Source organism: Lemur catta, chromosome 3 (assembly GCF_020740605.2).
Source record: "Lemur catta isolate mLemCat1 chromosome 3, mLemCat1.pri, whole genome shotgun sequence".
Lineage (NCBI taxonomy): Eukaryota > Metazoa > Chordata > Mammalia > Primates > Lemuridae > Lemur > Lemur catta.
Genome location: NC_059130.1, coordinates 58,680,641 through 59,257,356, shown reverse-complemented (window position 1 = coordinate 59,257,356; position 576,716 = coordinate 58,680,641). Strand labels below are relative to the sequence as shown.

Genomic DNA, 576,716 nt, shown 5'->3' with positions numbered 1-576,716 from the left:
ACAGGCATTTGTTTGTATTCCTCATTATTGTGGCTTCTGACATTAGTAAAATGATGCTGTGTTGGGTTTTTGCTTGTTCGTTTATGTTTTATAGGTTACAGCAGAATCCTCTCATAATCTACCACTAACTCCCTTCATTTGAGGGGTAGTTTGCAAAATTTTTAAGCACATTGCTACAGATTGAATATTTGTATCCCCCAGAATTCATTTGTTGAAACTTAATCTCCAATATGGTGGTATTTGAAGGTGGGACCTTTGGGAGGTGATTAGTTCATGAAGTCAGAGCCCTCATAAGTGGGATTAGTGCCTTTATAAAAGAGACCCCAGAGAGTGCCTTTGCCCTTGCAACCTGTGAGGACACAGTGAGAAGGCAGCCATCTGTGAACCAGGAAGCAGGGCCTGCCTCATCACATACTGAATCTTCTGGCACCTTAATCTTGGATTTCTCAGCCTTCAGAACTGTGAGAAATAAATGTTTGTTGTTAAAGCCACCCAGTCTATGGTATTTTTGGTATAGCAGCCTAAATGGACTAAGACACATATTTTCTCATTTAGTTCTCAAAATAACCCCTGATGTAGATATTAATATACAAATTTTGCAAATGAATAAACTGAGTCTTGGTATTGTTAAAGAATCCTGACACCCAAGTTCACATAGCTAATAAATGGCCAAGGTTAGATTTTAATCCAGATCTCCTTACTCCAGGGCCTCAGTGTTGTCCATAACACAGCAAGGGAACTCGTGTGAGAAACTGGAGTTTTTAAGTATGGGACTATTGATGGAAGAGTCTGACAAACTGCTGTTATGTCATGACCTTTGGAAAGACACCAAGAATAAATATTCCTGAAACACTGCAGCTTGGGCATGTACAGAATTGATGTGATTTAAAAACGTGTTTCCTCAGCCTGTTACTACTTAGATTCTGAGGAAATTAGAATTCTCTACCCTCTCAAACCCCTCTGATTGCTATTTCTAGCTGTCTGGCTAGGAATTCCCATCAGAAGAAAACAAGCAGTTTGTCACACCTCATATCTCAATTTCTGAAAATCTTCTAACACCATAAATCCAGATAAATGCTGATAAGATGTGAGTGTTTGGGGGCTAGATGGATGGATTTCTGGTCTTTTTAGAGAAACAACCTTTTGTCTATTGAGATCCTCAACCAATGTATTGATTAATGAAAAGCCACCCACAAACAGGGAGAAAGTGATGGCACCAAGGCTCAGATTCACTTTGTCTAACCCAAGTACACTTTATCCATACGTCCTCCAGCCATCTTCCATTTCCTTTACACCCTGGTTAGTGTTGTTATTTGGTCAATAATGGTCAAGAATGAAATGGAGAAACATGGGTTTTCAGACCACACCAAGGAAATCTTTAAAACAAACCTATGTTGGTTGGCTAACACTGGGTGACTTCACAAAAACTTATACAAATTTATGTTTACTCTTTCTAATGACCTTGAGAGATGGACATATTTATTTCAATTTTATGAATGAGGATACTGAGGCTCAGCAAGGTTAAGTAACTCAACCAAGATCACACAGCCAAAACGTAGTGGAATTGGGATCCAAACTGTTTTCCTCCAAAGTCGATGCTCTTAATGATTCTGTTACACCACTTCTCAGAACTATTTTTATATGATATGAAGATGCAGATGAGGTTCAATATGATACATCACCAGATTATGTTCACAGGGAGCCAGAAGATGTTAACAAAAGAAAAACAAAGATCCAACCCTTCCATTGGCTTCCATTTCCTCCCTCATCTCCAGATTCTCAGTCACAACTATCTATAACATGTATAATGTTCAACATATGGAAACTTTAAAAAAAATTCAAACATGTTATTGTTTTGAAGGAAATAACAACTGTACAATATCCTCAAGGAATGCTGGGATCTACCTGGGGGACAAGCTTCCCCAGACTGGTATGTGGCAGACTTGTTCACGGTGCACACAGGAAACAAGCAACTGCCTCTAACCCTGTCTTCCATCAATGCCTGTGGCTCTGGACCACTGTCCAATGCCAAAAAGTTGATCACTTCAAGAAAACATACCCACAGCAGCATGTTATCTTTATATCTGGTAATTCCTGGAATGGTTTAAGCAGGTAGAACACTGAAGAAATGAGAAATAGAAGCATTTAAATTGGCCATCGTAAAACTGGAGAAGGGCAGGTACAACTGTTCTGTCTGGGCAGCATGGTGCCATCTTGGTCAATAATACTTATATAAGTAATTATTTGAATATTTTGATGGGTTTTATCTGTATGCATCTATAAAAGTGGGGCTGGAAATGGAAAAATAAATACTGATACTATTGATGAGAAGGGTCAGTCTCATAAACTTAATATAATAAAGATGAAGATGGAAAATTGCATAAGCCAAGAGCAGAGAAACTTTTGCCTCAATTGGATGATGGCTGGATGTCAGCCAGTATTCCATGTGTCCAGTGGTGAAGGAGAATGAAAGAATACAAACAACATGCTAGAAATATGCAATTAAAGACTATCTCTTAAAATACGATGTATGTAGAGATTTTATAGCATTTTTAGTTCTTTGATACTAGAACTCCACTTACAATATTTAAGTCTATTATTTGATTCTTGCAGACTTTTCACATTTTCAAGAACACATTATGTACTGATATACACAGAGGACTGCTTGTACCTAGTTGTTTTATCTCCATCCTTATTCATTTAAGCTAAACAAACAAATTGGATGTCAGAGTGATGAAGACTGCAGAACAAGCAAAAGAAAAATAAAACAACTTGAGATCCAGGAGCTGGGGCAAGCATCCAGATTTCTGCACGGGGAAGAGCTGAGGTTAACGCAGCCGCAAAAAACAACACCCAACAGAGGCATAAAGCACACACACGCAACACTGCTTGATAGACAGAAAGCCTTTCCAGGGTTTCTGCCTTTTTTCAGATGTTTTGGGAAATAGTTAAAGAAACTAGGGACACGAATTGTGTTTAACTTCATATTTTAAAGAACGGCTAAATAAAAACTCCCAGAGCACAATGCCCTACTCCTATCCCCAGGAATTTCTTAAGCTGGGATGAATGTCTGCCAGGGAGTGCCCAATTCTGCCTTCAATGTGCAGTTGCAGATTTTCTCTTTACTCAGACACCCAGGAGCCCTTTCTTGGGTGTGGTTTCATCCAGCCAGCCCTACCTATCTTAATCAGACTGCCTTTCCTTGGTATTAAATAAAATGGGGAGGAAATTTCTACCCACCCACTCATCAGAGACTACAAGATCCAACTCACATCCTGCAAGCCTCAGGATGGAACACGACTCCTTTTAACTACCCGGGCACAGTAGCTGACTATCAGGAAACTGCCTGTGGCCTCCACACATTGCCACAGTATTTACACAGCTGATGGAAGTTTGCCCTGGCTGAGGAATTTGGCTCTAGAGGATTCCCCTTAAAATTCCCAAAGGCCCTATTCACCCTGTCACACCCGCACAGATGCCTGTGGAGATAGCAACAGTGGGGTTCATTTTCTGACTTCTTCTGTACACAATTATAACTCCACACGTTTATTTAAAAGCAGGGGGTCAGAGAAGAGCTGGGGGAGCTACAAAACCTAACATTATATGAGATATTTTTGAGAAATATTTTCAGTAAAGTCAACAACCCCCTGCCCCTGCCTCTCACACATTCCTCTGCTTCATTCAGCAGCCTAAACTCTGCCCTCCACGCTCACAGGCAGGAGCAGAGCCAGGCTGTGCCTCCCAGTGGAAAACAGACCTTTCCCGGGCGGAGGGAAAGCAGCTCAAAGAGTCAACTGACTCTCAAGGCAGAGGTCTTCGTCTTCTCCTTCAATCATTTAAAACCCTGCTATCAGCAGAGGAAAAGAAAATATTGGACACATGATTGTGTCATGACAGTAAGACAGAGGTGGTAAGATGGAGGAAGTAATTTCCTGAAGCCCTTCTTGCTTTTTTAAAGATAAGGATCAATTTTTTTTCTTTCAATTATTAAGATGTGTTAGAAATGGCAGTAAGCTATTCATTTCTCCAACTCTCTCTACCAACTGGGCCTGCAGTGGCTGTCCAATCCTGGCAGGGGTGGGGCCCGCTTTCCCGAGCTGTGAATGACCTCTTTCACGAGGAAAATTGGTCAGGAAACAACTCTCCGTTTGGGAAAGAGGTGTATGTGAGAGGTAAATGTATATCCAAAATGTTCCCTTTCTTAATTTCCTTCCCTTGCTCCTAATTTTCTCCTAGCCTACATAATTAATCTTTTACAGTGCTCAAATAAATCCCATTTAAATCAGTTCAATCTAAAGAGGATGAGCAGGAGAAGGAGGAGTTGGGGAAGGAGGAGGAGGGGAGAAGAAGAAACTGATCTTCCCACTTCTCTCCCACTTCTTTCCTTTTGGGGAGGCAAAAATATAGTCTCAAGTTCAAGGGCTTAGGTTTTGGTGCCAACTCTTGAATTTGACTTGGACTCTGACAAATGACTAACTATGTGACTTTGAACAAATCACTTGCATCTCAATTTTCTTATTTGTATCAATTTTCTTGCTTGCAGTATGGGAACACTAAACTTCTGGAGTGGTTGTGAAGATTAAACACAACACACCTTGGTCAGGCACGGTGGCTCACACCTATAATCATGGCACTTTGGGAAGCTGAGGTAGGAGGATTGTTCAAGTCCATAAGTTCGAGACCAACATAGTGAGACTCTGTCTCTACAAAAAATTTTTAAAAATTAGCCGGGTATGGTGGTATGTGCCAGCTACTTGGGAGGCTGAGCAAGGAGGATTGCTTGAGGTCAAGAGTATAAGGTTGCAGTGAGCTATGATTGCAACAGAGCAGACCCCATCTCTAAAATATCAAACAGAAAACCAAACCGAACAAGAAAACATAGCGCACCTTGAACAGTAACTCAAACAAAGTAAGCACTCAGTAAAAGTTTATGATGACTATTTGCTATGGTTGAATACATATTTTGTCTCCCAAAAAAGCATAGCCATTGTAACAGTATAAAGGGGTGGGACATTTAAGAGGTGATCAGGCCATAAGGGCTCTGCCTTCATGAATGGATTAATGCTGTTTTCTCAGGAGATTGAGTTATCTGGGGAACGAGTTCCTTATAAAACGATGCATCTGGCCTTCTTTTGATTCTCCCTTGCCCTCTGACTTTCCACCAGGGATGACGCAGCATCCATGCTTCCCAGATGATGAAGAGAAGGCCCTGGCCAGTTGTGAGTCCAATATTGACATTGGACTTCTCAACCTCCAGAACTGTGAATTAATAAATTTCTGTTCATTATACATTACCCAGGCCATGGTATTCTGTTATATTATAGTAGCCCAAAATAGAGTAAGACATTATTGTTGGCTCTTTCATCCCTAAACTCTCAGAGTCAAGGAAGGCCATGCAAGGACAGAAGGCAAAGAATACTAGAGATAAAAGTCACATACAGAATAATTCTAAATTCTTAATGGAGCAGAAGCAAATAAAAGTCTATGTAGTAATCATTTTATTAAAACTCTAAACATGATATTATACTGGTGATTGTTTACAGGCTTATGATTTGTAAGAGGTGGGAAAAAATGGTCTTTCTGTATACATGATAATAGGCAGAGCTTTATTTGAAAAATTAAGAGAACTTAGAAAAAAGCAATTAAAAAACAACCGAAAGATTTTAAAAAGAAAAAAAATGAAAAGCGTAAAACAAAAAAGGTTAATGAATAAGCAACAAACTAACTTCATGTTCAGCTGATTTCCATAATAATCCTGGTGTATGGGGACAGAAATAACCTCATATTATAGGCTTTCTGGGATTCAGGGCGGGAGCTGCACTATAAATTACCACATACTTTGGGGATCGAGTTAGACCCACAGTGTAACTCAATCTCTGCCCTTATCCATCTCAGAAGGTCCAGCTCAAAGCCTTTCCCATCCTTAGAAGAGAAATTTGGCCTTGTGGTTAAGAGTGAAGAGGCCAGCGTGGAGAAGACATGGTGGGAATACTGGAACCATCACTCACTCTCTGTTAGCAGGTTAACATCCTCGCTGAGCCTCAGTGTCTGCATTTGAAAAATGGGGCTCCTAATAATACCTGTGTCAAAGGACCGTGTGAGCATTCAATGTGAGAATGCACGGTGCAGATAAAGGTCAGAAGTTGGCATCAGGCAGAACCTAATTCAATTATTCATGTTATAGTCAAGAAACTAAGATCTAGAAAAGTTGAGACTATCCCAAGGTCACACAATGAGTTTGTTTCAAAGCCCAGAAACTTAAATGAAAACCTAAGTCTTGATTCCTAATTCAGTATTTTTGCACTAAACATGCTTCCACCTCCACAGAGCTTCACAGATATTCTCCCACATTGATTTTGCCCTTTTCTGAACATCAACCGCATTTTCAACCAGTACCATCAGCACTTGGGTACTCTCTAATTATAAATGTGTTCCTGAAGCTACATTATAAGATCCCTGAAGTGACAAAAGTGATTTAATATTGGCCGGGCGTGGTGGCTCACGCCTGTAATCCTAGCACTCTGGGAGGCCGAGGTGGGTGGATTACTTGAGGTCAGGAGTTCGAGACCAGCCTGAGCAAGAGCGAGACCCCGTCTCTACTAAAAATAGAAAGAAATTAGCTGGCCAACTAAAAAATCTATATAGAAAAAATTAGCCGGGCATGGTGGCACATGCCTGTAGTCCCAGCTACTCGGGAGGCTGAGGCAGTAGGATCGCTTGAGCCCAGGAGTTTGAGGTTGCTGTGAGCTAGGCTGATGCCATGACACTCACTCTAGCCCGGGCAATAGAGTGAGACTCTGTCTCAAAAAAAAAAAAAAAGTGGTTTAATATGTCTTCTGTCTATCTAAAGGTGTCTTTGCAAATGCTGGGCACATAATTGATTGAGATCAATTGATTGATGGAATGGTTTCTTTAGGAAGAGATTTTGCTCTGAATAAAATATTACTGTGAGGAAGATGCCGACAAGTCGTCCAGGTCTGCAGAAGATTAGACCAGAGGAAATGGGTTTTAAACATGCCCAAAGAGACCCATAAAAAATTAACTGCAAAGGAATTTAAACATAGAAATAACGGAACAAAGAGGCTGAGGGCTCTCTCCCAATGTGAATGTTTTTAAAAATAGACAGTCTATTTTTAGACAAAATAAGTTGACACAGGCCATTGGTTCCTAACCTGTAGTCTGGAAACTCCAAATGTTGCAGAGTTATTGCAGAGTTATCTGCAAATTTGTTTGCATGTCAAACATTGTAGAATGAATAAATAATGTCTTGCAACTATATGCAATATCTTTTTATCCAAATACATGTGGAGAAGTGTATCTATTTTAATTTAATAAAATATAAATTATTTTAAAACATTATAAATTTTGTTGTAACTTTTGTCTATTATATGTATTTTAATCAATCAACAAAAATGGTGGCTAACATTATTAAGCATTTATAGAGATCATTTTGTTTACCTCTCCTTATACCTGGGAGGCAGGTACAATTGTTATTCTTATTTTAGAAACAAGAAACCGAAATGTGGAGAGTTTAACTGACTTACCTTTGGTTTTATTGGTAGTAAATAACTGAGCTGGAATCTGACTCCAAAGCTTGTACTATTATGACCCAGTGTAAGGTCAATTTCTAATTGATCAGTGTAAAATATTTTACCGATTTTCATCCATGTGCACATGTGTAAGGGGTGGGTGTTTATCCATGAAATCTTATTTTAAAAAGATTCTTATATCTGCAAGGGTTAGTAACAATACAAAATGTAGGTTAAAAGTAGCTCCAGAATAATGAGCTCTGTAACTTTGGGGAAGCCCGGTGCTCAGAACTAAGGGATTCAATTTGTTGATCTCTAAGGATAATTCCAAGCAAGAAATTCTATCATTCTATAATTTAGAATTCTGTAATTTAGAAATGGAATTTGCAGAATTCTGGCCCCAAGAGATTCTCCATAGAAAAAACTTTCAACAGTTAAACAAGTCTGAGAAACACCATAAACTGAAACTACCGTACACAAAAGAGGATACTTACTTGAATATGTGAATGTGTAATTCATAATTACATTTTTAAAATTACAAAAAAGCTCTAAGAAGTCCTTCAGAGCACCAGATTATGCAAAATTAAGCAAGTTCTCTTCTTATAAGACTTCTTAGTAAGGAAAACTTTTTCATTTTGTGTAAACCAGGGCACCCTAAAATATTTGGACATCAAACCCCTTTTCTACATAAATATTTCATGGAACTAGTGTCACAGAACACACTTAGTTATAACTCAAATTGGGCAGCTAAAACATTTCTGTATAATGTGGTAGGCTACGAAAAGAAACCTTTTGAGATGCTTCCAAAAACTTTCATTCTATGATAGTATTAACTTTCATAAAGTTCTTTAGTCAAAAGGTATATTTATATAAGGACTAAACAGATTGCTAAGTTTTTTTGTCTCTTTTTAAGTATGGAATAAAATTTTTGTAACAACAGAGCTAAACCATTCTAAAGGTGATGTTCCTCTGTTCTTCAAAATCCATTCTAGACTAATGGTTCCCAAACTTTACAATTATCAGAACCACCTGGAGGGCTTGTTCAAACAAGGATTGCTGAACCCTGTCCCCAGAGGTTCTCATCCAGTAATGTGGAAAGAAGCCTGAGAATTTATATTATTAACAAATTCCCAGGTGATACTAATGCTGCAGGTCTGGGACCATACCTCTCTTCTAGACCTCTTGTATTAGATTTAGACCATGAAGTAGAACATGGAAAACATGTTTGGTCTCTGCTTCCATCATCAAGGCCTATTACCTTTTCTCTTGTTTTCTGTAAACCTTACTCTTGGATATTTAAAAAAATATTTATGTTCTTTGTGCTTTAAATTTTTTACTTACAAAAGTTTCCAAACTTCAATAGTCAGTGATGAAGAACAGAGTTAGGAAAATAGAGTGTCTTTGATCAAGCTTTAACAGAAGAAGATATTCTGAAAATATTTGGTATTAATCTATTTAAAAATTAATCTCTTCATAAATTCTCTGCATAGACTAATGTCTACAAGAGTTTTTCCAACATTTTCTCCTAGAATTCTTATAGTTCCATGCTGTAGATTTAAGTCTGTTATCTACTGTGAGTTGATTTTTGTGAGTGGTGAGAGGTAGAGGTCCTGATTCAGTCTTTTACATGTGGCTATCCAATTTTCCCAGCACCATTTATTGAATAGGGATTCTTTTCCACAGTGTATGTTTTTGTCTGCTTTGTCCAAGATCACATGCCAATATGAGGATGGTTTTATATGTGGATTCCCTGTTCTGATCCATTGGTCTATATCTCTGTTCTTGTGCCAGTACCATGCTATTTTGGTTACCATAGTCTTGTAGTATAGCTTGAAGTCTGGTAAATTGATGCCTCCCAATATGTTCTTTTTGCTTAAGGTTGCTTTGGCTATACAGGGTTCTTCTCTGTTCCATATGAATCATAAAATTATTATTTCTAGATCTGTGAAAAATGATGTTGGTATTTTAATAGGGATTGCATTGAATCTGTAGATCACTTTGGGTAGTATAGACATTTTAACAATGTTGATTCTGCCCATCCATGAGCATGGTATGTTTTTCCATCTGTTTACGTCCTCTGCTATTTCCTTCCTTAGTGTTTCATAGTTCTTCCTGTAGAGGTCTTTCACCTCCTTAGTTAAATACATTTGTATGTATTTTATTTTCTTTGGGCTATTGTGAAAGGTATGGAGTCTTTGATTTGGTTCTCAGCTTCACTGTTGGTGTATATGAATGCTACTGATTTGTGTACATTGATTTTGTAACCTGAGACTTTGCTGAATTTATTTATAAATTCCAGGAGTCTCTTGGCAGAATCTGTGGGGTTTTCTAGGTATAAGATCATATCATCAGCAAAGAGCGATAGTTTGACCTCTTCTATCCCTATTTGTATACCCCTGATTGCTCTGGTTAGCACTTCTAGCACTATATTGAATAGAAGTGGTGACAGTGGGCAATCTTATCTGGTTTCAGTTCTAAGTGGGTATGCTTTCAAGTTTTCCCCATTCAGTACAATGTTGGCTGTGGGTTTGTCATATATGGCTTTAATAATTTTGAGGTATGTCCCATCCATGTCTATTTTGTTAAGTGTTCTTATCATAAAAGGGTGCTGAATTTTGTCAAATGTCTTTTCTGTGTCTTTTGAGAGGATCATATGGTCTTTGTTTTTGCTTTTATTTATGTGGTGAATTACATTTACAGATTTGTGTGTGTTGAAACATCCCTGCATCTCTGGGATGAAGCCCACTTGGTCATGATGGATTATTTTTTTGATGAGCAATGAGGAAGGCCCCAAAAGCAGTCAAAGCAACAACAAAAATAATAAATGGGACCTTATTAAATTAAAAAGCTTCTGCACAGCCAAGGAAACAATCAATAGAGCAAATAGACCACCTACAGAATGGGAGAAAATATTTGCATGCTATACATCCAATAAAGGACTGATAATCAGAATCTATAAAGAACTCAAGCAAACCAGCAAGAAAAAAATCAAACAACCCCATTAAAAAGTGGGTAAAAGACATGAACAGAAAATTTTCAAAAGAAGAGAGACTAATGGCCAATAAACATATGAAAAATGCTCAACATCTCTAATCATCACAGAAATGAAAATCAAAACCACAATGAGATATCACTTAACTCCAGTGAGAATGGCTTTTATCAAAAAGTCCCCAAAACAACAAATGCTGGAGTGAATGTAGAGAGATAGGAACATTCATACACTGTTGGTGGGACTGCAAACTAGTACAACCTCTACGGAAAGTAGTATGGAGATACCTCAAAGAACTAAAAGTAGAACTACCATTTGATCCAGGAATCTCACTACTGGGTATTTACCCAAAGGAAAAAAAGCCATTCTATAAAAAAGACATCTACAACTGCACATACATGTTTACAGCTGCATAATTCACAATTGCAAAGAAGTGGAAACAACCCAAGTGCCCATTGATACATGAGTGGATTAAGAAAATGTGGTATATGTATATCATGGAGTACTACTTAGCCATAAAAAATGGTGAATTAATACCTCTTGTATTAACCTGGATGGAACCGGAGACCATTCTTCTAAGCAAAGTATCACAAGAATGAAAAAACAAACACCACATGTCCTCACCATTAACTTGGAGCTAATCGATCAACACTATGTGCACATGTAGAAATAACATTCATCAGAAATCCAGCAGGTGGCAGGGGGGAGGAGGAGATGGGTAAATTCACACCTAATGGGCACAATGCACACTATCTGGGTGATGGACACATTTATAACTTTGACTCAAATGATACTAAAGCAATTTTTGCAACCAAAACATTGGTACCCCCATGATATTCTGAAATTGAAAAATATATATAAAAAATAAAAAATAATAAAAAAAGAATCTCTCATTTCTCATCCAATCATATGGATTAAATTGCATAGAATGAGTTTATTCTCCTCATCTTGGAGGCATAATTAGAAATAATTTGTAAGTATAGGTGGACCAGTTTTACACTTGTCCACTTGGGCTAGGGCTCCATTCACTGGGACCTAGAGCTCTTCTAGAACTTTAATTTCTACAGTTGAATATTCTATGATGCCAGAGAATCTGTAGCATTAGGGGCTCTTTAAAATAATGGTGACTGTAAATGCAGCTACAGAGTCACAAAATCTCAGCATGCCTGGAATAATAGATGTGTTCCTAGGAAATTGCAAGTCAAATTACCATCATTGGATCTTATTTACATATTTACATATTCTAATCTTAGATATGCCCAACTGGCACTGCTTTCCAACTCTTTAGTTTGAAGTTTCTGTTCCTTTTGCCCTTCCCCAGACCTACTGACCTGTTAAGGAAGCATGGACCAAAATTAATCTTTACTGAGCATCTTTTAAGAGCTACATTGTTTTATCTGTACCAAATCTGTGACAAGAGTTTGATCCAAAGGAAAGCTGAGGCCCAGGGGGTTCTTGTCACGTGGATCAGGCTAAACAACTCAGCTATGACCCACCAAAGGCCACTCTCCCTTCACCCCACCTCACCAACTACTCTGCTAAGAGTCCTTGGTGACTGTTAAATGGAATAGCGGAGCTCCCTCTTTAAAGGACAGCTGCAGGGGAGAATTACTTGGTGTTGTGATGAATTATCCATAATCTCTAAGTTTTAAAAATTATCATTTTCATATATGTAAGCATCATCTTAGAGGTGAAAACATCTGAAAGTGACATTAAGTGAGAGAGGTAGCATGGATGCTAGTGGGTAAAATTAAATCAAAACATTTTACTCAGAAGGATGCAGAATGTTACACCTTTATGGAATGTTGTTAAATAAGCCCAGTGAACAACCCAAGCAAGTAATAAGAAAGTACAATCTAGAGGTTCTCCATGAGCACATATGCATTAACCTGAGGCTTAAGAAGGCACATGCAGCATCTATCTGCTCTAGCTATAATGAAAGCAGCAGCAACAACTTGCTAGCACTGATGTGGTTATATAAAGCCATTTATGGTAGAGTTCTTGGTAAAAAGGAAAGCATTCCATCTACCCAGGTTCTGAAACACTATGAAAACAAAGTTCTCCCAAGTAAGCCAAGCTCTGCCCAAAGAGCATTCTTTAAGGCTTAGTATATGTATAAGTTAAGTTACCTACTATTATCTACTCAATGTCAGGAAGGATTTTATGAATGTGTGACCTTAGTTTTAAAAGGAGACCACAGAAATTGACAATAACCTAAACTATTCATGAATGTCAGTCTTTCATGGAGGAGAATGTTACTGATGAATCTAGGGGACTATACAGGGTGCTCTGCAGTCTGAAATCAGGCAAGGAATTGCCATTTTTAACAGTTGCTGGGGTGTGAGTGACACGGCAATTGGGCTGCTCACGATACCTCTGGGAAACAGTCTATTAGATATAAACAAGGTTTGTGAATAGAGCTCCACTACTCTGGGATCTGCTGGTTTTCACTGGCTGATTTCCCAAATTACTTTGGCAACTTATGTCAACAGAAACCCAGCTTCTTCTGAACAGACTTAAGCACCACTGTTCTGCACCAAATGGTACCAACCCCTTCCTCACTGAGAGTGACAGGATTTCTAGATCAGAAACACAGACGAACATCAGTGAAACAAAGTTACTATTTTTCTTCTTTCGTGTAACATTTACTGATCACCTACTATGTGCCAGGTCCTATGAGAGACACTAGTGATACAGATGATAAGAGGTGGTCCACTCCCTCAAGGGCCTCAGCCTACTCTACAAAATAAACATGAAACAATGGTACAGATATTGCAGCAGAATACAGAACACTGTGGGAGACTGGAAGGCAGCAGGCTACTGCATCATGCTTCACAGAGGGGACATTTCAGTTCAATATTAACTGATGACAAGGAAGGTAGAGGAATGATTATATGCAAAGATGTGGCAGTGTGATGGAGCACAGCATGCTCAGGGAATGGTGAGAAGTTCTGTGTGACGGCAGCAAAGAGTGTTTAAGGGAATGATGGAAGAAAGAGCTGAGAGTTAGACCCTCTTATCTAGGGCAAGAATTTAGAGTGGACTTGGAAATTAAAGGTTTCTAGGGCTCCACAGATTCACTGGGATATGGGGGTGGGGAATGGGATGAGATCCCAAGGGCAGGACTTGTCCTACCCAGTATCCAATCCAAATACATCCAGACAAGTCTTTGCTGAAGAAATGTCCAAGCCTAGTGATGAATGGTACCAGTTTAAGCCATCATCTCTAGAGAGAGTCAAAGCTACTGTTTCTCTTCCAGCTCAGGAGAGGAAGAAAGCCTTCTCCTTTCCATTCAGTAGGATACATTAGCCCCCTACATACACCGGTCATCTCTTTTTTCTAAAATCTCATGTCTCTAATGCATCTTCCACACTTCTGCCAGAGTTGTCTCCCTAAAACTGCTTAGAAACTTGGCTTCTCAATGGCTATAGAATGTGAAGCCCAAACTCTTCAGCAGTCTTAGCTTTTCCTCACAGAGCTTATCTTTCTACATTTCTGTGCTTTTGCTCATGTAGGAATGACATGCTTTCTTCCTCTGTTCTCAGTCTATCAGAATTCTACTTATCCATCAAAGTCCAGCATAATGGCCTCCTCCTCAAGGAAGCAACCTTAATTCTTCTTGCCATTATTCCTTCCTCTTTGACCCATATCATCCTGCTGGTTCCGACTAAGCCCTGTGAACACTGCTTTGTCTGTGGGAGGCTCCTTTGCAGTGGGCATCTTACCTAGGTGGAAGGGAAAGACAGCAGGAAGGGGAAGAGGGAAGAAGCTGTCTTTTGAGTAGACACAATAACTGACTCTTGGGCAAGAATCAGGTATTTAGAGACAGTTGAGCAGTAAATATGTGAAACAAGGTTGAAAGTGGAAGATTATATTATCCAAGATGGCCTCAACAATATTTCCTAAGCTCTTTTACATGTGACCTCCCATGAAGAAATGGAGCCTAACTTCCCTCCCCTTGAATCTGGGGTGGCTTTATGACTTGCTTGTGACCACTGGAATGCTTCAGAGGTAATGGTGTGGGGCTTTTGTGCCTAGACCAGAAAAGATTATGCAGCTTCCTCCTTGTACTCTTGGGATTCTTGCTCTGAGGGGACTCAGCTGCCAGGTAAGATAGCCAGCCACCCTGAAACTAAGGTGCTGGAGAGACCACAAGCAGGTACTCCAGTAGACAGTCCCAGCTGAGTTCACACATTCAGCCATCCCCACCTAGGTACCAGATCCGTGAGTAAAATCATCTTGGACCCTCTCTACCAACTGAATACCACTGAGTGACCTCAGCCATCTCCAGAAAGAAGAGTAGAATCACTCAGAGGAGTCTCATCCAAACTCCTATCCCACAGAATCCACAAGATATGGTGCTGTTTTAAGGTACTGATTTTGGGAGCAGTTCATCACACTGCAGTAGAAAAGCCAGGGAATGAATCCCTGGTCCTGCTTTTTATTCCTAAAGCTACCTGGTCTTCTGAAAGCATCAAAACCACTTACCAATTCAAGATGGAAACTTCTGGTATCTTTTGAAAACATGCAGGGTACTTGAGGAGAACCAGGGAGTGACTTGGGTCCTAACTGAACACAAGACCAGAAGCGATTGTGGGCCCCGAGGTTACCAGTCAGTACTGCTGACGGACTAGCAGGTGTTCTGTCATGATGCCTCCAGACACTCACTGACTTTGTAGAAGCACAGCCGGAGGTCAGAGGCACCGATAGGTTCTTCATGGCTGGCAGATGGTACAGACTCGAGATTCCATAAATATTTGTAGTATGAATCGAGTGAATCTGGAGACTGTCAGCAATATTGGTGGCACTGTTTATTGAGAAGCAATGGGCCACTGAGGGGTCACAGGTGCCATATGAGTCTGTAACTGGACAGGTGATGCAGATCTGGACTCCGCTTCCTTCTGAGACATTTTAGTCAGAGTGCTTGGAGGCTGGCGGGTTGGAGCCAGCCTGCTGGACTCTCTGTAGAGGGACTTTTGAGGAATCTGATTGGAAGTTGTATGTCTTGCCCCATAAGGTAACCCAGCCCTCTGTACCTGCCCTGGACATCTTGTCTTCAAGGTTATACTTGCTGTTTGCACAATATTTACATGTCTCTTCCCACCATTCGGTGGAACTCATTAGCTAGGTGTTAGCACCCACAGGTCCCCCACTAGTTTTCAACCATGCTTCTGAGCACTAACTGAAACATTCCTCTTTTCTGAGCTCACAATAGCTTATTTTTCCAAGGACCATAGTTAAGATCTCTCATACTGATTTACATCTATTAGTGCCTAAAGGAGAGGTTAGCTCAAGACCAGCCTAAGGCCCTTGTAGTTTTCCTGAAAAGAAAATAGTGAGATTTCCGATATCTAAAGCAGCTTTCTTTTACTGGGAGAAGAGATCAGTGTCATGCTCTGTATTTTCAGAAGACCCTTAATATTCTTATTCAAGGAATATTTTTAAAGCCATAATTCTGACTGAGAATGTACTTTAAACTAGATTTTTATGAGTAAGATTTTGTGGTGATTTTCAGATGACTAGAAATTGCACAATTTTCAGGATTATAACCATGCATATTTCCCTCATGTAAACATTAAGATTCTCCTGTCTCCTGAAGTCTCAACTTTCTCTCTACTTTTAGCATAAAGCCAAGGATTTGTTAACTACACTGCAACTAAAATGTTAAACAAAAGGGCCTTTCACACAATGATTCGGGCTAAGAAAGCCTCAAATCAAAACAAATGGAGAAATTGGCTTTAGAACCAGAAAGATTCCATTGTTTTGGGGTCAATTTTGGTTTGGGGAGCCCAACGAAGACTGATCACTCAACAAGGGCTGGGATTAGTGGCTGTCAGTCATCGCTAAACACTGCAGTACTTCAGATTGCGGGTCCTGAGTCAAGACACCTTTGCTTTCACGTGAATTTGTCAATGTTCTTGACTACTGGCATATATGTTAATGGGGCTATTAACAGATTAATGCATGCTAATAAACATGGACATTGTTATTTCAGTATTTAAGGACTGCCAAATCACTTTTTAAATGTCATATTATGCTATCTTTTGAAGCTAAATTAGAGAAATCATTTTTCAGTGGTTTATCTGCCTTCTTCTACCTTAAGTTTACCCTAAGTTCCTTGAGGGCAGGCTGTGGGTATGATTCATCTTTAAAGGCTTCTTGGTGCCTGGCACAGTGCCTTCAACACCAGAGTGACACACTAAATAGCTTTGGAATGAATGAAAAGAAGCCTTCTTGAAGAGGAAAGAGTGGATTCAGCTTGAATGCATAGACTGGTTCTCCGATAACCATGTGACTTAAGGTACATTCACACAGCACCATATAATTGGTGAGCACTTCCATAAATTTATTGTCTGTAAACCAAGTGTCAATACATTTATTTTGCTATTGAGGAAGTTGTCCTTTGGAGAGGTTATGGAATTCATCCCAGATTTTCTGATTTCCTAGTTTTTGGAATTAGAAAATAAAACCGTACTCAAACACATGTACACAATCATCTGCCAAAATTCATTGAAGAGGCCTATGTTTTTAACTTGCCTTCATCTACCCACCTCATTATTGTCAAAGCTATATTTGCAGAGGAAGGGGTTGGACAGCACAGCTAAAATATCAGTGTCTTCCACTAAAGCCAGATATGCCCATACCCGATCCCTGCAGAACACACAGAGTGGAGGATAGAACCTGATATGGCTAAACCTATCAACCCAATTTCTCATGCATGCACAAAAAAAATTCAGTTCTTGGCATTGCAAACACATTTAATCATCAGGTATAATTTAGGGAGACAACAAAAAGTCAATTTGAACTTGTAAAAATCTAAAGAAGTCCAGAAGAAAGCTCAAATTTAAGGATTCTTGATCCAAATGTTTAGACTTCCCTTGCAATATTAGCAATACGGCAATAAGGTAAAAATCTTCATAATGTTACTTTTTTGAAATGTTTTTAAGCATTATATAAATACACTTTTCATCAAAATGATGTAAGGGCAGTCAGCACCCAGGACCGAAAAATTTGCTAACCACCCCCTGCGTTTCTTTACCAGGGGTCTGAGTGGCAGGTAGAACAGAAGGCACAAGCAGAGCAGGCTGGAGAGTGCTGCCCCCTCCTCCTCCTCCTCCTCCTCCTCCTGGGAACCAAAGCCAAAAAAGGTTCCTCATCACTGCTGGTTCTTTGATCTCCTGCTCTCTATTTTTAGAACTCTTCTGTCCAACATCCTCTGCCCCAATGCCATGACCTTTCATGACACGCTTCTCTTCTCCTGGTGGTTATTTTGGGATCATATTCCTTTCCCAACGTATTACTACAGCCAGAATTAATGTATGAGGTAGATCAGCACAAGTCCTTGCTTGAAAAAGTACCCAAAGCACATGTTCCCACATGAGGGTGAGAGAGCTGGTGTACAAAGGACAGACACATCATCTATATTTTTAGTCATCAAAGCATTCTAGAAGGACTGCTTAATGAAGTAGATACCACAACCTCACAGGACAGCATTATCTGGGTGTAGAATCTGGGCATGTAGAATTAGATAATATGTCCAGCAAAGATAAAGGGGTATAAGTAGGTATAAGAGTGTGTGTGTGTGTGTGTGTGTGTGCGCGTGCACACACCTATATGTATATGTGTTGTTTAAGGGATAGTGAAAGAAGAGACATAATCATAACAGAGATATAGGACTTAATACTTTCAGATTTCTTTAAGACCTTTCCCTAAATCAGTTATGCAAACCACACATAATAAGAATCAGTGCCTACAGTGAGGGAAGGTCAGAAAGATCATGCTTGGACCATTCAGTATCCCTTAGAAAAGTATTTCTACACAGAATTTTTAAAAGTAGAATAAAAACTTTTCTCACCACAAATAAGACTATTATCTAGATCCAGGGGGCAAAAATCTCTCTTCAGTGAAGACAGGAATTATCTTTTGTGTTCATCGCTGTATCTCCAATGTCAAAGATAGTGTCAAATATCTCTGCATTAATGAGGTAATTTTATATAACAATAACAGCTAATCTTTATTGAGCACTTAGTGTATGGCTATGTGGCAAGCAATGCTCTGTGGGTTCTGCATAAATTAAGTTACTGAATGTTTACAATGTTGCTATGAGATATGTACTTGTAACGTCCCCATTTGAGAGATGAGATACTGAAGTGTAGAGAGTCCAGGTATCTTTGTCCAAGACCAAACAGCTCTTAAGTGAGATAGCCAGAATTCAACATCAGGCACTCTTGGATCCAGAACTTATGCTTAGAAAGTAAGAAATGAGTTTTCTGTCTCTGCTACATCCATGAGGAATTTGAAGAGAACTGAACTTACTCAGTGTTATGGGCTAAATTGTGTCCCCCTCAAATTCATATATTAAAGTCCTAACCCCCAGTACCCCAGAATGTGACTGTATTTGCCTGTAGGATCTTTAAAGAGGTAATTAAGTTAAAATAAGGTCATAGGGTGATCCCTAATCCAACATGACTGGTGTCCTTGTAAGAAGAAAATTGAGCAAGACACGTATAGAGGGAAGACCATATGAAGACACAGAGAGGGGACGGCAAGCCAAGGACAGAGGCCTCAGAAGAAACCAACTCTGCTGACACCTTCATCTCAGGCTTCCATCCTCCAGAATTGTGAGAAAATTAATTCCTGTCGTTTAAGCCACACAGTCTGTGGTACTTTGTTACGGCAGCCCTGGCAAACTACATTCAATCGTAAAGCATAAAACAGGGGCCAAACACAATGCACTTGGTCCAAATTAGTCAAAAGAAATAAAGCCAAGCCAAGGTAGATTGTTTCTGTTCCATGGAAGAACTTGACCAGTTATATCACTTTTCTAAGCTTCCAGTTAGGTGAGATGTGCTATCAGGACATTCCTTTTCATGGCCCAGACCACTCCATTCTCAGGGGATCCTTAAATAAATACAGAGACAGAAAAATGTGACTCCAGCTATAGTATGTGGTGGGTATATGATTTCTATGTTTGAAATTTTGTTGCCCTCAGGTATTTTCATATTCTGAGTAAAACTCTTTCTTTTTTCATATACTCATTTATCAGGTGCCTCATATTTTAAAATAAAAATTTTAAAAGTAATACTAAAAGTAGTATAAAAGTTATACTAAAATAAAAGAATGAGAATATAAAAAGCATATATAATCCTGTTATCGAGAGATAAATGCCATTAATGAAAATATATATGATCTTTATATAAAACTGAGATTTTGATGTACATAGAATTTTTTGCCCTGCTTTTTGTTCAGTTAACACTGGTTTGAGAACTTTTTCCCAAGTCATTAAATAAGCCCCCAAAACATGATTCTTAATGGCTGTATAATTCCTTCCAAGAGATATACTATAACATATTAAACTCAATGCTGAGAAAGGATATTGTTAAGCGGGCACTTTTTCCAAACTGGGGGTGGAAGTATAAAATGTTGTGACCTTTTGTAAGTCAGTTTGACATTATATATCAATATTATTAAAATAATTCATACCTATTACTTAGTAATGAAAGGTGTAAGAAAAGTATGTGTAAATCATCACCTTCTCAATGAAGTCATCCCTGACCATCTTATTTTAAGTTTCATTCCTGACTTTTGACTTTGACTATTAGAGTAGAGAGACCTCAACAACATCCTATTCAGTAGAAACACTAGTAGAGTCACATCTTAGTAGTAGGTCTGAACCATCTCTTGAGTGAATGTTATTCTAGACCTTCCCTAAAAAAGCTTAAAAATGACCTAAGTGGATCACACTGATTTATATGTAACTTAACTACTTGCCAAAATAAAACTCAACACTACTTAAAGAACGACAGCAAATCCCCAAACTCAACAATGTCATAGCTATAATACTCAACTTCCAATAAAAAATTACTAGACATGCTGAGAGGGAAGAAAATGTGATCCAGAATAGGATAAAAATCAATCAATAGAAGCAAATCTAGAAATGACAGCGATAATGAAACTAGACAATAACAATGTTAAAACAGCTATTATAGCTATGTACAAATATTTAAAGTAAAATATAAATAGTATGAGAAGAGAAGTGAAAAATTTTTGTTTAAAAAAGAATCAAACAGAACTTATAGAGTATAATATCTGAAATAAATATTTCCCATTGGATTTGTTTGGCAGCAGATTAGACTCTGCAGAAGAAAAGATCAGTGAATTTGAGGGCATAGCAAATTAGAATATATCCAAAACGAAGCACACAGAGAAAAAGACTGAAAATAATTACAGAGATTTCTGTTATGTGGAATAATAACAAGCAGTTTAACACATGTGAAATTGAATTCCCAGACGGAGAGAAATAGGGGAGCAGAAAAATATATTAAAAAATTATGGTAAGAATTTTTCCAAATTTGATGAAAACTATAAACCCACAGATCAAGGAATCTCAATGAATCCCATGCAGGATAAAAGCAAATGACACTAAGGCACATGATTATCAAATTGCTGGAAACCAGTGACAAAGAGAAAAATATCAAAAGCAGCCAGAGAAAAAAGACTTATTACCTACAGAGGAACCAAGATAAAATGACAGCAGACCTTTTAACAAACACATGCAAGCCAAAAGACAATGGAAGAGCATCTTAAAGTGCTGAAAGAAGGGGGTAGCTGTCAATCTAGAATTCCAAACCCAGCAAAAATATTCTTCAAATATGAAGACAAAATAAAAACTCTTTTAGATAAACAAATGCAGACAGAACTTATCATTGACAGCCCCAAACTACAAGAAATGTTCAAGGAAAAGAAAAATAGCAAATGAAAATTTGGGTCTATATAAAGGAATAATGAATGCCAGAAATGATAAACATGTGAGTAAATATGAAACACTTTTCTTCTAATTTTTAAATTTCTTTAAACAATGATTGACTGAAGTAAAAATAATTACAATGCATTATGAAGCTTATAACATATGTAGGAATAAAATGTATGATACAATAGCACAAGAACCATAGGGGGGAAATAAAAATATGTTGTTGCAAGGTTCTTACATTACGGATGAAGTAGTATAACACTACTTGGAGAAAGATTGTGACAAGTTTAACAATGTATATTGCAAACTTTAAAGCAATCAATAAAAAAAATTGAGTTGCACTAGAATGACTTTCACATTGGAACTATACAGAAAATAATAAGAAAGAATAGGCCTTAGTCCCTTTAGAGAAACTATTGATAAGAATCAATTCTGACTTATTGGTTATTGTTTATAAAAACATGGTCAACCTATTATCAAATGGTGTGTGTTGTCCAAAGAAAACCTTTAATTTACCTTTAAGTAATATTAGTTTAATAAACCATAAGTTATTTTTTCGTATTGATTCAGTATTTTTTGATGGAAAATTTAAAAATCCATGAGCATCTTGAACAAAAAATTAACTGATATTTTTAAAAATGTATGTTCTTTGTACAATCAAATCTATATTATGGTATTCTGTATCATTAAATATTATTTACTTTTCATAATATAACTTTAATGAAAGATAATGCCATTCCGTCTTAGGGAATGTATTGTAGTGATTTACATATTGACTCTAGTGCCTGACTATCTGGGTTCCAGTCTCAGCTTTACCGCTCACTAGACACATGACAACTTTAAGTATCTTACTTAATATCTCTGTGTTTTAGTTTCCTATAAAGTAGGGATAATTGTGCCTACCTTATAGAGTTGTTAATAAGGATCAAATGAATTAATATATTGAAAGCACTTAAAAGTGCCAGGAAGAGAGTAAATACTGTAAGAGTGTTAATTATAATTATTCATGAAAATTAGTATAATATGGATAAAGAACTGAGATTCAAAGACATCACAAACATAGATGTTGTAAAGAAAGCTACTTGAGAACTGGAAGAGTTAGTTTTAGTTCTACCCTGTCACTAACTGGTTGTGTGGCCATAGACAGTAGATTTCTCTGGGCCTCATTCACTCATTTGTTCTGTCCTTCCTCACGACCTACTGCTAACTCTTGCACAGCTATTTATCGAGAATATAGTATATTACATTATGTTAAGTACTCAAATATTTGTTCTTGTGAGATTCTTACCGTGGAGAAAGTCACATTTAAAATTAAAGTCACAATTAAAATAGTACAATAGATTATGTGTACTGATGGAGATGTCAGAATTCTCTGTCACTAGAGAAAGGCTGCGGATGCATGGGCATGATTAAACACTTACTGTCACCCTGAGGAAAGCCAATTTTAGAATGAAGACTTTTATGACTATTGCTCTAATTTTGACCATGCTTCTGTCATTGATGATGGCAGCTCATGGAACTAAACTTTATTGGACGCTGGATTGGTGGGTGAGTGATTCCCTTTGTGGCTTTTCTTTAAAAAGAAGTTGTAAATGAAGCCAAGGGTCAGCCTTTTGACAAAGATGTTTCTAATCCTTCCAAATAATGAAGCTATAATTAACTACACGTTTTTATCCTTAGGCAAGAAGCTACTTTTAAGATAGCATCACAGCAGCTAATTACTACAATTTCAAGTTTGAACCCCATCTAATCCCTAAGAATCCCTTAGGTCCAGGGTGAAACAAAAGGCCAAACAATATAAAATGGCTTTATTTTTTTTAAAAAAAAGTAAAAGTAAGAAATTTTAAAGCAATAATCTCACTGCATTAAAAAGTCATATTTAAGAAGAGATAGATATGGAATTGATTTAGAAATTATTATGACTATCATAAATACTTGAGGATATTTAAAGATAAACTAATAATGCAGGGATTTTAACAGTTTGTCACAAAGGCCAGTCACCTTTGTTCTATTTAAAATATTATTTAATCAAGAAGAAGAATAAAAGTTTCTGTTTTGAGTTAAATGTGTCCCCCAAAAAATATATTGAAATCCTAACCCCTGGTACCTATGAATGTGACTTTATTTGGAAATAGGGTATTTGCAGGTGTGTAGATCTGTTAACCATGTTAAGATGAGGTCATACTAAATTGGGGTGGATCCTAATCCAATGACTGGTGCCCTTATAAAGGAGGAAATTTGGACACAGAGACACAGGCACATAGGGAAGAAGGCCATGTGCAGACAGAAGCAGGGAGTGGAGTGATGCATCCACAAGCCAAGAAACGCTGAGGATTGCCAGCATCCAACAGAAACTAGAAGAGGTGAAGAAGGATTCCTCCCTAGGATCTTTGGAGGTAGCATGGTACTGCTAACACACCTTGATTTCAGACTTCTAGCCTCCAGAACTGTGAGAGAATGAATTTCTGTTGTTTTAAGCCACTCAGTTTGTGGTACTTGAGTATGGTAGCCCTAGGGAAGTAATATGGTTTCTTCAGCAAAATTCCAATTGCAGGACTTCTGCTTTCAAGCCCAAATGGAGAAGCAGTGATCATATTTACCTTTCTGCCTAAAACAAATAATAAAACTGGACAAACTACATAAAACAACATTTTGCAGTCATAGGACATCAAACAACGCAGCATAGTGATTGCTTAGAGTGCGGAATAAAAGAGGCAAGACCTACAATTACTCCAGCTTACTGCTTGAAAAGAAGATCCAGGCTGCAGCACAGGCAGAGGAAACCTTGTTAGTCCAGCAGTCTCCCTGAATTGATCAGACAGAGCTATGTGTTTGGTGAAACCAATGTGTCTAGAGATAATAGTGCAGAGTACTGGACAGGAAAAAGCTGCACAGACAGAGAACTCTAGACATCTGAAAAGGGCACCCCTCATGTCTTCAGCTAAGTTCTGTTCAGTGCATTCAGGTAAGAAAATTATCTAAGGTTGGGGAAAGAAATGCTGAAAAAAAGCAGTGGGAATAATTTTTGGAACACACATACTGCTGAGATTATTTTGTGTTCCTAGCAGCCAGGGAGGAAAACTTTATAAATTATGAGGCACTGGGTGGAATACTCAGAAGGGTTCTGCCTCAGTAGAGGGGACAAATTAGCTCTAGACTAAATGCCACCTCTTGTCTCTCCAAAGCTTAAAAGCAAGACGTGAAAAGATTTAACTGTTTCCAAGTAACTTAACTGTGTTCCAGGACAAAATTCAAGAATATTTTTAGGAAGATAAATATATCTAGTACCCAACAAGGTGAAATTCACAATATCTGACATCCAGTGGAAAATTACCAGGCATGCAAATAAGCAGGAAAATATGACCTACAATTAGGAGAAAATTTAATCAATAGAAACAGACTCAGAAATGACACACAGGATAGAATTAGTAGACAAAGACATTAAAAGAGTCATTATAACTGTATTCCATATATTGAACAAGGTCATGGAAAGATTAAGCATGCTAAGTAGAAACATGGAAGATATTTTAAAAGACCCCAATCAAGCTTCTAGAGTTGAAACTACAATGTCTAAGATAAAAAAATATAGTAAATATGATTAATAGCAGATTATATACCTACCATAAAAGAAAAGATTGATGAATTTGAGACATACCATTAGAAATTATCTATAATGAAACATACAAAGAAAAAGAAAAGACTAAGAAGTCCAGTGAGTTGATGAAAACTTAAAGTGACCTAATAACATTTGTAACTGGAGTCTCCGAAGTACAAAGAGAGGGACTGGTAAGACCAAAACATACTTGAAGAAATAATGGCTGAAATTTTTTTCCAAATTTGATGAAAAGTTTAAACTCACAGATCCAAGAATCCCAACTACAAGAAACATGAAGAGAACTACAGCAAGGCATATCACAATCAAATTGCTTAAAACTAGTAATAAAGATAAAATTCTTAAAAGTGGCCACAGAAAAGACACATTACATAGAGAAGAACAAATTTTTGAATGTCAGCAGACTTCTCATCAGAAACAATGCAAGCCAAAAGCACTGGGGCTTTAAAGCAGTGAAAGAAAAAACTGCCAACCAAATCCAATATCCATGAAAAATAACTTTCTAAAATGAAGGTGAAATACACAAATGAATGCATGAAACAATTGGTTAAAAACTGATTAAGGTCTGTAGTCTAATTAACAGTAGTGTACTCATGTCAATTTCCTGGTTTTGATATCATACTAGTTATAGGATGGCACTCTTGGAGGAGGCTGGATGAAGGGTTCATGGGATTGACTCTATTAACTATTTTTGTAACTCCCTACAAGTCTATATTATTTCAAAATAAAAAATGAAATAAAAACTTTCAGACATACAAAATCTGAAAGAATTCATCACCAGCAAACCTGCACAAGAAACATTAAAGGAAGTGCTTCAGGCAGAAGCAAAAATACCAAAAGTAGATCTGGATCTAAACAAAGGAATGAAGACTGCCAGAAATGGCAAATATGTGGATAAATATAAAAGACTTTTTTTTCTTATTTTATATATCTTTCAAAAGATGATTGGCTGTTTAAGGGAAAAATATTAACAACATATCATGGGGTTTACAGCATATGTAGAAATAAAATATATAGCAAAAATTGCACAAAGACAGAAAAAGGGAAAATGGAAGTATATTGTTGTAAGGTTCTTATACTTGTGTGAAATAGTATAATATCATTTTAAGGTAGGTTATAATAAATTTAAAATGTATACTGTAAACTCTAAGGCAACCACTGAAATAAAACAACAGAGAGTTATATCTCAAAGCTAATCAAAGTAATAAAAAAGACTAATAAAACAATTCAATCCAAAAAGGAAGAAAAAGTGGAAAAGAGGAATAAAGAACAGATGGAATAAACAGAAAACAGCAAGATGATAGGTTAATCCTAACTCTATCAATGATCACATTAAATGTGAATGGTCTAAACATCTCAATTAAAAAGTGGAGAATATCATATTGGATAAAAAGGCAAAACCAAAATGACAAGAAACCCACTTTAAATATGAAAACATAAATAGGTTAAAAGTAAAGGGATTTTAAAAATAACATGTAAACACTAATCAAAAGAAAACTAGAGTAGGGAGTAGATTTCAGAGCAAAGCACATTACTAGGCATAAAGAAGCTGTATTAGATTAGTCAAGGTTCTCCAAAACCTTTCTATATATAGAATGCATGTGTGTGTGTGTACGTGCGTGCATGTGTGTGTGTGTGTATGTGTGTATGTGTAGAGAGAGAGAGAGAGAAAGAGAGAGAGAGATTGATTTGTTATAAGAAATTGGCTCAGATATATGAATATGGAGGTTGACAAGCCCCAAGATCTGCAGTTGGCAAGCTGGAGTCGCAGGAGAGTTGATGGTGTGGTTCCAGTCCAAAGCCAGCAGGCTTGAGACCCAAGAAGAACCTATGGGTAAGTTTGAGCATGCAGGTAGACATAACCCATGTCCTAGCTCAAAGGTAATCAGGCAGGAAGGATTAACCTCTTACAGGAGGGTCAGCCTTGTTGTTCTATTCAGGCCTTCCTCTAATTGGATGAGGCCCACCTAAATTGGGGAGGGCAATCTGTTTTACTCAGTCTACTGATTCAAAAACATCCTCACAGACATACCCAGAATAATGTTTGACCAAACATCTGGGACTCTGTGGCCCAGTCAATTTTGATACACAAAAGTAACCATCACAAAGGTCATTTCATGATTATAGAGGGATAAGTTTAACCAGAGGATGTAGTGATCCTAAATGTTCATGCATCTAATAATGGAAGTTCATAGTACATGAAGCAAAAACTGATAGAACGAAAAGGAGAAATAGACAAATTCTCAATTGTAGTTGGAGATTTCAAGACTCCTCTATCAATTATCCAAAGAATAGGTAGACAAAAAATCAGGGTGGATATATGAGACTTGAGCACAATCAAACTACTTAACCTAATTGACATTTATAGAACACTCTACTTACAACAGCAGAATAGACATTCTTTTCAAGGTAGACCATGTTCCAAGCCATAAAACAAGTCTCAAAAAGTGTAAAAGAATTCAAGTCATACATAGTTTATTTTCTGACCACAACAAAATTAAACTATAAATAAATAACAGAATGATACCTGGAAAATATCCAAATATCCTCAATAACATACTTCGAAATAACCCAAGAGTTAAAAAGAAATCAAAAAGTAAATTAGAAAGTCTTTTGCACTGAATGAAAATAAAAGCACAACATATCAAAAACTTGGGGAATGCAGCTGAAGCAGAAGTGGAGGGAAATTTACAGCATTAAGTGCTTATAAAAGAAAGAAAAAAAGGTCTTGAATCAGTGACCTCAGCTTCCACATTAAAGAAACTACACAAATAAGAGAAAACTAAACCCAGAATACACAAGAGAAAGGAAATAAAGCCAGATGACCCACTGTGAACAATGGCAGAATCAAATCAAACAATGCCCCCAAATGCCGCCAAATGTAATGGAATCCAGGAGTCCCATCCTCTTTCCCAATACGCTCTCCCTGCTTGTGCACTTCCACTGTGGCCCACTGCCTAGGGAAAAGGCTTCAAATAATTGGGTTCACCTTTAAAACTATACAACAGAAACCCTGAGTTTCACCATGCACCATTTCAGGTAAGGCCAAGAATATAATTTACATATCCACTAGTATCATTAGAACACCAGAAGATACAAGTTTACCCAAAAGGCTATAAAACATTAGGATGCCTGGGATGCTTACCAAAGGGAAGTGGCATGACATTTAACATAAAAATATTCAACCCTTTATGAATGAGATGTTGTTAGAGGATTCTCAAATCTTATGCTGATACTATACTCTTAAGCATAATCAATTAAATCCAAGCAGAGAATAATATAGCTTGTACTTCTAAGCTTACGGAGGAAGCATTGGAAGTTCCAAGAGCAGCAGCATCCAGTGTAATGAGAAGACTTCGCCCCAAGTGTGGAGCCATGTTCAGGACTCCTGAAGCAGCCTGTGTACTGCACCCTTGTGAAGTCACTTATTACACAGTATTTATATACACACTATTTATACATACTCTCGCCCCTCTAGTCTGTGCTATCCTCAAAATCAGGGACCATATCTTCGTCATCTTTGTATCCCCAAACTCCATCATGGTGCAATAATTTCATAAATGTGCGTTAAAAGGCAAGAGTGAACCCCCTGGAAATCTAAAGGGTTGTAGATAACATCTATTGTGATATCCTGGAGACTTAACAGAAAACAAAACAAGACTTCAGGTCCAAGTTGAAACCAAAGAACAGAAGCTTATTGTCTCTTTTCTGAGTTCAATTAGATTTTTAAAGCCTTTTTAAAAATGAATTTGTTTTCAGCCTCCAGTGAGAGTTTAGGTGGGTCTGGGTGTTATCTGAACCAGTCTGCCCATCTTTTCCCCACAGTGTTCTAGAAGAAAGCAGATGGCTGATGACTCACAACTCAGCATACTTCTTAGTTCCTATGTACCAACACCAAATTTTCTTCCAAAAGAGGGACATTTACAAAGGATCAAAACCTAGGTGTCTGTGGCCCTAAGATGTGGTTTACAGTATAAGGTTTCCAACATGGTGCTAAATTAACTGCATTTGGTTCCAGATTATTAATGACTAATAACTGGAGAGGTGATTTCAAGTGGAAATTGTGTCAATTATCACTTTATGTCACTTCAGAGGTCTCCCCTGAGTTTGTCCCCCCCCCCCCCCCCCCGCCATCTTCATCCCCTACCTCCTTCCCTGGCCCCAGATTTCAGGGTTGCAGCCCTTGAAAACAGTGTTTGCATCATGGCTCAGCTACAGAATTGGCCCTTTCTGGTCACCTTTCCTGGACCAGGACTCAAGGACTTCTCCTCTATTCAAAATAGCAGAACAGTGACCTAGAAAGTGCAGAAAGCCCAGAGAAAAGAAAGGTAGATGGGGTCTGGACTAGTCATGGTAACAAGACAGGACAATGAACCCATGAGAATATCCTAATTCTCTCCTGCTCTTCAGTTCTCCTGGTTTCCACAACCTGGTCTTGCTACGCCTGTTCTTCCTCACAGCCTGCTGTACCCTGCCCTCCCACTGACTGCTGACTTTCTTTGTTCACCACTGAACATGCCGCCCTCCTCCCAACGGCTCTCTTGGAGCTTCAGATTTAAACAAGAGTCCCACGCTAATGCTGATCACAAGCATTTGCAGGGCACATCTCAGCTTCTAGAGAGCTGACCCTTAACTTGATGTCATTCAATCCTCCCAATAACTGTGAGATATTATTACTCTCATTTTACCACTGAAGAGACTGAGGCACGTGAGATGAAGTGTTTACCCTAAAGTCACACCATGGCAAGTGGCATTGTCTGACCTCGTGTTCTTCCTCTTACCGCTTGGCCTCAAAGCCTCTATGAAGCACCCGGCCTCTCTTCTCCCAGTGCCTGATACTTTCTACTTTAGTTCCCAAAAGCCCTCACTCCTTTGCTTCTTCCATAGCTCTGCCCCTTACTTACACACACACACACCTCAACACCCTCTTCATCTAGTCACCTCACTTCCTTCTCGAAGCAGTCATTCATGTTACACCATAGTACTCCGGTGCAGCCTTGTGCTGCCCATGGCACCTCCCAGCTGTCTTTCAAACACAAAATTCCAAAATCACACTTCTTTTGTTATTTCTAATTATATTCCACCACCTTCTCTGGAACCTGACATCTGTCCCTAGAAAACAGATCACATAGGTCTAAGTCATTACATACAGTGCCTAGCAAACAAGCAAGTGTAAGTGTTGGCTATCACCATGCCTATTCCCTGATTATAATGATGGTGACAATGATGTCTATGTAATGGCAATGATTTCGTTCACTTCAATTTGCACCTCCTTTTAGAAGCTAAAGAGTCACTAGTGGCTCAAAGACTTCAACATCAGTGGATTGGAAAGTGCTTAAGAAAGTTTAAAGGGCTGGCTCTATCAAGGCAAGGTGATGGTTACAATAAAAGAAAGGAGAAAAAGAGCAAACACTCAGAAAGGGAGTGGAAACTCAAGGAGTCAGGATGGTGTAGCAGAAATGTAGAAAGGGCATGAGGCTTGGAGTCAGACAGCTTGGGTTAGAATCCTTGTATGGTCACATTATAACTGTCTGATCTTGGGCAAGTTACTTAACTTCTCTGCACCTCCATTTCCTAACCTTAGAAAAATGTCAAAAAGTTCACCTCAGAGGCCAGGCATGGTGGCTCACGGTGTAATCCTAGCACTTTGGGAGGCTGAGGCAGGGGGATTGCTTGAGGTCAGGAATTAGAGCCAGCCTGAGCAACACCGGGAGACCCCATCTTTACAAAAAATACAAAAATCAGCTGGGCATGGTGGCATGCACCTATAGTCCCAGCCACTCGGGAGGTTGAGGCAGGAGGATGGCTTGAGGCCAGGAATTAGAGACCAGCCTGAGCAAGAGCAAGACCCTGTCTCTACAAAAAATACAAAAATTAGCCAGGCATAGTGGCCTCAGCCTATAGTCCCAGCCACCTGGGAGGCTGAGGCAAGAGGATCACTTGAACCCAGGAGTTTGAGGTTGCAGTGAGCTATGATGCACTCTAGCCTGGGTGACAGAGTGAGACCCATCTCAAAATAAAGAAAAAGAAAAAGAAAAAGCTCATCTCAGTGGGCTCTCTTGGACATTAAGGTGAGATAACTTCCAAGGCAGTTGGCCCATGGCATGGCAGTTGCCCTGTAAATGTTACTTCTCTTTTCTTTCTCCCTCAAAAAGAAGGATCTGGGCACAGTGGCAATCTCAGTGCTTTGGGAGGCTCAGGCAGGAGGATTGCTTGAGTCCAGGAGTTTGAGACCAGCCTGAGCAAGAGCAAGACCCCATTTCTACAAAAAATTAAAAAAAAAAATTAGCTGGGTATGGTGGCACACGCCTGTAGTCCCAGCTACCTGGGAGGCTGAGGCAGGAGGATCGCTTCAATCGAGGAGTTGAGGCTGCAGTGAGTTATGATCACGCCACTACACTCTAGGGCAATAGAGCAAGACCTTGTCTCAAAAAAAGAAAAGAGAGAAAGAAAGAAGGATCCACTGTGACAAGAATTTCCAACAGTGACCAAAGGGTTGGTCCTATCTATAATCAATGGATTTTAAGAGGCTCACCGAAGATTCTCACTTTTAGATGTTTTCTAATCTCTCATGACGATGCACATTCTCTGCAGTCACCAGCTTCAAAGGGAACAGATATGTTAGAGAATAACTGTGCCCAACCCCTCTCATCCATCAAAATGTGCAAACCAAACAAGACCTCACATCTTTAAAGGGTGAGACTCAGAGTTAAACATCCCTTGTCTGTACTTCCAAAGCAATTAGACTGCACCACTTCTGGGGCTTCAATCCACTACGCTGTATTATGCTTAAGCATCTGCACCTTCCCTAGGCAGTGAGAGCCACTGTCATAAAGTCCAGATATCATTCCTCTTTGCTACCTAGCATGAAGCCTGCCAGACATATGTTTATTAGATTGAACTGAACCGTCCATCTTTTGGGTCTATAGTGCCTTAGTATATATTCTACCCTACATTCCCAACATTTCCCAATGCCTCAGAAATTTTAAGCATTGAACACATATTGTCTTTGTTCTATTATAGTGTTTGAAAACAGGTTTTTTTTTTTTCTTTTGAAAGCTGAAACCTAACCACAGGAGAGGAGGTAAGTGATTTCAGAGAAATACCTGGGACTAGCCTCAAATTGCCCTAAGCTTTTTATTTATTGCCATAAACTTGGGAACCCCCACTCACCCCACATCCAAGGCTCAGGGGTCCTTGGCTAAGGCACACACGGGGTGGGGCGGGGGTGCGGCCTAAGGGCTCTGAGCTTAGTAACTCTGTTGTGAGGATTATCGCAGATTGTGGGAGGTGGCAGCTCTCCTGCCTCAGGTAACAAAATCAATAGTGATGACTAAGTTACAGTAGAAGTATCTCTCAATCTCTGAGAAGTTCCTCCTCTGTTCTGACACATCTCTTCCCCCCCCCAGAGGAAATAGAAACAAGCTCAGGCAAAGGCCCTACCCAGGGAACCCTTTTTTATTGTTTAACTCATTCACCACCCAACTCTCATGAAGAAACTTGGGTCCACAATTATTGAAAACATAAATAAGCTGAAGCCATACATAGAAAAATATTTAAGTGACAGATTCGCAGTCAGTTGTTAAGGGGAAGTCAAGAAGTTGCAGGCAAGTTCCTAAACTCTAAGGCAGAGGCAGATTTCATGGAGGGCAAATACCATGCTCACGCTAAAAAGAATGGTCTTTGGAAATAGATACACTGCTACCTTAACAACTCTGTGCCCTAGCACTGGTTACTGATGCCTAGTTAAGCCTCAGTGTTTTCATCTTTTATTTATTTATTTTTTTTTTTGAGACAGAGTCTCACTTTGTTGCCCGGGCTAGAGTGAGTGCCATGGCATCAGCCTAGCTCACAGCAACCTCAGACTCCTGGGCTTAAGCGATCCTACTGCCTCAGCCTCCCGAGTAGCTGGGACTACAGGCATGAGCCACCATGCCCGGCTAATTTTTTTGTATATATATTTTTTTAGTTGGCCAGATAATTTCTTTCTATTTTTAGTAGAGACGGGGTCTCACTCTTGCTCAGGCTGGTCTCGAACTCCTGACCTCGAGCGATCCACCCGCCTCGGCCTCCCAGAGCTAGGATTACAGGCGTGAGCCACCGCACCCGGCCTAAGTTTTTTCAACTTTTAAATGTAAGTAAAATATCCTACAGGGTTGTTTATAAAGATCAGATGAGATCATGTGTACTAACTACCTAGCCCATGGTAGGCAAAACCCAGCCCCCATAGATGGTCCCAATTATCCCATGGCTCTCCAACACTGAGGCCCAGTACCAGCCTGCACCGATCCTCAGGTATGGCTTCTTTACCTGTCTGATCCCTGTGGGCACTTGAGTACATGACTCCTGAGCTGGGCAATCTTATCGTTTTATAGATGAGGAAACCAAGGCAAAACCTCACATAGCTCATCACAGCCTATAGGCAAAGTCACAGTGCCATGACAGGCAAGATCATTTGAATGTTTTCTTAGATGGTCACTGGTGCCCCAGTGCAGCCAGAATACCAGGCTGGATGGATCTTTTTAATCACATCATCTATATGCTGTATATCAAAGAATTTTACTGATTGAATAACTAGAGTGCATCTAACCTAAAGAATAGAGAATGCTCTCTAGAGAATAAGGCTGGTTTATTCTACTTTAATTGCAGTAAAAGTGAAGATAATGGTGGTGCTTCGAAGTAGAAATCATTGTAATTTATTAAGACTCACTATGTGCCAGGCATCGTGCTGGGCATGAAACATGTCTTATGTCTAATTTCACATAATAAGCCCAACTGCCTGAATCCTCCCTTACACTTAATCCCTGGGATCTGCCAAAAGCTGGCACAAATAAACAGCTTTAATCTCACTACAGAATCTGTGTGTCCAACTATTATGTCCAAATCAAATCTTTTCTAATTTCTGATTGTGCTATGCATGTTTTTAAAAGACTGGTTATTTCCAGAAACAAAACACAAGAGGCAGAGGTTAATTCTTGATTCCCTGAATCTGGAGCCAACTCATTTGATAATGACTTATAATTATTATGTTTCATATTGCTCAACCATCTCTAGAAGATACATTTTGGGGTGGGGTGGGAGAGGTGCCTTCCAGTCCTTTCCAATGAAATGTCTCTGTGTTATCACAAAACAAGAAGTTGTGCAAGGTAAGGAAGTTAGAAATGCCTGGCTTCCTGTGGACAGATGCCAGGTGGAGGAAATAAACAGATATAGTTCCCATTGGATACGGATGCCCTAAAAAAGTGTTTCCTATCATGTTGCCAAGGTGATGCCAGCTGCTTACAACATTAATTCAAGGGGAGAGGAAAGAGGGAGACTGAACAGTGTTTGGGGAGTGGATAAAGCAGATAATTTTTAAAAGCCACTAATTCCAATTTTGTTGATAGGGTATAAATTTCCACAACCAAGAGGTTAAGTGGCAGCCCTGACTCTTAAACAAATGAAAGTGTAGTCAACCTGACAATGAAACGGAGCCCAAGGTGCCGTTCCTTAAAATTTCATGCATGGCTGGGAGTCACAGAATGCTGGAGCAGGACGGAGATCACAACTGGTATCCACAGACATCATCTACTTTGGTTTTTCTAGGATTAGCCTAGAAGGCATTTTAACATTTTACTTAATTGCCAACGTTTTAAAAATTTAAAGACTTGATGTAAAAATCCAGATCTCTGGTATCTCTTTACAAAATGAGAAAATAGGCAAACACTGAACCTACATTTTCACCTAGCAACCACCCAAACCCCAGAGGTGGTCCCCAGTGCCCTCATGGTTCTCAATGCCAAGGCCAAATAACAGCCAATACTAATCCTCAGGCACAGCTTTTTGTTACCTGGCTGAATCCTGCAGGCACTTGAGTGTGTTGTGTGTCCCTGAGGTGGGAGAATCCCATTACCTTATAGACCAGGAAGTCAAGGCAAAAGCCTCACATGCTTTTTTGCTATAGGCAAAGTCCCAGTGCCATGATAGGCAAAGCCATTCACAGAAGGTCCCAGCTGACCTCTCTTGCCAGTTCTCCAAAGGAATCCTATGGTCCAGCCAGCCACACTAGACCAACTGCCATGCATGGTCCAAGCTCCATTCCTTCTGTCTCAAATGCCCTTCTCTAGTCTCATACTCTTGCTCATCCTTTCACACCCACATTTGTCCTTCCACCCTAACTCCTCAGCCAGTTAGGTGTCCACACAGGACTTATGGACCCACTTCTACAACAGACCTTAGAGTCCTCCAGGGCAGGTTCAGTGTTAAAGTCCTCTTTTTTATGTCACCAGTTCCTAGCACTGTGCCATGACACATCATGAGCTCTGACTAAATCTGGGGTTCAGAGAAGATAAACAATTTGTCCTCAAATATATAGGTAATTGTACTGATAACATATAGTTGGGGGGGGGAACAGGTTAAAAGCAAACTGGGTCCACAAGGAACCCTCAGACTGATGAATCATTGAGTAAATGATGCTGAAAACCTCATCGCACTGACATGCAGTTCCCACCAGGCCAAGCCTACTCAATACTGCTTATGAGGTGTCAGAAGAATCCTAAAGGTCCTAAATATCTTCCCTACCAGGCTACCAATGTACCTAAAAGTCCACTCCATGACCTTATTTGCATTAGGGCTTTTTCTGTTAAAATGCAACGCCCCCTTCCGCCCTTCCGCCCTCCTCCCTAAGAGCTAGTACATGAAACAATTCTCAGGGATTAGCACAGCTTCTGTTAACTTATCAACTGTTTTTATTATATCTGATGCATTTCTCCTAGACTATCTAGGTAGCTGTAACAGAGTTAAATAAAGGTAAAGTTCCAGGAGAGGGGAGACAGGCCTGACGGTATGAGTTAAGAGATAGCCAGTCAACAGTAGAGCACAGTGGTTCAGAGCAAGATCTCTTTGAACCAAGATGCCTGGGTCCAAATCCAGTTCTGCTACCTGCTAGGTGAGTGATCTTTGGCCAGTCACTTACGTTCTATGCCTCCATTTCTTCATTTAGGTAGAAAATTATGTTAACAAGAGGACCTAACTCATGGGTCATTGGAGATTCAAACCAGTAAATATACAGCAGGCATTCCAATCGGTGGCCAACATAGAGTGACCCCTTTATAAGTGTTTCTTTCTGATATTCTTAGGAGGGGTTGCCATGAGATGTAGTCCCAAAAGAAGCTGCTCTGGTTTTGCCACCTGCTGCCTCCTTTCCCAATTTACGGAGGAAGCAAGAGTACAAGGTCCAGAGAGGATGAGCAGCTTACCCAAGGCCCCAGGCTAGTAGATGGCAGAGCCAGGCCTTCCTTTCCAGGACTCCCCCAACACACGGAACTTCCCAAAGAGGAAAAGAGAAAGAGGTTATGGGAGACCAGGAGAAAGCGAGAGCCAGCTCTACCATGTGTCCCTTCTGGGGATGATGGGACCCAAGCCCTTTGGGGCTTTCCCCTAGAGTCAACTCCATGTCCCCGCTCTCGGGTGCGCTCGGTGTCTAAGCAAAGGCCGTCCTCCGACACACACCCCGCACACCCCCGCGCCTGGGCGTACCCTCCAAGTCTGGCACGGTGCAACTCGCTGCCCCGCTGGGAGGACGAGTCAACAGTGGGGTGGACGGGAAAAGTGACACAATCGGGCCGCGGCGCCCTCCGCGCCAGCCTCCCACGCAGCGCGGAGCGGACTTCAGTCCCCAGAGGGGTGAGGGTTGGGGCTGGGGGGCCGCCGTCGCCCCGCCGCCAGCGAGCCCGCGCTCCCGCAACGCCCGGGGTCCCTCGCGGGTGACTGCAGGGCACTTTTCAGGAACGCGGCGGCCGCGCGGTTGCCCAGCCCGCTCCCAGGCCCGCTGTCGCCGCGGCCCGCCGGAGCTGGATGACGGAGTCTTGAAAGACTTTCACCAAATATGGGCCGGGGCTGGAAACGTCCTGCGCCGCGCGCCGCCGGAAACCTCGAGTCCTGGCAACCGCGGTGACTGCGGGCGCGCAGGCCGGGCGGCCGGCAGGGGGCGGCGGCAGCGGGCGGCCAGGAGCGTCCGGTGCCTCCTGCCCTGGGCCCTCCCGCCGTGCGGCCCCTGCTTGCTGCCTCCGCAGGGGTCCTGGGGCCCACTGAGGCCCTCGGCGCGTCTTCCACCCAGTTCCCGCCGCCGCCACCATACCGGCTTCCTCTGGCTGTTCTGGCGATCACGTCAAGGGGGTGGGGTGGGCAAACGGTGGAGGAGAAAATGGGATGGCGCGGGGGCGCCAACTTAAAGCTGGCCTTTTGCAAACACCATAAATTGCTTTGTTCATTAAGGTGGCTGCAAAAAGTGGGGTTGTGTGACTGGGTGTGCAGGGAAGTATCTGACTATGAGGACACACACACATTCTCTCTCTTTCTCTCCCTCCCTCTCTCTCTCTCTCTCTCTCTCTCTCAGCTATTACAGGCACCCCTGTAGTCCAGGACAGTGGTTCTCAGGGTGTGATCTCGGACCAGGAGCATCACCATCACCTAAGTGGCTTCATAGGAATGTAATCAGAGACCCTGGGGTGGGGTCCAGCAATCAGTCTTTTAACCAGCCCTCCAGGTGATTATGATGCACGCTAGTTTAAGAACCTTTAGGTCTAGGGCTAGGAACCAGAGTCACAGGGTTTACAGTTATTATCATTCTCAGTTGCTGCCAGACAGTGAACCTTTCTTTAGGTAACCCAAAATTCTCTGGCAGCAGCGGTGAGAGATGTCCCTACCGCTCAGCCTGAAGCCAGGAGCTGCAGAAGACAATCAGTCCCTTCTCCGTGGCTTGCAGCCCAAGGAGACAAGACAGCCCGTTATTCCCTCCTGGGGCACCCGTATGGCAGGGTGGGGGGGGGATGAGCAAAAGAGCCATGCAGAATTAGCACTCGAAGCAACACTTACCCATAAACATTTGCACATTTCCCCTCCTGTCGGTCAACGTGAACTGGTCTGCAGCTCTAAGCAGAGGAGGCGAGAAGGCGACACGGGGACGTCTGGGGTTTCTAGACCATCCTTGGAGGGGATGTGAGGAGCCGCTGTTCCTTTAGCCTGATGTCGTTTACTAACAGGCGCACCAGGACATGGTATATGGAAAGGCTGTGCACATAGGTTACTCCAGTCTCCCCCGCTCCCCCACCTCCTGGCCCTGTTGCTCCAGCTTCCCACCCCCCTCCCACAACACACCCTCTGCTTTAAATGGGCAGCTGACGGTGAGGTTCTCTAAGTTTCTCCTCTGGGGCAAACTCATCCTCCAAGATTCCCCAGATGAAGTCCAGAAACAAACCCACACACCCTTGTCAGAAAACTTTAATGTGACTTTTAAAGGAATCTCTGGAATGGCGTGTTTGAACGCTGTGATGCAGACTGGATCTCTTTGCCATTCCCCACCCCCAACCCCCAATAAAGGAACAAGGTACATATGGCCAGTTGGATCATCCACTGTAATTTTATTTTAAATCATGATGGACAGATTGCGTGAAAAACAAGGAATTCCAAAGAATTTCCTGCTCTGGGAACAGAAGTTAAATCTATATTTAACAACATTTGAAGCTGTCAAGAATGCTTTGTGGTTGGATAACAGAGGCAGAAAAATGTTAAAAACGCAGGCTACTGCTATACCCAAATATGGAAATATTGTTACGTCTGGTGTCTGATTCACCATCTGGAAATACTTACAACCATGAAGTCAAATAGAAAAGACGCCACAACAGAAGCCAGGAACCTTCCACTCCATTCTCTCTCTTCACCACTTCCTCCAACCGTGAGCTATGCCTACTGCCTTCTTCTCTCCCCCCTGCCCCCCCAGTCACTTCATTAAGAAGGAAACAATAATGAACCGCTAAGGCAGGGAAAAAATGTTTTCTAAGTAATAACTGATGTATCATCTTGTGTACATGTAGGGCCCAGACTTTCCTTGCTTTATTTGCATAACACCTGACAATCCATTGTCTTGAAAAGTCTCCCATCCCTACCTCCTCCAAAAGAGCCTTAGAGATCCTACTCCCTCTAGCAAATGCCTCTTCCATTTATGAAAGGGCACATTTGAATGAATGAAACTTAACTCTTCCCTGCAACAGTTCTCTTCACTGGAGTGTGTTTTCATTCCAATAGCTTTTCATTGTGCTTATCAGAGTCATTCACAGAAAAGTCAGCACTGAAGGCCTTCTTAAGCAAGACTGCTAATTTATGAAGTCTAAACAGCCCTAAACATTAAAAAGGACAAGTAGTTATCCTAGAGCACGTAAAAAAAAAAAAAAAAAAGGAGCCTGGAATAACTCATTTTTTTTTAACTTAAATTACACAAGAAGATAGTTTTTTGAAACGTTCAGGGAAAGTTTATCAACAACACAAACGACATTGGTGATGTTCAAATAAATTGCCTGTACTGAGTCCCATTGCAGGTAGAGCAGGATCTTAAAATCTGCTGACATTTTTATTACAGGATATTACATCCTAAATGTCTTATTTCTCTGTACTTGGAGAGAAGGGCATTGCGATTCACTTTAAACGGGAGGCTTCCAACTGGTCCTAAGGAAAGGAAAGTGGTCCGCAAAACTTTCAGCTTTAAGGAGTCTGCGTTTTCCAAAGATTCATTGGGCACAATGGTACTGGAATCTGGTTTGGCCTTGCAGGTGATGATTTCAGGCCAAATCACTCCACGGTGGTCCCTCTGCTTCTGGCGTGCTGCTCAGTTAGCTTTGCCTCCTGTCCCCCCGGAGGGAGACTGGGAGAGCTTACCCTGTCTCCTGCATCCGTAAGGAAGTGTAAGTTAGCCTCCCGGAGAATTCCCTGCATTCGTTTCCTCTGGACTTCCAACCCAGGCAGTGGGCTGGAACTAAAGTGGGAACCTCCAAAAACAAATAAGTACAACATACCAAAAAGGGGGGGAGGGGCGGAGGAGGGAAGACCTCTGCCTGGGAATTTGCCATACGATGGGGGAAGGTTCGCCCCGCTTCTCATTCATAAATGCCACTGCGGGTATTAATTTGCAATACACTTAACTTGACTAATAAACATCATGCCAAAGCTTTGGTACTTGATCCGAACATGCCTCTTTGAGGTCCACAAATACTTCTGGCTCAGAGATACTCTCTCCTCCCCATTCTACGCTCTCAAAAGATAACTTGACTCTCACCTTCGCTGTAAACAAGCACCCAGCTCGCTGCTTTCCCGGGTGAGGGCTTCCGTGGCTGCCCGGTCAACTCGTATCACCAAACAAAACGACTTTTGTTCCTCCCTCTCAGGTCCTCCCACCTTCCCAGTCCAGGCAAAGTTCTGAACTGGCCTCCCTTGTCCCCCACGACCCTTCAACCACCATCACGCCCAAAAGAGCCCTCCCCAATAGAAGTCGTTATTTAAGGTGGAAAAAACGGACTGTTTTCTTGACGGGTCTGGGACCAAAAAAAAAAAAGGTGCAATGGAGCCAGGGGAGGCGCTTGGCAGCAGCCCGCGCCAACCAGCATTCCTGAGATGTTTGAGAATTCTGGAACGCGCAGACAGAGCCGACGTCACTGCAACACGCGGCGCCTCCGCCGGCGGTATAAAAGGCGGGCTCCGAGCGCCTGGGCAGACCGCGAGCGAGAGCGCCCCCGAGCAGCACCCGCGCCCTCCGCGCCTCCTCCGCTAGGACTTCGAGCGAAGGACGCCCGCAGCCCGCCCGCCGCCCCGGCCCTCGCCTCGCCGCGCGCCCGGCCCTCCGCACCGCCGCCGCCACCCAGCCGCTGCGGGCCTGTCCGCTGCGCACCAGCTTGCTGGCGCCTTTGCCGCCGCGCTCGCCCCGGCTCCTCCCGCGCGCCACAATGAGCTCCCGCACGGCCAGGGCGCTCGCCTTCGCCGTCACCCTTCTCCTTTTGACCAGGCTGGTGAGTTGGACTTTTCTTTTGCCACCGCTTCCCTGTCCGCTCTGCAGTCCCCTTCCCCTTGTCCCAGATCGCCCGCGGCAGGAAAAGCTAAACTAAAAAGTTCGGGGCCGTTTGCGGGTAGCTGTTGCTTTAAGCGCCCCCTGAAGACGTGTCCGGGGCCTCCTGGTGGGCTCAGCCGCCCGGGGTGGCGGGGCTGGACGGGATCCGAGACTTCCAGTCGGCAGGGTCGCAGACCCCCGTCCCTTCCTCGGGGCAGCCACCGCGCCTCTCCTGCGCACCGCGCCGACTCTCACGCGTTCCTTCCCCCCTTCCAGGCGCTCTCCACCTGCCCCGCCGCCTGCCACTGCCCCCTGGAGGCGCCCAAGTGCGCGCCGGGAGTCGGGCTGGTCCGGGACGGCTGCGGTTGCTGTAAGGTCTGCGCCAAGCAGCTCAACGAGGACTGCAGCAAAACGCAGCCCTGCGACCACACCAAGGGGCTGGAATGCAATTTTGGCGCCAGCTCCACGGCTCTGAAGGGGATCTGCAGAGGTAAGATGCTTGTGGTTTGGCCCCTTTAAAAAAAAATACTAGTCCCCATAGTCCAGAAGTTTAGTAATTTTGAGACCATGTATGGTGATGCTTTGTTGTTGGTAGCTTGGCAGAAAGGCACATGATTTCAGCAGTCTGGAATGCAATTCAGTGTGTCTGGGCCCAACGAAAGCGCATACGGAAAAGTGATTCCTGACTAACTTATTGTTCTGGTCTGGAGTCTCCGGGGAATTGTAGGGAACTTTACCATAAATTGAATTTAACAGCAGAAAATATGTATGAGTTTCAGGCAATCGTTCGGAATCTTAACTTTATCCTCTTCTACCGTTCTCTTCTGGTGATCTTTGCAGCTCAGTCAGAGGGCAGACCCTGTGAATATAACTCCAGAATCTACCAGAACGGGGAAAGCTTCCAGCCGAACTGTAAACATCAGTGCACATGTATTGATGGCGCTGTGGGATGCATTCCTCTGTGTCCCCAAGAACTGTCTCTCCCCAACTTGGGCTGTCCCAACCCCCGGCTGGTCAAAGTCACCGGGCAGTGCTGTGAGGAGTGGGTCTGTGATGAGGATGGTGTCAAGGACCCCATGGACGACCAGGACGGCCTCCTCGGCAAGGGGCTGGGTTTCGATGCCTCTGAGGTGGAGTTAACGAGAAACAATGAATTAATTGCAGTTGGAAAAGGCGGCTCGCTAAAGCGGCTCCCTGGTAAGTCGAGACTGAGTCCTTAAGATGTTGTACTGAAATACACGAATAGTTTGAAGCTTTACAAAAATGAGTACTTGAATCCGTGTGTGTCAGTGCGCCTCTGAGAAGTCTTCCCTCTTGTTCGTCTCTCTAGTTTTTGGCATGGAGCCTCGCATCCTATACAACCCTTTACACGGCCAGAAATGCATAGTCCAAACAACGTCATGGTCGCAGTGCTCAAAGACCTGCGGAACTGGTATCTCCACACGAGTTACCAATGACAACCCTGAATGCCGCCTGGTGAAAGAAACCCGGATCTGTGAGGTGCGGCCTTGTGGACAGCCAGTGTACAGCAGCCTGAAAGTAAGTTCTTTCAGGGACATGTGTAGACGGTGCTCTGGCAGGTGGGTGGGATGTGAACCCCCTTGGCAAGAAAGAGAAATAGCATCCCTAACTTTCCGTCTCTCCTCTTTCTTACAGAAGGGCAAAAAATGCAGCAAGACCAAGAAATCCCCAGAACCGGTCAGGTTTACGTACGCTGGATGTTCGAGTGTAAAGAAATACCGTCCCAAGTACTGCGGTTCCTGCGTGGATGGCCGGTGCTGCACACCCCAGCAGACCAGGACTGTGAAGATGCGGTTCCGCTGCGAGGATGGGGAGACGTTTTCCAAGAACGTTATGATGATCCAGTCCTGCAAATGCAACTACAACTGCCCACATGCCAACGAGGCGGCATTTCCCTTCTACAGGCTCTTCAATGACATTCACAAATTTAGGGACTAAATGCTACCTGGGTTTCCAGTGCACGGGTTGACAAACAAGGGAGAAAAGTGTCAGAATCACGGAGACATGGGTGGGGGCGGTGTGGGTGAAGGGACTCTCTGTAGAAGGGATGCCTTGCTCATTCTTGAGTAGTATTAAGGTATTTCAAAACTGCCAAGGGTGCTGGTGCAGATGGACACGAATGCAGCCGCAATTGGAGAATACTTCGCTTCATAGTATTGGAGCACATGTTACTGCTTCATTTTGGAGCTTGTGGTGTTGATGACGTTCTGTTTTCTGTTTGTAAATTATTTGCTAAGCGTATTTTTCTCTAGGCTTTTTTCCTTTTGGTTCTACAATTGTAACAGATAATAAGATTAATTGGACAGTTAAAGCCTTCATTCGTCCTTTGACAGAAGTACCTGGGAAGGCATTCCATTCCTTCCTGAAGGGGACGCTCCGTGAGTGTCCGTGAGAGGCAGCTATCTGCACTCTAACCTGCAAACAGAAATCAGGTGTTTTAAGACTGAATGTTTTTATTTATCAAAATGTAGCTTTGGGGAGGGAGGGGAAATGTAATACTGGAATAATTTGTAAATGATTTTAATTTTATATTCAGTGAAAAGAATTTATTTATGGAATTAATCATTTAATAAAGAAATATTTACCTAATATCTGAGTGTATGCCATTCAGTATTTTTAGAGACCTTCCAAAGTCATTGGGAACAACCGAGCTCACCTATTCAATCACACAAACAGGATTTATTGGGTGCCTACTGTGTGTCAGGAATTATTCTAGTTGCCATATTGGGATATAGCAGTGAACTAAGGTATAAGAATAAGACAATGATTGCTTTTATATTTTCAGTAGAGAAAAATCCTTGGATATAAAGTAACCTGTTTAAAAAATGTGCATTGAATGCTAGGCATTGTACGAAGCACAAGAAGGATTCTGAAGCTAAATTTGCCATTCAAAAAAATAATGCTTTATTTTCATAAGAATTCAAAGCTTAAGGGTCTCCATCACTGTGTGTGATGTGTACAGTAGAGGCATTTATCATTTAAATCACCAGGTTATTGTGCATGTCACTTCTGTAGAGAAGAGAAACCCTTAAATGAAAATAGTTCATAACCCAGGCTGCCCACATCTAAATCCATGGGCAAGATTGTGTGGTTGGATAATGTATTATAAAATGTCCCTTGTTTATAACTTTATATTTTCCCAATGTCATTCCTAAAAATTAGGAGAACTACTTAAAAATTCACCCTTAGCTGATATCAGAGAAAAAATCTTGAGGTCTATAGGAGTCAGTTTGTTTTCACTAAATGGGCTTGAAGCATGACTTGTGTTAATCCTAATAAGCGGGTGATTAGGTAAACATGCTGTTAAATGCAAAAGAATGCAAGGAATTTCAAGTACTTTCCAATAGCATGAGGACCAAGCTGCCCCATCCCCCTTTCCTTTTTATGATATATGTTATATTGATGGGGGAGGGAGCAGTTAGAGTTTGCTGTCCAGAAGGTCAAAGGCTAGACAGAGAGCATTGTTAAAAGAAAGGGACCTGAACCATAGGTCTAGAAGAGGTTGAGAAGGCTGCATCAATGTTTGTAAAAGTGTTGGTAGCCTGTTTTAGAAGAATCTACATCTTTAGAAAGTGCTGACAATAAACCTTTTATAGAGAGAAGTTTTCCTTTCATCATCAGTCTTGGCTCTCATTCAAATTCATAGTGAAATATTTCAGTCTGCACTTAGTTAAGAGAGTACTTGAATTTTTAGGCATAAGAGAAAGTGCTTTAAAAAGGGAGGAGGAGGACAGTTTCTGGGGTCCTGTAAGGGATTTTTCAAAATAGATTAGTTAACATTGATGCTTTAATGAAGACCTATTGAAAAACATTGCCTAAGCATCTGTTTTAAAGACTTATTGAAATGAGCAAAAGTTAATATAAATGTGCCAATAAAACCCATGGACAAAAGCCTTCACTTTTCTGACTTTGACTTGCCCAAAATATTATAACTTGTGCCTTCTGAATATTCAGTTTTTCTTGCTTGAAGCATTCAAATTTTAAGGTATTTGAGAATTTAAACACCACCTGGCCCAGTCTTGGATGCAGTTAAACTTGTCAGTGCAATATAGCATGTGAAACTAATAAAGGTGTGAGGTTTTTGTGGTGTAATCTTGTTGAACAGACATCTAAATCCATAGGCTAGCTTTACACATTCCCAAGCACCCATCCTGAGGTATTGCCCTCCAACACTGAAGCCCAGCCAATTGCTTCTTAGGCAGAGATCAAGAAGCAATATTTTATAGATACTTTCAGTGTGTGGGGAGGTAATATTTGTCCAAATAAGCTCAAATGTGAAACAAAACCCTAGCACGGGTAAACACTGGATTTTTGGGTCATTAATCTCAACCTAGCAAATATAATGAGGTGCCAATTCTATTTACAATAAGATGCTTAATTAATAAAGAAGATCAATAGAGGCAAATTATGTCAATGTTATTTGATTAGAGAAAAAAACTGAAGAAATTAAAAGTAGTCAAAAAATGAGGTTATGATATTTAGCACATATAAGTCTACCTACTACATCCAGAGTGGGGGGCTACCCACTTCCAATATCAAGAAAACAAAAATCATGCATATGCATATATGAAATAGAATTTGCATATATATATAAACGTGCATTATTTATATGTACCTCCCTACATACACACACACACACACACAGAGTAAAGACCATGTGGTGTTCTCACTTTTCAACCCAAAGATCCTGGTGATCTTGAGCTATTTTTTTGGTAGAGACTTTAGAACTGAGAGTTATAATGTGATCTCAGAATCTTAGGCATTCAGTGAATTTTAAGAAATATTCTATGGGACATTTAGCAGCACAGTAAGTAGTTTCATGGTAACAATTTTTCATATAAACATATGTGCTGTACATTCCTCAAAAAGACACAACTGAGTCAAAATTAGCAAAGCTATTTTAGAGTTACTTTTGCAGTAGAAGGAACAGATTTGATTTGTTCATAGCTTCTTCTCCCAGCCTTCTGGCACTATTTGAAAGTCAGTTGGGCAATAGCAAGGGTTCAATGTGACCACTCATAGAGCAAAGCTGTGTTCTGGCCAGAACGGCAGGTGATACAGTGGAAAGAATCCCAGACTGGAATCAAGAGACATGTCTTTTAGCACCAGCTCTGCCATTAATTCACTAGGTGACTCTGGGCAAGTTTCTGGATCATTCTTTCATGTATTAAGATGGGAAAATAGCATCCAGCATTTTTGTCATCAAGTAAACCCCTTTTTTCTTATACTATCTTTGGTACATTAACTCTCATACCTTAAAAACTTTGTCTCCTCAAGTAACTGAATATGTGAAGTGAAAACTGCTCAGGTCTTTCTGTGTCCAAATACACTCATTTCTATGAAGCCTTTGAAAATGTAATGTTGCTAGACCCTCTTTAAAACAAAGCACACTTTGAAGCATGACAATGATGTCTATGTCCTATGCATAGATCAGATGTATTTGTGTCTTACTTCATTGGTGATGAGAAAGACTCATCCATGTAATCTTATAAAATGCCATTCAATGAACAAATACACAAATGCATTTGTTAGTGCTTTATAGCTCCCATATATTCTGCTCATCTCCCACTGAATCCACCCCTTTCTCATCTCCAGTGCAAACATCCAAAGTAAGCCACCATCATCTCTTGCCTGAAATACTGAATGGCCTCTTCACTTGCCACATATTTTATTTTGCAAAGGCATCTGCAACAATACACATGCCTTTCTGCAATGAAACCCTGTTGCTCCCCCATCAATAGGTGTGGTCTACTCCTCCCAGCTCATAAATCTGGGTGAGCTCTTTGACTACTTTGACCACTGAATATGGTGGAAGCATTACAATGTGGTACCAGTTCCAAGAGTAAAACTGGCTAGGAGCTCCTGCTTCCTTTCTCTTAGAAGTGAGTTTCCATGTTAATTCCAACATCTCCTGAGATCAGCAGACTGTGAGAAGCCCAAGCCACATGGATAGGCCCTAGAGAATGAGTTGCCATGTGGAAAAAGAGAAAGGGCCAGGAGCACTGGGGCATCACACCTGTGCATGAAGAAACCATCTTGGAAATGAATCCTGCAACCTCAGTCACCCCAGCTGCTGTCTTATGAACCCAAGACCAACTGTCCAGTTAAGTCCTTCCCATAGTTCCTAACCTATAAAGTAGTGAGCAAACTAATATGGCACTTTTAGGGTACTAAGTTTTGGATGTTGTTTGTTATATAGCAATAGGTAACCAAAACATCATTGGTTTCCATTCTTGCCCTCCAATGATCCATTCTCCTTACAGAGGCCAGAGTGACTCCTTAAAAATGTAAATCAGAACATATCAATCCTTGGCTTAAAGGCTTCAGTAGCTTCCCATTGCTCTTAGAATAAGATTCAGCTTCTTACTTGGCACATAGGTCCTGAACTCTGCCTACTTCTTACCATTCACCCTCAATCACTATATTTCCATTTGCCTTTTCCTCTTTCTTAAAAAAGCCAAGCAAGTTCCCCCTCAGGGCCTTTGCACTAGCTGTTCCTCTGCCTTAAGCGCCCCTTTCCCTGACCTAGGCTTCTTCTTGTCATGCAGGTCTCAGCATAAATGCTACCTTCTTAGGGATATTTCCTCACCACCCAGTCTAAAGTAGTTTAATACATCAAGAAATTTTATTTTCCTCATAGCACTGTCTGATATTTTCTGGTTTATTTATTATGTCTCCCCCATCTGGAATAACCTCTATGAGAGCAGAAATTTTTGTCTGTCTTTTTCACCACTATAAAAACATCACCCACTTGACACTGTGCCTAGCATAAAGTAGGTACTCACTAATTTACGTAAAAAATGTTGTCTTAAGCTGACGCTAAGTTAAAAGGCACCCCTTCATAGGCACAATGTCTTCCTTCTACTTCACCTTGAACTTTCCCATAACCAACTGTTAATCATTATTTATTCTTTCTTGCATTCATATGTCCAGCCCCTAGACACTGTCTGGCAGCACTATATTCCAGGCACAGTGCTATGCAGCAGCTGAAGAAGCATGGTTCCTTTACTCTATGGTAAGGGAGGCACGCATGTAAGCAAAAATGAATTAGGATTAGGTTTGGCTACAAGTAACAGAAAACCCAAGTAACAATGGCTTTAGCAACATAGAAGTTTATTTCCCCCTCATGTGACAATCCAGGTTGGCAGTATAGGGCTGACATGTGCCCCAAGGTTTCAGAGACTAAAGCTCCTGCTGTCTTGTTGCTTCCCCATGGGTGGCTGCTGTTCCCTAGATTGCTTCATGGCACATGGCCCCACATAGCTGCAGGAAAGGCTAGGAAATGTTTTTATTTCCTAATAAAATGTACTCAGCTGAAAATCAGAGTCCCTGCTATTATAGAAGGGAGAACAGATATTGGGAGACAATTAGTAGTCTGTACCACACAACCAAAAATATGCTGTAACAAGTATAATAAGGCACAGAGAAGGATGGAGGAGAGTTACCAGCTGCCTGGTTCTGGGATCAAAGAGAACTTCCTGAAAGAGTCGTCACTTCAGCTGTGTTTTTAAAGATAAATAAGTTGGAAACTATTCAAAAGCCTTGGTACTCAAGTTGAAAATTTATGAAATAATCAGTGATAATTTGCCCATTTCAGACATAAAGAGAAATCAAAGACACTTGTACCACCTGGGTTTGGAGTCTTTGAAGGCCACTAGTATTTAAAACAGTTTGTGTTTTTGCTTTGGGTCCAGAAATATCATGGAAAGGGTACCTGCATTAGGGTTCTCCAGAGAGAGTTTCTATGTTGTGAGGTCAGATTCCTTCTTCTTTGGAAAACCTCAGTCTTTGCTCTTAGGCCTTCAGCTGATTAGATGAAGGCCACTTAGACAATGGAGGGTGATTTGCTTTATTCAAAGTCTACTGATTCAAATGTTAACCACATGTCAAAAGTACCATCACAGCAATATCTAGACTGCTGTTAAACCAAACAAAGAGGCACCACAGCCTAGCTAGGCTGACACATAAAATCAGCCATCATAGTACCTGGTTACTGGAACATTTTTTGGGGAAGCAACTCTTGGCTACTCTCTAAACTACAATGAATTTGATCAGTTAAAAAAAGCAAAAGCTTTGCTAGTGATACCTAGGATCCCCCAGGCCTGTCATTATGCTCATACATATGTGGGGAAGGGCTCCAGCATTTATTTTGCACTGATCAGATTCGGGGCTACCTCAAGAACACTCCTAGGCCACAGATACCAAGTTTCATGCAGAACCAGCAGGACCTACTCACCCCTCAGTTGGGATGGCCATGGGGTGGAGGAGAGGAAGGAGATGCTCGTGAGGGCTCTAGAGAGGGGGCTTCTTCAAGTCTGCGTGGACATGGCAAAACACGGTCCATCACTTGCATGCACCCCAAGACAGACAATTACTGCTCCTTCCTCTGGCTCTTCACACAAATCTCCATTGTAGTAATGATACCACCACACTCTGACTGACTGGCTGTTTCCCCACCAGGTTTTAAACTCCCTGAAGAGTTTTGTCAGTGAGTGAGTGCCAACTAAGAATGGGTTGGAAGGAATTTGAGAGCTGTCTTACAGCCCCTCCAGATCTTCAGTGGAGAAGAAAGAGCAAGTTTATTCCACATTGCCCCAGGGCAGAGGTCCCAAGCTGGAGGCTCCAGTGGAATCTGGCTAATAGACATGTTTTATTCAGCCTATATAGGGTTTATAAAACTGGATTGGTTGCTAATATTTGAAAACTTGGAAATACAAAAAAAGTTCAAATTTCTGACTTCTTTTGAAAAACTTACACATATGGGCAATTTCTACATGGCGGGAGCTGAGCTGCAGCTCTCCCTTAAGAGGGGGTGCTCTGCAGTTCCCTGGCATAGAGACTGATGGAGAACAGATGTGTGTGTGTGTGCACGTGCACATGTGTAGTCAGAGGAATTAAAGGGAAGGAGGAGATGGTCTTTAAAAATCCAGGTTCTTGGCCAGGCACCCGTGGCTCATGCCTGTAATCCTACCACTCTGGGAGGCCAAGGTGGGAGAATCACTTGAGGCCAGGAATTCAAGACCAGCCTGAGCAAGAGTGAGACCCTCATCTCTACAAAAAATAGAAATTTAAGCTGGGTGTGGTAGCACACACCTGTAGTCCCAGGGATTCAGGAAGCTGAGGCAGGAGGATCACTTGAGCTCAGGAGTTTGAGGCTGCAGTGAGCTACGATGATGCCACTGCACTCTAGCCCAGGTGACAGAGCAGGACCCTGTCTCAAAAAGGAAAGGAAAGAAAAGAAAATCCAGGTTCCTTCTAAAGAAGGGACAACCTAGACCACCTCTTTTACTATGGAAGTGTTTAGAAAAATAATTTTAGGCATGGAAATGCTGTTATAAACCCAGGAAAGAATAGAGACAGCTTCAAATCGCTATGCTGCTGTAAACATGCCCCATCCCCCAGCTTCCTTCTACCATTCTAGCCTGCATATTTTTGTGGAGAAGTGTACCTATTCCATTTATAATACCATGTCACATTTTCCAACTGACACCGGATAAGTTAATCAAAGATATACACTGCATCCTGAACCTCTGCTGAATTTAACCATCTATTTTTATAGTAACCAGAGAGACTTCCCAGGGAAATTGCTGCAGAGAGCCAGGGGATTTGCTCCAAATTTTTTTTTAATGACTCAAAATCTCTCCTTCAACTGCTATCAAATAAATAATACTTATTTTTTTCAGAGGTATTCAATGGACTCCAGAGAGATGGAGGACTCGTCTAGTTATCGTTATCCATCCAGGAGCAGAGTGGAAGGTGGACCTCAGAGGATTTATTCTCTGAGCTTATGGCTGACAAAGGCATTGGGGGCACAGGAAGGCACTTGGATTACAGGGAGGTCTAACTAAGAGACAGGTCCTTGGTGTCAACGTGGCTCCTGGGAAGACTTCCACACCTTTCTCCAACAAATGGAGAATCATTTGACAGGGTTAAAATTTGGATCTTCTGTTAAGGAGATTTGCCGGTTAAAATAAAGGAGCTCATCCATGGTGGGAGGTTAAATCATGGACTCGTGAGCAAACTTCTAGAGAGGTCTCTCCTGTACCTCAGACGGGTTTGCTCTTGGAAAGGAGCCCATGTCTTTAGCTGACCTCTTGCATTTAAGATGAAACTTGGCCATTTAAAATGTTCTCTTTATCCCAAAACAATAAATGTTGGCTTGTATGCGGAGAGATGGGAACACTCATACACTGCTGGTGAGACTGCAAACTAGTGCAACCCCTGTGGAAAGCAATATGGAGATACCTTAAACAGATACAAGTAGACCTACCTTTTTATCCAGCAATCCCATTATTGAGCATCTACCCAAAAGAACAAAAAACATTCTATAAAAAAGACATCTGCACCCGAATGTTTATAGCAGCACAATTCACAATCAAAAAGATGTGGAAACAACCCAAATGCCCATCAGTACATGAGTGGATTAGTAAAATGTGGCATATGTATACCATGGAGTATTACTCAGCTTTAAGAAATAACAGTGATATAGAATCTCTTATATTCTCCTGGATAGAGTTGGAACCCATTCTACTAAGTGAAGTATCCCAAGAATGGAAAAATAAGCACCACATGTACTCACCGGCAAATTGGTTTCCCTGATCATCACCTAAGTGCATATTTGGGAATCACACCAGTTGGGTGTCGGGCAGATGTTGGGGGGGGAGGGGATGGGTGTATACCTGCATAATGAGTACGATGAGCACTGTCTGGGGAATGGACACTCTTGAAGCTCTGACTTGGGGGTGGGAGGAATGGGCAATATACATAACCTAAACTTTCATACCCCTATAATATGCTGAAATAAAAATAAATAAATAAATAAATAAATAAAATGTTCTCTTTAATGTTTGGGTTTTGTTTTTGTTGTTTTCTTTACAAAAAGAAGGCATACTTATATAAATTTAATATCATAAGAAATACAGAATGTCAAAAATGAAGGTCCCTAGAAAACCCCTTTTTTCTCTCTCTCTCTCTCCACGCCCCCTCCCACACAAGCACACATACGTTCACAGAGAGCAACTGGTAAGTGCATAGTATATATTCTTACAGATTTTGGGGTGTGCCTAACCTGGCATTTACTAATAAATAATACATAAATAAAAAGATTAGAGTATGCATAGGGCTTTACATTTACTACAGCTTGAACGTCATTCAATGTCGATACATGTAGTTCTCCCTCAGCCTTTGTAATGGCTTCATAGACTTTCATTCTTTTATTCATGTGCCAAAATTTATTTAAGTATTATTCTTGGTGTGGTAGCTGCCGGGGGATGTCCACCCAAAAGCCATGCCTCTATTTCCTTGACTCCTTGCTAGCAGAGCCCCAGTTTTGTTAGGGTGTTCTCCCTCTCATGTGCTCAGGGAAGGCAATCTCCTGTCTTCACTCTCACCCCAAGGATTACATTGAGACTGGCTTAAGTCAGCATGAAAGTCTCATTTTCTTACTGATGAGTGGTTGTGATTTAATCTTTATCAATGATACTACAGGGGAAATCTTCTGGGAGGGAGAGGAAGCTTCCGAGAAGGGTATCCTTAATAACACAAAGCCAGGAGAGGACATGCCTTTCTTCTTTGCTGAACATCACCAGCCTTGAGCCCAGGAAGGAGATGTCACTGACACATTGGGGGTGGTGGAGGAGAAAGGTGGAGAATCTCTGGGTCCCTGAAAAGATCACTGAGTTGCTGAGTCACCCAGCCCTGGACCCAGCTGACATCCAGACCTCTTGTTTGGTGTGATAATAAACCCCTATTTCTTAAGTTATTTTGGTTAGTCTGTCTGTTACTTGCAGCTAAAACAGTCCTAACTGATACACTTGACTCTTTTCTATGCCTGTGGACTTTATAAATAACCTAGTGATAGCTACTTTCAAAGGAGAAGAAAGTACTTTTAGATGTCAATGAACGAACAAATAAATAAATGTTTGGCAGGAATATAATTCTTTCATTCATTTACCTAACATTTATTGAGTATATAGCACATGACACACCATGGCCCAGCCAGACATCATTGCCAAACAAGGAAATAATAACACATCGTCCCTGGTCCTTGCTACATATAGCAGAAATAGCCATGTATACAAATTGTTCATTGTAACAGTGCCAGAATATCTAGTAACATGAGAGCAAAGAGGGTAGTCAGAGAAATCTTTACAGAAGACAAAACATCTGAACTGGGTCTTGAAAGATGAACAGGAGTTTCCTATCTGAGGTTACCTCCAAAATTGGAAAATGTCGTAGTATTTGAAGACTACTCTCAAAGTCAGCAAATTTATATCCTCAGGAGACACTTGAATGGAAACAACCATTTTACATCTTGTTTTTTTGGCTAACAAGAGGAAAATCAGTGCTTAGCAGGGACCTATGGGAGATGTGGCCTAGTGATGGGGACAGGTCTGTCTCCTCCATGGGAGTTACCTTTGGAAATCCCCTGTCTCCCCAGTAATAAGAGCTGCCAGCCTGCAGAGGGGGGATTAGCACTGGCACCACCAGATACGGGTTGGAGCCAGTCGGGTGCAGCCAGTGCACCACACCATCAGGAGACGAGCGCGGTCTGCTACTCCTACGCAGCAGCCTCAGTGTGACAGGCTGGTCTCAGGCTGACAGGATCCAGCCTGGGCCTGACCCACAGGTGAGTCACCCGAGGCAGCCCCAGTGACTCCTTGGACCCAGCGGCAAAGGCAAAAAAAACCCAGAGAGAAGAGGTCTGCATAACTTGGTTACTGTCACCTGATGCTCTTGTGTTTGTGCCACAAGTCAGATTCCTGCAGGAGGCCAGCCCTTTAACAGCTTCCGGTCCCTCCTGGAGTAATGTTCCTGCTTACAACTAGCTGTGTACAGCTTTCTTGTCCAGGGTTTTAGTGCCTGCAGTAACGTGATAGGTAAACAAGAGGTCACAGGAGCAGCTCCACACTGGCTCCTTAAACCTCATCTATTCCTCTCGATGCGAAAGAACTATCATAATTGCATGCACAGTCAAAGTGAATGTCAACAGAAGGTGTAACTAAACAGCCTGTGTTTTTACATTCTAAACAGGCAAGAATGATAAAGTAATTCTTAGTCTCTGTGTGCCATATTAGTGATAACTGAGTTAAAGGATTTGGCTTACATGATTATGTCAATACACTTGGTCTAAACCATTCGAAGTAGCCACATGTGTGCCCAAGAACATATCTAATCCCTGTGGTCACTCTCAGTGTCTGTCTAGAAGCTGCACATTCTCCTTATGCTTTCCTGAGTTCGAGGCCAGACCCCTTGGCATGCTGTGTAAACATGGCCATTCGAATAAATAGAACATGGCAACGGTTCAGCCCCAGCAACAGGAGCCAGTGCTTTTTTGGGTGAGGAATGGTGAAGCCAAAAAAAGAAAGGGAAGAAATCCCCTGTAACATTAGAAGATTGTGAGAAATTTTTCTGGATTTTGGCCAAGAAGCCAAGATGAGCAGTCATATTGCACTCCTTTTATAATAAACTTTCAGCCTTAATCACAGAAATTCACTCATTTGACATACGCTTATGTTTCTCTATTTACACCTATGCAATGTGTGTGTGCATGGTTGGGTGGGTATACACCGAACATGTACAGACTTTTTTTCCCTATATTATTCCCTAAACAATTCAGTGTAACAACCATTTACATACTACTTACTTACATTGTATTAGGTATTATGATTAATCTAGAGATGATTTAAAGATATTAGATAGAAGGAGGTTTGTAGGCTATATGCAAATACTACATCATTTTATGTAAAGGACTTTAGCATCCGTGGATTTTGGTATCCTCGGTAGGGGCAGGGGTCCTCAAACTAATTCTCCACGGATACCGAGAGACGATTGTATTTAGCAGTTTTTTATACCTATTTCATCTGTATAAGACATGATTCCAAGACACATTATCATTTTATATACTACTAAGAAAATCCCAGGCAATTAAACTATGGCATGCCATCCGCAATAAGAGGCACTTTGACTTCAGAACGGTTAAAGAGTTAAAAAAAAAAAAAAAAGGTACTTGCTAGAATCAACAAAAGCCAGTGGCTTGTCTCTCTGACTAGACTGAGTTCCTAGAGGGCAGGGAACACACTTTACAGTCTTGTGTACTTGGCTGGGCCGAATGTGGGCGGCATAGAAAGTACACAGTGAAACACTACTGAATGAATGAATGAGTGAATAGATGATACAAATTCTGTGTTCTCCCAACAGGAAAGTGCACTGAGCGATCTGCCAGCCCATTCAAGTAGCGGCAGGAAGGTCCAGATGGCCTTGTTTTTTCTATCACACCTGCTGTTGCAAACAACCAGACTCACCGGGTCTGGCCTGCACCCGGCCAGGTGGGGAGGCGGCTTCCGACCCACATCTCCCCCAGCACTTGGAGCAGCGCGAAGCCTGCTCACCTTAAGGCCTGGTCAGCCAGCTGCTGGCCAGACACACTGCAGCGCCAGGCTCCCTAGGCACCTATTTATGTTTCTCCTGAAAGCCGGTGTGTAATATCAAACTCCTGAAAATAAAAGCACAGTTTAAGTGGACTGTGGGAGCTGGCTATTTCAGGGAACCTGCTGGCGAGTTCTCTTGTAAAGTCAATAACCACCCCCAGATTTATCTATTTTATAAATTTGGATTTTTGTGTATCCTGTTCCCTTAGAACAAGGCAGACCCTTATATTGAGTTTCCCCACAGAAGAGTCTTTGTGCCGGGTCCCTGGCTTGAAGGGTTTTTGCCATAACCGGCCTCTTTCCCTTGAGGGTTCCTGGTCTGCTCGGGCCCCCTTCCCCAGACCAAACCCCTTCCCCAGGTGCCAGGGCTTCCCTGTTGTGAAGGGAGCAAATGGAAACCACATTTTTCTTTGTTTCATTTACTTCAGAATGACATTATTTCTGACCACAGTTGCATTCCAACTTTCTAGAGATGGACCACGGAGATAATGCAGGCACGCACCCCGCACAGGATAGAGCATAGGTGAGCATGCCACATGCGTGTGGAGCGAGGGCACGTCACACACTCAGCCCGTGTGTACTGAGTGTCTGCAGCATTCTGGGCTCTGTAGGGGAATGAAGCAACGCCCAGGACCCAGGCTCCAGCCTGGAGGAGCTCACAGTCTAGCTACAGTAAGCTGCGCAGCAGGAATCCCTGCAAGTCTGAGGCCACGCCACCCTGGGACAGTTTTACATGGGGTAGAATCTGAAAGCTGAGTCTGAGTTTCAGTTTCTTTTTTCCTTCCCCCTCCTCCCCCCGGGTGGAATGCAGTGACTTCATTGTAACTCACTGCAACCTCCAACTGCTGGGCTTTAAGCAATCCTTCTGCCTCAGCCTCCTGAGTAGCTGGGACTATAGGTGCGCACCACAATGCCTGGTTGATTTTTTTTTCTTTTTGGTAGAGATGTGGGTCTCACTTTTGCTCAGGCTGGTCTCGAACTGCTGAGCTCAAGTGATCCTCCCGCCTCAGCCTCCCAGAGTGCTAGGATTACAGGCTGAAAGCTGGGTCTTAGGAGAAAAGGAAAGGGGAAAAGGCAACCAGGTAGTGAGGCAGCGTGTGCAGAGGCACAGGTGTGCGAGAGCATGGGGAGCCCAGGGAATGGTCAGAGGCACCTGCAGCCTCCCCCTTTACTTCCACCTGGAGCCAGTGACAGTGAGGCAGAAGGCTGCCCTTGCCCGGCCTGTAATTGCAAAGTCTCCAGTGAAACCTCAACTTGACCTCCCAGATCTCCTGATTCCCACAAACCTATGAGCCTGCATTCCTCGGCTCTAGTGCTGGTGCCATTGGTGCTGCAGTACCCACCAACAGGAAATGGGGCCCAACACCTCTGAAAAGATCTTCACCCTGTCCTTTTGCAGGCTAGAGAGTGAGAGAAGCAGGAGGGCCAGTTAGGAGCACCAAGCACGGTCCCGGGACAGGGCTGGAATACCCAACCAGAAATGCCAGATGACATCCTTCCCTGGTCCTTCCTAAATGGTCACATGCTTGTGAACGGTGCGTGCTCACATTTGCTTGGCCTGTTCCCTGGTGTCTGCTTCCAGGGCATGATAATACCCAGAAAACACAAGTTCTCATGACCCCTTCAAAGTGGTGAGGGGCATCAGAGGCTGCGTGTCTCTCTGAAGCTTCAATTCTCTCAGCCCTGATCTCTGGGCTCAGGCTCCTGGGCTAACTTCTCAGGGCCAGGGCCGCGCCCCGACATCATCTGCGGACAGTTCTCTCACTCCCTGTTGGCACTCTGGAGAGGAGTTTAATCGTCCTTCACCTGTCATGTTCAAGACACCTAAATTTACGTGCCCCCTCCCCACCTGAGCTCGCAGCCGTTTTCTCTTTTCTAGGGTCAACACAGCGGCTCCAATGACTCCTCACGTGATCTGGTCTTCGGGCCTTTCATCCCCCTGGTTGCTTGCTTCCAAATACACCTCTGTTTGTCAAGCTTGCTTTAAAAATGGGACACTGTCGGGTTAACAGAATCCTCCAGATCTTCCCTGAGTTGCAAGTGCAGCAAGTCTATCAGCTCCCATAAGGACCCTGAAGTACACTTGTGTTCACACATCCGCCCTCCCTGCTGAACCGTGAACACTTGCTCTCTGGACACCCCCAGCCCCCGACTCAAGTGCAGATGTAAGTTTCAGAATCCAAGAGACAACACCGTACAGGAGAATGGGTCTTAATTTTCTTGGTATTCCTAGCCCTCAGCACAAAACCTGGTAACCAGCAGATACTTAATACCTGTACAGTCAATCAACCTATGAATTTGTTCAGTGAAAGTGGGGTATTTGGTTGCATTTGGTTTCTTATCAGTCTGTCAATGCTTATGGTTAACTGCAATATAATGGTCTATTTCATACGACCTTCTATAAGGAGAATCTGTCACTTCTACTTGTATTATTGACTTTCCTTAATGTAAATTTAGGACTTGGCATTTGTGCAACAAATGCTTCCAAAATTTGGTGACTTAAAACAGCAATAATTTATTATTTGTCACAATCTTGTTGCTTGATGAGGTTCAGCTGTGTGGTTACTCATGCGGTTACTCATTCAGCTGGGAGTCTGGTTGGGGTTGGGATGCTCCAAATGACCTCTCAGCCTCTGGGGTCTTTCTTCTTGTGGGTTCTCATCATTCAGTATTCTAGCCTGCACTTCTTTACAGCCAAGGGGCTGGCTTCTAAGAGTGAGTATTCCAAGGGGACAAGTTCCAACGTACAAGCACCTCATAGGAATGTGATTGTTCCAAACTTACTAATGCCTCAATTGGTCAAAGCAAGTCTCATGGTCAAGCCCAGCTCCAATGTGGAAGGGAACTACATGACGTCATGGACACTGGGTGGTGTGGTTCATTGGGGGCCACCAATATTACAGTCTACCACATTCAGCCTTATCAGATTTCACTGTTACACTTTTGGGAGGGAATATTTTTTGCTCATGTCTTTACAAAATTCAAATATTTCTGGATGGGTAAGCCCACTGATGATAATGATGATGATGATGATGATATGTGCTGTCTACTGTGTGCCAGGTTGTTCTTTACATATTTATGATTCATGTAAAAATCCCAAGGACAGAATTATTGTTCCCATTTGAGAGATAAGGAAAGTGAGATTCAGAGAACATCAGTAAGTCTCTCAAAGTCCCACAGTTAACTGAAGGCAAGATTTCAGTTTAGGTCTCTTTAATTCCAAAGCATGTGTTTTGTTTTTTTTCACTGTACCATACTATGTCTCAGAGTCTGCACTTTTGACTCAAAGAAAAGTATATCCCTGAAAAAAAAGTGTTTTTCACATTCTAATAAGGAACTCGAGAAGTCAGAAAATGCAAAATAACTTTTCTTTCTCTGGAGTTCTTTAAGTGTTTAAATCTCATTTTGTTCGAGGGTATTTTGGTTTCTTTTGCTTCCCTTGAGTAGTGAAGGAGCCCTAAAGTGTTGATCATACAGTTGGGGTAGGATGTTTAAATATCTGAATGAAGGTTCTGATAAGACTTTATATACATAGCTATAAGGCAGGGTTCCCACACAAAAAAGCTGGGTTTGAGCTTGAAGTCAATCTTAACTCCATCTATACTGTCTGGATTGCCAGCCTAATTGGCCTCCAAGTAGAGAACTATGCTTTTTTCTTTATCTACTCTGGTAAATTATTAAAGAGCTCTTCTGCCCAGGGGGAGATCATTAACTACCTGGGAGGTGGCAGAAAGCATGGGCAGGTGCAGCAACGTGAACCAGGGCAGCTCTGGTCAGGATGGCAGGACGAAGCCTCCTTAGGCAGCCTCCACTGGTCAGGCAGAATGAAGGAAAGGTGGCCTCTGGGCGGGGGCGTGGGGGCAGGGCTGGAGGCCAAGGACAGAGACAAAGAAGGCAGGAGGAGGAGGCCTCCCCTGTCCAACCCGCAGACACGTTTCACGCGCATTAGGGTGCTACAACTCCCATCTGCCTGACTGAATGTGTACCATATGCATCTGCATTAATCCATGCTCCCTCCTTCCTCTTTCTGAGAGTGAAACTACTGGGTGACGGCCCTTTTACCTGAGGAAGGAGAGGCGAGGACAAGGCCCAGACTGGTCACGACAGAAATGGTATATGGGTGGCACCGGAGAAGAGAAGTGAACGGGAGTCGTAGCCTCCTGAAAGCTAACCTCATCATGGCACAGATGAAGTCACACGGGAGGTTACACAAAATGGCCAAGGCCACTGACTCCCTCCGTGCCGGACACAGGACCAGAACCCACACCTCCCTCCCCAGGGCAGGGCTTTTTCTCGGCATTAGTGTGTTGCCAATCTCAGTAGCTTTAATGAGCATATTGGACAGATAGTTGAAAGCACTTTTCTCCAGGGGTCAGGAGATTGGAGGGTCTAAACTTTGGCCTTTAGTCCAGTAACTCACAGCCTAGTTAGTTTCACTTCCTCATCTGCCGTTCACTTGTTGTTTCTTCCGGAAAGTGGTACAGCTATTGGAGAATTCACATGCCTATGGAGCTGCTCTCTCAGTTTTTCAATCCACAAAATGGGCTCCAAGTGCAGCCTTTCACTCCTTCCCTGCTCAAAGGTCCCCTCTCTGAGAACAGCGCGAGGGTTAAAGGTTCCTGTACTTCAGGAGGTCACCATCTGGGCAAGAGGCGGATCAACACAAATCATTTTCATTCAAGAGGCGTGTGAGGTGTGGAAGGTTACATGGCCAAGGCCAGAGATGGAACTGGCACCCACATCTCCCACCCCTGGGACAAGACTTGTTCTTCACCCTTGGAGCTGTTGCCAGCCTCAGTAGGTTTAAAGAGTGTATTAGGTGGACATGTTGAAAGCAATTTTTTTCTAGGGAGTTTAGGAGTGAGAGAAATGTCCATAAAGCCCCATGGTGCCCAGACCGTAGAGCCTCTTCTGCCTGGAGCAGCCAGAGGGGGGTTGGGGGACACATCAGCTGAGCCCTGGAGGGGCGCAAGCCGCCTTGTCAAGCCGAGGAGGGCTCAGGGAAAGGCATTCCGGGCAGAGGAAACAGCCTGGGCGAAACCAAGGAGGCACTCTCAGCAGGCCTGGGCCTCTGGGCCAGCGACTTTCCTTCAACCCCACGCCCTGTTCACAGGAGCCAGGCATGAAGGAAGTACAGCAGAACGTCTGCCGCACGTTCTTCCTGGTGGGGGGCCCCCCAAGGACGTTCTGCCATAGGTTCTTATTGTCTGAGGTCACTGAGCCTCCTGAAAGTATTTCAGGAATGTGGAGGCCTGACTCACTCTCTTCCTTGAGTTCACAGTCTGAAGTTCATAAAACCGCTTTCCCCTTTAGTCATTCTTATTCAAACATCAGCCCACATGCTTCACAGATGGAGCTGGCTGAGGAATCCGGGGACACATTTTTTGCTCAGGATGTGAAAGTAGATGAGGAGTTAAGGAGTTAAGGAGCCAGGGCCCCTGGCAGGGGCTGTCCCAGTGCACAGAGAATGGCGGCCTGCTCAGACAGCAGAGACCCCGGCGGAAAGGAAAGCTGTGGCAGCCATCCTCTCGCTGCCTCAGTTTCCCCATTTGCAAACAGGGACCATACCTATACCTACTTCAGAGAATTGTGATGAGGACTGAGTTAATCCGTGGAAAGCATTTAGAAAACTGCCTGACACAACAAGTGCTCCATAAATACCAGCTTATTAATATTATTGCTCATAGTAGAAAGCAGTGAATTTTCTAAACAACAAGTGATGAGGGAGAGAGGAAATCCTCCTGGAATAGGACAGAGTGGGATCAACCTGAAAGAAAAACGCACACTGCCATGCGTGCAGCGGTCCAGACGGGGAGGACGCAGGACATGACACGCACGGCGGGAAGGGCAGTGCCAAGGCTCAGAAGAGAAGAAACCCGGTGTGACATCTGGCCAGATGCCACAGACAAACCTCTCAGTTTCAACTAACATACTTCGTCCGGGTTGGAAACAGTTATAGAAACGTCCAGGGAATTAAGAAGGGGATGCAGGAGAGACATGTGGAGTATGGGCTGGGCATGTGTGGAGCCCAGCGCAAGGTTTCACGTTGGTACTGTTCACCTTATTTCTCCTGCGGCCATGCAGGCAATGGAGTCACCAGGCAGGCAGGCCAGGGGCAGGTCAGATGATCTGTTTCCCTCTTTTCTGACTCCAGCTCACATTAGAAGATTGAAGATGGCAGGAGACTTCCAGACCATGCCCCTGTCACACTGCATTTTGTCTCAGAGCTGGTTTCTAGAACTGCCCTAGAAAACATCATTGGTTGCCTCGAATCAAAGGCATGAGTCTAAATGGTCTTAACTACTCCTGGGATTTTATCTGGACAAGGAGAACTTTGCTCTGCCTTTCAGAACACTCTACAGGGAAACCCTCACTCCTCCTCCACCTAGACAAGGCACTGGGGACCCCAGGGGAGGCACAGAGAAGTAAAGCATGCAGCCCTATGAAGCCTCCAAATACATTTGAGGGCACAGCACTGTATTTATTCCTTTGACCTCAGCCCCTCTCAGTCCCATCCCCTGTCCTTGTCCTGCTCCAATTGGAAAGGCTGAGTCCCTGCTTCTGGGTGTGTGTCTGTCATTGCAGTGACCACAAAGTAAGAACCCTACGTGAATTCAAAAGCCCTTTTTAAAAAAGTAAAAAGAGCACTAGTGAAAGAGAGGGTTCAGGGGCTTCACTGAAGGGAATTGGAAGAAACTAGTACTGGCTCAAAGAAAAACATGACTGAATAGATAGAAGGTGACATCTGTCCTACTTATAGACCAATGAGCAGATATAAATGACATTACTCCCTTGCTTCATGAAAAGTAACTGGAGAGTTGAGACGAGGTGATTCTTGAAAGAACGAAGGTGATTAGATTCCTTACCCATCATCAGTAAAATGTCTCAGTTTTTTATTAACGACCTTTTTTTCTAATAATAAAATATATGCTTATGGTAAATAATTCAAACAGTAAAGAAGGGAATGAGGTGAAAAGTAAAATTCCTTCTCTCTACTCCACACCCTCCTTCTCACACCTCTGCTGAGTACCACTCTCCACTGAAAACCATTTTTTTTACTGTGGCAAAATATATATAACATAAAATTTACCATTTTAACCATTTTTAAGTGTAAAGTTCAGTGGCATCAGGTACATTCACATTGTTGTGTAACCATCACCACCATCTATCTGCAGAACTTTTTCATCTTCCCAAACTGAAACTCAGCACCCATTAAACAATAACTCCCCATTCCCCTCCCCCACCCCCCAGCAACCACCATCCTACTTCCTGTCTGTATACATTTGACCACTCTAGGTCCTTCATATAAGTGGAATCATACAGTATTTGTCATTTTGTCATTGGTTTGTTTCATTTGGTATAATGCCTTCTTTATTAATTAATTTTTAATGAATGATTCTATCGAATTAAATATTTGAGCACATGATACAAAACTCAAAAGGTACAAAAGGACAAGATCAAAAGCCAGTTCTCGGCCAGGAGTGGTGGCTCACACCTGTAATCCTAGCACTCTGGGAGGCCAAGGTGGGAGGATTGCTTGATGTCAGGAGTTCGAGACCAGCCTGAGCAAGAGCGAGACCCTATCTCTACTAAAAAATAGAAATAAATAAATAAATAAATAAATTAGCTAGACAATTAAAAATATGTAGAAAAAATTAGCCGGGCACGGTGGCGCATGCCTGTAGTCCCAGCTACTCGGGAGGCTGAGGCAGTAGGATCGCTTAAGCCCAGGAGTTTGAGGTCACTTTGAGCTAGGCTGATGCTACGGCACTCTAGCCTGGGCAACAGAGTGAGACTTTGTCTCCCCAAAAAAAAAAAAGCCAGTTCTCCTCCTAATTCTGTCTCCAGGCACCCCAGGGGCAAACACTCTTCCTAGTATCCTTCCAGAGATGTTCTAGGCATACACAATTATATACCCACATATATTTCTCATACAAATAATTGCATATTATACACACTGTTCTGTTTCTTGCATTTCCCACTTAACTATACCTTGGAGATAGTTCCCCATCAATGTATGTAGAACTGCCCTCTCAGTAAATTAAACTACAATATACATGCAGAAAGTGCATATACTGTAAGTGTACAGGTGGTTACACTTTGACAAACTGAACACACCCATACAACCAGTACATTGACCAAGAAACAGAACATTGCCAGCATGACCAGCTCCCTAAAAGTCCCTCTCATGCTCCTTTCCAGTTACTACTCACCCCCTCCCCAAGGGGGGACTATTCCCCTCACCTCTTGACAGACTAGATTAGTTTTGCCCATTTGTATAGTATTTATAAAAAGAATCATGCTGCATATACCCTTGAGTCTGGCCCCTTTCACTGATCATTACGCCTGTGAGCTCCATCCGCGGCATTGACCTCCAGCTGGTGCTTCACAATATCTTTAGATAAGCCAAGGCCCTTGCTGCTGCGGGTGAGCCCATCCCTTCTGGCTTGAGGTCTTGCATGTCGTACACAGATTCTCTTAATCCGGCCCTCACAACCCTTGAATTTCTATAAATGTTTTCGTAAATGCCTTAAAGAGACCACATGTCGCCAAAATTCACCTCCAGATGCACTGAATGATGAAAACCAGTAGCCCCGTGTTGAGGTTTGTGCAGAAAGTTATGCAAGAGTGAGCAGGGGAAGGAGCGGCAGCCGTCCTTGCTGACCGGTGTCTCGGCAGCCACAGCTCAATTAGTCATGCTTTTCCAGGCCTCATCCTCTCAGCTGAAAACCCAACTCTTACATTCCCTGAACACGAGGAATCATGACAAAGCACTGATTTGCATTCTCTTTGCAAATGTTACCTTTAAAGTAGAGTCAAAACTACTTTCAAGTAAAGAGCAAAGCAGCTTTAGCGAATATCGGCAAAGGGCCCCAGAAAAAAGACGTGGCTAATGCATTCCATCTGTTTGCTCGCTTTCCTGTGCTCTAGACTCAGGAGAGAATACTAGTTTGGGAAAGGAGTCACAACACACAGGAACAAAGTACCAAGAGGGCAAATTTGAACATGCTGTCCAACTTGGGTTGCCTACTTAGGAATTTGAAATTCCAAACCTTCAAACCAGCGCCCCATTTCTACCCTGGCAAAGACAGGGACTTCTATTTCCAGATATGAGCTCTATTCCCAGATGGAGCCGCAGAGCCAGTCTGTACATTGGGGTGGGCCCGTTATCACTGCTCTGCCTGGCTCGGCAGGCAACACGCAGAGCTGCGTTCTCGGGTTTGCCCTTTCAGAAAGGCCTTGCCCAAGCAGCACATGCTGCCAGCACTGGGTCCAGCAGAAGGGGGAGGCAAAGGACGTGTCTTGTGGCACCGCAGACTGTTTCACCAGGATAATATTGCTCTTCTTGCCTGGGCCCATTGCATTCCTGTTCCTCACATGGGCCTTCTCCTGGAGGTCCTCCCCCCAGGGGCCCCCAAAGCCCCCTTCTCTATTTACCTGCCCACCTGTAGCAAATCACCACAGTGGCTGCCAGACACCCCTTCAGACTGGTCACACATTCAGTCAGTAATTGTAGTAGCAAAAAAAGTTACAGAAAACTCAAGATAATCCAAAAAATCATCCCCTGGTTTTCACCTAGGATGTGAAAGGAGAGAAAAGATAGAAAGAAAAAGCATAGGAAAAGAACAGTAAAGAGCTTAGGGGGCAACTTGAAAATAAACCTTATCCAAGTCCAGAAAGAATTTTCCATTTCAATGCTTTATAACAGGTTTTTTTGATGAGTAGTAGAGTACTGTATAAGGCATGTTACTTTTTAGTGACTTTGCAACCTGGTATGTATTGGAAGGTGTTTTATGTCCCTTGTAGCCAGGAGGAAGGGGTGCAGGGGAGACCACATACTCCCACAGCAAGTCAGGGACAGGGAATCTGCCACGGCCAGAGCCAACTCTCACTCCGTGTTACCAGAGGCTGTTGTTTCTCTCGCCCAGGCACTGTGGAGGCTACTCCCGGATAACCAACTACCACACTGTTCAGCTGTGTTGCATGTAATCATATCACATTCCTTTCTGGAAACTCCTCCAAAAAGAGAACAGAGATGAGAAATGCCCGTAGAGAAGGCTTTCCTAGGGGCACACAAGCTCACCTGGCAGGAATCTGAAGAGGGCAAAGAAATGGAATGTTAGCCCTGAATGATTGAACAGAAGATAAGCAAACATCAGGTGACAGAGCAAACACACAGGAATTATGACCTGCCTACCCTGGGACGGGCTAGGGTTCTTGAATTATTCTTTAAATGGGAGGAAGTTCTTTCTGACTCTGGGGTTTTGAACCCAAGCCTGAGCAAAAAGTTTCAGTCTTAATTCCTAAAAGAACAGTATAGAGTGCAAAGACTGAACATTTTTAGAGCTGGTAGGGTCTGAGAATCAGCCTCTTGTGAATAGAAGTTCCAAGAGTCAACAGTAGCTGGCAGCAGATAACCTCTCCAGGCTAGAGGATGACAGAACCCTTGACTGCTGGTGCAGAAGGCATCTTAGCGATGGCCCAAGGCTGAGTCCTTTGCTTTTCAGATGAGAAAACCTAGGCCCAGAAAGTGTTGTTCAAAGTCACACAGCTGGTTAACGGCAGAGCTGAGAGAAGACCCATGTTGAGTTGACTTCCATTTCCACTCCTCTGCCAAGGTGTCACCCAAGATCAAGATAATAGGGGAAAAGTTACGGACTCTGAAAGTCATTAGTAATCCCATTATAAGACACATAGTTACTACCATTTGCCAGCTAATGTCCTAAATGTGAGAGGCAATGTCCATTGCACTAACGAGATGACTGGTACCATTAGCCATTTATGGTAGACCTTTTTTTAAGTTTAGGACTTAGTGGTTTTATTACATATATATATGTGTATATATATATATATATATATATATATATATATATATGTAACACAGCATATTTTCCATCTAAACATACACCTTGACCATTTTGCCACAAAACAAAACAAAACAAAACTTCAATTGCAGTATACAAAGAATGATAACAAAGTTATGTGGCTTGTAGTTTTAAAGCAAAATTCCCCTCTCCCTGCCTTCTCACTGTTGATGAGTTTTTAGAGAGTTACCTGAGTCACAAAGAACGTGGTGAGGAAGCAGAAGCCAAGACAGAAGTCCATTCAGCGAGCACTGCATACTCCCTTGCAGGTGAGGAACAGCTGGCCCAACTGTGGAGTTTCCAGGTTGGGGCAAGGAAGAAGGGCATGCCCAGGAAAAGCATGGGCAAGCTGGTATATTTTAGATACTTATTTCTGAGGCCCCTTCAAAGGGCTAAGAGAAACCAGAAGGCCAGGTTGAGGGAGGATGCAGGCTGTTTTCCTCATTGTTTCTGAATGGAGGTTAGAACATTGACAGGCTGTGATACTGAAAGTGACTTCCTGTGTTCTATTCAAGACAGAAAAATGACATACAGTCATAACCAGTTAGGTCTAGGAGGACCTCAGAAGTCACCTAGTCCAGCATCTTCATTTTCTAGATCTGAAAATGGAGGTCCAGATAGATTCAGTAACTTGATTAAGGTTAGCACAAGCTCTCAAAGTGTGTTTGGTCAACCTGTAAAGTGTGTATTGGGAGGGAGGCTCAGACAATATTCCAACAGGTCTATGGATCTTTCAGAATGCAAGTTATACAAATATGTGTGCGAATACTTCCCTGACAGATTTCAATCTAAATGAATTAACTTGAAAATGAAGATTTTAAAATGTTACAAATATACTAACTATCCAGTCCTCCAAGAGCGTTTATTCAGAGTGAGTAACAGGTGTGAGCAATTTAGGGATGGCTCTTTTGCCCTCCCCAAGGTGGGAGGACAACTGAGAGTCTATTCTGTGATCTTCTATTCTGATGACAACTGTTCACAAAACCAAGTATGGCCGGCAATGAACTCTTGGTTTCCCCAAAGTGCTTCAAGCCTCAAAGCCCAAACTACAGCACAATCTCCACAGAGCACTGTCCTCTGGTCAGGCCAGAGCACATTTATGAACATTTTTAGACCACTTGATGAATGAGCCCAAATTCTTGGTGCGTAATTGGGACTGCTGCTACCACTCCAGAATGATGGCTACCCTTTATTGAGCACTTACTGTGTGCAGTGCTCAAGACCTGCCATCTTGTTTCTATCTTGACAATAGTGAAGCACAGTAGGGGTTCTGGTTAGGAAAGCAAAGGGCAGCCATGGCCCAGAAAGTTGCCCAAGGCCACATGGCAAGTAAGTGGCAGAACTGGATTAAACCCACTACTCTTTGACTCTAACACCCTTGCCTCCTTTGTTAGGGCCCAGGCACCTCCAGCCAGGCTGAGTGGCACACATGTACCCATGTTCCAGATTTTGTTCTTGTCAAGAGCCCTCTTGATTCCAATATTTGTTTGGAGGCACCTGTTTTCTGAAACTTCATGTTCGTCATGCATACATATGACTTCCTTAGATTTCTCTGCAAATTTCCACCAAATAAAACCATATGCACTTCCATGGCAACACTGCAACACAAACATGGTGTAATCTTTGTTCACTGCAGTACACAACTTGAAAGGGTTTTTGTTTTGTTGTTGTTGTTGTTTGTTTTAAATAAAAAGGAATTGCATATGTATGCAGTTGAACCAAATCCCACGGCAACAAATAACAGACATAAACTTGGGTACTTTTCCTTTCTTTCCTTCTTTTTTGCAAGGCAATGGTTTTAGAACATCAAAACTGGGTTGAAACCCTTGTGACTAAGCAGAGCGCCAATTCGGTGACCGATGAGCCTCCAGCTTGCGCGGGCCTCCGGCGAGACAATGGCCACTGCCCGACTCGCCAGCGCCAGCCCCAGCCCAGGAGCTCTGGCTGCCAGCGCTTGACGCACGCGGAGACCTCGGGGCGGCCTTGTGGAACCTGAGAGCGGCTCCCGCGACGAAGCCAGGTCAGGTCCCCGCGGGAGGCCGGGCGCGACCCAGTCGACCCTGTGCGGCTGTGTGACTGCGTGGCGGTGGGGGCCCTCTTGGCCAGGCCGCTCCTGCGAGGGGACGCGGGGAGGTCCCAGCCCTACCGTCGTCGCCCTTCCCCTGCACGCCCTGGCGCCCCCCGCTCCCGCGGCCCTCCCGCCACCCTCCCAGTTGCTGTCAAACACGTACAGACGAAAACCTCCAGCGTCAGGAAGGTTAGTTAGCACCTGGCCTAAGCAGATGAGCTACGGGCAAGTGAGGGGATTTGAATCCAAGACTTTCAAAAATTTTATTTCACTCTACTTCTCCTGGCTTCTCGCTCCTAGGGCCCTGTGGAACTTATCTGTGCCTGGGATCACTTAACCTGAGCCCTTGTCATGCTCCTTCCCGCAACAGTCCCTGAGTGCAGCTCCTGGGGAAGGGCTGGCTTTGGAGGTACCTGCTGCCCCGGGTGATGCGGAAAAGGCTCCTTGGTCTGTCTCCGGTCCCTGGTTGCTCCCTGTCTTTCTCCCTCCTCCCCAGAGCCCCAGCTTTTTAAGGCTTCATATGTCCTGACAGATGGAGACGCACTGAAATGAAGAAATTCAAAAGCGACCAGGCGATTGGGATTGCGCAGGGATTTGCTCCCTATCATGTAGCCCAAGGCCCTGCGCTCACTGGCCACAGGGGAGGAGGAATTTCACCTGGTAAATGTCATTCTCTGTGTTTCCCAGTCACGAACCCAGCAAAACGTGCTTTCTCATCGAACTTGGGCTGAGCTAGCCAATGGTCTTCTGAGATGGTGGGGAGGAGGTTGAAGGACAGTTACCACCGCTTGGTGATAACAAGAAAACCTACCATTTCCGGAATATTCACTAGGTGCCAGGTGCTCTGAGGAGCTCTTTATAACACTGTCTCCTCACAAATCCAGGAGGCAAATAGTGTTATTCTTGCCTACTGCGTGAGCGATCCAAAGCCTTAAGAGCAGTGGCAGAACCAGGGCTCCACTCAGGGCTTCTGACCCCAGAACCTGTCCAGGAGTTATTTCCCCAGGGAAGGGGCTGGGGGCTGCCCAGTGGAGAAATAGAAGTAAGGTTGTGCCGGGAGGAATCGCATTATTCCTCAGGCTCCCTCTGCAGACTCAAACCCTCTTTAGAACATGGAGTGGGAGAGGCATGGAAACATCTCCCTCCTCCTTGTCCAAATCCAAAGAGAGGAACTGAGTTTCAGTCAGGAAGGCTCTCTGCTTAATCAATTGTTTTTAGTTTTCAGAACTAAAGTGGAAATGACCCAGTAAGGAAGGAAAATAAGCACGACCTACCCTGGTCACACAATTAAAATTCATACCCAAGCCAAAGGTACATCACTCCTCCACCCATCCCGTCAGAGAGAGAAGGGCCCTTTTTGACCCACAAGCCTATTAAAACATTCCACTGGGGAAGTCCCTGCCACTTCTGAAGGGACACTGTGAGAAACCTTGTTGCTTAGGATGCAGCCACACAAAGGGTTTTGTGCAAATACTGAGCCATTATTCTATAAACGCAAAGAGGCATTAGAGATGGTATGTGAACAAAAGCTGGACAGAGGATGCACGCCCAGATGCTGCCTTGGCCAGGTTGCAATTCGAATGATCTAATGTTTTCTGGCTCCTTCTTGCTTTGCTTTTCCAATTTAGGTTTGAATATTTGCATTACTGTATTATTTTCCCTGTACAATTGCTGTTGTCTGTACACAATTAGGTCATTTTCATAGTTGGGTGAGGTGACACTTCAGAAGTGAGATGAGCTACAGCTGGTAGCTGGCTTCCCCCTGGGATGTGCATTTAGATCTCCTTCCTGTTGGTCTCAAATATTCTACCTGCATCCAGGATCTGAAAGTTTTAATCTAAATTATCTGACAGAGTGGAATGAACCACAACATCCCTTTGTAATGGTGAGTAAGCACATCTTGTTTCTATAAGTTTTGGTTGATTTGCTGACCTAATCACACTCTTCCTTGGGCCAAATCTGACCCCATATTGTTATGTTCCAGACAGAAGAAAGGACTGTATTCCAGCAGCCCGTGGCTAGCAGTCTGTGGAAAGTCTGCTGAAATAGACCCTGGGCAAGGGAGAAGGAAAGGGAAGTTATGAAAGGAGAAAAGGTAAGCCACCCCCTGGGGTGAGCCCAGAGATGAACAAAGCTGTTCAAAGCATATAGATGCTGGCCTTTGAACAAGGTCCTTGAAGAGTGAGAGGAAAGGAATCCCAAAAGAATGGAGGCTTATTTTGCAGATGAAAGCTGATTAGGGCCATGTTCACAAAATGTTATGCAACCCCTCATGGATGTAAAACCTCACTGACACATACTCCACTAATCCAGCTCTCTCAATTATCTGGAATTTGTGGCCCTTTGGGCAAAGCCAGAGCTAAAGTTTACTTCTGAGCTATCTCTTAAAATAAAGTTGGGCTAAACAAATGCAAAGGACAGGCTGTGATTAAAGTCACTGGGGAAGCCCCTGACTCTTAAAGTGCTTCATAATCAGACATGACCATACCCAGCTCACTGAATGACCCATTATGGACAGGGCCATCTCTCTGGCTCAGACTCCTCACTTCCTGCTTGCTTCCTTTCTTGGTAAGTTTGATCTGAATCTATGACATTGACCTTGTTTCTCTTCTCTTCTTTCCTCTTTTTATCCAGATAATTCATTCATCATTTATTCAATAGATACTGAGCACCTTCTATAAGTCAAGTATGTGCTAAATGTTGGAGTTATAACAAGTCAATGAGAAATATCTGCTCTCAAGGAGCTCACAATCTAATGTGGAACACTGATGCTACAGTGTGATGGACATCACATTAGGGAAAACCAGCATCCAAGCACTGAGTGCTGGCTGAATGATGAGGCACTAAGACTCAGAGAAACTGAATACCTTATCCAAGTTCTTTCAGATGACTGATGACAAGGTTGGAACAAAAGAGATCCATCAGCAACACAAGTTTGGTCTTCTGCCACCACTTCCTTTCTGAGGCTTCCCAGAGCTCCACAATTGGAGTCTTCTCTGGTTCTTTCTCAACCTGTTGCACATAGTTGATACTCACCCATTTCCCAGCACTGATCCATTCCTACCTCAGTAGAATTCATATTTATCACTAAAGCTAGATATCTGCCCTATCTCCCTCTAAGGATTGATGTGCTAATAAATTGAACCAATAGATGTAAAGGTGCTTTGAGAGATATACTGCAATATAAACCCAAGTACCAAAGTGACTATCTAAGTAACATTAATTTAATCAACGAATCAGTTAAGGGATCAATCACTAATCAATACTAGGTTCTGTGGGGGTGAGGCATGTGTTCATGGGACCATGGCTCCATCCCTAAAGGAATTTATGGACAAGTTAGTGGTACAAAGTTAAAGAGGGAAGAAAATAGGCATTTATCAAGTGGTATGCACTGTGCTATCTGCTTTTCCTTACGGTATCTCACAATAATCCTCGCAACCACCTAGGAGGTAGTCAATGTTTTCTTCAATGTATGGAGAGAATGCCCTCCCTCAATCCCTGTCTGTTCAAGCACAATACAGGATAATAGCTACAAAGCCTTGGACCAGGGCTCCAACTGCATTGTATCCAAGCACTGCTAATTACTTTTTGTATAACTTTGGGCAGATTACTCACATTTTCTGTGTCTCAGTTGTAAAATTGGGACAATAAGAATAATACTGATTTTATGCTTTGTTGTAGGGATAAGGCAACCATACATTGAAGTACTTGCCACAATGGCTTGTCCAGAGTAAGCACTGGACAAAAGTTAGATATTATTATTATCCAGCTCCAGTGCTTTTTATCTGCAAAGCCTTCCCAGATCTCTCATCAGAATTGATCTCTTTTACCTCTGTATTCTTACATCACAGTGGGCATAGCTCCTATTACATTCTTATGTGTACCTAGTTATTAGTGTCTGGCACAGAAAAAAATATTCAATAAATGTTGACGGTTGGATGACTGTCTCCCAGAATGAAATCACATGCTCATACAAGGTAGGAAGTATTGTGGTTCTAGCTATAAAGCAGACAAAATACTTGGATATTATAGATAAAAATATACTTTCAAATGCATAGCCAACTCTCATGTAAATTAGAGAAATCCACATGGGGACACACACACACACACACACACACACTCACATGGACTAGAATCCAGAGTGGTAAACTCCCACTAAAGCTATCACTGAAGCAGAAGTCTGTCTATCTCATTAACTTTGAGGCTTGGTTTTAAGGGTATTATGGAGAATAGGAGACAAGGCTCAAAAGAGAGAATTAGAACTGAGACCCCTGCATAAAAGTGAGACTTGCAAAGGGATATGTACTCAGTAAAATGGTAGACTAGGGGGAAAAAACCCTGCCTATCTGCAATGAATAAAAACAAGGAAATATTGTCTGTCTTAGTCTGGGCTCATCAGGTGTTAAAATCACAGACCTCCCCTCACACAGATTTAGAGGTTGAATCTATACTAGCTGCATGATTGGGGAAACTTCAGCTGAAAAATTAGCTTAAACTGGTCCCAGGTTGACAGCATCCCAGGGTACCTGGCAGAAGCAGATCTTCTCTGGAGAGATAGCTACCCAAGCCTCTTAGGAGTTTAACAGAGAAAGCCCCACTGAACATGAGATCACAATCTAAAATTACAAACCATCCTAGAAAGCAAGCTGCCATGAGTGAGAGCCAGCAGAAACCACAATGAACAGAATTGGATCTTATATAACAGTTATCATATATAAATTGTTTAAAGAAATAAAAACAATCAAAAGCATAAGAAAGAATAAATAACATCTAAAATGACCAGGCAGAATTAAGAAAGAACCAAATAGTACTTCTAGAAATAAAAATATATGTAATAATTAAAGTTAGAAACACAGTGAATGAGTAAAAGTAGAGTAGATACAGGTAAAGAGAGAATTAGGGAACTGGAAAACAAATTTGAAGAGATTACTCAGGATAAAGCAAAAAGGTATGGGGGGAGGGACAAATAAATGAGAAACATGAGATGTTACAGGGGTCAGGAAGAAAAAGAATGTGAGATAGACAGTATTTAGAAAAAATGGCTAACAGTTTTCCAGAATTAAGGACAAGAAGCAGGACTAGTTTAATCTTTGAATCTAAAGCATCTAACAAGTTCCTGGTACATAATACATGCCCAATAAGTGTTTGTTAAGTTGGATTGATACAAGTGCTCTAGTATTTTCTTGTGCTTTACTTCATACATTTATTTATTTTAAAAAAATATTCACCAGAAATACAGTGGTAAACAAAGCAGACGAAGTTCTTCATTGTCTTGTCTTCATTGAGCTTGTGTTCTGGATGAAGATGACAAATAACAAACAAGTGAACAAATTAAAATTTGAGATACTTTTGGGTTATAAGAAGTGCTATGAAGGAAATAAAAGGGCTACTTAATAGCAGTATTGGGAATAGGATTTCACTGAAGAAGTGAGACCTCAATGATAAGAAATCAAGCGAAAGCATTCTATTAATAAGTGATGAAACAGCAAGTACAAAGGCCCTGAGTGAGAAATCACTTGGCATTTTTGAGGAAGAGAAAAGAGGCCAGTGGGTCTGAGGCTTAGTGAACTACATGGAGAATGGTATGAGATGTGGTCTGAGAGCTGGGCAAGAGCAATGGGATTGTTTTCTGAGAGCAGCAGGAAATCATTGGAAGGTTTTAGGCACAGGAGTGATGTGCCCTGGCTACTCTGTGGCAATGGAGTCTAGTGGGGGCAAGAATGAAAGCAAGGAGACTTGTTAGTGATTTCAGTTGTCCACACAAGGGACAACAGCAGCTTGGACTAGGGTGATAGCCATGGGTATGGAGAGAAGTGGATGGATTTAGATATATTTGGGAAGTAGGAACAGTGTATTGGAGGGAGAAATGAAAGGTGAAGAAAAGGAAGAAGGGATCAAATATGATTCCTAGTTTTTTGGATTGAGCAACTAGGTAAATAGTGGTGACATTTTCCAAGATGGAGAAGAATAGAAGAATAACACTTGGGGGTGGGTTGGAACATGAAACAGTTCTGTTCTGGACATGTTGAGATACTTATTAGAAGCCCAAATAGACAGCTGTATATAAGAATCAGAAGAAAATGAGCCCCAAGCCAAGGAATGCTCATATTATGAGGCCTGTGTTTCCTTCAAGATCTACCTGTAGTATACGCTTGCACAGGGGTGCACATAGGACCCCCGACCACTTCCAGGTACCAACTCTGAGGGAAAAGGGTCAGTGTAGCTTCTGAGGTTTAGGAGACTCTGTCTGGCTCCCTGCCCAACCCAGAAGTGGTGCCTGGGTTCTTCCAGGCCTGTCCACCCCTGAGGCTCTTGGTAGCTGCTGTGGTTTTAAGCCAAAGTGCTTTCTGAGGGATGCCAAAAGACTGAGTACAGAAAATGACTCGGTGACAAACCCAGGCAGCTCTTGTGTGGGAAGGGTGGAGAAGTCATCATGTAATCTGGCTCCCACCCACTCCCGCCCACCAGCTGAGAGCATTGTATCCAAGAGATCCAAGGAGTGGAGTCAAGAATATGACGCATCAGGAGGTACAATGAAAAAGGAGATCCCAGCATGAGGTAATGACCGAAAAATGCCATAGCCCATTACATAAGCGAAAGTGAAACCTGAGGAAAAAATAAACGAAGGGTATCAGATTGATACAAAAATACGAGAAGCTCACTCTGTGGTCGCTGACATACATCATTGTGGAAACAAAATCATGCCCAAAATGACTATGGTTAAACTTGGAACCACATGACAGGAGCTTTAGGAAGTTACAAAAGAATCAAAAAATAACTCGAACAAAGTAGCATTCTTCCCCAGGCTTAGGGCTCTGAGAGAAGGAACAAGCATCCCTCTGAAGAAAAGGGACAATTCACAGGGAACCAGGTAACTCAAGGTAGTTTGTATTAAATAAGGAAACTGCTGCCTTTGAAAAGCACTGGTAAATTGTCTGACATCTGACGTTAGTCAGGATTCAGCTATCAAACGCATTCGATTATAGTAGGACAGTTTTCTTCTCAGCTATATCTATATTCATACCCACTGAAGAATTTCTCTCCTTTCATTGCTCAAGAAAACCAAGACTGTCACTTTAATCCTGTGCTGATCATCTCCACCTGGCATTGGCCACTAGAAAACTCAGAACCAAATTTGTGGCTTTGCCTTGACTCAGTAAGTATGTAAAACTTTAGGTGGCATGTAGCTTGTGTGCTAACCTCACTATTGGCTTAACCTTATTTCTAAACCCTTATTTTTTTATCCCCATTTTCTCAATTTTAAAAAATACTGTGTTTGACATACCATGTGTTTTATAATGAAGTAGAAAACAAATAAGTAAATAAACTCTCTGTCCAAACAAGGCAGCATGAAAAGCAAGCACCTGGTGGTATTAATGGCATTTCAATGAACCAAAGAGGTTCTAATTACTGTCTGTAGACACCCACGTCAGAATCATTAAGTTCATTAGACAGAGAGGAATCTTGATTCAGCCGTGACAGGATGGCAAATTAAAAGTTCATGGACAAAAGGAGGAGGTATTCAAGGTAAGATGGGCAGAGCCAATAAAAACAATCCAATGTGCAATTCTAACTCCTACAGGGGTTGACTTCCATGCCAGCCAGAGAAGGCTTCCAGGACGCTCCTTTGGCCTGCCTGGGTGGCTGCCTCTTACAGAAACTCTGCTGTGTCCTGGGCATGGCTGGTCCCTCAGCTCCTACCCACTGGGAGTAGCCAGACCCTTGTGGATAAGTGGCCTAAAACCCACTTCAGATCTCTGGAATGGTTACTTTGCCTGCTTTTTAATTGTTTATTTACATTTCAGTAGTTTTCATTACTTCTTGTTTTTCTAAAATGACAAAATAAATAAAAACTTTTAAACAACAAAAGTAATACAAAGGCAATAAAAATCCAAAATAATACCAAAATATAAAATCAGTCTTCCCCTCTTATCTTTTCTTCCTGCATTCAATTGTTCTTCCTCCGTTTCTCAAGGGTCATCACAGATAACTGTTCAGTATGAATCCTTTTGGATCTTTTCTTTGCACATTCAGACATGTTTACATATATATATACACCATAGAAAGTCTGTGTATAGCTTTGTTTTTTAAAAAAGAATTTTTCTTCTCACATTATTATCAACTAATGCATCTAATTCTACTTTTTTTTATGGGAAATTGCTTTCTCTTTATTTAGACTTTCGGGACAAAACTAACTTTGGTCACATATTATCTAAAAAAAAAAACCAGTTTTACATATTTTTAAATAGATAGGACTAAATGACTACAGAATTAACTTCTTCTGTAAAAACTGGCCAAATTTTTACCAAAAACCTAACAAAATGTAATTCAAATTATATAAAGACTGCTTGGGATCATAACATTCCAAATGCATGACAGTTGTTACTCCATCCTAATAGGTGTGAAAGTACTTGCTCTCATGTTGCTTTGGTCCAAAGAGAAGAGCTGAGTAAGATGAAACTATCTAATCTTTTGCTAACATTAATTGTGATTGGCAGCAGAAATATCCATGATGAATAGTTCTACTATAACAAAGGATAATTAAAGAGTATTTCTAATGAACATATCACAGTATCAAATTTTTATAAGAGAAAAATATGAAGGAACAAAAATGATAAAATAGCTACCACAAACAAAAAGAAGGGTCTCCCCCATAACTGCATCCGAAGAGGTAAAAAGGTGAGATTAGAGGGTTGATGATGCTAATATGAAAGGAAGTTGAGTACTGTATTGATTTCTTATTTTATACAACTCTTACTCTTTACAAAAAGGTTATAGTCATGTCCATAAAAGTGTAACCAATGGCATTTGAAAGCAAACACTCTTTGTAATTATTTAAAAGGGCCTTTTTAAAAATTATAATACAAAGGTCTGTGCTCTATAAGCTGTCCTCCACTGTGCATTATAACAATAAGGCTTGCTTTTAATACAAAGACTGAGTGTTTGGGAGTTATGAACCACTGGATTTAACAAACATCATTTTATAGTTGCTTTTTGCATCTTTTTTGTTTTTGGGATCCTCCACCTCATCAGGGTGCTCAGTAGCTTGGAGTTCTTCAGCAGATTCTTCTTTCTCTGACTCTGAATCACTTTCAGAGTCATCTGGACTTTCAGGATCAGGTGAATCATCGTCATCATCATCATCTCCAGCCACATCACCTTCTCCATCATGATCTTCTACCTCACTGAGGCCAAGTCCACAATGTCGCCGATATCTTCCTAATAATTTACTGTCCATACTTTGCTGATATTGAGACTCCAGTTCTTCATTAATTTTCTTGTCTTCTTCCCCTGTTCGGAAGTGCGATGTTGATTTGTGATCTCCTATAACAAGACGACCAGTATGTTCTTTCTTTCCTGCACCCATCAGTCTCAAGAATTTTTGTTTTCTCTCTTCATTACCCAAGTCTGCCGCCTCCCGATTGCTAGATCCAAGATCGTCGTCTGGGGAGGCTGAACGCTTCACCCCATGGGGGTGAGACTCTCTGGCAGCGCTCATCGTTGTAGGGATCCCGACGAGAAATGCCGAACCCACTCGCCGTTCTCCTCCGCCGAGACACCAGCAGCCTGCAATCTACCACCGGCCCAAGCAACGCTACCCCAGAAGGCAGAGCTTCTCCGGGCCTTCTCCCTAATTCTACTTGTATTACATACATGTGAACCACATTCTTTTTAATACTGCAGAGTGAATGATGAAATTGTAGTAAAATATATCTTAATGTATTCAGCCTATTAAAAGACATTTGCATTATTTCTAATATTTTGATAGTATAAATTAATACTGCATTGGACATTCCTATACCTGTGTCCTTTTGCTCTTATTTATTTCTAACAATAGAAATGCTGGGTCAAAGAGTATTCATGTGTTGAATTTTGATAGGCACTGCCAAATTGCCTTCCAGAAAGATTGACCAATTACTCTTCTACCAACTATGAAAGAGTGTCCTTTGTTCACATTCCTACCAACAATGGGTACTGTCAGTCTTTTTAATTTTGGCAGAACTAATTGGCAAGAGCATAGTACTCATTTTAAATTATAGTTACCTGATCAGTAGTAAAACTGATCCTCATTTTCAGTCTTGTCTTTTACTATGGCTACAATGAAAGAGCTGAAAGTGTTTTGATTTATTTCTTTTAGATCTAGATTTATTTCTTTTAGATCTTGATTTATTTCTTTTAGATCTAGTCCCAACAGTGATAATTGAGCTACTGATCTCTGAGAAGATCCATGTTTGAATTACACATTTCTATGTTACGAAAATCAGTCATAATTGTACTCCCAAGGGCAAATTGCATCTGATGTTTATTCTGGGATTCTTATAATAGCTTTTGACCAAAACAATTGAAAGATGTCAGAACTATATTCTGATAATTTTTCTTGTACCAGCTTTATCACATGAAGAGTTGTAAGTAACAGAAAGAACTCTGACCCAATTATAGAAAAAGAAATTTATTAGAAGATCATTGGAATCCCACTATTGGGCTAACTAATTGATGACTGGGCACCAGGAATCACCATGGCAGTCTCACAGCAGGGATGGTGTGGCTGGTAGGCCACTTCCATACAGCAAATGTTTTAAGTTTCTTGGTCTCTCTGCTCAGGAGTCTAATTCTAGGGAGAAAGCACTTGATTGGCCTCACTTGGGCATCAAGGGAAGTCAGGCTTTTAATTACAGTCCTAAAAGACTTAATCCAACAGGAAAGAGATCCTCCTTCAAAAGGAAACTAGGATATTGTTAGGAAGTGAAGTGGATGCTAGTCATCCAAAAATAAACAAAGGAAACAAAATTATCCCCCACACTAAATTTACCATTACCTTTCCTTCTCTTCACCTTGTAAACCTGTCACTTTCCATAGTCACCACAGACAGCCTGACAGGTAGCATGCTGCCCACATCCAGAGTGAGAGCCTATGGGGCAGAATAATGGAGTTCACCCCATTCTTTACATTTTGTGCTATGCTTGCTCAAGCATGTTCCACTCTGAAAGCCCTGGGACCAAAACATTTAAGTTTTAGAATAAGAACTACCCTGAGAAGTTTTCATATTGACTTTCACTTAGTCTCCATTTTTCCATAGTTATCCTCAGATGCATAGAAATCCTGTGTATTCATTTATTCATTTATTACTCCATGCAACCACTATTCATAGAGGGCAACCCTGTGCTGGACATTGTTCTAGGTGCTGAGGGAACAGCAGAGAGGTGGAAAGACAAGGTCTCTGCCCCAGTGGCAGATGAGGCTGGAAGGAGTAAACAGAGCTGGAGTTTGGACTTTGCACCTTACCTGAAAAGCAATAGAAAGCTATTCAAAGGTTTGGGGCAGGCAAGAAACATGATCAGATTATATTTTAGACATATTATGCAAACTGGTATGTAAAGAATGGACTGCAAGGGGATATAAACCAGGCCAGGAGATCACTCAGAGGACCGGTGTGGTGGCTAGATGAGAAAAGATGGCAGCCTGAGCAAGTTTGGTGGTCAAAGAGAGAGATGTAGACAGAATAAAGAGAGACTTTGGATGTAGAATAAATGGGAAGGGGCAGGGGGAATGGTGGCTGTATAGGCAAGGAAAGAGACAAGGATAACTCCAACATTTCTGGCATGAGTGACTAAGTGCATGGTGACTACAATGGGAACCCAGGAGTACCTGGGTAGAGGGCAAGTAGAGAAAAGGATGATTTAGCTTTGGGTCACACTGAGCACATGTACAGTTCTCAGGTCAAGTATGCAGTAGGGTGTCTGAGTCAGAAGCTCAGGAGAGAGATTCAGAATGTGGAGTTATCAGTGGCCACAAAGTTATGGAGTTAGAAGACATTCCCCAAAGAGAGAGTACAGATTGAACAGAGAAGGATAGCTACATTGATATTACATATTTTAAATGAAGGAACCCTGGGATATTCTGCCTCAAAAACTGTAACTTCTGAATTCTATGGAGCCCCACATCAATTCTTTTCCTCTACTGGAGTTTTCTATAGTCTTCAACAACAACCAGTCCCTCCATTTAAGAAGGAGAAGAACTTTGGCAATATTCCTCCTGATGAATTCATCTTTTGGCCCAACTCTTAGAAAGCTTCCCAACTAGCTCTGTTCAGTTCCATCTTGTTTGGAGGGAGAGATGTTCCTCATCATGACCATATCCTCATGCAAATTGTCCACTAAGCCCCCTACCTTTTGTTCAAGGGCTTACAGGTCTCCAGGGCCATTGGACCCAGAACTGCACAGTCTATGTGGTGGGGCTCATCCTTAAGGACCACCCATCCCTGACCGAGCCCCTCCCACTCTGTTCCTTGGTTCTGATAGCAGATTTGAGGACCTCAGTCCCTTCACAGTCCTCTCTGTCCCCACTTGCCCATTTCCTGCCTCTCTTCCTTACCCCAGGGCTGGGTTATCCAGTCACTGGATATGGAAAGACCGCACATTTAGTGGATCTTTTGAGGCTTAGCTTCTCTTTCCATCTGAAGTGCCCTTAGGTACCAGGAAGAAAGTAGATGGGGGAGCGGGGGGGGGGGGGGGAAGAAATACACCAGAAACATTAATAGGCTGATCTAGAACTCTGCCACACTTTCAGATGGCAGGTCACCGCCTATGGACAAATGACTCAAGGATCAGTCAAATTTTGGAGTTCTTAATACTCCTAGGAGTGCTTTAGAAGGCTGGGAATATGGGGCAAAAGATCAGGCACCCACGCTGTTGAAAACCACAGAGTTCTGGTAAATATATGCACAATTTAAAAAACATATTTGCAAAACTCTAGGTGTCTCCAGTCCAGCCCTTCTTATTAATCAAAGGAATTGTTGAGCTTCATGGCCCAGTCTATGATCCTAGCTCTGACCGCCGCTGCCCATGAGGGCCTCAATGAATTCCTCTCTGAGCCTCCAGACTTCCTTGGCTGGCGACTTGTTCCTCTTGGGACAGCTTTTGCCTGAGCTGAGCAGCCTGGCCCCCAGCTGTGCAGAGCCCTCTCTCCGGTAAGAGGAAACGCTTTCAGCTTAGTCGGTTAACACAAACATTCAAAAGCAAACATTCAAAAGCCACAGATCATGTTCGCATAAATAAAATAGGATTGAGAAAAGCTTCGCCCCAAGAAACCTAAGGGGTGTTTAAAAAAACTACCTTTGCTTTCCAAGTAGGCAGGCAGCAAAGCCACAGCAATTCCAAAGGTTTGTGTGCTTGGTAGAGCTGGGTGGCTGCAGCCACAGGCCTTTGAAGAGGAAATGCCATCCCTGGTACAGGCAGTCGGCCAGCCCCTAAGTTCTGAAAGTACCAAAGAGAAGCAGAAAGCAGTGAGGAGAAAGGGGGAGCACAGTTAGAAAGTGAAAAGGGGGGGAAGGGACCAAACAGATAAATGAAGAGATTCTTCTCATCTAGGGTCCCTGCCCCCAGACCAAACAAAGAGCCACTGGACAGAGCGATTCACTATGCCCCTCAGATGGAGCTGGGGCCTGGTGAGTCCTGGGTGGCGGGCACAGCCCAGAGTGACTAAGGCTGCGAGGAGGGCTGTGTGTCGTCGCTAAGGGGTGGAGAAGGGTGGTGGTGTCTGGGCTGGGAGATGCCTTTGCTTTGAAAGCTTCAGAGGAAATTAACTTTACAAGGTGCCTCCCTGTCTCCCAGAGTTATTAAAAGAAAGGAGGGAGCAAAGAAGAAATGGAAAAATGGTAATACCTCAGGAAGGGCTGTGTGATCCCAACTGGAGGAAATGGGAGGCAGAGTAAGTGACGAATGTGCAACCTCTCCTAAGGGAGGAAGAGCTCTGAAAGTGACCTTGTGCAAATGGAAAAAAACCCAACAAACCCAACACCAGCCGATGTGACCAAGGAGAAAACATACACACAGCCCTCTGAATATCTAGAGATGGGTGACTAATTAAATGGCCTAAAAACCTCCAAGTAAGTGAAGTGTCTGTTAGTACTCCCGTCTCAATAAGGCAGCACTGAATGCCAAAGGAATACCAGGAGTGGGAGAGTTGGTGTAAATCATGGGGTCACCAGAGGTATAAACTCGGAGCTTCTGGGAGTCATTACAGTTGGGGCTCATAGATAGATATCTAGGCATTGATTGTTCTTTCACTGAAGAAGAAAAAAAATACTAGATATAAAAATTCTTCGAAAAAATAAAAAAGAGAAGTCAGGTGTTTTCCTGCATGTTAAAAAAATTGGGATTTATTTTTTTAAAAATCTTACTGCCTGACAATAATCCTCAGATCAGGTGAGGCCACCTTGCCCAACTCTGGCAAGCCCAGTCAGTGTTTGAAAGCACAGTGTTTGGAAACTTGTGCCTGCCCAGACACACGTACCCAGCAACTTCTTCACATTACAAAAATGTGTTCAGGTGGGATGAAAAATCACAGTGGTTGTGGGAAAAATACATTGAGAGAGAAACAACTCATCTACTGCTTCATTTCTCTCTCTCTGTCTATTCCTAAGCCCTTCAGTCCCCTAAAACTCCTTTAGATGGCAGGTCTATAAGGATTTTGATGCCTCTGGAGGTAATGCTCAGAGTGAGTAGCTTCTTAATGGAAGAGATATGTCTGTGCTTTACACACAGCTCTGTGGTTAGCCTATTGGTGAAGGAAACATCTCCAGCTGGTTTCTACTTTTTCCTTCATCAAAGCTGCTCCATGAGCCTCTCATAGCCCTGCTCCTTCCAACATGGAAAGCCCCAAGAGGGTTTGAATTTTCTTCACCAAATTTATAGAGTATCCTCTCTGAAGTACTTCAGGACAGAAATTGTCCAAATCAAAATATATGAGGTCATGATGGACAGCTCTAGCATTAAAAGGCTAATTTTATTTTCAATTTTTCTAATTATTTTATGTATCAATAGATTTACCAATTATAGTCATAGTATATTGAGTGTTTATTATGTGCTAAATGTTTTACACATTATCTTGTGTAATGTTTATAATAAGCCTATAAGATGGGTACCATATTGTTTTCGTGGTTAACTGAGGCCCAGAGAGGCTGGACAGCTTTCAAGACAGTATATAACTAGTAATCATAGAGTGAGGATTTGAACCCAGTTCTATTTAACTCCCTTTATCCAGTATACTCGATTGGATCCCAGGGCCAAAGATAAGTCTATTTCTGTAGCAGAGAGAAATTGGTAATAAATTCCGTGCTGCATTAGAACTTTGGCTAGCATAATTCAATGTTAAGTCTCTGATATTGACCAGCAAGGTTGCTGCCTGAACAAGGTCAAAACATTGCATTTAAAAAGTTGGATAATTTCCTAAGTATCTCTTGATATCTCACTGATCCATATTAAACTAATTTTCAGTCTATATCAATCTCTTGACTACTACATTCCATAAGTTTATTGTTTTCTTCATTCACTAAATTTTTCTGTATCCTGAAATTACTTTAGTTAAGTAGTTTCTAGGGAAGCCCCCATGCTCTATCATGCCCAGGTTTAATAAATTAGCTGACAAAATCAAGATCCAAAAAATAATCTCAACAGACTGGAATGACAGAATGAAAATGAGTAAAAATACATTGGGAATAGTGAACTCAGGTTCAGTTAATCAGCTAGTTGACTACAGGATGATGGTAAAGAAGATGGATACTGCCACTCAATGGCCAACCATGGGATGTGGTGATGTCAGGCTACGTTAATGGAAACATAAGGTCCAGAGCAAAGGGTGGATAGCTCCAGTTTGGCTTACAATGCAAATATATTAAGTCCTGCTAGACACAAAGCTTTAACAGGTACAAGGACATTTGAATATTAAATCAAAAAAGAATGATGAGAAAATAATGAAGTGTTGAAAATTACAGTCAATGAAAATAGACTTGGGGTGTGTGTGTAGGGAAAAGTGGAGGGGGCAGAATAACTGCCTTGAAACATTTGAAGATGGGAAATGACTTCAGTGGGAGGATCTAGAATCAAATGTAAAGAAATCTCAAGGGGCTGACTTTGGCTCCGTATAAGGGAGAATTTTCTATCAGAACTGCCAAAATGGAATGTACTGTCTCAAGTGGTAAGTTTCCCATCCTTGGAAGTAGTCAAGTAGAGTCTGGACGACCACTTGTGAGAAATGCTTTGGAGAGAACTGTGACATTGAAGATGGGTAAGGGTGGGGAGGTGACTTTGTGATCCCTAGAATTCCTTCCAGTTATAAGACTCCACATTTAACATCTCTTACCCTTCATTCACCAAATGGGCAATACCTAAAAGAGCTATTTATTTCTCTAATTTTCAACATCACTTTCAGTAAAAGGATTACACCCTATCTGTCAAATCATAGGTTTGATGTGAAAATACTACTTATATTCTTCTAGGATTCATAATAATATTTATTAAAATAAGAAATGTTCATGAAGCACCTAAAAATCATCTTGCTTACCCTTGGAGGCACACTAAGAAGACCTTGGATGAGTCATCTCTACGATCCCTTTGATTCTAACATTCTGTGGTTTTGCAGATTTCAATCATATGTCCTGCAGGGGAGAACTTTGGGAAATATGACAAGACCACTGAAAAGGAGGTGTTCATTTGAATTTCTTCATATCTTCTATTAAATATATCACTTGGGAAACTTTATTGTTGCCAATGAGACAAAAGCATTCCAGAATGACTGCAAAACAAAAGCAAAATGATGTTACTAGGATCCACTTCTCAGCTCTGCTTCTGGGTTGCTTCTCAGGCTAGCTCCCCCTATGGCACCAAAAATGATTATATCAGTTTTAAAGCTCACATCCCCACATAAGTAAGCCCAACAAGGAAGAGAAGGTTGAGTTCTAGCATTCCTAGTAAAAATCTAGAAGCTCACTTTGGTGTGGATTTACATGCCCACTCCTGAACCAATTACTGTGGTTAAGATAGAGGCCGGGCGAGGTGGCTCACGCCTGTAATCCTAGCACTCTGGGAGGCCGAGGCGGGTGGATTGCTCGAGGTCAGGAGTTCGAGACCAGCCTCAGCAAGAGGGAGACCCCGTCTCTACTAAAAAATAGAAAGAAATTATCTGGTCAACTAAAATATATATACAGAAAAAAAAAAAATTAGCCGGGCATGGTGGCGTATGCCTGTAGTCCCAGCTACTCAGGAGGCTGAGGCAGTAGGATTGCTTAAGCCCAGGAGTTTGAGGTTGCTGTGAGCTAGGCTGACGCCACGGCACTCACTCTAGCCCAGGCAACACAGTGAGACTGTCTCAAAAAAAAAAAAAAAAAAAAAAAGATAGAATGTGGAGGGGGATATCGATCCAGCCAAACAATACAGTTGAGAATGAGGGGAAGTGGTTCTCAAAGGAAATTGAGAGTATCAGATAGGAGAAAGCAATGTTGGACAGTCCAGCCTCTGGCTGTCTAACATCAGCCTCCAGCTTCTTCACATACAATAGTCACAATTCCTTCCCCAAAGGGAGATAATATGAAATCTTATCTGGTTACTGAAGCTAGATCCATGTCCAATATTTCATTCAATGTGTAAATCATGTCAAATGATTCTTCATGGTTCAGTGATATGTGGTTAAATAATAATCACATCCTGTATATGACAGACAAAACAACACTGCAATAAAAATTCCTAATTGCAAAGAGGAGAATGTGAAACATCCAGTGGCCAGCAGTCCTTGTGCATATTGTAGTCTTTTTGGACATTAATGGCAAAGACTTGCCATTTTGCAGTGAAGTGAGGGTCTGGGCTGTCTCGGTTCCACTCTCCAAGAGGCTCTCCCTTGTCTGCTATAACATTTCTGTGAGGGAGCCTCCTCAGAGGACTGCACAGCGTTAGCAGCCCCCTGCTTGTTGGTGTAAATGGAGGTGTATATATGAAGGGGGTTGGGACTCTGAGGATTGATTTAGGGGTTGGGGAGCCATGGAGTACTGTTGTCAGAGTTGTGTTTTTGTGTGATAGAAATCCCTTACAACTTTGGTTGACTCCCATCTATGTGGTTCTGGTTTTGATGGTTAATTTTATGTGTCAATTTGACTAGGCCAGAGGGCACCCAGATATTTGGTCAAGCATTACCCTTGGGTCTCTGTGAGAGTATTTTTGGATGAGATTAACATTTAAATTGGAAGACTGAGTAAAGCAGATTGATGGGTGGGCCTTATCCAATCAATTGAAGGCCTGTACAGAATAACAAAAAGGCTGACCATCCCTCCCTCCTTCCTGACAGCCTCCGAACTTTTCGGATCAAACTGATACATTGGCTCTCGTGGGGCTGCAGCTTGCCAATAAACCCTCATCTCGGGACTTTCCAGGCTCCATAATTGTATGAGCCAATTCCTTACAGTAAATCTCTCTCTCCATATATATGCATCCTATTGGCTTTGTGTCTCTGGAGAACCCCTACTAATACACTGGCCAATTTCATGGGTTATTAATAAAAGTTAGAGATCTAGTTCATTCATAGTTTTTTTAGAATACAGGTTTGGGATGGCTATAAATTAATGGCTCCATATTGGCCTCTGTTTGGGGGCAATACAAAGCACTGCCCTGGGGAGGAGAGGAATCCTTTGCTGGGAGGCTGCACACCAGCTGTCTTTCCAGGGGCGTAGATGTTCCTTTTGCCAGGCTGGAAGGGCGTAATAAGAGGGTTATAGAAGAGGCCTGGGGAAGTCACATTTATCTCAGGCCTCCATCTTATCTTTTTGTACTTTTCCACTCTCCCTTCCTTTATTCAAACCAACTTAACTTTAGGAAGAAATATGACTTTTCCATTCAGTTAAAGATCCAGATTACTGCTCTCCGTCGATTTGGATTGCAGGTTGTAGGCAGAAAGTGTTTCCTACAGCAAAACTCTGTTTAATTCCTACTTGGTTTTCAAAGGCTTCAGTTTCAAAGTAAACCAGTCTCTTTCTCGCAAAATTTACAAAGGCTTCAACCTACAACCAATATGTTCCTGCAGCCTGACCTTTTCATCCAAGTCCCTTAATGTTGCAGTCTAGGAGGTATATGAGTTGAAAGTACCAATATACATTAGACAATAGAATGACCAACTATTAGATGACTACAAAGTAAGAATGGCCAATGGCCAACTGTGGCAAAGACTGTTACTTTTCCCCCAATACCCATTTAATCCTCCTCCTGAGTAAGAAGATCCATAACTTTTAGTTAGGAACATTGTCATGCAGAATAAAGACTTCTATTCCCTTGCAAGTAGGTGTGCCACATGGCCAAGTTCTGCAAATGGGATGTAAATAATGCTGTGTGCAACTTCCAGAAAGTGTTCTTAAAGGGGCAGTTAAGATTATATTTCTTTTATAGACCAATCTAATTCTTACTAATGTTCTAGTCTAGGATATAGTTCTCCTTACTATCTTGATTCAGCCAATTCTATAATCCAGAAGCTGTCACTTGCTACACTTCATTTCCTAGTTTCAAATTTGATACAGTTGACAAAACAAACAAACAAACAAAAAAACCCCAAAACCCAACTTATCCAAACTTGGAGGAAAAAAAGAGGAATGTATTGCCTAATGTAACTGAACACTCCACAGGGATAGATGGCTTGGCTTAATCTAGACCCAGTCAGCTTCCTGAGTTGTCACCAGTCTCACGCTGGTTCTCCTCACACTAGTGAAAATAAGCTAACTCACCTTTAGCCTTACATCTTTATAGCAGAGGAAAGTCTGTGCCCTGCCTATTCTCTGCATTTTTGTGCTTCCCTCAGATTCCATCAGCTTAGGTCACCTGCACAGTTTTCAACCACACATGTGATCACAGAAGTGGGATACTCCCATCAGTTTAGGCTGATGGAAATCCACCCAGGAGCTAGCTATGGTTAGGCTCAAACCCATCCAGACCAGGTGGCTGAGAAGAGGGGGGAGGGAACTCAAGGTATCATTACCAGATACCTTGAGTTGGGTGGCAAATGATTTTTACCATATCCTTTAATATAATTCAGACTTTGTAGCATCACTTAGCCTAAGCTTTATATTAATAGATTCATTACTACTTGCTGGAGAAATACTAAATAGAATTATACGAGATTACAGAATATTATAAGGTACTTTTGAGTGGGCTAACTTTTAGGATTCCAAATAAAGTACTTTTTGATAGGCTAAAGGAGCAGAGAATTAACTTGTTTTCCCTCTCACTCCTAAGGAGCATACAAATTGGTCAGGGGAAAGGAGAATTTGATTGGTCAAAAAAACCCCAAAAAACCAAAAAACAAACCTTACAGATATTATCCTTACCACCCAAGAAAGTGAGAAAAGAACATCTGGATCATTCTCTCCCTTCAACTGTCCAAACACAGGCTAGCTACAAACAGTAGCTTCCTTCTTACAGAGTCCATTACCTGAAAGACTGGATGCCCGCTCTCACTTGGCTTTGCTTAGCACCTCAAGTTTTCCATTTCCAATGCTTAGAAGTTTTGTTTGTGAGGGTCCAAATATGGTAAAAACAATTTACAGGCTTCCAAGCTGCACCAGCTGCAGAGGCCAAGGATGTTGGCTGAACAACCGACCAACCTTTCCAGAGAGAGATCTGAAGCAGAGAACTTGAAAAAACACCTTCCAATCTGTCAGGAACATGGAAAAAGTTGCTCTCTCTTTTATGTTGGCAAAAACCCTAACACATAGCATCACAGCATCTGGTTAACCAACCATTGATACTTCAAAACACAGAGATTAGACTCTACTGTTTTTCTTTAGGAACAAAGAGCAGCACAGTCAATGGCAGGACGACAGGACTCTAGGAAAAATAAGAAGTTATTGGGCTTTAGGGACTGTCTTTGCACCACAGATTCATACCATATGGACTTAAACTAGACTCAACTGTTCAAGGAGCCAAAAGAAATCATGACACCAAGAGTGGTATATGACAGTCTCTTCTCACAGTAAAAATAACCCAGCGCTTAGCAGAAACCTGGGAGAAGTGAAGTTTTCTTAATAACTTCAAAATAAAAAGTGAAACCGATATTTCAGTCCCCGTACTACCTAAGGGAGATAGGAAACTTCCCTTTTAAAAAAATCACATGGCTCAGTATACTTCTCTCTGGTTGTATAGTTCAGAACATGAACACCTGCTTCCATCCCATGAAATTAAGAATCACATTTTTCAAGGCCTTTCATTTAACTGCTCTGGTCTTTTTGTGGATTTTTTCCAACCATCCCATTTCTACTTCTGAAGCCATTCCTAAGACAGGTCCTGAAACTGTATTCTTCTCATGTGGTTATCCTAACTCCCCCCTAACAGCTTGACCTTCCAAGTCTGTCTTGTACAGAGGCAACGCCCCACAGCTATAGTTGGATTCACCAGCATGCCAAGCACATGTTCCTCCTGCAGCTCAGCATAAAGTCAATGTTATTAACAGCTGTCTTTGCATTCTCATGTCTTTTCTACAACAGACCCCTCCACTGGGCAGTCCTGGATAGTTGTGTTACCTGAGGTCTGCTGCAACAGCTTTGAGCAGTGCTCAATTCAGCAGTGTATAATTCACAATGGACAAATAAATAGACCTGATGCTAATGTGCTGTAACCCACTGAAAGAAACTGGCATTAGCGTTAACAGCTTGTTTCAAACTAATTAAAGTAAGTGATTGGAGTTTTTATGCCCAAACCAGCAAAGTATGTGAGTAACATGGATAAAAGACTCGGGACAGGAGCTAAACATGCTAGGGGAAATAGCCTACTGTTCAGCATGGAAGAGAAAAGCCTCTAAGAAGTTTCACAAGTTATGAAGAAACTACCCTTTTTCAAAAAATAACATTAAAGTAGACTATTAAAATAATTATTTCCATTTAAGTAGCAATAAACTATGGTATTCCCTTGAAATTATCAAGAAACACAGTATACATTCAGGATAGCTTAATGACCAGAACAGAGCCCATTCATGAGGCCATGCAGTCTAATGGTTAAAGTCATGACTTCTGAAGACCAGTTTGCTTTGGTTTGAATGCTGGCTCACCTGTTTACTTTCCATGTGACCTTGAGCACATTCCTCAGTCCGGTTGGACCTCAGTTTCCTTGCCCATATAAAATCAGGATGATAGCATTGTACTTCACTGACTCTAGAACTCACAATTTAACATCTATCTCTAACTTCTTTTGAGTCTTAAAACTCTACTGGCCAGTCCAATAATGATGCAGGGGGTATTGCTTGTGCATACGTGGGGACTTGGTGGTTATTTCTGGTGGCACAACTAAACAACTGCAACTCCTCAAAATTTCCGTCCACAAACCACTGTCTTGATTGTAGACCTAAACCTTTCTATTAATACCTTCTGACCAAGAAAACAGCAACATTAGGACTTGCAGAAAGGATGTCAATGACTTTGAAGAAAATACCACAGAAAGTATTGGAGCACTTTATTAATAACTACAGAACCAGATGACATCAGCAAGATGGTGGAAAAGGAGGTCTCTGGGACAAGAATGTCTTTGTGAAAATCCCAGAACTTTGAGGGTGAGGAAGTACTACTTTGGAGCAAAAAAACCCAGAAAAAGGGGCATTAGAAGGTCAACAGGACGGGTTTTATTTTGACCATACTGCCCCTCCCCCAGGCTGGCACACCACCACACAGAGAGGGATTTCCTGGGCCCACAGTTTCTCCAGCAGGGAAAAGAAAGCCCAAGGCAAATATTCAGCTTCCCCAGCATTCTAGAACGTTTCCCAAAGTGGGTCCTGCCTGACCAAGGAGCCTAAACCAACAACACTACCCCACCATGGAGCATAGCCAGCTACCCTGCCCAGGTGAGAAACCCTGCCAGTGACCCTGCCCAACTATAAGGCACAGCCTGTGGCCCTGTCCAATCATGGAACCTAGCCTGTGTCCCTACCCAACTGTGAAACACAGCCTGTGGCCCCACATAAGAACAGACAATTGTGAAACCCAGCCAGCAGCCCCTCCTGACCTGAGCATGGGCAGCAGCCTTGCCTGACTAGAAAACTTAGCAGCAAGCCCCATCCACCCTGTCTGTGGATGCTAACAGTTGCCCAACCAGAATCCCAGGCTAGGCTGACTGGTATAGGTTCTTCTCTGCTGAAGTGAACCTATAAAGGCTGGAAGAGACAACCACTCCCTCAAATGCACAGACACCAATACAGGGATACAAGAAAGAATCAGGGAAACAAGACACCACCAAAAGAAACTAATAAAGCTCTAATAACTGACCTTAAAGAAATGGAGATCTATGACCTGACTGACAAAGAATTAATAATCCTCTTAAAGAAGTTCAGAGAATTTTGTTATTCTAATTTTGTTTCTAACAAAATTAGAAAAACAATACAGGAACAAAATGAGAAGTTCAACAAAGAAATAGAAACAAACAAACAAAAGAAACCCAGACAGAAGTCCTAGACGTGAAGAATACAATGACTGAAGTGAAAAACTCAAGAGAGCTTCAACAGTATACTCAAACAGTAGAATCAGTGGATCAGGTTCAGTGAAGACAGGTTATTTGAAATTATCCAGTCACAGGAGCAAAAAGAGTGAAGAAAGCCTAAGGGGATTATTGAACACTATCAAGCAAAACAATATATGCACTATCCGGGGTTAGAAGAAGAGAAAGAGAATGGAGGAGACTTCGTTAAAGAAATAATGACTGAAAACATCCCAAATTTGGGGAGAGAACTGAGCATCCAGATTCATGAAGCTCAAAAGTCCCCAAATAGGTCAAACTGAAGAGGTTTACTCAGAGACAAATTATAATTAAATTGTCAAAAGTCAAAGACAAAGCATTTTGAAAGATGCAAAGAAAAGTGGCTCATCACATACAAGAGAGCTCCCATAAGACTATCAACAGATTTCTCAGCAGAAACCTTGCAGGTCAGGAGAGAGTGGGATATGATAAAAACATTAAAAGAAAAAAGAACTACCAATTGAGAATACCTGACAAAGATGTTTTCCAGAAATGAAGAAGAGAAAATGACTTTCCCATACAAACAAAAGCTAAAGGAGTTTGTTACCACTAGACCTGCTTTATAAGAAGTGCTAAAGGAAGTTCTTCAGGCTGAACCAAAAGGATGCTAATTAGCAACATAAAAACATATGAACATATAAAATTCATAGGTAAATGTAAACATACAGTCAAATTTTGAATTCTCTATATTATAATAGTGTAATATAAATCACTTTTAACTTTGGTTAAAAGTTAAAAGATAAAATTATTAAAAATAATTATAGTTACAATTTGTTAATGGATACAAAATATAAAAAAGAAGCAAATTATGGAGGGGTAAAAGTATAGAATTTTTGTATGCAATGAAAGTTAAGTTTTTATCAGCTTAAAATAGGTTTCTATAACTAGAAGATATTTTATGTGAGCTTCATGGTAATCACAAAAGAAAAAACCTTTAGTAGATACACAAAAGATTAAGAGAAAGGAATCAAACATACCACCACAAAAAGTCATCAAGTCACAAAGGAAGATAGCAACAAAGGAAGAAAGAAATTACAAAACAGCCAGAAAACAATTAAAATGGTAATATTAAGTTCTTACCTGTCAACATACTTTAAACATAAATGGATTAAATTCTCCAATCAAAAGACAGAGTGGCTGAATAATAAGAAAACAAGAAAGATTTAACTACATGCTGCTTACAAGAGCCTTACTTTAGCTTTAAAGACATACATAGGCTGAAAGTGAAGGGACAGAAAATGACATTCCATGCAAATGGTATCCAAAAGGGATAGCTATATTTGTATAATAACTTTAAGTCAAAATTTGTCACAAGAGACAAAGAAGGTCATTATATGATGACAAAGGTTTTGATTCATCAAGAAAATATAACAACTGTAAATATTTGTACATCCAACCTCAGAGCACCTAATTATATAAAGGAAACATTAAATTTAAATATTAAATTAAAATATCAATTTAATATTTAAATTAATTATAAATTGTAAGTAAATTAATTATAATAAATATTAAATTAAAACATTAAATTTTCAGAAATGAAAAGAAAAATAAAGAGCAATACAATAATAGCAGGATACTTTTAACATTCCACTCTCAACAATGGATAGATCATCCAGACAGATAGTCAATAGTAAAACCACAGACATGAACAACCCTATAGACCTAATGGACCTAACAGACATATAAAGAACATTCCATCCAATAGTAGCAGAATACATTCTTCTTAAGTACATATGAAACATTCTCTAGGATAAATCTTAGATCACAAAACAAGTCTTAAGAAATTCAAGAAAACTAAAATCATATCAAGTATCTTTTCCAACCATAATGGCATGAAACTAGAAATCAGTAACAGGATGAAAATTGGAAAATTCACAAATATATGGAAATTAAACAACACACTCCTGAGACAAATAATGGGTCAAAGAAAAAATCAAAAGGGGAATCAAGAAATATCACTTGGAAATGCCCAGATGCGAGACTATCTACAGACCATTGTCCTCCTCCATTCCTAACCCTGTGCAGTTTGATAATCACCCAGCATTAAAGAGGAGTGCCACTTTAATTCAGTATTAGCATATATATTTAGGAATGATTTTACTACAGTAGCAATTTACAATTCTGATGTAGTCAGTGTGTTATCTTTTATTTTTATGGAGAACCAATTAAAAATAGTCAGCTTTGAATACTGTGTGGTGCAACACAAGACTCTGTCTCTCTGGAATATCATTTTCCCTGCAGACATATCTCCTTTTGATCTTTCTTCTCCACTCTCGGTTTTAATTTTTGGTTAATGGTATACCAAGAAGAATTAAGGTGGATCCACAGCCAACTGATGATTTTATTACCACAAATACTTTTAAATGGTATTGTATGTCAATATCATTCTATTTCCACCCTACCCTCATCCAGCATAAGTACTTCAACAAGGAAAAGAAAGCTTGTATGGAGAACTTTCTGCCTGCCAAGCACTATGTTAGAAGCTTTATATAGATCATTCAATTTTGTGAAAAAATGTATTCTTATCTCTTGTTTTACAGATGATGAAAAAAAGACCAAGATGGATTAATTTACTCAAGGTGATAGAAATACCAAATGATGATTTCAAAGTGTATGAATTTTTCACTTGGCCAAAAAAAACTGTTGACACATATAAGCCTTTTTCTTCATAAAGCATTGCCTGAAGATGTCATGTTTTTATATTCTGTCCAATATACTATACACCGCCCAATAAACGAGAAAGAGAGAGAGAAAAAAAAAAGAAATATCTTGAAAAATGAACACAACATACCAAAACTTAAGAGAGGCAGTAAAAGCAGTTCTAAGAGGAAAGTTTACTGTGACAAACACCTACATTAAGAAAAGGAATGATCTCAAACAACCTAACTTTACACTTCAAGGAACTAGAAGAACAAAAAAAATCAGCCCCAAGTTAGCAGATGGAAGGAAATAAAAAGGATTAGAGCAGAATAAAGTAGAAAACAGAAGAGAAAAAAATCAACAAAACTAAAAGTTGTTTTTTTTTTTGATAAGGATAAACACATTGACAAAGCTTTAGCTAGACAAGAAAAAAAAGAAGACTCAAAATTATAAATGAATTACAACTGATACCACAGAAATACAAAGGATCATAAGAAAATAATTATGAACAATTATATGCCAACAAATTGTAAAACTTAGAATAAATGGATAAATTTCTAGAAGCTTACAACCTATGAAGACTGAATCATGAAAGAATAGAAAATATGAACAGACCAATGCAAGTAAGGAGACTGAATCAGTAATTAAAAACTTTCCAACAAAATCCCAGGACCAGATGGCTTTACTGGATAATTCTACCAAACGCTTAAAAGAATTGATGCCAATTCTTTTCAAACTCTTCCAAAAAACTGAAGAGAAGAAACACACACTTCCAAACTTATTATGAGAAGAATATTACTCTGATAGCAAAGCTAGACAAGAACACTAAAAGAAAGTTAAAGGCCAACATCCCTGAACTTATATGTAAAAATTCTTAACAAAATACTAGCAAAGTGAATTTCACAGCACATTGAAAGGACCATACATCATCATCAAGTGGGATTTACCCCTGGGATGCAAGGATGGTGCAACATATGCAAATCAATAAATGTGATACACCACAGTAACAAAATGAAGGATAAAAAATCATATGATCATCTCAATAGATGCATAAAAAGCACTTGACAAAATTTATATCCTTTCATGATAAAAACTGTCAACAAATTAGGTATAGAATGAATGTATCTCAACATAATTAAGGCCATATATGACAAGTCTACGGGTTACATCATACTAAGCCATGAAAAGCTGAAACCTTACTGCTTTGATGAGGAACAAGACAAGGGTCCCCGTTCTCACCACTTCTATTCAACATAGCAATTAGGCCAAAAAAAAAAAAAAGCACTCAAATCAGAAATGAAGAAGTAAAATAGTCTGTTTGCAGATGACATGATCTAATATATGGAAACCCAAAAGACTCCACCCAAAACTGTTAGAATTAATAAATCAATTCAGTAAAGTTACAAGAAACAAAATCAACATATAAAAATCAGTTGTGTTTCTAGACACTAAAAACGAACTATTTGAAAAGAAATAATCTCATTTACAATAGCATCAAAAACAGTAAGATACTTAGGAATACTTTTTTTTTTTTTTTTTTTTGAGACAGAGTCTTGCTCTGTTGCCCAGGCTGGTGTCAGCCTAACTCAGAGCAACATCAAACTTCTGGGCTCAAGGGATCCTCCTGCTTTAGCTTCCCAAGTAGCTGGGACAACAGGCCCACACCACCATGCCCGGCTAATTTTTTCTCCTTTTAGTTGTCTGGCTAATTCATTTCTATTTTTAGTAGAGACAGGGTCTCGCTCTTGCTCAGGCTGGTCTCGAACTCCTGACCCTAAGCGATCCTCCTGTCTCAGCCTCCCAGAGTGTTAGGATTACAGGTGTGAGCCACTGCACCCACACCCAGCCTTTAGGAATACTTTTAACAAAGGAGGTGAAAGATCTGTATTCTGAAACCTATAAATCACTGATGAAAGAAACTGAAAAATACACAAATATATGGAAAGATATACTGTGTTCATGGATTGGAAGAATTAATATTGTTAAAATTATTATACCATCCTTACTCAAAGCAAGCTACAGATTCAACGCAACCCCTTTCAAAATTCCAATGGCATTTTTCACAGAAATAGAAAAAACAATCCTAAGATTCATATGGAACCACAAAAGACCCCAAATACTCAAAGCAATCTTGAGAAAGAAGAACAAAGTTGGAAGCATCACACTTCTTGATTTCAAACTATATGAAAAAGCTATAGTAACCAAAACAGCATTGTATTCTATAAAAACAGAGACCAATGGAACAGAATATAGCCAAGAAATTAACTCACACATACATGGTCAGCTATCTTTAACAAGTCTATCAAGACACAATGAGGCAAAGGATAATTTCTTCACTAAGTGGCCCTGGGAAAACTGGATATCCACATGCAGAAGAATTAAATTGGTCCTTTATGTTGTTTTGTGTTACTCAAGCAAAGGATAAAAAGAAAGAAGGAGAGACAGCAAGTGAGTAAGCTGTACAATGAGGTTAGGACCAAGTTATAGAGGGCACCAAATGTCAGGCTAAGGAGTTTTGGTACTTTACTCAGTAAGAAAATGAAGCTGGAAATAGAGAGGTGTAGTATCTTGCCAAAGGCTAAAGTAAAGGATAGATTTGCTTCTAAAGTTCAAAATAAGTGCAGCCCACCACACTCCAGTATAGAAAATGTTTATATTAATAGTTCATTTTAAAGAACATATGCAATTTAAAGAAAATACTTTGTAGCAAAGTACAGATAACCCAATGATTTATTTAAGGCCATTTTTTTTCCCAAGTAGTCTTCACTTTTGAAGCACTTTCTCTGGTACAACTCTAATTTCAAAATCAGTATTTCTCAAATGCTGATAAAACTGGGAAAAAATTTCCAAATTGGTGATGGAAATGGTGCTCTGTACATCTGATCAAACCAGCAGCAACATAAAGTCAAACACAAATGGAGAGCATTAAAAAACAAACAAAACCCCCCCAAAAGCCTATAAGGGCAACTCCAAGCATCAAAGCAGCAATGGTATCAAGCAGAAATTAAAATCTCTAGTTAATGCCAATGAGGACTTGCAGGTTAATTTTGAATTTTATTATTCTTCCTGTTAGTTTAAAGTAGAAATCTCTTGCTACTCAAATTTAAATAGGGTGCGGTGGACATCTGTTACTTTGGTATTCTCAGTAGCCACCTTTCCTTACCTGCTCCCTACATCTTGATTTTCTTCTAATAATTTCCCCTTCCTTTGGAGGAACTCCTCGACTGTTTAGCTCAAAGATGGACTGTGATTCAATCTGGACAAAATCAAAGCACTTCTCCAAAATTTTATATAGTTTGCCACCATGCTTTGGGTTATTGGCTATGATTAGCTAAGCTGAAACTGTCAATCCACCATCTTCTCCTCACCACCCCTCACCCCAAAGAGAATATCCCCACAAAGAAAATCTGCTTTGAAGAGAAAACCAATCTAGGGGAAAAAAAAAAAATCAGAACCAGTGTGGAGGATGGCAAGATGACTTCTTTGGATGTTTGGATCCAGTCATGCCTGGACTTTCCTGTATCTGAGCCAATAAATTGCCTTTTATGCTAATACTAGTTTGAGTTGAGTTTGTCACTTGCAACTAAAGGATGCCAGGTTAATAATCAAAGGTGCACAACATCTATCTGAAAATAAATTTAGTGCATTTTAGTGCCAATAGGTGTATGCCTTAGTCCCTTTTGTGTAGCTATAACAGAATATCTGAGGGTAGGTATTTTGTAAAGAGAAGAGGCTTATTTGGCTCACAATTCTGGTGGCTGGAAGGTTCAAGATTGGGTGGCTGTATGTGGTAAGGGCTTTATGCTGCCTCTACTCATGGCAGAAAGCAGAAAGGAAGCAGGCATATGCAAAGAGATCACATGGAAAGAAGAAGCAAGAGAAAGAAAACCAAGGAAACCAGACTTTTTTTAACAACTCACCCTCACAGAAACTAATTCATTCCCATAAGAGCAAGAATTCACTCACCCCAGTGGGAAAGTATTAATCTACTCATGAGGGATCTGCCCCCATGGCCCAAAGATCTCCCATTAGGCCCCTCTTCCCAAGACTGCCACACTGGGAATCAAATTTGAACACAAGTTACGGCAGGGACAAACCATATCCAAACCATAGCACTGTATGATTAAGCAAAAGTAGACCAGCATCTTTATGTAAAATTCAGTAATATGAAATCAGGTACAACACATGATGTAATATGAGTTGAATAATAGGAAATCAGGTACAAAACACACTATATGTCAACCTAATTAAACAAAATGTATAAAGGAAATTGTTGGCATTATAGTTATGTGTTTACCATTTTATTATATTAAATACATCGTGAAACCTGAATCCTACTGCTTGCTCCAGAGAAACAAATTGGTTCAACTACACTTTGGAATCTTAAATATTTATTATAGTAACTTTCTTTAATTCACATTTATAATAGGAACAGGTGCAAGTTTTATTTACTATAATTTATGGCTATTAATCTCATATGCAATAATTAGCAATTACAAAAAGCCTAACTTCTCTTTGAAATTATTCTTTAAAAAATAAAGCCAGGTGGAGTTTTTCTCCTTTTAAAATGTCATTCACGAACAAAATGCAGGATGTTGAACTTAATATGGGTCAAGGAGTTTGTTTACTCCTCAGAATGTGTCAAGAATCCAAAATGGAGAGGGCCTCCAAAAAGAAATTGGGTCTTAATGCTACCAACTTCTAGGGCTCTCAGTGAATTATTCCAATTTCACCCCCTCCAAGTTTTTGACATGGTTATTCACTAAAACACATGTTTACTATAAATCCTATGGGCATAAATTTGTATATTAATCAAATGAGCTAATGGTTATATTTAGTTAAATTCTTTCCTAGGAAGTAGCCTAAAATTGAAAAGTCTATCAGAATTCCAGAAAATAAAGATGGCAAAGATGCATCAGATCATGTAGATTTTTTTTTCTTTTTTTTTCCTCCTGGGCAGTGGAAAGTATAGGATAAACTGTTCGGGTTTTGTCCAGTGTTCAACTAGGAGGGATGGAACTCAACACTTTTCTTGGAAATGAGACTACATAACAGATTTCACTGTGAGGAAATTCCTCTCCACCCTGATACTCAGATCACATGTTCTTTTTGTGTACTTTATCCCACTTTTCCCCAATAACAATTCCATGACATGTTTGACTCACATCATCCTATTTCTTTCCTGTTTCAATGAGACACATTTCACTTTTAGATTAAAATTGAATTCCTTGAAATCCCACTTAGTTGTCTCTCCAGTATTGTAAACAACATAATTCTATACAAATTCTTCACCATATCAGAAGATTCCTGAAGTGGCTTTTCGGTGGGGTGGGGGGGAGGGAGTGAGAGCAAGAGAGAGATCTTCCCCCACCCCCCAACTTAGAAGGCCTCATTTTCTATGAATCATATTTCCACTATTATTTTATACCAAGGAGCTTTTTGGCATTATTGTTTTTGAATTCTCTTCTCCAATTTCTACCTGAAGTTATATATATTTGTGTTATACAAGTTTCTCAATGCTTATATTCTCATTATCTTTTCATATTTCTAATCTTTCTAAGTCTCTTTAACTAATGTCTCTGGTTTCTTTTTGGTCTAAAACTTATTCCAACTGTAAACTAAAAATGAATTTCATTAATGTCTAGTTTTATCATTGTTTTTTAACCATTAAGTACACACATGCAATACAGATGTAATAATCTTTTACTCTTTCATAGTCACATTATATTTTCATAATGGTATAAATTCCAATAAAATTAGGAAACTTTTCAATATATGAGATCATAATGTATACAGAGCTGCCATAGGGTATAAATTAAGCCATGTATATACATGAATACATACATATACATTTCAATAACACATTGAAGAGTTCCAAGGTTTTTTTTCTTTAGTTATTGCTACACACATCAAAACACAGTATAAAACTGGTCATCACAACATCCCTGTGTGGTAATGATGAGAGTGGACTGGGAATGTGATGAAAGGCACAGAATTCGTAAGACATAGCTCATTGTATGAAAAAGTAGATCCAAATTCCTAGCACTGATGGTTCAAACAATGTGGAGCCACTGATTTTCTGAACGGAATATAAGAAAATAGTTGTTAATGGTATTTATTCACCTTCCCGGTACAAGACATCGTATGGGGAGTTTTCCAAGTATGAAAGTTGTCTCAGAAGTGATAATTTACATACAAACCTCAAAGCCAAGAATGGGCAACTGATGGAAGATTAGTTCTTCTCCTGTGGTTAGATGGTACATCACATGGCCTTTCTGTTCAGTGAGGTTCTGCTAAAGAGAATGCCAACTTTGTGGTTGACACAGGTGATCCTTAGGTTTGGTGTTACATCACACTAACAAATAAAAAAGTTTTCAGCATATGGAATTAAGCATATTAAAAGCCAGGGCCTACGAAGCAGTATGCTGACCAGAGTTCTTAATATGACTAAGGGGCTCTGGCCTTATATAATTCAACAGGCTATAAAATACATTTTTTTAAAAGTTTAGATTATTTAATTACTTTTTAGACAAACAAAAAGTTCCAATCATCTGTTGATAATACCCAAATCATCCAACAGTCCATCAATGCATAGTCCTCTGCAACTGTCTCAAAATTTTCACCTTCTTCCACAGAAAAAGTGCTCAATTTTCATTGTCAAGCTTCTTGGTAGATTCACTTTTCACTAGGAAAGAAAAAAAGTAAACATATAGTCAAGTGTTTATACTGTTTCTCTTTTTCCCTCTTCTCTTCTCTGTTCTGATGCATAGCAATAGCAATGCTCATGGGGGCAGACAAACTGTGTCATGTCCCAGGCAGCTGGGATATACAATTCTGGCCACAATAAATAAAGAAATGATGTCTGAAAGTGGCAATTATATTTAGTGAGATAACTCTGTGGAAGCCTTGGGAATGGTCACTTCACAGTGTGGTTATGATGCCATACTCATGCCACTGAATATCAGATCACTATTATCACACAGGCTACCCGCATGTGGTTAGAATAAATTTTTCCATGATTTTTTTTTACAACTTAAAAAATTGAGGGTCAGTACATGTTGAGTGAATGTGGGCTGCGGGAAGACTAGCTAATCACCGTCTCCTTCCTTTCACAGGAAAGAAGACTCAGAGTGGAAATGGAGCTCCTTTGAAGCTCCTGTCTTGCTTAGAGTGAACACTACTGCTATTCACTGTCTAAACTGACAGTTCCTTGAATACAGAAAGTGGATCTCTCCTCCCTGTATCTATCTCCACAGTGTAGAGCATGTTTGTTGGATCAATGTAACTGCAAGTCATTCTGTCTTTTAGTTGTTTCTTCAAATCTGCAAAATGGGGACCAGAGTAAGTGCTCTACTTATTTCATTTATTGTGAAGCTAAAAGGAACTAATAGATAATAACCCTATGAAAATTATTATGGTTAAAATACAGGTTATTTTGCTTGAGGCTTGTAGCTATTACCACCAGTAGGGAGATAATGAAGACGAAGCTCAGAGAGACACAGTGAATGCTTAAAGTCCCACAGTTTATAAAAGCTGATGCTAGAACCATAAACCTGGATCTCTGCCTCCAATTCCAACTGGCAAATTCATTGGGATTTGCTAATATACCTGGATTTCAGATTGTACCAACAACCAAAATGGTGTTTACTGAGTCCTTTTTATGAGTAAGGCACTGAAATAAGTTATATCCAAGACATGGTCCCTACCCTTGTGGAATTTTATTAACTCTAGTAGAGTCTTTCAAGGGCCTCCATATTACAAGTTGGTTGTTTTCTCCTCTGGCTTCCTCTGTACTGTAGGCAAACTCTATCATAGCACCTTATAGTATAAGGTTTACATGTGTGTTCTCGTGCCCGAGGTTCCTCCCCTTGCCCCACCCCTATCCCTCTGGGGAAAGGGAAAGGAAAAAAAGAGAGTAAAGAAGAATGGGCAAAGGGCAGCAAGGAAGAACAGACGAAGATTTATTGGCCCAATAAGAGACTGATATGTGAGTAGCTGCTATGTCAGGTATTTTCACTAATTCGAGTAATTGATTGATTGGGGCTGAATTCCTTCTCCAAAGACAAGGCATTTTCTAATCTTGAGTTAGATTAGAACTTCAGAGAAATATATCTGGCTATTATTTTTAAATGAATGGGGCTTTATAGCAGTGTAGGGGACACTTTTCCCTTTCTTTGCCTACTGAAGGTACCTCATTTTCTTCTTTGAACAGGGATCCATTCTTTTTCCTTAGACTGAAATGCAGCATGCTTTTATCAAATCATTTAAAACTGCTAGTCTAACTATGGCTAATAAGAGCCTGTGAGGCATGTTACACCATTCTGAGCACTTCCCATCAGACTGATCTCCAATCTAGTGGGCTACCTTAACTGCTTAACCTATTACAGTTAACCTTTTTCATTCCTTAAAAAGCAAAAAACAAAACAAAAAAATCTTGCCTATTGCTGATTAATAAGGGCAGATTTTTGAAAGAATAAATTGTGGCAATCTACAATCCTAACAAACATCAAGTGGTGGAAACTACTGAATCTCTGCCCAGAAACACATTTACCCTCCAAACTAGAAAAGAGACACCTTGTACTATGAACTCAGGATCAAAATCCAACTTTTTTGCCTCTGGAGCGTGAAGGAATTTTAAAGGTTTTCCAAAGAAAATACCCTGTTCTTATATAATCCCCTCCCTCATCTAGAGACCACCCTGCAGAATATCCAATGCTGTGAGAATGGACAAAGAAACAGACATCTTGAAGTGCTTACAGAAAGAAATGCATGTACAGGAAGACCTGGTATTATTTTTAAGGTGTGTGTACTTATGATGTGACAACACTGGTATGGTCCTTAAAATCCTGTCAGATCCTCTTCAGTTCTTTGCTAAAGCAGTTCTAAATAATCCTTTGTACTAAAAGTATGAGCCACCTGTGTTCCTGTAAATAAATCAAATATCATATACCTGCCAGAAAAATAGCAAATTTTACTTAATAAGGTACCAAGTACACTGCCAAAGTAGTCTTTTCTTATTGCTTCATTACAGGAAGTCTTACTTGAATGTGCATTCCTAAACAAGGTGAAAGGAGAGCTGTGTGCTGTGCTTATTTACACAGACAATGTTTGCCTTAGCTAGTAACCCACATTACTAAACAATTTTCCCTGAAACCAACATTTAGAGAGAGTGATGTGTGAATTTAAGCAAAAAGTAAGGTATTATAAGCTTTAAAAAAGTGAAAGTGGACATGTAAAACTAAAATTCCTAATTTATTTTAAGAAAATAAAATCAGAGATTCTCAAATTGTGAAAAATATAAAGTCAAGAATAAAAACAGGATTTAAGAGGCCCATAATTTATTATTAGAAACTTCATCTTTGCTCATGAAAATCTAGTTTCAAGTTGTAGCAATGACAACATTTTGGCCACTTTGAAAAAAAAATGTATTTCGCAAAGAAAAAAGCTATACACATGTACAGAAAATACCCTACAACATAAGTAACTGCCTGTTTCAGCCTATGATGCTGGTATAACAATAAAATTTGAACCATACATTTCAAATACTATTTGAAAAAACAGAGTTCAATCCAAAACAAAGAGTCTATGCTTCTCTGGAATTTGTTACCATGAAACCTGGCCTATACCTATAATTCTTGGCTGAAAGTGGTATCTAATGGTTTTGTGTTAAGGTGGGTACCTCTCTCATCTTTTTAAAGCAATTACTGAATTTCATTCATCCTCTAGAATCTTGCATTCAGAAACACAATTTTAGTTTAATCAGTTGTTGCAAATATGGATGTCACTTTATACACCAAACCTTTCTGTACATTTTTTCCAGTTCTAATACTTCCCCATATGGCTGAGGAGACAAAATCAGAAAAAATAAAACCAGTGGGTTTAAAAAAGGAGGTAAAGGGCCAAGGCAATGGCACTAGCTTATTCTAAATGCAGTCAAAATTTTAAATATAATGTTCCTAGCAATATTATCCCTTTCCATAAGGTAAGATAATAAAAGTATTTTGTAATCCTTCATTTTAGAAATTTTTAAAGTCTTAATTAGGGAGTAAATCTATCCAATCATGGACAGACTGTTAATTAAAGACTATTAGCTTTAAAAAAGACAAAAATACAAGAATCCCAAGCAAAAAAAAGTCCTTTTATAGCCAGACATTCAACTTGATTCATGCATTTAAAATTGGTATCATAAGCTTACAAGCTCTCAAACAGAATAGAACCAGCAGCTCATTCATTTGGTTCTTTCCATTAACTGTAGCTATAGAGTTAATTCTGCAAGTGTGAAAATATAGTGGGAAAACACATGTATTAAGAATTAGGGTGGTCACATTTTGCTTCACTTTCTCTAGAGTTGTTCTAAGTATTGTAGGAACAAATTTATACTTACCTTGGTGAAGAACTTTCATGTCATTACTGGATCCTTTCAATACCACATGTAATGTTGGGTACTCAATGATTACTTTGTTTCTCAAATTGTCTAGGAGACTTTTATTGGGATCTAGTTCATGATATCTTATTAATAAAAAAGCAAAACAAAAAACATAAAGCACACAATTAATATACAAAATTACTCCCAGATAAAATATATGAGTCCCTTACATCAAAAATTATTTTAAGGTGATGACACTATTTCAGTAGTTATTTCTTTGAAACGTAGTAAGTTTCATACCTAAGAAACCCAAGTAAAAGAGTTATCATTATAGAGATTCTAAAACTAAATCAGAAGTATATAAAATATTTCCCCCCCCTTTTTTATTTCAGCATCTTATGGGGGTACAAAAGTTTAGGTTATGTATATTGCCCATGCCCCCCCCCAGTCAGAGCTTTAAGCGTGTCCATTTCCCAGATGATGCGCATCGCACTCATTATGTAGGTATACACCCATCCCCTCCCCCGCCTCCCACCTCAGTCTGATACCCAATTGGTGTTATTCCCAAATGTGCACTTAGGTGATGATCAGGGAAACTAATTTGCTGGTGAGTACATGTGGTGCTTATTTTTCCATTCTTGGGAAACTTCACTTAGTAGAATATGTTCCAACTCTATCCAGGAGAACATAAGAGACTCTATATCAGCGTTATTTCTTATAGCTGAGTAATACTCCATGGTATACATATGCTACATTTTACTAATCCACTCATGTATTGATGGGCATTTGGGTTGTTTCCACATCTTTGCAATTGTGAATTCTGCAGAAGTATACAAAATATTTTGATATTAGGAAAGCTATAGAACAAATTACCAATTTTCATATCAAGTAAGAAATAGTTAAAGATTTTTATACAGGGCCAGGTGGTGTATGCCTGCCTGTAATCTCAGCTACATGGAAGGCAGAGGCAGGAAGATCACTTGAGTCCAGGAGTTCCAAGATCAGCCTGGGCAACATAGCAAGACCTCATCTCAAAAAAAAAAAAAAAAAAAAAGATTTTCATAAGACCTAGGTTTAACATGTTATTTTTCTTGGATAAAAGAACAACTAGCTAAAAATTCAAATTTCTCAAATATATTTGAGTCTTAAAAGAAAAACAAACAACTGTGCTATGGTAAATAATTTCTACTAACATACGATAGTAAAATAACTGGCTACAAAATACTTTTGTAAAAAGTCAATTCTAATTATAACTGGTTTCCACAAATTTATATTACCATAAAATTAAATTTGTCCTTCCTTCATTTTGAAACTTAAAAAATCAGATTTGGGTTTCTGACTGATGTAAAAGCACAAAATTTAGGAAATATGGAGTTTATCATGACATAGCTATCAAATGTGTCTCAGGTAATTAGACACTAATAGTGATTAAACCATGAAATTCTCAAGTCATTACTTTAAAAAAAATAAGTCTGAATTGACTACAGATGCATCCTCAGAACATTCTCTTTTGCTTGCTTTTTGGGGTGAGAGAAAAAGGGGTAGAAAATTTTAGCTAGCTCACTAGTGACTACATAAGGGAATATGCTGGCATATGAATATCATTTCATGTCAAATGAAGAAAAAGTTGAGAACATGTCCACCAGTGTAGTGCAGTTCTCCATTTTTTTCCTCCATTTCCACCTATGACAGATGATATTCACGTGCAAAACACACATCCCATGGGGTATTCAGCCTGATAGCTGCAATTCCATCCTCTTCCCCCTGCTCAAGAAAACACACTAGAATACAAGTGATCAACAGTGAGGTTATCGTCAGGATGCATTTCAATTTGCTGTCATTTTAAGAATAAATCATTTATAAACTTTGGTATTTCTTAATTGGCTTATTAGTTAATTTCTTAATTAAATTATTTGTGCCATAACTCACAGCTGACTGAGATATGCAGCTCATTTATTAAGAACTATGGTGTAGTAATTTCTCTGGGTTCTAAGTTTGCCCTATGCAATAGTTTTCAAATCAGGGAAAATAAAAGTGCTTAACAAAATGCAAACCCAAGCCCACTATAAAAATTGATTTCTTTTTAAGAAGTAGGTGATAAAGTGAGAGAAGAATTGTAGAACCAAAACTTCACTTATGCTTCCCTGATCACATGCCCCACCCTGGAATTAAATGATTCATTTTAGAATCACAGAATATTCTTTACGTTGAAAAGAAACTTGGAATACAAAATATTTAGTTTTTCTAAATGAGCCACCCTAGTGCCTGTGGACCATAGAACTCATACATTCTTTTCCCTGTGTAATGTAATACAGATGTGCTTACAATACTTTAAAAGTGGTTCCAGCATTCAAGGAGTAAATGTTTCACATCTTTTCAACATTATTTCCCTTTGAAATAGGCAGTATTTTCTAAAAGTTAGCAGTAATTATACAAAAGAGAAAAATGAGATTTATTACATATGCAAGCAGAAGATTAACTTACAAAGCAAAATATAAAATGACCATAATTAAATTTTTCTTGGGAGAAAACAAGACCTGAATCCACAAACAGGAAATTTTCAAGTAGTCTCCTACAAATACCTGTGAAAAGTAATCTTCTGTGCATTTTAACTGAATCGTAAGCCCTCTATTGAAAGAGATTTTTCCAATAAGGGAATGTTTTTCACTTATTTCAGTTTTTGGTAAATAATTTTCGGTGCATAAAGTTTTAGGTATTTTATTTCCTTTGTACCATTAAATCTTCATTGGGTTTCTCTAGATTTCCAAAGTTGAAACAGTAAGAAATGACAGCAACAAAAAAGTTTTTCAAAAGCCACATGGGAATGGGAGCCTAATATTATTGCTGATACAGTATAAAATATGTTCCTACCAGAGGGATGTTCAGATATACATAAAAATTGCCATATAACAAGTTATACATGCTTTCAATCCTAAAACTGTAATAATTACAACTGTTAATTTACAAAACTTGGTCCCTATTATATGTGCCAAGCAGGCATTGTGTAAAACACTTAGAATGCAAAGATTTATAAGATACTTGTCAACTAATGAATTATTTTTAAAAGATTTTATATAAATGCAATGAAAACTTGGTGTGTGTGTGGTTTTAATTAGAACCACTGGATTTTATTTAGCGTTTACCCTAAAATGTTGCAAACTTCTAATCACAACAATATTGCTATTCAGTGTCACTGAGTTTCTAGGCTGTAGCTTTCCAGTCTGTTACCTGCAGAGGTCAGAGTTCACTAAGTAATTTAGCTGAAATTCTGAATTTCTTAGATTTTTCTATTACTAGTGGTTACTCTTAGTCTACCATTAATATTTACTAGTAATTTAAAAGTAAATTGTGTAAACTGTTCATAAAGAAAGGCTATCAAAATGAGGTTAACAGTTTAAGCACTTGGAATTCAGTTAAATGAAACAGTTAACTTTTAGTGGTTGCTTGGGTTTGGAGTTTAACAGAGTTAAGGTTCTAGCTGCATCATTCATTGTTCAGTGTTCCTGTACAAATTACTTCTCTAATCCCGTTTCCATGCTTGACACGGGATGATGAGAGTACCACTTCAGAGTTACTGTGAGGGCTGCATGATAAAACATAGAAACTGAAAGCTCATTTATTCAAGCCATGAGCACATCAGTTTTACATTTGCATTTACCTAAAACAACAATATATTCTTATAGAAAGTTTAGTTCAGAACAAACTGATTGGATTTCTTTATTAACAAACAATAGCACTTATTATATGAGCACTGAAGCACATGTTTGCCTTCACATGCATTTTGCATTTTAAGTGTAGCTTTACAACTTTCAGTACAAACTTCAAACCATTATTTTATTATCACAGGTACTTCCAACAGGCTCAAAGCACTTTAAATGTTTCTGTCTCCATTATCTTGAGATAAGTTTTAAGAGTCCAGCTTTGCACTGCCTAAAACATTTAGGCTTTAGTTCCTTTGCAAGCTAGTAAGTCACTGAATCCTAAGGGACAGCTTTATCTTTTGAAATTTTTACCAACTCTGGTATTTCCATTAGTATAATGGCTCTGCTACCATAAGACAAACTACTTAGGTTTGGAAGAATTAAGATACCAACATTTGTCTTTTCTCTTATCCTCTGGGACCCTTCTCAGACATTTCCTCTTGTTATTTCACTTGCTCAACCTCACGGGCTCACTAGCTGACCCTGCTCTGGGCAGCTTCACAGGGGCATTATGAGAGCAGCATGGCTCAGTAGGCTAAACAGGTGTTACAGAGACATTATATAAATAAAAGTTGCCTTGATACTCAAGGGTGTGCTTTTAATCTTGGCTCTGTTACTAACTTTCAAAGAAACCAGTCAAGTTCTTGAATTTCTTTTTCTGTACTTTATTAGCAAATTAGGGTGCTTTTTTTTCTTCTCCTAATTCAAAGAGACAGTTTTTTTCTTTTTAAAGGGAGTCACAAGCTACTTTATTTCCTTTCTGATCACTGACACCCCCCATGGATCATCACCCCTTCCACCTCCTTAAAAGTATTAAAACTAAGTTTGAATTTTTCCAAATTTAACAATCTAATAGCAGTCCCTAGACCACTGTATTTTTCCACTAAAATAAGGTCACTGAATGAGATGATCATCAAGAATACTAAAATTCCACACTGTTTGACATTTACCTGCCTACAGATAGCACTTAACCTACATTCTTGTATAGTTGTATTTATTTCTCAGTCTAGGTTTCTGAGTTAAAAGTACACCTAATTGATTCCAAAATTACAAAGGTGAACCTCTGACTTTCTAAAAAAAATAAACCTTAATATAAATCATTATTATCTGATAGCTTAATGTTTTTAAAGTATTCCATCGTAGCATAATGGAATTATGTACCTGAATAAACTATAAATATTTCAGACTCATGCTTATCAAATTCCTTTAAAAAACACAAAATTAAAAGTACTGTATGATAAAGTAGAAAGAGAATAGATTAAGTGAAAAAATTGACTTTCAAAATCCAAATGAAAAGGAAGAAATCAGATTATTAATGAAGACAGAATAAAAGGAGAAAAAAGATACATAAATGAAACATAGAAAACAAAACTAAGTACAGGCTCAAACAAGTTTAATTCTTTTTTTTTTAAATTTTAAAAAGGTAGTATTTAAAATTCTCCAAATATTACTCCCGTGTGACAATTTTGCAGCTCACAATGTCTAAGTCACATAGAAAAAGATCTTGTCAAAGCTAATTTTTTCTTACTCAATTACAGTTTTCATATTTTAAAAAATCAATAATTGAATTAGTGGTTTGCTGTACTTTGTTTTGGCACTTTTAAATATCCATGTAAATGAGGACTACTCATGCTTGACATGGAGCATCTTAGATCATGAATTGTGTAGTACAGAGATATGCCTCAATTCAGAAAGCTCAACAGTTCAGAAGCACATGGGTAAATTATCCTAATCTAACTATGATATGAAAACTATGAATATGGTGAAATAAAATGACCAATTATACATTTTAAAACTTGCTTTAAAGAGGGGCTTAGAATGTTCTGATTTGTTCTAGATATTATTTCTTTAGTCTTTTCTGATTCTCAATGGTAAATTCAATTACTTTTAAATCTGAAAGGTTTGGGTTTCAGTCTTACTGCAGGCCATTATGAGCTATGACTCCTCAAGGAGACTCAGTTTTCTTCATCAGTATAATGGCAGAACAGATATCTATTAATGGGCTAGTTTGTAAAGATTAACTATAATAGATGACAATGTTTCTAAAGTGTAACTTGCTGAGCTAGTTAATAAGATTGTATACTGCAAAAGTAATTTGGTACCCCCCTAGCAGGGAAATGACATATTTACCAGGAATTATGTTTATGATCTATGATGAGACTAGTTAGTAGAAAAAGCTTGTACTGAACTTTGTTGACAAACAGAACTGAGTTCAAATTCTGGCCCTGTAAACTGTAACTTGGTTTCTTTGGGTAAGTCAATTTCTCAGAGTTTAAGATCCCATCTTATAAAGTAGAGATATATCACATACTTTATTAGAATTAATGCATGTGAAATGTAAACACAGTGCCTGGCATTTATTCATTGATTCCTCAAATATTTATTTAGTGTCAACCATGTACAGGCAGTCTGCTAGATAACATAAGTTCGTAGAAATAAACCCCACACTTTATTGGGGGTGCCAAACTACCACATTTCACTGGCACAAGCATCATGATAGAATTCTAAAGCTAAGTAAATACTCAATAAACATTCTTTCTTGTTCTGTACCCACTTCCAAATGTTCTTGTAAGCTGTCCAGTGCCTTTAATATCTAGGCACTTCATTTCCTAACCTTAGTTACCCCCCTCTCCTTAACTGGTTCTTATTCTTTTCCCCCCTAATTTTATTGAGATATAACAGATAAATAGGAATTATATATACTTAAGGTGTACAACTTGATATTTTGATATATGTATACATCTGCAATGATCACAATCAAGCTACTTAACCTATCCATCCTCTGAAATAGTTACCATTTTCTATTTTTTCTTTTTTCTTCTGGTGAGAACATTTAAGGTGTGCCCTCTCAGCAAATTTCAAGTATACAATGCAGTATTGCTAATTATTAATTAGTTCTTAAAATCCCTCCTCCTCCATGCACTTTCTCTTAAGTAAAAAATTTTAGTCTTACTCTTGTTCACAAAACATACATTTCCTTTGGAGCTAAACTGAATGCAAGAGTCTGATCTTAAATTTTTAATCTTTATTAGCATGTATTACTTTGCAAAATGTGATTAAGAGTTGGCAGGACAGTAATCCAGTCTTTCTTGTCTTCTAGGTGAGGATACTGAGGCCTTGACAAGTTAAGTATGTCACTCAGGGTCACTCAAGGAAATGCAGAGCTGGGACTATAAAGCCAATCTTGTGAGTTCCTTCACTTAACTGTTTGCTTGTTCATTCATTTCTCACTCAACACATATTTATTGAGAGTCTACCATGTTCCCGACATAGTTCTTGGCACTGGGAATACAATGATGTACTATAAGGTATGCACTAGAGGTGAAAGGGCAAAGGCTTTCTAAGAAGAAATGTATGTTTTGTTAGCAAGAGTAAGGTATGTGTAAGGTAGAGGCAAGAATAAGCTAGGTCTGTAACATTCAGTAGAGAGTAGATACGGGAATACACAGAATTCAGATAGTTTTGGTACTTATAATAAATTACAGTAAAAGGTCTGGTTAGAGAGGAGGTTAAAACTATTAGGCTTTAGTTAAATGGATATCTGAACTACTTAGACATTTCAATTGCTGGTCATTATTCCTTTTGAAGAAAATTTAAGTTGGCTACAAAATATTCTATAACATAATTAGGATGGATAAATTTAGCATTAACATTGAGAGTTAAAATATTTCCCAAGTTTTTAGAGAAAACTCTCATTTTACCTTTCACATAATTCCCTTAACCATTAATCAAAACAGTATACATTTAAAACGAGATCATCACTACGGAAATCGTAGGCTTGTAACCTGTTAAGAATATGACATATCATTTTGGATCTACTCTTCGGTACAGCCTCTCAAGCTAAAGTTCTCAAGTTCAAGTTCAAAGCTACTGAGACTTTAACAGTTAAGTCTGCATCTGTCCTGTTAACACTCACCCAGCTGTGCCAATTAGCTGAGCTTCAGCTTCCTTACAGTTGTTATCATAAAACCTCTTTAAGAAGAGTACCATACATGAAGCCTATTCCATCATTGGAAGAGTGTCATCTCTGAGAAGATAAAAATGTTTAATACTCTGTTCTACGTATTTCCTTTGTGTGTGTGGACATTCTTCAGGTTTATTCTAACATTTTCTAATCCTTAAACAGTATCTTGCTTCCTTTGTTCTAGTATTTAGATCCAAAATGTGGTAAAGGTTAACACCATTTTGAACATACTTATCCTGACCATGACTACTTTGAAAAATAATCAACAATTCCAACAAAGTATAACAAAGAACTGTGGCTGGGTTTCACATAATCCAAGAACATGCATTATGGCCATTTATGGAGCATGTGCTATACTGCAAAGAACATACTAAGGCTTTGGAGGCAGGCCTTCCAAGGTTTGGATTGAGGTTCCATCATTTAGTGGCTACACAGCTGTATGCAGGGCTCTCCATGCAATTATAATATATTTATAATGTCTAATATATGTACAATATACCATAATTACAATATGCATGAAAGTGCTTAATAGAGTACCTTCATAGTAATAAAGCACTCAATAAAAGGTTGTCATTAATACTTATAATATTCCATAAAGACAATTATTAGCCTCCAGATTTAACCCTGATTTTAACTCACCTTTGGCAGCAAATATTTTTTTGTTTTTTTGCTTATACATAACCTAAAATAATTTTGGAAAAAAGTGGTATTTTTGTACATTTTTAAACACACATCTAAAATTTCATTTAAAATCTTTATTCACAAGTTTAAATAGATGTAAAGTACACAATTGATGGTATATTATAAATATTGATGATTTAAAATGAAACATACATCACTCTTAAATACATTCACTAGAATCTAAACATTATATTATGGCAATTTGATACTAATATCATCCATTTAAAAAATATATAAGAATAAGTTCTTTTTTAACAGTTAGAAACCTTACTTGGTCTCCTTTTCTCCCTGAACTTATATTTCCATTCCAATTATCCCACAGAATTTTACCCTAAATAATATGTTTACGTTTCAAAATCTTTTACTAATTACCCAATCATACTTCTCTGCAACAAAAATATGTATGTAAATTAAAATTTTATTATTTATGACTTTAATGTTTAAATATTAAAATTTCTTCTGGATTAAATAATTTTAACTATTATTATATAAAATTCATCAAAATAACACAAATATATTACAAACATTTAAAGTAAAATTGTATTGAAAATGCATCTTTTAACATGATGGATGAGCACTGATAATGGCATCTTCTACTAGAGGCAAGACTGTTTACTACTGATTCTTAGATTAAGTGGTTTTCTCCCACTTATCCACTTAGTACCCATTAATAGAATCAAATTTCAAAAAGAATACAAGAGAAAGTTTAAATAATCTCATCTAGAGAGCAAACTCTTGTTCTTCACTCACCCTTCCTTCATTACCGTTATTTTCAAGAGATATACCTAAAAGGCAGAAATGGTCTCTGGCTATTTACATAAGAAAAGACATCTGAAAGTAATTAATACTGTTCTTAGAAATTTTGAAATTCCCTCAGTGTTCTCTAATATATGTTTAATTCTGTACTATTATCAACATAATCTTAACTTTCAAGGTCCTCACTTTTCTAATGATAGGAGATTATTTTTAAAGTCCTAACTTTTAACATATTATTATAAATTTCTTGCTTAGAATATCTTCAAAGTATATTTTTAAACTATTCTCTATAGGCCTAAAACAAGATCATCTAGTTTTCCAATTCTAGTTCAATTAGGCAAAGGGTATAGACTAAGAAATGTGATATTTAAAAATCCATTCTATTATCAGTTGACATATTTCTTTATACAGCTTCAACAACTCAAATGAATAAACGTCTACCGAAAACTTATGTTGAAAACTTGTTAGACACTATATGGGAACCAAAAATGTCCTCAAGGAGTTTGCCACCCTGGCCAGTGTTTCTCAAAATGTGGTCTCAGGAATAAATTATATCAGCCTCCCCCCAGCTTTGGAGGCAGACAACGTAAAAAATGCAGGCCATTCATAGTTTCTGGGTCCTATTACAGATTTACAAAACCAGAACCTCTGAGGGTGGACTGGAAATCTACATTTTCAACAAATGTTCTAGATGATTATGATGGACACTGAAATCTGAGAAAAGAAGAAATATAAGTTACATGTTCAGCTGGGAAGATGTTTACAGTAAGGGAGAATAATTGGCCAGTAGAGGCACGGGCTAGGTGAAAAGCAAAGCGGGCTTAGCAAGGACCATGCAGTGAGGCAAGAGTGAGCTGTGTCTTGACAGGCAGAGTTGAGAGTCTAGGCAAGAAACACGAGCTGGGAGGTCAGCTATGCTCTGCGGGAGAAGAGGGTTTGTTGCTGGTGAGTGAGTGTTAGTGAGACTTTACATAGGCAAAATCAATTTCTCTAATAGGATATAGAAAAAAATAATCTTACTCTTCACTGAAAACGATTTAGTTTTTCTATTTAGAAACATGTTTTCAGCATGGAAATAAAATCATCCAAGAGAAATAGCTCATACTTTTGTTGGTTGCTTTTCAAACAAAATGTGTTCCAAAATTATTAACTAAAATGAGCATAGTAGGAAACGACTAATAGAGTCCGTGTTAAGTACAACAAAGTAGTATGTTTAGGAAGAGTAATAATTTTGAGATACTCATGAAATCAGAGCCTAGCTAATGCTTTAACTTTGGCTTTGGTTTAAATCTAAACTCTTGGTTTATATGCCAATTTCTGGAAGCAGAGAGAAGGTAATCGATTTGTCCTTCCATCAAAAAATGATAAGTCTGAAGTGTCCATGTAAAGATGCCCATGCCCTCCACTGGGCACCCTTTATGCCTTATATTTTAAATACATACGTACTGTGATATTTACCACATACCCATCTCCCTATCTAGACTGTGAGCTCTCTGAGAGCCAGCCTTTTCAATGTCTATGTATTCCTAGGGCTTAGCACTGTGCTGGCACATGAAAAGGGCTCAATGAATATTAAATGAATAAATGAAAAATACAAATTTGATCAATCTTAACTTACTGATATTTTAGGCCAAGTTCATGTATCAAAAAGCCTAACCTCTGAGAAGGTGCTATTTTTTCTAAAGTAACTTTTAATTTTACACTGGGCCCTTGTTACAATCTCTTTCTCTGTCTCTATCTCATTTTTACATATTGAGAGTTGAAGTCCCCAACTGATTAAATGATATAAAGTCACAAATGACCAATAAAAAAATTCTTCAGAGCAGGGATCATCAAACTATGGCCAGCAGGCCAAATCCACCCCAACGTCTGATTCTGTAAATAAAGTTTTACTGTAACACATTCCAGTCATGCCCGTTCATTTACATGGTCTATAGCTGCTTATGCACTACAAGGACAGAATTGACTAATTGCGAACATATGGCCCATAAGGGCAAAAATATTTATTATCCAGCCATTTACAGAAAAAGTCAGAAAGAATCATCCTACATTTGTTTAAATCACCAAAACCACAATGGTTCACAAACATCAAAACAGCAAAGTAAATGCAAAGAACAGAAATTGTATCGCAACTTCTTTATGGTAAATAATTCTATTAGTAAAAGTAAAATCTAAGCTAAAAATTAAACATATTTGAAAAATTACACTTGAATGGACAGAGTCAAAGCTTATAGTTTTATAAATTCTTTAGTCAATATAACTTAAATAAACAGCAATACAAAAGCTATCCTCTGACAGTGCCTGGCATTAGCACAGTAGGCTTTTCTGGTTCAAAATCACTCATTCACTTTCTGAGAACAGAAAGTTGGTAAGAAAATAAAGTGGCAAGAGTAGCTTTACTAACACAAGTATGTAAAATGAATGATTTTCCTCACTAGAAATATAAGCTCCACAGGGGCAAGAAGGCTTTTCTTTACTCCTATAGCCTCAATGTCTAGAATAGTACCTGGACTATAGTGGGCACCCACCAGGTGTTTGCTGAATGAATTCATTTAAAAAGCTATATACGTTTTTATAAGAGACAAATTCAAAGACTATGTATTCTGGAAAGAAAACTTCCAAATAGATCAGCAGCAAATTCCTTAGAGTTAGACATGGATTCTACGGTTACAATTTAAAAGTAAATGTCATGTATGGCACAGCTAAAACCTGGGAAAAATTTAAGCTTGCTCTGGCTGATCAGGTATATCATGAGACAATTGTCGCAAACCTCCAAGAATGGAAAACGAAACCAGTGGAAATTGGCAACATTAGTATCTGGTAAGACTTTACTCTGAAGTTACGGGAATTGTGCAAACTGTAGGATACATTTAAAATCAAATGGCCACAAGGAAACTACACGTTTCTGCCTTCTAAGCACTTTTCAGGAAATAATAAAATCCTCCTATTTAGAATGCTCATCTTAAATTAGAGCCTAACATTTCATAACCTATAATAATCTTCTTTAGATGTTTCCTGAATGTATTTTACTTTAATGATATAACAGTAATTATATATACAATCAAATGTAAATGTTCATTTTAGCCTAACCATGAATGTATTATATGGAGAATATTGTGATTTAAAATCTGATTAAAAAATAAATAATAATCTATGTCTAAATCTATCTCCACATTAGTTTCATTATTCATAATTAGAAAATACTTACAAAATTGGGAGGTTCTTTAGAAGTTAAGGTAACTACATCTTGAGGGTGACTTAATAATCAGAATTATGCCAATTTAGGCCCACTTTCAGAATAAAAGTTACCTCGACTGGCATTTCTGATATTATAATTGCTGTTGAGTGTGAGTAAAGGACTGTAAAGGAAAATGAAGCGCAGAGAAGCTGAATGCTTAGAACTAGGTCATCTGCTTCACTTCAGTGTACTTTTTTGACATTTTTTTGATTTATGTTTATTCCCTTTGGCTCTTTGTTAAAATAAGTCTTACCAATTTGACTGGTAGCTCCTGAGTTCTGATCTCTAGCTATCCTGATTCCTATCTATGCAACTGCATGAAAGCTGTTTCCTCAGTTGCTCCCCTTTGGGTCATGTCATCTTATACACAATTTCTGCCACTCTTCTAGAAAATCCTGATATGCTAGGAAAAGCTGAGATTTTCCATTCACTTTGCCTCTTCATGGACTTATGGCATACATTTCTAAGTTAAAAATAAATGCTATCTGGGCCCAAGTAGTCTGTCCTATATTATAAAATTTAAAATAGTCTGTATCCCACATTTACCTTTTCTCACAAACAATTCTGGTTTTTTGAACTTTGGAAGAAGAGGATATTTTGCCAAGGGTCAAGTTGGACAGGATTAGTGAGCTGGCCCATTGACCCTCAGAGGAGTTCTCTTAGCAGGCTTATGAGACTAAAGCCATATAGTATACTCATCAAGTATGTAACATGCTACAGAACATGAGTTACATTTAAATAAACTATATAGATAACATATGGTACACATGAAGAAAGGAACTGAATTTGAAGAAACACAAATAATAAAAGAAGGGAGAATTATTTAATGATTGATCACAGGTAAATTCCAAGGGAATGATGAAAATTGTTTTGCTTAAACATGAATAATATGGCATTCACTTTAGAATTTTACTAAATAAAACTGAAAAAAATGTTACCTTTTATATCAGTACTTGTTACTAATTATGTAAGTGTTTGATTCCCAATTTCAGTTAACATGGATGTTGTAACTCTGGATAACTATCTTTGCAGAAACCACAGAACTATCTATCTATCCTTCTCTCCAAATCTTTCAAGGGAAGGCGGGGACTTAAATCATGAACTGCATGTAAATATACTGAATTGAGAAGCCTAGGGAAAGGACTATGTAATAGAAAACTTGAATTTTCCTCATTCAACTGTGATCAATAATATAAAGTTTTTTTTTACAAAGTATCTGAGATACGTTGGTAAGAAAGTGGTCAAGATTCAGTGTTTAAGATCCCTTCTTACCTATAAAAGTCTTGTAATTTTATCTGTAGATCTTTTTTAAGAATCCATTTATCAGCAGTGGTAGGGGAAATAATAGTAATAAACAGTAATAGTAGTACCAGTAATTGTAATAAAAGCATGCGCATACCATGTGCTAAATGAATTATACTAATATTTCATGTCAGTCTTAGATATTATTATCACCTCCATTTTACAGATGAGGAAACTAAGGCAAATGAGGCTACGTAATTTACTCAAGTTAACGTAATTAGAGACAGGCAGAGCTGGGATTCAAATCCAGCTTCACTTCCACAACTCAGACTCTTAAACGTCTAAGGAACATGAGCAAATCAAATTGTAAAAGAGATCAACCAAATCTAATTTGAATTAGATCTAGTATTAATACAGTTTTGTTAATCAAACAACGGAAAACAGGAAAAAAGTATCACAGGTCTTTAAAGAACAGTGTTTTGCAATTTAGTATGCTGACCCACAACTGGCACAAAAAGTACATTTTGTGGGGACTCTCAGAGATCATGTAGAGTAGTCTAATTCATCATTCCATTAATGAAGGAACAAAGCCCAGAGATGTTAAGAACTTTCTCAAGTCATATGGTTTGTGACAATCTGAATCTCTTCCCATTTATATGCAGTGCTCTTTCCACTACAATATATACAATGGTAGGTTGGTCATATGAATGTTTATATTTCTAAAGGTACACACTGGAACATTGGAGCTGTGTTGTATAAAATATTTCTTGAAGTTAGTTAAGATGGGATTAAGAAATCTTTTAGTTGCACATGGTAAAAATACACATACATCAGAGATACTGAAGCCATCTTCCCTCTCTATTGCAATATTTGCTTTAGTGTAGTACAGAACCAAACCACCGCAATAAAGCAAATATTGCAATTTAAAAAGTCACACAAATTTTTGGGTTTCCCAGTGCCCCTCCAAGTGTTTAGACTATCCTATAAAGTGTGTAATAACATTATGTCTAAAAAAATGTACATACCTTAATTAAAAAACATTTTATTGCTAAAAATGCTAACAATTGTCTGAATCTTTAGCAAGTCATAATCTTTTTGCTGGTGGAGGGCCTTGCCTTGATGTTGATGGCTGCTGACTGATCAGGGTGGTGCTTGCTAAGGATGGGGTAGCTGTTGCCATTTCTCAAAATAAGACATCAGTGAAGTCTGCTGTATTGATTGATTCATGAAATACTTCACTACAGCATGTGATGCTATTTGACAGCATTTTACTTTCAAAGTTGGAGTCAATACTCTCTAACTTTGCTGCTTCGTTATCAACTAAGTTGATAAATGAATGTCACTTAAGTACATTTTGTGTTGTCCTCTGAACAATAATCACAGCATCTTCACCAGTAGATTCCAGTTCAAGACAACACTTTCTTTGCTCATTCATAAGAAGCAGTATCTGTTAATGTTTTAACATGAGATTGTAGCAATTCAGTCACATCTTCATGTTCCACTTCTAATTTCAGTTCTCTTGCTATTTCTACCCCTCTGCAGTGACTTCCTCCACTGAAGTCTTGAACCCCTCAAAGTCATCCATGAAAATTGGAATCAACTTCTTTCAAACTCCTGTTTAAGCTGATAACTTGACCTCCTCCCATGAGTCACCAGTGTTCTTAATGGCATCTAGAATAGTAAATCCTTTCCATAAGATTTTCAATTTACTTTGCCCAGATCCATCCATGGAATCACTATCTATGGCAGCTATAGCCTTATGAAAGATATTTCTTCAAATAATAAGACTTGAAAGTTGAAATTACTCCTTGATTTATGTGCTATAGAATGAATGTTGTGTTAGTAGGCATGAAACCAACATTAATCTCCTTGCACATCTCCATGAGAACTCTTTGGTGACTAGGAGCATTGCAATGAGCAGTAATATTTTGAAAGAAATCTTTTTTACTGAGTGAGCAGCAGGTCTTAACAGTGGGCTGAAAATATGCTGTAAACAGATGTGCTGTTATCCAGGCTTTGTTGTTCAATTTATAGAGCACAGGCAGAGTATATTAATAATTAGTATAGGGCCCTAGGATTTTTGGAATGGTAAATGAGCATTGGCTTCAACTTACAGTTATCAACTAACTGCATTAGCCCATAATAAGAAAGTTAGCCTGTCCTTTGAAGCTTTGATACTATGCACTGACTTCTCCTCTCTAGCTATGTAAGTCCTAGAGGGCATCTTCTATCAACATAAAGCTGGTTCCTCTACATTGAAAATCTGTTGTTTAGTGCAGCCACCTTCATCAAATATCTTAGCTAGCTCTTCCTGATAACTTGCTGCAGCTTCTACATCAGCATTTGTTGCTTCACGTTGCACTTTTAGCTTATGGAGATGGCTTCTGTCTTTAAATCTCATGAACCAACATCTGCTAGCTTCAAACTTTTCTTCTGCAGCTTCCTCACCTCTCTTAGCCTTCACAGAATTGAAAAGAGTTAGTTTAGGGCCATATTCTGGATTGGGCTTTGGCTTAAGGGAATGTTGTGGCTGGTTGGATCTTCTATACAGACCACTAAAACTTTCTCCTTATCAGCAATAAGTGCTACTCACTGGAGCAGCACTTTTAACTTTCTTCGAGAGCTTTTCCTTTGCAATGACAATGTGGCTACCTGTTTGGCACAAGAGGCCTATCTCAGCCGTTCACATGCCTTCCTCACTAAGCTTAATAATTTTTAGCTTTGATAAAAGTGAGAGCCATGTGAGTCTTCCTTTCACTTGAACACTTACAGGTCATTGTAGTGCTACTAATTGGCCTAATTCCAATATTATTGTATCCCAGGGAATAGGGAAGCCCAAGGAAGGGGAGAGAGACAGGGGAATTACTGGTCAGTGGAGCAGTCAGAATACATGCAACATTTACCAATTAAAATCACCATCACACATGAGCACAGTTGGTGGAAGACCAAAATAATTACAATAATAATACCAAATGTTACTATTGTATCACAGATCACCATAACAGATATAATACTAATGAAAAAGTTTGAAATATTGTGAGAACTACCAAAATGTGACACACAGACATGAGGTAAGCACATGTTGTTGGAAAAATGGTGCTGACAGATTTGCTTGGGGTAGGGTCGCCAAAAATTATCAATTTGCAAAGAATGCAATACCTGCAAAGTACAATAAAGTAAAGCACAATAAAACAATATATGCCTGTATTTTAAAATATTCTAACCAGGTAATTTTTAAACCAAATTTGTCCTATAAATGTGATCAGTTTTGAATTTTGACTTGAAAATTATTTTTAAAAGTGTCAACTACAAAAACAATGGTGATCTAGCACCTCTTATATTATCCTGGATAGAGACTGAGCCCATCCTTTGAAGTAAGGTATCACAAGGATGGAAAAACATGCACCACATGTACTTGCCATCAAACTGGTACTAACTGATTAACACTAAGGTGCTCACATGGTAGTAATACTCACTGGATGCCAGTCAGGTGGGGGGCTGGGGGGGTTGAAGGGGTGGGAGGGTAAACCCACAGCTAATGGAAATGGGACACACTGTATGGGGGAAGGACACGCTTTTAGCCCCAGCTTGAGCGAGGCAAATGCATTTCATGTAACCAAAATGTTTGTACCGCTATAATACCCTGAATTAAAAAAAGAAAAAAAAAAAAGTGTAGGCTAATAGTGATAGCCAGATAATTAATTTAACAACTTGCCACTTAAGTTAATCAAAGCCACTTGCTTATATTACAGACTTAGAAAATATTTAAAGAAATGAGGAAGAGAGCAATTTTACCTTACTAAATTTTGCTGCATATATTCGACCTTCATTAAAACTTGGACCCCAGTCTGAGAGCGAATGTAGGCTTTCAACCTGAAATAAAAGCATCATATTCAACGAAGCAAATTGATTTTTAGTATATTTCAGGATAGTCTTATGAAGACTAAGCACTTATGTATAGCTAATAATACTTAATGTTCACCTATCCAAGCACAGAAAAGGAGGTAAAGATGTTTTCTAACCCAGATCTGGGGGAAAAAAATCACCTTTCTTCTCTGTTCAAATAACATCCTAAATTTAAAAATACGTGTTTCAGTAAATTAAATTAATCTGGCTATTTTATGTATTTATTTTTAAAAAGTATATATAATTTAGTGACAGATATTTTGTCTTACTGCCAAGTATATGACTAATGATAACTATATTATCAATTGTAAGGAAAGAATCTCAACTATCATAACTGTCCTAAAGACACTGCTTAATATATGACATGGGTTTGGTTCAGTCAGGGTACTACCTCTTATCAAAAGCAAAAGAATGAGATTTAATTAGAACTGGATCAGACATTTTAGAATCCACCCATTCTAAATTTTAAACACCACATTACTCTGGAACCAAACCAAGCATTCATTCAGATCCTAAGCAAGTACCATCTGGTGAAAATAAAGTCAACTGGGTTCCTGCCGAGGAGTGCTAATAACTCACACTCTAATAATAGTTTCCTTTTTTGAGTAATGCCTACTCTACACTAGGTCCTGTACTAGGAACTTTATATATGCTGTTTCTTTTAAGCTTTGTAACAACTCTATCTAGTAGGTATTATCATTCTTAATTCTGCAATGGAAAAAATTAAAGCCTGGAAATTAAGTAACTTGCTCCTAATCAGACAGCTAATAAGGGACAGAACCAGCTATTCTAACCCAGATATCCATGACTGAATCTTTCCAGTGCTATGTTAAACCACTTTTGTCCATGCTGTATTTCTGGATAGGAGGCAGAGTGTACCTTACTTAGTTCTATGAAGAGTTGGCTGAAACAGGATTTCCTGTCTTTAACAGTTACTTGAAAACTCTTAATTTTCAGAGCTTTTGGTTCAACTTGAAAGGCAGTTTAGTTTAAGGGTTAAGAGCATAGATTTTGATTCCAGACTGCTGGGGTTTATCTCAGCTTCCCTGTTTACTAGCTATATGAAGTTATTTAACTGCTTTAAGACTTAGTTTCCCATCTGCAAAATGGGTATAATAACAGCAGCCTACCTTTGGAGTTATTGTGAAGATTAAGTGAATTAATACTTGTATTATTATTGTTTTGAAGGGTGTCTGCAATACAGTAAACAGTGAGTGTAAGCTACTATTGTTACTTATACTGACTGACCTTCAGTACACACGAAGGAAATGGGACAGAAAGTAAATTGCACTGACACATAACATGCTAATAGTCACGGCTTTACTTAATAAATATGCACATAGGCTGGGCACGGTGGCTCACTCCCGTAATCCTAGCACTCTGGGAGGCTGAGGTGCGAGTATCGCTCAAGGTCAGGAGTTCGAGACCAGCCTGAGCAAGAGCGAGACCCCATCTCTACTAAAAATAGAAAGAAATTATCTGGACAACTAAAAATATATATAGAAAAAAATCAGCAGGGCATGGTGGTGCATGCCTGTAGTCCCAGTTACTAGGGAGGCTGAGGCAGGAGGATCACTTGAGCCCAGGAGTTTGAGGTTGCTGTGAGCCAAGCTGACGCCATGGCACTCTAGCCCTGGCAACAGAGCAAGACTCTGTCTCAAAAAAAATAAATAAATAAAAAAATAAGAAAAGTAAATATGCACATAACAAGTACTTAAACATTTATAATTATTTTAGACCATTAGATGATTTTGGAAACATACCTTTGACGGATTACAGGGTCAGACTTTTCAGGATCAATGTAAGGTTTTAGGATTTCATTAATAGTTTTATCATCTGGTACTCTTTCCAATAAAGAAAAAACAACCAGTTATATTATTATTTATTATTTTCTGCTAAAGGTGTTAAATTAGAATTCCTAAATGTTATGAACTTTTTGTTTAAATAACTGAACAAAGACCTTTTATTTTACTCTTGGCAAAATAAAACATCCTTTTAAGCAAGAATTACTTAGGAAAAAAGCTCAAAAAGACTTCTTGGACACACTTAACAAGGTCTTAAAAAACAACATTTTGAGAAGCTCCTTATAAATCAATTATAAAAACATGAAGCCTCTTTTAACACACACCTGTACTCAAACATGAAAAGAAAGAAGTCAGGATAAAATACATTTGAAACTTGCAGAAATAAAAATCAGATGATGCTAATTTCAGTCAATGTTGAAATTTATTCTAAATCCTAAAACCAGGTTAAAAAATTGATACTAATTTCCCTGGAAACAAAACATTTTAAGTTTTCCAACTTTCCTTTATATATGCACACTGTTATAAACTTATACATAAAGCTGTATAAACAAAATTAAGACACTTTTTCCTCAACCATTTATACATATTTATACATACTATTGGCTATATATCCCTGTCTATAAAGTAAGTCCTTTCTCTTTCATTAGTCTGTTATGTAACTTCAAATAACAAAATTCTTCACTAAAATCCATGTAATGGTTATAAAGAGGGGACATTTACGTATAATGTGGATATATGCTAAATATACTACTTAAACAGCAACTTTAAAATTATCCTAATTCAAGGAATTAAATAGTACACAATTATTAAAATTTTTAAATGACAGTTAAAAATGTTTATATATGAAAAAAGTAGGACAAAACACGCAAATTAACTCCAATTATGGGTATATACATATAATTTCTAAAATAATGTATTTTCTGAGGGATATACTATAACGTTAATAGTAGTAATCTTTGCACAGTAAAATTTTGGGTCACTTTTCATTTCTTATGCAAACCACCCAGCTTAAGAAACAAAATTTTCAGGCCTCTTGATTCTCCTTTCATCCCTCCCTTAATACCATCATCAGGATTTCTGTGTTACTCATTTCCCTTAGAGCTAGCTCCATCACCTTTGAAGGTATTCATAAAAAGTATACTATTTAGTTTTCTGTTTTTTTTTTCAAATTTACAAACAAAATCACATTCTATGCACTCTTCCTTAACTTGCTTTTCTCAGTCAATATTATTTCTGAGATTCATCCATGCTGATGTGTATAACTATAGTTCATTCATTTTCAGTGCTGTTTAGCATTTCATTATATGAATATACCACAACTTAGTTATCCATACTATTGACATAACAGATTATTTTAAATACAGAACCTTAAAGTAAACACAAATCAGTTCTTAATAGACAGTGGTGATATAATACCTTTTTTCTATGTATTCAGCTTGACTTTGAGGAAATCGGAGCTTCACATGCCAACAAAACTGTTGTTTTCTAAGAGAGAAAATAATCATGTGAGGATCAAGATAGATAATAAAAGTTTGAATGCAAATAAAACTTTCTGAATTTTCATTTTAAGATAATTCTAATATTTTTCTTAGAATTCAAAGTATCTTTTCTATTGAGAGCTAAATTTCTCTTTTCTAGGATTTTGGAAGCTATGTTTTTGAAAGAATATACTTGTAAGGGTTGTTAAAAGAGAAAAAAAAAATAAAGTGAAGCAGTTCTGAATTCCAAGGACTTTACATTCCTGAATTAGAAGGCAATTTCTCATACTTCAGGGGCTTTTGAAATCAATGTGCTACTACTTGAAGTTTACAAATAAATTTACTCATGATTAAATACAGTGTCTTTGCCTGACTAGTCTGGAAATTAGGTGAATGAAGTATTGTCCGGTTGAGTCCAGCTGGCTGCAGATACACTTCTGAGGCATGAGTACGTGCATTCAGTAGCAAAACAGTAGACAACAAGCTGGTTGCTAAGCAGAATGCACTCTGAGCTAGAGTCCCTTTGCTTTCAGGTCTAAGCTTTGGTTTGGTATAGGATCAACAGTAACAATTTACTAAATGAATTATTTTAGAAAAATGACCTTATGTCCTATTTAACATAATCTAAATTTAGTGACACTAGACACCATTCCTTTTTTAAAAATCTAATCCTCCAAATATTGAAACCATTACAGAAATTTAAATGTCTTCACTCCATGATGGTTTTACATAATGCTTTCCTTACTTAAAAGAAATTTCTAACAACCCACTGGCAAATTTAACGGCTAGCAGCATCTCTTCCAAGCAATGGCTGGCATGTCCTCGAAATGTACCCCTTAGCAGTAGAGCCTCAAAATCTAAAATAATTTTCTTTTAATATAATCTAATAGAGCATCTTCCACCAAACATTTATGTTAGTCAAATTTTGTCAGAAGACAATTCCACAAACTCAAGTAAAATTCCTTCCATTACGCTAATTTATCACAGATCTGCATATGGCAGTTTTCTTTAACAAGACAATTGTTGACATAAACTAGAGAAAAGTATGCCTAATTGTGCTTATGTTGATAGTGTATCATTCAAGAAACACTCATGTTAAGTTTAACTTTTTTTGATAGAACAAAGTCAAAAAGCACACTTTACTAATCTGAAGGCCAGATGTTTAAAATCTCAGAGGAAAAAACTTCTTAAAAAATTTCAATGCAAATGCAATATTAACTAGTTTTAAATCAATAATCTTCCAAAATGAAACACCATGCAAAGTTCAGTACTTGTGAAATAGGCAAATATTATCAAGAGGCTGAGAGATAACTACTATACATTTCTCTGAGTAAGAAATAAACTGATTTTGTTTATCTTAATGCATAATATGGTTTCTTTCTAAATATATTTGTTTTTCCATGTTAGCTTATGTGGGGGAGATCATCAACTTGATCTTATAGAATTACAAATCATAATCACTCCAATCATTGCTTAAGTAATTTCAAGAACTATTCACTTTTTTTAATATTCAGTAGATGCTAAATACCTTCAGAAAGTACCTAACATTCTAAACACAAAGAGAAAAAAGCCCTTGGAAATCAATTTCCTATAGTTAACTAGTTGTGGTTATAAGTCATTCACTACTATTTTATTATATATACATTGCTAAATTATGACTATTATAAAATTCTGTATTTGGCCTCAGTTCAAACACAAACAAATGTGAAAAGTATATTTACTTTAAAAATGTGATCTTGCAATATTTCAAAAACAAAGGAAAAAAGAATAATATAAAAACATTCAATAATATACCCACACTCAGATTTAACCCACTTACCCAGTGATGTATTTTTAAGATTTTTTTTCTTCTAAGAAATAAAAGGCTATTGATGTGGTTGACGATCCTTTGTAGAGACAAAGTCTCACTATGTTTCCCAGGCTGGTCTTGGACTCCTAGCCTCAAGCAATCCTCCCACCTTAGCCACCCAAAGTGCTTGAATTACAAGCATGAGCCACGGCGCCCAGTGATCCTTTGTACTACACTTTGATCCCAGGTGGGCAAAGAGAAGTTGAAGGGTGCTATATAAAGAATTTCTCTGAAATGGGTGAATTAATTATCTCTAAAGGAGTTTCAATTCTTTAGTTTTCCTGAAATTCACGTAAGTTCTGACAAGGACAATCAAATCTCTTCATAAGACTCAAAAAAGTAAGTTTGTTTCCCATTTTTCATAATTGTATATACTGACATATGTCCCACTTAAAAAACACACATAAACCAAAATCCCAGCAACATTACTTGGATTACTTGGAGCATTTTCTAAAGATAGATTCCAAGAAGTATAATCATTAGCACAGAGCAGGGTTTCTCAAACTGAGCAGCGCTGATGTTTTAAACTAGAGAATTCTTTGTTATGAGAGACTGTCTATTGCAGGATGTTTAGCAGCATCCCAGAACTCCATCGTCTAGATACCACTAGGAATACCCACACCCCCAGTTGTGACAACCAAAAATGCTCCCAGACATTACAAATGTCCCCTGGGAGGCAAAATCACCACTGTTAGAGAATCACTGGGATAGAGGTTTGAACATTTACTATCATTCCTAATGCATTAGAGATACTGTTCCCTAAATTCAACAAAATGTCTTCAACTACAATAATGCCAGTTGTGCCCTTGGCATATTAACATTCTGAAGAATGGAAATACTGTATCTAGAATACTCTAGGTAACTTACGGACTCCAAAGCACTATGTTTAAAGTCTGATGATAAGACTGGTGAAGTAATGGTGGCCATTATTAAACCTAATGTTCCCTTCTGGACAACCTGACAAAAGTAACAGAAACACTGACTTCTTCTCTGAGGTCTGTGAAACCCAAGTAACTATTCATGCATAGCAAAGTTTTTCCCCCTCCTCCGCCAAATACCAATACACACACACACTGACCATGCATTCTCAATGAGGGCAGTATTACCCAAAGGGAGCGAAAATTGGTCTTTGAAATACCAGTAAAAACTTAGATATTATAATGTTTGTGGCCCTCCAAAGGGCCACTGTACATAAATAAATGCACAGTTTATCTATGGTATCAAAATATTAATATCATTGGAGAGAAAATTGCGGGAAAACGTCTTAAAAGGTTCCTTGGGGGACAATAATGAAAAAAAAGATTTGAAAATACTTCAATGGTACATGTATGAATGAGGGAAATAAACACGATTTTATACTTGTTCTCAGTGAGTTAATACAGGTCACTTATTTACCAACTCTTGCTTATTAGAAACTGTTAAGGATCATTTTTTCCCATAGTTTCAGGAAAGTAATACATGGCTGAAAACATACATTTGGGGGAAGGGGTTCTACACCCATGACAGCAGCTCCTTTTAAATGGCACTGCTCTTATGTTACAACAGGATGTTCAAATTCATTAATGACCAAAGAAATGTATATAGAAATGACAAATTTTACCTGTCAGATTTGCAGAAATGTTTTTAAAATTAGAAATTTTAGGGAGATGTGGCAAAATGGACACTCTCCATTACTGACAGGAGTATAAATTGGTGAAAGCTTCTGGTAGTTCAATTTCATAAAAGCTATAAACAAAAATTTATAACTAAAAAAGTATAAATTTTTTTCAATAGTTTTATTCCTAGGAATTTATCACAAAGAAATAATTGAGCGTGTAATGACATGTACAAAATGTCCACTGTACCACTTTATCTAATAAGAAAAAAAAATTAGAAACAATCTAAATATATGTCATCAGAAAAGTGATTAAATAAATCATGGTAGATCTAAATAATGAATTTTAAGTAGTCATAAAACAGACAGAACTAGGTCAGGTGTGGTGGCTCACACCGGTAACCCTAGCATTTTGGGAACCCGAAGTGGCAGGATCACTTGAGGCCAGGAGTTTGATACCAGCTTGAGCAACATGGTGAGAGCCCTGTCTCTAAAAAAATATTAAAAATTAGCTGGGTGTGGTGGCTCATGCCTATAGTCCCAGCTACTTGGGAGGATGAGGACGGAGAATCGCTTGAACCAAGGAGTTTAAGGTTGTAGTGAGCTATGATGATGTCACTGCACTCTAGCCTGGGCAACAGAGCAAGACCCTGTCTCGGGAGAGAAAAAAAAAAAAAGAGGCAGAACTACATGAACTGACATAGAAAAATGTACATGTTGAATGATGGCATTTATATTAAAAATACAGATTTATACATACATTTACAAATACGAAGGACATGGCCTAAACTTTTAACTATAGTTAAGTTGATATTATAAAAGGACTTAATTCTTACTTAAGAATGTGTCTGTATTAAATAAATATTTCAAATAATGACTTGTTATTTTTTATAATCAGCATAAAGATAGTAGTGATAGAAAGGACAGGAATAATTTTAACAGTCTTTTTAAACTTAAATATATTTTATTATTACAAGTATTCATTTAAGGTATCTCTTTTTTATCTCAGAAATTATTACCCAACCAGAATAAGGGTTACTTATCTACTCTTTTGGATAGTCTCAAAGCTATCTTCCTAAGAAATACGTCATAACTAAGAATTACAAATGGAGGCTAAATTCTAAGAACTAATATTTCTAATACAAAGCTTAAAAGAGCTTGAATATTCCAGTTCTTAAAAAAAAAAAATCAATCCTCATTCTACTCCATCACTGACTAACCAACATTTACTCAAAGAACACTTCTGAGGGCTCACTAGGGATTAAGAACACAGAGACTGAGAAGGAGATGAACCCAAGACAGAATTCTTTTTAGGTAGTGAAGTCAACCACAAACCTTAGGCACTGCATTTTTCCTTCCATTTCACAATTTTCATATGAGAACTTCTTGTTCTTTATTGACACTGTTACATAGCAAGAAGGCTCAATACACTGTAATGCCCAGAAGCAGGACAGGGGAGAGGTTAAGTAGAACTTGTGTTTAAAATCCCACTCTAATCATTTATTACTTCAGGTGTTCTTGAACAAGAGACTTAATCTCTCTGTGCTTTAGGTTTCTCACAGTAAAACAGGGATGGCAACGGTATATCACAGGATTAAACAAATAAGTAATACATCAAGAGTTTAGAACACAGAACTCAAAAATGTTACTGTTATTAGCACTGTTATAATTCTACATCCAATTCAATGTCCTGAATTATGAAGCTTAGAATAGAAATAATGACAGTGCCTTTAACTATTTTGCTGTGAGTTCATAAGCAAACTCCATTTACAGAGAATTTGGTGTTTAGTTGGTTAGAGAGGAAACTAGACATGCACATTATTAATACTAGACTGTAAAGGTCCCCGAATGCTCTGCTAAGCAATATGGATTCTATCCTGTAATTAATGCACCAACAATTAAGGTTTTAAAGAAAAGTGAAATGAAGGGCTTACAGAGAGATCCATCATCCTACTACTTAAGTCTCCTAATATGTGTTTCTTTAAGTATATTCAGGACATTAACCTTTCAGCCCTTGTTCGCAGTTAATTATGAGTATTTCCAACTACTTTCACATATCATGTCAATTCAAATATGCTTAAAATATTTACTTCTGATTTTTAAACACAGATGACTTCATGAGGTAAGCTAAAGCTAGACTTTCCATATGTCTGATTATCAGTTAGTATTAGATATAGTTATCACTAACTAAATTAGAAACATTTACAGCTTATTAACATTATCAGTAGATCCTTTTATCAGAGAATACTAGCAAGTAACAATAGTAATAACAATAGTTTATTAAATGTTTTTTATGTCAGGCATCCTTCTAAATGTACTAATTCATTTAATCTTTGTAACTCTATGAGGTAAATATTATTTCATTTTACAGATGAGAACACGTAGGTAGAAAGAAGTCAGTCCCCCAAAGTCATTATTCAGCTGGAAAGCAGCAGAGCTGGGATGCGAACTCAGGCTGTAAAGTACTACACCTCTAGAGTCCACACTTTAATCTACTATGCTATTATAAGCTTTCCAGAACTGAAAGTTCAATAACAAACCATGTATTTTTCTGTATTGCGAATTCAAATATATCTCAGTTATTTACTTTAAATATGTACCTCCATATTTTAAAATCATTTTTAAGAAGCAGACATTTTGATTATCTACTTGTCAACCATTCCCTACCTCTCACCACCATCCTTTCTAATCTATACCATACTCTGATAAACGGACCCCATGCCTATCCTCCAGGGGTGTGTACCTGTTGGCTTAAGAAAATCAATATATCATATTTTCCTGGACACAGTGGCTCAAGATTGGGCAGATTACCTATATGGCTTAATTATGCTGAATTTCAGGTTTCCTATTCAGTAATGCTGGGAGAGAAGCACTCCATCTGGATATTTACTATAATCCTGTTACCAGCAGCATCCTATAACCATGAAGACCTACGCTGACACCATAGAGGATACAATAGAGAATCAGAAATAAAGTGGGTTCCTTGATGATATAACCAAGTCATTATAGCTATTAACCCTGAAGTCCACTGTATCTCTGGACATTCAGTTATGAGAACCAAAATGTCCTTTTTACATAGCTCCAACCAGTTTGCATTGTGTATTTTACTTCATGCAACATAAAACATCCTAACTGATATAAGGGATTAAAGTTTTCTTCTTTCTAGGTTTCCTCTTTCACTTATAAGCAATAGAAAAGGAAAAGAGACTAAAATTGTCAACTGTTATGACATTTGGAAGCAGCAAATAATACCTGATGGAATTTCAGGAAAAAAAATTTTGTTCCACTGTCAGCTATAAAATGTTACTTTAATTTAAAGTTGAAAGAACATCTACCAAATTTTGAAACCTTTAAAGGAAAAAGCAAATGTACAAAATTTCTACATAATCCTTCACTCACTGGGATTTAATCTTTTAAAATACATTTCAAGATGAAAATTTAAACTCTCAAAAGTAAACACAAACATTCCTTATAAAAATAATCTATGTGATTAGGATTAGTACCATAAGTGTTTTTAGAAGCATGAATACAAAGGATCTGTTTAGTTACTTAATATGGATTGAAGTAACTAGAATTTGAGAGAATGAAAACCATAATGTTGTGTCTCACATCATTATATAAATACTTTGAAAAGTATCAGTTATATATTATATTTTGCCCTTTGTAAAATTAGTAACACCACTACATGATAATAATAGGAAACAGGTTAACTATGTGGTATTGGCTTTAGTAGACAGTATATTAAGAAAATGGATGTAGCAGGTGAAGATTCAAATGAAAAAGAACACTTTTATTTCCAATAATTGATGAATATTTGAGTACTTAATAAAGCAGTTCTCAACTGGGGTGGGTGGAATGAGTGGAGACATTTGGAAATTGCTGGGCAGTTTGGGTTGTTCTAAGACTGGGGAGCACTTGAGGCTTTTAGTGGCAAAGGCAAGGGATGCTAGCCTTCCTGTAATGCATGGGGAAGTCCCACACAACAAAAACTGTCCCATTCAAAATGCCAATAGAGCCCCTACTAAGAAACACTAGAAAGTAGAAAGGAGAGCAGATATATGCATACCAAAAATGAATACCAGCACTAACTGCCGGCATCTGTTTCATATCAACTGTGGAGAAAAATACGTCCTATAGGAACTTAGACTAAAGAGACATAAGGGAGAAGATGAGCTATTACATATACTTTCATAGATGGCTAGAAAATATGAAAGAGGAAGATATTCTAGGATTTAGAACAGTGACCAGCCTGGGTACATACAGTTGAATTCATTAGGAAATTAGGTGAGGACACACTTTAAAGATCCATATTTGGATATGAATCACTTGCAGGGACAGGAGGATTTTCTGCTCAAAGCATAACTCTACCTAAACCCCCTGGTATGGCAGAGTGGGCTTTTCTCCAGCCTCATCTGCCATCACTCACCAACCCTCAACCTAGCTTCTAGGCACAACAAACTACTTATGTTATCCTAAATTTGCTACACTATGCTTTTGCATCTGGTATTCTCACCACCAGAGTAACTTTTCTCTCTGGATAAAAACATATATATAAAAACTGTTCCTCATACTTCAAAAATATGCTCAAATTCCATCTTCTCTGAGAAGTCTTTCCTGATCCCTGTTCTCAATAACACTCCCCCACAAAGGCTGCATCAGTGAGCCCCCTCTTTGCTACTACTGCACCCCATGAGTACTCCATCACAGCATTAACTATACTACCTTGTAAGAGTTTACAGTCTTGCCTTCCCACTGACTGAACTAATTGAGAATAAGGCCAGTGATTTATTTGCACATAGGTCAGTGTTTTGCAGGTAGAGGTCAATATCAAAATCATCTGGTGCTTTTTAGAAGTAAAGATGCCCCAAAGCCCGGTGAATTAGCAGTTCTGTGGGTCATGCCTAGGTATTCACATTTTGAAACTGCCCCACAGTTAAATCTGATATGCACTCTAGATTGAAAACCACTGTACACAAAACTGGCACTATTACTGTCTCCATCTTACAGATAAAACAACAGGCACAGGTAAGTAACTTGCCAAGACAACTCCCTTACACGTGAAGATTAAATTTAACTTTCTATGTTAAATGTAAAATAAGCATTCAAGAAATATTAAGTATATTATCATTCCTCTTTTAAAAAGAAAATACACTGAAAAAGACTTACATTATTTTGCTTAATGAGAATACTTGAAACGAATTATATTTCCAACTGCCTGAAAGGTAGCAATTTCAAACGAGAGGGCAATAATGAGAGGGAGTTAATTTCAGGATACGGAATAGGGTACAACACTTGAGAGTTCTGGATGGTACAAGACCAGGAGATGAGATGACATCTTTCACCTACTGGCAATGCTACCTATGGCCAATGGAGGTATCTCTGAATGACTCCTGTGGGCACAGAAGCATTAGAAGATTCTGAGTAGGTGACCACTGTGGTAAAGCATGTTTTAGAAAGGTATCTAGCAACAGTGTGCAAGAGTGACTGAGGTGAGGAGACAATGAAGGTAAAGGGAGCACTCAGGTCCCCCAACAGTCCAGAGAGAGACAGGAAGGGCCTGCACAGGACAATACAGCTGATAAAGCTACAGTCAAGGAAATAGAAAGAAAGGGGCACCTTTCAGAGGCATATCACGAAGGACCAGACTTGGTGACGTGGAAAAGACTTCCTAACTGAATCAGGAAGAATCACATGATCAAGTGTTTGGTTTTCCATTTCCATGAATGCTGGCTAACTGCTGCTGTGGAAAGGTACACCCCCTGTGATGCTATGTCGCAGGAACTGCCTTATCACTGTCAGCATGGCCGCAGTAAGTAAAAGCCTAAGTGGGGAACCATTAGGTTTCTATTCTTTCATATTGCTTTTTAAGCCCTTGCTGTTGCTCTGAAATTCTTCCATCAAACTATATCAAAGCTGTCACGGCAGAGAAACCACAGAGCTCAACATTTCAATCAGTTAACAAGTTTGTACTGAGCATCTATTATGTAATCCCCCAAAGCTCACTGCAAAATCCACTTGTCCCCCCATGACCACAACTGCTAAACCCATTATCTAATTTTCCTTTGCTCTTTTTCTAATGTCAGTTTGCAGCAAAGTATAAACCTATACTACTTATAAGATACCATGTAAAAATAAAAGTCCTGTGCTTTAAGAAGTATATAACCACAGAATTGTTTAAGGACAAATGTGCTAATGACATTAAACAAGGGTGGATGGGTATATCACTGCAATATAATTAGAATGCTGTAATTTTATCCAAAGAACAAAAAGTAAATTTTTTGAATTTGTAAAAGGTTTGTTATTTCTTTACAAGAGGGACACCTAGTGGCAAGCTTCTAAAACAGGACTGGACCTCTTAAATACTAATTCACACTGTTGTTTAATAATGGACACACCTTTATTATCTTAATACTGTAAGTGCAAGAGAGACACACACACAGGGAACTAAAGAACTCTAAGTCAAAAGGGCAGATTGAAAAGTTAAGGACTCACAGTTCTAAGCTAACAGTGGCAGAAGAACGGTAAGCAGAAGGACTAGGTTGCTTAGAACTCTGGGTCCAAGTCATGTGGAGACAAACTGAGGGGGTGGGTAAGAACGTCAAAAGTTGGGTCCTTATTTAAGGATTGGGTGGTTAGGCCACACGAAAGAGTCCAAGGATGGAATTAAGCTAAAGATATTATTGGGAAGGGATCCCTCAGTCCAATTCATTCCGCCAATTGAAAAGTCAAAGTGCATTGCCTTTGTACTTGACCTCTGACCAAAATAGCCAGAAAAATGAAATGAAGGACTGATACAACCAGATGAGACATGTTATCTGAGCACAACTAATACAGTCTCCAGGTTTGATATCCATGCCTTCTTATAGCAAGACACTAAAACTCAAATGAAAAAGAGCGGCGGCCATGGATAAAAGCATGGAATTTTATATGATAGTATCAGAATCCTTTTCAAAGATTACATTTATAACCCAAAATGTGTAACGGTCCTGCCCACATATATCAATGTCTTTTAGAATTATTTTAAAAAATCCATTTATTTATTTTTAAAATCAACAATGCATACACATGGTCTAAAATTCAAAAAGGTACAAAAGGGCACATAATTACCATCCCTGTCCCCCCTCCACCTAATTTCTCTCCCTGAAGGTAACCACTGTTACCAGTTTATAATGTAAGTATATATGTATATAAATTTTATTTTACATACAATGGCAGCTTACAATGAACATGGTTCTATGTCTTCCTTTATTCACTTAATATTTCTGGCAATCCATATTAGTACATTCAAATCTGCTTCATTCTTTTTCCATTGTAAACGCATATCATAATTTATTTAAGCAGTCTACTATCAATGGACATTTAGATGCATACTGTTCTTTTGCTATTACAAACAATGTTGTACTATATATCTTTATACATAATTTTCCATATGTATGGGTATATTTATCAGATAAATTCCTAAAATTAAAATTACCAAGTAAACAAGCAATTACTATGCTTTCTTTCTTCATTCACCTCTTTTCCACTACTAATCTTACTTTTGTACTGGGACCAATGCTTATTTTAAACAATTAGAGCAACATGGTAGAGAAGATAACCTGCACCCTCCCAATAGCACACATCAAGAAATCCTGAAGAAATACAACATATTGAGCTCATCAACAAGTAACAAAAATCTCTAGGGCCCTAAAAGGAAGCAGGAACTAAAAATCATAATGAAAAGCTGAAGCTACACCTACTCTGGAGGCCTCTGAAAATCCTGGCAGCCAGGAGGCTTTAGTTTCAATAGCCTGACTTCAGACAAGGTACACTGTAAGCTGGAGACCTCAAACTGAGATCACTGCATAAAATCAGTAATATGATGAATCAGAAAAATCCTGTCCACTAGCAAAGGGAGATAACAAGGAAACCTGTTGCCTCAGCTTGGTGCTCTAGGGAGAGAGAAATGGAGGGGTGGGAAGAGGAGGATGTTTCAATTGGGAATGCATAACTATAGCTTCCTCAAATGGGTTTGGGTTTCAAATTATTACTACTAGTATAGTCTGAGAGAGGGTCCTTGATTGGTGCCAGTGAGTATCTGACATAAGCAAATGCATACCACTTTCTATATAAAACCCAGATGGACCTGAGTTCACAATTACAGAGTAGGAAAAAAACAAGGAAACAAACCACCATAACCAAGAGTCGGCAGAAACAGCAGAGAGCAGTATCAGATTTCCAAGAACTTCATATATTTGGGATTATTTATACAGATAATAAATGTTTTAAATTATTGAAGTAAAAAAGGAAGCTTAAAACATGAGAAAGAAATATAATTCTATCTAAAAGACCAGAAAGATCTGGGAAAGAAACAGAATGTCCAGAAAAAAACAGTAAAAAAACCAAAAACAAAAACAAAAAACCTAGTGCACGGGCTAAAGATCAGATTGATTAGACACAACTGAGGAAAGAAAGTGACTTGAACAATTGTCATATTTAGACAGCACAACAAATAACAAGGGAGATAAGTAAAAAATCATATCAAGACACACATAAAACTGCAGAACCACAAAGACAAAAGTGAAGATTTTAAAAGCAATTGGAAAACAAAAAAAGTCTGACTATAAAACAACAGTGTTCTCAATAGTGGCAAAAGAAGTGAAAAGACAATGGAATAAATAAATGAACTGAGTACTAAAACAAATATCAACTTAGGATATTTCATATGTAGCAAAACTATCATTCAAAAGTAATGGTGAGCCACATAATTCCAGATATGTAAAATTTTAAAACAAGCAATACAAATCTTAAAGGACAAAAAATAAAGCAGGTCTCTGGGCAAGGGAGGAGGTGGTGATGGTAATGTTCTATATATTCACAGGCACTGGATTATACAGGTGTATGTATTTGTCAAAACTCAGCAAATGTACATACTTAAGATTTGTGCATTTCATTGCATGTAAACTTTCCATCAAAATGAAGACAACTATTGAACTTTAATTAATGATGCTGAAATATTCAGGGACCAGTAGAGTGATACCTGCATTTACTCTGAAATGCACCAAATATAAGATGGGTTAATGTATGGATAGATATGTGATAAAATAATTATAATAAAATGTTAATAACAGAATCTAGGTGGTGGGAATATGGGGTATTCACTGCAAAATTCTTTCAACTTTGCTTTATGTTTCAAATTTTTCATAACAAAACATTGGAAAAAACTTTCAATAGACAAAACTAATCTATAAGATTGGAAGTTAGGTAGATAAAGTTAACCTGGAGGAAGAAATAGAAGGTATTCCCACGAGATGCTGGTAATGTTCTCTTTCTTGATTTTGGTACCTTAATGATTTGTGCACTTCTTGGTATGTATTACATTTCCATTAAAAAAATTTTAAAAATATAAAATACAGACATTTTCAGAAAAAAAAACTGAAAACGCATGTTCTTTATAAGACCCTCACTAAAGAGACTTTAAAAGGATGGAGGATAAAATGACCATAACATGAATAGCATTCCATGACAATACTTCTACATCTACTTATTTTTGTTTCATGGCTGAATGTAATTCCACTGTATGAAGGTATCACTATTTCTTTAACTCAATACATACTGAAGGATACTTGAGGTTGTTGCCAGTTTTTACACTTAAAAACGATGCTGTAATAGACACATGTTTACATATATCTCAGCAAACTTTTATTAATCTATTTGTAGGTTACATTCCTTGAATATTTATTTATAATATTTTAAGATGTATAACATTTTAAGAAATACTGTTAAACTGCCTTTAAAATGACTATACCAATTTAACTCTCAAGAACAGTGAAAGAGGAAAATGGCCTGGTTAACTTGTACCTTCATATTAGGTATTATTAATATATGCTCATCAGCCATATATTATGTAGGTATAAATATCTATGACCACCTATTTTTATCCTTTGCTCCTTTTCCTAATAAGTTGCTAGTCTTTTTTCTTATTAATGAATAAGCACTCTTTGACATATCTGTTAAAGATTTTGGGGGTCCAGTCTGCCTTTTGACTTTATTATGGTCTTTTTTTGTCACATAAATTGTTTAAATTTTATGTAGACTTAGCGTTTTTTCCCCTTTACGGCTCCTGGATGGAATGCTTCTTCTCTTCAAGATTATGAAAATATTCTAATTTTTTTATTTCATTTTAAGATTTTGATCCACCTAGATGTTATCTTAAAAGATACAGGTTTTGCCCCCAAATGGTAAGTGGTCTCAACCCCACTGATTGAATAAGTAATTATTTGTATTAATTTAAAATGTTACCTTGGTCATATACCAGAGAACAAAATATACTGTGTTTACTTTCTATAATCTAAATGAATTATAGATTTCTATGCCAACACCATAAAACTTTACTACAATTTCATAAATTTTAATGAGTCTAGCCTCATTACTCTTCTTTTTCAGGTTTTTCCTGGTACTTCTTCCATGCTATTCTTCAAAATGAACTTTAGTCATTTTGTCAGGAACTCTCTTCTTTCTCAATAAATAATTAAATGAATAACAATAAAAAATAAACAAAATCCCACTGATATTTTGATTAGGCTCACATAAGACTTAAAGGTCATTTAAGAAATGTTATTTCTACAAAATTGAGTCCCCTAAGAACAAGGTTCTTATTTCCATTTATTCAAATTCTTTCAAGTCATTCAGTGGAGTTTAACCTTTCTTCATATAGATCTTTCATATTTCTTTCAATAATTTTTTATTAGCACTGGATGAAAGTGAACATGAAGTTATAACCCCTACAAAAATATGAGGTAAAGGAGTTATCTCTGAAAGAGCCACAATCTTAAAGTAGTTTGGGATCTGTTCCAAAATAAGTAGGGGAGACTACATTTCTTTATTAAGCTCCTTTATTTTTAACAGAGAATGATGTCAACCTTACTTTGGCTTAACTTATTCTTAACATAAGTATCTCTGAACTTCTCTTTGTTCATTAAAGCTATCCATTATGGTATTCTTGCAAATTCATCAGTCCTCTAAAATTCACCTCATTGAATACATTTTGACTGATTAATGTTATACCTCACTGACAATTCAGTGAAAATTATAGTTCCTATTCTTAGAAAAATTCATGCATAATTTTGCATATAATTTTAGGAGATTTGGAGTCATACTGGTCAAAAATTACTGCCTGGGTTAGGATGAACTGGTTCTTCTAAGGTACCCATTTCATTTGCTGCTATAGTCACCTGCTGATAGCTCTACAGAGGTAATTCAGGCACGACAGCATATTAGTCACACTTCATATGGGGGACATTTAAAATTAAAACTTTTCTTTGGGAAATAATTTTAGACTTTCTGGAGAAGTTACAAATACAGTACCAAAAATTCTTGACTCAGATTCTTCAAAAGTTACCATCAAAACATTTACATTTCAAACAACTTTAATCTGAGTTTTTGACTATACTGTAGCTCAAGTTACTTAAACAAGCAAAGGACCAATTTAATACCTAGGGGGTATTGATAATAACCTTAGTACAAGACCAAAGTCTCATATCAATAATTCCCAAATCCCCAAGTCTTTGAAACTGAAAGATCTGGCTGAATTCCTTTGATGGCAAAACCTGACTGGGCCAGTTTACAGTCATTATGTATTCATTATAATGTGAGCATGTATAGGTTTCACTGCAGAAATAGTATTATGGTTTGATTTTGCAGTGCTGGCCCAAACCTATGAGGGGTGAATGTGATATATAGTATATGTAGTATATTCTCGAGGATTTCAGATAAGGGAATGTAGACCTTCAAATGTCATTGCATATTATTTACTATGTCCCAGCACTGTTGTTCAGTTGTTCAGTTATTACTTCATTTAATCCTCTCAATAACCCAGTAAGTCAGATCTTGCTCAAGGTCACCTGTGTATCAAATGATAGAGGCAATATGAAAATTCATGTTTATCTGAGTCAAAGCTTTAACCAACTTTTGAAAGTTAGTTGGAAAAAGTACTGAAAACTAGTCTCTCAAAACCAGAATACTGGCGGCATGGTAGCTGAACAGAATTCTCTGGAAAGATTTCATATCCCCTTCTTCCCTCCTTTCAGCAAACATTGCAATCATCTACAACTTTGGTCATTTTCATGTGAATGACTGATAAAACAGGTATTATGAACAAGGTACTCCTAAATGTCTTTTTTCATTTTTTTTCCCCCTAAAGATGAAGCATACAACATCAGAATCCTGATTCTATCATATATATCAAGAAAAGATTAGAACTATAAAGTCAGTAAGTATGTCTTCTGTATTCATCATAATCAGTGGTTCTCAAATAGGGGTAATTCTGGTTCCTCCAGGGGACACCTGGCAATGTCTTAACAGGAAATAAAAAATCTAAGAAATCAGCTTCTCTAATAATTAAAGATACAAAAAAAGTTTGGTAACATTCAATAAAAGTGCAGGTATAACTAAAATAGGCACTATCTTTTTTTTTTTTGATGAAGGTACAAAGTAGTAACTTCTGAGAATAATTTGGGAGTTTCTCTCAAAAGTTTAAATGCATGTGCTTTCTGATCCAGTAACTTTGCTTTCTAGGATTTCATCCTATAGAAAAAGTCACTTAAGCACACAAAATAATTTGTTCACTAATGTTTATTACAGCATTATGTGTAATAATGAAAAACTACAAATAAGCTAAATGTTCATGGATATGGGAATAACTAATTAAATTAGGATATAGTCATAGTTGGAATATGCTACTTAAAAATAATGAAATAGCTGTACATTAATAAGAAAAGAGGCTCAAAATATATTGCTAAGTGGAAAATCTAGCTGCAAGAAAAAGGTATGTGCATATAGTCATAAACATTAATAATTTTTAACTTGGGTAGAGTCATGTCACTTTTCATAGTTTTATTTAAGTATTTACTACTATGCTTTACTTTATTAAATGAAAAAAGAACATATACAATTAGAAGGAAACATTATGAAATTTTATCAGAGGTCATCTGTAGACAGTGGAATTCTAGGTGCTATTTCTCCTTTAAACTTTATGATATGCATGTATTATTTTTACAATAGCTACTATAAAATGATTCTTTCCTACATGCTATTACTGCCTAGGTGAATTAATAACACTAAAGGTTCCCAGATGATGCTGGTGCTGTTAAAAACAAACAAACAAACAAACAAAAAACACTAAAGGCCACAACTCCATATGGTAGTTATCATCAGCTCCACTTTACAGATGTGAAAGACACTAAGAAATTGACTCTAATAATAAAAAAAAAAAGAAATTTACTCTAAAGCCTATTATGTAATATGTTGCTAATTTCCTTGTGGGAAAACACTAAAAATGTAAGAAGACCAACCCCAAATCTCTATACATTCATGAGGAAAAGGCTAATGCAAGAGTCTGATATGACATTTCAGAGACCTGGGATGTTTCAAAATAACATAAAACATTAACACAAATTTGGTTACTAAGCCCAGAAAATATACTGAGTGTAATATTCTTGGAAAAAAATTTCCCACATTCATTCATGTACCTAGAGACACAAAAATGTTATACTTGAGGCTACTAAGAACTAATCTCTGATGACAATCATTCTGAATGGTTTCCTTTGTATAACAGGAATACATTTTCTATTTGGGAAGGCACAAACCAGTTACCCTAACCTTCAAATAAATTATTTCAATTTCTACATATGTCATTTTCAAAATGTACAAAGGAATCCTCTCATACTTGATAAATGTAAGACATTACTTTTGAAAGCCAACCAGGAAAAAGGAAAACCACTTTTACAAATATTTATATCTTGAAACATAAAATAAATGGATAACACCATCTCCTAATTATCTAACAGCCTTGAAAAGGTGAAAGTTCTATTAGAATAATGATAGAGAATTCTAGTGGCTCCGTCTTTTCAATTTATGAAACAGTAAAATTGGAAGGGAATCTTAGAATTTGCCCAGCCCAACTCTGATATCATACAGATGAGGCTCAGAGAATAGGAAGCGATTTATTCAAGGCCCCATATTTACTAAGAGGCTGAAGAGGAAGGGACTTCCTCAGGTTTTTTTACTTTAAACCAAAATCTTAACTTCTGAAAGACATTATCCAATAATTTAGCTGGCTACCCAAAGTACTTTTGGATCCTGTTTTCCTCTATTCTTGGGGCCTTTCCAACTCAACACTTTCAGAGAGCAGCAAATTAATCTGTTATGTTATCTGTACTCAAAGATTCACTATTAGAGTAAATGTTTTCAAAGCCCCCTTCTTATTTCCCGCTTTTAAATGAAATCTCATTTGCAATCCCAATGTAGAAAGGATTATAAAAGTCAAGCTGCTCTGATTAAAACAGTAGAGGGGTCCTACTTTGACTCACTGCTTTGTCCTAGAAGCCCCTGAAATACTTTCATGGTATCTTAGGTCTCAGAGAAACAGTCTTATGTCCAATGTATGAGAGTGTTGTTCTAGGACTCCGCTACTCAAAATATGCTTCTCAAATAAATAATCAGCACCACCGGGGAGCTTGTTGGAAAGGCACAATGTCAAACTCCAACCCAGCCTATTAAAAAATCAAAACAAGCATATTTAACAAGATGCCTAGGTGATTCATACACATATTAATGTTTGAGAAGCTTCTCAAAGGCTATCACATACACACTTCAAGCCCAAAGTTTTATCAGAGTCACATGACATAATTACTACAGTTATCTTGTCATGAACCAATAACAAACGGTCCACAGATCACACTTTGGGCACCAATGCTCTATAGCAAGCCACACCTTAAAAGACGCTCCTGATCAAATCAGAACACACAATACACTAAAAAGAAGTTAGCAACTTACTTCTTATCGAAAAATGTTGAATTCTCTTTCCTCTTGGTAAATCCATTGGGTAGAAGTTTTAAGTTAATACCTTGCCTTCGTGCACGATTTTTCAAAAAGTACATCTAACAACCAAAAACAAACACAAATTGATTTTAAAATGCCTTAAATTTCAAAAGTGAGTAAAACAGTGTTCAATAATAGAACAGTTATCTTTTACAGCGTACTTATTATGCTTCACAAACAGTTCTAAGTAGTAATTTCATTTGATCTTCACAATGATTCAATGAAATCAGTATTATATTATCATCTCCACTTTAGCAGTAAGAATTAATGAGATTCCAACATCGTACAGCTATCTCTGAGAGGTATAACCTGTATTCAAATCCAGGTCTAATTCCAGAGCATGTGCTTTTAACTGTATGTTCTATGGGCCAAAAGAAGAATGTCGCACAGATTTAAAAAGAATACAGGTCATTTGTGGCAATCATAGGGGCTAGCTATACAATTCTTTGTTTCTCTTACTGATGGTTTTATACCATAGTTAGCTGTATATATCCATGATTTTATACTAGATAGGTAGCTCACTCAAAGGAGGAACCATAACACTGCCTAGTACAAGGCCTAACTTCAAGTAGCCACTGTTGTGGGCAATACAAAATAGGATATGAGAACATTCTGGCTCTGACATATGTTAGACCCACTGACCACCTGGGTTGGTTAAGCTGAATTAGGCAACTCCAGAGTTGTGAAAGAAATAATATCATCAGATTTCTATTAAGTCAAGGAAGAAGAAAGGTCACTCTAAGAAAAGGCAAAGTATAAAAGCAAGTTTTGGGGGTTTTTTTTGTTAAGTGAATGAGGATCTAGAATTTGTAATGTGAAGAACTACAATCAAGTAATAAGCTAAGGGAGAGGAAGGGTCAGCTATCACTGGCTAAGTAGGAAAATGTTTTAGAGTACTCTGGTTTCAGTAATGGCAGTGATTATTGTAAGTGATTATAATAGCAATGATCAACCCTCCAACTGAAAACATATTAAGCTGAGTGATAGAATAAAACACCTTCAGGATAAAGGTGAACCAGAAATAAACTCTACTCCCAGAGCATGCTAGGAAACTTGTATGGTCAGACTGGAACAGAGAAAAATGAAAAAAAAATCTATTAGAAGTTGTGGCCATGGGCCAGTCCTTCCTCAGATTTGCAATGATTTGCCTTGCTCACATGCAAAGAACACAGAATAGTCATACTCTAGAAAAAAGAACAAAGTGGAAGGATATACTCCATCAAGGAACGAGTTTTAGTAAAAAACTACAATAATTGAGAGAATATAGTATTGGTGCAGGATAGACCAGTATACCAACAGCCAGAGACTGGTCTAAGCATATGTGGATGCTTGACAGATGACAAAGGTGATCCTGAAGAACAGTAGGGAAAAGATGAACTTTCCAATAGATGGCGTAGGAAAAGTGGACTATGGAAAATTAAATGGGACCTCCACTTTACATGATACCAAAAATCTATTCTAGGTAGTTTAGAGACAGAAATGTGAAATGTAATACTATAAAGCTTTAAACAATAATTATGGGAGAATACTTTCTTAACTTCAAGGTAGGGGAAGGATTTCTTTATAAACACATGTAATACTAACTATAAAGGAGACAAATAATAAATTTGTCTACATTAAAATTACAAACATCTGTTCAAAAGACACCAGAGTGAAAACACAAGCCATAGAATAGAAGAAGGTATTTATAATACACAACCAACTTGGATTAGCATCCAAGTAATACCATGAATTCTTATAAACCAGTAAGAAAAAGAAAGTTTATCAATGAAAAGATCAGCAAAAGGCTTGAACAGGCACTCCACAAAAGAGGAAATTCAAATGGCCAATGAAATATCTGAAAGGTGTTCAACCTCATCAGCAATCAGAGAATTACACATTTAAAACCACAGTAAAACTACACAGCCATCAGATTAATTAAAATCTAAAAGGTCTGACCAAATCAAGTACTAGAAAGAATGTGATGACGGGTACATTTACATGCTACTGGTGGGGGTATAAACTGGTGTAACTACTTGGGAAAAGGTTTTGGTAAAATCTAGTCAAATGGAAGACATGCATACTCCACAACACAGCAATTCCACTCCCAGGCATAAAACCTAGAAAAACACGTTCACATGCAAACCACAATTTATAAACAAGAGTAGTAGCATCGTTTCTAAATTTTTTTTTTCTTACAGAAAATCTAAAGTCCATAAAAAATAGACTGGATAAATAAATTATGGTATGGACCTAAGATAGAAAAATAAATGTGGAAATGAGAAAGGATTAGGGAAGGACACAAGAGCGTGGCAGGGAACTTCTAGGAAGGTGGCAGTGTTCTAACTCTAGACCTGGTGGTAGTTACATGAATGTTTCTTTAATAATTATTCACTATAATGCATATTTCTACTTTATGATTTTTTAATATATATGCTATATTTCACAATTTAAAAAATTTTAAAAAGTATTTTGACTTTTAGTAGAATTTTAATTATGCTTAATTAAGCTCAAGGAAAAATAAGTTCATACATGATAATTACCCTTCAGATATGTGTAATGTCATGTCTATACCAATAATAACAATAAAATAAACGGTTTAAAGGATATGAAAATCTTGCAACTCCAATACTAAAATGGTCTCTGAAAAATGAACATAATGCCATTAATTCTATTAATACTATTAATGAATCTCTAGAACAATACTGGTTGCAAACTATTTCTAATATGTAAGCTTTAATTTTGCGTAGTCTTTAAGGAATGAAAAAGGGATGCAAGAGTATGAAAACTGAGCATATTAGAACAGCAAATCTTGATAGTTCTTCCTTCAAAACCAGAAACTAATCAATTCCCAATAATTCTAACACCATGACCCAAGCCACTATCATTTCACGTGGATCACTGGTCTCCCTGCTTCTAGTGTTCCACCCTTCCCTCTAAAGTCCACACAGCAGCAAGAGCGGTCTTTCAAACAGCAAACATGTCTAAAACCTTCCAAAGGTTTCCATGTGCATTTAGACTACGTTAGAAACCCTCACCAGTTTCTCTAACCTCATGTTCAACATGCTCCTCCTCACTCACTATGCTTCAGTCGCTCTGCCTTCCTTTAATTCCTCAAATGCACCAACCTTGTTCCTCATTCAGGTCTTTCCTTTTACCTTTGTCTTTACCGGAATAATCTTTCTCCAAATGTTCACATAGACAGCCTCTTTCCCATCATTCAGATCATTGTTTAAATATCATCCCTTAGAGAAGCTTATCCTGACCATTGTATCAAAAATACTACCCTAACAACCTACCCCAACAAACACCATTTTCATTCATGTTAATCTCCTGAGCCACCTTTATTTTCTACATTCACTCAATTCTATGTGAAATTACATTTGTTGCTCTAAGCATGTCCTGTCTCTCCCACTAAATACAAGCTCCATGAGGGGAAGGACTTTGCTTTGGTCACTGCCATATTTCTAGTAACCAGCATAGCCCTAGATCATGGTAGCCACGTAATATATTTGTCAAGTGAAAAAAATGAATTTAATTGATTGAAAGGAATTCTAACTGGAAGGGATTAGGTAAAAAAAAATACTTACATGTTTATTGCTTATTGGTCTTTTCAAGAAAGCATCTCTAGAAATATGGTCTGCTGTTCTCGCCACATCTTCCAAAAATCGATAATCTAAAAATTTCAAAATAACAGAATAAACAGAAGAATAAACAAATGATATATACCAATGGCCAGGAAAAATCAATCTGTTATGCATAAAATGGCTTACCACTTAGGAGATTCATTTCAGTGAACTGTTGTATTGATACATAAGCAGTTTTATCTCGAACTCCATTACACAGCAATTCTGCTTTGTGTTTCTTTACACAGGGCAAACTAAAGAAACAAAGAGAAAGCACTTTTATATTTTAGGGTAAGAAAGATACAAATGTAGATAATAAGATAGGAAGTTACATATATACCTGCAGGAATATCGCATGCAACGTGGACATCTGTACTTTGCTTCTTCCGTACCACAAGTTTCACACCTACAAAAGCCCATATGTAATTTATTAAGTTATCAAATATTAATTCTACTTATCTGTTTATAAACTTTGAATGCTGATTGAATTACTTGTCACAATCAATTTATAAACATCAGTCACAGTGAATACAGTAAATGCAAGTATAAGTGGATGGGATTAAGATCTTTTTTAAAAAGTACATGGAGATAACTGATAAAGTATTTGACAGCTGTTAAACATCATTTGAAAATTCTTTATGAAATTGTCTCCAAATAACAACTACATTTACAATGGTAAAAGAAAACATGTATTAAATTTTTAAAAACTCATCTCACTTTTGACTTCTTTTTCTACTATAATTAGAGAATGAGATTATTCAGATATTTTAACTTGTAATTCCTGGCAATCTGGTAATGACTGTGTGATTGTATGTGTGTGTATCCAGAAGTCTAGTCCATAAGTTATGTTTAGATATTTTAAAAGCCTACACACACCAGAAAATAGAACATAAGACACAGTCAAATTTAGAGACCAGCAGTAGCACCTTTTCCCCTCAACTCCACAGCTAACCTAGAATGGGCTTCAAAATAGTCTAGAGATGCTTTTACCCATCATCTGTCCTCAACTGCTCTTCTAGGATCTTGGGACAACCAAACTACAGCTACTTCTATTTGGTCCCCTATATTCTTCTAGACAGTAATATTCCCAAGAATCTGACCACTTTTATTTCCTTTGTTGTCAACATGATTGATCCCACACTAAGGAAATTAAATCAAAAGCAATAAATATTATCATAGAATCTGTACAGAAATTTGACAATTGAGTGAGGTCAAATGTGTTTTTGTCTAACTTTAACTTAATCCACTTTGTCATTGTTGGTTTTATTAGGCTTTTTCTCATCTCTATCCTCTCTCAAAGCATATTAAGTCAAGCCAGATCCTGTTCCAAAGGATCTTATGGTCCTTTGGAAATTTCACTTGACCATTGCCCACTGGATACTAACAACTTCACATATTTTCACTGAATTTGTGGTCATCTGGTAACATCCTCCCCTTCCCAACCCCGCCAACCAATACCACTCAGACTCCAGAATCACAAACTTATTCTTATTTTTCACTATCTTACCTTCTGCTGATAGTGTAGTTTCCTTAACTCTAGACAAGAGAACTTTAGTTTTATTCCCCCAATTGGATTTCTCCTTGCCTTACCTTGACATGGCCAGTTTCCGCTTGCAGCCCAGCCGGTGATTTATCTGAAGCTCTTCTTTCACCTCCGTATCATCCATCACTTCTTTCTTCAGGAAATCCTTCTCTTCTTTTACAAGCACTCCATCCATCATCTCCTCCTCTTTTACGTTCTGACCAACAAACACCTCCTCCTGTTTTATCTCCAAGTTATCCTTCCTCTCTTCCTTCACTTCTGGCCAGTCCATTAACTCTTCCTTCACCTTCACTTTCTCTTCCTTTACCTCTGGCTCATCCATCTTCTCTTCTTTTATCACCCTACCACTCTGCATCTCCTGCTTCACCTCCAATATGCCTGTTTTCTCTTCCTTCACCTCAGGCCTATCCTCCACCTCCTGCTTAACCCACTGGCCATCCAACGTGCCTTCTATTTCTGGCCAGTCCATAACCTCTTGTTTCACAACCGGTAAGTCCATGCCCATCTCCCCTGCCCTTTGTCCACTTCCTTTCTCTCCATCTCCTGTCTTCATCGTTCCTGTTGGCCCATTCCCCTCCTCTCCACCGCCGGCCTTCTCCATCCCTGCTAAGTCCCTGACTTCCTCCCTACCCGACTTGGGACTTAACCGCGCCCCCTCAGCTACACTCTGGAGACCTCCTCCCGACGTTCCTTCATTTTCACCAGCAAACTCCATCAGCTCACGACCCTTGACCTCCGCTGCCACTCTGTCCTTCGATGTGGCTGCTCCACGCCAACAGGAAGAATTACGGGCCAGAACACCTACAGCAGCCCACGTGTAGAGCCGAGAGGATACAAGCCCCGAACGCCGGCCTGGCAATATCGCCCGGATCGCCGTAAAGCAACGCTTTCGTGCCTCTACACTTCACGACTTTTAGCGCTCTTTACGGCTCTGTGGCGGACCGGCCCAGATCCTCTGAGAGAATCCGCGCGAGGCCACGCCCACTGTGGCTGCCCGCGGGGGTTTCGCCGTTCCCTTGCCCGGGGGACGCCGCCGCCCACTCTCGGCGACCCGCCGCGCTCCGGGGAGTGGAGGAGGCCGGCCAAGGAAAGAGAAACAAACCCACTCGTGAAATGGGCATACCCACCCTAATCTGTATTAACAATTAAATCATCTTGTATGAAAAGGGAGGACACACCTGATGTTACGCCTCTTCAAAGCTTTAGTTTTTTCAACCTGTAAACTAAGGACGATGGTATTACACAAATGTCTTCATGTTATTATGGAGATTACATGAAATCATGCATGGGACTCAACTAGCAATGACTGACGCAAACTCAATGTATGGTGGCTGTTATTACTGGGCATCATGGTAGGTTTCAGGTAGAAAAGAGGCCATTAACTTAATTCTTTCAACTGTTTGTCAGTAATAGCCTGCATCAGTCTGTTCCCCATTCTCAGCATTTTACAGGACTCTGTAAGAGAACATTATATACACAGTCAACTTTAAAATCACAGTTTATAAACTTATTTATTTCTTACAGGTTACAGCCTGCAAGGTGGCTATTCTGACAGGTTTAGAAGCACAGCCTCTGAGGAGGCTGGAAACAGGCTGTTTGAGGGAGGGGAGGGTGCAACAGGAATTTATGCCAAATGAGTTGGCCAAGTATGCACATGCAATAAGTTATAGGAGGATCTATGAATATTCAAGAAGGGGAGACAGGCATGCATGATAAGCGAACATTCATATTACACGTGACCCATGTTCACTTTGGGGTGGAGAGTTGACATATAAATACATTATAATTAGGTCCTATTAAATCAAAAGGTGAAGCAGAGACAGCAAGGTACTCAAGCAGGCAGCCTCTGTAAAACTGGCCAGAATGTCCATGGTGGGTGGTCTTCTTATCAGGAAGAAGTTGCTGAACTCAGTCTCTTGTCCAATCAAAGCTGTAGTTATGGCTCTTGGACCAGGATCAGTTAGTCACCTTGGGTCAGTGGGTAAGCTGCAATTGTTTTAATATTGCTTATCTTGAGGCTAGTGCTTGCTTAGTTGCTAGAGAAAAATAAAAACCTTGTGGCAGAATACAGTATATTCTTTAAGGGTAGGGGTGTGTGACTTAACACATGCCGGCATGGCCTTAGGTATCTTATTGCCACAGAGTCCCTTCTGTCAGTATTATGATTTCTATTTTAACATTAATGCTAGTCAATTGTTGTGTCTAAATTGTAAAAAGGAGAAGACATAATGAGACTTGTCTGACCTCCCATCCCGTCATGGCTGAGAACTCAGTTTTTAAGGTTTCTCTGGGGTTCCCTTGGCCAAGACTGATCAGTCAGCTAGGGGGCTTAGGATTTTATTTTTAGTTCTCATTATATATATGTGTATATATATATATATATATATATATTCCCCTTTTTAGAGACTTGGCCAAAGTTCAACCCCCAGGAGTGGACCTAAACATATACACACACACACTCAAACAAAACTAAGATGACCCTTGCATCTGTTTCAACTACTTTTAAAAATTATTACTATTACATACTGGGCAACTGGGCATTAGGCACTTTCACCTAATCTTCACATAATGTCTTGTGAGATATATATTTTCCTCAATTGCTGCATGACGAAACTTCAAAGAAATGGCTTCTTAGGGTGGGCTGCTTTGTGTTACCTAATCAGAGGCTATTAGTTTGCAGAGCATTCAGCTGTTATTATTCATTCACATATTGGTCAGGGAATGGGAATTTTAAATGGGGACCAGAGTGAGGAAGAGGCACTTAGTTGGGGCACTACTGATTGAGCAGTGCTGAAAGGAGCATTGAAGTAAGTTTGGGCAGGAGTAAAATCCACTATGGGTTGTGAGGAGGTAGCTTCCAGAAGAACAATCTCTTTTGGAGGTACTTAGAAGTGTTAGTTGCCCTTGGGGTCAGAGAGAAACTGACTGGCTCTTCAGGCTAGATGCATCTTTACACTAGGAAAAGGGACTAGATGACAGAGAGAATCCATGTTGTAGCATACATTAAATATCAGCAGTTTGTTCCTTTTATTGCTTTTGTTATTTATTGCTGAATAATATTTCATTGTATGGATATAGCACATTTGTTCATTCATGTACCAGTTGATAGGCATTTGGATTGTTTCCAGTTTGAGCAATAGCTCATAGAATCATTCTGCTTCCACATTTGTATATAAGCTTTTTTTGTGGACGTCTTTTCATTTCCCTTGAGTAGATCCTAAGAGTGGAATTGCTGGGCCATATGGTAAGTTTATCTTTAAGTTTTAAGAAATGGCCAAACTATTTTGCTATACCATTTTACATTCCCACTGGCTGTGGGTTCCAGTTTTGCTACAGCATTGCCAATGCTTGATATTGTCACTTTTTGGATTATAAGTGTGTACTGGTTTCTCATTGTGAATTTCATTTGCATTTCTTTAATGACTAACGATGTTCAGCATCTTTTCATGTGCTCAGACTATTTATATATTTTCTGTAATGAAATGTATTTCAAATATTTTGCCCATTTTAATTGAATTGTCTTTTTATTATCAAACTGTAGTAGTTCTCTCTATATTATGAATACAAATTTGTGGTAGACAGCCACCAAGATGTTCCTCAATAATCCCCACTTGTTATTCAGACCAATGTGTAGAATGCTGCTTCTTATCTCAGGATAACATAGAGCAGAAGTAATATTATGTTGCCTCTGAGATTAGGTTTGGAAAAAGTCTGTGGTTTCAGTCGTAGGCCCTTGCTCTTTTGTTCTGTCTCCTGGGGCACTTCCTCTGGGGAGAGCAAGCTGTCTTGTCTTGAGCAACCTTACATACAGGCCCTGGGGGCAGGGAGCTGAAGTCTCTGGCTGTTATAGGCTGAACTGTGTCCCCTTAAAATTCATAAAATTCTTCCCCAGTACATCAGAATGTGACTATATTTGGAGCTGGAACCATTAAAGAAGTTTTGAAGTTAGAATAAAGCCATTAGGGTGGGCCTTAATCCAATCTGACTGGTATCCTCATAAGAGGAAATTTGGACACAAAAAGAGACGACAGGGAAACACACGGAGAGAAAAGACCATGTTAAGATACCGTGGGGTGGTGGCTACCTGCATGCCACCAAAAGAGGCCTCAGAAAAAAACAAACCTGCTGACACATTGATCTTGGACTTTTAGCTTCTAGAACTGTGAGAAAACAAATATCAGTTATTTAAGCCACTCAGTCTGTTCTATTTTGTTATAGCAGCCCTGGAAACTAATATACTGCCCAACAACCAGCAGGGAACTGAGGCCTGTTAATAGCCATGTGCAAATTGGTTTCCTTGATCATCACCTAAGTGTACATTTGGGAATAACACCAATTGGGTGTTGGACAGATGTGGGGGATGAGGGGAGCGGATGGGTGTATACCTACCTGATGAGTGCGAGGTGCACTGTCTGGGGAATGGACACGCTTGGAGCTCAGACTTGGGGGGATGGGGAGGGCATGGGCAATATATATAACCTGAACTTTTGTACCCCCATAATAAGCTGAAATTAAAAAAAAAATAGCCATGTGAGTGAGCTTGGAAGAAGATTCTCTAGTCTTAGCCCAGCTTTGACGTGACTACAGCTCTGGCCAACAGCTGCACTCAGATTCCTGACACCCAGAAATTGCATGACATACAAATGTTTATTGTTTTAAACTGCTAAGTTTCTGGGTAATTGATACACAGACGTAGATAATTAATACCAATTCCTTGCAGATTTGCAAATATTTTCTTCCAATCTGTGGCTTTTCATTTTCTTAGTTGTGTCTTTAAAAGAGAAAAAGTTTTACATTTCGATCAAATCCAGTTTATTAATTTTTAAATGAATGGCACTTTTTGTATCACACTAATAAATCTTTGCCTAGCTCGAGGTTCCAAAGATTTTCTCCCATATTTTCCAGAAGTTTTACAGTTTTAGCTCTTACCTTTAGGTGCATCACCCATTTTGAGTTGGTTTTTGTATATACAGTCATACCACCATATTTGCACAGGATTGTTTCCAAGACCCCTGCTAACAGCGAAATTTGAGAATGATCGAATCCTACAGCCTGACCTCCACATCCACGGGCTCCCTATCTGCTGGTTCAGCATCCATGTATTCAACCAATCGTGGATCAAATTTCAGCAATTGGGTGAATCTGCAGGCACAGAACTGAGGATACTGACAGCCAACTGTAGTACAAAGTAATGGTTTTAAGTTCTTTTTAAATGGATATCTTATTGTGCAAGCACCATTTGTTGAAACGATCATCCTTTTTCCTTGAATTGCCTTGATGTTTTAAAAAATCAATTGATCACAAATGTAAGGATTTATTTCTGGACTTTATACTCTGTTTCATTGTTCTATATGTCTATCCTTATACCAATACCACACTCTCTTGATTATTATAACTTTACAGTAAGTCCAATTTTGCTCTTTTTGAAAACTGTGTTGGCAATTCTAGGTGCTTTGCATTTCCATATAAATTTTAGGGTCAGTGTGTCAATTTCTACAAAAGAGCTTGCTGGGATTTTGATAGGGATTGTGTGGAATATATAGATCAATTTGGGAGGATTGGTATCTTACAAATATTATGTCCTACAGTCCATGAACATGGAATGTCACCTATTTATTTAGATGGTCTTTAATATCACTTAATAGTGCTTTGCAGTTTTCAGTGTATAAGCTTTTCATGTCTTTTGCTAAATTTATTCCTAGGTATTTTATTATTTTAGATGTGATTTTGAATGGGATTATTTATTTAATTTTATTTTGGATTTTTCATTGCTAGCATACAGAAATATAATTGATTTTTATAAATTAATTTTGTATCCCATAACCCTACTAAACTCATTTATTTTACAATATATCTACATATATGGATTCAATTAATTAATATTTTGTTTAGGAGTTTTCATCTGTGTTTATTTGTCTGTAGTTCTCTTGTAATGTTGTCAGGTTTTTTTTTTATCAGTGTTTTTTTCGTATCCTTAGATTTTATGTTTCCCATTTTTTTATTGCTTCCAGATACTTTCTGGGAGAATTCCCCAAGTAATTTCTACCTCATTATTTTGTTATTTGATGGTATCCACTCTTGAAGTCAATCTATCCACTAAGTTCATTTCAATTACTATATTTTCACCACCAATGTTTCTACTTTTTATTGCTTCATATTTCTAATATCCTTTCTTATCTCTGAAGATATTTCTTTTACTCATTTTAAATTCTTCACTTTTTTCCATTAATTCTGTTCCTCTAGTATAAATTATCTAGTTTTAAAAAAAACCTCTTATGGAATTACACTCTTCAGATGTTGCAATATTTTCCCCTGTGATCTCATATTCCCTTGGGAGTATCAGCAAGCACAGTTGTAATTCACATTTGAAAAGGAGGCTCTAAAGCATAAGACTTGGATTGTGACTCTTCTGGTGATTCTTTTGGGGGGAGTGGGTAAGAAGAAGAGCAAATGAGCCTTATGATAGAAAGCCTCTGGTGTTATAATCTGGGCTCCATCAGCCCCAGTGGACCCTCCTACAAAGAGAACATGCCTCTCAGGTTGACTCCCAGTACCCCTACATTGCCATCATTTTCCCAAGAGCTCCTGTCTTCTATGATAATCATGTACATCCGTGGGTGGAAGGAAGAAGAGGACTGTTCCTAACCAACCCATATGCATACATAGATATGAGCTTCCCTGATGTTCTTCTGTCTCCTTGGGCAGGTGCTGGGATGACCCTGCTGTTTTTATGCCCATCTTGAGTTGGGGTGGGCTGTGATCCACTCAGGCTAATGTGGGGTAGAAAAGGGCACAATCAAAGATTCTATCTTTTCATTCCACCTTCTACCTCCATTAGTGTCCCTCTTTGCCCCTTCAGGCTTTCTTTTTCCAGCATGATGTGAGACAACTTCCTTTCCTCTCCCAGGGGTTTACAGATTTCCTAGTTAGGCTTAAATTTGTCACCCTGCCTCTCACTTATGTGGAATCTTTAGGATTGGATTTGGGTAATCAGGGAGACAATAGCCTTGTATAGTTTGCTATCTTTTCAGGAGCTGGAAGACTCCAGATTGAATTTTTTAGCAATATTGTATGGTAAGGAATTTCAGAAATTATTTTAAGGGTGTCTGAAATATCCTTCCTTTTGGGCTTCCCAGGGATTGCTCATTTTTTCCCAGACTGCCTAAAGATTTCATTATATTCACAACTTTGAGGCAATGCAAAAACTTGTCAGTGTACTTGTCCATGGATTGTTGCATTAGCATTGCCTGGTGTATTGGATCAAAAACAGATTTCTGGGTTTCTCACTAGAGTCATTTAATCAAAATGGAGACAGTTACCAGGAAATATTTAACAAGTGTCTCTGGGTGGTACTTCTATGAACAGCCAGGTTTGAGAACCACTGGGGGAAGGCATTATAACTGCATTTTTCAATATGGTAGCCATTAGCCACAATGGCTATTGAACATTTGAGATGTGATTATCTGAATTGAGATGTGCTGTAAGTGTAAAATCCACACTAGATTTCAAAGACTTTGTACAAAAAGGTAAAATATATCATTAAATTATTTTTATATTGATTACATGTTGAAATGAAAGTATTTAGATATACTAGGTTACATATAATATATTATTAAAATTAAATTTACCTTTTTCTTACTTTTTTAATATGGCTATTAGGACATTTGAAATTACATATGTGGCTCATATTATATTTCAGCTAGACAGTGCTATACTGGAAGTATTATTAAAATTCACATTTCAATTAGATGAGGTTAACATAAAATAAATATTCAAGAATTAGGTAAGTGTATTAGTTAATTTATATATTTGTTAATTTAGTCAATAAATATTTTTCTATTCAATCCATTCTCCAGACTACAATCTGAGCATCTTTACAAATCAAAGTCTGATAATGTCAGTCACCTCCTTAAAAACCTTCAATGCCTAATTGATGCTCTAGTCTAAGGTAAAGAACTAAATCCTTATCATGGCCTTGCAAAGATTTCACATATTCTGGCCTACATCTGTTCTCCAGTCTTCTCTCACTCATCCTTCAGATGGCAAGTCAAGTTCTACTTCCCTGGGGAAGCTTTCCTTGACCACTCCTCCTACCCCCACTCAACCTAGGTCAGGGTTGTGTGTGTGCATGTGTGTTTCAGAGAATTTAATTCAAATTATAATTATACATTCATTAATATTATCACTTGATTAACATCAGTTTCTCCCCCAGACAATGAGTTCATTGGGCACAGTGACCCTGCCTTTTTTGCTTAGCTTGAATTGCCAACTCAGAGTATAGTATCCGGTACACAGACAATAAAACATAAAGACATGAGGAAGTTGTGCACCTATTATGTATCACACACTGCCATGTTGTATAATTATAAACACTAACATCTACAGTTTGCCTTCGGGGAGCTCAAAGTTTAGTGAGGGGAGACAATCAAGAAAATAGCAAAATCAAAATACTGGACCAAGTATTGGACTATAGAGTGTGACCTAAAGTGGAAGTGTATGCATTCTTTTGTGGGGCAAGTTGGGAAAGCTTTCCCAATGAGCTAACTTGAAGAATGAATGGGAGTTGGCTAAGAGGAGAAGGCAGGGGAGCTTTCCAGACAGAGGAATGAGAAAGTACAATATGTTTAGGAAACACCAGGTAGTGCTATGGTTTGAATGTGTCCTCCAAAGTCCATGTATTGGAAACTTAATCCCCAATGCAACAGTGTTAGGAGGTAGAGCCTAATAAGAAGTAATTGGGCCATGAGGGCTGTGCCTCATGGAGAGATTATTATCATTATTGTGAAAGTGGGTTAGCTATCACATGACTGGGTTGTTATATAAAGCATGTCTGGCCCTGGTTGCCTCTTGAGTGATCACTTTCACCTTCTGCCATGGAATAATGCTCACCAGACACTGGCAACGTGCTCTTGAACTTCCCAGCCTCCAGAACTCTGAGAAATAGATTTCTTTATAAATTACCCAGTGTGTGGTATTGTTGTAGCAAGAGAAAATGGACTAAGATAGTTAAGTACAGCTGGAGTGTGCTGACTCGATGAGAAAGGAGGGAGAAAAGGTTGACAAGTAATCAAAGACCAGGTCACCAAGGCCTTGTAGGCCTTGCAGAGAAGCTGCACTTCATCCTGTAGATGATAAAGAGCCAGATTAATTTCCTAAGCTTGGGTTCTAAGGTTGGGGCACAGAAATAAATAGTCAGGGAAAAAACCGCAGGTTGGTTTTGTGTATGATTATTCTTGAGCAGGGCATACTGACTGATACTGTGATTTGGATGGACCTATTATTATAACACAAGTAACTATTTCCAAAGAATTGGCTGGATCTATTACTGGCAAAACATCATTTGGATCAAACAAATACATCATGGATTTAGGAAGTTCAATCATAACTGATGATCCTCCAGAAGGATCCAACAATTGGGTCATTACTATTAGAGGAATCCATGACCTGATACAGAAGGCATAGTATTTGCTGCAGAAAAGTATGTGAAATAGATTTCTAGAAAGAGTTCAGAAATTTTTTTTTTAATTTTAAATTTATTATTGTTACTTTTTAACACTGAGGCTTAAAAGAAGCAAGTTTTACTAGCCAGAATAATACTTGGTTATGAAGCCAACCTAAAGAAATTCTGATTGTTTTAATTTCTCACTTCCAACTATTAAACCAAAAAATTGTTAATGTCTACTAATTAAGTTTGGTACAAAGTTTTATTTTTTAATTGTAGGAAGATGTGAAAGAACAATACATAGTATTTTTCTGTGGTATATTTGTGTGGGAAATATTTGGGAACACAAATTATTTTAACTGTGAATATTTTATATAGTATTTTGGCATTTGTGTTATTAGTTAAATGGCTTAACCTCTTTTATAAATTAAAAATGTTCAAATGAAAAAAATTAAATGTAATATCAATAAAGTTCAAATACAGTTTTTATTTCCTAATAGTTGAGTGAGAGCCTTATCCCTTCATGACGAATGTCTTTTTCATGATACTGGGTTTCCATTGTTTGTTTCAAGAAGAAGTTAGAAGTTTTCTTACATTCCATCTGTAAATTTGTCCTGAACTAGATACCTAATAAAATAAAATTATTTTTAATGGATTGTTACTGAGATTATTTTTTGTACTTGTGTACAGTCCTAAAATTCTGCTAGGTACAGCCAAGATGATGGCTCAGATTCCCCATCAGTTGCTCTTCTTTATAGAGGTATCATTTCTCTAACTTGGCTTGAAATTGTACCAGGACTCTGAATCCAAAGCACACAGATTGCGTAATTGTGTACCCAGGCTGAGGTGACAACGACTTCATCATACCTATCATGGCCAATTAACTATGTAGGTCATGAGGAAAAAGTTACACTTTAACAAGGCAGAGAACTACGCATTGAAGCTTTAGCCTACACTTATTTTTGACACTATAAAAACTGCTAGTCTTGAGTGGGAGGGTCAAACTCACTCATTTTGGTCACGACATGAGGTCTGCCCAAGTGCTTGTTGCCAAACACCATGTTCCTACTGCTCAGGTGGTTTCTGTGCTACTAGTAGCATTCCTCCTCTTTGTTTATTGCAAAGGCATCAAGCAAGCAAGCACACAAAACCTTTTGGCTTCTTATGGAAAGAATTATGTTTATGTTTTATTTAAGGTAAAAAGCAGAGGCAGATCTAGGTTTTGTGAAGCCTGAAGCTCATATAATTTAGGGTCTTCCATATGAAAAAGAACTAAAAATTATTGTACTTTTGCAAACTTTACAAACATAGATGCCCATGCAAACACATTGTGAAGTCCACTTTAGGCCCTAAAGATTAAATTTATTACCTTCATGGTAACTCTTCCTCTATATAAAACATATTTGATAGAATTTTTAAAAATTAACTTGCTGTACCTTTTTGACTAGTTTAATGTGTACAGCTGTTTACAGTGTAACTTCTGAATTTACACATTGTACTTTTGACTAATGATTATCCCTCTCTAAGTATTTTGAATATTTGTGCCGTTACTATATGAGAATTAATATAACACAAGAAATTATAGGTAAAAAAATGTAATGTGATGATATAGAGCCTTTTAGACCCGAGCTCAACAAACTCCAAGCAGGATAAATATAAACGCAGAGGCAAGTCATAGATAAATTGCTGAAAGCCAAAAAAAAAAAAAAAAAAAAAAAGATAAAAATAAATCTTGAGAGAAGCAAGAGAAAAATGATATATTACAAATGGGGAACAAAAATATGAATAAGGGCTAGCTTTCCATCACAAACATTGGAAGCCAGAAGATATTGAACTGACATATCCAAACTACTGAAAAAAAATATGCAACTAGGAATTCTATGGCTAAAGAAAATATCCCTCAAAAATAAAGATGAAATAAAGACAAAAACAGAAAATTTATCATCAGCTGACCTACACTATAAGAAATGATAAGGGAAATTCTCCAGATGATAGGGAAGGACACCACATGGCAACTTGGGCCTACAGGAAAAAATATTTGTATATTTTAAATTTTCTTCTCATTAAAAAAATATATAAAATGTTTAAAGCAAAAATTGTAACCCTATATTGTTGAATTTGTAATATATAGAGATGTACTGTAAAAGGCAACAGTAGCACAAAGGATGAGGGGATTAAGTAGAAGTATACTATTGCAAGGTACAAGGTTCCAGTAAACTATTTTACTTGAAGTAATTCAGTATTAGTTCTAACTAGATTGTGATAAATTAGAGCTATCTTAATTCCTATAGCAACCACTAAAAAAATGGAATAGAAGGCAGATATTATTCTCCCTTTTTACAGATAAGGAAATTTATGCTTCTAGTTATGATGGAATTGCTCATATCAGATGAAACCTGTTGCTAAGAATGGCTATAAAATCTGGATATATTAAAAAAATAGATGTTTGACAACGTCGATGATCATCCAAAGCAGCCAGGGCTAGAGGATTAGTGAGGGAGAAGAAAATACACTGAAGTAAACTGGACCTTCTCCAGCACTTTTTCCCTGGAGGAAATTGCTGAGTAGAACAACAGTGCCCTAGAGCTTTTGGCTACCTTTGAGACTGGTGGGGTGGGGGAGTGAGGAGAAAATGGCAATGAAACTTGGAGTTCAGGAACAACAAAGGAGGATAGGATCCCTGAACTACCTTAGGCTTTCAGTTGAGAAACCCAAAGGGCTACCCCATAAGAGTAATGGAAAACTAGAAATAAACTAGTTCTGAAAAACACCTAAAGTCTATTCTTGAACTAGCCCAATAACTGACTGGCTCCAACTGCCTGCCAAAAGGAAATTAAATCCTCTTGGGAGGGAGTTATTATCACACAGAGCTTCTGCAATTTTTTTACACATAATCTCTTACATCTAATAAAAAATTTGTTAAATATGCCAGGAGACAAAATCAAATGACTGGAAACTAAAAACTAAAAAAACTCCAATAACATAAGTAAAATAGGACCTGCAGATGTTGGAATAATTAGATATGCACTTTAAGTCAGCTGTGATTATTATGTTCAGTAAGTGATAAATAAGATGGAAGATTTCTGTAAAAAATGACATGAAAACACTAGAATTGAAAAATTAGAATTTCTAACATTAAGAACTCAAAAGTGGGTTTAACAGCATATTAGACACAGCAAAAATAGGGTTATTGAACTGAAAGATAAACCAGTAACAACAAAAAAAGATAAACTGAAGCATAAAGAGAAAAAACATGAAAAGGACAGAGAAGAGCATAAGAGATATTTGTGACAAAGTAAATATATCTAAAATGTGTGTATAAAAGTCCCAGAAGCAGAGAACAATAGAATTGGCAGCAATTATATTTGAAGAAACCCTGGGCAAAAATTTTATAAAGTTTACCAGAGAGATTAAGTCATAGATTCAAAAAGGACTTTGAATGCCAAGCAAATAATTACACAGAAATCTACCCTAAGCATATAGTAGTAAAGCTGTTTAAAATCAAAATCAAAATCAATCTTCAAAGAAAAAAAGACCCAATACCCTCAAATGAACACAAATAAAACTTAAAGCTGATATTTCAACAGAAATTATGGAAGGTAGAGGACAACAGAATAACATCTTTAAAAAAAAAATGACAACCTGCAATTCTATACCTAGTGAAAATGTCCTACAAATGGAAGAGTTTTCAGAGAAACAAAAAATGAAGAGAATTTGTCACCAGAAGGTCCACATTAAAAGTACTTCAAGGGGTTCACCAGAAGGTGGCAAATTATCCCAGATGAAAGCTTTATAATGAAGGAAAGAAAGAAAAGCATAGATTTTTTGGGGGGGTAAGACCACCAAACCATAGGCAACAAAAGCAAAAGATAGACAAATGGGATTATAACAAGCTAAAAAGCTTCACTATAGCAAAGGAAACAATCAACAAATGATCCATCCAAGAAAGGATTAATAATCAGAATACATAAAGAACTCAACTCCATAGCTAAAAAGAAAAGTAATCTGATTAAAACATGGGCAAAAGACCTAAACAATTTTTTAAAAGAAGACATGCAAATGGCCAACATATATATGTAAATATGTTCAACATCACTAATCATAGGGAAATGCAAATCAAAACCATGATAAAATCTCACTCCAGTTAGAATGGCTATTATTGAAAAGACAAAAATTAAGACATGCTGGCAAGAATGCAGAGAAAGGGGAACACTCATGCACTGTTCATGGAGGAGTATAAAGTAGTACAGTCATTATGTTAAAGAGTATGGAGGTTCCTCAAAAAACTAAAAATAGAACTATCATATGATCCAGTAATCCCACTACTGGCTATCTACCTCAAGGAAAAGAAGGTCATTTTATAAAAAAAGACACCTGCAGCCAGGCACAGTGGCTCATGCCTATAATTCTAGCACTTTGAGAGGCTGAGGTGAGGGGATTGCTGGAGGTCTGGAGTTTGAGACCAGCCTGAGCAAGAGCAAGACTCCATCTCTACAAAAATAGAGAAATTAGCCAGGCAAGGTGGCATGCACCTGTAGCCCCAACTACTCAAGAAGCTGAGGCAGGAGGATTGCTTGACCCCAGGGATAGCCCAGGCGACAGAGTTGAGACCCTGTCTCAAAACAAGCACCTGCACCCAAATGTTCATCACAGCACAATTCACAATTGCAAAGATAATGGAATCAACCTAAGTACTTATCAACTGATGATATATATATCTCTCATACACATACACATACACACACACACACACACACACACACACACACTCACTCACAATGGAATACTATTTGGCCATAAAAAGGAATGAAATCCTGTCATTTGCAGCAACATAGATGGAACTGGAGGACTTTTTGTTAAGTGCAATAAGTCAGGCACAGAAAGACAAATATCACACACTTTCACTCATATGTGGGAGCTAAAAAAAAGCAGATCTCATGGAAGCAGAGAGTAGAATGGCTGTTACCAGGGCCTGGAAAGGGGAAGGAGGAGGAAAGGATGAAGAGAGTTGGTTAAAGGGTACAAAAATACAGTTAGATACAAGAAATAACTTCTAGTATTTACTTGTACAGTAGGAAAATTATAATTAACAATAATTTTTTGTATATTTCAAAATAGCTAGAATAGTTGTAATGTTCCTAACACAAAGAAAAGATAAATATTTGAGGTGATGGATAGTCCAATTACCTGATTTTATCATGACACATTGTATACATGTATCAAAATATTACATATACCCCCAAAATATGGATGATTATATATCAACAAAATATATTAAAATTTTTTAAGTACAGAAAAGCATAAATAGGTGGAGAAAATTAAATGAATATTTCCAGTTAAAAATATTAATAAATAACAATATCCTGTAGGGTTTTAAATATATGCACAATAAAAATACATGAGAGTAATGCCCCAAAATATCAGAGAGAGAGACAAGTGAAATTTAAGCGGTGTTTCTTTTGTTTTCTGAAAAGTGGAAAAGTACTAATTTATATAACCTCTACAAAGTCAAGGATATTTATTGTAGTCTCTAGTGTAGCCACTAAAAGAAAATAAAAAGTGTATAATAATGTATAACAGCCAGAAGAGGAAAAATGGCATAATAAAAATTTTTACAAATCCAGGGGAGAGCAAGAAAGGGGGAAAAAAGAAACAAATTAGAGATGAGACAAATACAAAATAATAGTAATATAGGTTTGAATGCAAATATAACAGTAATTACATTAAATGAAAACAGGCTAAGTACTGTAAATAAGGGTCTAAAATTGCCAAACTGGATTAAAAATAAAAATATAACTATATGCTGCTTATAAAAGACACAACTAAATAAAAGGATGCAGAAAGATTAAGAATAAAAAGATGGACAAAGATATGCCATGCAGACACTAACTGAAAGAAAGCTCGTATATTAATAATAGACAAAATAAACATTAAGGCAATAAGCAGTACTAGAGATTAAAAAAAAAGATTTTTCATAATGGTAAAGTAATCAATCTAACAGGATGCTATAACCAGTGGTATGCTACAGCCAACTTGAACTAGCCTGTTAGAGCCAATGTGTGTACCTCTTCCTGTGTCTATGTTCAGTAATAACACATTTGTAGCTTGAAATCGGCCATAGAATGAATATTACACCATGGAAATGGGCAAATGCTATAAATTAGGGATTGTGTCTTACTTCTCTCTTGGTTGAACATTTATGAGCACACCACTGGATATACCAGTTGTAAATCTGAATGCAACTGATTACATGTAGAAAGCAAAAAAGTAGGAACCCAAAGGAGAAGCAGGCAAATATGCAATCTTAGTTGCAGATTTTAACACACTTTTCTCATGGAATTGATAGGACAAGCAGAAAAAAATAAAAACTTACCAATATAGATAAGGGAATACCCACATATATCTAATATCTATATATCCATCTCAATGTAAACAAGAAACAGAGAATTAGCAACTTACCCAAGTACCCAAAACCAATGAGTAGGAGAGTTGGAACTGAATTCAAGTTTTCTGCCTCTAAGTCCAATATTCCTTCTGCTATGGTTTTATACTCGTATTACAGGAAAGATCTGTGATATTTACCCTATTATGACCACTGTAATTTCTACACTAATATATAAAAAATGGAAAAAAAAGCAAGGCACATTTCTTAATTATATATATATATATGTGTACACATATATATATATATACATATACTATTGCACTTCAGTTTTAGAAAGTCTTTGAGATATATATATAATAAAAAAATCCATATTTACAGAACAAAGTATGGTGATAGCATGGCTTTCAAACAGATGAATAATTCTATTAAGGGATTTAGCACGACTCTTTTTGGTGATAGCTATCATGAAACTATTAAATCTTTAATGATGATGTGATAATGACGATGATGAAGAAAGGAATAGTAGCAGCTATTGGTAGAGTGATTACTTTGTTCCAGGTACTGTTTTAAGCATTTCTCATGTTAACTTACTGAATCCATTCAACAACCAAATGAGATAAGTACTTTTATTATACCTATTTTCAGTGAAGAAACTGAGACAATGAAGTTTCAATAATACACCCAAAACACAGAGTTAATCCTCAGAGTACTCTTAACCATTATACTGCTTACGATTAAGTTGATTAAAATTTGCTTTGAATATGATATTTCAAGAACACATTTAAAACATAAAGCAAGGCATTTTTGTACTTTCTATAATTCTTAAATGGTCTCTAGAAAAATAATTTATGTCTCTGAACGAAGTTATTATTATTTTTTTGGAGCAGAATATATAGAACGTAGACTGAAACTAGATTGTAAGATATAGTTTCTTTAATTTAGAATCAACCTCTGTGCTCCTTTTTGAAAACATTTCTATCTTCCCTAAACAGGAAAATACATCTTTGTCATAACTCCATTTTAAAAATTGTGGTAAAATATATATAACATAAAACTGACCATCTTAATCATTTTTAAGTGTACTATTCAGTAGCACTAAGTACATTTATATTATTGTGCAACCATTTTCAGAACTTTGTCATCATCCCAAACAGATACTCTATATATATCAAAACTAATTTCCACCTCATTTCCAGCTCCTCCAGCCTCCGGTATCCTCTATTAGACTTTTTGTATGAATTTGTCTATTCTTGGTATATCATATAATATTTGTCCTTTCGTGTCTGGCTTATTTAACTTAGCGTAATGTTCTCAAGGTTCATCCATGTTGTAACATATATCAGAATTTCATTCATTTTTAAGGCTTAATAATATTGTATGTATACACCGCATTTTATCTATTCATCTGTTGATCAACCTTTGGGTTTCTACAGCTTTTAGCTATTGTGAATAATGCTTCTATGAACATTGGTGTACAAATACCTGTTTGAGTCCCTGCTTTCAATTCTTTTGGGTATATACCTAGAAGTAGAATTGTTGGATGATATAGTAATTCTATATTTACCTTTTAAAAACAATATATATATTTTAAACTCTTTTTTAAAATCCAAGATCAGGAAGGATATATATTTAATTTTTTAAGGAACCACCAAACTATTTTCCACCTCGGCTGTACCATTTTACATTCCCACCAATTATTCACAAGGCTATCCACTATTCAATTTCTCCACACTCTTGAGAACACTTATTTTCCTTTTTTTTTTGTAATATCCATGGGGGTGAAGTTCTGGGTTGTTTTCCATTAGGAATAACCAATTCTCCAATTCTCCAGACACCACCTTGGATGTCCAACAACTAAATTCAATTCTGACACTACCTGGAGTTAGGGTCAGATTCCATAAATGGGTTCAGTCTTCTTTTCAAGTCTTCCTCTACTTCAGATGCCAACTGCAAGTCCCAGGCTGCTTGTAATTCTGACCAACCAACTATAAATGGCGGATTCTCATGGCCCCTCCTCATGTTCAACAATTTGCTACAATGGCTCACAGAACACAGGAAAATACTTTACTTATTGTTTTTTTTAATAAAGGATACAACTCAGGAACAGCCAACTGGAAGAGATGCACTGGGCAAAGTATGGGGATGTGGTGCAGAGCTTCCTCGTCCCACCTGGGCATGCCACCTTCCCAGCAGGTTGATGTGTTCACCAACTGGAAGGCTCTCTGAAGCTCACTGTTCAATTGTTTTTATAGAGCTCAATCTCCAGGCCTGCTCTCCCCTGTTCCCAGAGGTCAGTAGGTGGGGCTAAAATTCCCAACCCTCTGATCACTTGGTCTTTCTGGTGATGAGCTCCATCCTGAGGCTCCTTAGGGTCCTCACCCTAAAAACTCTTATTAGAATTCGGTCAAGTGTGATTGAAAAGGACTCATGATAAATAATAAAAGATACTCCTTTCACTCAGGAAATTCCAAGGGTTTTAGGAGCCATATGCCAGGAAAAGGGACAAAGACCAAATAGATTTTTATATTATACCACAGAATTGGTACCTCCTTATGGTTTTGATTTGCATTTCCCTAATGACCATTGATTTTGAGCATCTTTTCCTTCATTGGACATTTGTATGTCTTCTTTGGAGAAATGTCTGTTCAAGTCCTTTGCCTATTTTTTAAATTGGTTTGCTTGTTTTTTTGTTGTTAGGTTATAGGAGTTCTTTACATATTCTGGATATTAATCCTTTATCAGATATATGATTTGTCAATATTTTCTCCCATTCTATGGGTTGCATCTTCACTTTCTTGATAGTTTTCTTTGATGCAAAGAAATTTTTTTCTGATAGAGTCCACTTTATGTATTTTTCTTGTTGACTGTGCTTTTTGTATCATTCTAAGAAATCATTGCCAAAGCCAATGTCATGAAGACTTTCTCCTATGTATTCTAAGAGTTTTATAGTTTTAGCCCTTTGTTTAGGTCTTTGATCCCATTTTGAGTCACTTAAGGTAAGGGTCTAACATCATTCTTTTACACGTGGATATCCAGTTTTCCCAGAACCATTTTTTGAAAAGCCTGTCCTTTCCCCATTGAATAGCATTGGCATCCTTATTGAAAATAAATTGACCATGTATGTGAGGGGTTATTTCTGGATCATGGCCTCATTTTGTAAAAACAGGAAATAGGCCCTATAATCCTTCTGTAGGCATATAACAGATATTATCTAATAATGTAAATATACATAATAGCACAGAATGGCTTTGCCAGAGGGGCTATCACGTATAATGAAAGCATATTATAACAAAAGAAGAAAAAAAATACCACCAAAAATGATTTATAGCTACATTTTTATTATAGATAGGTAAGTGTAGTTTGCTGTGGCTAAAGACATGTTTATAATGGATGAACAAGCTTTTCTATATACCAAGAGGTATAATATTTTTCTTTTAATACTGAACTAATATTTCTCTGACAACAAGGAAAGACTGAACCGGCTGAACCTGTTTTAAAGGGGAAAAGACTTTTTTTCCTGGATGTTGCTTTAAAGACTGGTAAGTTAAATCCTTTTAAGTACTAACACATTAAATTTAAGAACAGTAAAAGAAAAATCAATGAATACTACAAAACATGTAATTTCTATGAAGCAGAAATATAAAGTTTTTATAATTTAAAACAGCAGCATTTCAAAAAATTTGCTGAATTAAAACTTTACAAAATATATATATACAAAGTATCATTCCAGATGATCATGGATTTTTAAAACAGTATATCACAATTCCTAGTCTCTAACCCAAACCTACTACTGGATGTAGCTGGCCTATAATAATCTTTACAACAATTTAAAAAATAAAACAAAAACAAAAAGAAATGTCCCAATTCTTTTGTGTACAGGCATAGGTTACAATGTGCTGGCTTTGATTCCATACGCACAAAGAGAATTTTAAAATAAAACAAGGACTTCACATAAATAGTTTTACTTGTTATTAAGTATGTGACCAAACAAATTAAAATAAGTACTAACAACCAAAACATATCTTGATGTAACCAGTACATACACTCTTAAAGAATGACAAAGATGAAAAAAGAAATAAAATAGTCTATGAAAGCCATAAGCACCTTGTTTTAGAAAGAGCACCAAGCAACACAAAAAGGCAACATGTAAGAGGTAGTGTACCACTGGCTAAGATGTATATCCCCCTGGGGACCTGAATACAACTTAGTGTTTTGGAAAATAAGACATATTAGACTGTGGCTTGTAATTTTTAGACAGAAGCATTGCACATTTGGGAGCATTAGCCAGTATTGCTCCACAGTGCTCTGCGTCTCCAGCTGTCTAATGGGTACTTTGCTCTCAGTCAAAAAATATAGGAAACCCTGAAGAATTCCATATTTATAAATTTTCAGTTCTAGGGAATTCTCTAAGAAAGATGAGATTCATATAATTTTTAAAAGAATTAAATACTTTATCAATCATAGTCCTTTGAAAAATGCCTTTTCTCCTTCTTAGGAGGAAGTCTTTTCTTCCTGAGATTCTTTAAGATGTAGCCAATGCTTTATTCCATGTATTTCATAATGACAGTATCTTTCTGCCTACGTTTTTCCCTCTGCAGCAATTTCCTGGCCAACAGCATGAATTCTGAACTAATTCAGAAACTTTAAAGAAAGCACACAGAACTGCTTTCAATGTAATATTTCTGTTTGGTTTTGAGATGAGGAAGTTTCTGTACTTCAATCACTGGAAGTTGATTAGGCTCCTGGGTGTGAAAAAGAAATGTTGCCTTATGCCAGCTGCCATCTTGAATCTGTAAAATAAGAACAAAACATATGTATTTCATTAGCAGTCATTCTCAGCAGACAATGCCCTTCATAAACAATGTAGGCTTATTTTAACACATTAACTGCCAGGAGAGTTGTATTTAACTCACTCTAGTTTTGATCCCAGGGCTGTGTGAAGCATATATAAAATCTTACTTGTTGATGTTCTTATTGTTACAATTAATATTGACAATTTAATTCCAAAAATGTGGACTAAATTGAATGAAAGTCAATAAATTTTGTTTTTCTATTTATGTTTGCCTTTAAATTACACTCGAAGTTTTTATTCTATTTCTGTAATCAAACCCTGGCCCCAAGGAAAAGTTTCGGGTTTTTTGTGTGGCAGTCAACGTGTTAAGGATTAGAGACAATGAATGGAAAGTGCCTAGAACAATGCTCAATAAATGCTAATAATTACTATTATTAATTGAAAATTGGGCTTATTCCTGCCTCTATAATGGCATTGTGTATTCTAATTTTTTGCTTCCAGAGGCTAAAACCAGGCTTCTACTTCAATTGTCTGTGGATCATTGCACCAGATATGAATTAAAAGGCTGCACTATTCCTAATATGCTTAATACCCATCTGTTCTTTCACTTGGGACTTATTCTTCAGGATGGGCATTTTTCTTGGATAAAAGGGAATGAGCTATCTCAACCCCTGTATTTTAGGTAGGGTATAACTAGAATTGCCTCAGTCAGAAATAGTTAAAATGATAATTATGTTCAATCATCTTTTAGTTCCCTTATTTTCCATTCAGTGGCTCTCCATTTATGTTTTCTCTCTTCTTTCTAGGGCTTTCTGCTTCTTTTATTAATATATGCTCTTTTGTTTCCGATAAATTCTATGGAATGAAAACATATCACAAAATGTTCTATGATTAAGATTCAACAAGACACAATGGAGAACCACAATCGACTAGTTTTGTAGTGTTTTATTCAGGAGTTAATTCACTTACTCATTCACAGAACTATTATGATATGAATTTCAAAATTTGAAGGAAACTTAGAGATTATTTAAGCCATAAATTTAAGCCATAAATTATTTAAAGTAATTAGTGATACATATATAGAATAGACAACTCTATAACAGGGGTCAGCAAACTCTTCTCCAAAGAGCCAAATAGTAAATATTTTAGATTTGGGGGTGCCATATGGTCTTTGGCACATCTACTCAAATCTGCCATTGCTGATAACAGCAATAGATAATAAGTAAATGAACAAGTCTGACTGTGTCACAATAAAAACTAATCTACAAAAACAGGTGGTGGGTCTGCTGACTGTAGTTTGCCAACACTAGCTCTATGAAACCAGATTTTAAAACTATACATTTTTTCTCTGACTCAGGGGGATGGGCGGGACACAGACAATGTATATAGCCCGAGCTTTTGTACCCCCATGAAGAACTGAAATAAAAAAAAAATTATACATTTTTTATAACATTCATTATTGAATTTTAATGAAAAAATTGGGCTGCAATTCAAATATTGACTAGTAGGGCCAATCAATCTGCAATTATACCCATATTTGGCATCAGGTATAGGGACTGACAAGATGAAATAAAACTGACTTACCTCTATAACTTGCCTTCCATGCAGTAATGAGATTAAAATTACGGCAGTGAAAACACATGAAATAAATCTATTTATCTATATGCTCTGATTATCTATCCATCCATCCATCCAGGTATGATATAATTATTTCATATGGGGAATATAAATTAAATTTATATATTAACACCTGTTTTGCATGTAAAAATCTATGGTCAATTGGTATGACAAAAGTTGACAAGATACAATAAAAACAAATGATAGATTCTGAAAAATGTATGGTTTATAAGTCAGGCACATTAAAACCTACTACCTTACTTACAGATGGTGATAATAAAAAACAAAAACAAACTCCCAAGCCCCTTACTACTCTTCTGTATCTGCAGTTTATAAGTAAAGTCTTACTTTAATTGTCCTAATTTTATAATTTTATCAATTTTCAGTCATATTGAACAATTCTAAAAGTGCCGTTTCCTTACCTTACAGTCATCTGAAAGCACTTTAGGTTCAAGTAGAGTGTTTTCTTCAAAAAATTGGCCATTCCATCCCTTGAAACCAATAGGTGAGCCTGGGCCACTTGTTTGTGCACTTGACCACTTTGGGGTGTTTAGACAGTGAATGGTGATGATATGGGTGGCTTCTGAGCTCAGTAAATGAAGGAAATTCATCTGGACTTTCCCAACTCCAAACTCCAACTAATGTCATAGAAACAATATGCAGGTTATGAGATATGGCAATTGAGAAACTTATAGTTTGGGAGACTTGAGGAAAGGCCTTGAAAGGCAGCCAAAATCTCCTTTTCTTGGAATCTAAGTGCCAGTTAGTGGTGCTGGTAAATGTTTAACCACTGGCTCTTGGAGGAAAAAAAGATCTATGATTTATAGCATTTTCTGATTCCCATGGTAGAAATACTCCCACCATTGCTGATTTCAGGCTACCAACGTGATGTCACTGAACATGACATTGGGAAGAGATGTTAATAGGAGGCTCTCCTGAGCCTGTATGAACTGGCTGCAGCATACCATTAGGCTACTACATTTAGTAAGAAAATGAAGATAATTTTCATGTTACCTAAAATGCAGTAATAATTTGTTTTTGGTTAATGCTTTATTAATTTTTTTCATAACAATCTCAAGTTCTGTCTATGCTTTCATTTGAGATTTTTTTTGTGAGAGTTTCCAAAGATAAGTTACATGTTGTAGTAATAATTTGGTTGAGTAATTTTAACTATGAGAGCTTGAAAGGACAAAGACAGAATCTTATTCTTTCTCCTAATACAGTTTCAGTCACACAGTGAGTCATCAATAAATGTGTATTGAACAAATGAATGAATGCATGAACAAGGATCAACTAATAGAGTGAATAATATAGGGAAAATTGGAGTTAAGAATTCTGATTGACTGGAAAGATGGTTGAGTGGTGGTGACCTCCTGGATTCGTGCTCCCAGAGAGGAAGGCATGGATCTCAGTCTGCCAGACGCTAGAGGATCGCTCCCCCACAAGAACAGCGGTGTGAATCCATGGAGAATCAGCGTGGGACACAGAGAACAAGAAAAGACTGAGGTGAACGGGAAATCAGATCGTGACAATCTGGAGAGAGGGGATGGACAATAGAGAGGGGAGCGTGGGTCGGCTGTACCCACCTCACCAGCGAGTGAGGGGGGTTCAGCCCCACAGGAAAGCGGCCTGTCTCCCCCACTGACCTCCACTCCCACTCAATTAGGGATCTGCCTGAAGCCAGTGCAGAATCACCGCTGGAGATGCAGGGCTCTGTGGAGAGGAGACAATAGCGGGGGGCATTCTGGACCCCGGAGCTCTGTGGGCAGACTGCAACCCGGGGGAGAGGGGTCGCGCTGGGCTGCAGCGAAAGACACCTGGGGGACGCCGAACTGTCTCCTTTACGCCGGCGGCCGGGCTCCCTCAATCCCAGCTCCCCCAGCCCCTGCCGGACCCTGAACATTCGCCCCCAGCACCAGTGACTGGTGGGCGGGCAGCCACCATTGTCGGGGTCCCCAGCCTAGCCGCTGCAGAGCTACTGGGAACTAGGCGGCTCCATCCCCTGCTCCACGGTCCCCCACTAGGAGCTCCGCCTTTGCGTGAACACTGAGGGCTTCCCTAGTCAAGAGGGAGCAGAGCGTGGACTTTGCGGACATTGGGGCAGGGTGGAACATCGCCCCCGGGAGCTGCAGCAGCCGGAGCACTGGGCGAACGCGGGCACCCCCCTCCCCCCAGCCGCTGTCTTTAGCACAGAGAGAGGCAGAAACCACCTCGGGAGAGGAAGAGGCAAGGAAAAAGTCACTTTCTGTCTGCAATTAGAACAGCCCAGTGACAGGACTCTCAAACCGTTTTCAGGCTGGACCCAACAGGAGCATCCCCCCAGATGAGGTAGCAAAATCCTGAACAACACATGAAGGGCTCCCCCTAGTGACAGAGGAGGCAGCTTACCTGGGCTGCTGCATAGCCCAAGATCAGCGCACACGGCGTGCCTATATTCAGGCTAAAGCAGAAAGAAGGGACCTAAGAATTGATCCAGATGGGAAGGGCTCAGCGAAAGATCTCTGGGAGTATAAAGAATCAAGCTGAAACCTCGCCTTCAAAGAGGATTACTACTTCTCTACCAATTGACACAAACCAGACTCGAAATAGCAATATGTCACAGGAAGAATTTCAAACATGGATCAAAAATAAGCTGAATATTATGCAAGAAAAAATGGATAACCAACACAAAGAAACCACAAGAAAGATTCAGGACTTGGAAGAAAAATTCACTAAAGAAATCGAAATATTGAAGAAAAATCAAACTGAACTCCTGAAAATGAAGAATTTATTCAGGGAGCTACAAAACACAGTGGAAAGTCTCAAGAGCAGGGTAGATCAAACAGAAGAAAGGATCTCAGAGATAAAAGATAGCACTTTCTAATTAAATAAATCAGTCACAGAGATGGAGCAAAGAAATAAGAGAAAAGACCAGAGTCTACAAGAAATGTGGGATTATGTGAAGAAGCCTAACGTGAGAGTTATCGGCATTCCTGAGGGTGAAGAAGACAATAAGCAAGGGTTGGATAAGCTATTTGAAGACATAATTGAGGAAAATTTCCCAGGCCTTGTCAAAACTCTAGATATACAGGTTCAAGAAGCTCAAAGAACCCCTGGGAGATTCATACCAAATAGGAAGACACCATGTCATGCAGTTGTCAGACTGACCAAAATTTCCACTAAAGAGGCCCTTCTTCAAGCTGTAAGGAGAAAGAAACAGTTAACATACAAAGGAAAATCCATCCAAATTACACCAGATTTCTCAACTGAAACCTTACAAGCAAGAAGAGACTGGGGCCCCATTCTCACTCTTTTGAAACAGAATAATGCCCAGCCTAGAATCTTATACCCAGCTAAGCTCAGCTTTATATATGAAGGTGAAATTAAGACATTCTCAGATAAACAAAAACTCAGAGAATTCACCAAGACAAGACCAGCTCTCCAAGAAGTACTCAAAACAGAGCTACACACGGACCAGCACAAGAAAGACCCACGAATATAAAACTACTCAAGAGAAGACAAAATCCTAGTTATCACAATGGCTCAAGTGAGAAAACAGAATAATGAAATTCAACCCAACATGAGGAACAGAAATCAGTCTCACTTATCAATTCTCTCATTAAATGTGAATGGATTGAATTCCCCACTCAAGAGACATAGACTGGCCCAATGGTTAAAAAAATACAAGTCAAGTATCTGCTGTCTTCAGGAAACTCATCTAACCTGCAAGGATGCATTCAGACTGAAAATAAAAGGGTGGAAATCGATATTTCAAGCAAATGGAAGCCAAAAGAAAGCTTGCATGGCAGTTTTAATCTCCAATAACTTAGTTTTTAAATCAATAAAAGTAATGAAAGACAAAGATGGTTACTATATACTGGTGAAGGGTACACTTCAACAAGAAGACATAACTATACTTAATATATACACACCCAACTTAGGTGCACCCAGATTCATAAAGCAAACCCTACTTGATCTGAACAAAATGATAGATAACAGCATGTTAACAGTTGGAGACCTTAACATGCCGCTGACAGTACAGGACAGATCCTCCAAACAAAAAATAAACAAAGAAATAATGGACTTACATAGAATGCTAGAACAAATGAGCCTGACTGACATCTACAGGACATTCTACCCAAAATCCACTGAATATACTTTCTTCTCATCAGCTCATGGGACATTCTCCAAGATTGACCATATCCTAGGACATAAAGCATGTCTTAAAAAATTTAAAAAAATAGAAATTATACCATGCATCTTCTCAGATCACAGTGGAATAAAAGTAATAATGAACCCTAACAGAAATGCTCATTCCTACTCAAAGTCATGGAAGCTAAACAACCTTCTCCTGAATGATTATTTTATAAATGAAGAAATCAAGACGGAAATCAAAAGATTCTTTGAGTTAAATGACAATGGAGACACAACTTATCAAAATCTGTGGGACACAGCTAAAGCAGTCCTGAGAGGAAAATTTATTTCCATAAATGCCTATATCAAAAAGACAGAAAACTTACAAATAGACAATCTAATGAATAGACTCAAAGAGCTGGAGAAGGAAGAACAGACTGACCCCAAACTCAGCAGAAACAGAGAAATTATTAAGATCAAATCAGAACTGAATGAAAAGGACAACAAACAAACCATAAGGGAAATTAATAAAACAAAAAGTTGGTTCTTTGAAAGAATAAACAAGATTGACACACCTCTGGCTAGGCTAACCAAGAGCAGAAAAGAAAAAACTCTAATAACCTCCATCAGGAACATGAAAGGAGAAATCACGACCAATGCCACAGAGATACATGACATCATCTATGAATTTTACAAAAATCTTTATGCACACAAACTGGAAAATGAGGAGGAAATGGACAAATTTTTAGAAACACACAGCCTTCCCAGACTCAACCAAGAAGAAATAGAATTCCTGAATAGACCAATATCTAGATCTGAAATCGAAACAGCAATAAAAAACCTTCCCAAAAAGAAAAGCCCTGGACCAGATGGGTTCACACCTGAATTTTACCATACCTACAAAGAAGAACTGGTGCCCATCCTACATAAACTATTCTCCAATATTGAGAAGGATGGAATTCTCCCCAACACATTTTACCAAGCCAACATAATTTTAATACCAAAACCAGGAAAGGATGCAACAAAAAAAGAAAACTACAGACCAATATCCCTTATGAATATAGATGCAAAAATTCTCAATAAAATCCTAGCAAATCGAATCCAAGTGCTTATCAAAAAAATAATCCATCACGACCAAGTGGGCTTCATCCCAGAGATGCAGGGATGGTTTAATATACGCAAATCTATAAATGTAATTCACCATATAAATAGAAGCAAAAATAAAGATCATATGATCCTCTCAATAGATGCAGAAAAAGCATTTGACAAAATTCAACACCCTTTTATGATAAGAACACTTAACAAAATAGGCATAGACGGGGCCTATCTAAAAATGATACAGGCCATTTACGACAAACCCACAGCCAACATCATACTGAATGGAGAAAAATTGAAAGCATTCCCACTTCGAACTGGAACCAGACAAGGCTGCCCACTGTCCCCATTACTTTTCAACATAGTATTGGAAGTCCTTGCGAGAGCTATCAGGCAACAGAGCAGAATCAAGGGAGTCCAAATAGGGAAAGAAGAGATCAAACTCTCACTCTTTGCTGATGATATGACGTTATATCTAGAAAACCCCAAGGATTCAACCAAGAGACTCCTGGAATTGATCAATGAATTCAGTAAAGTCTTGGGATACAAAATCAATACACACAAATCAGAGGCATTCATATATGCCAATAACAGTCAAACGGAGAACCAAATTAAGGACTCAATACCCTTCAAAATAGCAACAAAGAAAATAAAATATCTAGGAATATATTTAACTAAGGAGGTAAAGGACCTCTATAGGGAGAACTATGAAACACTGAGGAAGGAAATCGCAGAACATGTAAATAGGTGGAAAACCATACCATGCTCGTGGATCGGAAGAATCAACATTGTTAAAATGTCTATACTGCCCAAAGTTATCTACAGATTCAATGCAATCCCTATTAAATTACCAACATCATTTTTCACAGATATAGAAAGAATAATTTTATGCTTTGTGTGGAACCAGAGAAGACCCTGTTTAGCAAAAGCAATTTTAAGCAACAAAAACAAAATGGGAGGTATTAATTTGCCAGACTTCAAACTATACTACAAAGCTGTGATTATTAAAACTGCTTGGTATTGGCACAAGTGCAGGGACACAGACCAGTGGAACAGAACAGAAAATCCAAATATAAAACCATCCTCATATAGCCATCTAATCTTTGACAAAGCAGACAAAAACATACTCTAGGGAAAAGATTCCTTATTTAACAAATGGTGCTGGGAAAACTGGATAGCCACATGTAGAAGACTAAAACAGGACCCACAGCTTTCACCTCTCACAAAAATCAAATCATGGTGGATAACAGACTTAAACATTAGGTGGGAAACTATTAGAATCCTAGAAGAAAATGTAGGAAAGACTCTTACAGACATTAGCCTAGGCAAAGAATTTATGAAGAAGACCCCTAAGGCAATCACAGCAACAACAAAAATAAATAAATGGGACCTGATTAAATTAAAAAGCTTCTGCACAGCCAAAGAAACAGTCATGAGAGTAAACAGACAACCTACAGACTGGGAAAAAATTTTCGCATAATACACATCAGACAAAGGACTGATAACAAGAATGTATTAAGAACTCAGGAAAATCAGCAAGAAAAAATCAAACAACCCTATCAAAAAGTGGGCAAAGGACATGAATAGAAATTTTTCAAAAGAAGATATAAAAATGGCTAACAAACATATGAAAAAATGTTCAACATCCCTAATCATCAGGGAAATGCAAATCAAAACCACAATGAGATACCACTTAACCCCAGTGAGAATGGCCTTTATCAAAAAGTCCCAAAACAATACATGTTGGTGTGGATGCAGAGAGACAGGAACACTCAGACACTGCTGGTGGGACTGTAAACTAGTGCAACCCCTATGGAAAACAATATGGAGATACCTTAAACAGATTCAAGTAGACCTACCATTCGATCCAGCAATCCCATTATTGGGCATCTACCCAGAAGAACAAAAGTCATTCTATAAAAAAGACACCTGCACCCGAATGTTTATAGCAGTACAATTCACAATTGCAAAGATGTGGAAACAACCCAAATGCCCATCAATTCATGAATGGATTAGTAAACTGTGGTATATGTATACCATGGAGTACTACTCAGCTATAAGAAATAATGGTGATACGACATCTCTTTGGTTCTCCTGGAGAGAGTTGGAACCCATTATATTAAGTGAAGTATCCCAAGAATGGAAAAACAAGCATCACATGTACTCACCAGAAAATTGGTTTCCCTGATTATCACCTAAATGCACATCGGGGAATGATACCAACTGGATATCAGACTGAGGCGGGGGGTGGGGGGAGGGGATAGGTGTATGCCTACATGATGGGTGCATTGCACACCGTCTGGGGACTGGTCATGTTTGAAGGTGCTGACTCGGGGAGGTGGGGTGTGGGGGGAGGGGATGGAGGTATGACTACATGGTGAGTGCCAGGCGCACTGTCTGGGGAATGGGCACGCTTGAGGCTCTGACTCAGGGGGATGGGCGGGACATGGGCAATATATATAACCTGAGCTTTTGTACCCCCATAATAAGCTGAAATAAAAAAAAAAGTGGGAGATTTATCCAAAAAAAAAAAAAAAAAGAAGTCTGATTGCACATTTTCCAGGCTTGGACAGGGAAGTAGATTCTCCTGTAGCTCTAGACAGTATTATTATTGTTGTTGTTGTTGCTATTGTTATTTTGGCATTATCCGAGCAGGGGTATGGTCATAATGTAAGTGAAAAGAAATAGCTCCTACTGAAGAATTTATACTAATCTACAAATGTAAGATTAGAAAAATACCAGTTATGATGTAATGAAGAAGGGAAAAAATAACAACAAAAAGGAAATAGAAAAAGCAAACAACAACGAAAAGAGAGGAAAGGCAAAAGAAGGTGAAAGAATAAAAACATGAAAGGATAATCATAAGGAACATTAGAGTTTAAGTAGTAATAACTCAATTCCTTCATTTTACAGATCACTCAGAAACTTGTGAAATATTTAACCTTTCTGAGCTTTAGTTTCCTTGCCAGTAAAGTAAGGGTTTAACACTGACCTGACAGGGTTGTTATGAGGCTTAGAAAGGACAAACATCCTTTACCTAGCATTGTGCCTGGCACAGAGTAGGCCCTGTGGTGGCTTGCAATTTCATTCTCCAGGTTAGGAGAGGAGTGTAAACTAGAACTCAGGTCCCTGATTGCAAGTCTACTGTTCTTTCTTTCCACGACCTCCCCAGTCTGCTTGAGGTTGGGTTTATGAGTAGGAGAAATGGGAGCACTGACTCAGTCATGGAGAGAACCAGAGTGCAGCTCCCTTGTGCTCCTGTCTCCTTCGCACGGCTCTCCCTTTCCCAACCTCCTTCCTTCTATGATCATCCTGGGCCATGTTCATCTATGAACTTCCAGGGGAGTGAGGGTGACCATGTGGATATTTTGGAAGTCAGACTACCATGCTGCTCTTTGTTAGAGGTGCATGGGATTCCCTAGGAATGGAAGAATCTTTTCCTCTGTTTCAGGGGTAATAATGGTGAAAGCCTATTGAGATAAATCAATGAAACACTCAGGTTAATGAAGGAAGACTTTTTGGAAGGAGAGGGCACTTGAACATTATGCAGGTAAAGAGACCATGCATATTAGCTGCTGACCTTTTATGATGGACAAAACAAACAATAGGCACATGTATCAGTTCTTTGTCAATGAGGTATAAATACTTGGTCATATATCAAGCTGGTTTAATCACAAAAAGAAAGAAATGCAGTTTCAGTTTTAACATGTTAAAGGTAGAACTAGGATTTAGGTTTTACAGATACTTGTTCTAACACCTAGTGTTGTGACAAACTAACGTGCATTCATTCCAAACACTTGGTTTATAGAATTATACTTGAAAGAAGTTTTAAATAGCATTCAGTAGATGTTTAAGGAGATTACTGTGTAGCCCATCACCAAAAATAGAAAGCTTTTGTGGCAAAATTATTCTTTTCATTATGATGATGTAATTTCCAGCAAAACTTTAGGTAATTGATTATTAATTCTAAACACTCCAGCTGTTTAGGGATTTTCCAATGTATATGCATAAAAACATAACATACATTGCACAATATTTAAGGAATTTTAAAAGAATTTAAAAACCTGATCAGTAGAGTAAGCCAAGCTAAGCTAATCATAAAAATACACTATCAAATTGTTAAGATTTACTGCAATTAAATATTTTCTTAAAACAAAACATTTATTTCCCATATATGATAGAGAATTATACCTTGTTTTCATACTTAAAATTCATAATTATTTAAAGTGACAGAATTTTAAAAAGCTTTGTTCATTGATACTGTGCAACATACCAACATATGTTTAAAAAATCAATACATGCCTTTGTCACAGAAACAGGAGATAAACATGTCTGGCCACCAGCACTGAAATTGCAGAAAACCTCAATGGCATCTGAAGGACACCCGAGATTTGGATCAATCCAGTATTTTCCTATTAATTTATAATAAAACACAAAGTTATTTAAATGCAATGCTAAAATGTATTTGAACCATTCTTACAAATTATGACACTTTAAATATATATTATCACAGTCTTACCTGTTAAAAAACTTAGAAGATTATAAATATATTTGTATTCAGTGAATGAATGAAAGCTGCAAGCATTATATAAAATTGATACTAAAAAATGCTCTATTTTTCACATACCCATCAATTTCAGGGCATTTCATAATTTTACTCAAGATGACAGAATGGCTGAATTTATTGCTTCATCCCACAGATAAAGAAGATGAGCTCAGCAGCTAAAAGTAAATTGCCTGAAGTTATATAGTTAATAGAAAAGTTGAAGTTATTAGAGTATATATATATATATATATATATATTTCTATTATTAGAATGTATGTGTATATTTCTGTTCATCATTACAGAGTTTAAAATGAACATTTTGTTTTAAAATAGAAACAACTTCAATCGCTCTAAGGAAAATATATCTTTATGTGTAATAGTGATAAGCAAAATAAAAATCAAACATTTTCTCTTTTCAGAAAGAAAAATATACAATTAAATGATTATCATTTTTGTGCTCTTTCGGATTTGTAAGTGGGAAAGAGTGAAGTGCCTACAGCTAGTGTGAGCCTGCCAATCTTTGCCTCCACCAAATGCCCAGGAGAATAAAATGGGGCCTAAAGTCCAACTACAGAAAATACTCAGACTGAAAAGCACTGAGCTAGCATCTTAATTCCAGAATAACAGACTCAGAATATTAAAAGAGCATCTTTTTCCAAACACAAAGGAAAGAAATGTTGGAATGAGGCAGCCTGTTTTCTTGCATTAAAAAGGCAAGACAAAGAGTTTTTGTCAAATGTCATTTTCTACAATAGGCAGAGATCCTTGTCCATGCCACCCTTACTCCAAGCAAAGATTTCTCTAGCTCTCCTGGGCTTCCTCTGACTTCCAAAACACTCTCAAATACTCTCCCCTCTTTTATTCTATTAATCCTTCAACACGCATATTTGCTGAATTGGTAGCTCAAAGGGTAGGGACTGTCCTTTACCGTAGTGGTTTTCAAACTTTAGTATGCACCAAGCCATCCTTAAAACGCACACAACTGGGCCCTACCCCCAGAGTTGCCGATTAAGGCTTCAGAATCTGCATTCCTAACATAATCTAATTCTGGTCCAGGGATCACATCTGGAGAACAACTGATCTACTGAAATATGGAAGAAAAAGGTGAAGGAGATCCACTCGTCCTAGTCTCTTTTCTTCAGAATTTTGAACATTTTATAATGTTTGCAGAAATTACAGTTGGATTTTTCACCAGGATCTGGTAGAGGTTTCCAGTTCTAATCCTGTGGGATAAACAAATATCTCCTTTCATCAGACCTTGTCTTCCAAGAAATACTTTCCTACACCTATAGGAGCTAATAATAAATTCTTTATGAAAGGTTTTCCACTAAGCAAACTCTTGCTACATGGAGTAAAACGCTTTGAATTCAGGCATTATGTTGTACAATGGTGAACTGGTAGGGGTTTCATCATTTCTTTCAAGGTAGGCTGAGCTGTAGGTAAAGTCCTATATCATAATATATCTTTTGTGAGCCTAAATGTTCTGACTCAGACTCGCTCTCCCCTGAGGACACTGCTCCCCTTGCAGCCTCTACAGTATTGTGCCCAATGATGGGAAGGTGTCTTTCTTGCTCTTCGTTGCTACTTCCAGACCATTCTTGCCCCTTTCTCCCTGAAAACACTCCATGTTGAAATTCTATTATCACATTATATCTACCACTCATTACCCTTCCTGGTGCCAGGTGCAATCATTGGTATTTTTCTTTGAAGAGTTTTAGCTTCTGGCTTGCTATCACATTCAGAAAACCTATGAATGACCAAATTCTTGGTGATTTTAAATTCACACGGATGATTCCTCCAACCTTAGCCTCACAATTCCTTGAACTGTACTCTCCTCCACCCCCTTACTTTTCCACCAATGATCTTTTACCTTTCCCCTACCCCCATATCTTATTTTACTAACATTCAAGGCCATGCCCTAGCCTTTATTACCTACAACTGCACCTCCTCCAGAATTTCACTTCTTTTCTCTTTCCAGCTCACTTCCTCTAGAATCCTGACCCCAATAATTTTTTTTTTGGTCTCATCAGGACCTACTCTCCATTGACACTACCACTTTTTCATTGTCCCTCATGATCATGTGTTCACTTCCTTTCTTACCCAGCTTAAAACTCACAGTCTTTTACTATAATCATTTCCTTAGAAACTTTCTTAATGCCCTTGTCCTACCTCACTTCATTGTACTTGTCTTATAAACCCCCAACCCTACCTAAATTCAGTTTTTTGCCTGTGATTGTACCTGCACAGATAAATGTGGCTGGAGAAAAACACAACTATGCTAATGGGCCTCAATTTAATTTCAAATGTGTCTATAAATCTGCTAGACAATAATACTATGTTTCCATGTTCAATCCCTCTGTCAATTTCCTAGTTATCTATCTTATACCTATTCATTCTTATCCTTGACTGATAATCTTCCAGTTTCACTGAGACAACTGAAGCAATCTGAAGAAAACTTAAATAAGCTCCCACTGTCTCATCTACCCACCTGTCTGTACTGGCACACATATATTCTGCCTCATATTCATCTAGTTTCCCTCCTATCTCACTGATAGCTTCTTCTTAGTTTTCTTTGCTAGTTTGCCCTCACCTCCCTGATTTCTAGACATGGGAGAGCCTTAGGACACAGTTTTTAGACCTCTTCTCTTTTCTTTCTTTACCTACTATCTAGGTAGTCTTAAGCAGTCTCAGCATTAGATACCATTATATGTGAAAGACTTCGTTATTTCTAGCCTTAGCCAGGACCTCCCTCTTGTCCTTGAACTTGAATAGTCAACTACCTACTTGACATTCTTACTTGAATACCTAATAGACAGCTAAAACTATATATATCCAAAACTGAACTCCTGATTTTTTTCTCCAAACTTGCTTCTCCTGAAGTCTTCTCCATCTCTATTATCAATAACCCTACCCTTCTATTATTAGAAAATATCTTGGAGTCATCCTGTACCATTCTGTTTCTCTCACAGCCCATGTCTAATCTGTCAACAAAAACTGCAGGCTCTATCTTACAGCATATTTAAATATCTGACCATTTTTTACCACTTCCCCTGTGACCAACCCTAGTCCAACCCATCATCATCTCATTTGGATTATTTCAGTAGCTTTTTCAATGGTTTCCCTACTTGTGCCTCTGTCCTCCTCTTAACATTTGCAACACATTAGCCAGAGTAATACTTTAAAAATCTAAGTCTGTGTCATTTCTTTGCTCAACAATTTCCAATGGCTTCTATCTGATTCAAAGTAAAAGCTGGAGACTTTTGAGTATTTTAGAGTGTTCTATATATTTTGGTTTCTTGATATGTTTTTCACTTAATTTCCTACAACTGTCTCCCGTATGCACTCTCTCCTAGTCACACTGGCCTTCTTGCTAATCCTAGAACACGCTAGGTATATTCCCAGGCTCAGGGCTTTTGCATTTATTCTTTCTGCCTAGAAAACTCTTTCCCTAGATTTCTTGTGGCTTGCTCCCTTATATCCTTCTGATATCACTCAAATATCACATTCTCACAGATGCCTTATCTGGCTATTCTATTTAATTGCACCTTCCATTCTACTTTCTATCATATCCCCCTTCCCTGCTGTTTTGTTTTTTTTCTGTAGCACTTATCATCTCCTAGTGATGAAGTGTTTTGGAACAAAAAGACCATTCTGACACTCCACAACCCAGACCACTTAGCCATTTCTCCTAGAAGGAAGGCAGACCCTGAATTAGATTGTATACTGCTATTGTATGACTTATAATGTCTTTGTGCCTTTAAAATCTAAGCACTGTGTTTTTCTACCCTCAAATATAGGAAAGAATCAAGCTTAGTGTTATTATAGGCAGCTACAATTATAAATATTATTTTAGTTCTTATATTTGTCTAGGGCAGGAAATATCTATGGAAGTTAAGTATTTTACTAATATAAGTTAAATGAATATTTTCATTGCATTTGTAGAACGGAAGAAGATGTTTTGGACAAGAATATGTATGTATGTATGTATGTGTGATGTGTATATACGTATACAAAATTAAAATGACTACTATTCACCCCACAGAATTACATAACATAGCTTTTTCAAATCACCATTTTTCAAATCACACATTTTTTCAAATGTGTCATTGTGTTAAGACTAGAAGTTTTAGTGAAAATATGACATAATATTGATTGCACAGCTGACCATAGACCAAACAGAAATTAAAATAAAACGACATATTATAGCAGACAGGGTTTCCCCTATTTAACTGATGACTGTTCCTCTTGGTTTAAAACCTTTCCTTGATGATTCTAATTTAATTCATTTTTGCACCTCTGGTGAATGAATTTGGGGCATCTGTGTGGGGATAGGAAACTTCCAAGAATGACAAACCACTCATCTTGATGGTCATTAATTCTAGATTGCGCATTTAAATGCCATTTTGTATAAAAACCATACTTTCAGTGAGTGTGGTGAGGGGGATTCTATGATATCTTTCTTTATGTTGTCAACTTTGGTGGTTTTTGAATTACTGGGTCTGACAGGTGCTGTTGTCTGTCAACCCAAAGGTCAATCCTGCCTATTTTAATTTTCAACATGAACATGCTATATCATTTTGATAAAACCCTGGCAGAAGCCATTTTAATGTCACCAAGAAAAAACTACTCTTAGTATAACTAGGGGTGGGGTGGCATCAAAAGCACGTCTTCCCCTGTGAGTATTTTATTCTTGATGACATTAAAATGGCTTCTGCCAGGGTTTTATCAAAATGACTATGATTTGGAATGAAGGCATTGGCAAATCTCAAACACACTTAAATGATAAAATGAAATTAGACATCAGAGTTTGAGGAAACCAAGAACTTACCATCTGATACTTTGTGTTCACAGTTAAGCAAATCTTTGCAGATTCGTGCTGGGTTATCTCGTGTGCCAAGAGGATTCTTGATGCTGTGCAATAAATTGCTAAGGTAGCTCAGGGTTTTGAATATCTCTGCACTGTGGTTGATTAAAGTCACTTCAGTATTCTGGTAGCTCTGCCAAGTCATCATAAGAATCATATAAGCAAAAAAACCCCTAAGGACCAACATAGAGCAAGGCAGAAGAAAGAGGTGTTCCTATTGCATGTAGTGAGTTGGGGCAGGATGTAAAGAACGGTGTATATTTAAGCCTAGATACATGTGCAGGCTTTATTAACCTTGTCCTAAATAAGATTAAATTCACACTCGAAAGTTTGGTTTTCAAGCTGAAATAAGAATTACTATGCCTACTATATAACATTTTAAAAAAATACACGTTGAATAATTAGAGTTTAAATAAGATAAATGAGTAGTGATGATAGATATATCCCATTTTAAGAATCATGTCTAATTTCATTTAGAAACTGGTACCAAATTCTTTACAAATAAATCCTTTAATTTTACATTTTTGTTTAAATATGTTCTTTACAAAACATTCTATGCATATATTTCTATTTAATTATACTAAAATCATTTGCTTTGTCCTTGAAAATGGTTTCATATTTTCAAACTGTTTTAAATACAATCTTTCGGATAATGCCAAATTTTGGCCTCCAAAAAATTAAATTTCTGTTTAATTTGTATATTGTCAGTGCCAATATAAATAAAACCAGATATATTACCTCCATCTGTAGGGCAGTATTTGATTCAATCAAGGCCTGAATAGCAGCATTGATATCCATTTGTTTCTGTGTAAAACAAAACCATTTGAGATCAGCAATAATATCAACACTGAGTGCTCTAAAGTAAAGGCTGTAAATTCTGAAAGCACTGCTGTTAAAGTATACTAGACTTATTATCTGAAGGGCGTTTGTAACTCTTATGGTTAGACAGATTTTTCAAATATTGCCTAGTTATCTGAAAGGACAATATGCTGCCTTCATCCAAATCTCAAAGGTCTCCTAATTAAAATAGGACCAAAGCCTAGAGCTCTCCAAATGAAAAACCATTTGTCTCTGCTGCATGAAAACACACACACACAGTTACTCAAATGGAAGAGAATGAAATATGATTCCCCTCAGTTAATAAATTGTAAAGTGAAGAATAAATAACTGTAGTAATTTTTAACAGTTACATTCTTGGAAGGAAAATAGAATAAAATACTACTGTCCTGAGGTAGTCACCACATTAGTTTAATGTGATACTTCTGCGGTCTTAAAAATAATTTCTGAAGTTGGAAAATGTTCCATTAGTCCCAAAAGAAATAATACAGAATGAATTCAATCTCCTCCTGCATTTAATAAAAGATATTTTTAGAGAAAGACTCAGCATAACCATTAGTAAAAGTCTTTTTTATAATTTTTTTTTTTTTTAAGAAAATAAGCTTGGAAACTAAGAAGCATGAGTTGGGAGAAGCTTCTGGGAAAGAGCCTCTGTGTAAGTGAACCAAGTGATCTCATTCCTTTCAGAGTGATTGTCCTGCTAAGGTATCTTTTTACTTAGAGGTCCATATAATAAAAACTGTTTTCAACAGATCTCTCATAACTCATGATTGGTAATTCGAAAAACTATTTAAAATGATGGAACAATCGATAAAATGCCATCTTCCCTGTCTCAACATGTGGTTTTCATATTGGAAAAGAATTGACTCATTCTGCATATACATACTGCCAAACACTGTGATACATATTGAGGATAAAATGGTAAGCAAAAGAGAAAATTGCCCTTATGGAGCTTCAGTTTAGAAGGGAGAGAGGGATTAATTAAATCACCTCAAAAACATAATTACAGATTGTGATATATACTATGAAAGAAAAGTACATGAGCCTATTAGAAAAATCAGAGTCAATCAAATCTGGAAAATTTAAAAAGTTAGAAGGGATAGGTCAGGGAAGGCTTCCCTGAGGTAGTGACAGGTAACATAAGAAGAATAAATAAAAATTGTTAGAAGAAGGGGTAGGAGAGCTTTCCAGGCAAAAGTAACAATCTTACACAAAGGCTATGAGACAGAAGGAGCATGGGATATTTAAGAAACAGAAAAGGTTAGCCTAAAATGTTCTCTGCAGAGTAATTCTGATCAACTTGCTTGTGTGAATGGGCAGGTTTTAGATATGGGTCACACAAAAATCCTGGCACTAAATATGGGAAATTGAATTAAGTGCCAAACAATAGCCACCTTTATAGTTTCCACTTGGTCCCCTGTTGGTGATTAAGGGCTTTAATCAGAAAACCTAACATAGCGGTTCTTAAACTCTTCAGAATCAGGATCCATTTGTATTTATAAATATAACTATTATTAAGGGCCTTTAAAAACTTTTGTTTATCTGAGTTATAACTTTTGATATTTACCACAGTAGAATCAAAACATAAATTTTAAAACTATTTATGTATTAACTGCTTTAAGTAACAACAAACTCATTACATGTTAAATAAAATATTTTTATAAAAATTGTATTTTCAAAAATAACAAAAAAAGTGGGAAGAGTGGCTCTGTTTTACACTTTTGTACATCTCTTTAATGTCTGGATTAATAGATGATGGCTAAATTCTCATATTTGCTTTTGTACTCAACTGGTCGTGCTATGTTATTTTAGTTGAAATATATGAAGAAAACCTGGCTTCGTAGATACATGCAGTTGGAAAAAGAGGAGTATTTTAGTAGCTTTCTTCAGATAATGATGGATTTTCTTCTTTGATACTATACCCAAACTTGACAAGTAGTAGTTTCCTAAAGGTTAGTTGCAATATGAAAACTGAACCCATACCAATGAACTTTTTGTACTCTTTTACATTAAGAACGATGGTCTATCTTATACTTTGATAGAATCTTTTTGCTATGCATGATTTTGTTAACATCATGCATTGATCATTTAGAGAATACTGATTCACAGAATTACACAGATCTTTCAAACACTGACACGTCATTACTTAATGTTAAAAATGACATTTGTTAACATAATTGCTTCTGAGAGAAACGTTAAGTACTAGAAGGCTGTCAAATTCATAGTGATAGATACAAGTTTTCCCCAGTTTGTATTTTTACTTGAATGCTTAACATTTATCATTGGCATCAAATTCTGTCAGTTGTTTTCCTTGAAATGATAGGCTTACATCATTCATTTTCAAGAAAACTTCTGTCAAATACTCATTTCTTAGTAACACTGGTAGTAACACTGGTAGTCACAGGTACTCACCATTAAATTGGAACTAATTGATCAACGCTTATGTACATATATGGAAATATTAATACCATTCATCAGAAATCAAGCAGAGGGGAGAGGAAAGGTGGGGATGGGTAAATTCACACCTAATGGGAGCAACACACTCTGTCTGGGGGAGGGGCACACTTGTGGCTTTGACTCAATTGGTACAAGGGCAATTTATGTAACCGAAATGTTTGAACCCCCATAATATTCTGAAATTAAAAAAAATAACACTGGCAGTCTGTCAAGTAAAAATGGCATTCCATGATAAAAGCGGTTAGCTGGCTTTGCAACTCAAAACAGTTGTACAGTAGTAGTTGAGGCAACTACTAAACTTCAGCATGCAGCATAAGTGCTTTATATGTTCTTCCATTTCATCACACAGAATATTAAAAGGATGTATACTCAAGATAAGAGATTTAGGAGACAGCAAAAATGGTGGAGTAAGGACCTCCCAGAATTCTCTTTTCTATAAAAAGCAATGAGAAAACTGGCAAAAATTGTCACCAAGTTTTCAGAATTATAGAAATTAACAAAATGCTGGAAGAAATCTGAGGAGCATTTATTTTTCAAATAAGAGCTGACTCTCAGTAAGAGCAGTGAGTTTTATGGAATTTTAACTTGCCCTGTTCCCATGCTCATCTTTCCAGCCCTGTAGCAGTCTTGAAAACTGTTACAGTTTATGAAAGGCCATTGTTTTGGACCAGCCTCCTCCGCTAGGCCCCAGAAGACTAGACTGAACCAGAATGGAGTTGCCTGTGCTAAGTACCATGTATAATCAAACTGAACTTTGAAATGGGCCACAGTTTTCCAAAGATCAGGAGATTCCAGTCAACCTGAGTCAGGTAATGAGGAAGTCCCCTCTCTGTTTTAAACCTATACAGAGAGTAACTTTGAAATGACCAGTCTTCTTTTGTTTTTTTTTTAGCCTTTTTCTGCCTATAAAGCCAACCTCCTTTGTTTCGCCATTTGAACACTGATTTTATTTGGTAGAATGAAGTGTTGTCTGATTCTAGAATCTCTAATAAAAGCCAATTTGAAGGGGATGGATACGTTTGAAGCTCTGACTCGGGGGGTGGGGGGCAAGGGAAATATACGTAACCTAAACTTTTGTACCCCCACAATATGTGGAAATAAAAAAAAAAGAATAATTTTCCAAAAAAAAAAAAGCCAATTAGACCTTTAAAGTAAATTTGTTGTAATTTGTCTTTTGACAAAACTAACAGCCTACAGTCACAATGAAAACCACCAGCCTGATAGCCATGGGAAGAAACAGAATGGGGCCGGTGTTGCTTCAAAGACTCATTTCTAGGGAATTGTCATTATTTGACCTGTCTGGTAGCTCCCTGGAAGTCACTACTTGCAAGTCTGTCTTTATGTTCCCTGATTCAGATCATTCAATGCAAAAGCCTTTTCCCAGGAGCTTTTTCCAAAAACATTTAGAGAGAATTGTTTGACTCTGTGGCGGCCAGAAGCAGTAGAAAACAATTGGAGCAAACAATAGGCTAACCAAAAAGCTTACAAGAAAAAGTGGGGAATGAGATGTCCATAGAGACTTTGAAAAGCTCAGACATATTTCTGGGAATCTAGGAATCCATGCAAACGCATAGGGCTGTGCATATACTCAGGAAAGACTGAGAAGGCCCTAAGTTCTCCCCTCTAATTGACTTTGAGGCTCTATGACAGCAGAAGTGAAGGCTAAGGCATAGTTGTAGTTGTCAATTGCCTGGCTTAGTATTGAAGGGGTGCCCCAACATACACACAGACCCCCTTGGCAAAAACTGGGAGACTTACCGGTTAAGAAAATCTCTTAAGAAAATTATTAATAGTTGCCCACTAAGCTAACTGAGCAGAGATGCCATTACTCACACATGTCAATGAATGTAGATTTTATAAAATTCAGAAAAGTCACTAAACAAATAAACAATAACAATAACGAGCAATAATGCCAAATTTAGGCTGGGGAACAAAATCTGATTTCCAGAGATGTCACATTGCATTATTTAAAATGTCCATTTTTCAACAAAAATATTACAAGACATGCAAAAAACCATGAAAGTATGGCCCATATACAGGGGAAAAAAGCAATCAATAGAAACTGTCCGTGAGGAAGCCCAGATGTTGGACTAAATAGACAAAGACTTTAAGTTAGCTATTTTAGGCATATTGAAAAAATTAAAGGAAAGCATGTCTACAGAACTAAAGGAAAGTATGACAAACATGTCTTACCAAATAGAGAATGTAATAAAGGGACATAAATTATAGAAAAGAACCAAATAGAAATTCTCAAGCTGAAAAGTACAATAACTACAATGAAAATTTACTAAATAGGCTCAACAATAAATTTCAATAGGCTGAAGAAAGCATCAGTTAACATGAAGATAAGTTTGCTGATATTACCCAGTCTAAGGAGTAGTAAGAAAACAATAAAGAAGAAAAATGAACACGGACTTAGAGACCTATCAGACATTATCAAGCATACCAACTTATGCATAATGAGAGTTTCAGAAGGGAAGGAGAGAGAAAGAAGGGCAAAAAGAATTTTTTTTTATTCTTATTTCAGCATATTGTGGGGGTACAAAAGTTTAGGTTATGTATATTGCCCTTGCCCCCCTACCCCCTGAGTCAGAGCTTCAGCAAAAAGAATATTTAAAGAAATAATGGCTTAAAACATTCCAAATTTGATGAAAAATATTAATCTACACTTCCAAAAAGCTCCACAAACTTCCCTAGGCACATGGTAATCAAATTGTTGAATGCTTTAGATAAATAAAGAACCTTGAAAGCAGAAAGAGAGAAGACTCATCATGTCCAAGAGATCCTCAAGCAGATTAACAGCTAATTTCTCACAAAAACCGTAAGGGTGAGGAGGTAGTGGAATGACATATTCAGAGAGCTAAAAGAAAAGACTATCAACTAAGAATTTTATATCCAGTAAAGCTCTCCTTTAAAAATGAAGGAAAAATTAAGACATTTCCATATAAATAAAAACTAAAACCAGCCTGGGCAACATAATGAGACTTCATCTCTAAAAAAAAAATTAGCCAGGCACATTCATTTAGTCCTAGCTACTCAGGAGGCTGAGGCGAGAGGATGGCTTGAGCCCAGGAGTTCAAAGTTACAGTGAGCTATGAGACACCATTACTCACACATGTCAATGAATGTAGATTTTATAAAATCTACACTCCAGCCTGTAACAAAGCAAGATCCTGTTTAAAAAAAAAAAAAGTGAAAGAATTCATCATTAGCATAGCTTTCCTAGAAAAATACTTAAAGGAAGTTCTTTGGGCCAAAATTAAAGGATACTAGGCAGAAACTTGAATCTATGTGAAGAATTAAGTGCAGTGGTAAAGGTAACTATACAGACAAATATAAAGGATAGTGTAGACCCCAAATAGTCAAAACAATCTTGAGAAAAGAAGAAAAATATTGGTAGCATCCACTTCTGGTTTCAAAACTTACTACAAAGCTACTGTAATCAAAACAGTTGGTACTGGCATAAAGACAGACATAAAGACCAATGAAATAATAGAATAATAAATAAATATATAAAATAAATAAAAATAAAATAATAGAATAGAGCATCTGGAAATAAACCATCACATTTATGGTCAAATTATTTTTGACATGAGTATCAAGACCATTCAATCAGGAAAGGACAGTCTCTTCAACAAATGGTTCTGGAAAAACTAGATTTCCACATGCAAAAGAATGAAGTTGGACCCTTAACTTATGTCATATACAAAAATTAACTCAAAATGGATTGAAGACCTAATAAACATAAGAGCTAAAACCATAAAACTCTTAGAAAAAAACAGGAGAAAAGTTTCATGACATTGGAGTTGGCAATGATTTCTTGGAATGACACTAAAAGCACGGTCAGCATGAGAAGATAGATAAATTGGGCTATATCAAAATAAAAAAATTCTGTGTATCAAAGGACACAAATAAGAGTGAAAAAGCAACCAGTGAAGTGGGAGAAAATAATTGCAAACCATGTATCTGATGAGGGATTAATAATTAGAATATTTAAAGAATCCTATAAGCTCAACAACAACAACAACAAAAACAAGCAACCCGGCCCAGTGCAGTGGTTCATGCAGCGGACCAGCCTGAACAAGAGCGAGATCCTGTCTTTACAAAAAATAGAAAAATTAGTGAGGGATGGTGGCATGTGCCTGTAGTCCCAGCTACTTGGTAGGCAGAGGCAGGAAGATTGCTTGAGCCTAGGAGTTTGAGGTTACAGTGAGCTATGATGATGCCACTGCACTGTAGCCCAGGTGACAAAGTGAGACCTTGTCTCAAAACAAAACAAAACAAACAAGCAACCCAATTCACAAAATGGGTAGGGGACTTGAATAGACATTTGTCCAAAGAAGATACATAAATGCCCAATAAACACATGAGAGTATGCTCAAAATCACAAATCATTAGGGAAATGCAAATCAAAATCATAATGAGACACCACTCCACAACCATTAGGGAAGCTGTTATTAAAAAACAAAACAAAACAGAAAATAACAAGTGTTAGTGAAGATGTGGAGAAACTGGAACCCTGTGCACTGCTGATGGTACTGTGAAGTGGTACAGTTGCTATAGAAAACAGTACAGCAGTTTCTAAAAAAATTAGACACAGGATACCTATATGATCCAACAATTTCATTTCCAAGTATATACCCAAATTAATTGAAAGTGAGGACTCAGACAGATATTTGCATATCCATGTTCATAGCAGCATTATTCACAATAGGCAAAGTGTGGAAGTAACACAAGTGTCCACTTGGATATACAAGTGAAATCTTCTAGTTTGGAGGATTTCCACTGAAATTTCCTAAGAAATGTGACCGATTTCGTATTCATGCATGCATGCATGCTTTCATCCAACAAACACTTATTTAGAAAATAAATAAAAAAAGTCTCTAACTTCAGAGAGTTCACAATCTAATTGGGGAGACAAACATGAAAATAAGTAAGTATGAATGAAGAAGGAGAAGTGATCGGTTCTATCTTGCAGTGTGATGAGGGGTAGAATTAAGAAGAGTTTCATGGAAGGTACGATGATAAGCTGACTGAAAGAATAAGCAGGTGTTTTCTCATTGTCATTTAGACTTCACTGTAGAAGTCTTATTCTCAATGTTACCATTGCCACTTTCCTACAATAGACTCTGCAAGTTCCAGAGAAACAGTATTATATGTGTAAACATCTTTTCATATTGAACAAGAAGGAAGATAGAAATGAGAGAAAGGCAGAAAAGAAGGAAACTAATATTTATTGAGTACCTATAATGTGTTAAGCACATATATTGTCTTAAGCTTCCTAATACTTCCTCAAAGTACATATGTATTTTTATCCACATTTTGTTCATAGCAAAAATCTGTCACGTGTCCTACTTCATTTTGGCTGTATAGGAACATATACATTTTCTAAGTGAGACAGGAATTTAAATGACACTTAAATTAGTGAAAATTTCCACTGAACACCTCTCTAATTTGCCAGTGATGTATGGTCCTTTAGAACATGTTCTTTCTTGGGAAGGCAGCTATGACATATCAAAGTCATTATAAGTTGGGAAGGCAATTGATGAGAGTACTTTTAATCCACACATTGTGGGGACTCAGGGGGAAAGGAAGAACAGAGAAGTAGACAGAGATTTGAAGATGTGAAGAAAGACATTCCCATTGATGTTCACGCAGGAATGCTTCAATCTCCATCAGTCAGAAGGCCAGAAATGGGAATTGATTTAAAGAAATCATAGAGAATTGGGTCTCCCATTTTCAAGGGGACAGTCTTCCCATGGCACTTTGCTTGAAAGTTATTCCTTGTCCCAGTGAAAAATTGAGAGAAGCGAAGAGTTCCTGATTTGTTGAGAGTGGACCACAGTGAACCACCCCTAGAACTCTCAGAGATCTAAATGACATCAGAGCAGCATGTGGAAATAAATAAGGCTTAGAAGGCCGAAGACTGAACAATTTTTGGGACAGTGTAGCCAATAGTGGCTCCTCTTTAGGCAGGAAATGTGACCAAGGACCACTGTATTTGACTGGGAGACTGGAGGATGGGGTGTGAGTAAGGTTAAGGGTGGAGGGAGACCTCTTTTAGGGAGCAGGAAGACAAGGATTGCCAAATATAAGACTGGATGCAAAGCATAAGGAAAACCAAAAGAAGAGCAGAAGCAACAAGCGTTGCCTCAAAGACAAGGGTAGCAAGCTTTAGGCTGTAGTAGTCAGAAAACAAACAAATGCATGAAAAGTCTGAAGGCTTCTGTAGCCACCGGCAACTCAGAAGGAATAATGTAAAACCTAAGAAGTGGATAACTCTGGCTGGCAAAAAAGAACATTTAAAAAGGGAGAGTGAGGACCTAGAAGTAGGAAGAAAATGGAGGGAATGAGCATTTTTTGAGCACATATCATGTGTCCTACACTGTGCTGAATGCTTTGCTTCTTATTTGATACTTAAAACCAGCCAAGAAAGTAGGAGATACCATCTCCATTTTATAGATAAGAAATCTGAGGCTTGGACTTAGCAAGTTAATGTAGCTGGGCAGCCCCATATCAGGTTAGGAAAAAGAAGGGAGGTATGCAAGAGCGATAGCTTTAACAGTGAGTTAACAGAAGAAGCTTTAAAAAGTTAATATGACATATTGAGATAAAACCAAACCAAGAAAACTTACTCTTGGGCCTGGTGCTCCAGGTGGACCCTAGAACATAACAAATTTTAAAAATTATTTATTGAGTAGACATCCCAAACTAGGCAAGCATATAAGCATCAATAGTAAACAGATATAAATATAAATAAACTCACTGGAGGTCCTGGTTGACCTCTTGGTCCTTGAGGACCCTGGAAGAAATGGAGACAAAGCACAATATGTATATATTATGCTTTTGGTTGGGTATAAACAAGAGAACTAATATGCTGCTACTGTCATTGCTTTTTTGTGTCAGGCAGGTCACACAATTTAAAATTGTTTTAGTATTTTGAAATTATATGGTCTTGTACTTAGCTATGACCCATATTCATGAACAAGCTGGATATTTTTTTCCTGTTTTATTGATATTACTAGAAACTCGATCACTTCTTTTAATAAACTATTATAAATGTAACATTTAAAAATGTTGATACTGTCTAAGCATGTTTTTCCTATTATTTCTACCTACTACCCACCTAATCATCAAATATAGAAACTTCATCGCTCTTAGACACTTCCTTTTCCTTCATCTACCTATAAAATGGTTACCAACTGCTGTTGATTTCACCTCCAAATCTCTTCATCCTCACAGCAACTGTCTCAGTTCAGTGTTAACCATGTACTATGGACCGAATGCTAGTGTTCCCCCCAATTTATATGTTGAAACCCTAATCCCCAGTGCGATGGTGTTTGGAGGTGGGGGCCTTTGAGAGGTAATTAGGTCATGAGGCTGGAGCCCTCATGAATGGGATTAGTGCCTTTAAAAGAGGAGACACTAGAGATGATCTCTCTCTCCACCATGTGAGGATACAATAATAAGGCAACCTTCTGCAAACTAGAAAAAGGGTTCTCACCAGGTACCAAATCTGCTGGCACCTTGATCTTGGACTTCCCAGCTTCCAGAACAGTGAGAAATAAATGTCGTTTAAGCTACCCAGTCTGTGGTAATTTGTTATAGCAGCCTGTGTGCTATGACATAATGTTTCTGCCTGTACTACTAATTTGACTTCCTGACTTTATTCTCTTTGCTCAGTTAACTACATTCTACTTATAAAATGGAAATCTAATCATGTCATTATTTAGTTAAAATACTTTAGTGGCTCTTTATTGTTTAGAGGATAAAGTATCAACTTCTTAATAGTGATAGCTATCATTTATTGAGATCCTACTATGTACCAAGTTGTGTGTTATATTTCCATTTTACAGTTAAAAAAATGGAATGGTTAAGGAAACTAGTGAATAAGGGGCAGAGGGAGGATTAAAACTCAAGTCAATTGAATACAAAAGAATATGCTTGTAGTTAGTGTGCACTGCTGCCTCTTCTTCCAGGTCTGGTCCTCACTTCCAGTTACTTCCCCCAACACATCCTACACACCATCTGTAACCAGCTACTTGTAGATCTCTCAATTGTCCAAGTTCTTTCACACAGGCATTGCCTTGCATGTGCTATGTAATTGACCAGGAATGTTCCTCCCTATCTTTTCTATTTGTTGAAGGCCATTTCTCTTCCAATACTTCTTTAAAACTCTATACCCACCTTTCTTAGCACCCGTGCCACTTCTCCCCTGCTCAACTAACCACTTCTCTTTCTGTATTCCAGAACACACCGGAAAGGCCCTAAGGACCCTTAAAGTGTCTCAGTCACCTTTTCATTTTCTGGAACAAGAATAATGCCTAAACACAGTAGGTATTCAATAACTTTTATTGAATAATTAAATGAATGAATGAACACTGTTAAAATTAATAAGTATTAATTTAGAAATTAGAAAAGTTAAAATGTGTATAGTAAAATGTCAAAAGTCATGTTGACATTTTTTCAAAATGAAACAATAGTAATAACAACTAAGAATGCTTGAAGGCCTTGTACATCTGCTAAAAATTAACTTACTTGATGGTGAATTGAATGTTAAGATTACATTGAATCAAACTGAGTATAGTTAAAAGATAGCAAAGAAAAATTTATCTTCAACTGAGCATTGAATAATGTTGACACTATGCTTGACTTAGTATTATGTATCTTTTATTGCCAAAGCTGTTGATTCTAAGTATGCTGTGATAGAACAAACAACACATAGTAGCTTAAAAAGTGTAGAGTATTCCAACACTATGCCTGATGGACATTTCTTAGGTTGCATTGTTTATGATTACAATTTTAAGCAGAGAATGTAGAAAAATTTGTACCTCAAAAACTACATAAGTTAGAGAAGTGTCATGTTAGAGATAGCCTTTTTAAATATACAGTGGCTCAAAGTGAATTTGGCTATGTAAGTTGCTCCATTTGGGATCAACATTGTAAAAATAATAAACAGTTGTGATAATTATCCCACTTAGCGTATTTATGATATTTGCAAAATCTCAGCAATGGTTCAGTACAAAATATTTGTCCTATCTTTGACTTTGAAAGAGGAATTTATCATAGAAGAATGAAGAAAGTATTTCTCCTGGTGGTTTTAAGTTCATTTCTGCTTGTTACCCAGAACAAGTTAGATCACCACAAATATGATCAAACAAAATACTTCAAACCCAGCAAGACAGGGCAGGGCAACTCCAAGGTAACAACTGCATAGAATATGGCAAGTATCCAAGTAAAACAAAGTATGATTCCAACACTATAACATTTTATTTAGTTCTTTTTTATTACTCTAGTTAGTACACCATTAAGGAGAAGTGATTCAGTCTTATGCTATATAAAGCAGTTTATAACAAAACTAATTGCCTATGTTATTTTTCTAAAGGGGAACTAAATTAATATGAATGGTTATAGTGGTTATTTGACTATTGTGAAAGCACTGCCACTGAAAATAGATTTCCTCTCTACTTAATCACAGAATTTGCATATGATCTTCCAAAAGTAACATATTTTTTCATCAGAATTTAAAAATACTGATGACTGCAGGTCCTTGAACCTAGGTATGTTAGTCTTTTCCTTTTAGTAAATTCCTTCATTTTGTTTCTTTATGTAATTTCCTTTAGGTAAATGTAATCTCAATTTAGCTCCATGATCTTTACTTTAGGCTGGCTGAGTTGTAGAGAGCTTCCCTTTTCTCATATATAAATTGAGGAGCTTCCATTGTAGGATGTTTAGCAGCATCCCTAGTATCTACTAACTAGATGCCACTAATATCGCTCCCTTTTTCCTCACTTGTGACAACCAAAACTGTCTCCAGACATTGCCAAATATCTCTTGGGGTGGGTGGGGGCAAAAGGCTCCTGGCCAAGAATCATTGGTTTAAAAGATTTAATTGAGAGTTTAGTAATATTAAGTAAGATTTATTAGATAGTAATGTAATCGGGATAGAATCAGTGAGCATCACAAGACACAAGGCATGAGTGCAAACAGGAATCTGCCCTTCAAGCTGCCATGTGGGTGGCTGGGCTACTCTTGATACAGGGGGAGATCTTCCTTATCCAAGTTGCTTCTGGCCGTTTTCTTCTGAGAGGCACTATGATTTATAGAAAACCACAATTACATGGGAATTGGGAGACCTGGGCTCTTGTCTTGTCTTTGTAACTAATTTGTTACATATTTTTCAGTGAGATGCTGAAAAGTTGGATCTCAGATATCTCAACTGTAATACAACAGGTCTGGTGAAGATAATCTCCAACGTTCACTTTAGAAACATGATTTTCAAGCCTTCTATCAATTTTTTCCCTCATGTTTTGTATATGGAGAAGGACAGTACACAAAATGCAAAAAGGCTGGAAATTTCAAATCTGAAGTCTATATGAATGTAAGGGGAATGCATAATTCAATTTTAAAAGTTTGATAATTTTTCATTTGAATGAATTATATGATCTATGAATTTTAAAAAGAAATATATACATATATGCTTTACATTCTTAATATGTTAATATTTAGGACATATTTCTCCTTACATAAATTTCTCCTTATAATGCTTAAACTATCCTCATTTTCAAATTAGAGGCAAATTAGATAATTCTGCTAATCAAGAATTGTGAAGATACATTAACTTCAGGAAATATTTGAGAAAACATCAATGAGATTCTTCAGTTTTTACTAATTTTCATTAAATAATATGCTATAAAAACGAAGCAGCTAATCTAAAACTTCATTCTGATTTTGGTCTCCATTGTTTCTTTTTTTTATTTCAGAATATTATGGGGGTACAAACATTTTGGTTACATATAATGCTTTTGGCTAACCCAAGCCAGGGCTACAAGCTTGCCCTTCCCCCATACAGTGCGCATTGAAGCTATAAGTTGTGAGTTTGCCCACCCTCACCACCCCCTCCCATCTGACTGGCACTCAATGAATATTACTTCCATGTGAGCACCTTAGTGTTGCTCAGTTAGTACCAGTTTGATGGTGAGTACATGTGGTGCTTGTTTTTCCATTCTTGTGATACCTCACTTCAAAGGATGGGCTCAAGCTCTATCTAGGATAATATAAGAGGTGCTAGTTCACCATTGTTTTTTGTAGTTGAGTAGTATTCCATGGTATACAAATAGCACATTTTATAATCCACTCATGTATTGATGGGTACTTGGGTTGTTTCTACATCTTTGCAATTGTGAATTGTGCTGCTATAAACATTCAAGTGCAGATGTCTTTATTATAGAATGTCTTTTTTTCCTTTGAGTAGATGCCTAGTAGTGTGATTTCTGGATCAAATGGTATTTCTATTTGTAGCTCCTTGAGATATCTCCAAATTACTTTCTGCAGGGGTTGTACTAATTTGCAGTCCCACCAGCACTGTAGAAGTGTTCCTGTCTCTCTACTTCAATGCCAGCATTTGTTGTTTTGGGACTTTTTGATAAAGGCCATTCTCATTGGAGTCAGGTGATATCTCATTGTGGTTTTGATTTGCATTTCCCTAATGATTAGAGATGTTGAGCACTTTTTTATATGTTTGCTGGCCATCAGTCTGTCTTCTTTTGAAAAGTTTCAGTTCATGTCCTTTGTCCACTTTTTGATGGAGTTGTTTGATTTTTTTCTTGTTAATTTTCTTAAATTCTACATAGATTCTTGTTATCAGCCCTTTATCGGGTGTGTAGCATGAAAATATTTTCTCCCATTCTGTAGGTTGTCTATTTGTTCTAATGATAGTTTCCTTGGTTGTGCAGAAGCCTTTTAATTTGATCAGGTCCCATTTATTTATTTTTGTTGCTACTGTGATTGTTTTGGGGGCCTTCTTCATAAATTCTTTGCCTAGGCTGACGTCTATAAGAGTTTTTCCAACATTTTCTTCTAGAATTCTTAAGGTTTCACATCTTAGGTTTAATTCTGTCATCCATTGTGAGTTGATTTTTGGGAGAGGTAAGAGGTGGGGATCCAGTTTCAATCTTTTGCATGTGGTTATCCAGTTTTCCCAGCACCATTTACTGAATAGGGATTCTTTTCCCCAGTGTATGTTTTTGTCTGCTTTGTCAAAGATTAGATGACAATATGAGGATGGTTTTATATCTGGGTTCTCAGTCCTGTTCCAAAGGTCTATATCTCTGTTCTTGTGCCAGTACCATGCTGTTTTGGTTAGTAGAGCCTTGTAGATCACTTTAGGTAGTATGGACATTTTATCAATATGCAATTTTCTTTGATAGTATTGTGAAAGGTATTGCATCTTTGATTTGATTTTTGGCTTGACTGTTATTGGCATATACGAATGCCACTGATTTGCATGCATTGATTTTGTATCCTGGGACATTACTGAATTCATTTATCAAATCCAGGAGTCTCTTGGTTGAATCTTTGGGATTTTCTAGCTATAATATCATATCATCAGCAAAGACTTTGACCTCTTCTGTCCCGATTTGGACACTCTCAATTCCCTTCTCTTGTCTGATTGCTCTGGCAAGGACTTCCAGCACTATGTTGAATAGTAGTGGAGATAGTGGGCAACCTTGTCTGGTTCCAGCTCTAAGTAGTAATGCTTTCAATTTTTCCCTGTTCAGTATGATATTGGCTATATTTTTTCTACTTCTATGGCTTTAAGTTATGTTTCAAGTTGTGACATTTTGTCAAAATCATTTTCAGATGATTGACACTAGGATATTATTTCTGAGTTAAAATTTTATTTTATTACCAATGGTATCCCATTATTGCCAGAAGTTCTCTTGGCATTACTTACTCCAAAAATTACTAAATCATATTCTAAAAGTGTCTGGGGTCTCATAGAAACCAGGAAATTTTTGTAACCTTTCAAGATTAATTTGTCAATGGCATAATAGTTTTAAAGTAAGGGAACAGGAGAGAATTCTACTTGCTGTCTACAAGGAGTTTTCCTTGGGATGCCACAAAACTCTGGCTATGTTTGGAGAATACCTATGAATCCAGGGATTTATTTTTAAAATAACCCATAGGCAAGCAGACATGGAACAAGTATAGAACAGAAAGGAAAGAAACTCTTTTATAGACGGCAATATAGAAACAACTCTCTCAGTGGTGGAAAGGACCTACTTGGGATCCATTCTAGGGTTAACAATGTTAAATTGTAGAATATATGAAACTTTCTAACCAAGAAACCCAAATTTATGCTAAAAGGTTTACTTTTCATGCATTGTGTAACAAGCTATAAACTTCTTTGCAGTTTTTTAAAGTCACTGAATCATTCTTTGGTCTAGGTATAAAACTTGGTAAGAAGATTGACAAAGCCAATTTGATAGACTGTTGTAATTCTGATCTTTGTACAAAGAGTTAAGTGTCTTATTTATCTCAATATAATAAGTTTTAGCTAACAAAATCCATTTCCAAAATGCCCCACTTACTGGTATGATCTGAGACTGACTCCCATGAGGATATTATGTTCTGAAACACAGTAGCCGACTGGGAGTTTTTAGCCAGTCAATTATTTAAATTGCCCCCTTAAAGAAAACAAACCTGTAGAATGTACTGAAAATCTCCTAACAAGAGTATAAGAAATGTTACCAAACTTTTCCATAGAACATAGGGAAAAAAAGGTTTAATGGCACATTTTATGGATTAAAGTAATTGCAGAATGATCTCTAGGAATTAAAAGATTAGCTTTATAAAGGTCCTTAAACTATAATGAAATCAGAGGAAAAGAGGTGATAAAAAGATATTTAGTATCAGTTACTCAACAATAAAAACAGAATAAACTCATAATTCTAATGTGCCAGTTAATCCTTCCTTTCAGTAGGATTTAATTGCCTACATTAAATGCCACTCTGCCTGTTCCCCCTCTCCCTTGGGTACTGGGATTCGTACCTTATTTATAAAGAGAACTATGGTAATCCACAGAGCAAAAAACTATTAAGCATGTGAATTCACAAAATGCTACTTTACCAGGCTAGAAGTGGAAACAGCTGTTAACTTTAATTTTAGGGCACAGTTTCATTTATCTATCTATTTATTTACCAAATATTACCTACTATGTGGCATGTTCTGTTCTAGACGCTGATAACCAATGTACCAAAGTTTCCTGCTTTCATGAAGTTTACATTCTAGGGAAGAAAACAGAAAACAATTCCAAATAGTGCTAAGTTTTATGAAGAAGACAGGATATTATGAAAGAGAACGACCAGAAATAATGAGACAGAGTGGTCAGAGAATACTTCTCTAAGAAGATACTTGACTAGAGACCTGAATATTGAGATAAAACCAATCGTTTGAATAGTATGTGAAAGAATTTTCTAGGTTAAAGAAAGGCATATTCCAGAGAATAGAAAGAAGATCCATGTAGTTGGCATGGGGAATGTGGTATATCGTGAGATTGGAGAGGCAAGCAGGGGCTAGTTCATGTAGGGCCTTGTAAGTCAACGTAAGGAAGTTTAGATTTTATTCTAAGTGCAAGAAAAAGTCAAAGGGAGGTTTTAAAGAGGGGAGTGATATAACCTGATTTATGCTTTAACAGGATCACTCTATTTGCTATGTAGAGAATAGACTGTAGTGGGGAAAAGTGGAAGCAATGAAAAGAAGTCGGGAGTCCAAGAGAGAGATCACAACGCTCTGGACAAGGTGCCAGTGACAAAGAATGAGAGAAGTGGCTGGATTCACAACAGTATTTTCAGCTGGCGGGAATTAACCTCTACTGTCAAGAACACTTCTTTATGTTCTATGCCTTTGTTAGTTTTTTCATGGGGGGGGCTTATCTATTTTTCTTTTATGTAGAATCACAGACACTCAGATCTGGAAGGGATGTTAAAGGTATTTCTTTTATTAATAATTCCCTATTCTGTGCAGGAATACCAGTGCAGTAACTCAGAGGGATTCACTAGGCTTTTAGTGAAAGGTGCTCACTATCTTGTAAAACTGTCTTGCTGTGCAGTGTTATTATATTAGGCAGTTCATTACTACATTGACCCCCCAGCAGGGGTGGGAAACCTGCGGCCTCAAGGCCACATGTGGCCCTCCAGATTCCCAGGTGTGGCCCCTCGACCGAATCCAAACTCCATAGAACAAATCTCTTTATTAAAAGGATGCAGTCAAAAGGCCCCACTCAAGGATCCAGCAGGCCACGTGTGGCCCTGAGGCTGCAGGTTCCCCACCCCGACGCCCTCATGGAGCTCACTGTTTCCCAGGGAACTGAACACAGAAACTGAAAATACAATTTATTAAATAAATCATTTTAATTTTATCCTCTGGAGTTACTCATATTATTTCTATCCTCTCTTCCATAAGACAAGCTTTCAAATATTTGAAGACAACTATCATGTTCTAATACCCCAAACCTTCTCTAATTCATTTACCAATAAATCATTAAATATTTATTGAGTGCCAACTATAAGACAGGTGCTGTCAGGTATTGGGGACACAATGTTTAAAAAAAAAACAACAACAATAACAGATAAAATGTCTGTGTCATGGAGCCTACATTCTAGTGAGGGGAGACATAATAAACAAAAAACCAGATGAATATGCAATATGTCAGCGGTAAGGACACAGATTAAGGGAAGGGAAGGAAGAAGGTGGGAGCATTGCTGTTTCACATAGGCCGGTCAGGAAAAGCCTCTCTGATAAGAGGATATTTAAGTAACGAACTGAAGGACAGGTGTCAGGCGGTGTACTAGGTCCTGGGTACTAGGTATTATGTCTAGGGGTGGAAGTGAGGTGGAGCCAAAACATCAGCAAATCCACCCTCAGTAAAGATCTTTAAATCAAAACCTCAAGATGAATAGGAACTCTCCATCCATACACAAAGCGTATGGTAGAGAAATAGTAGGTACAAAAGCCGTGAAGAGAGAAGAGAACAGAAAGGACTAGGAAAGGGATGTGAACAGGGTGTAGAATCTGGCAGAGGCTAAACATCCCAGATATTTCAACTGGTCTTTCCAGGGCATGGCTCCCCTCAGATCCTTCACCAATCTGAGAGTCCTTCTCTGAGCTTGGTTTACTTTTGTCCCTGCTTCTCCTTAGGGATTGCCTGACTGGCAACACTACCTGCTTTATTCTGTATGCTATATTTCTACCAGCACAACCCAAGATCCCAGTCATAATTCATTGAGTTTGTAATCCATCAGAACCACCCAATTTTTTTCTACATGAAATGCTTGTAACATTGTCATAGGTACTTGGGGTTTCCTAATCCTGATGGAAACTTATGTTCCAGCCACAGTACTTGGAGAGGACGTCAGGGAGGCATGCAGAGCCAGACAGGTGTGGAAACTGGGATAATTCCAAGCCTCGCTGCTTTTCTTTTCCCCTTTTTACTCCTCCTGGGAGATGTGGCTTCACTGTGTGCACATGCTCTTGCATTCTGTTATATTAAGTCTGCTGAGAAAAGGTGGGGGTCATGTTTCTACAAATCGAACACATCTATTTGAATGCCCTTTAAGGATTCGTAGGCTACTCTGAAATCACATAATTTTCCTTTTTAAGCTAATTATTGTAACTGCAACTTCCTTATTCTGAGTTCCAAGCATACCCTATGATGAGAAGCAAAAATGTCAGCTGTCACTATGTAATCTCCTTACTTTTGAATCAAGACTTTATTGCTATATTTAAGTTTACTCTTGTGGACCTTATGTACTTAGTTTTAATCTTCGTTATTTCATTCCATGCCTGCCCACTGTTTATGGCTGTGGCTTTAATAAGTTCAGCATGAATCCCACGCTAAATAGATTTTAGCTGCTCTTGCCACAACAACAAGCAAACAAAAAGGGTAACTATGTGAGATGATGAATATGTCAATTTGCTTCACTATAGCAACCTTTTTACTATTTATATGTATTCCATAACATCATGTTGTATACCTTAAACATACACAATAAAAAATTTGTTAAAAAGTAAGTTCAGCACCATCTCTGGGGAAGTGGCTCCTTTACAAAATATCTTCTTTAACTTGGAAGAATTGGCATCCTAGAAATGTTGGAAATAGTGCCAGTACAAGCTATTTAGGTCATCAAAGTGCTGTGTACTTTTTGCCCATCCTCTCACCATTGCTTCTAATTGGCTGAAATAAACAACTAATGATTCGAAGCTCTCTTTGGTGCTGACTGGACATAGTAGGCATATACCTAAAGTGACTTAGCAGTGCTCTTGTTCTGGAACTGCTGAAGAGACCCACACCTCCTCTCCTGATGCCTGACAAAGCAAATGCTCCATTTCATACAATGATCTGGGGAGAATGTGATTGGTAGGTTCTTAAAATGTCTAGGGCTTATCTGATTTCACTGCAATGTACCACATAGGTTAATTCTATAATACTTCTTGACAACTGAAACTTTGTTTTCATTCCACAAGTATCAGAAACATAATAATGAATAACTCTAACAAAGTTCTTGCTTTCGTGGAGCTTATAGCCTAGTGTCAGGGATACTATAATCACAAATTTAGTTAAACTTACAGTTTCACCTCTAAAGCCCTTTTCACCTCTGGGTCCCTAAAAAAAAAAAAGATGTTAGTTCAGTGTCAATAGTTATTTATTGTTATTAAAAGTAGTTGAGGTTGTACAAAGAAACATGACAATTTATGATTTTGCTTTTTCTATCAAGATTCGTTTTGTTAATTTATATAAACTGTGGTTTTCTTTTATATTTATGAAACCAATTCCTTAAAGTAGAACTGCTTCATTAAAGGATATATGTATATATATTTTAACAAATCTTTCCACGAAAGCTCTAATACACATTTTTACCAGTGATAAACCAGAGCCTCATTTTTCCCTATGTCCCCTTCTGAGAGGTTAGATGTAATATTTCATTTCACTTTAATTTGTATTTCTCTGACTTAAAGTTAGGTGAGTATCTTTCTAAAACAATAATTGACCTTTTGGTTTGTTCTTCATTTTTCTATTGAGTTTTCCATCTTTTCTAACCAATATATAAGAGCTGTTGGTATATTAACTTGTCATATGTTGTTCTAAACATATTTCTCTTAATCTATATTAATTTTTTATTTTATTTATGTAATCTGTTTTCCACATAAAATTTAAAAATTTTCAACTATTCAAATATATTTTGTTCTTTTATAGTTTTCCAATTTCCTATCTTATACAAAAGGTCTCCTCAACCCTCAAGCTATATTCTGCTTTTCTAGATTATTTTTTTAAAGATTTTTATTATTTTATTTTTTACATTAAAGTCTTTAAAAGATCATTTAGGATTTTTTATTTTATTATTTATTTATTTATTGACTGACATAATTATTTTTATAGATTTTGGGGGTACACTGCAGATTTTTTACATGGATATTTTGTGTAGTGGTGAAGTCTGGGCTTTTAATGTAACCCTCACTAGATTAGTGTACCCATTAGGTAATTGTTCATTCCACACCCTCCTCCCCACCTCCTGCCCTTCTGAGTCTCCAAGGTCTATTATTCCACTCTCTAAGGCCCTGGGTAGTCATTATTTGGCTTGACTTAGAAGTGAGAACATGCAGCATTTGACTTTCTGCTTCTGAGTTATTTCACTTAAGATAATGGCTTCAAGTTCCATCCATGTTGCCGCAAAAGATATGATTTCATTATTTTTTATGGCTGAGTGATATTCCATGGTGTGTGTGTGTGTGTGTGTACACAAACCACACGTGTGCACGCATGCATGCACACACACACATATATACCACATTTTCTTTATCCAATCATCAGTTTAATTTAGGATTTAAAACAAATTTTTGGTAAAATGGGGTTACAATTTCTTACAGCAGTAATGCTATTCAAAGTAATGCCATCTCCCTTCCCTGTCATTGGTGTAGCAGTGGGCATGTGACTAAATACCGGTCCATTAGACATGAAAAAAAATGCAGTAAGAGACTTCTGGAGAAATCTGCATTTTTGCCACAATCACTTTTTTTATTTTGCAAAATTATGTCTGGATGTGTCTCTTTTTTTTATATTATTTATTTCAGCTTATTATGGGGGTACAAAAGTTCAGGTTATATATATTGCCCATGTCCCGCCCATCCCCCCAAGTCAGAGCTTCAAGCGTGTCCATTCCCCAGACAGTGCGCATCACACTCATCTTGTAGGTATACCCCCATCCTCTCCCCCCACCCCCCACCTCTGTCCGATACCCAATTGGTGTTATTCCCAAATGTGCACCTAGGTGATGATCAGGGAAACCCATTTGCTAGTGAGTACATGCGGTGCTTATTTTTCCGTTCTTGGGATTCTTCACTTAATAGAATGGGTTCCAACTCTCTCCAGGAGAACAAAAGGGATTCTATATCACCGTTATTTCTTATAGCTGAGTAATATTTCATGGTATACATATACCACATTTTGCTAATCCATTCATGAATTGATGGGCATTTGGGTTGTTTCCACATCTTTGCAGTTGTGAATTGTGCTGCTATAAACATTCGGGTACAGGTGTCTTTTTTATAGAATGACTTTTGCTCTTTGGGGTAGATGCCCAATAATGGGATTGCTAGATCGAATGGTAGGTCTACTTGAATCTGTTTAAGGTATCTCCATAATGCTTTCCACAGGGGTTGCACTAGTTTGCAGTCCCACCAGCAGTGTATGAGTGTTCCTGTCTCTCCGCATCTACGTCAACATGTATTGTTTTGGGACTTTTTGATAACTATTAGAATTCTAGAAGAAAATGTAGGAAAGACTCTTACAGACATTGGCCTAGGCAAAGAACTTATGAATAAGACCCCTAAGGCAATCACAGCAACAACAAAAATAAATGAATGGGACCTGATTAAAACAAAAACCTTCTTCACAGCCAAAGAAACAGTCACAAGAATAAACAGACAACCTACAGAATGGGAAAAAATTTTCGCATACTACACATCAGACAAAGGACTGATAACAAGAATCTATTTAGAACTCAGGAAAATCAGTAAGAAAAAAATTGAACAATCCTATCAAAAAGTGGGCAAAGGACATGAATAGAAATTTTTCAAAAGAAGATATAAGCATGGCTAACAAACATATGAAAAAATGCTCAATATCTCTAATCATCAGGGAAATGCAAATCAAAACCACAATGAGATATCACTTAACTCCAGTGAGAATAGATGTGTCTCTTGAGAAACTGTAGTGACCTTGCTGTAAGCCTAATTATGAAGCCAATGTTCAAGATAACAATAGAGACGTGGAAAGAACTTGGTCTTGAATACCAGGATTGAGTCACAAAATCAACCAAATCTGAAGCCTTTCCTACCTCTGGACTTCCTATAATGTGATAAATTTCCTTAATGTTAAGGCTAGTTTGATTCAGGGTTCCCTACTGCTTGCAGCCAAAATCATCCCAACTGATATATCATTTTTATTATAATTAAATTTCTTAGATCTGATCCTGAGTTCTAGTCTATTACACTGATGTCTTTATTTCTTTGTACTACCATATAGTTTCATTTACAGTGACTTTATTGTTTTCTTATTCAGAAAAGCAAGCCCCTCACCCCCCACCACTATTTTTTGCACAGTGTTTTTGCCATTCTCAAATGTTTATACTTTCATAATGAACTTTTCTTCTTAGAATAGAAAAAATAGAATATGGAAAAAATTTGATGCGCATGTTGAATATTATAACGTCCTTTAAGGTCTATCTATAAACAAAACACAGTAAGAAATTTTAATTGAGTCATTTATTTATCACATTTTCCTTGACCAATTAATACATCACAGTCTTGACAGACAACAAGCATTCTGTAATCAGAATAGTATGTGTTCTTTAGCTTGCTGAAGAAGTACCCACTGAAACATGAGAATTCTTCCACTCACAATCTTACATAGCTCTGAGAGGCAAATGCTGACAGTCTAGGGAAATGTTGTTATACATTTTATTTCCTTTGATTAAAAATCCAGTAACTATGGCAGTGAATTCTTCTCTAAATTTATCAAAGAGAACAGTTTTACTTAATATTTGAAGCATTCCATTTTTATATTTTTAAACTCTCTATGTATATCCATAACACTTTCAAAGGATTCAAAATATTGATTCCCTACAAGAAATGAATCTTTCCTCTCCAAGCCTCAGTTTGGCCCATTACCAAGCCTCAATTTGACACTTTCTGCTGTGCTCCTGCTCTTGTTTGTTTACACTATTGATCAGTAGTGCAAAACTTTCCCATGACCACCTCCCCAATCATTGTCTTATTTCTCTGTTTTATTTCATAGCCAAATTTCTTAAAGCACTGGCATATATTTTCTCAATCTCCTCTCCAGACATAGCTTGAATGCAATGGAAAGAACACTGGTCTTGATGTAAGGAACACCAGGTCTATCACCTTGAATGACTCGGTGAACCTCTATAAACCTCATCTGTTTTCTAATCTATTAAATGAAAATGATAATGTCTACTCTAAAACTTTGCTGTAAGAATTTGAGAAGTTATTATTAAATATTTTCATTTACTTCCTTCTTTACTGCAACGTGTACTCTATCTTCTACTGCCACTTATTGTCTCAGACATTACCACTGACCATTACTTTCTTGAAACTCACATCTTTGTAACCTTGTACTATCCTGGTTTTCCTGCTGTTCTCATTGGTGATTTCTTTCTCTCCTTGACAGTGGTTACTCCCAAAGACTCAAATCTTGGATGTCTGCCGTTCCCTTGCTATCTTTGTTCTCTCCTTCAGAAAAATGGATTCATTTTTATTGCTTCAGTGATCATCTCTATGCTTATGATCCTCCTCCCTCCCTGACTCAGTCTATTTCTTTTCTCAACTTCCGTTTGAAGTGCCTACCTATTTAGACCTTCTTCATTGCACATATGATCCCTAAGTTCTCAGGAATCAATTTCCAGAAGAAAATATATGTCTATTTTTACCCTTTGCTTCTATAATACCCACTTGACAAGGCATTAATGACTAGAATATATAATATAAGGAGCTCCAATAACTCAATAGGAAAAAATCAAATGATCCAGTTAAACATGGGCAAATGATCTGAATAGACATTTCTCAAAAGAAGACATACAGATGGCCAACAGGCATATGAAAAAATGTTAGACATTATTAGTCATCAGAGAAATGCAAATCTAAACTATAATACAATGAGATATCATCTCACCCCAGTTAAAATGGCTTTAATCAAAAAGACAGGCAATAATAAATGCTGGCAAGGATGTGAGGAAAGGGGAATCCTCATACACTGTTGGTGGAAATGTAAATTAGCGCAACCACTATGGAGACCAGTATGCAGTTTCCTCGAAAAACTAAAAATAGAACTGCCATATGACCCAGCAATCCTATTGCTGAGCATATATCCAAAGGAGGGGAGTTCAGTCCATCAAAAAGACATCTATACTTCCATGTTTATTTCAGCACTATTCACAGTAGCCAAGATTTCAAATCAACTTAAGTGTCCATCATCAGATGACTGGATAAGGAAATTGTGGTCAATATACACAATGGAATATTATATAGCCACAAAAGGAATGAAATCCTGCCATTTGCAACAACATGGATGAAATTAGAGAACATCATGTTATATAAAATAAGTCAAGCACAGAAAGACAAATCTTGTGTGTTCTCACTCATATGTGAGAACTAAATTAAAAAAAAATTGATCTCATAGAGACAAGGAGTAGAACGATGGTTAACAGAGGCTGGAAAGGGTAGTGGGGAGGGGAGGGATAAAGTGGGGATGGTTAATGGGTGCAAAAATATAGTTAGATAGTTAGATAGAATGAACAATATTTGGTAGCTTAACATCATGACTACAATCAACAATAAGGGCATACTTTAAAATAACTAAAAGAGTGGAATTGGAATGTTCCTAACACAAAGAAATGATAAATGCCTGAGGTAATACCCCAGTTACCCTGATTTGATTAATTCACATTGTATGCCTCTATCAAAACATCACATGTACCTTATAAAGTTATACAACTATTATATACCCACTATAATTAAAAATGAAAAATTACAAAAAATAAATAGAATACCCAGGCTGATTCTTTGGGGTTATTCTAGAAATAGAATTAAAGAAAAAAAAGTATGAAAAAGAAAAAAGATCTATATTCTGACAAACTTACATTTCTACCTGTTGGGCCTATTACACCTTCTCTGCCAAGGGGACCAGTGTTTCCCTGTTGAGGTAAAAGAAAAATAGTTTCATTATCAACGTAATTCCATAAAAATTTATAAATTTCTTGTACAAAAATTTATAAAATTTCTTGTGCAATGGTAAAGTAGCTATGTTTACATAGTTGTACTTTTTATTATAAAATCCTATGGTATTTGCATAAACCATACTAATGTTGATTAAGCAATGTGTGACACAGTTCTGCATATTATTATAGTTTCCTATCAGGGGAGTAACATCTGTATAATTTCTAACAAATTGATAAATCACCATTATAATTCCTCCCCCATGCTTGCCCAACATTACAATTTTTATGTGGTGATAACTTCAGTGATGCATTTTATATGTGTGTCATTACATAACAAGTAGAACTATATAACAATGAAATGATAAACATGTTTTTGAATAAATTTCTGTGCAGATGTTGAAGGAGCAGATGTTTGAGTAACATGAAGCATGGACTAGAGAAAGTGTATAGGAAGGAACCAGAGGGCATCGTATGTGACAAACTAAACTTCAGTTTCTTCATCTGTAAAGAAGGAATAAGAACATAGGGTCATTGTGAGAATATGAAAAGTGCTTTAAAACTCTAAGTTGTTCTTTGATTGGGAAGTAACCTTCAATAAGCTGGATCTCTGGTCAATTTTTCCCAAACTATGGAGTCTATCATTTCTTGATTGATACAAAATAGTTTTTTTCCAACGAACTCCACCCCAACTCCCACTGGCCGCAAATTTGTCTTTCTGGCTCGCACTTAACCTGGAATACATAAATGCACATATCTATCAGGCTTTTTCTTCAAGGTTCAGAACACACTATCAATTGAAATAATTGTGCTTTTATGTAAAGTCCAATTCTTAATTATCTGTAGATATATTATACATGGACAGACTTCTCTATAATAAATATTGCTTTTAAGTTATTTATGTTAAGATCTCTTACTAGTTAAATCTGTTCATTCCAGTTTTATTACGATCATGTGGTGCACTGACTGATGGTTTCATTTTATTTATTTTATTTTTTGATTTTCTTTCGAGACAAGGTCTCACTTTATTACCCAGGCTGAAATGCTGTGGCACGATCATAGCTTACTGTAATCTCAAACTCCTGGATTCAAGCAATCCTCCTGACTCAGCCTCCTGAGTACCAGGGCCTACAGGTATATGCCACCATGCCCGCCTAATTGCTGGCTTTAATATTAAGTTGACATAGTATAAGAGAAATTACCTGATATTCTAAAAGTAAATCTGACAGAATCATTTTAAAGCACAAAAATCAACTTTAAGTGATAATTTGTAAATATAGTACCCAAATTTCAAAGACTCACAATTAAATCAGGGGACTATTTCTTAACCTAATTGAATGTATCCTCTAGACTGGCTTATCACTAAAAAAATGTTAAGATACTTAACTGTGATGAGACTCTCTGAAATAATGATTTGTTAAAAGAATGGAGAGGTACACATGGACTCTAGAAAAAGTGGACCAAAAGAGCAAACAATTGTTTTTATTTACCTAAATATGTTCAAAAGATGGGGTGTTATAATTTTAATGGTGGGTACGAGTTATCTACATAAATATACCTTTGAAATGGAGAATAATCCAGGTTTCCTAGTTCAATTAATTTTATTTAACCACCAAATATTTACTAATTGTTGGGCTAGTACTAGGCATTTGGCCACTTCATGTCCATTCTATATTCTAATTCTTCAATTAGCAAGCAACCTTATAACATGATTTGGACAATGAGATGGTAGATTCAAATTTTGGCTCCTCTACAAACTAGTCCCATAATGGCCTTCAGCAAATTATCTTGCAGACACTTTGTTTCTCTACCTGCAACATGGGGATAATAACATCTCTCACTCTCATAGAATTTTTATGAGGATTAAATGAGATAAGGGACACAAACTGAACACCAGTACCTGGCACTCTTGTCTTTTGCTAAATACTAGCCTATCAGGGCTTTACACTTATATCCTATAATGGCTTACTAAATAAATATCTGTGCTTATAAATTAGTATTTCTGAGCTAGTTACCAGAACTTTACTATTTGTGGGCTGAGAAAATTTCTGGACCTGCAAAGCAGTATAGGCTCAGATCCTGGCCTCCGGAGACCAGCACTTCGTGAGGCTCTGCTTCTAACAGGTGCTAGGTAGGCAGCCAATTTTTCTTTGACAATATCAAGAAAAGATTTAATTAATTGAGAATGTAATAAAACTTGAATGAATAAATTTAACTAATGGGGGAACATAATATAAATTAAGAACTTAAAAAGCAGTATTTATTATAGAGAAGCCTATGTGCATATAACCTGCCTGTGGATAATCAAGAATTGGACTTTACATAAAAGTACCAATTTTCCTTGGTTCTTCAGAAATGATGAAAATAACTAATACATTTATACCTGTAGAAATGTTTAGAAGGGTCTTTAAACAAACAATTCCCATGAAAATACTGGTCTTTGTATTATTGAAAAGAATTTACTGCACACTCAGAACTTTGACTCAAACTGTACAAAAGCAAACTATGCAACCAAAATGTGTGTGCCCCTGTAAAATTTTGAAATTAAAAAAAAAGAGTTAGGCAAGGGGTGTGGGATTTCAAAAATTTGACTTTCATTTCATAGTTCTTTAAGATTCCTTTCTCCTATGTCTGAACTTTGTTCAGATACAGGCCCATCCTTATTCCTTTGTTCTCTCCACACTTGCTCTAGCAGCTGCTGGTACTCATAGAGATGCCATTACTATCGCCAAACTGTTGTTTAAAGTTTAATCTTTTTTTTTCAGTTTTATAGACCATTTCATAAGTTAAGAGGATGTGATTAATAAAAACTAAAACAAAACCAAAAAAGCAACAAACAAACAAAAAAGTAATCAGTAATTGCTGGTGGCTTATTTGTTCTATTTATGTTCTCTCCAGTATGCAATTACAGGCACTAAATTGCTAATTGGAGTTCTTTAGACCTTGAGTTTTGCAACTCTTTAAAAACAATTCCTCATCACTCTCTGGGGATACCTGCCTCTGAGCTGGGAAAACACAGCTATTGGGAAATATTTTTCAAAGTGTGGTCTGAAGAGTTCTGGTCATACTAGGGCCTCCTCCAGGTGGTGCATGGGGGTGGTCTCTGGTCTCTGGTTGTATTAATGCTTATAACATGAAACAGCTTTATGTTTTTGTTCCTGGTGTGAGTGAATAAATATATTATCCAGTCTTCACAGTAATTCTGATGATTCTTTTTTTTTAAATAAGAACTGGGAAGTATGGGTGGTCGATGGGGTATTTTGCTCAAACTAATATATGAAATGCAAAAGGCTGAACTTGGCATGTGCTCTTATGAGTTTCTATCTTAAAAGCCATTTTACTAAATTATTTATTAGAGTATATTAATTTTAGAGTTCTTAAGTCCTACAGAAAGCAAAGAACCATAATTTCTGGGTGGGCAGAATGGCTTCACACTTACTCTCTGTCCAATAGGGCCTTTAGGACCTGATATTCCAGCAATGCCAGCATCCCCCTCAGGACCCTAGCCGTATAATAAAAAACAAAAAGATAAGATTTTAGTTCCATATGAAAATTTTACAAATAAAATAATCTCATATCAATCTATCAAGAAGTGGCACAAAAAAATGAAATGTGACGGTTGATGTACATGCTGAAGTATTTAGGAGGAGGTATACTAAGGGCTGTAATTTACTTAGAAACACACAAAAACTGGAGGGAGAGTGAGATGGATAGATAGACAGGCCCATGATATTGCAAGTAAGGTAAAATGTTAATGGTAAAATCTAGGTAATGGGCGTAGGTGTTCATTGCAAAATTCTCTCAACTTTGCCATATGCTTGAAATTTTTCATAATAAAATGCCTTGGAAAAAGGAATGAGAGGGAACAAAAGCAAATCATACAGGTAAAACTGTTAGAAAAATGTACAGTTACCTAAGTTGTAAAGCTAATATATTCAAAACATAAATATATAGCTCTGTACCAACCAAAATTTTGCAGATTAAAAAAATAAAAGCTTAAGTCAGAGAATAAATATTGATATTTCAACATTTCTTGTTTTTTCTACACAGCTAGATTAGCAGAAAATATGTAAACATACTTTGGGGCCTGGGAATCCTTGAAAACCTGTCAAACCTTGAACACCATGTTCTCCCTGCAATGTGAACAGACAAGAGAATCATTACTGCACAATGGAGGCCTGGTCCGTAGAGTAAGTGCTTGGTGAATTTCTGAGTTGGCACATACAGGCTGCCCTTTCAGGCCGGGCTCTCCACCTGGTCCTTGATCACCTTGTGCTCCTCGGTGACCTCTTTTACCTTGAATTCCAGGTTGACCAGGTAGCCCTTGTTCACCCTATGGACAGAGCAAAGAAAGGTGATCTTCGCTTTAGAAACTATAAACATACTGGCTTTTAAATGAAACCCAAACACAGGCCCATCCTTAGGCATAGTACGAGGCACTGGGGAAATCAAATTCTGCATGATCCTCTTCACTAACATTTTCCACACAAGTCATATTTAATTAAATGAACAAGAAGGATAGCAGTAGGAAAAGAAAATTCCAGAGACTGTGGTGATAAGTGTGGAAAGAGGGAAGGGAGAAACCTATAAAACTGGGAGGGGGATAATAGGGCTTCAGAGAGCACAGTAAGGGTGTGGTGTGTGCGTGGGGTGTGTCTATATGTGATGAAACTTGTTTTCTTAGTTCCTTTGATATAAACTGTATTTATCTCCCAAAAGTTCACTTTAAGTATTCACTTAATCATCATTGTTATATTTTTTAAATGTTTATGAAATGAGAGTTCAAATACCATTCATACCATTTCAAAAAAATAAACTTAAGAATCAGGTGGATTTTAGAGATAGGCTAATGAAAAATGATAATCGTAGATTTTGTCCAAAGATTCTTTAAGATTAGCAAATTATCCTTCAATATCATGAGACAAAGCTATAACTTTGGGACTTAAAAAACATGGTTCTTTTTAATTACAGATTCACGCATAGGAGGTAGGGATCTTTCTTATTTCTTTTCCTAGGTTTAGCACTTGCTCAGGTGTCTTGGGTTTTAGTATAAAGGGATAGTCATGGAATAAACATTAACAGAAGGCTAAAATTGTAAACAGTAAGCAACTGGGTCATCATTTTCAGTTTACCCGTATGAGTCAGAAATCTGAATATTCTTTAGAAGTGGAACTGTGAAAATCAAGTTAAGAGGTAACAATGATAAGGGTGCCAATGTCTCAGTCCTAGGCTTTTATAAAAGAGCTTTAGATACTTCATTACTCTCTAAGTTGTCTGGGTCAATCCTGCATTGAGATATTTCTAAGAGAAGTTTTGTCTGGAAAGTCTACTGATATGAAAAACTTCATGCAAAGAACGCTAAAGCAAGCCTTAATTATTAATTACTATTGCATTGACTCTAAGAAATAATCTATTGTTATCAGATTTACTAATTGGTTGGTTAGTTCAGAGTTAGAGGAACAGGAAGTATATTTAAGAAAGTATATATCTGGAAGTAAATAAGATTTCTCTGATTTGGAGGAGAAAGTAGATGATAGAGAAGGAAGAAGAGCCAAAATGAGTCAAAGACAGAATTTTTTAAAGCATCAGTAGTCCTGGGTTAGTGAGGTGTTATGCCAAAACACATGCACTGTGGCTGTTACCGACGATGGATATGTCAAGGTCACACACTTTCTGTTTTCCCTAATGTATTTTTATTATTAGTCAAATTTTATTAAAAGCTATTAATCTTACCATCCTGTGATATAGACAATAGGGCCAGTAAGGATGGCCAATACTGTACATCCATCAGAACAAGATATTCAAGTACCTTTGGGCCTAGAACTCCTGGGCTTCCTGGCAGGCCTGATGAACCTTTTACTCCTCGAGGACCTGGAGACCCGGCCAGTCCTGTTCTTCCTGGGCTGCCTCTGATTCCCTAAGTAACACAGGTAAGAAATGAATACTGGGGAAGTTCCTAGAAAATCAATCTAGAGGCTCAATAAATGTAGAAAGGGTTGTGTTCTGAAAGGCTGCTGTTGACACTCTGTCCAGCTTTGGGAATTATCCTGGGCTTCTTTCCCAAATAAGTGAAATGTTTAAAAAATATTTTGGGAACACCTATTACTCACCTGAAATCTCTAATTATAGTAAATACAATGATTTTGGGCTTTTAAAATGTACTGAGGCAGTACAAAGTCCACCAGTACCTTCCAACTTATGCAGCTTGGGTGTGAAGTGTTTTTAGTATTCTAACTTTGGTTTATACTCTGGTGTACATGACAACTCTTATAACTGATTAATGTCTCCTTAAGAAGAAAATTCTATTCCTCAACCATACGTGATTCCAGAAAATTTACTAAAAAGAATTTGATTGGAAATAAAGTTAAGAAAGCAAACAGTATATACTCAAAACTAAATCCTAAATCAGGGTTGGAAAACTATAATTTGCAAGCCAATCTAGTCCATTATCTGTTTTTACAGAGCTCATGAACTAAGAATAGTTTTTACATTTTTAAGTGTTGAAAAAATATCAAAAGAAGAATATTTAAAAATGTCAAATTTGTATGAAATTAAAATTTCAGTATATATAAACAAAGTTTTATTGAAATAGCCATGTTTGTTCATTTATATATTGCCTACGACTGCTTTTGCACTACAATAGCAGAATTGAATAGTTATGGCAGTGACCTTATGTGGCACTGTCATTGCTTTGCACTGATGCTTGGTGCACTACAAATTGCAGTGATGCAGTTATAATTTGACAGTGTTTCAAGTGGAACATGCATTGTATTAATGTGATATTTTATTTATTTTATTTGTTTTATAGCCAGAGCATATCTATCATACCAAAACAAGAAGAGGAAAGTGGACTTTGAATGTTATATTTCCAGGGCACATGGAATATGGATTATTTTTGTTATCAAATTAGATGGCAAAACCTTATGTTTATTTTGCAACAACAGCATAGCTGTGCTTAAAAAATACACAGTATATACATCAACATTATCAGACCAGGCACTCAATACAATATTCATGCCTCATACGAATGCAGCAATCAGAAAAATAAGAAATTTATAATGGAGTATTTTATCACAGCAGAATTTCTTCACAAAAAACATAAAAATGAGGCTGTAACTAAAGTAAGTTTCCGAGTATTCATTTCATTTGTTAGCCCAAAAAGGACAGTCCCTTACTGATGATGACTTAAATCGTAGCAAAAATACACTTGTTTAAGATAGTTAGCATTTTGGCAAGAACAGTTGCTTGAAATGTTGAGGATACTGGAGCAGCATCAATAGTCAATTAAAAAAGGAGGCAAATGTTTTTGAGCGGTTTTCCTTGGTTCTTGATGAATCACAGAAGTTAACAATACTGCTCAGTTGTTCATTCAAGTGTCAATGTGGAGTTTGAAGAGACTAAAGAATTAACCTGTATAAACAGTCTGTAGGGTGACTAAAAATAAGAATATTTTTAAAGAAGTTAAGAAAACACTAAATCAGTACAACCAGAAGTGGAATCTACTAAGATGCAATAAAATTTATAGCTATAGATTAGAAAAAATGAATTATTGGACAAATTAACAAATCTTGTGTAAATGTAAGGTGTTTAAAGCTATTGATATTCATTGTATTATTCACCTTCAGGTACTCTGAGGAAAATATTTGAATCTAGCACGTATTATCGAACCTGTTGTGTCAATAGTGAACTCCATCGGTTATTGTGGATTTAAAACTTCACAGAATTCATTAGTTCTGTGATTTCTTTTTACAGAAATAGAAACAGAATATCCTAGCTTGTCCTATTATACAGCAGTTTGATAGCCTAGCAGGGGTCAAGTTTTATTGAGCTCTTTTTTAGACCGAGATTAAAATTTTTCTGAATGAGAGCTGTCCTCAATATAATTGAACAAAAAGAATGGGTTTGGGAATTAAGTTTTGCTGCAGACTTTATAATGTTTACTAATGATTTAAAACTAAAATTACAAGGCAAAACAGTGCTTACATGTGAAATATATACTGTGGGAAAGTCATTTTAATGACAATTAAGGTTTGAATCATAAGTAAAGTTAAGTAGTTTTATACACTTCCTGTGCTGTCAAAAATTAAAACAAGAAGTGAGATCTCCATTCTCACACAAATATAGTGGGTAAGTTTTCTGAGCTCAAACAGTTTCAGCAGGATGTTTTAGACCTAGGTGCCAGAAATTTCTGTATTTCAAAATCCATTTGATTGTGCACTTGAGTTTTCACCTAACCTTCAATTGGAAATGATTAATCTACAATGTAATGACATGCTTAAAGGCAAATATCAAGAGAAGAACCTAACAGAATTCTATAAATTCCTTCCAAGCAATGAATATGCTCAATTAAAATCATATACTAAGGAACTGCAGTATTTGGCAGTACCTATCTGTGTGAAAAGAATTTTCAAAGATGAAATGTGTAAAATATGCAAAATCTCATCACAGGTCAGCATTAACTGGTGAACAGAAAATTTCAATGGTAGAGAACTGTAATAAGGTAAATGTCCCCTTCCAAAGGTGCTATTTTTTCTCATTGGTAGACTTGTATACAAAAATTTGTACTCAATTATATTTTTAATTTCATAAATAAAAATTCTGTGAAAATTTGTTTTCTTTCGTTACATAAGTTCCTAAGTAACCCTTGATTTTGTTTCTTGCCTTGCAAAGCCTAAAATATTTATTCATATTTACAGGAAAATTTGACCTCTCTTCTAGGAGATGATTGTTACTCTCTCAGTTGATTCCTGGGATACTAAATTAGGTTATGCAATATTTCTTTCATGCATTCAACAAATATTTATTAAATATCATCTATGTGTTAAGGAAGGTACCATGGGAAGCCCTCTAAGGAATATAGATATAAATAATACATGTTTTTTATTTTTAAGAAGCTTAAAATTAAATTTAAAATATGGAATATAATATATAAATAATTATAATGAAGGCAAAAATGTAAAGAAAAAACCCTTCCAGATCAGAAGAGAGACATAAAGTGAATACTTGAGAGGTTCCGAGGAAGGGAAGTTATCTTTAGTGATAATCAGAAAAGAAATTAATGAAAAGGAATTCATTCAGTGGTCCCCAATCTTGTTGGCACCAGGAACCATTTTCATGGAAGACAATTTTTCCATGAACCAGGGGTGTAGGGGTGGTGTGTCATGGAGTGGGGTACAGAACTCAGGCAGTGATGTACAGCCTGTTTCTTAATAGGCCACGGACAGGTACCAGGTCATGGCCCAGCGGTTGGGGAACAAGGGGATAGACTCAAGGTAGACTAAAGTAATTTCTGTGGAAGGCATGGTTGAGAGAATGGGATTTAAAAAGTAAAGCCAACTTTTAATTTAAGAGTAAAGCATTTTTCCAATAATATTTTCTTCAAATTATGTCATCACCTATCTTATTAATCTCTTACTTATGGTAAAAAAAGAATTCAATGTATTTTTAAAATTACCCATTCTGGGGCCGGGCACGGTGGCTCATGCCTGTAATCCTAGCACTCTGGGAGGCCAAGGTGGGCGGATTGTTTGAGCTCAGGAGTTCGAGACCAGCCTGAGCAAGAGCGAGACCTCGTCTCTACTAAAAAAAATAGAAAGAAATTATACGGACAGCTAAAAACATATATATATGTATATATATATGTTCTATATATGTTATTTTTATATATATATATAGAAAAAATTAGCCGGGCATGGTGGTACATGCCTGTAGTCCCAGCTACTCGGGAGGCTGAGGCAGGAGAATTGCTCGAGCCCAGGAGTTTGAGGTTGCTGTGAGCTAGGCTGACGCCACGGCACTCACTCTAGCCCAGGCAACAGAGTGAGACTCTGTCTCAAAAAAAAAAAAAAAAAAATTACCCATTCTAAGTAGACTTTCTTTGTGACCACAATATTCACTAAAATAATGTATGTTATATCCACTAGGTGCCATGCCCTATGCTGAGTGCTTATAGGAGGTACATATGGGATAGGGGTTTACATTCCTTAGCTTGACTTTTAAGACTTTTTTTGTCCCAATCTATGTCAATTTTACCTAAGTGGAGCTCAATATTTTTAAGGACCCATTATGAAGGCAAAATCCTCATAGAGGGAGGAATGGAGGAGGTGAGGTAGGGAAAAGGAGGAGAAGGGAAGGAGAAGAAGGGAGTGGGGAGAGAGAGAGAGACAGACAGACAGACAATCTTCACATTGTGGACTTAGGATTGAAGTGGTGTGGTTCTTCCAAGTTGCTTGAACCTTATACTAAGTGTATTAACCCTTCCTATTTCTTGCCTCTATGTGTTTTACATGTGATTTAATTTGGTCTGTGAGCTTTTTTGTTCCATAACTCTGGGAAAGATTATCTGGGAGTGTAGTTTCCACATGAATGATGAGAACCCAAGAGTCATGAGATGGTGCCATTTTAGAGCTCATCAATGCAAATGAAAGCAAGTCCAGTCATAGTCATCTGAAAGTCTGGGATATAAAATTTCAAAAATGTTCAGAGAAGACACAGGTGTTATAACAAATGACCAGGTCTCTAATGAGAATATGACTTTACAGGAAAGGCAAGTTTTAAAAACAAAATTCCAATGAATAGCACCCTCCTCAATAAAAACAAAAACAGATAAAAGACCTAAAGAAACCAATGACCTGCAGAGAAAGTAGATTTTTAGAGGTCATGTATAAAAGATGCAAGGAAGGGAATGTAAGTAAGGAAAAAAATAGACTTAGACAGAGTAACTCCACAGTTAAACTAACTGAAAAATTAAGTTACAGATGTAGATGATGTAAGAATTAAAATTTAAGAAGTAGTGGGTTGCCCTGCAAGGTTGTGAGCCTCCTATACCTGGATGTATTATAGAAGTAATGGATGTCACAGGGAGATCCATTATGTGAACAGATCACCCTAGATGATTTAAAGAATCCTTAAGATTTCACAATTCTAAATAATACCGTTTTACCTCACTTAACCTATAATCTAGGCAATATTTAATACCTTGACTTTTGAACAGAAAAAAATATCTTTTTGGTGATATATGACAATAGACATTCAGTTACTATTGAATACTTCTGAAGTCAGTAGTTTTTTTTTTGCTGAGAACAATAAGGATCATAAAACTAGTCCTTAGGGTTAACTGTACACTAGAAACTTCATTTTACTTGCAGTGCTGTCAGACATTTAACCCAGCACAATGAATATATTCCAAGTAATTTATTGTTTGTGTTGGTTTCTTAGAGAGAAATTTGAGGATAGTAGCAGAGTGTTCTCTGCAAAGTTCCAAACAATGTCTCATACAAGTAAAGAACAAACATTTCTTATTATGAATACACAGATGGATGATTAATTTTGCTTGCAAGAGAAGCAGATGTTAATCCTTAAGCATTCTTTCTAATGTCTTCTAAATGATTTGTCTAAAACTATTCAGCAAAGGATAAGTCATTTGAGCAAAAATTTTAAAGCAAATAAAACCATAATTATTATATTATTAATTTTGGTCAGAGATACTGAAATCAATGAACAGTTTACCTGAGTATTAAAAAAAATAATAACATGTTAAGAGTACATGATGTCTCATGGCCAGAGACTTCCATTATTTTCTTGGATAGGAGCCAGTCTCCCTACTGAAATCAGTTTTAAACCCTGTAGGAAAGTGTTACCGATTTTGACGAGACTGAACCTGATGGCTGCCTAATCCTTGGGACTCTTAGGAAATCAGTACTTGGATCAGTAATGACAACAACATCGACTACAGCAACAAGAGTTACTTTTTATTGAGTGCTTGCTATTTGTCAGAAACTGTAATAGCATATGGTTGTGTTGTTTTATTTACTCTAATGTCAGTTAAGGAAAGAAGAGGGAGTTGTCTTTCACTTTGTTTTCCCTGTGGGGAAAGGCAGGAATAGTTTATTATACATCTGTCTTTATTATAGAACTGAATGAAAAGATCTAGGAGGGAAAATGGGGCTATGTGCACACATTTAGAAGAAAAGACACAGAAATGCACACAGTGCATTTTGGAATGATGATGACTGATGTGTATATAATAGTGAAACATACCAAAGAGAATGTCACTTTGTTATTTCCCCTGCTCTTTGGTTTAGCTGTTTTATTCTCATTAGTATTAAAATAAATATATTAAGAAATAAGTAATAAATTTGTTAAATCTGGGCAACAATAGAAATCCACATTTTAAAGAGGAATAGCTAAGGAATACTATCTTTAAAATTATGCTGAGTGAAATTATAAATATTTCTGATGTCAATTTCATTGATTTATGAACAGTAGAATGACAAATTTAAAATTAAATTGAACTTCAAATTAGTTGATATTTTTCTTTAAAATACTACTTGCAAAAATTTCTAGAAAAACTGTTTTTTCCTTTCTAGGGAAAAACACCAAGCACCTACTTTTCACATAGTATTATGTTTATATAGTTATTAACTCTGTAAGAAGATAGTAATTAAAATTAATTTACATTCCATAGTACAAAAAATAAGTATGATGTCCTGAAGTTTTTTTCATTATTAGGCAACATAAGTACTGCATTTTTTTTAAGCCAGCAAACCAATGAGTTATAAAAGTAATACTTTGCTTCCTTTACTTCAAGCAACTCAAAACACTTCTGTTTAAATAGGAATTTCTCATTTTATTTGGTTTACTAAATATATCCCTCCTAGGAAAGAACTGACTGTTTAAAAATGTGTGGGATAGTAATTATTAGGTGATTATATGCAAGGCTACATTGTACATAAATAATGTAGTATTCATAACATTTTCCTACAGTGCCAATCATAAGTAACATAGCCATGTGCTAGAAATAAGATTTATGAATGAGCTGTATCCTGAAGTTAGGAAGTAATTTTAGTTTTGAATCTCTAAACATATTAAAGATTATGGAGCTGAAAGCAGGGTTGAGGCAGGTTTTAAGGTAGTGAAGACAGGTCTTCTTGACTTCGGTCCATTCTCAAGAATACACAAAAAGTATAGAAACTAACCTCTTATTCAGCCTTAATGAATACAGGCATTTTGACATTATTTTACTTCACAAAGATTATTTAAAATTAGTGGTTCAGCAATCCTGAAAAGTATACAGTATAAATGCCACTGTAATATTGGACAATATAAAAGTATTCTATGAACTCTCTTTTACCCAGGTCTCAATACATAATCACAGGAATAACAGGGATTGAAAGAAGACATTTCATTTATTCTTTGGCTCTTAGACATGTCTAGGCTCACACAACTATGTGTCCAGCCTTTTATTTCAAAAATAACAAATGCTGTATCCATGTTATCTTATTTGATCCTTCAACAATCCTATGACCATGCCAAACTCCATGAGGGCAGTTTTCTGCCCAACATTCACTGCTATATTCCCTAACTCCTGGCTCACATTAGGCACTACAAAAATATTTTTTAAATAAATGGATGTTAGTTTAACCATTTATATTTATTATTATGGAAAGATGATACTAACTTAATAAGTACATGCAGTATACTATGCATTTTATGTGCAATATTTCATTTGAGTCTTGTAAAAACCATATGAATTAGGTATTGTATTCATTTTATAGATGGTGCTTAAGATATTAAATAGCTAACACATCTAAATTTTAAACCCAGTTCTCCAAGGCCATAGCTACTATACAAAGAACATTCATTCCTCAAATATATATTGAGCTTCTCCTATGGGCCTGACACTGCAAAGTTCTAGGGATACAAAGATGAATAAAACATAATCTCTGTTATACAGGAGTTTACAATCTCTTGGGAGAGAAAGACATGAAGACAAGTAATTAGCATCCATATTACCCATGCTCTGATGAAGGCAGTGCACTGAGGGTGCAGAAGTTCACAGCAGACATGCTTAACTCAGACTGGAAGAGTGCGTGAAGGAGGTAACAGTTCAATTAAGTCCTAAAAGATCATCGTAAAGTTACAGGGAAAGATGGAAAAGCATTCAAAGCAGAGGGAATAAATTACATACACAAAGGCAAGAAAGTAAGGGAAATAACAGAATTTGGTGGATGTCTAAGTAACTAAGCATATGTGAAGGAGTATAGCATGGTGGTTAAAAACATGGGCACTGAAACTAGACTGCCTGGTTTGAATTCTGGTTCCATTACTTGTCTGTGTGACCCTGGGCAAGTTACTTAGTCTCTCTGAGTCTCAGCTTCCTTTCCTGTAAACTGGATACGATAGCTATGTCTACTTCATGGGGGTTTTGTGAAGGTTAAATAACTTAATACATATTCAACATCTGGAAGAGTGCCTGGCATATAGTAAGCATTTAATAACTGCTAGCTCTTATTATGATTTAAAAATGCACAGCACACATGAGGATCAAGGTAGAATATAAGCCTGAAATGTAAACAAAGGTCAGATCATGAAGGAACATCATCCCATAAAGTGTAGGAACTTTTTTTCACTGGGAGTCATTGAAGATTCAAATGGGAAGATTACACCCTGCAGCAAATCTTTCATTTTGTTACTAATAAGAAGCCAAATAGACTGAGCTTTGTCTGTTCTGGAAGAGTTCCTAATGAGCAGAAAATTGGCCAAAACAAGCAGCAGGGGGGAGAAGAGGGAGAAAGTAGCAATCAGGATGAACCATAACTGGATAATCAACCTATTAATAATCAAGAGTTGACAGGATTTGCTAAATGTAGATCTGGCCAATGCGGGTATTGTTTCTTTCTCCAAAATACTGTGAAGAAAAGAAATGTATCTTCTTAGAAATAGAAGTTTCTTTAGTGTGACTAGCTCATAAACTAGGGAGCACTCAGCCCAGATGGGTGGCAGAGTGGCTGGTGTTCCTAATAGAAGCTTTCATGGTGGTCCTGCTACTCTATGCTTGGATTACGGGGGGCTGATGAAGTATGTTTTTCCCCTTACATTGGACACAATCCACAAATGGAAAACTCAAGATTTTCAATGTTCTTTTAAGACAAGAATCTCATTTTAGACAACACTTAAGCCTGTGTTCACCTGACAAATGGCAAAGTCAAGATTGAAAGGCCTTGATTTATCCCAAGTCAAGTTGTTAGTTTTGTTTCTTTCCACCCTTTCCAATGACCAGTTTTATTAGTAGCAGCAATAGAAAAAAAAAAAAAAAGACTGGTAAGCCTCCCTTTTGGTGAAAAATGGATTTATGATCTTTGCAAGGAAAAGTTGTTTTCATTTTTCCTAAATGATTGAGGTACTATGCTTGTACAGAAGTCCAACACAATGAAAACAGCATGCTACACTCATTTACTACAGATGTGCTAAGTTGACTGGCCTCAAAACACTCATTTGTACAGCAGGAAATTCACATAGGCAACTGTGAGCCCCAATACTATCTTTCAGTTATAGTCACATGACCTTGAAAAACCATTGAAACTGCAGAGTGAATATGCCAGGAATTCTTTAATTCCTTGGCCACATCAAAAAAAGAAAGAACATTGTTTAGGAAAATCAGGCAGTTGCATAATGCTAGAAATCCCAGAATAAATATTTTTCTCAGTGGAAAAACCCAGCAGTCTTTAAAGGTGAGCCAAGAAACACCATGGTGCCATGAATTAAAAAAAAAAAAAAAAAAAAAAAAACCCAATAGAATGATGTCCTTATCCTTGGTTGAAAATATTCCAGGGAACTCGCTAGTACTTAGAGATGGTATTATTTTCACTTAAGTAGTTTTTCTATGGCCACAGTAGATTTCAGAAATAATTCTCTTAGAAATAACTTTCCCTAATGACCATTTAGCCATTGCTGCCTAATTTCATTGAACAATAGAATGATTCCTTATAAAGCATTACAATTCTAATTTCATATCAAATATTCTACAGAGAAGAGACATTTATAGAAAACATTTCCATATTCATAAATACCAACAACATTTGCAAACATTGGGAAAAGTTATTGCTTTTATTTTGATGAATATAAACATTTCAACAATTATGACATCCTAATATCTTAAGTATGAATGTAAAATTTTTCTAATTTATCCTGTGAAAATGCTAAAAAGCAGCAGATGATAACTTACGATCTGATAGCTAATTGGTTACTAATGGCAATACCTGCTACCATTCAACTTCATGGCCCTGGGAGGTATACTGCAGCAATATTTAACACTACTGTAATTCATCTCAGTTTCTTTCATCATAAAGTCCAAGGGACTAGTCATACATAAAGGGACACATGGCTCAGGGTGTCTGGGTAACTTGCAAGGTTGCTGTTTTTTTTTTTTATTGTGGTAATATGTATAAAACATCAAATTTACCATTTAAACCATCTTTAGGTGTGCAGTTCAGTGGAATTAAGTACATTCACATTGTTGTACAACTATCACCATTCACCTCTGGAACTTTCTATTTTCCAAAACTGAAACTCTGTACTCATTAAACAATAACTCTCCATTCTCTCCTTTCCCCAAAACTCTATGTCTATTTTCCGTATCTATGAATTTAATTACTCTAGGTACCCATCTAAGTGGAATCATACAAGAGTCATCCTTTTGTGTCTGGCTTATTTCATTTAGCACAATGTCCTTCAAGTTTCATCCATATTGTAGTAGGCATCAGCCTTTCCCTCCTATTTAAGGTTGAATAATATTCCATTGTATGTTTATGCCACTGTTGTCTACCCATTCAATGGCTGAAAGGCATTTGGGTTGTTTCCACCTATTGGCTATTGTGAATAACACTGCTATGAACATTGGTGTGGAAGTATATTTAATAATGGATAAGTTAATTTGCTTCACCACAGTAACCTTTTTACTACCTATATGTATCCTATAACATCATATTGTATACTTTAAATATATAGAAAAGTTATTTAAAAATAAAATAAAAATATTTTTAAGTAAGTCCCTGCTGTCAATTCTTTGGGGCATATACTTGAAGTAGAATTGCTGGATTATATGATAGTTCTGTATTTAATATTTTGAGGAAGTGCCATAGTGGCACATAGTGAGGAAGTGTTTTTCAGTTTGTGCATCCTTTTATATTCCCAACAGCAATGCACTAGCATTTTAATTTCTCTACCATCTTGCCAACACTTGTTATTTACTGTTTATTTTTTATTTTTATTTTTTTTAATTTTTATTTTTAATTTAATTTAATTTTATTTTTTTGAGACAGAGTCTCGCTTTGTCGCCCGGGCTAGAGTGAGTGCCGTGGCATCAGCCTAGCTCACAGCAACCTCAAACTCCTGGGCTTAAGCGATCCTACTGCCTCAGCCTCCCGAGTAGCTGGGACTACAGGCATGTGCCACCATGCCCGGCTAATTTTTTCTATATAGATTTTTAGCTGTCCAAATCATTTCTTTCTATTTTTGGTAGAGATGGGGTCTCACTCTTGCTCAGGCTGGTCTCAAACTCCTGACCTTGAGCGATCCACCCACCTCGGCCTCCCAGAGTGCTAGGATTACAGGCATGAGCCACTGCGCCTGGCCTGTTGTTTTTTTTTTTAATAATAGCATCCTAATGTGTGGGAAATGGTATCTCATTATGGTTTTGATTTGCATTTCCCTAATGATAATGATGTTGTACATCTTTCCAGGGGATTATTGGTCATTGTCTATCTTCTTTGGAAAAACATCTATTTAAGTCCTCTGCCAAGGTGCTAGTTTTGAGTGGACCCAGAACAAGAATAGGCTCTGCAGTAGATTAGGGATGCTATGTAATAAGCTCCACTGCTATTTGGCCTTATGACTGTACAGATCTAATAACATCAGAAGGGTCTGTAGCCAGTAGAAATGCTATGCGGGCCTTTTGGTAGTCTCCCATAAGAGAATCACATCTTATATCCACAAGATTTTGGTGATAGGTCATGCTCTCTCTGTCAAATGTAATTTCCTATTTGGAATGCAGCTCTGAGCTTGCTCTGGTTGAAACTGAATGACTCTGGGAGATCAAATGGCTATATGCTCCAATCTATTATAAACTGGGTAGTATGTAATCCATCGAACCATAAAATTGGATGTGCACCCCAGCATTCTACTCTTAAATGGAAATGGCATATATTGAGACTGGGACCTAGAAGGTGCAGAAAGCACAGAAAAAATGCAAAGGCAGGCAGGCAATTCAGATTTCTATGATACTTGTTTCTACTGTTTGATATTCTTCCTTCAGCCTTCCTAGAGAATTTACCAGTTAAAGGAGGAGAAAAAAAGATCAGGCCTGATTTATGGATAGATCTGCATTGATTGTCAACATCAGCCAGAAGTGGATGCTGCTGCATTAAAGCCTGAAAGATATCGGTAAAGGGAACTCTTTCCAGTGGGCAGAACTTGGGACAATATACATAGTTTGATGGAGAGATGGCTTGGAATACAGATCTACACTAATTCAGAGAGTAGGGGCTAACAGGTTGGCTGGTTGGCCAGGCACTTCACAATGATAAGACTAAAAGATTAATGGTGAGTAGGTCTGAGGAAGATGCATTTAGATGGACCTCTCAAAATGGAGTCAATGTAAAGACAATTATATTCCATAATTTTTACCAGAGAGCACCCTCTATAGAATAGGCTTTCAATAATCAGGTAAACAAGATGGACCTTTAATGGATGTCAGTTAACCTTTTCCTACAGTAATTACGGTGGTTGTTCAATGGGCCCATAGGCAGAAATCCAATAATGTGAACTTTTCTTCACCAAGGCTGATTTGGCTACCACCCTTGGTGACTGCCAAACCTGCCAAAAACAGAGGCCAACATTGAGCTCCCAACATAGCAATGCTCTCTGAGGCTATCAGTTGGAGCTAGATGCTATTGTCCTCACAGGGGTAGACACATATTCTAGATATGGATTTGCTGCTCCTACTGAAAGTTCTTCTGGTAATTAAAATGTAGTTGATACATAGCACGAAGAATTATACATCAGTTAGGAGAGACAGAGCTGATGTACCTATAGCAATATGAATGAATTTTAGAAACCTAGTGCTCAGTGAAAAAGCAGAATGGCCTAATATCATTCCCATAATTAAAGGTGAATTTATAAACAACAGTATGTTTTTGGAAGAACACATTCAGATAAAATTATACACTAAAATACATAAAATAGTTGACTATTTTAGGGAGAGGGGAATGAGAGGGGGGATTAAAGGAAATCAGTCAAAGAGTACATACATGCAAAATCTGGGGGCTAATATGCCATAAATTCATTAATATGATTAGCCTAACCTGTACCTAGGGTAAAAGACAAAGAGAGGGGGTGAAAAATGCTAATAAAAAAGCAAAAGTTGAAAGATTTTTTTTTCTTTCTCCTTTGGCATCTGGGACTCTGGCAGGTGGCTTAGCTCAAATTACTGGACACTCTCATTTAGGTCTCCAAATCTTGAAGTTGCATGAAGATGCATGACAGTTTAGAAATCACATGTAGTGAAGTAGCACTGGCACTGAGAGTCCAATGGTGGCAGTGTCAACTGGTGCCACTGACATTGGTAGCATCCTAATTAGACTGCTCCTTGCCTGGGGTGTCTTGTAACAAGCACTCCTTAATTTCAGACTGGTTTCTGACCCTCAATATCCAGCCTTTTTGATGATTGTATAAGCAACCCAGTTTTCTGCTTAAGTTAACCAGAGTAGATTTTTGCTGTTTGCAATCAAACAGCCCTGGCTAATATCCCAAAGTCCTATAGCCTTATCATCTGGCCTTATGTCCCCTTCATTCTTGTCTATTCTAGACAGAACTGGTGTTTGACTTCATGCATAATCTTTTGCATAATGCATAATCCCACACAGTCAATAAAACTAGTGTGACAGATTCTAGGAATAAGGCTTAGAGTGCCATTGAATGGAATCAGCATCTTATTTGCATTAATTTAGTGTTTTCTGTGTTGGCTTTACTTAGCCATTAAATTATTGTCCTTTAATTATTACCTCACTATTGAAGTACCATGTAGAGTTGTTAGAAAATGTCTACTTTCTTGCTAGAAACTATTAATAGAAGCAGATAACAATCAGTTGCCACACTGCAGTTTTCACGCACTAGAGAACAGTTCATAATTTTATAATCCATATCAATGTTTTCATTCCATGGAATTTTCAGTCCTTCCTATAGGATCTTTATGTATCACATATTGCCAGAAAGAAGCTGCTTATCACAATGAACCATTAAATGACCTGACATAAAAAATAACTGACGACTAATGTTTTGATGGATACCTCATATACCAAATATCTTGCATTCTTGTTAAACACATATATGTAGGATACTGGTTTCTATTATACATATCTGGAAGGAATATCTAAATTAGTAGTATTTTAGCCTGAGAAAAAAATGACTTCCTATTCCTATTAAACAATAACTATTACTAATATATTAATGAAGTAATTAAATTTATTTGCCATGATTAGTATTTACAATTCACTTTTTTCATTTTTTTGATTGACAAATAATATTCACATATATTCATGGGGCACCTAGTGATATTTTAATACATACAATGTATAGTGATCAGATCAGGGTAATTAGCATATCCATCATCTCAAACATTTGTCATTTCTTTGGGGAATATTCAATATCCTTCCAGCTATTTGTAACTATATAATATATTATTATTAACTATAGTCACTACTGGGCACATCTACATATATGCCATCTCCATAATTAACTTATATGTAGCAGCAAGAAACATATTTTCAAATGCAGTTTTCCTTGTTTGAACTCTTCAAAATCATATTCAAAGTAATAGGAAAAGATGTACTATCACATTTCTCAGTAAAATTTACTCCATAAAAATGCAGAACTTCAGACCAATTCAAAAGGTTTTACTGTTACATTTCTATAATTTCACAGTCTCATTGTCAGACTATCAAATGGTGAGCCAGGAGAATAACACGAAGATTCAGGCTCAGTGCATGAGCTCCCATTAAGACTGTGATCTCAAATGAAAGACCTCTTTTAATCAGACTGATACTATGAGCAGAAGTCTAAAAAAATGCCTATTTTAATTGAAAACCTCAGCCTGGCTGTCAAAGTTTTCTAGGCCTTAACCTGATGCTCTGATGTTCTGACATTCTTCTTCCAAAACAAATAGAAACCACGTTAAGAATCCTTAAAAATATTCATCTTATCAGATAGACTCTTACTAGATACTTATTTCTGAAATAATTAAATTCGTTAGGTCATAATTTCATAGGTTTTTTTTTTCAACAAATGAGATAACTCACCGTAGTTCAAAAGAATATTAATTTGGGTTTGAATTTAGGTATAGCACCATACTAGATTTGAATAAACAACTAGGATTGATATATTATTAAAGAACAACAAATAACAGATAACCATATCCAAATAGTGGAAATGTAAAAGGGTAAATTTTACTGTGTTTTAAAAGTATGTGGTTAATTATTCTTCTAATGTTTCGAGTGAAAGCATAATCTAGGATAACAAAATAACTGGATTGGGATGATATTATGGAAGGAAAGAGGGAAAAATGGCTAAGTGAAGGAAAAAATATGATGTTTAAATTTCTGGTCAAATAACACAGAAATTTGCATAAAAATAAGTGAATCTATAATATTACATCATCACTAGATGGACATAGAGGAAACATTCATATAATTCTTGTAAAATACTGATCTATAAAAGTAAAGGGAAAATTATTTTTGATAGAACTTATCTTTAGTTACTGCCAAGACCTAAATGTTTCAAAAGAGGCTTAAAACCTTTGATGAGCTCAGAGCACAGCCAGGTAATGTAGCCCCTAAAATTTTACTTCTTTATAGTTCTTCTTTACAAGCTTTTATATGTATAAAATGGAATAAATTAATAAAACTACAGGTTATTAGATATAAAATACCCAAGAGAATATATCCATTGCCATTCCCTGGAAATCATAAATACAATTCCAAAATAACTATTAAAGAAATGATTGGCTTAATCTAAGCCAATGCCAAAGCTATGAAAGACAGCAGAAGTAACTATGGTCTAGCAAGGAGACACTTATGCATAAGAAATAAAGAGCAAAGAGATATTCATACTACTCACAGGAAGTCCCTGTTTTCCTGGTAGCCCAGCTTTTCCAGGGTTTCCTGAAATGCCATCTGCTCCATGGTATCCTTGCATGCCTTTTGGTCCAGGTGGGCCTGGAAGTCCCTTGATAATTAAAAAGTATTTGGATTATAGAGAGATGCTAGACAGATGTTGAAATGACAAATACCCTTTTTTATTTATTAAGGGGGGGACTTTACATTTTTATACTTTGTCCTAGGACAAATTTTTCTCTGTTTCCTATGTTCCTTAATGATTTACTATTTGGATTCAACAGATACCTATCTTTAAAAGTTCCCTAAACAGAGATACTAAGCTAATTGGCAAGTTACTGTGTAACTTTTTGAGCCTTCACGTAATTCTCTGGTATTTCTCATTGTGCCAGCCAATGCTTTATACAGCTGTGGAGAAAAGATCAGCTATATGCACCTGTCAGCTAGGATACAAGCTGTCATTCGCCATCTGCAAAACCTTTTATTGTGTTATTTTTCCAAGAAACAAATTATGGCTCTTTTTGTTGCCACTTTGAAGCAGATAATCATATGACTGAAGAAAGATCTAAACATTTTGATTCTACTCTTGGGAAACTGAATTTTATCTGTAAGAATCTCTGATCTGAATGTGCTTATAATTTACATTCATTTTCTCTAATTTTTTGAACCAACACAGGCCACCCACAGCAGGCATCTAAGCCTTGGCTAGGGGACACCAGTAGGAAGTCTTTGCTCACAAGTCAGTCAACACATATCTGCCTGGTCAGAAGAGGAAACTGATGGCTAAGGTAAGATAAATCTTGTTGTGATGAAAAGATTTTATAAAAGGTTTCTAATACTTTTTATTCTATTTGCCAGGAGAATGAGAGGCCGAGTCTTCCAATTAAAATCCTAGCTCATGTCTTTTTAATTTTGCTTGAGGATCTCTGACCTTTGTCACAATTCACTTATTCATGATTCCAAGTTCCCTGTTTTTCAGCGGTTCACTGTCAGGGAGAAGGATGAGTCCACAGGGAGAGCTCCATAACACAGGAAAATAGCATCCTTCAATTGCAGGGACTTATATTTAAACAGCAAGTTTGGTTTTAAGATAATAGTCACATTTTGTTCCCTCTGTGTTCCAGGATGGGCTTAAATTTTTTTTTCAAGACAAATTGATTTTATCCAATGTGACATAACTGGCCCCAAACATTTTGCTTGCTGAAGTTGCCAATTCTATTTAGAAAAGCAAGAAAGATGAAAGAGGCCTGTTACTTACAGGAATTCCAGGCTTCCCAGAAGGACCAGGAGCTCCTTTTTTCCCCTGTTGACCCTAAAAATGGGAAGCACAGTTGTCAATTGACTGTAATAAATTTACTTAAACTGAAGCCATAGAAAAGAACACCGGGACTTGGATGCTATGGCACTAACTAGTTGTATATCACTGGGATTGCCATTTACCTCCTGGGAGTCACCCTCATCTGAAAATGAGAGAATTTGACCAGCTCATCTATGAATTTCCTTCTACCTCCAAATTCTATAATTTTAGAATTTAAATCATAGTTCTAAAAGGGAACTGAATAGATTATTTAATAAATGTCCCCACTTTCAGGAATGGCCTCTGTTTCCTTTTGAAAGTGTCTAAATACTTAATTCAGTAAACATTCATTCAGTATTATGTATCAGGGATCCTGTTATATGCTGGGAATGCAAAGGCAAAGTTCTTGCTTGCAAGGCACTTGCAGTGTAGTGAGGGACATGAACCGATAGCCTGAAAATGTGCTTCTCTGGAAGCACAGAGAACAACATACTTGTGACTCAAGGAAAAGATATTTATTTCCCACGGAACTGTTTGTTTTTCCATGTGTGAGATGTCTTAAATCATAATTGATTCAGCAGTAACTGGTCTGCCAGGCTAGTTAGGAACTTTGCCTTTGCAAATCATGCCCTTGTTCTGATGACATCCTGAAAGTATTTTAAGAAGAAAAATGTGGAAAAGGTGACCTGGTTCACAAGTAAGAAAAAGAATCATATTGTCATTACCAGACACATTTCTCAGAAATCATGAGAAGTTCTCACAAACAGGATAATTCCACCAAAATGGGATGTTAAGTTATTAAAATATGAAGACAAATTGTGCTAAAGATTCAACTGAACAAAAACAACAAAAGAGGCAACTTCAGAAGATGTCACAGTTTCTGAAAATGAGCTTAACCGTTTTAGGAAGAAGTAGCATATATTATCACAGACTAAAAGAACATTTTCTGTAAAAGATAAAAATCCAACTTTGTTAGAATTTGATACTGGGGAGATATATGGATCAAGGGTTCTACCTCCAACTCTGAAAATTATTTTATAATACTTACTCTAACAGTCACTAATGCAAAGTCTTTCTAAAGGTGAGGAAACCAGAAAATGGGATAGTTGGTGACCTGGGTTTAACTGAAGTATGTATAAGTTCTGGAACATATGATCTCTATAGTAAAATATGTCTTTCAGAACACAATAAAAAAGTAAAATAAGCAAATAAATATTATTTTAAATAGTGAAAATAGGTCTGATTTCAGTCATCTTGAATAGCATTAATTAAATAGCACACAAATCATGATAATATTCAAATATGTTAACCAGGGTGGTATTTTCTTCACAATAATGCAAAGAGATATATCTGTTCTACACTTTTGATTTTCAAAATATACTTTTCCTTGGCTTATGAATTTCAAAATAGTTCAGTGAAACTCATGATGGGGGTAATACATTTTCAGTTTCAAAATCATTCTTTTCAAATACAAAAGCCTGACCCTTAAATATTAAAAAGTCTATCTTTGAGTATCAAAAACCAAGCTTATAAAGGACTCACAGTCATAAAATTTATGCCATAAATAACAGATTTAGAATAATAATAATAATGGAAGAGAGTTTTTCCTATGTAAGGGGATATAAAGATCTTCAAGTTGGGGAAAGGGAAGAGGAGGAGTAGAAGAGAAGCAAGACTGTTGGATGCTGACAGGGATCTCTGAGGATCTTTGCCCTATCCTGCCCTCTAGTCCTGGCATGGGTAGCATCATTAATACTCCAAGTTTGGGGTTCTGGGCACACAGATGTTGTCTAATTCCACATAAGGTACACTGAGTGTCAGCAATAGAGTAGAAATTTCTGCATGAGATACATAGGACAGTGGGCTTAAGAAAGTTTCTCTGAGTCCCCCAATTGCCCTGCATGGTGTGGGGAGCAGCAGAATGTTATTTCCAAGTGGCCAAGAACAGAAGAATAAGGCCCAGAGAGTTGAGGAGACCTTGCACTTGAGATGAGAAAATAGCTGTACATGCCAGCATAGGTCAAAGAACTTCTGCCAGGAGGGCTAAGGTAGATAGATACTAACATGGTGGGACGATGGTAACTGGGGGCCAAAAAGGATGATGTGCGTTTCAGTGGATGCCACTGTGAATAGATGATGACTGAAGACTAAACCCACTTCCCACTCCCCTTCCCCATCGCTGCCACCCAGATTGTAACTGCAAACTTGAGGAGAGTGAATGGGGAAAACTCTAAATCAAACGCAGGGTATTTGAGTGGATGGGGTTAAAGGCAGTCAGTTGATTAGATTTCCACCAAGTAGGATCCCACCACCAGGAAGGATGGGCAGTCAGGACTGATGTTGAGTTTTATTATAAAGAACATAAACAAATGTATATTTTTATTATGGTATATCATACATGTATATGTCTTATTCCAACCATTCAAATAACAAAATAAAAACAAAGAGATTTACATATTATCACAAATCAATTACATTTTTGGGTGAACATTTTGTGAGGGATTATTTCAGAAAAAGTTAAAGATTGTATCTTGAAATCTACATCTATTGGGCTATTATCATGAAAACTAGAAAGTTATTCAGACTTGGATGGGCATCAGGAAGCAGCAGCTCACAACAGAATAACACTAAAGAAAAATTATGAATATGAAAAATATTTTAACAGTATATTTTGTTAATTATAGTAGGAGAATTATGGCAAAATCTATTGAACACTACAAGTGTTTAACAAGTAAGACTATGGTCTCTGCTGTTCTTACACTTTTGGTCCAGGAAAGATTTCCTTATTACAATTATTGTCACCCTAACTAAAAGAACATAGGCCAGCTAGAAAAACCATAGTTCTACTATGGAGGTTTTAAATACGTATGATTATCTAAGTATAGAACACTGTTACCTGTTATGAACTGAATGTTTCTGTGCCCCCAAATTCATATGTTGAAATCCTAACAGTAATGGTAATGTCTAATGGTATTAGGAGGTGAGGGCTTCTGGAGATAATGAGGTCATGAAGGTGGAGCCTGCATGAATGGGATTAGTGCTCTTATGAAAGGGACCCCAGAGAGCTCTTTATTTCAGCCATGTGAGGACACAATGAGAAGCCAGCAGTCTGAAACATGGAGGAGGACCCTTACAGAACCTACCCATGCTGGTACTCTATCTTGGACTTTCAGCCTCCGGAACCTTGACAAATAAATTTCTGTTGTTTATAAACTACCTAATCTATGATACTTTGTTATAGAAGCTCAAAATGACTAAGACAGTGCCTTTTTGAATTTGTGCATTTAAAAAAAACTCAAAGTTGGAATTACTGGATAGTCATATAACTAAACCAAGAGCTAAACATTACTAAACATTAGTCCTACACAGAGGTGGTCTGTTCAGTAGGAAATTACAGACTGGACCAAAGGCAAAGAAAACATGTTGTAATAAAAGTTGTTAGTAGATGATTGATTGAGTTGGTACCATAAGAAGGAAAAAGAAGTCAATTTTCAATCAATTCCCCAAATTCAAATACGATAAAGGTAGAAGTATTCTACGTTACTTCAAACTTAACTTAGTCATATTATTTTATTTAAATATAAGTACTTCATAAATCAATAAATAGACTTTTCTGTTCTCATAATAGGAAAGGCAAATGAATTTTACTTAGTCTTTAGAGTAGGTATAAAATTGCACTTTCTCTTTTGCCTTAGTAGCATTGAAAAATATATAGAGTGGCCCATTTGAAATCAGATTCATTCAAAGAGCCTTCTGTTCAGACTACTAGATAAAGTAGTCTAGTTCTTTTGATAAGGGAAATTTTAAAATATACCATGATAGTCCAAACTCTGTTTGTTTTGTTTAAATGAAGCTGAAGGACCATTATTGCAATTCTTTGCTGGTTCTAACTTCTTTTGAGAGAGCAGCTTTATAAAGCAAACATAGATTTAGAGAGTTAAGCAAGAAGTATTCTCTTTTTAACTAAGAAATTTCAATTCACTAAAATCTGGAATTTAGTTTTGGGAGATTTTTGGCTTGAGTCTTGGTCTTTGAAAGCCATTATAGGACAGTTCACTCATATTTGCATTACAAAAGTCTTTTTAAAAAAGTACTGGTTCTGTAATTGGTTTTGACTTGCTCTTTTTCTTTATAGTTGCCCAATAAATGAATTAGTTGATTTAGTAAAATCAATCATATTTCACTTAATTTACAAAAGATTTAAAAATAATAGAAGGCTTTTATATAATAATAGGAGCCAGGAAATAAAGTTTCTAGTGTTGGTTCTGCTGCTAATTAGTTCTATGATGTTATGTAACTCATAATCTCCCTCGGATTTAAATTTTTTCAACTGAAAAATGAGAGGGTTATTCAGATGATTTTAAAGGGCCATTTTCAAATCTAAAACAAACAAACAAACAAAAAAAAACTTTAAAGCTTTGCAAAAACAGGATGATAGCAATTGGACAGGGCTCATCTGACCACTGAAGGTGTCCCTAGTGAATCATACACAGTCAATAGTTTTTCTTTTTTTTTTTTTCTTTTTTTTCTTTTTTATTTTTGAGACGGAGTCTCACTCTGTTGCCCGGGCTAGAGTGCCGTGGTGTCAGCCTAGCTCACAGCAGCCTCAAACTCCTGGGCTCAAGTGATCCTCCTGCCTCAGCCTCCCGGATAGCTGGGACTACAAGCATGCGCCACCATGCTGAGCTAATTTTTTCCATATATTTTTAGTTGTCCAGATAATTTCTTTCTATTTTTAGTAGAGACGGGGTCTTGCTCTTGCTCAGGCTGGTCTTGAACTCCTGAGCTCAAATGATCCTCCTGCCTTGGCCTCCCAGAGTGCTAGGATTACAGGTGTGAGCCACCGCGCCCAGCCAATGGTTTTTCTTATAGCAATTAATACTATTTCAAATTCTAAGACACTTTTTAATATGTGCTTGGGTTGTTTGCCAACATTGACCAAAGTAGGAAAGAGCTAGTTCCCCTGAATTATATAGAATTTTAACTATGACTTAGTACCTTTCAGCTCTAACACCCAGGGACAGCTGACCATGCAGGCTGGAGAGGCAGTTGTCTAGTAAGAGTATTTGATTTTCATTAGCATACTTTTAACATATATAAGCATCAGAAAATTTCTTCCTCCTGATATATGTCAAAGAGGAAAAATAAAACTTGTAAATATTAAAGTATTAATTGTAAAAAATTAAACATTTTAGGATAAAACCTTGGAGAATACTTGGATTCTCAGGCACTTAATGAGAACATAAGGAAGCAGCCTGACAGCTGTAGCAGTGCTCTAGGTTCACAGTTTTTTCCATGGCTTTTTCTAATTTGTATATTAAAAATTCTAAATAAATGTGGCAGCTATTTTATTTCTCTATATGTTTTCTTGTTCAGGCTTGCCTAACATGGAATATTTTTATTTCTTATTTCTTAATGAACCTGACAGGAAGTTACTGAGTAGATGCCAAGACTATTCAAAATGGCTGCTAGATGAGTGAATGTCTAGTTAATATACCTGATTCCACTCCATTTTATTACTTACTCCCACCAAGTGGGAAACGCAAGTATGGTTGAAGACTGACTAATCAACAAATTAGGAGAAACATGATCTCAAATTCATTACATTTTACCCATCCTCATCTAATTTATTATTAAACTACAGTCCATTTTCTTGAGAATTTCATTTAAAATCAATAGCACATCAGAATGCCATGAAAAGCAGGAAAATTAACTGGAGGTGCAAATGACAAAGCCAGTTACTAAGTTACTAAGGTTGAGGCAACGTTTATCAGTGCATAGGAAAAGAGAAAGCTAAATTCAATAAACCAACAAAGTTTTCATTTGCTTGAAAACAAATAATTAATTTTTCTTAAGGAAAAATATCTTTTAAACCAATTATGAGTCTGCATCTCATCGGCAAATTACTATCTCCACCCTCACCCTGTGACAAAGATTCTTTGCTTGGCCAGACTTTAGTCAGGCTCCCAAACCTTCTCTTAGGCCCATCTGTGCACTTCCTTGTAAAATCCAGTTTTAGCAAAGAACCCTGCTACATCAGTTTAGCAAGAACTCCTACCCTTGATACTTGATCACCCTCGATATCTGATATCTAATCCTCTACCATTCCCCAGGTGATGTCTGATCATCCTGTCCTGTCGTCAACAAGAATCTTGTTAGGTTGGTTTAACCAGAATTTCCCCTACCCATGATGTTTTCTCTGAGTAATTTTCTATTCACTGATACCTGCTCTGCTCCTAGGCTATAAATTCCCACTTGCCCCCTGCTATATTCAGATTTGAGCCCAGTCTCTCTTTCCCATTGCAAAATTCCATTGCAGTGATTTCTGTACCTGTCACAATAGTCCTGAATATTATCATGCTTTAACAAATATCACTGGATAATTTTTTTCTTTAACACCTTCTAAAACAACTATATAGGTTTGATTGATATGTTTTTCTCTACAATGCTGTTTTTAAGGCTTGTTGGTATTTCTGTTTGAAACCTCAAGAAGAGACTAAGTTTGGGAAAACCTTAGGCAATTTTCACAAAGCCAGAATAGACTGGTGGTAAAGGAAAATTTGGATGACAGTAAAAACATATGACTCAATCAATAATTATGTTTCAGCACAATTACTGATAAACACTCTATTTAGAGGCCTAAAGTGATCCCTTTTCTGGAGGGATGAATGATCATTTGACTTACAATAGCAATTCCTTGTGCCCTTACTGTCTAAGCTAACAATAAATTTCAAATTGTCTTAAACAATGTCAACTTACTTCAGATCCTTTCTCTCCTTTTAGTCCTTGTTCACCCTGGTCACCTGGCTCGCCCTTTAATTGGAACCAAAACAGAAATCATATATGAAGCAGAGACCAAATAAGTTATATCAATGTTAATTTTTTAAAAATGCCAGAATTACAAAGAATGATTTCAAAACATACTGGGGCTCCTTGTTGTCCAGTGGCACCTCTTAATCCTGGTACACCCACATGACCCTAGGAATGGAAAAGATTATATTATTAGAGTAAGCAGAGATATAATTTAAGAGACTAGGATACTATTACTTAAAATGGTAGCAAAATGTTGCAAAACTCAATTTATGTATCATAGAGATTATGATTTTTCTTGGAAATAGGATACAACATAATAGCTGCTGGATATTATGATGACTGAGAACATGTATAGGGTGGTTTTTTTTTTAACATGAGTTAATGTAGCGAGTTGAATGGTGGCCTCCCAAAAGATGTGTCTCTGTCCTAATCCTCAGAATCTGTGAATGTGACCTTATTTGGAAAAAAGGTCTTTGCAGATGTCATTAAGTTAAGGATCTCAAGATGAGATTATCCAGTATTATCAACATGGGCCATAAATCCCACATAGGGGGCCTTATAAGAGACATAGAGGGAGACTGACATAAACAACAGAGGAAAAGGCCAAAGGCAGAGATTGGAGTGACATAGCCATAAGGAATGCTGACAGCCACCAGAAATAGGAAGAGGCAGGGAAAGATTCTCCCTTAGAGTCTCTAGAAGGAGTGTGACCCCACTGACACCTTGATTTTGAATTTTTGGTCTCTAGAACTGAGAATAAATTTCTGTTGTTCTAAGCCACCCATTTTGTGGTAGTGTGTTACAGTAGCCTCAGAAGACTAATACAGTCAATAACCAAAGGAATAAAGAGCTTGAGAATAAATTTATTTTTTCAACCTATTCCCCCTATGAAAGTATACTATGGTCTCCACTTTTACAAATTAAGTTCACAGTTGCTTGGATAGTAGATTTACTGGGCTGAAGACTGGGAGCAGTTACTATATAAAAAATCAAATGGCTTTGACATTCAGCAATCTGTCATCACCTCAGCTCTCCTGAGAAGGAATGCTGACCTACCACATTTCCCTTTTCAAGTGTGTAAACAGAAACTAGCAACAACTCAGGAGCATGTCAGGTGAGAGTTATGCAGGAAGAATTCCACATATAATCTCTTTATCCCCTTCCTTGCTCTTCACTCAGATTCCTTCCTTCCTACTCTCTGTATATTAAAGGAAGAATGCCTTTGGAAAGATAGTTTTCCTCTCCTTTTCCTGGGCTAGGCAAAGACATGATTGCATATATAGGCTAACAATATTTATTCTCACAGGAAGGTCAGTTGAAGGCTTCTTTATTTGCATTCTGTGAGGCAAATGTTTATGGTTTTAAGTTTCAACTTCCTGAGAAAGGAAATGAATCCTGTTTTAGGAAGTGAACCGTGGCAAGAGAGAAAGGCTAGTTTGGAAAGCTTTCTGTATAGCACATGGCCACATTAAAGATAAAATCATTACCGCATATGACCCTTAGCAAAACACCAGCAGAGTCAGCAGATAACAGAATCAGGTCAATTAAGAGGGAACCTGGTACAAGTAAATACGACAACTCCTAGGTCACTTATCAAACAGGATTCAGGAGAGAAGTGGCTGGTGAAAAGTTGGAGTTGCAAAGTAAAGTGAGAGTGAGCATATGAGAAAACTACAAAACTCAGAACTATCATGGCAAATTATGGCTTTGTTACCACCCTGTCTTTAGGTTTACAGAGATTTTTTTCAGAATGATCATAGATTAGCCAGCTGCCTCTCTTGGCTTTGTGAAATTTGAACTCAAATCTCACCAAGACAGATCTGTTTTCTAGGAGTTTCATTACAGTTACTCTGGTCCATTATATCTCAATAAAAATTAACAATAACCATAGTTCTGTAGTGGTAAAAATTGAATATGCTATAGTAAATGTTACTATAAAGTTATGTAGAACAGGTTATGGAAACTAGATGGAATTTGCTGGATAATATTAGTGATGGGGTGAGTTGGATGGTAAAAGGAAGCTTGGAGAGGATTTTATAAGGGAAGTGATGATAAGCACAATCTTGAAGGATGGGTGGTCCAAGTGGTTAAGTGAGGACATTTTGGCAGAAGGAACAGCATGGGAAATAGAGGTTCATCTGACAGAACATGCTAAGCAGAATATGGATCAGAGAGAGCTGTGACTGCGGACAGGGTGTCTAGTTAGGAAGCTATGAAAATAATTCAGACAAAAAATAATGAGAGCCTGGAATAAAGTAGGGCAAAGTAGCTAGATTCCAGAAATATTTAAGAATCAAAAGAAGTGACCAACGGAATGTGAGAGGTGAGTGTGTGTCGGGTGGGGTGGAGCAGTGAGAGGGAGGGAGAGGCAGAGAAAAGAGAGAATTCATTTATTGGCTTGGATATCCCAGTGGGTGGTGATATTATTCACTGAAATGAGAATATAATAAGAGGAGAATCAGGTCAAATTTGTAAAGGATGAGATACTATCTATGGTTTGGGACATACTGAGTTTGAGGTGTCTGTGGTGATGATGTCCAATAGCTATTTGGATATGTATGTTTGATGTTAAGGAGTGAAGGCCAAGTTGGGATTTAGTTATTTATTGTGTGTAAAAAATTCTATGACCTTTGCCAAACCTATGTAAAATGGAGTTTGAGATACAGCATAATTTATTCCATGTATTTCTGGAACTTTGTCTTGTATAGGTTTAGCTTGACTTAATCTTGGGTATCCATGTGTTTCTGTTCATACCTTTAAAAAGTGGATGTTGATAGGATAATATGCTTATTCCCTCCATGCTCTGGCTCTTTCAAGCCTAAAATTAATTTATCTTGACCTATGTGATGTATAGTTTTGCAAGATGACAGTCATAATTGTTTTTCCTTTTATTTTTAGTTGACATGTCATAATTGTACATATTTTACTGCTATGATTTACTATGTCTATTTTTATACTGATGAAATGTTCTTATTCGGTATGTCTCATATATGTGATGTCCACAGGCACAGGGACTGTGTTTTGGGTGTCCAGTGTTATATCCATGGTACCTAGCTCTACTTCTGGCCTGTGGCAGACACGCAATATATGTTGAATGACCAAGACAGAATTTGTAGAAATTTTATCATACATAACACATAAAGTGTGACAGTATATATAAATATTTATTAATAATGATGAGCAAGACATTTGACTTTTGTCATTCTAAGTTTTTTCGAGAACAAAAAGAAAAAAGGCTAGTGAGAAGAATTTTAAAAAAAATTTCCAATAATTCACAATCAAAAGAAGCAAAATATGCATTATCCATTCCATTTTTCTCTCCTACAGTATAATCATGAGTTCACCACAATTATAAAGATGTTTGTGACTGTAAAAGTGTTTTTAAGAAGCTTAGTCATTACTTAAATATAAAAGAGAATGAAATACTGATACATTCTACAACACAGATGAACCTCTAAAACATTATGCTAAATGAAAGAAACCAGACACAAAAGGCTATATATTAGATGATGCCATTCACATGAAATATCCAGAATGCATAAATCCATAGAGGCATAAGAAATAGTGGTTGCCAGTGGCTGGAAGGAAGGAATAGAGAGTGCTTAATGGGAATGGGGCTTCCTTTTGGAAATGATGAAAATGTTCTGGAACATTTTCTATAACACTGGATCTAGACAATGATCCAGAGAGATGTATCAAATCAATGAACCCATTAATTCATTATTTGAAGCCTAGTACGCACAGGGCTCATAACTAGTTATTGTACAAGAAAGAAAGAAAGAAATCACATTCACACTGGGGAGTTAGGACACCTGCTCATTAAAGAACAATTAGCAGAAAAAAGTTAGCAACACAAAATGGTAAAATATTTGTGTTGAATGACTTATATAAGCAATATTATTATAGGAGTACAGAAGAGGGCAAGATTACTGCTACAGTCAGAAGAAAAGGGAGTTTGCGAGAGATTATAAAGGACAGGATTTATGTAAATAAACATTACATAATGTTGTAGGCAGTCAGAGAATGTTATGAGGGAAGGAATAAGACAGGAACTATAGGCACAGAGTTAGCAGATGACCATTTTGTTTAGCAACTGACACTGTAAATAGTGAGGGAAAAGATATAGGGCAAGAATACAGAACATCCTCAACACAAATGTGATTCTAAAAAATAACATTGAATAAGTTCTACACATAGTCTAATATAATTGTAGTTGATGAAGTTGGTCTTATAAAATCTTTCTAAGGAATGGAAAAGAATAAGAACTGACTTAAATCTTGACAGTATAATGGCATTTATCCATCCATTTGACAACTCTATTGAATTCTTACTATATACCAGGAACTTAGCATTCTAAAAATTGGGGATATAATGATGAAAAACAGAGACAAGATTTTATTCTCATGGACCTTACATTTTGGTGGAGGAAGACAGACAATAAACAAAGAAACAAATGTATAAAAAGGTGATAATATAGCAAAAAATGTCATAAAGGAAATCAAGTAGTGTGATCCAAAGCGATGGCTGAAGATCTATTTTAGGGCAGTTAGAGAAGGTCTCTCAGGAGGTAACATTTCAGCTGAGATCTGAATAACAATGGAGAAAAAGCAGCAGTGGGAAGAGACAAAGAAAATTCTAGAGAGAAGGAACAGAAAGTAGAGCTAGGCTTCTTCTAGGATTAAAAAATGAGACAGGTCTATTAATAGCTATGTCAATGATGCTTATTCTCATTTGAAACTGAGTAGAACCACAGAGAAGCCTATTAAAATTCAGAAGCAAGGTATATAAGTTGCAGTAATTACCTTATATCCCTCTGCTCCAGGCTCTCCTCTCTCTCCTTGTTCCCCCATTGGACCCTACAGAGACCACACACAAAATCAATCAATTTCACAGCTGGATCTAAGTATTCAGGAATCCAGATTTAGTGTGATTTATTCTTTACCAAAAATATAAAAAAAATGTATAATAATTTTTTAGTCCCACTAAATAATTTCAAAATATTGAATTTCAGTGATACTAAGAACGTGATCAAAATATGCTAAGCACTCAATTATATAAAGAGAATTTCATAATGATTCTGCTAGAAAAAATATTGAAGAAATGGAGTCCAATTAAAAAATTATAAATTTTTAGGAAAGTGCAGTATGTTATAAATACGCCAAAATAACTTGCATTTTTATTTAATGTTAAAATGACTGAAAAAGATTTAAGCAGGATTGTTCAGCTACTTACTTAATTCCATTAATTATATAACACTATATTTAAATTATCTTTCAAAAAGTATTTAATAGTTTATCCCACTTTATCATTCTTCATCAAAACTTCTATTACTTATTCTTTAACCTGTGGAATTTTTAATTCTCAAGGCATAAATTAACATAATAAAAACTGCACTTGTTAACTTTAATCTTTAAGGCAAAAACTAGCCCAATAAACTCATACCTACAAATTTTTTCTAAACATTTCTAATATAAAATTTTTTATGATAAACTATTCAAAATATCAACACTAAAATGAGCTTGAAATATCAGTTATTGCATATTAGGACCTACTGTCTGAACCGAAACTTAAATTGAAGTTAGTTGGCAAAACAGAATTTATTATGGAGCATTAATTGATAAATTTTAACTTACTCCTACATGGATGAAATTAATAAACATAATATAAATACAACAATCTCTGACTTTGCTTTAATTATTTAGACTATTCTTGGTTTAAATTTCATACCTGTACCATGTCTACTGAATAAAACTACCATTGTTGTGTGAGATTTTTAATGGATTTATTATAGTTCGGCTGACATTCTTTAATCCTGGCATACCTGAATCTGAGATAAACAAGCACTGCTATGCTCCTTTTGTCAATTTTTTTTCCATTTGCTTTTAAATTTTTACATTGTTTCCATATATTTCCCTCTCTTAGTGGTTTAGAGAGACTAGGATATATTTAATAATGAAACTTACGGATTCATTCAGACAAATTCATTTCTGTATGAGATGGCTTGATTTAAGCAGAAAAATTTTAGAATTTTTCCTATTTCTCAAAGTATAATTTTCAATCATCTCCAAAAAATGAGATCAAAATATCAGGAATGACTACATATTCTGATCCTTGTGCCTTAGAATTCTTTTAACCTATATGATACTATGTGAAAAATGGAAAATATAACTAATTATATTTATTTCTGTGAACTAAACATTTTTGTTTGACCCATTTAATTTACGTATGTTCTCTAGACAGTGTTACAGGCAAACATGAACATAGAGATGGTTATTCAGATAATCAAAGCTATAGTAGCTACTTTTCAAAAACCATAGTTATAGTTAGCCCTTAAAATGCTTAATTATAAGACTATAGATCAGTGATCTTTAAAGGTTATTGGTTCTAATAAGTGGCTAAAAGTTTTTGAAATCATCTGGCAACTGTGTGTGACATGTTATAAAAAGTATATAAATGAGATAGAAATAAATCTAAATTTGATAATTAAAGAAATATCTGCCCTATATAATTTTTTTATAATCTTTGTAAAAGTTATCACTCACTCAGTGATGAAAGTTAGATCTGGGTAGTCACTATATTAAACCTATTTATTATCTGAGGGATCTTGATCTGCATATTTTTTATATCCAAGACTTTCATATCACTTAGATTTTGAGATCACAAATACCGCTCTCCTATCAAACCATGTGATAAAACTAACAAAATAAAACTTGAAAAGATGTGAGTGGTACTGTGAATTTATTATACTAACTGCATTTTGTCTTGCAAGGTCAAAATAATTTTAGAAAAAGACCTACTGGTTCACCTCGAGGCCCAGGTGGTCCTAGGACTGTACTATCTTCTCCTGGGTAGCCCTAAAATGAAAATAATGATTTATAAACACAACTAAATTAACAAATTAATGTTCAAAAATATACAAACTATTACTTTTTAATATGTTAGGAAATAACACAATTAGATTTTATCTCTTTCAAATGGAAAACTTTTACCCAAGAAACTAAGCATATGATATTTTATACAGAGTTGTAATTCAATTAGGATTCTTCTTGGGAGTGTCAGTGTGCTTTAATTACACAAAACACAGCTTAGGGATTTTCTCAGAATATCAGGTTTTCAATGATATTATAAATCAAGAGGACTTTTGTAATTATTCCTAAATCATCGAAAAATTTTAATATAAATGAGTTAGGTGTGGTGGCAGCTACTTGGGAAGCTGAGCAGGAGGATCAAATGAACCAGGGAATTTGAGTCCATCTTGGGCAATAGAGTGAGACCTAGTCTCTAAAATAATTTTAAAAATTTGATATAAATGTACTATAATTAGTCATTTAATCTAGAGCCTTACAATCTCTTAAGTAATTAATTTTACTTTTACAAAGCTCTACAGATTGCAAAGAACTTTCACATATATTATTTCACCTCAATCTTGAAACAGTCCATGGAAGATATTTTAATAATTTATTTCAATTTTCGTTACTTGATATTTATTATTTTTCTTCTAGAATCTGTAAAGTTTTCAATTTGAAAAGCACTTCTTTTATTTCTTAAAAATGCTTGCATGCATTCTTTCAGAAAGAATTCACTAATTCAATGTTTTACTTTAGGATTAAAAAGCCAGTATATACACACCTTTTCTCCTTTAGGTCCTGGCAATCCAGAGAGTCCTGGCTGACCTTGATGGCCCTACAAGAGGACAAGCAGATACTCCCTATATCATTTGTATATGCACTAATGCCTTCAAGTCCATGGTATTAGATATTACACTATTCGGAAATGAAAAATAGGATTCACTCTATGGGAGGATGAGGCCTAAATATGTTAGAAAGGTTTATCAGAGAGATTTCATCATAATTTGTATATTTAGGCTATAACCTTTAATATAATGTTTTCATGTAAATATATACTGTACACATTTTTTCAATTAGAAATAATTACCCTATATCCTGGAATTCCTGGTTCTCCATCAGGTCCCATCAATCCTAAATGTCCCTAAAAAACAAATATTAGTGAGAAAGAAAATAGACAATTGTTTAAATCAGTAAACTTGTACTCCTTCTATTTAAATTGTTACCTTTAGATTTTTCATGGTTGAAATTCTACCTAGTCTGAAATGGGAAAACAAAAAATAACACCCCAACTTTTGTCTTTATTTTTCTTCTGAACCACAAAAGTCCCACAAAAATGTCTTTTTGATTTATTTCTGATATGACTATACTTAATCACATTAAAAGAAATACTTTATTCTTAACATGGATGAAGCAGAGCAAAAAAGGCAAAAAAAAAATATTAAAAGAAATACTTTCTGTTGTCAGAATCCTGCTGGTCCATAGCAATTTATTGGAAATGTCGTTTATATCTGTCAAAGTTTGTGGTAGATGTGTGTCACTGAATATTAGAGTGTGCTGTCTGAGGATTTTTGACATTGTCACTATGGGATCCAGGGGAACTCCATACTCATTGTTCATTACGGATGCTTTGATAAATATAGTTTTTGTCCTGGTTATAGCTATTAAAACAGCAATGGTTGACAATTTATGTGTAATAATCACTCTGTGATTACTCTCATTATTGGTATTTTATAGATGGGGAAACCATATAAATTAAAGGCTAATCATTAAATGACCAAAACCTACTGAAAAGATGACTCAGACAATTGGAAAAGGCAAAAATAAAGATCCTAAAATGTCCCATAGTTCATGTTATCAAAAAGATTCCACATCAACTCTCCTATTTGAGTCTCAAAACAAATAGGAGATGAGCAAATTAAGGCACAGAACACAAACGTGATTGACAAATTTCACATTAACCAGGTACTATAACCAGGTCTCTTGATCCTAAATGTAGAGTATTTCCTATCTGATCATACTGCTTCACTATACTTGATGACTCCTTTAAAGTCTCAGCTCTAAAAAAGTTGATATTGCAATTATTAACCACTGATCGTTAAATTTAGAATCATTCGGTTAAGATCAAGTTTCACCGTCTGGGGAATGGTCATGCTTGAAGGTGCTGACTCGGGGACGTGGGGGGTTGGGGGAGGGGATGGAGGTATGACTACATGGTGAGTGCCAGGTGCACTGTCTGGAGAATGGACACGCTTGAGGCTCTGACTCAGGGGGATGGGCGGGACATGGACAATGTATATAACCTGAGCTTTTGTACCCCCATGAAGAGCTGAAATAAAAAAAAAAAAAAAAAGATAGAGTTTCAGTCTGAATAAAGAACTGTAGAAAATCAATTTTAAAGAATTATAAGATTTCAGTTATTGCCAAGGTGAATAATTTAGACTGGAATGTAACTACTCAGCTCATGCTAAAACTGAAAACAAGAAAAGTTGCTAAAGCTCTCCAAGAAGCTAGTGCATATTGGATCAAGATGGCTGAATGACATATACTTGTTTCACTATTCCCATGTGGGGAAGGTGGGGAGAAACAGAAAGAGAGAAGAAAGCTATTTAATTATAATAAGAATACTGGAAAACAAGTAAACATCATCAGTGGACCAAAATTTTATGATTTGAGACAGGAAACTAGGGCTGAAAATATGCAAAGAAAAAAGCTGCTGCAGATGTCCAAATACATGATCTCAAGGAAGTGTCAAACTCCGAAATCAAGAGATTAAAGGGGCAGGATAGCATCAGGTTGACTAACTGAGAAAAGGAGTCAAAAGGTCTTCCTACTCCTCTACTTGTGCTGGGTATCTGACAGCAGCAACATTTGGTTGGAAGATAAATGAGTAAATACAGGAACTGTGGCCAGGAAAGCAGGCAGGGTTAAAGGTTGCTACTGACTCTAGAACCAATACAAAAAGAAATAAAATGTGTGATCCATAAAGAAAATAAGAGTCATGAACCTTAATGTATCTAAGAATATATTTTCAAAATATGTAACCTCCAAAATTAAGTGGTGGAGAAGTTAACACTAATGAAGAGACCTCAATAACTGCTTTCAGAAATCAATAAATCACACTTTGAGAGGCCAAGGCGGGAGGATTGCTTGAGGCTAGGAGTTCGAGACCAGCATGAGCAACATAGTGAGACTCAGTCTCTACAAAAAATAAGAAAAACTAGCTTATAAAAGAGTAACAGAACAGAGAAAACAAAGCAACTAGGTATCATTCAACATGAGAAACAGAACAGTATCTCACATATCAATACATTGAATGTAAATAGTCTTAATGCTCCACTTAAAAGATATAGGCTGGCTGAATGGATGAAAAAACACAACCCAATTATATGCTGTTTCCAAGAAACCCATAAGTTGCAAGGATTCTCATAGACTCAAAGTAAAGGGATAGGAAAAAATATTACACATGAATGGAACCAAAAAGCAAGCAGGAGTAGCTATTCTTATATCAGATAAAATAGACTTTAAATAAACAATGGTAAAAAAAAGGTAAAGACAGTTATTATATAATGATACCATGTATCTTCTTAAATCACATGGTAATTCTGTAATAAAACTAGAAATCAATTCCAAGAGAAAACCTCAAATCTACACGAAGTCATGAAAATTAAACAACTTGCTGCTGAATGATCATTGGGTCAATAATGAAATTAAGAAGGAAATCAAAAGAGTATTCAAACTGAATGCCAAACATGACACAAGCATCCAAAATCTATGTGATATAGCAAAAGCAGTGTTGGCAGCGGGGTTGGGGGTGGTATTCAGCCTTAAATGCTTACATCAAAAAGACAGAAACATCACAAATTCACAACCTAAAGTCACACCTCAAGGAACTAGAAAAAGAATAAGCCAAAGATAGCAGAAGAAAAGAAGATATAAGAATGGCTAACAAACATATGAAAAAATGTTCAACATCTCTAATCGTCAGGGAAATGCAAATCAAAACCACAATGAGATACCACTTAACTCCAGTGAGAATGGCCTTTATCAAAAAGTCCCAAAACAATACATGTTGGCATGGATGCGGAGACACAGGAACACTCACACACTGCTGGTGGGACTGTAAACTAGTGCAACCCCTGTGGAAAGCAATATGGAGATACCTTAAACAGATTCAAGTAGACCTACCATTCGATCCAGCAATCCCATTATTGGGCATCTACCCAAAAGAACAAAAGTCATTCTATAACAAAGACACCTGCACCCGAATGTTTACAGCAGCACAATTCACAATTGCAAAGATGTGGAAACAACCCAAATGCCCATCAATTCATGAATGGATTAGCAAAATGTGGTATATGTATACCATGGAATATTACTCAGCTATAAGAAATAACGGTGATATGGCATCTCTTTTGTTCTCCTGGAGAGAGTTGGAACCCATTCTATTAAGTGAAGTATCCCAAGAATGGAAAAATAAGCACCATAATGAACTCACCAGCAAACTGGTTTCCCTGATCACCACCTAAATGCACATTTGGGAATAACACCAACTGGGTATCGGTCAGAGGTGGGGGGTGGGGGGAGGGGATGGGTGTATACCTACATGATGAGTGCGATGTGCACTGTCTGGGGAATGGACACGCTTGAAGCTCAGACACGGGGGGATTGGGGGGCATGGGCAATATATATAACCTGAACTTTTGTACCCCCATAATAAGCTGAAATAAGAAAAAAAAAGAAAAAAGAAATAAGAAACCTCAGAGCAGAACGAAATGAAGTAAAAACAAACACACACAAAATTATAGATGATCAACAAAAAAAAGTTGGTTCTTTGAAAAGTTAAACAAAACTGATAGACCACTAGCCAGGTTAGCCAGAAACAGAAGAGAAAGGATTCATATAAGCTCAATCAGAAGTGAAAAAGGAGATACTACAATTACCACAGAAATAAAAATTATCATCCATTACTATTATGAACAATTCTAAGTACACCAACAAGAAAATTTACAGGAAATCAACAAATTTTTGGAACCATACAACCTCCTAAGCTGGAATCAGGAAGAAATAGAAATCCTGAACAGAACAATAATGAGTGGCAAGATTGAAACAGTAAAATTCTCCAACCAAAAAACGCCCCAGACTGGACAGATTCACAGTTGAATTCTACAAGACCTACAAAGAAGAAATGGCACCTATGCTACTGAAACTGTTCTATAACATTGAGAAGGAGGGAATCCTCCTTAACTCATTCTACAAAATCAGTATCACCCTGATACCAAAACCAGGAAAGGACACACAAAAAAGGAAAACTATAGACTAATATCCCTTATGAACCTAGATGCAAAAACCCTCAACAAAATACTAGCAAACTGAATTCAACAACACTTCAAAAAGATAATTAACCATGATCAAGTCAGTTTCATTCCAGGAATGCAAGAATGGTTCAATAAACACAAATCAATAAATATGATTCACCACATAAACAGAATTAAAAACAAAGACCATATGATCATCTCAATAGATGCCGAAAAAGCATTCTATAAAATCCAGCACCCCTTCATGACAAAAACTGTCAACAAACTAGGTATGGAAAGAACATACCTATAATAATAAAAGCCATATATTACAAACCATACTGAATGGAGAAAAGTAAAAGCATTTCCTCTGAAAACCAGAACAAGACAAGGATGTCCACTGTCACCAATTCTATTCAACATAGTACTGGAAGTCCTAGCCAGAGCAATCAGACAAGAGGGAGAAATAAAGGGCATCTAAATAGGGAAAGAGGAGGTCAAACTATCCCTGTTTGCCGAAGATATGCTCTTATACCTAGAAACCTAAGGACTCCACCAAAAACTAGAATTGATAAATAAATTCAGTGAAGTATCTGGTTAAAAAATTAATGTACAAAAATCAATAGCATTTTTGTATATTAACAGTCAAGCTGAGAGTCAAATCAAGAACTCAACACCATTTACAGTAGCTACAAAGAAAATAAAATACCTAGAAATATTCTTAACTAAAGAGGTAAAAGATTTCTATAAGGAGAACCACAAAGCACTGATGAAAGAATCATAAATGACACAAACAAATATAAAAATGTCCCATGGTTATGGATTGGAAGAATCAACATTGTTAAAATGTCCATACTGCCCAAAGTGATTTATAGATTCAATGCAATTCCCATCACAATACCAACATCATTTTTCACAGATCTAGAAAAATAATCCTAAACTTTGTATGGAACCAAGAAAGGGGCCCAAATAGCCAAAGCAATTCTAAGCAAAAATAAATAAATAAATAAAACTGGAGGCAGCACATTACCTGACTTCAAATTATACTACAAATAACCAAAACAGCATAGTACTGTTATAAAGGTAGACATATAGACCAATGGAACAGAATAGAGAATCCAGAAATAAAACCATATAACTACGGCCAAATGATCTTCAACAAAGCAGACAAAAACACACACTGGGGAAATGATGCCCTATTCAATAAATGGTGTTGGGAAAACTGGATGGCCACATGCAGTGGAATGAAACTATTCCTATCTCTCACCATATACAAAAATTTACTTAAGGGGGATTAAAGACTTTATATGTAAGACCTGACACTATAAAAATTATAGAAGAAAACATAGAAAAAACTCTTTTGAACACTGGTCTAGGCAAAGAATTTATGAGTAAGACTTACAAGCAAATACAGCAACAACAAAATTAAATAAATGGGACTTAATAAAATTAAAAAGTTTCTGCACAGAAAAGGAAATATTCAACAGAGGAAATAGACAACCTACCTAATGGGAAAAAATATTTGCAAGTTATACGTTTAACAAAGGGTAATATCCAGAATCTACAAAGAACTCAGACAAATCAGCAAGAAAAAAACAAATAACCCCATCAAAAAGTGGGCAAAAGATGTGAACAGGTTTTTCTCAAAAGAAGATATACAAATGGCTAACAAACTTTGAAAAAATGCTCAACATTACTAATTACCAGGGAAATGCAAAATAAAACCACAATGAGATACCACTTTACCCATGTCAGAATTGCCATTATTAAAAAGTCAAAAACCAATAGATGTTGGTGCAGATGTAGTGAAAAGGGAACATGTATACACTGTTGGTGGGAATGCAAACTAGTAAAACCACTATGGAAAGCATTACAGAGATTTCTCAAAGAACTAAAAGTAGAACTATCCCTCAATCCAGCAATACCTCTACTGGGTCCCAAAGGAAAAGTCATTATATCAAAAAGATATCTGCACCTGAATGTTTAGTGCAGCATAATTCACAACTGCAAAGATATGGAACCAACATTAACTGATGACTAGATGAAGGAAATGTGGTGTGTGTGTGTGTGTGTGTGTGTGTGTGTGTGTGTGTATGGATATAATGGAGTACTACTCAGCCACAAAAAGGGATGAATGATGTCTTTTGTAGCAGCTTGGATGGAACTGGAGACCTAAGTGAAGTATCTCAGGAATGGAAAAACAAACACCACATATTTTCACTTATTAATGGGAGCTAAATGAGGGATGTATATGGTCATAAAGAAATGTAATGGACATTGGAAACTAAGAAAGGGGGAGGAGGAGGGATAAAAATCTACCTGTCAGGTATAATGTGTGGTATTCTGGTAACAGGTACACTGAAAGCCCTAACTTCTGCATGATACAATTCATCTATGTAATAAAAGTACATTTGTGCCCCTTAAATTTTTTTTGAAATAAAAAAAATTCAATGATATAGCCAGGTTAAAATAAAAAAAATAGAAAAAGAAAAAAAAATAAGACTTTCTAGAAGTCATGTATGACGCTTCTACTCATATCCCATTGGCTAAAATTTAGTTACATGGCCACACCTAGCCGCAAAGGAGGCCAAGATTTAATGTTCATTCTGGGTAACTATGTGCCTCACTGAAAATCAGAGTTCTATTACTAAATAATAAAAGATAATATTGGAAGGCAACTGTAAGGTTTTTGCCATGTGTTCCTTCATCAAACAACTGTTGGAATTCTTCCTAAAGCAGGGGGATTCCTCATTCCACCTTCCTCCAGGACTCCATGACTTACCCTAATATCTTCTCTCTACCCAAGTCATGCATCCTGGATTCCATATAGTAGCTCACAAATGCAACTTGGTGCCCAGCTGGCTGCAAATGAATCTCCTAAAGAATTTATTGAAAATACAGATTCTTGGGCCTCAAACCTTTGAGATTCTGATTTAGTGAATCTCAGAAAGGCACCTGAAAGCTAAATCTTAAAAACAAAACCCTCTGAATGATGCTGGTTAATGAGTATGTTCAATCTGTAAAAGTACATCAAGTTTACACTTATAGTATATTTATAATATGTGCATTTGTCTTTATGTAAATTATGCTTCAATAAAAGGAATTTTTAATGTTAAAAAATAAGCTCAAAGAGGAGAAAGATTAATATTAAAGCATAAATAAATGAAATAGAGAACCATAAATAAAAGTTGAATAAGAAAACAAAGTACTCTTTGTTTCTTTTTTGTTTTTCAGATGAAACTCTATTTTATTTTACTTACAAACAGTAAAATTCACTTTTTTATGTACAGTTAGGTGAGTATTTTACTTGTATAGATTTCTTAACTGTCACCATAGAGAAGATGCAAAACAGGTCCAGCACCGTAAGAGTTCTCTCCTGCTGCCACTTTGCATTCATGCTCTCCTCACTTCTAAGCTCTGGCAAACACAGATCTGTTCTCTATTGCTTTTTTTGTGGGGGGAGGAGGAGAAGGTATTTCCAGAATATTATATAAATTAAAATCATATAAGATATAACCTTTTGAGTTTAAGTTCTTTGAGCATAATTCTTTGAAGATTCATCTAAGTTCTGATGTATATCAGTAGTTCATTCCTTTGTATTGTTGATACTATTCCATTAAGTAGATGTACCACAGTTTATTCATCCACTGAAGGATATTCTGGATGCTTCTGGTTTTAGGTGATTTTTATTAATAATAATACTGCTATAAACATTTTTGTGTGAACATAAACATTCATTTCCCTAATATGCATACCTGAAAGTGAGATGGCTGAGTCATAAGGTAAGTACATGCTTAGCTTTTTGAGAAACTGCCAAACTGTTTTCTAGAATGGCTGTACCATTTTGCATTCCTATCAGCAATGTATGAGAGTTCCTTTTGTTCTGCATCCTCATCAGTACTGGATATTATCAGTACTTTTTATTGTAGCCTAACTCTATCTCCTGGTGGTTTTAATTTCCATTTCCCTAATGACTAAAAATACAGAAGATTTTTCATATGCTTATTTGACAATTTGACATCTGGAATGTACTCTTTGAATTAACTAATAAAATAGCTAAATCTTTGGCAAATCTGATCAAGAAAAAGAGTAGACACAATAAAACCACATTAGAAACACGAATAAGGACATAACCACAGGAAAAAAATTTAATTATAAAAACATAGTAATTGTAAGTTTTACCTACTACATTTGAAGATCTAGATAAAATAGATTATTTTTTTGGAAAGAAACTTTAAAAATTTAGTTAAGAAGAGAGAAAATTTGAAGAAAAGTCAAAGAGCCACTGCTAATAAAATAACATCCTGTCCAAATTATTTTAAAGGCAAGTTTTATCAAGATCTTTGAATAACAGATAATATCTATGTTCTGAACTGTTACACAGCACAGAAAAATCTGGAAAATTTATACCCCTTTTTTTAAGGATTACTAAACTCTTATACACAAACCCAATGAGGATAATACACAAACAACCCCCCCCCCAAAAAAAACTACAGGCCTATTTTGCTTATAAATATAGATACAAAATTCCTAAGATAAACTAAATGCAATAAACTAAAACTCTTAAATAGAAGATTAGAAAATTGAATCCAGTATCATTAAAAGAATAATATTAATGCAATCATACCGAAGTAAGATTTATCCTAGGAGTTTGTGGTGGATTCAACTTTTGGAAATCCTTGTAGTAACAAACAAAGCAGAGAAAGTATGGGATTATCTAAACAAATTTTGTAAAAGCATTTGATAAAATTCAACATCTACTCCTGATCAAAAGTCTCACTTAAGAATGAATATTTCTTCAAACTAATAAAGGATATGTTCTAAAAAACAATTGCAAACAACACTTGACAATAAAACGTTAGAAGCATTTTCACTAAAGATAGGCACGAGACAAGATTTCCCCTACCATGAGATCTTTCTATTCATTATTATACTAGAAGTTCTAATCAATATACTAAGCCAGGAAAATAAATAAGGGGAGGCGACATTATTTGCCTAAAGAATCCCTGAAAATCATCTATATTCAGTAAAGTGGACATAAGATCAAAATATAAAAATAAGTAGTTTTCTTACACAGCACCTCTAATATGATGTAATGAAAAAAGGATTACATTTGCAATGAGAATAAAACCCTAAAGAAAAAAACCAAAACAAAACTAAGAATAAACCTAGCAACAAAGGTTTAAGAACAGGGATAAGGGAAATAAAACCTCGTTGAAGGATATAAAGAAGATATGAGTAAATGGAAAGACATATGGTGTTTCTCTATAGAAAAGATTCAATATTAAAGGCAATTGATAAGGCCAGGAGTGGCGGCGGCTCATGCCTGTAATCCCAGCACTTTGGGAGATCGAGGCAGGAAGATTGCTTGAGGCCAGGAATTCCAGACCAGCCTGGGCAACATAGTGAGACCTTGTCTCTACAAAAAATTAAAAAGAAAAAAAAGGAAAATTGATGAGCTTTCATATGAACTGATTCTAAAGTTCATATGAAAGAGGAAATCATAGTAAGAGCCAAACTTTTTGGAAAAATGAATTATGGAGTATTTGCCCTAACAGATCTCAAAAGGTATTGTAACAGCATAATAATTAAAATAGTGCTATTATTGACCCAGAAATAAGACCACCTAATCGAGAGAAGAAAATAGAGTGAAAACAGACCAATGAATACTTGAGAGTTTAGTTTATGGGAAGGGTAGCATTTTGGAAAAGCACATTTTGGAAAAGCATTTTGGAAGTGGGACAATTGTCTATCAATTTGGAAAAGAAAATTAGTCTTCTTCAACTCATACACCAACAAAACAAAACAAAAAAACTCCGTATGTCCTAAAGAGTAAAGGGTAAAAATGAAGCTATAAAAGTATTAGAATATGAAAGAATATTTTTATATATTTTAAGTAGGGATGGCATTTCTCACAATGAGATAAAACTGAGAACCTATAAAGGAAAAGACTGACAAGTTGGACTATGTAAAATGAAAGTATTCTATGCAACAACAGACATGTACAAAATCAAAAGATAAATGACAGAAAGGGAATATATTTGTAACATTTTATAACATACTTAACAAAATTATGTTAATATTTAAAATATATGAGTGGCTACAAATAAATAAGGGAAAGACAACAACAGAATAGAAAAATATGTAAATTATATGTGAACAGGCAACTTTCAGAGGAAAAAAGTACCAATTACTTACTTGCAACTGGGAAATGTAAATAGAAAGAAAAATGAGATATACTTTCTTATTTATCAGACTGGCAAACACCAATATAAAATGGTGGTGATGGGAGTGTAAATTTGGTGAACTCTTGGGAAGGCAGTTTGGAAATGTGTCAAAATTTAAAAAGTAAACACTTTTATAGTGAAAAATCCAAAGTAGGAACCTACTTTGAAGGAAATATTTTTTTGGATGTATCAGTTCTTACGTTTGTTAAAAATTAATCATATCATAGAATGTTTTTGAACACATAGGACAAATATATAGGAATGTTAGTAATTTAAATAAAAGAAAGTAAGAAAAGCCTGGAGTAGTAAAGAATGGAATACTTAAAATGAGCCTGAGGGAAACTATCCCCAGACAACACATGGATTATGCAATGGTCTCCAAAAAGCCTTTGTGAAAAGTCTAGCTTTTGTAACATTTAAATGGGGACCAGGAAGTACACATGCATATTGTAAATAAGCTTATGAAACAGAAGACTAAATTGGAAAATCTTTTAAATATTTTGCATCTCTTTCATGCTGTGACTTTCTGAACAATTTTCTGAACAATTTTGCTATTATAGGTTCAGAAGTATCATGCCACACTTGTTTCCAACATCATGCAAAGTTCATGCAAAAGAGTGAAGATATAATTAGATGTTAGATTTATTACAGCTGGTTAGAAAAATAATTTCCAGATAAAGCATGTGGAGTCCAAGTCATTAAAAGAAAACCCATTTCAAGTAAACCTAATTTTCAAAGCAATTTGTCAACCATAAGAGCATAGTTTTGTACAGATACTAAATCCTGATTTTAAGTGTGAGGCATATAAACTTTCTTACTTAGGATAGGAGTTATCTGATTTTTTAAAACCTCATTTCATATTTTATTTCCATTTTCAGTTTTTTTCCCTTTCCTTTCTCATGTCCAGAAACCACTAAGCCATTTAAGTACTGTGGAATGCTTACAATTCTCCACATCCCACGGAGGTAGATTATTTTCAATGGAATTATTGCCTTCTCTGTAAAGTTAATCAAGGGATGAAGCTTTAAGGACATGGATACATTTCTTTCCCATCCACAGTGACTCAGTTCTGGAAGCAAATCAAATACTGACCACAGCACCTCTTGTTCCTCTGGCACCCTTAGGACCACTTTTCCCAATTTGTCCAGGAGAACCTCTGCTTCCAACTTCTCCTATGGGTCCTATTTGTCCTTTATCACCCTGTGGATGACATTAGTAAGAAAGAAAAAAGTAAGAAAAAACAAATTTGTTCTTAGATTAATGAGGTCATATACCTGAATGATTCCAGGGGATATTAATTTGGTACGCAAAATTCTATAAAGAGCAACTTTGCTTTAAGTTAATAGTATTACAGACCACCACTAACAATAACAACATGCAACTCCCACACATATTATTTTAAAGATAAAAGTAATTTTTGAAAAAGAAGATTAAAAAATAATTTTCACCAAATAAGCAAGGGATATCTAGTATTCATGCTGAATTCCAAATAACCAATTTTTTAATTCTGAATTTTGCTATATATGTATGTAGACATGTATGTATTATTATCATGAGAAAATAAGGGCCCTATGACAAGCCTCTTTCTATAGAGAATTTCAAAGCCACAATGATCTGTTCAATGCAAAAAGGGCTCCAGCGTACAGTTCTGTATACTCAGATTATCACTGACTGGCTTAGAGTATACCTTCAAAAATCTGTAACATTTTTATATCGTTTTACATTTTCTAAAAACTGGTTACCTTCTGTTTTCCATTAGACTGACTGACCTTTCTTTAGCACCAAAATACAGCTGCTCTTAAACAACATTGTGTTATTCATTTTCTGAAAGTGGGAATCAACCTGTTCTATTATTTATAATCAAGAAGACACAAAGAAAAATAAGTTGGGAACACAGTCAGGAAATTTTTGGTATTCATAACAGTTTCCAGGTCTTATTTTACTTTCCCAGGGGTGCAGGTTGTTGTCAAGACTTGTACTGTATTTTCACTAATGTTGATTTTAGACATGACACTGTATGATGAAAGAAACTTCAATAGTGGGGTTATTTTCATGGGCAAGAATAGCAACTCAAAATTATCTCATTCATTTCTCTTTGTTGTTAATCATCCCTTCTACTGTTTACAAGTTCTGGGAAAGGTAGACTAGGCGTGTATCTGTAGAATGCTGAAATTGGACTTTGGGAACCAGAATATGGTGTGATTTAAAGTTAACTATAATAAATATGTTCTGAACTTTCATAGTCCAAAGGGAAAACCATTCCCATGTTTCATCAATATTTGAACAAATTATTGATTCTATACAAAAATGAATTTTTCATTATACTAGAATTTAGAATTTTTAGAATCTAGAAATTTTAGAATTTCATGTATTAGAACTTTATAAATATATCAAGTTTCTTTAGTAAAATACAAAGTAAACAAATAAAAATATTCTTGATTTGTGGTTCCTAACATATGAGAAAAATGAAATCAATCATTAACCTTTCCAACTTAGAAAAATATACTAATAAAAAACCCAGAAACAGTTATAATCATATTCTTTTCCCCTCAAATATTTTACTAAAGTTGTTATTGAATAGCACAAATGATATAGTATTTTCTTTTTATCTCTTTTCTTGCCCATGATTTACTAAAAGAATTTTTGGCAAACAGGAGGTGAAGTAAAAGCCAAGATTTTTTTTTACAAACTACAAACTGGAAAATTTGCTTTCAAATAATCAAGGTGATAAGTACTGCTAACTGGAATTAAATATTAATTTTTACAAATGTTCTTTTTTAAGCCAAATTTATAAACCTTTATTACTTGACATCTAATGCAAATAAAAACATCACAGCATTCTATGGAGCTTTGGACACATCAGAAGAAAAAAGAACCAGAATAAAAAGATGTTTAAAAAAAACTCCAAAAAACCCCCTACACTTACCTTTTTTCCTGGACGTCCTCTTTGTCCTGGAATTCCCAAAATTCCTTCAGGTCCCTGAAATATTCAATATAAAAAGGAAATAAATAGTTAAAGAAAAGATGAAATGGAGTATTTGAATATTTATATTAACAATTGAACACTAGGTAAAAATGAGGGCTCATTTTCAAAAATATGTTTCTATAATTACTTAAAAAGAGATTATAATGATTTAGGGGTATAACTGTTACTAAATATAAAGTTCACACACACAAACTGGCCAACATAGATAAAATTACACTGTTTGTTACTCTAGGAAGAACATTACTTGGTTTCAGGACAACCATTTTAATTAGTAAGGATTTAATTAAAGTAAACTCATGCCTTCTCTGGCACAGGCTCTTATAAAAATAAAACAAAATAAACCCAACTGCATCCACTGCAGCACTTCTATGAGCTACTGTGAACTCCGTGGAAAAAAAAAAGAGTAGGAAATACAGGGAGAAAAAGGAGGTAGTCATATTAAACTATTTAAAATAATATTTTCATTTCAATCTGTATTTTGTTAGAAGTTTTCAATACACACTTTTTTAGTAAAAAGTGGGACACTGTATGAATTTTCCGATCAATAATAGCTAGGCTTAAGTGAGATTCACAGTCGGGTTGCAAGTTCTAAAATAGTTAATAATTAATCACCACATTCCAAGATTCCTTGCATTGGTTGGAAATGAAAATGGAAATCTCAAATTTGTGTCCCCAAAGCTTGGCAAACTGAAAAATGATGTCGACAAGAAATAAATTGTGGTTTACCGCTGTGCTATGTAGGCTCTCGATAAATATTTGTTGAACGAATAAACAGATACCTAAGGAAATGACTCATGCCTTATGCTCCTGAGCAAATGCTCTTCTAGCCTCAGAAAGTTGCTGAATTTAGAGGCTAAGGCTGTTATGCTCAATTGCTGTAGCTATAGCTGCATCCAGAGGTAGAAATGATAGTTGCACTATTTTGAGGACTTCTTTGCAGTCAATGAGGCCCTTTAAAAAGAGGCTGATTAACCTTCATAGAGATTAAGAATGTGAGCTTTTCAAAATCAGACTGCTCCGGTTTCAGATTCTGGCTTTGGCACCTATTAGCTACATGGCCATAGGTGGAACGTTTAGCTTTTAAAGGCCTCAGTTTTCTGTTAAATAAAAGAGAGATAATAAAACTCTTCAAAGGCTAAGATTAAATAAGATAATGCATGTAAAGTTTAGAAAGGACTAAACATAAGGAAAAGCTCAATAAACACTAGTTCTCACTAACTTCTGTTTTTCAAAAGTGTATTATGCAACATTTAAATATATGTAAAAGTGTTAAAAGATATAATAAAAACCTATGTACCCACCCCCCACATTAAGAAATAGAGCCAATACGTGTATATATAATTGAAGTCCTATCTACACATACACCTTTCCAAACACATCACTCTCTTTCCCCACTCAGGTGCAACCACTGTTCTGAATTTTATTATTCCCATGCATTGCTTAATACTTTTATTCCATTTGTATGTATCGCCAAGCAATATACGGTTATTTTGCATCTTTTTATACCTAAGCAGTATCATACTTTCTGTATTCTTCTGAAACCTTTCTTAAAACACATTTTGTTTTTGAAATTATTGTGTCTTTAATTCATTCACTTTTTTTTTTTTTGCTACTGCAAGATTCTATGTTATTATCAAAACACACTTATTTAACCATTTTTCCTATTGATTAACTTTTAGGTGCTAACAATGCACAATAAACACCCTGTGCATACCTCTATGTGCTCATGTCAAGAGTTTTTTTAGGGTATATACTCTGAAGTTGAATTGCTGGGATGTAGGATTTATACATCTACAAGTATACGAGATATTGCCAAATTGTTCTCCAAAGTGGTTTTGCCAATTTATTTAATACATTCCCACAGCAATGTTTAAGAGTTAGTTACTCTATATTTCCTACAATGCCTGGAACTATCAAACTTAAAATGGATGCAAAATGATATGTTATTTATGATTTCAATTCATATTTTCTTATTGAGTTACATATACGTTTTTATACACGTTTGTATTTTGTTCATTCTATATATCACAAATCTCTTCTAGCTTGTAGCTTATCTTCTCACCTTGTTTATTGTAACTTTTAATTAACACAAGTTTGCAATTTTAATGTAGTCAAATTCATCAATATTTTCTTTCCATTTCTTTTAGTGTTTTGTTTAAGAGATCCTTACTGCTTCCCTTCTCCCCATGAGGTCATAACACATTCTCTTAAATGTTTTCTTAAGGGCTTTAAAATTAATTTTCACAATTAAATCTTTAATGAAATTGGAATTTATTTAATATTTATTTGTGTGTGTATGCATATGTATGAGGTAGAGTTTTTTTTTCCATTTGGATAACCCATTGTACTAATACCATTTACTGAATAATTCATAATTTCCTATAGATCTGCTGTGCATAATCAATTTATCAAATATCAAGTTGCAAAATATACTTAGATCTGAGTCTAGGTTATTTTCTATTTCCATTGGTCTGTCTGTGTGTCTATGAGTATGCCACTAACTTAATTACTGTAGCTTCAATAATGAGTTATCAGGTAGGTCAAGTTTCCCATTTCACCTCCTCCACCAACCCACCCACCTCTGTATAATTGTTCTGTAAAATTGTCTTAATATTGGCCCTTTGGTTTTTCACATACATTTTAAAATCACATTGCATCAATTGAGTTTTATTAAAAAAAATTCCATAGGGATTTTGACTGAATTGGTCCTAAATTTATTAACTAATTCAGGACAGAATTGATAATTTATATTGAGTCTTTCTATCACGAAAATAAAATATCTGCCCATTTATCTAGGTCTTCTTTAACATAATGTTATAATTTTTTTAAATTGTAAAAATTTTCTATAAAATTTCTCCAAATATTTTATTTAGATTTATCCCCAGGTAGTCAATTTTGTTGCTAATTGTGTTGGAAATTGTATTTAAAAATAGCTTTGGAATTGCTTGGTGGTGGTGAAGAAGAATGTAATCTATTTTTGTTTATTTGTTTATTTATTTACTTAGAGATGGGGACTTGCTATGTTGCCCAGGCTGGACTTGAACTCCTGGGCTCAAGTGATCCTCCCACCTTAGCCTCCCAAGGTAGCACTACAGGCATGTGCCACTACACCCAGCTTGTTTTTATATATTAATTTAATATTCAGCATCTTGCTGAACTCTCATTAATTCTCATAATTTGTAGATTATTTCTTTTGTTTTGCCATGCTGGCTAGGACCCTATGTAAATGTTAAATAGAAATGATGAATAGTGGTAATCTTAACTCATTTCTTTGAAGTTTTACCATTAGGTATGAGAGTTAAATTTGTTCTTGCTTTGGAAGCAAATATACTAAAATTGGAACAATACAGAGAAGATTATTATGGCTCCTGCATAAGAATGACATGAAAGTGCCGGGCACGGTGGCTCACACCTGTAATCCTAGCACTCTGGGAGGCCGAGGCCGGTGGATCGCTCAAGGTCAGGAGTTCGAGACCAGCCTCAGCAAGAGCAAGACCCCCATCTCTACTGAAAATAGAAAGAAATTATCTGGCCAACTAAAATATATATAGAAAAAAAAAATTAGCCGGGCATGGTGGCGCATGCCTGTAGTCCCAGCTACTCGGGAGGCTGAGGCAGTAGGATTGCTTAAGCCCAGGAGTGTGAGGTTGCTGTGAGCTAGGCTGATGCCACGGTACTCACTCTAGCCAGGGCAACAAAGTGATACTCTGTCTCAAAAAAAAAAAAAAGAATGACATGAAAATTTGTGAAGCTAAATTAAAAAAAAATATAATAGTTAATGTATGGTATGAATATTAAATTTTACTAAATGCTTTTTGCTTCATCTATCAAACTGATTTTAATTTATGATTTTTCCCTCCTCCCCAGTTTTATAATTTTTAAAATGTTAAACTTATGTTGCAATACTGGTGTCAGAGGGAATTCACAAACCCCTTCATTATATCAGTACTCCACAACTGTACTAAATTCAAGCATTCACATATCAGCTGACACATGGTGATGCTACCTGCCAATGAATAATTCAGTTTAGGCATCACTGTATTTATATAAGTATTTAAATATTAATGAAAACTTGCATATCTGCAGTGCATAATCAAAATAAAAGTAAAAGTTCTGATACTGGTAACAAGCATTAGTTTCATAAATGTATATAATTGAGGCATGTGGTATTATTCTGAAAGATGACTTACAAGCCTCCATTCTTGCCTCATTTTCAAGTTAATAACCCTGCCTCATACTTCATTGAGATAGAGTAGAAATCAAACAAGAGCCGGCTCCTTTTCCTAACACCTAACCTGCCGACATCCCTGCTCATGTACCCACATGTTCTGCCTCCCTTCTCTTACAGAGGAAGAAGCGACCTTCCCTAGGGGAGGCCAGCTCCTCACTTGTGCTCTGAAGCCCATGCCCTCCCACTTATTCAAGGCCCTCCCTTGTGAAAGAATCCCCCCTCTTACTCTCATTATCAATTTTTCTCTGGATCTGGATCATTTCCAAAGCATTCAAACAGGCTTAAAATTACTCATTAAAAAAAAATCCTCAACTTCATGTGTCTTCCTCCTTCCCTCCCTCCCTTCTTTCCTGTTTCTTATGCACTTTTATGGTCCCATTTTCTGTTCTCAATCACAGCAAAACTTTTTGAAAGACTTGTTTATGCTCATTGTCACTATTTCCTTACTTCTCATTCTCTTTTCATCTGGGCTTTTGTTCTCACCACACCTCTCAAACTGTTCTTTTTCCAGTTCGCCAACTGATCTCCATAGAGCCAAGTCCAGTGGCCAGTTATCTGGCTCACTTTATTTGAAATTCTTTTATTTCTTCCTGGTCTTGAAACTCATTTAAGCCTCTGTTTTCATGGCAGCATGCTTCTCTGGTTTTGCACTAACATCTCCTTATATGCAGGCTCCTTCTCTGCCCAAGCTGTTAATATTGGAGTGTCCTCTTTTATCTTTTTAGGGGTGATATCTTCCTGTCCCCTTGGCTTTAAATATAATCTGTATTCTAATGATCTCTAAAGTATATCACCTGTTCTGATTACACCACTGACCTTCTGATTACCCTACCTATAATGATATCTTTTTTTGAATTTATTTGTTTGGTTTTTTGTTTTTAGAGATAGGATCTCACTATGTTGCTATGTTGCCCAGACTGGCCTTGACCTTCTGAGCTCAAGAGACCCTCCCCCCCCAGCCTCCCAAATAGCTGGAATTACACGTTCATGCCACTGTGCCCACCTCTTTTTGATTTTCCAGTAGGCATCTTAAACTTAAATTATTCTCGCATTCCCTCCTCCCACCCCTAAACTGCTTCCCATCTAGTATTCCCCCTCTCCATTATAATGGGGCAACCTTCTAAAAATTATTAAAATACTTTTCTTTTTTGCCTTTTTGAATATAAGGACTTTGCCCTATTTGGCCTGAGGGGTCTGTGTGCCCAATGGCTGAATGTCTTTAGAGAAGATTTTTCTATTTTCTATGTTTCCAACTTTTAACATTTCATAAGTTGAGCCTGCAGTTCCCAGCACATGAGCCTGTTATATCTATATCTTAGAGAAGACATCTCTCATGGGAAGGATTTTACCTGATGGCAGAAGGATGAGGATATGGCATAGGGGAAGTAAAGAGAAGCCTAGACTTTTTTTTTTTTTTGGCTCTAAGAGAATGTGGGAAGGCAAAGAGGGAGAGAGAGACATAGGTGTTCAGATTTTGCTCTTTCTGAGTTTTGTCAGAGACCCTTGTTCCCTACTAGTCATTCAGAATTTGAAAAGGTATCTTCTCTAGCTATCCCTTAGTTTGTGGCCATACCAATATGGTTGTTCAGCAAAATGAAGAAGACCATATGGTTAAGTTTTCCTGAGCTACTCCTTGATTCCTGTGTGAAGTCGATTGGGACTCAGAAAAACCTGGGGAGCTTGTGAAGGGCTGGGGGTAGTCACTACCATAGGAAGATGTAGCTCTGTAATAAAGGCTAAAGAGTAGATTTTGGAGGCTGGGACTGAATGAATACCACAGCAGACCTCAGAGGGACCCGATCTGTAGAAATTAGTGCTAACTGACATGAGGCCAGTTTAGTAAGGGACCCACCCACTTCCCCCCAAAAGAAAAAAAACCAAAATTATCAGCTGCAGACATCACCACCAGAGGTCAGCAGGATGGGCAGTGAGCAAATTTACAACAGACATTACCATGTTCCAATGCGTATAAACAACACCTGCATCAAAATCCAAGGCATCGTCATCCTTGCCATCACAAGACACACAGACTTAATATTGGAAAGGAGTAAGAGAGGGAGGTCAATGGCTGATAAATTTAAGAGACTAAGCATCTTGATAGTCTGAGCATTACCTAAAGAGACTACTAAATTATAAGATTAGATTACGCATTCAGTCGAATTGGATTTTAAATTTTCTCCTTGCCTCCCGCATTATCCCACTACATCTCACCGATCAGTATGTAAGGGCTTGTGAGGAAAACCAGATGAGTCAGAAAGAAAGAAACTACATGTTTTACATCTTTAGATACAAATTTGTAGCCCTGTTACACATTTAATGGTATGACCATCCTCTCAGTTGCTAAGGCTAAAACCTAGGATTTTTTCTTTTTTCTTTTTTCCCACTTTCTGAACATCTAAACCAGCAGCAAATCCAATCAGCTACACCTCCAAAATGTTTTCAATTTGACCACTATTCACCATCTCTATTGCTCTCTTGCATTCCAATCTGCCATTATTTTACATTTTGACTACTGACACAGCTTTCTAAGTGGCTTTACCCCATAGTCTGTTTTTTCACAACAGCCCAAAGGATTGCTAACAATGTTAAGCATACACCTCTCTCTGTTTAAAACCTTCCAAATGGCTGTCAATTACAATTAGAATAATCTCCAAACCTATTATCATGGTCTGTAATACCCTGCATTATCTGGATACTATTTGTCTGGCATCATGTTTTCCAGTTATTTATTAATACTACATTCTAGCTACATGGGCCTTTTTCCTGTTTTGTTTTGGTTTGTTTTTTAAAAATAGATCAGGACCCTTTCTGTCTTAGGGCCTTTGCATTACATATTTCCTTCTTCCTAAAAAGCTCTTTTTCTCAACTAGTCATGTGGCTGGCTTCCTCCTATGCTTAGGTGTCTGGATCAATGTAAACTCCGGTGTTACTTCTGTGACCACTACAATTTAAGGTCCACAGTTTTGTTTATTAATTTATCAGGTGATGATCATTTGGGTTGTTTCTACTTTTTGGCTATTATGAATAACATGCTGTGAACATTCATGTATAAGTTTTTATTTGAATACCTGTTTTTAATTCTTTTGGGTATATACCTAGGAATGGAATTGTGGGTCATATGGTAAGTCCATGTTTAACATTTTGAGGAACTGCCAAACTGGTTTACAAAGAGGCTGCACCATTTTATATCTCATCAGCAATGTATAAGGGTTTCAATTTCTTTAAATCCTCATTAGCACTCACTATTTTCTGTCTTTTTGATTATAACCATTCTAGTGGGTGTGAAGTAACTCGTTGTGGTTTTGATTTGCATTTTCCTGATGGCTAATGATGTTGAGCATCTTTTTATGTGCTTACTGGCCATTTTTCAATTAAGTTATTTGTCTTTTTATTATTAAATTGTTAATATATTCTAGAAATAAGTCCCTTATCATACAAGTCCCTAATACGATTTGCAGATATTTTCTCCCATTCTGCAGGTTGTCTTTTCACTTTCCTGATGGTGTCCTTTGAAGCAAAAAACTTTTAATTTTAATGAAGTCCAATTTATCTTTTTTTTTTTGGTCACTTGTGCTTTTGGTGTTATCTAAGAAGGTTTTGCCTATCCCGAGGGCATGAAGATTTACTCCTATGTTTTCTTCTAAGACTTTCATAGTTTTAGCTCTTACATTTAGGTCTATGACCCATTTTGAGTTAATTTTTGTGTGCAGTATAAGGAAAGGTCCAACTTTATTCTTTTGCATGTGGTTATCCAGTTGTTCGGCACCATTTGTTGAAAAGACTGTTCTTTCTCTCATTGAATTGTCTTAGCACATCACATGCTTTTTTAATTCAATTTATTTTATTCTTTTCCTGTAATTTATTTCATCCCTTGAGATAGCCAATAACATTAGCTATTGTTAAACAAAATTGGGAAATTACAGAGGGATTCCCATCAGAAACTATGTTCCTTTTCTGTTTGAAATCTTTCTCTGGCTTCTAACCACATGTTGAATAAAACTTCTTACTATGGCTTAAAAAGTCCTTCATGATCTGCTTCCTACCTATTTCTTCAAGTTCATCTCAAACAACTTTTCATTATTCATTGTGTGCAGCTGTAATAGCTTCCTTTTAGTTTTCTAAAAATACTTAGCTCTTTCTCACTTCTACATCTTGGCCTTTGCTGCCATCTACCTTGAAGTATCTTTCCACAGTCTTTGCATGACGGGTTCCTTTTTATCCTTCAGGTCTCAATTTAATCATCCCCTAATCAGACAAGCCTTTACTAACTAAAATATGATCTTTGCTCTCAACAAGTTGGCTTTCCTACCCTTAATCGGTTATTCTCTTTCATCACCCGGTTTATTTTCATCATCACATTATCACAATCTGCAGTGATCTTTAATCTGTCAGTCTTCTCCACTAGATTATAAAGTCTGAGATCAGAAACCGCTATTCTTGTTCCCCACTGTATCCCCAAAGCTTAATGAGTTCTTGGCTCATAGAAGCTACACAAAAACTTTGTTGAATTAATGAATGGACACATACATTTTATAGAATCACAGTCTCTGAGGCTGAATAAAAATTTAGAAAGTCTAAGCTAATATTTATTAAATTAATTAACTAATTAATTAATTTTGTTTTGAGACAGAGTCTTGCTAGACTAACAAGACTAGTTGGTGGGCTAGAGTGCAGTGGTGTCATCATAGCTCACAGTAACCTCAAACTCCTGGGCTCAAGCGATCCTCTTGCCTCAGCCTCTTGAGTAGCTGGGACTACAAGTGTGGAAAAAAATGTCTATATTTTTAGTAGAGACAGGGTCTCGCTTGTGCTAAGGCTCGTCTTGAACTCCTGAGCTCAAGCAATCCTCCCACCTCGGCCTCCCAGAGTGCTAGGATTACAGGCGTGAGCCACTGCACCTGGCCACTAATGCTTTTTTAAAGCCACAGAATCTTTTCTTCCAAAAAAAACCTATATAGAAGTGATCTTTTCTGACTGACATAGGAATAGAAGGAACAGAGCCCTGCTAATTCAGCATTCCTCATGACACAACCATCTTGGGAGGTTCTGCGTAGCTCCAACCCCTTTATTATTAATATGAAACCCCTTTTTATGAACTGAGAAACCAAAGAATGACTTGTCTAACAATGTACAGCCCTTTAATGTGAGAGCAGGGATTTGAACAATGGGTGCACGGTGGTAAGTGTAGGGCTTTCTATTTCTGTGTTGCTTTATGATGAAACAGTTCAGAACAAACAAGCCTAACACCAGAGTCATAGAAACCATTCAGATGACAAAGATTTAGATAATCCTTTACTCCTTAACACCATAATGCCACTCCAAATTCCTGACTAATTGTTTTTCAGGGTTTCCAAGGAAACTGCCTCAGAAACAAAGGTCGTGCATATCTTATTTTTTCTTAACTATTGATATTCCTCTCATCTTTATGACTTCACTGTTAAGATCTTATATTTAAAAAGCTTCTTTGAGAAGGGTGTTTAATTTCATCTTCTCTTAAGATATTCACTTCTACCTTAATATACTACCTTAAACAGATCAAACGCATTTTCAATAAATCCAACTGAATTTTGTCCTAAAGGAATAAAACAAGATAATTTCTTTTTAGTACATTGAACTTTGGAGTTTATAGCTCCACATCTGTTTAGATCTTAGATACCACAGTGGTAGATTTTTTAGCAATAGATGACAGACCATAAGTCAAGCAGATGTTTTTTTCAGATGCTTCCCAACTCTTTTCTCATAGAGATTTATGCATTTAGGTAACTGAGCATTTTAGCATAGAATCAAGCATAAAATATACAATTTTTTCATATGTTCAAAGAAGTTTATATCTTGGATTTGGAATTTGTTACTAATGCCTCCCTTGCCTTAGTTTTCAAACCAGACCTCATTCTTCAATCTTCTAGGAAGTAAGAGGAGCTTCTCTTTTCTTGAAAAAATTTTTTATTTCTTTCTTCTACTCTCTTTCTTGTTTATTTTGTAAGAATTCAAGGTAGCATCTTTGTGACACTGCCTAAGAAAGAATTTTAAAAGTGCAAAAATAAATCCAGCATCAGGCTGTCTGATTAAGCAATAGTTCCTTGGATCATAAAATTCTTTTGAAAAAATACACCATGGTATTTTTTATTGAGTTTATAAGCTGAAAGGCATTTAAAATTCCAAAGAGAACAACAAAGAGAATAAAAAAGAAACACACATGTGTTGTTGCTAAAAAAAGGCACTAAAGATGTGTACTAGGCGGGATTGTTCCTGGGAAAAATTATGAAGCAGATGAAATCTGTGTTTATCATTTTTCCATGCTTTGTTTTGAGCCTCTTTTTCATCTGTGCTCTGCCCATCACCAGCTGTCATGCTACATCATCCCTCTCTGGGATTGCCTGCTGTGTTATCTTGCAATGTGTGTTTGGGTCTTCCTTGTTTTCTTCCTCCCCATCAACTCTTAGGATTCTGGCAGGGAACTAGGCTGGTTGATTTAAAAAATCCATGCTAAAGTATGAAAATTGTTAGTAGCTTTTTTATATCAAAATGTAAATTTGACAAAAATTCTCAAGAAGATAATCATACTTTCTTGACATTTAGTACTTGGCTTCTCTATGGGTCCATGTTAATGGAAGAGGGATGAATCCTCTAAAGAAGATGAAAACTACTAAGAACCCTAGAAGGGCCAAAGCTGGTTACCTCATGGATTAATGAGGCTTAGAGACTTGTAAGTCAGAACATAAAAGTACCAGCTCTGCCATCTGCTATATTATCTTGTAGAAGTCACTCAGCTTTCTCTGAGTCTGAATTTTTTCCAGTTGCAAAATGGGGAATAATAAGATCTGTACGTTATTGGGAGGGTTCTATGAGAGTGTATAAGTGAAATTATACTGTTTTTTGTCTGGATCAATGATGTTTAAGATTGTTTTGGGGAAGATTCCCTAACACTTTGTGTTTGCTCTGGTGGAACATCCACCATAGTTTCCTAGGACAGAGAGGGCAGGCCAAAGGGGAAATGGGTACTTTACAATTATCGTAAAGCTGAAGGGAAAAAAGACTCAATTTGCCAGTGCTCAAAAAATGTGTGACACTTCTGATTCATCTTTATATTCAAATGTCAGTTTTAAATATGCTAGTATAAATATCTATTATTTGGGGGAAGAGATGTTACAGCATTATTTTAATTGCTGCTGAAGGGATTATAGTCATTGGTAAATGTGAACGGCAAGATGGCCAGCTTATGCTTCATTTATGATATTTGTTGTATTCTTCCAGGTAGCACTTTCCTCTTAGTCCTGCAAACCTATTTGAGCCCACGGGGGCAGGGGCTGTTGTAGGACATGCAAAGATCTGGAGGGTAGAAGCCAGAGGAAGAGAAGTACAGGAAAAAAGCACAAAGATGACAAACTTTATAAATCACGACTTTGTCTCTCAGCCTGCCTGCATGATCAGTTTACTCATGATTAGTTCCTTAGTCCTTCCCGAGCCCCCATGTGGAACTGCTGAAACACAGAAGCCCTGTGGTCTATCGGAAGGAGTCAAGACAGAGTGTCTGCTTTTGGAGAGCTACGAATTCTCTGGGGGAAGAGACCTACTTGCTTAAAAGGTACCGTCTTTAAAAGTCTGAATAAGACTGCCAGAGTGCAGAGGAAAGAGAAATCATTTTCTGGTGGGGTCCAAAGGAACAACTTCCAAGACAGGATAATATCTCAAAAGGTAAGAAGATTTAGAAAAGTAAAGATACAATAATCTTGAGGAGAACTCATGTTTAGAGGTATGAGACAAGAAAGAGAGAATAGTAAAGTAAAACAGCAAAATGACCAGAGAGACTGTCTCTGGAAGAATATAACAAATATCAGAAATTAACTGTGTTTAAGCAAGAGAGCTGTTATTCTCATTATTTATTCACATCTTCCAATTGCCTCAAGGTGAGAGAATTTGTCCACTGTAACATTTAGAATTTCCCTTGAAGTAATACAACAAGTTAGAATCAGATATTGATTGCTTATATTATGCTTGCAAAGAATTTCTTATTTCATCCTGGAGCTAAGATGTTATTCTACAATAATGTTATTTCTATGAATAAAGATCCAAAATGTTCAATCAAACTAAGTTTGAGACAACACAAAAGCATTCCCTTATACATGCTTTACATCAGAAGTTCTATGGCTATGAAAAAAGTGTCCACAAGACACAGAGAAAGAGTCTCTTTCCTCTTTGAATCTTAGGAGGGCTGATAATCCATCCTCAATTTTTTCCTCTTTCAAGCCACAGTTCTACACCTCCAATTACTCACTGGATATATAAGGGGTTAGAGTATGTATGTGTGTGTGCATGTGTGTGTACACATATGGGTACTGAATTCACTTAGAATTTGAAAATGAACGCGGTTGTACTCACCGGAAGACCCATTTGACCCATTCTACCCACAGGGCCTACAGTTCCTGGTAAGCCCATATCTCCTTTTTCTCCATCCTCTCCAGGAAGTCCCCTTCCTCCTGGGGTTCCCTGTAACCCAATAAAAATATTTTTAAAGAACAATGCAGTGAAATAACTATGCCACACAATATGCAGGTTTTTGTTTGGCACACAAAAATAATTATGTTTTATATTTTAAGGAGTCCACAAAACATCTACTTCATACATAATGTTAAAAGTATGATTTACCTTTAATCCATCTTTTCCTTGGAGACCATCTTCTCCAGGAGCTCCGGGTTCACCCTATTTTGCAGCAGAAACAGTAAGGTTAAATTTTTTGCTATATCATTTAATTTATTTAATTTTTTTCCTCCGGCACATGGAGAAAGTAGCTTGTTTGTGTTCATTTCTTTCTAATTCTACTTTATTTCTAAAGAGGATTTGACAGTATAACATGCGCGATTTAATTTTCCTTGAACAGCCCTGCAGATGATTTAAAGAGTCAGTGTTCTAAATTCAAATGTGAGATGGTCCCAGAATATTCATAAATTTTAGACAATTAAATTTAATATATATCCATTTGATAGCTACAGCAATTTATACAGCAAGAGCTGTGTTTCTGAGTTCAAGGAATGTATGTACTGCACCTCACAAAATTAGAGTGCCTTGCTACACTGAATTCACATGGGTTAATACAACTTGATTACTCCACCAGAGTTATAATCACTCTACCAGAATTTTAGAGTTTCTATACTTTCTCCCTTACAGAGTAGAGACAAAGATTAAGGCCCTAGTACATTAAAAAGCTGCCCTCTACAATAGATATGAAACTTGCAGAAATGCAGAGCCACACTTTATGGAGATATTACTGTAGAATTGGCTCTCTTGATACCTAAATTATTTAAAAGTAAATTAGTGCTTATTCAGAGTTGCTACATCTCTCCTATCACCAACATTTCCATTATCCTCACCTCCCACTCACCCACCTCCCCTAAAGATGGGAAAATGAAAAGACAGAAACCAGATGCAAAATAAATCTTCCTACTTTGCCTTTTAGTGAACAAATGTCTCTTAAAATTATCTTGGGCACTGTTATCTTAGGGAAAAAACTTATCACAGTTCAAATAAAGTCTGTCTATATTAGTATAACTTTTCTAAGCTATCTAGTTACAACTATCTGTAGTTATGCTCTGGCATCTTGTCAACTTTGCATGATTATAGGTTTGATTTTTTTAAGCACAAATTAGATTTCAATATTTTATCTGTCTTGTTAGGTCAGGAAATAGTCTAAGAGTTGATAATCAGTATTTTTTAATTTCTTCTTAATGCTAATATTAGTGACAATCACAGTGACTCTACATTTCTGGCAAGGGTTCCCCAAAGTACACCTGATTTTGAGAAAAGGATGTATGAAGTTAAAACTATAAATGTTACTAAATTAGAATGGGAGCAGGGTTTGGTATGCAGCTTTTAAAATTATGAAATAAAGACAAACATTTTCTATAATGTATCGAAAGGTTTATCATGCAATTTTTGAAGTGTTTAGGCTGAGAAGCTGTGAGTTTCTGAAATAAGTGGGTCAGTACATTAAAAAGGCTTCCAGTAGGCACTTACCCGTAACCCTGGTTCCCCAGTTCCTCCAACACTGCCTACAGGTCCAACATCTCCCTGAAGAAACAAAGGGAAAGATTAAACTCTTTTCTACTAGAACTGTCTGTCTAATTACAGAGGGTATGTCACAAGGAATAAGAGTTCCAAAACACTTCCTATTTTTATTTGCTGGCATTCACCTGCTTTCAAAATGGTGGGTGTTTGCCAAAATGTGCCAAATGTAGGAGATTCAATGGTGAAAGTTTAGAGACCCTCCTCTACTTTTTAGGAAGGTTACCTTTGGACCTGGCTCGCCTTGCAGACCACATTCTCCCTCGATGCCTGGAGGTCCCTACAAGAGAATGATTCGACACATTATAAAGGCAATAACAATCTCATAAGATGATGGTGCTAATTTTTAGCTCAAGGGTAAGATGTGTGTCCAAAAGAGGGTCTTTGTCACCCCTTTATATATTTCATGGCATGAGACCAGATACTTTCTGGGATCCTTTAACATTCAAATGCCAAAACAACTTCACCTGAAATCAAGACTTTTAAGACCAGTTTCTTCTAATCCTTTCTTTAAACCTTGGTCAAAGAATAAAAAACAAACTACCTTCTATTTCCTCTTCTAATTTTCCACCCTCATACTCTCACTCTTCTCTGTGTTTCCTCACCTTTTGCTTTTCCCATCCCTTTCTGTTGTACTTTCTGAAACCCACTTCCTTAAAAAAATTCATTGTTCCTTATTGGTTTTATAGAAAATATCACACAAATAAGAGACGAATTTATTCACATTACAAAACACACACATATGCGCGGAGCTTCTTTTCCAGCCTTCTTGCATGAGTGGTCCAGTTTTGTTGGGAAGCTTTTGGTTCTTATTACTTTAAAACATACAACTTCTTGCATTTCCCAGCCTGGCTATTTCTAGGCCTGAATCTCCTCCTGATAATTTCGGATGTATTGTTTTTGTCTCCCAGAGCCATTTATCTTGTTTTTGAACATACTATGTGTGTCCCTCCCTTTCCCCTTCCTTCCTTTCCTCACCCACACCTCTTCCTTTTCTCTCCCTCCCCTCCCCTCCCCTCCCTCCTCTTTTTTCTTTCTCCTTTTCTTCCTCTCTCCTTCCCTCTCTTTCCCATTTGCTTTCTCTCTTTCAGGGATTCCTAAATGTTTCTGATCCATGGATGACAAACTTCCTTATAACTATTAGAGGTTAAAATTTCTTTTATATCATCTATACTATTTTATTAATAGATGGGAGAAAGTTCAGTTTCCATTTTGACTCAGTTTCTGCAATCCATATTCACTTTGGTTTTTGTTTTTTTCCAAAATAAAAGTTTACATGCACAATAGAATAGATGGGCTTATAATGAAAAGCCTCAGTCCCATTCTTCAGAGGCCATTACCTTTGAATATTTTTTGTTTTTAGTTCTCCTAGTGGTTACTTCTATAACCCAATAAGTATAACTTGACTTTTGGATGTATTACTTTGCTAAAAGTTTAGTTCCTTTACACCACCTCCCTTTTTTATCATTTTCGCAATTTTTAAATAGTTGCTATATTATTTTAATTCTTCCATTGGTTACCTTTGTAACTTCTTCACTATTATGAAAGAGAGTATAGTGCAGTACATAAGTGAAAGGGCCCTGAAGTGAGACTGCCTGGGTTTCTGCTCTGCTTCACAAATTATAGAACTTAATGTGTTGCACTAAGATTAAACTTTCTCTTGAGAGAATTCCAACTTTGTTGGGATTTCTTCCATATCAAAATTACTTTCTGTTTTAATTTGTTGAGGAACCTCTTAAGTGTGTAAACGTTCCCTGTTCTCCCCATCCTTACAGTATTTGCTAGTTTTTGTCTTTTTGATAATATTCCTTCTAACTGGGGTGAGGTGATATCTCATCGTGGTTATGATTTGCATTTCCTTGATGACTAGTGATGTTGAGCACTTTTTCATATATCTGTTGGTCATTTATATGTCTTCTTTTGAGAAATGTCTGTTCAGGTCTTTTGCCCATTTTTAAATCAGGTTATTTGTTTTCTTGTTATTGTGTTGAGTTCCTTCTGTATTTTGGATATTAATACCAAGTCAGATATATAGTTTGTAAATATTTTGTTCTATTCCATAGACTGTCTCTTTACTCTGTTGGTTGTTTTCATTGCTGTGCAGAAGCATTTTAACTGAAAGTAATCCCATTTGTCTGTTTTTGTTTTTGTTATCTGTGCTTTTGAGATCTTATCCCCAAAATCACTGCTCAGACCAATGTTGTAGAGCTTTTCCCCTGTGTTTCTTCTGGGAGGTTTATAGTTTCAGGTCTTCTGTTTAAGTTTTTAATCCATTTTGAGTTGATTTTTGTATATGGTGAAAGATACAGGTCTAATTTCATTCTTACGCATGCAGACATGAAATTTTCCCAGCACCATTTACTGAAGAGGCCACTCTTTCCCCATTGTGTTCTTGGCACTTTTGTAAAAAATGTGTGAATTTGTTTCTAGGCTCTCTATTCCATACTATTGTTCTTTGTGTCTGTTTTTATGCCAGTACCATGTTGTTTTGGTTACATAGCATATTTTAAAGTGAGGTAGTGTTATGCATGTAGCTTTGTTTTTTTTCTTTTGCTCAGGATTGCTTTGTCTCTTTGGGGTCTTTTTTAGTTCTATAAAAATTTTTAGAATTGCTTTTTTTCCATTTCTATGAAGAATGTCATTGGCATTTTGATAGGGATTACACTGAATTTGTAGGTTGCTTTGGGTGGTATGTACATTTGCAATCTGCACCATTATGCTTATTTTAGCACTGTTCACAATAGCCAAGGTATGGAATCAACATAAGTGTTTAACAATAAATGAATGGATAAAGAAAATCTCATATATATACACAATAGAATACTATTCAACCCATAAAAAAGAAGGAAATCTTGTCATTTGAGAAAACATGAATGAACCTAGAGGACATTATGTTAAGGGAAATAAGGTAGGGACAAAAAAAATACTGCATGATCTCACTCATCTATGGAATCTAAAAAAGTTGATCTCATAGAGGTAGAGGGTAGAATGTTGGTTACTAAAGGATGGGGTGGTTAGAGGGGAAAGGAGATAGGAGGATGATGATCAAAGGATATATAATTATAGTTAGGAGCAATGATTGAAGGGATCTATTGTACAGCCAGGTGAGTATAATTAATGATATATTTTTGAAAAACACAAAGAGAGTAGATGTTAAGGGATCTCACCACAAAAATGCTAACTATGTGAGATAATGCATTTAATTAGCTAGATTTAACCATCCCACAATGTGTATATACTTCAAAAGATCATGTTATACATGATAAATACATACAATGTAGCAGTCAACTAAAAAAAAAGTAAAAAATTCATCGCTTCTTGGCCTTTTGGCTAAGATCAAGTGTAGTAAAAAAGTAAAAATTAAAAAATAACCTGATTTTAATCTGATAGACCTCCTGCAGTACTTATTTTCTCCCTGTCAGTCAGTCCCTTTTGGCCTCTTTTATTCCTTGCCTAGGCTAAATCCAGTAGCTGATCACTGTGGTACACTTTTTTGTTATGTCAATCCTGGATCAGTGCTTTAAATTGTCTTTACCATTTCTATTCCTAGATAAATACTGCTGGAAAAAATTACACCCTTACACAAAGTGGCATCATTACATGTTGAGAGGCACAGTGGCTAAGAGCGTGGGTTCTGGAGGCAGATTGCCTAAGTTTAAATCTAGGTTCTACCACTACTACTAGCTATTACTCTTGAGTAAGCCACTTAACCATTTCACACTTTAATTCCCTTATCTGCAAAATGGGGATAATAGCTGCACCAATCTCATAGAGTTATTGTGAGAACCCATTAATACAGTAAAGCATATAAATAAAGCTAGGCACCTAGAAAGTGCTCCATCATTAAGTATAATTATCATCATTATTATTAATACACTGCAAATTCACCATCTCCTAGTTCAGTTTGACTTTGAGGTATATCTGTTTTTACTTGTCTTTGGGCATTTCCCTCTTCCATTATCCTCAACCACTATTCTAAACCATCATATTTTCATCAAGTTGACTACTCAACCCCTACTCCTCACCACAAGAGAATTTTTATCCTACTCTCTTAAATAATTTCAAGCTATGAAGTATGACTTCTCTCAGCTGCCTTTAGGTGCAGAGGATACAGCATAATATAGTTATAAGCATTAACTTTTGAGTCAGATCAAAGCCAGGCTCTGCTACTTGTTAGCCATTTACCTTGGGCGGGTTGGCAAATAGGACCTTAACCTCTCTAACAGTCTTTTCTGGTTTCAGGAAAAGGTACTGCTATACATCTTGCAACACCTAATATTCTGGGAATAGCTTTTGACTTCTCTTTCCGCTTTACTTTCCAAATTCCACAAATATGCAGGTTCTGCAGAATTTATATAACAAATATTTCTCAAACCAATCCTTTCCTTTCCTTTTCTATGCCTGCTGCTTTAGTTCAGATGCCATCATTTCTTGCCTAGTTCAATGCAACAGCTTTTTAATAGGTATAACTGTCTTCACTCTTGTTTCCTCAAATACATCATTTATGCAGTTGTTAGAATTATCTTCCTAAAATACAAATTTGACTTTATTATTGCCCCGTTCTATACTCTACAATGATTTGCTATAGCCTGTAAAATAAATGTTCAAGCTTCTGAACAGAATACATAAGACTTTTCATGATCTAATCATTTTCCTATAACTTCATCTATTATCACCCCTTGCTTTGACTTTAAGCATTAAAGAATCCATACTACTTCATATTTGCATGTTCTGGCTCATACTATCCCTTTTTCTGCACTTCCCTAATCCTTATGCTCTCTTTTCATAAGGCTAACACCTACTTTTCCTTAAAACTTGTCTCCTCAACCCCTCTTCCTTCACACACACACATAAGTCTTATGTTTCCCTTTCTCTAGGTGGGGTTAAGGGCCCATTGCCCTGTCAATAGCCCCATCGTTGGGTCCAACACATTGCAATATGATGACCTTTTATAAGACTATCTTCTGGATTAGATTATAAATTCCTAAAGGAGTCAGGGACCATATATCTTAGTCATCATTTAATCCCCACACAGTGCACAGTAAGAAAGCATGGAATAATCAAGGAATACAAAAATAGGTCAACAAATCTTTCATGTGGGAAAGGAGAAGAATTTTACTGGGGATGTGGTTAACAGGTTTGCAGAAGGTAGATCATGTAGAACATTATTTATCATGTTGAGAAACTGGCATTTTATCCTAAAGGCTATGAGAGGTCTTGAAAAATTTCAAGGAGATGAATGATATAAGAAAGATAAACTGAAAACAAATGGATGATGAAATGATAGGACTTGGAGGAGACATGGCATAAGAGTGGAGGACTAGGGCACTGGCAATAGGGTTGAAACGGGCAGGATAGATTTCAAGAGAGAATAGGGGAGGGAGAATGACTCAAAGGAAAAAGATGGCTGATTGGAGAGGATGATGTAGGAGAAGGAGTCTAGGAGGACTCTCAGTTTTGGGTTATTTGGTATAAGGGATATCTTTCATTGAGATGGGAATAAAAAGAGAAGAAAAGTGGAAATGTCATGGGCTTGGTTTAGATATTTTAAATTTGAGACATTTGTGGAGTATTTACGTGAGTATTTAACATGACAACAGGAAATCAATAACTGGACCTGAAGAGAGAGACATGAATTAGAGCTATCAAGATGAGAGCTATTAGAATAAAATTAGTACTTAAAGTCACTGTGATAATATAATTGATAACCTGAGGAAGTAAAAGCACAACTTCATGTCAAGACTGAGAAAGGCTAAGACAAGGTAAAGTGGAGAATCAAGAGAGAGAAGTTACACAGAAGCCAAGGGAGGAGAGAATTTGTTTCATTTATTTAGTGCTAAAGTTAACAAACAATAAAAATAAAGTAATTGTATTTTTATAATTATAACAAATGTGGCTTATTAATTTAAAATATATTCTAAATAGGGTCACTTCTATATACATATACATATATATTTTTTGGGGGGGGAGGACAGGGTCTTGCTCTGTTGCCTAGGCTAGAGAGCAGTGGCATCGTCATAGCTCACTACAACCTCAAACTCCTGAACTCAAGTGATCCTCCTGCCTCAGCCTCCTGAGAAGCTGGGACTACAGCTGCACGCCAGCATGCCCAGCTAATTTTTTCTACTTTTTTGTATAGATGGGGTCTGGTTATGTCACTTAGCCTTAAATATTCTTTTATAAAGGACATACAACATATTAAAATGGAAGACTATCAAGTCATATCTAAATCAATGAAGGGAAAGTATTATCTACTTTTTGCTATGCTATTTCAATGAGCTAATTGTTAGAGGAGAACTTTGTATGTATAAAATTAGGTTTATACAATAATTTTACCTACTTTTAGTGAAATTTTAGGCTTTATTTCCTGAATATAAAACAAAACACTATAAAATTATTCTTCATAATATATATATATGTATAAAATATATTGACTTTACCTTAGAGTCTTACAAAAGGTATTGAGTATTGATGTATAAGAAAGAGCCACAAAAAAATTACCTCAACGCCCATTTCCCCAGGAGGTCCAGCATCACCTTGCAGTCCTCGTGGTCCCTATATTAAAATAAAATTTAAGATATGAGAATCAAAGTTTACTCTATTTCAGTAAACATTGCACCTAGATATGGAATTTATGCTATGACATATCTTTATATAATACATTTATTAATGTTTTACTCTATTGTGTATAAACAAAATTGTATCTTTAGTTGATTCTTCTGTACTTGTTTATGCACAGTATTAAGTTTTGCTTGGATTCAAAAGAAAAGGAAAGAAAGGAGTACCATTCATTCTTTCATGCCCTAGTTCACTCATTCATTCAACAAACATTTATTAAGTACCTAATAAGTATTATATATAGTGCTAACTACTTTCACAAGTTATATTATTTGATGGATATAATATAGTCATATATCTGCTTAATATTTCTAGCAAATATATGACAAACAACATAGTATTTTTTAAGAAGAAGTAAATGCATGATCATTTTTACCATCTCTATAGTTTTGCCTTTTCCAGAATGTTATATAGCTGAAATCATACAATATGTAGCTTTTTTAGACTGGCTTCTTTCGCAGTACACATTTAAGGTTCCTCTATAAATTTTTGTGGCTTGATAGCTCATTTATTTTTATTGTAAATAATATTCCATTGTATGGGCATACCATGGTTTGTTTATCCATTTACTCATTGAAGGGCATTTTCTTAATTTGTTCAGGCTGCTATAACAAAATACCACAAACTGATAGCTTATAAACTACAGAAATTCATTTCTCATATTTCTGAAGGCTGGGAAGTCTAAGATCAAGGTGCTGGCAGATTTGGTGTTTGGTGAGGACCCACTTTCTGCTTTATAGATGGTACTTTCTAGCTGTACAGAAAGGGAGAACTAGCTCTCTCGGGTGTTTTTTTAAAGGGCACTAATCCCAACTGTGAGAACTGTGGCCTAATGACCTAATCACTTTCCAAAGATCCTACCTCCTAATACCATTACTTTGCATATTAGGAGTTCAACATATGAATTTTAGGAAGACACAGTCTGACCACAGAAGACATATTGGGTGCTTCAAATTTTTGGCAACTATGAATAAAGATGTTATAAACATTCGTGTGCAGGTTTTAGTGTTGACGTAAGTTTTCCACTCATTTGGGTAAGCACCAAGGGGTGTTGATTACCTGTTTTTATAGTGAGAATATGCTTAGCTTTGTATTAATAAAAAACTGCCAAATTGTCTTCCAAAGTGGCTATATCATTTTGTCTTCCCACCAATAATGAATGAGAGTTCCTATTGCTCCACCCACATCCTCATCAGCATTTGGTATTGTCAGAGTTTTGGATTTTAGCCATTCTAACAGGTACATAACGATATGTCATTGTTGTTTTAATTTGCAATTCCCTAATGACATATGATGTTGAGCATATTTTCATATGCTTCTGTATCATTTCTACATCTCCTTTGGTGTGGTGTCTGTTCAGATTTTCTGCCCACATTTGTAATTGAGTTTGTTTTCTAATTGTTTCCTCCCTCCCTCTCTCTCTCTCTTTCTCTTTCCTTCCTTCCTTTTTTTTTTTTTTTTTTTTTTCCAGATACAGGTTTCCTCACTCTGTGGCCCAGACTGGAGTGCAGTAGCACAATCATAGCTCACTGTAACCTCCCTTAATTCTTGTGCTCAAGCAATCTTGCTGCCTCAGCCTCCTGAATAGCTAGGAGTACAGGTGTGTGCCACCATGCCTGGATACTTTCTTAAAGTTTTTGTAGAGATGCAGTCTCACTGTGTTGCCCAGGACTGGTCTTGAACTCCTGACATTAAGTAGTCCTCCTGCTTTAGCCTCCCAAAGTGCTAGGATTATAGGCCTGAGCCACCATGCCCAGCCTATTGTTGTCTTTTGGGCATTCTTTCTATATTTTGGTTACAAGTGCTTTATCAGATATGTGTTTTGCAAATATTTTATCCCAGTCTATAGCTTATTTTTTCATTCTCTTAACAGTATCTTTTGCAAGGCAGACATTTTTAATGTTAATAAAGTCCAACTTACCAATTTTTTCTTTCATGGATTGTGCTTTTTGTGTTGTAGCTAAAAACCTACCACCAAACCTAAGGTCACACAGATTTTCTCCTATGTTTATATTCTAGGCGTTTTATAGTTTGCATTTTATGTTTAGGTCTATGATCCATTTTGAGGTTTTGGTTATTTATTTATTTATTCTTTTGGTGAAAGGTGAAAGATCCGTGTCTAGATCCATTTTTTTGCACGTAGTCATCCATTTGTTCCAGCATCATTTGTTGAAAAGACTATCCATTGTATTGTCTTTGCTCCTTTGTCAAAGATTACTTGACTATATTTGTGTCTAGATGGAATGTACATTGTGTAGAACAAAGATTATATCTGTTTCTATTTCTGCGCTTACCATTCTGTTTCAGTGATCTACAGTTGGTCCTAGAACAACATGGGTGTTAAGGATGCCAACCACGGCACAGCTGAAAATTTGCATATAATTTTTGACTCTCCCAGAACTTAACTACTGATAGCCTCCCGTAGAATAGAAGACTTACAGATAACCCAAGCTGTTGATTAACACATATTTCATATGTTACAAGTATTAGATACTGTATTCTTACAACAAAGTAAGCTAGAGAAAAGAAAATGTTATTTAGAAAATCATAAGAAAGAGAAAATATATTTACTATTCATTAAGTGGAAGTGAGTCATCATAAAGGTCTTCATCCTCATTGTCTTCACATTGAGTAGGCTGAGGAAGAGGATGAAGAGGAGGGGTTGGTCTTGCTGTCTTAGGGGTGGCAGAGGTGGAAGAAAATCCATGTATAAGCAGATATTTGCAGTTCAAACCCATGTGGTTCAAGTGTATTCATCTATTCTTTTGCCAGTACCACATTGTCTTGATTACTCTACTTTTATTATAAATCTTGAAGTCAGGTAGTAGTCTTACAGTCTTGTAGTCTTACAACTTTGTTCTTCAATATTGTTTTGGCTATTCTGGGTCTTTCTGCCTTTCCATATGAACTTTACAATCTGTAAATAACTACAAAGTAACTTTCTGGGATTCTAATTAGAATTGCATAGAATTGATATATCAAGTTGTGAAGAACAACTTGAACATCCTAACAATATTGAGGCTTCCTATCCATGGACATGGAATACCTTTCCATTTATTTATATCTTTAATTTCTTTGACCAAAGTGTTATAATTTTCCTCACACAGATCTTGTACATATTTTATTAGCATTATACCTATTTCTTTCTTTCTTTTTTGGGGCTAATGTAAATGGTATTGTTTTTCATTTTAAATTCCAATTATTTATTGCTGGTAATATAAGAAAGCAACTGACTTTTGTATATTAACTTGTATCCTGTTATCCTGCAACCTTGTTATAATTGCTTATTAGTTCCAAAAGTTTTTTAAAATAAGTTCTTTGGGATTTTTTACATAGACAACTATGCCATCTGCAAACAAAGACAGTTTTATTTCTTCCTTCCAAATCTGTATACTTTTTTATTTCCTCTTCTTGTCTTATTACACTAGCTAGGACCTCCAGTTCAATGCCAAATAAGTTTAAAAAAGAGGAACATCATTGCTTGTTCCCTTGTACTTAAAAGTACCTAGTTTCTCACCATTAAGTGTGATGTTGGCTATAAGGTTTTTAAAAAATATATGTTCTTCATAAAGTTGAGGAAGTTTCCCTCTATTCTAAGTTTGCTGAAAGTTTTTATCATGAATGGTGTTGGATTTTGTCAAATGATTTTCTGCACCTTTTTATATCATATTTTCTTCTTTAGCCTGTTGAGGTGAGGGATTATATTAAGGGATAGTCTAATGTTGAAACAGCCTTGCATATCTGGAATAAATTCAACTTGGTCGTAATGTACAATTCTGTTTATATATTGTTGGATTCTATTTGCTAATATTTTGTTGGGGATTTTTACATCTGTGTTTATGAATGATATTGGTCTCTCATTTTCTTTCTTGTAATGTATTTATCTGGTTTTGGTATTAGCATAATTATGGCCTCACAGAATGAGTTGGGAAGTGTTCTGCTGTTTCTATTTTCTGGAACAGATTGTGAAGAAATGGTATCATTTGTTCCTTAAATGTCTGGTAGAATTCACCAATGAGATCATCTGGGCCCAGTACTTTCTACTTTAGAAGGTTATTAATGATTTATTCTATTTCTTTAATCAATATAGGCCTATTCAGATGATCAATTTCTCTTTATTGGAGTTTTGTTAGAATACGTCTTTCAAAGAATTGCTCCATTTCATCTATCAAATTTGTGGACATAGAGTTGTTCATAATATTAATTTATTATCTTTTTAATGTCCACGGGTCAGTAGTGATGGCCTCTCTTTCACTTCTGATATTAGTAATTTGTGTTTCTCTTTCTTTTTATTTTTCCTTCATTAACCTTGCCATGGGTTGAGCAATTTTATTGAAGTTTCAAAAGAACCAGGCTTTGGTTTCATTGATTTTCTCATTGTTTTCCTGTTTTCAATTTCTTTGCTTTCTGCTCTGACTTTTATTATTTTCCTTCTGCTTAATTTGTATTTCATTTGCTCTTCTTTTTCTATTTTCCTAAGTTTAGATTATTAATTTGAGATCTTCTTCTTTCCTAATTTTTCATTCAGAGCTATAAATTTCCTTCTAAGAACTGCATCTCACAAGTTTTGATAAGTTGTATTTTCATTTAGTTCAAAATACTTTTTCATTTCTCCTGAAACAACTTCTTTGATAAAAATGTTATTTAGAAGTGTGTTGTATATTCTTTAAATGTTGTGGGATTTTCCAGTGATGTTTCTGTTATTGATTTTTAATTTAGTTCCATTTTGGTCTGATAGTAGACATCATACAATGTCTATTCTTATGATGTCTAAATTTGTTAAGGTGTGTTTTATGGCCCAGAATGTGGTTTATCATGGTGAACATTCCATGTGAGCTTGAGAATATGTACTCTTCTGTTGTTGGATAAAGTATTTTATAAATGTCAATTAGATCTAGTTGACTGATAGTACTGCCCAACTTTCTCTTTACTGATTTTCTGCCTTCTAGATCTCTCCATCACTAATAGAGGGGTGTTAATGTCTTCAACTGTAATAGTAGATTCATGTATTTCTCCTTGGAGTTCTATCAGCTTTTTTTTTTTTTTTTTTTTTTTGAGACAGAGTGTCACTTTGTTGCCCGGGCTAGAGTGAGTGCCGTGGTGTCAGCCTCGCTCACAGCAACCTCAAACTCCTGGGCTTAAGCAATCCTACTGCCTCAGCCTCCCGAGTAGCTGGGACTACAAGGCATGTGCCACCATGCCCGGCTAATTTTTTCTATATATATTTTTAGTTGTCCAGATAGTTTATTTCTATTTTTAGTAGAGACGGGGTCTCGCTCAGGCTGGTCTCGAACTCCTGACCTCGAGCGATCCACCCGCCTCGGCCTCCCAGAGGGCTAGGATTACAGGCGTGAGCCACTGCGCCCGGCCATATCAGCTTTTGCTTCATATATTTTGATGATCTGTTTGTAAAGTGCATACACATTAAGTATTGTTACATCTTCTTGGAAAAATGATCCGTTATCATTATGTAATGCCCCCTTTACCCTGATAATTTCCCTTGCTCTAAAGTTTGCTTTGTTTGAAATTAATATAACCATTCTAGCTTTCCTTTCATTAGTGTTAGCATGTTTTATCTTTCTTCATCCTATTATTTTTAATATATGTCTTTAAAGTGGGTTTCTTAAAGACAACATACAGTTGGGTCTTATTTTTTTATCCACTCTGACATTCTCCAACTCTTAATTGGTATATTTAGACCATTGACATTTAAAGTGACTAGTGATATAGTTGGATTAATCTACCATATCTACCATATTTGTCAGTTTTCTATTAGTTACACTTGTTCTTTGTCTCCTCCTCCTCTTCTTCTGTTTTTTTTTTTTTTGTTTGTTTGCTGTTTGTTTTTTTTTTTTTTTTTTGGTTTTCCACTCTTTTTTTCCTCCTCTCTGTTTTTAATTAAGCATTTTATATGATTCTTCTGTTTTAGCATACTACTTTTAAAACTTTCCTTAGTGGTTTCTCTAGAGTTTGCAATATATATTTACAATTAATCCAAGTTCATTTTTAAATAACACTATACCACTTCATGGGTAGTGCCAATACCTTATAACAATTTCTTGTACTCCCAGAGGGGTATGGAAAAAATAGAAAGAGAAAAAACAAAAATAAAAACAAGATAAACAGATAATAAGTTTTAAATTGGTAGAAAAATAGAAAGGAAAAAAATCCTTCCTCTTGCCCCTTATGACGTTGCTATCATTCATTTCATTTATCCATAAGCTACAATACCAAATATATTTTTGCTATTATTATTTTATACAAATTATCTATTAGATGGATTAAGAATAAAAAAATGATTTTATTTTATTTTCATTTATTTCTTCTCTGATACTCTTCCTTTCTTCTTTCCTAGATCTGAGTTTCTTACCTGTATCATTTTCCTTCACTCTGAAGTACTTTAAGCATTTCTTGTTGGTCTACTAGTAACAAATTCCTTCAATTTGTGTTTGAGAAAGATGTCATTTCTCTTTCACTTTTAAATTCCCACTTTGATAATTCTAAAATTTCTGCCATATCTGAGTCTATTTCTGGTAATTTGTCTTTACAGACTATTTTTTTGCCTTTTAGCCTGCCTTAAAATTTCTTGTTGAAAGCCAGACATTCTGTATAGTGTAAAAGGAACTGAGGTGAGGTAAACAGACCTTTCACATGAGATTTTATATTATCTGGCTAAGAGCGAAGCTGTGTTTACTACTTGTTGCACCTGTGATGTTTGAGGGTAAAATTTCCTCTAGTGTCATGGTTTTGGACTTCCCTGTTTTCTTTAGGCTTTCCCAACACTCTTTCAATAGGGTTTGAGTCTACAGTTCTTTTTAGCTATAATCTCCTGTTATTGTGCAGGAGCCCTGTTGATGCGATGGTAAGGTCTAGGGTAGAGGAAGCACTCTACAGTCCTATGATTAGGTCTCAGCCTTTTAGTGAGCCTGAGTTGGATATTTTCCTTCTCCCATGTCAAAGGCCAGGGGGGCTAAAATTGAATATTTCTCGTCCCACAACAGAAGGCTGAAATTGTGGGTATTTCCCTTCCTCCAGGTCAGTTGGTCTTTGGAAAAACCCCAGTAGTTTATGATAAAAAGTTTCCTGTGAGGGCAAGCCTTCTTAAGGAGATCAGAGAATTTTAAGTGTGTTTGAAAATGGCTACTATCCTCCTCTCTTCCTGGAAGCAGGAGGGAATTTTTCTCTGACCTTTACAGTAAGAATCTGGTTAGAGCTCCTCGAGAAAGTAAAATTCAGGAACCTGTGAAAGCCTCCTAAAGACTGGGCCCCCCATTGGTCCAAGGATGGACAAGCAGCTGCTGGGTAGTTGTCCTTATATAAGGACAACTTTTTGTGTAAGTTTGCAATGGCCTTTGTGCAAGGTTGTAGTTTTTGTAGAGTCTTTTGTAATAGCCTTTATCAGGCATACAGATAAGCATGAGAACCCGCTTTGTGAGCTTCCCCAGCTCTATTTGTCAGGGGTCTTTTCTAACATTAGCGACTCCATTTTGATTCTGACAACTTTCACACTACGATTTTTAAAGAATCTAAATTTGTTTTTTGGATGTTTCACTATATCTGTGATATGTTATATTAATGAATTCCTTAATATTAAGTAATTTCTCCTTTTTTGTATTTCTTCCTTTTACTACATTGAAGTGGATAATTATATATATAGTTGAACTTTACTTCTTTTTTGGTGTTTAGACTTTTATAACCATATTGGTATGTGAAATTCATCTTCAGCTTTTTTTGTGGCTGTTATTTTTGTCTTCGTTATTGTCAAAATTCTACTAAGATGCTAATATAGGGTCCTCTTTTGTCTTTTGTTTCCAAGACTGTTGCCATTTTGTAAATCTTTCTAAGTAATTTAATGGGGAACTATATGAGGTTTTATCATACACTTTTACTTGAGAATCCTATTAACTATCTTTCAAGGTAAATGGAAGTGACTTCTAGTACTTAACTAAGAAAGAGTAGCTAGAAAAGAATGCTTTTTAAATTATAAGGGATATTATAAAGCAAGCTTAGGAAGAATTAATTTTTAAGAGTATAGCATTCCCTTTGTCCCCCCTTTAAAGGCAGTTTTCAATGCTTAGAAATACCAACAGTATTTATATGAATCAGGAGATATTTTTTCAACTCAAGTTTTCTGAAATGAAAGAACAAAAGAATAAAAGAAAGACAGAAAGAAAGAACAAACTCCACCATTTTCCTCTTGTTGAGGGCCGCTATGTACAGTTATACAGGTTGTATACTGCATAACCTAGGGACACTATTTATATCAGTTTTTCATTGATCAAACCTTTTCTTTTCTTTCTTTTTTTTCTTGCATTTGTGACTAACATCTAGACCAGGGGTCAGCAAACTTTTTTTAAAGGGCCAGATAGTATTTCAGGCTTCTGAGTCATATGCTTTCTGTCAAAACCACTCAACTTTGCTATTGTTGTATGAAAACAGCCATACATATATAAGTAAATTGTTGTGGCTGTGTTTCAATAAAACTTGATTTACAAAAGCAGGTAACTGGACTGAGGGCTGTAGTTTGCCTATCCCTCTATATGCCTACATACACCTAAAGGAATTTCATATTCTCATGAAGATTGTAAGATAAGTTATGGTTAAGGCTGAAGCTCCTAATTTATATATCTGATTTTCATCTTATCTGTCAGTCTCCTTTGCAGTTTCAATCTCTTCTACCAATATTTTGTTGATCTTACAATTTTTTAAGCCTGAGCATTAGATCCTTGTCTTTTCTCACTCTCTTCAAAGGGAATGACTCCAATATTTTTAACTTCAGTGCACTTCTCTTCTTTGAATCCAAATGGCAACTTCATAATTTTCAACCACCTCATAAATTCAACATAGTGAAACTGAATTTATAATCATCCATTCTCAAACTGATTGGTTCTCCCAGTGCCAGTGAATGATACCCTTATCTCTTTAATACAATAAGCCAGAAATTCAGAAATTATACTTCACATATAGGATCTCTATTTCTTGTGGATTTTATCCCCTTTTGAATCTTTTAATCCATCCACTTCTTTTCTCTGCTAATGAACAAGTTTCCACCACCTCTTTTTTTTTCCAGGATCCTACTGTGTCTCACTGTTACAGCTCCTTGGTGGTTATGCCCCTCTCCTCAACTGAGTGTCCTATCCAGCACATCGTCTGTCCACCCTTTTCATTGCCTTCTTTTTTTTTCTTATTTCAGCATATTATGGGGGTACAAAAGTTTAGATTACGTATATTGCCCTTGCCTCCCCCCTCCCCCCCTCCACCCCGTCCACCACCTCTTACTCTTATCTGGACTATTGCAACACAGAGTCACTCTTGGCTCCTTCCATTTTGTGACTTGACTGATATTTACAAAACAATAATCTAATTATAAAATTAGCCCCACCCCTTCAATGACATTCCTTTGTTCTAAGGATAAAAATACAAATCCTTGGCAATAGCACTCATAAAACTATGTGTGTTTTGTCACCTGCCTCCCTTTCTGTCCTCATCTTGTACTTACTTTCCACCTGACTCTATGCCATAGCCATGCTGGCCGCCTTTTCGCTCTTCATATAAACACATAGTGCTTCCTCCAGCTCATGACTTCTCTCTGGAAAGATCTTTCCACCTCTTTGCCTAACTAACTCCTAATCATCCTTCAGATAACATCTCAAATGTTTCTCCTCATGGAAGCTTTCTTTAACATCCAGATTAAGACAATTTCTCTGCAGCAGACATTCTTGCAACTGAATTCCTATACTTTATAGTATTTATCTCAGCTTATAATTATCCATTTATGTTGTGATTATTTAATTAATGTTTATCTCTATCACCAGATTGAAAACTCCATGCTTACCACTACATCCCAAGTGCAGATTTTTAATAAATATTTGTCAACTGACTGAATGGTCACCTATTCAAATCCAAATGCTTGAATTGCAATGAGCAGACCAGTTTTGAATTTTGTCTGGAAAAAGAGACAACTTTTAGAGGTGTTGACTTAGAAAGGCTATAGTCCTCTTTTTTTTTTTGATGTATGTATAATATAGATAAGTTTCAACATATCTTCTATACACTTTATTTTACCAATTTTCTTCTGTTCTTTTCTGTGATTAGCCACGCAGCTCAGATATATAAAACAAAGCATATTATATCCATTATAAATTGATTTATATTTTATTTACCAGTCCCACTGACCTTGTGACCTGTATGTTAATTTTTATGTGCTATTAAGCCATTAGTCATTTAAGGCTATAGTAACAAGTCTTTTCTTATGTAACTTCTAAGATACTATCTATGCTGTTGCCATAGTTCTACTGACACACTTATCTTTACTTAAAGGTCTTCTTTAATAAGACTCAATTAGTTTTCATTCCATTTCACTTCATGTAATGTTACCTACCAGCTGAATGACTAGGCCTTCGGTAAACGACCTTTTCTCAACTCTGTGTTTGTTAACACACATTGAGTAGATTTAATGTGCCAGACATTATACCAGGAAAGGGGATTGCAAAGATAAAAGAAATGATCTCTGACTTTAAAGAGCTTACAGACCTTTTAGGTGAGCCAGATATTTAAGTAAATAATGCTAAAGATAGTTGTACTATTTTAGGTCCAATAAATACTAGTAATGGGATGGCAGGTTAAAACACAAAATAGGAAGAAAATCAAGAAGGATTTAGTAGAATAAAATCAATGTGAAATCTAACATTGTTTATTTGAAAAGAATTATACATATTTCAAATCTTATTGCTTAGAGAACTTATACGTTAAGTACATAAATGAGAAAAGAGCTATGGCAAGAATAGCTCTTTGTTAGAATTTTCCACTTGCTGCTATCTAAATGAATTATGCAAAGGCCACCTATAAACCTTTGTGTCAACTGATGATAAAATCAACCCAGTGGTCTGAAAGACTATATTGTATTGTAAATCTAAGAAGCACATTACAACATATTACATCTGACACCATTAATCAGAAGAATGACTTCAATGGCAATAAAGAATAAATTGTAAGAAAGTAGGTGTGACAAGGTCTTTCCTTTTCACAATTCGTTTTCCATGGAAACTCTAATTGAATCATATTTATGAAATTGTGATGTAAGCTTTTGTACTGTTGATGCAACAGCATTTCTGTCACGTTTGTACCTTTTGGCCCATTAGATGTAGAGTTTGGCTTCTCTATATGGTCTTTTATTATAGAATTGGCTTCATAAATGTGATTGTGTGTGTGTGGCAATGTAATAATTATAAGAACAGCAAGCCATTCAGAAAGAGAATTTCTCAGATTCAATAAAACAAAGTTTTCTTTCTTCAAAATAGAAATATGCTCAGTTTTAACAGTTCCAGAAGAACAGTACTATATTTGACTATATGAAACCAGAAAGGCACTAAAAACTATATTACAGCAAAATTTTTATTCTCTATAACTAGTCTATGGTGTCTATCATAAATGCTGCTTTCTAATACATATCAGTCACAGCACAGCAGAGAAGTAATAATGGCAAGGTAAATGTACATTATGAGAAAAACACATTAGAAGAGTGTAAAGATAAACTTACTGGTTCTCCTGCAAGTCCCCTGTCTCCTGTACTTCCAGGGGGTCCCTGTAAACCCTAGATAAATAAAGACAAAACTTGTAGAAAAAGTGAGGTTTGAAAATGTTTTAGTCAGTTTTCTTACCTTATGGATCCTTCCACTTAATTTTTTGTCCACCTCTATTCTTATTTTTTTCTTTTGTGGTAAAATATATAACATAAAATTTACTGTTTTAACTACTTTCAAGTATACAGTTTTGTGGCATTAAGTACATTCACAATGTTGTGCAACCATCACCACTATCCACCTCCAGAGCTTTTTCATGTTCTCAAACTGAAACTCTGTACCCATTAAACACTAATTTCCTGTTGCCCTTTTCCCTTATTTCTGGTAATCACCATTCTATTTTCTGTCTCTACAAATTTGAATATCATAAATACCTCATATAAGTGGGCATACAATATCTGCTCTTTTGTGACTGGCTTATTTCACTTACATAATGTCTTTAAGGTTCATCCCTGCTGTAGCATGTGTGAAAACTTCATTCCTTCTTAAGGCTGAATAATATCCCAATGGATGTATATGTCACACTTTATTCATCTGTAAGTGGACATTTGGGTTGCTTGTACCTTTTAACTATTGTGAATAATGCATCTATGAACCTGGGTGTACAGGTATTGGTCTGAGTCCCTATTTTCAATTATTTGGGGATATACCTAGAAGTAGAACTGATGGATCATATGATGGTTCTCTGTTTAACTTCTTGAGGAACTATCAAACTGTTTTCCGTAGTGGCTCTCCCATTTTACATGCACAGCAGCAATGCACAAGGGTTCCAATTTCTCTACATTCTTGCCAATACATATTTTGGGGTTTTTTTTTTCCTCTTCAATAATAGCATCCTAAAGTGTATGCAATTGTATCTCATCATGGTTTGATTTATACTTTCCTAATGACTAGTGATGTTGAGTATCTTTTTCATGTGCTTATTGGCCATTTGAATATCTTCTTTGGTGAAATGTCTATTCAAGACCTTTGCCCATTTTTTCATTGGGTTGTTTTTCTGTTCTTGAGTTGTAAGAGTTCTTTATTCTACCTCTATTCTCATATGTAATCTTCACTACTATACTGAGAGAAATAATTATCCAGAATTATTTTAATTTTGAATTTCCTTAAACTTTTAATATTGATATAAAAAGTTTTTTTTCAAAAATAATAATGGCCTTGTGATGTGTTAGTAAGTATGACTTGTAAACCCACATGACCAGAAATGACCATATTAGACCTTTAATTTCCCTTTTTTTTCATCTTTACACCCTGTACTATAAAAGAGAGGCTTGGATATGAAGTATGTTATAAAATGGTAAATAGAACTCTAAATCAAATTCCAAGTCTTCTCTGAACCTTCCATTCAGAGATTTACTGAGCATTTATTGTGTGCCAGCCACTGATGACTAATGATGATATATAATAAATTGCCCCATTTGCAAGTTGTATCTTCTATATTATTGACCTTGGGAAAACTGATGACTGTATTAGCTAATCACAATTACCATTTTATCTTTAAAATTATCAATAAAAGCTAAGAAAAAATATGACATTAAATTGGAAGTAGAGATATTTAAAATTCTTAGCAACACATATCATCTAAGTTATAACTGTCAATGCTATGTTTAGTTTCTCTGGTTAGAGAAAAGGAAATATGTAGAATTATGGATAATCATATGGTTAAGGTCCTGTTTCAGTCATGAAAATCATATGCTGCTCATTCACTTCAGGCTCCTTAATTAAGAGACACAATCAATATATGGGATCCCTCTGTGCTTGGTATACTAATGGAAACATACAGCAAAAGTTCATAACTTTAAATATCTGCCCAGTTTTCTTTGTATAGTATGTTTGGACATAATTTCTTGCTTACTATGTATTTTTAATGCTGTTGATAAGGCATAAAAGCTATTTTGCAAAGTTATGAAACTATTCAAATGAACTCTAATTTTATTAGGGATGAAGAGGAAAAGCACAAGCTGGAATAAAATAAAATTTCTCTTTAAGGCCTTTCAGATGCTATTATATAATACTAATGATATATTATTTATAGTAGAATTTCTTGCTCCATGACTTCAACTCAGTAATTATGATAATGATGACCATTAGCATAATAATGACCACTGTGGTCATTATTTATTGAAAGCCTGTGCCAAGCACATAATAAATATCTTGTGTTATAACTATGAGAGATATCCCATTTTAAAGATAGGAAACTGAGGCTCAGAGAGGTTAAGTAATTTGTACAAAGTCAAAACAACTAGTAAGTAGCAGAATCAATATTTGAAATCCAGTATGTATGACTCCAATACAATATGACACATTATATGCAGGGGAATAATGATACATATAACTGTAGACTTCTCATCAGAAATACTAGAGGCCAAAAGAAAATGGTAAAACGAAATAAAACCACCACCATATCAGCCCAGAATCCTACATCCAGTGAAACTCTCCTTTAAGAGTAAAGGAGAAATGAAGACATTTCATAAACAAAAACTAAGAGAATTCAGCACTTGCGGATTTCACCAGAAATATAAAGGAATTTTATAGACTACAGGGAAATGACACCATCTGAAGACACAAATCTTCAGAAAGGAATAATAGCACCAGAAACGGCAAATAGGTTGGGAAATGAAAAACACTATTTCCCCACTAAACATCTCTAAAAGTACATATTTTATTTATATTTAAGAAAGTGACATTTTATTTATGTTAAAGCAAATATTATAACTTTTAACGTGCAGTTTATAATATATGTGGATGTAATACATGAAATAGTTATAATATAAAAGACAGAGTATTGTTAAATGGCCCTATATGGTTGGCAAATTTCTTACACTTGTGTTAAGTATTTACGTAAAATATTTATTTTTTGGCACTTTACAGGAAAAGTTTGCTGACCCTTGACCTACAGTGATCACTTAAAATAATAATGAGAAGAACTATAGCTAAAACCAATAGGTTAAAACAGAATTTTCAAAATTATTCAGTGCCACTGAACAACAACAAAAGGACACAAAGTAAAACAAACCATAAATGGTAGACCTAAATCAAATCATATAAACAATTACATTAAATGGAAATGCAACAAATACTCTAATTAAAAGGAAGAAATTGTCAGAATTAATATAAAGCAAGATCCAGCTATAAGACATTCACTTTAAATGCCAAGACATAGATAGGCTGAAAGTAAACTAATGGAAAAGATACATAAACAGCAAGCATAACAAGGCTGGAGAAACTATTTTTAATATCAGATAAATTAGATTTCAAATTAATATCAGGTAAGGTAGATTTCAGAATTAAAGGGAGAAATAGAGAAATACAAAATCACAGTTGGAGATTTTTTTATACCCTATCTCACTAATTGATAGAATATCTAGATAAAAAAATCAGTAATATATGAACAGTTATAGTTTTTATATGATTTAGAAAGCCATGACTCAGGCTTTATTACCTTAAATGGGTTGTGGCCTTTCTTCCTGATTTTCTCTTTGAGTCAGATCTATGTGTTGATGGAAAGCAAGTACTGTATGGGAAATGATGTTGGTTCACAGACAAAAACATATTTTTACTGGTTATCTGGGCTACCAGAGTATGATATGTGCTGCCAGTTTTCATTTAATACCTGGCTTTAGAATTATGGCAATTCATAGATGGAGCAGGTCTTAGCGATTTTATCAGTCTCTTTACTTTTACCAATGAGAAAAACATGATCCAGCGAGCTAACCAATTTTAACAAGTTTCTACTGTTTTTAGGATCATGCACTAGAACAAAGGTCAATTTGCCCTCCAATATATCTGTTATAGAGTATTGCCTGCTTTTTGACAGTGCACAAATGACTGGGGACACTAAGATTACTCTGAAGGATCAAATGAATCTTTGGGGCTTGTCTGACTTTTTTCCGTTGTTCTTAGCTTCTCCAAGATCTCAATCCAATCAAGGAAAAGGAGACAATGTAGGCATAAACTTCAACTAATACAAACTCATGATTTAATGTACAATCCATTTCATGCACTAAGGTAACATAACTCTTCCAGCAGTCCATGAGACTGGCTTGTCATAAGCTAAGGTTACAAAATGATTCTGGTATCTTTTATTGAGGAAGTCAAACATCAAATATCACACTTTTCCAAGCATACCTGCTGGGATGAAAATAAAGGTAAAATTCTAAGGAAGGGCAAAAAGCAGTAAGTATTTCTATTTCTCTGGGATTCATTTTTTTTTTTTAATGAGAGAGATGAATTTGATGAACTACAAATTTCTCCACACATTGCAACATATTAGCTTTGTGTACAGTATAGCAAAGTGGTCAGAATCTATAGAAACACCCTTTACCCTGATATAATAGAAACCCAGAAGATAAATATTAATATTCAAGGAATATTTTGGGGGGATAACTTTAATTAATAATACAATGCCACACACAAGTTCTTTCCCTGGACAGTCATTTTTTCTCTTTTAGGTTTCTGATATTTTAGACTTGACCACAGTCAACTATAATGCTATTGTGGAAAACAACTAGCAGGGGGCAACAGATTTCAAAGAGGAACAAGCAGATGCAGTGACATTGGTGACAATTACTATAGCAGCTAAAACATTTTCATCCTATCCTTTACTGACTCCTCAGCTGCGATCTATTTATATTTTCATCTAATGTTATAACTTTATATTATGCACATATGTATATGAAAAATAAAAAGTCATTAAAAATTATGATTCTGAATGAAATTAAAAATATCCATACATTTAAGCTTATGTGCTCATATATATGTAATATCTTATGTGTATATATGTGTATGCATGTGTGTGTTTATCTTTCTTTTATTTAACATTTTTCTCCCTTAGTGATGATAACCACAGAACTTGTTGCCTCTCAGGGAAAAAAAAAGTGTCTAATTCTGGTAAGATTCTTCATAGCAGGAAAATATCCAGCATTATAAAATATTAAAAACTCTTAGAGCAGTGCCATGGGAAAGCATGATGATACACAAAGCTCCACACTCCAAAGGACTAAAAAGCAAAGTTGAGTTAAAAAAGAAACTAGCCAAGAGGCCTCAAAGAAGGTTCTTGTTGTGTTAGCCTTATTAATGTCCCATTATATTTATATATCACACCATTTTATTTTGAAATGGGTTTTACAGAAAAACTAATTTGTCATAACTAGAGTGAAGTAAGAGTAACAGTTACCACCACCAGTTTACAGATAGGTAAAAACAAGGCCCAGAATGGATAAGCAACTTGCCCAAATAAAACAATGACTAATGATTAAAGGAGGAAAAGAACTTGTATTCTGTTAGTCTAACATACTGAATACTAAATAATAGTTGTATGAGAGAATAAAGCAGAGAAAGGTAGTCATTTCATAATGTATACATATATCAAAACATCATATTGTACACTGCAAATATATATAATTTTCACTTGTTAAAAAGCCTCCCCAAACATTAAGTATGCCCCCCACCTCCCACCAAAAAAGCAGGTAAAAATTGTTCATAGCCTGATTATTTTTTATTACTTACTGGTTTTCCTTGAACTCCTCTCTCTCCACAGTTTCCAGTCTTACCCTACACAAGAAATAAAATGCTTGGGTCAAGTAGCCTTCTCCCAAAATATTAATCACACACCAAGGAAAACACAGAAGATTTAAAATGTTCATCATCTTTAATGTGAAATGTTTTATTACTTACAGTAAGACCATGAGGCCCTCTTTTTCCTTGATCTCCTTTTTCACCCTAACAAAGTATCAAGACCAGGTGAGTTAATATGAATGTGAATTATGATCTTACACATGTAGCATACACTCACATACAAAAAATAAGACATTAACTATACAGTGCAATATTGAAAAGAAAACATTTCTGTGTATGTAGCAAAAACTTTACATATATTTCATACTGAGATTAAAAGAAAATTTAGAACCATACCTTTGTAAGGAAATACATAATTTTTTAGACCAGTAGGGCATATGGCTCAATAAAATTTAACTGCATATGAAATGAGAAAATCAGTGATTACCTTGGCACCCTGTATACCTTGTTCCCCTGAGAGACCATCTGGTCCTCTTGATCCCTGAGGAGGAAAAAATGTTCAGCTGGTAATTTGAAATGTTTCTTTTTTACTGTTAGGTGTCTTTACAGATGAAGACGCTGTGCCCTTCTTTACTTGACAAACTCATTCTGCTTGTTTTTATGCCCTGACCACAGAAAAGAAAACAGCTGGGTATTTTGGCTGAACCTATTTACATGGGAGAATCAAGCCTTTGTTTTTAAAATTTAATGCTAAATCGTAAATCAAATGAGAACCAACATAGTTGATTCAGTTGTTGAGGTGGTTATAATATAGGTGTGGTAATATGGGTATTTTTTTCACTTTATCATTTGTTCAGCAGCCAGCCAGGATATATTATCAAAACAATGCTAAATTAACTTAAAAGTGGTTGGTTTGTTTGCCTAAACAGTTTTCTTAAGGTTCATATTTTTGGAATGGTGCTCTTCTCTTCATGTTATAGAAAACAAGTGCTACTTGTATTGTACCTACTATGCACCTGCTTGGCAATTGTTACTGGGAGATGGAGGGGCACAGAAAAGGTACAAAAAATACCATTGAAAATATTCATGTAAACTTAAAAATTTTTCAATATTTGTTCAATAATTAGTTCCAAAGAAGTATTAGTTGTAAAAGTCATTCTCTAATAAAATGGCAGAATAGTCTCCTTGTCCATATTATAACTGTCCTTAGAAGATCTTAAAGTCTTTTTTAAGGGACTTAATTCAATTCTACAGCCTCTAAATGAACATCTGTGCAAAACGAAATGCATTAAGTGTTATGAGAATACAAAATCATGAGAAAGTTTCTCCATTATGAGGCTGATAGAATGAAAAGGTAAATTATACAAATGACTATAGCATAGGGAAGGATAAGGCATGTCAAGGGCCAAAAGAAGGATTCACAGAGGAAGACAGCCTTCACAGGTTTGTAATGGAAACAAAGACACCATTTTGGCAGCTGGAGGTCAAGCTCCCACAGACTTATTCAAAACAGAAGGAACTCTACCTTGAGGGATAGCATGAGAAAAGGCACAGTATCCTGAAAAGAGATACTCACAGTATGAAAAAGTAGCTTGTTTGCCCAGGCTATTGATCACATGTAGAGAAATATAATCTTAATATTTCTACACTTAATAAGTGTACAAAGGAAGACTGAGACTTAAAAAGTAAAGGATTGGAGTTTATATTTAAATCAGTTGGCAGAAATCTTCTGTTGAAGATTTCTATACAGAACAGTGACACAAATCTCCCAGTACAACACGCTGATCTGAAGGAGCTCCTTAGGCTCCAGTACCTTCTCTTGTATTCCCTCTGACATAAGCTTTGGTTTAGATTTATATTATTAAAACCTGTTTATTATAATAGGACTCTCTTCCAGGGTATTCTCAGGTTAACTACATTCCTTGATCCTCTGGCTCCTTCGTGGATTTGGAGAGAACACTCAGACTCTATGAGAATCTGTAGCTCCACCAATACTATTAAAGTTATAGCCATTGCTCCAGCCCTATAATTTCTGCCTGTGCTCAAAGGTATTCCATAATCTGTCCCCAACTTCCTTTTCTGCCCTATTTTCCAATAAAAGATTGGAAAACTAAATTACAATCTTATAGTGCAACAGCTTGAAGATCAAATTGATGAATATGGACTCAATTTAATAGATTAATAATTTTCACAGTGTGTTATTCCTTTAACAAATGTTTACTGAGTATCTACTACAAGGCAGGCATTATTTTAGGCCCAGAGGACATGGTAGGGAGAAGAGACAAATCCCCGAATTAATAAACAACCAAATAAATATGTCAAATTAAAATACAAAATGAAAATCAGTAGTTATGTATAATGAAGAAAAATAAAGGAGATTATCCAAAGTGAGAAGCACTATTTTAGATAGGGTGGTCTAAAAAGTCTCTCTAAAGTGACATATGGGTAGATACCAGAAAGAAGTGAGATTACAGGCCATGCAAATATCTTGGGGAAGATCATTGTGGCAGAAGAAATAGTAAGTACAAAGGTCTTGAGGTGGGGGCACGCTTGGAATGTAACTGAAGATGAAAAAGAACAATAATCAAAGGATGACTGAATTTTTAAGTGTGAAAGTGCCTCAGGACTTTACTTATTACCCTCATCTTAAAATTTCAGCAGCCTGTATTGATTCCTTTTCTCTCGTACTTTTAATGCCTAATTTTTCTCTTTCTGCCCTGTAAGAAACATTGCTAAATTGTTTGGAATAACAAAACAAGAAGGCCGAGACAGTGTGAAAAGGAATGAGTGCTCAACATCCTAAAATACTATAGAACACAAGTAAGATATAAACTGAAAATGTATCCACTCATAATTAGGCACTTAAAACCCCTTTGCAACCTGGAATTTCTGTCTTTCTTGGATATTTTGTTGCTGGATAACTGGTAGAATGATGACAGTATTAATAGAAAAACAAATTAGGAATGTAAATTTGTTTGGGGTGAAGAGGGAGGACTAGTAAAAGATAATGAGTTGCACTCTAGACAATCAGACACAATGAAGCAGATATCTCCAAGGCTAGTAACAGAGAGTTAAAAGTCATTCTAAGTTTAAATGGCAGCAGCCACAAGGTTCAAGATTCAAAAGGCCCCCAGACACAGAGCTATAAATTTAGAATTTTTTAAAAAACACTGTTTGGCCCAAAGACGGCAAATAAATTTCATTTCTTGAATAAAATCAGATTAAGTGACTGCCTAGATATATATGTAAGAAAAGGATAAATCTAGCTGGAGGTAAGTCTCAAAATTAACTGCCAGTTTCTTGTCCTGGCACATAAATCACCTATTACCATGGCTGAAGTAGCCCAAATTCCACTTTTTAGATGAAGAAACAGAAATCTGCAGATGTTAGGTGAGTTGCCTGACTCCCATGATGTCTAAATGTCCAGAGAATGAATAATTGTGCTTTATTAAGTTTGTAATATTTTTCAAGTGTTAAAAAGAAAGTATAAAAATACTAGCAGAAAACACAGGGGAAACACTTCAGGACATTGGTCTAGGCAAAGAGTTTATGGTTAAGACCTCAAATGCACAGACAAAACCAAAATAGACAAATAGGATCATATTAAAGTAAAAAGCTTCTGCACAGCAGAGAAACAATCCACAGACTGAAGAGACAATCTGTTGAATGAAAGAAAATATCTGAAAACTATTCATCTGACAAGGGGCTAATATCCAGAATATACAGGAACTCAAACAACTCATTAATAAAAAAAACAAATAATCCCATTAAAAATGGGCAAAAGACATGAATAGACAATTCTTAAAAGAAGACACACAAATGGCCAAAAGGTATATGAATAAATGTTCAACATCACTATCATCAGGGAAATGCACAGCAAACTACAATGATGTATCATCTTATTCCAGTTAGAACGGTTATCATTAAAAAGACAAAAAATAACAAATGCGGATGCAGACAAAAGGAAACTCTTACCTTGCATTCCCTGGTGGGAATGCAAATCAGCGTAGCCACTATGGAAAACAGCATGGGGATTTTTCAAAAAACTAAAAATAGAACTACCATATCAGCCAGCAATCCCACTACTGAATATTTATCCAAAGAAAATCAGTAAAACAAAGGATCCCTGTACCCCCATGTTTATTGCAGCCCTATTCACAATAGCAAAGATATGGAATCAACCTCAGTGACCATCAAAGAATGAATGAATAAAGAAAATGTGACACACATGTGTGCACGCACGCGCGCGCACCCACACACACACACACTAGAACCCTATATGTCCATGAAAAAAATGAAATTATGTCATTTGCAGCAATATGGATAGAACTGGAAGTCATTATGTTAAGTAATGACCAGGCACAGAAGATAAATATCACTCATATGTGAGAGGTTAAAAAGTTGATCTCATAGAGATAGAGGATAGAATGATAAATATCAGAGGCTGATAAGGGTGTGTGAGTGGGTGGGTGATGAAGAGAGTTCAGTTAATGGATACAAACATATAATTAAATGAAAGGAATATGTTCTAATGTTTGATAAAAGAGTAGAGTGACTATAGTTAACAAGGATGTATTGTATATTTCAAAATAACTAGAAGAGAGGACTTGAAATGTTTCCAACACATACAAATGATCCATACTTGAGGTGATGGATACCCTAAATACCCTGACTTGATCATTACATACTCTATGCATATAAGAAAATATCACATGTACCCCATAAATATGTACAATATGTACCAATGAAAAGGTAAATCTAAGCATTGTTCTTTAAAAAAATACGTCCACATTTATTATTTCATTTCTTCAGCCAGGATGACACAGGGAACAAAGAGAAGTTTCTCTGCCTACAGTGATGATAGATGTATTTAGTTTTTTTTTTTTTCAAAAAGGTCTAACTAATGCAATTATATTAATTAAAGGTTGCTAGTTAAGAGTTTAAGGCTGGAAGAACTCTGGGAAAGGTTGGTACTCTCTATGTTTAAGGCAAGAGTAAGCTAATTAACCAAAAGCTTAGCTTTATCAACATCTGTACATTTCACTGAAATTGGTTGTAGAAGTTATACCATGGGTTAGTGTATATGCCTGCTTTGACTCCTAAGACAAAATAAGCTTTACGATAAGCTCTAAGAAAGTTAAACAATAGCATTATACTAGGCACCTAATTTGGCATGAAGTTGTTTTTTTAAATAACTGCTTTAAAATAGCTCATGGGTATTCTCTTGGAGAAAGTATCCTGGCTAAAAAGATCTAGTATTTTCTTTATCCTCTTAGGAAAGTTAAAGTTGGTTGTACTGAGCTATTAGAAGGTCTCAAAGCTAGAATAAAAATCTGATAGCTCAGGTATATAAATTAAGCATGTTTTGTAAAGTAAACACTACTTGAATTGTAGACAATAATTTTAAAGAGTTAACCAAATTTGTGAATTATCAATTTAATCCTAAATGCATTAGATGGCAGGATGCAGAACCACTATTTCATGTAAATGTTAAAATTAAAAGAAAAAAATATGATTAACTAAGACATTAAGATAAACTGAACACTCATTTATTTAGCAAGACTTTTATAAGAACTCCAAGTCCATCTCTATGACCCCTGTAATTAATTTTAATAGGCTAAGCACCTATGAATGAAGGAAACAGTCCTATTCACAGAACAAATGTCTTTGTAACTTGGACTCACTATATTTATATTTTCTTTTAACTATATCTATCTGTGTTTGCTTGACCCCTCTATTAATTTTAAATCACTCACACGTCTAACTAATTATTAATATGTCTAGAAGTCTCTTCTCGCTCTTGACTTACACAGCTGGAACAAAATGTTCCATTAAACAAAAACTAACATTATCAGTGATTTGAGGGAAAATATCTTTTTGATTCTATTCTTGTTATAAACTTTATTTCAGGGGAAGAAACCGCTTTGTCTTATCAATTGGAGTGCTTCAGGTACTACTAGCATTGAATCTGAAGGCAAATACTGATGACTGCCTTCCCCTATATGGTATGCATTTGGCCCCCCCTTGAAGGGGCCAAATTTCAGAATTTATAGTCAGATCTATTTTACTTCTTCCACAGAGAACTTTAAAATGTTACATATTACCAATATAGGTATTTAAATCTTTCCTTCCCATTTAAATCTTGAGCAGCATAGTCAGAATAAAGAGATACTCAGTTGTATGCCTCTACACCAACCCTCTAGAGAAAGAGTGCAAAACTTAAAGGTGTTTCCTGATCAAAGACCCAATTCAAGAGCAAGAAAGAAGATGAGGTTAACTTTGCTTTGTGTGTCATATCTCCTGTATTGGGATCACAGCCCTAGTGGAGGATGGATTGGAGAGAGAAGAGGATAGAAACAGGAAGATACCAGAGGGCTACCACAATGGAAGTTCCTGATACTATGTTCTTTCTTAAATATTCTGGTCTTCAGTTCTCTTTTTGTACTCCCAATGCCCATTGGTTGCCTGAAATATTCACCTAGTAAAGAAAGCTCTTTTTTCCCCCTAAACAAAGCCCTTACTTCTAAACAAAGCTTCCTTATTTAGAAACTACTGGTTAAAATTTTTAAAATTATGAGCAGCAATTTTGGGAAAGAATCAGTAATATGTATTTGGAGAAGTTGAGGACAAAGTGATATATCAGGAAAGAGTAATAATCTACACAGGGATCATGGTCAGGTTAGAAAACTGCAGAACAAATGAACTTTCTGTATGATTTATGAGATAGCACAAGTAATTCAGGAAAAGACTGTGCTTAGATACATGGTTTCTGCCTGTGTCAGTAAGAGCTAAATTACTTAATTAACAAAAGGCACAAATAAGTATTTCTTCTTTTTTTTCACCTGTCACAAAACTGGTTGAACTTTCCCACTATGACTAATACAAAGTTGCATAAACATATTTGACCTGACCAAATATTGAATGCTGGCAGGGCACAAACCACTAAATGATAGTTTGAGTATAGATCATCAAGCTGTTATTTTTTATTATAAATCTTATTTTTAAAATTGATGTGGCCATCAGGGTAAAACTGTAAATCTATAATCCAGGACAGAAAATGCTTTTTCAGAAAAGAAATAATAATAAAGACAAATTTGCTCTCTTTCTTCAATCTTCACCTAAAACATAGGACATGAAATTACAGTCTTATTTCAAACTGGGAATTTATAACACTCTTTTCCCATTTGCCAATTGGAAACCTGCAGGGTTTTTTTGTTTTTTAACCATTATTAGGTAGAGGACATGTTTTTAGAATTTTAAAGTATTTTCTTCACTAGTTAAATTTAAATCAAAGTAAGGCCAAGTCACAAAACAGAATTCTTAAACACCACATATTCAAATTAATTAAAAAATACTCCTTAACATTCCATGTGGTATTGAACAAGCACAGGCTTTGGAATCAGATACACTAAGGCTTGAATATTGGTTATGCCATTTCTCTGTGTCTACAGCCTACACACTGAAACTCTTTGAGCCCTGGTTTCCTCAACTATAATACCTGAGCTATAACAGTTCTCCTTCCTGGGGTGGTTTTGGGTATTAAGCGAGATAATATATTTAAAAGTGCCTGGCATGTGACAGGCATGCAATAAATAGTGTTTCTTATTTCTTTAAAGAAAAAAGAGGATTTAATGTTAAAGAGACAACTTAAATGAAAATATTTCTTTTAATTCTATATGCATAAGTATTAGGAAATGAGTATCCCTCTCATTTAAAATTAATAAACCCTTATTCATCCTTTGTATCTTTGTTCCATTTCTTAGTGCTCTTATTTTGTCATGATGTTACTTTCCCTTGTTATGTAAGTTCATTGTGAGTAGAAAAATAATTTATTTAAAGATCTTCACATTTACAATTCCCCAAAAAGAATGGAATTAGAGATTGGGAATAATAAAAAAGAATTCTGTATGAGTTAGTAATATATGTAAAAATTAAAATGGAAAAATATGATTTTATAAATACAAATGATTATGAGTCCTATTTCAATTAATGTAGGTAGTTCATCCAATATAATGAAAACAAGGAAAAAACATGACAATTTCTAAGCACAATTTTAGGAGGCATGACGCTATTTTTGTTGAACACTTATCACTATTCTTGAAATGATTTTTTTTTTTAGGTTAATGTACTTCTTTCATTAGGTTACTTACTCTTTGTCCTTTAGGACCTTGACTCCCTGGTGGTCCTCTTGCCCCCGCACGACCCTACATGTTGCAAATTTAAAATCAGTTATAGAATTCACAAGAATGTTATCAGAATAGTAGTCATACACTTTCTTATAAGTAATTCCCCTTGGGAATTCTTAAAATTACACTGACTAGGTTTCTAAAAAAATATGCTTTAAATCCCACCTCCCTCCCTCAATATTCTGCTTTTGAAATATTCTATTATTTGGAGAAATGTCATTTCTGGGTGTGAACACCCTGAACAAAGAATGGAAAGCTTTTAATATTTACTGACCAAGTAGTTTTGGGGTAGAACATATATGGAATAAGGGAGGAAGGAGATACCCACTCAGCCAGTCAGACAGTCTAATATGCCTGACTCATCAAAGAAGCAATGGCTATCTCCGTGAAATTTCCTTACCATTATTCTAGACATTTATGACAATCCTATCACATAAAAATGGATTTTTTTCTGTTATCATGAAAAATGCCATAAAATGTTTCAAATTAATATGCCACAAAAAATAGTCTGCAATGGAGATTCAGATGGTATTTATTATTAAGTCAATAATAATGAATTATTGTATACCTATAGTCTTCAATCAAGGCTCAACTGGAAAACAAAATTTACTTATGAACATTAGGTAGATAAAAACAAAGTGATTTTAGGATTTCAAATTTATTTATTATTCTATGTAAGTAAAGAGATTGGCAGTTATGCCCTGGACCAATCGTCTTCATTTTGGAAGCCAACAACATGTCTATAAATATACTGGAAAATTTGAATTATTTTTAAAACAGAAGCTTTATGAAACTTAGCATAAAGCATTTCTGATATGAAAAGTTCTGCTCAGGATATCCTGAAGGCTGATACATATCCCAAAGGGTATGTATCTTTTTCATATTTATGTTTACAATTACTGTCAAATTTTGATAAGCAATATTTAGGGGCAAGGTTTCATTATCTTTCTGTAAACAAAAAATGGAGCATTTTCAATACTCAATTTTTATTTAATAAAGTATATTTTCTACAAATTTTATCTGGTTGTATAAAAATATTTGCAAATTTCTAAGAAAAATATGTTGGAACTGATAATTTGTTTATTAAATTGATCTCACTTCTAATCTTGATAACTAACCCTATTTTCTTTTTTTTATTTCAGAGTATTATGGAGGTACAAATGCTTTGATTACATAACCCTATTTTCTTATATGTGGTTATTCAAAAGAGAGTTTAAATGTTGTTTAGTTTAGGTTGCAGAACTGACATTGGTTAATATACCAAGTAGAGGTGAGGAAGTTCAAGATACCATGACATATTCTTGGGTGTTTTGTACAGTTGGGGAGTGAATCAGTCTTTACTAGTTTATACATGATTTATTCTGCATGAAAACAAAAATATTGTGTTTTTGTTCAACAAAATTGGTTGATTTAAATTAAAATAGATATTCTAGAAGAGATCATAAAATCTTTCCTGTACTTACAGGTAATCCCGATGGACCCATGGGTCCTGGAACCCCGGGAGGACCTGGATATCCCTATGGTTTAAATAAAATATGAAAGATATGAAAATCTCAGTTGCATTTAATTATTTTCATTGAAGAGAAACCAGTAAATTATAAATAGTAATGACAAAGGATAATTTGACAATCTCTCCCTTTTCTATCCAAGATGTGAAAGGTCGCAAGAATTGTTCTGCTGATAGAACATAGAAATAAAAAAACATGACTGTATAGAAGCTGGATCTCCATTTATTAGAAGGTCTTTGTCTAGAAATGAAAATTGCTAACTAGAATCACATACTACAGCTTATTGAGAAGAAAACATTGACTTCATCTTTTTGTAGGTTATATTATCTTATGCATGAATATATGCTATGTTATATAAATTATGAGACCATTTTTAGAGAGGTCAGGGAATTCTATAATTAAGGAACATGAATGTGTACAAATATTTTAGCATGCCAAATTTTAGAAGGCCCACATACTTTATGATATTAATGCTGATTCAGAAAATGCCTTAGGAAGTAACGATTCCTAAAATTGATTAGTCTTATGGGTATGTTAAATTTCCTAGTTGACAGCAAGTGGAGATAGATAAAAACAACTTACAGAGATTGTCTGAAAATATAGAAGTTAAAACTAAAGAATAACTTAGGTAAAATGAATTTGTAGATAGTATTATAGGTTACCATATCCATTACAATGTATTTTATGAAAGAAAGATTATCTTATTGGTAATAATCATTTATTCTAGCTCCTACCACACTTAGAAATGATTTAATATACTAAAAAAATGCAACTCAGATATAAAATTTGTCCTCTATTCCTATCTTAAAGATACAGGAGAGTGAGATGAATTCTGAATTCTGACCTCTGTATGGCAAAAACTTACATCTGACCACAAACTCATGGAAAAGTGGCAATGATGGTATGTGCCATATAAACTATAGTTTGTAGAAGAATAAGTAGAATTCCAATTGATTTTTCTTCTGCATCTGTTTTAGCTCATTTGTGGTATTTTAATTCTTTTCCTAAAACGATAGAATCATTTAACTAAGCCAACTCATTTGCATGCTTTTTAGGGTCTTAATACTATATAGCATTCCAGGAATTAAATCACTTAGAAAATTCTAATAGAAATTTCTTATAAAAAAGCATTTTTCACTTGCTTAAATTATAGTCAAGGCAATTTCACCTCTGGAATACCTTAACTTTATTATGGTCGTTGGAAACATATTTTCAAAATCACTGAGCTCTTACCATAATGCCCTTTTCCCCTTGGGGACCTAGTGGGCCTGGACCTCCACGTTCTCCCTTTTAAAACAACAAAGAAAAAAGAGGACCATTGAGGCATGTTAATTGTCATAACTGGGCTAAGCTTAGAATGGAAAACTGTCAGAATCATACCTTACATTCATATTTCATCCTAATTTCCAATACTTTTTAAATTTCTGAATTTTGCATTTTTACCCTAAAATTGCTAGACTTGTAGTACAATAAACATTCTCTTAAGATGTTTTTCAAGGGAAAAATACTAAAAGTCTTGTTATTATAAAATAAAGAAAATATAAAGTATGGATAAACACAACTTAAAATTGAGTATGTATCATATGCTACAATTTTGTAAGTAGAAATACAATTTTATGAGACATAAAATATGAGAATAGTGAATGTATTAAAGCATATTGAAAAACTGCGTAATCTGTACAACCACTGGAAGAAATTTATTTCTATAATCTGTCTATCCCAATTAAGTTCCCCAGAAATAATTCTGGGAGATCATGATAATCAAATCTGCCATAGCAGATTAAAAAGATTAAACTGATTCCCATGAAAATTCTCAGGATTGTCAAAATCTTAGTGTAGAAGATTTAACCCAGCATAGAAATAACTAAATCAGAATGAAAAAAATTATAAAACTATCTAAATTTTTTGAACTGAATCCATATATTTTGTTACATTGTTAATAAAAAATCTGTAAGTATATATTCAGCACTTTGAATGTACTAAGAGGGACAGAGAAGAAAGAATTGGAGGACCATTAAGTTTTGAACAGTGTGATACTTACGCTAAATCTAGGAAGGGAAGAAATAGGAAGGATTAGAGGAGTCTGGGGAGACTTCGCAGAGGGGATGGGAATTTAGCTGAGTCCAACAGTTTGGTTTTGACTAAATAGATGGAAGGGGGACAGAATAATCTAGACCAAGAAAAGAGCAAGAATGGGAATAGGAACAGGTATATAATACATGAGACAGGAGAGAGAGAAAGGTTTTAAAACGATAACTTATTCTTCTCTTTTAAATCTGCTTCCTATAGAGGGTTTGCTTTCATAAAGTAGATTTAAATAATATTTTCTAGTCATAAACCTAGACTGTTTCTTTTCTCTTTAGACCACATCTTTATAGGCAAACAGTACTATGCCCTTTAAAAATTAGAAACACATGCTATTAGCTATATTTTAATGTACTTAAAAGATTCAATATACATAATGTGGTAAAGTTATGAATGATTTCTAATCAACATAAAACACCATGTGAAAGTCTCTCCTTTGAATTTAGCCTAGAATTATTACTGTAAAACAAAATGATGTCAGAAATTACCTTTTCACCAATGCTTCCAGTTATCCCAACTTCTCCAGGTAAACCGACAGGTCCCTTTTAGGAAAAAATGTAACAGAAAATACGCATACATTTCATTGGTCTTAAATCACCTATAATCACTGTTTCTTTCTAACTCATCCTAAATTTTATATTGGAGTAAATTTTATATTGGAGTAAAATTTTCCTAGTATAAGTACATAGTCTATGGGCTTCATATCAAAATTAATTTATTCAATCAACAGAAATAGATGAGTGCCTAATATGAGACAGGCACTATGCAGGGAGGCAATGAGTTTTAAATCCAAAAAATCTCTGTCCTTGTGAAACTGGGAATCTACTGGATGTTATTTAAAAAAAAAAAACCCTGCAGGATACTTTTTAGTTTGATGCCATCTCATTTGTCTATTTTTGCTTTTTTTGCCAGTGCTTATGCGGTCATAACCAAAAACCATTGCCAATATCACTGTCAAATAGCATTTCCCCCATGTTTTTTTCCTAGGAATTTTATGGTTTCAGTTCTTATGTTTAAGTCTTTAATACATTTTGAGTTGATTTTGTGTATTTTATAAGGGTCTAATTTCAATATTTTGTATGTAAATATTCAATTTTTCAAACACCATTTATTGAAGAGATTGTCCTTTCCCCAAGGTGTCTTTGTCACAGAGTACTTGGCCATATATGTGTGGTTTTATTTTTGGGCTCTCTATTCTATTCCATTGGTCTATATGTTTATGTAAATCTCTTTAAATGACCATTGAGTAAGGCTGGAAAAGGCAATGTGGAATGACTGCTAGTGGGCGTGGGGTTTCTCTATGGTGATGATAATGTTCGAAAATTGGAATAGAGTGATAGCTGCACAATTCTGTAAATATAATAAAAATATTGAATTCTATACTTTAAATGGGTGAACCTTATGCTACATAAACTATATCTCAATAAAGTTGTTAAAAAAAAAACCCTGCAGTTTTCATAGCTGTTTGATGTGTATATATTGTTTAAGAAATCATTTCTGTGACTTCCTACTTTGAAAGCCCCTTAATACAGGAGGGAATGATACATGCCTATCATTCATTCATTCACTCAAGAAATATTAATATTTGGTGCCTACTCTGTGTGGGGCACTGTGATGGCTGGTGAGATTTCATTAGTGAGCAAGATAGATTTAAGCCCTGACCTTATGAGGCAAAAAGTCTTGCAACAGAGACAAAAACAACTAAATTAAAAATTAAAGAATTACAAATTGTGAAATAAGCTCACAAAGGAAATGACTATGATAATGAAATGGAGAATAAAAGAGAAGACTTATTTTAGCAAAGTTGGTCAGGGAAGGATGAGACCTGATATTTAATCTGAAACCTGAAGACTAAGAGGAGGCCAGGTGGCGAGGTGAAGAAGGGAAGGGTTTTTAGGCATAATAAATAGTTTGAGTAAAGAATAGATTTGATGTGCTGGAAGAAGTGAAAGAAGGCAATCAGTAACACTGCTTCAGAGTGAATGAGGATTAGGGTTTATCCACCTTTGTCTATGTCTATCATTCCTCCTTCAAGCAGTATAGAAAGCAAAGGGAATATCATAGAACAGACTTTACAATAAGAGCATAATCCTTTTCCTGACCCTTAAGTTATAAGGAAGTTTATTTGCTACTTTTATTCAGAGATGTAAGAAATTGTTTTTCCAATGTCTACCAAGCAAAGACATTGCTTAGATAGATTCTCCCATAATTAATTATATATATTAGCATATAGAAATCACTGACCCATGAAAATATGCCTTGCTGTGTTGTAGCTAATTGAAGTTAATGCAAGGAGCATGTAATAGGTGGCTAATACAAATTGACACATACTGTAAATGCAAAAGACACCATATTTTGAAGAATTATTACATAAAGAATGTAAAATATCTAGTTAATGGTTATTTACATACATTACATATTAAAATGATAGTGCTTTAAATGAAATACTACTAAAATCAGTATCACCTCTTTCTTTTTTACCTTTTCTAATGTGGCTACTAGAAAATTTAAAGTTATAATACCTGTGTGTCTTGCATTTGTAAATTGCATTATATTTCTGTTGGACATCACTGATCTATACTCTTAAACACTATGCTAATTTTGTTACTTATATCCAGCTGGAAGTGGTCTAATAATTCATTCCTGTGGTGTTTAAATTTAAGAGACTGAAACTTTCTTTTGGAGGCAATCAATGGTAAATGCTCATGCTCATGGAATTCACTGGTCTTATTAACACTATGTTATCTACCATCTTGAGACAGCTAGTTTGATAGAATGGTGGAATGGCTTTTTGAAGATTTGGTTACAATGCCAGCTAGTTGGCAATACCTTGCAGGACTGGGGAAAGATTTTTCCAGAAGGCTATAAATGCTTTGAATCAGCATCTGATATATGGTACTCTTTCTCCTATAGCCAGGATTCTTGGATCCAGGAATCAAGGGGTGGAAATGACAGTAGTATCACTCACTATTACCCCTTATGACCCACTAGAATTTCTTTTTCCTGTTCTGGTGACATTATTGTCTGTCACCAGAGTTGAGGTCTTAGGTCCTGAGGAAGGAATACTTCCCACCAGAAGACACAACAATTCTCACTAAACTGGAAGTTAAGACTGCCATCCAGCCACTTTGGGTTCCTTATGCCCCTGAGTCAACAAGCAAAGAAGGAAGTTACTGTGTTGGCTAGACTGATTAATTCTGATAACCATGGGGAAACTGGACTACTGCTTCAGTAGTAGATAAGGAAGAGTATGGAGATAAGGAAGAGTATGTCTAGAATACAGGAGATCCCTTAGGGTGTCTCAATATCACCATACTCTGTGATCAAGGTCAATGGAAAATTACAACAACCCAATTCAGGCAGGACTACTAGTGGCCCAGACCCTTCAGGAATGAACGTTTGGGTCATCTCATGTCATAATCTGTTCAGGATATTATAACAAATATACTACAGGGTGGGTGGTTTTAACAACAAACCTTTATTTCTCACAGTTCTGGAGGGTTAGAAGTCTAAGATCAAGGTACCAGCAGATTCAGTGTCTGGTGAGGGCCTGCTCCCTTGTTCACAGGTGGCAGAGCCCTCATGACCTAATCACCTTCTAGAGCCTCCACCTCCCAATACCATCACATCTGAGGTTAGGATTTCAACATATGAATTTGTAGGGGGAGATAAAAGCACTCAGTTCATCATATCCTACCAGGTAAAGAACTCAAGTAGCTGAGGTGCTTACTGAAGGCAAAGAGAACACAGAATGTGTAGTGGAGAAGGTAGTTTTAAATACCGGTTATGAGTACATGATCAGTTACAGAAATGAAGACTGCAATTGTCATTAGTATTTCCTCATTATTTTGTTATGAATACATTTGTGTGTGTGTAGCAAATATCTTTGCTTTTTTTCCTTCTCATTCTTTATCACATGAGATATATTGACCTTATATCATAGTATTTAAGTATTGTCAAGTTTACATCATGGTATTTAAGTTATGGGATATAAAGAAGAAGAGTAAACATCACTCGAGGACTTTGCCACCTTTTGTGGAGAAGAGGTTAGTGAGTTTTGGGTTGCATTTAGGATAGTTGTTATCAAATTAGGCTGAATTATGACTTTGTTATTGTCTTTATTTGGATATTAAGTACAGTTTAAGGAGATGCATTTGGGTGTCAAATTGACAAGGCAGAGACTTGTGATGCTTAATTTTATGTGTCAATGTGACGGGGTCACAGAGTGCCCAGATATTTGGTTAAATATTATTTTTGGGTGTGTAGTATTTCTGGATGAGATTAGATAGATCAACTGAATAAAGCAGATTGGATTGCCCTCCCCAGTGGGTGGGCAGTATCCAATCCGTTGAGGGCCTGAATAGAACAAAAAGGCCAATTAATAGACCAGATCTACATATATCAACATGAATAAACCTTTTAAAAATATAATCTTGAATGAGAAAAAAGTATAAATGATTTTCAAATGGAAACATTATAATACCATTTTGTGCAAAATTTTAAAACACAATAGTTTAATTTCTTGGTGGTATAAAACACACATGGGGATTATATATATAACATTAGGATAATGGCTTCAGTCTGTGTATAGAGTGGCAGTTCATTATTATTTTAATTTGCATTTTTCTGATACCTAATGAGTCTGAACTCTTCATACACTTCTTAGCCTTTTGGAGTTTTTCTGTGTAGTCCTTTTTTATGTTTTTTATATAATATTTGCACATATTTATGGGTCACATATGATATTTTGTTACATGCATAGAAGGTACAATGATCAAGTTAGGGTTATTAGGGTATCCATCATCTTGAGTATTTATCATCTCTATGTGTTAAGAACATTTCAAGTACTATCTGCTAGTGATTTTGAAATATACAATACACTGTTGTTAAAGAGTCACCCCACTCTGCTATTGAACATTAGAACTTATTCCTTCTATCTAACTGTATGTTTGTATCCATTAACTGAACTCTCTTCATCCCCTCCAATCATCCCCTAACACACACACTTTTCAGCCTCTGGTAGCTATCATTCTACTTTCTACCTCTATGAGATCAACTCTTTTTTAACTCCCACATGAGTGAGAACGTGCAATATTTATCTTTTGTCCTTGGTTTATTTCAATTAACATAACGACCTCCAGTTCTATCCATGTTGCTGCAAGTGACAAGATTTCATTTGTTAATAGCCATATAGTGTTTCATTGTATATATACATCACATTTTCTTTATCCATTTGTCCTGTGATGGACACTGAGGTTGATTGCATATCTTTGCTATTGTGAATAGTGCTACAATAAAGATGGGTGTGCAGGTATCTCTCTGATATACTGCTTTTCTTTCCTTTGGATAAATGCCCAGTAGGGGGATTGCTGGCATATGGTAGTTCTATTTTTAGTTTTTTGAGAAATCCCCATCCTGTTTTCCATAGCGGCTACTGATTTACATTTCCACCAACAGCGTTTAAGAGTTCCCTTTTCTCCACATCCTCGTCAGCATGTGTTATTTTTTGTCTTTTTAATAATAGCCATTCTAACTGGGGTAAGATGACATCTCATTGTGGTTTTGATTTGCATTTCCCTCGTGTTTAGAGACGTTGAGTATTTTTTCATGTACCTGTTGGCTACCTGTATGTCTTATTTTGAGAAATGTCTACTCAGGTCTCCTGCTGACTTTCCTTTGCATTGCTTGTATATTCTAAATTCCTTCTTGTGAGCAATCACCTTTGATATTACTTTTGACATCCTTCACTGACAAGAAATCCTTAATTTTAATTTAGTCACATCTAACAGTTTTTGCCTTACGATTTGTACTTTCTTGATCTTTTTTAAGAAGCCTTTCCCTATTTTTATGTCATTAAGTAATAAGCATTCTTTTCTATTGTTGTTAACATTTCTACTTAGATCTTTAATCCATCTGGAGTCCAATTTTCACATGGTATAAGATAGGGATCAATTTTGGTTTTTTTTTTTCAAATAGTGACCCAGTTTTCCAAATACTGTACATATTAAATATTTCTTTCCCCCATTTGGTTTATGGTAGCATTCTTATCTTATACATGGCTTATTTCTAAGCTTCTATTCTATTCCATTGATTATTTCTCTGTTATTTCCCCTTTGCAATTTCCTCTCAACTTTTTCTATCGTTTTATTGCTGTCTCTACTACAGACTGAAAATAAGCATGCTGGCACAGTTTTATATCAGTGGTGAAGGAATCTGAACTATATAGGCTTTAAATATATTAATTCTTTAAGCCTTTATTACTCTTTGATTTGAAATTGCCCCCCCACTTGAAAATAACAGGTGAATTAGACTACTTTTAAAGTTGAAGCCTACCAAACTTTATTAAATCTAAGATGTCACTGATTATAAGAAGCACCGATTTTTTTTGTACCTCTAAAAAGAAAAAACATTCTGCCAAATAACTATAATTCACCACTGATTGTAAGAAATATTCCAATTTTTAAAATGTTAAAATGTGGAAAAAATGGTGTGCTAAATTGTATTATTTTAGAAAAACATTCTCTGCTCCTTTGTGTAGAAGGGTTATACACCCCTGTGCTATTGATTTCAGACTTGGCCAAGTAATTTGCAGTGCCCTCACCATGGGAGGAACATACTCCTCCATCCTACTAACATCAGGACTCTCTATATAACTCTGACCAAATAAAAATGTGTGTGGAAGTGACATGTGCTACCTTTGTTTTTTTTTAAGTCAGTTTCTTTTTTTCCTTCTGCAGAGAGACTAACCACATCTCAGACAGACACTGCTCCTTAAGCCTGGGGCTTGGAATGCAGATGGCAGATGGCAGAGCCACAGCCACTGCTTTACAGTGAATAGAGTGCAAGTGAAAAATAACCCTTTGTTGTTGATACTTTGAGGTTGTTTCCTACTGCAGCATACTTTACCCTAAGCTTATTAATTCAATGTGCATTTTAAAATTGATTTGGTATGCTATTTATTTACATGAGAAAAAGGTGGTTTTTTTTCCACTGTCTTTTACTCCCTGTACTAATGACTAGCGGATGCCACAAGAAAGGAGGAGTCTGGTATTCTTACTCACCTCATAGGGGAGAACTATTTAGGACACCTGCATTGGACAGTTAACGTGGGCAGAAATAATTGTCTATTGTGTTAAGCCAACAAGAAATTTTAGGTTTATTATTAAAGTAGTTAGCGTTACCCTAAAAGTACAGTGAACTACAATATACGCTGACATGAACTTGATAAACTTTGTAATCTAGCTCAATTGGTCTATTCAAAAGTTAGTCTCACAGAAATAATTTTATAAACAAAAATGTCAGAAAAGTACACTGAACTAATTTCTAGCTTAGAATGCAAATCTACTTTTTCAATAAATGCAAAATAATCTGAAAAAAATAAAATTAAACATTTATTTGTTCTTGTAACATATCCTCTGCTAACAGTTGTAGATGATACAAAAATGAGTAAGACATAATGAGGAGTTCAAAATCCCAGCCGGGCGCAGTGGTTTACACCTGTAATCCTAGCACTTTGGGAGGCCGAGGCGGGCGGATCTTTTGAGCTCGGGAGTTCGAGACCAGCCTGAGCAAGAGCAAGACCCCGTCTCTACTAAAAAAATAGAAAGAAAGTATATGGACAACTAAAAATATATAGAAAAAATTAGCCGGGAATGGTGGCGCATGCCTGTAGTCCCAGCTACTTGGGAGGCTGAGGCAGAAGGATCGCTTAAGCCCAGGAGTTTGAGGTTGCTGTGAGCTAGGCTGATGCCACGGCACCCTAGCCCAGGCAATAGAGCGAGACTCTGTCAAAAAAAAAAAAAAAATCCAGTGGGTTGGAATAAGGTAAAATGCTTATTTTCTATAAGTTAGAAAAAAATGCTATATAACACAAAGGCAGGGGGGATTATATCTGGGTTGAGAACAAAAGGAAGGATTTTACAGAGAAAGCAGTATCTGAAATATGGCTAAAAGTTGACAAGATGAAATGGAGGAAGTGTTTTCCAAGCATAAGGAATGATTTGAGCAGAAGGTGGGAGGTAGCAAATGATACATTTGGCAAATATAAAGTTAATCCAGATTGTTTGATATAAAGGATATGTGTAGGAGAATAGACTGAGATAGAAATATCAGTTATATACTATTGAGGCTTTGCATGCCAAGGTATTAAGTTTGTGTTTGTGGTACTTGCAGAAGAATGTGTGTTTGCAGAAGAATCATTGTCAGTTTTGAGTAAAGCAGGAATGCAATCATATCTATATTGAATGGATAGTAATTTAACATCACTGTGATTAATGTGTGAAAAAGGGAAAAAATAGAAAATGGGACAAACAAAAGCTGCTGTAACAGTCTGGGATAAGTGTAATGACTCTTATGAGGACAACGGTATCATTATTAAAATAAACAGTAAGTTCAGAAGGAAAGCTAATGTCATAGGAAAGATGATGAATTAAGCCATGGTACAGCTGTGGCTCTTAGAGTAGAGACTCTACCTTGAAATATTAATTGGAGTCTCCACGGAACAATCAATTGTTGAAATCATAAAAAGATATAGTACACATGTAATAGTAAAGCAAGAACAAGCAGAGAATCTTTTTTTTTAAGAGACTCTGTTGTCCATGCTGGATGGAGTGCAGTGGCTCAATTCATAGCTCACTGCTGCAGCCTTGAGCTCCTAGGCTCAAGTGATCCTCCTGCCTCAGCCTCCCGACTAGCTGTGACTAAAAGTATATGCCACTGCACCTGGCTAATTTTTTTAAAAATTTTTTTATAGAGATGGGGTGGGAAGCAGCCTTGCTATGTTGCCCAGGCTGGTCTCGAACTCCTGCTCAAGCAATCCTCGTGCCTCCTCCTCCCAAAGTGCTGGGATGACAGACATGAGTCACCACACTTGGACATTTGTTTTTTTTTTCAGACGTCAAGGTGAAGGAGAAACCTTTTATCAGCATAGACATTCCTTGTTAAATTGACAAGGTGAAGCAGTGTTTTTTGAAAAACCAGGAAAAGCTGGTTTTTCCCAAACTATTTTCACTGCAGTAGTAGAGGCTGGTAGGTCAGCAGCAAGTCATGAGCACTCAGTTTGCTTTAAGTCACACCATTAGGAGGCAATCTGTAAAACCAGTACAGCTCTCCCAACTATTATACTTGTTAATTCACATGATCAGCTGAGGTGCACAAAAAATAAAACTTCTATCAAAAAAAAATCATGCCAAGGACAAGGCCAGAGACATTGCAAAGCTCAATAGATGCAGGGACTCTGGAAGAAAGGGCTGCCACACCATACAAAGAGAGAATCTTAATGAAGATTCTTGGAAGGCAAAAGGTAGAAAATAAAAGGAAGAGTCAGATAGGAGGAAAAACAGGAATGGGCAAAGAAAATTAAGAAAGAGGAAAGTCTCAAGGAGAGAGACATCAGTGTAATGTGGGAAGGGGAAGGGGAAGGAAGGATAAGCACTGAGACAAAGTCATAGGACTTGGCAATTACAAGGTTGATGGTGACCTCTAAGAATAATTTCAGTAGCTTCTGTGTGTTTGGACATGTTTGCCAAAGAGTTAAGAGTGTATAGGTGAAGAGAAAATGAAAAATAACTTGTATATGACTACTCTTTTAAGAAGCTCGGCAGCAAAAATGAGGAGGCACGATAACTGCTCGAGGATATATTTGCAAAATTATTCTGTTCAGAACCTAATTGTTGCTCTGTCAGCCAAATAAAAGAAAGTTCATCTGCAATATAAACTTACCCTTCTGAACAGAGGAAACTTCATACAAAACCTACTTTTTTGCTCTGTTTCAAGAAATTATTTTTTTAACAGCCAATATTATGCCGTAATCTATTGTGATTGGTTGGGAACCAACACATCTGTGACAGACAGAACATGCTGGAAGGTTTAATCTTTCCCCAAGGACTATGTCCTAGCCAGCTCCCTAGGCCTAGATAGCTTTCCTGCACTGGGAATACTCCATGAGTCATAGAATTCACAGATGAGAGGCATGTATTGGGCAAAGGTGCCATATCACCTTCTCTTCCTTCTTAGCAGAAGCACTTCTAAAAAGGACAGATTATAGTGGTGTGACATGTTCTCTTTGTTTTCCATGAAATGCTCAAGTACCATATATGCAAGTGAGAACCAAGGACAAAAATATATTTTCAATTTTAAAGTACTCAAAGGCAAATTATGTGCATGTGAAAATGGTCATAATTTACTCATATTTATTACCTATGGACCCTTAGGATAGAGATGTGGATGACTACTGTTTTTGTTGCTATTTACTCTTCTTCATTTCAAAACAAATGTTGAAATTTATATTACTGTTTTAATTCTCTATTGCTGCAAGACAAATTATCCCCCAGAGTTAGTGACTTAAAATAATACACACATATTATCTCATAGTTTCTGTGGGCCAGGAATTCAAAGAGTGCGTTAGATGGGAGGTCCTGCCCAATGCCTTTCATGAGGTCGAAGTCATGATTTGGCATGCACTGCTGAAGGCTTGACTGAGGCCAGAGAATTCACTTCCAAGGAGGCTGTTTGCAGGAGGTCTCACTTCCTCACTTTGGAGGCCTCTCCACAGGGCCTGACAACACAGCAGTTAGCTTCCCCCGGATCAAGTGATCCGAGAAAGAGAAAGGGCAAGAAAGAAGCTGCAACACCTTTATGACCTAGTCACAAACTGTCACTAACGCCATATTCTATTCATTAGAAATGTGTAACTAGGTCAACTCCGCATTCAAAGACAGTAAAATGTCCACATTGCATCTTTTGGAGGGAGGAATATCAAAGAATTGGTAGATATATTGTAAAGCAATCACAATGACTAAATTCTACTCTTAGTTTGATGTAACCTTTTATTAAGACTTTGAATCCTGCCAATGCTTTTCTTTAATTTCTTGTATTTATTTTTAAGTTACAAACTTCTTCAGGAACACCATAAATTAGTGTTGTTGGAATAACATACATTATCCTAAAGATGAAATGCATAAAATTTCATTCCTATTTCATTAGTTATTATCTATCACATAATAAGGTACTATACTAGTCAATTTAGAAATAATTAATAACTAAAATATAAAGTAGACAGCAAAAAAATGCTAGAAGAGAAAATACTATAGAATATCTGATAAAGCAAGAGTCAGCCAAATAGGGCCCTGGGTGGCGTTGTTGTAAAGAGCTTCATTGGAACTCATGGAACACAACCATGCCCGTTTGTTTACCTATTGTCTATGCCCGCTTTTTCAACATGAAGGCAGAACTGAGCAGTTTTGACAGAGACCATATGGCCCGCAAAGCCCAAATCATTTCTACCGGGTATTTAAGGAAAATATAAAACAGTCCGTGAGGTGATAGTCTTCACTTATAACAACTAACAACAATAGATAACTTTTTTGACCAAGAATTTTCATTAAAAAAGGTTTCAAAACACTGATTTCACATCTAACACACAATAAAGAACATGACAAAGTGCTTAGCCAGAATATGCTATGTTTTAAGAGATTGGCAACCATATAATTATTGAAAACATTCCACATTTTGCAAAATAGGATATGTAATAGTCTACTTGAAAATTTTGTTAACTAGAGCAAAAATTCAGAAGGCCAAAAAGCCTTATGCATAATATATCACTCATTAGAATTGAGAAGAAATATTATTTTTTTCTAAAAGTCAGTAAAAACTTTTAAATGCTCTACTTTTATTTTTTTTAAAGTAACTACATTCTACTTATTAACTAAGAACTGATATAAAATTAGACTATTTGCTAGTTGAAACTAAAATGTTTTAAAACATTTTCATACAAAGTTTATATAAATGAGCCACCAAAAGAGAAAGTATGTAAACTGAGAAGAGGAAAAGGCTAAGAACAATAACATAGGGTTTAGACATCTTGAGAGGAGACTGGAAAACAGAAAATTTATGGGATTGATTGACTGTATATACAAAAAATGTGAACTGTCAAAAGAATACTGCATATTATGGGATTTTTTTGTTCATAGTGTTTCTTCAGACTTTTTCACTGAGGAGTAATTCTATGACTTGACAAATATGAATGAACCCTTTGTTTATTTATAAATACATTATTGCTTCCAAATAGTTAACCTTTGGATCACTTCACTCCTATTTTCAAATGAAATCAGTAGACTAAGAAGTTATTTCTTTGACAGTGTGACTTGGAGCAAGCCACTTTAGCTCACTGTGCTTCATCCACCATTTGGGAAGATGTGACTATCAGTTCATTGGTCAGTATGCTTTGGAAAGCAGGGATGATTTCTTGTCTGTTACTGTATTCCCTGTTACTGCCACCCACATCCCCTTTTAAGAAGTATCTTATTTTCCATGCAATCAATTCCTTCTAGATTTAGTCCTCAGCAGAAATATCTACATCCAAAGCCTGACTAAGGCAGGAATATAAAAATCTGGCCATTTTGCCCAATATCTGACTATTCTGATGGGCTATATATGCCCCAGAGCTCCCCAAAGAGTTGGTTTGGCCCTCCTCTCCTTCAGTGGGAAGACAGAGAAAATTTAGTAAAGGTCCAGAATTTAATAGAGTGACCAAATTCCACGGAAAGTTAAATTCCTAACTAAGACAAGTCTGTTATGCCAAGGTTAGGCTCTTGGTTGGAAAAAAAAAATGGGACTTTGACACTAGTGAAAGGGATATCTAGAAAGAGAGCCCTGAAGATTTTGAACTGCCAGACTCTGAACTCTACCAGCTTACGGAAGTGGCCCATCCTTCCTTATTATAAGCTAGCACTGTCCCGTAGCATGACCTGTCCCCTGTAAGAAAACATGTAATCCAATTAGAATTTGCAACACCTCTTCTTTTGGCCATTATGCCAATAATTAGGGTTAAATCACAGCATAACCCACCTGGGAACTTGCTGCACTGGATATAGGCAGAAGGGACTATTCCCCAAAGGAATAAAACATCTAGCCAGTATATACTGGTAGGAGCTGGGGGAGTATGTGCGGGACCTGATTCTAAAGGTACTTGATCAAGGGAACCATAACATAACATACATAACATAAAATAACATAAAATTAGATGTGGAAGAATTTATTAATTTGGGATCACTTTTTCAAGATATAGGTGTTAACACCCTGGCAAGGATCCTAGGAGATTGTGCAAATTCCTACAGTGGGTCCAAGCTGTGAGGCAAATAGTCTTGTCATTTGGGCTGTATGACCTGGCAGACCCTATGGTATTAGAGACATCAGGGTGGGAAAGGAGGCCATTTAGATCTCATAGCAATGATGAGAAGATCACAGTGCAGGCTCCTGGGATTGTGGAGTGAAGTTATGCCATCCGTGACAGAGAATTAAATGCACTTTGAAAACAAATTCCAGTGTGATAGTAGGCTCTGTAGAGACTGAATGCATAATCCTGGGACACCAAATGACCACACAACTGAATCTGTCTATTACAAGCTGAGTTCCATCACATTCATCAAGTCATTAAGTCAAGTGGCTCCAGTGCAATCTGGGATGGAATCTGAGCAGGACAGAAGCATAAGCAGACTGAATGAACAAGTAGTCCATATTCCCAGCCAGTGCCTCTTCTTTAGCTGACATCTTTGCTATCTGGTGGATCCCTCATGACCAGATGGTAGACAAGGAAAAAACCTGAACTTGGATTATGGATGAGTAGGCTTAGTATGTAGGTGTAAACTGAAAATGAATGGCAGCTGCACAACAGCTTCACTCAGGAGTGCCTTAAAAGGCAGTGGCAAGGGAACATCTTCCTAATGGGCAGTTTCAGGCAGTGCACCAGATCATCCACTTTGTGAGAAAAAGAGATGGTTTGAAATTAGAATATGTACAGACTAATAGGCATTTGTGAGTGACCTGGCCAGTTGGTTAGGTACCTAAAAGGAAGAAATTTTAAGACTGGGGCCGAGATGATTTAAGAAAAAGCAATATGGATGGACATATTGGAGTGGGCACCAAGTGTGAAGATTTCTGTATCATATGTTAATTCCTATCAGAGAGGGCCAAACATGGAAAAGTACTCAAAGAAAGACAGAATGACTCAGAATGTTGACATCAGCAAGCCTTGGTCATCAGTCACCTCAGTGCTGGATACTGGGCATGTGAATAGAATGGGCATGATGGGAGACACGGAAGGTATGCATGGGCCTGACATCATAGGTTCCCATTTAACAAGGCTAACTTAAGACTATCCCAACTGCTAACAACAGAGAACAACATTAAGCCCACACTCTGGAGTCATTTTTCAAGGAGTCCAACCAGCCACTGGGGGCAAGTTCATTCTGGAAAAGCCAAACATTTATTCTAACAGAAAGGATAATACTTTGAGAATGGGTTGCCTTTCCCATACTCAGGCCTCAATTATCTTATGGCTTATAAAGTATCTAATCAATGATATGGAATTCCAGAAATATTGTGTCCAACCAGGGGACCCATTTTATAGCAAATAAGGTGCAGAAGTGGATCTAATTGTCACATCATATCACACCAAGAATCTTCCAACTTGACAGAACATTAGAATGGCCTGCTGAAGGTGTAGTTAAAGTGACAGTTAGGAAGTGATACTTTTTGAGAACTGGGCATCATCCTATTGGATAAAGTATGTACATTGACTCAAATACATTTATATGTGACTGTGTCTCTAATGGGAAACACTGAAGGATCAAGGAACCAAGGGTGGAAGCAAAATTAATTCCACTTACTATCACTCTCAATGTTCCAGTGAAGGACCCTGTGCTTTCTATCCCCAACAAAATGTGAGCTCTGCAAGGAAAGAGGCTCTGGTCCCTGAAGAGGACACATTTTCACCAGGTAACACAGTAAGAGTCTCACTGAAATGTAGCTATAGCTATCTCTTGAGCACTTCAAGTTCCCTGTGTCTAGGCACCAGCAGGCAAGGAAAAGAGTTACCATATTGACACAGTTAATTTGCCCTGGTCATCAGGAAGAGAAAGAGGATAAATATCATTTGCAGTTCTAAAATTATTAATAGATGCAGTGCTAGGGGCTATAATTTCTACCACTAATTTCTCTTTCAAGTTTCCCTCAGGAAGAGGATCTACTAGAATCCAAGAAGAGCATCTCCCTGAAAGGATATGAAGAAGTGAATATAAGCAGCACAAAGGGTAGACTGTGGTGAGTGTCAAGATAGGCCACCCAGGTGCTTGTCTACTTTAGTTTCATTACGTGAGGTGTGCTTGTGTTGTGTACTTACCCAATTTCACTATACCAGTACCTAGTGCCCAAGGAGTTCAAATAAACCGAATGAGGAGATGATGTAGCACAGAGATTATGCTAAACTTAGTGAACACAGTAGATATATTGCCCTCTTAATTTTTTTTTCTGGCATGAAGTAACAATATAAATAAATAAAAATAATGATTACTCACCTGGGCTATCAACTTACTGAGTCTACGAAACTAAGAGTATGCCAATAATTTGCCTTACTAATTTAAGATTTCTAAATATTGAAGATAAACTATACACAAAAACTGGTGACTAACTGAATAACAAAGCAAGTTTCTAGAAACCCTGTATTCATTAACACTTTAAAAAGTAAAACATTGCCACAAAATAAATTCATTTAGTCAGCAAACATATTTGAGAGCATAACATATGCCAAACATACTATATTATAATGTATAATGTTTCATATTGTTAGTTAAATTTATTTATTTATTTATTTATTTATTTATTTATTTATTTTTTTTAGTTAAATTTAGAATATAGACAAACATTTCATGATTTTAAAAGTCCTGATTAGAAAATAGTCTACTTATAGGTCACAGTTTCTCCCTTTTAGGCTCTTGACATTTGGATACATAAGGGTTCCTAAAAGATATAACTGGTCTGATTGGTATCCAAATAGGAGTTTCAGCCTCTGACATTTCCCTAACAACTATTTGACTCTTATTCCCTTGCATCAAACATGTAGTCATACAATAAAAGTTCAGAATGAAGTTTTGCATCAGGAAGGTCTGGCAATGATCAAGAGGATATGCCTGGAATGTCTAATCAACAGATGCTTCTACTCACACTTGTGTTACAGGAAACTCAAGAATAGAAAGGCAACTTGTGTGTATTCCCTGCACTGAATTTGCCTGGCAATGTTCTTGATATATTCTGTCCTTTTGAATGAGTCTCTGGTAATAAATCAAACGTGATAATGTGAATATCAGCACAGCCTACCAACTATCTAGGTTGAACTTAGATTTTTATTAGCTTTTTTTTTTTTAAATAAGTCGGATAAGAAATAAGAGGAATTCTCTTCCTATGACACTTGTGCTGCAAAATATTTGAATTGCAAGCTCTTTCTAAGACTCTAATAACTAGCAGGATTGCTCACAGAGAATATGTGCCTATAATCACAGAACATTTTCTCACATATAAAGTGTTAAATTAGTTCTGTATTTATTCCACGGAGACCTCACAGGTATTGTGACTTTTGTGAATTCTATCTAAAGACAAAATTAGAGTGAGAAAATCTACCATCTGATGCATTCCCCCACTAACCCTCCCTTTCCCCAAAATCTGTCTACCTAAAAACAAGGCTAATAACAGCATGGTACAGTGGATTACTAGTCCAAAGATTTGAGTTCCAGCTTAGATCTTCAATTCTGAAGCAAGTCATCAAACCAGTTCGGGTCTTACCTTTCTAAATTCTAAAAAGCAAAGAAGATGGACTAGATAATCCCTCTCATACGTTTCATCTCTAAAATTCTATGATTTTAACCACAAGAGAGACAAAAATCACCCATTTAAAATCTGGACAGGTTAAGAAAAAGGAATGTAAATTTTTTAAAATTTAGAATACTTTTATTATTTCATAGTGAGGTAACTGTGTCCAGGACTCTGGATCTTCAGTATCACTAAGAAACTATTTACTGACCATATTTATATGAGGCAGACTTTGTGACCTCTCAGAGCTTACTTTTTGTTTTCTTTAATCCTAAAACACTGTCTTCTAAACTTGTGTGAGCTCTTTGAGAGTAGGTGTTCTATTCATCTTGATGTTTATCTACATGCTCATCTCGTTGCCTAGCACCACACTTGGCACATAGTAGGCGCTCAGTAAATATATATAGAATGAATGCATTGTATAAATTTGGTACTTGTTTCTGTTTAAAATATTAAAATTATGCAAGTTCCCACAATTTACTTACACATAGGGATGTTAAGATGTTTAATCATTTAAGTTATGAAAAAATAAGGAAATAAAAGAAGCTATCACAGAGGGAAAAAGATGTCCTCAGGAGACTGTCTTTCTTCTCTCTTTAGGTGATGACAATCCTTCTGAAGTTGTCTGCCAGTCAGTTGGAATATGGTTCTTTTCAATATCACTTGATTGACACATATGACATTTTTTAGAGCTCAAGTATAGGACAGCATTTTTAAAATATGCTGCAGAAAAGCTCTCATGAAAGGTGAAGACATTGTTTGCCAGAGTAAAATCATACTGGGCCACATTTCTCCTTTCTTTCTTGCATTATGATCTCCTTTTGTACGTTTTCTTCCTGCAGTTTTTGAGTTTCTACCCTACACAGTTTTGGCTGCAGTGACTGGTCTGTTCTTGGCTTCATTCTGTGCCTTACAAATTGGGTATGATGTTGCTCATTAATTCTCTAGTACCTATTGGTTTTTAGAGGGCTTGGGTTCTGGTTTTGCTACACTGCAGACTACTCTTGGGTAAATTAGTAATCTCTATAGTCAGTGCCAATCATAATACCAAAAGACACAATCTTGAATGCCATAATCCCAAATGTTGAAACTAAAGATAAAAATCTCAAGTCTAAAATCTCTAATGTCTAAGATTCCAAAAATTATAATCTGGAAAGATTAAAATTCTGAATGTAGAAATTCTGAAAGCTGAATTTCTGGGAAGAGATTAGTGCATTTTCGGTTGTTTACAGGATAGTTGCATCATGTTACCTGTATCATGTTATGTGGAACTATTACTTTGTTATTGTCTTATTTGGAAATTAAGCAACGATTTCAGGAAATATGTTTGGATGCCAACTTGACTAGGGGTAGCCTTGTGGACATAATTATAGGTGTCAACTTGACTGGATTAAGGAATACCTAGAAAACTGGTAAAGCATTATTTTGGGTGTGTCTGTGAAAGTTTCCAGAGGAGATTAGTATGTGAGTCTGAGTAGACTAAGTGTGGAAGATCTGCTCTCAATGTTGGTGGGCACCATCCAACTGGCTGGGGTCTGGGGAGAATAAATACAGAAGTTGAATTGGGCTGTTTCCGAGAGCTGAGACAGACTTTTCTGCTGCCTTGGACATAAAAACTCCAGGCTCACCAGCCTTTGGACTCCAGGACTTTCATCAGCAGCCCCCTGGCTCTTGGCCATCGACTGAGAGTTACACCTGGTTCTAAGGCCTTTGTGGTTGAACTGAGCCATGCTACTGGTATCCCAGTGTTTCCAGCTTGCAGACAGCCTATGATGGAACTTCTGCATAATAATGTGAGCCAATTCCCCAAATAAATCCCCTTTCATATATCTATATATATATCCGTTTGGTTCTGTCTCTCTGAAAAATCCTGAGTAATACAGATTTGGTATTGGAGAAGTTGAATTTCTTCTTATATTTCTTAGAGCACAGTGGAAGAGATCTGTGAAATTGTTCCCTATAATAAGTTAAGTGCATGAAGCTATTTAATGGTGAAAGATAAAAGTTTAAAAGCTAATTATTATTGGTGCTGCAAAAACAGAAAATCGCTTAATGGCAACAGCTGAGCAATATCCAAACTTTCAAATGGATAACACATAGAAAATTTGCAGACCACAACCACTCTCTAAATACAAGTGCAGGGAGTGTTTTGAAGATCACAGAAGTGAAAACGCAGGTGAAAAATATAAGAATATCTCCTGCCAAATTATTCAGTCATATACAACTTCTGCCCCTTCACATATAGTGCCAATTCATCTTCACATCATTTCCAATACTGGAGGTATAAATTATGTAAAGAGTTTTAGAAATTTCTAGTTTGTTTTATGCATTTTTTACACATTTGACTCCATGAAAGTGCATTATCACAACATTGACTTTGTGTGTAAGCATCATGCATGTACGTAAAAACATTAAAACGTCCTCATTAATGAAGAGATATCTTTTTGTACATATTCATTTGTGAAGGATAAAATTTCTAGAGATCTCAGCTCTATGGGTGACTATACATGAGGTGGTGACCCATGACAATTTTTTATTGATTTCCTCAAAAGACTTAGGTTTTCTGTCACATTATTTCATATGACTACAGTTATAAAGCTGGGTGCAATAACTTTACCAACAATTACCAACCATAGTGATATGTGTTTAACACATTTGACTTTTGACCTATTTCTTTATGAATATGTATCATCTGCTCTTAACTGATACTGTCATTAGTATATCTGAGTGTTTGTGCTTACAAAGATATGTATCTTATTATTGCCTACCTGTCCCTTGTACTGGAGTCCTGCAATACAGAGGAAAAAAAGCAAGCGATGTTCTCATCCTTGAGAACACTGATGTTTGGGACCTCAAGACCATCATCAACTGATCTACTAACCACTGCCACAGATGTTACATAGGTTGATCTAATTATGGGGTAACCAGATATATACTAAGCTAGAGCTTTGCAAGGAGGAGGGCAGAGGGCAGTTCCAATTTCAGGTGGTTCCAGATTTTAAGAGTGAGATGAATGGATCCACTTTCAGACCTCCTATGGGCAGTTTAAGTGAATATCTACATCTTTAAGTCTCTGAAATGTTCTTGGGAGGAACTCTAATATAGTTCTTCATGACTTTTTTGTTTGGTAAATCATTGGTTACTTGGAAGATATAATATATTCCTCAAATAATGTCTCTTTTGAACATTTCACCTGCATGTCTGGGCAAAAAGGATTAACAGAGCAGGCCTGAGATTGCTATCTTTACAATGGCTGGCTTACAAAATTGACTCTTGGCTGGTGTCTGGGAATGTGGATTTGGGGAGGGTTCCTACCATTTCCAGAACTGGTAAGAGTGGCTCACTATGCCTAAACTGTTTGTGCAAACAATATGGTTTATGTTTAACACTTGCTTTCCTTCTGGGAGTCTGGAATTTTGCTACACAATAATCAGAGAGTGCTTATCTGACCAGCCTCCAATGAAATATGTGGGCATTGAGTCTCTAGTGAGCTTTCCTGGTAGACAATATATCACACATTGTCACAACTCATTGCTGGGGGTATTAAATACATCCTGTGTGACTTACTTAGAGAGGACTCTGGGAAGCTGCACCTTAGTTTCCTCCAGACTTCACTCCATGTGCCATTTCCCTTTATTGACTTTGCTCTGTATCCTTTCACTGTAATAAATCTTCGTTTTGAGTATGACTATATGCTGAGTCCTGTGAGTCCTACTAGTGAATTGCTGAAACTGGGAGTGGTATTGGGGACCTTTTCACACAGCGTCCTAAGGTACCTGTGTTAATACTATCTCCATGAGAAACTTGGGGGAAAAATGGAAATATAACTGCCTTGTTCTCCTTCTCTTTATACAGCAGCAGCAGTAGGAATAAATATAATTATCACCATTTAAATTTGATAAATGAACTCAGCAAAGTTTCAGGATATAAAATCAACATAGAAAAACCAATAGCACTTCTATACACCAACAACAACCAAGCTTAGAACCAAATCAAATCAAAAACTCAATGCCATTTACAAGAGCTGCAAGAAAAACCCCACAAAACCTGGGAATAAATTTAACCAAAGAAGAAAGATTTGTACAAGGATAACTACAAATCACTGTTGAAAGAAATTGCAGACATAAATAAATGGAAAAATATCCATGCTCATAGAGTGGAAGAATCAATATTGTTAAAATGACCACTTGTATTAACCTGGATGGTACTGGAGACCATTTATGTGGAAATAACATTCATCACTGATCGGAAATCAAACAGGTGGGAGGGTGGAGAAGGGGATGGGTAAATTCACACCTAGTGGGTACAAAGCACACTATGTGGGGGATGGGTACACCTATAACTTTGATTCAAATGGTACAAAAGCAATTTATGTAACCAAAACATTTGTACCCCCGTAATATTCTGAAATTAAAAAAAAAAACAAATAAAAAAACCAATTGGAAAAAAATCAATATTTATTTGAGCTCTAATATGTGTTTTGCACATCCACATAATTCTTAAAAAGTTTTCTAATTAAGAAAGAATTTTCATTATACTTTAAGGAAACAGCCTCCAACACTCTAAATTATTGGCCTATTTTCTTGAAGACGGCATCTTTTTTTCCTAGTATTCCATGGGTTCAATCTGATGATCTTAAAGTGGTGACTCTTGTTTGTTATTTTTTTCTTCATTGTGGTTCTTATTTTTCTCTTCATTTAATAATTTGCATAAGGTCTGGTTTTCCCTTTAATATTGTGAAAAACAGAATCCATAGAGTAGCCAAATTCTATAATGGCATAAGTCTTATGTCCATGTTCATAAAAATGCACAAAGACATGCATAGTAACCAATTTGCCAGATGCATTAAACACTGGGGAGCCAGAGGATCCATCAGAGAAATAAGTATTGTAAGTGTGTTCCTGTCCCAAGCCTGTGATTGGAAATTTCTTTTGGTAAGCACAGGGCAAACATTACCAGTGGCAGCATGGGGTTCTACCAACTCATCATGATAAAGCTCTAGATACCTTTCTAACCATTCACTTGGCAATAGCACAGCACAATGACCCATTTGCTTGACCTGGCCTTCTGGATGACCAATTAAACAAATGAACCAATAGATGGTGGAGGGGAAATCTGTCCAAATGGACCTGGTGGAAATGCATTTCCATTTTTTTTAGTTTAAAAATGGCATAATCTGGAGTTTCATCAGATGCTTCAAACCATGCCTCGATAGAAAACCAATCATCACCAGTAGTAGAACAGAACTCTTTATAAGTGAAGGTTACCTTTGCACATTTACTCATTGTATCTGGTCACAAACTTTGATCTGTGCCTTCATCCACTATAAAATTTACAACATGTCAACAGGTGAAAATATAACTGTGATTGAAGACAAAAAAAAAAAAAAAATTGACCACACTGCCCAAAGCAGTCTACAAATTCAATGCAATTCCTACCAAAATATCAATGTCATTTTTCATATAATTAGTAAAAAACAATTCTAAAATTCATATGGAACCACAAAAGTACCTGAATGGCCAAAGCCATCCTAAGCAAAAAGAACAAAACTGGAAGCATCCCATTACCTAACTTCAAATTATACTACAAGGCTATAGTAACCCAAACAGCATGGTGCTGGCATAAAAGTAGACACATAGACCAATGAAACAGAATACAGTACTCAGAAATAAAACCATATGCCTACAGTGAACTGATCTTTGATAAAGCAGACAACACATGTGTTGGGGAAAGGGCACACTATTTAATAAATGGTGCTAAGAAAATTAGATAGCCATATGCAGAAAAATAAAACTGGATCCCTATCTCTTACCATATACAAAAATTAACTCAAGATGGATTAAAAACTTCAGTGCAAGACCTGCAACCATAAAAGCTCTAGAAGAAAACCTAGGAAAAAATCTTCTGGATTTGGCCTAGGCAAAGAATTTAAGACTAAGGCAACAAAAATAAAAATAGATGAATGGGACTTCATTAAACTAAAAAGCTGCTGCACAGCAAAATAAATAATCAAAAGAGTAAACAGACAACCTACAGAATAGGAGAAAATATTCACAAAGTATGCATCCAACAAAAGACTAATATCCAGAATCTACAAGGAACTCAGTTCAGCAAGAAAAAAACAAACCCCATTAAAAAAGTGGAGAAATGACATGAACAGTCATTTTTCAAAAGAAAATATACAAAGGGCCAACAAACATATGGAAAAATGTTCAACATCACTAATCACCAGGGAAATACAAATTAAAACCACAACGAGATACTATCTTATTCTAATTAGAACGGCCATTATCAAAAAGTCAAAAAACAATAGAAGTTGGTGTGGATGTGATGAAAAGGGAACTCTTATACACTGCTGGTGGGAATGGAAATTAATACAACCTCTATGGAGATCAGTATGGAGATTTTTCAAATACCTAAAGTAGATCTACCATTCAATCCTCTAAGCCCACTACTGGGTATCTACCCAGAAGAAAGGAAATCATTATATCAAAAAGATACTTGCACTCATATGTTTATCACAGCACAATTCAGAATCACAAACATATGGAATCAACCTGAGTGCCCATCAATTGAAAAGTGGATAAAGACAAATGTTTGCTATGCATCGATAATAAAGAATAAAATAATGTCTTTTGCAGCAACCTGGATGGAAACGGAGGCCATTATCCTAAGTGAAGTAACACTGGAAAAGAAAAATAAATGCTACACATACTCATTTACAAGTGGGAGCTAAACTGTGGTTACACAGGGGCACACAGAGTGGTACAATGGATACTGGAGACTCACGAGGAGGGGAGGAAAGGAGGTGAGGGATTAAAAACTCCTATGGGGTCCAATGCACGCTACTTGGGTGATGGGTACACAGAAAGCCCAGCATTCACCACTATACAATATACACATGTAACAGAATTCAACTGGTACCCGCTAAATCTATTAAATATTAAAATTTTTAAAAGGAAAGCAAAGAAAGTAAGTGTAAAGGAAAAGAGGGAATACAAAGAAAATGCTGAGCTTTCACACTCAGTAACTGGACAGTGTGGTGCCTATTACAGGAAACATGGATGGGAGGGATTGGAATGGATTTTAGAAGAGAATGATGAGTATAGATTTGAACCCAGTGAGTGTGAGGCACAATTTTTAACTTTATGAAAAACTACAGATCAGAGGAAACTTTTGGATTTACCTTCATCTGTTATTGATTTCTTAAACAGAAGTTATACTCTGTGATTTAGTTTTTGTTTCACAAACCATGGTCCTTAAAGGATTTAAAGCATAGCAGGGGAAGACATATGCGAATAAGTTAAGGGCAGCAAGGGGTGATAGAAGCATGTATAAAATAGAGAGGATACTTGGAGTGAAGTATATAAGTAATACTTGAACTGATTTGTGGAAGAAGAGTAGGTATTTGTGAGCCAGAAAAGTTGGGAAGGATATTGTAAGTAATTAGAGCCAGGTGAGCTGTGGCCCATTGTGCTTTACCTCCCTCCAGCTACTTCAAACTGCTTACAATACAGTTCTACAAACACTCTAGGTCCTTTCATGCCTCCATAATTTTTTCTCATGTTGTTCTTCCCATTAAAATGTCCTCCTTTATTCTGAATGCATCACAAGAATCTGTCTTATTTCCAGACTTTGCTTAAGCACACTAAAGTCCTCTAAGAATACAACCAGTAGCAAATACATTTTAAAAATTACCTTTCATTTCTTAATTTATCACAGTTCAATATATACTTATTGTCAATGTACAACATATAAGGCATATGTTCATTGCTGTGGGAGAGTTTTCTGTAGGGATAGTTCAAGTAAAAAAGTAACTGTGATATAAGGCAATATATGCTAAGGACCATAATAACGTAGATAAAATGTTGAAAGGCTTTTAAAGAAGGGAAGGAAGTGGATGTAACTGGGCATGGAGATTAGAGAAGATGTCATGGTTGAGCAGGTAACCCGAGATGGCTCTTGAAAGTGTTTGGTGGACAATGGGAGTGAGAAAGTGAAGGTCTTTAGAGGTGACAGAAACAGACTGAAACAAAGTCAAATTATGAAAAAAAGAGATGTTTCATAAACAGAAGATACAGTGAAAATGCAAAATATCTCCAGCTAATTGGAAATACAAGTTTAATGACATTCTCTGAGAACTTTTTAAAAATACTGAAAGAAAAACTCACTAAAACTTAATAGGTGAAAATGCTTTGACACTTAAAGCAAGACTTCAAAAAACGTGTATAATGTTCAGAAAAATGTTTCTAGTGAACACATGCACATAAAGAGAAGATTTCACTATTCTTGAAAATATTTTCTGGTTAGTGTTTGTTAAGGAAAAAATGATAAATTCCAGTAAAGTACTTTGGATATATATGTGGTATGCACATAAATACAAATTAATTCATTATGTTCACAGTACACAAAATGAATGAATGGTAGCAACACAATCTGTCTGGCAATTTGAATCTGTTTGAAAGTAAGATTTGAAGAAATCACATTTGTGTTTAATGTTTTTTTCTTAATCATAAAAAAACTAATGAAGCAGAATTACATATGCAGGCTCATTTAACAAAATCTGGTGTATCTCAAATTAAGTATAACTTTCTAGAACAAGAAAGGGCAAACTACAACCTGCAGGCCATATCCTGCCAGACGTCTGTTTTTGTAAATAAAGCTTTACCGGGAATAGAGCCAAACTCATTCATTTATGTATTGTCTATGGCTGCTTTTGTATTACAACAGCAGGGTTGAGTAGTTGTGAAAGAGACCATATGGCCCGAAAGCCTAAAATATATACTTTCTGGCCCAATACAGAAAAGTTTCCTGACTCCTATAATGTTTGTAACTCTTAATAAGTTTCAAAATTTAGGACATTAGTTACATAGGTCCTAAATATTTTTTAAAAGATCAAAACCACAAAGATTTTTCACTAGCCTTATTCTCAGATTATGATTGGCCATCACCTTCTATAAGAATGGTAATGCCAACAGATGACCCAAGGCAACACCTTTAGCTCGGACCCAACATTATTTCCATCAGTCCATCCCATTCTTTGACACGAACAAGAAATGTATTCTCCATTTTATATATACTGAGCATAAAACATCATCAGAAATCTTTGTTATTTTTATTGATGTATAAATATCTAAATAAAAATAAGATAATGCACTACTAATAAGTACAAATGGTATAGTTTCTATGCAAACACAACTTAAAGGGAAAACCCTTAGTGTCCCCTTCCAAACAAAATGTCACCCCTCGACTCCTTCTATATAGAAACTAGGAACTTCCACTTCCTCCAAAGTTAATATTGACACTTTGTAATATCCCTACCTAAAAGAACAGTAACACTTTTTTTATTCAAACAAAGTCAGAGTTTCTCTATCAACACATATGTCCTTATGATAAGTGCCAAAACAATTTTTACTTTTTTTCTTGGAGTATCTTATATAAGAGGACTAATATTTTGTAAAATTATGTATATTATTCTTTTCTCATTTTCGAGATCATACACCACTTATGGAACAAGTCTTATTTAACTGTACCTCTGGCACACAGTGAATGCTCAGTAAGTGTTTTCGATGATATTACACATATGTGAATAAAATAAATGTTTTGCCTGTGTCTTTCATTTTTTTGGTTGTAACAGTCACAATATCCATCTAAAACATAGAAATATAAGTACATGCTGAAGAAAAGCGTATAAGATAGACATACTTACAGACAATGAATTTACTTTAAATCACAGAACAATAGTCTTTAAACCACTTGGATTCTAAATCTTGATGTCCCAAGCACAAATACTGAATTATACTGAATGTGATTTTGAAAAATAATTCTTAGGAGTAAATCCTTAAAAATCAGAGGGAATAAGAAATTATTATTTCTATCAATTCTAAATCAGGTAAAATTATCAAGTTTTTGTTTCCATAGAAAGCTAAAGGCTAACTGCTCCTGGGCACTCAACATACTAAATGTTCACATCTAAAAAAGACTGATGCTATTGGAAGCACAAAGTTCCTTTTTATATTTTGAGACAGGGTCTTACTCTGTCACTTGGGCTAGAGTGCAGTAGCCTGATCATAGTTCACTATTGCCTCAAACTCTGGGCTCAAGTGATCCTCCTGCCTCAGCGTCCTGAGTAACTGGGACTACGGGTGTGCGCCACTGCACCTGGCTCATTTTTGTATTTTTTGTAGAGACCAGGTCCCGCTATGTTGCTCAGGCTGATCTCAAACTCCTGGCCTCAAGCGATCCTCCCACCTACACCTCCCAAAGTGCTAGGATTACAGGTGTGAGTCACCATGCCTGGCCACAAAGTTCCATTTTAGTATCTCTTTTATTTGATTCTTTAGAAGTAGTAGTTTATTGCTATTCCAATTTGGGCAATCTGAGAAACTTTATTAGACTAGGAAGGGTATTGCTTCATTACTCTTTAATATGGCAGGTATGATAAATATTTTGTTCTTTATCAGTACTTAAGTACTAGATCTTATTCCTTTTCCTTGAATATTTTACTTTTTAATAGTTACTAAGTGTACACTTAATAAGAATAAAAGAAAAAAATATACTGAATATAAAATAGAGTCTAAAAACCTTTATATGTTGAAGGTATGCTTAGCTTTCAAAAACTTCTGTGTTTTTAGACTGTAGCCAGACACATGTATCATTTATTTTCCCCATGGATAGAAATTTTGCCTTTTCATTTTTATATTATAATCATGTGAATTTTTCTTTTCATTTTTGTTGCTTTCCCCTTAATAACCACTTACATATGACTTAATCTTGGTTTACCTCTTACCACTACTTTTAAAGGATTTTTTTCTGTTGTTTTGTGATACAAACAACTTTCTGTGGTCTTCAGTTTCTCATACCCTTTAACTTTCATAGCTGTAGGAAAAAAGTACTGTAGGAACACATCTAATACAGTATTTATTATTCCCCTGGTAATTTGTTTTGCTATTTACAAAGAGATGCCACAACTGTCAGGAAAACAGTATATCTAATAGCAGCCCAAAAGACCCAGAAATCCTAACACCCTTGTAAGTACCTCAATGGTATTGGAAATTTGCTGAGTTCATTTTCTTAGAGAAATTTCTTTTGTTTGTGATTACAAAACTATTAGCATCTCACTTACAATGTATTAAGCCATTAAACATGAAATGTCCAATTTTGAATCAAAAGTTTACTTTATTATGTCTCATACAAGAAGCAATACAATTAATCAAAGTATGTGTCTAAACTATCGACACAGTTTTGCCATCTTAATGGTAGCTTCTTTATGCCAGCAGCAAAGAAGGCTGGAGAGTGAATGGCAATGAGATCGTGAAAGGCGTTTTTCACAGCTTGTTGAGAATTAAGTACTTTTTCTTATAAGAAGTGGTCCAAAGTTTGGAAGAAGTGGTAGTCACTTGGTACAAGGTCTGGTGAATATGGTGGATGACAGAGAGTTTCCAAGTCCAGCTTCTGTAGTTTAAGCAGTGATGTTTTTTGCAACATGTGGTCTTATAAGAGGATTGGCCTGTCTCTATTGGCCAATCTTGGCTTTTTAATCACAAGCATCCTCATCATTTTGTCCAACTGGTTGCAGTAGACATCCGCTATAATTGATTGACTAGGTTTTATGAAGTTGTAGTGGATAATACCAGCACTGGACCACCAAACAGACACCATTAGCTTTTTTTGATGAATATTTGGTTTTGGACTGTGTTTCAACACTTTATCCAGTCATTGTGCTGAATGCTTGTGATTGTCAAAAAGAATCTATTTTTTATCACATGTAACAATATGGTGTAGAAATGTTTCCCCTTTATGTTATGACAGCAAAGAAAGGCAAGCTTCGAGATGATTTTTTTTGACATTTATTTAATTTATGTAGTACCATCTATCCAGCTTCTTTACTTTGTCTATTTGTTTTCAATGGTCTAATATTGTTGGATTAGTAATGTCAAACCTTGTTGTTAATTTATGCTTAGGTTAAGATGAATTTGCTTCCACTACAGTTTTTGGGTTATCATTATCCACCTTGGTCTCAGGTCATCCATGTGGCTCAATTTTAAGATTAAAATTACCAGAACAGAACTTTTTAAACCATCGGTGTACTGTGTATTTGTTAGCCACCTCCTTCCAAACACTTTGTTGATATTTTGAACTGTCTGTGTTGTATTGGTTTTAAGACGGAACTCACATTTGAAAATATACTAAATTTTGACCTATCCATGGTTGCACAAAAATTGTTCTAAAAAATCTGAAAGATAATCACAAGTAAAAATGTATTTGAAAGAATGAGGATGTACCTTTACAATAAAATAAAACAAGAAGGGTCAAAGTGAAATGTCACAGATATTAACTATCAAACTTACTACTTAAGGAACCTAATATTCACCTTGGAGTTACCTGTACCTAGTTTTCAGAGAATAGTGGGTTGAGTACTATTGTCCTTTTTAAATTCACTTCCCTTTAATTTATCTGGAATTATAATGTCATTATCTTTTCTGTTCATATCCACTGATATGTTCACATACTTTCTTTTTTTTTTCTTTTTCTTTTTTTTTTTATTTCAGCTTATTATGGGGGTACAAAAGCTCAGGTTATATATACTGCCCATATCCTGTCTATCCTCCTGAGTCAGAGCCTCAAGGGTGTCCATTCCCCAGACAGTGTGCCTGGCACTCACCATGTAGTCATACCTCCATCCCCTCCCCCCACCCCCTACTTCCCCGAGTCAGCAACTTCAAGCATGACCATTCCCCAGACGGTGCGCAATGGACTCATCATGTAGGCATACACCCATCCCCTCCCCCCACCCCCCATCTCAGTCTGATATCCAGTTGATATCGTTCCCCAATGTGCATTTAGGTGATGATCACGGAAACCAATTTTCTGGTAAGTACATGTGGTGCTTGTTTTTCCATTCTTGGGATACTTCACTTAATATAATGGGTTCCAACTCTCTCCAGGAGAACCAAAGAGATGTCGTATCACCATTATTTCTTATAGCTGAGTAGTACTCCATGGTTCTTTATTTTACCTTTCATTGCCACTTATTTACATTCTCTTCTAATTTTCTGTACCTTCAAAGATATAATACTATAGTGAAATTAATTCACTATGACTCTATGACTTTTTAATCAAATAAATGATGGTATTTATGCTTTCCAAAGATGATAAATGCCAAATACATGATCCTAAGACATAATAATTTTAATATGCCTGTGGTTTTTCATAATTGTTTCTCAAACTATAATGTGGTGCTTGTGGCCTCATGATCCCTAACTTAATGCAATAATAACAGAACAGTATGTATTAATTAGAAAGACTAATTCTGGAAATCTTAAGCTAATTGTTAAGAGGAAGCAGGACGATACTGGGAAGTTAGAGATATCTCCTTTTCAGTTCCAACACTGCTTCTAAACTAGCTGATTTAGGACAAATTTTTTAACTTCTCTGAAACATAAGTTTACCTTTATATGAAATAGGAATAATAAATATTTCCCAGAGTCTTTATGATGATTAAATGATATAATATATGCCAAGTAACTGGAATATCATAGGTTTTCAATAAATAGTAGATATTTTTATCATATTCAGGTAAACATGCTTCAGATGACGGAATGTATCATTGATATACATCTCACATAACTTTCTATCCCCTGAGAAACATTACTATTCCCTGTCATATAAGAGGTATACAACAGCTTTGCAGCTGTGCTATAGGTATGAACAGCTTAAAAAACAGGAGGTGGTAGATGATGTTCTTTGAGATAAAGGCACTGAAACTACACATGCTCTACTCAGGGGCAGTTGGTGGAATTTTACTTTAGTTCTTCTGATTTGGCTAAATGGTACCACCAGCTTCTGAATCTTTCCCTCAAGGAAATATGACTTCTTATAATTTATGTAGGTCCCTCTAAAGCTAGCATTCTCCTGGTTAAGAGAGGAAAAATGAAACTCTTAAAATAAAATAAAATAAACTTATATCAAGCTAATTTCACAGTAATGTTACCAGATAGCAGCAAAACAATACACTACCATATCAAGTGAGGTTTTGTGCTGAGCACTTCTAAAATATTTTTTTCCATCTCCTTCAAAATCTTTCTGGTTTCTATTATAAATACATTAAACTATGTTTCCATACCTCTCAGAGACTAATAACATTTGACAATATTTTAAAATTAAATTGCCAGCTTGGCTTAGAATATTAAGAGTTAAAATTTTATTTTACCCATTTTCAAATTTCCTGACCATTAATTCAAATCTTCTTAACCATTAATTCCCAAGGATTCATTTCATGTTTCCATTTAAAGACAGAACAAGTTGATGATTAGTTGATGCAGAGAAGAGACCCTTGGAATTGTTGATAGAAATTTTGGATTTGAAATCGAGATTGGCTGCTTACTAACTATATGAATTTGGAAACATCACATAACTTCAATAAATTTCAGTTTCCTCATTTATAGAACAGCAATAAGAAGACCAATTTTACAAAGGTTGTCTCAAGATTAAGTGAGATTAATAGGTTATCAATAAATAGATTTATTTCCTCTAATTTCCTCCTGAGTCCACCTCTGTTTGTTTTGAATGAACTGGTTATAATCCAGCTTGGAATGAGCTGTCAGAAGATCTATGATGCTAAAGGTTTTGCAATGAGAACTAGAGTAGAGAAGTAGAGATTTTGAGGATTATCCATGGCCTTTCCTCTTTCATTTATTATACACTAGCACACCAGAGGGAAGACAGAAAAAAAAGAAACGACACAGTAAATTGCTCATGAAATCTTGCTAAATTGATGTTAAGGAATGACTGAGGTAAAATCAATCAAATCAGTTGGGTTATATTTTAAGAAATGAATCAATGTGGCCAGACTATAGAACAATCATATGAATCTCTTCAAATGGACAGAAATGTGGCAACTGAAACTTAATGTAATTAAGTACAATTTATGAAAAAATAAATCTACATTTTATATTTAAAATAACCAACCAGGCCGGGCGCGGTGGCTCACGCCTGTAATCATAGCCCTCTGGGAGGCCGAGGCAGGTGGATCGCTCGGGGTCAGGAGTTCGAGACCAGCCTGAGCGAGACCCCATCTCTACTAAAAATAGATATAAAAATCATCTGGACAACTAAGAATATATATAGAAAAAATTAGCCAGGCATGGTGGCGCATGCCTGTAGTCCCAGCTACTCGGGAGGCTGAGGCAGGAGGATGGCTTAAGCCCAGGAGTTTGAGGTTGCTGTGAGCTAGGCTGACGCCACGGCACTCACTCTAGCCTGGGCAACAAAGTGAGGCTCTGTCTCAAAAAAAATAATAATAATAACCAACCAGAAAAGAGTCCTGGTAGTCTCCTGTTGATTATTTTCCAAAGACATCCCCAGTTTTTCTGTTATGGGAAAAGGTCTGCCTGGATTTGAGTATCGCCAATAATAAAGAAAACATAATGGAATTCATTATGCCACTCATGGAGAAAGCTGTGAACGCATCACCTCTAAAATACTTAATCTAATTCTGTTTGATGTAACTTCAGAAAGATGTAAAGAAAACTACAAAAAGGCCAGAGAAAAGAAGCCAAATTGGCAGGTGAAAGGAAGGCCAGAAAATGCTAAATTCTAAAATTCTTAGAAGTGAGACATGGTCTCTTGGAATTGGAATTATTCTTAGACATCATTCCTATGCTTCCAGAATATTTCTGATAAATCATAAATAGCTGAGTTATCAAAGGCATATTGCATGCTGGGGACTTATTAGACTCCTTCCTTTTTTGCAGCCTACGCCCAATCTATCACCTCACATATATCTCGAATACATCCACTTCTCTTTATCTTCACTGCCACCAGCCTGGTCCAAGACATCTTGCTCTTTCATTTCAACTACTATAATAGAATCCTGAATGCTTACCCTCTTCTACTTCTACTCCTCACAACCATGTCTGAATTCCCAATCCATTGCAACCAGAGGGATCTTAAAACCTAAATTAAATCATGACATTGACATACTTAGAATATCTTCAGCAATTTTTCATTGATCTCAGGATTGAGTGCAAAGTAAATAAACATGGCCCAGAATGATCAGCTTCTGCCTCCTTCACGAGTATCACCTCATGTGACTTTTCCCTTCGTTCACCAAGGTATATTCACCCTGGTTTTCATTCAGTTCCTCAAAATAGCTAAATGTTTCCCCACTGAGAACTGTCACACATAACAGTAACTGCCAGCCCAATGGCTAACATTTATCAAGTGTTCACTATGTGACTGGCACTCTGCTAAGTGCTTTATGTGCATTATCATGTTTAATCCTCATAAGAAACTTTATGAGGTAGTTATTTTCATCCTTTTATTGATGAAAAAACAAATCTTTAGAGAAATTAAGTAATTTCTCTAAAGCAAGGTAAGTGGCAAAAGTGGGAAATATATACAGTGCATATTTCAGGAATGTTCTTTCTTCTTATTTTCCCTGGCTAACTCATACCATTCTTTATGGTTACAATTCATATGTCAGTCCTTAAAACAGCCTTCTCTCATCTGATAATAGATTTGGCACCCCTGTCATAGTCCCTTAAACTTTTCCTTTATAGAATGTATCATAGTTATATGTTTCTTTATGTGAATATTTAATGTCTGTCAAATCTCCAATAGACTGTAAGTTTCATGAAGGCTGGGACCATATGAAGGTGCCTGATAAAATCAATAAATATCTGCTGAATAAGTGATTGAAGATAGTCATCAAACCTTTCAATAATGAGGTGTTGAATCACTCTATAGAAAAGCCTATTTGAGTGTCAGAAATTCTGTTAAAATATCCTTGCCTACATTAAACCAAAATCTATTCCCTTATGATGTCTACTACTGATCCCAATACTTGTCTCTTGACCAATATTGAAAAAGCATATTCTTTCTTTTACAGCTCTTCAAATACTTTCAGCCTACACAGTTTAAGACAGAGAGGACTGGTAATTATGGTGGAATAATTCTAGATTTACTCATAAAAAGGGAAATACTAGAATGAGGAAGAAGAGAGGGCATCTTTTGAAATTAGAAACTCATTTAGAGCACATCTACAGAAATTAATTCTTTGTATACAGTATATATTGCAAGAGGTAGACATGAAATATAGATAGGACTACTGTGCTTGGCATGCTCTATCATAAATTGGGTTCTAATTGGTATAAATCTAGAAAGAAAGAAATAAAACTAAAGCAGGTCCAGTTAAAGGCAATTAAATTACTGTATAAGAAAATTGGGCAAAGTAAAAAATATTTTACAAGATTCATGTCATAAAGTACAACCCTATTCTTCCCATATCTCTTAAGAATTTTCTTGGCAACAGAACAGTGGAGTAGATGAACCGTATTTCCAAAACTTGGAAATTAACAAGACAAAATAGAAGCTGGGAATTACCAAGAGCCAAAAATATTCTTTAGGCATTTTATATTGCTGAACTAACTCAATATAGTCAGTAATTTTTTAAGGAAGGCCTTTATCTCTTATTCTTAATGAGAAAGAATCTCAAAGTTGTAAAGGTCCTATTGCTTGGTAACTTATCTGATACTTAAAGCATCTCTAACAACATTTATGCCAAACAGCTGTTAAACTAATATTAAAACATCCCAGCATGGTATAATGTAGAGATTTGGATTTGAGTTTAGAGTTCTGGGTTTAAATCTCAATTCAGCAATTTATTAGCTATGTAACTTTGAACTATTAATAGTTACTTACTGAACTCCAGTTTCCTAATTTTAAAAACTGGAATGACAAAATGTATCTTCAAAAATATCATAATATAAAACATCAATATTATGCCTGGCACATAGCAAATGTTCAATAACTATTATTTTTACTTCCAGGGACAAAAATCTATTACCTGCCAAGACAGTCCATTTCCTTTTTGGATAGCGCTGGCAATGGGTTCTTATCCTGTGTGTAACTAGTCCAAAACTATTAAGTAAATAACATTTACAAGTTTAATATCTAAGATGCTATTTTAAGAAAAGATGTTCTTCAATGGTATTTTTACTTTGGATACTAGCCTTAGTTTATATATATTTCTTAAGCAATCTGTCACTGAGAAATGGCAGAATTTAATCTGAGTGACCTTAGAGAAATGTTACAATTATATTTGACAAGAAGCTTTTAATAATCTAATTGATATAAATATTGCATTGAAACTTCCTTTCTCAGCAAAAACAAGAACAAAAAGCTCACTTTCTAGAGACTCAGGATTAACTGTGGCAAAGATCTTTTTAGATTAAACAAATCTCTCCTTATTTTATTAATAATTAGTGATAAAAATAAGAGTATCAGAAATGTTTTATTGTTTTATCATAAGACTAGGATTTATAATTGTTTTGTTAAGCTTACAAAACAATTTTGTAGGAAATTTTATTTTTGTTTAAGTCAAAAAATAGGCTGGGAATTGAATTTGCTCATTTAAGTTATCCAATGATATCACCTATTTTGTGACATTAGTACACTGTAAATAAATCCACTTTCCTTGTGTTAATTTAATTTTCTGCTTTATAAGCGTTATGTGAGTTCACTTGTTAAAGAATATGTTAGCTGGCTTTCCTGATTGTAGAAAATAAAATTACTTCTAACAGACTTGATTCAAATATAATAGGAAGCCTTGTACTTCCACAATAATGTAAATTCAAACAGCTCAAACTTTATTTGAGGAAAGGAATTATACTTTCCAGTTCATTATCTTTTGGTTCCCTCCAACATTTCAAATACAAAGAAAAATTACCTCCAAGCTCTTAAATTATTTTATGATTTAATAAGCTTTTTAATAATGAAAAATGTTAAGGTCAAATTTAGATTGAAGTAATCAGAACTAAAATTGAAAACCAAATATTAGAAACAAGAATGTTCCTAAGATCATAAATATAATTTATACTGGATGAAAACATCATTGTGCACTTTCCCTCATTTCTCTTTTGTATAGTAGGTTTTATTTGTTATTAGACATATCACAAGTGAGTTTAAATTTGTAGTAGGTAAGAATTATTCTGATTCTGAGTCACATGATTATGGCTAATATATCATGGTTAAGATGATTCCTAAAAATGCTTACAGATGACTGAAAAAAAAGAACATAAAATAAGCTTACTGTTTCACCAATCTTTCCAATATTTCCTTGATCTCCTACTTCTCCCTGTCAATAAAGAATATAAAATTGCAAAAATGATTATTTTTCAAATAAGATTATTTATGGCAGATCTTCTGTTTTCCTTTCTAATGCAATTATCTAATCATTGCCTAGAAAAAGGCAAAGGAAATCTAAGTTATTCAAAACTGTTATAGTATTCTGTGGAATGTGGTCTTTCCTCTATTTTCATTCTAATAGTAATAACCTATATTCTTAAATTACATTCTCCTATTTGTTAATTTTAATCACTTTTAAAACATTTCTTATAGATAAGTTTTTTAAAAATAAAATATTTATTGAGGTGTACTATGTAAAATGTAGAGTGGTAGGCACTGTGAAAGTTATTAAGAAGAATAAAAATAAAGCCCTTGCCCACAGGGATGCTGTATTTGCTCAGGTAGAACAGAAAACATGCCACAGATTAAGTACTAAAGGAGCTCTGTGAGCAGGCACCCTGTCAGCTGGGGTAGCGAGAGCTGGCATCACTGGAGAAGCAACACATGTTCATAACCCCTGAACCACAATGTTGCAGTCCACAAAGCTCTGAAAATCGAAAGTTTTTCACAACTCATTTGGTGGCATACTTGATCTAACCTGAATGTATTTGGCAGCAACACTTAATTTGATCTGAGTTCATGTATAGCCTTGATTTTTTTATAATTAATCTGAACATCCTTACATTTTACCATAGAAATATTAACATACCTGAGTATGATCTGCTGTCCCACAGCCTGCTGGCAGTGTTAAGTAAAATACAGTCTATGCACCATATTACTTTTCAAACAATCCAAACATTATTAATTTCAAATAATGCATCATAAAAATGTATTTGAGCTGAGCCCTGAGGAAAAGGTGATACACTGGTGATGAGACAGGGCCATTTTTAGTGGTGGGGGATGGCATGAACAATGTATATATTAATGAAAGATAAAAGATTAAGTTTAGAGTACTACATAGACTGACTCTAACAAGAATGTACATTCTCTTTAGAGAAATAGGGGATTAAGCCATCAATTACTATCTACAAATTAATAATTACATTACAGTATAGAGTAATAAGACTTTAAGACACTGAACAATACTGTAACCACTAATATGTGGCTATCATTTAAAATGGACTAGTCTGAATTTAAAGGTGATGTAAGTATAAAATACATGTCAAATTTCAAAGACTTTGTACAAAAGAATATAAAATACCTCATTAATAATTTTAATATTGATTACATGTTAGATATTTTGATATCTTGGGTTAAATAAAATATTATTGAAATTAATTTCACCTGTTTCTTTTTATTTCTTTTTTGTTTGTTTTTATTTTTACTTTGTAATGTGGCTCACATCTGTGGTTCACATTATATTTTGATAGTACTGATTTTAAGCACTGAAACCAAATATTCATCAAGAGTAATAAACTTTCAAAGTCTACACAAATTTTCGTCTCAATTTCAGTATTCAGATAAATGGTAAAGAGTAACCCATTGTAGTACGTTGTAATACCTAGTTTTTGACAGCTCATTAGACAGCTTTCATAGAAAATTTATGACAGGATAATATACAGATTACTCATTTTCTCATATTTTTCCTTCCTTACCCATAAGTTGCCCCTCTCAAATTCCAAGAAGGAAGATGAACCCTTTGTGCTACTTAGTCTTAGGGGAGGTTTGTGTTAATATTCAGAAAGCAAAGTTGTCTGCAGATTATTGGCCTTCTTGCTTTAATTTTCAGAGAGCCTGAAGGTAAGAGGTGACTTGTCTCTGAGGACAATGACAGAGAGAATATTTCCCCAGGACTAGGAAGAGAACAGAGATCCTAGGGTTCTGTGAAAGGTGGTGATCCTTAACCAACTCCCCCTAAGAGTACCAGGTCTGATCCTTATGATACACTGAAACACAAATTTCAGTGGCAGCTAGGGAGGAATGAATATTAGAGAACTTCCTCCTTTTACTGAGTAACACAGAAGCCACCTAGATTCTGGTGTGATTCTAGAGAGAACGCAGGATATAAATAATGACTGAGATTCAGTTTCTTGCCAGTTTTACTAGGTGGTAGCTCACAGTTGGATTGCCTAGAGCTATCTGGCAATACAGGGATTAATCCCAGTAAAAGCACAATTGATTACGCTGTCTGTTCATAAAACTCTTCTATTTTTGAAGAGTTTTTGTATATAATTTGAGAAAGAATCAGGTATACTTATTCCTCGAGGATAATTTCAACCATAGACATGCTGACATATTAAAAAATACTTTAGCTCATATTTCTTTATTTATCTTGAAAAGTATTTAGCTTTTCCTTAGATTCCAGCATCATAAAAATAACATTTAATATAAAGAAATCCAGCCTTAGGAAAATTAGCAATAGTGCTGTGACTTTTTTCAATTCTTAGTTAAATTTTAAATTTGCAAAAATCATTAATTCTTATCAGCTAGTTTCTTTCAGGCCTTAATGCTGTCTATATACATTAAACCACAGCCTTACTTTATATTTATTGGTGTTATAAAAAATCAGCCAAACCTTGGAAATAAAGCAAAAAGTGAGTGATACATCTTTTCAGTGTCATAAAGTGATGAAATCTACCCAGTGATTACCTAGGGAACACACTCAGCTAGACTCAGTGTTTACTTGTGATTAAAAGCCCCAGACTTAGTAAAGTTATATTACTTGTAGATTTCTGCCCCCAAATCCACAGTAATCCAAGTGATATATTATGGTGGTGTAGATGATGGTGGTAGTAGAGGAGGCTCTGAAAAGTGGTAAGATTCTGGACATAGTTTGAAGGCAGAGCCTCCAATAGAGTAGATAACTATTGAAATTATAGTTTATTGCCCTGTATCTAACCTACAGATCTTATCCTAACACGTCTTTATTCAATTCAATATACAAATATTTAGTTATAGACACAGTCATAGATATACAGGTTGAGCACCCCAAATGTGAAAATCCAAAAGCTGAAACTTTTTGAGAGCTAACATTACACTCAAAAGCAATGCTCATTGGAGCATTTTGGATTTCAGATATTCGAATTTGAGATCCTCAGTTGGTAAGTATTATTATAAATAATGCAAATATTCTCAAATCCAAAAATTCTGAAATCAGAAACACTTCTGGTTCCATGCATTTCACATAAAGAATAGTTAACCTGTATATAGGTAGATATAGATGTAAATATATAGATTCTCAATTGTATGAAAGTCACAATTTTATCTTTTTAATGATTACACTTTAAAACTGATAATAAAGTCAGTTGCTTTACCTTTAAGCCTTCTGGTCCTGGTTCACCTGCATATCCCTTTTGACCTGGTTTTCCCTAGAAGAGAAGAGAATAAAAGAAATAAAGAGATATGCTTAGTCATTCTCATTTTTAAAAGTTTCCTAAGATTTATGAAATTTAGATTATTCTTATAAAATGAATAAGAAATTATTTGATAAATGTATTTTATCATACTGATTAGCCATTCATTCTACAACTATTTGACTGTCTACTATGTGCCATGCAGAGTTCTGGGTGCTGAGGATCGAGGAGTATACTAAACATACCTGCCCTCATAGAACTTGTATTTTAGTGGGGATAACAAGACTTTTAAAAATAAGTAAAATATATAGCATGTTAGGTAGTGCTAATATGAAGGACAACAAATTAAGCAGGGAAGAGAGATATAAACTGCTATGAGAGTTTTATTTAAAGTTATCATAAGATTTCCAGGGAAGAAGACCTCACAGAAAAGGTGGCATCTGAATAGATACTTTAAGAAAGGGACAAATTGTGTGGCTATCTGAAGGGAACATATTCCAGGTAGTGGGAAAGAGCAGGTACAAAGGCACTGCTCCTGGGATGCACGTGGTGTGTTGGAGGACCTATGAACTGGAGAAGAACTAAGAGAAGATCAGTAAGGAGATGAGGTCAAAGTAAGGAAAGACGGCTGGGAAGTCAGGTCATGTAGGGCATTGGGAGTTACAGAAAGGGCTTTGGCTTTCACTCTGAGACAGGAAGCCTTCGACAAGCTTTGATAAGAAAACTGATAAGCTCTACATTTTAACAGTATCACTTTGATGCAAGTACAGAAGCAGGGAGTCCAAGTAACAGTCTACTGCAGTAATCCAAGTGCTATATTATGGTGGTATAGATCAGGGTGGAAATAGAGGAGGCTCCAAAAAGTGGTAAGGTTCTGGACATAGTTTGAAGGTAGAGCCTCCAGGAATAGCTGGTAGGTTATGTGTGGGATGCAGGAGAAATAGAAGAGCTAGTAATGAACTCCAGATTTTTTTTTTTTTTTTTTTTTGAGACAGAGTCTCACTCTGTTGCCCGGGCTAGAGTGAGTGCCGTGGCATCAGCCTAGCTCACAGCAACCTCAGACTCCTGGGCTTAAGCGATCCTACTGCCTCAGCCTCCCGAGTAGCTGGGACTACAGGCATGAGCCACCATGCCCGGCTAATTTTTTTTTTTTTTTGTATATATATTTTTAGTTGGCCAGATAATTTCTTTCTAGTTTTAGTAGAGACGGGGTCTCACTCTTGCTCAGGCTGGTCTCGAACTCCTGACCTCGAGCGATCCACCCGCCTCGGCCTCCCAGAGCTAGGATTACAGGCGTGAGCCACCGCGCCCGGCCTGAACTCAAGATTTTTAACCTGAGTAATTGAAATGATGAAATGAGGAAGGGGCCACGTGCGGTGGCTCACGCCTGTAATCCTAGCTCTGGGAGGCCGAGGAGGGTGGATTGCTCAAGGTCAGGAGTTCGAGACCAGCCTGAGCAAGAGTGAGACCCCGTCTCTACTAAAAATAGAAAGAAATTATGTGGCCAACTAAAAAATATATATACAAAAAAATTAGCCGGGCATGGTGGCTCATGCCTGTAGTCCCAGCTACTCGGGAGGCTGAGGCAGTAGGATCGCTTAAGCCCAGGAGTCTGAGGTTGCTGTGAGCCAGGCTGATGCCACGGCACTCACTCTAGCCCGGGCAACAGAGCGAGACTCTGTCTCAAAAAAAAAAAAAAAAGAAAAGAAATGAGGAAGGCTAAAAAGAACAGGTTTAGCTATTAAGTGAGAAGCTGAGTTTTGGACATTTTAGTTTCATAGGCTTGTTAGACACCTAAGTGGAGAGATATTATGATAGTTATACAAATCCAGAGTTCAGCAGGTAGAAGGTTCTGATTTGAAGTTATAATTTTTGAAATCATCAACATTTTGGTGGTATTTAAAGCCATAAGACCAGAAGAGCTCATCTAGGCAGTAAGGGTAGACAGAAATGAAAAGGTCACAGACCAAGCCTTGGGGCACTTCAACATTTAGAATTTGAAGAAATGAGGAAAATATGAAATTTGTTGCTGGAGAGTTAGGAGGAAAATCATGCAAGTGAAGAAATTGTTTCCAGGGAGAGTGATATTGTCAAATTCTGAGGGCATGAGTGCTGAATAATATGAGGATTATGAAGATTGAGAAATGACCACTTGATTCAGCAACACAGAGCCCACTGATGATCTTTGTAAGATCATTTGTGTTGGAGTGGTGGGGACAAAAGTTGTTCAAGCACCTAGAGAGAAGAGAAAAATGGGAAAGAGCATGTATATAAAACACTTTTGAGGAGTTTTACTGAAAAGCAAAGGAGCAAAATAAGTTAATACCTGGAGGGGAAAGTGGGGTCAATACAAGTTTTATTTTTGTTTTTAAGATGGAAGAAATAATAACATGTTTATATGCTGATAGGATGATCCAATAGAGACAAAAGAATTAACGTACAGGAGAGAGAGGGGAGAACTTCTGGACCAATGTTCTTGAGTACACAAGAGAACAAGGTATGTAGTGAACAAGTGGAAGTTTAGACCTTAGCTAAAAAGATGGCCTATTTATCCACAATAACAGGAGAGAAGGCAGAGCAGTAAATGGGCATAGAGGGAGGAGGGTAAATGCAATGACAGAAAATTGTGAAAGTTCTCTTTTGAGTACTTCAGTCTTCACAGGGAAGTAGGAAGCAAGGTAAAGGTTCAGAAAGAGGATGAGAGAGAAGTCAATGGAGTTTGAATAGAGAAAAAGTATGAAATAATTTAGAAAAGTAAAAGAATAAATGGGTATGAAGAGAGAATTCAGAATGTAATCAAAGGGATAATTATAATGTCTTAAACAGGATGAGGAGGGATATGGAGTCTAGAGGGAGATAAGGAAGAATGGAAAAGCAACAGGATTAATGGATTGAAATTCCTATTGGGGCTGTTAGATTGGACTCTAACAGAAAATATATTAGAAAGAAAGAAGATGGTGGTTGGGGAGTGGATAAGATCACTGGAGGAGAGAAAGTCAATATCCTGGATATTGGCTGTATTAACCTATAGTATATAGTTTCTAATATCAGTCAACTGCCATCTTATTATAAAATATTTGACTAGGGAGATCCCTATGCCTCAACCAATATGGGTGACAAACTCAAATCTATGAGGAAAAATGGGGTGGGGAAAGACTGCTACATAGAACACTAATTAATAATATCTCCCAGGCATTCTATATTTGGATTTTACTATTGTTGTCTATTAAATACTCTCATACTTTTCCTTCTTAAAATACAGTGAAACAAAACAACCCTCTGGATCTCATTCTGTTTTGACCACATACATAATCTTTAGCAACTTAAAATTTTATTTAGGACTTCTAGCTAAAAAGTTCTAATTTTTGCTTCTGCCTTGATGAAATTATCTAATGATTTTCTACCAAGCACAAAACAGAGCAAAAAATTGAAAATCATCCTATTTTTGTTAAATATCAATTTTTCTCTAATTTGGTGAGATAGGACAAGAAATCCAGTTAAGAGTCCAAATGATTGCATTTGTGTATGATATTTACAAAATAATTTCAGTAATCCACTTTTATTTACGCTGTTTGGAAAGAGCCTTCCTGAGAATATTCATTTCATGTTTAATAGCATAAAATTCAGGCACTACAGTATATTAAGAAATAGTTATACATCATATCTACATTATGGAAAGAATCTCATTGGAATCTGGCATCAGCACATTTATAATTTCTTTGAAATCAAGTAATTCAGAGCATTAGTTAACGGAGTCATAACTTCTGTTCCTATTTAAATTCTGTCATACTAGATTGATTTTGAGAATGTTATACTTGAATATGTAATACTGAAATCTTATTTTTACATCTAAAAAATGGGGGCAATATCTTTTACAGTTGTTTCAAGATTAGAGGTGATTTATATGATATACTTATAGCAATTCCAGGCCCCAAATTGATTTTCAACCAACCGTAGAAAGAATAATAATAAATAAATAAATAAATATAAAAACTGAGTAGATAAGAGGTGAGTATGGTTCTCTTATTTTCCAGGGGAAATAAACTGATTTTAAATAAAATCAATTTCACTGGGCTCAAATAATATTTTTTTCTGTTATGTAACTCTCCTTGAAAAAAATAAAATAAAAATTCTTTTTCTTTCAATGGGATAGTCGCAATATACGTACTAGTAGGGTAAAGATGCAAAAGAAATAATTATTGTCACTTTAAATGTGAAAATGTTTTAAGAACCGGTGCTTTATGTATTATGTTCTCAAGAAAAGAGAATGAGATATATTTCATGTGAATCTAATGCCTCTTAAAGTAAATGTAACACATATACCTTATTTCATGATAATGTAAACTTTGGTCATGATACCAAAAATGCTTTAAGAATTCATTTCAGAATCTGAAAACAAATAATTCATATATAACCACATGGTATTACCTGATGAAATTGGCAGAAAATTCATATTATTAGCTTTCCATAATTTTACTAACACATTTAGAAAACAGAAATTCCCAGAATATTAATAAAATGGCTAAAGTATTTAGCTTCCTATTACATTTTCAGAAATTTATAAATAATTTGCACAAATTACTAGGACCAAAAGACCACTGAAAAAAACAAGTAAATATGTGATAGGCATAATATCATTCAAAATATCCCTGAGAATTCCAGTTATTGGCCTATTTTATCTTAGGAGGTTTTATAGCTTTAGCTTGTTTTAATTTTTGTCTTTTGCTGTAATTTAAAATTTTATGCTATTAAAAATATTTACACAACAGCTGATTTCAAGAGAAGCATGTGGGAAAAATTATTTATATCATACTTACTCTTGGCCCCAGTTCTCCAAAGGGTCCAATTGGTCCTTCTTCTCCCTTAAAAAAAATGAGAACATACCATGGCCTAAAACAAGCATTTAAAAATGTAAACCCTTATTTTCTCTATTTATTCTGAAGTGTGAAGCTCATTCTGAGATGTAGTGAAAATAATGCTGCGATTTTCTCATATTTTAGAACTGTATCACCGCATGACACTTTTTTGGATGACAACCGCACGTCTACCCTAAGAAGGACATATATTAATACTATTGGGTTATTTGTTTAATTTTTATTTTTAATTATTATGGGCACATTATAATTCTATATAATTATGGGGTACATGTGATTTTTGATATAGGTATACATTGTATAATGATCAAATCAGGGTAATTGAGGTATCTATCACCTCAAGAATTTATCATTTCTTTGTGTTGGGAACATTCCAATTCCATTTTTTGGTTTTTAAAATATACAACAAATTATTGTTAACTATATTCACTCTGTTGTGCTACCAAATACTAGATCTTATTCACCTTATTCATTCTATCCAACTGTATTTGTGCACCCTAACCACCCCCACTTTACCCCCCGACCATGCTACTATCCTTCCCAGCCTCTGGTAACAATCAATCTGCTCTCTGTCTCCATGATTTCAATTTTTAAACTTTTTGGCTCCCACATGTGAGTAATAACATGTTAAATTTGTCCTACGCCTTGCTTATTTCACTTAACATAATACCTTCCAGTGCCATCTGTGTTGTTGCAAATGATAAGATTTCATTCTTTTTTTTGACTGAATTGAATTCCATTGTATATCTGTGCCACATTGATAGATGATACAAGGTATATATAGAATATTATGAGTAGAGAAGAGTGAAAGTGATTAGGGTATCACAAACCAGGATGATGAATCACTGAGACCATTAGTTACGGATAATCTTTAATTTTTGGGGTCTAGTATCTCTCTGACACAGTGAAGAACTGGACTAAGTTCCTAACAAAAGAAAATATATACACACTGGTAAATTAAAAATTTACTTATATAGAATATGTTTGCTATAGGCACATTTTGATACTTCCTTCATTCAATAACTATGTTTTTGAGTCTCAGTTCTCTCTTAAGCTCTAGAAATACAAAGATATATCAGATCCCATCTAATGGAAGCTAATGTCTAGAGCTTATTTTTGACTAATTTATAGGTCCAATATTCTTATGGTCAAATCAGCTATAATGTCACAAAATATAAAAATCTGGTATATTCTTATTAGGATCAAAAACTATATGGTGAGACACGAAAATGAACTTTTAGCCATTATTTTCTAAGAGAATAAAAAAGTAATAAATGTTTTCATTCCATTTAAAGACATAAAGACATATTTACTAAATATACTGATTTACCTTTATATAAATAGTTGATATTACCACATCTAAACAACATATATAGACCTTGCTAGAATCATATACTGTATCTTATTCATTTGATAAACATGCTAATTAATTCATAATTATATTAAAATATAATTTATTGGGTCACAAATAGTAAATATAAGTTCTAGTATATATGAGTGAGACTCTGGGTTCATATTCTTCAGACATTTCATTGGAGATGACTGACATAAATCACTTAATGAATTCAGAACATTGTAAAATGATTCCAAATATCCTATAACTGCCAATATAAAATGGTAACTCAAAAATCTCAATAGCAAAATTGTCCACACTAATACAATCATTGCTTTAAGCCAAAATTAAAGTCCCATAATAAATAAAAAAGGAAAATTTGAACTAAAAACCTAACTGACTGGATATTAATTTCCTCCATACCTGAGTTCCTTTGAGACCAGCAGGCCCAGGAGGCCCTCTATTTCCAAGGAGTCCCTATAAAAGCAATATAAAAAACACACAATTAAAAATTCTAGATCAATTGACATTTTGATTAATCAGAATTAATCTAGAAAGGGGCAATACTAATTGGTATCATTCATTTCCCATTAAAAAGTTACCAAAATAGGGGTAGGAAGATAGATGAGTAGAAAACCACAGGGCATCCAAAACATTGGGAAACAGGATAAAATCATTTTAAAACAGTATATTAAATAATCTGCTTGGTATGCTATTCTTCAACCTCCAAACAACTTTTCAGAAAAAGCATTTCTAAATTTAAAGTAATGGGTCCAATTGTTAAGCTGGTAATAGTATAATAAATATATAATAGCGTGTCCACAAAGTCTGGAAACAGACGAAGGGGATAAATAGTGTTTTAATATCCGTGAAGAAACCAGCAGAGTCTGGAACTCATTACTTGCTAGTTGAATAATTCATTAGTTCCTCATTACTCATTAGTTGAAGAACAAAATGTTATTTTCAAGACAAGATGGTAAAAATGAAGGGCAATTTGCAGAAGAAAATGACAGTATGAATTGGGCCAGGAATTTCAAGTCTATAAAAAATATTTTGTTAAACAAAATACAAGTTGTTAAAAACTAATTGCTCTTTGGATGAAAACCTGTTCAAAGTAACTATTTAAAAAACTTCCTAATTCAGAAAATACCCTACAACATGTATTTAACATGGCACCATTATATCCAATGTGGGGTTAATATTCAAAACACATAAGGAACTCCTATAACTCAATAGCAAAAAAAACAATAAGCCAATTAAAAAATGGCAAAAGGATTTCTAGGTATTTATCCAAAGAAATTGAAAACAAGATCTCAAAGAGATATTTGTACTCCTATGTTCATTGCAGCTTTACTCACAATAGCCAAGAGGTGTAAACAACCTAAATGTCCATTGACAGACAAGTGAATAAAGAAAATCTGGCATATTATTGAGCCATAAAAAAGAAAATCTTGCTACAAGATGACTGAACCCTGAGGACATCATGCTAAGTGAAATAAGCTAGTCACAGAAGGAATAATGCATAATTCCACTTACTGAGGTGTCTAAAGCAGTCAAACTTACAGAAGCAGAAAGTGGAATGGTGCTTGCTAGGGACTGGGGGGAAGGGGCAAGGAGGAGTTGCTGTTCTATGGGTATAGAATTTCAGGCATGCAAGATGGAAAAGTTCTAGAGATCTGTTGTACAACAATGTGCATACATTTTAAGTGTTACAATACTGTACACTAAAAAATTTAAGAGGGTAGATTTTGAGTTATCCATTTTTTACCACAGTTAAAAAAAAATCTCCCATGGGCTTGTTAGTATTCACTTTTCTACTTTATACTCGAGAGCTGTCACAATCTGCTTCCTGCTTTTTTTTTTTCAGTCAGGTAAGTTTACTTTTCCCCTCCATCCAGCGTTCATTTTGTACCTGTTGCATGGAATGTCTCATCCCTTGGCTCCACTTGGCCAAATCCAACCTATCCAACTTAAATCCCAATTTCTCTATTAAGTCTCCCAGAAAAATAGCCACACAGATTATTCTCTGCTCTGAACTCCTTAATACTCATTTATATGCATTTTAACTTTTTACATATGCTCAAGTTTCAGAGGATTACAAGTTCCTAGTAGACAGAAGATCAAGTTTTAATTTTGATTTCAAGTCACAGTACACTGTCCATTGTATAAACTCAATAAATATTTCTCAGCTAACTAAATGCTACCTGGAGAATACAATGGTTTATATTAATATAAGAAATCTGTGTATAAAATCTTGATACAACACATGGAATGTAAATCTTCAGGGCTGGGTGGAGGTGATCTTACAGAACTGTTTAGAGTTATGCATCTTCCTCTTACCAAGTTACCTCACCTCTATACAGATAAATACATGACATATTGTAATAATTCAATGCAAGAACTATTTCTACATATTATGCAACATATAGTAAGCTTTCTCTAAAACCTTATCAGGGCTGTTACACAAGAGACAATAAAAGCATGTTTTAACATTCCTAATTCCATAGCCATAGTAAAAACATAAGCCTTTATAGCAACAAATAAATTATCTCTCTGTTTACTGGAGAACAGAGAATATTTATTGGGTATTCTTACTTTCTGCAATAACCAGCAAAGGATGTGGTTTTGCTAATGTTACTGGATTCCTGAAAGCAGACTGCCAAATTGGGTAGCTCTCAAGAAGGCTTACTGAAGTGTTTTGTATCTTCATACAAATACACATGCACATACAACTCCATAATAATTAATAGAACCATAATTAACAAAAGTTTCCAATCCTACTTTGAGGGTTTTAGTGAACTGGCAGAAAATGAACAGAAAATAAAAAGCTTCTTTAGAGCTGTGCCAAATTGCTCTGGAAAGACCCAGTGTGTGTCTGCAAAGACGGTAACCATGTATTTCAAAGACAGTGCACATGATTTTCTTGATGACCACATTGCACAGCCTCAACAGAGCTTTAATAATTTACATTATCCCTTCTTTCCAAACAAGACATGTATATAAAAATAAAGAAAGTTTTAAGATGCTTCTATGATACAGTATACACAGCTGAAGAAACATATCATGTTAACGAGGTCAGTATGTTGGGCTCCGTTTTTAAATGAGAAAGATAAAGAATAAAGACATTAACAGATCCTTCTCAACCTACAAAACACAAAATTATATGCTTATTTTGTAGTTCTTTTGACAAAATTATCCCTCCTAAATTATTCTTTTAAAATTCAGTGATGTGTATAAAATCAATTAATCTTATGTTGTTGGTACTGATGATTCTACAAACTCATGTTTATTGAAAAAATTTAGATAAAGTAAATCACAAACTAATTATTATCCACTGGAAATTCAACCATTAGTGTTCATTAAAATGTCTAGCTCTCCAGTCTTGCCCCACTTTTAACATTTTAACTTTAAGACTAAAAGTAGTGAGAAGGAAGTTCTAAAGACCACTACTGAAATAATATTAAAGAGGTCAGTTGGCTTTCTTCATTTCTGATATTTTGCTTGATAAAATTGCAAGATAAACAAAATCTCCAAGCTGAAAGGAATTTTGAAAGCTATCTCGTTCTTCACCTCATATGATATGCATACTTAAAAACATTAAGTTCAATTATCACTTTCACTTGAAGTACGTATTTCTCAAGACAAACTGTTGCTCAATTATGTAGGTCTCTCATTGTACTTCACCAAATCTTTTATATAGAACTCCTTATGCTTTGTGATGATTTTCTAAATTTTTGTCTCTCACTAAATTGTAACCTCATCTGGGAGAGGAACTATAGTTTAGAAATCTTTATAATCCCACATTTAGCACTTGGCCTAACACAAAGAATAAACTCAATAAAGGCTGAATAAATGAATTATTGAATAAATGAATAAATGTTTGTATCAAATTCAAACTCCTAACTATGAGCTAAAATAGGAGAAATCCTCAACTCCACTCTGTATACTATCTGTCTGTCTGTCTCTCTCTCTCAATTTCCCTTTATGTTACTATTTCTACTTTTCAGCTTGGTTTACTTCAGTCTATCAATTATTTCTACCTGGATGTCAAACAGTCACCTTAAACTAAATATGTCAAGAATCAAATTTCTTCTCTTCCCATCTTCTAAACCTGCTCCTCTTCCTGAGTTCCCTATTTAAGTTCACTGACATTGGTAACCCAAGCCAGAGTCTATTTTACCTTTGACTTCTCTTTCTTCTACCGCCTTTATTAATCAGTTACCAAGTTGTATTGTTTCTATTTCCAAAATAGTTTTTATCTACAATCATCCATTTAACCAATATTTATTGAGTTATTTATACGTACTTATGCATATGGTTCTGGTTATTGTGATATGTATAAAACCAATTATTCTATTCTCTCAAAAAGGTTAAGTCTAATAGAAAGACAGATAAACACATCAGCAGTTATAATATATGAAGATAAATGTCTTATAGATTTTTTTCAGGGATACAGAGGAAGAATATCTCAATTAGATTAAGATAGATTAGATTAAGAGAGAAAGCTTCCTGAACAACGTGCTATGTGATGTATAGGTGTTAGCTAGATAAAGAAGGGTACTGGAAGGTAGAGAGAGATCCAGACAAAAGAACAGCATGTAAGAAGCTGTGAGATTTGAATAAGTATGACTTGGTTTGGTATTCTAAATAGGTTGGCTGAAGGGATGCTTTTGGAAGAGAGATGTTAGGTAGGACTGTATAACTACAGAGTTATAGAGAGAGGGTTAGGTCATAAAGAACCTTGTATAAAAAGTAAAGAAGTACAAGCCTTAACCTGGAAGCTGTGGAGATCACTGGAGGATTAAAGCACAAGAGTTAGATGATTAGATCTACACTTTACAAAGATTATTCCATCAGCAGCTTGAAGGTAGATTTGCCAGACTGGAGGCAGGAAGAACAACCAGACAACTATTCCACTAATCCTGATGAAAAGTAAAGAGGGTCTAAATTACAACATTGGCGAACAGAATGATTTTTAAGGGCAAAGAGGGGAAATTTTGAATCAAAGGAGAGATTAGGATAAAGGTGATAATTGACGGCATGAGGTTGTTCAGGAGTCAGGAGAGGATGTGATGCAAAACACATGTGTAAGTTGAACAGGCAGAGGAATACTTCTATGGAAACAGAAAGAGAGAGGGAAAGACCACTGTATATTGGGACAAGTTTGTAGGTGGCAGATAGAGTTGCCAGATAAAATATAGGACACTCAGCTAAATCTGAAATTCAGATAAGCAACGAATAACTTTAAGGATAAATATTCTCCATCTCATCACAAGTTTCCTTTTCCTGAATGCTATACATTCCACTTATCTGATTCACAAATTCCTACTCAATTCATCAGCTCAAGTGCTACCTTCTCCCCAACCCTGTACTCTCACAGTATTACATATTATTCATTTTGATTATTATAAAGGTTTTCCTGCACATTGTTCTCCAGATTGTAAGTTTCTTGAAAGTAGGAATCAGGACTTTTTTTCTTCAAAGTAGGGATCTGTGTAGCCTTAGAGTCTAACACAATGGCTATCACATAAGAGGTAGCCAATATCTGCTGAATGAATCAATGTCCTATTTCAGATCTTCATTATTTATTGCCTAGTTTTTTTCTAGTTCATCTCCCTACCTGCAATTTCTTTCCTTTTTAAACTATCCTCCATACTGACATAAGAGTATCTACTAAAAATATAAACCATCCAATATACTTTAGTATTTAAATATCTTTGATTACTTCATGATGTCCACAGGATAAAGTAGAAACTCTTCAGCATGGTACTGAATGTTCTGCACAATTTAATCCCCAAACTAAGTGGTTAAAAGCTCAGACTTTGAAATCATATCTGGGTTAGAATCCTGGCTATACAACTTAATAGTTATATGACTTTGGGTGAATAACTTTATCATCTGTAAAATGTGAATAATAACTACCTCATAATGCTGCTGTGAAAATTAAATGAGATAATATCTGTAAAATATTTACTAAACTACTATATTACTTTACACTATAGTACACTAACATGCTTATAGTTATTACTAAAATCCTTCCCAGCTTCATCTCTTTTCACTTCCTCTCTCTTTACTCACATTGATACCTTCCACAGCAGATACACTTCATAACTTGCCAAATTTCCAAACTTCAGGCTATTTCATCCTTGCATGTAATTATTCCAGGGCTTTATTTGTTTACAATGCCTATTCCACATCAGCCTGCATAACAAAGCTTGGTGTTTAAAATTTTGCTATGGATAATTCCTAGTATACATACAAAATAGTAAAGAAAGTTAAAAATGCTTAGGCTTCTCAGGTATTTTGTGCTCTGTAAAGGTTCCAGGACACCATAGGCTTTTTTTTTATTTTAATCAATGGATATTTTATAAGCCTTACGGGGTTTTAGTGGTCAGACAATTCTTATCCATTTATTTATTCTCAGCCATTAAAAATCTCAGCCATTTATATGCTATGGCTTTTTAGAGCTGGGTTTTTTTTCCCTGTCTCTTCCAAGAAATTCTTTTTGAGGAATTTATATGCTTTGCAAATATTGTTACCCTAATCTAAGTCCATACCAAATGATGAAAATAATTTTCAATTAACTGAACCTTGAAAAATGTTTGTTAAATGTACCTGAGACAACACAACAATATTCTTAAATGTTCTGATATTCCTAAAATGTTTTTTTTCATTCACTGAGAATCAAGATTAGAAAATTCAAGATATCTATAATTCTTTAGTCTCTCTCTTTTTTTTTTTTACCTTTGGTCCTTCAGGGCCGTTTTGTCCAGGAATCCCAATATCTCCTGGAAAACCCTATGGAATATAAAAATGTAGAGTTTACTCCATAGAATATTATTTCAGATCTCTTAAACATATAAAAATTCCCTTTACCTTTCTTTCATGCTCAGTTAAAACAATTTATACGCCACAAAAATTCAATATTAAAGATTAGTTACATTAGGCAGTTGTTTAACATTGGAATAAAAAACTTATAAAATGTACTAAAACAGAATTTACTTCTTCAGTTATTCACAACCAATCCACAGATCCAAAGAAAGTCCTCTAGTCCAGTGTAAGAGAGTGGAATTCTTATTCAGAAATTATCCATAACTTGATATAAGTCAAAAAGGTGTGTGACATGTTCTTTCAATGTCATATGGGACACAGGGCCACCAAAGATTAGGTGAATCTACTTTGTTAGATTCATTCTTTACTAAATACATGTCAACTTGTAGATTTTTGTTAGGCAGAGATGCAAATCAACTTCTGTCTGATAAAAAAAAAATAATCCCAAGGGTTAAGGCTTAATATACAGGATTAATCAGCTTTGTATCTCACTCAATTATATTACCCTAATACTCCCATATTTAATTGTCAATAAATACTTAGTTCCTCAAATGCTCTTTGAACTCAATATCTTACTGGTTCCATCATTAATTATTAACAGTAAGTTGAATAAAATCTGTAACCCATGTTTACTTTATATTTTCATGATAATCATGATTTTACCTTTTTGGAAACTATACTAGCAGTCTAAAACAGTTGGCTCAAGAAATAGAAATTGACCACAGTGCTGAATAAAATCTGTGCTGGGAAAAGGCCTAGAATATTTCTCTAAAATGATTAGATTAAAATTCTTGCTAAAATAATGGATTAGAATGTGATCCATTGGGATGAATTTTGATAATGATAATAAGTTAAGAATTGTGGTGTTTCTCTTGTATTGAAATTGTCACAGATAAAGCTGTTTCAATGTTTTCCGTTGATATAGACAAAGGAAAAATAAATAAAGAAGCATCTTGAAAAGTAAAGAAGGTTGCAATTAAAATATGAACGTCAGCAAGAAAAAGTATTTTAGTAGAGGGATAAATACAACAGAAATAAAAATTCCAATAAATAATATGGAACAGCAAAGTTGATTCTGGGATACTTGCTCCAGAAAGAAAAATAAGAAAGTGATGCCAACTCATCCAGTCTGGATTAGGACAGAAATGCCTTGACTTAGATTTAAAAACCTGGATCCCATGAAGAAAAATATAACTTGGAGACATTTCTGACAAAAAGAAAAGCAGTAGTACCAGAAAGACCGATCACAGGATCTATCAGATTTCTGGAATGTTCTGGAACAGTTTAGTACAGATATGTTTAATACAGACTTGTTGACTGCTTTACTAACTGAAGGGTGTCAGTTTCACCTATGTTAATATTTGCATATATGACCATTTTTTAAATAACAGATTCTTTTCCTGATAATTTCATACCCTTTCTCTAGAACACATCTTTTGTTATTATGTTTAGTGTGTGCGTGGTGGGGAATCCTTGTGGACTTGAATCAAGACACGCTGTTCTGGTTCCTGTTATAATACTACCTAGCTGTTCAAAATTGAACTCATTATCTTCCCCGTTATGCTCCTCCCACATCCTGTGTTCACTATTTGAGTGAATATTACCTCAATCCACCAGTTTCCAAGCCAAAAATCTGTACCTTTGAATATTTCTTTTTCCCTCACCACCACCACCACTACCACCTTCCCATCATTTACTAAACCCATCCATTCCACCTCCTAATTCCCTGTCAATTTGAGCCACTTTTTTCTATGCCTGCCTCCACTACCCTAGGGCAAGTCCCTATCCCTAGCCTCCAAACTACTCTTCTTGCTTTTGTTCATGTTCCCATCCCCTATACAAAGCATTTTTCACTGTGTAGCTAGATTGATTATTCTATGCAAATCTGATCATGCTATTTTGTCGCTGGTCTTAGAATAAAATCTAAATTCCTTAACACATGGTTTACAGGGACTTTTGCAATTTTGGCTCTAATTATCTCTCTTTTCTACTCCCTTCCACCCAACATTCCACTCACTGAACATTTTTAATATTTGAAGCTATACATTCTCTTTTACTTCTGGCCTTTTGCATATTCTGGTTCCTCCACCTTGAATAACTTTCCCTTAATTTTCTTCACCTAGAACACTTATGTTTTAAATAGAAGACTGAATAGTATTTAACTTTCAAATCTTTCTTTGACCTCCATATCTTGAGTTTGGTCACTTCTAAATAATGTTACATCACCCTTGGGTCCTACAGGGTCATTTAACTGTGTATTGGCTTGTTTTGTTTTCCTCACTGGATTGTAAACTCCTTGAGTGTAGTTTTATGTATTATTCACCACCACATTCCCAGCAACTAGTACAACAACTGATAGACAGTAAATGCTGAAAAATGATTTTTGTTGTTGTTGTTGAATGATTGACTTGTCTGGGTTTTTTTTTTTTTTTAAAGAAAAGACATGTTTGGTGGCTATTTTTAGTCCCTTGGTACTGATTTACAACCAGTGCAGAGCACTAGTTCAGAGATTCCATATGAATAAATTAATAATTCCTGTCCATCTTCCAGATGAGCCTGGAACACCCTGTCATATCAGAAAACAAGTTATGAAAGCTATCAAAACTAGAGTCATGTTAAAAGAATTCAGTAGGTGCTTAAAGAGGATCCCACTGGACAGATATGGGGCAATATAACTTCAATAAGGATAAGAATTGCAAAGGATTGGAACATATCAAACATGTTTAAATTCATAAGTTCATGATGACACAACAAAAATTATTGACATTCAGAGGATGAAAGAAAGCAACTCATCTTGAAATATGGTAAACAAAGGTGAAGAATCAAGCATTTATTCTGCCTTTCCTATATGTTCTGTACCACTAGTAACCAAATAGTAGATGAGGCAATGTATTCCAGACAATAAATGAAATAGAAATTAAAAGGTGACAATGTGGATTAAAAAGAAAAAAAGAAAGAACAGAGTAAGACAATCTCAATTTTGCAATCCCACGAACAACCTTATGAATCTAGGCATTGAACATGTACTGTTTACTAACATCTCAAAAAATAGAGATAACCAGACATTGTATGCTTCTTGTTGAAACAACCAAGTCTTGTCAAAAACCAACCAACCAACTTAAATATGGTCAGGCTTCTGTATGTAACTACCAATTTGCAGGGAATATATAGAACAAAGAAATTTGTGGAATTATACCATGAGACTACCATAATCAGTAAAATTCAGACTGTGGGAAACTCTATAAGTCAAGAGACTGGGGAGTTTCAACAATTAAATTGTAAGGAGGAAACGGGGAATGGAGAAAGAACTTGTAGATGGAAAGACACAGCAAATAAAGTAAACAGCCTAAGCCATAGTTTTTAAAGATGCACACTTGAACGATAAACTATAAAAGAAAAACAATGAGAAACTGTTCACGTATGGGAGGAGAAAGGGGTTTGTGGTTAGGTTGGGACACAGAGGGTTTCTGCAGGTTACTGGCAGTTTTATTCTTAGACTGTGTGGTAGTTACAAGAGTGTTTGTCTTGGAATGGTCTGTGATATACACTTGTTTTATATAGTTTTCTGTGTCTATGTTTTATTTTCAATTGAACAGTGATAAAAAATTGCTATGATGACTTTTGGGAAACATTGAATATTGGACATATGTGTATATTTTTGCTCCTTCTTAAAACTTCATTAAAATATAAGTAAAAAAATATTAAAAAGACATAAAAAATGCCAAAGCCAAGGAGAATAGGAGACAAAAGACGTCAACAAATGTGATCTCATACTCATACAAGTTGAATATTTTAAAATTAAAACTCTATTGAAAAGCTCAGAAACACATTAGCACAGTTATTAAAAGGAAAAAAAGTCTCTATATCCTTCTCACACAGGAGAGCATAGAAACTTGGCCAAAGACCCTTTTCATTATTTTGGAAATTCATACTTGAGTTACTACCAAGTAGAGATCTTGCCTTTTAAATAACAAATTTTAAAATGTAAAAACCAGAGGTAACTGGATCAACTGAACTTTAACAATAATATACATCTATAAAGGAAATCTTTTTTTTAATGCTCATATTTAGTGCTTAAAATGTAAATCAAACAACCAGACATGAGCATCTTTGATAAGTATCAAAATTTCAGAGAGATTACAAATTGAAAGATAAAAGTACATCATTAGAGTCTATTCATTTTTAAAAATTACGTTGGCATGAAACTATCCAGGAAGAAAAGTAAAATCTGATAAAGATGCTCTAATTCTTTTTTTTTTTAATTTAAAATAACTTAGAAAACAATGAGTCAAAATGTTTTCTACCACAATGCCCTTTGCTCAGTTACCACATCACCAATGAAAATATAATACCATAGTAAGGAAAGAGACAGGACCCTGACTTCTGGTGCCTTCTTAATAGAAGAGTATGACTGCCAAGTTTTACCAAGAAGCATAAAAATGAAGTAACTTTAAAAATAATAAGTGAAAATGTGTCTTCTATTTTCAGATCCTTCACATCTGTTTGCTGCACTGAGAAGAGTGACTCAGCATTTTCTCCAGTAAAAGATTAAATTTTATTATTCTACATTCACTAGAGGCTGGAGACAAATTCACATGCATTTTTTAAAGCAAAACCTGGGAACCAAAACACTAGCAGACAGACCCCATTAGTTTCCTGGGAAACATAAAAGTAAAATATTGTCATTCTTATTTGGCAGTAGCCAGAAGTTTGGATGCTAGAGTGTCCAAACAGAATAAATATATGATGTTCTAAAGCATACATTGAGCACTTCAGTGGTTCTCCAACAGAAGTGATAAAGTCTCTGTTTTCTATTTAAATATACAGCCTTTTCAGTTAGAAAATGGTAAACGGATAAACAATCAACAAATAAGTAAATCCAATGGATAAACTAATTATGGTATATTCATACAATGGAATAACCTGGATGTAGCAGCCTCGATGAATTTCAGTCTCATGCTAAATGAAAGAAGCCAGATAGAAAAAGAGTACATACTGTATGAGTCCATTGATATAAAAACTTTGGAAAAGTCAAATTAATCCATAGTCACAGAAAAGCAGATCAGAGGTAGCCTGGAAAGGGAGTGGGCCTGAGGGACAAAAAGAAGGTGTTACAAAAGGTAAGCAAAGAAATTACTGAATTTGACAAATGTGTTCACTATCTCAATCTTGGTGATGGTTTCACAGGTTATACATATGTAAAAACTTATCAAATTGTACAATTTAAATATATGCAGCTTATTATGTCAATTATACCTCAATAAAGCTGTAAAAAAAAGGAAACTGGTATTGGATATTTTAGATAATCATTTGCTTTGATGTAGGCAACAGTTTGTACAGATTGAAAGACCTTAAGAAAGAAAATAGAATTTATTCATTGAACTACTCCCCAGATAAAATCAGTGGAAATCAGATTTTGGCTTGTTTTAGAGGTAAATAACATGTTAAATTATAATAATAGCTTCAAAAACAGTGTATATTTTGGAAAATCCAAATTTTCCGATATTTTGTAAGGTAGCTTTAAAATATTCTGTTGTTACCTATAAGAGTGACACTTAGGCCATCTAACTCTCATGAAAAATTTCTAATTCTCATTGATTTTTATACCCATTGTGCTTTAAATACACAAGAACATCATATAGTTTGGCCTATACTTATTTTCTGAGTAGTTTATAAGTCCAAACAAAGCAGAGATGAATACGGCCCTTGGAAAAAGTCATTAAAAAAGATAAAATTAATAAAGGCAACATGTGAATCATGAATTCCTAGAGGGCAAAGTTATGCAAAGCTTAGACTCATGTTGGGTATACACTACATTCAACAAACATTTGATGGCCTGATTTGATGACCAAATTAAAAATGAATTCTATTTGAATAATTACATTCTAACTATGTAGTTCAAAAGTTATCCTTTGGCTAAAAAAAAAAAAAAAACTTACATAGCTTCTATAGATAGGATTAAAATCTTACATATTCAAACAAGAAAGAAAGCATCCAGAGGGAGCAAGGTTCTATAAGGGAATAATTTGGTTTGAGACAGGGATCCAGAATACAGTCATAAGATTTTATCCTCTAGTAGTTGTGGAAGGACATGTCATGCCAGTAATATGGTGAGTCCAAGTAGGAAAGTAATAAAGATTAAATGACCTTTTCTGAATGAGAATAATCCATCCAAAAATTAATGCCAAAAATATTTTAAGAGACAAAAGTAATAAATTCACTTTCCTAGTATATCGAAACTAAACTTTAGCACAGAGCAGCATGTAAACTACAAATGAAGGAATTCTTCTGTCTTCTGAGGAAAACCACAAACAGACAATATGAGCTTTTGGAAAATGCAAAATAAAGAATACATGTAGGTATCTAGCTCTCTTTTATTCTCTTTTGCTGTTTTAGATCTAAAAATCAATCAAAACGGGTTTTTTTATTACGACATTGAAAAATTTTGCAATTATTGCATTTATGTATTTTCCATTTTTGTCTATATACTTGAGCAGAAAATATAGCATAGCTGAATTCCTAAAAACTCAGCAGTATCCTAAAAACTCAGCAGATAAAGTCCACAAAACAACAAAGACAGTAAAATTCCTTATGGCACAACATATATTCTCTGTTTCAAATAAGACTTTGTTTAACTAGTTATCACAGTATCTTTGAAATTACTTTTAAAGCAACCTACAGAGTTAATTGGCAACTCCACATAATTATTCCTCTGAAATCCACACAAAACTATAGGAAACTAATGATTTTAAAATAACTATTCTGACCATTATTTGATATTTAGGTTTGGATAATCCACAGTGACAAAAACAGATCCCGTATGGTAGCCTGGGGAGGGCAGGGGAAAGAGAGACAGAAAAGAATGATTACAAAGGCAGACAAGGAAATTTTGGGGTTTGATGAATGTATTTAGTATCTTGATTTTGGTGATGGTTTCATGATGTATACACATTAAAAATCACCAAATTGTACAACTTAAATATGTGCAGTTTGTTATATGTTAATTATACCTCAATAAGATTGTAACAGAAAAAGGTAATTGGTACTGGGTGTTTTAGATTAATCATTCCTTCTTAGTAGGCAACAGTTAGTAATGATTTGAAGATCTTTAGAGAGAAAATAAAATTTATTCATCAAACTTGCCCTGAGATAAAAATCAGTGAAGCTCAGATTTTGAATTGTTTTGGAGGTAATAGCATAACCATTAATTGATACATATGCCTGGATAAGTATAATTTTGGTACTCGGTATCTATATATTCATTTAGAATTCTTATAAACGTCTTAATTAAAGAATATCAGTTCACTTGTCCAACACACAGTTACTGGGTATCAGGCACTGTTCTTGGCATTGATCTTACACTAGAGAACAAAAAAATTCCCTAGCTTGATTGAATGTATATTCTGGAGACTCTTCATCTTAAAGATTCTTTCCATCTCATGTTAATCTCTCTCTACTACACTGAACTATAATAACTACTTACATAATTCTCATATTATGCCTTCACCATTATCTAACAGTTTATGTACATATCTTGTTTTTCCCAACTAGAATGTAAATTTCCCCAAATTATCAATAACATTTTAGTTTTTTATGTATCTTACAGTGTGTACTAGGCACAGCTTTGCACACAGTAGGAAATCAATAAATAATTTATAACTGAGTTAATCACATATGCTCTTTCAGCATGAGTTTTTAGTGGTCTTGACTCATTTTTGTGACAAATAATTGGCCCCATTTACCAAAAGCATCATCCAAAATTCAAATGTTTGGCAATCTCTTTAGCCCAGAGGGGTTAACACCTGAATCAACATTCTAACTCTCCTGCTGCCATGTTAGAAGGTAGTCTGCTGCCAGAACTGGGAAGACACATGGGATTGCGGCTCAAAACTGATACTACTATGCTTAAAGAAATAGAAAAGATTCCTGTGTAGCATTTTCCATATGTTTTTATTAAAAGCAGAAAAAGAACCAGTATGGAAAAAACTAAATCTTACATCTTAAAGCAAGTGATCTTTTATCTTGGGACACCTCTAATACTTACAATTCTGTGAAAAGCTAAATGTACAGATATATTTATTTCATAGTCACAGCAATCTAATAATTTGCCTAGAATAAGTAAAGCATTAAGAGGAGAAAAAAAAATTGAAGTGGTTTGAAGTGACATTTTCTCAGATGGTCTTCAATGCCAAAAAATTCTCTTCAAGGCTGATAGCAAATACTTAGCATTTACAACTCATAACTTCAGAGTACTTTGCTTTCACTAACTCTTATGAAGATCTGAGCCTCCTGAATAGAAGTCACTAGCAAGAAATGTTGGCCAGTCCTATTCTGCCTTGTTGGTTGAGTAGATGACCACTTGCATGGTATTATTAATTTGAGGGGTATCAAAGTTTCCAGTTATCCACAATTTTTTCCCTGCTCACTAAATGACATCCCAAAATCTTCAGTTAAAGACTTATCGCATTACTTTCAGATTTCTGTTCAGGGTTGAAATGTAACTATCCTTGAAAGAGGACAGCAATTAGCTGTTAAGCATTTCCTGCCTGGAGTGAAATATATTTACCATGTCTTTCTGTAGTAGCAGGCTGTGATGGGAAGGGTAAACTACAGAAAGAAAAAGAGCACACTGACTGTTTGAGATGGACAAAAACTCATGCCCAAGAGGGAAATAATATATAAAGGAGAGACCAGGAACCTCAGAAAAGAAATTCTTTGACTATTTCACAATTGCCTCTGAGGACTGCACTGATTCCAGTCAGGTCCCATATGACTAGCTGGAGGTGGAGGAAAAGCCCAAGCTTGGTTTATGGTTGGGTCAGCTTGGTAGCAGGTACCAGTTTTAAAGGAAGAGCAATTGCATAACAGACACATTCCTGGGTACCCCAAATAACAGTGGAAAGGAAAAAAATCATTCTAATGAGTAGATCTTTGAGAAGTGTACCAAATATCATCTTTGTGTGCAAGGAGAAGTGACATGAAGTGAGGATATATAAGATTCCTGGGCAGCAGTCAATGACATGCCATCTGGTCAGTGGCCTTGGGGGAAAAGAAATAGAAGAAGACAGATCTTAGATAGAATCACATGAATAAACATGTGGGATTAGGCACAAAGTGTGAAGACTTTTGTACAACACATTAATGCCCACTAGGAAGCATATACCATGAAAGAGCTACTAAAAAACTGAGTAGTGACTAGTTGACATTAGCTAGCCTTCATCATTGTCCACCTCAGACTGGCATGAATAGCACATAAATGGAACAGGCATGGTAGCAAAGACAAGTTATGTATGGGTCCAATATCATAGACTATCACTTACCAAGGTTGATCTAGCTTCTGAAACCTCTGAAAGTCCAACTTGTCAGCAGTAAAGACCAACAAAGTCCCTGTTATGGTACCATTCCTCAAGGAGATCAACCAGCAACTTAATGGCAAATTTATTACCTTGGGCCTCTTTTAACTTGGAAGTATCAGCAGTTCATCCTCACAGAAACAGATACCTATTTTGGGTTAAAGTTTTCCTTTCTTGTCTTTAATGTTTCTACTAGTACCATTATCTATAGACTTACAGAACTCCTGATTCATAGGCATGAAACTTCACAGGTCTATGAACCTCCAGGCATCTGAACTGGAGACTCATTACACATTGAAGAAGGTACAGTAGTGGGCCCACGATACAAGCCATTGGTCTTAATACATCCTTCACAATCTAGAGGCAGCCAGCATCATATATATATATATATATATATATATATGATAAGGTGGACTTAAAACCTCTGTTCTGCAAAAGACAATTTCAAGAGAATGAAAGGACAAGCCACAGACTGGAAGAAAATATTTGTAAAAGACACACAGATAAAGGACTGTTATCCAAAATAACTCTTAAAACTCAACAATAAGAAAACAAACAACCTGATTAAAAAATAGGACAAAGACCTTAACAGATACCTCACCAAAGAAGATGTACAGATGGCAAACAAGTATATGAACCACATTTTATGTTATCAGGCAAATGCAAACTAAGACATCAATGAGGTACCACTGCATACCCACTAGAATGGACAAAATCCAGAACACTGACAACACCAACTGCTGGTAAGGATGTGAAGCAACAGAAATGCTTACACATTGCTAGTGGGAATGCAAAATGGTACAGCCATTGTGGAAGACCATTTGACAGTTCCTTACAAAACTAAACACACTTTTACCATATGATTCGGCAATCACACCCCTTGGTATCTATCTACCCAAAGGAGTTGAAAATTTTGTCCACACAAAAATCTGCACATGAATATTTATAGAAGCTTGATAATTGCCAAAACTTGGGAGCAACTAGACGTCCTTCAGTAGGTGAATGGATAAACTGTGGTTAGATCCAGACAACAGAGTATTCAGTGATTTTAAAAAATGAGCTATCAAGCCATGAAAAGACACAGAGGAACTTTAAGTACATATGAATAAGCAAAAGAAACCAATCTGAAAAGACTATATACTTTGCGATTCCAAATGCATGATAATCTGGAAAAGGCAAAACTATGGTGACAGTAAAAATATCAGTAGTTGCCATGTGATGTTGGGGGAAAGGAGGAGGCAGGATGACTAGGCAGAGCATGGAGGATTTTTAGGACAGTGAAAATATTCTGTATGATACTATAATGGTGTATACATGTCATGATACATTTGTCTGAGCCTGTAGAATGTATAACACCAAGAGTGAACCCTAAAGTAAACTATGGACTTTGGATGATTATGATGTGTCAATAGAAGTTCATCAATTGTAACAAATGTACCACTCAGGTAGGGGATCCTGGGACCACCACAATCAAGTAGAATTTGTTTCAATGATGCAAGGTTAGGACAATAAAAAAATCCATTAATATACCACATAAACAGATATAAAAAGAAAAAATATAAAATTACCTCCATAGATGTTGAAAATATAACATATTTAACAAAATATATATTTAGCAAAATATAATAACCATTTGATTTAAAAACACTCAAGAAAATAGGAATTGATGGATATTTCTTTAATATAGTAAAATATGCATGTTTTAATCTTACTGCCAGCATCGACTTCCTGAGTAATCACTATAATATTTCCACCAAGGTCAGGAACAAGGCAAGGATACTTACTACATCTATCTCTTCAACATTGTACTAGAGGTGTTACAGTGCCATTAGCCATGAGAATGGAATTAGAGGGATATGAAGTGGTAAAGAAGACCTAAAATGATCTCTATTTGAAAATTACATGATAACATGCCCAGAAAACTCTATTTAAGCAATAGCAAAACTACAAGGAAAGAAACCATTAAGGTAACAGGATATAAAATTAAAATTAAGAAATCCAAAGTCTTTATACACATAAACAAAAATTTGTTAAGAGAATATAATAATAGATAAAACCCCATTTACAATAGCAACAAAAAATATAAAATACTTAGGAGCAAATTTAACAAAAAATGTACAAAACCTGGATGAGGAAAACTTTAAAACATTCCTAAAAAACACAAAAACAGATCTGTACAAATGAAAGACATCTACTATTCTTGGAGAGATTAACTCAACTTCATAAAGATGTCAGTGCTTCCTTAATTTATAAGTGTAAGTTGAAGCTAATAAAAATATTAACATTATTTTTAATGAAGCTAGATAGATTAATGCTAAAATTTATAAGGAAAAACAAGAATGCAAGTATAGCCAGGCGAACACTGAAAAAGAAAAGCTAAGAGGACTTACACAGCCCTTCCAGACATTAAAACACACCATAAAGCTTCTATCATTAAAACAATATGGTACTTGTACATGAACAGACAAGCATTCAAGTGGACTAGAAAACGAAGTCCAGACATAGACTCCAGAACTATAGAAATTTAGTACTGACATGCATTGCTTAATGACAGGAATACTTTCTGAGAAATAAGACATTAAGCAATTTCATCATTGTGCAAATAGTAAGAACGTACTTATACTAACCTAGATGGTATAGTCTACTACGCACCTAGACAATATGATATAACCTATTGCTCCTAGGTTACAAACCTATACAGCATGTTACTGTAGTGAATACAGTAACAAATTGGGACACAATACCTGGAATATTTATCAAAGGTAAAGGGCTAATTTCTCTAATACACAAAAAATTCTTAAATATTTACAGTAAAAAGACCAAATACCCAATAAGAAAATGGGCAAAAGACATGTAAACAGGTATTTCACAAAACAGATAATATAACAGCTCTTAAACATGAAAAGATGTTCAGTCTCATAATTAGAGAAATGTCATAATTAAAGAAATGTTGATAGGAATACAAATTGTTACAATCTTTTGGAGAAAAATTTGGCAATATCTAACAAAATTAAATATACATTTTTCTTTTGACTGAGCAATCCCAATTCTAGCAATTCACCTTGAAGATATACCTCTAACCATATGAAAATACATAAGCACAAGTTTATTCACTGCAGCAGTGTTTATAATTGCAAAATACTGGAAACAACCTAAATTCTCACATATGGGAGAATGATTGAATAAATTATGATACATTCACAAGAAGGAGTATTATATGAAGCTACAAAATTGAATGAAGAAGAGCTCTATGAACTGATATGTTATGCTTTCAAGGATATATTTTTAAGTAAAAAAAGCAAAGTGCAGAAGAGTATCTATAGTACGTAACCTTTATGTTAGAAAAAAGTGTAAATAAGAAAATATGCATATATATGCTCATTAAACAAATAAAACATACATACACACAACACATATAGTATAAGCCATAGACTAATGAGGTTATATACCTCAGAGAGTAGGTGAGAATACTAAAATAGAATAGGAGGATGGTGACAGGGTAAAAGGTACAACTTTTTCCTATATAGCTTTGCCTTTTAGAACAATTTATCCAATTTTTCTGGAAGTCTGAAATTACTTTAAAATATACATTTAAAAATAGTGTTTGCTTAATGTAAGCGCTCTTTTAACATGAATTTCCTTACATGGTTTCAAAGAAAAAAAAAGTAGATTATTTTTCTGCACCTTGCAGTTATATACAAATAAATTCAGCCTAACCATTGATTATACTACCCCAAAGTGGTAACAGTGGGAACTACTGAAGAAGGCTTAGCCCCTGATTATAGCCTTGTATAATTTAACTTAATTCCTCAGTGGAAACACAATAATTATTAACAAGTATAGTTTAAAAATAATTTATGACTATAAATTGTTAGCAAAATTTATAAATAATTCACTGGGCTAACTCAGATTAACTTTTTTTTTTTCTCTGTTGGACTGTGTTCTAAGTTTGCTTGCACTTCTCCCAATCTTATCTCAGGCTTCTCCATATGCTCTCAGTACTGTTAATATAAAATTTCTGCTTTGGGATCATATTCACCCTGTACTCCAAGGGCAATCCAGCTCTCTTCCTTCTCTGCTCCATCCAGCTCCTATGCAAACTAAATGTCAACTGGAAAAATTCCATAACAAAGCTTCTTAGTGGCTTTATTATTTATTTTAAAAACATTCATAGAATGCTCTCTCTGGGCCATGCTGTGCTGCAGTAAATGGTAGTTATAATTTTCCCAGGTTGCTAAACGACTGAATCAGACAATATTTCCAGGCAGAGAGCAGGGGAATATTCTGACTTTTTTTGTAGTCTTATATCTAACTGGTTTGAAAACATTGTCATTCTGTAGGATAAAGGTTATGCTGTGATAAAGAAAAGAAAGATAAAATGTGGTTCTTTTTCATCGCTGTTAAATACCCATGGAGCACCTCCAAGTGATTCCAATTCAACACTTCTGGGATTGGCCCTGGGAAGATGTATTTTCTTAGGAAAGTTCTAAAGGTGATAGTGATGTCCAGTCAAGGTTGAAAAATCACTATTCTACAGTTGGCATTGTTTTATTCTCAAAAAATAAAGTTATTATTCACTTAAGCTGTTTCTCTACTCCTACAACCCTAATGCTAGATACCATCAAGGTGTGCCTAGATAACTAAAATAATCTCCTTAAATCATCTCCTTGCATTGAGCACTCTTTCTCCCCACTGCCTCATGTCCACACAGTAGCCAGAGTAACCTCTGAAAAGCATAAATCAGATCAGATCATGCCACTACCCTGCTTAAAGCCTCTGATGGCTTCGTGTTGCTCTTAGAACCAAATCCAAGCTTCTCATTATCCTTTACCAGGGCTTACATCATATATCCCTGTCTACTTTTCCAACTTGACTGTGTACCATGTTCCTCTTCATTCATGCTGCTCACTCCACTTACATTGGCATTCTTTCTGATCTTGAACTAGCCAGGCTTTTTCTGCCTTGAGTCTAGACAGTTCCTTCTGCCTTCAATAATAGTGGCAGTGGCAGCTAAAACTATTGAGTGGTTCCTATTAACAAGACACTTAAGTGTTTACATATATTTATATGTATAATACAACAAATTTATAAGTTTGGTATTATTAATATTTTTACGTAGCAGATGAGGAAAGGCCCAGAGAATTTAAGTAATTTGCTGAAGGTACTCAGATTAACTACTCAATTCTCATTTAGAAGATATTAACTACAGTGGGAGGGGGTGGAGCAAGATGGCCAAATAGAAACCTCCAGCAATCATCCCTCTGCACAAACACAAAATTCAACAGCTATCCATGCAAGCAAGCACCTTCAGAAGAACCAAAAATCAAGTGAGCTATCAGATTACCAAGTTTTAACATTATACCAAGGAAGGAGGGCAGAAGAGGGCAGAAAAGACAATCTTGCATTGCCTACTCCACCCCTCCCCCAACCATCAACAGTGGGGCACCAGCATGCTGAGTGGAGAGAGAATCTGTGTGCCCTGGGGAGGTGAGGTGAAGTGATTATGAGACTTAGTATTGAACCTCAAGTGCACCATAGCACAGGGGAACACAGCACAGGACAGAATTCTGCCAGTTCCCATAGAGGGAGCAGTTAGAACAGCCAAGTCCGAGGGAAATCTTCCGCCCTGAAACCCGAGTTTCCACTAGCCCCATCATTGGCTGGCAAAAAGCAGCCTGGGGCCTGGACTAAATTCATAAGGCAGTGGTGCCAGAAAGGCTGCAGTCCTTGGGCAATTCTAGCAGTTGTGTTGGTTTGGAGCCAGTGGACTTGGGGTGCATATGATCCACTGAGAAACCAACAGTGGCATAGGTAGTGCCTGTGTCACCCCTCTCCCAACTATAGGCATTGTGGCTCAGGGAGAGTCTTTCTCCACTTGGGGAAAGGAAAGGGAAGAGCTCTGAGGATTTTGTTTTGCAACTTGGGTACCAGCTCAGCCATAGTAACATAAAGTATCAAGCAGACTCCTAAAGCCCCTGCGTTCAGGCCTTAGTTCCTGGAGGCATTTCTGGATCTACTCTGGGCCAGAAGGAAACATGCTGTCCTCAAAGGAAAGACCCAGTTCTGGGAGGATTCACCACCTACTGACCAAAGAGCCCTTGGACTTTGAATAAACATCAGAGGTAGTAAAGCAACAGTCATCACGAACTTTGGGTGAGACTGGGCTGGCTTCAAGTGTGACCTGGCACTGGTGGCCACAGGGAGTGCCCATGACACTCCTCTCCCAAATCCTACAGCCCAGCACAGAGAGTGAGGAAAGACAGAAAAAGACTTTGTCTGGCAATCCAGGAAATTCTCCCATATCTTACCCAAGTGCACCAAGGCGGTACCACCAGGAGTCTGAAAGAATCACATTACTGGGCTTGGGGCACCACCAGTGCTGATACGGCAGCAGTGACCAAAGACTTGGATCACAACACTCAATTTTATTTGAATATCTGGAAAGCCTTCTCAAGAAGGACAGCTTCAAACAAGTCCAGACTGTGAAGATTAAAACAAATACCTAACTCTTCAATGCCCAGACATTGATGAACATACATAAGCATCAAGAACATCCAGAAATACTTGACCCCACCAAATAAACTAAATAAGGTACCAGTGGCCAATCCTAGAGAGATGGAGATAGGTGATCTTTCACACAAAGAATTCAAAACAGTTGTCCCAAAGAAGCTCAATGAACTTCAAGACAACACAGAAAAGGAATTCAGAAGCCTATGAGAGAAATTTCGCAGAGATTGAAATAATTAAAAAAAAATCAAGGAGTAATTCTAGAGCTTAAGAATTCAATTGGCAAACTTGGAAATGCATGAGAGTGTCTCCACAACAGACTCACCCAAGCAGAAGAAATAATTACTGAGCTTGAAGACAGGCTATTTGAAAACACACAGTCAGAAGAGAAAAAAGAAAAAAAAAATAGAAATGAAGCATGCCTACAAGATCTAGAAAATAGCCTCAAAAGGGGAAATCTAAGAGTTATTGGCCTTAAAAGGGAGGTAGAAAGAGAGATTGGGATAGACAGTTTATTTAAAGAAATAATAACAGAACTTTCCAAACCTAGAGAAAGATATCAATATTCAGGTACAAGAAGGTCATAGAACACCAGATTTAACCCAAACAAGACTAATTCAAGGCATTTAATAATCAAGCCTCCAAAGGTCACGGATAAAGAAAAGGTCTTACAGGAAACAAGAATGAGGTTTCAAGAACAAACAGTGGGGAAAGAACAGTCTCTTCAATAAATGATGCTGAGAAAACTGGATATCCATATGCAGAAGAATGAAACTAGACCCTTATGTCTCACCATATACAAAAATAACATTGAAACGGATTAAAGACTTAAATCTAAGACATGAAACTCTGAAACTACTAAAAGAAAATAGTGGGGAAATGCTTTAGGACATTGGTCTACAAAAAGACTTCTTGAGTAATACCCCCAAAGCACAGGTAACCAACGAAAAATTGGGCAAATGGGATCATGTTGAGCTAAAAAGTTTCTGCACAGCAAAGGAAACAATCAACAAAGCAAAGATACAACCCACAGAGTGGGAGAAAATATCTGCAAACTATCCATCTGACAATGGATTAATAACTAGAATATATAAGGAGCTCCAACAACTTAATAGGAAAAAAACAAATAGTCCGATTAAAAAATAGGCAAAGGATCTGAATAGACATTTCTCAAAAGAAGACATACAGATGGCCAACAGGTATATGAAAAAATGCTCAATATTATTAGTCATCAGAGAAATGCAAATCAAAACTACAATGAGATATCACCTCACGCCAGTTAAAATGGCTTTTATCATAAAGACAAGCAATGACGAATGCTGGCAAGGATGTAAAGAAAGGGGAACTTTATACACTGTTGGTGGCAATGTGAATTAGTGCAACCACTATGGAAAACAGCATAGAAGTTCCTCAAAAAACTAAAAATAGAGCTACCATTTGACTCAGCAATTCCACTGCTAGGTGTATATCCAAAGGATGGAAATTCAGAATATTGAAAAGATACTTCCACTCCTATGTTTATTGCAGCACTATTCACAATAGCCAAGATGTGGAATCAACCTAATTGTCCATCAGTGGATGAATGGATAAAGAAATTGTGGTATACATATACAATGGAATATTATTAATATGTAGCCACAAAAAAGAATAAAATCCTGCCATTGTGACAACATGGACAAAACTGGAGGACATTATGGTAAGTGAAATAAGCCAGGCACAGAAAAACAAATCTCACATCTTCTCACTCATATGTGAGAGCTAAATATTAAAAACAATTAATCTCATAGAAACAGAGAATGGAATGATGGTTACCAGAGACTGGGAAGGGTAGTGGGAGGAGGAGAATAAAGTGGGGATGGTTAATGGATGCAAAAATATAGTTAGATAGAACAAACAATATTTGATAGCATAACATAGTGACTACAATCAACAATAAGTTAGGTAATAGTTTAAAATAAGTAAAAGAGTGGAATTGGAACATTCCTAATAAAAAGAAATGTTAAACACCTAAGATGATGGATATCCCAATTACTCTTATTTGATTAATTCACATTGTATGCCTATATCAAAACATCACATGTACCCTATAAAGATATACAACTATTATGTATCCATAATAACTTTTTAAAAAGATATTAACTCCAAAATACTGTACTTTTCACATATTAACTGAAACCTTTTATCATCCAGTAATTAACAAAAGTTATCACAGAGGTATATACTTAGCTTTCATCATTTTGGGCCCTAATAGAATTATTTTTACTGAATAATTACATTTTGGCATTATAACATTTATCTATACCAAAAAATGCAGCCGGGTGTGGTGGCTCACACCTGTAATGCCAGCACTTTGGAAGGCCAAGGCCTGAGGATTGCTTGAGGCCAGGAGTGCAAGACCAGCCTAGGCAACACAGTGAGATCCCAACTCTACATAAAATAAAAAAAATTAGCTGGGTGTTGTGGCGCACACCCGTAGGGCCAGCTACTCAGGAGACTGAGGCAGGAGAATTGCTTGAGCCCCGTTGTTTGAGGCTGCAGTGAGCCCTGATCACACCACTGAACTCCAGCTTGGGCAATAGAGTGACTCCCACTCAATAAGAAAAAAAACTAAACAAAACAAAAAACCTATCTATACTGAAAAATGGAAATCACACAGAGAATTGCTACTCTCCTTTGGAATAATTAATATCTTTTTATCCAGGAGAGGAGAATCCCATAACTGATCCCCTTTCATTGTTTTGGCCAGTAATAAGTTTGGATTCAAATCTGAAATCCACTTCCAATAAAACTTGCAGGGCTTTGTGGTTATATTCTGGGCAAAAGCCTTTTACATTTCAACCTTAACACAACTCAGAAATTATTTTATTACTCCCCTGTCATTCTTAATTTTCATAGAACTCCTCTTGCTCCCTCCTCATACATCTTCCTCTTACTCTTTAGATTTAGTCTCCTAAATCTCAGAGAAAACACACTACCCTGTTTGACTTCTTTCAATTTCTTTCTCCTTTTGAAACAAATCTGTACAATTATGATCTACAAAACTCATTTATCTTCCTTTCTTTTGAGAGAAATAGATTTGTCTATAAATTTCCCTCTAAGTGTTGCTTTAGCTGCAATTCTGAAGTTTTTATAATGATTTGTTCTCATTCAGTTCTAAATATTTTCTAATTTCCATTGTGATTTTTTTCTCTCCAGACCAGGAGTTATTTAGGAGTGTGTTTTTCATCTACCAAAATTTATTTTACCACCCTTTTATTAACAACTTAAAACCTTATTGCACTGTAGACAAAGAGTGCAGCCTTCTGGGGGTAAGTTTCCAGGTATAGTATTAATATTTTCAAACCTTGTTTTATAAACTCACCATAAATGATTTCATCTATTACAATTACTTCATCTAACACTTCAATGTGGATGATTATATAAGCATGTGTCTGTAGTCTAATCTTCTCTGAGCTTCACGGCTGCAGTTTCTATACATTTATTAGACTAATTTTGTACATGTCCTATAGGCATTACAGCCCTAACAGATTCAAAACCAAAGCATTATTTCCAACTACCTTGAATTTCCTCCTGCTCCTTCTCCTCTTCCTTTATTCTCTATTTTTAGAATGATGATCCACATTCTACCCTCTTTTACACCTCTGTCTCACAAATGGAATGAACGGAACTGAATGGTTTATGTGCTGCGAATTATATTTTTTTTTATTCCTCCCGCTCCCCTACTGAATTATATTTTCTAATTCTCTCTTGAAGCTATGCTTTCCTCTCTATTGTCACAGGACCTTGTCATTAATCCCCTTCTCTACTGCATTAACTTTTTAAATAGCCCTCAATTAGTCTCCTTGTCACCCCTCCTTCCTCTTTCTCTTTTACCTTTCCCCCTGCTACTGCACATACATCTAAAGCACAAGCCTGATTGATGATTCCATTCCCTTGCTTAGAAATCTTCGGACAACGCCTACAGGATAAAGTCTAAATTTAGTGAAACACATGACAAGCTTTACCTGAGAAAATTCATCCACTGTGCAAACAGAAACTTTTCAGGATTGATTTACTATTAAACATACTACTTTAAATTCTTGGGCCTGCAATTTTATTAAAAGCTTAATGTTGAAAAGGATATGGATAAAAGTGTTACATCATATATGGATGCCTATGGACTGTATTTTTATGATCAAGAAAAAGTGATAATCTTTGGATTAGGCTTCATTTCTCAAAACAATCTTGCACCAGTTCTTGAGATAGTACAAGTTACATCTTTAGCCCAATGAAAAAATTTAATACAAGTGAAAAGGAAAATGGGAATAGTCTGACAAGGTTGGGCTCAGGACTTTGTATCAGTAGTATCAAAGATAATGAAATAATGTTTTGAATGTTGATGGCAAATTATAAAATTTCAAAGAAAATAGAGAAAAAAAGAAATATCTTTGGAAGACCAAGTAGTAAGTGAAAATATTGCTCATGTATCCTTTAACCAAGCTTTATGAGACAGAAGAAAATGACCCCAAACCATACTGATAGCAAGGAAGCAACACAGTCCTTCCTAGGGCATACACCATCTGTCACTGCATTTGTAATAGGATAATTCACAGTCATAAAGATAGTCTTTAAACATAATGAAAGTTAAATTACAGTCTGTATCCTCAGTATGAGAAGACAGGTAAGTACTATTCATTCTAGGAAAGTTTTTATTAACAATGATTAAAATAAAGAATGTAGGTTCATATAAAGAGATAACCTTATATTAATCTGAAGTTTTAATCACTCAAAACAATTTCCTTCTCACAATGATGACATCAATATACTACATTTTACTTCCTATTAGCTCTCTATTAATAAAATTAAGTACAATGTAGTTTTGTACAGTTTTGAACTATCAATATCTAATGTGTTTTTAAATTAGACAATAAGGAAGAGTAGGCATTTGCAGAAGAAATCAGTCAACCTTAAAAGACAGCTGTGGAGTCAGCAGTAGTTCTATAGTTTACAAAGAGGAGAAAGCATCAGTACGATACTGTTCCTAGAAACTCTGTCTACTGCTCTGAGACTATGGAGACTTTCTTGCTCTGATTTATTTACTCTGAAGCCAAATCCATTTTCTCAGCTTTACTGTTGCATCTATGACTCTGAATTAGAGGTCTATGCATAAATTTATATGTGTGTGTGTCTAAAAATACACACACACACACACACACATATATTTTTGTTACATATTTCTGAAACTAGAGTGACCTTCAGAACTTTCATCTCCATGTAGTATATCTTTGATTCATAATATGATTAAAAAAAACCCAAATGTTTCATCTCAGAAGCTTACGGTCTATGTCAACTTTCAGAAAAGAAAGCCGCTTTATATTAAGCATTAAGCCAAAGTCAAAGTTTTACAGAATATACAAACAAATTTGATATATGTACTACATACTTAATTGTATTTATTCTAGAACATTGTATGAGACCCAAGTGATATATGTGAATATACCAAGAATTAGAAGCATTTTGCATTAACAATTCAGTAGTGTTTACATCCTGAAAGTTGATTTATGTGTTATTAACAGTGGTTATACAGAACACACAAATCAACTTGATATAATCAGGGTCAAATGTGACTAATACATTTTTCTGTTTCCTTAGGATCACTGTTGCATACCTCTTGACATAATGGAAAAATTTAGTCCAAACTATTTACACAGATATAAACTTTAAAGAGACTCTTAAGCATACTATGTTAAAACATGTTTCACAAATCAAGTTTAACTTCCACCATTTTGTTTCACATTTATTATCTTTCCATCAGTATTTTACCTCTGGTCCTGGAGGCCCAGATGGTCCTTGGAGTCCTGGGTCACCTGTTTGGCCCTAAAATGGAGGAGGAGAATCAAAGTATAAACATTAACTTAATAAATACAATTAAAAGAGGAAACAGGCATACAGTAAGCAAATAGCACTCATTACATTATTTCAAACAAAGTTCTAATGACTTTTCAGGGATTTAATTGGTAACCATCATTACTGCAAAACTAATTTAAATAAAATGTTTATAGATTTAATATGTATTTATTCTTAAGTGTTAGAGATATAAACAAATTAATGAGTTAAGTGCTCAAGTCAAGCAAAAAAGTGTATGTGTGTGCACATGTGTGTGTGTGTTTCCCAGAGGTAAGACAATAAAGCTTGCCTCAACAAAGTAAGGAACTCCAGATGAGGAACTGCTTTTATAAATAACCAGAGTCCAAGGACTGTCTCTGAAAATTCTTCTCCCCTTTGATGCCGTAAGTGGCCTGGATTAGTAATTAAAACTAACCTGGACTGAAATTCTTGTTGCTCAATCTCTCTAAACCCCAGTTTTCTCATCAATAAAATAGTAATAATAACAGTACTAACATTCTCAAAGAGTCATTGCAAGGATTAAATGACACGATATATGTAAAGTACTAAGCACAGTGACTAGCACATGAAGTACTTATTAAATGTCAACTACTTTTACAATTATTAATCCTTCTTTTCCATATTCTTACTCCTCTTCTGGCTGATAGCTATTAATAGAATTCCTAGATTGTTTTGATCCTTTAATTGAAGTTTAGAGGTTTCAGTTTCAGTATTTCTGAAGCCAGTTCCTGACATTCATATTAAAGATGTGAAAACAGGGCCAGAGAAGAAAGTGAGAGTAGAGAGAAGTGGATATAAAGCCCGAAACTAGAGAAGACTGGCGATGCTCTCAGGAGGTGAAAGTACGGAATAGGGAAGAACAGTAGAACATAGACACCCATTTTCATAAGAATAACTATCAAGTTCATTATTTCTGTCATGTTAAGTTTCTAGGCCTCAGAATACACAAAATTTCAAGATATAATATAGGATTATTTTCCAAGAACTAAAGCACAGTTTTCCATATGCATTGAATCCATGCTCAGTTCTTAAGGTATCTGGACATAAAACAGGATACAATATAACTACCGCAATCAAATCTATAGAAAGGTAATGAAATATTATGCAAAGGCTCATTTAAGTTTCCATTTCCAAATAAACAAAGACAAAAACTGTGATCCATCAGAATCAATATGTAAGGGAGTCTTAAGTTCTTAAAATGACAAGCACCTCTCTTAAAGAGATAGAAATGGGGTTTTCACTGAGGCCCTCTAGTGGCAAAATCCAACTAAGAAGCTAAATTTTCAAACAGGAAAAAACTGCGTACCCTAGGGCTTTGTTTTCAGAAAAACTGGTTGACAACCAGATCTTTAAAAACATAAATTGTGGAATAACTTCATTTGTTCTCTAAAATAATTCTTCATTTTACAAAACTTCAATTGCAAGTGTCATGTGAATGACAAAATTCCTTTATAAAACTGAGTTTTCAAGTGACCTTTAGAGAATTGAGCAATATTAAGTAAACCTTGATAAATGACAAAAACTTCTAGGTAAAATATGGAAAGAGCATAAGAATTGTCTCAAGAAAAGAGTATTTACTAGCCACTTCATAGTGGTAATTTTCTCTATTTTTTGAATACTTGCAGAGAAAAGCTTCCCTATTCCAGAACTGTAAAAATGTTCCAGATCAGGACATTCTTTCTTATATCTTGAAAATATTCTTTCACGTTACAAATTAGATCTGTTTGGAAACAATATCAGTAACACCAATATCTTAAATGATAGAAAATCAAAAATAGGATCTATAAAATATGAAAGACATTCTTGGCATTCTTTCCATGATAGTAAACAAATGTTTTAGGTAGGCAGTAACTTGCATAATTGAGTGTGATAGTTTGTTTCTTAATATGATAACTGATTCTGCATAAGCAACTTTTCAGCAAACAGGTGTCTCCTTCCATAACTAAGAAAGGTCTCCAGGTCAAATATCTATAATTTTTTTTCTATTAATAAGATAAAACAAGTAATAAATAAAGTGAGAGACTAAAGACAAGGAAGGCCCTCCCACCAATATTAATTCATGAGTTGCTATCCTATTTTCAGCCTAAAGTGTATATTTTTCAAAGGTTTGATAAAATAAACAATAACCAATTATCTCCCTGCCAAAGTAATCCCTGTTGACATTATATTTTTTTATTAGAATAGTACAGAAATAGTAAAAAATGAGCAAGTAAAAGCCTCACTCTCACCATCTCTTGCTCCCTGCCCTAAAAGAACTTATTAGCATTTCTTGCAGTTTCTTTCTGGAAAGAAAGGTTTTAAGATAATGTGTTAAAGGTGAAATAGGTTTCTCTTCTTTAGTTCAGACTAGCAAAATATTGATATGCACTATTACTAAAAGAGAAAAATATCATGGTCACAGGGCTATAAGGAACCTTAAACATGATATAGTCTGCCTTTAATTCGAAACATGAGAAACTGGATACCATAGTGGTTAAATACCCACAGTCACAGTAGGTTAAGTGTCAAAGCTAAGACTAGAATCCAAGTCTCTGTCTCTCAGAACAGCGATTTTTTTCCTCCCATAAACATGTTATCAATATACATTGAATAGAGTAAGGAAAATTAAAATGATTAGCCTTGTGTAAGTATATTTGACTTTAGCTTTTACAAGAAATTAATTGTGAAGCATAAGAGAATAACAGTCATATCATTTACTTGTTAGTATTGGCTTTAGATAATGTGTTGTATCATTTCCTCTTATTATCAAAGGTTTAGAAAACTGTCACATTAGAAAAAAATGAAGATGTAAAAAGTTAGTCTTATTTTGCCAATCACTGCAGATATCAGATGTCCCTGTCATATGGTTTAGAATCATCCTTGAAAAACACAAGCTATTTTTTAGCTTCATGACCTAATCTCATGACCCTATTTATGCACTTTGGAGTTTCTAAGATCCAACTCAAGGGTACAAGTCTGGGTACATGCCTGACTGGGTTAACTGCTGTAAGTCCAGGGCAAAAAACTAGTAAAAGCAAAGGTCACCACTAACATTTCATCAACCAGATACCAAAAATTATTCTTCAGTTTAAATAATTCCTGAGAGATGTACATAAAATGCTGTTACTGTTAGAAGTCACAAAGAATGGGGTACATAAATTTCTGTAACTTAATACTGCTTCCTGAGGTGCAAAATTAAACAATATAGAGATGGGAGAGTGGAGTTAGAAGGAACATGATAAACTTCTCAGGAAAACAGCACTCTTGTTTTTAAATGTACATCTTATTGTTACATTAACACATTATAATCACCTTTATCCAATTTTTATACCTATAATCATCTTCACTTTCTTAGAATTGTAATGAATATTAAAACCCTAAAACAATCTTAAAATATTAAACCCTAAAACAGTACGACTTAGTGGGAAAGAGCACGGGTTCTGACATACCTGATTGCCTAGGTTTTCCCAGATGGCCAGCTACTAACTATGGGGCCTAGGGCAAATTATCTAACACTCTGTGTCTCAATTTCCTTAATATATAAAATAGGAATAATAATAGTAGTAACTTCATATGATTGTTGTGAGGATTATATTAGATCTATAGTCCTTAAAATACTGCCTAGAACTTTGTAAATACTCAGTGTTAGTTATAATAATTATTATGATTTTTAATACTCAGAGATATATTTTGACTCATGTTTTAATCATTTTATTTAAATGATATTAATTATTAAGTAATTTTACATTTATAATTTGTTGGATTTTATGTTAACTATGATATAAGGTTTCTTCTTCTTTCACCTAATAGATGCCTAAGGGTTAGAAAAAAGACAAGGAATTAGAATATTTGAGCCCACAACAGAGTGTGACATGGTATTATTTTTTCAGAATGTTTTCCTTAATAAAACTTATATTTGAAAAAGTTAAAATATTATTTAAGATGCTTTATATTTTTGTCTTAAAAGCCCATTGTTTAATTTAAATACCGTCTATAATAGATCATCCAGAGGAATAACATAACTAAGCCCTTTAGACCTCACTGAAACTTGGTGTTGGCTAGGGATTAGACATAAGGAAGGTACAATAGTCTATGGAATGTGAACTAAATCATTAAGGGATCAGCTATATTCTAAAACTGAAGAGAGAAAATGCAAGACCAGTAGGCTTATATCCTATATACATCAATAATATCAAGACTCATGCCATAGCCTGCATTCTATTAATCATAAAGAACAAAGTAAAAGTTCAAACCTACTGGAGGTCCTGGCTTTCCTCTCATCCCTGGTGGTCCTGACAAACCAACAGCACCCTAAAAGAAGAGAATAGTAGAGGGAAGAGAAAGCTAATACATCACAAAAGGCAGATATACCTTTATTTACAAACTACTAAAAAAAAATTCATGGAGGCATACTAAAAAAAAATTGAGAAAAAATTGTTTTAAACAAAACTCAAAACCATATTAATAATGTATCTTAACAAAATACATAGGTAAAATAACGAGCACTCCTTTCTTTTGAATTTATACTTTTTCATATTTACATAAAATTAATGTGGCCAGGTACAGTGGCTCACGTTTGTAATCCTAGCACTCTGGGAGGCCAAGGCAGTAAGATTGGTTAAGGCCAGGAGTTTGAGACCAGCCCGAGCAAGAGCGAGACCTGGTCTCTAAAAAATGTAGAAAAATTAGCCAGGCGTGGTGGCGCACACCTGTAGTCCCAGCTACTTGGGAGGCTGAGGCAGCACGATCACATGAGCCCTGGAGTTTGAGGTTGCTGTGAGCTACGATGATGTCACAGCACTCTAGACTGGGAGACAGAGCAAGACTCTGTCTCAAAAAAAAAAAGGAAAAAATAATAGTAAAAATGTTACCTTGTCTCCAGGATACCCTAGTTCTCCTGGCTCTCCTGCAATGCCTTGTTCACCCTAGAAAGCACAATGTCATACAAAGACACTTAAGTATCACAAATGTGGCAATATCATAAGAAAGCAAATGTTAATTATAGAAGCATAATTTCTCTATTTTTCCTACTTCTGAGAGAAATTAATATAATGGATAGTACAAATTAGACCCCATAAATAAAAATATAATATTTTATAAGTTGTGTTGACCCAAAAGAAAGAAAAAGACAAATGTCATTAGAAATTATCTTTATGATAATGTTAATATTTAAATCACCTTATCACCTTTGATTCCAGGTAGTCCCTTATTCCCTGAAAGGCCCTAAAAGAAAAGGTGATATTTTGTGACATCACAGGGAAATTTAAGAGAAATGCCCATTATGTAAATTGAACCATACCATTGGGCCAGGAATTCCAGAAGGTCCAATTGGTCCCATAGACCCAACACTGCCCTGAAAACAATAGGAAAGGCATCACTAAGCATTTACTAGGATTAGAAAGAGAATGTGACAGAATTAATTAATAAATGAATGAATCCAAAACAGTCATCTCATTAAGCTCCCACATATGCCTTGTTCTTCAACAACTTCTTTTCCTCTCCACATTTACAAATCATCCCAATCTTTCAAACTTTAGTGAAGTTTGAAATCCCATTTCCTGAAACCTTCTCATACTAGTCTAGTCCACAAGGATTCTTTCCTCCTTTGAGCTCCTATAATACTGCCCATGACTTTCATCCTATAGTATTTCTCCAACTAGATAACATCTTAAATATTTTACTGCCATGTTCCCAGGAAGTATTCAATAAATACTTTATTCGACTGTCTTAGATTTTTATTTTATTCATTTATTCAGCAAATATTTATTGAGCAGTTGCTATGTGCCAGGCATTCCAATGATTTGATTTTATGATTTGAAATTTGCAGAATGAGAAAATTTACCATAAATTCAGGGATAAACTGAGTAGTAAACAAAAGGCTCTACTTTTCTGGGATTATCTAATTTATTCATCATTTAATACTTACTGGGCATAATATCTACCAGACACTGTAGTGTTGAAGAAGAAAAGATATAAAGGACGTAGTCTCTAATGTCAAGGTTCTCAATTTAATGCTCCAAGTCCTCAAAAACATAACTACCACTATTAGTCTCCTGCAAGCAAGAGACTCAGGAAAACTCTTTTAATAGGTAATTTTAGAAGACAAAGGAAAATAGCACCAATAAGTGTAGTTGAAAGAAAAATTTGAAGAAAACATGGCATCCCTTGAAGGTTTGGGATCAGTTATAATCTGTGTCATTGAGGCCTTCAGTGTCCTTTCTCTCACTATCTCTCTATGCCAGGCTTCCATATCATTCTTCAACCTAGAACAAGTTGATTCAAACTTCTCTTGTATCATTTTCAAATGTTAGGGAATTTTTAAAGTGGTATCTGTGAAATGCTGAAAATGTTGCCCCTGTTAGTTAGACTCCATATTTCTCAGGATAGCATCCCAGGCCCTCTCTACCTCGGGTTTCCACCAATCCTTCCAGGCTCCTCATCTTCCATGTGTCCTCCCACCTTTATCCCATCCCTTCTCCCTCCCCCGAATCCTACATTCTAGCCACAACGGACTGTTTTCCACACTCTCCCCTACCACACACTCGGAGCCCTTGAAGATATGGTTACCAGTATTGGAATGTCCTTCTACTACGCTACTTAGTGCACTGCACTGTACTTTTTTTCTGTCTTCCTAGTCTGTGCACTTTGTGAGAGCAGAAGCATGTTTCATTCAATTTTTATTTCCCAGGTCCAATATAGTAACTAGTACATAAGAGTTTTGAAATAAAGTGTAGAATGAACACTGAAGGAATTAATTAACTTAAAAATAAAATTTTAAACAGTGATTTCTACAGCTCTATCTCCCAATAAACAGCATTTCTAATAGTCTACATTTGTATAGTACAAATTTCAGAATGGAAAATATGACATCTTTACTTTTGGGTGAGTCTTAAAGTCTGTGAAATATAACTAAGATAAATCATTTCCAACATCTTTAATCATGAAATACATGAGACTGTTAGAGGCAAAGGGTAATACTTTCCCACTTAATAGATATGCAACATGAATACATCATTGCTTATAATTTCAAATTCTGTCAATAGGAAAAAGTTATTCTGATGATTACCATGGCTAGTTTATTCAAAGTTCATAGCTTTAAAACTTATGATAGGTTCAAAAAATACAATAAACATCTCTGTCTGGAAATTTTGTAAAAATAATCCATGTATATATGGAAAGAAATATGTTACAAAAAAAAAAATCTTTGTGTCCTGTTGTTTTTCTCCCTGAACAATGTCATAGTCTTAACTTTTTTTTTAGTGAATATATTACTGCATTTAATCTTGCGTCTTCACATGAATGTACTTTGTATGTACAATATCCTATTTTACATTTTGGTGACTCTAAAAGGGAAATCACAAAATAGTATTAGGAGATATAAAAAACATGTATTTTATAAAGGACTTAACAAAACAGAGAATTATAAAGTAAAAATTGAATAACATGGAATAGAAATTTCCAAGAAACACCAAGCTTTTTGTGGCATGTAACAAGTTGAGTTGAAATCCTAGTCCTGAGAAACTAGAGCTTTCTGAGAGCAATCCATGGTAGCTTAAAAGCAATTTTCAGTTCTTCATAGGTAACCTGAAAGTCCCTCAGCATTCCTTACCTACAACATTCATCTCCCATGAGAAGGTGGAATGGACAGAAGAAGTATTTCCATGCATGGGCGTTAAGGGTGTCTGGGATATAGCACTAGAGGCAGAAGAGCATCCCACACAGCTATAAATTATAGCAAACTTTTGAGTTAAAGTCAGAGCTATAAAAAATAGAGAACTTTTGAGTTAAAGTCAAAGAAATAGACCCAAAGGATACATTCTTTATATTAAAAACAGCAGCCACTGGGCAATTAATGAGTTCATGTGAACATATTGTGTATATTATGGAAAGGACTGTGAGTTCCACACTGGGCTTTTCAACCATACCCACTATTCTCATGGATGATAATCACTATCATTAGTGTCACTAAGAAAGCAAATGACAATAACAACCAGCTGCATGGGAAAAATAATTTAGATAAAGCAATAGCATCTCTTGTCAGAAACCATACTTCCTGGAAGGGAGCACCTGAGGAAAAAAGCAGAGGCTGCTGCTGTGGGCAAGCAGACAACTGTCTCCTATGGAATATAAAAGTTCTTCATAATCTTTCCCAGTTACTTCCAAACCTCACTTCCATTCTGCTCTCAACGCCCCATACTTCCTAGGTACAATCCCACTACTTCTCTTTCCATTTCCCAAACATTCATTTTTTTCCCCAATCTTCTGTGTATTTGAACACATCATTCTTCTGCTTAAAGAACCCCGTTCCCTTTTCCACCCCACCCCACTCATATATAATCTTCAAGACAAAGTTTAAAAAATATCTTCTTTGTGAAGTCTACTCTGACTTTTGAGATAACACAAATTGCTCCTCTCTCAGTGATACTACATTTAGTTTATTATAGCAGTAATCATAATACATTACATTTCTTATTTTTCCTTCTATGCCATTAGATTGTAATGTTTCCAAAATAGGAATCTTAACTTGGTTATATTTTTAGGCCTAGCATCTAGTTCAGATATATAGTAGGTGCTCACAGTGTTTTGATTTTAAAAAGTAATGAACATAAAATGGAAGTAATAATACTTGCTCAATCTACTTTACAACTCATTGAGGAACAATTTATATTTATATATATGTATATATATAACTACTTTGAAAAGTATAAAGTACCATTCTATATCAATGTAGAAGAGATGAGGATGACAAAGATGATTGTCAGTATCATTAGTCAATTAGTCATTTCTTTTTCTGTAGAACCTCTTCTCATCGACTGAAGGGTGAGCAGAGAAAGAGAAAGGATAGAAAACCCTAGTTATTTTTCGTGAGTTATTTTTACTGAACACTATCATGTGCCAGGAACTGTGTCTTTGTGCCCAAGTTGAAAGATGAATGAGAGTTAATTAAGCAGAAAAACAGAGGGAGAGTGTTTCAGGTAGACGAAGTGCAAAGGCCTTGGAGTAGGGATGTTGCATGGCATCCTAGAATGAACAGCTTTGCTAGTGCACAGAGCACATCCTCAAGATGCAGATAAGAATGAAACCAAGATTAGACATCATCTTGGGCCATGTCAAAATTGTGCTCTTAAACTTAAGAGTAACAACAGAGGCTTTTAAGCTAATAAACTCAATGCTAATAGATTAAATGAAGAATGTATGAAGAGCATCTTTGGAGTTTAACTCTCTTCACCTACGACCTTTCTCTACCCATTGATTGGTTACTTATCTACAGCCTGAACTCTATTCTAAGTTTAGAGGAAAAAAACAAAGAAAAACTGGTCCATTGCGTCCCATCTTCATTTAGAGCTTCTTATAAAAGACTAAAAAATCTCTTAAGGTAGATAATATATATTTTAAGGTAGTGTAAGTTTTAAGGAGGTAGTATAACACAACTTTGGACTCTGGATTTAGATCACATGGCTTCAAATCTGGGCTCAAAAACTTAATTAAACTGTGCTTTGTCTACTTCAGAAACTCCAATGAAACTCAGAGTTGAATTCACTGTATAAAAACTTATTAGGTGGACAAATATTACAGTAACTTGTATTTTTAGTATAATAATAAATTAGCTATTAAACTGTTTAATGGCATCAGTGAAGTCTAGCTCCTACTTTTGTTCATCCTAACCATTTATTCAATTTTATTCTATAAACAAAAGTCTACAGTTGCCCTATGTTTTTGTTTAGGTTTATCTCTCCAGACTAGATGCTATGGAAGATTATCTCAAAGGAAAGAAATGGTTGTTCTATGTTTTATGCTTTTGAGGAAACTTAGTCTTGATTAAGTATCTATTACTGACACAGGTATAAATAATACATACATATAAGTCTATAGAAATATGTTACTTTAGCTTATCATAAAATAGAATTAATTTGATCCATACTTCTAATTTTCATATCTAGTTGAAAAATACATTTAATCAAGGTTGATATCCAACAATGACACTAAAACTCATTTTCCTAAGTTGCACATCTAACAATATAAATTACACAAAATTTATTTTTTAAATGATGAGATTTAGTGATACTCACTCTAAGCCCAGGAAACCCCGGAGGACCAATGCCACCTACAAGGCCCTATTGTAAAAGAAATGTGCAAAATTTGTTAAATATAATTCCCAATTACTAAGGGTATTTTTTGAAGATGAAGACAAACATTTCTAGGAAAGAATACATCAAAATTTACCCTCTGCTACAGCTAACTTCTGAAACTTCGCTACTCTTACGCATCTTCCTGAGAAATGTAAATCTGTGGTGGCGATTTATATTCTTCAAAAGTGCTCCATGCTTTTGAATCCTAGGACTACTACCTAGCCTAGGAGATAGAATTCTCTATGCCTTCTATAAATTTAATCAGGGAAGTAAATCCCATCAGCAATCAACACTATGGATAGAACTAGCCTATATACTGTATGAAAAGTCAGATGGTCAGCATATAGGATTAGAAAAATATTTTTAGATGGTTTAAAACACTATCAACTCTTTTCAAGTACATATTTAAATCCTCTAAGCTTCATTTTTCTAATTTATAAAACAGGAATACTAATATCTGTTTTCATTGTTGTAAAGGCCATAATAGGGGGAGGGGGAGGAGGGGATGGGCGAAGACCAATCTAACGGGTACAATGAACACTATCTGGGTGACAGGCACACTTATAACCCTGACTCAAGCATTATAAAAGTGATACATGTAACCAAAGATATTTATACCCCCATAATAATCTGAAATAAAAAAAAGATCATAATAAAAATTTTCATATGTATAAAAGGGATTGAAAACGTTTTATAAAGCACCATACAAATGTGAGAAATTATCATTGTTACATTATTTATATAAATATCTTATTGTTTTAATTATCAATACTCGTTTTTCCAGCTGGTTTATGATCGGTCTTTTGAATTCATTGCCATTATGTTAATACTTTTTAGTCTTTAAGATATTAATTCCTAATTCATTCCATGTCAGTGTCACATTATTTATGTGGCACAAGGAACATAAACAGCACGCCCCCACTTTTTTTGCATTTCAAGTTCTATTTTGAAATAAAGGCATATATAGGGAATTATAAACCAATAAACTAAAAATAGCTAGTTTACTCTTGCATTTTGGAGGTTTTACAGACTCAAAATGCTTTTCAAGAAGCATTATAGTTTAAATGAAGAACAGATTTCAAAAAGAGAACTTTAAATAATGTAGAAGTCCAGCTCTAGGAGACTTCATGTATATGTAACTGACAAAAAAAAATTAAATAAGATAGCTTTACACTAGGTACTCAAGTACACAAATGATATTTAAAAAAAAACTAAATAATGCTTACTTTATTATGCTTGATATGGTAAGCTCCTCAGAATCATGGGCAAGAAAAAGATGGTAAACATTCTACGTACAGTATTATTCAAGTTTTTAACAACTTATTTATAAGAAAATCAGTTCTATTCCTCTTTTACCTGCCATGCCTTATAACAAATAAATCCTTGGCTAAATTTGCTGAATTAGCTAATATAGTTATAGTTTGGAAAGAGAAGTAAAACATAAACTATTTCCAAACTCTTTATGTTAATGATTTACATATGTCTAAATATAGGAACTATTCCTAATTTAGGCTACAAGGTTTTTATGGTTGATTCTAATGAACTTTAAAATCTTATGAAAAGAAAATGTGTATGACATAGATTGGGGGATAGCTATTGGATGCTTTTGAGGGCAAAAAGTGAAGCTATATCCACCTATTGTCAAAAAGTAGCAACCCATCATCATTCTTTGATAATATAATTATAGTACTAATTTTAGAACAGTAACTCTTCCTCAATCTCAGTATCGATATTTGGATAATCCCAAAGTAGAAAACTTCTCTATAAAACACTAAGGTAGATCTATGACAGGTCTGAGTTTAAAAGAGTGATCACTAGTGACAATGTTTACATGAGGCTTATTAGTACCTTCATGTATAAAAGTCAATATTGTGATCACATATTTTTAATATTTTACTTACACAGTCACACTTAACATGGTCAAATAATTTTTTTTTTTTTTTTTTTGAGACAGAGTCTCACTTTGTTGCCCCGGCTAGAGTGAGTGCCGTGGCATTAGCCTAGCTCACAGCAACCTCAAACTCCTGGGCTTAAGCCATCCTACTGCCTCAGCCTCCTGAGTAGCTGGGACTACAGGCATGCACCACCATGCCCGGCTAATTTTTTCTATATATATTTTTAGTTGTCCAGATGATTTTTATATCTATTTTTAGTAGAGACGGGGTCTCGCTCAGGCTGGTCTCGAACTCCTGACCTCGAGCCATCCACCCGCCTCGGCCTCCCAGAGGGCTAGGATTACAGGCGTGAGCCACCACGCCCGGCCAAATAATTTTACTGATTGTCTGTCATGACAAAGTTTATCTAAAGCACTTTTGACTTATTTCCTATGTTGAAAAATCACAAATTAGAGTATGCAGAGTGGTAAGGAAACTGGCCAATAGTGCTTACTCAAAAATATGATAATGAGGATGGTGAGTGCAATTGCTATGGAGGATGAATGATGTTAGAAGGCAAGATTGGACCATCATAATGTACTCACAGGACTACCATCAAGACCAGCTGGGCCTCTGTCTCCAAAGTCACCTGGAAAACCCTGGCACAGGGAAAGAAGAAGAATGCCGTTAAAGCCAACATATATAAAGAATTCATTTTTTTGCTATATTTTCTAATAAAAAAAATTAGTAATAGAAAATATTTATTTCCTAGCCCCTAAACTATAATGCAACAAATACTTGCACTTTTTGCATAACACTTCATTGATTTTAACTACAGTATTTCTAAATTTTATAAAAATTATTTTACATGTCACATAATATGTACAGAAAGCTAAGTTGGAGAAGAAATTTGTTCATCATTACATAGAAAATCACTAAATGAGAGGGAACATAACCACAATTTCTGGCTGACCAGTCTCAAGTTATCTCTGCTCTTTTACACTGTTCCTATATCCACACACCACAAAGAATAAAATAGCTAATATTCTTAAGCACTTACCATGTGCTAAGGATTTCATATGCATATAATTATATATATAGACTTCATTTCATCTTCACAAGTCTAGTCACTGGGTACTAATTAATATCTTCATGTTGCAGTTGAGAACATTAAAGCACAGAGAGGGCAAGTCACTTGCATAAGGTCAGACCACTAGAGATGAGTAGGACTGAGATTTGAATGGAGGCAGTCTAATTCTAGAGCCCATGCTCTTTCTACCATGCTATACTAAATACTTTAAGTCATCATTTCAAGATATAACATGTAAAACAAAAAGTCCTGTAAGTACAATTTTCTTGGAGAAAGGTATAATACACAAATACTACAAACACAAAATGTGGTGAAAATTAAAGTGTCCTAAATGCCTGCTGAGAATTCTACACTGTAAGACTATGAAGGATAGCAAAGTAACAAACTTTCTTATTATAAAATAACTCATACTCAACTACTCTTACATTAAATGCTAAAGTTTTCTCTAAAGATCATTCCTCAACTTTAAAGCTCACTTTTAAAAGGCTATTTATAAAATACTTTAGAAGACATACAGTTGTAAACATTTTCATAATATTCATTTATAAAAATTCATAATAACAAAATAAAAGTATATCATTAGATTATCATAATCTCTTTAGGCAAGCCAGTATTAAATATTACATATTTAACAGATTACCAAAAATCACTGGATCACCAGTACAAATAAGAATGGGTTAAATTTAAAAGATAGTTAAAGAATGGCAAAAAATGTATGATGTTTCTAATAACAAAAATGGAAAAAAGGTATAATGTTTCTAAAACTTAGTTAACTCATACTAGAAGCATAGTTTCTCTTATTCTGTAATCAGAGGATAATGTAAAAACCATCTGTGTAGTCAAACATATTGTAGCCATACCTCCTTCAAAGTCAGTTGAAATTCAAGTAGGAACCTGCATCCTTGGAAGTCAAATTCTGTTGTCAACTAGCTTATAAATCCACAATACATCATTCTATTCAGTATGACCTAATATGGATATTTGAAAGTATTTATGATGCACAGGTAATGGAAAAAGAAGAGGAAAAATGCTGTAATAAATCTGAAACATTAGAGATGATTGATTTTTTTTATATAGATCCTAAGTAGGTTTTCCAGAAACCTCAGTGAAATAATAAAGAATGGGAGACACATTGCATGATTCCATTAATGTGAAATATCCAGAATAGGCAAATACATAGACATATGAAGTAGATTAGTGGTTGCCTAGGGCTGGTGATGTTGGGGAGAAATGGAGAATGACTGACTGCTGATGAGTATGGGATTTCTTTTCAGGGCGATGAAAGTGTTCTAAAATTAGATAGTATGATGGCTATAGAACTCTGAATATATGAAAACCCACCAAATTATACACTTTAAAGGGGTGAATTTTATGGTATGTGAATTATATTTTAATAAATTTCCTAAAAAAGAAATTATTAATCACTGTGAACAAGGAACAAGATTGCTGAAAATATCCTTAGGGATTCACTCAGGATTCCTAGAGGATATGCTATTTGGGACTTAATTCCACCTCCCCAAGCCACCCTAAGCAGGTGGGAGGAGCTGCTCACCAGCTCAGCTTCCCACAAAATTAGTGATTTCTCCCCACCTGAGAGAGGGAAGACAGGAAAGAACTGTGATCAATTCTTCACTTATCATAAAACCTGTACTTTCTACAACCAGCATAAAAACAATAAAATATCTGTTAATTTCAACTTCCTGTTCTGGTAGTTCAACAACATGTATAAGTATTAGCTGTTCATCTTGATTTTGCCCCTGAAATAATTTAGTTAAGCTGAGGAATACCTACTTTTAAAATTTTTATGTATTGTTTCTCCTCTCATTTTACTACCTATTAAACATTTAATTTTAAATTCTCTGTGCTAAAGGTAATTTATTTTATTTTTATCTTTCTTACATGTTGATCATTATATTATCAATTTTTGAAGTAATTTCTACTAAATCTAAACATTTTTTATTGTTTAAGCCATAGAAAGCATCATTTTATTGCGCTATATATTAGACACATAATATTTTCTTTTAAAGAACATTATGCCAATGTTTTATATTGTTGAATATTTCATTGTTTGCTTGCTGTTTATTTGGTTGTTTCAGTTCTAGTAACCACATGCATACTGTGTTTCATTTTTTTTAAATACAGATAAGGTACCATATTCTTTTAATCATGAACCTATAGCCACATAGCTTCGTGTCTGGAAAATAATCTTCAAGATTGATTGTGAAATATGGAACAGTAGTGACAAACTACTTTGCCTTTGATCTTAGAATATAAAAGACAGTTTCCACAGTTTCTTTCTCCACCTGAAAGAATTTGTGCAAAATGAAATACTATACTTTGTCATATTTGCCTAGTAGAAAATTATAATCATAAATTTAAATCACATTGTGCTTTCCCCCAAATACCTTCACACTACCAAATGATGTAATGGCCATTTTCCAGGATTATCATCCAGTAGAGACAGGAAAGATCTAGAGTCTTTGCCTTGCTTTGTCCAATTTGCCAATGTCTTGAATGTACTCTTCATCTTCTAATGGGTATGTCAGAGTTGCACTGTTGCTTCTACACTGTATATAGTTCTCTTTTTCATATTGAGATCATTTCAATCAGTCATAAAATGTTATGTTATAAAGAATGGTGTTTCAGGGGTTTCATCTAATCTCTTGCAGTTGTGAATAATTTTCTTGCTCATGTCCACTGATCAGTGGGATGGATAGACTTTAAAATAATCTCTAATTATTCCCACCTGCAGTTTGTTCACCCTTTTGTATGATATCCTCCCACTGAGTATGGGTAGTACTTGCTTCATCTAACACATAGCAAAGGTGATGGGATGCCCTTGCTATGATTATGTTACACTACATAAGATTCTGTCTTAGCAGCCTGGAACTGGGAGGTTCCCTTGTGAGTTTGATAAAGTAAGCAGCTTTGTTGGAGAAGTCAACATGGTAAGAAACTGTGGGTGACCTCTGGGAACTACGGCTATTCTATTGGACCTGAGGATAGTCTATAGCCAAGAGTCAGCAAAAGTACAGGGCCCTTGGTTCTACAACCTCAAGATAATAAATTCTTCCCACAACCTGAGTAAGTCTGGAACTGAACTTTTCCCCAGTCAAGCCTCCAGATGATAATGCAGCCCAGCTGACACTTTGATTGTAGCCTTATGACCTGAGCAGAAGATTTAGGTAAGTAATACCTGGATCCCTGACCATAAACTTGTGAGATAATAAATGGGTGTTGTTTTAATCTGTTAAGTTTGTGGTATTTGTTTTGTAGCAACACAAATAGAAAAGTAATTTGATAATTAAATCTTCTTTAAATAGAAAATGAATAAGGTCTTATTTGCAATTTTTACTGTAGGTAATGCTCAATATCAGTCTACTGCCATGGTTCTAGTTTTTAAAAATTTAAGTAGATCACCTCTTTGAAGATTTTCTAAGGCTATCTATTTTCTATTGCAAATTATAATTAATAATAAAGTTAAATATATAAAAATTTTGTATTTACTTTTTAAAAAATTTAACTTAATCTTATTAAATATCTGTATTTTTAAAACTTTTTCATTCTAGCATTTTATGTCTATCTAGGTGTCAATATAAAAAATTTTTATCATGTTTCATGAATTTTGTGTCCATACCCATATAAATGTAAATCTAATAATAATATGACTTGTTTAGTAGTGCAAAATGCTTCTCAGGCTCCGAATGCAAATGTTGCAAATATTGCACTAATTCTACTACCTCTAAAACCATAAATAAGAAAAAAAGAAGAGCCAAAAATAGAAGCTGTGAAACAATATTTCATCATTCAAGACCTTATTACATTCATACTGAGAAAAAAATTAGATAATTTATCTTTCCTCATACCTAAGTGCTTCTGTTTGCCTGCTCAAATCCTCAACACAATCTTAAAGATTCTGTCTCCAGTATCAGCAATGGTACTACCTACAAACCTTCACGGCATTCAGACAGTAAGATACAGGCAAGAGATGTGCAGAAGAATTTCTTTGAGGCCTAAACATTATTAAGCTCTGGTAGCCAGTGTTAATGTGGACCCCAGTGATCCTTGCTTGCTGGTATTCATGCTCTTGTGTAGTCCCCTTCCATCATGAATTATAGCTGCCTGCATGACCAAAAGAATATAGAAGTGATAATGTGTGATTTCTGAGGCTAGATCATGAAAGACACTACAGCTTCCATCTTACTTTTATGGACCACTCACTCTGGGGAAGCCAAAGCCATGTTTTGAAGACACTCAAGCAACTCTGTGGAGAGGTCCCCATGAGGAGGAATTGAGGTCTCCCACTCAACAACTAGCACGAATTTGGCCATTCAGTTAAGTAAGCCACCTTAAATGCAGATCCTCCACCTCCAGTCAAGCCTTCAGATGACTGTAGCCCTAGCCAAAATCTGGGCCATAACCTCAAGAGTAACAGAACTACCCAACTAACCCACTACCAAATTCCTGACCCACAGAAACTATAAAAAATAATATATATTATTGTTTTAAACCACAAACTTGGAATAATTTGTCCTATAGCAATAGATAACTAATGCAGAGTAACAGGAGTGGATGTCTAGGATTATAAGGCATGAAGTGTCAGTGCTAAGTGCTGGATCCTGAGTGACAGAGACACTCAAGTGTTTTTTAAAACATTTATAGTATTTGTTTGTGATACGCAGGGCCCTCTGAAGTGCACTCCCCAGAGCAAGCTTCTCTCTTGGCTGGGTCTAATGATGTTACTGTTATCAAACATGGCAGTCATCAAACACTAAGACCAAAAGACATATATTACTTAAGGGTGGGGCAAGGGCAATATATGTAACCTAAACATTTGTAATCCCGTAATATGCTGAAATTAAAATAAAAAAGGCAAACAGCACCACCCCCCCAAAAAAGACATATATTAGACTTAATATGCTCGAATACACAGTGATATTAATAGTTTAGCTCACTCATAGATACCATATAGTATACTTAGATATCTTTAAACAATGGAAAACTTCTTGTTTAGCGTGTCTAGCAAAAGGATTATTTTCCTAGCTCTACAAAGAAATTACAAAAATAACATGCATAAAATAATTAGGAAAATACAAGGACCAAAATGACCATAAAATGGTTACAGTGACTATATTTACAGAATTTTTAAAAATAGGGGCTGGTGCAGTGACTCATACCTTTAATCCTAGCACTTCTGGAGGTCAAGGCAGGAGGATGACCTGAGCCCAGGAGTTCAAGACCAGCCTGGGCAACATAGTGATATCCTATCTCTATAAAACATAGAAAAAATTAGCCAGGCATGGTGGCACATGCCTGAAGTCCTAGCTGCTTGAGAGGCTGAGGCAGGAAGATCACTTGAGACCAGGACTTTGAGGTTGCAGTGAGCTATGATGACACCACTGCACTCTAGCCTAGGTAACAGAGAGAGACCCTGTCAGCAAAAAAAAAAAAAAGAATTTTTAAAAATAAAAGCAATACAAAAAGTCTTCTGGATAATGTATTTTGTTCTTTCTATAGTAAGGTTTAGAAACAAAATATTCAATGTAAAATAGAGATAAAAAATTATCATAGAAGGTTTGATATATGCTAAATAGGCATTACTGATGACAGAAATAAATATTTTTCCAAAACTAAGCATTGAACATGTAAGACCAGACAAACTTTTCTAGGATTAGAAACACTACAATAAACCCTATAAGTTACTACTGCACAATCTACACATGAATACACATTACTAGGAAATACTGATATTTTAAAAATCCTTCAAAAATGAAACAAGATCATTGTCAGAAAAGGCTAGACTGTGAAGTACTCTGTGTTGACCCAGTCTCTGTGCCCTTCTTTACCTCACAGCTAGGACAATTTTATCTACGCTCCAAGGGTCAACCCACCCTCATAGTTTAGATTTATTTTAAGCTTCAGGAGAAATGTGAGGAGTTCTAGCCCAAATCTTGGAGATTTAGCATCAAGGCAGGCTTAGTGCTAAGCTGGGCCCTAGTTCTCAGATTCACGTGCCTGTCTTATTCTTAAAGACTGGTTACCACCTTCTACCCCAGTTCCGAGAATTGAAGTATGCCTTTTTTTGGTGTCTAAAAACCCGATATGGTACACAACATCATGTTCTATCCCTCAGTGATAAGGGTCCCACCTTATTCTTGCCAATTTCTCTCACAGAGACTATAGTACCCAAACCCAAGCCAGGCCTAACTGCCAAATATGTGCTCATACTTCTGAGTATATATATTCTAAACTTCTGATTTTGATAACCCTACAAGGCTCTCTGGGTTTCCCCTTATGTCACCCACAATGAAAATAATTGGCTGCCCAAGTTTCTAGCCACTGGTGTCACATCTCTATGAAATCATGTTCTGCCTAGACTTCCTCCAAATCATCAGATGTAGTTCACTGGGTATCCCTTTTAATGCCTATCCCAACCTGTGGGTGGGGTTAATTGAAATTCCTTGAATCTTCCATGCATCTTGACATACTATAGACACATATAACTACTACAGACTATGCCCAGTAAAGCAGAATTCAGAAAATACATTTTTCCTGAAAGAAGCAGACTCACTTAAAAATTAATGACAATTTTTCATAATCCTCTAGCAATAGTAACACTTTCTTTATGATTTAATTAACTGCATCCTTTTCCTAAAACAAAGAAAACACTCCCACTAAATTCTCCATGAAATCTTTGTATCTGAGACTCTACTATGCAATATGTATTTAAGACTGTCACGGGCTAAGGCAAAAGACTAATAACAGATGTCAAACAGAAGAATTTATACTCTGAAATTCTAACACTGAAATTAGAAGCCAAAATACAGTTTACTTGAAATAAACTATTTTAACAGAAAGATATATGGGAAAAGAGGAGGAGGCACTCCTTTCTATAGTTAGAAAAGTAAACATCTCTCTGAAGCCTGGGTGCCTTAAGGGTGTTATTTTGCCCACCATTCTGAGGCTGTGATATTTTTCTCTTCATAGGAAGAAAACTGAGTACAGTTTTGCTCTTTGTCACACTTTAAATGTATTGTGATTTAATTATTTATAATCTATTCCTATCAGGTCTGAGGGAACTCCTTGAACAGTTTTCTAGGTGTTGTTGAGAGTAAATCTCCAATTTCATGTTTATCTTCTATCCTGGCAAGTTCTGGCATAAATTTTTTAGGTCTGTGGAGCCATATAAATTTGCCTGGCCAACTTAGTACAACAAAGAGACCGATTAAATCAAGCTGGCAGCCCTGTAAATTCTTTTTTAAAGCAACTATAGCATTTCTTGACTACAGCACTACAGAATGAAGTTTGAAAACCTTACACTAAAAAGGAAGCTACTAGAAATTAGGTATAATATAAGAAATCTGAAGTTATCAAATACATATAAATCCTTGCTCCCTGTTTCCCCTATTTTTTTAAGCAGGATTCTTCTTTTCTTTTCTTTTCTTTTTTTTTTTTTTTTTTTGAGACAAAGTCTCGCTTTGTTGCCCGGGCTAGAGTGAGTGCCGTGGCATCAGCCTAGCTCACAGCAACCTCAAACTCCTGGGCTTAAGCGATCCTACTGCCTCAGCCTCCCGAGGGACTACAGGCATGTGCCACCATGCCCAGCTAATTTTTTCTATATATATATTTTAGTTGGCCAGATACTTTCTTTCTATTTTCAGTAGAGACGGGGTCTCGCTCTTGCTCAGGCTGGTCTCGAACTCCTGACCTCGAGCCATCCACCCACCTCGGCCTCCCAGAGTGCTAGGATTACAGGCGTGAGCCATCGCGCCCGGCCAGGATTCTTCTTTTCTATTATGAATCATAGGATGGTTTTATGCTTTTAAAGAATCTAGCTCACATCTAATATGTTCCAAGAAGCTTCTCAAATAAAGACAGTCAAGCATGTCAAATAGAACAGTAGTTCTTGGTGTTTAAAGATTCCTGACCAATAAAGATTGGTTTTTATCTGAGATCTCTAGAGAATGAACTTTAGTTGAACTCAAATATCCACAGATAGAGAACAAAAGGATGGATCAATAATAGCCTCTTGGGCTTCTCCACCTTCAAAGGTTAGTTTTATTGAAGGCACCTACAGCCCCAAGGGTGACTTTTAATATATTAATTGGCTGTAAGGATTTTGATCCAATTATGACAAGTAGGGTGTGCAGAAGGGAAGTAGAGGGAGAAGTAAGAGCTACAATAGTTTGATATTCAAAAACATGAGTACACACATAAATTGACTAATATATAACTGTGATTACACGAGGTCTTTAAAAATAATTGGCATGAATAGTAAGTACCTTATTCTAAGACCCTGAAATCAAGAACAGCTTATAATACAAGGAAGAAAAAAGTATCTCAAATGCCAACAATCTAAAACCAAGGAACAAATGAATTTAGTATAACTATTTTTTAATAATCTTTGATCCTAAAATATACCAAACTCCCAACCCCCATAATATTCTGAAATTTAAAAAATATATATATACCAAACTCCTAACAAAAACAGTTCTCCTACTTCAAATCAATGGTCCTGGTTGAACAACAAACAAAACCACTGTGTTACAAATATCAACATAATTGGTAAACACTGAATAAATACAATGTTTTATTTTGGGAAAAAAGAGCTTTGGGAGAAGTAAGATTTAAATGGAAATAACTTTTAACACAGACATCAAATTTGAAAATACCAATATGATGCTAAATGATAAATAATCACCTCTTTCTAAAAAATAATTACCTCTTGAATAACCAAAATAATATGTCATTTTAAAATATGTTCATTTAAATAGCATTCATATAATATTTAAACTGTCTAGAAGTACCTCTTACTTGTAAGTCTATAATTTCATTTTTAAAAAAAACATAGACACCACTAAGTTTGTTCACAACAACTTAATTCCATGCTTAGTGTTTTCGCAGGGAATAAGTGATCATTTGGTCAGTATTATGGGCATGTGATTTATACCAACATCTTCCCAAATCTAAGATTAGTAATGTTACTAACTCATCAGACCATTTTGGATAAGACTTCTACTCCTCTACATTTCTGTGCTATATGTATAAATGATATGATGCCAATTAATATTTTTGCAAACTATTCATATCAAACATGGAGCTTTAGTATACACCTGAGAACCTAACTCAGTAGTCCAAAAAAACTTAACATGATTTACTATTTAGAAAGACCTGAACTCAGATTTTGAAGATTTTCATGTCTATTACTTTCACTATATTGACTGTCAGAGCATTTCATATCATACATAAGGAAAGTGAAATAATTTATTTTACCAATTTCTGGCCTTAATTTCAGAGACTTTAAAAATCTAAGCATAAAATGTTACATAAAACATGCAGATTTCTCTAAGAACAGTGATTACTGTTCTATAAATTATATGTGCTAAGTATTTAAAATGGAATCATTCTCTATGTTCATAAGACTGAGCTTCTAGCTACTTAAAATTTGAGGAAACAAGTTCATTTAAAACCCATAATGATTACTTTAAAATAATTAAACAGGAATGACAGTTGTAATAAAGTACATCTTCTAATATTATTCTACTAATGATAGTACATGAAATAATATAGGATCTACACAGCAGTACTATAATGAAACATCATCACAAACTTCTAAATAGCTCTTAAACTAGCAGAAAATTGAAAGTAACAGCCTTTGACATATGCAGAGCCAAAAGTTTCTTAGATATTGGCACGTTCAGATTTCATCATTTCCAGGTTTCTATCATATTCTTTCAAATATATAGGTATCTGCCATCTATTTTATGGTGGCCTGGAATCTTTTAGTTCTGCTTCTATATTTGACAACAGGTAGTACACATAATTTAATAAATTACCAGTAAAACATGGCCAGATTCATATTTCACAACCTAATATTTACTATATCAAAGAGAGTGGAAACATTATCAAAAAGATCTTTTCCTCTCAATAAATAACTGCTTCTCATGGAATTTTAACCAGACAAACTGAAATACAAGACTCCTGAGTTACATAATATATTTTTAATATTATTTTATTTATAATAAACAGAATAAGCGGAAGAATTTATATATAGAATAACTTTCTGGAACAGTTTCTGAGGTCAGCCTTGCCATAATTTGACTTGTGGCTGCAAATGTATCTTACTGTAAGTACTCATATTTTCCTTATATATATGGCCAAATCGTTTTGTGGTAAAAACAAGAAAAAGTACATATAGCATACATGCATATTACAACACCAGAATGATTTTCTTTTATAAACATGAGTTATGAAAAATGGAATACATATGTTTTTCAAATATAATTTTTCTAGGGATCCAAATCTATTACATATGCATATATTTTTAAAGCACTAAAACTTTGCAAATTTTATAATGTAAAGGATAGTGCAATCAAAGGGACCAGTAATCATTTCATTAACTATTTTTCCACAGTTTTCTTAAATTCCCCTGTTGAATTCAATAAAATAAAATCCTGTTGGATAATTTTATTAATTCCCTATGGAGTAAGAAACCAGAAGTTATCTATAAATTTCTCTGGATAATTTTATAATTCATTATGGAGCAGGAGATCAGAAATTACCTATACATTGCCAAAGCCAAGATCCAGTTAATACCTATATAAAAGCAGTCATATTAATAAATGAAATTGGTGGTTACCTAAGTGATATACAACAGAGACTTTGAGAAAACACTGAATTTGCTCACCAATGTCTAAAATTCTACCACTGCAGATTATTTTATTTTAGGACTCTACTCACTTAAAATAATTACTAAAAGGTAAGGTAGCACTTTAAGCATTGGAAGTAATTTATATATTATTGTAAATGACCTTCTTAGTTCTCTTATTGACAGCATACTTTGACAGGAGGAAGATGGAAAAATTAGAAGATACAGAACAGGGAGAACAATTATAAAGAAGATAACCTTCATTGTCTGTCAACTTTGAAAAGGTCCAGATCTGCATATTTAAATTAGAAATTTTATACATAATAAGTAGACAGGTATTTCTGTTGGGGAATGTGTATGAGGGCTAAAACAAAGAAACACCATACTAATGGATTCAAGTATAATAGAGTATAATTAAACAAGGTGGCATACAAATATTTAGCACAGTGCTTGAGAATAAAAAAATGGTGATGGTAGTTTCCATTCTTATAATTGTTCTAAGACTAGCTTTAAAGTTGAAAATAAATGCAGGAAAACAATATTTGGCTTGTTTTGTATTTTTTGACTGTTTGGTAAGTTTATCTTAATACATAAAAATCTCTAAAATGAAACAAATAATTTTATCACATTGTGGCTAAATGTCATGTAAAAACAAATCATGCCTCTTCTAAGCAGTGTGAGTATAAGACAGAGAGCAGAAATATCTAAGGAGTAAGGAAAAGGATTCTGGATTTAAATTCTGAGTAGCTGTGCTCAATTCTTGATTTTACCACTTACAACTATGATTCTGCGCAAGTCTGTTAACATCTCTGAGCCTCATTTTCCACACTTACATACATTTAATGGTGACTTTAATTCCTACTGTAATCTACCTTCAAAGAATATTAGAAAGCTCAGTGGATAAAATGTTTTAAAATGATTTGAATATTCTGGTGAGAGCTATAATCCTTTAGCCTTATCATTACAATTTTATTCGGGTATACCACAATTTTAGAAAAGCTGTTAGGAAAAACTCAGTTTTTCTCCCCATAGACTATAGAACACAGTTAGAACAGAATGTCTTACCCTAAAAAGTGTATTTGAACAGTAATAAAAACACAAGTCAAAAGCAGGTGGCAAATTAGTTATACTAACTCTGCCAGGGTAACGTGAGGGTGCTTCTCTGGACCACAGTTCTCTCATTTGTTAAATAATAGGACACTGGATGACGTCAAAATTTCCTCCTATCTCTGAAATTATTATATTACCTAGTAAAATTTATTTTCCTTGATTTTTTAAACTTGAAAATATAAGAATCTATAGCAAACTAATCTCTGAGCTAACAGCTGAAGCAGGCATTTTAAAAACCTCTAGAATATGAGGTTGAATCTCTATCTGGTCATGTAAGAAAAGTTTGGATAATGCTGCTATTAGTGTTTTAAGTTGTTCATGTATTTTCTGTGACATTTTAGCTTCTTTCAATGGAGAAAAGGGTTTCTTCCACTGGTATAGTAAAAGGGTTAGAAGTGTTAAATTTAGAGTTATTTTTAAATCTAAATTTTCCTTTACATTCTCTCAAGTATTATTTGATATACTGTTCAAGTGGCAAAATTTAAACTCTGTTAAATGGATGAGATCAACAGCAAAAGCAAAAAACACATTAATTTTTAATAGGTAAGAAATAAACACATAATTAGATTATACTGCTCTAAAATGAACCCAAGAATTGAGTTACCTGTCTTCCCTTAGGTCCCTTCTTTCCACGGATCCCAGGAATGCCCTAGAATATAGAAAAGTCATAAATATTTATTGAATTAATTAATCAGATACTACAGAGCTTTTTTTCTCAAATATCAACTAATGAAGTATGTTCAAAAACAGAAATAAATTGTTCTATAAACTGGTGTGATATTCAGAAAAGCTTCACTATATTAATTTCATTGAAGCAGCCCCTTTCTTTAAAGCAAAATTCTGATTTTATTCAAGTATCCATCCCATCTGTATTTCCATATGGGGTCCTGACATTCTCCTGGAAATAGTAGTTTGTCCAATGGTGGGCATATTACCAAAGTTGGCACAACCAGACAAACAGAAGAGTCTTATTTTCTATAGCTAAGGGACAATGCCCTCCTCTCTGTCTGCCTCCTCTCTGTCTCAATGTAAACAAAGGCACATTTGACCTTTGCACCAGCAATCTTGCCATCATATGGGAAACCAGCCTTAGGGTAAATCCAACATTGGGAAAGGCAAACAGAAGGATGATGCTATCACTATGTTCAAAATCATCTTGTACCTTGATCCCACCTAACCTATGGATTTCTTGTCATGTAAGAAGCAGTAGGGTATAAAACTTAAGCACCCAGGCTCTAGAGCCAGAATACCAGTGTCCAAATCCTGGCTCTGCTCTTACCACCTGTATATAGTCTAAGACGAGTTACTTTCTCTGTGTATGCCTCATTTTCTTCATCAATAATGAGAGGAACAGTACCTATCTTACTAGGTTTTGCAGGCATTAGAGGAGTTAATTCATATAAAGCATATATATACACAAACACACACACATATATGTGTACATATATAAAACCATTCAAAAAATCATTTGCTATTATCATCATAATCATTAAACATTTCTTTATTTTTAAGCCAGTTTGCATTGGGGTTTTCTGTTACTTGCTGTTTAAAGCATGCTACTTGATATAATCACTTTGAGACTTGTAGATTAAGAAATCTGTCACAACCATAAAGATTGGGATTGAAAGTACATACAGATAAATTAGAAAATATCATTGATTGAAATAATCCATTCACTTTCAAGTCAACAGTATTCGAGAACTACTCATGTCTCTGAACATCAAAAGAGAGTTTATAGGTGAGCAAGAAGACTCATTTCATTCAGACTTTTATTTATCTTTACATAATATAGCCAACCTTTATAAAAAACAATAGGGTAATTGTTTTCTAAAAGTTCTATACCTTTCCCTAAATCTTATCTGGAAACCTAAAAATAATGCAAACAGACTTATATAAGTATTTTTCTTATGTGTGTATATATATGTATATATTTCATATATTGTGTATATATATATTTATACACAATATGTATGTATTTGTGCAATATTGACTTCCAGAAAGGACTTTTTCTATTTATTTTCAGGGGTGATTAGCATTACTGCACATTATTTTCCTCTGATTTTTTGTATTAATACTTAAATGTTTTATCACATAATAATACCCTCTTAGCTATATAACTCATGGTTTTAATGAGAATTTTGATATAGCCAAATAATAGGACATGGCACCCATGATACATATAATATCACAAAATGATCTTATATTTATGTGCTGAGTTAGGTCTTGATATTTTCATATAGACTGGTCAAAATTAGTGAGTAGGATTACAGCACTATGCCTATTGATAGTCAGTGTCAACACTGGGCTTAAATTTCTTATATCCAAATGACAATATTTTGTGACAACATACAATTTTGGTTTATTTATTAACTCATTTACTAGAAATAAATTCATGCCAAAATGTCAGAAAGGATTGAACAGAAGAGCAGAAGAATAATTAAGGATATAAACTGGATATACTTCTTTGGGTTAAGAAAAAGCAGTTCAATTCTTTGCATGATCCATGGGATACATTGTCTATTACTCTGCTGTATCACATGAAGATTAAGTGGCTTAGCTGTGGTATTATTTTGAAGGTAGTTTCTGCTACCTTTGAAAGAAATGACTTGCTATGTTGACCAAGCGAAAATCTTCACATCTTCTCACCAAAGAAGAATGGATATTTTGATTGTTATTATAGTACATTTAAACTCTTCAAATATTTCTTCTCTGCAAGGGTATTCACAGGTAATTATAAGAAAATGTGGCTTAATTTACTCACTCAAAAAACCCAATATTTGAAAAATTCATTTAGCAAAAAATAATCTGGTTCACTTTTATTTGCAAAAATCACTTTCCAGAAATGAAAATGAAAATTTTGGCCTGATCTGCATACTTATAATGATAGAGTTAAAGGTTCAATTTTCTAATTTTAAACTATATGACAATATAATAACATTATGCAACTCTACTTTTTTCAATTAATACCGACAGGTGAAGGAATGCAAAGGGAAATCACTGGACTCTATATATCACTGAAAACTAGATATGATAAAGATATAATGCCAAAACTCTACAAATATCTTGATTAACCTTCTTAAGTATAACAAACCATTTTGCAAAGGTTTTATCTGTATTCATACATACCTACGTTTATGAACACCTATTTCTCATTATGAAATTAAACAGAAATATGTCTTCTGAGGCTAAATTCATTAATGGACATTGCACTGCAAAATCAAGACCTATCAAGAATTTATATTCAAATTAAAGATTAGTGAATTATAAAATAAAAATTTCATAATTACATATTTTAATAATTCAATGTATACTATTTAAAATACCTAAGAAACTACTTCTTATAACAAAATTCAGTAATATTTAAGAAAGTCTAATTATATTTCTGGCAGGTGATTTTTCTTAATCCTGGTTTGCCCACTCAGTAAGATTCTTCCCTGACATCTGAGTTTATGATTCCTGTTTTACATTATCATAAATATATCACTTTAGGAAAAATATTTGAAGGAAATAGACTTACCCTTTCTCCTTCAGGTCCCAATTTTCCTGCTTCTCCAGGAGAGCCAATAAAACCCTAAAAGCAAGAAAATAATCTTTATATTATTTCATTTGAATATTTATCCCATAAGTAATGCTAAATAGAAGTACTTCAAGTTTTAATTGAAGTAATATGAAATTATAAAACTTAAAGTATGAATAACATCCCATCAGCTAACTGCCTTTCTTCCAGAAGTTACAGATCTTTTCATTAAAAAAAATGTAGGAGACAGGAGCTTCATGATGGCTGACTAGTGGCATTTCATAATCCCCTCTGCCACCAAGAAGAACCAAAATAATGAGTAGGTAATCACACTTCAAATAGATCAACCAAGAGAGAACACTGGAATTCAACAGAAAAGTGACAGGAAATACCTAAAGCAAGAAAGGAGAAGGAAGCAAGGCAGACTGCTCAGCTGGTTTCAGCTGGGAGCAGAGAGAGACTCCCAAATATGGGGAAAAGGTAAGTGACAGACCCTCAATGGTCCACATTCCCATTGTCATCTCCTGCAATCCTAGCCACGGGAGAGCCCCTCTACCGTTGCAGGCTATGAAACTAACATAGGTAGCTGCAATGGCACTGCCACAGGGAGGCTGGGTCCCACACACTCACTGAGACGTATGTAGCAATGGCAAGGCACCATTTTAGAGCCCTAGCCCCAACAGACTGAACTGCCCTGTAGTCCAGTGGCACCAGGGCTAAGGACCAAGAAAAGCAAAGGCTGCTGCCCTTGGGGCACAGGTGTGAAAGACATTCAGCTATTATGTACCCAGAGCTGAGGCATGACAGAGGAATCTGCTACTGTACCAGAGGCTCAGGCATGAGCACTGCAGGGGTTGAAGTAGCAGGAGTGGCACACGTGTTATTCACACACCAACCTAGGCTCCAGTCACCGGTGGAAGAACCATTCTCTCCAGTGGAAGGGCAGGAGTGTCCACTGCCACCTCCCAACTAAGCATTCTGGGGATCACCCCAACGCTACCTACCATGGTTAGCACCTATACACACCATCAGGGCACGTGAGGACAAGCCCAACTGGTCTGACTTTGCTAACCCTGATGCCAAAGCACACAGGCAGGGAAAGAGGAGATTTCCCAGACCACTCCACCACTGTTGGCATCTAAACACTACTCCTGGGGGCCTGAGGTTGGGCCTACCTACCTGGCCATCACCATTGTAGCCGACACCTACCTGCATGCCAGGTCGCCTGGAGACTGGCCCATCCAGCACATCACAACCAATGCCAACACCAGCATACAACACTCAGGACCCAGATGGTCATCCAGCCACTGTCACTGCCATCACCCATGCCACAACAGAGGTTCAGAGGATTGAGAACATGCCTATCTGCCTGGCTCACTACTGCCACTACCAGCATCTAGTAAGCCACCAGGAGGCCTAAGAATTGGCCCACCCAAACTTGCTAACATTAATGCCACTGTAAGCTGCCCTGGGGCCCCAGGACAGGCATGCTCAGAACACTGCTGCCACCACTGGGGCAATCAACACCATACATCTTCAGAAGAATGTCCTCCCCTATGAAAGCAAATTCAAAAAATTGGAAGAAGTGACTGTTAGATCAGATGTACAGATAACTTAAGGACATAGGAAACATGAAAAAGCAAGGAAATATGATACCTTCAAAGGAACACAATAATCCTCCAGCAGCAGATCCCAATCAAGAGAAATTTAAGAAATTCCTGAAACAGAATTCAAATTATTGATTCTAAAGAAGCTATTAGAGAATTCTAAAAAACAATACAAAGAAATAAAAAAAAACTCTCAAGATATGAATAAGAAATTTATCAAAGACATAGGTATTATTAAAAAAAGAACCAAACAAATTCTAAAACTGAAGAGTTCACTGAATGAAACACAAAATGCATTTGAAAGTTTCAACAATAGACTGGATCAAGCAGAAGGAAGAATCTCAGAAAGTGAAAACAGGTCTTTTGAATAACTAAATGAGACAAAAATTTTTTAGAAAGAATATAAAAGAATGAGCAAAGCCTTTGTGACATATGAAACACTATAAAGGTGACAAAATATTTAAGTTTTGGGGGTCCCAGAGGGTGAAGAGAGAACAAAAGGTTTAGAAACCCTATTTAACAAAATAAGAGATAAAACTTCCCATTTCTAGCAAGGGATTTATACATGGAGATACAGGAAGCTCTGAGATCACCCAAATAATACAATGTAAAATGGTCTTCTTCATAGCACATTATAGTTTTTCTATAGTCTTTCTAAAGTCAAAGACAAAATTCTAAAAATGGCAAGAGAAAACCATATAGTCACCTATAAAGAAAGCCCCATCAGACTAACAGCAGATTTCTCAGCAGAAACCTTACATGCCAGGGGAATATGGGATGATGTGTTCAAAGTGTTAAAAGAAAAAAACTTTCAGGCAAGAATACAATATCCAGAAAAATTATTCCTCATATACGAAGGAGAAATAAAATCATTCCCAGAGAAGCAAAAACTGAGGGAATTTGTTACCACTAGACATACTTTAGAAGAAATGCTCAAGGGAGTCTTAAACCTGGAAGCAAAAGGGTGACATTTACCAACAGGAAAACACTTGAAATTATAAAACTCACTGATAGAGCAAAAACATAAATAAAAAAGATAAAAGACTCAAATGTTTCAACTATAGAAAACCACAGGACCACAACAATGACAATAAGAGAAAAGAAAAGAAAAAAAGAATATACAAAACAATGAAAAAACAATTAACATGACAGGAACAAAATTTCACAAATCAATAACTTTGAATGTAAATGGATTAAATTTTCCACTTGCAAGATACTGACTGGCTGAATGGATTCAAAAAACATGATTCAACTATATGGCTGCCTACAAAAAATGCACTCAACTGTAAAGATGCACATAGACTATAAGAAAATGGATGGAAAAGAATGTTGCATGCAAATGGAAACCAAAAGTGAGTAAGATGAGTTACATTTATATCAGATAAAATAGACCTTAAGTCAAAAATAGTAAAGAGAGACAAAGGAGGTCATTATATAATGAAAAAGGGATCAATTCAGCAAGAGGATATGAAAATTCTAAATATATATGCAACCAACATGGGAGCACACAGGTTCATAAAGTGAATATTACTAGACTTAAAAAATGAGAGAGACTCTGATCAGTAATAGTAAAGGACTTCAATATCCAACTCGCAGCATTAGACAGATCATCTAGACAGAAAATCAACAAAGAAACACTGAATTTGAATTGGACTTTAGGCCAAATGGACCTAACAGACATTTACAGAACATTTCATCCAGCAACTGTGCAATACACATTATTCTCATCAGTAGATAGAACATTCTCCAAGAATGACCATATATCAGGCCACAAAACAAGGCTCAACAAATTTTAAAAATTTAAACTCATATCAATTATATTCCCAGACCATAATAGAATAAAACTAAAAGTCAATACCAAGAGGAACTTTGGAAAACATACAAATGCCCGAAAATTAAACAATGTGCACCCAAATAACCATCAGATAAATGAAGAAATTAAAAATGGAAATCAAAAAATTTCTTGAAACAAATGAAAATGGAAACACTACATACCAAAACCTGCACAATACAGTAAAAGCAGTATAATAAAGTCGATACCAATAAATGCTTACAGCAAAAAAGTAGAAAGATTTCAAATGAACAATCTAAGGATGCACCACAAGGAAGTAGAAAAGCAAGAACAAACCAAATCCAAAATTGGCAAAAGGAAAGAAATAATAAAGAACTAAGTGAAATAGATATTAAAATATATATAAAGGACTGAGGAAATGAAAATTTGGTTCTTTGAAAAGATAAACAGTATCAATAAAGCACCAGCTTGACTAGCCAAGAAAAGAAGAGAGATGACACAAATAAACAAAATGAGAAATGAAAAAGGAGACATTACAACAGATATCACAGAAACACAAAAGCATCAGAGACTATTATGGACTTTACACTAACAAACTGTAAAACCTAGAGGAAATGGAAAAATCCCTGGAAACATACAACATACAACTTACCAAGATTAAATCAGAAAGAAATAGAAAACATGAACTGACCAATTACAATTAGCAAGATTGGCTAGGTAATAAGAAGTCTCCCAACAAAGAAAAGCCCAGTACCTGATGGATTCATTGTGGAATTATACCAAACATATAAAATAGAACTAATACTCATCCTTCTCAAACTATTCCAAAAAAGTGAAGAGGAGGCAATACTCCTTGACTCATTCTAAAAAGCCAACATTACCCTCATACCAAAAGCAGAAAAAGACAGAGCAAAAAGAGAAAACTTCAGGCCAGTATCCCTGATGAACAGAAACACAAAAATCCTCAACAAAATAATAGAAAACCAAATTCAACAGCACATCAAAGAGGTAAATACACCATGACCAAGTGGGATTTATTTCAGGGATGCAAGGATGATTTAACATATGCAACTCAATCACATCAACAGAATGAAGAACAAAAACCATATGGTTATCTCAATAGATGCAGAAAAAGCATTCAATAAAATCCAGCATCCCTTATGATAAAAACTAGGCACACCTCTCAGCAAACTAGGCATACCTCAAATTAATAAAGGCCATATATGACAAACCCACAGCTAACATCATACTGAATGGAGAAAAGCTAAAAGCCTTTCCTCTAAGAACCAGAACTAGACAAGGATATCTACTTTCACCACTCCTATTCAGTATAATCTGGAAGCCTAGCCAGTACAATCAGGTAAGAGAAAGAAATAAAAGGCATCAAAATCATAAAAGAAGAAGTCAAATAGTCCCTCTTTGTAGATGGCATGATCTTATATTTAGCAAAACCAAAATACTCCACAAAAAACTCTTAGAGCTAATAAGCAAATACAGTAAAGTTGTAGGATACTAAATCAATATACAAAAATCAGTAGTATTTCTATACACCAATAATGAAATAGCCAAAAAAATCATGAAGGCAATCCTATTTACAATAGCTACAAAAATTATAAAATATCTATGAATAAATATCATCAAGGAGGTAAAAGATCTCTGGAAGAAAAACTACAAAATGCTGATAAAATAATTGAAGAGGATATTAACAAATGGAAAATACCCTATACTCATAGAACAAAAGAATTAATATTGTTAAAATGACCACACTTCCCAAAGAAATCTACAGATTGAATGCAATTCCTATCAAAATACCAAAGTCATTTTTCACAGAAACAGAAAAAAAAAAATCCTAAAATTCGTAAGGAACCAAAAAAGAACCAGAATAGCCAAAACAATCTTAAGCAAAAAGAACAATGCTGGAGGTATCACACTATCTGACTTCAAAATATATTATAATATATGCCATACAAAACAGCATGGTAATGGTATAAAATCAGACACACAAATCAGTGGAACAGAATAGAGCATCCAGAAATAAACCACACATTTACAACCAGCTGATTATCCACAAAGGTGCCAAGAACATACACTGGATTTCCCCTACTCTCTTCAGATTGGATATCCATATGCAGAAGAATGAAACTAGACCCTCATCTATTTTTGATATACAAAAATCAACTCAAGATGGATTAAAGACTTTAAAATAAGACCCAAAACCATAAAAATACTAGCAGAAAACATAGGGAAAACATGTCAGGAAATTGGTGTAGACAAAGATTTTATGGCTATGACTTCAAAAGCACAAACAACTAAAACAAAAATAAACAAATGAGATTATATTAAGCTAAAAAGCTTCTACACAGAAAGAAAAGACAACCTGTTCAATGGAAGAAAATATTTGCAACCTATTCATCTGACAAGGGACTAATATCCAGAATCTACAAGGAACTCAAACAACTCAACAATTTATGAGACTGACGCGCTGCTGGCTGCGCTAAGACGGCGACACAACAATTTAAAAACTCCCATTAAAAAGTGGGGGCAGCATCAATTGATGAGTGGAAAAAGAAAGTGTAATACATATATATATAGATAGATAGATAGATAGATAGATATATCATGAAGTAATACTCAGCCAAAAAAAGAATAAAATAAGATCATTTGCAGCAAGTTTGATGGAACTGGAGAACATTATCCTAAGTGAAATATCTCAGGAATGGGAAAACAAACACCCCATGTTCTCATTAATAAGTGGAAACTAAATTATGGGTATTACATGGTCACAACGTGGTATGAAGCAGCATTCCCCAACCTTTTTGGCATCAGGGACCAGTTTCATGGAAGACAATTTTTCCTTGGACCGGGGGTAGGGGGGATGGTTTCAGGATGATTCGAGCACATTACATTTATTGTGCACTTTATTTATATTATTATACATTGTAATATATAATGAAATAATTATGCAACTCACCATAATGCAGAATCAGTGGGAGCCCTGAGCTTGTTTTCCTGTAACTAGATGGTCCCATCTAGGGGTGACAGGAGACAGTGACACCTGAAGTGTGTTGCTTATGTCCAGTCTACTCCGTAATGTCATTTTGGTTGCTGTCACTACAGAAAACCCTGCTTCACAAAAATAGGATGTTGGAAATGGAAGCAGGATTTTCAGTGCTTTTGTTGTAATCTCAGAATCTTCTACCTTGACTTTAATCCAGAACATACGGAGATCTGAAATTGTCCCAAACATACTTTTATGGCCACCATCATTTGCAGTCTCGAGCCGTTGATTCTCTTCTAGCATAGACAAAATTGATTCACCTGACTTATTCACAAATGGGTCGCAGATCCACTCCTTCTCAGTTCGGGGCTCTGTTCTGTTTGGGAAGTAATGCTTCAACTCTCTTGAAAGCTGAGATAGGTGATCATGCACCAGCTGGGAAAAAGAAGGCCCTGGCTCAGTCACCTTTAGAGCCTCTACTAATGTTTGAAACATGTCAAAAAACCAGTGTTCCCTTGGTGCCCCCATAATTCCAGTTTGGCTTTGAATGCAGCCACTTTATCTGCCCACTTGAACACAGTTGCTGTTCTCCCCTAAACTGACAGATTGAGTTCATTGACCAGGTTGAATATGTCACACAAGTAAGCAAGTTTTGCAACCCATTCTGTGTTGCTGCCATTGGTGACTATTTTCTTTTTCTTTTTGTTGTGGGGGAGACAGAGACTCACTCTGTTGCCTGGGATAGAGTGCAGAGGTGCCATGATAGCTCACTGCAGCCTCAAACTCCTGGGCTCAAGCAATCCTCCTGCCTCAGCCTCCCCAGTAGCTGGGAATACAGTTGCATGCCACAACGCCCAGCTAATTTTTCTATGTTTAGTAGAGATGGGTTCTCACTTTTGCTCAGGTTGTTCTCGAACTGCTGACCTCAAGCAATCCTCCCGCCTCAGTCTCCCAGAGTACTAGCACTACAGGAGTGAATCAGCGCACCCGGCCGTGACTGTTTTTCTAAAAGAAATCTCTGAAGCAGCTCTCATAACTCAAAAACTCTGGCCAGTGATCTAGCTTTAGAAAGCTATCTCACTTCTGTGTATAAGAGAAGACGCGTTCTCTGTGTCCATCTCACAGAGCTGCATGAACAGATGTGAGTTAAGGGCATATACTTTAATGTGGTTGATAATTTTAATTACATCCTGCAAAGCGTTGTTTAGTTCAGGTGACATTTTTCGGCTAGCCAGCATTTCTCTATGGATGTCACAGTACGTAGACTCACATTCAGAAGTGAATCCAGAAAGCCATCTAGTCATGGCAGCCACTCCATCGGTGCATACACAGACACAAAATGACCAATTCAGTTTTCCTAATATGTAATCATTCAAAGACTTGAATAGTTCTGCAGCTGTGGTGTTGGTTGGCAACAAAAGTGCACATAACATATCCTCATGCACATCCTCCTGGAAAGTATATTGCACAAAACCAAGCATTGTTGCCTGTTGTCAACATTGGTAGACTCGTCAACATTGGTAGACTTGTCAAGTTGGTTTGCGTACCACAGTGACTCATCGATCTCCTCTAACAACTGTGCCTCAATATCTTCTGCTATTTCATCAGTTCATCTAGCTATGGTGTTAGCCAAAAGAGGAACATGTGCCACCTTTGAACCATAGTCTCTGCTAAAAGTTCATGACAAATGTACTTAGCAGCAGGCAAGATCAACTCTTCACCAATAGTAAAGGGTTTCTTAGCTTTAGCAATGTGATTACTCATTAAGAATGATGCTCTGGGTGCAGACACATTTGATGAAGTGGTGGCCTTCAGTAATTGCTTCTGTTCTTCATGTTCACGTTTTTTTCTTTTGAAAAACTCCAAAGGCTTGTGTTTTAATTCAGAGTTCTTGTTCTCCACATGACAAAGCAGTTTTGAAGGTTTCATGCCTTTTTTGGATAGCTAGTCACCACATATTATAGAAAGCAGACATGGAGAATGTGAATCACCTGTTGCAATGAACCTGTAATTTAAGTAGGACTCCTGGTATTTTCTTTTCAATGCAGCCTTCATTTTGTTGACAGTATTAGAGTCTTCTGCTGTCTCAACATTGGGTTTTTCCCCCTTTTCACAGAAGCTCTCCAGTGACATTTGTTTTTTACTCATTTTTGCTAGGGTTAGCTTGTGGCCTTGCCAAAACTGTGACTGAGACAAATGTGCAGTGCAGGAAAGAGGCATGGATGGAAGCTGTAAATAAAATAATGCATGGGCCACGTGCAGATTAAAATAAGTGTTGGATTCTGACTTAAAGCCTGCCACCAGATGCAGCTGTAAAATTGAAGTATATCAACTCAGTTGCCACTATAAAGCCTGCCACCAGATGCAGCTAAATTGTCACTTGTCATTCACAACTAGGGTTTTGATATGAATCTGCGAGCCATTGATTTATTATGGTCTCTGTGCAGTCAAACCTCTCTGCTAATGATAATCTGTATTTGCAGCCACTCCCCAGCGCTAGCATCACCACCTCAGGTCCACCTCAGATCTTCAGACATTAGATTCTCATAAGGAGCACACAACCTAGATCCCTCGCATGCGCAATTTACAGTACAGATCGCACTCCTGTGAGAATCTAATGCTGCAGCTGATCTGAGAGGAAGCAGAGCTATCGGGAGCAGCTGTAAATACAGATGAAGCTTTGCTTACTCACCCGCTGCTTTTGTGACAAGATAGCAACTTCTAATGAAGCTGCCAACAGTCAACTTAATGAAGAAGTCATTAGGTGGAGAATCAGGGAAGTAATTCAGCAACAAGTAAAATGACAGTTGCCCAACCTATGTATGATCTAGTTCCGCAAACTATATATAAGATTATAGCTTATAGGAGGGGGTTGGTTTTATTTTGCTTGTTACTGTTTTCCTTTGAGGGGGATATGGTGGTCTGTCTTTCATGACAGTGTATGACTGTCAGATTAATTCATTCAACAAATATTGTGCATTTATAATGCACTAGGCACTGCCCTAGGCCCTGGGAATGAAGAATAAAGCAGGGCTGGCTGATGCCCTCAGGGTGTTCAGGTTCTCACCTGGGAGACCAGACTGAGCTAAACAGACATCACAAGACAGCCCTTTTCTGCCTACCCCTCACCACCCAGGAGCTTGGGAGACCATTCATAGGGCACCTAACAAACTCTTGGAAAGGTTTCTTAGTAGGGGGGACAACTAAGCTTAGGGGTGGGGAACCTGCGGCCTCAAGGCCACACGTAGCCCTCCAGATCCCCAAGTACGGCCCCATGACTGAATCCAAACTACACAGAACAAATCCCTCTATTAAAAGAATTTGTTCTGTAAAATTTGGATTCAGTCAAAAGGCCACACTCAAAGATCCAGAAGGCCATGTGTGGTCCCAAAACCTCAGGTCCCTTAGTCCTTAATGTGGCTAGAGTTGGCCAAGTGAACCAGATTGGGGTGGGGGAAGGAACTCCAGGTGAGGGTGCAGAGATGAAAGCAGGAGAGGGGCTCAGCTGCTGTAGTTTATTTGATTTGTCAAGCACAGAAGGATATGTGCACTGGCATGCACAGGCTGTTAGGAGTGGAAAGTGGCAGATTTTTTAGGCTATGAAAACAAACTCTTAGAGATAATGAGTTAGGCTTGAAGACAACAAGTTGAGTCCTAGGTGTTTAATTAAACAAAACAAAAGGGACAGTTGTGCCGTGAGTTTTCTTTAAAGGGGCAATTATGTGCTGTGAGTTTATTTTTCTTTATTTTCTGTTTGATAGTTTATCTTTCTCTGTTAGCTACTTTATTAACAAGGCCACCCTATCAGTAACCACTGATAGAAATATAGAAAACAAATAATAAAGTTGGGTTTGATAAAAAGAGAATGAGTTTTGTTAGACATTTTGAATTTGTGGTCACGATGAGGCATTCAAATGTAATTATTTTAGCAAGAAATTGGAGATATGGGATTTATAGAGAGAGTTCACATAGAGATAAAAGATTTGAGGGACAGAGATATCTGAAGCCTTAAAGATAGACTGGAGCTCTAAGGAGCAAATAAAGAGAAAAATTATCACTGAGGTTGAAATAGGGGTGGGAGAAGAAGTAAAAATTTTAGGATATACAGAAAACCAAAGTACAAAAGAATGTGAAGCAGAAATACAGGAGGCCATTTTTACTAAGTTCTAAATAAAGTCTACTTATTTTGAATCAGAGAATGAGTAACTTTTCAGAGTAAATGCTTCCATAATAATAAACACTAAACAATTCAGGCATTTAAAAAGTAAATGCCATTTGAACACCCATAGCAGGATTATTCACAATTAGCAAAAGGTGGAAGCAACCTAAATGTTCATCAAAAGATGAATAAATAAACAAAATGTTGTATATACATACAATGGAATATTATTGAGCCTTAAAAACAAGGAATTCTGACACATAGTACCACATGGATGGACTTTGAAGACAATTATGCTAAGCCAATCACAAAAGAACAGATATTGTATTATTCCACTTATGTGAAGTACTTAGCATAGTCAAATTAATAGAGACATAAAATAGAATGGTGGTTGCCAGGAGTTGGAGGTGGTAGGGTGAGGGATGGGAAGTTGTTTATTGGGTACAGAGTTCCCATTTGGAAAAAGAAAAAAAATTTTCAAGATGGATAGTGGTAATGGTTGTATAACAATGTGAATGTACTTAATGCTACTGACTGACTGTACACTTAAAAGGAGTTTAAATCGAAAATTTTATGTTCTATATATTTTACCATAATTTTTTTCGAAAAAGAAAGAAAGAAACGTCTCAGGAATCATTTCTATGTTTCCTATAATAAGAACTTTGGGAGAGATTTAGTTTCTGAGTATGAAAGCTGGTTAAGTATAGCCATACTAAGAAGAACATTTTTCTTTGAATACAAAGAACACCTAAAATGCCCTTATGTTCTATAGACTGCATGAAAAGGCAAAAAATAAAATTAAAAAAGAGAGAGAATTAGTTCTTTTATATTTCACTTTAACACAGTGTAACAACTATAACTTGCTTACTTGAAAGCCAAGCATCTTGAGAATGTAAAATGTTTCCTTTAAAATGTTTCTTTTAAAATGAAGCATACAAAAGTATTTCTGATACTAAAGCTTTTAGGATTATGATGACAAGCTCCGTGCATTTTCAGAGTCATCAGTTACAGATGACTTCAAATGTAAAATCATCTAACTTTTGTTTTAATATATCCAAACAGGAGTTTTGGTTGTAAACAAAAGAAACAGACACCACAACTCCTATATACTTATCAGTGAACTAGATAATGAACTGAGAATTCAAGAGGTGAAGTCAGACCTCTACTCAACATGGTCTATACAGAGCATAAACACAACATTTTACAATCAGAGATTTTAAAGGCAACAATGCTATGAGAAATTACTTAGAGTAATTACAAGTAAAATGTCAGCAGTACCAATAAAGAAATCAAACAGGGTTGTGGTCATTCTCCAAATAGCACCACTAAACTACAGTTTAGTGTGTCATGAAACAAAGAACACACAAAAAAAAATAATGCCACATATGCTTTTGCTTTTTGGAGTGAAGGCTATAGATCCAGTTAGAAGCAATTTTGTGTCACCAGGAGGACCACTAAAGGGTTAAGAGAGGTCCTACACACTTCTATTTTTTGAGATACTTTGCATATTATTACACATAGCAATGCCAAAGAAGGGCTAGAAAATTATAATCTATTTTAAATGTTTACATTTAAGTAGTTCTCTTAATATCAAAAATAAAATCAAATAACCATATCAGTCAAAAGATAATTTATCACATGATTCATAAAAATACTCATATATAATGCAGAACATGGTATTGTCCAGTAACAGGACACAAAATGAATGAAAAACATCTTATAATTCTGTAAGTGTGTTTCTGTGATTTTTGTTTTTTTAACCAAATTTAAAGTTAATATCAAAAGTCTACATTTAAGACCTTTTGTGAACGTAAAATGCTCTCCTGACTCCACCAACACCTCCAAAGGATAATTTCCAAGTTAAACTATAAAATATGGAAATGTCTCCTTAATGTATACATTTCTACATAAATAATTAGTTGTTTATTATTTTGTTATTATCTAAAATGACTAATTACAGGCTTAAATCAATCAGAACAATATTAGATTGTGATTTTTTAAAAAATCACTCTTATGCTATTATGAAGCTGGCTGTGAAAACCTAAAAGTATAACTTAAAAGGCCTAGACAATAATTTTCAATACAAATGGGAAAAAACCAACAAGAAAAAGATGTATAATACAATGCAAAAATAGTACAAAGAAGAACTCAGAGAGTATTAATCCATAAATCCCTGAAGTAAGATGAGAAAGCACAGTAAGAGTAACCTGTACAGTGCCAAATATATCTTGTATACATGTCTTGGAGTTATTAGCTCATGCATAGAAGAAATTCCCAAATTCAAACAATAATTATAGAATCTACATAGTACGTATATGCCATATGCTAGACACTGTGCTTTAAGAATGCTAATCTCATTTAATTTTCACAACTACCTGAAAAGTCAGTTTCATTATCACCTTTTAATAAGATAATAAAAATGAAGCACAGAGGAGTTGAACGATATCTAAAGTCAGGCAGCTAGTAAAACCAAATGCAACAAAAACAAAAATAGACAAATGAGACATAATTAAACTAAAAAGTTTCTGCACAGCAAAAGAAATAATCAACAAAGTAAATGGACAACCTACAGAATGGGAGAACATATTTGCAAACTATGCATCTGATAAAGGACTAATATCCAGAATCTACAAGGAATAAAACAACTCAACAAGAAAAAAACAAGCAACCCCATTAAAAAGTGGGTGAAGGGCATGAACACACATTTTCCAAAAGAAGACATACAAATGGCCAACAAACTTGAAAAAATGCTCAACATTAACAATATTAAAAGAAATGCAAATTAAAGTCACAGTGAGATACCATCGTATACCAGTCAGAATGGGTATTATTAAAACAGTCAAAAAACAACAGATGTTGGCAAGGATGCAGTGAAAAAGGGAGCCCTTATACACTGCTGGTGGGAATGTAATTAGTACAACCTCTATGAAAAACAGTATGGAGATTTCTCAAAGAATTAAAAATAGACCTACCATTTGATCCATCAACTCTACTACTGGGGATCTACCCAAAGGAAAAAAAATTATTATAGCAAAAAGATACCTGTCCTCGTGGGTTTATTGCAGCACTATTCACAATTGCAGCACTATTTCACTAAAATATGAAATCAACCTAAGTGTCCACCAATGGATAATTGGATAAAGAAAAAGTGGTATATATACACATACACTATGGACTACTACTTAAACATAAAAAAGAATGAAATTATGCCTTTTGCAGCAACATGGATGGAACTGGAGGCCACTATCTTAATTGAAATAACTCAGAAACAGAAAGTCAAATACCACATATTCTCACTTGTAATTAAGAGCTAAATAATGTGTACACATGAACACAGAGAGTGCAATAATAGACACTGGACACTCAGAAAGGTCGGGGCTAGGGTGGGGCAGGAGTGGGGTAAGGGATGAGAAATTATCTAATGGATACAATGTACACTATTCAAGTGATGGTTACACAAAAAGCCCAGACTACCAATATGCAATATATCAACAACAAAACTACACTTGCACAGTTAAATAAATCTATACAAATAAAAATATAACATTAATTTTAAAAGAAGTTTTAAGAAAAAAAAAGGAAGGGAGCCTGTGTAACTGCACAGCCTATGTTCTTGACCACTAGTTCATTCTTGCTCCCCAAATCCAAGTTGACACGTGCTTTCAGTGCGATTTCTAGTAAAAATAATACAACTTTTTCCCATTATATTTTTACTTAATGCAAGGACAAAGACAGCATGAGATAGTGTAAAGAAAAGAGTACAGAGCTAACAGTGAAAAGACCTTGGTTCTCATTTTAGCCATCTATACGTGTGGTTCCCAACCCATGAGCCATGGACTGGTGCTGGTCCATGGCCTATTAGAAACTGGGCAGCACAGCAGGAGGTGAGTGGCAGGTAAGCGAGCAGAGCTTCATCTGTATTTACAGCTGCTCCCCATTGCTCACATCACCACCTGAGCTCCACCTCCTGTCAGATCTCCTGTCAGCATTACATTCTCACAGAAGCATGATCCCTGCTGTAAACTGTGCATGCAAGGGATCTAGGTTGCACACTAGAGAATCTAATATCTGATGAGCTGAGATAGAGCTGAGGTGGTGATGCTAGTGCTGGGGAGTAGCTGCAAATACAGATTATCATTAGCAGAGAGGTCTGACTACACAATAAATGTAATGTGCTCAAATCATCCCCAAACTATCCCCCTACTCCCTGCTGGTCCATGGAAAAACTGTCTTCCATGAAATTGGTCCCTGGTACCAAAAAGATGGGGACTGCTGATCTATACCTTTGACAAATCAATTAAGTTCCTTAGCTTACTATTTTATCTCTGTAAAATGGGGATGGTGGCCTGTTCTCTTACTTCACGGGATTGATGACAAAATAAATGAAGAAAATACATATGAAAGTATTTGAAAATGTTTAATAATTTTTTTAAATTTAAGGCATCATTATTTCACATATTGTTTAAATACTTTATGCTTTACTTATTTCTAAATGGTAGTTTAGATAACATAAGGCAAATGTAAACTATAGAAAACTAGTTGTTAAAAATAAAAAAATTTAAAACAAAAATTTTGGTTTACTTTTACTAAATTTTCCTAGAACTAGCTCTGATTTTAATTTGATTATATAAATATATTTGATTTTATATACTATATATAACAGCAATTTTTTTTACTCCCTTAATGATTAAAAGTGACTAACGTTTCCATTAATGGCTTTGAAGTGGAATGGGATGTTCTTAATATGATAAGCTTCTGTCTCTCTTTACAGATATTTCTTTACTCTTGACAGTTTTTGTATCATAAAATTATCTCAGCCTTGAACTAATATGAACTTCTTTACCTCTTCATATTTTTTCATCATGACTTCTTAGGTCTATATATGTTCAAAAATATAAGTAATACTACAAATGTTTATAGAGCACATTCCAACCTGTCATATGTTATGAAAGTAGTAGAAATTAATAGAAAATAATGATGCAAAACCTAGCCCTATGAAACTGTTTTCTGTAACCATAAAAGTGAAAATAACTACTGTTTTAAACAAGTGTATTCTTTTCAGGCCAAACTTACACTAAATTTAAAGCTCCTAAAAAAGAGTAAAAATAATAAGTATTTGTATATTTCATTCTACTTTTATGCAAGCATGCTTAACAAAATGTTGAAAATGCTTACTTACTCGTACACCTTTAGGACCTGGATTACCTTCTGGTCCAGCTAAACCCTAGTGTGAACAAAAGACAGTGACATCATACTACAGTACTTTTTGAAGACTTGATAAACAGAGTAATAAAAAGGGTATATAAAGAGGTATCATTTTCAAAACTATAAAATTCAGAACTCTGTTTACCTAAAGAAGATTACAAATGTTCAAGGAATTTTAGAATTTCAGAACCAGAAGAGGCACTAAATATAATCTGTATACAAATATATTTTAGATATCTAAATAAAGTACATATATTGTCAGGTACAAAAACATTTTTTAATTAAATTATTTCTCATTGAAAACTATCTGTGTTGTTTGAAAACATTTCCAATTAACTTATTCTAAAATTACTGGCTGGGCAAGGTGGTTTACATCTTTAATCCTAACACTTTGGGAGGTCAAGGCAGGAGGATTGCTTGAGCCCAGAAGTTTGAGGTTACAGTGAGCTATGATCAGGCCACTGCACTCCAGCCTGGGCAACAGAGGGAGACCCTATCTCAAAAAAAGAAAAAAAGATAATTCCCATAAATTTTTAAAAATATGAATAAATTTTAACCTTCAGATCAATGTCCATATGTTTAAGTATTCATATTTTATATTTTTCAGATAATATACCATCACTTGATGGCAGGAGTTTAATATACAATATGTCCAGGTATTGTAAAAGGCTTAAAAATGGAATTTTGTTAACAATAGATTGTCTTTTATGATTTTATTTCACTCATTCTTGAAAATAAAAGAGATTATAAATGTAATTTTATACATTTAATTAATTAATTTTAAAAGTAATACATTCATGAAAACCTAGGAAAGAAAACTTGCTTATTAATCTATATCAAGCTGTTAAAGTTAAAAATTAGAGGAGAATAAATATGAGATTATTGGAATGAATTTTTAAAACAGTATACAAAGAACTGAATTCAGTTTAGATAAAAGTATTTGGTAGTGGCATACTGTTTCCTAAGTTTTTATAACTGTCTTGTTAAAAAATGACATTTATTATAGAGTCTTAACTCTATTACTTCATTTTGGTCAGTAGCAGTATTATAAAATCAGCATCAGGGCTATTTTAAGATCTTATTAAACACTTGGTCATTTTAATTTTGAAGGTTCCACTGTACATCACATCAATCGTGTTTAAAAGATCCACTCCCATTTTAAACAAAACTTTCTGCAGGAAAATTTTTAAAGGGTTTTTACAACTTTGATTTTGAAATTATTTCTCTATGAGTAATTCATTGTTTAATAAAAATATACCAGCTGTCACTTGAACATTAATTCTCAAAATCAGAACACACAATGTATTAATGAAGAGGTGTATAAAAGGACATCTGTAGATATAGTTACTGCACCTGCCTGCCAGGATAACCAGGTGAACCAATATTACCAGCAAATCCTGGAATTCCCTGAAATAAAAAATGAAATAAATAAAACAGTACAACAAAGCCAAAGAAAGCCCAAGGAAACAAATTTGGTGTATTTATAATATACAAGTTTGGAAAGAATTTTTCCCCATAAAAATACCGAGTCCTGCACATGGTTTATCTGATTGGTATCACCTGTTTGAAGGAAAATGGGCCAAAATTGCTAAATAAAAATAAATAATGTTTTCAGATTAGGACCCTAAATGAGACATTGATCATTAGTAATTATAAATTTGGGATGGAAAAATCCAATGCTACATAACCAAACAAGACATTTATTCTAGAAGAGGAGCTGGTACATTTCTTAATAATCAGTAACTTTTTGATCAAATTCCATCTTGTCTCAGTCATTCTGCAACACTCCTTAACTGAACATGAGCCTCAGAAGACCAAGAGGGACAGTAACCTTCAAAACCAATTTCTTCTTCCTTCCAAAAATAAGCTTAATCTTACAGCAAGTCTGATGAAGTAAATGGATATTAAGTGGTCTATATTTTTATCATGTTATGGGTCTATTTGAAAATTCACATAGTAAATTTGGACAGTGCTATGGACTGGATGTTTGTGTGTCCTCGAAATTCATATGGTGAAATCCTAACCCTAATGATAATGCCTAATGGTATTAGGAGGTGGGGCCTTCGAGAGGTAATTAGGTCATGAGGGTGGAGCCCTCATGATGGGATAAATGCATTTATAGTAAGAAGCCAAAGAGCTAGGTAGCTCTTTTTCCACCACGTGAGGATACAGTGAAAAGTCAGCAGTCTGTAATCCAAAAGAGGGCCCTCACCACAACTCAACCATACTGGCACACGGATCTCAAGCTTTCAGCCTCCAGAACCATGAAAAATAAATTTCTGTTGTTTATGAGCCACCCAGTCTATGGTATTCTGTTATAGCAGCTCAAACTGACTTAGACAGATGATAAACACAATTGGAACTGACAGCTTTGTATTCTTGATTTAAAACAAGGTTTGCTCAAGGAAGTCTGTCAGATGGAGACCCAAAAGAATAAGAAAACTGCTGTAGAACTGGATGGTAAAGTGAAACAAAATAGCTCCTTTTTTTTTTTTTTGCTTTATTTCATTGATACATTATTCATGCATTCATCAGTTTATTCAGAATTTAGGTCTATTAAATAATTCCTTTTTTCTTTTTCCTGAGACAGGGTCTCACTCTGTTGCCCAGGCTGGAGTACAGTGGCCTGATCATAGCTCACTGCAGCCTTGAACTCCTGGGCTCAAGGGATCCTCCCACCTCAGTCTCCCAAGTAGCTGGGGCTACAGGCATGGGCTACCACATCCATTAATTTTTCTTTAAATTTTAGTAGAGACAGGGTCTCTCTATGTTGCTCAGGCTGTCTTGAACTCCTGGGCTCACGTGTTCCTCCCATCTAAGCCTCCCAAAGTGTTGGGATTATAGCCACTGTACCTGGTCTATTAAATAATTCTTGAACAAAGGAAATGCCAGAAGAATGTGTATTGAACTGCCTTTACTTAACTTAAAATGGTGACAACAATGGTAAGTTTTCGAGATTCCTCATTTATCACGTAAAATTCATTTCCTGCTTGTTGTTTTTGTAACAGAGATAATAAAATAGCACTTTGTCCCTCTGCTCCAAAGTAGATAGAAGATTGTTACTTCTCATTTAATTATAGAAACACTAAATCTCCTAAAAATTTGGAAAAATCTATAGAAAGAGCAGATCAAGGAAAAGGCAAATGGAGGATCATAGTTGAAAGTTTCTTCTCTCACTTTTCTCAGAATCCATCTCTCAATTTTATTCTCTCTCATTTCTCTCCCTTATCTCCCTTTCCCTTGCCTTGATCCAACAATTAGCATTTCCTGAGCACTTTTTTATGTGCCAAGCACTTTGTATCTGCTTTGTATCTATGAGACAGATACTATTTTCTCCATTCTACATTTGAAGAAACTAAGATACAGAGGAGTTATGACAATGGACAATTTAACAGAATGTGAATAAACAGCCTTCTGATGATTATATAATAAAGAAATTCTGGTTTACATGTAGAGAGATTATATCCTATGAATTTCAGAAACATATTTATGTACTATATATTACCTTATTAATATTATATACTACCTATAATATTTTATTCCTATAACATTTACTGAACACTTATCATGTACCAGGCACTATTTCAAGTATTTTATATGTATTATATGCTCAAAAACCCTATAAGGTAAATATCCCTAGATTACAGATGAGAAAAAATGAGACATAAAGTACTTAAGTTGTCAGTTCAAGGTCACTCAGCAAGTGAATAGGATGCCAGGATTAAAGTCAGCAAATCTAATTCCAGAGACCACCATTCAAGGCTCCTTCCCTGGTGTGGGTTTGAAGTGCAAATAACGTCCAATAGCACTCCAGGGAAAACCCTCTGATTATGAGATTTGCTCCAGTATATTTACAACTGCCTTCCTTTATACTCCATCCAATTAGAAAATACACTGGCCTATATCCAGACATTCACAAAACCTTATATTTGGGTATGCCAACAGAAAGGAGTGAAACAAATTTAAAAGGCTGTTTTTATTCTGTAGGCTAATGCCAAACATCATCCCTTTCCCACTCCTTTCCTAGTCAAAGTAGGTTAACTGATTTCCATAAAAAGCCAATCTGTTATAGAATATAAGTCAAATCTGATTTTGAATGGATTTTCATAGAAAGTGTTAAGGTAACATACAGAGATCTAACTAATACAACCCAGCTGCACAGAGAAAGACACAAAAGAATTCCATTCAATGTCTAAGTTTTGCTACACTAGAATAGCAGTCAACAAAGTAAACAAGACTGTAGCATGGTTTTATAAGGCATAAACATATTATGAGCCAACTACATGCTAAAATCACTGCAACAACCATAGAAACTCAAAACAAACACCATAACTCAAATCATTCTGCACTTAAAGATAGATTTAAAGAAAAGTTGGCTCACTTGAATCTGTAGATTGGATGGAGGAATAGAGATACAGTTATATCACCAGCACCTTGAGAAATTAGGAGCAGGAAATTAGGAAGCCTGCCCCAATCTCAGTTCTCACTCTGAGCATTAAAATACGTGTTCTGAGTCAGTGTGACTTCTTTCAGAATCCCAGCACTGCTACTATGAGTCCTATTCATATCTCAGTTTTTTTATTAGTAAAATAGAATAATAACACCCAGGTCACAGGATTATTGTGTGGAGAAAATAGAATGTGTAGGAATATATTTAAAAGTGGAGGTAAGTACAATAACTTAGTGTTTCTGGGCATTAAATTAGTTAACATATATAAAATATTGAATAAATAATATGTTACTAGAAGTTGGTATCAGGAGTACAGTTTGACAAATAATAAGGGCTCAGTAAATGACAGCTCTTATTATGAGAGCTCACACAGATGATGTAATTACCTTTCCAAGTGTTTGCTGACCGATTTCTAGATAATTTACAAATTTTCAAGAAGTGAATGTCTTCTAGCAAATCAGTCATGCTCCTCTTAATGTCCACAGAATTTTCACAGTTAAAATGTAAAATTATTTTAGTTGTTCCTCAAAGTTAACACAAATTTTGTCTCTTTTTTTTCTGGAAATAAATAAAATAGAAAGCAAAAACTGATTCCCAAATACATTTTCCAGCCTTTAAAACTAATTTTAGACTCTTCTAAAAAGTATACTGCCCTCAGAATAATAACATGTATAACACCAGAACTAGGTTATGGAGCAGTTGTGAGAGAACTGGTCAGTACTGACACATGGCCAATTTTTCATTTACTTGCAAAGTATCAAATTACCTTCATTGGAATCCACACATCTCTGCCAAAGCAGTATTCTGGGGATTTTTTTTCCTCTCCAGGGACTAATCCCTATTACCCTTCTTATTTTTTTCCCTCTAAATGCTCAAATGCTTTTCAGCACTTGTTTGATCTTCAGGAAACTAAGATTGCACCTGTTGGAGATACATCTATTGCTTTGCTGGCCATGTCTAGTAATTAACAACCTTAAAAAATTGTGCTTCAGAGACTGACCCGAAGGTACTGTCTCACTTAACACGAATGAAAGAGAAAATTGGCTTTGTTTCCTCATTTATGTCTTTCCCTCAGGTATCATTTATTTATCATGTATCTTCCTGAATCTCCTTTTAGGGCTTCCTGAGACTCTTTGCTGATTCTTTAATAATGGTATCCATCACCTTAGTCGGTTTCTAATCTCTTCTCTTTTTCACTGTTTTATTCATACTGGCCTAGTACACACTATATTGAAAACAAGAGATATGACTTTATTTTTTCTTAGATGACATAAAGATATATACTATTTTCTGGTGAGAGAGAGAAACAAAAGCGTGATCAAAATCTAAATAGTTCCAAAACTATTCTGAGTTTTAAATAGTGTATATGTGCATTACAGATAACAAAAATGCACGATTCTAATTTGGATTTTTATTAAAATTTATTTGTATTCACTCATGCAAGGGTCAGGGAACTAACAGCTATGGATTAGGCTTTAATGAACAGGTAAGTCCCTGAAATTGTACAAAAAACCAAATGTGTATATGGGTATGCATGGATTATGTACATTTTCTGGGAAAGGGTTCATAGCATAGCATTTATGAGATTCTCAAAGGGGCCTGTAAACCACAGAGGTTTAAGAAACACTGTTCTGAAACATGTTAGGCAAATAGTAAAAGTGACTAATAGTGAAATGTTATAGTTTTTATATTAAAAGATCTGCAACTAATTAATTCAAAGGTTTTCCTGCACTACCTAGAGTGAAAATCACTGAGAAGACAAATTGAAAAAGTGAGGGAAAATAATATTTCAGTGGAGTTCCCTAATATGTGCCTTTTGTACTGGAGAAGATACATGTCTTATGAAGGCAGTACTTACTTGTTCACCTTGGAGTCCTGGGAGCCCTAGATATCCTTTGAGACCCTGCAAACAAAAAAGTGAAGACATGCTATGAAAAGTAAATTCATATAAACCAAATAAGTAAAGTAGGTTCTAAGTTGTCCCAAATTTTGATTCCCTCATCAATACAAATTTAATTGTTACTAATTTATTAAATTTAGAAGTTTAAATTCAATTTTTGTAAAATAATAAATTAATTCTTATTAATAACTGCTAATTAATTTTGATTGTTATTTGAATGATTTATTATCAACTAAAATGACAACACAGTGTGAATAAAAAATAAAGTACATCTTTATAAAAGGCTCATGTCTACCAGTGGATCTGTTAAATTTGCTGAAGCTTTTTAAAAGTTGGTCTTAGTTCAATAATACTACGAGAAAATGCCCTCAGACATAATCTGTTTATAATTATTGAAAAACTGGACCATATCCAGACAGTTTCTCTAATCCAAATCATTGTCATAACACCCCATGAATGAGCTAACTTGAATGAAAGAGGCTGCTCACAGGTTCATCAAAAGGGGTAGTATAAAGTTGTCTAGGGAATTAGGAACAAAAAATATTTTCCAAATAATAGAACCAAAACACAATCTTGATCTCTATCGTTAACACTAAAGTTATAAAACAGACTTCTTCCTCTAGAAAGATCTTCTAGGAGCAAAATGAAGGAAGCTAAAAGAAAGGACAGGAAGAAACAAAGGAAGATTATGGACCTGATTTGTATAGTTCTAATTAACAGTGATTTGAAATACTGTTTACTAGAAGATTTTGGTACACACAAAAGAAAAAGTTCCCTTTCTTTAGAACCTCATAGGATTTTAAACAAAATAAAACTTAAGATCCTGTAATAAACCATAGCTTACAAATATGAAAGACTTCCAATTAATATACTATAAACTGAAGACAAGTTTTTAGGGTTTCAGTCTAATGTTGTAAAAGAATCATTCAGGATTAATCACTAAGGGTTTATCAGATGAGATTGAGTTGGGATTAATGGATTAGAAAAGGAAACGATGCTTTTGCTAGACAACGGGGAAGTGAGAAGAGATACCTACTAGAATAATAAGGGAAAGATTTAAGCAGCTTCTGAGACGTTAAACTTAAAACAACAGTAAATTGGTTTAACTAGAGTGGTCTCTTGGCAACCAAAAAGAAGACTGGAAAAATTAAAGAAGCAAGTTTGGAGACAAAAATTTTTGTGCTATCTGTACAGCATATAAATAACAAGGATATAATAAAACAAAAAACTAGAGGGAAGGGGCAAAAGCTTATATTTTGGGAGTCCAGTTCCTTTGTAATTAGGCCATTAGAAAGAGATCAGGGAAGCAGCCATGAGAAAGAAGGGAAATAAGGGAAGGAGGGAATGAATGAACTTCACTGAGTTACTATGTGCCAGGCATTGTGCCAGATACTTCTGAACGTCTCAGTTAATTCTTATAGCAATCCCATAAAGTAGGTATTGTCCCCATTTTTATAAATGAGGAAATTGAGCTCTGAGAAATTAAATCACTTGACCCCAGTCATATAGAATCATGTTGGTTTGATGGTTTTACGTACCAAGAATTGTATAACCTGCCTTTCTGCTTACTTTATATGCTTGTCATTGTCTCATACTCAAATATAATCTACAAACTCATTAATTATAGGCCACCAAGACAAATCAACAATAAGAATTATACTTCAAACTCGTGGTTCTATTAAAGTTACATGTTTACCAATAACATCTACTATATCCAGTGTTTAACTCAATTTTACTCTGAGATTTTACATTTTTAAGATAGATGAAGATTAGCCTAATTACAAAATATGAGATATATTGTGCTCAGTTGTCCCTATGTTTATATAAGATTCCACAAATAAAAATATCCACAAACCTAAGTTTTTTCACTTTTTATAAGAGGAGGTAAGAAACATCCCCAGCACTAAGACAGTGGCAATGGCCCCCTGGGATGAGGCAGCAGCTCTGGGAGGGTGAGAGCTAGAAGTTCCCTGGGACACTGCTAGGAATGTGAGAAACAAGGAGACAGGGTAGGAGGCACATAGGTTATAGAGACTCACTACCATGGGCCTATTTCCTTTTTGTTTTTTTTTTAAAAAAGCATGTATTTATTTAACTAGTTATTTTTATTTCTGTGAACCCTTGAGACTTAGCTACATGCTTCATTTTTTTGGCCACCTTTTGTTTTTCTAATCAGAGTTTCTTTCCTTCCTAGCCTACAGAGATACAGAATGCAATGGTGGCACAACTTCTTCTTTAGCTTACTTTCCCCAAAGCACCTTATAATTGTGAACTATACATGTTAGTCCTGGTATCTTCTGCACGTACAATTCCCTTTTAAGGGATTCTTCTTCATTCAGAAACCCTAACAAAGAGGCAGCACCGTGCAGTCATGATCTGTTCTTCATGGACTCTCCCCTACCCACCTCAACTGTAAGAGTTGGCACCTGATCTAAGATAGGACAATAAAAAGTCTGGCCAGTATCCTACAAGGTCACTTGGAATACAGTTTTGTTTAAATAAAGAAAAACTGTGCCAATCAAATTCTTTCTTTTTTAAAAAGGGTTTTAACTATTAAAACAACAATGGAAAAATTTAGGTACTTAGCACTGGAGTAGGAGGGGCAGCTGCAAAGATTTACAAAGAAAGGGTAAGAGGAAGAGTGGGGGCATTGAGCTGCTACAAGAAAGCCAAAGTACAACTAAAAATTAAGAGTAAGCAGATATTGTGTTGAGAAAGAAAGTTGTTGTCAGAGGAGAAGTAAGATAATGCAAAAAGGCAGATGCAGAGAGAGCAATAGTAACAAAAATACACAGTAAAAGATCTACAAACTAATGCTGCTATGATACTCAAAGATGCTACGAGCTCATTTGAATCATGTCTTTCTCTATAAGACCAAATCACATTATCACACCTAGCTTTATATTCCTTGGGATCCCTGTTTCCTTAATTGCTACAGAGAGGATTGAAATAACTCACTCTCTTCCTTGAGATAGCCTAAGTCTCCATCCTTTACAATCAAAAGAACCTAAGTAAAACAATATTTTTTTCTGTTTTTATTTTTGTTTTTACTGCTAACAATAAGAACAGACCAAGTACATTGAATTCTAGATCTAGTTTTGCCACTAACTAGCCATATTATGAGCCTCAATGTCTCTATTTGTAAAATGATGGCATTCAACTAAGTTATTGCTAATTTATTTTTATTGCTTGAATTCTGTGATTACTGGAATCTGTAAGAAAGTCACTACTTTGTTTTCTTTAAATTTAGCTGTCAATGAATGAAAAAACAAAGGCAGATATATGAGTCAATTCAGGCTTGGAGACATAGGAAAAATTCAAGAAAATTGATATATATATCAGAGAAAACTCAGATTCAGGCTCGCTCCCACATGCATTTCCTCATATGATCTAAAACAAAGATGGGGACTCTGGGATGAGCACAGTGGAAGAGAGTGGGTTAAGCAGAAGTCTACTATGACAGTCTAGGTGAAAGATAATTACAAATTACACTATGGTGGTAGAGTTAGAGATGGTGTAATAAACTCCTTGAAAGCTTAAGCTTAATATAAGCTCCCTGTCTATTTTATTCAGTCTGGTATCCCGAGTGCCTAGAACACTGCGTGGTACATAGCAGGTGCTCATTAATTAACTGATGGAGAGACATGGATGAATGTGTGAATTGATGGAAAGACTTGGATGCATTTGGAAATTACTTGTGTAGAAAACAGATTCTAAAAGTATTTAATATGGTATCTCAATTTCCTTAAGGTTGAAATTAAAGGCAATAAACAGAATAAAGACTACTTTTTTGTTATTTGAAATGTATATTGGTAATATACTAGAGTTATCAGCACTGTTGTATAAAGACATTTACTCCCTAAATTTCTGATTATATGCCTCATTTATCTTCTACTTAAACACGAGTCTGTGCAGTTTTAAAAAGCAAAGGGGATAATCTGGAAACCTGCCTACCTTCAAGCTTTGACATAGCTCCAACCTAGGGACCTGGCACATTATCTTTAAAAATTAGTTTATATTACTGTTCTTTGAAATATTATTTGAATCATTATATTCTATACTTATATAGGAAGAATGACAAAAAAAGTCTAGTAACTAACAACATATGATATTTCTCTGGTGAACATTCTGGAAAAAACTTATGCAAACACATTCCTCAAGGAATACCAATAGGAAAATTTACAAATTACATGCATGTTTTCAACTTTATAGATGAATGGTTTGCTCCTTTTAAGAGTGTTCTTTCCCTCCACTGAATGGGAAGCACTTATGTTCCTGGAAAAAAAAGACTAAAACACTTTTTCTATATTTGAGAAAGTGTTCTCCATAGCACAAGACAGCTTCTGTATAATCACCCTGCTTTTCTATCACGGGCCTCCTTTTATAAACTTTTAGGTTTCAAAAAGGTAGAAGCATTCCTCTCTAGAACTCAAAAAAATTCCAAAGAAATTGTGGAGACTAGAGGATTTGCCTTTGGCATTCTCCTTCTTAAAACCTTGCAGTAGCTCTCTACTACACGATAAATGCTTTAACATGGTATGTAAATCCCTTTATAATTTGGACCTTAACTACCCCTCAAGCTTTATCGCTTGATGCCTCCTGCCTCACACTTCAAGATTCAGGAACAAGGAACTGCTTCTTACCACCAAGCCTTTGTTTATGCATCATCTATGTGTAGATAGCATGCCTGTCCACTATGTACAATATCATCAGGATGATTCTGCTCATCCTCAAGACTCAAGTTAGACGTCACTTCTTTCTCTGCTCCCTGCACCCACCACCCTTCACCCCCAGGAAGTTTATGTAACCCTCAAATATGTCCTATAATATCCTTTTCATATCTTCATCATACACTTTCCATAGCATAATATACATTTGTGATTTATTTTTGTACAGGTTGAGTATTCCTCATCTGAAATGCCTGGGACCAGAAGTGTTTCAGATTTCAGAGTTTTTTTCAGATTTTGAAGTATTTGCATTATACCAACTGAGCATCCCAAATCTGAAAATCCAAAATCTGAAATGCCCCCGTAACATTTCCTTTCAGTGGCATGTTGGCACTCAGAAAGTTTCAGATTTTTGAGCATTTCAGATACAGGATTTAGGATGCTTAACCTTTAACTGTCTCCTTTTGAAGACAGTAAGGTATTTGAAGGAAGAAACTTTATCTTCTTTACATAATATTGGTTTTCTGAATGAACGAAAATATGTGATTAAAACAACTGCAGCATTCCAGAGTTAGTGACAAAATTTATCTACAGAAATAAACTGCTCTTTTGTTTGGGGCAACTTCCCTGGATCATTTGCTCTATCTACTCTCGAGAAACTGAGGCAAAGGTGAGCTAACCATGGTAGATAATAATGTGAAAGGCAAAATCACTGAGTGATCAGTAACAGGTTAGCTAAGTAGAAATGGAATGATGGATGTTGGGAGCCAGAGGACTCAGGGAAAGTAAGACAGCAGAGAGGAACACTGCTTTGGGATGCAGACCATAAGGTGGAAAACTGCAGTAGAACCAAACGAAGAGACACAGTCACTTGAATTTAAGAGCAGCAGTGCTCATTCATTCACTAATAATATGGGCTTGTTGTGTGCCAAACACTGAACTGAGATACCACAGTGAAAGAAAAACAGTGCTTGCACTTAAGCAACTTACAGTGTATATGTTTAGCCACTGTTACTGCATTGCTGTCTGAAAGTCCATGTTACATTTTCTTTCTCTGCAATGCAACAGCTTTAGTTTACAAATTAGGTAATTATAAGTATCTACTAAGTATGTCAAATACTACGGTACTCATGTCAGCAATGCCATGAGGAACAAAGGCCTATAAAACAAAGGCCTATAACCATGTTTTGACCAAAATAACCAGAGAAAGCTATGGTAAAACTGGGAAAGAGTGATAAGATAGGATGGTCATAGCTGATCAACACAGAATCCCTAAGCAAAAATTCAGAATGAGATGAAAATCAACAACTACAAGAATGTAAACACTTTTTGGGATAAGGCAATAAATTCCCTAAAGCTCTAAGAATAAGGATTTTAATTAATTTTTTTAAAAATATTAAATAGAAGAATAATCCCAGATAGCTGGAGAGCTTGGACTATGGGATTAATACAACACAAATATCTCTATTCTGCCTACCTTCCCTTTAATAACACACTCTCCTCATGTGTACAATATACAACCTTTGTCCCAAACTCCTTGCAATATTGACAGGCTAACCTCTTTTAAGTAGTACTCGGCCTTTACTGTAGTCCCATCAACCCTAGCTGTAGTCCCTCTCAACTAGGTCTTATATAGAAAATATGATAGAATATTCTCAAAATGATGCTAAATGACAAAAGACATCTTATTCCAATGACACAGAATTTTTATAAAAAACGTCTGGAAACTGAAATACTTGTAGCCAAATGAATTTATCATTAATGTTGTAATTTCAATCTCATGAGCCAGATTGTGGGAAATGTCTTTGAACACAGAAGTCCCACAAGCTACACCACTTGGCAACCACTGGCTTGGCTGTTGGGGAGCTCAGTACTGTGTTCAGCTTGTTCTCAGCTTCCCCTACCATTAGTGGGAATGGCAGACTGCAGAGGAGACCGTAACGGTGGTGACAGCACAGCCCCTAAGCAGCAGCATTTGTATTAGACTTTGAGCATTACATTTGAATCGGGAAGCAACTCAAAACATAGCTCTGCAGTTTTACAGGAATAATGGGCCAGTGAGAGATGATCTATAGAGTCAGCTATGGAACAGTAAAAATCTCCATAGTTCTCTCTTCAGGCACTGATTTTCCGCCAACTCTGATTTTTTTTTGTTATTGTTCTCATTGGTATTCAGTATTGTAGCTCTTTAGGATTGTCCTTGCTTTAAACAGTTTATGAAAACCTGTATACTTTTTGAGTGACTGATAAATTACATTGTGTTCCACTTTATGCTTTCAGTTCTTTTTTCCTTTCCAACTTTGTACAGATATTTACTATATACCTCCTATGTAATAGAGAGATTTTAAAGAATTAAAATGATTCTATCAAAATATAAGAATTCACACTGATTTATAATTGTCACTAAAACTTACCTATAGTTTTACTATAGTTATACTACTATGTTAGTATTTTTTAATACTCAGAAAAATATTTTCATACATTATTCATAAAAATGTTTTAAATGTGTATATTACATTTCACAATTGCTCTAAAGTTTATAACTTCATGCTAAGATGTGCATAACTACTCCTATGTAGCTTAGCCTTTTGAACCTAGAAAAATTGTTTCAGTTGAATACATTGCTAATGTTCTTAAAATTTTAAGTAGAAGTCTTCCAATTTTAATATAGCAACTGATCAGCTATATAGAAAACAATTTAAAAAGCCATCTTGAGTCCAAGCTCAGAATTATGACTCCTGTCTTCCATCCAACCCAGCATGCACTCTGGATCCAACTTATTTGCTTTTTGGCAAAAATTTACACATTAGTGAGAAGTGAAACTATACTTCAATTTCTAGGAAAATAAGATTTACATGAAGGTGGCTAAGTTGAAGCAAATAGTGCTTGTTAAAGATGTTAATGCTGGTTTTTAAAAATGGGAGTAGGGGATAAAAGGAAAAAAAGAAAGAAGCAAACCAAAAAAAATCTATTAAAGATTGAAGAAAATATTATTGCTATCTTTGTTTGCTTTGTTATTTCTGTCTCAATGTTACTTCTAATTTTCAAAACTTTTTTTTACATTAATCTTCTGTTTATCTCAACAGTTTTAGTGAATTGTTAGTGTGTTCCTCCAACTTTCTTACAGCCATTTGAGCTTTAAAATTACTTGAGTTTGGTTTAGATTAGAAGAATTATAATATTTCCAGATACTTTCCACAGAAAAAGAATAATGAAGTCAATATTCTCTGTCATCCAAAATCATATTTGTCCCCTTGGCTTTCATGAAAATCAATATTGTACTTTCTCTTGCATATATGCTAGAGATAGTCAGAATTACTTAAATACCAATACCTAACAAATATTGACTTAAATAATAATTAATAGAGAAGCATTATCCAAAGTTATTAACAGCACAGTCATATGTGTTAAAAAGGCCCAGATTTGAGTGCTAAATCTTCAAATTAATAGCTGTATGGCCTTGGGTGAATGATTTAACCCCTGTACACCTCAACTAACTTATTTATGACATACTGAATATGGTATCTGTCTCAATAGGTTGTTTTTTGGTTTATGTTTTTAACAGATGGGGTCTTGCTATGTTATTCAGGCTAGAGTGCAGTGGCTATTCACAGTTGCAACAATAGCATACTATAGCCTCGAATTCCTGTGCTCAAGCGATCCTTCTACCTCAGCCTCCTGAGTAGCTGGGACCATAGGGATGCTGCTCCTGGCTTCAATAAGTTGTTTTTAAGATTAAAAGGAACAGGGCTCAGCAGAGAGATTGGAACATTGCACATAATAAAAGAGCTACTTTTAATATTAGTAATAGTTATAATAATTCATAAAATAGTTTAACAGATAAAAATATATAATTACTTCATAGTACTCAAAACCCAAGTATCTTACTCATCTCTCATAATGAGTACTGAACATACTGAATAGCATTTAGCACAGTGGATTCCTATCAGTTTTATCTCTTGATCATGCCATAACTCTCAAAGTGACTCTGAGCAATTATCTTAACTTCTCTGGGCTTATCTTAGTTTTCTCACTTAGAAAATGATTAAGTTCTCATCTTGATTCACCTATCACTTTGGGGGAGAACTCAAAGATGAAGCAATAGGGGTCTCTAGGTCAAAGCTAATATGAGCTATTTTTCTAGGTTCTCCTAGCGTGGATCCTAATTGCAGGAAGTAACTATAAGTGACTTAAGTCGTCCAAAAATTGAACCAAATTAGTTAATTTGATTTTTAAAAAGCTCATAATTTACCTGAACACTCTACCTAACAACCAGTCTTGCCCTTTCCCCTTCCAAACAAATCGTAGTAATAGTATATCAAACTCATTTGGAATGCATTTCTACAATGCTTGTTTTTCAAAGACCTGTACATAGTTTCCATTAATAGAGACTCTGAAAAGGGGAAAAACATTCTCAGAAAGACTACAAAATCATCTCAAATATTTCAACACTGCTCTGAACTCCTGTCAAACAATAGTAAACCAGGGATGCTTCATTTATCAGAAACTAATTCAGTTTCTAAATACTTTCAACTAAACCCTCTCTAGAGAAACTTCAGTAACAGCTACTAACTGATAATATATCAAGATTCCTGACTTCCATAGGGCTTATTTTATTAGTTAACAATATGCCAAATTTAAAAGTTTTTAAAAAATCATACAAGAGAAAAAAGAAATCTGTCAAAGACATTCACTTCATGGCTCAGTTTGTTTAAAATAATGCTACTATTTCACTTTATTAGACTTACACAGACCAAAAAGAATATATATGTCTTAATATTTTAAAATACTAATGGGTCATATAACATATACAGAGGTCTCCAGAAGTTAATACCCTCTTCTTTAAGTAAACACAACTTCAAAATTAAAATGATAATCTGTCTTAATGGATAAAATCTAAATTCTTTTCCTTTTTTCTACAAATAACATTTCTTCCCCTCTACACAAAAACTATTCAACATTTACTTAGTGTTTCCCTTTCTGGATTGCTAATTTCATGAACCACAGGCATCATTTAATCTCAGAAAACAATGATTAGTTTATTCTTCACTCATATGAAATGTCACTGTGTAGGATGCAATAACTGTATATTTAATATTAATAACAAATAAAATAATTGAGATCCTATCCATATTATTAGATGATCTTTGATTGAGGCTGTCAGTACAGTTCCCTAAGAGATATATGAGTGGTCAGAGGTATACTGAGTAGCATTAAACAAACAGATTCATGATTGTATATCAAGACTAATACTGTTAGAAATGATCACTCTGCAGTTGCATGTTTCTGTGGGGGCAAACAACAACCTCAAGAGTGTTATCAGACTCTAACTACTGTCTAGGATGAAGACTAGTCTAAAAGCCATAAAAATAATGGTGTGTGTAGTCATTGGATGGAAAATACTCTCATATGATCAAAACCTTTTTCATCATTTTACAATCCAGCCCTTTAACAGGGGTTATGACGGAAAGCAAAAGAGGTTAGGATTCTTTCTGAAACCAAATAAATAATTGATGGTTCACATTTATTAATATAACAGCTGGCTATTTGTCTGACACTGTATTACGTGGATTATCTCATTTCACCTTTCTCAAAACTCCCTATGAAGTGAGTAGTATTATTTTCACATTTTACAGATGAGGTAACTGAAGCTGAGAGAGGATAAGCAACCAAGGTTGATGGAACCTAGAAAATCACAGGTGGGATTTGAGCCAATAACCAAAGCCTGAATACCACCTGCAACCTAAATCTTCCAAGAGGAAAGGAACTAACACACTAAGACATCAACACAGCTCATTATTATACATATTTAAATATTTGCATCAAGTCAAATACTGCCCTACAATATTCTGGAGCCCTTAATACCTTAGAAAGAAATTTTGCGACTTCCTTATTCCTTGTAGAAAATCAACAACTTAGTGTTTGGGGGAAAACAAGTTGAACAAACAAAAAAGAATTTATACGTGCATTAATCCAGGAAACTGCACAACATATTTCATGAAATAATGATAGCAGGTGTATCAGCACTCCTTTCTACCTCAGAAAAACACTAGTTATATGCATATAACTACTGCATTTTACTAGCCATCACCAAGCCTTACTTCCATCCTACCTTTCAATCCTCACATTTATATATATATCATGGCAAAGATTATTATTTCCCAATAAAATGAGAACCCCTTAAAATCCAAGTGTATTACCTATAAGCAAATGAGCCTCACTTTGGGCATATAAAAGTTATAAATTGACTTCAAAGTCTCACAAGCCAGTCATTGCCCTAATATAATTTAAAAAGAGGAAAGCTTCAATATTCTATCAGTGACTCTGACTTTCTCTTACATGTGAATTTCGTACCCATGATTAACTGAAAGATCTTTCCTTATTGTTCATAAGATCCTGTCTTTTGGAGGTACCACTTTCCTGGATTAGGACAGTATCCTAATTTCCTTTTGCTGAAAAGGAACTTAAAACATTGGTTTGGGGCTCAACTTCAAAATGAGATTATAGTAGTTGAAGAGCTCCTAGATCCATATGACATATAATTATGTCAAAGTAAAACTACATCTTACCTTACTACCTTGCATACCCGGGGACCCCATTAATCCAGAAAGGCCTTGATCACCCTATAAACAAAACACAGAGGTTTAATATCATGAAAGAGAATTGAAAACTAGAGCTGCTTTGAAAATTAGAGCTCCTTTTAATCTTGCATATTAAGCTCTTACTAATTCATTTCTGATCTTCACAATTGGCTCAAGTTTCATCCAGTTTCTGAACCCTTTTGAGCCCTTTTCTGAGACTCCCAGCCCTTATCTTTCCCAGGGCTTAATACCTGGGCTATATTTTCCCACCTCCATACTCCTGCTCCTTTTTCTCTCATGGGTTCTTTTCTCTAGGAATGCCCTCACTCCCCATCAGCTCAAGGTCTAGTGTGTTTTTAAAAATCTCAAGTAGTTTTCTTAAAAATTCCACAAGTGCTTTTGTGAAGCAGCTGGGGAAGGGTCTGCCTTACCCTTCTCTGTGAGGAACTGCAGCCTGGTGGGAACCCCCAGGCCGAATCTCTAAGGGTGTGACGGCCTGGCTGGGTTCACGTGACCACTAGGAGCAAGGGCACTTCCCTTTCCGGGGCAGAGCTGGTACCTTCCGCTGTGCCTGGCCACACTACAGAACGTTACCCCTGGAAGTAATTGGGGCGAAAATTTATTGGGAGGTCCACCTGCTTGGCTCGGACAGACTAGACATTACTGATTATGGCCGTCTTCCCCGCACCTTGAAGAGTACCTGCGAGCCCATCTTGCAGCCCGTCAACCTAGGAACCACCAAAATTATCCAGGGATTTTTTAAGTTTGTGAATATATACCACATAAATGAAAAGATCCTATAATTGTATTGCATTTATAAATTGCTTGTCTAAACAAATCTTCCCAAATATCCTCCTAAAGACTCCATTTGTATTGATCCTCACTGGAAAACAGCATCCTCCTCCCAATGAAGATTTTGTTGCTATCTTTACTTTAAAAAATTACTTTTTACCTAAATACGTATATGTTTGTGTTGAGAGCATTATAATAAAATGAAAAACATACTGGACCAGAAGTCAGAAAATTTGAATATATCATTAAGTCTGCCACTTACTATCTATGCAATAAGCCATTCAAAATCTATGAGTTCTGTTTTCTCAACTAGAAAACTAAATAATGATGACTGCTTCTCACAGAGTTACTGTGGTACTTAAACAAGTTAAAGTATTCTAAAATAGAACTATCCTAAAATGGTGCAAAATTTTATTGGAATGTATATATTATTGTGTGCATGTATATCAACATCTTTGCAGTTAGGAGAGCATCCTACTCTAATTCTTTACCCCATCTACTCCTTATTGGCAGATGGCACAATGACAGGCCACAGTAGACACTACCTAAAATTAATGTTAAGATTTAAATAAATAAGTTAAACTGATGATATAATTTACTTAATTCTTCAAATATTTCTTTCTTCATTAAAATCCAATAGTTCTCTGATATCTTCTCTGTCTGATATAGTAAGGATATTTATGTTTTAAAAAGATAAAAATGATTTTAAAATGCTTGAACTATATTACCATGATTTTATTTCATGGGCAAATAATTATAATTACCTTTTCTCCAGAAAGAGCCTGACCTGGGGAAAATCCTGGATCTCCTTTGGGGCCCTGGATAAAATAGTTATAAAACACATGGTGAAGCATAAGTTACATATAATGTATATCTTCAGTTATGTATCATCAGATGCTATATACATTACATAGTAGTAAATAAAATTGTTTTAAATTGAGATAGGCATGTTTTATTGATTTTTTTAATGTACCTTCTTCTTAGTCTTATTTTTAAATGCTGAGAAGATTCCTAAAAATTCCTTAGACATAGCTGATTTTTAAAAATCTAATAAATATAAAGTTATACTGCTATTGAAACATCTTTCCTTGGGGGACCTAGGTAAAGGCTTTGTCTTTTCCATTTTTGTAACATACTGCATTGTTATTCCTATTTTAGCTTTGAAAGACTAGTTACATTAGTAAGAGAAAACTGCTTATAATGATCATCAAAATTCTAAGTTTAAATATTTTCCAAAATCTTGCAATGCCCATGCATTACTTTTATAATAAAGAAAAAATTTAAAAAGATATCTCTATTTGTCAAAATTCTTTTTATTCTGTTCTAAAAATAGATACTTTTTGTAGTCTAGGGATCTTATCTTCCACATTTCAAGAGGAATATGACATTAAATTTCAGCTAAAGTTTTTTGGTACAATATTAAAATAATCTTTCTTATGATAAATAGTAGCAAAGTATCTCTTTTTCACACCTCATAAAATTTAGGGGCCAAAATGAAGATTCTTTAAAATTCAAATCCTGATTCCATTACCATTCTCAACTAAGAATAAATAATTCTCCTTCCAGATACTATTTTTACCCTTTCAGAAATAGGGAAATAGACATGTCTTCTTTCACATATTCAGGGATGATTTTAAACAGCTTTCAAGCTGACTGATGAAGAAAGGAATACTAAAAGAAAAGTCCTGCATGGTCCTCAGTAAGTCGTTTAATTTACAAATTCTAAATGAGTGCTCACTGGCAAAGAGTCCTGTGTTCTATAGTCAAAGAAAATTTTTAAAGAAAAAATTGTGCTCTAGACTGACCTCTTCCCCTTTACAGACATCATCACTTCTATCAAGGCTACAGTTTGGTTATAAAATTGGTTATAAAATTATGGGACTTAAGAAATGGCTTTGGTGATGTTTTAATATTTATGAATTCAACTCTTCACCTCCCCCCAAAAAACGTAATTTACTTAGAATGTGTAAGAGATATTAGTGCTTATCTAGTAAATTGTATTTTGTATTGCAAATGAAGCAGTGAGGTCCAGAAAGGTTAATTGGTTTGCTTAAGATTGCTTAGAAAAGTATTGGCAAACTAGGTCAATTTTCTTTTTTATATCACAATACCTATGAAATAAAGTCTTATATATTGGTTTTAATATATTTTAATCTTTTATTATAAAAACTAGCTAATTGATTTGAGCCAATAATTTACAGTGAATTTAAAAATAACTTGAGAAATGATAACCCTTGTCCATTTAAAAAAATTGAAGGACTGGGCAAAAGTGATCAATTGAGAAATAAAAATAAGATTTAAAAATGAAACTTTTTCTTATTCATATGTTGTATATCTGGACAACATATTTGAAACATATATGTCAAATTTCTTTTTTTCATACAAATATGACTGAATTAATTTATCAACTCATGTTCTAGAATGGGAATTTCAGGTCAGCATTAAGGAAATGCTCTTAATCTGGCTCGTTGTGCATATAACGTGCATTAAGTGGAGATTATTGAATATGCCAACTTTATCTGAAATGTCAAGGAAGTAGGTCATACTTCTCTGCATTGAAGGAGAAAACTCCCAAATTTCTTACTTTCTCCCTCATTTTGTACCAACTCTTTGATTCCTGACACACTTTTAGTCTTACTTGATTGGTTTTATAAACCACCTTTAGAATTAAATTTAACATTTATAAATTAATTAATCATAATTGACTTTGAACCTTAAAAACCAGTGAAAAGTGACATGTTACATTCAGGGAATAACAATGTGAATGGTGGTCAACTTCACCTCAGAAATGGTATAAGCCAAAAGATGAACAATAGGCATTTTTAAAGTGCTGAAAGAAAAACACCCTCAACCCAGATTTGTATACTCTATGAAAATATCTTTTAAAGAATATAGACAACAAAATAAACTTATTGGCAAACAAAAACCAAGAGAATTCACCACTAGCAGAACGTCACTACACATGTAAAAGGAACTTTTTCTAGCTAAAGAGAAGTAACACCAGATGGAAACCCAGGTTTATGGGAAGGAGTGAGGAGCACTGGAAATGGAAATAAATGAGGAAATGTGAATGACTTCCTTTGTTTTTTTTAATTCTCTTAGTTTCTTTAAAATATTATGTAATGCAAAAATTATAACATTGCACTGTGGGATTTATAATGATATAGATGTAAAATAAATGATAACAAAGCACAAAGAATGGAGGTAATGGATAAATGTAGTATGTCGTAATGTTCTTATAGTTTATATGAAGTGACACCATATTAACCGTAAGTAAACTAGAATAAGTTAAGGATGCATATTGTAATCCCTATGTAATCACATAGATAAGTGGGTGGGTAGGTAGATAGATGAATAGATAAAGAGATATAGCTCAAAGGCCAATAGAGAAATTAAATGGAATACCAAAGAATATTTTATTAATCCAAAAGAAGTCAGAAAAAGAGGAAGAGAAGAACAAATAACAGATTGGATAAATGGAAAAGAAATAGCCACATGGTAGGGCAAGACCCAATCATACCAATGATTACATAAATATAAAGTGGACTTAACACTCCAATTAAGAGATTATCAGACTGGGTAAAAAAGTAAGATCCACCTACACATTGTCTATAAAAGATGCACTTTAAATATAAGACACAGATAGGTAAATGAATACAAAAATATATACCAAGAAAACAATAAGCATTAAAAAGCTGATGTGGCTCTGTTACTATCAAACTAGACTTCAAGAAGAGTATTACCAGAGATGAAGAAAGACATTTGATAATGATAAAAAGTGTCAGTTCATCAGAAAGACATAAAAGCATGCATGCAGAGCACAGAGCTGCAAAATATATGAAGCAAACACTGACAGAACTAAAAGGGAGAAATAGACAAATACAAAATCATACTCAGATATTTTAACACACTTCTCTCTGCAATTAATGGAACTAGACACAAAAAAGCAGTAAAATAGAGAAAATTTTAACACCAACCACCATAAACTAATTGACATTTATAGAATACTATACCCAATAACTGCAAAATATACAATCCTTTGAAGTATGCATGGAATATTCACCAAGATAGATCACATGTGGAGCCATAAAATGCGTCAATAAATTTTATAGTATTGAATTCCGGTGTATGCTCCCTGATCACAATGGAACTAAATTAGAAATCAATAATAAACAAAACAACATACTTCAAAACAACCCATGGGTCAGAGAAGAAAGTATATATTTTTATCTGAATGATAATGAAAATGCAACATATCAAATTTTGTGGGTTGCAGTTAAATCAGTCCTTAGAGGGAACCTGTAGCTTTAAATTCTTACATAAGAAGAGAAGTTTTGAAATCAATGATTTAACTTTCCACCTTAAGAAGCTAGAAAATGAAGAACAAATGTAGAATAGATAGAAGGAAAGAAATAATAAAGAGCTTAAATCAATGAATATTAAATAGCCCATAGAGAAAATTAACAAAGTCAAATGTGTTGGTTCTTTAAAAGATTAATGGAAGTGAACTCTTGATTTTCTCCCAGGCAAAAACAAAACATCCAAAATCCTGTTAACATGTTCCTCCTCATTCCAGTAGATGGCAGCTCCCATAATCCCAGCTATTCCACTACTCAAGCCTTAGAATTATCTTTGACTCTTCTCTTTCATATTGTATATGTAATCCATCAGCAAATCATGTTGACTGTAATTCAAAATATACCTAGATTTTGAGCACTTCTCACCACCTCTATTGCTAACCCTCTCATCCATGCCATCATCACCAATGACATGGACTAGGGTAGACCAGTGGGGTAGACTCCAAACTGGTGTCCCTCCTTCCACTGGTCCCTCATTCCAATCTATTCTCCACATGACAGCCAGAACTATCCTAACAATATAAATTGGATGTAAATTATCTGCTTAGAACTCTTCATTGAATACCCAACACAATCAGTAAAATCTAACCAAAATCATTACCAACAAGGTCCTAAATAATTGGCTCCTACTACCTCTGATCATATACCTACCACTTACCTCATTCAGCTATTCTTCAAAGATTGTCTGAAGGCCTTTGGAATTGTTTTTCACCCTTTTCTTCATCAGAATTGCAAAAATAGTGATTTTTTTTAACTCTAGCATTCTTTATTTACTAGCATTTTCTATAAAAAGAAACTTCCTTTATCAATCATTTGGTTATGCTGAGGTTCAATTCTATAAGAAAGACAAGGCAATTTTTAAAAAAGTCTTGATTCTTTCCTTTTATTTTTCTTTTACTTAACCACTCTTTGAAATAATGATATGGTATAATAAAATATATATATTTGGTTTTTGTCCCCAGTTGCTGGCACAGAGTTCCTAAACCCCTTGGAATTTCCTGAGTGATAAGGGTATCTTTTGTTAGTCATAACAAGACTCTTTTGACCATACCTAAGTTTATGCTAATAAGATGACTCAGGGAGGAGCCCCCAAATAGCTTTCAGGATTGGGGTCTGCCCCAGAAAGTTACACAAGTGATGGGAACTTTCAGTCCTACTTCCCCTTTCTCCCACTGCCAGGGATGGCGGGTGGGGAGAGAAGTTATGTTATAAAAACATAACTGGGAAGGTAGTGTGGCAGGAGACAGCATGGAAGCTCTGCATTCTCTACTCCCAATACTTTGCTTTATGCATCTCTTCCATTTGGCTGTTCCTGAATTGTAGCCTTTACAGTAAAGTGGTAAAGGCAAATGAAGTGTTTTCCTGAGTTCTGTGAACTGTTCCAGTGAAATATCAAATCTGAGAGGGTGGATCATGGAACCCTTGAGTTTGTAGTCTGTCCAGACAGAAGTGTGGGTGGCCTGGGCACCCTATTTTTTTGGGGGGGCATCTGAAGTGTGTGCAGTACTGTGGGATGGAGTTCTAAAACCAGTGGAGTCTGATGCTAACCCCAGGGAGTTAGTGTCAGAATTGAATCGAATTGTTAGATATCCATTTGGTGTCAGAGGATCTGAGAATCTCACAGATGCAATTCCCTAGCATCATCTAAAGGTGATCAGGGAAGGTTTATCTGTTTGTTTTTTGCATCATTATAACTCATGGATTTAGAGATATTTGATGTGATTTAATCTACTGAAGTTATTCTTAATGATATTCAAATGACACCAATTTTTGGCTATTTAAGTTAGCACCTGAATCCTTTTGACATTTCACTAATAGTCTTTGATAACTAGAAATAAGTATTTTTAATATACTTAAATAACATTTTAATTGTAAAATCACAAACAGAATCAAAGAAAAAGGTCATATTTTGTCTGCCTTTCCAAGAACATCCCCATGCTGTCTAAAAGAATGGGAGCAGCTCAGTCTTTAGCATTTTATCATTCTTTACATTTTCCTAATGTTGGACTGCCAATTTTTATGACAATTTGACCCAATAAAAAATTCTTAGAATGGGTCAGCATCTATACTTAATATATTTATTTAATTTACATGCAAGGAAAAATAGTACTTCTTGTTAAGTGAAATACATAATGGAGACATGGGAGCTTAGGGTCAAAACTAGTAATAGAACGCAGTACTAAGATATTACTGTTCGGTGTTAAATACTTAATATTATTAATATTAAATGTTATTAATGAGGCATTGTTATTGCAGTTAATTAAGGCTAGATGTTTTCATTTAATTGGATTTAATCTGAAAGACCATTGGCCTTAACCAAAGTAATATAAACTATGAATGTTTGTGGGGAGGTTTAAGTTTCCTCTAAGAAGCATTTTGGGGATAGGATCTATCTTGACCAAAAACAGATTGCCTGGACTGGAATTGTAAGTACATAGTAGGTTAAAGATATACATTCTGCATGCATTCATTTCTCATGTTCAAAGATCTACAACACAATTAGACATGTGTTTAATTAATATCAATAAAAATGTCCATCACCCTGCCAATAAATAAAAATGCAGTTCATTTAATAGATAAATATGATACACTGAGCCCAGATGGTATTTGATGACAAGAAGAAATCCATTCTCTCTAGCAAACAGGAAATGGAATTTACCTCCCTCTGATTTTTTTTTTTAGAAGGACACTATTTCTACCATCAGTGTCCTGATTTCAGCTAATGAGCCCATTAGAGGAATATTCTTCCTTTATTTTAAATCATATTAGTATTACATGCTGAGAAAAATTGTTTTATGTCCAATAAATTTGTGTGTGGTACTTTATTCTTATATTATTTAACAACTTAACAACATAGTTGTCAAGGACTAGAGATCAGTTTTACTCTTGATAGAGTTTATATATTATTATCATTATCCACAGGATAAACTGCAACCTTGGAATAGAACTATTTTGTTACTATTATTAAATAAATTCAGAGAGACTTTAAGTTAGGTAACCCCACCCCTACCCTTCCTCCTTAGGGTGCTAAAAGACTTCCTCACTATGTTGGGAGAGGCACCTAGTGTAAGGAAAAGACTAAAATATATCCAGTTTTTTACTCCAACTCTACCACTTACAAACTGTGTTACCGTGGTTACATACTTACTTCTCTGAGTGTTTTCTTCTGTGCAAAGCAGAAGGTAATAAAGCCTACTCTCATAGTACTCTTGATTGGGATAAAACTAAATGAGATGCCATACATAAAATAATTGGCAGATAGTAGATACAAGAGGATTATAAAGTATAAAGCTTGAATGTTCTATTAATCCTGATTACTCTAGAAATGCATGTTAAATACCTAGGGAAATTGGTTTCATAAAATCAAACATTACAAGCTTTATCTGATACATTTGGGACACAATGGTAATTTTTAACACATGTCACAAATATACTACCCTCCACAAATATGTGCAGCTAAGTCATAATCAGTTTCGGCTATTTTGGACATAGTTATTAAATTGTTAAATTAAATATGAATTAAAGACTAATGTTCAGGTTTATACTATTAAGTCCCCAAGAAGCCTAATTGTTTCAAAGTAAATGTAGGTTATTTTCCCCCATAAATGGGTTCATAAAATGTTTGTTGTGTTGATGAATAGTTATAGTCAAAATTAAATCTATACTACAAAATAATATCAAAGAAGAATCTAGAGATTCAAATTGTTATCTCTCCTAGATCACTTTACCACAGATACATATTAATACTAAACAATAGTGAAAAACACAGTTTTTAATCTTGGGACAGGAATAGTTTTCATTCAATACAAAGTTCTTCATTTTCTCAAATATTTTCTCCTAAATATATATACAAATTTTAAGAAGTCAATTAAGTAAAAAACTTTCCGCCATCTCTGTCTTCATCTTTTTTCACATTATTTCCACATTTTTTGTTTGTTTCTATTCTGAAACAGCAACAGTGCTCATTAAGAAAGGAGTGTCCTTCCTGAGCAAAAGAATAAAACTGGAGGAATCACATTACCTGACTTCAAATTATACTACAGAGCTACACAAAAATCAAATCAAAATGGATTAAAGACTTAAATCTAAGATCTGAAACTACTAAAAGAAAACACTGGGGAAATGCTTCAGGATATTGGTCTGGGCAAGGACTCCCTGAGTAATACCCACAAAGCACAAGCAACCAAAGCAAAATTAGACAAACAGGATCACATCAAGCTGAAAAGTTTCTGTACAGCAAAGGAAACAATCAACAAAGTGACGAGACAACCCACAGAATGGGAGAAAATATTTGCAAACTACCCATCTGACAAGAGATTAATAACTAGAATATATATAAAGAGCTCCAACAACTGGATAAGAAAAAATCCAATAATCCGATTAAAAAATGGGCAAATGATCTGAATAGACATTTGCAAAAGAAGACATACAAATGGCCAACAGGTATGTGAAAAAATTCTCAACACCATTAGTCATCAGAGAAATGCAAATCAAAACTACAATGAAATATCATTTCACCCCAGTTAAAATGGCTTTTATCAAAAAGATAGACAATGATGAATGCTGGCGAGGATGTGAAGAGAGGGGAACCCTCATACACTGTTAGTGGGAATGAGTGCAACCACTATGGAAAATAGTATGTATAAGGTTTTTTGGATGGTTGGCACTAGGGAGAGGAAGACGACTAGAGTTGAAAGGGTTAAGTAAAGGGGCTTTATTGGAGCGCTCTAGGGTGAGGGTAATGAGTCCCAGGAGAGGGACTTGGGCAAGGTTCCTGGCCTCAGGGGAAAGCAAAGAGGCTCGGGAAGTCGCAGTCGTCTGGGACTGAGGCAAGGGTTTTTATATGTGGTGAGGGGCATCAATGGAGGGGGCTTGTTTTTTAGGTGTTTGTTCAAGTGGATTATTAAGTTTTCAGTAAGCAGGATGTCTCTGGGGCTGTAACAGGATGTCTCCAGGGTCCAGTAGACAGCGTTGGGGCTGGGTGTGTTTGCCAGTCACAGGATGTGGCTGGGCTTGGTGAGGCCAGGTGTTTGTTCAAACAGAAAAGTGGAGCTGATTCACTGTTTAGGACAGAGGGGTTTGTCGTAGGGGAGGGGGCTATACGGCCCCCCCACCAACCTTACAGTATGGAAATTCCTCATAAAACTAAAAATAGAATTACCATGTGACTCAGCAATCCCACTGCTGAGTATATATCCAAAGGAATTCAGTATATTGAAAAGATACCTGCATTCCCATGTTTATTGCAACACTATTCACAATAGCCAAGATATGGAATCAACCTAAGTGTCCATCAGTGGATGAATGGATAAAGAAATTGTGGTACATGTACACAATGGAATATTATATAGCCACAAAAATAATGAAATCCTGCCATTTGCAACAATGTGGATAGAAATGGAGAACATTATGTTAAGTGAAAATAAGCCAAACACAGAAAGACAAATCTCGCATGTTCTAATTCATATGTGGGAGCTAAATATTAAAAATAATTGATTTAATGGGGACAGAGTAGAATGATGGTTACCAGAGGATAGGAAGGGTAGTGGGGAGGGGGAGAGAAAATGGGAATGGTTAATGGGTACAAAAATATAGTTAGATAGTTAAAATGAACAATATTTGATAGCACAACAAAGTGACTATAATAAAAAATAAGTTAGGCTATGCTTTAAAATAACTAAAAGAGTAGAATTGGAATGTTCTTAACACAAAGAAATATTAAACGCCTAAGGTGATAGATACTCCAGTTACCCTGATTTGATTACTTTATATTGTATGCATGTATCAAAACATCACATTTCTTAACAGAGTACCCTTGTTCTTGCCACTGCAGGTTGAGAGTCAAATTAAGAGGACCTAACTGATAACTACTGGCTGAATAGAAGGGGGAGAAGAATATAAGCCATGTGGAAATTCCCCTCTCGTTTCCTGTATCCTTGGGTCTTGTGGAGATGAAGCTATTAACAGGACTATAAACACACTATAACTTCAGTCCTGTGCAGAAATGTAAGCTGAGCCTTTACAGCTACTTTAACCTTTTACTAGACTAATTATAAATCCCCAAATAAAGCTTGAAGGACTAGGGAATCAAGAATTCAAAAACAAACTTCTAATTTGTTTGGAAGTCATCTATGTTCTTCACTATTAAACATCCAGACTTGGGTTAAAAGAGTCTTTTTTCCTCTCTAAGGCACTTTTACTGAACTCAAAAAATTGTTGACAGAAATAAGAAATTTTGTGAAATTTAGATTTAAATTATTCTTGCTATATGCTATTACTTGGTAGCACCAAGTTAAGAGCTTTACTTACAATAATTTATTTAGCTTTCACTACAGTGCTATGTGGAAGTTCTATGATTCTCCTCATTTTATAGAAGAGGAAAGTGAAGCTTAAAGAGCCTAAGCAGGAAATTTGCTTCTAGTCATTCAAATTGAGAGTACTAAGATTTAATCCAAATCTGTCAGACTCTAAAACCTCTGTTCTTAACCCCATTCTATATGGTTACATGTTTGCTTCTGAATGTTATCATTAATAAGCAGAAAGGTGAGACCCAAAAGATTGATGAAGTTACTGAAAACCAAGATTCTAATGTTTATCTAATCTGTTCCCCAACCTCTTTCATCACTCATATGTACAATTTTTCTTTCTTTCTTAATGCAATAGACTGAATGTTGGTCTCTTCAAAATTTATATGTTGAAAGCTAATCCCCAATGTGATCAGATTTGGAGGTGGGGTCTTTGGGAGGTGATTAGGTCATAATGGTTAGGCCGTCATGAATGGTATCAGTACCCTTATAAAAGAGACCACAGAAGGCTCCCTAACTCCTTCTGCCATGTGAAGACACAGCAAGAAGACAGCCAACTATGAACCGGGGATCAGACCCTGACCAGACACCAAATCTGCTAATGCCTTGATCTTGGACTTCCCAGCCTCCAGAACTGTGAGAAATCAATTTCTATTGCTTGTAAGCCACCTAGTCTATGATATTTTTGTTATAGCAGCCTGAATGGACTGAAATACTTAATTTCCTTTACTAAATTATTATGGAATTTATACTTAGTCATCCCAACTATTAAATAATCCAAAGACATGGTAGGTCTGAATGTTTGTTTACCCCCAAAATTCATATGTTGCAATCTTAACCCCTAAGTTGATGGTATTAAGAGGTGGGGACTTTGGGAGGTGATTAGGTCATGAGGGCAGAACCCTCATGACTGAGATTAATTTCCTTATATAAGAGACCCCAGATGTGTAGCTAGTCTCTTCTACCATGTGAGGACACAGTGAGAAGGTACTATCTAAGAACCACAAACTAGGCCCTCAGTAGATACCAAATCTGCAGGTGCTTTGATCTTGGACTTCCTAGGCTCCAGAACTGTGAGAAATAAATTTTTGTTGTTTCTAAACTACCCAGTTTATGACATTTTGTTATAGCACCCTGAACAAACTAAGGAAAAAAAAATGTATATATATATACTTTTTATATATGTGAAAGTTTTGGTGATCTCTCCATTCTCGTACTTTCTCTCAAGTTAACCAGCCTGGGATGTATTCTTCCATAATTTTTTTATGTTCATACTACTTAATTATTTGTCATGCTATTATGTATCATACTACTATCATAGAACTATGTACACTCATATCTATAGGCTTTTAGGTTAATATTTTTTCATAAGAATTTGATGATCCTATAAACATCCTCACAGATTTTTTTCAAGTTAAAATATTAGGGAAGTGTGAAGCAGGGAAATAAATGATATTTTATTTTCTTGGTTTTTATTTACAAATTAAAATGCCCCTAATTTAAGATAATTTACTCAAATCATAATCTATATATTTCAGAGGTTTCCATATATAGCTATTATACTTTGACAATAAAAAATCTGGAATACCAAAGCCGGCCTGTAGCTGACTTTACCACTAAGTAAATAAATCAAAGTGTGGCAGGCTTTCAGAGGAACCTAGCTCTTGGCCAGCATAAGACAATCCTTTTGAAGAGTCATGCTCTGGAGATAACAGAGATCCTTGATGTCCCAAGACTAGCCTTAAAAGTTAAGGACCTTCTTTTCAAATGTCAGGAAAATCATGTGCTACTCATTTGTAATCACTCACCTTTGGACCTGGTAATCCAGGTAACCCAGGATTTCCATGTGGCCCTGGTATACCCTGCAAATAGCAAAAAAGTCAGATCATTCCTGGAACAGATACAAATACAAATAACAGTGTTTATTATACCATTTAAATAAATATTACATAATATAATTTCATTAAAAGAATACTATCTTTTTTTTTCAAGGTTGTTTATCTTTTTTGAGATCTTACATGTTTCAGTCTTGGAAACGATACCTACATTAATTATAGAGCAGAACTATAGTTTCCATCTTTGTTTCAAAACACTACATCAAGTTGTTTACCTCTCTTTTTCACCACCCCATCTCCTGCCACAGCATACTGCTTAGTGCTATTTCTAAAGGCTGTGCGGAGTAAGAAACCTACAAATAACAAAGTGCAGTTGTTTAATTACTCTCCTCTCAACATGTGTTATTCCTTTTTGCACTTGAGTTTTTGCATATACCATTATATATGCCTTAAAGCTGTGGTCCCCAACCCTGAGCTGGGCAGTGGACTGGTACTGGTGGATGATCTGTTAGGAACCCGGCTGCACAGCAGGAGGTGAGCAGCTAGTGAGTAAGAGAAGCTTCATCTGTATTTACACCAGCTCCTCATCACTCGTATCACCGTCTGAGCTCCACCTTCTGTCAAATCAGTCACTGTCTCCCATCATCCCCAGATGGGACTATCTAGTTGCAGGAAAACAAGCTCAGGGCTCCCTCTGATTTTGCATTATGGTGAGTTGTATAATTATTTCATTATATATTACAGTGTAATAATAATAATAGAAATAAAGGGCACAATAAATGTAAGGCACTTGAATCAACCCCAAACCATCTCTCCCCCGTCAGCCTGGTCTGTGGAAAAATTATCTTTCATGAAACTGATCTCTGGTGCCAAAAAGGTTGAGGACTGATGCCTTAAAGCCTTACTTCTTACCCACTACACCTACTCAAATCATTCTTCAAATCTCAACTGATATCCTACCTCATTTTTAAATCCTAGCCACACCAGCATGAAGCAATTTCTCTCTCCTACTAACTTCTATAGAAATTACTTCAGGTAAAATTCATTTGCCAATTAATTGTATATTGCCTTGGGACATTTCTTACACCATTCTCATCTGTTATTAAATATTTTATTGCTATTTTAACTGCCTATGACATGTTCTATTTAGTTCCAGGGTTATATATTCTTTGAAAAGAGACTTTTCTAATATTACTAGTGTAGTACTTAACAGACATTAGCCACTCAATATTCATCAATTTGATTTTGCACCACCAATAAATTATACAATCTGAATTCAAGAATTGATTCTTTTTACTGAGTACCTGCTATGTACACTGGCTGTGTTAATGCTTTATAGTTCCCATTACTAATCCTTACAAAAATCCTGCAAGATTATTATTTTTACTCTCATTTACAAATCAGGAAACTTAAGCTCACACAACCAGTAAGTAGAGGAACTGAGAATCATCCTCTCCAGAAAGCCCTCCAGGTATCCTGGCCCCCTGGCCCCCTGTGCTTATTTGGGTTTTGTACTCTACCTCTGTGCTCTTCAGCCATACCTCCATCTTAACACATAACATATAGTTAATAATTATTTGTTTGTCTCTTCAATTCTGAATTAATAGAGCAGAATGTTTCAGAAAAACAGGGGTGTCAGCAATGCAAATATTGAAGATACGTCTAGAAAGATCAAAACTAAAGAAAAAAGATTAGATTTCATGATATATGTCATTGGTAACCTTCGAAAAGTACATTTTAATAAAGTAGATGGAAAAATTGTATGAATGATTTGTTGGTGTAAAAGTAAGGACAATGGGTATAAACTATTACTTCACAAAGGTCAGTAGTGTAACAGTGAGCCAGGATAATAACTTTAGGAAAGATTAATATCAATACAAGTTTGGGATTTTTAAAAGTGTGATAACTTGTTGGTTGTTGCCAAATGGTATAAAACTTGGGGAAAGAAATAATGTGAAGTTGCAACTTTTAAGTTAGCTGATTGAAGCGAATGAAATTAGGAACATAAGTGAAATAATTAGCTTTGAGATGATTACTGTTCCTTCCTTAAGGGAAGAAGGATTGGACAAATAAATAAAATTTTAAAATAGGATATTAGGGAAGGAAACTGCTGTATTATGAGAATAGAGGGAGATTCAGAACCTGAAGGTGATGCTGTTGGAAGAACAGCCTTAGCAGTGGAGAGGGAATAGAATTAGTGTAAAGAGGGACCCAGGTCTCAGAAAAGTAAGGATCAAAGGTCTCGCCTCACAGAGAGGTAGGAGGATGGGAATGGTTCACAGGCCAGAGGAGAATGGGTACACTTTAGAAGGGACTATGGGAGGAATGTGATAGGTCATCAACTACAAAGAAATTTTTTAAAATGCTAAACAACAGCTAAAGCCCAGTGAGAATTCATCTTAGGCCTCAAATGGACACAAGTTTGGTGTGAATATGGACAACTTAAAGTAATATTTTAGAGTGATTTTTCTTTATATTGTTTATATGATAAATAAAAATCAAGATAAAAAGAAAGTGGATTTTATAAAAAGTATTTGCATTTGTCTTTATAACACAATTCTTTTTCTAGTTTATTGAAGAAAGATTTTCTTTAGTAAAAATCACATTGTTTTTTTTAGGATTGAAAGAAACTAATTCTAACATAGCAATAAATCTTTTGTTGGACCTGTGTAATGTGAGAAACTACTGCTGCTCCTTAAGGCAGCTTTTTTCCTCAGAGCAATTTTTTTCTAGTCAATAGCTCCAGCATTTTCCACTATGTAATCCAGGAATGCACTATTTTAAGGCAGCCCACTCCTCTTCATTTCCCAAAACAATGAACCTCATCTTGGATTATTGAGACCACTTCATAACTAAGAATAATGTTACAATTAGCACCAGAACAGCCACTAATTTGCAAATTTGATGATCTTTCTTGGACATGTGTACAGACTCTGCTTTGGCTGGATGTTTACATTCAAATAAACAAGGATGCACATGTTCTTAAGCTTCTCTTAAATTGGCAAAGGTAAGGCTAAATTTGAAGATCCAGGCAGGTTTCCAAAGGAAGTACATACTGTACAATACTAGAAAAAACATACTGGAAAGTTACTAACTCTAACAGACAGTGGGAAGTGTAGCCCATTTACTCACCCGTGGACCTCTCTTTCCTGATGGACCTGGGATACCTGCTAGACCAGGTGGACCCTTGGAAAATAAATGCCAAGACATTAGGCATGATAGTAAACACATCTTTTTTCACAAGTCTTAATAAGATTTCCGGGATGACTCTTTTTTAGTCTCCAGTTCCCAGTTGTCGATGATTTTAAAGTAACATGAATCCCCTCACCCTAATCAGCAGGGGTGAGTTGAAACTCAAGTGTCCTCTTTAATCTAGCCAGAAATGGCAGCAGGAAGTCTATGACATATGGTTACAGCCACTGTATCTGGTTTTTACAGGGACCGTAACTAGTAGTTTTGTGGGTAAATTTTACCTAAATTTACTTTTACTATGGAAGGAGGAATTCAATTTAGGGTTTGGAGACCAACAACTGCAGGATTTTCAAACACATTTCAAAAGAACACTTGCCTTGAAAAATGAAAGCACCAGCCATCTTAAGTTCTTTTTAAAAGCATTATACCAAGGATCTATGTAATGTGTTAAGCTGTTATACTGAGATCCTTCTTGTATCAGACATATCCATTAATATCTGATTTACACTAAATGCAAAGGTCACTAATAAAGTGATTTATAAAACAAAGTATGAAAGCAAAAACTGATCAATTGTTAAAGTGTTCTGAAATTTTAAAATGTTACTTTTTAAATATATCAAATAAGAAATAGGAAACTACTTCTTTACTTCTTCATATAATGTTTTATGTTATCTTTTTTACTTACTTTAACAATCAACTGTGGAAGAATAAATTCTCATTTGTGATATGGTTCATTCATTTATCTGTTCATTCATTCAATTGTTACTGAGCTCTCTGCTGATATGGCATTGTTCTTGGTGTCTATAGGGCATACACATATTCCATTTAACAAATATTTATTCATTATTGCAGTAAAAATAGTACAAGCTTTGAAATTAGACACATCAGGGTTAAAATACTAGCCTCACTACTAACAAGTAGTATGACCTAATGTGTCTCATGTTTTGTTAATTGTAAAATATCTATATATCTATGTTAATGGCACATAAAATAAAGGGATAACTCCAGGTTTAACCATATGTAATTGCCAATATGTGACCATTTGTTAACATACAAAAACATAACTTCATATAGTTTTATCTATAGCATGGCCAGGTACACCTAAAATTTACATTGAGTTTCAAAGGAGGAGAGGGAAAATGGATTGATGGAAAAGGGTCATTGCAATTAAAAAACACAAGGGGAAAAAATTGTGTTGAAAAATAAGAGTTATGAAGCATTTTTTTCATTTTTATCCTATTTAATATTAACTTCTACTTGAAACTTTCCCCTTTATTGAGATTATCATCATATTGCAGTTTTCTGATATTCATTACATATTTCAAACTTCTCATTTTTTCCCTTTAGTTATATTTTTTTCTTCTCCTACCTCCTAACTTGATGAAACTTTTCCTGAATTTCTTAATATTGAGAGAGTACTATTTCTATTCAAGCCCAAAGTGAGGGCATTCTCCTTCCTAAGCTCTGCAAATATTTGAACAGCTATTACTGTATCACTAGTTTCCATCAAAAATTGATTTTCACTTATTATCAAGAAAAATTGACATTCTTTTCTAATTATTTTTGGTGCTGCTGTTATAATCAGCAGTTAATAGCTATTGATTTGAATTTAAGTCCCCCAAAATAAGAGCAAGTAGGAGAAATTATAACTAAAAATGAAAAAAGTAGAAAATTTTCTTGAAAAATGTCTAGTTTGGTTTAGAGCCTTGTCTCATTACTTTGTGACAAAAGAAAACACTATGCCATTCAATTTTAAAAGGCAGTTTTCTATGGCTTGAATGTTTGTGTCCCTCAAAAATTCATAAGTTGAAATCCTAACCACAAAGTGATGGTACTAGGAGGTGGAAACTTTAGAAGATGATTAGGTCAGGGATCAAAAAAGAGGCCAAGAGAGTTCATTTGTCCCTTCCACCATGTAAGGATACATTGAGAAGACACCATCTATGAACCATAAGGCAGGCCCTTGCCAAACACCAAATCTATAGCCATCTTGATACTGGACTTCCCAGCCTCTGAACTGTGAGAAATAAATTTCTGTTGTTTCTCCAAGTTTATAGCATTTTGTTATAGCACCCTGAACTAAGATACAGTTAATATTAGATTTTAGGAAGAAAATAAGGCATATTTTATGTTATGAATGAAATATTTGAATCATTTAATGAACATTAAATGAAAAGCAATTTTTGTATCATCACAATTTTGCCTTTCCAGATCTTTGAAAACAGAATATCAATAGGTACTTTCTAGAAACCAGAGAAACAACATGATTTTGTATGGCATAACTTTTTTTGAGGAGAATAAATTACTTTCTGTAAATAAAGTACTAGAAAAAGCACTTTAACTTTCAGATTATTTGTTATTAAGAGAAAATATAATTTGATTAGAAAAGCAATGGATTTGCAATCATGCAATCTAGATTCAAACTATGCCTCAATTATTTACTAGCTGGATGACCCTGGACAAGTCAGCTATGTTTTCTACTTAATTTTCTCAACTTTAAAATGTTGATGACAAAATATCTACTTTTTAGGGTTATTGTGAGAATTAAAGCTATTATATATAAAATACCTGTCATTATGCCTGTTATATAGTAGTTAACCAATAAACTGTAGTGTAACTAACTTTTTTAAAGGTATGCATGGGGCACAGCAAGCACTCAATAAATGTTAGCTATATGTTATTATTACTAAGGTAATATATATACTAAAGTAAATATATCCAGTAGACCAACACTTCTAAAAGATAGTAACCCCAGGTCATTAATTTTGGAAGTCCTGCATCTTATATTCCTTTTTAATTCATTCACTCATTCATTCATTCATCCATTCACTCAATAAGCATTACAAAGCATCAAGCCCTCCTGGAGTTTATGGTCTAGATTAAAAGACACATATTAACATGTTAACACACAATTACAAATTTTACTTAGTGATATGGAGGAAAAGAACAGGCAATCAAGAGAGAGATTTACAATGAGGACCTAATTAAATGTATTGTGATGTCAGAGAAGGCTTCTCTGAGGAAGTGTTGAATTAGACCTAAAAGACAAACAGGAGTTAGAAAAAAGGAGAAAATAAAATTCCAGAAAATAGGAATAAATGAATGAAGGTATGAGTAAAACAAAACAAACAAAAGACAGAGCCTTTTTGAGAAACTGAAAGAAAACTAATAGAGCAAGGGGAAAAGTGAAACGATACGAGGTTGAAGAGGTAAGCAGGAGCCATATCACATATGTCTGTCTGCACAGCTCATGATACAGAGTTTTCATTTTATTGTAAGTGTTTTAATCTTCTGCCACTGAAAGACATAAGCTGATAAATACTGTGATCTGATGATCTGATTTATGTTTTTAAAAGATCACTAGAGAATTTTGGTAAAAGATGGCAGAGTGAGAACATTTTTCAAACTACCCCCCTCCCTCAAAACCCACTGAAAACAAACAAACAAACAAAAAATCACCAAAAGAAGAAATCATCATCTCCAATGAAACAAGGAAAGGACTACAACCACAAACCACAAAATATGAATATTATCTGCCAAATACTGAGAAACTTTGGAGCAAAGATGTTGAGAGATGACCAAAAACAAAAACCTCTTCAGACCGCAAACTTTGGACAGGTTACAGATATCTCTAAAAGTATATCAATCTTGAAAATCCATTCCAACATTCCAACAATCCTTTGATTATGATGATGAGGTTTAAGAGACTGGACGAGCCACATGAGAAACAATGCATGACCCAGTAAAGACCCAGTTTAAAAGAGCCAAGAATGGGGAAGGTAGAGCTGAAGAAGAAGAACCCATCATTTTTATGAACTACAACCAAACCTGCTAAACATAGGAGATTTCTGGTGGTGAGAGGGGATAAAGGACATGAAGAGCATAAATCACCATATCACTTCTCAGAGAGCCTGTGATACAAAGGACTGCACAACATACTGTACGTGAAAATGAGAGGATACGGACCTCTGGGTAGAAGAAAAAACATAAATGGTAAGATGGTATTTAAGGCAACAATCTAAATTTGATTCTGTGTACCACTTCACCTTACTTCCCTTTGCCTCTTCCTATATTCTTCTAAAATAAATAGCTCATATGGAGTTGTCTGTATTTTAAAAATGAATAATAACTAGAAAGGAATCAGTATGGAACCTACACATAGATACTGGGGCGGGGGGGGGGGAGGGAGAGGTGGGAGGACAGGAACTTAAATTTAAAGAGGATGAAAATCATTTACCACAAGAGGAATTACTCCATACAACAGAGAAAGAGTTCAGTTATACAGTTCACTATATGTTCAAACAATTTCAAGGTGACATTAATCTACAAAAAGAAAGCTCAAAGAAGAGTTACAAGAGATAAAAAGAACAACCAAAGGTAATAAAATGTGAACCAGAAGATCTTAAGAAAAATATGGAAGAGCAAAAGAGAAGCCATTGTATAAGAAATTAATGTCAGAACAATAAACACTGATCAAATACAACTAAAAACTCAATGAAGGGCTATAGCTGTAGAATAAATGAATTCACACAAAGTGAAATGGAAAAGAGCAAGCACGATGACATGGCTGTAGAGAAGATAATAAATACTATCTATCACCACAAATGACATTCAGTGTATGCAAATTGGTGGTACCTGAGGAAGAATATAGAAAAACGGAATAGAAAAATATCTGATGATATAAAAGATATTAGATATAAGATATTATTTTTCTATAATAAAAATTATCTTCCCATCAAAAGAATACCAGAAAAAAACTGATACCAAAATAGGTTGAATGGACTTCAAAGATAATGAAGGAATTGCATGGGTATACAGGCAAGAAAAAAAAAGTCACTTAAAAGTAAGAAAATCAGGCTGGCCTCAGACTTTCCACAATCACACCCACTTCAAGAAGCAGTGAAACAACCCCTACAAGATCATCATTTTTATCACCATTCATTCTCTCATTAGCTCTATAAAATCTACCTTTGGTTTTCTACACCATGCCAAAGTTGGATTCTCAAACAATGATTTCCTCATCAGAAGATCCAACAGACTTCCCACTTTTTCTCAGTTTTTGGGGTTTTCTATATCTTTTGGTACTGTCAATCAATTTCTTCTCAAACTCCCTTTGATTTGCTGATAATTCACTATTCTTCTCTCCCATCTTTCTGACTACCCTATGACATTTTTGCTTTTTCCTTCTATAATGGAAAAGCAACCTTCCCGATGATTTGACTCTTGATCCTATGCCAAGCTCCTCTCTTTAAAAATCTTATGCAACCTATAGCTTCAACTATAATATTCATGGGAAGGCTTGCAAACCTATATCCCCAGCCTTGACCTTCTTCTTTACCTCAACTTCTTCAGCTCTTTCAACAGCTTAATGAATTACCAACACTTCCTTAAATGTTTTAATATTTTACTCTCCTAAAATCAACTTCTACTGTTAATTACTGCTTTTAATAATCATATCACCCTTCTCTCAATCTGCAGACTTAAAACTTGATAGTCATCTTTGACTCTCTTTCTTTTAGCTTGTCCCTAGGTCCCATTAATCTGCTAGTTCAACCAAATCTTCCTTCAAAATCTTTTGAATCCTACCTTTCCTTTGCATTTTCACTGATGCCAACCTAGATAATGTCCTACCCATTTAACACCAAGATGATAACAGAAACTTCCTGTCTATTCTGGGCACTGTTGCCAGATTGGCTTTCCTATTAGAAACCTACAAAATTTCCCATTAAAAACAAGATAAAGTTAAAACCATCTGTTTGATAGTTAAGACTCTCCACAACCCAACACTATCTAGCTTGGTCTTTATTCGTCTGAAATATCATGAAAGAGTTTGGGCTTTAGAGGCAGAAAACCTGGGTTCAAATCCTGGCTCTATTATTTACCAGCATTATTGTTGTGGGCAAGTATATTAACTCCTCTAGGCTTCAGTTTCTTTACCTGAAAAATGAGGATAATAATATTACCCTTACAAAGTTCTTTTAAGGTAATATAATACATGTAAAGGAAATGGCAGAGCATCTTCCACAAGGTAAGAACTCAATAAATGATAGCCATTATGTTGTTTTCCATATATAAAGAACATACCTGCTCCTCTCACCTATCAAAATGTTATCCATCCTTTGAGCCTAAGTCATAACTAACTCTGTTCATAAGAACCTATTCTGAACTGCTCAGCTTTATATGGTTTTTCACAGAGATCCCCTCAAACAATTGTTACCTTTTAATACCTCTACCCCATACACTTAGTTTGTATCTCTCAACAGCATTTATCTTACCTTATCATGTTTATAAATGCATTTCATTTACCCCTATTATTGAAATCTAAGCTCCTTCTGAGCAATGACTATGTTATATATATTTTGTGTTCCTGCCTTGCATATAGTAGAGACTAAGTAAATATCTGTTGAATATTATTGCTTCACCTACCATGTTGAATGACTACTTTGGATTTACAAAAGAGATTAATACTTATCTGACTTTTTCTGAAAAAGTAAATGGCTTCCATTAACTATTTGCTTAATATGACTTGCCCATGAATTCAATTTTATAACCCATGTGTTGATGATTGTCATAATTAAAAAGTTTATGTCTCTATAATAGCATATTCTTAAGACGTTATTTTTAAAATTAATTGACCTGTAATTTTGAAAAAAATTAATTTCCAAAGACACAAAGGTAAATTATTTAAGTATACAAATATGAAAAGTAAAAACAATGTTTCCAATGTTGTGATTTTAGATGGCTTTAAATGGTTTTAAATGATTTTAGAAATTTTTAAATGTTGATCTCTTATTATGCCTATACAATGAAAGAAATTCAGAGCTGAAAATTTTGGTTTTGTTTATATAGTATTGAATCCCGATCTATATTTAGCAGTTGAATTGCTGATTGAATTTCACCTGAACAAGAAAAACACATAGTTTGTCCACCGCTTTACCAGAATTGAGTAACCTTTTCAGCCTGCCAATTAAAAAAAAAAAAAAAGTACAACATTTGAGGCAGGGTTGCATTCTAGCAGATGTGTTACAGCAACCATAAATTCACTCACTGTGCCAGATTACATTTCTGTGACAGATCTGATCTGTTCTGTATTGTTTGGTCCAGAGAACTCTCTTTAAAATGTATGGTAACTTAGTGCATTAAGACATATTTAAAAAAAAAAAAAAAACTCACGGGCGGTCCAGTGTCTCCTTTTGGCCCTCTCAGATATTCCATTTCGAGCATTCTATCAAGATCCTCATAATAATAATAATCATAAAGCTCAGTTTCATAGTTATTTTCAATGGGGTAAGTAGCATCAGGATAAAATTCACCTTCCTTCCTTAGCTCAAGGTGATTATCCACAGACGGTTCATCTGTTACTCTATACAAGGTTGTGTTTAAAATCTGTTGCATTTCCATGAGTTCATTAGTGTGTAGATTCGCTGTGATAGTCTTCTTGAGATTAGTAATTGTATCTTGTTTTATTTGTAGAAGAGATGACATCTTCTTAGACAGTGACAGACCAGTTACTCTATCGTCATGTTGTGTGATATTGTCAGATACATTTAGGAGAGAATTAAATTTCTCCTTGGTATTCATTCTTGCCTCACTGAGGTGATGATGGGATAAATTAGTCTGAGCATGTTCCTCAGTGATTATTTCTTTGGCCTGAATCCCTTGGTTTGTGAGATCCACAGCAGAGACATTTCCTGAATGAAGAGAAGTGAACTGAGATCTTGATATCTGGTGTTCTTGTCTTTTATGCACTGTTGCAGAATCATTATTTATGATATTTGGAATGCTTTTGCCTTCAGTAAATACATCCTCTGACAGTATTTTTTCACCAAATTGCTTAGGCAGGGGAGGGTGTTCCAATATCTTAGCTGGTATGATAGTTGTGCGAGGAAGGCTTGTTTCAGGTCGGTATTTGTCTGCTTGGAGACACTGACGTTTCACATATCTGCAGTAGTCTGCAGATTCTTCTATAGAAGGAATAATATCCAACTGACATATTATTCCTTCAAAATGGGTAGAATTGTTATTCATACTTCCTAAGGTAAACACACTGTTAGAATCAAAGGTCTGAACTTCTGAAATAGTGTCGCTGCTAAAATACTTCTTTCCACACTCAACAAACATTGAAACAACTTGGTTTCTAATAGTAATGGCAAATGAGTGCCATTGCTCATCATGAACACTGTAGTTAAAAAATACAGGCTGATTTCCTCCAATGTATACTATTAATTTTTTAGGTAGCAATTGTACTCCTAATTGTAGTCTATTTTTATTTCTAATGCTGAAGAGAAATGCATTGTTCACTCTATGGGACTGCAACCCAATTAATATTGTAAATGGCTGCCTTAAGTTGACTGGTAAAATTTTCATGAGAGGTGACTCAATATAAGCATCATTTTTTAAAATGACACCTGATTCTGTTAATTGAACCCCCTGAGGTAATGGTGTAGATGATGATGGTACAGCAGTCACTGATGATGAGTGTCTTACATCTTTGCCTCCAAGGCCTAGTTGATGAAGAATATCTATGCCTGGAAATTAAAAAAAGAGAGAGAGAGAGAAAGAAAGAATCTTACTCTTATGCATTCATGTGTTCATATGAATGTTTGAGTATGAGAAAATCTTCCCTGTATCAACTGTAATTTTAAAATAAACATGTTCCATCAATAACTAATTTACAGGTAATAGGTAGGGAGAGGGAGAGTAAGATGTTATGCTTCATAATTTGAATAAAGTATATGCACATGTGCAAACACATATACACACCCACACACCAATATCTCTAAACTCAAAATTTAATTAAAATATTAGTTTAGCTCTCTCATTTTTCCATTTGACTAGGATTCTTATTTGTTACTCAAGTGAATATATATGTTCAAAGATTCCTAGGTGACATTTATTTCTTTAATTTAATAAATGTTAATGATATCTATGTTAAAAAGAAACTAGAGTCATACTTAAAAAAACAATTTGTGATTTGGAAGCCATTTTATAAATTAAGCTCACACAATCCCTTAAAGTATAATTTTTCAGGCTTTTTTCCCTTCTAACTTTCTGGGAATTTGCAAATCACGTGGAAGCTCTCCCAGTGCATAATACCTTAAGTGGGTGCTACACTTAAAGCACTCTGGTCACCAAAATCTTTTCATGATTCCTGGATAAGAGAATTTAAATTTGTTTTGTTGGTAAACACTATACTTTTTCTGTCCCTTCCAAGTTTTTGTCTCTTCCCTTTTTCACAGTCCTCCACAGAAATTTTTATCCAATTTGTAGACTCTTTTCTAATATTTATTGTTATATGTATTTTATCTAATGTGGATTTGATATAACTATGGTTTTTCCTGTTTATTGTTAATTGTAATATTACCAATAGTATACTGCTTGTCTCCCTTACCCTATTATAAGCTTCTGGAAGATTGGTTCTGATTCATTATTGGCTCTCTACAGCAGCTGCCTTGCAAATATTATATTTCTATCATTTCTGAATGAATGAATTTGCCGCACCAGAATCTGATCAGATCTCATATTCACCTCTAGAGTCGCATAAAATTAAATGCCACTTGTACAGAATGATGAATCCTGTATTAAAAATATAGAACAGCTTTGTCAGCCACATGATCTTTATTATTCTTTAGGTTTTAAATCTCCCATCTGTTTCTTTGTATAATCATCTCAAACCTGAAATGTTAGAAAATTGTGATAAGTGAAAAAAAAATAAAAGTTTTTGAAGATTAGCCAGGAACATTTGGCATCACCTTAATTTTCTTTTTATGGGAAATTAGTAGATATTTGACAATTCATGCTCCTGGCAAATAACAAAACATAATGTGGAATCTCAGTCCCAAGTCTGACAACTGTGTACAATGAAATAATTACTAAATATCATCTATGCATAATGTAGCAACACAATTAAAATGTTATCTCAAGGAGATCTTCACAAAACACTCAAGTATTTTATTTCAGGGTTAGAACCACCATCATTTTATTAACAAAATAGTTGCAATTTTATAACAGTTTTAAAGGATATAACTGTTTATATCTAAGATATTGTATGATAGAGTATCTCAGATTTTTCCACCAAAATATTCTTAACACCAGTGTAGAATTATATGCAACTCCAGGGATTTGGGGTCACATTTTAAAGAAGCCCCATATAATCACCAAAAAAAACTTTGACTTCTCATGGTTTATTATTATAACTTATGCAAAATTTTAACTTTAATCCATAATATGGCTGTTTGTTTTAATATACAATATGAATTGCTTAACAGCTAAATCAGTTAACTGTACCCATCCCCAACCTTCAATGAAAATTTACACTGCTAAAACATATGCCATGTAAGTCTGTGACATTGTATATCCTCTCCCAGTGCTACGTAACTCTAAGGATATGCATACCATAATCTGAGAAGTAAACTATGGAAGAAGCACTACTTCTGTGAAAATCACAATGCTTAAATTTAAAGTATGTGAAAGTTATAAAGTCATAAAGTATGTGAAAGTTATAATTATATGATACCAAATAAGCTACTCTTATACAAAGAGTCACACATGTAGTATGATCTCAAGAGCTGCACTTTGCCCCAAGAAAATCTCTCCTTGCATTCAACGAGAACACCTGCAATCTATTACCTCAAATTTCTGATCCCATTGAAAGGAAATATTATTGGGAAGATTACTATTTGAAAACTTCAAAATGCACGTATTTATCATCAATATTTATTTATATGTATATCAGTGTGTTTCCTCCAATTCTATTTTCATGGAATTTTTATGACAAATATTAATAGCTGTTTTGTAAAAATCAAATGCTTTGAGTATTTATAACTGAGTAAATTTTCTGCAATCATGGTTATTGAACCATGATTGCATTTCTAAAGTAAAATCTTCTTACTAGTTATATGTCATTCTTTTGATACCTTGCTGGATTCCTGAGTAATAATTTATGTAGAATCATTGCATCAATAGTTGTGAGTTAGACTGAACTGTGTTTTTCTCTTATTGTCCTATGTTTATCAGATTATAATATTGAAATTTCATTATTTTCTATGGCCTACAATTATTTAAATAACTTTGGAATTATCTTTTTTTTCCCCAAAAAAGTTACATAAAACTCATCTGTAAACCAAACTTATCATGTTGGCTCTTTCACTGATAGCTCTTTATTTACTTTCCTAATCTCCTCTATGGTTAACTGATTTATTCTAGTTTTCCGAATGCATCTTCAGTCAATTTTAAAAATTTATATTTCCTATGAAATAATAAATTTCCTCCAGGCTTTTAAATGCATTATCCAGAGATCTTCATGTAATATCCTTTTACAATTCTTTTTGTTTTTCTATTTCTGTGATTCCTGATTTTGAATATTTTGCTCTGTTTGTTCTTAAGTCATTGTCATTATTGGTCATTTAAAAAAAAAGATTTTTTTATCCTTTCTACTGTTTTCGTTTGTTTTTTATATCTTTTTTTTAAGTATTAAGGGGGTATACATGTTTTTGTTATATGTATCACTTTTGTAATGCTTGCGTCATGGCCATAAGGGTGCTGATAAGCCACACAGTATTCATTGTACCTATTAGGTAGGTTTTTCCCCTCCTCTCTTCCCTCCTTCCCCCTGCTTGATTTCCACTAAATTTTATATTCTGGGCACATGTGTGCTCATTGGTTAGTTCCAGTTTAATAGTGAGTACACATGGTGTCTGTTTTTCCATTCTTGAATACTTCTCTTATGATATTGGTCTCCAGTTCCATCCAAATTGTTGCAAAAGGCATTAAGTAATCCTTTCATATGGCTGAGAAGTACTCCATGGTATAAATATATCACAATTTGTTAATTCACTCATGAATTGATGGGCACTTGGGTTGATTCCACATCTTTGCAATTGTGAATTGTGCTGCAATAAACATTTGAGTGCAGGTGTCTTTTTGATAAAATGACTTCTTTTCCTTTGGGTGGATACCCAATAGTGGAATTGCTGGATGGAATGTTAGGTCTGCTTTTAGTTCTTGGAGGAATCTCCATACTGTTTTCGATAGAAGTTGCATTAATTTGCAGTCCCACCAACAGTGTATAAGTGTTCCTTTTTCTCTGCATCCATGCCAGCACCTGTTGTTTTTGGACTTTTTAATAAAAGTCATTCTAACAGGAGTAAGGTAATATCTCACTGTGGTTTTAATTTGCATTCCCCTGATGGGTAGTGACGTCTATGTCATTAGTGAATATCAGCATTTATCTTCATTAATTATCTCTCTCCATTTTCTGTTTTATTTTATTCTTTTTCTAATTTCTGAAGGTATTTAGCTTTCTGTTTTTCCTTTCTTTTATTGATAAGGCATTTAAGCTATAAATTTTCCTGAGTACTGCTTTAAGTGTATGCCACAGATTTTAATATGTGGTATTTTCATTTTTTGTTGTTTTCTAGAAAGTATTTTTATTTGTATTTTCCCTTTGGCACCAAATAATTTAAGAAAAAGGTTTTAAATTTCCAGTTAGAAGGATCTTTTTGTTTTCTGATTTGTTATTACAATTTCACTTAAAAGCATATGATCAGAGAATGGTGTCTAATCTGTATTTTTTATTTTTAAAACTTATTAGCCTAATAGGTGGTCAGTTTTCAATAATATTTTATAAGCATTTGCAAAGGTGTTCCAGGTACAAAATTTAATACATACCAGTTAGTTGCACCTCACTGTTTATGTTCTTTATGTGCTCTGTATTCTTTTTTATTTGTATATAATTAATCTGTCATGGACGGAGAGGTAAAGAAAGTCTCTTGCTACTAATAATGTCTATTTGGCCTTTTATCTCCTGTAGTCTTTGCTTTATGAATATTGATGTCGTGGTTTTTATACATAGTCATAAAATTCATGTATTTATTAAGTATTACAACTTTTACAATTATAAAAAGACCTTCTATGTCTAGTTTATTGTTTTTTGGCATTACCTCACATGGTAGTAAGACTATGCACCCTTCCCTCCACTTTCTTTTTGTTTCCACTTGTCTGATATACCTTTGCCCATGCCTGTGTCTTCCTCTATTTTGAAACACTGTGTTTTAGGTAAAGAGGAAGGGGTTATATTTGTTTTGTAATGAAATATGAATTTTTTTCTTTGATTATAGATTATAAATTAAATCTATTTACATTTGTTGATACAATGGTTTGTTTACTCTGTCATTTTATATTATGCTTTAAGACTTTAAATTTTTAAAGTCTTTCACTATGTGGCTTGTTTGCTTTGTTTTTGTGTGTAGTTCTGAGATTTAGAAAGGTTTGTATGTTTATTCTAAGGGTTACCTTTAAAATTATCAATGTATACAATTCCCCTAGTCCTTTCTTTAGACATATCTGTTACTTTTTTCTTTTGAACAATGTTTTCGTTTCTTCGCTTTTACCCCTGTACTTTACCATCTAATATTTGTCAATAGGAGTATCTTTATTAATGTTTACCTTTTTATTGTTAAATGTCCCTATACTTCTTTTATTTGATTTATCAACTTTGGATGATATAATTCCCAGCTTCTATAGATGAGGAGATCAGCAAAATTAATCTACTCCCCTTATTTTTTCCCTCTTCTACTCCTACTTTTTAGTAGTTGTACCATTCCTACATTGTTAGTTCATATGGCATTTACATTCTACTTTGTTCCTACATTTTCTTCTGATAAATAGAGGCAGCCCAGCAATTTAGAGAAGAAGAAAGAAGGCCAGGCCTTCTGAATCTCAAAACCCAAAGGCTCTGCTTCAGTATTATTAGAATTTCCTTCTACAGTGGCTCCTTTAAATAGCCCCACCTTCTCTGAACCAAACCTAGTCCAGGAGGACTTCGACAGCCGGCTCTACGTACAGGCACTCACTCTCCTTCCTCTGTAACCACTCATATTGGTGCACACATCAGAATGAATCCTTAGCCTCATGAAGTGGATTTTTGCCTTGTCTGAGATCTGGCCCCACTGATCCATTTAGTTATTATCTCTTCTTTCTTATACTTTCCCCTGTGTGGCTTCTGCCCTCTCCAGATCTTGTAGCACTAAAGTACAAGGGTTAAAGGATACTTCATGGTGTGCTCCTCACCTCCAGGAAGTTTGGTTTTGCTGGTGCTTTCTCAAACCCTACTACTGATTTTACTCCATGTAGTATCTACTTTTCTCAGCATATTTTGGGGGTTTGCAGATTATATTAGTCCCCTAGCTTTGCTGAAAATGAAGTTTTTAGATTTATTCATTATCTCATTCACCTTTTTCTTTTGTATAATATATAGGAACAGAAGTGGGAAGGTAATATCTCATGGTTTCAAGTTTATACTCAAAGTCTATGCCCATTTCACAGATGAGAATCCAAGGCACAGAGAGATTAAATAACTTGGTCAAGATCACATAGCTAACGAATGTGTGGAGTTGGATTTGAGCCCAGTCTGACTTCAAAGTCTACACTCTGACAGCGCCACCACACTGCCTTGCTGCCATTGTGTTTCCCACACCACTCCACACCTCCCTTGGCAAATCTTACTAATTAATCATAGCAGGGTTAATTTTCCCCCACAGAAATATCACAGTGGGGAATACTTTCTAGGTATCCACCAAAATTGGTACCTGAAGTGAAATCATCAAATTGTCATCCTGATTTTAGGCTTTCATACCTGAGTATGAATATATTTAACAAATGTGTTTGAGCAGATATTGAGAGAAGAGATAATAGAGAATTCTTAGGGGTAGAAGACACATAAGAAAAGGGTTGGGGAGAATAGAAGAAAAAACAAACAAGAAGAAAAAGAAGAAGAAACCTTTTCAACCAGAGGAAAAACTCTTTAACATTCAATTTAAGCCTGACCTGGGATATCACCAAATTTGAGCTTAAATTTAGGTATTTGGTATCAATATATACAACAAGATGTAACTGAGTAGTCTGAAGTAAACTACTTATTTCATGAGTGGCCCTATCTACAAAATCAATCCGGTACATATCACTTGGGAAATCAGTTATTATTTAAATAATATTGATTATCAACCAGGTACTATGTTAGGTGCTTTATATCTTTTTGAGAATAAGAATTATAGCAGCATTTATTAAATCCTTTCTATATACCAAGCACTATTCTAAGAACTTCAATGTTTTAAGTCAAGTAATTCTCACAATAACCCTATGAAGGTAGGTGCTATTATTATCACCATCTGACAATTATGAAAAAGTAAGTCACAGAAAAGTAAAATTATTTACCCAAGGTCACTCAACTAGGAAGTGCAGAGGCATAATTTGAACACAGGTAATCCTCTAGAGCCAATCTCTTAACATGATGACTTTTAGGAATGCAGATGTCACCTAGCAGCAGAATTGACTGTGTCTCCTTCCTCTTTTTGCTTCTTAAATGCAGAATAAGTGGTGGTGTCACCATGACAACGCTTTGGTCTTTTTACTGTAAACACCAGGCCTAATCACTTCACCAAAACCATGGCTTCAACAACCACATATGATGACTCACAAACCTCTCTTCTGGGCTTGCATATCCAATTGTCTTTTGAATTTATCCAGTAGAGATTAGATGTCCCCAAAGCCCTTTTAACTGAATAGATTTTCCCCAAACCTTGTTTTTCTTACTTTAGTATTTCTCTCTGTGAAGAGCCCTATAACCCCTATAACCACACAAGCAGCCAGAATAATCTTTTTATAGTGTAAAACAGATGATTCCACTCTTCTGGCCAAAATTCTCCAATGGTTTTACATGGTATATGAAACCTATGTCATCTATTCCCTTCTTAATTCTCTGATGTCATCATTTCATCCCACTTTACTTTGCTTCAGCCAAACTAGTCTTTTCTTATTCCTTAAACTCACTAAACTAATTTTTAATTCATGGTATTTGTATTTATTGTTTGTTCATGGTATTTATTGTTCATTCCTTGTACTGATTTTAATCTGTATCCTTTTGTTGTAATAAATCATAACTGTGAGTGTAAAACATTTCAGTGAGTTCTATGACTGCTTCTCAAGTATTATTGAGGCTGAGGGTAGTTTTAGGGACCCCCAAACTTGAAGTTGATGTCAGAAGTAAGGGTGGTCTTGAGGATTGCCCTCTAGCTTTATACTATTCTATACTCATTTTTTTCTTCACTTATATATCTGCTCACTTCACACCATTTTCCACTCACTATATTTTTACCTATTCCTTGAATTTCTTTCCATATGAAAGCTTATCTGTTTCAGAGTCCTGCCAAATGTGTCCCTCCATACCAAGCTTTATTCATCCTACAAGACTCAGCTCGTGTTACCTCCTCTTTAAGACTTCAGTGCAATTTTTGTTTGTTGTTATTTTGTTACATATTAATGAGAAATAGATCTTCTCTCAGTACTAATAAAACCTGTCTTCTAAGCTTGCAAAGCTGAATTCTATAGATATAAACACAGACAGCCCAAACTTACTTGCCTTTCATTTCAAACTTGTATAGTAAGCAGCATTGATATTTTTATCACAAGTTAGAATAAGAGAAACTTGGGGGAGGAAGAAGGAGACAGGGAGGAGGAGGAAATGGGGATGGGGTGGGGAGAAATGGAGGAAGAAGAAGAGAAAAAGGAGAAATTGAGTCTCAGTAAATAATTGAACTATGACTCATACCCAAGTCTTTGACTCCAAATTCAGTGGCTATATAATTGATTCTGTGGCAGAGTAGAGTATATGGCTAAAGAAACAGACATGGGAGAGCCAATGGTTGTCCTTGTTTTACAAATACAGAGAACCAAAGAACCATTTTACCTGTCAGTGTTCAACAATATTCTGTCACAAATTGGAAGAACAAGAGTAGCATTATGTTTGCCCCCTCAAAATGTAGGGATTTTTACATTTCTTAGTGATTGGTAGGATTTAAAAGAAGGTTATCGATTTTTAGATAAAAATTAAAGAGTAATATCACTTTATAGAATATAACAAATTAGAGTGTTGACTCTCAACTACTAATAACTAAATTAATATAATATGGCATTTAATTTTAATGAATGCTCCCTGTTCTAAATTTTCATAGTCTGGGCCAGTTAAGTCCCCAAAGCTATATTCTTTCCAGTTTGTAGGAAAGAAAAAATAAAATGGTTATTTAAAATCACCAAAATTGTAAACAAGAAAGATTATATAGGCCTCAACATACTCTTCTTTTTTCCTTGCCAATTTATCCAAACTGACTAAATTAACTAGATAATTGCCCAATATCCACTTTGTGTTGTTTTGTATAGTCAGCCAAATAGTCAATGCCAGAATCAAGACTCAAATACAGTTGCCTGGCTCTCATTCACTGATTTAAGGAACTAAAGGAAATTGTTTAAAATCAACTCTTTTATTTTATTTTTTCAATATTATGAGGATATAGGGGAAAAAAAGATCTGGAGTGTTCCTCTTTTTCCTACTAAAATGTATCCTTATTATGTAATAGGCACTGTGCTAAGCACTTTATATGTGTTATCTCATTTTATCTGTACAACTGCTTTTTGTAGTGAGTATTATTTTCTTCACTTTAGAGTTGCTGAAAATGAAGCTCAGAGTATTTCAGGAACTTGCTCAAGATCATTTTGTTAATAAGTTGTGTAATGTGAACATAAACCCAGGCTTCTGGTTCCAGAACACCTTTAAGCACCACTGTCACGCTGGCTATGTTAAAAATGGCAATGGTTTCTTTGTGATATTCTTAGTTTAAATAACATATCTCTTCTGCATAAAGAAACAAATGCAAATTTATTTATAAAATAGGAAATGAAGCTCTAAGCTATGTGTAAAATTTTTGGCTAAGTGCCCATAGAGGGTTTGGCAGAAAATACTTGGAGTTACTACGGCTAGAATGAGCTGCTTTTCTGTTAACAATAAACACATTTTGGATTAATTTCTACAGGAAATACTTCTCTTGGAGATGAGCTACACGTAGATTTCTATACATGTGGTTTTCACACCTAGGGATCATGAACCTGAAAATGATGCACATGTTGAGAATTAGTTACACATCTTGCATGGTGTAAGTCATTGTGGAGAAGTACTGCAGCTATGTCAATATCTCTTTGGCAGCCAGCCCACCAATACAAAGTAATAAGGAGAATAGACTACATCAGGTAAGAAAAAGGACATATATCTGTCAAATCCTTAGAAAACTCAGACTTACATAATCATTTTTTTCTTGAAATAGAACCATTTCTTCATTAGATTATACCTAAAACTTGGATATAAAACAAATATAAAATGTGTATCTATTAATAAGATACATAAAATGTTTTTTCTTAGCTGTGTTAAAATATAAAGGAATAACTGAATCCACTGCAAATCATATAGGTGTTTATTTCTTCTCAGTATTAAAATCTAAAATGAGAATAAGGAAATGTGTTTTAAAACTACATGGACAAAGTGAATCAGTAGGAGAGAGAACAGCAGACAAAAGATATCAACACATTTTTGAAAAATGAAAAGCACATGAAGGAATTAGCAGAGATGAAAAAACTGAACAGTAAGGGCTTGCAGAGGCAAATGCTAATGACAAGCAGGCTAATTCATATCACAAAACCCTGAAAAGGCTCAAGAATGAAGGTACTAAATCACTGAATTCAGGAGTGAGGCATAAGGCTTCAAATGGGGGGGCGGGGAGATCAATGTGTGGGGTGGGGGTTTGAAAATTTATATAAAAGGCTTTGAGGCCAAAGGAGTTTAAAGGTTAATTATGTAGAAAGATTGAATCAATCATAAAGGAAAATGAAAGGGAAGCACCATATTGAGAACAAGGGATTCTGCCAAAATCTCCATACTAAATTATGAGACTCTACCTCCCGCCCAAGAACCTCTTTATATCTCTTAACTCTGATAACAGCAGCAACTAGGATTATATTCTACAAGTAAGATATTGGAGAATTCTTCTCTAAAGAAACTCTGCAGCCTCAGACATTTGTAGTCCAACAAGATGGTCAGCCAGGTTCCTACTTAATCACCGTCTATGTGAAACATCTCAGTTGACAAGCCTACCCATGCAAACAGTTTCCAAGCTTATTTTCAGTGTCTTACTTTTAAATGATAACAGAGGTACTGCAGACTTACAAAGAACTTCTCCAACATAAAAGTCAGACCAAAGCAAACAAAAAATTTGGAAGAAAGAAAAACAATGCAGGGAGCAGAAGAAGAGTTGAAAAAATTATCATTCTTATCCTTAGAAAGATAAGAGTAGATACTGCATCAAAGAAACAAGAGTAGGATGCTTTTATGTTTTTTTAGAAAAAGGAATAATCTGAGTGAAAAAGCTCGATAAAAATTTAAATAAAACAGAAATAAAAAAATTAAAACAAAATGTTTGGAAAAGTAGCTGATGAAAATCTCATATAAAAGAGAACACAAACCAAAGATGGAAAATAGGATCTAAAATTAAGAAAATAAAGAGCTCAATCCTGAAGAGTCAATATATAAGGGAAGTTGCAGAAAGAGGAAATAAACATATCTGAAAGAAAGAAACAACACAGGAAAATTCCCAGAAGTTGAAGGATAAGTTTCCATATTGAAAAGGCCTACTGAGTGTCCAGCACAATGAACTGAAAAAAGACCTGTACCAAGGCAGATTATTGTGAAATTCCAAAACATCAAAGATAAGCATATGATTTTAAGGGCTTAAAGAGGAAATTAAAAGGTCACATATAAAGGATTAAGAATTAGTATAACATCAGGCCAGGCGCGGTGGCTCACGCCTGTAATCCTAGCACTGTGGGAGGCCGAGGCGGGTGGATGGCTCAAGGTCAGGAGTTCGAGACCAGCCTGAGCGAGACCCCGTCTCTACTAAAAATAGAAAGAAATTATCTGGACAACTAAAAATATATATAGAAAAAATTAGCTGGGCATGGTGGCTCATGCCTGTAGTCCCAGCTACTCGGGAGGCTGAGGCAGGAGGATCGCTTAAGCCCAGGAGTTTGAGGTTGCTGTGAGCTAGGCTGACGCCACGGTACTCACTCTAGCCCGGGCAACAAAGTGAGACTCTGTCTCAAAAAAAAAAAAAAAAAAAAAGAATTAGTATAACATCAGATTTAACAACAACCTCTGGAAGGCAGATGAAAAAAGACAAAACACGAAACCCTCTCAAATTCTGAGGGAAAAAGATTAACAGCCTAAAATTCTATACTCACCTAAACTACCTGTAAGTATAAGGGTGAAATAAACACATTTTTGAAAATGCAATGTTGCAAAAATGTACCATGTAAGTACCCATTCTCAGGATGCAACTGGAGGATATGCTCCACCCAAATATGGAAATAGATGATGAAAAAGGAAATATAAGTTCCAATAAATTAGATCTAACAGAGATGAGAAGCATCAACTCTATAGGATGCTTAGAGAATTACCAGTCTACAGTAAAGCAGAAGAATTCTAGCTTCTAAAAGGAATATCTCCAAGAAAAAAATCAAATTGTTGGAGTACTTTGGTGTGTTTTGGGGGAAAATATTTTTCAAAGAAATTTTAGAATTCTTTGGGAGTATCTGAGAAGATTTATTAATAGTGACATAGAATATAAAACAAAAAAGGAGGTACTCACGTAACATTTACAGGAAAGAAATATACATATACATGGCTCAGAGGTAAAAATATGCACATGTTCATAATAAGGTAAATTCTGAATATTAATTTAGTCAAATATTTGATAAAACTATATCGACAAGATGGAAAGAGAGGAAGAAGAGCATAGAATAGTATAAAAATGTTAAATCCCAATCATCAAGAATAGGAAGTCAATACAATATTTAAGCATATTACAGTATTTAGAAATATGGAGGTTAAAACCAACAGAAGGTGCTAAAAGAGTTTGGGCAGAGGATCTCAGGAGTGGGTAAGGGCAAGGCTTTCTGCTTTTTGCTATAAGTTTTGCTATATATTGTAGTACAATTTGACCTTTAAACTATGTACAGTACTTATATTATTTCATACTTTTTTAAGTGTTGAAAAATCTCATAAGCACATAAATATTTGAGAAGTCTAACTTGTGATTATCTCTAGCACAAATAGACATATTCAGCAGTATTAAGGTTGTAAATGATACCTGTGATCATTGTAAAAGCACAATGTCTCTGATAATGTTTTCACAATCTTTTTATTTGATGTTGCATATTGCATCATGCCAATTTAATAAAAAATTTATTTTAGGAAAAAAATGTTTCTGAGTTTCTGATAACATACTTTTCCATTTCTTTTCTGTGCTCAAAAAGTATCCAATTTTCTAATGTCTGAGAGGTTTTCTAAAGGATTTTTCTTTTGTTAAGAACTGGCAATAAAATTTTATGCTTATAAGAAGACTGAAAGTTATTTTTGCCCTGAAATAAAAGAACACATTTTATATTTTGTAAATTTTAAGATTGAAAGAAAGACATTGTTTCTTTCACTTACTTTCATTTATACCTTTCATTGGTTCAAGACTTTTAAAAAATCTGTTCATAAATATTTAATTTTCTTTCCCTATGTCTTTCTTTGCATGGATTTCTAGTATTTTGATGATGATATATTTGCTAAATGATAAAAATCATAATGCCAGTCATTGGCAATTATGAAGCAAGGAGATGTGTAGGGAAAAGAGTTTTGTCTTCAGAGATGGACAAGCCTAGATTCAAGTCTTGGCTGTATGAGCCTGGGCAAGCCACTTCCTTGAGCCTCAGTTTCTTCATCTGTAATACCTACTCTGCAGGTTCATTATGAGGACAGAATAATACATGTGAAGTACCAGCAAAGGACATAACACAAAATATATATTTAATTAATAATTGCTATTCTTCTCTTTCTTATCTTTTCTGTGGCTCAAAGAGGCTTAATTTTAGGAAATTTGTAGACTTTGCATTCAAAATGCCTAAGTTCAAATCTTGGTTCTTCCATTCATTAGGCTGTAACCCTGGAAGTGATTATCTATTTTCCTTAATCTTAATTTCAGCACTTCTATATATCATAGGCATAATTATAAAAGCCCTGTGATGGGGCAGTGGTAAAGAAAATGTATATTCTACTAGCACAGCAACTAGTACATAAGAAGTTCTCAGAAACAGTAACTAATAATAACAATAAACTAAAGATATTGTTTCTCTTCATGGTTACTTAAAGTAAAATGCAATAACAGAAATCACTTGGTCAAGAATAGTACTTAGTGAAGTTACATGTGACATGTGGCCTAATTTAATTATCTCTCCATAAAAGAGAATTAGAGTATGTCTTCCAGGAAGTATTTTAATTCAACGATGTGATATTTGAAAGAATACTTACCTATATCTTCTTGTCAATTTGGTTAATCAGACAGAGTACCATCCCTTCTTTTGTGTCCCCTCTCTACTCTGCACATATTTCATTCATAATTTGTTTACTTGTCTTTTCCTCACTGTTATTTGGTCTACTAACCAAACAAGCGGCCCACTGAATTGATCATTGAATTGAGAAGTTGGTTCTGTCAGCCTGAACAATTTGGCAGCCCGGTGCAGCTCTGCTACGTATAAGGTAGAGGGAAAAAAAAAAAAATTGGGGCCATAGAGATACTGTCTGTAGGTCCAGCCTAGTTCCAGGATTTTTTGACTTTGGTATATTTCTTTCACTTTGAAGCTAGAGATATTATCTTATTCACATTTCAGTCATTGGCAATTAGGATATTACATAGATAATAGAAGATACTTTTAAAATGTTGCTTAATGAATGAATTAGGATGTACACAGACTCCTTAAACTTTGATCATCATACTGCCAGAGCAAGTAGCTAACAGCCAAAAACAAAACACTAAACTATTTTCTAAACCTATTTGAATTAAATAAAATCCCAAGCCCACTAGTATGCAAATTTTATTTTGTTTCCTAATGATGCAAATCCAGATGGAACATTTATTATATGCTTGTGTTGTTTCAAGAAGTGCAAAGGTAATTCAGTCACAGTTTGCCACCCCCAAGGACTCCCACTTAAAATGAAGTCACAAGCAAAGCCTTTTTACTGTACAAAACTTCCCTTTTATAGAGAGTTTGCTTAAAAATGTAAGCAATTTCACAGACGGAAGATCTGAGTAATTTCTTAAAGGTCATATTTCCCCCCAAAATTGGTTTCTTTACCCTTACATTCTTATTGTACTGGGTGGAATTGTTTTTTATTGTTTAACATTAAATTTAAGGTTATGATGACTTAAAAGTCATGGACTTTTGCTGTCTGGAAGCAGAATTTTTATACAAGCAAATAAGTAACAAAGTAATTTTCTTACCTTGTTCTTGTGCCTGAACAGCAACCCCAACCACGCATAGCACAATAAAATGAAGAAGTGGTTTCCTGAGAAAAGAAAAAAGCATTTGGCAAAAACTTATTAGCTGAACATTTACAACCATATAAAATCCAAAATGAAGTCTAATGTAAGATTAAGAATTAAACTATTATTTTAATTAGCATGGTACTTTAATATTCATAGTGATTAAAAGCAAAGGCTCTGGATTAAAGTTCCAGTTTTGCCACTTACTGTGTGACTTGGGCACTTTTTAATCACTCTATGCCTTAGTTTCTCGTATGTTAAACCTATCTCATAAGGTTTTTTGAAGATGAACTAAAAAATTTCATGTAAAGTACACAAAACAGTATCTGGAACAAAGGAAGCACTAAATAAATGTGAACTATATAGGTGATATTATTATATATGTCAAATTACCATATATGCAATTTCATATAAAATAATATTAATACAAATTTCCACAAAAAAACACAAATTACAGCCACTTAACTATAGAGTTTATAAGTTAATGGAACTATTAATAGATATTTATTTACATGAATGTTTATATGTGAAATCTACTTAAATATCATATTTAAATCATTTATACTAGATTCACGATTCTTTGATTTTGAAAATAGTAATGGCCTATAAATTTCAACATTGGCCGGGCACGGTGGTTCACGCCTGTAATCCTAGCACTCTGGGAGGCCGAAGCGGGTGGATGGCTCAAGGTCAGGAGTTCGAGACCAGCCTGAGCGAGACCCTGTCTCTACTAAAAATAGAAATAAATTATCTGGACAACTAAAAATATATATAGAAAAAATTAGCTGGGCATGGTGGCGCATGCCTGTAGTCCCAGCTACTTGGGAGGCTGAGGCAGTAGGATCGCTTAAGCCCAGGAGTTTGAGGTTGCTGTGAGCTAGGCTGATGCCACAGCACTCACTCTAGCCAGGGCAACAGAGTGAGACTCTGTCTCAAAAAAAAAAAAAACAGAAACAAAAAATAAATATCAACATTGCACATTTTGATTAGTAATTATGAGTATAATACCCAATGCCTACAAGTAAAAATGTTCATTCATATTGATTAGCTATTAGCTATTTAAGCAAAAATGTTTTATACATTTTTAATATAACCAAACTTTTGATAGATTTTGTTGAACATTCTTCATAATTGACTGTATCAAACTCTCAAATGAAAATTATAGAAATAATGTTAAAAAGAGATGATGAGCAAGCTGAAAATAGTACTTCATTACCTAACTCCTGTTAATATAGACCTTGATTCTGTTTTTGATTCTATCCCAGGGACTCTTCCAATGACATATCTGTAAAATGCAGTTCTGAAAGGAGTGATTACAGAGCTTCCTGGAAATCATTTATTTTTTTCATCAACTTCCTTGTATAATAATAGTAATAGGTACATTTCCTATTTATTACTAATAAGATGTTTTTACCTTTGTCAACTATTATAAGGAGCATCTTAATGTAAGAAATATAATCTTTTTACAAAGTTTAAGCCAACAATATAAAATTATACTACTTATAGTGAAACACAAATTTCATTTGTATTAAAACGGCATTTACCATTTGTTAGTGAGTGAAAAATGTACATTCTTGCTCATACTCAGTCCAGAGCATAGCTTTTATAAGACAAGGTTTTGACAGAATACTTAACACCTGTACCTAACTCTACAAACTAATAATTGAATCATTTCAGAAATTTCAACTGATATGGACAAATAGCAGAACCACATATTTTAATAAAGTCTATAAGACATTTCCATATATGGTATCATCCATTTAGATCAATGGTTCCCAAATGTTAGTTTGCCAAAGAATCACCTGAGGTGCTTGTGAAAAACGCAGATTCTGGGCCCTGCCACAGAGATGATGATTCAAAAATGTGGGGTGGATCCCCAGGATGTATACATTTTAACTAGATGATTCTAATACAAATTTTTAAATCCTTTTCTACTGCACTAGGGCAGTGGTTTTCAACATTTAGTGTGGTCAGAATCTCCTGGAGGACTTGTTAAAAATCGCTGGGCCTCACCCTCAGAGTTTCTGACTAAGTAGCCTGGGTTGGAGCTCAAAAATACACATTTATATCACATCCCCAGGTGATGCTGCTGCTGCTGCTCTGAGGACCACTGCTCTAAAATAGATGATACTCAAGTGATGATACAAGGCCCACTTGTTTTGGATCTTTTCTGATGTTGGCTGCACACTGCAATCACCTGAAGAGTTTTAAAAACTACTAATAATTGGGTCCTGCTCCCCACCCCCGCAGAGATTCTGATTTTAATTTGTCCATGGTATGGGCATTTTTAAACACTAGCCAGTAATTCTGATGTGCAAACAAGGTTGTGGACCATTGTGTGAGAAATTACAATTATTTCTGTGTTCTCCAGAGTGGATTGAAATGTGATCTGGAAGTTGAGTAAGGAGGCTATTTTCCTTGCAAGTTTATATTTCAATGCATAACTGACAGAATACCTATCACTGAGACTAGAAAATTGCTTAGGATTACAGTCACTGAAGAATAGTGCATCCGAATCATGCGGTCTTAGCACAGAGTAGAATGTGAACGGAAGCACATCTCACCAGCCCAGGATAATCAGGCTCACTTAGATGCTCAGAAACAACCTAATAGGCAGTTCTCCATTCAGAATAAAGCTAACTAATGAGTAGTACAACAACTAGCACTATTCACTTAGCAATTTAGCAAACTCATAGATTTCTCAAATGATCTCGCAGGAGAAAAATAAAGTTCCTTCTAGACATGTTAACAAGTCCATTCCTGATATGAGACAGGAAAACCTGAACACATCAAACATCATCCTTTAGCCAAGTGATCCTAGAGGATTATGACAAATCAGCTGAGCCATACCTTATGTAAGTGTACCTACGTACTAAAGCTGATGACTAATGGTGAGATAGAGATCAATGACTGAAATAGAGATGTCTTTCTCCTTTTCTGTAATATCTCCCAAAACCAATAGCCAACCAAAGAAGAAGAAGTCAAGTTCCTTACAAAACATTCAAGCCCCATATTATTCACCTTCAACTTCCTTTTTTAGCAATATAGATCCCACTACACCTGATATCTCCAAAGCTCCAGTCATACCAAGTTATTCTCTATTCCCTGGACAGACCTTGTGTATGTCTGAAATGCCCTCCCAGTCTCCACCTGTTAGTCTTAAGTATATTCAAGTCCTAATTAAAACAATACTTGCTCCATGAAGTTTTCCATTATTCCTAAAAAGTAATGGATCTTTCCCTCATCTCTGTACTCCTGATGCTTTAATTGTAACTTTATTATAGCCCTTATATGCTCTAATTTTTGTGATTCATTAGGAAGTAAATATCTGAGCAAGCAGCATGTGTTTACCTTTATCTGTCGTGTACCCATATCTTACATGAAATCAACACTTAAATCATATTTTTAAAAAGGAAAGAAGCAACAGTACCATCTCCAAAAGACTGAGAAATACAATGCTTTCCCATGGACCTGATTCTTTTAACACTTGAGAAAAGTGAAGTAACATAAGGGTACTTTTAGTTAGGTTTCCAAAGGGAGAAAGACGAGAAATAGAATTTTTTAAAATCTGCCATGGTAGGGTATATGGAATGCATCTTCTTTCCCCCCCCCCCCCCAACCTTTTTTATCACAACTCTTTTTTTTTTTTTTTTTTGTCTCTGAAGTGGGAACACAGAGAAGAGATCAAGTTTCACTGACAGTTATTTTGATAAAGACCCAAACTCCAATGTTGTATAAAATAGATATTTAATGAATACAAGCTTTTGGGGGGGAATGTCTGTTGGGCTGACCTTGTTTGTTTCTTTGGAGTTTTTCCCCCTATATTCCATTTACTCGACATTTCCATAACAAAGAAAAAATATCAAGTTTCCACATTAGCTGTAGATGGTAGAGTGCTCAAGGGCAACAGCTGGTCTTTGTCCTTTTCTGGGTCTTATCTGGCTCATCTATCATGTGATGACATAAACAAGCACCACATGTACGCACCATCAAATTGGTATTAACTGATCAACACTTAAGTGCACATATAGTAATAACATTCATCGGGTGTCGGGCAGATGGGAGGGGGGAGGAGGAGATGGGTATATACACACCTAATGGGTACGGTGCGCACCGTCTGGGGGATGGATATGCTTGAAACTCTGACTTGGGTGGGGCAAAGGCAATATATGTAACCTAAACATTTGTACCCCTGTAATATGCTGAAATAAAAAAAATGAAAACAAAAAAACAAAACAAAAAAATAAAATATTTAAATTAAAAAAAACTAATTTTCTATTTGTATATTTTACTTTCCAAATTTAAAATCCTACAATTTGTATGATGAGATCCTATTAGTATACTGGCATTAAGGGACAAAAATCAAATTATTTAGCAAGATGTTATATAAATCATATATTAAAATATTTGATAACATATTTTAATAAATGTGTTATTAAACTATAAATCTGGAAAGGTCTTCCTGCAGTTTGGGCCAAATTCTATATTAATTAAATAACTGATAGTCTACTAAGTTTGTTAATTTGTTCATATATTTAGTTTACTCCAACAAAAAATATATTAAATATGAATATTTTTCAAATATTCAAAACATGTTTGTTTTCATTTACTGTTGTGTATGTCTGGACTGTGTGACACTAATACAAAGTTATAGAAGTACATATATACCCAGACATTTAACAAAATCAGAGCAGATTTAAAAGAAGTCAACAATATGATAACAAACATTTAATAAAGGTCCAAAAAATATAGCCCATGATATTAATATCTAACAAAATATGAAACACACTGTATGAGTCTGGCTGGCTAGCCACATTGTCAGGTTAACATCAACCACAGTACAAATATAACCGGACACGTGAGAATAAAGGCCTAAAATGAATAAGGCAGAAAATAGATATCCAAAGACCATACTCTGAACATTTAAGGGACTAATATCCATCCCAGGCATCTTCCCTAGATAATTCTTAGAGCTATTTAACTTTCTCTTTATCTGAAAGTCCAAGTTACTTTGTGGGAATCCCAGCGACCTTTTAGTTTGGGGTACCCATGAGACTCTAAAGTTAGGTATTACATGTCTTCAGGCTACTGCGGCTCATTCCTACATAGATGCAGTTTACAGTAGTAAGAAGGACTTGCAAAATCTTGTGACTAGGGAACTTTTTTTTATGAGTTGGTCGTTTTCTTTTAAACCAATTAAAAAGGGTGAATTCATCTGAAAAACACACACATGTGATATACATCAATAATTTCAGTGATTTCCACCACAGTATGTTTAGGTGCCAAAACCTTCTCAAAGTCATGACAGCTTTACAGATTTTGCTCTTTACTAGCTGCTAAGACCAGAAATAGTAAAATTTGTGTTCTTTTTTCCCAAAATAACTGAAAAAAGTTCTCATCACAGCAGTGGGGATAAAGTTGGATGCTTCAGGGAGCAATGTAGTATTGCTACTAACTTATATACAATGAATTTTTCAGACTATCAATTCAACTTAGTAGGTACTCTGTATAACTAATCCAGTGTGAAACATACTACAGGTTGAGCATGCCTAATCTGAAAATCCGAACCTAACTGCTCCAAAATCTGAAACTTTTTGAGTGCTGACATGATGCCACAAGTAGAAAATTCCACACCTGACCTCATGTGATGAGTCACAGTAAAAACTTTGTTTCATACACAAATTGCTAAAAATATTGTATGAAATTACCTCCAGGCTATGAGTATAAGGTATGTATGAAATATAAATGAATTTCATGTTTAGACTTGGGTCTCTTCCCCAAGATATCTCATTATGTATATGCAATTATTCCAAAATCTGAAAAAAATCCCAAATCTGAAACATTTTTGGTCCCAAGCATTTCAGATAAGGGATACTCAACCTATAGAGCCTTTGGTTAATTCCAATCATTCAAGCAATTCATGAGTACAAGAAAGATAAATGCTTAAGGACTTCAAATAGTCAAAGTACCTGGAATCCAGTTAGTGGGATGGAAGAAAAATACACCTAGTCTGTCACAGTAAATACCACAGAGATTGTGATTGTTACCTAGCCTAGCAATTCCTAGTGTTAAATAAAGATTTTTAAATGAATGAATGAATCAATCTTCAGCCAAGGAAACTATCAGGTGGTCTTGAGTTTCAACAAGTATATTACTTCTCTAGCATCTTCTACCTTCACACTGATCCCAAGATCAAGAAAAGTCAAGTCTCCCTAACTTCCACTTGTTTAGCTAAGAAAGTAGCATGGTTTAAAAGCCTTTCAGGATCTGGTCTCTGTTTCTCTCTCCAGCTCTAGTTCCAGTCGCTTTTTCCCTAGACTGTGCTCCAACCAACTTCATTTCTACATGCACTGTGCTGTCTCATCTCTGAGTCTTTTATTGTTCCCTCTGTCTGGAAAACGCCATGTCCCTTCCCCTTAGGTATCAGTCAAGATTTCATTTCCTTTGGTTAGCTTTTCCTTCCAGTATCATCCTTCCTTACTATACCTACGTACCCAGGACCGCTAGATGCCCTTCCTACATATACCCTCATCACATTTTATTATACTTGGTTGTTTTAACGTACTATTTCCTCTATTAGACTGTACTTATTGGGAGGGTAGCAATTGTGTCTCTGTCTTGCTCAATGATTGTGTCCCTATTGCCTAGAACCACACTGGGTACATACAGTTGGAGCTCAGTAAACATTTCTTGAATAAATAAGAGAATGAATGATGAGTAAATGAATGGCAGAATGTAAGCCTTTTATGTGAATGAAAATGCAACAGTCTTCACTTCTCACTCTGAGTTATAAATTCTAAAATAAGTCACAGTTGCAAGGCATGGCAAGGAAACTAGCACAGCTAATCTAATGCCCATAATAAAATTTATTTTCCTTCTGCAACTTCACAAATTACCAAGCAGAATGTCTAAACAACACTCAAAATTACTTTCCATAAATTACATTTCCTCTCCCTGAGACATCAGTTTATTTTAAACATTTATTTGAACAGAAAGATAACTAAGCAACTTAAAAAAAATAGAATTTCTTGCCAGCTAAGGAATGGATCTTTATATCCAAAGAGGTTTTTTAATGTTACAGAAACACTTTAATTACCATAATAGCCTGTCTAGAAGCCTTTCTGATAATATGTTAAATCCATGTATCTAACACTGACTTTGGGTTTCAGTTTCCTTTTATAATTCCACAAATTCACATTAGGCAACTCATACAAAAGCAGTCCCATGAAAGAAAATGTCTTTAAGGATCCAGTTTTAAAACTGTAAATGTTTTTGGGTGACTAATCAGAACTGTGATTTTAAAAAGCTGTTCTTGCTCTTACAAAACGCCACCACAAAAGGATGGTAGAAAATTAAAACCTCAGGGATTTCATTAGGAACTTCAGTGGCTTGACATTATCATCAGCTAATCAGCTGCTTCTCCCAAGTCCCTCCCCCCATCCAAGGGTTTGTGGCATTTTTTTCAAACTGAAGAACTCCAAAAGATCGGATTTTTTTCTAGAAACAACTTTCTCAGCCCAGTCATTGACTACCTCTTCCTCAGTCTGCACGTGTGTGGTTGGAGCTGTGAGTTCTGTAATCTGACATAATTATGAATTACCCTTAATTCTCTGCAGCCCATCCCCACTAGCTCCTGTAAGGAAACAAATGGGATATCCAAGGTCTGCAAGGCCCCAGACCCACAGGCCCTCTAAGAGGTCAGGGGCCACCAGCACCTTCACCCAGGACCTGCTACCCATCCTGACGTCTCTCCACACGGGTTCTTTTGCCATTCCACGTAGTATAATTTTCCTCAGAAGTTCCTCCGGTGTCATCCACTCTATTTGGTTTCCCTGCTTCCCTCCCTCCCCCCAATCATCTGGACCCAATTTACAAACCCCAAACTGCCCAAGAATTTATGCAGGGCCTTTTCTGGGAGCGTCTGGAAGGGAAGTGTAAACCAGACAAGACAGAGGCCAGGAGCAAAAGATCTGCTTTAATCCGTGAGACTGGTCCCAAGCACCAAGGGGGATGTTAGTCAGACGTGGGCCTCGCGCGGTGGCACAAGGAAGGCCCTCGTGGCGGGAGCCGCAGGGCGGGCAGCACGCGGAGGCTGCGGCCGGGCAGGGGTGCAGAGCCTGCCCCAGCCTCTCCCGGTGTCTCCGGACCCGCGGGGGCTGGGGCCTTTTGGCACCAATCCGGGATCAGCGGGACGACGCGCCGGGTCCCACAGAAGCCCGTCACGTTCTCCAGGCCAGTCCACACAGAGGGACGTTCGTCAAGAAAAGTGGCGGGAAACCTCCTCCCTGGGACACCCGTGCGACCTGCGTGAGCCGCTCTGGGAAGGCAACCTGCAGAACTTGACCTCTTCTCGCACCCGGTCCCCCGGCCCCTAGCACTGCGCCGCCGCACAGGGGTGAGGGGGCTGGGAGCCGCCTGCCCCACCGTGTCACCCGGAGGCCGCGCGCTGGGAGGTGCGTCCTGGCCAGCGGGGAAGCCGGCCGGAGAGGCTCCCAGGGGCCGGAGGAGAAAGCGCGCGCGAACCCAGCCCGGCCCGGCCGCGCGCGGCTGGGAAGCACATGTTCATACAAACACTGCCACAGGGCGGTCTTCCTCCGCACCCCGCCCCCAGCGGACGCGGTCAGTTCTGCCCCGGCCCTCCTCCCCCCTACTCTCCTGGGGGACAGACTCCGCAGAAAACCACCACTGCCGCGTTCGCCCCTCTCGTTCCCAGAGCCAGAAGCAAACTTGTGTAACCCACTGACCTCTTCCAGGGGGACCAGGGCAGCCAGCCAAGGCCGCGCACCCCCATCCATGCCCTTTGCCCAGGGAGGAAGTGGGAGCAGATGCAGCGCCGAAAAGGGAGGTGGGGTGCCCGTTAGGGCCCGCCCGAACACTCCCCAGGAGGGGCGGCCCCGCCCCCGCCCCCGTTCCCGCGGACCAGCCCCTAGTGCCCTGCTGCGAACGCTCCTGCCCCGCCGACAGTGATCAGGGCGCAGCCTCCGCTCTGGATGGGCAGCACGTTTGTTGGCCTTCTAGCAAGAGGCGACTGCCTCTGAGCCCGTGGGTGCAGCAGCGCCCCAACGCCCCGCACCCCCGCCCGCCACACACACACACACACACACACACACACACACACACACACACCGGGCAGCCCTGCCCCGTGCCTGTGCCCAGAGGTCCAGGCTGCGCGCACGGAGCCCAGGGAACCTCTGGTGTCGCAGCAGTAGCCAGGCTGGACGCCCTGAGGAGCGCCGCGGGGAAGTAGGACCTCAGCTGGGGCCCTGGGGAGGAGAAGGGGAGGAGGGCGCGAGGGCGGCAAGTAGCGGAGCCCAGCTCGAGGACGTCGAGACTCCCGCCAGCTAGCCTTTCCTCCCGAGCCACAGGATCGCTGTAGCATAAACTGTCTGAGACCAGCTGGCACGAAACTTCCTTTCAAGTACAGTATTTTACAAATTGAGAAGACAAGGGGAAGATGCCACTGCTGCTCGCCCGCTCCCAAAGCCAAAAAGTGCCAAGGAGACGAACCACAGATCTCCAACCGGCTCAGTGGATCCAGGGGGTGGAGAGAAGGGTTGGTCTAACCCCTACCCGGCCGGGTGGGCTACTTACGTTTTTGTCGTGGGGGAGACTTTTCCACGCCTTGTCCTGTGGGCTTCTAAATGCATTTGTATGCATTTGTCCGTGCAGCAAAGCGCTAACGGAAAACAGAAGCCAACTCGAAACTGCTAAGGATGCAGGTACTGTCCATGAAAAAGGGGGGAAAATCACATGAAAACCATGCTCCAACTTTGCCACAAGGAAAAAAAAAGGAAGGGGGTGGTTAGAGGGGTAGGAAGTAGCACCCGAAGGGGAGGACAGATAGGCTTCCTAGCGCCCTGGCTCGGTTACGGACGAGCCCAGGGTAGTGCTCCCCTGGGAGCGCGGGGAGGAGGGGGACCTCACAGGGAGGCACCGGGCGCCGGCGGCAGCGGGAGCTCGGCGGCTGGTGCAGCCCTGGAGTTCACTTGCGGTTCAAAGGCGACTCTGTGACTCCAGTGGAGTCCTCTGATTTGGGCTTGGGAGGAGAAAGGAGTGGGGGGAGGGAAGGAGATGAAGAGGGGGAGGAAGTCCTTGGAGACAGCCCGCGCGCGAACATTTGTCCAGCAAACGCACACACCCACTTCGGAAATCAAGTCGGTGCGAGGGGGCCGGTGGCAACTGCAGGCGCTCGGCGTTGACTGCTGCCGACTGCTTAGCCTGGAAGAAGAGCAGCCAAGCAAATCCGGCCGGTGTTAAATTTCACCGCTCACTGACTTGCAATGACATCACCAAACAGTGCACACCTCCCCCCATGCCCCGAAACCTTCCGCCACCCAGCGCCGGGCCCAGGCGTCCCGGTTCCCCAGCCCCGCGGGGTCGGCCGGCGGGCCGCACCCTGGGCGCGCACTCTGCCTCCCGGCGCCGCCCGGATGCTTTCCCTTCCCACTTGGAGGTGACTAGTATGCTTCTGTCCTCGGTGTCCATGTACCGTTCCCCATAGCAGTAGTTCCCAATTTGATGTTTTCCTCTTGCGTGTCTCCTGTCCTCAGGCTGTTTCTCTGCCCTCTTCACCCACACCTTTCGAAATCAAACTTAGCTGAGCTGAGTCCTTCATCCCCATCCCACCCCCCTTTTTGCTTTATTTGCAGTTAGCCGTGGGGCCTAAGTCGCATTATTAACTGACTATAACTTTTCTTCTTTCTACCTTTCTGTTTTAATCTGGCCCCCTTGCTACTTTCTACTGACTTTTCTCCTGTAATCCACCTCTCTGACTTCTCCTGCCCTTTTCCTGTTCGCAAACATAGATTAATGGCCCGCGGTTATGCATCAATACCATACTAACACACCACAACCTTACCAACTTGAATACCTTCTTCAATTTTTGTAACAAATTTCTTTTTTGACACAAGCCTCCATATCTCCACAGCCTTATCATACTGAGAAGTCTACCTTCTGATTTTTGCAAAAACAAAACAAACAAATCCAAAACTAAAGTTCTGGTTTTATCTTCTTTATTAAGACTGGAAACTCCAAGAGGCCAGGGATCTATTATTATGCTCATTGCTGTGTTTTTAGTACCTAAAATACTACACCCAGCGTGTCTGTTGAATGAATGACTGCAGTATATCACTCCAAATATTTCCTTTCTATTCCATGTGCCATCCACAGCTGATGACCCTTGCACACACTGAAAGGGGCACCACATTACACACCCACACACAATAAAGGTTAAAGTGACTGTATTAGTGAATGAAAAATGATTGATGTCACTCTCAAGCTTGGTATTTTTTTCAATGCAAGAATATAGAGCTTAATTCATCTTCCCCCTCTCAATTTTTCAACTTTTTATTTTGAAATAATTTTAGATATATAAAAGAGTTGCAAAAAAATAGTACAAAATTCCTGTACACCGTTCCCCTGGCTTCCCCTAATGTTAACATCTTACATAACCAAATTACAATGATCAAACCCAAGCTATTAACACCAATAAAATACTAATAACTAATAGATAAATCTTATGGAAATGTAGTCAGTTTTTCCATTAATGTCCTTTGTCTGGTCCAAGACCTTACCCAGGATCCTACACTGTGTTTAATTAATTAATTGAATTGCTAGGTCTCCTTGCATCTGTAGCAGTCCTGCCTTCCTTTGTCTTTCATGACTGTGACACTTCTGAAGAGCACTGAGCAATCATTTTGTAGGTCACTCAATTTATATTTGTGTCAGATAGTCTCATCATCACATTCAGGTTATGTATTTGGGGCATAAATACCACTGAAGTGATGTTGTGCCCTTCTCAGGGCATCATCTTGGGTGTACATGATGTTGATATATCTCATACTGGTGATGTCAACCTTCATCACTTAGTTCAGATTCCCTCCTCCCAGGTTTTGCCACTGTAAAATCCCCCTCCAATTTTCGTTAACAGATAACAACAGCTTTCTGAAATCATCCTAGAAATCCAGGGCTGAGGGAATATAGTCATTCCTAAATGGCCTTAAACTCTGGTGTTTCTGCTTTTCACTGGTCAACTAACAGAGGACAGCTAATTTGGCTTAATGGAAAGAACAATAAAAGAGAATTTAGCTGATCTTAAGTAACAATCTCTGTCTCCATTTTACCATCAGTTATGTAAGGAGTGAAATATTTTTTCTATTCACAATATTGAATCTGAATGATGGAATATTGTATAAAATGAAGTAATTAAAATGTATCTCTGGTTCTTTGAGTGTAAGAAGAGAATATTTGCTAGTTAGAGTTAATGGAGTCCTTATCATGCAGATGCCAAAGAACACACATACTCTCAGACAGAGCACATTCATTCGGGGAGAGGAGGCATTTGCCCAGTAACAGATAAATAATGTAAGGTTTAAATGCTTATAGACTATACGATGATAGAGATTAGCATTGATCAAGACAGATTATCCAGACACCTTGGGACTTAGCTGGTCCATGAAAAGCAAAAAGGATTTACACAGGTGAGCAGAAATATAGTATGATTGGAAGACTAACAGCAAATAGACCAAGAGGAGGATATCTAAATCATTTTCAGAGAAAAGAGCAGATTCATCAGCATGAATTAGAGGTTTGAGCTTTGGAATAGGGGCTGGGGGCAAGCCATGGAAGTCCCTAGATGCCAGGTAAAGGGCTCTCTCAGTTGTTAGTAAACACACATCATGTTACCTGCCATGTGCCAAGAACTCTTCTAGGTACTGAGTGAAACTGGTGGACGAAATACATGAAAATTCTTCCCTTCATGGACTTTGCAGTCTACGGTCTAATATTCACTCCTAAAGGCAATAGGAAACTAATTAAGAACTTCCAAACTGATAAATAATTATGTTCCATATTCCCATTTTAAGATCAGTGAGCATCAAATGTTAGGATTGAAAGAATAAGTTAGGTGTAGGTGTTGAGATATGTTAATATTTTGAACTATGATGAGAATGGTAGAAAAGCTAAATAAGAGAATAATTATTAAAATGAATCAAGAAGAGCTGATAACTGGTTTGTTTGGGGAGGAAGGACATACATGAAATTGAAAACCTAAATGATAAAAAAAAATGACATTGGCCAATGTCAAAGGGGAAGACAACAAATTCAGACTGAAACATGTTATGTTTGAGATCATGGTAGGACATTCTATGGGAACTATTCAATAGAATAAAGGAGAAAGAGAAAGTTCAGGAAAGAGGCCAGAGCTAGAGTTTTAGATTTCTTCATCATCTGCACAAAATGTTATTTGAAGCTTTGATAGTGGAGTCTATTTTCAAAGAAAATACTACTGAAACAGAGAACAGAGAGCCAAGGATATAAACTTATAGAAAGTGGGAGGAAATAGTACAGAACTAAAGGAAAGAGAACAAGAAGCATATAGTATTATTAATTAGTAGTATAGGAGCTCAAAAAATGATAATATACTTCACAGCAAAGGAAACAATCAACAAAGTGAATAGACAAATCACAAAATAGGAGATATTTGCAAACTATGCATCTAACAAGTGATTTAATAACCAGAATATATAAAGAGCTCAACTCAATAGCAAAGAAAAAGATCCAATTAAAAACAGACAAAAGATCTAAACAGATATTTCTCAAAAGAAGACATATAAATGGCTAACAGATATATGAAAAAATGCTCAACATCACTAATCATCAGAGAAATGCAAATCAAAACCACAGTGCAATATTGTCTCATCTCAGTTAAAATGGCTTGTCTCAAAAAGACAGGCAATAACTAATGCTAGTGAGGATGTGGAGAAAGGGGAACCCTCAAATACTGTTGGTAGAAACATAAATTAGTACAGCCACTGTGGAGGAAAGTGGGAAGGGTCTTCAAAAAACTGAAAATAGAACTCCCATATGATCCAGCAATTCTACTACTAGGTATATATCCAAAAGAAAGGAAATCAATATATCAAAAAGATATCTACACTCCCATTTTTATTGCAGCACCATTCACAATAGCCAAAATATGGAGTCAACTTAAGTGCCCATCAACAGATGAATGGATAAAGGAAATGTGGTATATATACACAATGGAATATTATTCAGCCATAAAAAATGAAATCTTATCATTTCTGCAACATGGATGGAGCTGGAGGCCATTATGTTACGTGGAATAAACCAAGAACAGAACAACAAATATTGCATGTTCCCACTCATATGCAGGAGTTATTAAAGGTGGATCTAATGGAAATAGAGACCAGATTGGTGGTTACCAGAGGCTGAGGAAGGGGAGGGGAGAGGAAGAGAGGAAGGGGGAAAAAGAATATAAATGTATTTATTACTACTGATCTGCACACTTAAAAATGGTAGTGATAGTAAATTATATATGTATATTTGACCTCAATATAAAATTTTTTTTAAATCTATTGGAACAGTGCTGTTATAGGGCTATACCACCAGGATTATATTATCAATAAAGTTTGATTCTAGGGCTAGCGCATCCCTTGAACATATTAGATTCTAAATAAAAGTTCAATGACAATAATAATAACATAGCAAATACTTCCTAGTGCTTACTATGATCAGTATTGTTCTAAGTGTTTATATATATAAACTCATTTTATCCTCTTAGTCATATTAAGTGGGTATTTATTATCCTCACTATAAAGAGAAGTAAATAAAGGAAGAAAAAGATTAATTAAATTGCCTGAGATTGCAAAACTGGTAATCAAGATTTAAACCAATTCATACTGTCTCTGGATAAAGTCTATGCTCATAATTTCTCTCTTTCTCTCTCCCTTCTTCTCAAAAGAAAAGAGTTTCAAGATAAGGGGCTACTGAAATAGAATACAACATTCTGCCATAGATCCTTATCAGTATATAAAATTCAGTATATAATGAAGGTAGCATTTCAAAACTCTGTAGAAGCAGAACTACCATTTGATCCAGCAATCCCATTACTGGGCATCTACCCAAAGGGGAAAAAAAAACATTCTATAAAAAAGACATCTGCACCAGAATGTTCATAGCAGCACAATTCACAATTGCAAAGATGTGGAAACAACCCAAGTGTCCATCAATACATGAGTGGATTAATAAAATGTGGTATGTGTATACCATGGAGTTCTACTCAGCCACAAAAAACAATGGTGATCTAGCACCTCTTGTATTATCCTGGATGGAGCTGGAGCCCATTCTCCTAAGTGAAGTATCATAAGAATGGAAAGACAAGCACCACATGTACTCACCATCAGCTTGGTGTTAACTGATCAACACTTATGTGCATGTATAGTAGTAACATTCATCAGGGGTTGGGCAGATGGGAGGGGTGAGGAGGAGATGGGTATATTCACACCTAATGGGTGCGGTGCGCATCATCTGGGGGATGGACGCGCTTGAAGCTCTGACTTGGGTGGGGCAAAGGCAATACATGTAACCTAAACATTTGTACCCCCATAATATTCTGAAATAAAAAAAAAACTCTATAGAAAGGAAGACCTGCTTTGCAAATAGGGTTGAAACAATTAATCTTAGGGAGAAAAAAAGTTATTGCTACCTCATGCTGTATTCCAAAGTCAATTTCAGATACATTAATGGGCTATAAAAATACTAAATTCTGTGAAGATTTAGAAGTAAATATATATATAAATTTATCTTCTTTAGAGGTGAGGAAGATCTTTTTATGAATAAAAGTAAAGAATAAAACCAAAAAAATTATTTATATTTATTAAGTTGTTTATCAAATATTTATGAGACAGCAGTAGATTCCAGACTCTGCTAAGAACTGAGGATGAAACCATCAGACTCCCTCCCGCTGGCTCTCAAAGACACACAGTCTCTCGGAAAGACCTTGAAGTACCATTTAAAATTTTCAAGTGGTAAAATAAAGAAACAAAAATCATACACAATATAAACAAGTGAAGAGACAAATGTCAAACTGGGGGAAATATTTATAGTGCATGTCAGACAATATCGAAATAATTTCAAACTTATAAAAGTTGCAAAACATAGTGGGAAGAATTTCCACATGCCCTTCCCCCTATGCTCAACAAATGTTAACATGTTACCATGTTGACTTTATCATATTCTCCCTCTTTCTCCCTCTCCCGGAATTGTTTGAGAGTAAATTGCAGACATTGTACCAATTTACCCCTTCAGCACACCTCTTCTGTGTGTATTTCCTGAAAACAAGGTTATTCTCTTCCATAGTCACAGTTCAATTATCAAAAGCAGGAAATTAATAGTGATAATGTACTATTCTTTAATCTATAGACCTATTTAAGTTTCACCAATTATCTCTGTATGTCATAGGAAACCTTTTTGTTTTTTCCTGCTTCAGGATCACGTCTTACATTCAGTTGCATTTAGTCTCCTTTAATCTGGAACAGTTCCTGAGTTAAGGTTACCAAATCATCACTATTTGCCCAACTTTCCTGCTTTTTGCGCTAAAGTCCCATGTCCTGGGAACCCCACTCAGAACAGTTGCTCACGTCATGACCTTGACCATTTTGAAAGAGTTCAGATTATCATTATTATTATTATTTTGTAGAATGTCAAGGTGAAGATTTCTTATAAATCAATAAGAAAAGCGTTGACTGTAGAATTACAAACAATGGGCAAAAGAAAACTGCAATTTACATAGGAAGAAATAAAACTGGTCCAAAATATATAAAAATATGTAACTAATTCAATTCAAGAAATGCACTTTAACACAGTGAGCTCCCAAAGTAAATGATAAAGAATTTTAAAAATTATAACATCTAACGTTGGTGAGGGCAGAGTGAAGCAAGTACTCTTATAAATAGGTACATCTAGAGAGAAATTTGCCAATAAGGAGTAAGAGCTTTCAAAATGTTACGTGTTTTGATCAGTGATTTTGGTTCTAGAAATGCATCTTAAGAAAATAATAATCAGATCTGCCTATGAAGACATATATATAAGGATGATCATCACAGTATTACTGTACTTCTAAATCTATAAATCATAGTACATTCAGATAATGTAATGTTATATGACTATGAAATAATATTTTGAAGAATATTTCCTAACATGGAAAAATTCTTAAAATATTTAGTGGCAAAAACAAGATAAGAAGCTATCTACAATATATATGGGTGCACACAGTGTATGTCATGCATCCTAGAATAAAGACTGAAGGGAAATATACCAAAATATAGTACCATAAAAATAATTTCTAGGGGTGAAATTAATGATACTGATTTAAATTTTATCCTTTATTCTTTTTTATTTTGCCATTTTTATTTTTTACACTAAATGATATGATTTACATAAATCAGAAAAGGAAATAATAAGTTTCAAGATTGAAGTAAACAGTTGGATTTGGGCCCCTGAAGAGTATATGGGTGGTTTGGCATAACTAACATGGAGAATATTCTAGGGAAGAAGCAAAAAGGCATTACTAAGTGGATTAAAATGTGTTTGTGTAGCTAGAGAAAGGCAGATCTGTAAACTGACCTGGACTCTAGGACAACCACCTAGGTAGGTAAATACATACATACTTGTATAGTCATAACAGGGAGAAAACTCTACATTTTAAAAATTTGTGTTCACAAATCTTCCTATGATTTTTTTCTCCATAATGTGTTAAAGCAAGCTGGAGCCCTCTACTGGAATAGTTTTCTAGGAAAGGTAAAATTTACATTTGAAATTATAAAATGACAGGTTTACATGCCTCCATCCAGAGATGGAGTTTTTCATATTCAGTGCCCCCAAGACTACTTTCCTACTAACTGGATGCTAAGTTTTTCAATGTCATCTAGCATAAGGGAAGAGTTATTCTTATGCTAATAAAAGAATAGGCTGAATGGAAGTGGACTACAGAGAACCCACAGTTAGGTGAAATAGTTACACAGCAATTGGCAGATGTTTGCTTGGGTATCGATGGAATCTTATTTATAACGTAACTGAAGAATGAGCAGGCTGAGGTAAGAATGTAGGAGGAAAAAGTCAAGATTTTGAATTTCAAATGTAAGGAAAGATGAAATATAGTCTTTTCCTTTAGAAAGTATTTCAATAATAATTGCCATTTGGAATTATTAAAGGACCAAATAAAATGTCTTGCTTCTCTCAGGTTTCATTGTATCTTTGGTTCTTTTCTAAAAAGTTTTGTTTTCCCCAACTGTGATTAGCACTACAATTTTCCAAAAGCTGATGTCAAGTATTTTAGCATATTTTGCATGAATACTCAGGAAAATGCTGTTAACTTTAACAGAGAACTTAATTTATAGAAATCAGTGATACAATAACATTATCAAAAGTCACTTCAGAACTGATTGTGGGTAGTTATCTGCCTGTGGTGACATATAATAACTCTAATTCAAACCCATGATCCTCTATCCACCTTAAATTAAAATTCCTCCCACCTTACTAATTGCATTAGAAAATTCAGTATGGAACATTTTTATTTTCTCTTTTCCAACAATTTCAAAGTGAATAAAGACCACACACTTTTCAAAAAAGGAAAACAGACTAATGGTAAGAATATTTTCTGAAGTGTAGAAGTGGAAGAAACTTTTCCATATTTTGGAATAAGATTCTTTCAACAATATGAAAGATCATAAAAAGATCTGTTTTCCAAAGAAGAGGAGGAAAAGTTAATTTGCACCAGGCCAGTCTCTGAAATTAATAGGGAGGCAATGAATGGCTACAATCATGCCTCACATGATTGCAAGTCTTGGCATAAACGAGAAAGGGCATATCCATTTCTGCCAAAGTAAAATTTCAGTCTAATCCATGTTAAAATCTGATTAGTCCCCATAAGAAGATCAAAACACAATATGAATATTTTAGCATATGTAGAGTTAAAGCAAACATATTCAAAATTATGGTGATGTCAAGATTGTTTGAATTCTGCACAGGGGAGATCTAAGGATGAGTGTGGTGTTTGTTTTCAGGTAATCTGATTGCTGAAGAGAATTTGAGGAACAAAATGAAGCTGGGAAGACAAGGAGAGAATTGATGTTACCGAACACTTCCGTGTAATGAGCATAGTTCTAAGTGCTTTACCTTATTTTATATAATCTTCTCAGCCACCCAATGAGGAAACATTATTATATTCATTTTATAAATAAGAAAAGTGAGGCTCTAAGAGGTTAATTTACTTTTCCAAGGTCAAACAGCAAATAAATTGTAGAGCTGGAACCCTGGCTCAGATCCATCAAATTCTAAAATTCATGCTCTTTGGAATCCAATGGTTCTCAAACTTTAGTGTGTATGTAAGTCACATGAGTTGAATTTTACAGTTACAGATTCCTGAGTCTAATGCCTAGAGACACATTCTGATTGAGTATATCTGAGGTGGGCCTCAGGAATCTGCATTTTTAACAAAACACTGCAGGTAATTTTGATGGAGATAGAGCAGTGATCATATGTTAACATGTTAAGCCATTCTTGATTTAGTTGCCAACATAATACTTATTGACTGCATGTGAAATCTCTTAATGAGTCATACTCTTATTCACGTATACCTGGGAAGAATAGTTGTGGCTTAATTGAAATTTCATGCTTAAATGTTTATTTAATGAGTGAATGAATAACAAATAAGAAATTGCATGCCTACTATACAACAGGCAATGTTCTAAGACCAGGCTTTATGAAAATATACGGCATAATATAATTATTACTCTTAAGGAGTTTATAACCTGACAGGAACAGAATCTAGTAAGAAAAACCAACTAGTATAGATGATAGGAAAACGTAAGAATAACTGGTAATATAGGGCAATTGGGGCACAAAGGAATAGTGCACAACTCTATTGCAGGTGAATGGGACATACAAAGCTCAGGCCTTTAAGAATGAGTAGTATTTTAGGCTGGGTGCAGTGGTGTGAGTGGCTCATGCCTGTACTCCTAGCACTATGGGACGCCAAGGTGGGAGGATCGCTTGAGGTCAGGCATTCTAGACCAGCCTGAGCAAGAGTCAGTCCCCGTCTCTACTAAAAATAGAAAAATTAGCCAGGTGTGGTGGCTGCACCTTTAATTCCAGCTACTCGGGAGGCTGAGGCAAGAGAATTGCTTGAGTCCAGGAACTGGAGGTTGCTGTGAGCTAGGCTGACGCCATGGCACTCTAGCCCAGCTGACAGAGCAGAACTCCATTTCAAAAAAAAAAAGAATGAGTAATATTTGTCAAGCCAATCTGGGGACAAGTGGCAGTGTGGGCAATAGCATGGAGGTGTGAAAGGCCCTGACCCTGTTACTGGGGACCTGTAGTTGGAATAGCTACAGTATAGAGATAAGGCTGGAATGATCATAGAGAGTCTTTCAGGAATCTGGACTTAGCCTAATTTTCTTCTCTATTAGACCAGAGCAATTTGAAGGATTCTTTTATATTAGTGCAAATGGCTATGATGCCTTGGAAATCAATGAAACATTTGAGAGAAGTATGCTTAAATTTTACTCAGTTTAAAATATGGGTCCTGGAAGTTAAAATTTTTTTTGTGTGTTTGGAACATGAGGCAACTTAGTTTGAGACATAGACTTTGTTAAAGTAACAAGGGATCCTTACTCTGGTTGCAATAAAAAGGAGGGGGGCTACGCCTATTACTTTTTTTTTTTTTTGAGACAGAGTCTTGCTCTGATGCCCAGGCTAGGGTGCAGTGTTGTCATCATAGCTCACTGCAACCTCAAGCTCCTGGGCTCAAACGATTCTCCTGCCTCAGCTTCCCGAGTAGCTGGAACTACAAGAATACACCACCCCGTACACCTAATTTTTGTATTTTTTATAGAGACAGAGTCTTGCTCTTGCTCAAGCTGGCTTTGAACTTCTGACCTCAAGCAATCCTCCCACCTTGACCTCCCAGAGTGCTAGGATTACAGGCGCGAACCACTGAGCCCGGCCTCTATACCTGTTCTTTAACAAGGGACTTTAAGAAGATGACAAAAAGATTCATAAAAAATGACTTAATATTCACTTTGGGAAGAGAACTACATACATTTTGTCACATAGTTAACCAAGACATGTTTATATACAGCAGCTTACAAACGAAAAAGTCTCTCAATCCCTCCTCACTAGGGAAACTGATGAAAACCCTTGGCTTGGTTGGCCAGGGAATTTTTTCAGTTCTGATCCTATCTGGATTTCCTTTTACTACTCAAACTTTGTTGATCTTTGCTGCTACTGTTTCCCTCCCGTTTGTTTACATTAGGATATTTCTTCTTTTGTTGTGGGCCTTTATTCTCTGTCTCTTATAAATTTACTCAGATATATATCTGAAACAGTTGGCAGAATGATCTTTCTTTCTTGGAAGATCTTCTTGGATCTAGTGAGCTCCATAATGTTTTCTTCCATGTGGATCCCCAGGGTCTTCGCAGTGCTGTGGGCCACGTACTGCTAGATTCTGAGTTTTTCTAGGAAGTGTAACATATTGACAGGGACTAGACATGAAAACCAGTAGTTCCCTTAGACAGAAAGAGACACTCTACATATTTTGCATAATGCTAAGAGTCCACCATTGCAGTCCCACCAGTCATATTCCCTTTGAGCAGAATCTCAAGTTTATGCAGTTCAGTCATTACATAGCTGCTGTAGCCTAGCTAGTCTCTTCAAACAAAAAAAAAAAAGGAACTAAGATGAACCCATTGTCTATTAATTACATATCTCTGACATCCCAATTACTTCTTTCTTATTTTTCCTGTCTTACAGTTCTAGCCCTTTAGAATAGATTCCATATTGCTCATTTGTGAAGTGAACTAAATGGAGGTACTAAGTGGTCTGTAGTCAACTCACTTTTCTCTGGCAGGGGGCCTTAATCAGTTTTAAGGTCAGAACCAAGTGCCTAGAATAATCTGAATCCAAACATGAACCATGATAAAATAAAAGGGAAACATATGTATGGTAGATTCACCCAGTAGCTACTCTAATATTTTATTTTGGTCTGCCCTCCAAACAAGTGTGAGTGTGTGTGTGTGTGTGTGTGTGTGTGTGTGTGTGTGTGTGTTTAAAATTTTTAAAAAATTAAAGTATGGCCAAGAGGATGTTTGTTATAATGGGCATCATGCCTATATAGTGAAGTGTTACAGTGGCACCATTCATACCACTCAAGTTCACAATCTGTCAGCATTTCCATTTTAAACCCCTTTTGAATGAATTCCAAAAGCTACAGCATTACCAGAGAGCCCATTAATTTTCATAAGTATATTCTGGTATTTCAGAATTTGCCTTTGAAACTTTAGAGATTTCTCCCCTGACTCCCTCTTCCCATTAAAAAATAATTGTTACAAATAATGTCCTCCTGATAACAGATATTATAGCATGTTGGAGACAGGAGAGAGACTGATTGGGGGAGAACTCTCTATAGAGATATAAACTTTTCTAAACCTTTTAGTGTATCTCCACCCAAATGATTTTATAGCACTATTATTATTTATAGAGCAATTTATGGGAATAATAGGTATTTCACTAGTGATAGGAAAGTTTCTACCCAGATTTATTTTTCCTAAATCTCCTCTGGAAATTTCTGTCATTTTTCATAGGACAAAATTCTATTCTAAAAGTTGCTTTAAAAATTTTAATATTATACTTTTTAATTAGAATGCAATACTGTTATAGATGTGCATAAATAAATAGTTTTCAAATAATAGTTTGAAGATATGCTACCAGATAACTGAACTGCTTAGAATCGTAATAACACACTGAATGGCATCTCCTATTGTTAAAACTAATTATCAAGAAATGTATCATTGAAAGAGAGTTCATCATGTGTATGTAAAATTTAAAGCAGAAAGAAACAATAATATCATATAAGAAATATTACATTATCAGTACCTTTGACACCTATGTGTGCCCTCCCTTCCCCTCTCCCACACCTCATTCCAAGTCACAGCTTCTAACATTTAAAAAATATTTAAAACAAAGTTTAAGCTGAAAGAATTTTGTTTTTCAGTACATGAAGAATTAATGTTTACTTAAAGGCTCTTGTAAAAGAGTATAGTAGGAACTGTGATCTTTCTTTCCCCACTGAAAATAAATCCTTTGGTTTTTAGCTTCAAACACTTATGTATTTGTCTGGTCAATCTGTCCATGACTCCTTCTCTAAGGCTCATCTAGATCTTTGCTTGAAAAGAGCTCTCCCATTTCTGATCTCTCTGTGCCAACTCAGTCTGTCTGCCACAGTTGTTTCCCAGCAGAACTGAAAATAAGAAAAGTGTGTGATTAATAGTAGGACTCAGTATAACTACACTTACCAGGAACTATTGGCTTTCATCCAATGAGAAAATGAATCCAAACAATTATATTTGACCCTCTTGTACTCTAAAATAAGATTTCCGGCTTAGGCACACTTTTATTTATTCAAAGATCTCAAAGGTTTTAGATTGGCAAGAATTCCAAGGTGAAATTTCCTAAATTCACCATTTGAATTGCACCTTCTAAAATTATTTTTCCTGACATATGATTCTTAGTCTTTAACATTTACTATGATATAGTACTTCTCCTGTCTTTGTTCAAGCAAAAACTGAAGTTTATACTAACCATATGAACGAATCATGTAGAGATATTTCCCTTCCTCTTGTTTTATTTAGTGTTTGTGCCCTGATTATTAAATCAAGATTCTTTTCCTGTGAACCCGCTATGTATGTGTATGTGTGTAGAGACTCACAATTCAAAACCAATTTCTTTCTCCTTCATTGCTGCTCTTTATTTCAAGTCTATCTTTTTAGCTCATATTTCCATATTTTAACTTAAGAAGTAAATTGACTGAAAGGTATTAGTTGGTTAATATACAAATTACTTCTCTCTTCAGAGGAAATTTTAGTCATGTTTGAAGGATCTATTAATATAACGCCTCTTTAAATTAATGGAATTAAATTATTAATGGAATAATTTGTGTTAATATTGACTAAAACTAAAAGAAATACAAGACCACCTTGATGTTTAAACTGTCTCAAAATTAGGGACTTAAGATGGTAGCTGTTCACTGTAATTACCTATCCTTTTCTTCTCAAAGGGTGTTTTGGTTTTTTAAAATTTTCCTACTCTCAAAACCACTATATGGGATGTGTAAAACAAAATATTTGTAGCCTAGGACCAGAACAATATATTTTGGATTATATACTCAAGGGGAAAGTATTTAGAATTCCATTAGTGCCAGCACAAAAATACGGAGCATTACTTTGGTTAAAGAATACTAAGTGTGGATAGAAAACATTTAGGAAATACAAGGAATGGAAAGAATTAGACTATGTCTTCAAGGGTAACCAGACTAATTCTAGGAGAGATGGATGTTCTTCCTAAAAATCTTTGGTTTAGACTTTGGTTTGAATAAAATGTAAGAGAAACATCTCAGGAGAACAGTAGCTAAGATGAATTTTTTCCCTGATTAGCATTTTATAAAAGAAGACATGAAAGGAAAGATTTTTAGGCTCATGTATCAAATTGCATAAAAAATTGTTTCCATTATTTGAATGTTATGAATGAATATCTGCTTTGTGTGGAATGCTTCTTTTAAATGCATTATGATATTAAGTACATTTATGCAAATAATGGGTGAAGATTTTAATATTATATAAATATCATCTTTCTTATGTGATACTTCTGAAAGATTCTGCTAACTCCCTTACCTTTGGCTTAAGATATCAGTGAAATCATATGTGCTTTTTAGGAAATCTGTAGTAATATATAAAATCCCCCTCCTACTCTGGATGAGAGAATCACTGCTCCTTTCAGGTACCTACATTTCTATAAGTAAGTATTAATATATAATGTACAGTTGAAAAAGTCCATGCACATTTATATTCGATATAGGAGAGTGGACTTAGCCCAATATGGAATCAAATCCCAGCTTTTCCACTTAGAAGCTATGGGACCTCAGGTATATTATTTAACCTCTCTCAGCTTCAGTTTCCCTGTTTGCAAAATGAGGATAATAGGGGTACTGTAAAGATTATGTGAAAAAATCCATGTAAGATGCCAAAATGTCACTGGCATATAGCACATGCTCAATAAATGTTACTGTATCCTAGCTATCCTTTGAGATCTGCAGTCTAAGTAATTTTAATCCTAATTTTACAAATGATGAAACAGACTTAAAGACATAGTCACAGAGCTGATGAATAGCAGTCACATTAGAAATATAGATCTTTCTGATGATAATGGTAATAATAACAGTAGTAACATGTTTACTATTATTAGGTAATGAATTTCATGCTGTTTGATGACATTTTACTCTAAAACTTAAACAACATACTTCAGGAATGGTGTCATGATTAGGAATTTGAACCCATTCATTGTGCCACAATAAAGAAATTATTATACATCATGGACATTAAATAACAGACCCTTTTTCTTTCTTATGTTTTAAATTTGCTTCTTATTTGCAACTAGTATAAAGCTTACATTGCAGGCAGGGAACAAATAATCCTCAGAGAGGAAAAAGGCTCTTTTCCCTAACTGCGTGGTCCAAACCCAGGACAACCAGAAACAGCCCATTTTCACTTGGAAACAAAACAAAACAAATGCTACAATTACTTAAGGTATCAGTTTAAACCAAGATGCATCTGCCTCCAAACCTCTCCAAATGGTAGCAATTATTGGTTTAATGTTGCTGACTTGCCACTAATCAAGGCATGTACTTATATCCTTATAAATGAGTGTGTTCATATAGCTAGTTTACACGTGAAACAAACATTTCTATGAATCCTAGAGTTGGTGTTTGCTTCAGACTCAGCCATTTCACCAGGTATTAGCAGGCAGGAGCTGTGTGCTGGGAGAGACTATTTCAGTAACAGAGATACTGTTTAATACTGGCCTGTGAATCTAATATAATCAGAAGAAAATCCTTTCTTCCAGTGTAATATTTCTTTATAAATGTATAAATGTTGCTGAGGGATTAATCAAAACAATTGTTCACACACACCATACACAAGCTGACCACTGTGAAGCCAGTTTGAGTTTACAAAGAACAAACTCTGACAGATAAATTTCCTTCTTGAACAGATTGGAAAAACTGGTGAATCAGCACTGTGTTGAATAGGAGTGGTGACAGTGAGCATCCTTGTCTTGTTCCAGCTCTTAAGGGGAATGAATGCTTTCAGCTTTTCCCCATTCAGTATAATGTTGGATGTAGTTTTGTTATATATGGATTTTATAATTCTGAGATATGTTCTTTCTATGTCTAGTTTGTTGAGGGTTTTTATCATGAAAGGTTGCTGGATTTTGTTGAATGCTTTTTCTGCATCCAGTGAGATGATTGTATGGTCTTTCTATTTGCTTTTGTTTATGTGGTGAATCACATTTATTGACTTACATATGTTGAACCATCCTTGCATCTCTAGGATGAAGCCCACTGGGTCCTGGTGGATTTTTTCTTTTAATGTGCTGTTGAATTCAGTTTGCTAGTATTTTATTGAGGATTTTTGCATCTACAGTTATAAGGGATATTCGTCTGTAGTTTTCTTTTCTTGTTGTGTCCTTTCCTGGCTTCAATATCAAGGTGATACTGGCTTTGTAGAATGAATTGGGGGGGCAGGTCCCTCCTCAATATTACGGAATAATTTCTGTATTATGGGTACCAGGTCTTCTTTGTAAGTCTGATAGAATTCAGCTGTGAATCCATCTGGTCCAGGGCTTTTTTATGTTGGGAGGTTTTTCATTACTGATTCAATCTCACTGATCATTATTGGTCTGTTCAGGAATTCTAGTTCTTCCTGGTTGAGTCTTGGGAAGTTGTGTGTATCAGGCAAAAGAAGCATATTAAGGGTATCCAAATCAGGAAAGGGGAGGTCAAAATATCACTTTTCACTGGTGACATGATCTTATATCTGGAAAAACCCAAAGATTCCATCAAGAGTCTCCTGGAATTGATAAATAAATTCAGCAAAGTCTCAGGATACAAAATCAATGTACATAAATCAGTAGCATATCTATATATTAATAACAGTCAAGCTGAGAGTCAAACCAAAGACTCAATACCATTCATAATAGCTACAAAGAAAATAAAATACCTACAGATATACTAAACCAAGAGGTGAAATACCTCTACAAGGAGAACTACAAAACTCCGAGGAAATAAACTGCAGAGGATACAAACAAATGGAAAAATATATCGTGTTCATGGATAGGTAGAATCAACATTATTAAAATGCCCATACTACCCAAAGTGATTTACAAATTCAACACAAAACCTATCAAATTTCCAAAATCATACTACAAAGAGCTAGAAAAAATAATTTTATGCTTTGTTTGGAACCAGAAAAGAGCCCAAATAGCCAAAGCAATCTTAAGCAAAAAGAACAAATCTCAAAGCTTCACATTACCAGACTTCAAACTATACTACAAAGCTATAGTAAGCAAAACAGCATGGTATTTGGTACATAAATACAGACATAAACCCCAGTGGAACAGAACAGAGAACCCAGACTTAATGCCATCTACCTACAACCAACTGATCTTTGATAAAGCAGACAATGTGCACTGGGGAAAGGAAGCCCTATTCAATAAATGATGCTGGGAAAATTGGATAGGCACATGCAGGAGAATGAAACAGAACCCCTACGTCTCACTACTCACAAAAATTAAAGCAAGATAGATAAAATATTTAGATCTAAGGCATGAAACCATAAGAATTCTAGAGAAAAATGTAGAAAAAACTCTTCTAGATATTGGCCTAGGCAAAGAATTTATGAAAAAGACCCCAGTGGCAATGATGGCAACAACAAAAACTAATAAAGGAGATTTGGTTAAACTAAAAACTTCTGCATAGCTAAGGAAACAATCAACAGAGCAAATAGACAACTACAGAATGGGAGAAAATACTCTCAAGCTACAAATCTGATAAACGGCTAATAACCAGAATTTACAAAGACCTCAAGCAAATCAGCAAGAAAAAATCAAACAACCCTGTTAAAAAGTGGGCAAAAGACACTAACAGAAACTTTTCAAAAGAAGATAGACTAATGGCCAACAAACATATGAAAAAAATGCTCAACATCACTAATCATCAGGGAAATGTAAATTAAAACCATAATGAGGTATCACCTTACCTCTGTTAGAATGGCTTTTATTAAAAAGTCCAAAAACAATAGATGCCAGCATGGACACTGAGAGAAAGGAATGCTTATACACTGTTGGCAGGACTGCAAATTAATACAAACTCTATGGAAAACAGTATGGAGAGTCCTCAAAGAATTAAAAGTAGACCTACCATTTGATCCAGCAATCCCACTGCTGGGTGGGATTTACCCAAAGTCATTTTATCAAAAAGACACCTGCATTTGAATGCTTATTGTAGCACAATTCACAATTGCAAAGATGTGGAATCAACCCAAGTGTCCATCAATTCATGAGTGGATTAACAAAATGTGGTATATGTATACCATTGAGTACTACTCAGCCATAAAAAAGGTGAATTAATACCTTTTGCAACAATCTGTATGGAACTGGAGACCGTTCTCCTAATTGAAGTATCACAGGAATGGAAAGACAAACACTATATGTTCTCACTATTAAATTGGAACTAACTGATGAGCACACAAGTGCACAGAGGGAAGTAAAACCCAGTGGAAAGCAACCAAAGGGAAAGGGGAAGGAGGGGAGGAGAATAAACCAACCTAGTGGGTAATATGAACACGATTTGGGTGATGGACACACCTATAGCCAGGACTCAAGCATTACAAAAATGATCCATGTAACCTAAAACATTTATACTCCCTTAATATTTTGAAATAAAATAAAAAAATAAACTGGTGAATCAAAGAACATATTTCAATACAGTGTATCTGGATCTTAACAAGGGATTTGATTAGATTTTTATGATACTCTTATGGAGAAAAGATTGAAATTATGTTTCAGATGAAAACATAAACCAAAGAATATAATGTATTATTATTTGAGGAATGTTAATTAATAAATAAATATGAACCTGCATAAATATCTTTCAGTACATTACGGAGTTCTGACATTGGTTCTTTCCAAGTAGAAATTTTCAAGTTCTTAAATAAGGACATTTGAAAATGCTGATCAAATTTGGAAATGATATAATGTTGGGATTTGAGAGGAGTAACTAGTATGTCCCAATATTTTTTAACTTTCCCAGTTTGAGCGCTGAAAGTCCCAAGTCATGAGAACCCCTCAGTTCAAGCAAACTGGAATAGTCAACCTAAATTTGGGCAGCACTTAGAAGGAGAAGTAAAAAATTACCAGGCAACACTCAAAAAAACACTGATTCATGAGATAGCCTAGTATGTTTGAGAAGGTACTAGTGGTTCAGGGTTGCTAAAGCATGTGTTGGTAGACAAGAACAGATAGCTAAAACTCAGGTTCCATAGGATCTTTCTTTTTTTCTAAAACTGTGATAAAATATACATATCATATACATAATATAAAATTTGACATTTTAACCCTTTTTAAGTGTACAGTTCAGTGGCTTTAAGTACATTCATGTTGTTGTGCAACCATGACCACCATCCAATCCTGAACTTTTTTCATCTTCCCAAACTAAAAATCTGTACCCATTAAGCATTAACTACCCCCATCCCCTAGCAAGCAGCATTCCACTTTCTGTCTCTATGAATTTGCCTACTCTAGATACCTCATATAAGTGGAATCATGTAGTATTTTGGTCCTTTTGTGATTGGCTAATTTTACTTAGCATATGGTCTTCAAGGTTCATCCAGGTTGTAATACACATCAGAATTTCTTTCCTTCTTAAGGCTGAATAATTGTATGTATATACCACATCTTGTTTGTCCACTCATTTCATTCATCTCATTTATCTTTCAGTGGACACTTCAGTTACTTCCACCTTTTGGCTGTTGTGAATAATACTGCCATAACCATGGGTGTACAAATATCTTTTTGAGTCCCTACTTTTAGTTCTTTAGGTATACTCAGAAGTAGAATTTCTGGATCATGTAGTAATTCCATTTTTAACTTTTTTGAGGAATGACCATACTGTTTTCCATAGTGGCTGCACTGCTTTGTTAGTACATTCCTACCAACACAGGGTTCCAATTTCACCACATCATTGCCAACACTTCTTCTTTTTCCTTTTCTTTCTTTTCTTTCTTTTCTTTTTTTTTTTTTTTTAGAGACAGTATCTCCCTTTGTCACCCAGGTTAGAGTGCATTAACTGATCATAGCTCACTGTCACCTCAAACTCATGGGCTCCAGTGATACTCCCATCTTCATCTCCCAAAGTGCTGGGATCATAGGCACAAGTCACTAGCACCTCTTTTTTCTTTTTGTTGGTAATCATGCTAATGTGTGAAGCAGCACCTCACTGAGATTTGATTAAGATTTCCCTAATGATTAGTGATGTTAAACACCTTTTCAAGTGCTTATTGGCCATTTGTATATCTTCTTTGAAGAAATATCTATTGAATCCCTTTGCCTATTTTAAATTTTTTTTAGTTGTAGGAATTATTTATATATTATTGCCATCCTATTGGGATGGCAATAATGTATATAGGGATCTTATATGATCCCTATTTAAGATCTATAGGATCTTAAATGCCATTAAATACATTAAGGTTATCCTTTCACAAGATCAAATCATTTAAGAATTCTGAGATTGTGTCAAGAGATTTAAATTTTAAGTGGTTCAATCTAGAGAAGTTAAGGAGAAAGACTGAAGAGAGTGAGGCCAGAGACAGGGAGGCAATACAGAACCTTTCATGATTGTCAGTCGAGAAACAATGAAGACCTTTGGTAGTGGAGTTGGGAGGAAGAAATATATATGAGATTTTTAACAGGGCAATATCAAAAGGGCTGCATGGCTGATGGGAGAAATAAAAAAATACTTCCTGGTTTCTGATTGTAGGAGACTGTGTAGATGCTGCCATCATTCACCAAGTTCAGTAGTCTAAGGAAAGGTAAAATGAATTTTGAATAAATTAAATATGAATAACCTGTGAGGCAGACAGATGGATATGCCTACTTGGTGGTAAAATATATTGACCTGGAGCTCAGCATGAAAGTCTGGGCTTGAGATGTACTTTTCACTATGTGAGTGAACCCTGAATCCATAGATTGTCCAGGGACAGTGTGTGAAATAAGAAAAGTATATTGGTTTTGGAGGAATACTGACCTGGCAGTGGAAGAGAAGCCCATAAACAAGAGAAAGAAAGAATATCCATGGAGGTAAAATCTACAGCAATATAATTGCAGCTCAGGGTAAGAACTTTGTAAAAATTAGAGTCATCCCCAAAATTGGGAAAAAAAATCCACTTGTTTGGTTGTTTGGATATCAAAGGAGAGATCCATTCCCTGGTAATGATTTGGCTTCCATGCTAAGAGCATAGTGTTTAATGGCTAGAAAAACCTACTGTTTCATCAGAAAACAACATGAATTAACAAAATCCTGGGAGTTCTTTACTTGTTTAATACTCAAGGTTTCCAGGACTGATTGAATTCATTAAGGAGAAATACATGAGCCTTTTTTTAGTTTTCCAAGTTAAAGGCCAGGCATATCCCACTCAGAAATTGCTGAAAATATTTTGGGAATATAAGCCAAAATAATAACTGTGATTCCCTTATAAATAATGCTTGCTGAAAGGCTCAGAATTCATGGCCAAAACACTCTGGTTCCAGTAAGATGAGTGAGAGAACTTGCCAGCACTTCAGAATACAACTCCTCCTGGGTCAAAGGAAGGCTCTGTGTGTGTTACAGTTTTATTTAGTTATTAAATGGGAAAATAATCAGTAAAGGAAATGTGAAAAGGAGCATAAACCAGAATTACTCTTGTTTTCTGTCCCAAATCACAAGGTTTACAGAATCCCAGGGAAATGGAAACCAAAAGAGTAAAATCTCTCCAAACAGCCACTTGATAAATATTCCATCTTCTGGCTGGAAGGAGATAGAGCAACCTTTGCTTTGAGTTCTTTATTTGGTTCTCTAACTCATAACAAGGCCCACCTTCCCAATGCGCTGACTGACAGCACAGCTGCATTCCCTCAGACAAGGTCTGCTCCAGAGACCCACCAGACCTGGATGAAGTTCAGATCAGCAGTTAATGTGATCCCATTCAGTCTCCAAGGAATAGTAACTGGCTTTCCAAACAAATGTGACTAGCCTGGGAATCAGCTCTATCGTGTACACATAGGGGAAGCTGTTTGGGAATGAAGGCATTAAATCCTTGTTGTCTTGCAGTCTGAATTATTCATATTTGATGCCCCCTCATCCCCACAAAGGATAAGAAGTGAGATTTCTATAAAAACTGTACCATTCTAAAAATCCTTCTTTCAGTGTCAGTGACAATTTGAATCCTGCCTCTATCATTTATTATGCTATTATATAACCTTGGATATTTTTGCTGTAGTTTCCTTATCTGTCAAATAGAGTTGTTGTGAGGATTAAATGTTATAATACATAAAGCACTGAGAACAGTTGTGGGTACATGGTGCTCAACAAATGTATTCCAGGTTTCTGTTTACATGCAGATCTCCTCAAACCAATTGATGTTATTCCTGAGCAGGAAGAGGGAGAGGACCAAGGATGCTTAGTAAATTAATCTTATGTTCAAAATCACGTTGCCTCACTTGTTGAACTATTGGTGTGATCATCTTTTCACATCCTTTCTCGAGAGTCTGGGGTCTCTAGTCTTTTCCTGATGAGAAGCTATTTATGATATAATGACACCTCCAAAACTGTCCACAAGCTTATGTTATGTGAATGTTACGTGGGGAGTCCTGAGAGCTCCGGCTGATGGGAGGTTTGGAAGCAGGAGAAAGCCAGTTGCTAAGAGCTGATATCATCTAACTCAATACATTTTTTACTAAAATATCTTTCCATTTTAAGCTATTACCATCATCATCAAATCATAGGATTTTAGAGCTGGAAGGGGTCTTTCATTACTACTAAATCCAACTCCTTCATTTTACATATATATGAGGAAACTGAGCAGCAGAGATGTCAAGTCATTTGTTCAATATTTCTGAACAAATTAGTGGTAGAGTACTAAAATGCATTCCTCCTGGTCCAGTTCCCTCATTTATACTTTTGTCCAAAAAATATTTCTTAGATTCTTATCATGTGCAAGACATTGAGAATAAGAAAGTAAATAAAACATAGTCTCAGCCTTCAAGAATCTTCTAATCTAGAGGAGAATATTCTACCAAGTAAGCTGACAATTATCAGACAGTGTGGTAAATATTAAGTGCTACGGTGTTGCATGGAAAGATGTCAAAGGGGCATGTTATACTCTACTGATCACATTTCTTCATCACTGAAGAGGACCTACTTCATGTCAACATTACTCAAGGCTCTCAGGATACAAATGTGAAAAGGTACAACCCCTGCCCTCCAAAGGTTGGAAAGCTCATCACAAATACAGTACAAAGCATCACATCCCTGTTATATGAGCATTACAGACAGTATAGCACTGATGGAGTTTGGAACATGGAGAGCTCACCAAGGGATGGGACAATTGAAGGAGATCAAAATGGCATTGGACTTTGAAGGAAATGACAATCAGAACAGGTCATTTTGTGCTCAGAATTTATTCCATGAAGGAAGAAGTGTAATTCTTCTTCATGCCACTTCTAAGTCTGATTTTTTTGCCCAGTATAATGGCTGTTTTCACGACAGTCTTTCTCAGAAATTACAAGGAAGAAAAATGTGATGGACTTAGAGCATCCCTTCGTCTGCCAAATGTCTTCTCATTATGCTTTCTCACCTCTCTCAAGGATTCCTCTTATATTTAAATGCATTTTCAAGGTTATTCACCTATTCCCTTCTCAGCATCCTTTTGTAGCTGTCCCTCAACAAGTCCTTTGCCTAATCCAGCCTCTTAAAAAATATTTCAAAATAGGTTCTATTTTTCATATTAAACTTCTTGACATTTTCCAAACATAATGTAACTTTTAAGTTAAAAGTTTTCCAAACAACAAAATTGTCACAATATTTAAATAGTTTCCAACCATACTTGTGTGAATGTTTGTATGTGAATTTTAAAGTAAGTATTAAAGCCTGTTGAGTAAGTGAATAAGAAAACAGATTCATGCTGTATTAAATGCCTAGACATTATTATCTAAACTTGGACAAACCACGGTTTTTTCCAAATCAAATATGAAATCATCAACCTGAGATGATTAGGAGAAAAATGATGTAATAAAATCAACTTTTAAATAGCTATAGCATGTTACATTTCTTAGGAATCTTCAAATGTTTGCTTAAGGATGGCCAAGACAACTGAAATAAAAGATAAAGTACCAAAACAACTCTTGGAAATCATATTCTAAAAATTTATAAAATTTCTCCCATTCTCTACATTATTTAGAGAAAATGTTACTTTCCCAGGAAGGAAACTTCACTTTAAAAAACCACTCCAGTATTTCCCTTGCTAGGAAATAAGCCAGATGGTTCTAACACCACAGAATTTTACTTGGGAAAAATTCAGAAATACAGAAAAACTTTATTAACTCTTTTGGTACTAACTGCTATTGTAATTCCAAGAAGTTTTATTTTTGATGAAAGATTATAATAATCAATATCTACTAAAAAATAAACAACAAATCTGGTAACCAGCAGCAAGTAGTTATATGGGATCAGTATGACATTCTAGAAAGAGCCCAGACTGGGATCAAGGTGCACGGATTTGCTGCTAACCAGAGAGAAGAGGATGGATTCCATAGACATGTTTTCAAAATGTTTCACTGTAAGTGTACCATTTGCTAATTTCGACAAATATATATACCTGTGAAACCATCACCCCAAACAAGACATGGAACATTTCCATCACCTTAGAAAGTCTTCTCATGCCTCTTTGCAGTTAACTCCCAGCCCCCTCACACACACACACCATCTGTGATCTAGACAGCTACTGACTTTATTTCCAGCACTACAGATTAGTTTTACCTTTTCTAGAACTTCACATAAATGGAACCATATAATAGGTACTCTCTTTTTTCTGGCTTATTTTTGCTCAGTTGTTTTTGAGCCTCATTCATGTTGTTCTGTGCATTGATAGCTTTGCTTTTTGCTACAGAGTATATTCCATTGTGTAAATATACCACAATTCATTTATCTTTTCACCTATTGATAGATATCTGGTTATCTCCAGTTCAGGACTATTTATAAACAAAGCTGCTGTAGATAATCTATAATCTTGCCATTTGTTTTCTATTTGTACTTTCAATTTTTTTTTTTTTTCTTTTTGAGACAGGGTCTCTCTCTGTTGCCTGGGCTAGAGTGCAGTGGCATCATCATAGCTCACTGCAAGCTCAGACTCCTGGGCTCAAGCAATCCTCTTGCCTCAGCCTCCTGAATGGCAGGGATACAGGTGCTCAACACCACACCTGGCTAATTTTTCTATCTTTTGCAGAGACTACGTTGCTCAGACTGCCTTCAAATCTTTTATTCCTCTTTTTTCTCCTTTTCTGCTCTTATTTGGGTCAATAAAATGTTTTTGGTACTCCTTTTATTTCTTCTATTGGGTTCTTAATTATAACTCTCTGTTATTATTTTTAAGTGGTTGCTCCAGCACTAACAATATACATATTTAATTTATCAAAGACTATTTAGAGTCCAACATTTTACCACTTCACTTTTTATACCTGACATTCATACTTCCCATTTGTTACTTTTCATGGCACAAGTGTAATAATCTTACAAGAGTGAGTTACTCCATTCCCTTGTGTTTCCTTTGTGTTATTGTCTTATCTGTTACTTTCACATAGTCACCAACCTCACTTTATAATATTGTTAGATTTCTTTTATGACTTTTACGCTTATCCATTTATTTGCTGTATCCAGTGATTTCCATTCCTTACTGTAGATTGAGGTTATATATGGTATCATTTCCTTTGAGCCTTAAGAATACTATTTAGCATTTCTTATAGTGCAGGTCTTCACTATAAGTGTTTTTGAAGGATATTTCCCAAATCCTCCAAAAACTGGATTGCCAGATTTTTTTCTTTCACCACTTTAAAGATATCATTCCATTGTCTTCTGGCCCCATTGATGCTGATGAGAAGTTAGCCATTATTTGTATCATTGTTCTTTTGTATTTAATGTGTCTTCTTTTCTCTAGTTTCCAGATTTTCTCTCTCTGGTTTTCAATATTTGATTATGATATGCCTACATCAATTTTTTTCTTTATGTTAATACTGTGTGAATCTTGGTTATAAGTCAATATTTTTAATCAAGTTTAGGAAATTTTCAGTCAGTATGTCTTTAAATATATTTACTTACTTTTTGGGACTCTATTATTGCATATGCTGTACACCGTTTGATGTTGTCTCTTTTTCTCTATTCTTCAGATTTGAAAGTTTCTCTTCAACTTTTTTTGCTATGTTCTTCAGATTATAAGATGTCTGGATCTTTATTCAAGATCACTGACTCTTTCTTCTGACATCTACAATGTGGTATATTATGCCCATACAGTAAATTTTTCATTTTCATTATTGCACTCTAGAATTTCCATTTTTTTTTTTTTTTTCAAAAAAATGGTTTTAAGTTCTCTGCTGAGATACTCTATCTGATTTGAGCACACTTTCCTTTGATTCTTTTGACATATTTGTCATGGCTGCTGTGAAGTCTTTATCTGCTAAAACTAACGTGAACACTCTTGGGGTTGGTTCATATTAACTGCCTTTTTTTGACTATGGGATTTCTTTGCATGTCTAATAATTTTTGTTTATATATAAAACTTTGTGAATAATTCATTGTGGAGACCCTGGATACTGTTGTCTTCTTTTGAATAGTGTTGATCTTTGTTCTAGAAGTAGTTCAATTGCTGGCCAACCAACGTGAACTTAGGTAGGCTTAGTCTTACACTTTGTTAACATGGATCTGTGGAAAGTCCAAGGTGTTTTCCAAGTCCTTGTTACTTGGCCATATTTTTCTCCACAGGGGAACAGAGTTTGGATGTTGAGACGTTGTTACGGTGGATCTTCAGTAGGTCTTTTTCTAGAGTGTGGTCCTTGTTCATAAGGTGTGGTGTTTCAGTTGAGTGCCAGGGATGTTAATGAGACATTAACTCAGTCTTTCCATTCTGTTTGGGCTGGAATGTTAATATCCCCCAGCACTGTTTAGACTCTGGACTTGTTTTGGAGCTAAGAAATTGTCCCCAGAGGGTAAGGGTAAGAGTTCCTTCTCTCAGAGATTACAGTTTTTTGCTGCCTGTTTAATACCTGGAAATAGTTGCCTCATTATGTTTTGTTCGGTTTTATGGTAGTTTATGGCAGGGCACTAGTCCTGTGCCAGTTATCTAGTCTTAACCAGAAGCAGAAGTCCTCCACAAATATAAAGTGACTTTGATTTCTGGCTTGGATGACAAGGTGGTAATGGCTCCATTAACTGCCATAGGAAATCTAGGATCAAGAGCAAGTTTGAGAAAAACAATGATGAAGTCAGTTTTGTTCCTGTCACATAAGAGGTTTGAGAGAGGCTAGTAGAAATAGTGATAGTTGTATTCATTTATTAATACTTCACTTAAAATTGATCACCATCTATGCATCACAGACTGTTTTTTCCTATTATTTTTACCTTTAAATATCCTCTTTAAATTATAAAAAGTATATATAAACAGCATTGATTTTGACTTTTCGAGTTATTTTAGAATTAAAAACAAAGTTATAATAAAAAAAAGTTTCTAAAGTGATTTGTCAAAAACTTGAGAATTTTCTTTTCTTTTTTCTAAGAGGAGGGAATGAGCATCCATTTAATCTTGTGGTAAATCCATTTCCCTCCTTTTCTTCCACTCACCATGAGTATTACCTCTTAGCTACAGTAGACCAGATATAACTCTGTGCCACACACAGTGTTCTCATTGAAATACAACTCCTCCAGTGAACCAACCAAAAATATGAAGCTAAGGTACAGACAAAACTGGAAGAACATGAGCAATAATGACAAATATATTTGGGTCTTTCTGTGGGCTAAGGAATTAAAGGCAAAAACGTTCTTATTGTACAACTCTGAGGCATTACTGTTCCAGTAGGAGTTTCAGTTTTACCAGTTGTAGAATAAAGGGCAATTGGGGATTAGACTGTAAAACTCTTTTAGCAGTAGTTCAGTAGTCATTGGTGAGTAGAAATTATACCAAGTCCATTTCTGCATAACTCCGCAGGACAGCTTCTTGCTTGCTCCACTTCATGGTGTTCCTCATTTGTGGTTGGCAGCTAGGGGGACTGCAACCTAGAGCCAATGTCCACAGTGATGTATATCCTCAGGCTTCCCTTCTAAGTCTGTTAAGTGCTGTTCCTCAACAGAAGGCACTCTCTGGTGCTGCAAGTTTACCAATTTCACTTTCCTTCTTCCTCCTCCTCTCCATTCCCTTTTCCTACCCCTTTCCCCTACTCTTCTTTTCCCTTGCCCCATGACCTATTTCTGACAATGTCAGGTTCTGCTCTTGATACTGTACAGATGCATATTAATTTAAAGTAATCTTGGTTACATGAAGATAAACAGCAAAGTGCTATAGCTTGCTTTGAGAGTTAAAGAAGAAGGTGAAATAATTCATAATGTTTTAACACCCTTCAGTCAGCTTGGCAACTACTAAACAGTAGGCTGCTCTAAAGTCTGTATTTATTTATTTGTTTCTTTAAATTTCTGGTGCCTAACTCAGTACCTAACCCATGGAAAGTGTTTAACAAATCTTTGCTATTGAATGAACAACAGGACAAGACACCTATTCCAGTTACTTTGGCACAGGGGACTCTAAAGAAAGGGAAAACGTTGGCACCCTGCCCAACAGATTGGTTTCCTGCCTTAGTAAAATGGCATAGGCATTTTTTACCAAAGAAATGGGTGTTGTCAACCTGAATCTTAACTCCTAGCCTTATCACCTACTACTTAGCTGTGTGACAATGGACAACCTATTTAATGTCTCTTGGTCTCAGTTTTCTCACTTGTAAAACGAGAGTAATAATTGTACTGACTCATAAAATTATTGTTAGGAGTAAAAGATTAATATAAAAGCACTACATATGTGCTGAACACAGTAATATCTTTATGTGTAGTTATTACTGTAATTATTATTGTTATTGAATCATTTTAAAGAGATAAATTAATAAGAATGATAATGTTTATAAATGTTGACCAGAAGCAGTAATACACACACTTTGATTATTAACCAAAAATCTGACTATAGATCAAGATTTTCTTTTAGGAAATAAACTAGTTCTGTGTAAGCAAAGATTTCGAAATACTTGTAAACCAATTCTCATGACTGAAGTCATATATAGATGCATTTATTTACTTGATAACTATATTTGATTGAATTGTGTTCCCTAAAAAGTTATGTTCAAGTCCTAACCCCCAGCACCTGTGAATGTGACCTTATTTGGAAATCAGGTTTGTGTAGATGTAATCAAGTTATGATGAAGCCATATTGAATTAGCGTGGGCCCTAAATCAAATGACTGGTGTCTATGTAAGAAAGGAGGAGCAGTTAAAAAAAAAAAAAAAGAAAGGAGAGGGATATTCCTATTCAGAGACCCAGATAATACAGGGAAGAAGGCCATGTAAACATGGTGGCAGAGACTGGAATGATGCACTGCAAGCCAAAGAATGGCAACACCGGCAACCACCAGAAGCCAGCAAGAGACAAGGAAGGATTCTTTCCTATAGGCTTCGCAGAGAGCAGAGCTTGCCAACACCTTGATTTTAGACTTCAAGTTTCCAGAACTGTGAGAGAATAAATTTCTATTGTTTTAAACCATGATGTTTGTGGTATTTTATTATGGCACTCCTAGGAAACTAATACAATCACTTAAGAAGAAAGGGGCCATTTTTTTCTCCATTTTTTAACGTCATTGTAAAACAAAGCTTTAAAAATATTTTTAGTTGGATTTTGTTTAAAATATATGATTTGCAGGCAGGAACTTCACACTTCATTTTCCTTTTAAAAATTTTTGGAGGGGAATTATATTTATAAACTATGGAAAGACAACTACAGGAAGAGGTGTTTTAAACATGGGGATATGTTTAAGTAATGTTACTGATCTTGAAGGAGTGTGAGTTACATTCTAATACTGTGGAAGTTCTTTATAATGTTTTCCAGGAGACCAGGTTTTTGAACTCTATGTGCAGGAAACCATTACATGGGGGAAAATATTGCTTTATGGGTCTCTGGCTGGGACTTATAAGTGTTATGTATGAGAAAACATTGAAATTGGGGGAAGGGAGAGACATAACAAAGTGATCTTGTATTATGTTCCAAGACGTCAAATTAAGAGAATGTTAATTCAATTTCATTCCTATTCAACTGTTTGTGTTCACATCTCTGGAGTTGATTTTACTTGCATTTTAAAAACATAAACACAAAGTGTTTCAACCAAAAGCACACAGTGCTTCTTGAGATATCCCAGTTTTCAGTAGAGGGTAGAGGGCACAGGGCCAGCTCCCTAACTTATGAACACAAAACTGAGGTCATTAAATACTAGGGGGCATCCAGGATTTGGAAAGCACACAGTATGGGAGAGAAGAAAGAGCTTTAAACTTATATACAGCCCAGATAGTTGTAAGATATTTTTCAATTCAGTTACATTTATTTTACCTTTTAGTTTTCCCCCCTAAATAATGGGATAATTATTATTTTGTTGAATCTTAAAAGGATTATTTGAGCTAATTATATACAAAGTGAACAGCATTAATGTCTAGCATTAATAGAAGCTCAGTAAATGTCTTTTCTTCTTCTTCCCTGTTGAACATTTAGCACATATTTAAGATCACTTCTCTACCTTTATATCCTGAAATTGGGAGAGGCTGGATGAAATGTCAGTACTGTGTTCATAAACTCAAGTTATGATTCAATGACTATGCAATTCCAACATCTGCCTTAGTAGCATGGAATCTGTTAGATTTCCCTTGGATGAAGTGGAGGCTTTCCATCATTCCAAACAGTGCCTGGGATTTCCTGTTCAGGTATAATCGCATTGTGCCAGCACTTGAAGATTTCTGCTCACTTTGCAATTCTGGAATGGTGCAAAATTGGGAGCAATGAGAAATAGGCCAGGTGAATCTCTCTAATCTCTCTGGTCCCTAAGTCTTTCAACTGTAAAATCATCAGGGGGGAATAGACTGATCTCCAAGATTATTATGGAGATATGTTAGCTAAGGCATATTTTAGAATCAGACAGCTACTGGTTTGAATCTCAGCTCCATTACTTAATAGTTGTTTGATCTTTGACATGTTCTTTAACCTCTCTGAACCTTAGCTGCACCAGTTGTAAAATAGGGAATAGAAAGGGTTGTTGTAAAAATTCAATAAGAAAAAATATTGGTAGCACCTTGCACAAAGCACTCAATAAACATTAGTTACATTTTACTAGATCAGTGGTTCTTTAGCATGAGTCAGAATTACCTAGAGGGCTTGTTAAAACACAGACGTGGGCCCCAAAGTTTCTAATTCAGTAGGTCTAGGGTAGGGCCCCTAAAATTGGCATTTCTAGCAAATGCCCAGGTGACACTGCTGGTCTAGGAACTATTCCTTGAAAACCACTTCTCTAGACCAGGGATTGGCAAAGTACAGTACCTGGGCCAAATTTGGCCCACTGCCTGTTTTTCTAAATAAAGTTTTATTGGAATACAATCATGCCATTAGTTCATATATTATTATCTATGGCTGTTTTTGCACTACAATGGCAGAACTGAGTGATTTCAACAGAGATTGTATGGCTCACAAAGCCTGAAATAGTTACGATCTGGTCCTTTACAGAAAAGTTAGCAATTCTGTTCTAGACCATCATATAGTGTTCTTCTCAAGAAGTCTGGGTGCTCTGACAATTAAAATTTTTTTTCTGTCAAGAGGCCTAGATATTTTCCCAAATATTAGAAAACAAGACCTCTGTAAGCCTGAAGACTTGATTAACTGAAGCCAGAGAGATATAATGGTGTTCTTACACAGTACGGTTGTTAAGAGGCCTCTGGTGTTTGCACCTTAGTGCTACCACTTACTGCTTGGTGGCCTTGGATAAATTATTTCACTTACATGCTAAATAGGGATATATTTATAGTGCTTATAGGGTTATTGAGAGGATTAAAGAAATTAATACATTTGAAACATTTAGAAAAGTTCCTGGCATATAGAGAGCCCTTAGTGTTAGTCACTAATAATTATTATTATTACTACTAAGCCACTAATAACTATTATTATTACTAAGGAAAAAAAGAACCTTATGGGTGCTCTGTTCTCAAAACCATATTTCCCCTTTCCAGGTTTTTCAAGCTTTTTAATTAGTACATGAGATCATTACATGTATTCGTTGTGTGTTTATGATAGCAATGCAGCCACTTACTCTAGTTTAAAATATTTAATCACAAAGCTTGCTATCTCTAATGATTATCAAAAGCAAAGAGACAGAATTGCATTTTTGTGGAAGAGATTCATTAGAATTAATGACAAAATTAATATACGAACTTACCCAAATCTTTTCTTTTCCAGCAGTCCTTTGTGGAGCCTAAAGGCTTTTCTGAAGTGGGAAGGAGATCAAAGGTTCTTTAAATCAGAAAATCCAGCATATCATACTGAGGAATCTCTGTGGTCAAGCTTAAATTTCGACCCTGAGTTGTTTGTTCTGAGTCTGAGGCTCTCCAGAAAAGTCCTGGGAAATGATAGGTTCTTTTGGGGTTCTGTCATAGTGCTGTTTTGCTTGTAGAACTTTGGGTTCTAATAACATTTAAATTTGAGTCACCAAGCACACAAATCATGAAGTACAGAGACTTCCTTGGTGACATGAACACAGCATCAGTCAGCTCCATGCTCGTTCCCATCTTGCCCTGACTGCAACCTTGCTCTCATTCGACATTTTAATCAACACTTTTTTCTTTTATCTCCTAAAACTGCAACAGTCAGGTAGATCTACATTCAAATTCTAGTTTTTTTTCCTTCTTAGACATTGTGAGCCTGGGCTTCCAATTCCTTCTCTTTTCTAAAATTGGATAATTTATAGAATAGGGTAGATAATGTGAACATTAAGTATGCAAGCACATAAAAAGCGCCTAGCTGAGTTATAACTGATGCTTGTGAAGCCTCCACAAATGTTAGAGGTTTGTCTTCCACCCCCACCACCCCCATATTTTTTGAACTATGTAATGAGATCATGTAAAGTAATCTGTCTTTATTTAGTCCTTTAAAAATGGTTTTCTAAATAATAAGAATCTGGATCCTTTAAACTGAATTGTAGCCTTCACTCAGGGGAACAGCCATCAGTGAAAGAATTAAAAGCAGCTGGGGGCAGGCAAAGACTTTCCTTTAAAAAGGCAGTTTAGGGAGCGCTGGAGAGTGCCAGACTGCCGGGGAATCACTTAGGCCAGGGTAAATTAATTGCTGCTTGGGAGCAATTAATTGCTGTAGGAGAAGCCTTGTGGTGTTAATGAGGCAATTTACACTTGGGTTAAAAATAGTAACTAAATTCAATTTGAAACAGATGGGGTTGAAAGCAATGACAATAGCCTAGGGTAGTTATAGGCAGAAATAAGGTAGAAATAAATAAGTTAGAGACAGAAACACAAGTATTTAAATAAACTGAACTGCTAAATTAATGAGGGTACAAACAAGATTTTAAAAAGAAACGCCCTCCAACCACGGTATTACATAGCTAAGAGACTATAACACGTAGATACTATTAAAGAATTTGAGTAAGAAACATGGGTGGATACTTACATCCATATAAGTACCTCTGCACTGGAGAAGTAAGTCAAGCTATCTCACCAATATTTCCCAAATTCTGTATTTCCAGGTGACAGCCTTGGAATTGCTGGTGAAAGCTCCATAGGCCTGTCCAGCATTGCAATGGACTCAAAGTTGCAGAGCAAAACCATGATTTGCACCTTCCTCTTGAGTCAAAACCAAACTCTGAATCTCCAGTTTTGGAGGTAAATCTCTACAGTTCAACCTTCATTTCCCTCTACTTCTCTGCTCTCAACCAGATAAAACTTTTTCTCAACTCCTAGCATTGATCCTCTATTTCTTGATTCCTGTTTACAGAAATTGGCTTCATCTGTACATCTCAAACACTGCAACCCCCTCCCCCAGCACACGCATAGAGCATCAGGGGTTACCTAGAGTTTAGGTATTCCTCCTACTTGTGGTGGATAACTGAGAGGACCTGCTGAAGTCTTAAACTAGTACTTCTTCAAGTTGTGTCCTCTTTTACATGACAATCTGGTCTCAGTAACATCTCACTGCTGCTTGCTGGAAACTTCACAAATACTTGTTGATTAAAACAAAAAAAGATTAAAATGATGATTAAAACATGAAGTAGGCCGGGCGCAGTGGCTCACGCCTGTAATCCTAGCACTCTGGGAGGCCGAGGCTGGTGGATCGCTCAAGGTCAGGAGTTCCAGACCAGCCTGAGCAAGAGCGAGACCCCATCTGTACTAAAAAAATAGAAACATATTAGCTGGCCAACTAAAAGATATATATAGAAAAAATTAGCCAGGCATGGTGGCACATGCCTGTAGTCCCAGCTACTTGGGAGGCTGAGGCAGGAGGATCGCTTAAGCCCAGGAGTTTGAGGTTGCTGTGAGCTAGGCTGATGCCACGGCACTCACTCTAGCCAGGACAACAAAGTGACACTCTGTCTCAAAAAAAAAAAAAAAAAAAAAAACAAAAAAAACATGAAGTAGCCCATTTTCTTCCAAACAAAAAACTTTTAAAATCTGAGGGCAGAAATACTTTGAATTCAATATTAATTTTATAGCAGATTTTTCACGTGTTTTTATAGATGATGTCTTTCAAAGTTTCCTGTAACCTTCACGTAAACAACCAGAACCTCTTAAAGGCATTGGAGAGCTGAATTAGGATAAAAGTTTCAAATATGCTTTGTCTGCTAGAGAATGTGGTATTTATAGAAATTCATCTGGTTTGTAGTTTAAATTTCCACCCTAGCTCTAATTAATCAAGAATTTAAACTTCAGAAGGCAAGGAAAATTTGAGTAGGTTGGTTTGACCAAGGTTGGTCTGACCAAGATTTTCTTTTTAAACCCAGTTATTCCTAATTTATTCCAGAATCTTTCTTCCTGAAAAGGGTTTATGTTCAATTGGCCATGAACAATAATCAATGAGGCTGACTATAAGTAAGTTAATTTATTTATTGTTTAGATGTTGCAGAAACATCTTAGAAATATTTATAAAACGTGAACAGTGACAACAACAAACACTTCAGAATTTAACATTCTCAGGAATTGAACCGTGATGTCAGGGGACAGCTGGTGTGGTGTTGTGACACTGTCGGATGTAGGAAAAAGGCTCTGAAAAGAAAAGCCACAATAGAGAAAGGAAATTACATATCTCCAGGTAGAGATACTCAATAAAAGTATAAAAAAGTTTTTTCTAAAAAAGAAAGGAGACACTGAGAAGCCACTGAACAGGACTAATGAAGAAATTACTGGTGCCTTACATTGCCATTAATTTATAATAGTCACCTTTCAGTCTTTCAAGATGAAATCATGCATGTTTAACTTCTCAAAAGAACTGGCTCAGTGGCAGAGAATAACTTATCAAGAGGGTCAGACAATTACACAATGATCTTCGGACAATGTGTAAAAAGTATCCTAATGATTACAATGATGTCTTTGTTTTATGCCAGAGCATCTTAATTTTATTTGGCCTCCTTGATGCTGGCGTTGGAAATCACAAACAGCTGTTTTACATCAATGCTCATTTAGTACATTCCACACAGTCCATCAGTTGTGAAGTGCAATCAATCAATTCCCCAATTTTTCAGCAACCACAGGGCCAGATAAGATATACTTTCCTAAGACAAAACAGTTTCAACTCTAGCCAGCAGGATTTTACACTAGCCATGTACCTTCTTCGTACCCACTAATATGTTTTTTCCCATTGCCCTTAGCACCCGTGACTAATAATACCATGTGCCTAATTTCAGGCTGTACCCTTGTCCTCATCTCAACTTTATTAGTTCACCCAAATCCTGTTTCCTTGAGTGAGCGTCACAGATGGCATCTTTTATAATTAGCATGTTGGTCATACAGATTTAGTACTGTTTAGTAAATGGTAGGACAGAATTTTTGTCCAGTGGCCCAAGTCTACTCCACTCTCTCCCATCTACTCTGGGACCCTCACTAATTAAAATTGTATGTTTCTACAGCTGAAAAAGCTGAAAAATACTTTTTGTCATGCATATGTGTGAGTAGATATCCTCAGAGGAAAAATGACAACATAAATTCATGACATCAATATTTTCATAATGCATTATAAGTAATACATTGTGAGAAACTCTTACTGGCTTTCTAAAAAGACTATTATAGTTAATGATGTATGTTTTAGGTAATAAATATTTGTTTATCAAATATATAAATTACCATGAGTAAAATTTCCTTTACTACAAGCTAAACTCAAGAAAAAAAAAAAATTAATAAAATATTTTAGATATTAATTCTTCCAAATACTGGTTAATTTGACACAACATAGAAAAATTTCCTTTAATAGAAATTAATGGAATGCCACAGAGATTCAATAGGGAGGGAATAAAAGCGAGATTGAAAGAATGAGTATAAATTAAGGCAAGTGGGGAAACAACTGAAATGAAGCAATCTTTCTATGTCGAAGAAATCACATGCAAGCTACATGTCAAACTTAAATGTGTCTCCTTGTGTCAAACTTGTAAGGTGGAGAATGATCACATTACTTCTGGAGAACTCAGAATGACTCAACTATGGCTAATGACCCCTGTTTCATGGGCAAATAACAGTTGTTAGCTATTATTAGTGATATTGTGGACATGACATCTTTCTTCCATCACTTAGTTGCTAGAAAAAATGGGACTACTCTAAACCAATTCCTCTGTAATAATGTAATGCCTGGTGTTTCCCTAAATCCACACCACCTCAAGATTCACTTTCACCCTGTGTTCTTGGAGCAGTGCTGCCTCTGATCAGGGTGATCTGAGAAGTCTTCCTTTGAACTTAAAACTCCAGTTCCCGCTAATTGGGCTCTGATGTGGTCTCCTAAGTAGCTCTATCTCCTAGTCAAGTTCACATCAACTGTCTTCATTGGTAGGTGTTCCTCAGAAATCATATTTCTATCTTGATGCCACTCCTTATCTGGTCACAGTACCTAAAGGAGCTGTATTTCCTTACCTGCATACCTGTACGTAAGTGAAAGGAATTTATTGTTTTTAATTGCTCAGTCCAAAGATGATTTAATTGTTCCTCTGATTGCTAGAGAAAGGCTAGTGAAATTATAGTCTGAACTTCAAGTAGCAAGCCAATTCTGAGATAGGTTTCTGCAACTGAAACAAACCACAACATTAATTGGAATTGAGAAACAACATGGTAGTAGAGGTTAACACATCATGAAAAGAATAGAAGAGTCTAGGGGGGGAAAGTACATCCCCTCACCTTTTTTTCTAAGCTGTCTTTCAAGGATCTTTTTGAACTAGGAATCAAGACCATTTTCTTTGTTTAAAAGGTTCTATATCATTAACGTAAAGGGCACAGTGGGCTTTCCAGTCTAGAATATTATGTTGGCAATACCAAGCTTTGATACTGTGTATGTAGTGTGTGTGCTAGAAAATTTGAAATAGGCCCTGGAGTCTCCAGTGTTGTCAATGATTACACTTATTTTTCCTGAGTGTCAGCATCAACTTCTGAAAACTAATTTTTTTCTGACATCTACTGTCCTGGTGCCTAGACTTTGTCAGATGATCATCCGACCTATTTGAATGAAAACTCTGATTTTGGCCTGTGTTTGGACCCTATGTTTTTCCCACCTCAACCCATCAGATTGGCCCACCTGGGCTCCCAGTCCAGGCCTTCACTCCTGGTCTTGGATATCCTGTTGCTGCCTGTACCCTCACCATGAGCTATAAAACTGAGCCAAGCTCTGCAATACCCTAAGCTTTAACTGCTAAGAATCCCGCTTCCGGACTTAATGGGCCGTGCTGATTATCTCACCAGGTGACAGATCCCTCCTTGGCTTCTGCCTCTGAGGAAAAAAACATACAACCTTCTGGTCAGAGCTAACAGTATCAGTGAAATAAAACGGTTGAACCAGATAACTTCTAAAACCTCTTTCCAATCTATGTGCTGGGTTTCACGTTTTATGGATAAGCAAGCTGAGGCTCAGAGATATTGGCTTTCCAACAAAAAGAGAAAAAGTGAAGTTGCCTATTGATCAAGGTGGAGGAACCACCAGAGGTATGCTGGTGAATGTTTAACAATCAGATCTCCGGGGAGAAACAAGTCCTGATTTGTAGCTTTTCTGTTGTGTAGTTCTGTGGTGCTAACTTCTGTGGTATAAATACTTCTGTGATAGCTGATTTCAAACTTCCAACATGAGTCAACCAGCTGCAAAATTCCTTAAATTTAACAATCTCCTTTGGGAACTGGTACCAGTCCTTTAATTTCCAGCACATCCCCAACATAGTTCTGGTTTTATGGTAATAAAGGAAGGACCACTTACTTGGTTCTACTGCCCTGCACTTCTCTAACCTTTGCAGGGAAAAGCACTTAACTCCAACCTGTAGACATGGCACCGTTCCAGATTTTAAGACTAGTTTTATCCCTAGACCTGGGGAGCATAAGGCCCCTAAGCTAGTGATTCACTGACTCAGCACTGAGTTCTTCTGGCTTCCTCACACCCCTGTTCCCTGCCTTGTTCTCCAGTTCTACTGTGAGAATATCCAATCTCCCCAGGGCTGGCTGCCAAAGGAAGACTCCTACTCACCTCAACACGTGGCTTTTTATAGATGGTAACTAAATCCATTCCAAGACACATATATCAGTTTATCTTACTCTAATATTTTATCCAGTTGTGCAGGTGAGAACTGAAACACTGTGAGAGGCAGCTATGGCTGACTTGGGGAAAGAAAGGGTGGGGTGGTTTGAGAAATGCTGCTGATGAATAAGATTCCAGATTTATAGCCACTGTGAAAATGTGCTATTTCTAAAGACATTGAGCTCCTTTGTCTTCTTGCACTTCTGACTTATAAAAGACCCCAAATGCATAAAAGCCTTTGATGCTGAGTCAAAGAAATATCAGATAGAGTTGTGTCCCCCTTGAACAATAGACCTTCCACTATGATGTCATCAAAGATATGTAACCTAGGAAACTCTTCATGAATAGCAATGATTTTGATGCCAGAATTTTAAAAATACTGACTCTGGCATAAAAATGAAATGCATAGTCATCATACACAGTCAATGAACACATAGTTCACTGAACAACTTGTTAATTCTGAGAAAACCAGTCCAACAATAGAGAAATAAATAAATTATAATGCATCCAGTAAATGAACTGTTATGTAAACCTTTAATTAATAGTTATAAAGACCATGTAGCCATATTATAAGAATGTTTATGATTTGTTAGGTGAAAAGATATAAAATTGTGTATCACCATAAGAATATTTAAAAATGCACAGAAGAGAAAAGCTCTAGAAGAAGAAACTTCTAAATTGTTACATTAGGGTTGATACAATTTTTATTTTTTTCCTTTTTTCTCACTTTCCAAATTTTCTACAGTGTGATTACATTGTTCTTATATTGAGGGAATATCTAAGTTAAAAACAAATACTAAAATAAAAAAATTCGCAAGCATCCTGGATTCCCTACCCAGGACCCCAGCCACTGTTCTGAACACCAAGAAAGCCCTTGCCCTGAATTGGACCCTTACTGGCCCTTTGCAAGCCTTGTGGCAGCCCTCATCACAAGTCTGAGACCAAAAATACTACTTTAAATACACAAAAGGACTTGTGGCAAAGTTAGGACATTTGAGGTGAATACTTGTTAGTTATACTTTTTTCTCAACTCCCTAAGCAAAGGCCAGGCTCCCTTCCCTGCCATGTTCTTACTCCTCAAAAATGCCTCCTCTCAGGTGTTATCTACTATTGACTACCCACTTCCCTTTTACTGTGGCCTCTGGGTCCTTTATTCCATTGCTAACTAACTTCCTTACACCTTCAACCTCTTCAGATCCTTGGGCCAAGAGAACGACTTGGCCTTCTCCTAGCTTCCCTTAGCTGCTTCCAAGCCTCTGATCATTCTCACGCTAGTAAAAGCTCACCCTTCTCAAGGCTCATGTCATTCCTCTGTCCTGCTTCTGACCCTCCTTAGTAATGTCATTTACTGTCTCCTGGAGACTTTCTCTTTCACCGAAGACTTTGGCACACAACTCATTGTCACCCTCTTCACCCCCACCAGCAAATTTGGACCAATGCTCTATCTGCATTTTCTATCTGTATGTCTAATGGCTGAAAATTGAGGAAATAGCAAATAGCATAGTGGAGATGCTTCAAATTCATGATCTCCCAATTTAATTGCTCCCTCAATCCTACCTCATTAATCTTCACCAGAGGTGGAAAGAAAGGTCTCTAGGAAACAAAGCAGCAAGTTGTGTGGAGTCTGTGCCAATGTTGATTGTCTCCTGGCTCCAAATTCACCCTTCACTATGTGCTCTGTGACAATGGATGGGATTCCTGTAAGCATTTCTCTGTTAAAGTGGGTGTGATGTTAAGCTTTCTCAGTAGAGAGTGCTGGAGGGGCTCTCCTGTGGTTTCTGGCTATAGCTTAGTGGATCAGCAGTGTGGGTGTGGGGACATCTGGTGGTGCTTGACCTCAGCCACTAGCCCAGAAGACACTGTCCTTTGAGGGCCTTGCAGCCCCAGCATGGTGATCATTTTCTTGCTGCTTCTCCACACAGACATCCTGTGCTCCAGGCTCCTGCTGGCACTGGCTTCCTGGTTGCTTGCATACACCACCCTCCTCAGGGGCATCTCCCACAGTCCTCTTGATGCTGTGCCCTTCTAATCTCACTTCCATCCCCACAGGCACACCAGGCCTCCTGTAACCCTGGAGTCCCACTGCTACTGTACGCCCATGCATTGGCCACCAGCCCTACACACACTCCAGTGGATCCTCCTGCTCATCTTGTGACTGTGGACCAGTTCTGACCGGCAAGCCGGCAAACTTCTCTACCATCCAGGGAGTTCAACTACACATTCTCCAATGAGATTTTAACCACAGCTTTGGGAAGGGGGCCCCCTTCCAAGTTTGTGCCTCTCCCTGTGCCCTAGGGTACCATATAATCTTATATCCTATACGTACTCTGCTATCATACTTTAGTAATTCTAAATCTTTATATTAAACTTTTCCCTGTTTAAATCATGGTGTGGTCTCAATCTCCTGATTGGATCCAGACTGCTAAAGTCCAAGAAGCAATCTCTTTATACAAGGAAGATGTTGGTCCATGGAAGGTTTGTCTGCATTTGCTGCTTCCATTACTTAATGTCTTATCAATTCTTCGTCCTACTACACTCCAGCTTCCACCTCCACCATTTCACTTAAAATACTCTCTCCAAGATCACCAGTAACCTTGTCGCTAACTCTAATGGACAGCATTTTGGACTTTACCTTATTTGACGTATCCACTCCATCTAACACTGACTAGTCACCTTTATTTTGTGATACCACATTTTCCTGGTTTTCATTCCACTTCTTTGACAGTTCTCAGTCTCCTTCAAAGGTCTTTCTTCCCTCTGCCTATTTCTTCTGTTGATGTTTTTTTAGGATTCCGTCCTTGATCTTCTTCTCACTTCATGTAATTCCCTGGGTGACTTCTTCCATTCCTATGGTTTCAACTGTCATTGACATGTGGTTACATACCAGATCCATAGGTTCCAAGATCCACAGTTCAGATCTCTGTCCTGAGCCCCATCTTTCCTCTGTACACCTTCACTTGATGACTCACAGGAAACTCACACTCAATGTGTCTGACTGATCATCTTCTTTGCCAAATCTATTTTTCCCCTCCATTTTTTGCATCAGTGAATGATACCACCAATCATTTTGCCCAAGGCAGGAACCTGGCAGTTATCCCATATTTCCTTTCCCTTTCTCACTTTTCAGATATGTCAGTTACCAAGTCCTGTTGATTCTCCCTCCTGAATATCTCTTGAATCTCCCAATTTCTTTCCACCCCCATGGCCCATACTTTAGTGAGGGGGTGAAATCTGAATGATTAAGTAGGAAACTAAGGAATAAGGAACAACATGAGGGAGGGCATTCCAAATAGCAGTTACAGTTTTTACAAAGGCACATAGGCATTAAACAGTATAATCTGAGCCCATGTTGTGCTTTACCATGCCTGCCATGATGGTTAGTTTTAGGTGTCAACTTAACTAGGCTGTAGTACCCAGTCATTTAATCAAACACAAATCCAGGTGTTACTCTGAAGGTATTTGGTAGATGTGGTTAACATCTGCCATCAGTTGACTTTAAGTAAATGAATCTACTTAAATTGAATGTGAGTGAGCTTCATCCCATAAGTTGAAAGTCTTAAGAACAAACACAGGTTTCTCAGGGAAAAAGAAATTCTGCCTCAAGACAACAATAGGCCAGAGTTTCTAGCCTGCCTAAAAATTTCCAATTTTCTACTCTCTCTCTCTCAACACACACATGCATGTACACACGCATGCACACACACACACACACACACACACACACACACACACTTCTCTGGAGAACCCCGACTGTTACACCTGCAAATTCCTGCACTTCACCTACTTAGCAGGATATCCACCCATGGATGGCTAGCCCCATCGATAGGTCTAACTCAGAGTCTGATATTCTGCATTTAAATTCTTCTACATTCAGCTACATCACAAGACATAAAAACTAAAGATCACGTTTTTCATATTCCACGTGTAGAATCATGTGGTATTTGCAATAAGAACTATACTTTTTAGCAGCTGATAATACACTGTGTTGAAATGTTTGTTTATGAGATAAAAGAAAACAAAATATGTGAGGAGAAAATCAGTTTGGTTATCAATTAATTGGCCTGACATCTTTAGGAAAGATTAGTAATTAATTTCTCCTTTGAGTAGAAAAATAAGTAATCAATGAGTTCAGCATATACATGGGAAGAAGTCAAGAACTAAATTCCATTTTTGGCTACTGTCTCAATACCCTTTTTTTTTTTTTTAAACAGAAGCTGTGAGAACCAGGAGGCAGTGAGAAGTATCTGCTTGCTGGTGCATTTCATTTAATTTCTGGTGTTGAGAACTAATACAAAGAAAAATTCTTATCAAGTTAACATCTGTAGCAGTCAGGAAAGCCCAGTTGTACTGGCTCACTATCTAGTGATTTGAAGGAGGTTAACTGTTCTTGAATCAAATTTACCTTGAGAGATTATCTTGATTAGTTCATTTCTGCAAATGCAAAGAAGACTTCCTTTACAACAATTCCCTGTCCTGAAATGGTATATAATATATCAAGTTTGAGGGAGCATCCCAAATCATGTGCTTTTTACTCAAGAAAAACTCAGCACAGCCAGTGACCCCCAGAAATGGTCCTGTGACTCATGCTAACCCCATAATTCCTGCCTAGAACTGAGAGGATTCATTCCTTTGTTCATTAGTCAGACAAATATTCTCAAGACTTGGTTTTTCCCTCCTACTTTCAGGGAACAAATCAGGAAAAAAAGCAGCAGAATTCTTTTGAAAGATTTTTAGTTTTTATCAGAGACAAGTCCATTTTAAATTAAACCAGTGGACTAAAACACTTCAAGTGAGAGTCTAATATCGTTTGGCAGATTTTTTGCTTCCTAACAGTTCCCTGCACTTAGGATGTGTATTAAAATAATTGTGGAATGCATTACCTGAAATGTAATCCAATTATCAATTGAATTGCATGGGGAAATCACAAACTAAGCTCAAGAAAACCTTTATACTAGTATAACAATGGAGAACTAAACATTTGGGGTGGAATTCAAATGCATTAATAACTGTCTCAAAAGGGATAATTTGGTTTTCTTGTCTGAAGTTTTCAAGTAAAATCTGATTTGACCTTTCTCTTAAAGATGAAAAATTTGCCAAGCAACCAAGCTTGTAGGTCCCCTGGTAGCCTTTATGACAAATTTTAGTGGTATATGATTATAAGAATCAGAATCTATACAAAAGCCAGAAATGTTTCTGGTTTCTATTGTGGAAATTTCCATTTCTGAGTCTCATCCTAACATTACCACCACCACACCACCATTTTAATGTTATAAACATTCTGGAATGACATAAGTTAGTGAAATAGAGGTGTCAAGTACTTTCTTAGCATTCAAACATTTTCTTAAGTTAAAAGAATAAGAATTAGTGAAATTTGGATGGTGAGGGAAATTCTAAATGTTTTAGGTAGGGGCACCAGATCATTATCCTAACCTGAAATGCAGTTACCATGAAGGCCATGGTGCTATGTACCAATAATAGGCTTATCCCAAGACTCCATTCATGGAATCTGATTCTACTCCACACAAAGGCATGAGTGCATTCTACCTCAATTTTGGCATTTGTGGAAAGTAAATAATACTATGAGAGATAAAGAAAACAAACAAAAAACGATTACACAGACTTATTTACATTGTAAATATCACATACATTGTCATTTAATGGGATAACACATTAAATCTCTAAGAATAGAATCTGGCGCACAATAGGCACTTGAATGTTTACTAAAAAGTATTAATTAAATAAGCACGTGATTGTTTTTATCTAATGGGCAAACTTTCTGGGATTCTTTCATTATTTAGCAGTTGTTGAACACATTTAGCACAAAAATTGGTATGTCAGTTCAGTTCCAGTTGAAGTTACTGTCCAGTATTGGAGGTCCAGTCACACATTGGTTTTGTATTAGCTATGCATTAATGGAGACTGTTTGACAGTGGTGTCAATTCTGGACCCTCAGAGAATTTATATACTCGATACACTGCTGGATTTAAAATGCTGCAGATGGATTTGCAACAGAAAAACCCTCTCGTTTTATGCCCACTCTTGCCAGGAAGGAGGACACGGTGGGGGCAGACTTTGCCTCTTGGTAGCAGCTGAGGCCTTGCCAAGAGTCTGTCTCAGGAGTGGCTGCTGGGAGAACTAGTCATCACTACCATTTGGGAAGGGGTGGGGGTGGTGGCTAAGCTCTCTCAGCTTGGCTTGCATCCCAGGAGGAGGGAGAATACTGGAAGTGGAAGGAGTGTGGTGGGTGAGAATGAGGCAGACTGGCATGTAACTGTGGCTGTCAGCTCCCAAAGGTTGGGCTTTTCTCAAATGTCACCAAGGGAGAACTAAAGGCAAGGTCTGTAAACAACCACAGAGATAATAGGAGGCTGGGAAACAAGACTCAGTCAAAAGGTTTAAGGAACTGGGATGATTTATTCTAAAGAAGAGAAGGCTGAACAATATGTAGTGGGGGCTACTTATGAGGAAGAAATAATTCTACAGTTTACTGAGCACTTACACAAAGAGCCAAGCATTTCACAAGTTTGATCACCATTTTATTTCAATAGTAATCTATGAAGGATCATTTTATGGATGAGGAAACTGAGGTTCTCAAATGTTCAGAAACTTACCCAAATCACACAGGTACCATGGATGGAGCTGGGCCACTGTTCCAGATCAGCCTGACTGCTGTGGTCCCTACATGGCAGTGGCTGCCCTATAAAGTATCCTACTCACAGGTGGATTTGGTTACAATCCCAGAGTTGGGGGTCTAGAAGGGTAGAAGCACAGACTGTATAAACTTTTTAGGCTTCTGGTTGCCCTGTGTTTGCTAATGGCAATACAAATTTCACCTTTCTTTATCCTACCGTATCACAGATGCCACATTTGTTGCAACAAAGGACTCTTGAAGGACTCGCAACTCAAATCTCTGAGTGACTCCCAAACTTAAAGGCAGTTTCTGTACACACACACACACACACACACACACACACACACACGCACACACACTCCCTCCCTAAAGCTTTTGAATTGAGGTCATATATGTCATAACGTTTTATTTCATAAAACAGCCAATGCTTAAGTGTAGGAATCCGACTTGGCCAAGGTTTCCTGGAGAGTTAAGCAATAAAATAAATATAGTCACTACTATAAAGATGCTTCAGGCAGAGACCAATAATGTTAAATAGTAACTCAACAGCAGTCCCCCCACCACATCCTGGGGCCATGGGTGGCATCATTGTAGAACGATGTTGGGTTATGTCTGACATTTCTAAAACCACCAGAAAGGCAGAGAAGGACCTGATATCACCTGGTCCAGACATCGCTCATGAGGACTCTGCCACCAAATAATCTTGGTTTAGACAATACCAGGATTAGAGTCTCCATTTCCCAACTACTCCAACATGCTCCCACTAGCCTCCAGTGCAGCATTAGTGCTTCCCAGGTCCCAGAAATGTTAAAACTCACTCCCATTTACTCTTATATATTCAATTTTTTCAGGCCAAATACACAGGCTCTACTCTCAGTCACTCAACTTTCCCCTTCATCTCTCAGCTCTAGTCACATATATCCTATGCTCCAGCCCCACCCTACTCCATGTTTCCTGATGACTCCATACATGCTTATACCTCTCAACTTTTGTTCATGCACTTTCCTAGGTAAGGAATTTGCCTACTGCTTAGTCTGGAAAACTCTTACTTATCCTTCAAAGCCAAGCTTAAAATAGTCACATCTGCGAAAACTTCCAAACCTTATGCTCAGTGGCAATTAATGTACATTTGTAGCGTGGTGTTTACCATGATGTATTACATTTCCTTATTTCCAAAGAAATACATGTCTTTATTGTATGCACTGAGGTAAACATCCAGGCTACTTCCCATCTCTGAGCTCTCCTCTTTCCTTTTTTGGCATCAGGGGCATTTTCCCTTAGGAAGTACCAGCAATTCTAGGGATGCAAAAGGGGTCAGGTGAAAGATTGCAGGATGGAAAGCAGGAGGCTTTCCTTTCTTGGAATCTTCTCTGGGTTTAAGATAAAAAAAAAAAAAAAAAGTAATGGGGACCTTGGGTTTCTGCATAGTTTATATTCCCCAGGTCACCAGACTTGAAAAAGAGGCAACAGTTGAATAGTGCAGAAACCCTTTCCAGAAATGAATACTGTATTCGAACCGTCCTTAGAGTTCAATTGGAGCTTGCATGAGAGTGCAAAAACTTCAATCCCTGCCACATAGTCACACTTAATAAATGTTTTCTCTATTGGCTTGAACTGAAGAAAACTCTCTGACAGTATGTAAGTTTAATCCTTCATCCAGACCTGGTCTGGTAATAGCTAGCTTAATGCAAACCCCAAAAGTTCCTCTAACCCTGCCCCATGAGATTCTCGGGGATAAGTCCCTAAATGGGCCCTATTTCATGTGAAGGGATTAGGCTGTTACCAACCAGTACTCCCATGCCCCTGATTAGTTTCTCCAACTGACTAGTTAGTTGGCAAGCAGCTGGGGAATGACGAAAGTGAAATTCAGATGCTTAGGGAATATATTTGAAAATGCCTGAAATCTCAGGCATTGTGAAGAAGGCAGACACCATGGGAAAATGTGCTGAGAAACCCTAATGAGAAAATTTTGTAGTGAACACAGGTGGGAAGAGGTATTAGGAGTCTGGAGGTGACTAGGAAAGAGGTGAGGCAAGAAAAGATAAAAACTGAAAGTTGAGCAAGCACATAGATTGACTTTGTTTGACTTTTGAGATGCCTATTTCATACCCATATCTCACTATAAAAAAGTATTTTGGATGCTGTATTTTCTGGAGTATTGATTAAGGTTGCTTAAACAAAACCAAAAATGACAGTAGCTTCAACAAAGCAGAAGTTTATTTCTCTTTCATGTGGAAGTCCAAGCTGTGAGATGCTTTGGGGATATGGTGGGGCCGTGACTCTGCTACTTGTGTTGTGTAGCCACCAAAGTTCTCTCTGTTGTACTGCTTCCCCACCCCTTAGTGTGTGGCCTTCATCGACTGGTCAAAGCTGGCTCTCACAACTACATCTACTCCCAGGGGAAGTGGAGGGCAAGAAGTGTCTTTTTAAGGGCATGACTTAGAAATTACAAACACGACTTCCACTCCCATCCCAAGGACTGGAACTTAGTCACATGGCCACACTTAGCTGCAAGGGGAGCTGGGAAATGTAGTCCCTAACTCGGCAGCCACAAACCCAGCTAGAACCCAAAGGGAAAGTAGATGGTGGAGGTCAACTCTTGGTACCTGCTTCAAACAGAGAAGTGGCTCTGCCTTGAAGGAAACTAGCCAACCAGCTAGAACCTCAGGATTACAGGAGCCTCACCAGACCATGCATGAGAATGTCTCCGTTGTTACATGCGAACATGTTTCTGTATCATTGTTATGCATGTTCTTTGCAGAAACTCTGTAATAGGGCACATAATAGGGTATTTTCAACTTTGAATAAGGAAAAGTTATGTATGTTTTGAGGGTGTTTCATAAGTAAAATACATTGAGCTGACCATTGCCAGATATTTATTTAGAACAAATAAAAGCTAATCCAAAATGCACTACATTACTTCATTGCAAAGAGCAATTACTGCAACCTGTATTCTTGCCAAGGAGCCTGATTGAGTCCTAGATTCATTGGGCCACACATAATTAGATCTCAGTCACAGAGTTATTGAGATGATATTGCTCCACCTCTCAAAACAAAACCATGGTAATAGATGATATAGCATAGATTATCTATCATGTTATGATATATAATAGATTATATATGACCAATATATAATCACTGATTAAATGAATTAAACCATTGGCAATTAATGAAATAAGATATGACCTTTACAAAATCTCTCTCAGTGGAGAGACAAAGCCAGAACATATTATTCTATTTATATAAAAAAACAAACTGAAATGAATTTGAACAAATACAGTGTGGCCACAGGTACAACTTTCTGTCAGGGCTATGCTAACCCCAGAGTAGCCTCTATTTGGACAATACTATTTAGCTATAGAGTTGAAATTAAAACTGTATAGATGCCACAGGAACATTAAGCTTAGTATGCTATGGCATACTAAGGTTGCATGATATAATCAATAGCTAATATATATTGAGCTCTGCTATAGTCTGAATGTCCCCCCAAATTCATGTGTTAAAACTTAATTGCCAATGTGATAGTATTAAGAGGTGAGGCCTTTAGAAAGTGCTTAGGTCATTAAGGCAGGGCCCTCGTAGATGGAATTAATACCTTTTTAAAGGGTTGGAAGGAACTAGAGAGGCTCTTTTGCCCTTCAGCCCCTTCTGCCATGTGAGGACATAGCTTTTTTCTCCTCTGGAGGATGCAGCAACAAGGCGCCATCTTGGAAGCAGAGAGCAGCACTCACCAGACACCAAATCTGCTGGCACCTTGATCTTGGATTTCTTAGCCTCCAGAACTGTGAGAAATAAATTTATGTTCTTTATGAATTGCAGTTTACCCTTGAACATCACAAATCTGAACCACACGGTTCCATTTATACGTGGATTTTCATCCTCTTCTGCCACTCCTGAGACAGCAAGAACAACCCCTCCTCCTCTTTAGCCTACTCAAAATGAAGATGATGAGGATGAAGAACTTTATGATGGTCCACTTCTACTTAAGGAATAGTAAATAGATTTTCTCTTCCTTTGGACTTCTTTATAAGATTTTCTTTTCTCTAGCTTACTTTAGTGTAAGAATACAGTATATAATACATGTAACATGCAAAGTATATGTTAATCAACTGCTTACGTTACTGATAGGACTTCTGGTGAACAGTAGGCTATTAGTAGTTAAGTTTTGGGGAAGCCAAAAATTTTATGTGGATTTTTGACTGAGCAAAGGGTTAGCTGTAACCCTCCTGTAACCCCCCCTGTAACCCCCCATGTTCTTCAAGAGTCAATTCTACTAAGTCTCAGGTATTTTGTTATAGCAGCACAAATGAATTATGACAAGCTCTTTCTCTTCTAAGTACTTTTTACACAGATCATTTCATTGAATACTTATAATATCCCCATGTAAGGATTTATGTACCCTTATACAATTTTACAGGTGAGGAAACTGACCCACAGAGTGGTTAGGTAACTTTTCCTGAGTCATGTAGCTAAAAGGTGTCATCTAGTTTGGCTTGATAGACCACGCTCTTTACTACCACACAACATTGCCTCTTAAACAACAAACAGCATCTGCTTACCCCTTTTACCTCCTTTCTTGCCATTTCTAGCTCTGCAAACTAAGCTATAACTATACTGAGCCACTCACATTCCCTGATACATATCCCGTTTCTCCTTGTTTCCTCTTCCTGAAATGTCCTTCTTCCAGCCTCTTCACCTGGATAACTCCTGTTTGCCTTTCAGGTCTCACCTCAGATTGTGTCTCCCACTAGCAACAAGTCTTCCTTGCTGTCTCTTACCTCCAACACGAAGCCCAGGACGGGTCTGCCGATTATGCATTTCCATCACCCCTGTGCTTACCCCTATCTTAACCCCTATCATGCTCTGTGAATTTGCCTTTTCTTTCTTTGTGTGATTCCTGGGACAGGGAGGCACTTGTATGCAAGAATTCCATCATGATGAGCTTGTGCCCTGTGTGCCCCACATTGTGGCTGGCACACGGAATGGATACAGAGATGAAGCAGGAGACCTGGCACTTGAAGGTACTGTCCTTCACACTCCACACTCCAAGAGATAGTTTCCATTTTTCCAATAAAGACTGCCACTAAAAGAATGTAAGTTTCTGAGTGCAGGGACATTTGTCCTTTTATTTACTGATGTACTGCCAAGAACCTAGAACTTTGCCTGGCACATGGAAAGCACTCAATAATATTTGTTGAATGACATAAAACAAAATGTATTTATGTTTGTTAAAAATGTCATTATTTGAAAACATTTACATTGAAAAGCGTCTTTACTCTTTTTCTAAAGTTTTCCCTTACCCGTACTATCATTGAATATATATTTAATGTTATTTAGTTATTGACTTTATTTTTTCTGTGGTTTACAAAAATCCATGTATGCAGACAGATTTTGCAAAATATATATTATTTTATATGCTTTAAAAATTTCCTAGAGTACATTGTGGGCATTTACACTTTTTATTCAAAATAATACATGTTGATAGGAAAAAGTAAAAAAATAAAAACTAGCCATAATCATCTTGTCAGAGTGATAACTCCTTTTAAAATCTTGCTGTCCTTCAAGTTCTCATATTATTTTCATTTATTCTATCAGTCTGTACATACACATGATATATGTGTGATGTGTGTGGTATATATATCAAATATATATGTACAGATTGAGAGAGAAAATATATATTTATAGATGTATGTATGTACATATGTGTGCATATATACACACATATACATATATATGGCTTTATAAATGTATTATGCATACTATTTTATAAGTTCCTTTATTCACTGAATAATTTATTATGAACATATTTCTGGGGCCAGTAAATACTTTTCCACATTGTCATTTAACCTATTTTATGGAATTATCCTCTATCAGACAGTAAGCAGCTTGACATATCTTGTTCAACGGTTTATTCCAAATGAAGTCTGCATAGTAGCCATCAACAAATACCTGTTGATTGGATGAGTATTGCACTTAAATCCCTAAGCATATCTTCGGTGATGTCCACTGGAAATTTTTTTTTCGCAGGGCTCATGTCACAATGAGGCATCATTCACCTGTGCATGGTGGGCAACAACCCAAGCTACTTGGGCCATAGAAGGAAGAAAATGATGACATGCAAACAGCAGCCAGGAACTACAGCTGGACCTCATGAGTCAGTGGAGTCAGGAAGCCCCGTTCCTGAAACTACATTGGTATCCTATTCTTGCCACTCTATGTGTCCCTGCTTTATTCTGACCTCTCACTGAGAGCAGTTTTCTCTGCTGGGTAGACAAGCAGAGCTATCACAGAGCAGAACTCAGCTCACATGTTTTCATCCAAGCCATGAACAGAGCATAGCTAGCATCTCTGAGTCCCATGGCCATATTCATAGAGAATCTGACCTAAGCAGCTGGGGTCCTGAGTCCACTCTGGGCGCAGTCTGCTATAGCAAAGAGACAGAACAGGTAGTTACAACTCTGTTAGTAAGAAGGGCAAGTCTCAGAGAAGGGGGACCATGAGCCAGTCTTATTAGAGATAATGCAATACAATTAAGCCCAGGTGTAGGTCTTGGAAAGAAGTAGAAATGAATGGGAGTGTAGATGCTACTAGAATTGAGGCATACAACAATTTTCCACCAGTGTTTCCAGTAATAATTTAACTGATGGTTCTGCACCTCCAAGGGCCCATCCTCGGCAGAGCTGTGAAAAAGGTCAAGTTTGTCATCTGTGCTGTGCCAGCTTTAGCTTTAGAGTCCTCCGTGTACTCAGCACCCTTTCTCCCTCCTGTGCAGAAGCCCAAACCCTCGTCCCCATCCCCTGGCAGCCTCCCCCCAGCTCTCATGAAACAATGTTCCGTTCCCTCAGCATACTGCTCTCTTTCTGCAAATCTAACAAACAAGGTCTTTACTAAGTTAGCAACTGTGGTGACTTATTTTTATACACTCTTCTCGTTCCAGAAAGGATTAAGGGCAGCTTAAGAGGATACCTAAAATAAAGCTTAAGCAAAAGTAGGAAAGAAAACCAATGGAAGGAACATAAAATGACGCCAAGAATAAGGTTAATTAAAAAAAATTATTTTTTTTACCCATAAAGCCTGAGTTTTCTATGAGTAGGTTATTCATTTAGCTCAATGTTCTAATAAAAAGTACTAAAGAATATAATCAGTTGCCCATTTCATAGTGTTTGAAAGGTAAACAGTGACCAATTGCTCAGAAGTAATTCTTAGAATTAAGACTAAAATGGAATTGCTCCTATGTCTCTATAAAGATGACACAACTCAATATCATAAAGAAATCCTCATAAAGATAAATTTATTTAGGCCTCTGTATAGCAGACAATATCACACCCATAGCTAAAGGGGCCAGCCTGCTGGGCATGTTCCAGGAGTGATGGTTTATAAGAAGCATGAAAACACTGTCTTTGATGAGTTGGAAATCCAGGGGCAGCTGGCTCAGATTTTTATATGTGACTTAATACATATCTGGTTAAACATAAACTGATTTTACCAAATGAGAATCTGCTGAAGAAAATTGTCCCCTTTGGTCAAAATGGGGGGAGGAACCCCACACCTCATCTCTCAGTTTAATCTTTTGTGATACACATGTGCAAGATTTATGGTACAGTGTAGCTGTACCACCAGCTCCGAGACCAGTCATCTCTTAGGCACTTGAAGCTGAAATTCTGAATCTGAATATCTCTCGTGGGATTGAAGCATTTACTGGGAAGGAGAGATTTATTTTATTCACATTTTACATAATTTAACATACCTCCCAAGGAGTTGTCTAGTTTCAATAATTGCATTTTATAAATGTATGTTATAAATTTCTTATTTTAAAGATAAAGTCAGTAGTATTTTATTTCCAATATTAGAAACTATTTTTTATTGCATCCACTAATTAATTATGGAAAACACACTTTTAAAACATTGATCTGATGGGGGTGCTCCATTGTCTTATCTAGGTCTTCCACCTGTCTCAGTCTAGACCTGATTCTACCAACTTGATTCAATAATAGAAGCTCTACTGTAATATTGATGACTTAATGTTGCTGCTTCTTCCAGAAGAATCTAGAGCAGGAGAAAGGTAAGCGATTCCTATTGTGTGGTTAAGTTCCCCTATATCTACTTACTTACTAGTGCTGAAATCCAGGTAGAATGTAACTTGGCCATAATCCAGTATTACCAACCAAACAGCAATCTGCTTTGGAAAATTATTAGCAACTTGGTTGGAGCCAAAACAGAAACATAGACCAAACAGATAAAAGAGAAATGCAAAGAGAGCCTGAAATACTAAGAGACTGTTTCTAGTTACTCTGCATTTGGCTGTGTAGTTGGGGTCGGCATGTAATACTTTAGTCTACAAAGAGGAATCATTCGGCCTTCACTAGCCCTTTATTTTTTACAAACTTCACAAACACAATGTAAGAAAGAGTGTTTATCATCTTGTAAAGAGTTCTGACTTCTTTGAAGAAAGATCAGATTGCTATGTTTAAAAATTCAAGGTGATGCAATAAAAGTAATGGCCCCACAGAGAACCTGGAAGTCAAGAAATTGAGCTTCATGGCCTCACTAATAAAATTCTGCTGATAGAAAAGTATTTCTGGAATAAGAATAACTTCCCAAAATTTTCAAGAAAATTAGGCACCTTGTTCTAGTTTGCACATAAAACAGTACAAATAAATATACTTTTCTAAACTATCAGATCAAAATGCCTGAATCTTCATCCCTGGAAGAATTTTAGGGCCCCTAAAATCTTTTTTAAAAGTGCTACCACCCTCCTGAGAATTGCTACCTGCAATAACATGCCCTGTGTTTTCACGTACCAAGTGCTGAGAAGAAAAACAAAAACATATGTGGCTGGGGTTTCTGTTTTAAAGAAAAGAAAACCATATTTAAGGTTTCCTGTCCAGATGCATCAGGGAGACACATCTTGCTTGTCTGCCTCTATCACATCCGGTTATGGTGAACAATTTTATGTCAACTGACAGATTCCTGCCACGGGGGGAGGAAAGGAAAGCTCCTGAATTGTGAGTTAATTTATGCCACAGAGTATGTGAAGGTAGGTTTAGGATGGTAGTTTTTTTCCTCATTTAAGTCTTGTGATTTAATTTAATTTGATTTAAAATCCATCACAGTTTTTGTTTGGATAACAGAAAGAAATAAATATGGCACTTTGGGTCCAAGCTGGAGTGCTGTTTCTGACTCTGTCTCAGGGTCATTTAAGCAAATTTTAAAAAATGTCTTTGCTCCCTTCTTTCCTTTTAAAATAGTCTAAATAGACTAATAACTAAGACTGTCCCTACATGGTGCTTAGCTTCTAGGCTACAAAAGTTAATGGTGGGAGACAACACAGTTTAGTATTTTAATCCTGGGCTTTGGAGTCAGACAGGCCTGAGCTGACCCCTGCTTACTGCTGTGTGACCCTGGGCAAGCTACTGAATTTCACTAAACTTCATATCCTTAACTGTAACATGGGCTAATAATAGTACCTATCTCATAAGGGAGTTTTAAAAACAAATGAGATAAAGTATATAAAGGGCTTAAACAGCACTAACAACACAGTAAGTATGTTAGTTTAAAAATAAGAAGCTACCAATAAGAGACTTTTCTCCCAGTAATGGAGGACTAGGTAACTTGTACCAATCCTCCTAGTGATAATATCTGGGAGAGTTGGATAAAATATACTTTAAAAATTGCTCGAAAACATCAGAAAGCAAATAAGATGGTAAAGAATTATGAGGTTGATACTACTAGAAGAAGATGCAAACTCAGAGAGCTGAGCCTTGCTTTGGGGGCCTTTTTTCTCCTAGTAGTTTCTTCCAATTCTGGAAGAAGTAGCTGAGTATCTGAAACTGAGTTGAGCTTTTGTCAGCCTCATGGGGCTCAGGACAAAAATTGGAGTCCAAGAGCTTCCAAAGAGAGAGGTTTGGGATTAGAAAGTAGGAGTAAGAGTCAACTGGAAACAGGCCCTTGCAGTGCTGGAAGCCCTGTTTCAAGTCGTCTCAGTTGTGAACTTATATTATGGTGAACTGGCATGGCTAAGGACCCCAACTACTTGCAACAAGGCAAATACTCTCTGGGAGAAGAGAACATCATTCTGGGCTTCACATTATTCCTACAGTTTTTCATAAGCAATGTCTGGTGCTTAATCAAAAACAATTAGACCTTTCTTCCTTCTTATAATAGATAATTTACTTCATAATCCATTAGGTGGGGCCTAGCAAGGCAGTTGCTTTTGAGGGTTGTGGGGCATTAATAGAGGCTGAGCAGGGTCAGGAGAGCACCCATGAAGTAGGAGAGGAGAAAGGTGATGGGAGATTTTGTTACATACAGAAAGAATTTATCCAATAAGTAAACATATTGAGGATGATGGGAGCCAGGTTTCTTCTATCAGAGAAGGGAGCTACAAATATGGAAAGAAAGAAAACTAGAATAAATCCTGTAGTGCTAGATTAGAATGTGGGGTTTCAGTAAGAACCCATGTTTTTCAATATATGTAGATTGGTATAGAAATAAATATAGATGTAAATCTGAGTACACACACACACACACACACACACACACACGCATTCCCTAGCTCTGTCCAATGGGAAGGCCGAAGAACAAGTCACCCTAATAGTATTGACACATCCAGCACCCAGGTCTTGTTTTCTAAACTCCATTCTTCACTAACAAGAATTCTTTGGGAAAATGATTAATTCTGCATTTATTCAAAGAAAGTGTAAGCTGAACCTGTATCTTTTTGTAACGTAAAGAAGTGCTCAAATAATGATGGGATATGCTAAAAAAAAATCACAGGAAGTGTATTAGGTTTCTATCGCTACATAACAAATTACCACAAACTTAGATGCTTAAAACAATATATGCATATTAGCTTATAGTTTCTGTGGGACAGGAGTCCAGGGATAACTATCTTGGTCCTCTGCTCAGGGTGTCTTGCAAGGCTGCAATCAAAGTATTGTCTAGGGCTAGGCTATGTTCTCATCTGGAACCTTGACTGGGGAACGATCTACTGCCAAGCTCCCACAGGTGGTTGCAAGAATTAATTTCTTTACAGCTGCTGGATTGAGGCTTCAGTTTCTTGCTGGTGGCTACCTTCAGTTCCTAGAGGCCACCCCTGGTTCCTTTCTACGTGGGACACTTAACTTCTTGGTAGCGTGCTTCTTTAAGGCCAGACAGAAAATGACAACAGTCTGCTTTGGAGGCCAGAATAAACTTGTCCCAAAACCTGACAGTGACATTGCAAGAAAGAAAAATTATAGTCCAATCTCACTCTTGACCTTGAGACAAAAATTCTAAACAAAATACTGACAGATAAAACCAAACAGTCTATAGAAAGGATAATATATCATGACCAAATTAGATTTATAAAATTACCAGATTGTTTAACATTCAAAAATCTATGTAATTCACTACATTAGTATGACAAAAGTCAAAAAATATGGTTATCTTATAAAGTATACAAAAACTTTTGATAAAATTTAATATCCATTCATGATAAATATTCTTAGAAGCCAGAAACAGAAACTTTCTTAATTTGATAAAAGGATATCTACCAAAAAACCTATTGTAAACATCACACTTAATGGTGAAATGGTGATAGTGTTTCCTCTAAGATTGAGGAGTCAAGTGTACTCTCCACTACTACTATGAGACATTGGATGTGAAATGTTACATAAATGAAACATTATAAATGAAACATTCACTGTCAAATGAAAAAATTTTTAAGTAATTACCTATCTCTTCCAATCATCTTTCTCCTTTCCCCAAAGTGAACTCATGGGATGACACCAACGTCCTCATATTATAATGTCCCATGAAGTTTTTAGGAACTTTATTTTCCCCCAACCTGCTATTTCTGTTGTAATCAGTCCGATCTCCCAGGTGACACCAATGGTTCGGTTCAACAACCATCTATTGACCATCTACTGTATTCTAGGAATCTTGCTTCAACCACTCTGAGAAGGGCTGTGTCCCATTCCTCAGCACAGATATTAGACTTTCTTCCATAGGAATTTCCTGGTGACTACATTGCCAAAGCTTATTTTGGGATTTTGCCTCACTTTATGGTGAACTCTAGAGTGACTGTTTTCACTTAAGAATTCAAATAAATTGGAACAGTGCTGCATTCTACATGTATGCATTTTGACTTTCATCTCTCACAAAAAGAGCTGGAGGAGTAAGGTCAGTGGGAAACATGAGAAACAGAAGGGAAAGAGCATGACTTTTGTATAGTTTAGTCAGGAAAGTATAATTGAAACCCAAGTGATAAATGCATCAGGTTACACAAACGCATCTGTCATTGCACCATAACGTACGTATAATAAGACATAAAAGAAGTAGCTGCATAATTGAGTGGGATTAGAGCTAATTGAACTGGATGCCTCTTCACATAAATAACCTCCTATGGCATAAAAATACGTTTGGAAATGTCTAGATTCTGTAAGTAATTAATGTGAAAAGGAAACAGGCAAACAGGTGTGTTCGATTCCTTAAGGAAAATATTTTAGCATAATTAAAAGTGCATAACTTTGCAAGCACTGAATAATGTATGCCAGTGACTAGACCCTTTGAATCATTTGATACAGGCTATGAACTTCTACAAGTGATTATGAAACAACTTTGCCTATATCCAGATATGATATAACAATTATAGGTGGTCAGATTAAAGTTTTCTAATGTAAACCCACACAAAGCTAATGGTCACCAAGAACACATACTAAATAGTAAAATGCCACCACAGACTGCTACAGGCCTGATGGCAGAAATGGCTTTTCCATTTCATTTCCTGATGTAACAATCCTGAGTTATATAACATGTTTAAAATGAATGAATTTGTCTCCTTGATGAGTTTCCCAGTCTTCAGTTTTAAAGAGGAAATGGAAAAGACTGTGGTTCCTGCATAAAAAAAGGTTGTGTGTGTGTAAGCTTCTCACATGCCTCATCTTTATTCAATCCAAAATAAACTTTGACCCTCTGATACTGTAGGTGGCTCCTCGGGGAAGGATGGCTGGACCAAACCAGAACATAACTGTGGCATGTAAATGAATGCTCTTGGTCAGGCCCTTTCAAAACCACAGAACCACACCCCTTCTGCACAGTGCAGGTCAGAAATCCCTATCTGAAGACACAAAATTCTTCCAATTTGTTTTGATGTCCTAATTAGAAAAAACTATGCAAAATGACTTACCAGACCCTATTCCTAGGTAATCAGTAATTGGTTTTTAAAGCCTTGCAGCATTTTGACATTTGAGTTATACAATCCAAAAATAATTTCAGAGGATAATTAATTTGGATATTTTTCCATTTAGCTTTGCTTCACTTTATCTTCCTTTAGGATATGTGCATGGGGCTTATTAAGCTACAGATTCTATGGAAGTCTATGACTTATGTTCAATGCCAGTCACTGGTACTGTTGTTTAGAGTTCTGTATTTAAAGCAGTGAGTCACTCCCAGAACATTGTCCTGGGAGATCTTTAACCACACCTAGATTAACCTCCTGGCCCACCTCTTGTCTCATCAAATCACAGTTCCCAGTTTCGCAGCATCCACATCTGTAGAAAGGTACCAATTTTCTTTTGCAAAGAAACCATCTAAACATGTCATTGTGCTGAGACACCATGAGAGATGACAGTGTCTTTAAAAGGAAATTAGCCTGATGGAGCAAAGCTGTTGCTAATTTTTTTTTTTCTGTCTTCACCTTCACCTGCCTCTTCTTTCCTGCATGCCTCAAAAGCAATACCTTCTGGGAAAATGCCTTTTGGAAGCAAAACAATAGATTCTGGTTGAGACACCCGAAACTTGACTTCTAGACTTCTAGTGTTTTCAGGAAGGCTCAGGGGACCTACCAAACTAGCCACAGTCACTTAAGATTTGATTTTGTTTATTTTAGTGTAATGACGATTATAATGATGATAGTAATAATTATAGTTAATATTTGTTGGGTATTTACTTTACATGAAATAGGTACTAATATTATTCCCATTTGACAGGTGAAGAAATGGAAGTTTAGTAGATTTAGCAACTTGCCCAAAGTGGATTCTTAACTACCAAATTATATCCTCTCACAATCTTTTTCTCTTCTTTCCTTTTAGTTTTATTTCTTGCCTTGTTCTAAAAAGAGGATTTGAGGTAGAGATGTTATTTTCTATGTATCAGTAGCAAGTTGACTGAAGTAGTATTTTCTCCTATCTGTCCATCATAAAGACATATGAGAATAGCATGAGTGGTTTTAGATGACCACAATCAGATTATCGGGTTTGAATAAATTGTGGCAAGAAAAACGGGGGAGGAATTTTCAGGACCTTAGCTCTAGTTCCAACTCTGTCACTTCTTCTCTATTTGCTGCCTGACCTTGGCTGCCTGAGCCATGTATTCTATCTGAGCCTCAATTTTGTTACCAGTAGAATGGATGATAGCACATGTCTTGACCATACCACAGGGGTTAGTGGTTACAGAAATATTTTCCAAACTCCAAGGTGCAGCACAGGTGTTAGATGGAATTATCACTACATGTAGGGTCCCCTAGATACTGGGAAATCCCAGGAGGTCCTGCTTTGCCTTGGAAGGGCTCACAGTTCATTGTGGAGGACTGAATGTGAGGCATATGCTAAGTCACATATGCTCAGGATTCAGCCTCTCAAACACTGTGAGCACAGCATGGGGGCTTTGGTTTCCCCTGGTTGAACTGTCATGCTCTCACCTTGATGTCTGATGGGTAGGGAGTCCCTGGGGACAAGGATAATGCCCACAGCACCGGGCATGGTGCTTGGCATATAGTAGGTGCTCAGTAGTAGTTAGTTAAATCAAACACATTAGAAAAATGAAATATGGTCATGGATCCAGAGAGGGAGATTTAACTTTCTTCCCAAACTCACAAGTGGGGAGCCTGTTCATTTACTCCCAGAGAAATGTTAAACTTGGCAGATTAGCAGAGTTTTGAAGATTTGGGATTTTATCCCTGACCACTCTGTTGATTCTCTAATTTAGGCCAGAACAAGTTCTGATATTTTAGCCTAAGAAAATATCAAAAATAGAAAAAGCAACTGTGACAACACAGTTCCTAATGAATGTAACAGCAAGGCAGAAAAGAGAGCAGAGCAGCGTTAAGCTGTGGAAGAAAAAGACAAAGCGATTGTGAGAAATCCTAGGAAACTGTCAAGCCCACAGCTTCAACGAGAGCCAGAATTCCCCTTGCGAAAATAATGACAAGTGACACCCGAGCTGCCTTTTTATAGCTTTCAACACAAAAGGCATTTGTGCCTCTGAGCACAAGGGCTGAAAGCCCAGTCCAAGCAGTGCAAGAGGAAGTTAGACAGTCATGGGAGGCCAACGTGGAGGCAGAGTCCAGGCACAAGAGGGCTCTGTGATATAGTTTAATACAGGATAATTTGGGGTGGGGTTGGCTGGGTCCAGTTTCCTGAAAGGGTTCATCTCCACTCAACAAAGACACTTTGGGGTTTGAAAACTTCACCCAACTCCATAGGAACCCTCTGAATGGACCAGGAAGTGTTTCAGACAAGGTCATCCTGGAACAGTCCTTTGGACCTCCCAGGACAAGATCTGCCATTATCCAGCTCATGTTTCCCTTCCAAATCGAACTGGGTTCATCAGTGGGATGGGCTGAGGTAAGGGTAGGGGAGGGAGGAGAGGTAGAAAGATTATCAGTGTCTGGTAACGATCACATGTTTGACATTTGGTTAGACTCTAGAAAATCCTACCCAGGGTAGAGAGTTTAACAGACTCAAAATGTCATTATGTTCTCTCGGCCAAGCACATACTCCGTATTCAACATCTCTGAGAAACAGGAAAATGGAAACATAAAGCAGAGCAACAGAAAGAAGATAAACACCTATTCTCTCCCTGGAACATAATTCTGCAGGATTTTTAGTGTAGTGATAGCTCTCTATTTGGTGCAACTAACATACACGCACACTACCTATATGAATGAAATCTATATTCATATTTATAGCCATAGCTATCCCTAAGCTTAAAATCATTTCAACAAATTCATTTAGTCAATACACAAATATCGACAAAAGGATGATTTACACTTTCTTCCTCAAGAAGGGCCTAAAACATCTTTGCTTACTTGATGCAGGGTTGCCACAAACCTTCAATTTGTAAAAAATGTGGTATTTGTGAAGTGCAGTAAAGTGAGGTGCAATAGGATGAGTTATGTCTATAATGAAAGTTTTAACTTCTAAAGCTGCCTTAGAACAGCTGATATAATTTAAATGGACATATGCAAATTAAGTACTACTGTTATGTAAATAGCCTCCTCTGGTGTTCCTAACAATTTCATACACAGCTGGCTGTTGTCCTTAAGGAAACCCTGGTTAAGAGCAATGCTGTAAATTGGATATTTGTTTCTCATCTCCTCAAACTTCAAACATTCACCAATGCCAAGGCAGCTCTGGGGATAGATGATCTTCCTAGGACCTTAGTGGTCTTTTTTTCCAGACACTCAGAAAAAAAAAAAAGTCTGGCACTTTCTTTCTCTCCCATCTCTCTTTCTAATAATCTCAGAGCCATAGTCAACTGGCTGGTATGTGAAGTGTGAATGGCTTTTATCAGGGGGAGACGTGACCTTGGCAAACGAACTGGAAAGGCAGATTTAAAAAAAGACAGACACCTTCTTATTTCCACCATTGGGCTCACTCAGAAAATAGTGGCTTTTCTTCTTGCAGCCTGAGTTCTTGAAAGTGGAAGCAAATGGCAAGCCCTGGTGAATGGTCAATAACTCTGCATAAATACCGACAGAGGCTTTCTTTCAGTCAAGGAAAGCTTTGCACTATCACCATTGGGTGGTAAATGCTTCTTTCACATATGATTACATGGAGAGGGATCAATGGTGGGGAAAAGAGAAGCTGGAACCCTGCAGAGAGAATAAGATATGTTTCATGCAGCCATTTCTGTCCACTCCAGCAGAGTATCAGTAACATAGAACCAGGTTCTGTCACTGAGGAAATCGTTTTCTTCTCCTTATCTGTGGTGTGGTTAATGTGGTCACTCCCTTGATGGTTGTTGTGGGTTGCAGTGTGTCTCCTCCCAACAAGATGTGTTGAAGTTCTAACTCCCAGTGCTTCAGAATGTGACCTTATTGGGAAATAGGGTCTCTGTGGACGTAATTAGTTATGATGAGGTCATACTGGAGTAGGGTGGGCCCTTAGTCCAATGTGACTAGTGTCCTTATAAGAAGATGACCATGTGAAGACAGAGACCTGCAGGGAAAATGCCATGTGACGAAAAGGCAGAGATTGGAATTATGCAGCTGCAAACCAAGGACCGCAAAAGATGCTGGCAAACTACTAGAAGCTAGGAAGAGGCAAGGAAAGATTTCCCTACTGGTTTCAGAGGGAACATGACCCTTCCAAAAATTTAATTTCAGGATCTTAGACTCTAGGACTGTGAGACTTTAAATTTCTCTTGTTTTCAGTCACCCAGTTTATGGTACTTTGTTACGGTAGCCCTAGAAAAGTAATTACAAGTGTTTTTCATTTCAGTCAGATTCAGCCCATCACTATCTCGAAGCTATAGCTCTCATTTTAAAGACATATGCCCAATATATATCACAGCCATGGTAAAAGCCCTGAAGTGTCAGCATTCCAAAAGGAGGAGGGCTATACAGAGCTGAGTCATCCCCGGAATTCAACCAGAACTCCCCTTCCTCCTTTTCTCCACTTCTCCTTCCACGGACCCCAGGAAAACACAGTTCCCCATATGTTAGTCCCACTATTAATTTTACTAAATCCCTACATACCACAGTTGAAATATTAAAACTATCTAGGTGCCCTACCAGATGTCTTTACTTCTGTTCATAGTATTTAACCTTTCAGCTGTAAGTAACAAGCTCTACAAAGGGCGAGGCAGCCCCACCCTGGCTGTTTATATTATATTGCACGTATGTGTTTGCAATTATCCTAGTCTTTACTCAAAATTTCAAGGAGACATTTATACTATAGAAATGTAAGCAATCTTAACTGGAATAGTAGGTGCCACCAGGGCATTTCACTGGCCTGCCCTGTATCAGTCACTCCTAGTTTCTGAAGTAACCTGAGAAACCCTCCAGCTGACAAGTAGCGAGAACCTAAGAAGGGATATAAAGTATATGAGGCTAATACAGGCCGCAGACACCTGGAGAAAAGTATGCTGTCCCTCTTTTTCTCAGGTCAGTGTCAATTCAAGTTGGAGAACCTATATTAAGAGAGCAGAATGCTGTCCTACCTTTCCTTAGTGTCTTTAAACTCCGAGATCCTGACAGCAAACTTTGTTTTGTTTTTACCGTTTCATCTGGCTTTGATTTGAGTTCACACTTTAGCAAATTCAAATGCTGGGCCAGCTGGTTCCTCTAATCTGCAATTTTTCTGACTCTAAAACTGCCAGCTATGTTCATTGGAGTTTTCTGACTCCTTTGCTAAAGTCGTTTTCTTGCAAGGTCTCTCTGAGATGGTTGACCCCAGGAGTGAAGTGTTTAACACTGACACACACATTTTATGGCATCATCAAAGTCTATCCTTCATACACCATTGACCTCATTTTCCATTTCAAGCCAGTTCAATTAGATAAAAATCTCAAAGCTTAGACTCATATGGAAAGATAGAGTACTAAGTTATTTTTTATTTGGAAAGCTTCTTATTAATAATAGGCCATAGTTATCTTTTCATTTCTCCAAGCTGTCACTGTCTGGATTCTTTATGACCCTCATTTGTCCTTAGTTGGGTATTTCTTTGTGATAGGTTTTATATTAATATTTTCACTGTAGATTATCTAATTCAACTAACTGTGTGAGAGATACTGTTCTAGAAGATATGGATATAGCAGTGATTAAGGCAGAGAAGTCCCTGGAGTTTGTAGGACTTATAGGCCAAGGCAAATTGTTAAATCTAAATGCAGCGGTAAACTACTAATAGTAGTTCTTAATCTTGGCTACACTTTAGAATCACCTGGGGACATTTAAAAACATCCCAATGCCAGAACTTCTCATACTAGACATGATGGAATAGTTTGAATCTGAGTAATTCTTCCACTGAAAATGACTTTAAAAGCTAAATGAAGTACACAAAACAACTGCTTGAAGGCATTGGAGAGCAACCAACTCTGACAGGACTTGGTTGGAGGGGCTATAATTCCTGAGAGAAGTTAAACATAGCTTCACATTCATCCTGGCTTTTTTCCTTGAAAAGTAAAATCCCAGAGGTGGGAATTGCAGAAAAGCAAACCCAAAAGTTCTGTGCAATTCCTCCTCAAATTATTGGATGACTGCTAAGTTGTGTATGTACGGGGAAAAGCTCCAAGAAACAGAGAAGAAAGCAGAAGATGAAGAGTAAATTGCTGAGCAGAGACTTCAGCAGCCACATTGTGCTGGGGAGATGGAGGTTGGAGTTCAGTCCCCACCAAGATGCTGCCTAAGTGAGAATCTCTACACAAGAGGGTTTTAAACAGGGGGAGCGATATTCTTTAGATTTATGTTTTTAAAAGATCACTGGCTTCTGTAGAAGAATGAATTGAAGAAAACAGTGTGGAAGTAGGGAGAGCAGGTAGAGTGATTTATCAGTCTATTGATGTGGGCCAGACAGGAGATGATGGTGGCTTGGTTGTGGTGGAGGGTATATCGCAGAGCATATCTCATGGTACAAAGTTAGATCTAAGGTAAACAAAGGCCAGATAATATAGGACTTGCTGATAGATCAGTGGGAAGCAAGGCTGGAAGAAGAGGATTTATTGTTTAACCAAGGGATCCTCATACAGGAGTAATTTTGCCTCCCAGGAGACCTATGGCAAAATGTGGAGACATGGAGACATGTTGGTAAACATCCTACATGCATTGGACAGCCCTGACAACAATGAATTATCTGGTCTAAAACGTCAATAGTGCTGCTGTTGAGAAACCCTGGAAGGTATGTCTTATCTTCACAAACTAGTTCTTTTCCCATGCATTACTATAGAATTCTAGGAAGCAGAGATCCTATCTTTCATTTTTTTATCTTCACCTACAATGTTTTGTACATTAAATAAATTAATAGATTTTATTTTTTAGAACAGTTTTAGGTTCACAGAAAAATTTAATATAAAGTACACAGAGTGCCCCCATGTACTCCCTCTCCTGCCCCCATATGGTTTTTCCTTTTATTAGCATCTTACATTAGTTGTACATTTATTACAATTGATGAACCAATATTAATACACTGTTAACTAATTCCATAGTTTACTTACATCTTTATATAAATGATATCTGTTAATAATTAATCAATTATTAATTTAATCATTTGTCAAGGAACATGACAATAAAAAAAGAAGAAAGGACCTGCCAGTGATTGAGCATTTCTTATGTACACTATGCAGTCAATCATGTGTAAATATATTTACATGCATATGTAATATTTTTACATGTAATAATGTCAATAACTGTGAGTTGACTATTATAATCTCAGTCTTAAGGATGAGGAAATTTAGGCTCAGACATTTTAAGTTATTTTCACAAAATCATACAGCTAATAAATGCAGAAGTTTGAACACAATGTCAGGGCCCATATTCACGTTGTTACACCAGATATCCCCTCTTTTTCCTTTTTGTCTAACATTAGAAATGGTATTGCCTAGTTTTTCCTGTTTTAAAATGTCTTCACCTGCTTCTGGCACACAGTCTCAAGGAGTGAGCAGTCCCACCAGTCCTTTTCCAGCCTATTCTCTCAACTCCACTATTGGAGGTCCATGTGGTTCCCGTCTGCACCAAGAGGCTGCCCCACCCCTGATACTTCTGAGCCAGGCTGCCACACCCACACAAGCCCATAAAATCAAGCTGCAAATGTTAGCAGATGTTCCAGTCTCTCAGCTCCCACTCTCACCTCCCTTTTGATCCTCATCTAACCGTGCTTGCTCTCACCAATCTGCGTCTGAACTTTTGGCTCTCTCCCCACACTCCAAATTTGGACTGTTACTGACATTTCTTCAGTAACTTTCTCCTCTGGGTTTCCCTGCATGTTTTCTGGCTTAGTTTGAATCTTCCACCTTGTTGTTTCTCTTTGTCTCAGATGTGTTGGAGAAAGACATTTTTATTTCCTCTCAGCCCTAGGTCAGGCCTGGAATCTCAACCCAGGGTGAGTTTTGACTCCAAAATCTTATATATATTAAGAATGGATGGGGTCAACTTATGGGAGGAAATGTGGGAGGGGGCTGGAAAGCCTGTTCTAGACCAGCAATAGTTTGTTAACATCCTCTCTGCGCTCAGCCTCAGGAGTCTCAGGAGGATGAACTGTCATGAACCACATCCTGGAATTTAGAAACAGCCCACACCAGAATACTAATGCTTGAACATGTGAACACAGGGGGAACTCCTGTATTCCCACCTACCTCCTTCCCTTATTCACTTATATACATATCTATGTTCTCACTCTAAGTTACAAATTCCTAGGGGAGCAAGAATCATTTTCATGCCTAACCATGGTTTCCTTTCCTTAAAATTGCAAGATCTGTACAAATCTTTTGAATTTCTATAAAATGCATTGTTCTCTTCTGCTTCTTTTAATTGATATCAAAAACCCCAGTTTTTTGCCTCTCTCTATAGCATAATTTCACTGTGAATGAATCACCACCACTGTCAAAAGTGCTATTGAATGCACTACAGGAACCTGAGCGTGGGGTCCCAGGGATGGATCTTGTTTGTCTTCCTTTTCTAAGCTTTTCCCTTGTCCTTTTAGTAACATTGTGAGAAATGCAATTTGTCTAACAGAAAATTTCTTCTCATCGATTATTGATACTGCTTTTTGTGTCATCTCAACTGAGCAGTAATCCTTTGGGTTTTCCTTCTTTCCTTCCCTCCCTCTCCTCTATCTCTATCCCTGTCTTTTCCTTACCTTTCCTTCCCTTTCCTCCTTTCCTAGTAGTGCTGGCTGGTGTCCACTTAAGGAAAAGGGGACTAGTTTCAGGGGAATTTTAAGTGGAAAAATCACAATGCTCATGAAAGACATCTCTTCTTGAATCTTAAGTTTCCATTTATTCTAAACATTTTGCTTCTCCCAAATCAGTCTAGTCATTTTGTACTATTTCTTTTTTCTTTTTTTCTTTTCTTTTCTTTTCTTTTTTTTTTTTTTTTGAGACAGGGTCTTGTTCTGATGCACTGGCTAGAGTACAGTGGCATCATCATAGCTCACTGCAACCCCAAATTCCTGGGCTCCAGTGATCCTCCTGCCTCAGCCTCCTGAGTAGCTGGGACTACAGATGCACACCACCACACCCAGCTAATTTTTTATTTTTTGTAGAGACAAGGTCCTGCTCTTGCTCAGGCTGGTCTTGAACTCTTAATCTCAAGCAATCCTCCTGCTTCAGCCTCCCAAAGTGCTAGGACGGGGATGAAGAACCTGCAGACTTAAGGCCACATGTGGCCTTCTAGGTCCTTATGTAAAGCCTTTTGACTGAATACAAATTTTATAGAAAAAATCCTTTCATTTTTTTAATACATTTTTGTTCATCTTTTATATTTTTATTTTTAAAATGAACATATTTAAAATACAAAAGAATAAAGTAAGTTTCAATGAAATAATCCTCCCAGATTGACCAGCACAATCAGAACATTAGTAAGCCGTAAGAGTTAAATTGACAGCTGCCACACTCATGATTTAGTTCTAACTTCCCCCACCTGACTGGCACCACTACTGCACAAGGCTGGCTGCGAGGGTTTATGGGGGTCAAGTACACCAGTCTATTATCAGCTTTTGACAACAGTGCACTGTGTTTCTGTTTGAAATGGAATTTGTGAATAGTTGCACAGCTTGACAGTATTTTTTAATTCTGTCTGCTTAACAGCCCATCATGTCAAAGAAGATCAAGAGAATGCTGAACGAATAAAACAGATTTCTTAATGAGGATTGGGAATTGCAATATTATCTTGTTTCTGCTAAAGATAAAATGATTTTCTTGCTTTGTGAAACTGTAATATCAACATTAAAGAAAGTCAATGCTCATCAACATTATAACTCTCATAAGGACCACAAATATTTTAAATTAGAGGGAGAGGCACAAAAGGTTATATTGCAGAAATTAAAAGATGAAAAGCAAAAGCAAAGACAATTCTTTCAAGCAGCAATAAGACCTAGAAGTAATGCTACTGAAGAAACTTACAAAGTAGCTTATATATTCAGGGAGAAAGGGAAGCCATTCAGTGATGTAGAAATTGTGAAAGAATGCATTGTCGAAGTTGTAGGATGCTTTTACCCTGATAACATTTCAAAGTACAAACAACTGCCTCTTTCAAGGAGAACCATAACTGATCAGCAGCATGAATCAGCCTTCAACTTAACAGAACAACTTCATGCAATATTTCAAAAGGAAAATATACATATTATTCAATCGCTTTGCATGAATCAACTGATACTACTGACTCGGCACAGGTTTTATACTTCATTTGGGTCATAACAGATTTTCTTTGCTACAAAGAGTTACTCATCTTGGGCAGTCTTGTGAACAAAACATGGGGAATAGATATCTTCAACAACTTTCAAGATAAATGTCGTGAAAGTTGGACTGAATTTGGTAATTTTAGTGAGTGTATGTACAGACGGTGTACCCTCCATGACAGGAAAACATGAAGGGTTTATTGCACAGATTTAAAAAAACTATTAACAGATCCAGACGCTCTCATTTCTTTTCATTGTGTCTTGCATCAGCAAAATCTCTGTGCTAAAGCTATTTTAAGTGAAACTTTGCAACAAGTTTTAAGTATTGTTAACTATATTCCTGCAAAAGCAATGTGGCATCGTCAGTTGTGTAACATGCTAAAGCTGAATAATGAGGTATTCAGTGAGGATTTGCTGTATTATTCTAAAGTGTGTTGGCTATCATAGGGACAAGTGTTAGCCAAAATTTTATCTCTATGAGAACAGATAAATTTTATGAAGAACAGAATCAGCGATGTGAATTATTGAAAGAAGATTTCTATAGGAATGCACCATTTCTGTGTGATATCATGTCAAATCAAAACAACCTATTTCTTTGCAAGGTAAAACTAAGTCTATATATGATATGTGGCAAAAAAAATCCAAGTATTTTGAAAAAGCTATCTTTTTTCAAAATACTTCTTCAAAAAGAAATTTTAGATGAACATTTTCCCCAGTTAGCAAAGGTCATTGATGAGCAGGATGATATATGCGGATCATTTGAAGAATACATAGCTGTTATAGACCTATTAATTGGAGAATACAATGAAAAGTTCACTGAATCTGAGAATCATGACATCACATTCAAATTAGCATTTCAGCCTCACCTGTTTGATATCACCAAGGCATCTAAAGAACTACAGATGGAATTGATTGAGTTCTCAGTAGATGACATTTTAAAGTCATTGTTTGATGCTATGAAAGATCCAATTGAAATACGGAAAAATGCAATAGAATACCCACACCTTCAGTAACATGCCCAAAAAATGCTTTCTTGCTTCTCAATCACTTGTTGCTGCACATCTACACTCCCTTACCTAATCCAAATCAAGATGTTCTTAAGGTCACAAATGACTGATACCATCTAGAAGATCAACTGAAACTGTGGACCTCCATGCTGCAAACAAATATTCAAAGGGTCTCCAACTAAAAGCAGACAAAACAAAGTCACTAGAAGGTTAGTTAACTTTAAAATTAACAAATATGCTGGATATGGTGGCTCACGCCTGTAATCCTAGCACTCTGGGAGGCCGAGGTGAGAGGATTGCTTGAGGTCAGGAATTTGAGACCAGCCTGAGCAAGGGCGAGACCTGTCTCTACTAAAAATAGAAAAAGTAGCCTGATGGTGTGGTCTGAGCCTGTAGTCCAGCTACTTGGGAGGCTGAGGCAGGAGGATCGTTTGAACCCAGAAGTTTGAGGTTTCTGTGAGCTAAGATAACACCATGGCACTCTACTCAGGGCAAAGGAGTGAGACTCTGTCTCAAAATTAATTAATTAATTAAATTAACAGTTTTAATTTTTTGACATTACTAAGTACATAGCAGATTTTTCTGAAACAATGTGTATTTTTAAGTGTATCTAATTGAAGTTTCTTGAATGCGGCCTTATTTGATTACAGCTAAATTAATGCAGCCTTCCAACATGAAAAGCTTCCCCACCCCTGTGCTAGGATTACAGGCATGAGCCACTGTGTCCTTCCTTTTGTACTATTTCTAGCAGCTCGCATGCTTGAGGAAGAAAATGCAATAAGAGGGAGAGAAAATAGAAATTTTGGTTTAATCAAGTAGGATAAGAAGGTAAAATTTAGTTAGTTAGGCTGCTGGAAAAAAAAAAAATCCCAGCCCTAGGATAGAACAAGTTCTATATAGTTAAGTATACCTGACATGAAAGTGTATAAAACATAATATACAATTTTAAAAATGACGTGCAACCACAAAGGGCATTTCTTTCCTTAAATAATAGTCAGGAACAAAATCTTACAGTCATTCTTGACTTTTTTTCCTCTCACACCCACACCTAATAAATCTATCAGCAAATCAAGTCACCTCTACTTTAAAAAGTAGAGACACGGATGTTTTCTACCTCCATTATCCCATCCAGATTCAAGACACTGTCCTCTTTTGTCTAATTATTGCAAGAGATCTCTCTTCTTCTCCCTTGCCCCCCCCCCAATCTATTCTCATCACAATAGACAGAATGATCCTCTGAAAACCTAAGTCAGAACCTGCTGTCCTTCTGCTCAAAAATATGCAATGGCTCCCCATTTCACTGAGCACAGGAGTTGGCAAAACCACAGCTAAATCCACTCGCCACCTGTTTTTGTAAAGTTTTATTGGAACACAAACATATCTGTTCAGTACATATTGTTCATGGCTGCTTTCATATTACTCTGTTAAATGTTTGCAACAGAGACCCTATGGCCAATAAATACTAACATATTTACTATCTGCTCCATTTACAGAAAAAATTTGCTGGCCCTTGACCTAGCAAATAATGCCCTATGGGGCCCACTGACACCCTTACCTCTCTGAGCATATTTATTATCTTGTTCCAACTTAAGCGCCCTTCCCATTACTCTCCAAAGACACTGGGCACACTGCCACTTAAGACCAATGCACTGGTTGTTCCTTTTGCCTGGAATGCTACTCCCTCAGCTGTCCATGTGGCTCACTCCCCTGCAAATCTTGCCTCCTCCACCGTCTCAGTGAAGCATGCCCTTATCATCCCATTCAATTCTGCAAACTGTACACCCAGTTCGATCTGCCTTAATCTTCTTAATGTATTTTTTTCTGTGGAATTTACCACACACAATAACACAAAACAATAATAATTTATTACATTCATCATTTACTTTTTTTTCTTCCTTTCCTTATAGAACATATGCTCCATGAAGGCAAGAGTCTGTATTTTGTTTGCATTTGTATCCCAAGTACTTGTAGCAGTGCCTGGCACATAGTGGGCATTTAGTAAATGTTGGTTGAATGAAATGATACTGAAGAAACAGAACAATACCATTCATTTGAATCCCTCTATATATCTCTCTGTGATCACACACTTACCTACCCTCCTTTTGTGTAAATGCATTGGATATTTTGTTAGTAATTTCTTTGCTTTTCTTTATAGTTGAATCAAATTTTATATATCCCTACAAAATATATGTTTAGTATAACAAGCTTTTTAACTTTATATAAACTGAGTAATGCCTGTTTGTATCTTTCTGAAACTTCCTTTTTGCTCAACACTATTTATAACATTCATCCATATTGATACATATAGTTATAACACACTAAGTTTCACTGCTGGATAGGATTTCAGTGTACAAGTACACCATAATTCATCTGTCTCTTCTACAGCACATGCATACTTAGGTTGTTTTAGTTTTTGTTACAAGCTATAATGTCAAGAGCATTCTTATACATATCTTCTACATATGTATAAGATTCTCTCCAGGGTTCACACGTAGGAGTAGAATTTCTTGTTAGGATGTGCATATTCAACTTTACTGGGTAATGCCGAATTGTTTTCTGTAGAGTTATTTGCATTTCTACTAGCAGTGTAAAAGAGTCTATATAGCTCCATATCCTTACTAACACTTGCTTTTTTCAGACATCTTATAATGGTGGTGTATTGTCAAAATTCATTGTGGTTTTAATTTGCATTTCTCCGACCACCAAGAGATTAAGAATCTTTTTATATGTTTATGAGCCATTTCTTATTCCTTTTCTTTGAAATTATGTTCATGTTTTTCCTACTGGGATCTTTTGCTTTTCCTTACCGAGTGATAGGAGGTTTTTTTCTCAAACAGCATATTTTTTCAAAGCATTGAATTTAGGGCCAATTGCACTGTATAACTTCATGACTCCCGAGGATACAACTGTCTTGAAGCTTAACATAATCATTAATGTAGAATTATGATCCCAACCCACCAAGAAAAATTTACACATAATACAGACAGTCCCCAGTTTACGCTGGTTGGACTAATGATTTTTCAACTTTGTGCTGTTGAGAAAGTGATACACATGCAGTAGTCCATACTTAGACTACCATTCTGTTTTTCACTTTTGGTATAGTATTCAATAAATTACATGAGATATTCAACACTTTATTACGAAATAGGCTTTATGTTAAATGATTTTGCCCAATTGCAGATTAATGTAGGTGTTCTGAGTACATTTAAGGCAGGCTAGGCTAAGCTATGATGTTTGGTAGGTTAGTTGTATTACATGCATTTTCAGCTCTATTTCTGCCATCCTCCTGGGATACTCTTTCCTTCAGTCTGGTAATAGATCCTCTGTTTTTGGATTCCAGATATTATATAAAGAAATGTTATCCAAATATTAAAGAAAATTATTTTAAGTATTTAAAAATGGAAAGATGCATTTCCAGTTTGAAAGAGTCCACTGAGAAGCCAGCATAATAAATGAAAGTAGATCCACATCAAAACGTATAACTGTGGACTTTCAAAACACTAAACATTTTAAGTTTACAGATATTAAAAACAAAACAAAGCATAGTTCACCTAGGAAGTATTGAAAATCAGAATAACACTTCACTTTTTAATAGCAACACTGGAAGCTGGAAGACAATGGAGTAATGCTTTAAAATCTGAAGAAAAAAATATTGCTGATCTAGAATTCCATACCAAGTCAAACGTCAATCAAATGTAAGGGTAGAATAAAGACATTTTCAGATATGCAAGGTCTCAAAAACCAAAACCAAAACCATTATCCCCTTTTTAGAAAACACTACTGGAGAATATACTTTTCTAAAATGAGGGAGTAAAAGAAGTAAAATGCAGATGCAGAATCCAGGAAACAGAGGATCTATTACCAGAATGAAGGAAAGAATATCCCAGTAGGATGGCAGAAAGAGAGGTTTCCAGAAATTCAGTTATGTGGTAGAGCTAGAGAGCAACTAGTTCAGTTTGGTGTAAGAGAATGGAGTACTCCAAGAAAAATGTATTTTACAAAGTGATAGATTACCAGATGTGTTCAAATGTCATGAAAGGATATTTATACTTTTTGTAAAGATTTTTTTAGGTGAAATACTAGTATTATGAATAAAACTAAGCAAATAACAAAGCAAAGAAATCATAACTTCCAAGAAAACAAAAAGGTTGTGCAAGGAAAGAAATATAATAGAAGGTAATCATATTCATTACCTGACTTAACTGTGAATAATAATGTAAATTTGAATATCTAACCAAAGTTTATGACATACTATATGGGGAGGATGGAACATAAGCTCTGTGTGTGCATGTGTGTGTGTGTATATGGCAGGAGTGTTAAATTCTTCTTTCCTATAGGGGGATATCAATAAAAAATAATTGAAACTGACAAAACAATCAAGAATTGCAGCATAAGAATGTTATTTTTATATGTAGTGGTAAATTCCCAAAGAAACAGTTGAAAGTATTGAAAGTGGTTAGCTAAGATTGGGTGTGGTGGAGGGAGAAGGGGACTAACTTTTCCATTAGAAGACTCATAGCATTATTAGTCTTTTAAGCTTACATGTTCAACTTAGATAAAAATAAAATTAAATTATTCAATAATATAGTGAACTAAGATAAAAGAAATATTATATAATGGCAAGGTATCTCTTTTTTAACAGGGCAGTTGCTGGGGTCTGGAAAGAAAAAAGTCCAGGCTTAATGATAAATAACCATCATCGGACTGTAAGGAGGCTTTGCCCAATGTTAAATTACCCACTGGAGACAGAAATACTACTAGGACCCAGTGTTCTGACTTTAGCTTGGTAAGCTTTCCTTATCCCACATTGAGAAGATTTTACACTAGGATTAAATATTCATCTATAGAATTTTGTTGCTTCTGGATGATGCTATATAAACAGTCATGGGAATGTTTATATATGAGAAATGGGAATACAGTCTCAGAATTAACATTTCCTGAATGCCTACTATATGACATCCACTTAACATATCTTAACCACTTTTATTTTCACAACAACCTGATGAAGTAGTAGTCATCACCATTTTACAGATAAAATGGAGGCTTTGAAAGATAGATTACCTTGCTCAAGGTCACATAAGTAGTAAGTATGGATTTGGGATTAGAACCCAGATTTGTCTACCTCCACAGTTTATATCTTCTCACTTCACTCATGTGACTTTTAAAAAAATATTCTGTGTTAATCATCAGCTTTGCTTCTTTAAGGAACTCTGAGAAGGTACATAAGAAAAATTTGTCACTTAATTAACCAGTCTTATATTTCACAGCCTTGGTTTTTTAAAGCATTCCTACTAAGCTCATTAAATTGGACAAGACTCAAGTCCCAATGGACAAAACTTCAGGGATAAGGCTAGACATGCCAGTGATGAATAATGACTTCCTATGACATAATTTACATTGTCTTTACAAAGGTTCTAGAATTCAGGAATCATTTCCCACTCAGGCAATATTTCTTATTTGGTTTCTGACAGTTGGGCTCTGCCAACGTGAGAGAATACTTCTCTATGACTTTCCGGGTTTTGCTCATAAGCAGTTTAGTACCAAGATCAAAAAATTTTTTTCAGTGAAAAAGCTCAGATATGCTCCAATCTAAACCCAATGAAACATTGAAAACTCAATGTTGAAAAGAATTATAGAATCATAAGGTTAGGAGAGACTTTAGAAATCCAACCTGAATCATCATTGAATCCAAAAAGATCTGTTTCTTTCAAGGAACATACAGTTTCATCGTTTCCTATTTCTTTCATCATCTTTCACTGGAAACCAGACCAGAAAACTTATTCACACAACAAACTTCTATTGAGAACTTGCTCTATGCCAGGCACTGAACTGAGTACCTGGGATATAAAGATGAATGAGATATGTCTCAATTTTGTTGATTCATGGGTGATCTGAAGGACATACTGCTACAACCACCTACTTCCTGAACTGCCTCAGTATGCCCACAGAAAATTTCAAAATAGAAATCAGGAATCTGAAACTTTCTCACTTAGAAAAGATTGTGTGATTGGACCAGAATTTCTGGGGGCTGCTTATTTAAAGAATTGTATCCTTTTAGCAGAAGAGAAAAATTATTTTCAAAATAGTAGAATAAATGAATGAAAAGATAATAACTCTGGGTTACTTCAATACAAATATTTTTAGTTGGTTGGCCAAGTTGGCAGCATTGACCTTTTAATCCGCATGTTGGCACTTTCTGATTTAAAAATGTAATTCAGCTTGTCTGATGTTTTTGTCCTGAGACAAATTCTGCTTAACATGAGATAGCTTGTAGGACCAGAGGTAAGTGATGGGCAGGAATCCAATCTGTGGGTGGGCTCTTATGCCAGACAGGATTAGAAGCTAAAGGAAAAATCAAACAACAAACAAGCAGGTTTTCCTTTCCAAAGTGGAATAAAAAACATTCGAGTTTGTCATTACAGTCCTTTCAGAGGACTGGAATGCAGAATTTCAGCAGCTTTCTACATGAACACATTGAAAACACTACACTGATTTGTGCCATCAACTGTGCTATTTGACTTGAGACATGCCTTGAAAAATTAGAAAACAATCAGTCCTCTAAGACTAGTCTGTTTGTTTACTCTTTTAAAGTCCATAATTGTTTTCTCCCTCTAGTGATCCCAACCTTGTGTCTTGGGGCATTTAAGAAGGAAAAGCCTGAGATCCTTTGTTAAAAATTAGAAAATCAGCATTCTTGCATAGACAGAAAGCAGTGGGCCAACTAACTCCCTCTCCTTTATTTGCACAGTTCATTCAACAACAACAACAAAAGGGGAAAAAAAAAACCCCACATTTTCTTCCATGTGTAACCTCAGATGTGACTGTAGATTCCCAAACTGTTTATAGCAAAATGTGGAACAGTCTACAAGCCAGTCCAAATGTACATTGGCTGGATCATGTCAAATCATATTCTTTCCCCCCATGGAGCAGAGGCCCTAACTTAGCCTGAAGTTTGGCTTGGCAGGGAGAGTGGACTTGTTGTTCCAGCTGTGTCTGATAAGTAGATGACAGGATAAAATATTCACTTCATTTGAATTTTACTAACTAGCACAGTGTAGAAAATTAAAGACCAAAGTGTAGAGAATGAACTGGACCCTGTATCTGCAATCTTGATTTAAGCAACAAAGAGAAATACTCTTCACTCTTAGAAAATCCGTGAAGTAAACTTATAATTCTTCTTGTTTATAACCCATGATAAGTTATAAACATATTAAATAACAAAGTACTTCAAAGTCCTTGAAGATTTCTTCTAGAAATTGGAAATAATGATGGGTTTTTGTTTTGTTTTGTTTTTGTATTTGCCTTGAGAGGTAATATATTGTAATAGTCAGAAATGAGAATAATTCACTAATAGTGAATTATTATTTACCAAATGTTACCATTTTTCACTAGGCTCTACATTATATAAGGTGTTTTTGCATCCATTATATATTAGTCTAGGTTCTACAGAGAAACAGAACCAACAGGATACACAAACACACACATATATAAATAAGGAGATTTATTATGAGGAATTGACTCATACAATTGTGGAGCCTGAGAAGTCCCATGATTCACCATCTGCAAGATGGAGGTCCAGGGAAGCTTGTGGTATAATTCCAGTCCAGCCCGAGAGACCTGGGAGACTGATGCCCAAGAGCAGGAGAAGACCAATATCCCAGCTCAGGCCAAAAGCAAATTCACATTTCTTCCATCTTTTTGTTCCCCTGGGTCCTCAACAGATTGGATGATGCCCGCTCACACTGGGGAAGGCAATATTCCTTACTCAGTCTACTGATTCAAATACTGATCTCTTCTGGGAACATCCTTATGGACACATACTGAAATAATGTTTTACCAGCCATCTGGGCATCCTTTAGCCCAGTCAAGTTGACACACAGATTTACCCATCCCACATTACTTCTCTTAATTTTTACAAACCTGTGAAGTGTATGATTGTCTAACAGGTTGGGGTTTGTCTGAACTCTCAGCATGGTACTTACTGGCTGAGTGACCTAGGATAAGATATTTAATTTGGCCAAAGGCTCAGTTTCTTCATCATAAAATGTGGGTTAATAAAATTTACCTCATTAAAAATCTCTGAGGATTAAATGAGGTAATTTTTGCTAAACTGTTTTGTGAGTTTTGAAAGAGATAATTACGTAAAGTTTTTAGCACAGGCTTGGCATATGGCACATGCTCATTAAGTGATAACTCTTACTATTTTTAGACTGGACAGGATAGATTACTACATTCAGAGTGGTTAAATGATTGCTTAAAGGCATATAATCAGTTATTCCAAGCACAGGTGATTTGAACTTAGGTGTCCACCATCTACTGCTATATATTTCATCTATACACGTGGAGCCTTTCTCCATGCAAATTGTACTATACTAGATAAAGCAAGGGATAAAAACAAATGTTAAAAACATAGTCCAGACTTCCTCTTCAGGGCAAGATGAAGTCACAGAAATCAGATTTACTCTCCTGCCTGAAACTACCCAAAAAATAAACAGAATGTATAAAACAAGAGGCTAGACATCAGGCAATGAAGGACAGTGGTCTCTGGGAGACGGGAAGCAAATAAAGTGAGCCCTACAAATGCCCAGCTTTCTGCAAGAGAGTTTCCAAGGTGTGGAACAGGGAGGAGACACACAAGAGGCACCCAGGGGACACCTTGAGTTGAGGAGATGCAGGTATGAAGAGTGAGGCACTAAGTTCATAGGAGATAGTACCAGAGAAGAGAGAGCTGCTCAAAGAGAGGACTCCAGAACTCTGCAGAGGGTTCAGCT

At 36.3% G+C, this 576,716-nt stretch overlaps 4 protein-coding genes, 1 long non-coding RNA gene, 1 other non-coding gene and 1 pseudogene across 6 annotated transcripts; 3 read left to right on the top strand and 4 right to left on the bottom strand.

Moving 5' to 3' along the window:
• Positions 1-40,398: 40,398 nt before the first annotated feature.
• CCN1 (cellular communication network factor 1) lies at positions 40,399-43,344 on the top strand. Its single transcript, XM_045547621.1, has 5 exons — positions 40,399-40,696; positions 41,011-41,224; positions 41,575-41,931; positions 42,065-42,273; positions 42,391-43,344. The coding sequence occupies exons 1-5, from the start codon at positions 40,634-40,636 to the stop codon at positions 42,691-42,693; spliced, it is 1,146 nt and encodes a 381-aa protein (XP_045403577.1). The 5' UTR covers positions 40,399-40,633; the 3' UTR covers positions 42,694-43,344.
• A 32,908-nt stretch (positions 43,345-76,252) lies between these two features.
• Positions 76,253-77,741, bottom strand: LOC123635455 (small acidic protein-like). Its single transcript, XM_045547620.1, has one exon. It carries the CDS (start codon positions 77,614-77,616, stop codon positions 77,068-77,070), a length of 549 nt encoding a protein of 182 aa, XP_045403576.1. The 5' UTR covers positions 77,617-77,741; the 3' UTR covers positions 76,253-77,067.
• A 22,007-nt stretch (positions 77,742-99,748) lies between these two features.
• On the bottom strand, positions 99,749-149,511 carry ZNHIT6 (zinc finger HIT-type containing 6). The gene is made up of 10 exons (XM_045547619.1): positions 148,698-149,511; positions 147,448-147,513; positions 147,255-147,361; positions 147,072-147,157; positions 143,458-143,561; positions 125,139-125,207; positions 123,681-123,761; positions 121,807-121,884; positions 104,448-104,572; positions 99,749-100,748 (listed from the first exon to the last, which is right to left on the bottom strand). Exons 1-10 carry the CDS (start codon positions 149,363-149,365, stop codon positions 100,708-100,710), a joined length of 1,425 nt encoding a protein of 474 aa, XP_045403575.1. The 5' UTR covers positions 149,366-149,511; the 3' UTR covers positions 99,749-100,707.
• An 18,286-nt stretch (positions 149,512-167,797) lies between these two features.
• COL24A1 (collagen type XXIV alpha 1 chain) lies at positions 167,798-498,367 on the bottom strand. The gene is made up of 60 exons (XM_045547618.1): positions 497,941-498,367; positions 488,308-488,372; positions 472,280-473,634; positions 465,047-465,100; positions 461,888-461,941; positions 450,181-450,234; positions 448,613-448,666; positions 437,335-437,379; positions 432,380-432,433; positions 431,001-431,045; positions 415,266-415,319; positions 412,353-412,397; positions 399,506-399,559; positions 396,967-397,011; positions 392,196-392,249; positions 392,075-392,119; positions 391,768-391,821; positions 391,154-391,207; positions 386,834-386,887; positions 365,085-365,138; positions 358,764-358,817; positions 356,951-356,995; positions 352,095-352,148; positions 348,806-348,850; positions 313,560-313,613; positions 312,220-312,273; positions 310,942-310,995; positions 309,443-309,496; positions 301,780-301,833; positions 301,452-301,496; positions 301,284-301,328; positions 295,733-295,786; positions 284,077-284,130; positions 277,802-277,855; positions 277,528-277,581; positions 276,163-276,216; positions 275,896-276,003; positions 263,226-263,279; positions 261,392-261,499; positions 249,866-249,919; positions 249,560-249,613; positions 248,728-248,784; positions 246,733-246,786; positions 242,042-242,095; positions 241,877-241,930; positions 235,079-235,132; positions 233,825-233,932; positions 217,683-217,790; positions 216,099-216,206; positions 215,953-216,006; positions 215,313-215,375; positions 211,799-211,852; positions 206,209-206,244; positions 195,565-195,600; positions 195,434-195,460; positions 186,243-186,308; positions 185,469-185,637; positions 180,397-180,506; positions 171,309-171,524; positions 167,798-169,267 (listed from the first exon to the last, which is right to left on the bottom strand). The coding sequence occupies exons 1-60, from the start codon at positions 497,994-497,996 to the stop codon at positions 169,121-169,123; spliced, it is 5,130 nt and encodes a 1,709-aa protein (XP_045403574.1). The 5' UTR covers positions 497,997-498,367; the 3' UTR covers positions 167,798-169,120.
• Positions 266,596-266,699, top strand: LOC123636202. Its single transcript, XR_006734405.1, has one exon. It is a non-coding gene; the product is annotated as a U6 spliceosomal RNA (small nuclear RNA).
• Positions 280,886-280,972, top strand: LOC123636080 (annotated as a pseudogene).
• Positions 498,368-545,765: 47,398 nt separating the features above from the next.
• LOC123635452 lies at positions 545,766-547,262 on the bottom strand. The gene is made up of 2 exons (XR_006734130.1): positions 547,162-547,262; positions 545,766-546,332 (listed from the first exon to the last, which is right to left on the bottom strand). It is a non-coding gene; the product is annotated as an uncharacterized LOC123635452 (long non-coding RNA).
• Between the last annotated feature and the right edge of the window lie 29,454 nt (positions 547,263-576,716).

Coding starts and splice junctions, on each gene's coding strand:
- CCN1 (XM_045547621.1), top strand. CDS start 40,634: ATGAGCTCCCGCACGGCCAGGGCGCTCGCCTTCGCCGTCACCCTTCTC. Junction 41,225..41,574: donor TCTGAAGGGGATCTGCAGAG/GTAAGATGCTTG, acceptor TGATCTTTGCAG/CTCAGTCAGAGGGCAGACCC. Junction 41,932..42,064: donor CTCGCTAAAGCGGCTCCCTG/GTAAGTCGAGAC, acceptor TCGTCTCTCTAG/TTTTTGGCATGGAGCCTCGC.
- LOC123635455 (XM_045547620.1), bottom strand. CDS start 77,616: ATGAGCGCTGCCAGAGAGTCTCACCCCCATGGGGTGAAGCGTTCAGCC.
- ZNHIT6 (XM_045547619.1), bottom strand. CDS start 149,365: ATGGAGTTTGCTGGTGAAAATGAAGGAACGTCGGGAGGAGGTCTCCAG. Junction 125,208..143,457: donor TCAACATTTTTCGATAAGAA/GTAAGTTGCTAA, acceptor TTTCTCTCTTAG/AAAACAACAGTTTTGTTGGC. Junction 100,749..104,447: donor CATGAAAGTTCTTCACCAAG/GTAAGTATAAAT, acceptor TTTCTTTCCTAG/TGAAAAGTGAATCTACCAAG.
- COL24A1 (XM_045547618.1), bottom strand. CDS start 497,996: ATGCATTTAGAAGCCCACAGGACAAGGCGTGGAAAAGTCTCCCCCACG. Junction 301,329..301,451: donor GAGGGCCTCATGGTCTTACT/GTAAGTAATAAA, acceptor TTTCTTGTGTAG/GGTAAGACTGGAAACTGTGG. Junction 263,280..275,895: donor TGGGTCAAATGGGTCTTCCG/GTGAGTACAACC, acceptor TGAATATTTCAG/GGACCTGAAGGAATTTTGGG.